Source organism: Topomyia yanbarensis, chromosome 3, assembly GCF_030247195.1.
Source record: "Topomyia yanbarensis strain Yona2022 chromosome 3, ASM3024719v1, whole genome shotgun sequence".
In the NCBI taxonomy this organism is placed as follows: domain Eukaryota; kingdom Metazoa; phylum Arthropoda; class Insecta; order Diptera; family Culicidae; genus Topomyia; species Topomyia yanbarensis.
The window spans coordinates 299268601-299755424 of NC_080672.1; the positions used below are offsets into that span (position 1 = coordinate 299268601).

Below are 486824 nucleotides of genomic sequence, written 5' to 3' on the forward strand. Positions count from 1 at the left end.
CTTTTAGGTGGATGAATTAGAAGTCATACAGTAACATAAAATCCTCCAAAGACCAAAATTTAGTGAATTTCGCGTTGATAATGAAACGTCTTGAAATTCGCAAAATGAAACTTTAATTTTAATCCACGCAAAAATATAATACATTTTTGCTCGGGTTTTTTTTATCTCTGGTTGAACGGAAGCATGCTCCTCTTTTATACGAGACCAATTTTGAAATTTATCTTCTAAGGATGTAGAACATTTTTACTGTTTTGTTTATGTGTTTATTTGTTGTATCTTCACCAATAGACCCCTTGGAACACATGGTGGTTGTTAAAACTAATTACATTTGAGGACAGCAAATATTTCAGTTATTATCGAATTCCTTGTCAGGTTGAAGTAAAAAGCCGTCGCAACACTTAAAAATACGCTGAAGTCCGCCTAGAGCAGCGGTTCTCAATCTTTTTCGTGTCAGGGACCCCATCTAAATTATTTATGGTTGTAGCGGTCTCACATCGATTTTTATAATTATTTTTACCAAAATTTAGGTTATACATACAGCCAAGAAAAAGTTGATGTTGCGTAAACTTATTGACGAGTTATCAAATGATTGAAAGATGTGTAGGCCACCAAATCGCCATCTTCTGACAATTGCTTTAGGACAGATATACATGCAATCAAACGGGTTTGAAAACTTTTCAATTTATTCTTTTGTTTTCAAGAGAATCATTCACCTTTTTATGTTTCTTCTGTATTCCCGGGATCCTGGGATTTCTCGGGAAATTGATTATTTCCCGAATCCCAGGAAGCTGAAAACCGTCGGAAAATGGAAGCTCTACACGTGATACTTGAAGACCAGTATGGGAATTCTACCCTAGCTAGAGCACTGCTTGATAGCGGTTCTCAGCTATGTTTAAGGTCAGAAAATCTGTCGCTGCAGCTTAAATTCATACGTTCTCGTGAAATTCTTTCGATAAGTGGGATTGGACAAGCCACGAAGAAATGCAAGCAGTCCGTCGTTGCTCGTATCCTGTTTCGCAGAGGAAGGAACATTTTACGTTTTACCACAACTCATTCAAGACTTGTTAACCACGAGGATCAATACTAATAGCTTGGCAGTGATCCTAGCCGATCTAAACAATTTTGAGCCGGGATTGATTGACCTAATAATCGGAGCTGCACTTTTCGTCGAAGTATTGACAGCGGATAAATTTAAGCTAGTAGATGGTCTTCCTATGCAGAATACAGAGCTTGGATGGACAATCTGTGGGAGAATTACTGATGTTTCGAACCATCTCAGACCAGTGGTAGCAAGTGCCAGTAGCGAACGAGTTGATGATTTGTTAACGAAATTTTGGAGCTAGGAACCTGCCGTTTCAATACCGTCCACTCCGTTGAGGAATCGACCTGCGAAGCCTATTTCGATCGCACAAGCACAGTAAACCCAGCAGATGTACTATTTTGTGGCGTAACTGCAGATCAGATGAACGAAGATCCCCTCTGGTGGAATGGAGCAGCGTGGATGCGAGGAAACGAAGACAGTTGGCCAGAAAATGCATACTTAACTGTGGCAGGCGTCGACCCAACTGTGCTAGAAGAAAATTTGGCTGTGTCCGTGGTAGTCAATGTGTCTCCGCCGAACGAAATATTCAGCCTCAGATCATCGCTGACAAGTCTAGTGAGAGTCACTGCCTGGCTTCTCAGATGGAAGCACAACGCGCAACAATGGACTCACAACAATCGAAGGTCTGGGATTCTAACTTATGCAGAACGAGAATCAGCTCTACTTCTTCTTCTTGTAAGACTCGCTCAACGGGAGTGCTTCGAACAGAAACTAAAGGATTTGCAACGAGAAGGCAAAGTTAAATCGACGTCTCGCCTTGACTCTCTTCATCCGATGATGCTGGATGGTATAGTTCGCGTCGGTGGTAGACTGGCGAATGCTCTAGTTTCAACCGAGAGAAAGCTTCCAATAGTGTTGGATAAAAATCATCTGTTCACGTCTCTAGTAATGCTTCATTATCATCACAAATTGTTACATGCTGGCCAGCAACTGCTTAGCAACTGATTTTGGCCGCTCAGCATACGTAGTCTTGCCGGGCAGACAATATACCGTTGTGTAACCTGCTTTCGCAACAAACCAACGGTTCACGAACAACTGATGTCAGTTCCTGTGAAATATTACGCAGCAATATTTGTGTGCCTGGTGACCAAGACGGTCCATATCGAAATGGTCGCAGATCTGACGACGGCAGCATTCTTAGCCGCTCTGAAACGATTTGTGGGCAGACGTGGCGAACCAGCGATCATCATGTGTGACAACGGTAGTAACTTTGTGGGAGCAAAACTTGAGCTCCACGAGCTCCGCCGAACTTTCCTGTCATAACAATTACAACAGTCATCATCTCCGAAGCTGCAGATTTCGGCATGGAATTTCGATTCATCCCAGTGAAAACTCCCAACTTCGGCAGTTTGTGGGAGGCTGCTGTCAAATCAATGAAACAGCACCTCCGAAGGACGATTGGATTGAAGATTTTGACACCGGATGAAGTGCGAACAGTATTTGTACTAATAGAGTCATGCCTGAAATCAAGGCCTCTCACTCTCTTGATCAGATTATCAGATTTCGAGGCGCTGACACCGGGACATTTTTAAATACAACGACCACTGACGGCAGTTCCCGAGCCAGCATTGAAGGAAGTTCCCGAAACTCGTTTATCGCGATGGCACCAAGCACAGGATTTCTTACAGCGCATCTGGGCCAATTGGTCAACGCAATATTTGTCCAATCTACATAATAGAACCAAATGGACAACGCAGCGAAACGATTCGGAATTACCACTCCTCCAGTTCAGCTCGGATCGTCCTTGTGATGATGGCCACATCACTGGGTCTAGCCGAATTACTGCGCATGGGTTGCTCTTCATAATCATCAGGAGAGAAACATCTACACGAGGAACTCAGCATCATCACTACACGTGCTTCGATTCTGCTGGAGTTGGATCAACAAGCCGCACCGTTGCAAAATCGCGAATCCGAAATTCTCATCAGCACGAGCATCGTCACCTGAAAATCCGAAATTCGTCATCATGTCCTCGAAGGATTGACAAGCATCAACCAGCCGTACAAGGCATAGGACAGCTCCTGTCACATCATTATTGACAGCAAAAGGACTGGAGCCACCGTCATCATCATCGGCGCGAAGGTACCCGCGGAGGTGGGCTAGCCTCCGCTCCAGGAAAGTCATTGTTAAATTGTTAAATGCTTGTAAAAAATCGCCGCTCATTTGTTTCAGCATGAATTTCATCACGGCGACCGGGAAATGCACCCCCACAGGGATCGCCATTCTGATATCTAAGTAACTCGAATACCGGTGGAAGGCCGGCAAACTGGATCGAGACGTAGGACGTACGTACAAGAGCATAGGGATGCAACAACAGCATGGATAGTACGAATAGTATCAAATCACCTTCTTCGTCTTCAAGAATCATCAGCAAATCATCAACACAAACTATACAAATGTCAACTGAAGTCGAAGCAGGAAAACATCATCAACACAATTCCCTTTTTTTTGTTATTAACCCATTCATACCCATGTTGTTTGTGGACAACAACGTTTATAAACAGTTATACACTCTGTCCAGATAGCTTAAGACTACCAGTGTTTAATGACATATCGAACGAAATTTACAGACATCCAAAGAAACTATATATATAGTTTAGTGAGCCCTACATTTGTACATCATTCTGTTGTAGTTACCTTTTCTGTAAAGAATATATAACTCTTCGGAGCTCAACTTTATTTGTTTACGCTGTCTATTTAACTTAAGACCACCATTGATTTTATTTCTATAATCATGAAATACGTTTTATTTATAATGATTTCAACACGTCAATAATTGGTCACTTTACTATTCCTGTTAATAACCTGAAACATACGATTAGGCATACTGTTTACCAAGTTCTGAAAAATATTTTTTTCAATATTTTCCCAAGCTTCCGAAATCGTTTATTTTAGCTCATCTACAGTGGCATACTGCTTTCCTTCAGCATAAATCCTGCGAACCACAATTCCCCACAGTTTTTCCACAGGATTCTAATCTGGGGAGCAAGCTAGTTAATCGAGTAAATTTATTTTACGGCCCCTGATCCACCCCTTGGTTTCCTTGCTGGTATGAATTGCTGCATTATTCTGCTGAAACGTTATTATTCGTTTTTACTTCGAAATCGCGCATAAATGGTAGCAGTCACGTTTCTAGCCCCTGGATGTAGTCCTTGCTATTCATTTTGAATGAAGTGGTTGGTTGAGCTTTCCAGATGCACAGAATCCTGGCCACTCCATACATGAACTTCCCCCCAAAGTTCCGAGACGTGAAATACTGCTCATCCTTCCGCAGATCACGCCAATATCCATTGAAACCGTCAGGTCCATCTAGGTCGAATTTTTTCTCATCACTGAAGATCACCTGAAAGTGAACAAAATAGTGTTACAGCTTCCTGTTATTAATATACCATAATCATGTCCAAAATAGCTCAAGATAATAACTCCTGCTGAATACTTACCATGGTCCACGGCCGATTCATATTAGCTTTTGCAAATTTCAAGCTCCTCTCAATGTAGGAAGGAGTAAGATTTGAAGCTTTTGCCTTCTTTGCTCTTTTCATGTAGGGACTTTTAACCAGAACCTGACGAATAGTCTCCCGACTAACGTCCAAATTCAGCTTTTGCTTAATATTCCTTAACGATTTCGTAGAGTTCGAAGCAATTCTAACAGTTTTACGTTATTTCTGCCGGAAAGTTTTGATTTGCTGGGTTTCTTTGAAGCTGTGCCATATTTTGCCAGATTTTTCAAGTAAGTCAATACCACTTGATGCGACCGACCTATCCGACGGGCTATTTCCCTGATTCCAACGTTTTCTCCATGGAATGCTTCTATTTTGCCTTTTTGCTTATTCGTTAGAGCTTTTCCCTTCTACATAATGGTTGTTTATAAGCCACAAAACCCAAAACACTTGCAAAAACTGACCGGTCTTAATTTATCTGGACACCGTAAAATGCGTTTGTTTGTTTATAAACATTAATATGAGTATAGGTATCAGGCACCACTGGCTCATGCGGCTGCTGTCACCAATACAACCACAATGGCATATAGTAGGCAAAAAGTATTTACGTATTTCTTATTAGATTAGAGGAATATTAGGTGGTCCTATGCTAATTGGACAGAGTGTAGCTTTTGATTGAGGAAAGATTTTCTCACAAAAACAAGTAAGGCTAATAAATGTGACTGTTGGCTTGCATTTGAGTATTACCAGTTACAAGAATCAGCTCTGGAATTGAAATTATTGCAATTAGTCTGATTGGATTCCGATGAAGCAGTGCTGCCAGGGACAGTTTATGTGGATGATGGAAAATGATTTTTTCGTATATCTTCTTTATGCTGCAATATTATTGAAATCTGATAAAATTTATCAATTTAGACTGTCTTCAGCTACGTTTTCCACGCAATTGGACTATTGTAAATATTTTAGGAGAATTGTATTGAGCATTGGAAGGAAAAAATTAAACAGCTTCTAGCATTGCGAGGAAAGCACCTATCTTTATGAAAAACGGCTTTTCGTGTTTCTTGACGCCACCGTTTTCAAGGATTGATAATACCGTAAACCGGGGTGACATTGATCACTTTTTGAAGTAATCATTATATATTTTTAGACGCAACACATTTTTTTCAAGTTTAGTATTTTTAAACCATGTACTGATGTATGGGGAACAAGATTGGATGGTTTTACCTGAAATTGTCCGCTTACAGCTATTTTTCCAAAAATGATTTCAAGTTGAAGTCCGTTTTCGTATTCCGGGGTAACTTTGATAACCTGCATGTTCACCCACATTAAGTTATTGATGTCAATGTTTTTCATTCAAATGTTTGTTTAAACTAATTCTGGAAAGATACTCATTGTTAAATAGATGTTAATTGGTATTATACAAAGTATTTTAATGTACTATAAAATTCGAGTAACCAAAATTCGTAAAATTTGCTTCCAACTAGAATAAAAGATTCTGAAAACCTTTAAAACTGCTAAAATTGTTTATTTCAGTGCTTGATCAATATACAAAAAGTTTCATCCATTTTAACACGTTGGAATATTGAACAATAAAAAAATGTTGCGAATTTTAGTTTAAAATAATTTGAAATAAGTGCCAACTAGTTACACAAAAAAATATATTTGAAATAAACAAACTCTTAAAAGTAAATTAGGCACATCCCACTCTAAAGGAAAATAAAAACTCGCTTGTAATTTATTACTCTTTCTCAAATCTGAGATTTATTTGTTTTATAAAAAATAGACACTTTACGAAGCTTCGTAAAAATAAGGCAAAGTCAAATTTCGGTTTTTTGTAGCTTTTGTACCCAAAAACCGAACAATGTACTTAAAAAGAATAACAAATTAGCATTTTATAAGCTTAGAGTAAAAATCATTTCAAATTAAAATGATTCGGTAGACTATTCTGGTTTAATAAGCGATCTACGGAAAAAGTTTCGAGTGATCAAAGTCACCCCTATGATCAAAGTCACCCCGGTTTACGGTACTATCAGCGTAATAGTAGTAATAGAAGCAGGACCGTCGAGAGCCGTGGCAGGTCCCAAGGCTTGTATTACTGCCGGGCCCTTTTAAGTCTAAGCCCTCTGGTTCAGTATGAGTTGGTACCTCTTCAGCCATGGGAAACTCAAGTCCGTGATTTCTATTAGTCTCCGGTTGCTCATATTGCCATATCCACAGATAGCGTGCCAGACAGATCAATTTCAACAGCTTCTTATTCCGTGGTATCCAAATCGGATAAAATTGCCTACGAGTTTTTCAATTTGCGGGTACTCAAGAATTACTAGCGTCTAGCTCAAAAGGTACGTTCCACATGTTGATTGGAGATATGTGCCTTGCCATGAATAGTCTTTTCATGATTTCCCTGATGGGAAGGATTGGGGAAGTGGTAAGGTTAGGAGTAAGGAATATACCTAGGAAACCACGAAGTATTATCCGATAACGTAACCACCCCTCCTCTCGTCTTTCGTTTGAGATGCCGACTGTTTAAAATGACGACTTTGTACCTATAGAAATTGGATTCGATCTGCAGTCGAAAACCTCACCTCATTTTTGGTATACGCGTTATATCACTGTTCTGTGAGAAGATTTGCATGTATTCTTGATTTAATCCAAACTCTACCTAGATGATCCGTTGAAATTACGCAAACGTCTATTGTGGATTATATTTGCAATTGCATTTTTTTCGAAAAATCATGCAGAATTTGAATTTTGATTTTAAGTTTATTACATCATCATTGATTATATGAAGGCATACGAGTTTAGGTGACTATTCGAACGCATACGTATATTTGTTATTGTTCGGTGTCTCATAGCACTATAAGAAGATTCTATATTAGCACTTAGAGTTTTCGACAAAAGCTTCATAATATTTATCTTCAAAAGCTTTTTAGCACGATGTCTATGTTCTGTATGTCGATATAGTGCTAGATTCAATGCTATACATTTTGGGTGCATTGAAGCATTAAAAATACTAGTATACGGCTAATTAGCAATGGAAATGCTAGCTTATAGCACAGACTGACAAACATAACACTCGAAAACAATGTTTCGCCCGCTTTAACGCTCATTTGAAATATATGTGTAGTTGGGACTGTGGCCACATTTGCAATTATGGCGCCACTTGTCAGTGAACAAGCATATGGGGGATAGACCACTAGTGAAAAATTGTTCCCAAACCTGAGGGGTAACCCACCAGCAAATGAGTGCTTGGGACCGTGAATAAAAGGTGGAGCTAGTGTTCTGGGAAAATTGTCGGGTCGATGTTTTTTGAGGGAATTTCCTCCTATCTGTTAGTCTGTGCTTATATCTTATCTAGAGTTTTAAATTAGTACTTATGGTTACTTCGGTAACGACACAAAACAATTAAAACAGAGCATTCTGCACCCCTGGAAAGATGCTGAACGATCTGCAGGTGCTACAATAGCAGGAACATAATAAGCATGCTATGTCTATCATGGTGAAATTGTACACACCAAAAAAATCTGAATTTTATCGTTGACGTAATTGCAAACATGACACAATTCAACAAAACGTAATTTACGAAATGACAGAACATTACCGTGTTCCATTTAATTTTACATGAAACATATACTTTACATGCGCAATGACTTAAAATTACACTTCCTACCATTCAGAACAAACGCTGTATGTGGAGTAAAATTACATGATTTACGAAATTAAACGTCATGTAAAATTAAATTCAAACGTAAAACTAAGTCATTTTTGATGCTCGTATATGTCATGGTCAGGAGACGTAAATTTACACTATTTTTTCTAGGTGTATATGGTGTAAACATTGGCCATCTTTAGTTCCATTTGTACTTTTAACGAAAGATCTTAAGAAACTCGAAAAGTAAACAGGAATACGGTTTGACCATAATAGGCCACTTTCTGCTTGTAATCGTCACTCATTTTTTTCGATATAGTGAGTTGGAACACGATATTTTGCTTCTACTGTGCAGACAAAGCGGCTTTTGTTGGAAGCAAAATGAGAAGGTAGCAGATGCAGTTCGAAATTCTAGTTTAAAATTATTAAATCAAAAAGATTTTCAATTTACATAAGTTTATCTCGTATTGAATCCAAGAAAACCGTTTCTAATCGTAGATTTTATGCAGGTTTAATTAATAAACAATGTGATATGTCTAACGTAGGAGCCGGTTTTGATATGCTATGAGATTATGTAGGACCCGACTAAAAATATAGACGCAGAACGCAATAATAAGACGCAAATTTAACAAATACAGTGGGCACCCGAGTAGTGCTGCTGTTGGATGAACTGAACTGATTTAATTTCTTTATTTCGTACATTATAATTGGTTTCTTATAGACATCACACGCATCTTTGGCGAGGCACACATCTACCATTCTATCTCAACACAATTCACTGTTAGAAGAAAAAATCCTTGAACGTGCTATAAACATACAAAAGTTATCCATTTTAATCACCGGTTAATTAAGGCCAGTCTAACTTCTCATCTCACCCAGAGTAGAAAAATCGTTCCGCTAAAGATAAAAACGACTTCAGATGAATTGTGTTGCTATTGATTTCTGGAAATGTCCTGTAAAACCAGCTACTCGGGAAGTGAAATAATTACTAAATGTGCAGATTGTGCTCAATCCGGGAGAAGTTAACGCCCTGAAAATGCACCATATCAAACATAAAGAAGCTCAGTCGTTTGTTTCGCGGAATAATGTGCAGCACACCAACGAAAGCTGCCACGTTAACGACATCGTCCCCGTGTATATAGGCAAGGGCTTTGGAGAGATGGGCTTATACGAATTATCTCCACATGTCCCTGACATCGTGATTAACAAATTTATGTCAAGATACGGAGAAGTGGCTTCCATATGAGCTATAACTTCGCATTTACCCTGGTGTCCCTAACGTTGTTCTTGTAGTGATAATGCTTCCGTACAAACCAACTTCTTCATACGTAACCATCTTATGCGGATCAACCGAAAATGAGACGTTTCATCAGACAATACTGGTTATGCAACCATGGTTGATTTCCATGCGCGAATTCTACAAAAAGACACTGCACCACGGAAAACTTTGTGCAAAAGCAGCTAAGAAAAGCCCACCTACTATAACCGTTAAAAGCACACCGTCATCCCGTTATCTTATGTCAAACCACAAACGGTTACAAAACCAATATCTACGGATCTGACAGGAACAAATGTTCTCTGAACAACAATCACGCTCAGTGTCTCCAAGCCAACAACCGGCACCACCAGCAAAGAAGCGAACGTAGAAGAGGACGGATGCTTGTATTTCTGTTTGACGCTCTATTGCTTTCTTCGAAGATACTTTGAATTGGCTTCTTATGTTGTAGTGTATTTCGTCGATTTAAGCAATAAAACTCGTTTTTAGACTTGTACACAAAGTAGGCAGCTCCCCTAGAAACGTTTGTTTGAACAAACGTCAACTATCAAAGTTTTCATTTTTTTTTGCGCTTTCATCATATAACAATTTAATAAGGCGAATGATTACAAAGAAATTACTATTTCTATTTTTATTGTTCTTCTATGAATACCGGACGCGTTCGCCCATCTTCCAGGTAAACAAGGCGGGCCCCCAAATATGACCCGGGCCCCAGGGCAATTGCCCTGGCTGTCTTCCCCTCTCGTCGGGCCTGAATAGAAGCAAAGGTACGAGGGTAAAAATTTATTGGTTCGATATCACAGTTTAGTTCGAATAAAGCAGTCGTTTTGATTGCATGTCTTTGCATCGCTAGAAGATCGCCTTTTAAAATAAAGTTCTTTTGCCATTATCGCGTGAGTTTAGTTCGATCACCGAGAAAAGAACAACCAGTGATTTGATATCGGAGAAGAAATTTACAGTATAAACTTGTATATTTCGCCATTCTGGCTACATGTGACTATTTGAATAATAAAAATAAATAGACAAAGATGCGAGCTAGAAACATATATAAAATTGCAGTACTTAAGAACTGTAAAATAGTACTATACAAATTTCTCGAAATAAGTATGTTTTCACTTACCCAAGAATTTTTTAGTATAGAGTATCTTATTCAGCTGAGAAGTTTAATAAATTTTACCCTCTATTTTTCTGCAAACAAAGCTTTGTAAAGTGAGATCTGGTTTATAATTTACTAAGGACGGAAGCGACCACTGTGTTTGTAGGTTTAAATATGGTTTTTCATCTCGGGTTTCAATCACAAAACATTTATTTTACATTAAAGTCAAAACTTCAACACAAAATAAATGTTTTATGATTGAAACCCGGGACCAAAAAGACATCTTTAAATCTGATTTATATTATCATCAATCTAACGGAGACGCATTATGATTCATTGTTTTAAAAATACCTTCGCTCTCCTCCAACATCGCATGGAAGTTGAGTTTTGACTGTCGTCCGACCAGCTCAAATATTTGGCCAAAGATATTCCCAGAATAGGTGGACTTATTAACATTATCGTTATGTCATCACAATTTGTAAACGAAACAACAGCTATTTAAAGTTTTTCGATATGATAATACTCTGCTCTTTTTATATTTCCTCTCTCATTCTTTGGTTAAATATAAAATAAAAACATTTATGATACAGATTTCTTCCTTACATTTTCAACACTTCGTCATACTTATTCGTTCGATATCGAGATGCAGTTTCCCTTGTCCCTTACGTTACTCTCTAATGTTACTTTCTTTCATCTACCGCAGCCATTGTTAGATTTCATGTATTTACCTATTCGCTGTTTTACACTTTGTAACTATTTCTTGATAGTTGTCAATGTCCTACGATTCTACGGGAAATAACAAACGTCTCGCTACTATTAGCTTTACTACAATGTTTATCTTCTTCTGTTTCGTGCTATGAACATTACCCAAGCGATGAAAAACGAATAGTGTAACAATTTTACCAGCAACTCAACCGGGTAATGAGAAAGAACAATTTACGGGGAAAACGTGTTTGACTTTTCCGCATCGCCCTGGCGCAATGGAAACAGAATGCAAAATTAATCAAATTTAAAGCCATTTTCTGCGGTGTCAACGGCGTGGAAATCGGGGTCGCTGAAAGTGGCAAGTGACGAATATATTGAAACGGCGAACGAAAAAAAAACTTTTCCCACCCACCCAGGGGGGATGCATGTTATTAAAAACGAATAAAACCCTGCAATCAAAACTTTAGCGCTTGCAGTTTACTGATTCATATATTATGGTTTCATATTTCTGCATCTACCCCTCCGTCTCCGTCTATCTCGTTCGCTCACTGGTTTTTCATCAGCATGCTTTTTCACATTGTGATTTTGCGTTTTACATTAATTTGATGTTTCAGGCACATATTAAATTAAAATTTAATTTATTTTCACTCTCGAATCATTCTGTTTGTTTTAACTCTTTTTTTGCCTTATAACTTTATCCTCTCGTTGTGGTTTGGATGGGACGACACACTCGTTCACGCATTGTTGCACTTCGGTTCCAGTTCGCAACTAAATCGGCAGAGCACAGCAAGGATAGTAGTAAATATAGCACAAACACTCAGCTGGAGATAATTTATTGGTTTCATCTCCCCGTTCCTCACTGGAGGGATCGCATGCACTCGATTTTTTGTTGTAGTGATCTTAAAGCTAGATTCTATACAACTCTACAGAAATCCACGATACGTTTAACTTACGCCTAAAATGCGAACAACTAAATCTATTTATTTTTATTTGATTTTTTCTTTCGTTTTCTTCCTGCTTTGGTTGGCTTTCCGGGTGAGGTAACATTAAAAATTTGGAACTGAACGCGCCATAGGATATTCAGGGGTAAATGATGAATTCATATGATCGATTTAAACAATGACTTCGATTAGGGCTTCAGTCACAAACGGAATCAATCAAAATCTCTTAATATTTCACTGCTCACTTAACAGCTTTCATTTAATTTTATTTACAAGTTTTGAACTCTATTTGATTCATTGTTTCAACTTTTTGGATGTGTCGCACTTATCAACGTTTGTGTATAAAACATGGCAAGATAAATCAACATAAGTGAAATAAAAAATAATAGCTAGCAATGTTCAGAAGGAATACAAAAACGCATACACTGTTTTGTACAGTTATTGCAATTGAAACATTATTTCCAATCAGACATTTGAAAGAGTATTACAGCGAAGCTAGCAGCTGCCCAAGTTTTTACACACTGACCCACATATTGGAATGAGAATCAAAATATGCATTCACTAGAAAGAATCGGACTGCATATTTCATAATAAAGCATCGCGCCGCACGGCTATAAAAACTCTCCACTACGGGCCCTTTTTGCATCTCCACACGGTCACATGTAAACCCTTGCACCAGAAACCGACAGCGCCTCAAAAAATAGTGCACCACAACACCCGGGCAGGCCAACCAAAACATTTCCAAAAAATATTTGTAGCAAAACTAGACTTCCATGGCGTTTATTTATCTTTTTTTCCCGCTCCCTCCATCGCATCAATGTATGTGTGCATGTTTGCTAGAAAATAACATCGGTGCGTGTACGTGTGCACAGATGTGACTGCGTTCGCGTCCACGGCTACAGATGTGCCACCGTCCCGCTTCCTAGCGATTTTACTGGATTTAATAATGCTGCCTTTCCGGCACTGACCGGCAGCGCACCCCCAGCAGCAGCAGTAACCGAATCGTCGCCGTACACGGATTTATTCGATTTCGGCTGCTCGAGTGTGCCGGAAATGGTAACAATTGTAACTAAGTCCTTGTTGGGAGCGTTCTCGCCGGCCGAATTACTATCGTTTTCAATTATTTCGTGCGTAATTGAATTTCGTTGTTTATGTTGCACTGGGGTCGCCACCGGGTCTCCACCGGTGGCCACGATGGCAGTTGTTGATTTACCGTCATCTATTTTAATAATCGAAGGCGTACGTCCTGCCACGGTCGGTTGACCCGTTGTCGATACAATATTATCGTCATTTATTAGGCCACCACCAGAGCCGCGGGTTGCTTTTGTAGCTGGCGTCATTGCCGTCGTCGGCGTCGTTGTCGTTGTCGCTGCGGTTGCTGTTGTTGATGGCGGTGGTGGCAATGGGGGTGGCGGTTTTCGGGTCTGCACCTGATGCTCGCTGCTACTGGCTTGAGGCTGAGCTATCACCGCCGACGCTGATGAACTCCTACGGTCAATAGTGCGATAAGTTGGTGGTGGCGCACCACTAGGATCCGAAACTGCTGCCAGATCCGGTTGGCTTGCCCCGCCCGGTCCTGCACTGATTGGGGGTGATGATTGAGTTGTCGCGTTGATACTGTTTGTACTGCTACCCATGGCACCGCTGATGATGCCACTTATGCCACCGAATATGCTGGTGCTTGTGCCGCTGCTGCCGGTGGCGGTTGTCCCTCCACCTGTTCCACCGTTGACATTGCTGGCGCCGTTGTTGTACCGTGTGGTAAGGGGGATTCTGTGTGGTAGACGAAAAGATGAATGTGAGTTTATTTTGGTGTTTTAAAATTATCAGTGGGGTTTCTAAAGAGATTTTAGGGATACAGACATGTTAGAGAGTGGAAAAATAAAGATTCTGATATTTGTTACACTTTTAATATAGTGAGCGAAATAAGCATTATTAACGGCCACTCCCTCCGCTGTCAGGTTTGTCATGGGTGAACTCAACGAACGTTCAAGGCAAGCACTGATTACAATTTAACTCACGACAACGACAAGACAGTATATTTTGGTAGGGATGCCAGCCGTATTAATAATAATTTAAGTTAAAATTAATGGATGTTGTAACAGATGTAAGTATATGTAGTTAGTCTAGCCACCTCTTTAGACGTTCGGTCATTTGCCCGTCTTTGTGCTATGTTAAACATTGTTAAAGTCAAGCCACTGCTTTAGGCAGTCAGTCACTAACCCTTCTTGGGTATTTCGGTGCTGTTTGTTTGTTTGTTTATTAAGGTTTTGACCCCAAGGGTCATTCGCCTTTTTGAGTTCGTATACAATTCAAAGATAATTACAATTCATAAAATAATAGTAAAAAAAAAACGCTTTTAATCCACCTAACAGTGTGATGAGACATTTCTTATAACTCTTATCACTCTCTTCGGATATTATATCGTTTGAGAACATTTAGAACTTGATGCTTCGCGATGTTTTTGATAACACATACTACATGGGATAGTGGCAGGACTCAAATCAGCATAGGACAACATCAGTGCTAGAAATCTCAAACAAAATCAATGGGAAAGCGAAAAAATGGCCCATAAAATAGACATACCAACGAATTATTGTTAATGCTCTGTTAATAAAATATCTATATTGTGGTGGGAAAACTGAATTTTCCTAAAGGGGTTATATGTACTGAGCCAAAAAAAAATCGAATTTTTTTTTTGAATCCATTTGAAGTTTATACTTTACTCAAATTTCCAACGCGACTGAGAACTAAGAAATCAACGCTTTTTCTTGAAAAGGGCGATACTAGCAGTGATACCATTCAAAGAAAATCAACAGTGAATATTTCCAGACTTGGTTTTATTTCCTATTTAGGAGCTATTGTGTTTTTTACATCCTAGATTGCACGATTCAGTGATCGAAACCCAAAACTTCATAAAGTATTTGAAATTATTAAATTAAAATTTGTTTTTGCTATTGAAATTGACAAAATGATAGTATCGCCCCTTTGGCGATTGTTTACTTTTTCGGTCCCACCTATCAGCATTGAAGTCTCCCCTTACGTTTTTTACAATAACTACCGTTCTGCACCACCGATTTCGTCCGTATTTTTTCAATAGCGATCATTTTTACTATTTACAGCTGGTATCAGCTTGATAATCCTTAAAAAAAACATACAAAAATAACAGTTTCGCCTCTAAACTGTTAGCAAAAAAGTATCGCCCTGTTTGTTTGCATGGAGCGTGGAGGGCGAAACTTTAAATAAACAAACAAAAATACAGTTTCGCCCGTTGTATTTTTTGCTGTAGTTTAAGAGAGCAATATAGTAAAATCAAAATTTTTAGGTTAATTTGTTGCGTTTCAAAGCCCTCATTCGCATGTATGAAAAAAGCCATATGTTTACATTTGTAAGTATCGCTCTTTTCACAAAAAAAACGTTGAAAGGAAATCGCAGCTTCTGATATCACGCTATCTCTGAAGTGCATGCGTGCATAGTTCCAAATTTTACTTCGACATCGACTTTTTCTAAAGGTGACTTCCCAGTAGTATCCTTGATTTGAATTATTATCGCTAATCCTAATGCCAAAGAACAAATAAAAACCTCTCGAAAACGAACCGTTTGGGAAAATCATCATCATTACTGGAATTTTCATTTTCACGAATCTTTTCGATAACCTTCCGTCACTTGCGTTAATGCACTGGGTGCACAGTGCTCTGAAAATCTAGCGAAATCGTCTTAGGGCACCAGCGGGTCTAATTCAGAGCTATCTACGCGGCGAGTTAAATCTGTAAAGAACACTAAAATTTATTTCTATTCCATAATTTTCAGTTCAGCAATTCGAGAGATCGTGCTCATCGCAAGCCATGAAAAATAGACTATGTTGCGAAGCGATGGAACAACTATTAAAAAATTTCAAATAGCTTATAATTTTCACAAACTTTTTGGGAAAAATTGTTTAATAAGCTTTCGTAATATTGTGTGGGAAAAAAGCTGAAAATTTCAGCATTTTCTCTATCTGCAACATATAAACCCTTAAATATACCAATTAATTGGTATACGAATTGGAATAGGTTCGCCAAATTTTGGAAGAAGTCTATAATATAACCCCTTGAAAGCTACCTAAAAATTGTTGTAGTTCGATGCAATAAAAAAAATCCCCAAAAATGAAATGTACCTATTAATGTGAAACACAGTGAATAATACATGCAATAAAGACCCATTTTTATCAATCTCATGGTGTATTTTAGGCTGACAAAATGGGGACATTGACTAAATCGGGAAACTTTTTTTCTTTACAATAAACTGAAGCTGTTAAAATATTCTTCCCGTCCCTTGATGTAGTCTGATAACTATTTCTGATTATGATGAACTTTTTATTTTTGCATATTTCCATCTTCATGATAAGGAAAACATGCTCAAGAAAGGATTTACTTCAATTCAGTCTTATTCGTCTGCTAGTGCCCTTCAAACATATGTTCATATTTGGCTGATAAAATCGGGGTTTCAATGTATTATAATAGATATTCAGCATTCGAAGAAGTTTCTTGTGAACGAGTGTAGAACGAATTTGTTTCTACTTACTTGAAGTCAGCGGCGTAGCCAGAAATTCGGTTTGGTGAAAATCGATCATACTGTCCAAACGGCATAATTCCGAAACCGTAATTTTTGAAGTTTTAAAGTTATGCAGAATTATTTTTTCAGAAAATAGTAACAGAGTTCGTGTCTTTACCGAATTTGTTGAGACTTTATTGTAGTCATGAATATTAACCTGAAAAAATTCACCATAAATACTTCTTGGACGATATACCGTCAAAATTATTTTATCAAATGATGCGCTGTTTTTAACGTTTGTAAAACTCATCGAAGATACTAAACCTCCGAAATTGGCGGTTTCAAAATGATGCTATCTTGACCTTAAATTACTGTTTTTAAACATTTGACCTATACATATAATTGGTCATACAACAAAAATCAAATGCTCATCAAAATCGATCAGAACCTGCTAGAGTCGAATTGAAATCGTCATTTTTCATAAATTTCTCTCTACATTCGGAAAGTGTTATCCTCGGTATTAACCATATTACGTTTTCGTCTCAACTCGACGCATTCCCAAAATAAAAACCTGTTTTAATCCACCTAGTGGTGCAATTGTGCTTGTCTCATTTGTATAGACTAAGATTCCATGGCTGGTTATGTTCAATACAATGGTGGAAATGAATATTACATGTTCAGTACGATTTGCACATACATACAATGAATCAACATACTGTGATACTGAAACATCGCTTGAAACCAGCGACGGATCATGGAGAAAGATCCGGGAGGTCCGGGTCCTGCCGAAAATTTTCAACTTGTTAAGAAATTTTAAACTAATTTTAATTTTAAAGTAGCAACCCCTCACTGTATATTCCCTCCGGGCCGGTATGATTGACGATTTTTAGAGTGATTGCATAACCTTTCTATATGAGAAAGGCAAAAATGTACCAAAGTCCAAAAAAGTCAATTTTTGTCAAACATCTCAATGTTTCATGCATTTTAAAATCATTTGGCCTCAAAAATACAAATTTGATTTTGAAAATTTTTCATTTCAGTTTATATGGGAATTTGCTGTGTGATTGCACTCTTCAACTCGTAACCCCGGAACCGGAAGTCCAATCAATAAAAAATTCAATAACAGCCAATGGGAAGGTTGTACCTTTCATTTGAGACTAACTTTGTGCAAATCGGTCCAGCCATCTCTGATTAACAGAGGTCACATTTTTTTCCACATACACACATACATACACACAGCCATTTTCCGATCTCGACGAACTGAGTCGATTGGCATATGACACACGGCTCTCCGGGTCGGGATTAGATTGACGAATTTTAGAGTGAATGAGAAAGGCAAAAACATTTTTAGCAAATGTTGAAAGTTATGCATTTTTTTGGTGCGCAGTTCTATGTTTCATAGACATTAAATCAATTTTAACTTCGCTTCCTATTAAATAAAGACCCTTATCACAGTACATATCTACAAAAACGAGCTCAATTTGAAAAGAAATCTGAGGATTATGATTGATTACAGAACTCTGGAATTTTCTATTGGAATGTTTTCAGGCAGGAATTTGATATTGATGCTATTAGACAACTGTGAAATCAAGACCAATAGATCAGTTATATATCAGGACCCCATTACGACAATTTATCAAAAGTCCTCATGATGTTTGCAACAACAGGTTATCAATCTACGGATCAGATAATTGTTATTGTAATATTGAATTAAATCAGTCAGCATCAATAAATTTTCAACTTCAATCCAATTTTTTTTGGGTGTGGTGGGGGAGGGAGGGTTGTATGGTGTACCCCAAAACCTTCTCTTGGCTACGCCGTTGCTTGGAGTTATTTATTTCGCTTTTTGTTTTCCGATATGTTTCAGATCGATCCGATGGTTATAAGTTAGAAATATTGCAGTCAGAAGGTTCGCACAAATGAACATTTTAGTACTGATAAGTTATCAAGTTCCTTCCAGACAACTTGGAAGTGTTCGGTGATTATTTCTAGCGGTTGTAGATAGTAAAATGAAATACAAAATTCGTTTTATCGAAATAATGTTTAGCTTATTTCAATGGATTATTACTATATTGAACAATAAATAGGCGACAAAGAGTAATCAACAAACAACAAGCCATAACTTTTAAAGTATTCAAAATAGATATTTAAAGTCTTTAGTAAAGTTATTCGCAAAAGTAAGAGCTACAAATTTGCTGAAGATATCATTTCGATATAATCACTTCCAAGAAAATTTGTGAAAATATCTCACTCATAGGGGGATTAATCAGTAAAAGCACAATACCAAAAGAAAGGGCATATTGCCTCCATTAAATTCTCCGAAGATACTATTGACCTAAAATAAGCCGTTTTGGCGTTAATAATAGATTACATGTTTTTGGTCATATTTCTGGCAATGGGAAATGATAAAAAACTTTCGTCCGCATTTAATGTTAAATATCTCTTTTGATAATAGTTCGATTTTAACAATCTATAGCTTGTTCGAAAGGTATTCGTTAAAGCTGTCTAAAAACATATAAATTGTTAATCTATGTTGTCAATTTAAATTTAAAAAAACTGCGCAGATAATTTAAAAAAACTGCGAAAAACGCCATTTTTACGCATTCAAACATTCATATCTTGGAAACTAAACATCAGAATCAAAAACAAATTAATAGCGTTCATACTGTTTTTTAGTTCTTTCATTTAAAATTGGTTTGGATAAGATCGGCTCAGCCATTGCTGAGAAACACGAATGAGAATTTGTCCGTTACATACACACACACACAGACACACACACACACACAGACATTGTCCCAAATCGTCGAGCTGAGTCGATTGGTATATAAGACTCGGCCCTCCGGGCCTCGGAAAAAATCTTGAAAGTTTGAGCGAATTCTATACATTTCTTTTATAAGAAATGTAACAATCAAATATTATTGCTGCCTTTCTGGGCGCACTGCTTTCCGCTTCTCGTGTTTATCTTCTTTCTTGGTGGTGAGCAATGGTCAGGTTTACCTACTGTCGCTTGCTGCTCAGTCCGTCTGCCCTCTCCTCGCTCGTGTTTACGTCCATGTCTTCATCGTTGGAGCTTTGTTCGTCGCTGTTAGATTCTTGGTGCTCTTTGTGTTTTCGTGTGACTCTGGTATAGCTGTCTTCCTTCTTGTTTATTTCTTCCTTGCGTACGTTAACTATTGGCTTTGGGATACCGTGGAATATTGTTTGTCCGGCATGCATTTTTTGACCGGTTGTCTGAGGTGTATCAGTAGATGTCCAAGGCTGTTTGGTAGTGTGGGTTGTAGTAGATGAATTTTCTTTAGTTGTTTTGGCACATGGCTTTCCGTAGTGTGCTGTATTGTTACAAAACTGGCACGTGGGCGTCTGTCCAGGGTATGTGCAAAGGGTTCTTTGTATGTAGTTAACACCTTGCGATGATCTGGCCTCGAAAGTTAAATAAGACGGTATAGGTTGGTTCAGTCGCATTCGCACAACCCGAACACCGTTGGGAATGCCAGGGAAAAAGTTTCTCCATGTGTCGTTAGAGACTGATTCCACTTCTCCATACTTCGACATGAATCTTTTAATATATTCCGTGCCAGTACGAGGTGCCAGATCATGGAGTTTTATTTCAGTTAGATCAAGATCCATATACACGGGGATCTTGGTTTTGACGTTTTCATATTCGACGTCATGTTGCATGTTGTTCTTTGCTCCGAAGCTTTCTGCCTCGGCTAAGGAGTTGAAGTTCCAAATAGCGCTCTCAAGGCAGCGATCATAGCGAACCTCGAACATATTCAGGCTAGCTATGCAGAGATGCCTTGACGAGTGCCGCTTCCCCGATAGATGGAAAAGGCAGAAATTGGTGCTGTTGCCGAAGCCCGGGAAGCCGCCAGGCGACCCATCGGCGTATAGACCAATCTGTCTGATCGACACGACTGGCAAATTGCTTGAGAGGATTATCCTCAACAGGCTAACCCCGTACGCGGAAGGTACGGACGGCATGTCAAGCAACCAGTTTGGCTTTCGGAAGGGTAAGTCCACAGTGGACGCTCTCAACTCAGTGATAAAGACTGCCGAGATAGCGATCCAACGGAAAAGGCGAGGCATTCGATACTGTGCGTTAGTGACACTCGACGAGAAGAACGCATTCAACAGCGCAAGCTGGGATGCCATCGCGCTCTCGTTACACCGGCTTAGCCTACCGGTGGGTCTGTACCGGATCTTGGAAAGTTACTTCCAGAACCGCGTACTGCTATACGAGACCGATGCCGGTCAGAAAAGGGTTCCGATTACCGCCGGAGTCCCGCAGGGCTCAATCCTAGGCCCGGTGCTATGGAACCTCATGTATGACGGGGTTCTGAGACTGAAGTTCCCTCCTGGGGTCAAGATCGTCGGCTTTGCCGACGACGTAACCTTGGAGGTCTACGGGGAGTCAATTCGTGAGGTAGAACTAACCGCAGAACACGCGATTAGCACGGTGGAGGAATGGATGAGCGCGAGAGGCCTGGAGCTCGCTCATCACAAGACGGAGGTAGTTATCGTCAACAACCGCAAGTCGGCACAACATGCAGTTATCCATGTGGGAGAAGTCGCGATCGCTTCACAGCGGAGTCTGAAGGTTCTCGGAGTCGTCATAGACGAGAAGCTGACCTTTGGCAGTCATGTCGACTATACGTGCAAGAAAGCTTCGACTGCTGTTGCGGCATTATCGAGGATGATGTCCAACAGCTCAAAGGTGTGCACCAGTAGACGTAGGCTACTGGCAGGCGTTGCCGTATTTATCCTCAGGTACGGCAGCCCGTCCTGGTCAAGTGCACTGAGGGTAACCAGTTACCTACGGAAATTGGAGAGCACCTACCGCGTGATGTGCCTCAGAGTGATATCTGCCTACCGCATGGTATCACACGATTCATCCTGCGTGATAGCGAGCATGATGTCAGTCGGGCTGGTCATTCGGGAAGATGAGGAGTGTTTCCAGCTACGTGGAAATAGAGGAGCCCGCGGGCGCACCAGGGTGACCTCGGTAGCCAGATGGCAGCGTGAGTGGGATAACTCCTCGAAAGGTAGGTGGACCCACCGGCTGATACCTAACATATCGAGCTGGGTGGGTAGACCCCATGGGAAAGATCACTTTCATCTGACACAATTCCTGTCAGGCCATGGCTGCTTTCGACAGTACCTCCACAGATTCGGGCACGCAGAGATCCGCGTTTGCCCTGACTGCCCAGGTGTTGACGAAACTTCCGAGCACATACTGTTCGTATTTCCTCGCTTCGACGTCGAAAGGAGAGCATTGCTTGACGTCTGTGGCTGGGACACAACCCCTGATATCCTTATTCAGCGGATGTGTCAAGCGGTGGAGAAGTGGAACGCAGTCTCGACTGCAACCACCCCGATTGCCTGCAGGCTACAGAGAATCTGGCGCACCGAGCAACAGACGACGGGCACGACTAACTAGTGATCGGTTAGTTGGGGTGGAAAGGGCCGAGTGCGAAAAAGTGAGTGAACGGTCTGTTCATGCTGAGGCAGATTTGGCGCAGCGACTGGCAACCGCGCAAGGGGTAAACCCAGCCACCCCGAAGCAATGCAGAAGAGTGAGTGAATAGACGTATATATGGACTGCCTCATGCCAAGATGGGAGGGTCGTAGCGTAGTATGTTGTGACTTCGCTATTGATTCCTCGTGGCGTTGCAGAGGAGTGAAGGGTGAGCATCCAAGTCAGCCTCACACGGTATGTTAGGGGTAAGCACAAAATTAAACCTCACAAGGTACGAAAAAGATGAGCACACAAGTAAGCCTAGCATGGCATGATAGAGGGGAGCACAAACGCAAGCATCACATGGAGTGCTAGAAAGTGAATCAGGGTGTGACAGAGCGAGCACCCAAGTAAGCCTCATTCAGGATGTATGAACGCGTGAGCGAGAGTGAGTGAGTACATCAAGTACAGCCATCCCCCCAGAAGTTATACCGAGAGGTAGTCCCTGGGGAGAACAATGGCGGTGCCCAATGGAGTTTAGTCGGCATTACCTTGTCATGGTGGAGCCCGACACTCCAGTACAATCCGTATGGTAGCTTGGCATCTACTAAGCACGTCTACTGGGTCAGTGCGTAAATTTCATTCTCCATTGTAAAAAAATAAAAAAAAAACACATACACACAGACATTTTCCGATCACGACGAACCGAGCCGAATGGCACATGACACACGGCCCTCCGGGCCGGGATTCACTTGACGATTTTTAAAGTGATTGTATAACCTTTCTATATGAGAAAGGCAAAAAAGAAGAAATTTATTTCGTTTGCCTTAATTCTGCTTACCGTTCACATCGAACCAAAGGACTAAGAAGGCGGATAGTCGTGACACGTGAATCCAACAAACAATGAAGACTTCCAGTAGTGTAAATTAATAGAACATCAACAGCGAGAAAAGCACGGACGAATACAGTTACGGCCTAATGGACGATTAAATTCGCACATTGGTACTATAAAAAATATCCACTGTTCAATAAAGCTAATGCACAGAACCGTACCAAATAAACCACATTTAAAAAACGCATCGTTGCAATGTGGCTAATTCAGTGCAGATGTTGTAGATGGTATGATTCAAATTGCGATGCGGGAAATCCATTTGTAGGGGAGAGAGGGTAACAATGAAACACATTTTTTCTACAATTTAATTTTGATGATAATACTTGTTATTTGTGTAATCAAAAGTGATACATAGTGCCACTCTGTTGTTAACTAATACATATATTTTTTCCAGCTGGTAAAATTCACGGGAAATAACATTTTTTGGATAATAAACAGTCGGTGGTAAAATGTATCAGTGTGCCCCATGGGTAGGAACTATGAAACACGATGTCGTCTATAGTGAAATATTCTACTTATAAATTTTATTCTTTTGTTTTGACGAAGAATGATCCTAACGCTTTGAATTAAAGTTATATTGAGGCGAAAATCGTTTGTTTACGAAAGAATCCACTATAACATCGCGTAACATTGAACCACCATATATACATATCAGCTGCAATCCTGAAATAAGAGACAATTTCTACAAAACTTGCCCAAATTTACTAATTTTGCACTATATGAGTAGTATTTACTGTTGAAAATCGGAACCCATTCACATTTTGAGACAGACCACAAAAACAAAAAATTATCACTGTTCCCCATACGCCTTCGTTCCACAGTTACCCAATGGGTCTATTCATGAAAATTGTGAAATTACACAGAACCATGAGAAGTTACCAAAAAACTTTGTTCGCGGCATATGTTGAGCATAAAATTTGCCAGAAATAGCAATAGACTAAACATTTATTCAATGAATGGTAACTCATAAAGATGGAATAATGTTTTTCATTGCAAATTTACTCTGGCTATCACAAAACAAACAAATATCCATTAAAAGAGATACAGTTATCAGATCTCTTCCAAAATATAGCAACACGTGTAAAGAATTAGAAATCGTGAAATATGAGAGAATGAGACGATTCGGATCATGCATTATGATTTTATTGCGAATGTTTCATAGTTCCTGCTGATCCACTGTTACCCTCTCTCCCCTACTGCCAATGTTCGAGGAAACCTACTGTCAATGGTGTAGTTGAGTTATCAGTCACCCTGTACTGCATACATGAATTATCCATACGATTAATGGAATGACGACGTGTAAATTGCTTTTATTTATTTATATCCTTTGATTACACTTGGACTCAGTTAAATGGTAGTGACTGTACATTCACCACACACATGAACGATTTCGATTGCATTTGTCAGTATTACAGTTGGACACTGGCTTCTAGTAAAATTGATTATTTTTTTTAACTAATTCGAACAAAATTATTCAATTATCTTCCGGTTGACCTGCAATGCTACAAACTGCATCAATCACGCGCCGATGGCCAAGTAGCATAATCTAGCAGCAAAGCACTTTCCCCATTTCCCAGTGAGAAAAGTGCCCATCAATTATGTGAAAGTAAATACTCGAGAACGATGTGGCTTTTACATGCGGCTATCTCTGCGTCGTTAACTCATCCGACACTCACACACACATACACACAGAGAGACGGTTACAATCAATCTTACCCCACCGCGTATATCTGCATTGGTCTGCATCGATCCCGGACCGGATCCGAACGAGCAATCATCTACTTACCTCAGAAGACTCCCGACATTGGATCGATAGGTGGGCGGGGGTGACGCCGTGCTGCGCATTCTTCCAGATTGACGATCTCTATCCAATAGAAGAAGCCTGCAATACAGAGATATCGATACTTGAGCACGAAGCTTTTAACTGGAGGGTGAATTACAAGTGGCATTAATTTTCTAAAATCAGAATCGATTCTTGGGTGTGTGGGTGGCAGTGCGTGTGCATCTGAACAAACATGATTTCTGGAGCTTGTTTAAATCTCCTGTCTAGCTACGTTCGTACTTGTAGAACACGTACTGCTGTAATTCCGTACCCTGCCTGGGTAGGGAGTGGCAGGTGCGCAAAAGTTTTCCCATGGAACCAAGCCGCCATAATTAAGATAAATGTGCAAATGTTAATCTAAATAATTTGCATACAGCAACCGGACGAAGCGTTAATCTTGATAGGCCGGAGAGCGGTTTTCCGTTCTCGCCGGGAGTAACAAATCACACATGTATCACTTCCCGTCAGGAATGGGCTCGGCCGGTTGGCAAACTTTGTCATATCGTTCGTTAGCCACTGGTTAGGACGGGCCGGAGTTGACTAGGGATCCCTGCTGGCACTGACCAGAATAGTAAATAATGGCCATGGCTCAGCCGGAAAATCACTATCTTTCGGCCTTTGTGCACACAGACACGCAGCAAATGCTGAAACCGCTCTCGAAAGTACTATTTGTCTAAATCTCGTTTGCAAAATTGTTTTAGTTAGTAATTGAATTATTCAGATCAGACGAGCTACCGTGGGGGTAATTAATTTAGAGTAATTGTGCTTTCGAGGCAGCGAAACTACGTTATGGAGAAATGACATATTTGATGTATTGATTGTCAGACAAATTTAGAAATAATTCATGAAAGGTTTTAAGGTTCGTATGTTTTTATAATTCCAATTTCAAGCAAAAGTCTGGAAACGGCAGAACATTTTAACACAATGGGTATTTTTAACCAGAGATTGTAATAATTTTCGATATTTCCATGTTATTCTAAATACAAAAATGATTAAACAGCTACAATTTCCTAACTTTTTTCTAATCCATTAAAATTCGTTTATATATTTTACCGATACGAAAAGATAAGTTAGAGCAGTGTCTGCTATTACTGTTCACATCGCAGATTCCAATTATGAAATAAACAATAGAGATGAGTAAAGTCCGGAACATAGCCACGAAATCAACGTAGAATTATTCGTTAGGGCATCATATCCTAAAATGGCGATTTGATTAGTAAATGTACATTGCATTACATGTTCTCATCGTTGACGACCCTTTAATCGATCATTCTTTCGAAGGTAAAAGTTTGAATCATTTGTATAGGCGTCTTTTAGAAGTGACTATGTTCTACATGTTTTCGCTGGTGTCTATTTGTTCCAATTTGTTCCCGTCCGAAAGCGTTATGTTTAATTCGAAAATGCTCAATGATAATTACTAACATCACAGAGAACAGACGTCCATGATCGAACAAAAATATTTAAAAAACGTGTGTAAACATTTGAATTAATATACGATAAACACTAGCTCCGCCACACCAATTTATCCCAACTATCCGCCAAATCCATTTCGGAACGCTGAATGGAATCAGTATAGAGTCTTGCTCAAAGAAAACAACCGATTCCGACTCTATCGGTTGATGCATTTGAGCTGGTATTCATGCTGGAAGTGTGAACCGGTTCCGGACTAGTTTGACTGGGTAGAGGAATAACCGCTGTCAATTCTGTCGAACTCAGCCACAAAAAACATGACGACAGTAGCGCACCTGGTTTGGATATCCCAACTACCTCCGAAACCGTTAGAGATTTTACACAAGTTGAATGCTGAAGATGGACGTCTGTTCTCTGTGCTAACATGTTGTTTGCTACGAAAAAATTGTTTTGCCTATAATTCGAAAAATACTTTTAAGGCGAATTTGTATTTCAACGGCAGCTAGGCGAGCAACATGGATGATAAAGCGCTAATCGAGTATATTTCTAAGTAGTGTCTGAAATAGTATTAAAAACTATACTAGATGTTATGATGGTCAGATTCGTATTTTTGAACTCGAAATCCGAAGCCGAAATGGCCAAAGTCTACAAATGCCGGGTTAGGTGGTTGACCATTTTTTGCCAGTATCAATTACCATTAACTCGAGGTACGAATTCATGATATTACTATCGTAATCTATTCTTCCATTCCTAATTCGTCATATTTTCTTTTGTCCAAAATATTGCATTTAATTCAGTATTTTACTTTTATTCATTTTTTCCGCGTTGTCCTACTGGATCTATATAGCTAGGTTCTCGAAAGGGCTCCCCGTCACAATCGTTCACTACAATTGCAGGCGAGACGGGTAATGTTACCCACTAAAACACTGCTTGAGGCCAATTGCAGCGGGCCGTGATTCGGAATTTGACATTCATTGTACGTTTCAGATATGTGCGGGCGTAGGGATTTCGCTATCGCGTGTATCATTGCGAAGCGCTCGAGCGTTTGTATGTTAACGTGTGCGTACACATATTCGCGTGTGTTCTTGGATGGTCCCGCGGACCGTCATTTTGAAATTTAGTTTTCGGTGTACGGTTAACATTCTGACAGGCTGTGAGTTGTCCCATATCACTGGAGTTCCCGCTCATGTTGCCATGGGCGAAGGGGTTGTACAGTGGATATGAGAGCTTTTTTTAATTGGTTCAATTTAAGGCATGAACCAAGACTGCTGGTACCGAGGATAGAAACTTCCGGAAGTAACCGATTCATAATAGCGCGAGCGTGGGAGTTTTTAAGGATCACGCTTGAGACCGCGTTTGAACATTTAGAAGTTCACCTTATTACCGGGATGCTAGTTTAGGTTGCGTGAATGATTGCGAAGGGCTCAAGCATTTACATATTAAAGTGTTGTTCGCGTGTTTGTGACTTCGCGTGTATAAATCCGATTTTATAACCGCATATTCATTCGCATATTTGCGTGTGCTTTTCGATGATTATGGTGACCGTGAATTTGATGCTTAATTTTCAGTGATCAGATGCTAGAAGAAAGTGAGTTCTCTCATTTCACTAGAGTTCCCGGTAATGTCGCCATGGAACGTGTTGTTTAGTTGATATAAGCGTCAATTTTTGTTATGTTAATTTAAAGGCATTGGACCTATGCTACTAGAGCCTAAGATAGCCTAAGATAGGGACTGAGATCGCGTATGTGAATTTATAAGTGCTAAAATGTTCACTTAGTCGCCGAGGTGTTAAACTGTTTGTGAGATCGCGAGCGTAGTTGTGGGTGGAAGATCGCGAAGGACTCGAGTGGTTATCGTTTTTGTCGCGTGTGCCAGCGTATACGTAACTTTGCGTGAACAAATTATTTTCTATAACCATGTGGCCATTCGTATGTTCTTGAATGATCGCGCACGGACCATGAATCTGATACTAAATTTCTAGTGTATGTTTCAGTTTATATATGAGAGTGAGTTCTCCCAAATAACTCGAAAGTGAGATCTCGAAAAAACGTAGAAAACAGTCAAAAAGTTTGAAGAAATTCACGAAATTAAAAAGTAGAAAGTAGAAGGAGTGAAATACTAGACAAATTTCAAACAGGTTTGAAGTTGGTGCGACATGTTGGTTTCAAAAAACAGAAATTTTCTGTTGTTACATTTTGGAATGCATTACAGGAATGTTGCAAATTTGGAACAAGAAATACTTCGATCAATAAGCAAAAATTGCTAGGGTTCACATCTCACGCTACTGCAGATGCGAAGATTTTGGAAATAGCATGATATATCTCTTTATGATTTTCAGATGAATTTTGGACTACCGAACTCCAAAATCACTCCTATTTTTGTTTTGGATTTTTAATGTTTTTCCATTTTTAGGACTGTTTAGGCGCTTATGTGATATTTCGCCAGATAAAATAGATAGTTGTTTACAATATTTTAAAACATACTTTTGAGGCTCACCTTGTATTCAAGAAGTCAGAAAAGCTCGACTCTTTTATAAAACTCATAGACATAATAATGGCAGTTCCAGGCACTACCTCCTCGAGCCTGTTTTTTCCAGTCAGTGAGACGAACGATCTGATGGTGCATATGGGTATTTCCACGTCAGATTTACAACCAAAATTTTTATACCTTCCAATTTTTTTCTGGCATTCCTTAGCTAAAAATAATCGACACGTATTTTTTTGTTTTGGCTGAATATGATATTTTTTTTCAAGTTATTAGTTTTTGAACTTTTGAAGTTTATAAAATTTACCACTTAAATCACTGTGATAATTCAGAAATTATTATATAAATTATTATATTATGTGTTCCGCAAATGTTAGAAGCAAATAATTTGATTAAGGTTGTGCAAAAAAATGTATTAGTTTATCAAATAATTTATTATTATATCGAGAAGATTGTGTGAAAACTTCATAATCTAACTCAAAATATTTTACGAGATATGTCAATTATAACATTGCCTTGTTAATAGTTTATGTTTTAAGTTTATAATTGTAATATCTCGCAAAGTATTTTGAAATCCACTCCCAAATTTTTACAGAATCTTTTTAACATAATTCCTAATACATGAAGAAAATAAAAAGTAAAACAAAATTGGTCCAACTTAAAAAAAATTCAATTTGTTTCTAATAATTGCAGATTTCTCGACAAACATATGGTTAAGGCCTTAAAGCCAACTGTCAAAATCCACTTTGAATGGAAATTCCGGACAAACCGTTACTAGCCGAACACAGTTCACAACAGTTTATGAAAGAGAAAACTGTTCTCTTTCGGTTACTATAAACATCTGTGATTGGCGCGTAACGGTTTGTCCGGTATTTCCATTCAAAGCGGATTTTGACAGTTGGTTTTTAGGCCGTAATCATATGTTTGTCGAGATTTCATAAGTTATACAACAACAAAATTTTTGCGATTTTTTTTTCGGTAAGCTCATTTGAAAACGCAACTTTTTTTATTAAATATATGTTCCCATATATCGAATTGTTTCCGAGTTATCGGTGATTGAAAAATGTTCAATTTTATAAACTTCAAAAGTTCATAGTAGGCTACATCTTCCTAGCAAACGGTTGTGTTTTTTGGCAGCTTTTTTCGGCTCCAAAAAATATTCCTTTTATCGGTGAAGATTGCTGCACAGCTCATATATAACAGCTTTTCGCGAAGAATTCGTGCCACTTGTGAAGAATTCTGAAGAAAATTTTGCTAACGACACGGGTCGTCGCTGTAACCTCCTTGGTTACAAGCAAACCGTATTCAGTGAAAATCAACAAACTATATTCTTTCACAAAAGAACCTCCGCAACGATATATCCAGAAGAATCATATTTCAAGAGACGGATTACTTTCTCCTGCAACGAAATTATCTTCAGAAACATCTGTAAGGACTTCGAACTTCTAACCGATCGCAGATCAGAACATCCCTCTTCCGCTCGGAGGCTCCATTCCCAAGTTGAATTCAAGACAATATTCAATCATATGCTGATTTCGTTTTTAGAGCCGAGTCGCTCTAGGTTCGCTCTGAGCTGTCACTTTTGTATGGATTTTGTAAATATTAGAGCGAACCTAGTGCGACTCTGATCTAAAACCGAAATCAGCAATAGACTTAGACCCCCCCAAGTCCCTGGGGTCCTCTCCCCCCTTAGCCAAACCCTCCCCCATTACCTTAATACGGGAGACATTATTAACCAGCAAACCTTGCTATTACGCCCCATCAAGGATTCCCAAGGTAATTAACAACCTCTTCCCCACAACCCCTTCACGATCCACTTGTTAATCAAAAATGCCATCGGAGCAGAGCCCAATCTCTACATCAAAGCCAGCAAAGAAGCTAGAGGCACTCAATATATCCTGCTCACTTCCTCCGACAAGATTTATGAAAAATTGCTAAATATGAAAACTCTCATCACCGGCCAAGAAGTCGAGGTTATTCGCCACCCACATCTTAATCAAATTTCCGGGATTATCTACGATTTGGACACTAAAAATATTGACGTTAATACTATCCTCGAAGGTCTAAAGAATCAAGGAATAGGAAGGTCCGAAGAATAACAAAAAAAGTTAGCGGTATTGCCACCAACACTCCACTACTCGTTCTATCTTTTAATGGCCCCCACCTGCCCGAATTCATATTTCTGGGTTTAATGAGGGTCAGCGTCAGGAGATACTTCCCCAACCCCATGCAGTGTTACCGCTGCGGTCGCTTTGGTCACGGTAGCAAAAAATGTAACCAGAAGGAAATTTGTCTCAACTGCTCCCAGATTCATGAAGTTTCCCGAGAAAATCCGTGCAATTTCCCTAGCAAATGTATTAATTGTGACGAAGAACATAGTGCCACAGACGAAAATTGTCCCATCTATTTCGAAGAGAAAGAAATAATGAAAATCAAAACAACAAACAGTTTATCTTTCTCGGAAGCCCGTAAAATCTTCAAGCAAAACTCTGCAAGTAAACCATCCTCTTACGCAAACACCGTGAACAATCGGCTCAACGTTCCCATCGACGATCGTGATCGCACAATCAATCTACTCCGCAAAGAAATCGAAACCCTAAAATCAAACAAAAGTGCATCCCAAAATACTAACGAAAACACCATTATTGAAATCCTCAAGGAACAACTACTCCATGAAAAAACAACCAACGAAGACCTTCGAAATGAAATTATTTCAATGCGAGATACTATCGATAAGCTCAAAAAACTTATTTCCGAGCAACATCCACACATCCAAAGTCAACCCAAAACAAAAAACAAGCCTAAATCCCAACAAACTTCATCATCCCAACCACCTCCGCAAATCAACATCATCCATCCAGACCACAACAACCGAAGTCGTTCCAGAAAAGATCCTGATATCAATCAAAAAAAACAAACCCGGAAGCTCTATACAAAACAAACAATCTCCCAGTAGTACCCGAAAAAAGAACCCACTCCTCCCCCACTGATGATAATCTACACCAAACTAAAAGGTTTCCACCAAACACCTGACTGCTGACATTGATATCTCAGATTACTTCATCTCATCAAATGCATCAACAACAAATCAATAAAACGAACACCATTGCTGATATTCTGAACCCCAAACAACGTTCACCCAGCCCAATCCCCGGATGTTCCTGGTATCCAACAAACTTTCAATCAAATTTCACACCATTAAGATACCCTCAATCTAAAAAAAGCCTCTCCTCTACACCGACCCCAATCGCGGACGTACCGGCCCCTTTCGATGAACCTTCGGCGGCTGTCGGTGTAGGGGGCCCGGCTTTCTCCCGGGTAAGTTCTGCTATATTGCTCCGCTATCCAGACCAAGTCAATCGCTCTGAAAAATTTTTAGAAATTCCAACGCATATACTAAGGATCACCCCAGATACCCAGCACTCAACTATATCATCACAAGCGGACCCCTTGCCATACCTACCACGGTCACTGGAAGGGCACTACGCCAGTCCATCCAACAAAATCAATCCCACCACTATATGCAACCCTGAAACTAAATCTTTACAAAAAAGTCTATCCCATGCACTGGCCCTGTCCGCAGAAGTACCGATATTCTCCGATGAGACTCCGGCGGCTGCTAGTGCAGGGGGCCCGACTCCCTTCCGGGTAAGTCCCACCCCAAGCAATCCAAATCACGAACAGTCATACTGCTCCACATCCTCTGCAGACATCCCAAACCAACGTGGAATACCGGATCAACGAAACTCTATTACACCCAGCTTCAACTACCCTCGATGCAGCTCCCCATCGGTATCTGTTTCCAATTCCGATACTCACAACAATAATACTCGAAGCTCACTAGCCCTCCAATAGAACACCAATGGTCTTCGACGAAACCTTGGGGACCTACCTCATCATAATCCCATCGTCCTTGCCATCCAAGAAACCCACATCCCCACTGATCTTGACATCTCTCGTTGGCTCGGAAGCCATTATACATGGGATCTCCTGACCGGTGGAACCAAAGCCCCCACTCCCTGCACCGTTGTATCCATCTACATACCACAAGAGGTTCAAGAGATCGGTAAAAAACTCGACAACCTAATTCGGCAACTCCCAACTCCTTTCCTCATAATGGGCGATTTTAATGCACATCATCCTGCGTGGGGATCACGGCGATCCAATCGTCGTGGGAATGAAGTCTTGAAAATCATTGAAAACAACGGAGCAATTATTCTAAATGATGGAAGCACAACGTTTACCAGAGGCTCTACATCGTTCCAGATCGATCTATCTTTTTGCTCAAATTCATTAGCAGCCGATTGCCTCTGGTCCGTACTCACCGATCCCTGTAGCAGTGAGCACTACCCAATTCTCATCACTCACAGGGGATTTTCCCCCCCCCCCCCACTACCACCCGTCGACGTCGATGGATTTACAACGAAGCTGACTGGACACTTTTCGAGGAAACCTTCTCCAACCTATTCGACCCACAAAAACCATACACCCCCGATGAGTTTGCTGACATCATTCACCTTGCAGCCGAAACCAGCATACCCAGCACCTATGGAATTCCTCGCCGAAGATTAGTTCACTGGTGGTGTACAGAAGTTGCCACTGCCATTAAAAACCGCCGACGAGCTCTTCGTATCCTCCGGAAAACTCCAACCAACAGCCCACTTTGGACCTCCAGATTCAACCAATTTCGACAACTACGTAACGAAGCCCGAAAAGCTATTACTTTGGCCAAATCCATCTGCTGGAATGAATTCCTCGATGAAATTTATCCCGATTCTTCTTCTGAAGAAATATGGCGACGAGTGAACGCTCTCAGCGGAAAAAGACGAAATACCGGCTTTTCGCTCGACTGTGAGATTGCTGAAGAAATCGGAAGATTCTTTTCTTCCCGCTCTTCAACTGTTTCTTTTCCTCCCGAGTTCCTGTCCAAAAAACCATGATGGAAGCTAACCCAATAACATTTTTCCCTGACTCCCGATCCGAAAGGAACAAACCCTTTTCCGGCCCCGAATTCACCTACGCCCTCAGTCAAGGACAGGGAAAAGCCACCGGATTAGACAACATCGGCTACCCTCTTCTTAGAAAACTACCACCATCCGGAAAAAAGCCATACTGCAATGCTACAATAAAATCTGGAACGGTGATCCTCTCCCCGACTCGTGGCAAATGGCATTAATCATACCAATTCCCAAAAAGAGTCAAGGAACAAGATCAGCAAATGACTTCCGACCCATAAGCCTTCTAACATGCATATCCAAAACTTTCGAACGCATGGTCAACAGTAGTCTTATCACCATCCTAGAACAACGCCAACTACTTGACAACCGACAACACGCCTTTGGAAAAGGGAAGGGCACCGGACTTACCTTGCTTCCCTTGGAGAAATTCTCGAAAAGGCTAAGAAGGACAACCTGCATACTGATATATGCGCTCTCGACATCGATAAAGCATATAAGGCCGATGACATGCTTACGCGATTTGCGAAGCGGTAGCGGTAAGCGAAGCGAATGCGTTTGACCTATCTCTTTGGTGTGTGCATGTAGAACGCGCAATACTGTCATAGTAAAAGCGGGGCGAACGCGGCAAAAATGCTCAGACGCGTCCGCAAACGCTTCGCTTTCCGCGTCAGCTTGTCATCGGCCTAATACCGTTTGGCGCGAAGGAATCCTCAGACAACTCGACCTCTGGGAAATACGAAGCAAACTTGGATTCTTTATTCAACGTTTTCTCGAGAATCGAAAGTTTCGAGTTGGAATTGGCGGAAGCGAATCGAGCATATACACCGAGGAAAATGGTGTTCCTCAGGGATCTGTTTTGGCTGTTACGTTATTTCTCATCAGCATGAATTCCATCTTCGCTTCCCTTCCCAAAGGTAGTATATGCTGACGACATCGTTGTAGTAGTTCTGGGACAAACTAAAGGAAGAACTCGCATCAAACTTCAAGCTGCTGTGAACGCTATACTAAAACGGGCCACCTCCGTAGGATTCAAACTATCTACATCCAAAAGTTTCTACACACACATGTGTTCCTGCTTTCGCCGCACCACCGACCGACAGATTCGGATCGCAGATACGCCGATTGCATACAAAAAGGAACCGACCATTCTTGGAATAACCTTGGACCGAAAAGCCACCTTCATCCCCCACTTCCGGCGAATTAAGAGAGAATGTGACAACCGCAAACGCCTGGTGCAAACCATCTGCTCTAGACGCCCGAAATGCAACAGAAACACTGCTCTCCTAATCAGCGAAGCACAGCTGATCCACAGCCGTATTTACTATGGAATCGAAATAACCGGAGGAAATACCCAAGGGATCATCCAGATACTCGCCCCACTCTACCATGGATCCATCCGAACAGCTTCCAAACTCATACCCAGCACACCTGCCGAAAGTGTCTGCGTTGAAGCCGGCGTTTTACCGTTTCGTTGGAAAATTGCCCTCGTAACCCTCCGGCGTGCTCTTAGTATTCTCGAACGTACATCCGGAGACGACGATTCCATTAAAAACAACCGAAACTGAACTTCCTCCACTTGCACGTCTCCATCGGATTTGGCCTCGCCCCTGGAATTCCCGTCCCCCTAACATCAATACTTCCCTGGCCCAATCAATCCGGGCCGGAACAACCCCCGAGATCGCATGATCGGCATATAGCCAACTAATTCAGCGGCTCAAAAAAGACAACGAAGTTGGAGTCGGAGTCAGCAGCAATGAAACCAGTTCAGCCCTCCGCCTTCCAGCAGAATGCTCCGTATTTTCTGCTGAAGCAGCTGCAATTGCCCTGGCCCTGGCTCAAAAACCAGAAAACACTGAAACCGTTATCTTTACGGATTCACTCTCGGTACTCCGAGCTCTCGAAAATGGCCAATCCCGTCATCCTTTTCTCCAGGCCATTGAAAACGAATCAGACCCTCTTATCACCCTATGTTGGATCCCTGGACATTGTGGTAACGCGGAAGCTGACTCCCTGGCAGCTCGAGGTCGGAAATCCAGAAGGACCCTTACTAAGGAGATACCAGCTGTAGATATCATTCACCACTTCAAAGAAACCCTCAACGATCACTTCCTTTCCCACTGGCGAGCATCCCATGGCCACCTCCATAAGATAAAGGGTCTTCTCCTCAAATGGGACGATCGCCAAGATTGGAAGGAACAAAAAATACTCTCCCGTTTACGAACTGGACACACAAAAACTTCACACGAACACACGATTTCAAATGTCCCACCACCCATTTGTACTTCGTGTGACTACCGTAAAACCGTTGAACACATTCTACTGAACTGCTTGTAACTTCAAAAACTCCGTTCAAGACACGACCTTCCCCTCTTCATACGCGATGCTCTCTCAAACGATCCTGTAAAAGAAGAAATTATACTCAACTTCATTAAAGATGCTAACCTATTCGACAACGAACAAACAATTTTCCTGGATATCAAAATTCAACATCATCAACTACGAGCCCCTCGCCACATCCGGACTGGAAGATGGGAGGGTTTTCCGCGGCTCACCAAGACACCACCATATCCTGCGACTCACCTAACAAGATACCAATCAAGACGCAAAACAATGAAACATAATTTTAATAAATGAATTATAAATACTATTCTACCCGGACGAATGACCAGGAGGTTAAAGCCCCAATAAACAATAATAATAATAATAACTTCAAAAGTTCAAAAACTAATAATTTGAAAAAATATCATATTCAGTAAAAACAAAAAAATACGCGTTGATTATTTTTAGCTAAAAAATGCAAGAAAAAAATTTGGAGGGAATTAAAATTTTGGTTGTAAATCTGATGTGGAATGACCCGTATATAGTGAGAAATGACAATACTTGTACTAAATATGTGAAACAGGTAATAATAGATCAAGGATGACCAGAATTGCCTGTAAAATGATTACCACTGAGGGACAGGTTTTGAAATTGATCCTCTCAGAGGTTATAAATACCCGCACTATTCATGCGCAGCAACGGTTCTGTAAACGGAGCTGTATTGCAGCAGGGGGCGGTAGTACCAGATTCGCTAAGGATGGTTTGAATCCCAGTCAGTGGAGCGAAAAATCGTATTCAGGAGTTTTAATTTCCACTTAGGCAAACCTTCATTTTTTGTTTGTTTTTTCGTTACCGTCACATTCAAAATCCAATAAATATTAGCAAATAAATTAGAGTTTAATGTCAATACATTGTATTAGTTGACAAAAATATTTTTGGTGTCTTCTTGCATCCAAATACCTTCTACTTTATCCCAATGAACGTGAAACTATGGATTTTCAGTTACTTTTTTTTTTAGTTATTTAGGGTTTGAGAGGTTCCGTTTTTTTGTAATATGTACTTTTAAGATCGAATTAAGGTTAAACTGAGAACGCCTCAATAAACGGCAATTTAGGAAAACGAAAAAAGCAGTTTTTTCTCACACTGTTGGGAAAGTCTTCATGAAAAAGAATCAATGTATTCAGGGCATTGGTAGAGTTTTGCTGATTCATTTTTATGAAAATTTTTCCAAAGGTGTGAGAAAAAACTGCTTTTTATCATTTCCAAGATTACCACTTTTTCAAGCTTTCTCAGTTGAACTTATAAATAAACAAGGTGGACTTCTTACTAGCGAAAATTGACCAACGCGTTCATAACAAGAAATCACAAAATAATGGCCAGTGTCTATTCTTTAGACATCACATTTTATAATAACTTAAGTTTTAGGTGAGCAAGCTAAATACATTGATGTATATAAATTTCTCAAGACACCTTGATTGGAAATTCTGCTCTAACTGCCCAAGTAACAATAGAAGTTTTATAGCACGCTATAAGTGCAAATCTAAGTTCTATGAATGGTTACAAAACTGTCATAAAACCTTAATTTTTACTATGATGTGATAAATGTGTTCCTACCAATAGTTTTCAGTGGCATAATTTAACATTCACTGAATTTCCGCAACCTACCTTAATCTGTACTCCTGCATGCTGGCCTGATAGGATGGCGGTGGCGGTCGATGCTGGAACTCCGGATACAGCAGCCCGTGCGGTGTGCTGCCACCCCGGCCGCAAGGTCGTCGTGAACATCGGCCCAAATCCACGGTGGAGCCAAGACCGAGACAGGGCGGAGCCCCCGGTGCCGTCATCCGCCAGGCGGCTCCGCTCACGGTGACCAAGATTACTCCAACACCTGCGGAAATATAGGAAATATATACATTAAAACAAGAGAATAAAGTTTACGATTTACTGGGATGCGGAAGCGCTTTCGATGATGATTTAATCTAGCTTCAATAAATCTGCGGACAAAATTGACTAACGAGGTAAATTGAACGGGCGAGAGAATTTAAATGAATTATCAGATGGAATTAATGGCAAACTTTGTTCCGGTCGATCCGCCAAACAAAAGCGTTGGGATGGGTAAGGGGTAAACGAATTTCCCCGTCCCGTTGCGATGTCCTATCCAGCAAACTTACAAGAAACATTACTCCCGCCATGGAATTACTGGACTAGGGGCTTCCAGCGGGAAAGTTTTTTAATTAAGATGTTAATTTACGTTTTCTTCCCGGTGCAATTTTTCATGTTCAACGAGAAAGATAATGTCATCGAATCAGCAGAAGGACGAATGAAGATGGAACAAAATTAAACGGGAGTTTTAATTGCAATGTAATTTGCAATCGATGCATGAATTACAATTGTACGGGGATGGAAATAAAATCAATAAAGCAATTTATTTGTCGGAGATGGCTGTCAGTCAATTGATACTTTTCGTATCGTCAATTAATCGTTTGAATCAAATAGATTTCAGTCACGGGATACACCAATGAAGATAAAATATTTCACAATAAATCATTCTGCAAGTTTGTGGTAAACTTAGAGATGCTTATACAAGATAAATTCATTTAAATTTTTTGCAATTATACTAGCTATTAAAACTTCTACAGTCCATCAGATATTATCGTTATTCATACTGCTAAGTGCTAGCTAGTATAGACCACCAGTTGATTCCTCTGAAATTTGTTGAGAAAATTCTATTCTAGCCCTGTGCATCTAGTCGGGCCCAATGAAGACACAAAAAAACTATGACCCAATTCAATCAAACCACTACCCGTCGTGACTTCAATAAAAGCCCACGAACCATTACCGGTTTACAGATTATCATCGCTCGATTGCATCCGAAGATCCGTGGGAACCTTCCAGCAATCCTCGTTGCGTGCGATTGCGATTGCTGAACTGCAACGGCAATGTGATCGATTTATTATTAGCCCAGTTTGTCGCAGTTGGTCGTGGTGTGTGGAGAAAAAAAAATCAATCGGTGAACAACGACTGGACTGCGGCGTACAGTGGTTCCGAATTGGAAAAATGGCGGACGTAAATATTTTCCGTCATCCATTTTCGAATTTTTTTAATTTACTTTCGATATCACTACTGGACTAATTAACCATGAATATGTCAATGTCAAAGCAACACACAACAAACTCTCCCGAGGACACCACATGGCTAAAATATAATATTTCCTAGATAAGTACTTTTGACCAGTTTTACACACTTCTGGATCACCGTGCAGCGTTGGAATCAGCGTAGGTTGATGCAATCGGTTTCTTGATTGCCCATAAACGCCATCCCAGACCAGTATGCGATCAATAACTCGGACAGTATTAAACGGTCGGTCAACGAGTGGGACATTTGTTGTGCACACGTACTAAATTGAGAGTTGTTCGTAGCAGCGATAGATGTAGATGAAGTGGTTTATTCAAACGATCTAGTAGAGTGCAATTGCTAACTTTGATTCGCAAAACTGTTTTGTCACACCTTGTATAAATTAATTTTCAAATGGTCGTTACATGCCATATAATCTGCGGCAAACTGAATGATTGCTAATCTCTCGTAACGATGACCAATTTGAATACGTTCGATAACACTGACTGCATGGAAAAAAATTATCTCATATGTTACAACTTTTGACATTAAAAATGAGCTCAGCCCCCCTAAAATTAGGCCGATGGCATGCTTACACGATTTGCGAAGCGGTAGCGGTAAGCGAAGCGAATGCGTTTGACCTATCTCTTTGGTGTGTGCATGTAGAACGCGCAATACTGTCATAGTAAAAGTGGGGCGAACGCGGCAAAAGTGCTCAGACGCGTCCGCAAACGCTTCGCTTTCCGCTTCAGCTTGTCATCGGCCTTACCCTAACATGTGATTTTCAGCCACTTTTGTTCCAAGACCCGCCACTGTGCGGTATGGCGATCAATTCTCTGCGTCTTTACTAAAGATAGTAGGTAGTAACCTAGGGGCAGATCACTTGTGATGTATTTTTAAAAATCAGCGAAATTAAATGCATTTATTTCCATCAAAATAGAAATTCATAATGTCTTTTGCGTTGCGTGCAATGTTTTTGCGTTGCGTGTAATGTTGTTTGCGTTGCGTGTAAAACGTCAAAACCCTACAGAAAAACTAGCCCTACATTTAACAAAACGTCGAACGAAGTGGATCAGCGTAGGACGTTTGTTAAACAAACTTTTCTGCGAGGGAGTGCAAAGCTAATGCAAAAATGGAAATTAAATGCATTTTTTTCTAATTTGATGCAAATTTGTTATACATTCAAAACAATGTGCATCTTTTTAGAATTTGTGTTTACCTATCGTTTCTTTGCGTCATTTCGGGATCATTTTTAATAACCTGCCCTGACGTTAGGTTTCATACTGGGCAATTGTAACCTGACGAGTGGTACTCTTCGAGGGTGGCGCTAAAGCTACTCGTTTAAAGCGTCCTAAGGAGCGTTTGTGGTAAACAGCAGTGGCGGATCCAGGGGGAGGGTCCTGGGGGTCCGGACCCCCTCCGAAATTATTTTACTTTACATTTTACAAACCTATACGATGAGTCTCGAAATGCTGGCAGGCGTTCTCCCGCTGAAAAATCGATTTTGGGAACTCTTATACCTATTGCTCGTCCGATGCGACATTTTGAACCCGTTGGTGATTGAAAACATCGAGAGGCTCGTCAAACTTAATTCTCAAACCCGATTTATGTTCTTGTACTTCGACTACATGGCACAGAGCATCATCCTTCTTCGTATAATCCCAACCGTGTCCGTTTCCTAGATACTTCTGATTCTGCTGTATTCTTCGACACATCCATCAAGGAAGAGATTAGTGGAATGCCGGACCACATACTCCCACAAGTGATCCGCGGTGTCTTTTTACAACAACTTTTTCAAAAAAATTCAGTATCTCTAAAACTACAGGATATGAAACATTGCAACTAACTTTCATTTGCAACTAACTTCAAAATAATCCGTTAGGGGAACTAGAGCAACTTTTTTTTAAAGATTTTTGAGTGAAAACATGGATTTTATGTAGGAACTATTTCACAGTTCTGCCCCCTAGATGGTGCTTTAAACATTCGAAAAACATTAAAAGTGAGAATCTGATTGATAATTTAAACAACTGAAAATCATCCTGAAATGTTGTTTAAGATTTTGACGAGGTTAATCTAATTCCAGATTCTCTGTCAGTTTCTTCGTATAAAATTCATTTGTCATGAGCTTCAACTATTCTATTTGAACAAACTCGATGAAACTTTTGACACCATTGAAATATTTGACTGATTTCATTGCAACGCTGATTATTTTTTTCAAAATTAACGTAATATAAGTGACAGCGAAAAATCTTTGAGTTTTGGGTTCAAGACAATTTTTGGGGTATATTTTAAGATTTTCATACATCAGAGGGTATAGCTGCAAGCTTTTTCTTGTGATCAAATCATATTTTGTTTTCAAAAGGAAAACATTTCGCATAATCTAGGATAAAGGCGTCAAAATTAACTGTTTTATTTCACTTTGAGAAACGATTCCGAAATCGATACTCGTACAGCATGGACCACAATAGCAAATGATAAAGAAAACTTCTCATTGGACAATCTTCGCTCAGTAAGAAAAGCCCAATTTAGTGACAATTTCTCGCATGATCTTTAGGAAAAATCCAAACTGCAACAATATACTTTAATGGGATATTCCGAAATAATCGTTATATGCTAATCATAAATTTGGAAAGTTTCCAAAAAATAAAAAAAATAGATTTCGTGTACTGTTGTCATTTGCGCTCGACTAGAAACGGTTAATGGCAACATTTCTTCTTGAAGGAACTTATGATAGTTGGCTTAAACGATCATAACCTAAATTATGCGACATGTGTTCCTTTCAAGAGCTAAATCATACATGAATGTAAGTAAACACTCCCTCGAATTTATCGGGAAAGTTTGCAAACTGGAACCAAAAGCAGGAATAGTTTTTTGTCTCTTTCAAATATCCTAATTTTGAGTAGGTCAATTGGTCGGTGTTAGGTCAGACCAGACTAAGTGACAGTGTATTGATTTCTCGAAAAACGCGTTTAAAGTTTGAATCGCAGCATCCTTTACATTTTAATTGGAAAATAATTTTTACCATAATTCTTGTTTATTGTTTCATATTTCAAATCTGGTAAAAGTGGAATGTAGATGAAGAAACTCTTTATCCAGTGCTATCATTAACTCATTTTTTAATGTTTTGCGACTTGGTCCGGTCTGACTTAACACCGACCAATTAGAGTTGTCGACGAAGAAATTGATTTTAGTCAAATATTACAATGCCACGAAACTTCTGCTGGAGTTTGTTGAATTCGAAATGTTAGAATTTAAGTCAAATTTGGTTTACAAGAGAAGGGAGCGATGGGAGAGTAGATTCATTCAACAATATATTAGTTATTCCCGAGATCAAACGAGGAAACGAAAAAAGAGTCAAAGATATGCTATTGGAAAAGCTACATGCAAAATCACCCCTCTTGGGAAAAAGCATTAATATGGTACAAGTGTGGTCCACACTTACCTATTTCCTCGTTTCAAAGACTGCAATGGTGCGCTATATCAGGTGGAATTTGGAATTATACTTTTCAACTACAGGTGAAACTTTTCAAGCACTTAAATTCCTCTGAATGCATTTTTCAACTAAACACAACTATTTGGCAAATAAAATGAGTGAATGAAAATTTATTTACAAACCACTAAGCTTAAGGCTTAAACTAACTTAGACATAACTTCGTCAAAATTTTAAACAACATTTCCAGATGATTTCAGATCGATTTCCAGTTGTTGGCAAAGTTGTAGATGATTAAATTTTATATCAGATTCTCACTTTTAGTGTTGTTCGAATGTCTAAAGCAGCATCTAGGAACAGATATGCGAACTAGTTCTAATGTAAAACCTATGTTTTCACGAAAAAAAAACTTTAAAAAGAAGTTGCTCCAGAGCCCCGACGGATTATTTAGAAACTGGTTGCAAATGAAAGGGAACAGTCCATCCTTTCATATTCTGAAGTTTTAGAGATGCTGAATTTTTTTGCATACAGTTGTTCTACTAAACACACCGTGATCTCCAATATATTTTATAATAAATTCCGAGAAGTCGGCTGAGACAAAATGTTCTACACTGACGGATCAAATCTCGATGGGTCCACTAGCTTCGATATCGTCAATAATACTACCACCGTTTCATTCAAGCTCAATGATCCTGCTTCAATTTACGTCGCACAATTAGCTGCTATTCAGTACACCCTTGGGATCATCGACACTCTGCCCACAGATACTTCATCATCTCGGATAGCCTCAGCTCTATCGAGGCTCATCGTGCGATGAAGCCCAAAAAACAATTACCGTATTTTCTGGGGAAGATACGTGAGTCTTTGTGTACGTTATCTGAAAAATCTTATCAGATTACCTTTGTTTGGGTCCCCTCTCCTTGCTTTATCCCGGGCAATCACAAGGCCGACTCTATAACAAAGATGAGCCCATTAGAAGGTGACATCTATGAAAGACCAATTTGTTTCAACGAATTTTTCAGTATCTGTCGTCAGAGGACACTCAACAGTTGGCAAAGCTCGGGGAGCAATGGGGAACGTGGACGATGGCTACATTCCATTATCCTGAAGGTATCAACGAAGCCTTGGTTTAGGGTGAAGGATGTGAGTCGGTACTTCATTCGGCTCATGTATAACCACTGTACGTTGGATACGTCTGTGTGCCTGTGACGAGGGTTATCACGACATCGAGCACGTTGTCTAGGCTTGCGCCGAGTATTGTGACGCCAGGTCTCAGTTAAAGGATTCCCTTCGGGACCGAGGTAGACCACCCATTGTACCAGTACGGGATATGCTGGCAAATCGTGATCTCCCCTACATGTCCCTTATTTACAATTTCATAAAAACGATAAATATCCCAATTTGGCCCTTTACTTTTATTTTTCATTTTTAGAAATTCCCTGTCTAGGAGCGGAACCAGAAAAAAATTTCGAAGGGGGTCCGAAATTTAGATTTTAAAATGTTCATTGTACAATGCGTGATATGCAATAACCTCATTTAATTAAAATCAGTATTGGTGGTCGAATCTGGTTTGGAATGATTTTGAGTTTAGAACGAATATAAAAAAAAAACTATTTTAAAATTACTCAAGACCTTCCCCCTGGATCCGCCACTGTCCCTGTCCTGCCTTGTGGAGCCGACCAGCACCAGAGTTGCAAGTTTGGTCTTCTTTTTCTGTCGTCATATCCGTCTATTCTCTCCTGTCCCTGACACAACTGCTGCTACACCGATGTTGAAAATAAATCAAATTTGTATTTTGTATTCCTAGTTTTAAGATAGCTGTAAAATTTCTCATATAAACTTGTTCCCCTTCTTGTATATCAAATTGTATTCTTAGTTCTAAGATAGCTGTAAAATTTTTCGTATAAAAAACTTATGTTCCCCCTCTTGTGTATCAAACTGGATTCCTAGTTTTAATATAGTTGAAAATTGTTTAATAAAAACACTATTGTTCCCACTTTTGTATATAGAATTGTATTTCTAGTTTTAAGACAGCTGTAAAATTTTTCCTCTATACATAAAAAATATTGTAACCTCCTAGTTTTAAGATATCCAATATAAAAAAAGTATTTGGTACCGCCAAGCTAACGCATTTGTGCCTATCAAATAAACGAACTGAATAAAAAAAGCTTACCAAAGGAAATAAACTTCAACACACTGTCTCCAATACCATATCCTGAACCGTAAGCCTTTGCAAAATTTGTTCAGGCAATAATGATAACTGCATGAGCTGCGTCAAGTACCTCAAAATTAACAACCAGTACCATCAGTGAGGTAGCCACTACCAAGGACGGACGGACGGATTCACACTCATGACCCGCATAAAAATGCAACCACATCTGATCTTGAACTTCAAGGTAGCAACCACGATCATAAATTACTAAAGAGAAATGATCATCCCTTCGATACGAAATGAGTTTTTCAAGTGACCGTATTTCGATTAAAGATCTAATAAAATACCACACAAAAGTAAATCACAATAAAAAATTGCCTAAAGTAGGTAATACATAATCACGAACGGGTTTAATGCAAAGCTGATCGAGATATTGAGACCAATTGATGGTTGTGGTCATCCAAGAACGTTTTGGAATGCTGAATTAAGATCTACAAGTGTAATAAGTAATAGGTTGACAATTTGTTTCCATATTCTCTTTAAGGTCCACGACATCAAGTCTAATATAGTGTAAAGTTCAACGGATGCCACCGGTCGACGAAGAACGTCTTTGAGCACAGGTTCAACGATCTATAAGGTTTTTTTTGAAACGGCTCAATGCGTTAGCACAACGGAGCCGTAGGTCTTTTAATTTTTTACAATAAGTAAAAATAAAAAAATGCTAAGAATATCGGTCTTCCAGATCTTGTTGACGCAGTTTGCTGCTGCGTGTTGAGATCCTTTTCCTTGGCGGTGAAACCGCTTGGGGGTCATTCAGTCTGCCTTCTCTCGCGTTATTGTTTCCGTCCATGTCATCATCGGTACTGCTTTCTTGCTGTTCACGATCAGAGGTTCTTATATGTTTCTTGTTCTTACGGGTCGCTGTTGTAAATCCGTCTTCATCGGTATTTGCTTCTTTATTGGCGATGCAAGTTGTTGGTTTAGGAGCGGTTGTCGTGGTCGTTGTACCTCCATTATTGGTTAATTGGATCGTTGTTTTTGGTTTATCTGATGGTGGTTGTGGCTGCTTGTTAGAGTGGGCTATAGATGAGTTTTGACTAGTTGCTTCGGCGCATGTTATTCCGTAATGGGCTGTATGGTTACAGAATTGGCATGTTGGGGTCTGCCCGGGATATGTGATTAGCGTTGTTTGCTTATAGGTCACGCCATCCTTCGGTGACTTGCATTCAATAGTCATGTAAGAAGGTATTGGTTTAGTCACTCGCATTCTCACAATAATTCTCCAGGTGTCATTCGTAATAGGTGTCATTCGTAATAGATTCTACTTGTCCATATTGCGACATGATTTGTTTGATTTAGCATTTCTTAGTGCGTGGGGCCAAATCATGGATACGTACGTCCACCATGTCGTTTTCCATAAGCACCGGGATCTTGATTCTGGTGTTATTAAACTCGACCTCGTGTTGCACATTGTTCTTTTCAATAAAGTTTTTTGCCTGTGCTAAACTTCTAAACGTGATCAAAACACAGTTTTTAACGCGAGGTAGCTGAATGTACGTAACTTCAGCGAGATTAAGTTCCATTTTAACTTTAACTAATTGCTCCACTTCCTGAACTGCGGGTCTGACACGAGTTTTATTAAAGTTGATCGAAATCGTGTTATCCCGTAACACGGGCACTTTTGTTTCATTTGGCAAACTCATTTCACTCCGCAGCCGGGGATAACAATACAATATTGTTTGTGCACTGATATGATATGGACTGCTTGTGCGATCGGCACCGGCTTGTAGGTAGAATTGACTGTTTCACTTGTGCGGGACGATTTTTAGCTTTTTCTCAAGGTGAGATGTGAAGACAAACTGATCTATAAGCTTGCCACGACAAAGAAAGGCAGATAAAACAAATCGATCAAAAGGAAAGTGAAGTGAATTCAGATTTTCCCACTACGGCCTTGACAAATAGATAATGATGGAAACATTAGGCACTATTCTAAAATCCCAGATGGCGAATTCCGTTTGAATGACATTCTTGATAATGATTTGGACATTTCTAGAACGGGCGTGGCGAGACAGAGTTTTGAAATCCAAGATGACAACTTTCCGTTGAGTAATTCTAGATAACCCTAAGTGTTCTTATTGAAAAAAATGCGTACCTCCACCATCATTAAACTGATTTTCATTGTTAAATATTCATTCGATACAAAATTTTAAACTCGTTTGAATTTAATATTTTAATAAAGACTTTGTCTGTAAAATGTTTTTAAAACATAAAGAAATCATGAAAAAGAGCAAAAATTGTAATTTCAAATAAAGCTTCCTATTATATTTTAGTTCGACCATTGCAAACCTCCCCAAAATTATTAAATGCGGAATGAAATTATACTAATTCCAAATAATGTAAATCTATCTTCACTAATATGAGAACCGGGCAAATGTATGCTTTGGCAGATTGACCGTACTAGCTCTAACTGGCGGTGGGTAGCTTTTTTCGTCCGTGTCCATTACGTGTTTCGTCAACAGTGCTATCTTTGAATGTGATCCACCTTAGTTATGCACTTTTTTCCATTCTTATTGTATCGCAAATATTTTCAAAATTACACATATTTTGTCAATGTTTGTTGATTTGATGGCATTGTAAGGGAACACATATCCGCCGGGTGATGTGATTCGAGCTGACATTTCTTTGGACTGAGCAAACTAATTTCTATGTTTGTTTTGTGTTTATTTAACCAACGAGGGAACTTATTTACTGGGCATTAAATCTGCATGGGGAAAACGCATGGTCTTGTCTGAGTGGAATGAATATACGAGTAGGTATATCATGTATGAGGGTTGTTAGAAGTATCGAAAACTAGTTATCTATTTCCTTCTGTCATATCAGCACGAAAACAAATGTTTTATCATCATATTCATGAGTTTGCTAGTTCATTAAATCGTGTTCATTTTTTTCTCATATTATTGGGTAATTTTATAAACTTTCGAGTAATAATATTATTAATTACCAGGTAAACCATTTTTCGCCATAAGCAGAATATTATAGCTTAATTTTTGAGTTGAAAGGCTACAAAACTACCAGGAGACCCTTCTTTTTTTCCATATTTCACATTTTCTGGTTTTGGTACATTGTTATTTTAAATTAGTAAATAAGTTATTCCTGCTTCCATGTCGCAAGAAGCGACCAAATAGGGCTCTCTTTATTTCATTTCCTGCATCTTTTGGTCTTTCTAATCAAATGTAGGCAATTAGTAAATTAATTCCGATCATTCTTCTTATCTTATTGTCTAAAACCTTACTTGCTTCTCTTTCTATTAATTGGGATAATAATAAAGCACGTGCGCGAGAAATTGCGTCTATCTCCGTCATACAAAGTAAGGTTTTCAGTACATTTATGCTCAAACATTTCCCTTATCCTTGTCGCGAAAACAATCGATTTCCATTCGACACTAGTGGAGTGCGCAATAGTATACACTGCCTTTAACAAAAGACTAACAATCCTTCCCTATCATGCTTCGATCTATGTTCGGGCTTGGCCGGCACCGGTATTGATCAATAAAGAACTTGTGATCACAACGAGTTGTACAATGAATGATGATTTTTTTTTACTCCCAGGTATTAACATCTATTGAACCTCTGCAATTTCAGCTAGTCCCGATCAATAACGGAGTAGCAACAAGGGGTGGTCGCACAAGCTCCAGCTCAAGTTCAAACTCAAGCTCAAGCTTGACCGTGCCAGCTCTACCTAACGAACGTTTTCGCTCTGGATTTCGTTTTTACAGAAAACTGTACTTCCAACATTTCTTTAGTAGGTGTGTCTTGAATGGTGACAATAATGACAAGTATGTTTCAATACAATTACATCGTCCATGTTCCGACAAACAATTTTTTTTCAGGATAACAGCTGTTGTGCTATCTTATGACAAGTGCCATTTTGCACATTTCGAGAAAAACGATTTTTAAAGTTAGAGATTTAATATCTTGAAACTTATTAAGATTAGATTTAATATCTTGAATTTTAAAGAAAATGAGTCAGGGAATTTAGAAAAAAAATAGTTATTTTTGATTTTGTTGCCAAATATGCTATATTTCAAGTTTAAAACTTAAACTGTGTTTTTCTCATAACTCATGTATTTTTGTTTTGAAAATGATTATGCTATTGTGTTTCTCTGATAGTTTCACACATAAAAACATCTTACACATCAAGATAACTTGAGCCAGACACGGTCATTTGTAATAAAAAAAATTAGCACGTTTCTCGCTATATCTCAGTAACCAAGCAGAATGTCAAAATTCTGAAAATGCCACTTTGTAGAGATTTTTTAGACAAGTAATGTGGCATATCTAACTCAGTTTACCCCAAAATGGCGTTTGTCATAAGATAGCACAACAGCGACGAGCTAGCCTTTCTTGAAAAGCCCAGACATGTTGAAAACCAGGAAAAAAGATGCGCCTAACAAATCATAATACATATTCCTTGTTTGGACGTGAGTCTTTGTTTTTTTTTCCTTTCTTAAGGATTTTTTATGAATGTGTCCACTGGAAAACAGACAAAGAAAGAATGACCAGAACAGTGAGAATGAAGGAACGGTGAAAACTCACCTTTATTGGAAACACTGAGAAAAGATATGTCCTCAAGCAGGAATCGAACCTGCGATCTCCCAGTCTCTAGTTGGGTGCGTTAACCACTCCGCCATCGAGGAACTCATAATATATCAAAGTATCATAAAATAATCATAAGTCATAAAATCTCAATTAAAGTCCTTTAATTACAATCAAGTACATAGAAGCGGAACACAATGGCTTATGGATAACAATGTGTTAAATAGCGAACAAATAAATTCCTTATGAAGCATGAAAAATCTAACAGCATATTACGTCTTGAATGCAGTCTTACGCATATATCACAATTGCACAAATCCATTCTCAATTCCAAGAGAAATTAGAAAATCCCCTAGAAAAAAAACCTCCAGATTTATGCTTGCAGTTGAACATCTATTCAGCAAAGCTCCCTCCCGGAAACTTTCGACCGCACATCCCAAGAGAAATTAACCAAATTAGAGCAGCAGCACAATTTTATGTCTGTTTTAATCTGGGTGATAAATGATGATTCGATTATCTGAAAGTAGTTTCCAATCGTTTTCCATTTGCAACCTCCTTCCACCTAGCTCGGGGCGGGGACGACGGGCTGAGCTTTCGAGAATACAGAAAACCGAACAAAAGCTGGCAGCCAACGTGCCCACCCAGCCAAGTGCACTTCTTGCACTAGAGCCAGGGCGACGACCAAGTGCACCAACCAAAATCTATTCCTCGCGAGCCTGGGAGTGCGGGGAAATAAGTTGTTACTTCTGGGTCATGGAAAACAACGCTCTCAGTTTTCCACTATTCATCCCCGACATCACACCCAAGCAACAACCCCTCTGCATCCTGATAGGAAAAGTTATTGTAGTCGTTTTCAAGAATTTAATATCGGATCTTTCAGCTTCGACCTACATTCGCGACGGTGCGACGGGAAAATAAGGCTCCCGTCCGCCCTTGGATAGGGGAAAAGCTGGTTGCTACTCAGGAAATGAAAACTGTTTTCTTTGGTTTCCCACTCGAAACTGCTACCAGGGGGTGAAATTTTAATCTCAATAATCTTCATTGAAAGCATTAAATTTATACTTAAGAAAAAGGGGTTACGATGTATCTGAGAAGCGACGAAGGCAGAGGAGGTTTTTTTTTATTGGTAATTAAATTAACGAAACAGGATATCTTTTCAAGGCGGGAAACTGGGTCGGTTGCCGTAAAAACAAAGCTGCAAATTAATTTTTATTAGCGAATTCCTTAGCATTTGATCGTTAGTGCACGTAATGGTGTCAATAAAATTATTATTTCATTATCATCCATTTTATGAATGATCCATCCCCATTTACAAAAATCTACTGAAAAAGGTTTTTATATTTTGTGTGCTTAACCATATCGAAACATAGGGTTAGAAATTTTTCATAAGAGATTTTTCTAACCCGAAGAGGCGAATGACCTTAAGGTTAAAACCTCTATAATCGAAATAAAAAAAAAATACACATGTTAACAATATCAGCGAAATATGTCACATGGAATGACAAAATAAAACACATTACAAACGAAATAACACATTAATACAAAACGATCATTTCGTGGTAGAATAATTATTGAATTTTTTCTCCAAACCCAGGTAAATAAAATTTTGACGATATACCTGTATGCTTACTGATGAGAAATACTAACCCAGTTTACTGAAGGAGCAGCAAACCCATGTAACCCCATCTTCCAAGATGGACTATGTGTTGCATAATTCTTACTCTTTTTGTATACCGAACGTGGGACACTAAACAGCACTAGTCGATATTACGGCTTTTCTCAAACACAAGCAGAATAAATAGATGAAAATTTCGTAAAGTCAATAGTGGACGGGAAAATGTTCATAGAAACATCAAAATGGGATGGGGCATAGATACACAATGCTGAATTTTGGACACGACTTGAGTGGTGGTTACGTGACTTCAATCTGATTGAGCACGGAGAATTCCCGATTTGACAATGGCGATGGAAAAATATAAAAAAACTTTGTGTACACTCAATCATCTATTGTGTATTGGGTCATCTACCCTAGTTGTCCACAGAGAACAAGTTTTGCCTTCTCAATTTAGATATGCATTTTCGCCAAAAAATTTAAAAAATTCGAAACAATTACTTTTCATTTTCATATAATTTGACCTCGACGAATGATCCATTTAAATGTAAGTTTCCTTCCAGGTCCGAAGATCCTTAATTGGGTAAGTAGTTATTATGAGTTCCTGACAACCTCCAAGTAAACTTTAACGAAATCATTATCTTTCTAAATTATCGACCTTTTTGGATAGAACTTAATCTCACGTGTACTAGAATTTCTACTTCCTTGCGCTGCCTAATGAATGAAATAATTTATTTACTGTCAGGACGTACTCGACCTGCTGACTAACATTGTCAAAGACACCTTTATAAATTATCAAAATCTCAATCAGAAATCAAACTTGAAAACTTTTAAAAGGTTATTTGCGCCACCCGGTGGGTTCATTCCAATTAAATCCGCCCACGATTGGGTAATCCGTGACCTTGAGCTGCCGCCAACATCAACTTTACAAGTTATGAAACTTTCGAGATATCGTCTCTGTTGTGCTATCTTATGACAGGCACCATCAAGCACATTTCGAGAGAAACAATTTTTAAAGTTAGAGACTCAATATCTTGAAACTTATAAATGGTAGAAACAATTCAGAGAAGAAAATATATGCTTGGACCTATTCTATATTAATCTCTCAATCATCGCAAATATCCGTTAACTATATTGAAACTTTTCGCTAAAAATGTAAACATAAGTCGCAATCACACGTGTCATAAGTCTGTATGAATCACAAAAGTTGTATGGCGTGTCAAAATCGCGAATGGAAAGTTGTCCATATAAATAATGCATCAATTACACTGTCTATAGTGTTTTTGTACTTTTCAAGTGACCTAGTATAGGTTGTAGATCTCGCCAAATGCAACACAAGACAATGTTTGAATTCTTTTAAATTTTTTTGAGTTTTCTGGAAAGAAGAAGAAATGACCTTTTCAACCATATTCTATGTTACGTTCTTTTGTCAAAGATGTTTTGCGGTTTTGGGTCAACAATATGAAAACAACCATAATTTTGCGATTTTTCCATGAAAATTACTCAACATTGTTCCAAAGAAGCGTCTTTGTTTCAATAACATTTTAGAAAGAGCATTCAATTAGGCATCCAACGACCTATTTATCATCCAAATTGGTTCAAAAATGGCAGAGTTATTATTTTTTTCCCAAATTAGAAACTTGCTTGCATGAACTCTTAAGTTGTTAGTGAGGTATTATCTCGCACTATAAGATGCTATAATTGTATCTTCCGTTATTTTTTTTCTAATTTCAAGCTCAAAGATCACATGCATACTTTTGAATGTATACGTAATCGAGTAAAAAAGAATATATTTTTTGAAAATTTTATGTGAGACTGTCCCTTTAAAAGCGAGCAAGTTTCTAAATTGGAAAAAAATTAATAACTCTGCCATTTTCCAACTGATTTTGATCCTAAATAGGTCGTTGGATGCGGAATTAAATTTTCTCCATAGTTTTCTATTTAAACAAATACACTTTCTAATAAAAATGCAGAGCAATTTTCATATTCTTCATGAAAAAAGTAGCAAAATAATTGGTAATTTCACATTATTGACTCAAAACCGCATAGTACCATAGTACTAGATTAACAAAAGTACATCACAAAGCATACCGTTGGAAAGGTCATTTCTAGACTTAAAGAATTTAAAATCTGTTGAAAAATGACCGCGTAAAAAATTTATTTGTGCTGAAAATCCTGAAAAATATTTTTTTTGCTATAAATCAAGATTTTGAGTGTAACCTTCCGAAGTGCACGCTGCTCTGAAAATCTAGCGAAATCGTATTAGCGCACCAGCGGCTGCTCGTTCAGTGGACCATTTACGCGACTTCCGGAGGTTTAAATTGATCAAACATATTTTTGTGTTGTATTTGATGAGATCTACAACCGTTATCAGACCACTTATAAAAAGTATATTCATTTTTTTATTTTGTAACACCGTATTATTAATTATTATTCAAATCTTCGGTTTAATTTGGTGTAGAAACAATAGGTGAGATGCATTTTGAAGGAATCCAACTTTCCCCTTTTGGGAATTAACATTGCATCAGGCCCGTGCGCAGAAAATTTTCAAATGGAAACGGAAACCCTCAAACTTTGAAGATTTTTTTCGAGGGCTGGAGGGTCTTGAGTACCAATCGACGCAGCTCAACAAATTGAGTAAATGTGTATTATCGTAAAGGGGTCTTCAACAGATACCGCTGCCGACTGGCTCGTGGTAGTGTCGGATTTATTTGTAGTAGTTAAGCCTTGCACTTTCTCTTTTTATTTCGTGTTAATCGTTCATTTTTTCCATGGCTACTTTTTTCCTGCTTGCTGTTCAATCTTCACAGTATATCTGACTTCCTCAGGTCGGTTGCAAATATCGTCAATTGTCGAGACACAAACCGATCCGGAAGTGTCGATGATAATGATTTACAACCAACTTCGTATGGTTTCTTATTCTTCTTGGAACTACTCGTTCCTATGCATCTGCTAGCTATTTAGCTGTCAGCGGCGTAGATAAAATGTCTCCAAACTACGATATCCAGTTTTCCTCCGACTTCATGTTTATCCTACTTTGTTACTGCTGGCCGACTTTGCTGTGTATCTAGTCTACTCACACCTGTTGCTCATATCGAAACTTGTCGAAGTGTGAACCGGTGCAGAGAAGCCGACCAATTTGACTTACAACTCTTCCAAGCTACCCTCGCAAGGTTTCTTCCTTGATTTTTCGACTTGTTTCTAGAGTGACCGAACTCAAATGACATTTTATGTGTTAACACAGCTCGCAGTATATTTTTTCCTGAACAGGTAGTTAAAACATTTTTAAAAATAATTCAAAAATCTCATGGGAGGGGTTTGCGCACCCTTTGTGGTACATACGGTATGCGACACAATCATAAAAGCGGTCAGGCCAACTGTGCAGCGTACGAAGTGAAGATGATTCAAAATTATACGGCAATCATTTTTTTCGAGAGTTGTAGAGCTAGGTTCTCGGGAGGACTCCGCGTCAGAATCTCTCATTGCAACTGCAGACGAGGCGGGAAATGTCATCCACTAAAACACTGCTTAAGGCCAGTTGCAGCGAGCCGTGATTCTGAATGTGATATTCATTGTACGGTTCAGACATGTGCGGGCGTGGGGACTTTGCGATCGCGTGTATCATTGCGAAGGTCTCGAGCGTTTGTACGTTAACGTTTTCGATCGCGTGTGGATTTGTATGTTGCGTGTGTTAAAATGTGTATAAATTGACTTCGCGTATATAAATTCGATTTTGTAACCTTGTGGCCGCATATTCGCACGTGTTCTTGGATGGTCATGTGGACCGCCCTTCTGATAGTTAGTTTTCGGTGTACGGCTAACATTCCGACAGGGAGTGAGTTACCGCATATTACTAGAGTTCCCGGCCATGTCGCCATGGAACGTATTGTCCATTGGATATGAGAGCTTTCATTTGTTTTAATTGGTCCAATTGAAGGTATGGACCTAGACTGCTGGTAGCAAGGATGGAGACTTCCGAAAGTGAACGATTCACGATCGCGCGAACGCGGGAGTTTGTCGGTTCAGACTTGAGACCGCGTTTGAAAATGCTGGGACGTTCTCCTTATGACCGGGATGTTATCATGTTTGCGATATCGCGGGTGTAGGTTGCATCGACGATCGCGAAAGGCTCAAGGATTTGCATGTTAACGTGTTTCTCACGTGTATGTGACCTCGCGTGTATAAATTCCGATTTTTTTAACTGTGTTTCCATTCGCATATTCGTGTGTGCTTTGGGGCATTGGACCTATGCTACTAGGGCGGAGGATAGGGACTTCTGGACGTAACCGGTTCGTGATCGCGCGAGCTTAGGCTCTTGATTGAGCATTAGTTTGGGCTGCAGCGGAGTATGATAAAACACAAAACATAAAAAAGGGCTCTCGGTCTCCTCGATACAACACTACCGAGACATAATGCAATAACTATCTTCAGGAGGGCTTATGTTAATGGTTTTAGAGGGGAAAACCACTTTTTGCGTTTTTTTAGAATCATGTGTGATCACAGCTCACAATTCACGAAATCTGTGTTGTTGCAGTTACTCCGACTGTTGGCAGCATAGGCAGGAACTATATACGTTATATCTACCGTATAACGAGTCATCGCTTTCTGATGATTTCAAAAGCGTTGTGTTATATTGTAGCAGAGATGGGATTCTACTTAATGATGCAAATGCTCCTCATATCATTTAGAGAATCGCAGATATCAATCTAAGAGGCTCTGTACCGTTGGAGAACATAAGTAGTATAAATCTTCATATTCTGAGTGTAGGAAACTGACCAACTTTTTCAAGATCTTGTGTTACACATAACTAGAGATGGGCGGGTACGGGTATTTTTACCCGATACCCGACCCGAACCCGTACCCGTAGGAACCGGGGCGGGTTCGGGTTTTGTTATCACCGGGTACGGGTCGGGTCGGGTTTTTTCGAAAAATTGTGCACTTACTCGTTCTTGAATGTTTGGATGACCTTTTCCTTCAAAATCAAAAAAATGATAACTTATCCCCGTAGAAAAATATTAAAACAAACATAATTTTCCAGGAGCGTGTATCGAGTGAACAGGACTATCCGGGAGATTTTGAACTGGAAGTTCATCATTTAGAATATTTCGTTTGAAAAATTTTGCTGTTCAAAAACATTTATCGCTTTTTGTGAAGCTTCTCGAGCATTTTTGAAGTATTAATGTTGTAAATTTCCTTCATTCCACTATTCAAAAAGAAAAACAAGTGCATGGGAAAGATATGTAATGTATGACTTCTATCGATCTGTTCAAGGAAAATAGTCTAAATTAACCACCAAACAGCAAAAATTGTAGATTTTTTATGATTTTATTGGCAAAAATGTTTAGGGTTACTACAAAAGTTTATTTAAGAAGCAATGTTCACATGTATATGCTTACACGAGATTATTCCAATTGATCCAAAATATGCTGATAAATTGTACCTTTCTCAATTGCAAGATAACTCGCTAAATGTTAGAAATAAAATTGATGTTTGTTTAGATTTTTGGGAGAATTAATCTCATCGCACATTTACTAAAAGAGGTCTCATATAAGCTCAAATATACCCCGATTTTACGGAAAGGTAGTATTGGAAAAAATGTCCTCACATCACGGATGTTATGAGACACTAAGTATACATAGGAACTATGTAATTTTCACCCAATCACACTTTCGGTCGAAAATAAGCTTTTCCACTTGAACGTTTTCGTATGTGTTGTATTGAATATTCCGGAAAGCCATGCACAACGTCACAAAAAGCCTGCTTCGGCAACGTTCAAAAACTATGTTGAAAAAACCTTTTTCAAATCGTCTATTGCAGTGATGGAGTCCGTGAAGTCGTTGCTAGTGGGTCCGCGAAGAAAAATATATTCTCCGAGTGCAGATTGAAATTTCAAGTATTTCTCCTAAAAACTGAAAAAACAACATATTGATAGCATACAAAATCGATGTTTATCCGCGGGGGTCCGCAGCGACCCAGGGTGATTTATAAGGGGTTCGTGGTACGAAAAAGATTGAAAACCGCTGGTCTATTGGCTCGACGCACAAGCTCAACCTTCTGGTATTCATGTGAATAGCTCCCAAAATGAGCAGCCGCTGATGCTCAAACGTGATTTTGCTGGAGCTTTTAAGAGTGTTGTACTAGATACAATCATGCGAGTTTTAGAACAACAAAATTTAACAAAGTCGTGGATGTTTTCAATATATTTGTAAAAAAAGATAATGAAAGAAAAATCATTCTGAACACGTGCTCATCGAATCCTGCGCACGCAATTAACCAGTGCGGACTGCGATTCTTTTCCTTGCTGGTGGGGCGTTCTCAGCATCCCTGATAATATCTGAGGTTCGTTCGTTCCCATCGAATACCTTTGTCGACCAAAACATGTCATCAATACATCATTGAATGTGAAATGATTCCGAGAATTAATGGCTGAAATATTTTATATAAAGGCTACTCTTATCTTTAAATTTATGTAAAGAGTTTCTCTGTCACATAAGATTTTAAAAGACTTTTTTCTGAATTGTTACTAAAAATTAATAATTTACAATAAATTACTTTTTTTGACTTTGGTCGCTCTTAACCCCAAGTTGTTGATATTTAATCCGAACATGTTATACATTTTTGTTATTGGCACATCAAAACCTTTCGAATGGTGGGTCGATTATGTTGATTGAAAGTTTTATTCCTAAGACTACAAAAAGTTCCAAAAACACGTTTTTCAAAAAGCTCAAAAACGCTCAAATAATTCTACGAAAAAGAAAATGGATATGATCTTCGCGTTCAGCGACCCAAAATTAACATTGAAAATGCCTTTTTTCTTAGCTTACTGCAATTACCAGAAAATTGGTAAACTAGTGTATTAGAAGAGTCCGGGCCTGTTTGCGGAAGGCATAAGTTGACAGAGTTCCTTTGGCTTCGTTTCTATTAGACATCTCTCGTATTTACCACAAATTATGTAAAATATGTTTTCATATGTTGCAATTCATTTTATTTTGTAAAAATCATGGGTGACAGTTTTCAAACGTAATAAACGAATTTCCTTAATGTTGTGGAATTTGTGTTATTTCCGGTGAGTTTTATTCTATTACGTGAATGATAATATTTTTTAATAATGCACAATCTACTTAAGTAAAAGAAATAAAAAATGAAAATTCCACCAACTAGCACCGGGCTTCCCTACTCTTTCGAATCAAATAGGTTAAATTTATTTATTGAAAACCGGGTTTGGGTCGGACACGGTTTTTAATTTATTTTAATTTGGGTGCGGGTCGGATTCGGGTCGAGTTCGGGTCGGGCACGGGTCGGGTGCGGGTCGGGTTCGGGTCGGGTACGGGTCGGGTTCGGGTTCGGATTTTTTTACAGGCCCGGGTACGGGTCGGGTTCGGGTTTTATATTTTTATAAAATCCGGGTACGGGTCGGGTTCGGGTAAGCTTACAAAAATAAAATGCGGGTTCGGGTCGGGTCCGGGTACGAAAAAATCCATACCCGCCCATCTCTACACATAACGCTTTGCTCTGAAAGAGCTACGCATGACCTGGGCAAGCGACAGGTTTTAAATCAAACTGAACCACCCTACCAATCTATCTGATCCTAAATATTCATTTTTCGATCATTTCGATGTTTTTTTTTTCTTGTCTATTTGACACGGCTCAATGCGTTAGCATAACTGAGCCATAGGTTGTCATGATTTTTATAATTTGTAAAAATAAAAATTATCTTTCAACCGTCAATCGGGTCTTGTGGACTCAGCTTGCTGCTGCGTGTTGAGATCTTCTTCCTTGGTGGTGAAACATTAGGTGCGTTGTCTGCCGCACTTTGGGGTTCATTCGATCCGTCCTCTCTCGTGTTTTCTTTCCCGTTCATGTCGTCATCGGTACTGCATTCATGATGCTCACGGTCGGATGTTCTTATTTGTTTCTTGTACTTACGGATCCCTGTTGTAAATCCTTGTTTATCGGCTTTTGATTTTTTTATTGGTTGGTATTGCTTGTTGTTTTGAAGGCATTTGGTGTAATTGTTGTTACTTTGCTGTTGGTAATGGCAGTTGGTTTAGTGGTACCAGAGCCGATCGTTGTTAAGCTGATGGTTTATACTGCCCGTTCCGAAGTCGTTGGTTTACCAACCGGTTGGTAAATACGTTTAATATACGATGATTGTATAGCGGCTTTGGCGTAACCGGTGGAATTTATATAGCAGCCTGAGCGCAAGGTTCAGGGCTGATATTGAACTGATCTGCATGGGACGGTCAAATAGGAGGGAATAGGTTTTGTCGGAAGCATTCTCACCACAAAAATAATTACTCTGTCATTTTTCAACCGTTTTGATGATGAATACGTCGTTATATGCGAAATTAAATTTTCTTTTCAAATTTTCATTAAAACAAAGATACTTCTTAAAAAAATTTTGTGCAATTTTCATATTTTTCATGTATAAATCGCAAAATATTTGCTACTCTCATATTTTTGCCCTAAAATCGCGTAGTAATTTTAACAAATGAACATAAAGTATCATACAGTTGGAATGGTAATTTCTTTTTCTTTCCAGAATATTCAAAAAAATGGCAAAATATGCAAAATATCCGCGTAGAAACATTTTTAGTGATGAAATCCTGAAAAATAATTTGTATGCTATAAATTAACATTTTGAGGGTATATTTAATTGATCAAACGTGGTTTTGTATTCTATTTGACCAGACCTACAACCTTTAACGAATCACTAGAAAAGTACATTCATTTTTGCCTTCTCATATAGAAAGGTTATGCAATCACTCTGAAAAACGTCAACCTAATCCCGGCCAAATTTTTTTTTTCGACTCGCATAAGGTTTCTGGATTTTAACAGGGGCGTAGTTGATGGTTTACGGAGAGGGGTTACATCCCCCCTCTACTGTTCACTCCCCTCCTTTAAAAATCTCCTTAAATCACCCCTCAGACCACCACCCCATCCAGCCCGCATACCCCTCCCTTTCAACCCCATCATCTTTAAACCACCACTATATCACAAAGCATACCAATTTAAGCTGGGGAGTCGTTCGTTCATGGGACTTTCGCCCTGCTCACATACCCACCCCCGCATGACAAAATGAGTTAGCAAGCAGATAACATTGATCTAGTGCTGATTGGGCTAATGGAGTATGGTATTTTTTTTTGTTTCAAGTGTTTCACCGTCGACACGTAGCTCATCAAGTTCGTGGCTGGCATGCCATTGTGTATAAGTGCAAAGCGTACTAAGAATATAATGGACATTTCCATAATTATGTTGAACATAAAAAGCCTCCGTGCCATAGTTTAGAGAAATGAGAAAGGCACAATTGCACCGCTAGGTGGATTAAAACAGATTTTTTAATTTTGTAGCACTGTGTTATCTATGTGAAGCTAATATATGCCTTTTTGCGACTCAACGAGTGTGTGTTGTCATAGCATGGATAGTAAAAAGAAGTTTTTAACGAATAGATGATTGTCGGCTCTAATCCAGGAATCTGATGACCGGATTTTTTTTCTAGATGTTACAAGTCATGAGTTAACAAAATGTAGCGCTGCAATGATAAGATTGACGGTGAAGGGCTGGGAATGTTAGGTGTAGAAGAAAGGAAATCTTTGTGAGTGTCGTAAGCAGCAAATTGATACGAAACCAAATGCGAGCGAAGTATTTTTGTATGTGAGAGTGTGCTATTGCTTTATTTTTTCGAGAGCGTTACACTCACCTTAAACTGTGCGTAAAAAGCTCCATGTTAAAAAAGGATTACATTTGGGCATGCGATTGAATGCAAAAACATATGCATATAGAAATATGTGACAAAGAACGCGGATAACAATAACTAACCACCTTCCGCGATGTCGTAATGTCTTTTAGTTAAGGATATTAAGCGACTTTTAAAAACCAAATAGTTCAAAATTAGTGCTATTCAAAATTTCTTATTTTTTATATGACAAATTAAAAAAATTTCAGCTTTCTGACGAAACTAAAAAAAACAATACAATTATTTTGGAGGTACTTACAATATTCTACAAATATGAAAAGCGTAGTCGTAACTAAAAGTTTACATCTATATGTTTAACTAGTGTTCATGAAATCTTAGAAACAACGATGTTATATCAGTATTTAGGTTCTAAATTTGAATGTTGCAATGGAATTTGCGTTTTGATTTCGTCTCACCCTAATCCGACAATAACTTAGTGACAGGACTAAGCCAGCGCCGGATTGACGCTAGCTCCAAACAACGGAAACTCTATTTGTGTTTTCGTGCAAACTCCTAGTCCTGCGTGATGTCCCGGAAAAAAGGAGAAATGTCCCGGAAGAAAAGGATCACACAAGGCAATGCGTTATGCACTACGCTAAAATTCTTTTTAGTGAAGAAAATTTTTGGCTAAACAAAGGAGAAATTAGTTGAGTTGAGCGGATTATATGTAGTTTTATCTTCCACCGGACCGCACTCGCGATTCGACATTGATTGATTCACATATTGAGTCACTGGAACGGATTTCCGCTCAAGCAAGCCCGGTTGATGAGATCCTGATTGTTGGTGATTTCAATTTCTCCGGATTAAAATGGCGCTCTGCTTCTGACGGATTTATGTTCGCTGATCCCGAACTGTCATCTTTTCATGCTGGTATCACCAGTTTGCTTGACTGCTACAGTCTAAATCTGCTGCGCCAAACAAATAATGTGGTGAATGAGAACAACAGAATCCTTGATCTCTGTTTTTCGAGCAAATCTGACTACGCGCCAAATGTTACAGCAGCACCGTTCCCCCTGGTAAAGACTGTTAGACACCACCCTCCCCTGCATATATTGCTTGAAGCGATTCGAGTGAAGCATGACTGCAATGCTTCTGACACCGTCAGCTATAATTTTAGAAAAGTCAACTATAATAGCATTATTGACTTCCTGTCGAATATCCACTGGACTGCAATTCTCGACAATGATGATGTCAACGTTGCAGTGCAGACCTTCTCCAATGTTATGAGCTATGCTATCGATCGCTATGTACCCAAAAGAAGTGGCCTTCAATCTAAGCACCCAGCGTGGCACACTGCCGAGCTGAGACGGTTAAAAGCGACTAAAAGAGCCGCTCTGAAGAAGTACTCCAAGTTTGGGGGCTACGTGCTGCGACAACACTACGTTCATGTTAACCAAGTCTATAAAAAGACATCGAAGCGTTGCCATGCTGATTACTTGCGATACGTGCAACGTAAGTTGAAGTCCGAACCTAAAACATTCTGGAAGCATGTAAACGAGCAAAGAAAGGAATCCGGGTTGCCTTCAACGATGAGCTATGGAGGACGTATGAGCTCTAGTTTCTGCCAACTATTCTCTGAAAAGTTCGCGAGTGTTTTCTCCAACGAGAAACTGACACCGACCCAGGCTTCACGCGCGGCTCTCAATGTATCTCAATCATACCAGTCTTTGAACTCTATCAATATCGACAATAATATGGTACAACTGGCGATTAGCAAAATGAAGGCTTCAACCTCGGCAGGCCCAGATGGTATACCAACTATTATTCTAAAAAAATGCTCTGCCGGTCTAATTGAACCTCTTTGTCATCTGTTTCATTTGTCGCTAACAACCGGAGTATTTCCCGAACTCTGGAAATCCTTCTTCATGTTTCCAGTTCACAAAAAAGGTGATAAAAAGGTAGTTGACAACTACCGTGGTATAACAACGCTAAGCGCTGTTCCTAAGCTGTTTGAAATGGCTGTGTTGGAATCCATCTCCAGCCACTGCAAACAGTATATCTCCGAGACTCAGCATGGATTTATGCCGAAACGTTCAACATCTACGAATCTTCTGTCGTTCACAACATATGTTACAGATGCCATGTCGGACGGACTTCAAACTGACGCTATCTACATGGACCTTTCAGCTGCCTTTGACAAGATTAATCACGCTATTGCAGTGGCAAAGTTGGATAGACTTGGCTTTGGTACTAATATTCTCCATTGGATGCAATCGTATCTCAGTGATCGTCGTCTAGTAGCCAAGATAGGTGATTGTGTATCCGAAGAGTATTCCGCAAGGCAGCCATCTCGGTTCATTGATATTTCTTCTGTATTTCAACGACGTCAACTTTTGTTTAGAAGGACCACGGTTGTCTTTCGCCGACGACCTCAAGTTATTCCATAGAATCCGGAATACTGATGATGCAACTTTCCTTCAACACCAACTGGTTACCTTTGCGGAATAGTGCGAGGTCAACCGAATGACCCTAAACCCCAAGAAATGTACGATCATTACGTTCTCGAGGAAAAAAACGCCAATTCGATTCGATTACTGTCTAGCTGAATCCACAATTGACAGAGCGAATTGCGTCAAAGATCTCGGAGTTTTTCTCGATGAACAACTGGCGTTTAAACAGCATATCAGCTATATTGTCGCAAAGGCATCACGCTGTTTGGGGTTCATAATGAGTTCATAATAATAATTCATATCTAAGCACTTTTCAGATATTTACTGCTTGAAATCTCTCTACTGCTCACTCGTTCGATCAACTCTGGAATATTGTTCAGTTGTGTGGAACCCTCATTATCTCAACGGTGTCCATCGAATTGAGACAGTACAGCGCAGATTTGTTCGGTTTGCCCTTCGTCGATTGCCTTGGAGCAACCCTCAACAGCTGCCAAGTTACGAAAGCCGGAGTTTGCTTATTGGACTCGATTCATTGCAAGTACGGCGGGATCTATTCCGTGCTATGACGATTTCGGATATTTTGCAAGATCGAATTGACTGCCCCGAGCTTCTCAGTGCGATAAACATGAACGTTCGCCCTCGCGTCCTCCGCAATACACCAAATTCTTTTTTTGCACGGGGGATGCGTTCCGTGCAAAAAAAAACCGTGTAAAAAAAATCCGTGTTATTTCGAGAAACCGTGTAAAAAAAATCCGTGCTATTTCGAGAAACCGTGCAAAAAAAATCCGTGCTATTTCGAGAAACCGTGCAAAAAAAATCCGTGTTATTGCGAGAAACCGTGCAAAAAAAATCCGTGCTATTTTGAGAAACCGTGCAAAAAAAATCCGTGTTATTTTGAGAAACCGTGTAAAAAAAATCCGTGCTATTTTGAGAAACCGTGTAAAAAAATCTGATTTTTTTTTATTTAACAGCTATTTTCTAATGGTATTTAACAATGAATACTGTTGGACATTTTAAATGCACAAGGGGGCTGTCAGTGTGCCCAGTAGAAGTTTTTTAATTTTTCGAGGTTTTTTTTAGAAAAATGTAAGTTTTTTTATTCGTTAAAAGAAGTTATTGTCCTTTGAAAAGCAATAGTTAAAATGGTAAAATGTTTCAACTATTTAGAGTTTGTTAACTTTTTGTAGATTACACTGTGCTACAGTGATTTTAAACTTTTAAAATGAACTAGTATAACAAATGCGATACAAAGTAATGTACACACGAAAATTTGAAGCAAACAAACATTTTTTGGGACCTTTGCCACAACAAAATTAGCTGCGTTGTCATTTTCAGCCGATTTTCGGTTTTGTAACATTTTTTGAACGAAGAAAACTAGACCTTTCGAACAGTATGCGGTCATATACAGTTTGGTAAGAAACATTGTTCGATTCTGGGACAACAATATCAAAATTGTATTTTTTGCGATTTTTTCATGTAAATGGTTATCTTCTCATTAAAAGAATTTTCATGAAAAGTAAAAAAATCATTTTGATGCAAAGACTCTTGCGCAATTGAAATGTCAGAAATTGTCAATTTTCAACGGCCTATTGATTGGCTTTTACTTAATTAAATACTCTTTCCTGGAAAGAGGCAGCATTTGCCATTTTGCAATGTTGACATTTGCCATTTTGCAATGTTTGATTAAAAATTCTATATAGTTGAAGTTGAAAAATTCGCTATTTTTCACTTAGCGAATCTAGTTTTTTTAACGACTGCAACCTATGCCTTGGTGGATATCGGTCCGTCCCGCGAGGCAAACTTTGCAAAATCGTACGAAATTGCGACTATCTGCCAATTAAACACCGATCTTCAGGAGGACGATAAAGTTTTGTGCATGTGTGTCTCAAAAAGTGTGATGTCCTCTAATTTGTCTACTTCTAAAAAATATTCTCCTGCCAGTGCGTTTGAGTCGTCTATATCTATACTAAACCAATTTAGAATTAGAACCGCCTTTGTCTCTATTCTTTTCTTTCGTCTCCTAGGTCTGAAGCGGATCAATCGACTATTAATAAATATGATAAAAGATGCCAGCAGTATTGGCCCTTATTCGCAAATACTTTATTCACTACAACTGTGCTATATTTCTTCTCGATCTTATAACAGAATTTGAAAATCTCTGTTCTAAATAGTCGATATTGGTAGTTGTTATGATGTACAATACATTAGGAAAATACGCTAAAGTAGTGACAATATTTTTCAGTTCCACAGATACAATCTCCCTTTATTGGATACTTCAGAGTTATTCGCATCTGCTCTCGGAGACCACCAATCCTCCAAACACATTTCAACCACTGAGCATTCAACTCGAGCATATCACACCGAGGAAGCGATTTGTTATTTCCAAGAACCAAAGCTCGAGTGAAACAATCAACATTCTCGTAGGTGCCAGTCCTGCACATCTTCTTGGAACCAGCTAACATATCCAAGCTCGACAGCTAGCTGAAGTCACATATATCTCCACCCAAGCGAAGTGATCAATTCGCTTGTAAGTAGGACCACTCATCTACAAACCAGTCATGAACACATCCGTACCAACGAGAATGGATCATACCAGACGAAGGCCACAGGTCCAGCACCAACTTGTCCCATCTCAGTAAAAAAATAGACTTGTGCCTGTTCCTAACTCTTTGAAAGCTCTATTTAATCAGAGATCACTAATTGGTTGATAAAAAGAAACATCAGTCGTTATCTACTCAGACCAAACAATACGTATTGCGTATCCCTGCATATTAAAATCTCCGCTATCAGTTTCTAGCTTATCAAACTGAACAAGCAAAATTAATATACTTTGTGTAGTGGCACTACCCGGGGAACTTGGCCAAATACCAATTGCTCCATTGCCAATGCGATGTGATATATGAACCGGAATATTATTTGATGATGTCTAAAAAGCATACAATCCTATACAAACCATAGCCCAACATTATTGATTTTCAACTACCATAACTTGAATTTTGATTAACAACTCTTTTCCTAAAATTGAAAAATACGTGATTTTTACACATTGGCAGATCATCCCCATTTGTATTGCAAATATCCAATGCCATTAATTTTCAGCTGCCGTTACTAAATGCCTATTAAAAAAAAATATTTTTTTTGCACGGTTTCTCGAAATAACACGGATTTTTTTTGCACGGTTTCTCAAAATACCACGGATTTTTTTTGCACGGTTTCTCGAAATAACACGGATTTTTTTTACACGGTTTCTTGAAATAACACGGATTTTTTTTGCACGGTTTCTTGAAATAACACGGATTTTTTTTACACGGTTTCTCGAAATAGCACGGATTTTTTTTGCACGGTTTTTTTTTCACGGGATGATCAAATCATTAAACTGGTATATCGAAATAGGTATTTTATACATAAAAATCGTGTTATTTTGCAAAACCGTGCAAAAAAAGTCGTGCAAAAAAAATCCGTGCAAAAAAAGTGCGTGCAAAAACAGAATCCGGTGTAATTTATTCCTCCGATTACCTCTTCGCCGGACTAACTATGGAGTAAACGGTGCCATCATTGGTTTGCAGCGGACCTTCAACAGAGTGTTATCCGAGTTCGATCTTCACAATCCACGTAGCAGATTACAATTTGACTTTTTAAATAGATTAAGAAATTATCATTAGGACTACACTGTGTCTGTTGATATTAATTAATTATAAATAAATAAATAAATAAATAATAACTGTTAGTACTCAAATTAAACGAAATAATATTTTTTCAACAAAGGTTGCCTAAGCCAAGCTTCCAAACAGAGTTGTTTGTAAACAAAATAGGTGTGAAGAACATCATAGTTAGTGTAATATTGATAAAACAGCTGTTTCTTTGAGTGCACATATAATAAATCAAATGTTATGTCAGAGTAATTTAAGTACTGCCAAAATGTTTGCTAATGATTCGCGGAAGATATTGAGAAGAAGACTGTGTTTAATTCATTGTAATTAAGACTAGTATAATCATGTTCCAATTAAGACATTTTTCAAAATGTTTGTCTTCATGCTATTCATCGCGGACCCCAACTCGAAACATCACGGTTCCTAAAGCGTATCAAGCCAAATCATTCATAACAACATTCAAAGAGCACTTAGCAGGTCCCGACCCAGCAGTTTGCTGATTTAGCTATGATTCACTTGTTTATTTAATTACCAGCTAAAGTGATTCGAAACTAGTTCGACCATTCTAGCTATAGTGTCTAGCAACTGTGCCACGCCAAACACCAAGCAGTGCACCAAGCAGCGACAGCACAGCAAACGACCCGGCAACTAGCACCTCTGCACACAAATATAACTTTCGAATGTAGATTTCACCGTTTGCACTAGAAATTTGCTTCAGTTTCGGTTTTCGCTAGTATCGAGCGAGCAGCAGCTCAGGAATCAGGGAAAGCGCCGGCAATGAATAACAAACAGATTTGGGGATTTCTATAATTGGTTTTCCCCCTAAAATGGGACAGATCTAGGCAGGGCAACAGATTGCGTGTTGCTGCTGCACCCAGCGCCAATGCGGAGTATTTCAATCGATGTCATTTGTTGCTGCATAAATTTCTAATCGATTCGGCACCGAAAAACAAACAGTTTCAGGGCCGAAGGTTTATCATCCGGACAGCAATAAATTGCGGTTTTTGGTTGGAACGGGAAATTCGATATGCACTAGTCAACTGGGAGGCGGTGGGTAGTTTGAACAGAGACCAGTATAAAAGCATCGAAGCTATGAAGCTTGTTTCTCGATGCAAAGTGAACATCAAGATTGCTTAGCTGTGTGCTATGCACGATGCATATACTGGGAGAGTACCTGCTAGTATGATATCATTAAAAGATCGTCATAAATAATTCTGTGTCTTGAAAATCTGATTGTTAAGGTTTAATAACTTTGAAATATGCCCTAATTGAAATCTACTTCTTTCTACCGAACTCAAATTAATTCGCCTGAAAATAATCTCTCAAGCTTACGGAAAAGATTCCGGCTCAACGTTCACTTAATTTCGAGTGTGACAACGCTTTGCCGTACCTAGAAACGAGACAAAGTAAACGACTTCCTAGAAACCAAGCATCCCGTGAAACATTATTCTTCTTAAGCACAGAGATTTGTGTCTCCATCTCCCGGGTAGCCACAAGTAGGATCATTTATTCACCACCTAACAGGCAACTGTTTCGTGGAATAAAACTCTCTTTTTCTTCCCGTACCGAAACCTGCCCAGTTCCAGCAAAGGAAACTGATTTCTGACTGCGAAACAAACAACGCAAAGTTTTGTAATACCGAAAGATGAATCGTGTAACTTTTCGCTTGTTCGGTCCGAAGAAAAAAAAAGTTTCGCTAGCAATACTAGCTTAAAAATACTTCACAAATCCGATTACTATTTTGGGTTGCACGGAACCACACCGAAACCGGGCGCCGTGCATTTTTTATTTTCGGGCAAGACTATTTCTTTCCGTCCTCACACATTCACCGGAGGTCGCGTAGTTGGCGTCATCATTTGTGCCAAAATAAATTGAATTCGCGAAATCCATTTCCCAACTGGAGCAACGTTGCACCGAGCCAGGTTTGTAAAAAAATAATTAAATTCTAGCTTTTTTACAGCTTTACAGCAGACCTCGCAGGTCGGGGCAGTGTTTTTCCCAGATTTGCCGTGCTTCGGCTGTTTATTTCCATTCCCTATCCTGAACAACAATCGCGTGAGTGGTTGCCTAGCAGTAGTACACCAGCAACAACAACCCATTTTTTATTCAACGCTAGGCAGAAATGGAATGTTTGCTGCTTTTCTCATTTCCTGTAGCATACACTTTCCGGCTCGAGATTTGGGATATTGCTTCCTGCTGCAATCGTTGTACTTGTAATGCATAGCTTGGTCACTATCCGATGGATCAGAATAGAACTGTACTTTTTCCGACTTTTCCCGCTCGGTCTACAATAGTTGGAAACCTAGATTGTGCGCTTTACCAACAAACTGCCAGTGAGAAGCAGCGGCAAGAGTTAACATTTCCGGTCCATGCCAAGGCACTAGCAACGATAGTACAGGATGCGAACAACCCTTTATCTTTACATCTAAAATTGCATTTCCGTGTTCGTGAGGCAGCTACACTACAAAAACACACGTCGGCATTTTCTGCTGACAGTTCGTTCCGAAATGTTGTATTCACCTTTTAGCGGCGATTTGAACTCGAGTGGATGCGCGTAGTACTTGGACATGGGAATGAGTAACCATGCGTCTCCGTTAAGGAAGAAAAAATATTTTTTGTTTGTTTGGATACTCACCAATCATCAATAAGGCAGCCGTCAGATGTGAGGTAGGTGAGCCGGCAAGTCCGGTCGCGCCGAGTGCTGCACCGCCCAGAGCGCACGCCACACCGCCCAGGGCCACCACCGCGATGAGCGCCCGCAGTGGTGGCCCGGCAAACCAGTGACCGCAACAACCTTTCCGGGAACGTTCCGATGGTGAGCTGAAAGCAGATAGAGGGTAAAGGTTGTAGTTGATGATTTGTATTAAATAGTGGTTATATATTTGAAATTTTTTAGTCACAAATATCAGGAAGTCGTTTGCTACCTTTCTCATGCAGAGAAAAACAATGCAACATCCACACAGATGTCTGCGCTTACCTAGTCTGGGACGACAGAATTATGCATCAAGCACACTACGCTTCTATGAATGACGTCATCAACGACTATTTAAGGAACAGAATATGTCAGACAAGCTCATGATTCTTCGTCGTTTGTTCGTGCAGTAAATACGTGCTAGTATTTCGCTCTCGCAATTTATCTCTTGTTATATACACGTAGTGGGTAACAAAAAGGACCGTAACCGACTTAAGAAGAAAATAATACCGGGCGCTGACGGTCGGGCAGCGAATTTTCACAGCTGGGTGTCAGCCCAAAAAGAAACATCAAACAAGCTTCATTCACTTGAGGAGTGAGTGTTCATCGTTTGGATTAATAAACGATATCAGCGTACCCATCGCTAATGGGTCGTCGGAACAGTTTCCAGCATCGCAGAAACCATACCCCAGATCAGGCTGCTAGATCGAGTGCAGCAGAAATCAAACTTCCTCCACAAAGTGGAAAAAAAGTGCCACTCGACACGCTTGTCGGCAATTTCGGCTGGGTGGACGTTGGATCTGAATTTAAACTATTCTGAATCGGAACCTCTGATACAAGCAGTTTCCGACTGCCGCCTATCGGATGACGAGAAGAGACGATAACGCTAAAAACTGTCCGGACTGTCTTTTTCTAGTTCACCTCAAGAAAGCAACAGTAACGCTTAATGCATTATAGGCAATCCGCTCTCTATTTTTATATTATTATCGTGGCGGCCATCGTGAAGTAATGCAGTGTCAGCGTTGCCTCTGTTTCGGACATGGCACACGACTGAATTCTAATAATCACCTTCTCTCTCGATGTTCAAATGTAGTGTCCGGTTAATCTAAACTGGGTTGACTAATAGAAACCTACTAAAATCACAATTATATTGTTCAAGATGTGTGGATCGGTGCATGAAATTAGCGGTTACCAATCACGAAATGGGTTTAGTTGGGTGTTGCAAAATCCGTTTTTTTCGGCTCGGTGTATGAAGTTGGCGGCAGACAATCACGAACTGATTTTGGTCGGGTGCTTAAAATCGAGTTTTTCGTCGTGCATGCTACTCTCTAACCATCAGGATGAAAATAGTTTCCTCTGCTAGTAGTAGGTAACGACACAAACTGATTCATCCACCAGCCGTGTACAGTTCACAAATATTTTCTTCCCGGTATTGTACAGCCCTTTGAGGACCCTGTACGCTCTAAAAAGCTCAACACAAAATGAAACAAAACTGTAGCGGACCTATATTTAAAATTTCTCATCATTTCAGTGTCCGGTTGGTGCATCATATTGACGACTCTGACCGATATGAGCTGAAACTTTTCCCCATTTCCAAGCAGTTTTCGAAAGATTTTTTCGTTATTAATGCATGTCATACATAACTCAAAATTTTAAACAACATTGTTGAACTTATTTTCGACAAATTTCGAAAATTAATTCTATCTAGTATGATATGAAAAGATATGAGTGTTCTAAACCTTACACGACTTTCATCCTGAAATTTTGAAAAGGGTCCGTATATTGAAAGATAAGTCGTTAGTCACGACAAAAACGGAACAGCACTTCATAGTACAATGGACTCCACTTCGGTACAATTTTAGAAGAAGCACACTTTTATTGGCCTACTTTGGGGTCCTAGAAATAATGTCACTATTGAGTTACTTAGTGCTTTGGAATGCACAGGGGTCTAGAATGTAAATTTAGCAGGAATTTCATCTTTTTGCTAAAATTAAACGATTTAGCCTTACAATATGTTTGGCAAAGTTGTTGTACTTTACAAGCCCCTTATTTTGGTTGAAACAGTAGCTAGGGTGGTTCTAATTTTAGCAATATTTAACATGGAACATTTGAACGGTTCAAGATAGGGCTTCACTATCTTCGATGAACTTGTAGAACAACACATTTTAGACAAATTTGCTGAAGACACACAAGCTCTAGCTTTAATACTTTCCATTGCCCGACAAATCCAAATGTAAGCTTTAGGGTGTTCCTTAAAACGGTATTATTTCTATAAAAAGTTTTCATTTCACACTAAAGTACCCTTTGGACAACGGTGCAAAATTATTTTAAGGTTCGTAATTTTCTTTAAAACACCAACTATCAAAAAAACCTATTTTAATCCACCTAGCGGTGCAATTGTGCCTTTCTCAATCATGAATCACGAGAATGTGTGCGTTGTTTATATTCATTAAAAACTTTTAAATGCATATATTACATTTTATTATTATACATCACATGACAACTATATACAGGAAAATAAATCATTATTCGAGTTCTAAAATTTTGTAAAAGAAAAAACAGCCACGGTAATATTGAACTGAAAAAAGGTGCGAAATCGGCAAAGTCCCAAAAAGTCGATTATTATAAAAAAAAAATTTTTCGAGATAACATAAAATCTCGACGTTTCATGCATTTTAAAGATGTTTGGCATCAAAAATACGAATTCGATTTCTGAAATTTCATGAGGTCCCCGCTTGAAAAAAAAATTGAGTTCCGGCTTATATGGGAATTTCATATGTGACCGGACGATTTAGTCTATATTTCCGAACCCATATAAGCGATCCGTACGAAATTTTATTGACATCTATGGGGATATTATAGCTATCATTTGGGACTAAGTTTGTGAAAATCGTCCCAACCATTTTCGGGAAACTGATGTGAGTTCGTAAATTTTGAAAGATGGCCGCTTTTCCCGGGCACTTCCGGAACCGTCTATGGTGGTCAATGTAGTCAACGAAAGTTTGGTTGGCCGTCGGTGACCTAGAACAGCAAATTTAAGTTGTTTGAGAGACATTTTAGCGAAATTTTTACCTTTTTTGCTTTCATCGGAGTATCGGTTTGAATCACAATTTGCTATGTGATCGCACGCCACAACCTGTAACTCCGGAACCGGAAGTCGGATCGGGATGAAATTAAATAGCCATTTACGGGGACGCAATACCTTTCATTTGAGGCCAAGTTTAGCCGAATCGGTCTAGCCATCTCCGAGAAACCGATGTGACTGTTATTCTGAATTTAGATACTTCCGCCGGGGCTTCCGGAACCGATGTTGGTGGCCAATGTGGCCAAATAGACTTTGAATGGATGTTAGTGACCTAATACTACAAATCGAAGCAGTTGTGGTCATATTTTGGAAAAATTTTCACCTTTAAACATTCATTGCAGAATTTATTAAAATCGACATTTTCTGCGTGTTCGTACTCATCACCCTGTAATTCCGGAACCGGAAGTCGGATCCATTAGAAATTCAATAGCAGCCTATGGGAACGTTGCACCTTACATTTGAGACTAAGTTTGTCAAAATCGGTTCAGCCATCTCTGAGAAAAATGAGTGACATTTTTGGTCACATACACACACACATACGCACATACACACACACATACATACATACACACATACATACACACACAGTCATTTGCCGAACTCGACGAACTGAATCGAATGGTATATGTCACTCGGCCCTCCGGGCCTCCGTTAAAAAGTCAGTTTTCAGAGCAATTGCAATACCTTTCTATTGAGAAAGGCAAAAATTCGTTTGAAAGTTATGAGAACTTTATTATAAAAAAAATAAAACTTTTTCAAGTAGCATTATCTTCGATTAAGACACTTACACTAAATACCGTTCTTGTCATATGATATAGCATGCGTTGTAGTATAGATCGCAAAAAATGGCAAACACGATATTTTTACGTCTTGCATTATTTACTCATAAACCAGTTTATTTTTAGATGACTTTCTAACGAGAGATGCTAGAGGTTCGGTACATTGAGACAAAATGCTCTCCTTCAAAATATCTGAAAGTATTTCTAACGTGATCTTAATGAAAAATTAAAACAGCAAAAGTTATACAAAGAAAACCATTTTTTAAGAAACACCCTTTTTTAGTAAATTTCTTGTAAAATGAAAAGTACACGACATAGAGTTCCAGTGTCTTCGATAGTTTTTTAAAATTCTATTTTCTGCGAAGCTCTATCTTGAAACATTAAAAAGTTTATTTCATGATTTTAAAAAAATTAGAGCCACCCACATCAAAACGCTAGCATCTATTATTCAAAAGATATAAGTACTTATAATATCAAAAATAGATTTTTTGTAATCAACTTTATGAACTTTTAAAAAAATAACGTATTGTTATTTTTGGCGAATTAGTGCTCATAACTCTTCAGCAAAAATAGTTAGATATGTGGTGGCATGAAAAAAAGTTGTTCGCCTTAAAACAATCTTAAAGTTGTCTGAAGACTACTTCACTTTTAAATCAACACCGCAAAAGTCATTCGAAGAAAACAGTTTTTCTGAGAAATGCTACGAAACACCCTTTAATTTTAAAATAAAAGTATAAGTTGTAAAATGAAAAGTATGACAGGTAGAACTCACATGTCTTCAGAAAACTTTTCTAAAATTTGTCGTTCTACAACTTTGCTGAAGGCTATTTGGCTCTAGCTAGAATGATTAAAAGGAATGATTAAAAGTTATTTTTTATCTTGGTAGAATTGGAACCACCTAACTGTTTTTTTAACAAAAAGAAGGGGTCCACAAACTACGAAAACTTCTCCAAAGGCTTATTAAGGCTAAGTTGTTTAGTGTTAGTAAAATCTCAAAATTCTTGCTGAATTTGCATTCTGGACCACTGTGTAATGGTAATCAGTATTTCTATGACCTCACATGGACTATAATTCCAAAGTATTGTATTGTTCAGTTTGGAGGTTTTGTGTGGTACCAGATACGACGAAAAATTGACCTTCGGACCTTCAAATGGGCGTAGTGTCCTTTGCCTACTACCAAAATATCAGTCCCGTACTCGTATAACCAATATCATTTGAATTGGGTTCGCAGCACATGGCACGTCTTGAGGCGACCAACGAGCACCGACGACAACAAAATGCACTATATTTCTCCGGCGATGGCGAGCAACATGCGCGATGCACCGCACAAAATACCCAACCGGTTCAGTCTCTATTGTGAGAGCGATCGACAAGTGCCGATAGCAATGTTGCAGCTCTCGTAGGAAACGATCCACCCATACTGGAGGATCCGCCTAAAGCAGAATTCAAATATCTGGAGATGTACCCCCGACTGGGCAGGTAGCGACGTTGGCATGCACGATTTGCTTATTTGCAAAAAAGGGGGATGCTGAATATAATAGAAGCACAGCGAGAATTGGATTGTAGTCTACTTAGGTATTTATCCCAGGCTGGCAATATTCTAGCACAATATAGTACTTAAGCCTAGTAGTCCGCGTAAGATAACAGAATATATTTGAGCAGCCTATTTCTAAGTTATAAGTGAGGCCAGATATGATGAAAAAGTCACTAATCGGCATTCGAATGACCCTAGTAGTTCTCACCTATCACCAAATTATCAGCCCTGTAATCGTGCAACCAATGCCAGTCTAACTAGGTTCACAGCGCATTGTGTACGCTTCTTCTGCGAGAGGTAATAAACGAGCACTGACGCGCGGCACTGAACACGACATCCCTAAGACGAGAGCGCTCTTAAAGTTAGTCAACAGTTAGTTAAAAAAATTAAAAAAGCTGTATAAATGAATGCAACAGGAGAAATATCAATGAGGTTACAAAGAAATTTAAGAATATAGATTTTATCATAACATGATAGTCTTAAAAAAACTTTGTAACATGTTATGTATAGTAAAAGAAACTCTGCACAAGAAATAGGAGTAAAAATTAGAAAAAAATAAGAAACATTCAAAACGTGTATAAAAATATATTCATTCTCGATGCTGTTTGCACCACTAAGTGGCCTAAATTCTATATTTGCAACGAGATACGAAAGCCTTTGAAATACTGTATAACTTCGCAGAACGTCAGATTGCACTATCTCTGACCATTGTAAAGATAGAACTATTACCTTGAATTAATTTTGATTACTGGCGCATTTTCAAATGATTACATCTGCATTTTTCAAATGATAAATTTGCATTGCATTTGCATGCATTTTTCAAATGAAAAAAGAAAATATTTTTTGCTACTGTACAACTTTGTAGAACATCCAAATGATCCATCTTTTACCGTTGTAAAGATAGGAGTATTCCCTTTAAATTGCTTGGCTCACTACCGCCACCTTGTGGAGAAATCCTGAAACTTTCCAGTGAAACCAAAAAGTCCTTTTATTCCTCTACAACTTTGTGGAACATCATAACTTTCTATCTCTCATCGTTTCAGAGATATATGAGTTTTTCCTAACTTTGTCCGCACTTCACGCGTGGTTCACATACATGAGATAAGCGGAGTACGCCCTTTGCGAATGTTAAGCAGCAGTATCCAACTTTAAACGTTAATAACTCTTTAACGGTTGGTTGGATTGCCTTGGAGTCTTCGATAAACTTGTTCAGCATATCTTCAAGAGCTTAACTCCTTCCTAGGTCAGTGATCGGAAGTTTACAGCGACCTCTAGCGGCGATTTTGCGAACCGCGAGTGTTTCCCCATGCATTTTGGCCAAAAATCCCATACAAACTTTAAGCCCTTTTGGGGGAGGGGTTAGGGTTAACCGATTTTGCTCAAATTTGGACAGTGTCATTTTTTTATGATTTGGAACGACGCTAGGGGGTGTAGGTTGCGATTTTTTTTTCATATAAATCATTGTCGCATTGTCTAATATACACCTTTAAAGAGGAATGTTCGACAACTTTTCTTACGGTCAACGAAAAGAAGAAAAAGCGGATCGGAACATCGGTTAAAGCCCACGTAACGAAAAAAAGGATTACGATTGGAAACTTGGCACATCGAACTGAAAGTCACTTTGCTTCCTTGGGTTCGAACGAATCCTACACGATGAGCTGAAAACGCACGACTTCAAAATCTTAGCATTGTATGAACTTTGCTTGGCGGGATAGAATCTGTGGAAAAGCGGGCATTGTGCGATTACATTTTACTAGAGCAACGGCACAGCAAACGAGTTGGGAATCAGCTTTGTAGTGCTTGGCAAGATGCGCCAAAGCGTAATCAAGTAGCATTGAGTCAGCGAAAGGATGTGTGTGGATCAAAGGCCATTCCTACAACTACATTATCGTCAACGCCCTCACGAAGCGAGAACCGAGAACGAGAAAGATGCATTTTACGCGCATTTGGAGCCCGCGGTAGAATGTGAAGCTCCTCTTCAGTAACATGAACGCCACCATTGATATCACCTGATTAACAAACTGAGAACCAAATAGACCACGTTCTAATGAACGGAAATGTCTTCTCCGACATCACAAATGGTCGCACCTTCCGCAGTGCGAATATAGATTCGGAATCGCCTACAGGAACATCGGAATACCGAGGCGATGGAGCATCTATAAAGAGTTAGGAAAATTCTACGAGTAGGTAAATCGCTCGAGCAAAGGCTATGTGCCACGGACCGACAAATGAAGAGATACTAATGGAGATCTTCTCATGACCGAGTGGGAGCTGATCGATAAGTGTATTATGACGAGCATCAAAATAGCAGTAGACGACGACAGAATCGCAAGAATCAGTCTGGGGACATGCGCAACCGACGACAGATTTCCAGCGCCGGATCTACCTAAGATTCATGAGGATATCGGACGGTTGAAGACTGATAAAGACGCTGGCAATGATCAACTGCCGTATGAACTGCTGAAACAAGGAAGAGAGGCGTTGGTTAGAGCACTTCACTGGGTGGTTTCGTGGATCTTGAGAAACAAATTTTACCGGACGATTGGATGGGCGAAGTAGTATGGCCTATTCATAAAAATCCGTTTTAATCCACCCAGTTGTGCAATTGTGGTTATGTTGAATATAATGATGGAAATGTCTATTAGATATTCAGTGCGATTTACACATACGTACAATATGAATCGACAGCTCGTCGCTGTTGTGCTATCTTATGACAAACGCCATTTTGGGGTCAACTGAGTTAGATATGCCACATTACTTGCCTAAAAAATCTCTACAAAGTGGCGTTTACAGAATTTTGACATTCTGCTTGGTTACTGAGATATAGCGAGAAACGTGCTGAGAAATTTTTAATTTTTTGCTTCAAATGGCTGTGTCTGGGGATTGGCTCAAATTATCTTTATATATGAGAAGTTTTTATATGTAAAACAATCTGATAAACACAATGGCATAATCATTTTCGAAACAAAAATGCACGAACTGTGAGAAAAATGCAATTTAAGTTTTAAACTGTAAATATAGCATATTTGGCAACACTGTAATTAAAAATAACTATTTTTTCTAGATTCCCTGACTCATTTCCTTCAAAATGCATCTCACCGATTGTTTATAGACCAAATGAAACCAAAGATATGAATAAAAGTTAATAATTGATGATTTTTTATATGGAAAATTTTCTATGCACGATTATGACACGCCATACAAATTTTGTCATCAATACACACCTATGACATGTGTGAGGCCGACTTTTGTTTACATTTTTAAAGAAAACTCGCAATGTAGTTAACCGATTTTCGTAATATTTGAGAGATTAATGCAGAATAGATAGAAGCATCATTTGTTTTCTTTGAATTGTTTTTACCATTTATTAGGTTCAAGATATTCAATCTCAAACTTTAAAAATCGTTTTTCTCGAAATGTGCAAAATGGCGCTTGTCATAAGATAGCACAACAGCGACGAGCTACGAACTTGAGTTGCTACGTGTCGACGCTGAAACACTTGATACCAGCGGCGGATCCAGGAGGAGGGTTCGGGGGTTTGAACCCCTCCAAAAAATTAGTTTCTCAACTCAAAATCATTTCAAACCAAATTTTTCACTGGTTTTTCAGACCCACTAGGAAAATTTATTCTAGAGGAATTAGAAATTTTTTTTCGCGTATTAGGGGTACTTGATGAGGGAAGGGCGGTTTAGGGAAGGTTGGTGAGTGATGTGGGGAGGGGTGCCCCTCACCGTACCCCCTAAGTTGTCGATGTTCAGAGTAGTTGCATAACCTTTCAATAGGAGAAAGGCAAAACGGTGTTAATCGGGATTGCTGCAACTATTTACCGAGCAATCCCATTGCTCGGTGTTCTCCCAAATTCTTTGGCGCCGCCAATCACCGTTAGCAAGCGAGTTCGTTGAGAAATTTGGCATATAATGTCCAAAAACGGATTTCCGGACAAACGACAATAGATCGAGTGATGTGTGATGAGTAGTAGAAATACTTACGAGTCCTTTCAAAACTCGGAAAGGGCTACAGCAAGGTGTGATAATATTTGGGACCGCCAATAATGACACCAACAGAGAAATTTGGAAACGTATTCTAGCAAGTGAACGCTGTTTCTTTGGACTTCGAAAAACTCTTCGATCAAAGAATGTACGACATGAAGTAAACCTCATTAGACCGGTTGTCCTCTACGGTCACGAAACCTGGAGTATGCTGGCGGGACACCAACGCGCTTTTAGTGTTTTCGAATGGCACGTGTTGAGAACGATCTACGATGGGATGCATATGAAATTTATTTATTTATTTATTTCAAGTCGTCAATCAGATGTAGACCGGTTTCTTACAATAATTATTAAACTAACTTAGCACTAGTTAAAATTTTGGTTTACATTAAACTGCTGCTTAAGTTTTGTTTTCGACATAGTGAAGTCAATGCTTTCGCAATGTTTGTTGTAAATATTCATCATTTGGTTTAAAGGGCCAAACTTGGCATAATTGGTGCGATGGCGAATTGTACAAAAGATGCTGCGGTTACGTAGTTGTCGAGAAGGAGCATAAAAATTTAGTTTCGATAAAAGTTCGATTGAATCAATACGATGTGATACAATGTCGTTTACAAATGATACCATAGAAAATTCACGATGATCTTTCAAGGTTTGAATGTCAATTAGCATGCACCGTGCTTCATAAGATGGCAAATGTAGTCCAGTCCAACCTAGTTTACGAAGAGCGAACATCAAAAACTGCTTTTGTACTGATTCTATCCGGTTTGCATGTGTTGCTGAAAAAGGCGACCAAACTATACTACAATATTCTAGTGTTGAACGCACATAGGCTACATATAATGTTTTTATTGTGTAGGGATCTTGGAAATTATAGCAGAAGTGTTTAATAAAACCTAGTGTGCTGTTTGCTTTGTTAATTATTGTGTTATAATGATCTATGAATGTTATTTTAGAATCTATAATAACTCCTAGATCTCTTATTCTGTCACACTTTTCTACTTGTTGATTTCCCAATAAGATTCTATTGTTCTGTATATTATTCTTTCTACTCAATGTTATGGAATTACATTTTTTTACATTCAGTTTCAGCAGGCTTTTATTACACCATGTATAAAATATATTTACTTCGTTTTGAAATGTCTGAAAGTCTTCACCATTTCTTATTTCTAGAAATAGTTTCATATCATCAGCATATATAAGAACTTTTACATTTTTTAGAATGAAGGAAATGTCGTTAACAAATAAAATAAAGAATAGCGGGCCCAAATGAGACCCTTGAGGGACTCCTGATGTAACTTGAATTGGGATTGATTTTATCCCTTTAAATCTAACAGCTTGTTCACGATTTGTAAGATATGATTGTACCCATGTAAGAAGTCCTGGCTCAAACCCCATTTTTTCTAATTTAAAAAGTAGCATGGGTATGTCGATGCGATCAAATGCTTTGCTAAAATCTGTATAAAGAGCTTCAACGTGGTTGTTCACGCACTTCACAACTCTTCTTACTTACTGAATCTTTTAGAAAGTTTTGCCGTTGTTTTCACCTGCTTGACCAGGACTTTCTTCTGCTTCCACTGCACCTTCCGCTGGAGATCGCGCGCGAGTTAAACGGGTTGGTAAGGAACTTTGGATATCGCGAAATGAATAGAACTCGAAAACTATTTTTCTGCGACCGACACCACTGATTGCTTTTAACTATCTGTTTTTATTCTATGTTGTTTGTTTACATTCGTCGTCTGTTTTATGGTACAGCTGATTGACAGCGGTTTTCGCGATGCAGAATCCATTTCTGCTTTATGCTCGCACAATGGGTTTGAAGTGTGAATCTTATGGTAAGTATCTTAACATTGCATTTGTTTCTAGGGTTAGTTTAGTTCACTTATTCTTAAATCTAGGTAAGTATTTACAAGTATATACAAAACATAAAATTTCATTTTCATTTCAGGTTCGTATTGGAAAATTAGAGGTGAGTATTGAACATTCCGGCCGCCAATGAAATTTTAAGGAATTCAACGGGCATTAGCGGCGGAAGTTCGAGCTTCTTGCGATGACTGACGTTCAACGGGATATGAAGACCTGGATTCGTCTTCTCGGTACAGGCCTCCTTACAGCTTCCAGGATGATTTTTCGAGGTGCGTCGGGTCCGACTGCAGGATACTGTCCGGGAGTGGTGTGCTGTAAAGGAGGAACATCTGTACGCGAACTGTTGGTTTGACAAATTAGGATGGGGTACTTAACTTGAGTCAAGTCCCAGCCGGGGGTTCTAGGAACCCACACGGCGAGGCTTGGTTCTTTACAGGTGAACCACGAACCGCTCGATACCCCCGAGCTTGGGCCAGGATCTCGTCTGGCGACTCATTTCCCCGAGTAGGGGCCGGGAGCTCGTCCGGCGGCTCTGTACCCTGAGCAAGGGCCGGGATCTCGTCCGGCGGCTCTGTTCCCTGAGCAAGGGCCGGGATCTCGTCCGGCGGCTCGGTTCCCTGAGCAAGGGCCTTCATTTGGCGTTGTTGACGTAGGGCTGCTAATTGGTGCGGGACTCTGTGCTACGATGGGTGGCGCTACTTCAACTGGAAGTAAGCAGAGCTTCGGGATGGCGCGTTGAACGATGCCGAAGGTCGACTTCACGGTGGCGACACGAACAAGGCCGTCAGGGCCGGGATGAACGCTGAGCACGCGTCCCAGGGGCCATTTCAACGGCGGTGCTCTCTCATCTTTGAGAGCGACGATGGAACCAACGGCTAGATTGTCCATGGCTTCTGTCCAGCGGTAGCGACTTTGCAGGGTGGCGAGATACTCCTTGTGCCAACGACTCCAGAAATGCTGAGTTAGCTGTTGTACTCGTTCCCATCGAGACAACCTGGATTCAGGAACTTCACGGTAATCTGGATCAGGTACCGCATTCAACGGACGACCAATCAGGAAATGTCCTGGAGTCAGAGCAAGCTCATCGGATGGATTGTCCGGCAACGGCGTGATTGGGCGAGAATTTAGCATTGACTCGACCTGAATCAATGCGGTTTGCAGCTCGGATTCGGTTGTGTGGGCATTTCCGAGGATTTTGCGAAGCAGGGTCTTCACGGATTTCACGCAGGCTTCCCAGATTCCACCGAATGTGGGAGAGCGAGGTGGGATGAAGTGGAACTGTATTCCGTTGTCTGCGCATTCGTTTGCTACGGCATCTTGGTGAACTTGAGTTCGGAAAAGCTTCCGCAGTTCTTCCAGTTCTCGCTGTGCTCCAACAAAGTTCGTGGCGTTATCGCAGTAGATATGCGCAGGCTTTCCTCTACGGCCGACGAATCTTCGCAGGCTCGCAATGAATGTGCCAGTGGTCAGATCCGACACAAGGTCCAAGTGCACGGCTTTGGTAGCCATACATACGTATACGGTGATGTAGGCTTTGAAGAATGGCGATCTCTTATTTCGGAGTGACGTTCTCACGTACATTGGCCCAGCCAAGTCAACGCCAACATTCTGAAACGGGTACGCCTGGTTGACCCGAACAGATGGCAGATCCCCCATCAGCTGCTGCAACGGCTTGGGTTTGGCACGTGCGCATACCATGCAGCCGTGAACAATGTTGTGAACCAAGTTCCGTCCGCCGAGGGGCCAAAATCTTTGGCGCAACGAGGATAGTAGTAAGCTGGGACCGGCATGGAGCGTCTTATGGTGTTCTCTCGTGGCGATCATGTCGGTGAGACGATGTTTGGGGAGGACGATCGGGTGTCTTCCGTCGACAGGTATTGCAGCATTGTGAAGCCGGCCGCCGACACGAATAATGCCGTCTACGAGTGTCGGGTGCAGATACCGTAGCTTGGATTTACGGTTTACTTTTCCGACGGTTTCAAGTTGGCGTATCTCGTTGGCAAAGTACTGCTGTTGTATGCGACGGACCAGATTGAGCAGAGTGCGATCAATGTCAAGAGCCGTCAACGGGCCGACAAGAATTGGTTGATGATTCTTCCGGTGAAGGCAGTTAGCGGCGAAACGCCGAAGAAGTGTGCCGATCCGAAGTAGCTGACGAAGATTGGAATAGCGATCGACGATATCTGACGGTTCTACGCTCACGACCGGAAGGGCAATAGTCTGTCGGACCTCCGGTTGGTCTGAGTTTGAGGTCGCTACGACGACGTACTTCGCTGGCCAAGGAGCGAATATTGGTTTTAGCCACTGCGGTCCATTCCACCACAGTGCACTAGCGAGGAGTTCATCGAGGTCCATTCCTCGAGAAACGAGATCGGCGGGATTGTCTTCGGATGGGACGTGATTCCAAACGGCGTGAGACGTCAGCTCTTGGATTTCAGCCACTCGGTTGGCTACGAACGTCTTCCATGTCGATGGAGTTGCGGATATCCAGTTCAAGACGATGGAAGAATCGGTCCATAGATATGTGGTGGCGGTTATGTCGATGCTGTCCTGAACTTGTTTAAGAAGTCTGGACAGGAGTTGAGCTGCACATAGCTCGAGGCGTGGAATGGTTTGAGTCCCCATCGGAGCGACCTTGGACTTAGAAATCACCAGGCGAACTGTACAAGGGCCCTCGGCAGGTATTGACCGGAGATAGATGCATGCGCCATATGCAGACTCTGAAGCGTCGCTGAACCCGTGAATCTCCAAGCGGTCGTAACCCGGACGTAACACATGGCGAAAAACTCGAAGGTGGGCAAGTGCTGAAAGCTTCTGGTGAAATTCCTGCCATTCGTGAGCGAATCCGTTAGCCACGGGTGTGTCCCAGTCGAGATGGAGTTTCCAAAGACTCTGCAGCATGATTTTCGCCTTTGCAATGGTCGGTCCAATCAAACCTAAGGGGTCGAAAAGACTGCTGATCTGAGAGAGGATCGTTCGTTTGTTCAGAACCGTACATTCCTTCCAATTCGGCGTCTTGAACGAAAGAAAATCGGTCGACGGTTCCCAGCGGAGGCCAATTGCAGTCACGGAGGACTCGTGGTCCAAATCGAGTAGTGTTTTCGTCTCTCGGAGCTCCAACGGAATGGTATCAAGAATAGCTTGACAATTCGAAGACCATTGTCGGAGAGGAAGTCCTGCGCCTGCGAGCATTGCAATGAGCTGGTTGCAGGTAACAGCGAGAGATTCAGCATCGTCAGAACCGGACAGCAAATTGTCGACGTAGAAGTCGTGGCGGACAGCGGGTTCCGCTAGCGGAAAATGTTGCCCTTCATCATCGGCGGCTTCTGCAGCACCCTAGTTGCCAAAAATGGAGCACTGCTTGTGCCGTATGTGACGGTGCGGAGCTGGTAGCTCTTCAGTGGAGCCTCGGGATCGTCGCGCCAGAGAATTCGCTGCAGCGGTTGGTCGGTGGGATGGACCAAAATCTGCCGGTACATTTTTTCAATGTCCGCAGATATCACGAACTGGTGGATTCGAAAACGGAGGACAATCGTCACGAGAGTGTCCTGGATTGTGGGACCAGGAAGCAGGACATCGTTCAGCGAGATACCGGATTTCGAGCGGCATGATGCGTCGAATACGGTACGAAGCTTTGTAGTGGTGCTGTCGAGTTTCATCACAGCGTGGTGTGGAAGGTAGTATTGCGGTTGCGCGTCGATTTCATCGGGGCCAATCTCCCGCATATGTCCCAATCTCACGTACTCGTGGATGAACTGCTGATACATCGCCTTCTTATCGGGACTCGCACCGAGTGAGCGTTCTAGAGAGAAGAAGCGGCCGGTGGCGTTGTATTTGTTGTCCTTTAACTGCCAAAGCAGCTCGTCACGGTTGGGCAGCTTGACGACGTAGCGGCCTTCGGAGTTGCGGGTGGTGTTCTTCAAGAAATGTTCCTCACAGTATCGTTCCGACGGAGACCATCCCTTTGCATCGTGGACTTCTTCGAGCTGCCAGAATCGGTTGACCAATTCATCGATTGTGCAGGGATTACTGAACTGGCACTTGCGTGGATCGCTGTGATCGTGGTTTTCCAATAAACACTCTCCGGAGACGACCCAACCGAACTCTGTATTCTGCAGAAGCGGTAACTCTTCCCCGAGCGATATCCTGCCGTATCGAAGAATTTGGAAGAAATGGGCGGCACCCAGAATCATGTCGATGTCGCCAGTAACAGCGAATGTTGGATCTGCAAGCTCCACGTGCTTTGGAATCGGCCAGTGGCGGGCTTCTACCGTCGACTGGGGCAGCTTGACGGTAATGGAAGGCAGAACGAGCATGGAGCATTGTACGGAGAAGGGAGTGACTCGAGAGAAGATGGTTATCGTGGCCTTGTATTCAACCAGCGTTGTAGTGTTTCCGATTCCGCTTATCGGGATAGCATGCGGCAATCGGATGCGAGGAAGCTGCAGTCGTTCGCAAAGAGCCCCAGAAACAAAGTTGCGTTGGGAAGCACAGTCCAGCAAGCAACGAGCAGTGACGATGCGACCTCTACCGTTACGGATATTCACTAGCGCAGTCGGAAGGAAAACGGTTCCAGGAATCACTTCACCAGTATGTGATACGAGGGCAGTCTGAGAACTCATGGAAGGCGCATGAATGTGGGATAAGTTTGCGGTTGAGGTAGAGGTAGACGGTTGCTGGATGGGAGCTTGCGAAACAGACTGGGGTGACAGTGAGTTTGGAGCATGCAGCGCAGATGCTGCGGTGAGAGTCGGCTGGAGGGCAACACAGCAAGTTGATCCGGTGGCTTGACCAGAAGCGGGATTGTCGTCAGAGGGCTCAGTATGAAGAAGCGTGTGGTGCTTCTTGGTACATGTACGGCATCTTGACCCAGAACAGTTCCGGGCATAATGGGAACTCGATCTCAAACAGTTAATGCAAAGGTTTTTCTGTCTTACCAGGTCGATCCGTTGGCGAAGGTTGAGTTTCCGAAATTCCGGACAGCTGTACAGGTAATGACTCTCACCGCACTTGTCGCACGGCTTCGGCTTGCTGGCGCTGGAAGATGGTGCACTGGATACTGCAGTTTGCTGTGTAGCTGCGACTGGAAAGGCTGCTAGCTTGGATGTCGGATTTGGCTTGCTGCGAGGAGGAGCGGTGTTCGAAGTAGCTGAAGAAACTGCTTGCAAAACTCGAGCGTAGTTCTGGAGGAAGTTTACCATCGTCACGTATGATGGCATTGAAGTTGACGCACCAGTGCTTGTGTCCTCTGATGTGCCGGCGGTTCCTCCCAGAACCGAAGCGATGTTGTCAGCATCGAGTTTGCTACAGTGGTTCTACCATTCCCGGAGCGTACAAGGATCGAGGCGTATAGATAGCTGGTAAACCAGGATAGAGCTCCATCGGTCGGCTGGTTCACCCAAGCTCTTCAGAACGGATATCTGCTGCTCGAAGCGATCGATCAGCGCAAGCAGATCTTCAGCTGATTCCTTGCGCATCGCTGGAGTGTCGAAAAGCGTCCGAATGTGACACTTGATTAACTGCCGGTTGTTCTCAAAACGCAGCCGCAACGTTCGCCAAGCGTCCTTGTAGCCCTGCTCGCTTATTTTGATAGGGTCGAGAATGCGCGCTGCCTCCCCTTGAACGAGGCCCTTCAGATAGTGCATCTTCTCGACTGCACTGATGTCGCTCCGGGAACCTACAGCGGATTCAAACGAATCGCGAAAAACACACCAGTCTTCCAACTTACCGCTAAACTTGGGTAGGTTAAGCTCCGGAAGCCTGATGTTCATTGGTCTCGATGGTGCGGGGTTGGCAGAAGGGAGAGAACGTATTTTCTTCGCCAGTTTGGCCAAGCAGAAGGACCGAAGAGCATAATAGCGACCGTCGAACTGCCGAACTCCTTTTTCAGGTCGATTGGCTCCTTATCGGTGGAAAACATCTCCAATTTCACCACCGTCCGGTGAAACTCGTCGTAAAATTTCTCCAACTTTTCCGCCCACGCTTCTACTTGGCCCGCAAACTTACTGTCCTTGTCGAACTCCTTCGCATAATATTCCAACAAAGCCATTGAATCGACAACATTCTGCTTCGTCAGCTCCAACTCACTGAATTTCCTCTCGTCGGCCATTTTCTTCTTCGGTAGCGCCGTATTCCCGTTCACTCACGCACTTTTCAACCTCCAAGAATCCAAAATGCACCCGAACAGTCAATTTGCAAAATAAAAATTTCACCGCGAAACTTAAAAACTTTTTTGAAAATATTCCTTCAGAAATCTTTATGTTCCAGCACGGCGCGCACCGTTCAGGCAGTAGGTAAACAATGCACACTACCTACGCTATCGTCAGCTGGCTGTGTCTCGCACGCACTACTCGTTGTAACGATGTAAATATTCTGCGATGGTGGATTCTTGGAGGGAACACTATGCGGTTTTGTTTGCACTACCGCGTAAAATGGCTAGTTTGCCGCTTGGGGACGCTACCGAAAATCACCTTTCGCGCACTTTTTCTGGCTTTACCCGTCTACAGCGGGGCCGTTCTTTGCGATTTTTTTCGCCTATTCTGGGCAATTTACAATCACCTTTTGCCTCTTCTGGGCACCTTTAGTTCACTTTTTGCCTATTCTGGGCAGTTTTCTGTTCACTCACGGGCACTTTTCTTCAAGATCCGGCTCGAAGGACCAAATTTATTGTTCACGCACTTCACAACTCTTCTTACTTACTGGATCTTTTAGAAAGTTTTGCCGTTGTTTTCACCTGCTTGACCAGGACTTTCTTCTGCTTCCACTGCACCTTCCGCTGGAGATCGCGCGCGAGTTAAACGGGTTGGTAAGGAACTTTGGATATCGCGAAATGAATAGAACTCGAAAACTATTTTTCTGCGACCGACACCACTGATTGCTTTTAACTATCTGTTTTTATTCTATGTTGTTTGTTTACATTCGTCGTCTGTTTTATGGTACAGCTGATTGACAGCGGTTTTCGCGATGCAGAATCCATTTCTGCTTTATGCTCGCACAATGGGTTTGAAGTGTGAATCTTATGGTAAGTATCTTAACATTGCATTTGTTTCTAGGGTTAGTTTAGTTCACTTATTCTTAAATCTAGGTAAGTATTTACAAGTATATACAAAACATAAAATTTCATTTTCATTTCAGGTTCGTATTGGAAAATTAGAGGTGAGTATTGAACATTCCGGCCGCCAATGAAATTTTAAGGAATTCAACGGGCATTAGCGGCGGAAGTTCGAGCTTCTTGCGATGACTGACGTTCAACGGGATATGAAGACCTGGATTCGTCTTCTCGGTACAGGCCTCCTTACAGCTTCCAGGATGATTTTTCGAGGTGCGTCGGGTCCGACTGCAGGATACTGTCCGGGAGTGGTGTGCTGTAAAGGAGGAACATCTGTACGCGAACTGTTGGTTTGACAAATTAGGATGGGGTACTTAACTTGAGTCAAGTCCCAGCCGGGGGTTCTAGGAACCCACACGGCGAGGCTTGGTTCTTTACAGGTGAACCACGAACCGCTCGATACCCCCGAGCTTGGGCCAGGATCTCGTCTGGCGACTCATTTCCCCGAGTAGGGGCCGGGAGCTCGTCCGGCGGCTCTGTACCCTGAGCAAGGGCCGGGATCTCGTCCGGCGGCTCTGTTCCCTGAGCAAGGGCCGGGATCTCGTCCGGCGGCTCGGTTCCCTGAGCAAGGGCCTTCATTTGGCGTTGTTGACGTAGGGCTGCTAATTGGTGCGGGACTCTGTGCTACGATGGGTGGCGCTACTTCAACTGGAAGTAAGCAGAGCTTCGGGATGGCGCGTTGAACGATGCCGAAGGTCGACTTCACGGTGGCGACACGAACAAGGCCGTCAGGGCCGGGATGAACGCTGAGCACGCGTCCCAGGGGCCATTTCAACGGCGGTGCTCTCTCATCTTTGAGAGCGACGATGGAACCAACGGCTAGATTGTCCATGGCTTCTGTCCAGCGGTAGCGACTTTGCAGGGTGGCGAGATACTCCTTGTGCCAACGACTCCAGAAATGCTGAGTTAGCTGTTGTACTCGTTCCCATCGAGACAACCTGGATTCAGGAACTTCACGGTAATCTGGATCAGGTACCGCATTCAACGGACGACCAATCAGGAAATGTCCTGGAGTCAGAGCAAGCTCATCGGATGGATTGTCCGGCAACGGCGTGATTGGGCGAGAATTTAGCATTGACTCGACCTGAATCAATGCGGTTTGCAGCTCGGATTCGGTTGTGTGGGCATTTCCGAGGATTTTGCGAAGCAGGGTCTTCACGGATTTCACGCAGGCTTCCCAGATTCCACCGAATGTGGGAGAGCGAGGTGGGATGAAGTGGAACTGTATTCCGTTGTCTGCGCATTCGTTTGCTACGGCATCTTGGTGAACTTGAGTTCGGAAAAGCTTCCGCAGTTCTTCCAGTTCTCGCTGTGCTCCAACAAAGTTCGTGGCGTTATCGCAGTAGATATGCGCAGGCTTTCCTCTACGGCCGACGAATCTTCGCAGGCTCGCAATGAATGTGCCAGTGGTCAGATCCGACACAAGGTCCAAGTGCACGGCTTTGGTAGCCATACATACGTATACGGTGATGTAGGCTTTGAAGAATGGCGATCTCTTATTTCGGAGTGACGTTCTCACGTACATTGGCCCAGCCAAGTCAACGCCAACATTCTGAAACGGGTACGCCTGGTTGACCCGAACAGATGGCAGATCCCCCATCAGCTGCTGCAACGGCTTGGGTTTGGCACGTGCGCATACCATGCAGCCGTGAACAATGTTGTGAACCAAGTTCCGTCCGCCGAGGGGCCAAAATCTTTGGCGCAACGAGGATAGTAGTAAGCTGGGACCGGCATGGAGCGTCTTATGGTGTTCTCTCGTGGCGATCATGTCGGTGAGACGATGTTTGGGGAGGACGATCGGGTGTCTTCCGTCGACAGGTATTGCAGCATTGTGAAGCCGGCCGCCGACACGAATAATGCCGTCTACGAGTGTCGGGTGCAGATACCGTAGCTTGGATTTACGGTTTACTTTTCCGACGGTTTCAAGTTGGCGTATCTCGTTGGCAAAGTACTGCTGTTGTATGCGACGGACCAGATTGAGCAGAGTGCGATCAATGTCAAGAGCCGTCAACGGGCCGACAAGAATTGGTTGATGATTCTTCCGGTGAAGGCAGTTAGCGGCGAAACGCCGAAGAAGTGTGCCGATCCGAAGTAGCTGACGAAGATTGGAATAGCGATCGACGATATCTGACGGTTCTACGCTCACGACCGGAAGGGCAATAGTCTGTCGGACCTCCGGTTGGTCTGAGTTTGAGGTCGCTACGACGACGTACTTCGCTGGCCAAGGAGCGAATATTGGTTTTAGCCACTGCGGTCCGTTCCACCACAGTGCACTAGCGAGGAGTTCATCGAGGTCCATTCCTCGAGAAACGAGATCGGCGGGATTGTCTTCGGATGGGACGTGATTCCAAACGGCGTGAGACGTCAGCTCTTGGATTTCAGCCACTCGGTTGGCTACGAACGTCTTCCATGTCGATGGAGTTGCGGATATCCAGTTCAAGACGATGGAAGAATCGGTCCATAGATATGTGGTGGCGGTTATGTCGATGCTGTCCTGAACTTGTTTAAGAAGTCTGGACAGGAGTTGAGCTGCACATAGCTCGAGGCGTGGAATGGTTTGAGTCCCCATCGGAGCGACCTTGGACTTAGAAATCACCAGGCGAACTGTACAAGGGCCCTCGGCAGGTATTGACCGGAGATAGATGCATGCGCCATATGCAGACTCTGAAGCGTCGCTGAACCCGTGAATCTCCAAGCGGTCGTAACCCGGACGTAACACATGGCGAAAAACTCGAAGGTGGGCAAGTGCTGAAAGCTTCTGGTGAAATTCCTGCCATTCGTGAGCGAATCCGTTAGCCACGGGTGTGTCCCAGTCGAGATGGAGTTTCCAAAGACTCTGCAGCATGATTTTCGCCTTTGCAATGGTCGGTCCAATCAAACCTAAGGGGTCGAAAAGACTGCTGATCTGAGAGAGGATCGTTCGTTTGTTCAGAACCGTACATTCCTTCCAATTCGGCGTCTTGAACGAAAGAAAATCGGTCGACGGTTCCCAGCGGAGGCCAATTGCAGTCACGGAGGACTCGTGGTCCAAATCGAGTAGTGTTTTCGTCTCTCGGAGCTCCAACGGAATGGTATCAAGAATAGCTTGACAATTCGAAGACCATTGTCGGAGAGGAAGTCCTGCGCCTGCGAGCATTGCAATGAGCTGGTTGCAGGTAACAGCGAGAGATTCAGCATCGTCAGAACCGGACAGCAAATTGTCGACGTAGAAGTCGTGGCGGACAGCGGGTTCCGCTAGCGGAAAATGTTGCCCTTCATCATCGGCGAGCTTCTGCAGCACCCTAGTTGCCAAAAATGGAGCACTGCTTGTGCCGTATGTGACGGTGCGGAGCTGGTAGCTCTTCAGTGGAGCCTCGGGATCGTCGCGCCAGAGAATTCGCTGCAGCGGTTGGTCGGTGGGATGGACCAAAATCTGCCGGTACATTTTTTCAATGTCCGCAGATATCACGAACTGGTGGATTCGAAAACGGAGGACAATCGTCACGAGAGTGTCCTGGATTGTGGGACCAGGAAGCAGGACATCGTTCAGCGAGATACCGGATTTCGAGCGGCATGATGCGTCGAATACGGTACGAAGCTTTGTAGTGGTGCTGTCGAGTTTCATCACAGCGTGGTGTGGAAGGTAGTATTGCGGTTGCGCGTCGATTTCATCGGGGCCAATCTCCCGCATATGTCCCAATCTCACGTACTCGTGGATGAACTGCTGATACATCGCCTTCTTATCGGGACTCGCACCGAGTGAGCGTTCTAGAGAGAAGAAGCGGCCGGTGGCGTTGTATTTGTTGTCCTTTAACTGCCAAAGCAGCTCGTCACGGTTGGGCAGCTTGACGACGTAGCGGCCTTCGGAGTTGCGGGTGGTGTTCTTCAAGAAATGTTCCTCACAGTATCGTTCCGACGGAGACCATCCCTTTGCATCGTGGACTTCTTCGAGCTGCCAGAATCGGTTGACCAATTCATCGATTGTGCAGGGATTACTGAACTGGCACTTGCGTGGATCGCTGTGATCGTGGTTTTCCAATAAACACTCTCCGGAGACGACCCAACCGAACTCTGTATTCTGCAGAAGCGGTAACTCTTCCCCGAGCGATATCCTGCCGTATCGAAGAATTTGGAAGAAATGGGCGGCACCCAGAATCATGTCGATGTCGCCAGTAACAGCGAATGTTGGATCTGCAAGCTCCACGTGCTTTGGAATCGGCCAGTGGCGGGCTTCTACCGTCGACTGGGGCAGCTTGACGGTAATGGAAGGCAGAACGAGCATGGAGCATTGTACGGAGAAGGGAGTGACTCGAGAGAAGATGGTTATCGTGGCCTTGTATTCAACCAGCGTTGTAGTGTTTCCGATTCCGCTTATCGGGATAGCATGCGGCAATCGGATGCGAGGAAGCTGCAGTCGTTCGCAAAGAGCCCCAGAAACAAAGTTGCGTTGGGAAGCACAGTCCAGCAAGCAACGAGCAGTGACGATGCGACCTCTACCGTTACGGATATTCACTAGCGCAGTCGGAAGGAAAACGGTTCCAGGAATCACTTCACCAGTATGTGATACGAGGGCAGTCTGAGAACTCATGGAAGGCGCATGAATGTGGGATAAGTTTGCGGTTGAGGTAGAGGTAGACGGTTGCTGGATGGGAGCTTGCGAAACAGACTGGGGTGACAGTGAGTTTGGAGCATGCAGCGCAGATGCTGCGGTGAGAGTCGGCTGGAGGGCAACACAGCAAGTTGATCCGGTGGCTTGACCAGAAGCGGGATTGTCGTCAGAGGGCTCAGTATGAAGAAGCGTGTGGTGCTTCTTGGTACATGTACGGCATCTTGACCCAGAACAGTTCCGGGCATAATGGGAACTCGATCTCAAACAGTTAATGCAAAGGTTTTTCTGTCTTACCAGGTCGATCCGTTGGCGAAGGTTGAGTTTCCGAAATTCCGGACAGCTGTACAGGTAATGACTCTCACCGCACTTGTCGCACGGCTTCGGCTTGCTGGCGCTGGAAGATGGTGCACTGGATACTGCAGTTTGCTGTGTAGCTGCGACTGGAAAGGCTGCTAGCTTGGATGTCGGATTTGGCTTGCTGCGAGGAGGAGCGGTGTTCGAAGTAGCTGAAGAAACTGCTTGCAAAACTCGAGCGTAGTTCTGGAGGAAGTTTACCATCGTCACGTATGATGGCATTGAAGTTGACGCACCAGTGCTTGTGTCCTCTGATGTGCCGGCGGTTCCTCCCAGAACCGAAGCGATGTTGTCAGCATCGAGTTTGCTACAGTGGTTCTACCATTCCCGGAGCGTACAAGGATCGAGGCGTATAGATAGCTGGTAAACCAGGATAGAGCTCCATCGGTCGGCTGGTTCACCCAAGCTCTTCAGAACGGATATCTGCTGCTCGAAGCGATCGATCAGCGCAAGCAGATCTTCAGCTGATTCCTTGCGCATCGCTGGAGTGTCGAAAAGCGTCCGAATGTGACACTTGATTAACTGCCGGTTGTTCTCAAAACGCAGCCGCAACGTTCGCCAAGCGTCCTTGTAGCCCTGCTCGCTTATTTTGATAGGGTCGAGAATGCGCGCTGCCTCCCCTTGAACGAGGCCCTTCAGATAGTGCATCTTCTCGACTGCACTGATGTCGCTCCGGGAACCTACAGCGGATTCAAACGAATCGCGAAAAACACACCAGTCTTCCAACTTACCGCTAAACTTGGGTAGGTTAAGCTCCGGAAGCCTGATGTTCATTGGTCTCGATGGTGCGGGGTTGGCAGAAGGGAGAGAACGTATTTTCTTCGCCAGTTTGGCCAAGTAGAAGGACCGAAGAGCATAATAGCGACCGTCGAACTGCCGAACTCCTTTTTCAGGTCGATTGGCTCCTTATCGGTGGAAAACATCTCCAATTTCACCACCGTCCGGTGAAACTCGTCGTAAAATTTCTCCAACTTTTCCGCCCACGCTTCTACTTGGCCCGCAAACTTACTGTCCTTGTCGAACTCCTTCGCATAATATTCCAACAAAGCCATTGAATCGACAACATTCTGCTTCGTCAGCTCCAACTCACTGAATTTCCTCTCGTCGGCCATTTTCTTCTTCGGTAGCGCCGTATTCCCGTTCACTCACGCACTTTTCAACCTCCAAGAATCCAAAATGCACCCGAACAGTCAATTTGCAAAATAAAAATTTCACCGCGAAACTTAAAAACTTTTTTGAAAATATTCCTTCAGAAATCTTTATGTTCCAGCACGGCGCGCACCGTTCAGGCAGTAGGTAAACAATGCACACTACCTACGCTATCGTCAGCTGGCTGTGTCTCGCACGCACTACTCGTTGTAACGATGTAAATATTCTGCGATGGTGGATTCTTGGAGGGAACACTATGCGGTTTTGTTTGCACTACCGCGTAAAATGGCTAGTTTGCCGCTTGGGGACGCTACCGAAAATCACCTTTCGCGCACTTTTTCTGGCTTTACCCGTCTACAGCGGGGCCGTTCTTTGCGATTTTTTTCGCCTATTCTGGGCAATTTACAATCACCTTTTGCCTCTTCTGGGCACCTTTAGTTCACTTTTTGCCTATTCTGGGCAGTTTTCTGTTCACTCACGGGCACTTTTCTTCAAGATCCGGCTCGAAGGACCAAATTTATTGTTCACGCACTTCACAACTCTTCTTACTTACTGGATCTTTTAGAAAGTTTTGCCGTTGTTTTCACCTGCTTGACCAGGACTTTCTTCTGCTTCCACTGCACCTTCCGCTGGAGATCGCGCGCGAGTTAAACGGGTTGGTAAGGAACTTTGGATATCGCGAAATGAATAGAACTCGAAAACTATTTTTCTGCGACCGACACCACTGATTGCTTTTAACTATCTGTTTTTATTCTATGTTGTTTGTTTACATTCGTCGTCTGTTTTATGGTACAGCTGATTGACAGCGGTTTTCGCGATGCAGAATCCATTTCTGCTTTATGCTCGCACAATGGGTTTGAAGTGTGAATCTTATGGTAAGTATCTTAACATTGCATTTGTTTCTAGGGTTAGTTTAGTTCACTTATTCTTAAATCTAGGTAAGTATTTACAAGTATATACAAAACATAAAATTTCATTTTCATTTCAGGTTCGTATTGGAGAATTAGAGGTGAGTATTGAACAGTGGTTTCCGTTATCCATTGCTGTTAATGTGTAGTTAATGAATTCGAGTAGATTTGTACTTGTAGAACGCCCTTTGAAAAAACCATGTTGCACATGGGTAATTCTGTTCTTGATTTGGTGGAATAAATTTTCATTAACAATCGCCTCGAAAATCTTGGGAATGCACGAGATGATAGCTATTCCACGATAGTTACGCACATCGGATTTTTTACCATTTTTAAAAATTGGAACTAGGAAAGAGCTTTTCCATGTTTTAGGAAAACAACCTGATTCTAGAGACATGTTAAAAAGCCAAAATAAAGGAGCGGTTAGTTCTATTGACAAAGTTTTTAAAAACACCGGTGGAACGCCATCAGGTCCAGGGCTTTTAGAGCTATCCAAGTTTTTTAAGGCATCCATGATTGTATGTACTTTTATCTGTTTAATGTTAATATCTCTTGAAAGTTCTGGGAGGAATGAAAAGTATTCACGCTCTCGATCCTTCTCTGAAAATGTAGTGTAAACTTCCTGGAAGAATGTTGCAAAAAGATTGCAGATTTCCTCTGAGTTATCGCCTACCTTTCCATCAAGATGCATTTCTGTTGGGAAATAATCCGATTTTATTTTAGTTTTTACGTAATTAAAGAAGTTTTTTGGGCAAGTTTTTATATTGCGTTCTGTTCTTGCATTGTACTCTTCAAACGCGATATCAATGGCAAGGTTCAATTGATCGCATAGATTTAAATAGTTTGTTAAGTTATCTTCGCTGTTGTATTTTTTGTAGATTTTGTGTGCTTTCTGCTTACGATTTTTTAAATTTTTGATTTCTCTATTAAACCAGATGGGATGTTTTGAGTTATAGTGACGCGTTCTTCTTTTCAATGGTATATCTTCGTGAATGACTTCAAATAATATTTTGTAGAAGATGTCTACGGCAGCTTCAACACGGGATGTGGAGAATGAACAACGAATTGCAACAGTAGCTTGGAGAATTACCCATTGTTCGCTCAGCAAAATTTGGGCGGCTGCGGTGGGCTGGGCATTTCGTCAGAATGGTGAACAACTCGGTAAAAATTGTACTAGAAACTAATCCGACAGGTACAAGGAGGAAAGATCGGCCAAGATTAAGGAGACCTGAAGAGTCTTCGTGCCCTGCAAGGCGACAAACAGCCATGGACAGAGTGAACTGGAGACGACTTCTTGGTACAGCAAAGGGCAACATGGCCTTTGACTGATTGGTAAGTAAAGTATTTAAGTGAAAGTTTAGCAACAAGTTTCCCAACACAAAAAAAATCTTCTGATATAATCATTTTAGTGATAAATCCTCCTAGAAATAATCATGGAAAATCAACTCTTCAAAAAAGTAGTAAGAGACTTAGTGTCTTCAGCAAAGTTGTTGGGAATTTCATTTAAAACATGTTTATTGAAGATATGAAAGCTAAATTTGTTTGAAGAATTAATGCATCCATCTGGGAAAATTATTCACCAAAATTATTTTATCAAAAGTTGTTTTAAGTTGCAAAATCCTTCGAAATACTACACCTCCGAAGCTATGTGATATTGACCGTCAAAACTATTTTCGAGCATGTATTTCATTTCTCTTCGCTATTAAAGTTCATATCTTAAGAACGAGCCCTTGTATACGAAATCGTATTACGCCATTAAATGTGCATCCCGACCTACTAGAGGCCAACCGAAAAACCCAATTTTTCATCATTTTTATTTGATATTGGCATGATTTGTCAACTAAAAAATCATCACTAAGAGATCAGTTACATGATCCCATTCCCACAATTTACAAAAGTCCCCATGGTGTTTAAACCATTACGTTCTCAAAGTAATGATCAGATAATTGACTTCCAAAATTATTATTTAAATATTAAATATTTTTTTAATTCAAACTGGTTATCACCAATAATTGGCTACTGTCACAAATACCGGAGTAAGCCCAAGCTGATCCCAGTTCTCGGTAAATTCATAATCCAGTATGGCGTATAAACCGTTAACTATCGGAACATGGAACACGCAAAAGCAATTGAGCTTGCTAACTTCGTTCGCAGGCACAGTAATGTGGTGCGCCTCATGTAAGGAACCCACCTTAAATCTTGTGATAGCTTCTAGTTGCAAGACCACGACATCATCCGGATTGACCGCACCAGTTCTAGGGGATGACGTTGCAGTCATCGCGATGCATTTAATACTGCATCTTGCCTTACGTCAACATATCTATTATCGAAGCCCTTAGTGTGGAGGTGATAAGATCAACAGGAAACATTCTATTCATCGCAGCCTACTGCCCTCGTCAGTGCACCGTATGCAGCGGCTTGGCGATGAAGTTTAAGAAGGATCTAACTGTCATCACTATAGTTTCGTCAGATCTCAATGGTCGGAATAAAACTTGGCGGAATTACCAGCGGAACCAGAATGGATGTTAGCTTTTTGAACACACTCAGTTTGGACTGTATACAGTGCAATTTCCCGACGAACCAACTTTCATCTCTCCGGCGGGAAATTCTGCCACTGTGGGCTCCTGTTAAACATCTGCTTACTCTTGAGAAACACTGATAGAACTATGCTTTCTTTGTGATGAAGATACTAAAATAAATTGTAATACCTAGAAACTGGTTGCAAACCATGAGGTGTCCGTCATAGGCACAGTTCACCTATATAAAATACCAACTAAAATGATAATGCTATTTTGAATCAAATAGTTACCTTGAAGGTTGCATAAAAATCATTCGGAAGATCCGTAAAATAAATAAATAAATAAATAAATACATAAATAAATGAATAAATAAATAAATAAATAAATAAATAAATAAATAAGAATCTAACACTAACTTAGTGACAGGACTAAGCTAGCGCCAGATTGACGCTAGCTCCAAGGACGGAGACACGAATGGGTGCTCCTGAGTAATCCGTAGTTAATCCGGTGCTAGCTTAGACCTGTCACTAAGTTAGTGTCGGATTCTGATGAGATGAAATTGAAACGAAAACTACATAACTACTTTAGTTATAGGTTTTGTGCCGTTCACGCCTTCTTCTAACAAGACTTTCCTCCTTAAGGAGAAATATAGCATATTGCCGTAAAACTCGTTAATTCATGCACCTAGTCCTAGAATTCTGTTTTTTGACGTTTTGCCTTTCTCATATAGAAAGGTTATGCAATCGCTCCAAACATCGGAAAATGTCTGTATGTGTGTATGTATGTGTGTATGTGTGTATGTGTGTATGTGGAAAAAAATGTCGCCTCTGTTTTGTCAGAGATGGCTCAACTGATTTGCACAAAATTAGTCTCAAGTGAAAGGTACAACCTTCCCATCGGCTGCTTTCGAATTTTTTGTTGATCGGTATTCCGGTTCCGGAGTTTCGGGTTGAAGAGTGTGGTCACACAGCAAATTCCCATAAAAACTGGTACCACCATGATATCCAAATGATGCAATACTAAAATGCATGCAACATTACTTGTATTCGCGGGTCTAGATTAATAATGGCCAATTGAAGTAGTTTTGACCACATTGGCCACCTATGACGGTTCCTGATGTTCTCGGGGAACTTGCCAAATTCCTAAGTTAATATCCCGTCTATTTCTCAACGAATTCTTGATCGATTTGAACAAACTTGATTTCAAATGAAAGAAATGACACTACCATTATCTGCTATTGAATTTTATTCCGATCTGACTATAGGTTCCGGAGTTATAGGTTGATTAATGCGGTTACACAGAAATTTCCCATATCAACCGTTACAATCGTAATATCTCAGAGGTTCAAAATCTACTGAAATGGACAAAAAATAAGGGCCGAGTGTCATATACCATTCGACTCAGTTAGTCGAGATCGGAAAATGTCTGTGTGTGTATTAGACATCTCCCCATTTGGAAAATGTTTTGAAATATACATGGGTCAGCTCAGATTTTTATTCTAGGTTCACACCTAGAATAAGAACTTTCGCTAAAAATGACGTTATTTGGACATGATTTAGAGGTGTCTCCAATCAAAAATCGTGTTTTTGCTATGTTTCCATAGGAAGATAGCTTGCACTCTGATTTAAGAGGCCCTACATGCACACTTATCTTCAAAGGTTATTGCTTAGACATATATTAACATGTTTTAACAGGTGAACATAGCTCTAATCACAATAGATAATTTGTTAAATGGATTTTTATATAGAAAATAATATCAAAACCAAGAAAAAATACTACTTATTTTCCTAGGTTTGCATAGAAAATCATGTTATAATTTGTCCACATCAGTTTCTCGGCATTTTATGAACCGATTATCACAAACTTAGTTTTAAAGGAAAGATACAACGTTTTTATTGGCTGCTATTGAATTTTGTGTGGGATTGACTTCTAGTTCCGGAATTACAGGATGATGAGTACGATCACGCTAAAAATCCCGATTTCAACGGATACTGCGATGAATGTATAAAGGTGATTTTTTATCAAAAATGCGACCACAACTACTTGGATTTATAGTTCTAGGTCACTAACAGTCACTCAAAGTCATTGGCACCATCATTGATCACCATCGCTGGATCCGGCGGCCCAGGCGGAAGTATCCGAACTTAGAATAACAATTACATCGGTTTCTTGGAGGTAGCAAGACCGTTTGGTCCAAACTTAAATGAAAGATTTTACTACCCCGTAAACTGCTATTAAATTTAATTCTGATCCGACTTACGGTTCCGGTGTTGCGGGTTGTGGCATGCGGTTATATAGAAAATTCCGATTCAAAATGATACCTCGATGAAGGCAAAAAGGTAAAAATTTCGCTAAAATGAATATATCTTTGTCATACAACTTGCATTAGCAGTTCTAGGTCATTGACGGCCAACCGAAGTCTCGTCGATTGCATTGACCATCGTAAACAGTTCCGGAAGTGCCCCTGAAGAATCGCCACCTATAAAAATTAACAAACTCACAACGGTTTATCGGGGAAGGAGGTATATAAGCCATAGATGTCTATAAAATTTCATACGAATCGGTTATATGGTTCCGGAAATATAGACCGATCCTTCCGGTCCCACAAAAGCCGGAACAATTTGTTTGGGGACCACATGAAATTTCAGAAATCGAATTCGTACTTTCGATGCCAAATACCTCCAAAATGCATGAAACGACTAGATTTTATGTTATGTCGAAAAAATGTTCGGCTGCTATTGAATTTTATGTCGATTTGAATCCGTTTCCGGAGCTACGGCTTCACCCCTCAGAAAGCAAAGAATCTCAGAGGCCCGGCTAGTCACTGTTCTCTAGTTTCAATGAACTTGTAATTTGAAATACAAATGATCGAATGTTTTCGGGGCTTCGATTCTCTCACTGATAAAACGACAAATAAGAGGCTTACAATTTCGTTGGGTCTTAGGAGTGATGCTTCTTGAAGTCACAATTATAGCTTGCCTTTTTGAGGGTTAAGAGTGCGACCACACATATAAACTGATACCACTATAACAGTCCAAATCACTAGTGACACCCCAAAGTCGCTTTGACAGTGGCTATCTACGAAGGTTTCTGAGTTCATAAAAGTAGGAACTGAATAGGAAAATTTAGAAATCGAATTTATATTTTTGATACCTAATGTCTTTAAAATGCACGAAACGTCGAAATTTGATGAAATCTCGAAAAAAAAATTAACGAATATTGATTTTTTTTGCATTTTGGCAAATTTTTGCCTTCGCCTTTCTTATATAGAAAGGTTATGCAATCACTCTGAAAATCTTCAACCTAATTTTCTTTCGACTAACATAGGATTTATGGATTTTACAGGAGCGTAGCTAGGGAAGAAAGGAGGACATCAGGTCCGTGGCTGGCGAACGTGTGTAGGTGCAAAGTGTATTAAGAATGTAACAAACATTTCACAATTATATTGAACATAATCGGTCATGGAGTCAAAGTTTGAAAAAATGAGAAAGGCACAATTGCACCGCTAGGTGGATTAAAACAGGTTTTTTTGTAGTATCATGGACATAAATTTGGCTGACTGAGAATTGGACTTGTTAAGCCTTTCGGATAGTCCGAAACATTGGCAAAACTGTCCAATTCACAAACTTGATTCTGGAATTTTATAACTTTCTCGAAAGAATTGGTATGGTACAGTATGGGCTGGTCGGCGTCGTTGTGAGCTTCTGAAAGATCTGGAACATATGTAATATATGCGATATTTACCGCTAGAGATAAATTTAATATCGCTGAAAAATATAAAAATTTAGTCAGGATTTTTTGGTCTGGCCAGCAATCTGCAGTTGCGGCCAGCAAAGTCACAACCGGGATTATGAACCAGGGCAGGAAATCTTCCACAAAGAGTGCCTTCGACTACTTCTTTTAGACAAGACAGTGGTTTTTCGATGTTTTGGCCTGATTTAACATATATGAACTGAATTGTATAGAGTCATCAAGAAAAATGTTGTGCTCAAAGGCTGCTATTCGCCAAACTGAATTCCAGTAAATCGAATAATACTAGGAAATAACGATTATTAGATATTGTGAAAATGCGAGGAAAATGTAATGAAAGTAGAAGTTTCTGTCGCTGTGACTCTTAATTTGTCTTTGTGTTTGACATGGAATATAATCAACAAATCGTTCGTGAAAGGATTTTGTTTTGTTGAACATTTTGAAGAAACAAACACCTTTTCAGAATATACCTTCTAATCTAATAGAAATGACATTCAAAAGGTGTTTCATCCCAAGCAAAGTCAAAGTCGTGGCACTACAATCTTTTGCGAAATTTTCGCCTTCTACACAGCCGATTCTTAGCGTACAGGCCAACTGTATGCCCGAGCAAAGTCCAACATCAAAATTACAGCAAATAGACAACATATTTTGATATCAAGCATCAAATTGAAATCTTATTTTGATATCAATTTAAACTTTTTCAGACATAACATCATATTTTGATCTCATTTTAATGTGCTTATATTTTTAGAAAAAAATGTTTGTTTCTATTTCTATGACAAACATCATATTAATTACTTATTTTGTTATCAATGAAATATTTCACCATCTCAATGAGTTTTCAATTTGCTTTCACTGATAGCATAAATAGTTTTCTGTTTGATGTAATAGTGCAATTTTTCTGCTTTCGATTTTGATCTTTTAACCGTTAAAACGACCAAAATGATAACAACCTGAGCAATCATTCCCTACTACATCATAACATCAAGTTTAGTTCTCAATTTGTTGTCAGACTCTGCTCGGGTGGGTAGTGCTACTATCCTACTGACACCAAAAATTCTTCCTGTTAGAGACACGAATTTGTGACGACTGGCTTATGATACCAACAGAGGGTGAACTACCGCACCAAGGTCATCACAAACAACAAGTTATAAATTTAAAAGTAGAGACACTAGATGTCTTCGATAAAATGAGCTGCACAACTTTATACTTAATTCCAAAAAAATATGAAATCAAATTTAAATATTAATATTTGTTTATTAGCGTTTGCACAGCTTTGTGTAAGACCTACAAGAACGTCATTCATAGTTTTCGCAAAGAAAGGTTTTCCATTTTTGTTTTGACCGCTGAATAAGATTCGCAAATTAATTACGCTAGTTTACAAGAAAAATGAAGCTTCAAGAAAAAGTATTTTTTAGACTAATTTTTGGTCGATGAACACGAAAACAATATTAATTTTTTGTTCAAAGAAGTGATTTTGTGATTTTCTCAAAAAACTCGTTTTTGAGCACTTTTTGTAGTTTTTAGTCGTGTCAAAGTCATTCAATTAATTAAGTCAATATGCAAGTTGAAAGGCGCCGAGATGCCCTTTCCAAAAACATATAATATGTGTCGATCATATGTAAAATTTTTAGTGCTGCAAGCGACCAAATTTTTAAAAAAGCGCATTTTTGACCATTTTTAAAAGTTACTCAATTTTAAATGATTTTTTTGCCTAAATAATTTTTTGTCAGTCCTTTTAGAATCTAAGATGACAAATAATATGTTTACGTTAATTTTAAGCCTAATATCACCAACATCGGATGGAAAATGTTGATGCTATGGCACATTGAGCGAAATGGAAATTTTATGATTTTGGCGGACCCTGCCCTGGTGCGACGGTTTAGAGAGTGTAGCACTGGTCTCATAAGCCAGTCGTCTCATAAGCCAGTTCGAGTCCCTATCGGGAAGGAGTCTCAGTGGGATCGTAGCACTAGCAACGTAATATTCTATGAACTGAGAATCTGCTGTGAAGCCTGTTGAAGCAGAAGGCTAAAATTCCTTTAATTCGTAAAATATGTACTCACCACAGACAAAACAAAACTTTTCCAACGATATTTCCACATTTTAAAAAGAGCACTTAGTTGTACAATGAAATATCCAAAACCATTCTAATGCCGCAGGATGGATGGATGCAAGCTGGAGAAGACAGTACCCAACACAAACATTAACTATCAAGTATAGAAGATTATTTCAGCCGAAAGTATGATTGTGCGAAAAATAAAAAGTTACAATTACTCAGTGCTTCATACCATCTACATTTTTCATCCTACTTTTGTGACCATTGGATTAAAATTTATCCAAAAAGATTATGTATCTCATTAGAATTTTCTTCTGTCCTTGATTTATTATAAAAAATTTACTAGAAATATGCATGTTTTAAAAAAGGTCGAACATAAGACTTTTTTGCTTTGGTAGATTGTAATCACAATAAATGTACATTTCGCGACAAACATACGATTACGGCTTAAAAGCCAACTGTCAAAATTCTCTTTGAAAGGAAATTCCAGACAAACCGTTACTGGCTAAACGCAGTTCATAGCAGTTAATGCAAGAGAAAACTTTTTTCTTTTGTTTACTATAAACATCTGTGATTGTCTGAAATTTCCTTTCAAAGAGAATTTCGACAGCTGGCTTTTAAGCCGTAATCATATGTTTGTCGAGATTTGATCTACGCATATTATACATTTTCGGAAAGGGCACATCAATATCTTTCGAACTGTTTCGATCGGATCCTATTTGAAAATTAAGATATTGACAAATAACTAAAATAGTGCCCAAAACACCCTTTTCAAAGAAATCTTGAAAATGTTTCTTTTAAAAAAATGGACTTGGTTTTCGTATTCAGCGATCCAAAATTAACTGAGGAAACACCTTTCTTCTTAGCTTATCGCGATTACCTTAAAATTGTTAAAATCTGTCACATTATATTCTGAAAAATGAAAAATTATTTTTCTGTAATAAAAAATAGAGCAAAAACAACAAAGCGGAAGCAAAAGAAAAACGTTTTTTTAAACTCGAACTTCTTTGAAAGAGAAATAGAGTATTATTTTAGTATTCAGCGACCCAAAATTAATCTAGAAAACACTTTTTCTCGTAACTTCATTTTTCTTGTAAACTAGTATAATCTTATTTAAGACCAAAAGAGATATGTGAAAAACAGAACAATTTTCACTCGGTGCCTAATAACATCACCAGTTTTTGTCAAATTTTCGTGATCTTAGGCTTAAAATTTACGCGAGAAGTTTGCCTGTCACATAAAATTTTAAAAGATTTTTTTTGCTGATTTATTTTTTTATGAAAAATCAACTAAAAATTAGTAATTTTACCAAACACTACTTTTTTTGACTTTGGTTGCCCTTAACCCTAAATTGTTGATATTTTATCCTAACATGTTATACATTTTTGGTTTGGGCACATCAATACCTTTCGAATGGTGAGTCGTGTTTGTGTTAATCGGAAGATTTGTTCCTGAGATATTGACCAAAAACTGCATAAAGTGCTCAAAAACAACTTTTTAAAAAAAAATCGCAGAAACGGTTCTTTGAAAAAGAAAATGGATATGATTTTCGTGCTCAGCGACCCCAAATTGACTTAGGAAACACCTTTTTTCTTAACTTCATGCAATTAACCCAAAATTTGTAAACTAGTGTTATATAAGCATCTTTAGCATCTCATCACTTATCGCCACACGAGAACCGATTTCTCTATGGCCATCTCGGAAGCAAATTATCAGAAGGTCCCATAATGTTAATAAGCAGCATTTTAAATCAATTCCAAAAACGTTAACACTCATATTTCTTGAATTTTATTGAATTTACATATAGTATTCTAGTACAGGAACTTGCTCGCGGAGATCCGGATTCCCTAGATTTATTTGTCTCATCCGGGTCGTTTTATCAACTTGATAATCCAAAATCTAAAACCATTAAAGTGCCTAAATAATTTTCTGTTTTACAGATTTCCGAATACCCTTTCAACCTTTACCAAAATTAATCGTAATTTGATTTATTCCGATATCCATTATAGCCATACCGCAAATACTCATTGATCGGTACCACTTTCCAATCCGATCAGTGACCAACAACCACCATTATGTTAAACTAAATCAAATGAACGCCAATTGGCGCCCCATCACTGTTGGTTGCACTAATGCCTGATGGTATCATCCGCCAGCTGTTTGTTCTTCGCTTCCCTAGCTGCTGCCATTGCCCTGTTGCCGAAGCGAGATGCTGTAGATGCTGATTTTCGAATATGTACATTATGCAAATTGGTATTCAATTTGTAACGAGTGAGATGATTATTAAATCAGATTATTACATAAGAAGCGACAGCGCACGGCTCCACACTTCTCCGGTCGATTAGGGCAATCGATTCAATTCCATCCACACGATCGGCTGCTTCGAGCTGGAGAATCGCACCAGCCGCCCGCTCTGTGATGGGCGTTATAAATGGCAGCGAAATGGTGGGATTTTCACACTCGCACTGTGCCCGAGATTCGAAAGAAAACGCTTCACTCACTCAGTTTTCACTCGTTGGAGTTCAAACCTTTTCATTTCTGGCACACTTTGAAGTCGGGGGGGGGGGCGGATTCGGTTTGATTTTTATGCAATCCAGCATATCGTTCAGTAATTGGCTACCCTCCCCCAGCCTGCCTGGAGTAAACATTTGATGTATTTATATGTAGGGGGATTGCGAAGCACAGCAAATCGTGTGCCCTTTCGGCGCAGCAGCCATTCCTCTCTTTCAGTGAATTCGTGCATTGGAGTAGTACATGTGCCGAAACATGTTTGCTGTAGCATTTTTATTTATATTTGTAACAATTTGTCATTTGTTGGAGCTGCTGTTGCTTGATGCAGCCTTTTTATTCTTGTGCCAAATGGATGCGTGAACCATTACCGGGAATGGTGCTGGAATGAGTCGTGCAACAGATGTTACAAATTGAGATATTCTTGTTTACGTGACTATTGGTTCGTTTCATCCTTCCCCAGTATCAGGTGATGGAATTTGTTGTTCTTCTGAAAACATGTTTGTTTACTTGAATTTATTGTCATCCAATAATACATAATATTTTCCGTAGATATTAAATTTAAGAAAAAAAAAGTTGACATTATAATACTTTCCGGATTAAGGTTGAAACTTATAGCGATTCATTTACGACATTTACCTCAGATTATCGGGATTCTTTTGGCACAAGATTTTGCTCAAGCCACTTACATTGCCAGATTGTTTTAAACTGTGCTGGGAAAATCATTATCATGAAGTAATTCATTACCTATCATAGTCGATAATTACTTATTGTCATTTCAACCAAGAGACCCGTGTCGAGAACTGGATAGCAGGATGAACTAAAATATATCATCCACGAACATCGTATTATGGGTTAAAATAAAATTAGAACAACGTTCACAAGCCTTCGTGTGTTCAAAAATGAAAACTAAACTCAAAAAGTAGATTTGTTTTGCATGGAAATATGTAAAACGCATTATAAATGGAGATCCTGTTAGATTTTCTATCGGATAAATAAAACAACGTTGCCAACAATTAATGTTGCAAAGGTATGTAACAAAATTTGTTGCCAAGCAGAGGGTTAAAATGATTTAAATTTGTGTCATAAATAAGGTCTCGTTAGTAGTTAAAATAACAGAAATTTAAAACAAGTAACAAAGCAAGATATAGTTTTGAAATCTTTTTGTTATGTGCTTCTGATCGGGATGGTACAATAAAGCAGAAACTGTCTATTTTTCCAATGTTCGGCTCATGTGTTTTGCCTTCTAAATGAGCGTAAACGTTGGATAAATAGACAACTCCTGTTTTATTATACCATATGACTTCATGCCGAACAAAATAATATCTGACATTTAAATCAGTCGACCTGACTAACTATGCGATTAACAAAAACATTGTATTTGGATAAAATTTGTTTCAAGTCCAAGGTTATCTATATAACATAACTAGATAATAGGTGTTGTTTAGTTTATATTGAAAATAATAAGCCGTGGAATTATAGTTTGGAAAGGAAAAAAGGCTAAATTGCACCACTAGGTGGATAAAAAAAAGGTTTTTTTTCCCAAGTGAGCACTTATCCACCTAAAAGGTCTATAACGTTAATTGTACTTTCTACGCGTCTTTCACAGCTTGAAACAACAACCTCGGAATAGCGTCGCACAAAGACAGACCGTCATTACTCAATTAACTCGTTATCCAGAATGCCACCGCAAAAGCCACCTCAGCCAGCAATCTGCCCTCGTCGTTCAACTCGCAACCGCTAATGACAGAACAGAAAGCATCTGATGACAAAGTCAATCAGAAGCCTATCGCACATTACAGCACGATGTGCTTGGATTCCTGGTGGTGGAGTCGCGCGGTAGCGGCGGCGGCGGCTTGACTCTAGTTTCCATCCCATTCTCTATGTATGTACGTGGAAACCGAAGACGCTAACCGCCATACGACGGTTATTCCGTTGGAGCAGGAGGATAGACTCAATCAAACGGAAAATGTCAACACTATTATCGTCTCCGCTGCCGGCTGACATCCAATTCTAATGAATATTGATTACATTTTATCGGTCCTATTTTGCGGCATACTTGACGATGAAGCGGCGACCAGAACCCGAGAATTAGATTGGATCGGCTGTGGATGTTTTGCCGGTGGCAAGAAAATGATTTACCAAACAATGAAGTGCACAGCTGCTGCGGCGGATTGAACAATGTTTACACCGAGTTTCAGCTGCGAATCAACGCGCATAAAATGAACGAAACCAAGGGGGGACCGTTTCAGAATTGTTGCTTTTCAGACACTCTCTGCCTGGTGGGTGGTGGGATGGGTGCCAAAATTATCCTGCGAAACATTCCCAAAGTTGTCACTTTATCTCGTCTTGTGTTTCTCGAGAACATTCCAGCGCATCGTAAAAATTGCGACAATACACCGTTAGGCGCGCGATGATGACGTTTATCTCCAGCCGTTAAATTCCTTTATCGAGAACATTATCATGCTTGTCGGAGCTTTTGCTAGCGTCACGAGGCTGCTGCTGCTGTTTAATATTGAACAACAACTAAGTAGAAGTTGGAAGCAGCTTTTTAAGGCATGGACTAAATTGTGCATTCAACTAATATTTCTTCAATTTCCATGGCGAATCTAAATCTTTGGTATTCTACTATATCTTTGATTATTTTCCAATGCCACTGTTGGACAAATTTAAGAGGATTAGTTCGATTTCCTTTATTGAATTCAAGAGCAATTTTATTTATAGAAGTAACTCTATTAATTTATTTTTCTCTAAATGATGACTATATGGACATTTCTTTATTTCTCAAATGCTTAAAGCACCGTGAAATTGTCTCTTTCAGATGAAAAAAAAATCATGAATATATATAGGTGGAGAATTTCATTATGCTGCATACACGAAATTTGTAGTTTCACACTACAATATTATTTTAGTTATCAATTTGTTCCATCAGTCTTATCCATTAGAAAGTACGAAGTAGTAATTTTTGAAAGTCTAAGCTAGTCCCACGGGATATACAAATACAGCGTTCACCCATTTTTATAAACACCCGATTATACAAACCCGAACTTTTGTAATCGAATGTGTGAACCACAACATCATTCATAACATAAGACAATCCAGATCAACCATCTAACCTTAGAAAATTGTTCAGAAAATTCGTTCAAGTGCTATCAAGTCAAGTTTTTTCGCATGATTTTTGCACTTTGGTTGGCCGAAAAAATCGTAATGATCGAAATATTGCGATTTTGTAGGTTACAGCGCTCGAGAATGTTCTCTTCTTTTAGGTGGGCAAAACCCGAAGTTGATTGGAGGAATTCCACGAAGATCCGTCCGAAAATATTTAAAATCGTGACCGACCATCTTAGATTCCTATGAAACTTTACACGTTTCACCAGCATGGAAGACTAAATATTTTCCACAATAAATAAGATTATTTTGACTCAGGAGTATTTTTTAAAAGGGCGTAAACATTTCTACGCACATTAATTTCAAAATTGTTTTGTTCGATTATTGCATTTTATATAGCAAAACTTTCTCAGAACGAGTTTCAGGGAGTGAATATTTATGTACGAAAAAAATATACACTGAAAAAAATGTTGACATTTTTTCCAAAAACAAAAATTTGTGTTAAAAATTCAAATTGCAAAAAAAACATTTCTTCTAATTTTTTATATTTTCTCAACAAAAACTTAAAGAGAAAAGAAACATTTTGAATGTAATCGTATGATGGAGAACTTATCGATAAAAAAGATTTTTCTAACAAAAACTTCATACATGTTTTTAAATTTCATACTAACTGATATACAAAACTGTTATTTTATTACAGAATAAAATTCTATGTATCATTTCAAATCAAAATACATTTAACAAAAATCTTCCAAAATGCTATAGTTTTCGAGATAATTGGATGTTTGTTCCAACAAAAACAGTTAATTCGTGTGATTAAGCCCTTTTTAAAAGTTGTTTGCGTTACCCCATCATAAAATGTCAAAAATCAAATGATTATCGTTTTAAAGACGTAAAAGAAACTTTTTCAGTGTATTTGGATCATGGAGAAGCTTTCAGTAAAAAAGTTTTTCTAACAACAACTTTTGACATATTTTTATAATTCATACTATTTGCAGTCAAAAATACAATTTTCTTTTTGAATATTGTTCTAAACGCTATTTTAAATCAAAATGCTCATCACAAAAATTTTCTGAAATGTAGTAGTTTTAGGGATATTTTAAATTTTGTTTTAGCAACACAATTCTTTTGTTTTATTACGACCTTTTCAGAAGTTATTCGTGTTTCTCCATCACCAGCAATTAGTTTTTAAAAAGACGCATAACATTTCCTATAACTTTCTCTTTGACATCAAGGTGATATTGTAAACCATTTGAAAGCTATACCAAAACAACCAAAATATGATCAAACTATTTAGTTTAATCCTAAGACCCAAATTCAATTCAAAAAGAAAATTGTATTTTTGACTGCAAAAAGAATGAATTATAAAAATATGTCAAAAGTATGTGTTGGGAAAACTTTTTTATTGAAAGCTTCTCTATGATCCAAATACACTGAAAAAGTTTCTTTTGTGTCTTTAAAACGATAAACATTTGATTTTTGACATTTTATGATGGGGTAACGCAAACAACTTTTAAAAAGGGCTTAATCACACGAATTAACTGTTGGAACAAAATTCCAAATATCTCGAAAACTATCGCAAATTTTCGGAAAATTTTTGTTAAATGCATTTTGATTTGAAATGATACATATAATTATATTCTTTAATAAAATAACAGTTTTTTATGTCAGTTAGCATGAAATTTTAAAACATGTATAAAGTTATTGCTAGAAAAACTTTTTTATCGATAAGTTCTCCATCAAACAATTACATTCAAAATATTTCTTTTTTTTTAGTTTTTGTTGAAAAAATATAAAAAATTAGAAAAAATGTTTTTTTTTGCAATTTAAATTTTTAACACAAATTTTTGGGTTTGGGAAAAATGACACATTTTTTCATTGTATATTTTTTTCGTATATAAATATTTATTCCCTGAAACTCGTTCTCAGAAAGTTTTGCTATATAAAATACAGTAATCGAACAAAAAAAAATGTAATTAATGCACGTAGAAATGTTTACGCCCTTTTGAAAAATTGCTCTTGTATCAAAATATTGCAATTGTCAGAGAAAATCATGGAGATTCATAAATCGAACACAACTTCAATGTTTCGTTCGAATTGACGGTGGTCATATTTTGTGATCGGCCGGTTTCTTATGGAATCCCTCATTGGTTGAATGGTTTAAAAACGAGAATGTCCGTAGATTCGAAAGATCTTGTTCCGAGAAAGCCGCCATTTTTGACACCTTTCACTCGAATTTTTTTATTTTACAGATGAAATCTTAATGAACATTTTGCAGAATGGCGCACATGTCTAAGTCATTTTACAACTTCAATGAAAATTATTAAACATTAGGTACTTTTTGCCACAATTATATAACGCGAAAAGAAATTCCGTGGCGTTCCCTCCGAAGGTTCGTCGAAGGCTGATGCTGCCGGGTCCACAACTTTTCCCCTCGAGGCTACAGACCGATGTAGCATTTCTCTTTTCAATGGGATACCGTTGACCGAAACGTCACTGGGTTAACCTAAATCAGTAGTGCAACCAGAGGATAATCATAAACAAGCAAATTTTTGCCATGATCGACGGTGGTCTCGTCCGCGTCTCTTATCATCTATTCTTAAAATTTTTATATATCAACAGTGCTATCTTTGAAAATGAGTCAGGTTATGTTAGCCAATGGTACGCGACTAATTTCTTTCCGATCTTATCTTATTGCAAATAGGTAGTAATTTTAATTTTACCATTTTTAAAATTGCACATATTTTGTCAATGTGCGTAGAGAATATGGTCTTGTCTGAGTAGAATGATAACTGCTGAACTATGTATGAGGAATTGATAGCAACTCTTTGGAGACAAATTTATCATTAGGAGTTGCCAGTGAAGTAGAACATTTTGAAAGGTCCATCATCTCGAAAAACACTCAATAAAAACATTGTAGCATCTACGCTTAGTCCAACCTAGGACACCAAATGAACAAACCTATATTTCAGTCGAATAATAGTTTCGTCTACTATTGATGTATTCAATACTTCTTCTCCATCATCAAAGCCGCATCTAATTTCCGGCCTATCTTTTAAATCCTGTTTGAATCAATTTTCATTTGCATAATCAGATTCGCGAGGTTCTGTTCTTTCTGATTTAAACTCATTTCAATGTTTTCCGGATCATCGTATTCCTTGCACTGCCGATAAATCAATCATACTTTCTGAATCTCTTTGACTTCTTCCGGTTTCTTCTTACAACCCATGTAGTATACATTTTACGTCTCCCAAATCGCAACTAAATATCATTCTAACTTGCCATAAAATTTTCACAAATTGGCTGTTTAAACTTGGTTAAAAAAATTTAAGAACCCAACATTGTGATGAGAAAAGTATTCTAGTGATCCTCGAGTCAGTTCCGAATCGATATACATATATCAGATTAGATCCCTGTTTGAGGAATACTCCCTCGGGTGACTGTTTGGAGTTCAAAGTGCTGTAGCTTAGGGAACTACTAAATCACTCTCAGTGGCCGGTTATCCAGAGAAAAACCTAGCTAAATATCTTCTTACTTTGAATATTCCACCCCTAGCTGCACCACTGTTGAAATAGAGAAAACCCATAAAATACAGAAAAGCTATTCCAGCCGGGAATGACTACGCAATTTTCAGAGTGATGGTATATCCTTTCTATATGAGAAAGGAAAAAAACGATACCGCGCCGGCGATAAAGTGTCACTCATTCCAGTTGGGTTGGGTTCAATCCCAGCTGAGCTCGTTGAGATTTTTCTGAGGTGAAAAAATCTGTTGTCACGTTTTCCTTTGGAAGGGAAATAAAGCCGTTGGTCCCCGGTCCATGAGTTGATGGATCGATATCTAGTCCAGATAGTGGAGTCACCTCTCTGGCGTTGGTCATGAAGAAGTAGAATCCAACTTCTATACACTTATTAACAATTATTCACATCCCGTGATAATTGTAGAGTGAGCAGTAGTATATACGGCCTCTAACAAAAGCAAGCATCGGACTAACATTCCTTCCCTTTTCTTCCGCGATCTACGGTCGGGGCTTGCCGGCGTCTGTATTGATCAATAAACCTTTTGCGATTACCAGGAGTTGCACAATGAAAGATGTTTCGCTACTCTCAAGCATAATTATCTACTGAGTCTTTGTGCAACTTCAACTAGTCCAGATAGATAACGAAATCGCAACCAGGGGTGATCACACAAGCTGAAGCTGAAGCTCTATATGAGAAAGGCAAAAATGCTTGAATTTTTTTTCGAAATAGCAACAAAACTCAATGTTCCAAGCATTATAAAGACATATAGCATCAAACATATAAATCCGAATTTGAATCATTTGACAGTTCCTGCTTATATGGAATCAAGTCGTAGAAGAGGCCAATATGGTCAAGTGAACTATGGTTAGACTGGCAAATCCAAGTTATTTTGTGTTTTGCATCACTTTGATATCATAGTGGTACAAGTTAATAACGAAAATTATTCTCTGGCCGCACTCTTCAACTCGTAAATCTGGAACTAAAATTTGACGAACAGGGTCGAATTGTATGCGACACTAGGCTCTCCGTGCCGGGATTGAATATTTCGACGATTTTCAGAGTGATTGCCTATCATTTCTACCAGAAAATGCTCAACTTCAACTCATAACTCTGGAACCGTAACTCCGATCTAGTATACTTTTCATTTAAGACTTAATTTGTGAAAAATGAGGCATTTAGGAGCAAGGGGACTTTGTCTAGGTATTACCAGCCCTCTTCGACTCGTAACTCCGAAACTAGCATCCCGAACGAAATAAAATTCGATAGAAGCCTATGGCGATGTTATACCTTTTATTTAAGTATAACTTCGTTCAAATCGGCCTAGCCGTCCCTTAGAAAGGTGAGTGACAACATTTAACACACATATGCACACACAGATATTTTCCGATCTCGACGAAATGAGTCGAATGGTAAATGAGACGCGGCCCTATTGCCCTCGGTCAAGAAGTCAGTTTTCATAGTGATTGTATAGTTCTTCTTCATATGAGGAAGGCAAAATGGTGCAAATAAACAATGTCCCAAAATGTCGACTTTTGTCAAAAAATGTATTTTTGATAACATTATATGTCAACATTTCATGTAATTTAGAGACTTTTGACCTGAAAACTACGAATTCGATTTCTGAAGGGAAGGAGAGCACCCCTTCGAAAGAATAATTAGGTCCGGCTTATATTGGGATTTCATATGTGATCGGACGATTAAGTCTATATTTCAGGAATTATATAACCGATCCGTACGAAATTTTATGGTAATCTATGAGGATAATATCCTTTTCATTTGAAACTCATTTTGTGAAAAATCGGCCCAACCATCTCCGAGAAACTAATGTGAGTTTGGTACATTTGATGGATGGCCATTTTTCCCGGGATTTACGGAACCTTTTATGGTGTTTAATGTGACCAACGAGATTTTGAAATAGTTGAGGGGGAAGGAGGGTTGATAGTGGGTGCTACCAACTGCATTTTATGCCTTCCATTTGGTACTTGGTTTGTAAAAATCAGTTTAGCTATCACTGTTAAACCGATGTGACTTTAATTCTGGGATATGCCCGGCACACGGGACTTCCGGAATTGTAAATAGTGGATAATTACTTCAAAGAATCTCGGATTGGCCATCAGTAATTTAAATATACCAATTTAAGAAATATGATGTCAATTTCAAAAGTTTTTTATCCTCTGAGGTATTGCGATTATAATGTTTTATATGAGAAATTTCTGTGTGGCTGTACCCACCAACCTACAACTCCGGGACTATAAGTTAAACCCTAATTAAATTTAATAGCAGTCAATGAGAGTGTCATATCTTTTAAAATCAAGTTCGGTTAGGAAAACGCAGATAAATTGGTGTGATATACCTTTGAGCTTAGCAAGTTTCCTGGAGGCATCAAGAACCGTAAAAGGTGACCAAAGTGGTAAAAGCTACTTCGATCACTCGCTTGTGAAAATTGAAAAATGAGGCTACTAAATCGACTTCAAGTCATTATCACTACTTCATAGTAAATATGTGTCTTTAATCTTTCACAGTTTTTTCATGTGGAGGAGGGGTTTCAATATTTAGACGCTATTTATTTTGCGGGTTTTCAAATTATTTGTGAACGATTGAGGTGAACCACAAACGTTAACCAAATTTGCGGCTGCTGTTCAGTGGGGTGTGCCGAAAACACGAAAATTGAAAAATACAAGTTGCTGAAGCTGTTTTGCCGTGGATCCATAAAATAGTACTGGAACCAAAATTTGGGGGTTTTCATTGAGAATCAAGGGGTCTTATTAACGCTCCGTTTTTTGAAAATTGGTATTGCTTGGGGAAACCGATGGAGCTCCTGATTTTCTAGGTGCTTAAATTTATTGTCGTGCCCCTCGATTTTCCTCAATTAATGGTTCACAAAAACCTTCATGACTCGAAAAGTAATGCGGTAATTGCTTCGTTCAACCATATAATTGGGAAGGGAAATAGCTGAACTAATATTTTAGTCAAAAGAATTATAGCCTTATTGGATTTTGTCGCCATTTTGAATTTAATGTTAAAAATTGATATTTTGTTGTGTTCACATCCACTGATTGAAAAAAATATAGATCATTGCACTGGAAAGCTGAGTCCTTTTCCCAAAAGATAAGCTTACATAATGCAGTATTCAAGATCGTTTTTTTATAAAAATATCCAATAGTTTGTTAATCTTGAGGTTACAGTAGTGAAAATGACATAAGAAATAATATGTTCGGTGAAGATAGCCTCGAATAGTCCTACAACTTCGGTGATCCATGTAAAATTTTTCGGCGTATTCAAAGTAACGGTTTGTGATGAAAGTTCAGCATTTTATAACAGAGATGATGCACGAGTGCAATCACTCGGTGCGATCTAGAGACCAATGATCACTGTGTGTATTGGAGCTAATTTTCAAAATGCAGTTTTAGTACTATAAATAGTAATTCAACTATGTGTTTTCACCGAGATCCTGTTTTAATTGTGTTTACATTTTTCATCTTTAGTTTACATTAATGTAGATATTCAAGACTTCAAGAGGAATTTGAATAATTCAGTGAGATAGGTGGCAAAAAATTTGCATTTTTTGTCAACAGTTCCACACTCTGCTGTTGGCGAAATTGCATTGACAGCTTTCTGCGATCCTTCTCTGTACTGCTCGTTATAAATTCGACGTCTCTACGGAGATTAAAAAGCAGAGGACATCTAAGCAAAAGCAAAAAGCAAAAAAAAAACATGATTTGACAGGCAATTTGCTCGTGTGGAAATAGGAGTCACTTGAAAGAATAGCTTCAAAAGTTTCTACTTTCACTTTTGAGGTCTCACGATGGCCCTACATATTTCCGGTCGGATTTAGCCTAGTTTCATTATTCGAAAAATGTTCTGGAGAGGAATAAGATTAAGGAGGTTAATCTTCTGCCAAAGAATCTTAGTCCCCGAACGCACCGGAATTTTGGCATCCGATCGAAGGTAGTTTTCTGTGTTGACAAACTTTGTAGCCGATTTCAGGGCTAATACACCGTCTACTTATACTTAAAATCCTTAGTGGTTAGAATTCGATCATAGAGCTTATAAGACACTCTGTACCACCGAATAATGCACTGTATTCAAAACACCAGTAAAGATAGAAGGCCGGTGTCTTGGGAAATGTTTCTTGTAAGAAAATTTCCCGAAACTTTGCCGAAGGTACCACCACATTATCTCTACATCTTTATCGAATATGTTTCGTATCAATATTTCATACGAATTCATACGAATACATCATATTCGTTAAATCCAGCTACCAGAGCCATGGATAAAACCGGATACAAATGATTCATACAGATTTTTTTAGCATTTCTCTACTACTTTCAAATGCATACTGAGTGGTCTGCTAATTTTTGCCCATTCATGATTTATTTGAGTACAAAGTAAATCATTGTTGAACAAAAATTGTAAGTATCTCAGAAACTGCTCAACATATTAAGTTTCTCTGCTCATAGATATTTCATTTTTTATTAATTGTGACAGTTTTGTAGCACATTTTTATAGTATTTTCTCTAATAATGCTCTATATCTCAAAGATTATTCAAGATAGACTATTACCACCTTCGGCAAAGATTCTCGTAGAAGAACAGCTACAGCTTTAATTAATACATCAATATATACGCGAACGGAGGAATGTACGTAATATTTCAAAGGTTTTCTTCCATTTAATTCCACTATGAAACATAGTGGAATTAAATGGAAGAAAACCTTTGAAATATTAATTCGCTATCTCTTTTTATACCAGATATGAATTTGGCAACGAAGGGACGTTCCTTTATCATAAATTCTTCCGAAGGTAGTATATCTCTTTAACTAACACTTAAGCACTGTGCAACGTTGTTTCCAAGTGTATCAATAGTTGGGCTGACGTGTTGACTGATATCAGTACTGAATGGCATAGGTAATGGAACTGAATGAAGGTGACTTCTGTAAGTCTAAGCCTCATTGTCACCTTCAGACTAGAGTTTATTCTTGTCAGCACACCAGAGCTTGCTGCTTTGGGACAAGTCAGTTACTTAGACATTCACATATGCCGTGTGAACTGTTTGGAATTTTTGTGTGTCTAACTATAGTGCTAATTTGGGCACTAGTTTGGATACATCCTCTAACTAGACACCCAGTTGGTGCTAGTTACTGACGAGATTATATTGACCACAAAAAATCAATCTTCACATTGTTTTAACTTTTGGGAGTAAATATCGTATAGTAAAACTCGAACTGTGCTGAAATGTGTACCATTCGTATATGCTTAACCCATTCATGCCTATGTTGTTTGTGGACAACAACGTTTTTAAACAGCTATTACTTTACTGTATCGATTTTGTTGGCTATTTTCGGCAAATTTGAAACTAAGAAAAACGAAAGCAATGAAATTGAAAGACGGATAGGTATTCTAGAGCAAATCAGTTATAAACTTAGAACGGAAAGCTAGAACTAGGCAGGCTCATATGGGCATGATCGAAAGGAAATGTGAAGAATTTTTTGCCTTCTGCAGAGTAGGAGTTGGGCGTTGCACCCAAGTCTACCGCATGGTCTATGGTAGAACATAACTCATCATCATGTTTTACCGCCGGCGCCGGTGCTTTCGTTTCTCTTAGTTTCAAATTTGCCGAAAATAGCCAACAAAATCGATACAGTAGAACCTTGCGGCAATTAAAACATAGTAACAGCTATTACTTTTGATTGAGGCAAGATTTGCTCACAAAAACAAGTAAGGCTAATAAATGTGTCCATTGTCTTTCATTTAAGTACTTACAGTTACAACGATCAGCACTAGAACTGAAGTTATTGCAGTTAGTCGGATTGCATTCCATAGGAGCAGTGCTGCCAGGGACAGTTCACGTTCACGACGAAAAATGAATTTTTCATATATCTTCGTTGTGTTGCAATATTATTGAAAACTGACAAAACTTATCAATTTAGAGTGCCTTTCGCTACGTTTTCCACACAAGTGGACTATTGTAAATATTGTAGAAGAATTGTATTGAGCAATGGAAGGTAAAAATTGAGCAGCTTCTAGCACTGCGTGGGAAGCACCTATCTTTATGAAAAATGGCTTTTCGTGTTTCTTGCCCCACCGTTTTCAAGGAAAAATAGTTTTAAAATCGTACATGCACTAGAAAAAAGTTCGGCATGAAAGGGTTAAACCAAGCTGATATATGCACAGGAATAGTTGAAATTTAAATCATAAATTAAACTGAGCAATTTTTTTTATTGAACATTTCATCTTCTTGAGTAACGCCATATCAAATATTCAGAACCCATTGCATATCGAAACAAAGGTATCGGCAGTGACGTAAGCTTACACATTGGACAAAATTTGAGCAAGCTTTAACAAGGATAGTAACGGTCATCTGTTCGACGATAGATTAGTGAGGTAAATGATACAAGAAAATCACTGAGATGCTTCCCATTTACAATCCCACTCTACTTCCCATTCCATCCTACCGAAAAGCACTTACTATATTAGAACCTTTTGTACCGGTTCCTTCTGCACCCATACATCCTGCTGCCAATCACCCGTTCACTGTAATAATCGTAAAACCAGACGTTCAAGTAGACCGCAAACCTGCTGTCCTTCTCCCCCCCCCTCATACACCAACTACGTACGGTAGGCTCAAGTTCGTATATGGCCCAGGCTACGCTTGTTGGAAGTGTTATGTAGGTACATGGGACGATGAGACGGAATGGAGTGTCATTTATGACGAAGGGTAATTTCCGATATTTTGTGGTTTTCGGACCAGGGCCTTACAAGGGGAAGGTGCCACAGGGGGTGTATCATGAATAAAGAAGACCTCACAATCTAATGTAGGGAGGTATATCGGTCGGAATAATATTGTCAATTTAAGAGATTTAAGAACGAGTGTGATTTTTAAAATATGAGCTTTGTTTTTTCACACAAGTTTTAAGGCTAAAATATGCCCATAATTAGTACAAATCCAACTTTAATCACTACCCAAACGCAACACTCTGCTCGAGAGTAAACGCCACAAATTACATTCCACCACATGGGATGAAGCAATAATCCCCTGCGTGCTGCTACGTGATGATGCGGCAAATGCACAGATTATTCTACATTGAATGTAATCTCCATCCATTGGGGAAGAAGAGGATCACACAGAGCTTAAATGTAAACATATTTCATACGAAAAAAAACACTTTAAAATAATATGTTTTGGCTACACGCACACCCACACCATCGCAAACGAGCTGCTAGAATGATGCTGCGGTTGAGTTTTGGCCTTAATTGGAGCCTGTTCTCGGTAGTTTTGCAGGCTGCATGCAATCGAGAAAGTAATAATTAATTATATCAGCCATAAAACATGCTCGAAATCGTTGAATATTTCATTGTGAAATTGCACGCTGTTTGCATACGCAATGGATTGAATACGTCCTTCTCTTTCCTCTCCCCGGCAACCGCGGTTTTGGTAGGAAGCTTTACTTGCATAGATTTGATGCACCTTAGTTACGTCAATTAGGCTGTTATAGTTGGCTGTTGAGTAGGTTTAATCGTTCATTGGAAGTGATGGGTAATTAGTTCCATTTGTTGAGGAGCTGCAAACTTCTCCGTGTTATAACTTTTTTGTACGTGTTCAGCAACCGACTGATAGAAGCCTTGCGAAGTTTTATTATATGTTTGTTGTGTTGCTGGTATTGGGAAATTGTGTGTATTATTCGTTTGGATCAGGGAAATCGAATTAGTTTGAATATTACTGGTTTCGGACAGCCTGCAATTCAAGGAACTCAAAAGTTCGAAAGAATCTAAAAACTGTTGGTTAGACAGAGTTTAGAGCGATGTTGTGATATGACCTGATTTTGAATGCAGACAATAAATATCACACAGATTAGGATACGTAGATTGGTGTCTCTAGTCAGAAGATAATAATATTTGCAATGACTTTCTAATTCTGAGGAATTATGTAGTTATTGCTAATATTCCCAGAGCGAGTAAAGGCGCTTTAAACTAGGCTCTTTAGCCAGGGCAAGGTGTAAATACCTCTTTCCCATCCCAAAGGACCAAAGGAGTGTCATTAACCTTCTTAGCCCAGTCACTCCCAACGTTTTATCCTAACCCCCTATAATCTGAAATGGTCGGTACGGTTGTCTTCGTTTTTTTCCTCATTCAAGTTTCAAAACGATTAGTTGTTCATTAAGTGAATAATTAATTGCCTTATAATATTGAAACATCTTCAAACACAACGTTGCACAGTAGGCCTGGCCGTTTTAATATATGTGACATGTTATAATATGCTACAAATATTAATGTTGACAAAAAACACTATAGAATAACTGCAGTGTTTTCCAGGATGCTTTTCAATGGTGGCTGTGTAAGGGTTAGAATAGAATAGAATAGAATAGAATTCAGTCTATATAGAATTACATGAAGAGGTCTTTGGGTGAGATGCAGGCATATAGCCAGAGAAAAAGAGATTTTTTCAGAAAGCTTTAAAAAATGAAGGTTGGCGGTCATTCCTCAGCAAAGGAGACCAATAAATCCTATTTGCGTCCCTTCGTTTCGGCAAGGGCCCCAACCTTAGGGGGCGCTAAAATCTTAATCTGCTTTATACAATAAACAATGATAGGAGTGTTATTGCCAAGTACATATTACAACTGAAAAAGAAAGCATATGCAAACACCAAAGGGGTGCACATCTAATACTTTACCAAAGACACCTACGGCGCTTGTTTTCTTAGCTTCATAGAAACACAAATGGCACAGAAATGTGGTTATGGGCAGCAAAGCTGACCACCTTCTTAAAGCTATAGCAAAGATCGTGGAGTAAGCTAGATTAGTTGTCTTCGGGAAGATAACCCCACGTCGTACCGTGAGCATTGAAGTCTTCTCGATGTCGGAAGGAGTTCCACAACATCATGAAGTTACCGGTGCGCAACCTAGGCCCAATCGGTCCTGACCTTAGGTAAATCTCTGGTTGAAATGTTACGTGAGAGTTTTAGGATTCCTTGAAGTGCTGCAAACTTCTTGCTTGATCTCACATTTCTAAGACCTGGACTCGCTTGTTTCGGCTTTGTGTTAGATCCTTCTCGAGCTGATATAATTGTCCGCCTTCCTGGAAGAAAAATGTAAGTCTTTGCAGGGAAAGTCGCACTACTTTTGATCCAAGAAAGTATAATGATTTGTCGGGGTAAATTGCGTAGTTTCTTAGTATTTCTGCAAAAGAGTGCTTACAGCGTCTTTTAAGAGAACGAATTAGATTCCTCGAGTGCTTTTTGTACGCTGAGCATGGTATTAGATTATGTGGACTCTCCCCACAGTTTTCAGCGAAATGGCGCATTTGCTTGTATTTAGTGCAAAGCTGAAATGCATGACTCTCGGTATAACAGGCGACATGCAGATGATGCTTCTCGAAGAAGACGTGAATAATCGCAGCACAATCTCGCCAAAGGTTACCAGACACAACATTTGTACCGTGTCTACCATTTGTTTGTGTAGGAACGCACAATTTTGTTCCGTCCAGTGCTTCCGTAGATCCACGCACGACAAACTCGAATCGGTGATTGCACCATCGATCTCAATGTTAAGAGCAGGAATGTAAACGCGGTACTCCTTCTTAAAAGGCTTGTCATCAGGAACGTAATTTGCTTACTCCGACCAAGTTATGTTAGAATTATGTTCGACATACATTTTACCATCAGCCGGTTTTTTTCAGAATTGTATATTTATGTGCGGGCCTGGAACCCGGTGCAAAGTAATAATTTAGAGAATACGACGAAAGAGATAGAATTTACGGGAAATATAAGAAATTGAAAGAGTAAAGCAAAAATATGGTCGGATATCTTCACGTTATGTGTGTATGTATGATGAATACTACTGATTTTCTTCGAAGTATGTGTAAAAATCTTTATCAGAAATAGATCATAAAAGCATTTTTGTTAACCTTCCGGAAGTCGCGCTAGTACACTGAGTGCACACTGCTCTGAAAATCTAGCGAAATCGTCTTAGCGCACCAACGGCTGCTCGTTCAGTGGGCCCTTTTGCGCGACTTCCGGAGGGTTAAACTCACGTGAGCAAGAAGGTGAATAATGTCTAAGAATGTCTAGACGGCTCTTGAATTGGTAATTAAAATCTAATCATAACCAACAATCCACCAACTGAGTCACAGCTTCTAAAAATTGTCTCCTCAGTATACTGCCCTTCATGTACACTAGGGCTAATGATCATTCTGAATTTAAAAAAACAGACATCTCTCAAAAGTATGTGCACCCCGAAAAAGTCCCTAATGCAAAACTTGAGCTCCATCAAATATGACTAAGGAGTCGCGCGAAACGAATAAAGTTCAAAAGTTTTCACTCGTAAAAAATACCCACCCGTTGAAATTTTAAAAATTGAATTCGTATTTTTGATGCGAAAAAACTTAAAATATCATGTGCCGTAATCTCGAAATAATTTTTGTTTTTTATTTATTTCCAGTATATATTTTTAAGATTATTTTCATTATTTATTTTCATCTAAGTCCCATAAAGGCAATTTTCAAACAATTTTTTTTCAGTTGACGCGCTTCATGACCTTCCAAAACATGACATCTAAAATAGAAATCGATTTTTTGCTTCTTTATTGTTATTTCACGGGTGAAAATTTTTGAACTTTGATTATTCTGTGCGTTCCACCCAATCACGTACGATTGAGCTAAAATTTTGTATAGACGTTTTTTCGAAGTACTAAAAATATTGAGGTTCTTTAATATTCGATGGCACTGTTTTGATACATGCCACTGGCACTGTAATATACAGTCTTCTGGATAGATGCTCCCTCCGTCGCCTTCTAACACCTAGCATCAATCAAATTCACGAATATGCAATTCAAGGTTTCTGGCTGGAAATTACTTGAAATGAGCGACAGTCTAACTCGAACGAACGTTGGTCGATTCTTTTGAAAATAGAGTTTTTCTGTATGTTTACAATTTTCTAACTATCGGAAATAATAGTGGTTAGTGAAGGAACACATATTCAAATAAATTACAGTATGTTGGAATAATCCTCTGTGAGTCAATTGATTTCACGAAGTCTCCAGAAAAAAAATGCTCCATCCATCTTCATCAAAAATTTCGGATCATATCATTTTTTTTCTTCGAGAGTTGTCCAACTGGAGCTATAGAGCTATGTCTTTGGAAGGCCTCCCCGTTAGAATCACATACTACAATTGCAGACGAGACAGGCGAATGGCGCCCACTAAAACACTGCTTTAGGCCAATTGTAGCGGGCCGTGATTCTGAATGTGATATTCATTGTACGGTTCAGGTATGTGCGGGCTTAGGGACTTGCGATAGCGTGTATCATCGCGAAGGGCTCGGACATTTGTACGTTGACGTGTTCGATCGCGTGTGCGTTTGTATGTCGCGTGTGTTAACGTGTATATAACTTCGCGTGTATAAATTCTATTCTATAACCATGTGCATTTCGCATATTCCCGTGCGTTCTAGAATGATCGCGCGCGGACCGTGAATCTGATACATATTTTCTCGTGTACGGTTCAAATTCTAGAAGAAAGTGGGTTCTTCAATATCACTAGAGTTCCCAGTCATGTCGCAGTAGAACGTGTGGTCGAGTGCATATGAGCTTAATTTTTTGATTGGTCCAACTGGATGTATGGACCTAAGTTGCTAGAATGAAGAGTAAAGACTTCCGGACATGACCGATTCATGATCTCGCGCGTTTGCAGGTTCACGTTTGAGACTGGGTTTGTAACTTCGTATGTACTAAAACGCTCACATAATTACCGGAGTGTTATCAAGTATGCGCGATCGCGGGCATAGGTGTCCGTGGATGATCGCGAAGGGCTTAAGCGTTCGTATGTCGACGTGTTTGTCGCGTGAGCTCGCGTGTATGTAACTTCGCTTGCAAATATTCGATTTTGAAACCCTGCGGCCATTCATATATTCGCGGACCGTCATTTAGTTTTCGGTGTACGGATCACATCCTGACAGGGAGTTCCCGGTCATGTCGCCATGGAACGTTTTGTCTAGTGGATATGGGAGATATTTTTTTCTTAATTTTTTAATTTAATTTTTTAATTTTTATTTATTAATATAGACCTAGACTGTTGGTACCGAGAATAGAGACTTCCGGACGATCCAGACTTATGAAGGTGCGATCGCGGGAAACTGTAGGTTGACGATTGAGATCGCGTTGGTAAGTTTATGAGTGCTGAGACGATCACCATATCACCGGGGTGTAATCATGTTCGCGAGTTCGTGGGCGTAGGTTGCTTGAAAAATCACGAGGGGCTTTAATGTTTGTACGCTGACAAGATTTTGTAACATATTTGCGTGTGTTCTTGAATGGTCGCGCGCACCGTGAGTCTGATATCAAATTTTCGGTGTGCGGTTAAAACTCAGAGATTGGGATCCCTTATATCGATAATATTCCTGGTCATTTCGCCATGAGGCATGCTGTCTAATAGGTATGATCGTATTTTCTTAATTGGTCCAGCTGAAGGCATGGACCCAGGCTTCTAGGATCAAGGACAGACTTCCGGACGTGACCGAAAAAAGGCTCTTATCAGCTCTCCAGGCCTCCTCGATACACCACTATCGAGGCGTATTGTAATCAACATCTTGAAGCGTGCTACCCGTAGGCACCCGAATTGCGAAACTTGCTCGTAAATCGACCATGTTTTGATGAACGGTCGACATTTCTTCGATGTCATTGATGTCAGAACCTTTCGATGACTAAATGTCGACTCTGAACATTACTTGGTGATGCATGATATTTGCGCAAGAATGCCTAGCATAAGCGGTTCCAAGCGTGAGAGAACCATGTGACTAAACATATAGCGATGCGCTGGCAGGTGTTTTCGAGGATTATGCGCGAACGAAGCGAAGATCGGCCAACAAGAGATAATTGTGTGCAGTACAACAAACGCAACGTGTTGGGTACCACACGTGGAAACCAACGCAACTGATGGTTCGACGCTGAGTACCAAAGTGCGACGGACGAGACAAGCCAAGACAGAAGCTGAATGTCTGAGACTTTTTGGTGGTATCCAGCGAAGAAAACAGATTGAAATGATGTGTTAAGCAAAATCAACTATGTGAAAACAAATTCCCCAGAGGCAGGATTCGAACCTGCAACCCTTGGGACTCCGATCCAATGCACAAACTCTTATGCAATCCCTGGAATATGGTGACGTCCCAGAAAGAACAGATGATTATCGCATTGGTGACAGTGATCGTACCTGCTTCTAAAGCGAGATCCCACGCAACCGCACATACATCAAATACCAAAAGAATGAATTATTTGTTTAGCTGAATGTTGGCAGAGCATACACGTCAGAAAATGGAGCGATATGGTGAGATGAGCGCAATAGAGAAAAAACTTCATTGATATATGAAACGAGGGCAGAATTAAATCGTTCTTGCTGTTTTGCTAAATTAAATAGTTCCTGACGTTTTGCCAGGAATTGCGCGTGGAAGTTCTACAAACCGATCATCAACGTGAGGAGAAAAAGCACCCCGACGATGGATATGGATAAACGAGTACAGAAGGCACATCCAGAATGAGGATTACGGATGATGGACTAGCTGTAAATCCGAAGTGCGAAAGACCATCCGAGAGCTGAAAAGGATGGACAGAATCCTGGGCGAACTTGTAATAGTCGGGAGTGACCGGTTGTACGAAGCAATCCACTGCGTGATCAAGATGATCCGGGTGGAAGATGAAATTCTTTCAAATTGGTTGGATAGCCTCATATGCCTTCTCGTACCGAAAGGCCACAAACTCGAGTGTAATACTGAGGCTAACGATCGTCAATGCCGCCTATTAGGTACTTTCTCGTGTTCTGTTTAGCAGACTGTGACCGTTGGCTGAATCATTTATTAGCAAATATCAAAGCGAATTTCGAGCAGGACGATCAACGACGGATCAAATATTTATCTTGTGGTGGATTCTAGATAAATGCCCGAAAAACTGGCGGACCTACAATCTGTTAGTGGACTTTAAGATCGCGTTCGATTCATTGAAACGTAACGAACTGTGGCAGATAAATCTTGAAGATGGTTTTCCGACAATTCGTATGACTATGGAGTTGTCAAAATTAAGCATCGAGATAGCCGTAGAGACATTTGCATCATTCCTCGCTTTTCTGTGGCGATTGTGGCACTCGATAACCTCCGCCAGGGTGTTATAGATGGGGATCATCCAAACGATAACGCATGCTGCCCCTGACGATATTGTTATGTACGCGCTTGCGATTGCTGCGGTCAAGGTCCCGTTCAGCGGAGCCCGCTTAGTTTTCAGCGCCGCTCTCCGAGCAGGATCGCCCGTATTGTAGTGTCGATGACGAAACAGTAAATAGCAGACGTCTCGTGCTGTAACGCCGACGTTTGGCATAATCCTCGCTATTGCGCTCGTTGCCTTCGCCGACTTTTCACAGGTGTAGTGGACGTGGTTGTTGAAGCTCAACTGGTCGTCGATTATCACTCCCAATTGCTTCAGTGTACGCTTCGATCTAATCACGTGCCCTCCGACGGTGATCTGTATCTGCAACCGCTTTGCAGTTGCTGACCAACAACACCTCCGTCGTATTGTGAGCTATCTGTAGTTTGACCCCGTTCATCCAGTTCTCGATCGCGTCTATAGTCTCCATCACCGACACCTTCACTTCATACAGTGTCATACCTATCACCGTTAGTAACACATTGTTCGCGAAACGCACGATACCTTCGGTAGCCGCATTGTCAAGACCCCATCCTGCCATCCCGTTCAAATGAGTTAGACCGAAAATGGAGCCCTTAAGAACGCCCACTGCGACTCGCATTGACTTCTGCCCTTCGTTCGTCTCGTACAGCACCACTCTACTCTGAAGTAGCTCTTGAGGATCTGGCATGGTCATTTAGTGCAGCGTTGCGGCGATGACTTCCGAAGGACAATATTTAAATAGACGATTCTGTGGACACTCCTTGATGTTTACTGTCCCGGTAGTCACTAACGGCGTTTGCCAAATGAGTAGATTGCTTGTCAAACCATACATTTATTGGCAAACTATGCAAGTTTCTGTTTCTTTACTTCTTACAGAACATGGAACTTGTGCTGGGCGGTGAAGAACATTAGTCCTGGAAGCTGCCAGAAGCCCGTCTTGACATCATCCATGATGAGACAATGAGGCTGCGTCAGAACCTGGGTGTACAGTATCCGGTCTCGTGTCTAGCCCACCGTAATTTGCCGTTCGTCACGATCTGAAACCTTCTGCACTTTGTACGTATGCAGTCCCTCTGAGTCCTTGGCTCTCTGAACGAAAGACAGATGGACAGATTCAACTTTTTGGTCACATCCCTGACCGAAGCATTGGGGTTCCGCTTAAACGATTCCACTACACGCTTGTGATCCGGATCACCAATAGAACATCCATTCTGACCGCATTTCTCCTTCCGTTCGATACTCACATTTTAATAGGTAGCGTTTAATCACTCGACTCACCGTTCACTGTACGATTCCGAGTTGTTTTCCAATGTCCCGATGAGCGAGTTGAAGTTTTTCCAGGTACGTGCGCAAAATCAATTCGCGACGTTGCTTTTCGGGTGACGCCATTTTATCCAATTTTCGAAAAACCGACAGCGATAAAAATACTGTGTAAACAATACACTCTAAACTACTTCTACCCAAATTGTCAAGAGAAAATACCTACTGGATTATTTTCTACGGCGTTTTTTCCGTGATGCAATTTCACGTGGGACATCATCAGTGGCGTCTTGTCGACGTACCACTTGTTGAAGGAGTATATGATTCACCAATTTGATACGTAATTTCAGCGAGCTTTTCCGGCTAGTATTATAGTTCTTGATCAATTGCACCAGGCATTTTCATCGATGTGGCCCAAACCGCTTGGACAAAATCCAACGCCTGCTTCGTAATGTAGACGAAAGTGAGCGACCGTATTGGATTGTGATTGGAAAGTCACTATATTTCAAATATCGTTGCACTGACCGACCACCATTAATACTGCTTCGGGAACTGGTCTGTATTAAGTCAGACCGGACTAAATCTTGATTTCGAGAAAAACGAGTTTAAAGTTGGAATCGCAGCATCATTACATTATAATGGGAAATAATTTTTTGCCATAATTCTTGTTTATTGTTACATATTTAAAATCTGACAAAAGTCGGATGTAGCTGACGAAATGCTTTATCCAGTTCTACCATTTTCTCATTTTTTGATATTTTGCGACTTAGTCCGGTCTGACTTAACACCGACCAACTGTGGAAATAGATATATTTCCACCAATTGTTCAATCCAAAAAAAAAATAACACTGATGTAAACTCGGATTTCCAACGTGCAAAAACATTTAAATACCATACCAGCAAAAATATACACAATCTCATGTCAGATTAATTGTACATGATTGGAGCACTTTGAGGTTGACACCCAACACAAATAATGCATTGGTAGCATAAATTATTGTCGTGTTGCAACCCCAGCAACCGGCCAGTCAATAAAATAATACACAGATGGGAACTAAATTTAGATTAATTTGCAAATTTTCGGACCGACAGTTTGATTAAACACTAACCCTGCTGAAGCAAGCAAGTGCCAAACAATATAATCTAATTAGCGAAGGTCATGAATATTTATTTATCAACAAATCGTGCCCAATCAAGCGCAAATAAATTGGATCAAGGTAAAGTTTGGCCGGAACCGACAATAATTAAGCAGTCCGGAGTCGGCAGCCGAAAACTAATTAATTGACAATGAAATTTGTTTGTTATAATTTGCAGAACCTACTTCGGTAGTTAAAATCCATGAAATATTTCAGCCGGAAATTCATCTAAACTGTAGTCATTTTTCTTGCCAACAAAACCCATTCATATCGAAATGGTGCGGGGCAAAGTTTTCTCGTCGTGCAGCAGAGGAGGAAAATCAATTTATCACGTTACAATACCTCGGCTTTTCGCATTTCCATCCCCAGGATCCGAGCGTGCAATATTCATAAATGTCACAATGAACTATGTTGGAGGGGGGAAGGGTGGGGGGGTTGCGAGGTGGTGGAACAAGAGCCATCGTTTTACGCTCTAATAACAGTACTGCTTCTGATGATGATGATGATGATGATGATGTTGCTGGCTCGTGTGCGCCCAAACCTCAACCTATTCTATTCGCCTCATAAACGTTGCTTACGAGTGTCCTATTTCCGCTCCAGTTTGTCTTACCGGGGCGGGGTTGAGGCATTTCGAAATATGACAAACGGAGAAAGGGCACCGCAGGAGGCTTACAATGGGAAGAATAGATTCTCTATTAGCATGGTTGTTTCTTCTTGCTCCAAAATGGAAAGTTAGTCTCGGTTAGTGTTTGTGTGTATGTGTGCGTGTACGTGTGTTCTTCCTATATGTTATAAGTTTTAAGAGCCAAATGTGAGTACATCTGCATACGACATAAAATATTTATCAAAGTCATAAACAGAGGATGTCTGGGGTGGAATGAGAAGCCAATAAATGTGATTTTCTGTTAGGATTTTTTCCATGTTTGATTGTGTTTGCATTGCTAGTTTTTGATTGAAAAGCACAAATTAAATGGAGTTTTGGTCGGAATAAGAAATTATGCTAGTTTGCAATGCAAACATTCTTCTCAAAATTTTATGCTTTTTTCATAACTTTTGTCCGACTGTCCACGAAAAAAATTGGAAAAGTTTTAGAGACAAGTTTTTGGGTAAACCTCGAGCTCTGATTGGCCGAGTTCATCAATTAGTTTTCCGCCTGCAACCAGGCCCGATGGGAGGGGGGGGGGGGGTCAGCCGGGGAGATCGCCTCCAAATAGGATATCCGACATTTTCCTGAAAGTAAAACTGAATGGACAGAAGATGGGCATAAAATTCCGCTATTCATAGAAGAGCAAGGAAAGCAATAATTATAATGTTATTGTATCATTCGTCTTATTGAATTGTAGTATAATGAAAGCAGGAAAAAGTTGAAACTAGTTTTTAAATTAAAAACTTGTAAATTTTAACTCTTTTTTGATATCATAACTTTATTTGAAATTTAAGGTTTGCTGAAAGAAGCGTTCTTGTGGAAGTTTATTTCATGAACAAGGTTAAAAAACCGAGTTTTAGATTTCTTTTCAAATAAATGTATAGGATTCGCTCAGATATTGAAAACTCTTTCCGATGTCCGGAGGGCCGAGTCTCATATACCAATCGACTGAGCTCAACAAACTGGAACAAAGTCTGTATGTATGTGTTTTTTTGTTGGTGGGGGGTGCGCGACGTTTGGCATAAATACGTTCGGCATAAGTACGTTAGGCATAATGGACGTTAGACATAATGGACGATTGGCATAATATACGTTAGGCATAATGGACGATTGGCATAATGTACGTTAGGCATAATGGATGATAGGCATAATTCCCAAAAATATGAAAATAGTCGCAAGGCTTTCGTTATTATAGAGAATTCGCCTTTTTTCAGGTTAGCAAAAAGACGCTTACTATACCATACTTTTGCAGAACTTTAGTGAGAGACTTCAAAATGAAAAATACCATGCAAGATATTTAACCCTTGCAAGTGTAGAGTTTTTATTTTTCTGATTTTTCTATAGACGAGATGAAGAAAATATCCCTTCAGTTAAGTAAACAGTTTATGTACAAGCACATTTCAAGTCTTTTAGATGTACTGCCAATACAGTTGCGTCCAAATATTAAATAAAATGCAAAATAATAAACAGACATTAAGTTTTTAATCCTATGGAAATGGGCAGCGTTATGTACATTACCAACATTAGGCTACGGATTCTACGTTTGTCGATACTGTTTTCGTTTCGGTAACTTCACTTTCGATAACAGTACACGAATAAACTCTCTCTCTCTCATGTCATTCTATTTGTGATGGTCTCGCAAATATAATCTTTGTGCTTAAGAATACAGTAGATAATCGATATAGAACCAGCAATATTCGTATATTGGTTGAATGAATAATAAAATGCATAATTCCAGTGGCGTAGCCAGGGGGGTTTGGGGGTTAAACCCCCCCCCCAAAACCAAAATTAATTGGATTGAAAACATTAATTGATGCTGACGAATTTAATTAAATATTTCACATAATATTTTTGGAAAAATATTCTCCGATCACTACATTGAGAACCGTGTTTGAAACGTCATGAGGACTTTTGGAAAAAATGTTGGAAGGGGATCTTGTAACGTATCTCTTAGCCGAAATCCCATAGTTGTCAAATTACTTCAATTTAAAATAAAATAACTGTCTGAATTATTATGAGCTCATTTTTGGAAAGATGCTCCAAAATATGGATTAGAAAGAATTTTTGGAATGGGAGGCTAAGTTTGAATAGGTTGACTGTCTATAAAAAAAAATTCCACACCGAAAACTACATTTCAACATTTGTTAAAATTTTTTTTAGATTGCGTAGTTTAGACAAAAATTCAATAAGGTTAATAACAAAAATAGCATTTCGGAAACTAGTTGGAAGTTGATAATAAACGACGTTTACAGTTTGTCTCTAGCAGGTCAGCATCGGCTTTTATGAGCTTTTGATTTTTGAGATATTCAAAGGCACAAATCTACGATCAACATGGGGAACGTGCCATTTGAGCCAGACGCTACTGATTCCTGAAAAACACCTAGTGAGTCCTCAAAGAAATCCTTTGCCACCTACTGCGCCTGGTGCAGCCATAAGGAAAACTAACTTACCGGTCACAACATAAACTGGTGCCGTGACCAGGATCCGGCGGGAATCTGTTGCTTGCGAAACGTGTTTAAGGTAGGCGCCATTGCGCTTAGATTACCGTACTAAGATTCTTCTGCGAATACGACCGCCATCACAGGACGCCATCATCTGTAATTCTTTTCGACCGCCATCACGCTCGATCTGGACAGATCCAGCAATCCTACTGCCGCAATTTAAATCATACAAGGCATAGTTCTTTAGGCCAGTAGGTAATTGGCTGTCCAATATCTTTTTACACCTGCGCAAGTGCGTTTAGATTTACTTTTCTTTCTGGGAACTTTCAACTGCTGAGCTCAATTTACCGTTGATTAGTTGTACTTTGGTGGACTGGGAGGCTGATCACAATCACGGTGGCAAAACTGCATGTACTCAACTGAATTATCTACTGCGTGCTATTTCGGAACGGGTTCTACAACGGGACAGACGCAACGTGCATGTGAGTTGCTGTTGGCGATTGCTGATTCTATTTCGTACAAGGCACGCTCAAGCCTTGGACAAGGTTAGTACCTTTCCAAGTTCTCTATCCTTTATCGCCAGTGCTACCTGGTCCTTTTTTCTCAGACAAAATCGTCGACGTTTTTCGATTGCGTTCCCAGAATTCTCCGGCGACTACCAAGATTGGCTCGCTTTCCATGACACATTTCATGCTTTGATTCATTCTAACGTTGAAGTTGCTGATATACAAAAGCTTCACTATTTGCGTGCTGCAGTGAAAGGTGATGTGGCTCAAGTGATCGAATCGATATCCATCAGTGCTGCAAATTACCGCCTCGCCTGGGAGGCTCTCGTATCACGCTACTCAAACGAATATCTTCTCAAGAAACGCCACCTTCAGGCCATGCTTGAAACGCCGCGAATGAGGGAAGAATTCGCCGTCGCTTTGCATGGACTTGCGGACGAGTTCGAGAGGCCCACGAAAGTGTTGAAGCAGTTAGGAGAGCCGACCGATGCCTGGAGCACAATGCTAGAGCATCTGCTTTGTACGAGGCTTCACGACGAAACACTCCGGTTATGGGAGGATCACGCTTCTAAATCCGACCTATACGAACATAGTAGAGTTTCTCCAGAGAAGAATGAGGGTGCTGGAATCCATTTCAGTGAATCATGATTCAGTATCTTCCTTGGCAATCTCTCACTCTATTTCAAAATCAGGACCAAACACTAGTTCCTTATGTAAACAAAAAAGGGCCTACCCGTTAAAATTAGCCACCCACGCCGTTACTGAAGACTCTACACAAAAGGTGAATGCTGTCAACCGTCCAGGGGTTCCGTGGCGTCAGTTTAAACGAATGTCTCTCACAGAACGGTTGAATATGGTCAATAAGAGACGTCTTTGCTTCAATTGTTTACGCGGCGATCATTATGTTGGAAGTTGCCCAAGTAAAATCGGCTGCCGCACCTGCGAGAAGCGTCATCATACTACCCTGCACCCTGGTTACGTTGAATGCCCGTCTAAAAGTAATTCAGCACAGACCTCAATTGCAACCGGAAGTCGTTTGCAGTCCATAGTCCAAACGAATGTCACGACAGCTTGCAACGTTAGTCTTACCCCAAAGTTGTCTGATCCATCAGATATTGATGCACAGCTATCCACATTTTCAGCCCAAGTGATGCGGACGAACCATATGTTCATGTTGACAGTTGTTCTCATCATCGTCGATGCTTACGGCCAGGAGCATCTAGCCAGGGCACTACTCGACTCTGCTTCCCAACCAAATCTCATTACGGAACGTATGGCACATATACTAAGACTTAAGCGTAAGAAGGTGAATGTGCAGTTACAGGGACCTGGAGGAATCGCAATACGAGCTTCTGATACAGTATTCACACAAATCCGTTCTCGAAAGGAAGATTTTACCCGTGATGTTGAATTTCTAGTTTTACCCCAAGTCACAGCGGATCTGCCAGAGCAAGACGTACCTGTTATTGATTGGAACATTCCTAAGAATCTTTTTATGGCGGATCCGCATTTCTACATGCGAGGAAAAATTGATATGATCATTGGCCTGCCTCACTTTTTTGCGAGTTTCAAAACACCCGCTCGCATTCGCTTATCGAACGACCTTCCCGAGATGGTGATTTGGTTTCCGTTACTCAGATTTAGTAAAATGCCACACTACAACCGTGTGTTTAACCACGCTGGAGGAAAATTTGGAACGGTTTTGGAACATTGACGAATTGCCGTCGCGATCCGATTACTCAATGGAAGAAAGGGAGTGCGAGCAGCACTATTCATCTACTGTTGAAAGGGGCAGTACTGGTCGCTATACCGTGCGTATTCCGCGCCATCCAGACTTCGATACAATGCTAGGAGAGTTAGTGGTCTTACTTGTTTTTTTAGCAAAAGCTGCCTAAATCAAAAGTTTTAGCAGTTTAAAACGTTGATGTTTATAAACAACATGGGCATGAAGGGGTCGATGTGCGTTATTCATACCTTAATACAAATGAGACTGATTTTAAACAAGAGTATTAAATCTATTTTAGAGAAGAGCAATTTATCTGCATATTAAAGCATATTTACTTGCGAAAAAATACGACTTGCAATTTTAAGAATGTTCGTGTCTCAAAAGCAGTTCAGGGACACTTTCAATGGCCACTGGCTTTTCGATGGATTTAAATTCTTGTTCTGGTAGTTTGAACCATTCCTTTGTCATGGTATTGATTTGTGTAAGACTCATAAACCCATATCTCCAGAACGAGAATTCCGAACGAAATAATTCTCAAGCGATAAGGATGGTTGGAAAGAGACTGCATTGCAATCACCTGAATGTACGGCATTTGTGCCATTGACAATAACATAATTACCAACATAACCTAGACACTTGATACTCTTTTCTATATACTTCAATGCAAATGAATAGGGGACGGTGGAGAGTTGTGAACATAGTTTTGTTTTCGGAGAATACCAAGGAGCATAAATGTTGGTTGATTTTCAATGTTAGACCTGGTATTTGTTAAGGACACCTTAATACATCCACAGGATGAAGCAATTCAAAAAAATCAGTCTTGTTTGAGATATGACAGAATGCGTGAAATGCATGGAGAATATTCTTGTGATTTATTTTATTTATTAGGGCTCTAGAAGATAAATTTTAAGATATTTCTAAGCTTAAGATGAGATGGAAAAGTGATCTGATTCGCAATGAGTCGGTGCCAACATGATTCGCACCAAACCACTCGAATTCGCGGTTGTGGCACGGGTAAATTAAATTGGGGCAGAATCCTGTTATTCGCATAAAATTTAACATTTTTGTATCACACAGATAAAAAAATTTATGTAAAATTATGCTAACTATACTGCACATAAAGAGAACGCGACCAATAGTGTAAAATTTTGGGAGTGATTAATTTTACATTGGCCACAAATCGTACTATAAATAACTTACGTATGTATTGGTGACGAAACCGATATCAAAAAAAAAAATCCGTTAAATAATACCAAGACTTGAACCGACAATCATTGACTCACCAGAGACACCCCTTTATGGACTAGGCTAAAGTGACACATAAAAACGTGACTGCAAAGTGGCGTACATAAGCTTCGTTTGAGCGAGGACGATCCAAGCGCATTGAGTTGCGGCTCGTACATGTATATGTATGACGCAGTTAGTTTTTCTAAGATATTTTACTTGAAAATTGAATGAATAGCACGCATGTCTGGAGCAGAATAATGTAAATTTTCATAGGAACATACAGATTTGCATGATTTTCAGGGGTCATTTTATGTGCGTGATATATAGCGTAAATTTATTCGTGAAACATAATTACAGGAATAGTTTTTCTGCGATATCATGAAATACGCTTAAGTTAATTTTCATATTTTTTTTGCTGTGCATAATATGTATTAATCATCCCTGATTTTCGAATTATGATACTGTTCTACTTAAAAAAATTTAAGGGTTGTGTACAAGACACGACCACGATGACATTAAAAATGTAGCCAGTTTTATAAGCAATCAATATTATCCGTGGCCAAATTAAAACCCCTTAATGCCATAGACTGTTTTAGAACTACACACAGGCATGCTATTCTTCACTAGAGATAATTGTTGAATTTTTAAATTAAAATCGATAACCTATAGTGTGATAAATTCAAGTTTTAAAAAAGTTTTATTCAAATCCATGAAATAGGAACATCAATTAATGATGCTCACAAACAAAACCTTACATCTATCTTTAAATACCTGCTATCAAATTAAATGTTTTCAAGCATGATAGAAAATTAACTGGTCATAACTCAAACTATTCGTAAACAAAGAAAGTTTAACATATGTATCTTTATATATTCGGTAGTATAATTAACATTAACTCTGAAAGGTTCTATATTTGGAGTCCATTGGTGGAATCCTGAAAAGGACTATTTGTGGAATCCACAAACACGCGTGCTATGGAATGAAAAGTACTAAACTAACTAAGGGCTTTTGGTTTAACAAAAATCACATGCAGAATGGAACAATTAGTCAGCTGCAAAACAAGGTCTGCCTTCTCACGCTACTTACATCAGATAAATATTTCGAAATAACAAGAAACAACCCTTCCCTTCAGAATCTAATATGAAATACTGATAGCTTGGAACGTGACATCGGCTTTTATCTCTTTCGCACTGATGATGGAAGGACTACCTTCACGAGAATAACGAAAAAATATTTGCGGATTTTTCACATCCTCCGATTTCTATAATATTGTAGACTTTTGGATTTGGCTTGATTTTCGCCAATTTCAGCATAACAATATACTTTTAAATAACTGTACATTTTTGTATTGTTTCGGAAGGATAATTTTAAACAAATCACAGATTGTTGTAAATTTCAGATTGTCAATGTACGCGCAAGCAACAAGTAACGAATATAAACGGCGGAATTAGGTTATCGTTGTCATCGTCAAGAATTTTTCAAACTTGTTCTTCATTGTTGGTTATAGCCCTGAAAAGGGCTTTTAATTTACAAAAATAACATGCTAAATGGAACCAACAGTCAGCCGCAGTAACGGTTTGCCGTCTCTTCCAGCCACGCGCTACTTACATCGGATAAATAATAAAAATTGGAAAGAAACAAACAACCTTCCCCTTCAACAGATAATTTGAAATACTAATAGTTTGAAACGTGACATTGGCTTTTATCACTTTCGCATTGTTGATGGAAGGACTGCCTTCATGCAGAATAACGAACAAAAATTTGCGGATTCTTTTTGGTACGGCTTTCGCTAGTTGGCAGTGTTGCTACATTCTCCAATTTTCTGAAACATTGCAGAATTTTGGATTATGTTTCCGAAAGATTATTTTTTAATAAATCGCAGGTTTTCACCAATTTCAGCCTCGAGATGTACTTTAAGTAGCTGCCCATTTTTGTATTGTTTCGGAAGGATAAATTTAAACAAATAACAGATTGTTGCAAATTTCAGATTGCTTGCGCGTGTGCAAGCAACAAATAACGAATATAAACTGCGCAATTGAATTATCGCTGTCAATGATTGGAAATATTCAAATTTGTTCTTCATTGTTTGTTATAGCCCTTAAAAGGGTTTTTAATTTACCAATAACATGCAGAATGGAACAATTAGTCGGCTTCAACTGAGGTTAGGCAACTCTTCCAGCCGCGCGCTTTTTACATCGGATCACCCCCAGCGGTAGCAGTGATCAAATGCAGCACTCTACGCAGTGCATTGTCAACATGCATGATTGCTACTGCTGTTCTTTACGGCCCGACGATCGACGGGAGAATGAAGTCGCTCGAGAAATGATATTCTTTAAATAGTCGAGGATGACGTCATTCATAGAAGCGTAGTGTGCTAGGTGCTCAAATCTGTCGTACGAGACGCTATAGATACGATGTTATTTGGCTGGCAAAAGAGCAACAACTGATTCAAACAGGCACACGGCACATTTATTTATAACTTTTCGTGTTCGTTTGAATCACTAAGCTGCTCCCTTTCGACGGCGCTGCCGGGGATAGATTGATGTATGAGAGTTTTCACGTTTTCGAGATCTGTTCATTTTTGCTTGTTTTTCAATAGTGTACTATTGAAATACAAAAACACTATAGCAATAAAACATAATTTCAGTTAATTCTGAATTGTTTAGTGATAACCAGACGGAAATCCGTTCATAAATAAGAAAGTTATTAGCGTTCAAAATAGTGACGCAAAAACGTGACATCGTTTGATTTTAGAATGACACCCTGCCCCAGATAGTGCAGTAAGACATTTTCAATGTCAAAAAAACGCGTTAATGAAAACCGCGTAAATTTCAAAATCCGCGTAAAAAACCTGAGTGTACTCTCCTATATAAAATACTACGCTGCTGAGCAGTGCAATAACTACAGAAGCACGTTGTCAGATGCCTTACTGATAAAAAACATATAACCGAAATATGAAACATGAAAACCAATTGGCTCTTTACCCTACGCAGCTACAAAGCGCCGTAAACATGGATTAACAAGTTACAACGCACACGCATGCATAAAAATAAATATATTTTTTTCAAACGCAACACTCTTAAGCAGCACACACCGTATTGAATTAAATCCAAACCACCCCGCCCACCCACTTTGCAAATCATTCTGTGACACCATGCTGGTACCCGACAAATCCGCACACGGCGACCGCTGCCGAAAATGCATAGCGTCTACCGCTTATTGTAGTGCCCAGAGGCTGCAGCCATGATCTTACCCGTTCGACATAAGAACAAAAACTGATTCAAACGGGTACGCGTCACCTCTATTTATAAACTAACCGTATATGGTTTAGTCACTTAGGTGCGAGTGTGTGCAAATGCCAACGTTACCGAAAATCGATAGCGCTTATTGCATCGCCCGGAGACGATGTTGCTCATATGGGATAAGAGCAACAACTGATTTAAACGGACATGCGTTGCTTCTATTTATGACTTTTCGTGTTTCATTGAGCAACTAAGCTGCCCTCTCTTGACGGCTGTGTCTGAGAAATCTGCCTCACGAATGGTAATGTTCCCGTTTTTCGTGAACTTTTTAATTTTACCAATTTCCAAAAATCTACTTTTATTGGGGAGATATTAAATTATTATCAATATTTAAGTTAGGTGTTTCTGAATCGGTTGGTGTATGAATGATTGAAATCCATCTAGTAATATCGGAGTTATAAGCGTGCAAACCTTACATAGTTTCGTTACATGGGAGATAGTTTAGATTTTAGAATGACACCTAACCCCAGATAGTGGAGTAAGACATTTTTAATGTCAAAATACTATAAACCCATTGAAATGTACGGTTCACAACACCCCACTTTACATATCTTCGAAAAAAACGTATCTCCATCGACACACTAAAGGTTCTTCCATTTTTTGTCGATGACAGCCAATTACCCAAGAAATGTTTTGAACTAATTTACGTTGAAATCAGTTACATAACGGGACTCCACATACCACAAATATAATTGAGTAAAAAAACTTTTTGTTTGGTAGTTACCTAAACATAAAGTAGTCTTCCCATGAACATCGACAAGTTTGCACCCGTCCACAAAATTTCGTGCACCCGTTCAACCTTAAACATGCCTTGCCTTTGTGTACAGGTTCGCATCGAACACCGAACGCAAGCGAACGATGTGCAAACTTAGGTTTAAACACCGTGTACGTACACCGTGTGCGTACACAAGCAAGGCACCCACAAAACAGAACGAGTCAGTGCTAGTGATGATGAGCGAGAGAAAGAGAAAACTAGTATCAAGCACCTGCGTGTACGAACACCGCGTACGTACATGGGGTTCGGTTGTGCAGACGAACATGTGCTCGTGTTTTGGTACGCATTAGCGCGTTTGAGTTTGCACATGAAATGTGGGTATAAGATGAGCACAGAACTAGAGCGAACATAATGTTCGATGTTCATTTGGGAAGACTGACATAAGGAACATGAGGTAATGCAACATTTGCTAATGAGAAAGTGGCGCCATGATAGTAGAAACATTTAACAATAGTTACTACATTTTTATCATCTATAGCTAAGCGGGAATTGACGGTGTTCACAACTCCCCACCGTCCCCTACTATTTACAAGTATTGCTATACATGAATGTAATTACGTCTGTCGCTCTCTTTTTAAGGGGTTTGAGAGCACATGTCACCTTATCTCAGTTTCCTGTTTCAAATTACGCGTTAAAATACTGGACTTGAAAATTTACCAGCAAACCACTGAGAACTAAAGTAAGCAGTATATATTGACTATATAACAGCTTTCCAATTTTAATACGCTTTATATAGACTTCACAAATGTTTATAAGTTTTATATAAGCTTTGTAAATGTTTATAAGTTTTATACAAGTTTTGCGAATGTTTATAAGTATTACGAACATTAAGCATTCAAATAGACCGTATATGGGTATATGAAGCCATACTTTACACCCTAAAAACCCTGTAGTTGTAAGCCGTAAGAGGTAGTCACCAATGCCATTATAATGCCCTTAATGGTTGACATTTCAACTAATTTAAAACAATGAATTCCAAATCAAAACAAATAAGATATTTGTAAGCACAAGAAAAGCTTATCGGCTTCGGAGATTCGTCACAAATAAATCAAAGGAGACCGCATTTTTGAGCCAAAAAATGATATGAAACACAATTACGATAAATAAACTTTAGTTTAGAATGGGAAAAATAAAATATTCCCTAAACCATGCTTCTGTTCGGCAGTTAAATCAATGTTCAATCAAAACAAAAATCGTTCGATTTAAGAACGACAAATATCATTCACATAACCAAATGCCCAAATGGATCAAACAGCAAGCGCAGTAGAACAATTTAATGCGCATATTTTCTAGTGGCAGAAGTTCGAACATGGGTTTTGCGCTGTATTGAAAAAAATCACAAACATGTGACAGATAGATCATGGAAAAGAAAGAGAAAAACAACTTTTTCCTCCATTTTAGTTTTGTTTCTTGTTTTCAACCAGTGGGTTCTACCCACTACACAAATTGTTTTGACATACCTCCGTAGGCGCGGTGGAAAAGTGGGAGTAGGCTGTGTATCAGTCGAATATTTCGCCCAAAAGTGGCTTTTAAGTAGCACTCATGTACAATATGATACCTTCAAGCTCAGCTACTTTTGTTCTATACGCGACTATAGAACCGAATTAATGCCATTTTTACGGCTTAGTATTTGGGTCTTTTCTGTACAATAATTTTGTGTGCCCAAAGCGACATCTTTTTGGTCGCAAATTTCTGATTTCAAGATTTCCTGTTAGTAAAATAAGGCCCACCAGTAAAGTAGAAACACCAGATAGTCATAAAAACGCTGTCAAAGAAAGAAGAATGAAAAAGTGCAAAGAATACTGGGATTTTCACAAACCTTTCAGAATATTTTGAAGCAATGGTTGTGGAATTTGTACAACTTGTTTTATTCGTTTACTTCATTTACATTATTTTCTTTAAACTTAATTCTATATGCTCATTTTTTCAAGTTCATTCATTTAATGGATTATATTCGCTTTGTTTATTTTTTTATTTTAAATGTTTGACTAATTTTAAATTTACGATCATTTCATTTTATTGATTTTTTCATTGAGCATTTTTTATTCATTTGAGCTCATTTTATCTATTCTATTTATTTCATTCTTTGTATGCATTCCGATCAATTTTTATCTCATCCATCTTATTCGTATCATTCATTTAACTTATTAGCTTTTTCATGTTATGCAATTTTATCTTTTTTCCGGTTCACAAAATTTTCATTTTAATAATCTGACTAATTTTTTCAGACATTTCATACAGAATATTAATTAGACACATTTAACTTATTATATTAATTATATTACTTTTTAATATCATCGATTTTTTCATTAAAATCATTTTATTATACATTCTATTTGTTTTATTCATTTTATTAACCCCCTGCTTGCCCTGTTATTTATGAACAACAAGATTTTCAAACAGCTATTACTTTGGGGTTAAACAAGATTTCCTTACAAAAACTAATAACTGTGACTATTGCCGTTTATTTGATTGCTAATAATTACAAGAAATATCCGTAGAACTAAAGTTAATGAAATTGTTCTGATGGGATTCCACTGGAACAGCGGTGCCAGAGACATTTTCAGTTATCGGTGAAAAATTATATTTTGATATATCTTCGTTGCCTTCAACAATTATTGATAACTGGTAAATCTTATCAATTTAGACTGCTTTCGGCTACCTTTTCTGCTCCAATTGAACTATTTAAAAATTGAAAATTGAAAACACTGCTTCTAACACTGCTAGTGAAGCACCAATCTTGATCAAAACAGGTTTTTCGTGTTTCTTTACTCTAACCTTTTGAGTAAAACGGGTTTGGAACCCTATATGTGATAGAAAAATATTATGTATGAAAGGGTTAATTTTATACATATTATTCATATTATTTGTCTTATTATCCAATTTTTTTTTTGTTCAATGCATATTATTTTTTCATTTATTTTAACCATTTTATTAAATTGTTAATTTTTCCCAGTTGATATATTTTATTCCGTTTCGACATTTTATTAATTCGGTTTAGTCAGCTCTTTTTATTATTGGATGACAGCTTGAAACAATTTAATTTACTCTCTTAAGTTTATAACTTTTTTTAATATTGTTAAATTTTCAGTTGAGCTAATTTCATTTATTTATTTAATTAATTTGATTTATATTATTCAGTCTACCCAGTTAATGGATAACTTATTTTTGATTTTTTGCTCCATAATTATTTTAATTTTATTTGTTTTATTTTTTTTATATAATTTATTTTGTTTATTCGAAGTGTTACTCCCGTGAGTTCGACAAACTGATAAATGATGCAACAGTGATTTGTGTAAGAAATGTCTCATCTCACTGTTAGGTGGATTAAATCGGTTTTATTGCTTGAATCGACGGAACACAATATCACTCACGTCGGCAAAAGAAACGAGTAAAACCACGTGTTTTGCTTGCCGGGGGGCGGAGTCGGGGCTTTCAGTTTGCGGGGAGGTGGCGACCGAGCTTGGATGCGATCCCTTGTGTCAAGTAGTAACCTATGATCGATCTATCACGACGATGGTTAGAATCGAATTGATCCAGGATTGAACAATCTACCATGATTGGAAAAGCTGCGATTTTTTGCGAATTATGCACGTTTCTTTTGTCGATAGTATACCGAATAGGAATTTATTGTTTAGTTTAAGTTTGCTGTTTCTTTGTTAATTTGGTTTGTTGTATTTTCGACTGTTTATGTTTTACACTGAAGTTTTTTTTATGCGGGGGATACGTACCGCATAAAAAAAATCCGCTAAAAAACCGCATAACTTTGAAAATCCGCATAAAAACTGCATAAGTACTCAAGGAAGAGCAAGGATTTGAAGTAAGAAAGTTTAGAGAAAAGCGTGGAGTATGAGCAAGTTTAGAATTTCATGGCTACTTAACACTTTTTCTTCTGCAACGCAGGAGTCAGGATCTTTTGGCATTAAATGCGAATCACCTGAGTTTGCGGCATGTCCAGACAAGCGTAAAGCCACTGAATGACTTATGCTGTCGGAACCGTGACTCCCCGGAATCGCAAGACACCTCGGCACCTAACCGACCAGCATCGAGATAACGATTTCGAGAGAAATTTCAACGTCGGAAAATTTTCCGTCGGAGTAGACTAGGTCCACCGCCGGGGACTAGTTCGAATAGATCGGGAAGTAGCTCCGGTAGATGCTCGTCGGGGCGCCTGTCACCTGGAAGTCACCCTCCACCCAGAATCGCAGGACCGACCTCGGCATCTGCCTGGGTAGTATCGGTTTCGGAAGATCTTCCACTGCCGGGGAACTCTTCGTCGGAGTAGGAAAGATCCACCGTCGGGGACTATTCCGAGTAGTCCGTAGCGAATCGCCGGCTTAAATCATCGGGGCACCAGTGAACCGGACGCAATCCTCCACCGGGAATCGCTAGACTGACCTCGGCATTCTGCCGGACTGCATCTAAAGAAGAATAACGTGTCCGTCAACGGTAGCGTGAGACATTCTTTCTTCGGGAAACTCTCCGCCGAGGTAGGCTAGCTCCACCGTCAGAGACTACGCCGAGTAGCACCGAACGCGACAAACCACCAGGGCCGTCGGGGCACCAGTGAACCGGAAGCCACCCCCCAATCGGAATCGCCGGATCGGCCACGGCATCCAACTGGTCAACGTAGAGAGGAAGGCATGTAGGACATAATGCCGTGCAGGACTGATATGGTGGTTATAAGACAAGTGAAATCTAGCACGACCAGCTAGACCTGGAATCAAGTGAAGTGCATTAGCACGCCTCCCCCCGAAGTAGTCATGTCAAATGGAATCCGGGGGATCAGGCAAATGTCGGACTTCTTGGTGGAGTTTAGAGGAATAGGGTTCAGAGTTATCTTCTCTGTTCAGAGTCACTCACTCTGGCACACGATGGACGAAATCGGTAGTATGGTCTAACTACTGAACGTGTGCCGGGTCGGCGTAAAAGCTTTATCACCAAGTAAAAAAAAATACACGACTTTTTTCCGATCTCGCTGAACTGAGTCGAATGGTATAAGAGATTCGGCTCTCCGGGACTCGGTTAAAAAGTCGAAATTCCGACCGATTGCATAAGTTTTATTATGAGAAAGGTAAAAAGGTATTCAGTCATTTTCTGTTTTTATTTTCACTGCATCAAGAATGCTTCTCATATCCTTAACCCAAAGACTAGTAATTTATAACCTAAAATAAAAAATATGACTTTTGTTTAAGCATGTGCATTCTTTTGATAAAAGTCGCTTCAGGTGATGCCCTAGAAATTAAAAGGAAGCTGCATAAAAAGAATCGCATAACTTTGAAAATTCGCATAAAAAACCGCATAACTTTGGAAATCCACAATAAAAAAACGCATAACTTTGAAAATCCGCATTAAAAAAACCGCATAACTTTGAAAATCCGCATAAAAAAGCGCATAACTTTGAAAATCCGCATAAAAAAGTCGCATAAAAAACCGCATAAAAAAGACTTCAGTGTATTTCTATAGGTTAGGAATCGGCGTTTCACTCTATTTTTAATACAAACTCCTGTGTGTTCGCTTATTCTGACATTTCGATCCTTATCGAACCTTTGTCTAATGAATCGAAATTTTGGTGTTGTCTTGTCGGTTAGTTCTTGCCAAACGCATAGCTGTCAAGTTCTGTCTAAGTCGGTTCATGAAACCCATAGTCGCACAAACATTCTTAATATCAAACGATTTAATTTGGACCACGATTGGCGTCACTGCACAACTTTTTCAAGATGTCCGTTGGCTCTAATTGTGTGTATATTATGCTGTTTATTTATCAGGTTTTAACCCCAAGGGCCATTCGCCTTTCGTGCTCAATTTATGCTTAAGTATGCAATGTCATCAATACAAACGACAAAAGTATGCATACCAATCTCCAGGGAAAATCACTCCGGAGACAAAATTTATCGGAGTCGTTAGTCTTGCTCAACTTTAAGATGCACTCCATTCATATCCATCGGGTATCATGCACACGAGAGAACGATGTCATATTTCTTCCCCCAGGGACACATATGGCCTCGTACAAATTCAATTGATTATATCTGGCTTATATGAACTTGCACCGCAATTGTTGAAGAATTCTCCCATTCAACCCGAGCTTTTGAAACATTCAGGACTTCCTGGTTATATTTCCATTCCGGGCAAATATGTTTATTTATATGCAAACGATCCTATCATTCCTCGTCACCTGCTTGCTAGTTGAGAAAAAAACAACAAAAAAACTGAAAGGTTTCAGGAAGCTGCTAGACGCAGCAGGAAAAAAAAAGCACGAAGCAAAACATCTTGTCAAATAGAAAACAACATGACGAAGGTGTTGCTGCGTGGGATCCGTACAACCCGTACACTTCCCGGGAAATATATAGCACCAGTGACGACGTTTTTCAATTTGGGTCCCTGCGATGGAACAGCGCAGCTGAGGCAGCTAAGGGAAATCTTCCCCTATTTGCTTCTTTTTTCTCTTGTTGGCACCGAGGTCGAAGAATGATGGGGATGAAGACGTAACTTTCTTTTCCTATTTCGTTCGTCCCCCATCGTTTGCGAGAACTCAATTTCTAGGGTTGTTGTTTTCATTTTGCTAATATGTAAACATCATTACCGGAAAGACCTTGTCGAATGGTTGGGAATCTAGCAAAAGGGCGGCATTACGTCCCTTTGAGTAAAGGCAAAATCGACTCCCCGAAGTAGTCTCCGATAGACATAAACAGGCTAATGTAGCGTTAGAGATACTTTTTCGTGGAAGATTGCTTTTTTTGATGCAATGTACTCGTTACCATCCACCATGGGATTAAACCATTCCTGTTTCAATTATCGTATTTTTTGTGCCAATTATGGCATTTCCATTTTATCCTTTAATGCTATATCAATGCCTGATGCAAATCAAAATTGAATGGACGAAATATAATGAATGAAATAGAATACCTTCCAAGTTTCAGATATTCTGAAAAAATTGATTCCGATGTGCTGTGCTTACCTGCAAAAAAGAGAAAAAGAAAACGCTTTAGTTAGTTACTGCTTAGTTTAATTTGCAATTAGAAGTGCTCTTTCCCCTGCTCACAACATTTCGCATTTCCACGAATAACTTGGCACCTAGCAGCGCAGGCTTTTCAACCACCAACGATCCGTGAGTAATCCGAATTAAATATGAACCTGCAAATGCCGCACGGCCGGCGGTAGCCAGCTGGCAGTGCTAAGCATCCGGACGTGGGGCACTAATTTCCGAAAGCGAAATCACATCACAGCGCAGAAAAAAAGGAGTAATTAAAGGCTTTTGTGCTATATGATGTGGGTATCTCGTACACCAGGAGTACCGCCGACACGCTCATTGGGATTTTGAGCCGAGCTTCTAGCACCGAAGTCAAAGTCAAAGTCAAAGCCAACCGTTTGACGGTGACCTTGGTCTTTAATTATGGAGAATACAAAATACCGATGAGTTGATTTTTTCCGCAGCTGCTCGAGAAGCGATGGTTGACCGGCGGAGCTGCCAGGCAGCTTAGATGAGATCAATAATGCTACTGCTACTAATTGCTTTTTAACGTGTGAATAACGTTAATGCGAAAATGGCGAATTCGCATGGATGACCATTTTTGTTGAATCAACTTAAATAATAGTTAGAATAGGTCAATAATGTACAGTATAATTGAGCAGTAAACTGGTTGTAATTAATGGAATTGTAGGTATACTTGTCCCGTCTGGGACAAGGGAGAGTCGATTATAATTGCGCCACTTTAGATTGATTGATAAATCGGCTATAATTATCGAAACGAAACTAGAGTTGTACAGTAGTACACTATATGTATGCGTCGTTTAAATTTTACAGTAAGTTTGAGTAAAATGTTCGACATTTGCGATTGGCACCCTCCACCAGAGCGTGTACAGGCGTTTCCGGTACGTTTCCCTTGTTTTTTCACTCTCATGATGTCCTTTCGCCTCTTCTTTGGTCTACCGAAGTTTGTACTTTATAATGGCCCTACAGTTTTCGGTCGGACGGAGCTCAGAACGGTTTGGTGGGCTCATGTTTTTTTGCACAAAATCCACAGAGTCAGCCGCATACCACCTCTGTATGGTTTTGAAGCAGTAGCATAGACCCAAATACGGCCAAAACAACGTTTTTTTCCCGCGAAATATTCGCGCTTTGGTGTAAGTCTCGTCATCAATGACACAGCATCGATATCTTGTTAGCAGCTTCGTGTAGAAGTCGCGCCATTTGGCAACACTTCTGGAATTATACGTTTTTAGTCGCTTCTTGGCCCTCCGCACGAAACTTGGAGAAACATATGCCATCAACAACTTATTCCAAGTTTTGCTATGATATCAGAAAATCGTATGCTATGTAAATCTGTTTCGCCATGGGAGATGCCAAAAGGCGAAGCGTATGAACCGGCGTTGAACAGCCTCGATTCTGTCAATTCCGTTCTGGTAGTACGGATCCCAAACGGCAGAACAATATTCTAACGTTGAGCGGACTAACACGCAGTAAAGCGATTTAAGACAGTATACGTTATCCACGATATATGAAGTATGTGGTTTGAACGTTAGTGCCGAATCCATGATGACTCCGAGATCCTTGATGTGAGAGTGTCTTGGAATGCTCGAGCTGAAGAAATGGTAGTTAAACTGAGTCGGATGGCGCTTCCGCGTAAACGATTGAGCATTTGCTTGGTTTTAAAACCATTCTGTTTAGATCACACCACGTACTAAAGCTGTCCAGTTCCCTATGAAGAAGCTCGGCATCGGTTTTATCCCGTATTTGTCGAAAAAAATTCATGTCGTCGGCGAAAGAAAGGCGGGGTCCTTGTAATGTGAAATTGACGTCATTAAAGTAGAGGAGGAATATTACTGGACCAAGATGGCTTCCTTGTGGTATGCCGGATGTAACGAAGAATCGTGCAGATAGACAGTCCTTAATGCTGATTTGGAGTTGCCTTCCATCGAGGTAGGAACGAAACCAGCGCAGAAGTTGTCCATGAATGCCGAGTTTGTCCAGCTTCGCTATTGCGATATCATGGTTGATTTTGTCGAAGGCCGCAGATAGATCCATGTAAATAGTATTGGTTTGCAATCCGTCAGCGAATCCATCCATTACATATGTTGTGAACGAGAGCTGGTTTTTCGTTGTCGATCGTTTAGGCATAAAACCGTGTTGGTCATCTGCAATGTAATGTTTGCAGTGAAAGAAAATAGGGTATAAAACAACCAGCTCGAATAGTTTTGAAACGGAACTTAAACACGAGATTCCCCGGTAATTGTCAATGTTCGATTTGTTTCCTTTTTTATGAACTGGAAACATGTGCGCTGCTTTCCAGCAGGAAGGGAATGTGGCAGTAGTGAGGAATAGCTCGAAGACTCGCCGAAGTTGTTCAAAAAGCCCGCCTCTGCACTTTTTGACAAAAATTGAGGGAACGCCATCTGGACCCGGGGGGAACAAGATGCTTTCAGTTTGGCATTTTCTGCAAGAATGGCAGCATTATCGACACAATTGGATAGGACATTCTTTCACTCCGTTTATGTTGTGAGCCTGTCAAAGATTACTCTTTAAACACCTTGCCGACTGTATTGGCATATCAGCCTGCAGGTCGACGCGTCTCCAGGGGTCTTGCCTGGTTACGTCAACAGCTTTTGTAGCTTTCAGATATCGGGGAAGTTACCATCGTCGATATACTTTTGCAACGTAGTCCATATCCGGGTTCGTTAGGGTCGTCAAACGGTGGGATAACAAAATTCTCACAAGATTCCTATCTCATGCCTCCACGCGAGTCTAAGTCTATTGATGAAATTTGATCCTTAGACCGGTGACGACTGGGTGCTATCAGCCTTCTGCCGATAGTAGCAGAATGAGAGGGTGCGAACAGATCTAGTCGAGAAAACATTGCCGGAAAAATTTAATCTGACTAGTATCGATGATACGGGTCAATACGTATTGAAAATTCGCCGCCTCTGTTTTCATGAACCTAATTTCAAGCTCCGTTATTGCTAACAAGCCCGTGCATCAGGTTAACAATCCTTTATATTTCCCTTCAGTGTTCGTTATTATCGCTCGTATACTTGTATTCCACAACAATCCGATATGGAAAATAATAAATACTTTCCTTGATTTATAACATCTCGCGCTATCATAACTCTCTGCCTGTGTTATCACTCGGTAGTTTTCAACCCAATAGATATATCGTAGAGAAAAAGTAGCGAATTCTGTCTAAATACTGTTGCAATAGATAGTGATCCGGCCCATTACGCAGATAAGATTAGCTTTTCTAGGCAATACTCCCACGGTCGGCAGTGTTAAGTTCAAATTGCTTTTGTTTAGGGAACATAGGATACTCTCGGTGGCTGGCTGCCTAGAGTTTAAAAAGAACCAGAAACAATATCTTTTTCGAGTGATCGTGTACTTGAAGACTAACTAAACAACTATCATATAAAATATGCTTTACAGGTCGCATCGCTTGCTTGGAGCGAATCCTAGACCTTATACCCTTCCAAACCACCAACTCTGCGACACCTATGGAAGAGTCTGATGAATCGTCGTCCTTCCGTTAAGCAGGTGGAGCATCAATACTTCCCGTCTACCTTATCCTTTATCCTTCCCCGTGAACGATGGAGATGGGGGCGGCCGGCAATGATGGCTATCATGCTGTTGAGGTTTTAATATGGGTCGTATTGGTATTAATTCCTACTTACCATTTCCCAAGCAACTCCTATAAGATAATCAGTAGTCAACAATGATGAAGTCAGTGTGCAATCCGCCAAAATCATCGTCACACCGCAACGCAGTCCATTTTCGGGTTCGTTACTGCTGTTTTCACAGCCACATTGGGAATATCGTCTGGTCCCGTGGTCTTCCGTTCTTGCCGCCTTATATGCTGGTCTTAGAGCTGCTCTTTTAGCGAAGTTGCGCATTCCCCTCCGGGTTCGGTGACAATGTCCACGTAGGTCAGAAATCGTTTAATTTCACCAGAAAGCTGGTCGGCGACTGTACCTCTCTTGGCATGGTTACATCGCACGCTCTCGATAATGCCATTATCAGTTCATTTGCACTGAAGTACAGCTGATTTCACTCAAGCCTCAAGGCTTCAACGAAGACTCTCTCATCGAACTTCTTTGTTTTCCACCTCCGCTCGTTTGATTAGATGACCCGCGCTTCCAACTATCTATTGCTTCCGATAGTGTACCGCATCGTTTGATGGTCGCTTGGCGGTGAACTCCACGCACCCTCTCCAATTCAAACTTCCTGCCAGCCCGAAGTTGCAGAAGGTATCGTCAATGACTGATTCCCAGTGGCGGGTGCTGGTTGTCCCATCATTGGCTGTATCTACCTTCAGCATTGCTAAAAGCCTCGAGTGGACTACTCCCACTTCAGTTGGTGAAGCGGCTGTCCCATTCTACTGCCCAAGTGTTAATATCGCAGGCTATGACGACTGGCTTCGGACCGATAAACTCTTCTCTCAGTATATCGAACATTTATTTTAATCGAGCGATCGCCCACCACGGAGTGCGTGGGAGCTGCAGATGAAGACTCCATTGATTTTAACGATTATAAAGCCGATAAATCACTTCCTAAAATAAATATCTTCGCGTCATCCAAATCGCCGTTGATTTTGCGTTATCTGATATCCAGTTTCCATCGCTGGCCGGGTTAAGGTATGGCTCCGAGATGATAGCTCAGGATGATTACGAAGAAGAAGCTCAAATCACTTAGACTCCGCTACAGATTGCCGCTGCAAGTGTTGTGCAGTGTTGCAGTGGTTGAGATGCGTCAACTCCACTGTGACTTCGTTGCAGTCGCCTATTTCAAGAACGGACATCGTGGACCTCCTATAGTGTGGTTGTTACCTTCCTCGTTTACACAGATCATATATCTTGAAGCGTGGAGTCTTTTATCTTGTAGCCTTCTTTCCCCCACCTTTTGCATAATTAGGTCCACTGCAGATGGCCGAACCCTTGACACTTGAAGCACGCTTCCGGTTGCTGAGAGACACTCAGTGGACAGATCGACCAGCCAACTTTGACCTTCCCCGCCTTGTTTGATGCTTTGATTGGAAGCCTGGGGAATAATTCGGTGGATTCAGGATTGTTTAAGATGAGCTGTGCTCCACAGCCGTTGGACCATTGTCGGACATTGTTGCTACAATGGTCACTAGCTAGATCTGTCCAAAACGTAAGTCCCATCACGGGACTAAATTAAGGGTGAAATGAAGTGGTACCCCATTCGAACACTTCCAAATTCGTAGTCCTATCCGTCACAAAAACGCTTGTTTTCTTATCACATGAACAGATCTCTTGCCAAACCATAATTCTTTTTCGTAAATAAGACTTGAATCTACCAGGAAGTTTACTGTCACCAGGAGACTTGTAGAATTTGTGCTAGAGTATTTGAATAAAATTAAAACATCTATTGAACTTCATCAACACCTAATCGTACTCCATACAAGTTCGAATTTTGACCGTTGTTTGTTGTTTGAGGCTTCGGTTGAGCTGTTTATTTTCTCGGTAACATTTGAAGACTTTTCGAAAACGGATTCGCCAACAGTACAGTGGTTGGAGGTTTGTTTTTTTCGCCAAATTATTATCAGGGATGTTGGGATCAACCTTGATTCTATTTCGAATTATCTTAAGTTCTATTTCGAATTATCTTAAGTTCTTCGGAAAAGGCAGTTGCGGGCAGTTATAAGAGTGTCATTCTACTTTTTAATCACTCGACTCATAGTTCTATTAGTATTCTAATCCAGTAGTTTATACTCGTGCACATGGACGGAATAATGTCGTTACTCGCAGATATGGAAAAAATCACATCTCGAACCGTCCATTCGCAATTTACAAGAAAGCTTTCTTCACCTTAAGAATTCCAGAAGATCCGTCCGAAAATCTTAAAAATCGTGACCGACCATCTTAGATTTCTATGTAACTTTACAAGTTTCACCGACATGGAAGACTAAACATTTTCTTAGATTTCTATGTAACTTTACAAGTTTCACCGACATGGAAGACTAAACATTTTCCACAATCAGTAAGGTTATTTTGATTCAAGAACAATTTTTTACAAGGACGTAGACATTTCTACGAGCATTAATTTCAAAAAAAAATGATCGCTTACTGTATTTTATATAGCAAAACTTTCTGAGAACGATTTACATGGTATGAATATTTCTGTACGAAAAAAATATACACTTAAATAAATCTTGTGTCATTTCTCAAAAAAATAAAATTTTGTGTTAGAAATTTAAATTTCGAGAAAACCCATTTTTTCTATTTATTTATATTTTGTCAACAAAAACCTGAAAAGAAAAGAAACATTTTGAATGTGATTGTATGATGAAGAACTTATCGATAAAAAAGTTTTTTCTAACAATAACTTTATACATGTTTTTCAAATTTCATACATATTGACATAGAAAACTGTAATTTTATTACAGAATATAATTCTAAGTCTCGTTTTAAATCAAATTGCATTTAACAAAAATCTTTCAAAATGCGATAGTTTTCGAGATGTTTGGAATTTTGTTCCAACAAAAACAGTTAATTCGTGTGATTATTCCCTTTTTTATTCGCCTTACCTCATCATAAAATGTCAACAATCTAATGTTCATCGTTTTAAAGACGTAAATAAAACTTTGAAATGAATGAATGAAAAATTTTCTTAACAACAACCTTTGACATATTCTTATAATTCATGCTATTTTCTGTCAAAAATTCAATTTTTTTTTGAATATGATTCTTAACACCATTTCAAATCAAAATGCTAATAACAATAATTTTCTGATCATCAGACCTTATGGTTGAATAGTATTTTGATTGTTTTCGCATGGCTTTAATGGTCAAAGAGAAAGTTACAAGAAATGTTATAAGCCTTCTAAAAAACCTATTATTGTTGATGGATAAACGCAAATAACTTCTGAAAAGGTCGTAATAAAACAAAAGAATTGTGTTGTTAAAACAAAATTTAAAATATTTCGAGAACTACAGCGTTTCAGATTTTTTTTGTTATTAGCATTTTGAATTAAGATGGCGTTTAGAATCATATTAAAAAAGAATATTGTATTTTTTTGGCTGCAAACAGTATGAATTAAAAAAATATATCAAAAGTTGTTGTTAGGAAAACATTTTTATTGAAAACTTCTAAATAAATCTAAAAAAGGTTTTTTTATGTCTTTAAAACGATAAACATTAGATGTTTTAGATTTTATGACGGAGTAACGCGAATAACTTTTAAAAAGGGCACGAATTAATCTTTTTTGTTGGAATAAAATTCTAAAATGCATTTTGATTTAAAACGATACTTAGAATTATATTCTATAATAAAATTACAGTTTTGAATGTCAATCAGTATGAAATTAAAAAAGATATGTAATGTTTTGTTAGAAATTTTTTATCGATATTATCATACAATCACATTCAAAATGTTTCTTCTCTCTTTAGGTTTTTGTTGACAAAATATAAAAAATTAGAAAAAATGCTTTTCTTAACAATTTAAATTTTAACATAAATTTTGTTTTTGTCAACAATGAAACTACACCTTTTTCAGTGTATATTCATTCCCTGTAACTCGTTCTCAGAAATTATGCACGTAGAAATATCTACGCCATTTTGAAAAATTGCTCTTGTGCCAAAATATTGCAATTGGCAGAGAAAACCATGGCGATCCATAAACCAAACACAACTGCAAAGTTTCGTTCGAATCGACGATAGTCACTTTTTCTGGTCGGCTGGTTTCTCATGGAATCCCTAACCTATTAAGCATTCTACTTTCATAGAAAATGAAGTAAAGCCACCTGCCGAACGAACCCGGGCCAAAGCTGCAACAGCAAACGAAGAAACCAATGAATTGATTTCTTGTTAAATCTTTTCGCAGCATGGATTGCTCTTCTGAAATGGTTTGTTGTTTGCGTCGGTTTTGCATCAAACAATTCTATTTTGATATCATTTCTCCACAATACAATAAATTTTTGGATAATCATTTATCGTTTATTGGATATCCATCGTAGGGGAGCTGATGTCCACTAGGAGGTTGATTTCACTATTATCTTACTAGATTCTGCTTCCATGTCGCAAGATGCGACCAAACAGAGCCATCTTCTTCATTTACTTAGATTTTTTAAATTTAGTGTATTGAATTAAATGAGAAAGCTGCTTCTCTTTCTAGTAGATAGGATAATAATAAACGACGCGCTAAAATTGTTAGTATATCCATCATGCAAAGTGAGGTTTTTACTTAGAGTTAATGCTTATTTAAGGCCGCTCAAATTTGTTTCATATTCTCGTCGCGAATACAATCGATACTATTTTAGTGTAGCCTCAAACTGTTTTCCTATGTTTATTTTTTCGAAATTATGTTGCATTTTTTGCTTGTTTGTGTTGTCTGAGAATAATATTTGAATCAAATGTGTTGCTAAATAGTTTCTCGCTATTCGTCGTCATTATATTCCTATAGCGTATTGTTAAGCACCTAATGAGTTTCCTGGTGGACAGACGCCCAGAGAATTCCAAAATCATGAATCGCGCGCGAATGCCAGTACAATGTTTAATCGAATATCTATTCTTACTTTCAATATACATCCTCCTGGGACACTTGTGGAGGGGCCATAGTATATACGGCTCCTAGTAATATGAAGTGTCGGACTAACATCCCTTCTCTTTCCTGCTTCGATTTACGCACGGGTCTGGCCGGCGCTGGTATTGATCAATAAACAACTTAGTTTTACCAGAAGTTCATCGTTCGTTCGCAATCCTTTTCCCTTTCGCATGGTACGTTATCCATGGTTATCAGTGAGCACACTTTGGACTTTGTGATTAACAATTAGCAGTTGTCGCTGGTGTGAATGAGTTTTCACATGTTTGGTTGCTCGTTGCTTTTTGTTTCATTCTGTTGGAAGATGCACCTACAAATGCTACTAGTATGGATGTAATACAACCAGGACACAGCTCACAATACTGTCTTCCAAGTATAACTGACTTGTTGTATGGCCCCGGAGCAAAAACTCTGTTTCATCTAAACAGCTAACTACAAATGATGGTAATATCATATACCGAAACATGGTTCCGCATAAAAACACATTACGTCAAAAATCAGCATGAAAAAGTCGCATAAAAAGCGCATACAAATTTCAGTGTATATCGACTCATCATTTCTGGCACATGTTTTGAAAACTGGCATTTTCTTCATAAACTCTTGTACCCATCCCGAAACTTTTTTCTGGCTGCTGGCTAAGTTATCAACGAAATAATGTGACATTCCTTCTAATGAGACGAATAAAAGCTCGTCTACCTGCCGTATCAATTGGTGTAGCCCCGTAGTCCCCCTCGCGCTACGTATCTGCATGTAGACTGGTTCAATTGTTATTTCCGAATATTGCAATCTACGAAGTACATATTTCGTTCTTAGACGACGCAATGCAATGCATTCACACATCTGCGATTCTATCAAAAAAACAAATTGAACGCATTCCTAATCAAGTCTGAGTTACCGGACTGGTACCCTACTGGTACGTTCATATTGACTAGTTTGGACGATCCAAGGCAGTAAGTATCACGACCTACCTGAAAATAACGCTAAAAACATCTCACAGTGCGTCAACATGGAAATCACTCCACAACCAGAGATCGGTTCAAATATCGTCTGCGGCCGAATATGCATGATTGTGCACGGAGAGGGACATTTTGTTGCCATAATTAGCAAACAATCATATTAGCATATCCCTGTGTCGAGCTGCTGCTCCACCATCCTCATCAATCAAAGGCCGCATGACTGACCGTGAATATCGCGTGCTCGTCTGGCAGAATTAAGGTACGGAGTGAGTATACCGAACACTTTTATGGAATTCGTCGATATCCCACCTCGCGAAGACCAAAAACGGACACCTTACAAGGCAAACAATGAGCCTGCGGAAAACATATGTAAACGAATGCATTGCAGCCGTAAACAAACAACGTATGGCAATTGAAGGTTAAGGCCGTCATTCAATCGTCGCACGGTGACATTCGTCAAATAGGTATACCTAGTTAAAACAAAACAGCTGGTTTATCGTAAACGCTCATCCAATTGCACCGATATGCTCGCTGAAAAAGAATTCCAACTCGACCAAACCTATCATTAGCTGAAACTCTCAACGTGACGTATTTAGCGCTTCACCTCGATGTCGCGGCATCCGATTTGCGCTGTACCGATGAGCGGGAGGAAAACATTTAACCAACGGAGGCCAATTGAAATTCCTTACCGGGTTGATGTTGTTTGCGATGGCGCATTACATCACAGCACGGTTTAACGCGTCGAATCAACATCGACAGGCCTATATTTGCACTACCCCTGCACTGGGGCTGCGACTCACGTTTACCATTAAAATTAAAATAAAGCCGCACGAGAGGACGTTAATAAAAATTAATAGGTAACACTTCAAGTTGAACAACGTGTGTATGATTCTGGGGTCGTGTTGCCATGGCGTTAACGACGGAGCGAGCTGCATACCATTATTGGCCTAGGATCAACAACAAACGTCGCAATTGATTTCGAGGCGGATAAAGCTACATATGTACATTAATTGTTCAGGACAACGATACACGAGATGAGCCGAGGTTATGCCTCAACCTTCCTGTGCCCTTTCGTCAGTTGTGATCTCTGTGCGAGAAGATAACTCAAAACCATGACCGCGACAAATGCGGCAGAATATTTACGTGCGCCCTTCGTCATTCCTCAGGGCCACGCATGTACCGAACGGCGGCGTACCGTATCAGCCGGAAAGGTCCGTCACGTGAGACAATAATTGTGAACCCGTCCAGGCAGACCGACCCCTCCCCCACCCCGTATGACCACGGCTCCACCAAAGATTTCCAATATACGACACGACGACGGACCGCTGCATGGTACACACGTGTACGGCGGATCAATAGATTAACAATCGACAATTGTTGATTCAAATCGATTCTCACGGACAGCGACCGCGACGACGACGACGAGCGCAATGGTATTCCGCATTCCAGCAATATTGTTTAGTGATATTTATGCTAATTTGCTGTAAAATGAAGTTTAATTGTTTCATTAACGCCAGAGCGGATCTTGAATCAATGACTTGAACAGGTTTGCAGTGTTTGGTTTTGATTAATTTGCAAACTAAACTGTTGAATGGATGATGCTGAATTTGTTGCGCGTCATTTAATCTTTTGCTGGATAATAGCACTCCAACGATTTTCAATATACGAATATCGCTTGACCTACAAGATTTCAACGAATCAATTTCGAGAAAATCCCAAAACATGTAAAGCTCGTATCAATTGTTATCGATGACCTTCGTCAAAGTCAAAACCAGCATTTCCATCAATCTGGCAGGCAATGAACGCATCAATCAATGGCCGTTTTTCATTGAACTTCATCCGTTCGGAACGATTGTTTTCCTCTCTGCTATGTTCATTTTCTTTGCGGTTGCTGCAACCTTCCATGCCGGGTCATTGGAATGATTAAATTTATTTTTCCTGTACCTACATGGTGGATTGTGACTCGACACGTTGCCGAAGCACAGGCCAGCCAGTGCAATTATTCATTGCCGATCGCAAGTCAGTGTACTTCTGAGCGCTAACCGCGAGCCGAAATGTGTGATCTCATTGCCAATTTGGGAACCGCTCAGAATTGTAACGTAGAATTAAAAAAATGTGAGATCGAAAAAAAACGATATAGCAACCTTCCATCGGAACAAAAGCTCATTATTACAGCAAACATTTGACCACCGTTTAGCAGGCAATGCCGAAAAAGATTTTTTCGCAGCTTCTTCGACGTGACATAAGCAGTTAGTTGTATCAATAGCCGGTATGAGCTATGGCACCGATTGATATTTGTTGATTTTTATGATTATATTACACGTTTAATTTGCTTATACATCTGAAAACAAACTGCGTAGTGCTCAAGGTCATTTAAAGTCAGCTGGTTTAGTCACTCAGCTTATCAACTTGATTACCAAATTTTATTTTGATTGTCAAATGTTTAGTTTAATTATGTTGAATGAATGGACACGAACCTAGCAGCGTGATAGCTTACTTTTGAACACAACATTCTCATTTCCTCTGTTCTTTGCACTACCGTGTGAGTAAATGGAAATCATTTCGGAACAGGATAGACTATTCGGATCCTCTGGACACTTTTGAATTGAGGTGCTCTATATTTTAAATAATTTAAATATGACACATATTTTAACGCCCTCAAACTCATTTTTGTTCCACTTAAGTTTGGCTCACAAAATCAACTAAGTTTTTGCCGGAGTCGGTGGCAAAACATGACGATGAGTTATGCTCTGTCATTATGCAAGCTTAAATTCCCATAAGGGAAAATTGGACTGAACCACTGCATTAAGGGCACAAACCTAACGTAGATTAAGTTTTAAATTAAGTAGAATAGGTACTTCTAACGTTTCAATATGGGGGCCCATTTCAAAATATCGGCTGTGGCAGTAGCGTCAGATTTTGAACGTTAATAACTTCCATCATTCTTAATAGAATTATTTGAGGTTTAAGGCAAATTTATCGAAAATATGTTCTGCAATGTAGTATTAAAATTTGGAGTATGTATAACATGCGTTAATACCGAAAATACTGTGTTTAAAAAAAATCCTTCAAAAACTGCAGAAAATGGTGAAAATTTTCAGCTCATCTCGGCCAGCGCCGTCAATATGGTGCACCAACCGAACACTTAAATGATGAAAAGTTTTAAATATAGGTCCGCTGCAGATTTGTTTCTATAGACATTCGTATTTGGTTGCTTGGTACGAATGGATGGCTGTACAATACCGAGAAATATTTGTGAGCTGTACACGACTGGTGGATGAATCAGTTTGTGTTGAAACGTGCTACTAGCAGAAGCCATCATTATCATTTCTAATGGATGTAAGATAGCATACACACACGAAAAAAACCAAATCATCTGACTGAAGCTCGTTCCTGATTGGTTCCCGCTAATTTCATGAACAAATCTGGTCAGAAAGAATTGTCATTTCAGTCGGTTTCAGCAAGTCCACAGCAGATGTCAATACCGGGAGAGAAGGTGATTATTAGGATTCATCTCCGTGGATTAATTTGTGCAGCTCCGTGTTAGACAGTAGGAACAATTGGAACAAAAATCTCCCACACGGAGAATATTTTCTTCGGCAAACAAATTAACCCTTATCAGCGCTATCATTCCATTAGAAAGAATTAAATTTGAAAATCTTTTCTTTAGCCAACCGCGCAAATACTTGACGTTGGAAAACAAATCGGCAACTTCAATTGCCAAACACTTAGAAACGATCGAATCATTTTCCCGTCAATGTCACTTTTCTGATTCAAATTTGTGTAGGTATTTTCTTGCTTCCGTCAAATTGGTCAGTTCATTTGTTTTATCGCACATTTTTCGGATATTATTATAGAAAATAACTAACCCGATAAGAGGGAAGTTATTTTCCAAAGCACGAAATGGAAATTTCATCTGTAATTCTTCTGAGAACGATTTTGTGGTCCTAATAAGGACCGTTTGTTGTGATTATATCGCCGATTCTTTGCAAAAACAAATCGACTTCTGTACACGTCTAGTGATGGAGGCAATTTTGAGAGCGCCTTTGTTTGCTGCTAACGGGGAGTATTCCTTCCAGGAACTAACGAAGCGGGTTGCCGGCGACAAGCGAACTGATTTCAACGATGATCAATAATTCAAATTGTGATAATAATTAGCGGTTTTTTCTCATCGGCAAACAGATTATGCACTTTTCAGTTCCAATAAAAAGACGAGCATGTAAAGTCTGACAACCGAAGTGATATGGAGTTTCAATTAAAAATTCTTGCAAAATAATTTATTGGTCCTGAAAAGTACCATTGTGTTGTTTTATCGTGGGGGGAAAATACCGTTCACTTTCTCACATGGTGACAGTTCTTATTCCGTAGCATTTGGCTCCTCAACGTCACCAGCGGTTGAGATACTTTCGCGGATGGTTCTGTTTGGAAGGGGTATGGCGCGGAAATTACTGCTATTCTGGTGTACAACGAATAATGAGAAAACCGACCGACCAATATTTACGCGCGAATACGCACTACTTTCACTCTCTTGCTCGCTCATTTTCGTGCCCTGCACTTTTTCATTCCTTTCTGCTACTAATACTAGCATAACCTAAACGAATACGCGTCTTTCCCCCATCATCCATTTAGTGGGCAGTGTTGCCAAACGCATTTTCAGCGTTTCATCAATAAAATTTCAACAATATTTTCAAAGAATGTTGCAGATTTGAAATGAAGTAAACTAGTTGACGATTGAAAACTATTCCCAATTTTAATTTCTTAACCATAATTATCATAACAAATCATTTGAAAATTTCCAAACACCATCTTTCTTCAATTGACCCAGCAATTTAATATTTTCACCATGCGATGCAGAAAGAAATCATAAACGATTTATAACGCTACAGCTACACCAATCATGTCAGTATCGCACCCATGGACAACAGTTTAATCCGGAAATAGAGAGCAGAAGTCAGCAGCATCCAACGAGAATCGAATTCAGCGCATCATTTGCCAAAGCGAACATAAACGGTCCTTTTCAGGACCACCATTATTTTAATGAAGAATTAATTAGAAGGCTTTCCATTTTCCGCAAAATCCCGTTGATAACCTACATATCCATATAAATAGTCCTAAGTGTATTCTACTTCACTCCGCTTATGTCTCTGACATTACCCACCTATTTTTGTGTTTCGAATTCATCTCGTCAGTAACTAGCACCATCTGGGTGTCTAGTTAGACGATGTATCTAAACTAGTACCCAAATTAGCACTAGTTAGACACAAAAACACAATGTTTTGTGTCTAACCAGTGCTAATTTGGGTGCTAGTTTAGATACATCGTCTAACTAGACACCCAGATGGTGCTAGTTATTGACGAGATGAATTTGAAACATAAAAATATGCTCTGTCGCTGGCAGTTCGGTAGATTTGGGTGAAACGTCCAGTCCTATCAGCAGAAGACAAAAGATTCTTCATATTTCCCCTTATTACGTCCACATGAGCCTAGCCAGTTCTAGTTTTCCATTCTAAGTTTATAAGTTTATAGAATATCTTTTCGTCTTTCAATTTCATAGCATAGCGTTTCTCTTAGTATTAAATTTGCCGAAAATAACCTACAAAATCGATACATTAGGACAATGCGTTAAATATAATATACTAACATAAAGACTACTAAGAGTAATAATTGGGACTTTCACATTACATTTGAGTACCTATAGAAATCACTCTCTAATAAGTATGCTCCTTACAGTACAAGTTATTGTGTTTGGTTTGGAGGTTTTCGGCGAAACCAACGACACAACCAAACACTCCTATTCCGAAACGATATCTTAAATGTGACCATAGGAGGCTCCAGTCAGTCGGCAAAGGGGGGAGCATGCCTTCCTGTCAAATATTTCACATGAAGGATTTAGAAAATAAATAAATTTATAAGCGTCGAAACTTATTTCGTAACATGATTCATATTTGGGGAGCGGCGAAGAGTGAAGCAATTCACACCGTGCTTGACAGAAATCGATTCGATGACTCGTCTTTTTTTTAATTTTGTTCATAGATTTTCTGGTAGCGAGTCTCGGCTAAGCAGTCAATTAAACAGCAAAAACGACGTATTGCTTCAATATCCGACGGTTTCGGTGATTTATTTCACCTTTTCCAAAGAAAAGAAACTGTCGGTGTTTTTGTTGAATGTGTTTCTATGTCTAATATTGGTTATCTAGCGTGTTTATTTTGTAATGGCGTCCAATAGTGGGTAAAATTTTTTTCGCATAATCTAGGTTAAAAAAAATCGCATTTCACTGTGAAAAAGCTTTCTTGCCGATCTAGTATATACAAAGCTTTGTTTCGAATTTTCTACCTTGTACTAGTTCAGAGCTGTTCATTGTGGGTTTTTCTGTCTTTTCCCTTTTCGGTAACTTTTTTTTTATTATGCAGTTTTTAATATTATGGTCATTCGCCACATTTTTCGGGTTAGAAAAATCTCTAACCCAATGTGCGGGGTTGGGATTTGAACCTAGGTGAGCAGCGCCTTCTACACGGCGGGGAAACACTTGTCTAGTCACACACTGCATTTTGGAGTTCATTTACTTTTATCTTCACTTCAACTTTATCGTAGTTAATAGCGATGAGTAATCCGTACGCGAATGGCTCAAAAGAACAGTCAGTCAGTGCACTCAATATTATCTTCCGTAATTATGAAAAGTTCATAGTGAAACAATTCCAAAACTAAGATAATAGACACTAAAAACCCTAAAAATATGTAGTCGGTTACAAGAAAGGCTATAGTACATCGACGAATTAAATTTGATTATTATTAATTTACAAGTTAGAAATTTCTCTAGTTACAAAAATGAATATTCAAGAGTTCAAAGTATTTAGGGTTGCTTGAAAATGCTACGCATTCTAGACTACACGTTTACAAGGTGTTATCTATCTAAGTAGATTCTTTTTAGATACTTTTTATATCATTGGACTTACGAATTAAAAATATCGTAAAATGATTTTCCTAGATCCCTGAAACAATAGTAAAAGTCAAAATATAAAGTGAGTGCAAAAAACTACTGATGTCACTACAAAGCAAGAATAAGAACCTTAGCTCTATTGACTTTCAGCAATCTTGCAAAACCGTTGGAACTTTAGAAGATTACCTAGATTAAGTAAATATTACATTTGAACATTTGAAGGTTTTCGGTGCTGAGAACGATCTTCGGTGGTGTGCAAGAGGATCGCGTGTGGAGGAGAAGGATGAACCACGAACGTGCGCGACTCTATGGTGAGCCAAGTATCCGGAAAGTAGCTCAAGCTGGAAGAGTACGGTGGGCGGGGCATGTTGTGAGGATGCCGGACAACAACCCCACCAAGTTGGTTTTCAACTCCAACCCGGCAGGTAGAAGATGGAGAGGAGCGCAGCGTTCCTGGTGGCTGGACCAAGAGGAACAGAACCTGGCGAGTATCGTGCACCTGGGAGGTTGGAGACAAGCAGCAACTGAGCGAGTGACGTGGCGGAATATTGTGGAACAGAGTAAATCATGTTTTTCATATTTCTTTACTCCAGCACTTTTAAGGAAAAACACAAAGGAAATTTTTTATTTATTTTTTTGGTTTTATTTCTATTACTCATTTCATTCATTTTCTTATTTTTCTATTTTCCATCTCATATAGGGGTACCCAGGATTGTTAAGATGGTGGGGGTAATTTGGACCCCCTCGATTTGTGAGATTTTCTGACTGTCGTACATATTCATGAAACTGCTATTCCAAAACATTATTTTGACAGCTGAATCTAATTCTTTGTTTTTTTAGAAAGGAGATACAACGTATTTATTTTTTTTGCCATCCTCAAAACAAAAATCATTATAATGGTAAAACAGTGATTAACAAACGAATGAAAGTGAAAAAAATAACAGGTTGCTGTTTTAAAAAGTTTCAGGCTCCTATTCTATGGAATGATTTTTGTTAGGGTGAAAATACAGATATTTTCAACACACTCACCATTTTTGTGCGAAATGAGCGTAGGGGAATTGTGGGAAAAACCGACACCCCACAACTTTTCCTAGAAACCAAGTTTTTATTCATTTGATAATGACACTTTATTATTAGTACGTTTATGTAGAGCATTTGAAGAAAAATTGGATTTACGTTAGTACGTCGAATGTCATAAAAATAAACAAAACATACGACAACATCGTTCATACTCGTCTGAACGTTAAATTTTGTTGGTAGATTTTAAGATTTTAACCGAACAAACGCTTTTCAAATCACCTCATTTTTCAGTACTTATTATTATCGGCCTTTCCTATGATTAACTAGGTGCATTGAAGACGAGTTTGAGAAATTCAATATTAAATATAAAATATAAAAATATAAATAAAAAAAAAGTGCGTTGTTGGGGTAAAACCGACATCCTATGGTTAGGGTAAAACCGACACTCTGATAAGATGGTTGTGCGATTCATTACAAAATGCTGGGGATCTTTGTGACACTTCAATAACACTATTAGCATACTATAGTAATAGCAGAAATACACAGACATACTTTTATTGTGTTTATTTCTTGTAAGTCTCTTTAAAAATCAAAAATTGGAATTTTTTGCTTATCTGGTTCAATCGAAGCTTTTGCTATTTCTGCAAAAAGCTCATCAAACCGAATTTCTAGTGTTCTCTTGGTTTGTTATAGACGAGCTTTATCACAATGAGACAATGATCTTATGTATACCCCAGTAGATCGTTGATGATCAGAATCCCGAAAAATTAAAGCCTGAAATAGATAGTTTTACTAAGAAGTGTGTGTGTCACTTATAAGTGAATGAATCCGATTTGCAGAACGAAGAGCGCTTGCAAATCTTCTCTTACAAAATAAAATGACACTGAAGGTTGCAAATGATGTGCATAAAGATTATTTGGAAATACCCATATCAAGAAATAATCCTATAGAATAAAATACTCTTATTTATAGTACTTTCTTTCTTCTCCTCACTACATGATGAAGCTATAAAAAGCACATATTTACATCATACATACATAAAGATTTCAATAAAGTGGAGGGAAAATAAATTAAAGGGTGTGTCGATCTCACCCCTATGGGGTGTCGGTTTTACCCGCAGTGCATACAAAACGTCATTTTGTTTTCCAAGTTTTACAACCAATAATTTTTAATGAAATTAATTTTTTGAAGCGCTGAAGAAATTAAGCCTTGTTAAGAATTTTCTGAAGAAGAATTTTGCATAAAAATTATAATTTTATTGTTTTTGTGGCAACTCAGAAAAAGTGGTAAGCTTAAGGTGTCGGTTTTAACCACAATTCCTCTACGGGCTTTTCGGACCCCCTATTTCATCAACCACCGTACAGCGGCTTATGGCAACGCAGACGATTGTACACACCATAGCTAAGAAAATACATGATGCGCCACTCGACAGCTGTGACCGGTTATTAAGTTTTTATAACGCAATTTATTTTTTCTTTTTTTTTTTTTTGCTTTTCAAGGAGTTTTTTAATGAATATTTTATAGGTAAATATAATTCCATTGAACAAAAAAATAAAAAAAATGACGGTCTGAATTGCCTCTATATTGTAAAAGGATGGAAAAACGTTGAGTTTTGCAAATTGTCGCCTAGCGCTGCCATGGAGTGGTGCAAATGAACTTTTTTGGTACCAAAATGTAGCTGAGGTTTAAAACTAACAATTAGGACCATTAACCGATAGTTTATTTCACATTTATCTACCTAAAAGGGCGATTTGCTTAGTTAGGTCCGAATAGCCCCAGGTTCCTCTATTGTATTCAGATTCTTCATTTTATTAATTTTATTCATTCTTTTAAGTCATTCTTTTTATTCATTTCATCCAATTTATTTGTTTGAAACAATGTAATGTATTGTATTAATTTAATACCTTTTTAATATTGTCCAAGTTTCATTTGAGCTGAACTAATCTGATTCATTTATTTTATTATTTTAATTTCCATTAATCATTCTATCCATTTCAAGGCTTTGATAACTTTTTTCATTTTTTTGCCTTATTGATTTTCAAATTTTATTTGTATTATTGTCTTTCTATAATTTATTAAGTTTATTCGAGGTTCTATTCGTACGTGACTCAAAACTGTGTTCATCTTACCTCTAATTGGGTACCAACTTTGCATGCGTTCTGGAAACTAGTGAATTATCCAACCGCGGTATGTGTAAGAAATGTTTCATCTCACTGCTAGCTGGATTAAATCGGTTTTATTTTTGGCATCGTTTCGCCTGCCAACACATGAAATCCTAAATATTTTCGGTCTTCTCTGGCAGCAAAATGTTATGGATGTTAGGCAGAGTTGCAAATATTCAAATTCATTGAATGAAAATTCATCACATTCAGCCGTATTCATTTTCAATATTCAATGAATCAACTGGAAACGTCAAACGAATAAAACGGCCCATTCATCCATGCAGATTTTCATTCGTCTCCGGTTAATACACGAAGCGAACGTGCAGCAGAGAATCAACCGCATCAAAGTAGGCCCTGGCACAATGTAAGCGAAGATAATTGTTGTTTTATATGCTTTATTGGCATTTGAAAACGTTTGCTTAGATAATGCCTAGATGGAAGCTTCGGCACCGACACCGGGTCCTTTCTCAGCAGACGGTGGATTCGGCCGACAGGAAACTGGAGATCGGTACGAAAGAGCGGGATTTGGGTTTTCCCTTCACCTTTCCTCCTTTACCGCATCCAGACATAGCGAGCGTATGTGAGGAGTAGCCAGTACGAATGTAACACACGAATGATGCTGCACTCGCATGCGACCCCCGGTTTTGAATTAGGTGCTGTTTATGTTCAAAGTCAAATAACCTGGCCTTCGAATTAAATCAGTTTACTTCCATCGTCAAAGAGGTGAAGCTCGAACAAAAACTGTTCAAGATTTGCAGCTCGGTGCATGTAAGTAGCGGGAACCAATCAGGCAAGAGCTTTAGTCAGATAATTGAAAAGCAGATTTTCCCATTTGATGTTTGCTAATTTCGACCCATCGGATTCGAAAATAATAGTTGGCGAAGTGAAAGATTTTCATGTCAGTTCGATTAGAACACTAATGGTGAAAAATTGTTTAACGAAATTGCACTACGTAACCGTCTTTTTTACATACACTTTCAAGGCTATACGAAGCTATCACTGACGACTGCCCCTGAGTTCTTTTCAGATAGTTCTGATTCTTGGAAACGTAGAATTGATCGAATGTACATTTGAAACTTTTTCTCTGTCTCTGGAAGAAGATGGAATCATTCCAGATGTACTTCAAAGAGGATATGAACACCTGAAGCATATTGAAAAAGTAGTCTTACAACAGGATACATTCCATCAGTGTGGCGCGAAATAATTGCAAAATTCATCCCCGAGGTGGTCGCGTTACTTGTGAAAAGTAAAGAGCTTTAGACCGATTAGTCTGGCCTTCTTGCTTCTCAGATCAGTGGAACGTTTAATCGACCACTACATTCAGGATGTTAGCTTGGGCGAGCATTCGCTGCATGTAGTGTAACAGGCATATCAGCAGGGGAAGTCTACTACCACCCTGTTGCACAACGATGTCTTCAACATTGAAACAGGTTTATCGCAAAAATAATCAAGCTTAGAAGATTTTCTTGATATTGAAGATGCTTTTAACAACGTGTTTTTCGAATCCAGTTTGGAAGCAGCACGAGATCATGGAGTACCAACATATATCACCAACTGAATATACGCAATGCTTAGCAAACGGCATCTGTGCTGAACGTTAAGACAAGTAGAGAGAAGTGAACTGAGTTTCTGTGCATATCCTCAGGGTGATGTGCTGTAACCACTTCTATGGAACCTTGTCGCCGTTAGCTTGTCGAGGAAACTTAATGAGCTTGAGCTTCCGACATATGGATTTGCCGATGATTATCGTCTAATGAATACTGGTTTTTGCATTAACAAACTTTTTGATGCGATGCAACAAGTTTTATGTGTTGTTGCATGTTGGACTATCAGTCAATCCAAATAAAATATCGATTCACGCAACGAAGAATTATAACCGGAGCTCGTCCGCTCTAATTCTTTGTCGCTAAAAATAATTGTCGCAGATCAAGTTTGGTACGTTGGGGTAATTCTTGACTCAAATCTTAAATGGACAGCTAACATCGATTTCAGAATCAAGAATGCTTGCATGGCCTTCGGCCAATGTAGATGGACTTTCGGTAAATCTTGGGGACTCAAACCCAAGTATATTTAGTGAATCTACACATCAATTGTTAGATCAATACTGTCATTTGGTGGCAAAAGGGAGAAGTTATGACAATCCAAAGTTAAACCATTTTCAGAAGATGTTCTTGATGGCGATAACTGGTGTGTTCTCGACAATATCTACTGCTGCTCTAGAGGCACTCTTGAACATAAAACCACTATGTGTTTCTGGAACATGAAGCACTTTCTTGTGTATTCCGTCTTAAAGTTACTGGGCTTTGGAACAGTAACCCCATAGATCGTGCAACTAGCCACAAAAGACTATGGACCCAAATGGCTCCTCGTGAGGAATGGCTGTTTGGCTGGAGGGAGCGACAACTTGAAGAATATATAGTTTGTTATACTGACGGTTCTTTGTTGGAGGGCTGAGCCGGTGCTGGAGTCTACTGTCGTGAAATGACGTTCCACCAGTCTCATTTGCTTGGTAGATACTGTACCGTATTCCAAGCAGAAATCTTCGCGATTCTGTGTGGCGTACAATACGCACTTCAACAGGGACTTTGCGTTAAAAGAATGTATTTTTGCTCTGACAGTCAGGCTGCCTCGAAAACAGTTAGTTCGACAGATTCGAGATCAAAATTAGTAATCGCAAGTCGAAGAACTAGCATTTCAAATGCTTTCTACCTGGTATGGGTACCCGGTCATTCCGGTATTATAGGAAATGAATGGGCAGACGAATTGGCTAGAGCGTGAGCTCGATTGGTTACGTTAGCCGAGAACCAATTCTACCACTGCCGATAAGTTGGATAAAGCACAAGATACGCTCTTGGGCTGCATCCGAACATACCAGCTATTGGCGTAAATTGCGATTAAACAGAAATTTTTCTGCAGGATGCGAGTCTGTAAATGTTAAATAATTTGTTGCATTTTTGCAAGCACAATTGCAGTATCCTAGTCAGGGAACTGACTAAACATTGCAAACTAAATTATCACACGGCTACTATTCAGCGTGCTGAGTATTATTCATGTGATCTTTCTGAATCCGATTACGGAACTTTATACCGTTTCATATGTAGTTGGCCTGGAGTAATGCAACTACGTACTCGGATTTTTGGTTCTCTATACAAATATGTAAATTAAAACTCAAGGATATGCTATTGTACCTAATCCAGCCTGGTATAGAGCTAAAGGATTTATCAGTAGGGTTCATTATTCATTTCGGCGTGGTAATTGTGCACCGGTGTCATTTCGTGTCCTTCCTTTTATTCTTTCGACTCCGTTTCCCGTCTAGTCAGGAAAGTGAAAAGAGGACATGGCGACACATAAATCTCCAATTAATATAAGGAACGTGCCAATCGAGCCAATATATTCTGATTCTGGGATTGGATTGTAATCAACATTCCTAGAACTTATCTCAAGGCCGTTAGAAAACATGATAGTTACATGACTTCCAAACACACGATTTTTGTTTACGATCCTGTTTTGGTAACGTAAAAAAGTGATTGTTCCAAGATTCGTGGCGAATTGTTCACAAATTATGAAACACATTTCATCTCGTGAAGCATTTGCCCTCCGCCGATTTCAGCATTGGAAAAAATAACTACCTTCCACCCTGTCACCGAAATGATACAATAATAAGTAAAGAATTAGTTTTCCAATACATGGATCGCAGTAAAACTTTGATCTACCTCGGCTACAGCATGTCAGACACTAACTAACAAGTCTAAAGTTGACAAAGTTATTACAGGCTATAATAAACCGACTCGTTGTCAGTTCACCATATGACCGAACTTTTCTCATAACGTCTAGCGGTTAGTAAAACTTACATCATGGGATTGACGGTAAGATAACTTGCAGAGAGATGCGGGGCTGCGGCTAACAATCATTGGCCGAATGAATTGGTCTTGATGATAGAAGGCGTGTTTTCAAGGTTTCTTCCGAATTTCAGTTGTCGGGTCACGTACAACCTAAGTGGTTCCCTAATTAGAGAAAATGCGCTTTCTTGGAAGTTGTTTTCAGTAGGGATATGCTAGAGAATCACTAGACTAGTGCTTCAGTGCAGAATATGAAATTACCTCATGCAAAAGCCAAACACCAGAAACTTAAAGTAATTTATCAAGCAATGAAGTTGCACAGAACTTTGAGGGGGAAATTCGGGCACACAAGATACCTCATCCAATCAGCCATAGCAACCACCAAGTTTACTGCTCTACTTTAAAGTTTTATTATTACTGGACCCATCTTGGAAAGAAGTAAAAAATCCCCACACGAGAGGTGCAATGCTAAAATGCACACTGAAATATTCATCAACACGAGAAAGAGCCGGGAAGCGGCACCGGAAGAACCTCAGGAAGTCATAAAATCCTTGCAGCATTAGTTGAAGTGAGAAAAGGCGGTGGAGCTGCATGGTGTGTGGTACATTTTCGGTCTTTATCATACATTCCACTGTGCGCAGCAGGAATCTTCTGCTACGGTTCTGTAAGCCGGGAACAATGAACCGGTGACTATCCAAGTTATTCAACACACGTATGGAAAATATGGAAAAGTTTTCCCTCTTGTCTCTTTATTTTCGGCTGAAAGTTTTAATCACAAAGTGGCTATGGTAAAAAGTATTGGATTTTTTTTTGGCGTACGAAACCAAGATTTTGCTTTGTTGTGGATAAGAAAAACTATATTTGCTAGGCGAAAACTGTGTAACTATGATTAAAATTCAAGGGAATATATCAACCACAAACACACGCGTTTCGTATATCGATCCTATTTCACCTAACTCATGTTCAGCAAAATACATGAACGAAAGTCGGATAATTGGTACAGACGCTTCATGTCAAGGAAGAGATTTCCCTAAAGTAGATAAAGCCATTTCCTTGTATATAAATAAGCTAAAATGGTTCAATTTAAATTGCTAATACACTTCCTCGAAGAAAAATGTTCCCTGACGGTGTCGAAACGAAAGAGAAAACAAAGCCCTCCAAGCAGCCAGGAGAATAACCTGGCAGAAAACGTAATCAAATCAAGTTTAACCAGCTTTCACTTGTTTGCCACCCACTCCCTGAGCTGTGGGTTACCTCACCCGACCGCGGCCTTGCGCTAGTCCAACAGGCAGACAGCGATGATGATCGTTTGCATCCTAAACCCTTGGCAACGCCATAACTCTAAGGTCTGAGCCGAAAGACCGGTTCCCAACCGGTGCGTTTTTTGAAGAAAAGTTCATCTTCTCCCACCACCGGCGCCTCCCGAGCTTGGGCCGGAGTTGGAAATTGGCTTCGGTGAAAGTGCGAACCACACCGTAGCGAGCGCCTCCGATGTAGGATAGAACATAAAATAAGCCCGGTCGGAGAGGCGAAGACGCTCGTCGAATGACTTGAGCAGATGTAAATTTATTCATTCAATGTATCGTTCGGAGTGTGAGCCCCACGCGGGTCACATCTTAATAGCTGCGAAAGCCACGGGGGTGGTCCGAATGTTGGTGAAAGATTTTTGCACCATTCAGGCGGGAATTTTGTAGCACCCCTAATCGTACATTCGGTGGTAGGGATCTTTCACTCGCTTGTCGGTTGTGCGGTGAGTTGATGGCGCCTATCGAAAGCATCCGGAACGTAAGCCTACCACTAGACTGATCCAGCTCGGAGAGCCGTGCGGAAGGGTAGAGCAAATTTAATATTCATCATGAAAAATGATCTAAATAGGCTTTCAACAGACACAAGATCAATGTTTAGGACAAAGGGACAGCTGTTGAACCCGACCGTAAACTGATAACCCGGCTGTGGTTGCCTAACAGCGGCGATATATTTAGAGAGATACATAGCGTGTAAGCGTCTAACCATTTTCGTTGTAAGGAACAATAATTATAGCTTATTTTTTAGTCCGCAAGTGATGCGGAATGGATAGCGATGAAGAGCACATTTAGTTCACCGATGCTTTATTGTAAAAGTTGCATATGCTCATAGTAACCGGTCACGTACATTTCGCCCCCGACAACTATTGGAATTTGACAATAAAAATGTCGTTAGATAGCGTTCCATCTCTGAAGTCGTATGTCATGAATATAAAAAGCTCCTTTTATCGAATCACATAAGTCTCAGCTTACTACATCCCTAACGGATTCTGGTGTCATAATATCCTTTCGAAGCATTTCCTATCGATTCAGCTTCGAAATAAATATTTGAAAGTCAATCGCAATCGAGCTTGGATACTTTTCACCCGAAACATTCCTTTCTCAGCGTTGAAGACGACGCCCCGTTCACATCGATTGGACATCTGTTCTCGACCATCCGCCCAAAGTTGCTTATTTATGTTTACTTGGGATCGAAATTAACTTCTCCACCCGCGTTCCGGCAGTGAACCATGACGTCGAGCAGCGATCAGGAAACGAACTGTTTAGTGACTCTTTTCATCCATCACGTTACGTTCCCTTTTTGCTCTCACCCTTGTTGTTTAATTTTCGATTTTTTTGTGTGCTCCGGATTCGTTTGATTGGCTCTCGTGAACGGTTACGGATATCGTGACCCACGCAGGGTTCCTCCGTTCGCTTCCCAGGTAAAATGTTAGTTCCCCGAGTAGGGCGGTATGTTTGGGGTCATCGACCTTTACGATGCAGTCAACCGGAAGGTTCTGTTGAGCAGCTGGTAGTAATTGATTGCCTGTATCATGGGATGTATCGAAGTTTGCTTTTAAAGGGAATAGGGGGGGGGGGGGGGGTGAATATCAACAGTGAAAGAAAGTTTGGGTAGAAGGACGCTTCCTGTGGAAATGATGTTCATTCGTTAGCGATTGGTTTTATTAGGATGGTACAACAAAAATAGATTGCTTAATTTACACCGGAGCATTTTTTGAAAGAAGGATAGCTGACAAGTTATTCTAAGATAAGTCTTATGAATATAGCTAGGATGTAGAAAAATCAGTCTGTAATATTTTCGATTAGTATGCTCAGTAATATAAAGGTTTAAATTTCATGAAAAAAAAATCTGTGGGAGGATAAATAAAAACGTCTTTTGTTGCCAGCTAATTTTTATTTGTCATGTATACACCAACAGGCAATTCAAAGCCCCAATGATGTCTTAATGCTAAACTTATGGCTAACAGTCAAATCGTTACAAACTTAATAAAAAAATAATACAGTAAAAATAATAACAATACAGTGAAAAAATATAAAAACAGCAATGAAGGAATCAGCCGAAATTAACGGGTCCGTTAAAGGTTCTGGAAAATCGTAGATGTAGAGTTGGGCGAGACAAATTCAAGTCGAAGGCTGATGCGACTCGGTTGAAGATCCGTTGTAGACTAGTAATGGCTGCGTGCATGCTATAATTAGTGCGTCGAAATGGCAATCTGAGCATAAGGTTGTTACACGTTGTTCGAGGTGCGACATTTATATTAATTTGTTCCAAGATAGTTGGGCACTCCAGATGACCTCGCAAAGCATCAGCAACGAACAAAGGAACCCTTGCTGTATTCCTTCGAACAAGCAGGGTTTCCAAACTAATCAGCTGGCACCGGTTTTCGTAACTTGGCAGACGGATGGGATCTCTCCACGACAACCTACGAAGCGCAAAACGTAAAAAGCGTCGTTGCACGGACTCAATTCTGTCAACACCGTTGTTAAAGTTTGGGCTCCAAATTTCGCAACAGTACTCCAGGATTGACCGCGACAAAGAGCAGTACAGCGATTTGAGACAATAAGTGTCCGTAAAATTTTTCGCAATCCTGAAGATGCATCCCAGCATTCTAGATGCTTTGCTAACTGTATATGAGAGATGTTGTTTAAACGTGAGCTGCGAATCTAGTATCACTCCTAGATCCTTCATCTGACTAACGCGTTCGACTTCAGTATCCAGTAGACGGTAGTTAAAACAAACCGGGTCTTTTTTCGTGAGAACGATATCACCGAGCACTTCTTTGGATTTACACACATACGGTTCGTGTTACACCAGTCAGCGAAGGTTTCAAACTGTCGTTGCAGTAATCCACAATCTTCAGTAGAGCGGATGAGAAGAAACATCTTGAGATCGTCTGCGAAGGACAGGCGTGGAGTCTTCAGAACTAGATAGACGTCGTTGAAGTAAAGCAGAAACATAAGCGGTCCCAAGTGACTTCCCTGGGGTACTCCTGATGTAGAAGTAAATGTGGGTGCCTGACAATCTCCAATGACAAACACTATTTCTCGACCTGAAAGGTAGGATCGAAATAACTGCAACAAACTACCGTTAATTCCAAATCTCTCCATTTTAGCGATTGTTATGTCATGGTTCACTTTGTCAAAAGCGGCAGATAGGTCTGTGTAGATAACATCGGTTTGAGCGCGACGTTCCATACTCTCTGTTATGTAGGATGTTAGGCAAAGCAGGTTAGTCGTTGTCGAACGCCCAGACGTGAAGCCGTGTTGATCGTCACTTAGGTACTTGCAGTGCGCCTGAAGAGGTTCCATAATCACCAGCTCGAACAACTTCGAGACAGCACTCAATGAAGTAATTCCACGGTAATTATTGACGTCTCGCTTATTACCCTTTTTTATGGACTGGGAATATATTCGCGGACTTCCAGCAGGATCGAAAAATGCCACCGGCAATAGATGCTCTAAAGATGCGAAGAAGTCAATGTCAATGTGCCTTTTCAAAAGTACTGAAGGGAAGCCATCGGGTCCCGGATTGAAAGACGATTTTAACCGAGAACAAGCTCTGGTAATATTTGTTTCATGGACATCGATAGCGCTTAGAGTTTGGCTCACGACCGGAATTTGACTAACAGCTAGTTCAATTTGATCAACTGTTAAGGTCTCATCTGTGAACATATTCGCGAATTTCTCCGAGAAAAGTCTTGGGATGTGGTAGCTGTGCGGCCGTTGAAAGTGATGACGGCAATCCGGATTCCTTGCGCTGTTCATTCACATATTTCCAGAAACGTTTTGGGTGCGACTTGAGATTACGCTGAATGTTTTGCTGATATCGAAAGAAACAATCTTGACTAGCTCGTTTATAAGCATGGTTGAGCCTGACGTAATAGTTTCTAAGTGAGATTGTGCAATACTTGGTAAACCTCCGCAGAGCAGCTCTCCTAATGGACTTCAGTCGTCGCATCGTGCTCGTTTGCTAAGGAGGGCCGGATTGTTGATGATGAACTTTCTTCGGGACGTGTCTGTCAATAACATAACCCAAAACGTTGGAAAATGTTTGAACTGCGGTATCAACATCTTCGGGGTCCAGAATATTTAGCCAATCGAGAGTGGAAAAGAGGTCTGCGATACTGCGATGATCAGCTTTGTGGAAGTCGTATGAGACGAGGACCGGAGGAACAATGTAATCGTGCGCTAGGGTGCGATCGATCGTGGCGATCAATGGTGGGTGATGTGCTACTGGTTTCACTAGAGGAGAGGGAGCCATTACTACTAATCTAGCAAAAACCTGATCGCTGACAAAACAAAGATCAAGGTGGCGGTTATTCTCGTTGGCAATAGAATTAATTTGTAGTAACGTGGCTGAGCTGTAGCTGTCAAGAAGTCTCGCCGCCCCTGAGTGAAGAACGGAGTGATCGGAGTCCGGGTAAAGAAATCCATTGCGCGAAAATTTCCACGAAATGCTGAGGAGATTGAAATCTCCTAGTATGATGATCTCATCAACCGATTTAGCGTCTTCGAGGATGGTAAAAACTGAGCTGCAGTGTGCGTCAACATATTCGATGTCACGGACTCGGTCGGGTGGGACGTACAACGCACACAAGTACAACTTACGGTCACCAAAAGGCTCGATTATCGTCCAGACCTGCTCGAAGCAATCCCAGCAAGTCTTCTCAACAACTCGTGCCTTCAAGATGCGATGAACTGCTACTAATACACCACCTCCAGTAGATTTACGGCTATTTCTAAGGTTCCGATCGCAACGAAAAACCTCATATCGAGTACCGAACACCTGACTGGAAAGCGTGTCATCGTTTAACCACGTTTCGACGAAGATATCGAAACTGTTATCGGAGACTGCAAGGCGATACTCCTCAACGGTTGAATTGATACCACCAACGTTTTGGTAGTATAGTAGCAGCTTGTCCCGTCGTTATGCAAGGCTGGAAATCGAAGAGTTTTGCGGCAAATAAGAGCTCACAGATGCTTCATACTTTCCTGGTGTAGGTTTGCGGAAGACCCCTCGTCCCAACTCCACCACAGGACCAGGACGGCTGCTGGTCGCTGGCTGGAAGGGCTCCACTGTGATGGGGGACTAAGGGCTTCCTCAGGACTGGTGGCAAGCGTGCGTCCCGGTGACCGGGAAATCGGGAAACTGAGGGTTGTACTCAATGCAGTGGGGCTAGGTACCACTCGCGAACGGCAGCGGGTCGCTGGCATGAAAGGCGGTGTCTGATACCGATAGGAGCTTTGCGCAATTGACGGTGAGCTGGAATCGAAGAACATTTCGGTGCTAGAAGGTTTCGAAATAGATGGATGCTTGCCGCAGTATGAAGTTTGGAAGACCCTTTTTCCACTCCCACACACAGGACCGGGACGACTGGTGAACGCTGGCTGCAGTAACTGGACTGTGGCGGGGGGATCGAGGGATTCCATAGTACAAGCGGCGGTGCATCCCGGAGGCCGATGTAACCTATTGACGAAATCTATCCTGTCTTTGCTGGTCGTAGTTAAATTCGCGAACCAGCACTCCAGTTGGCCAAGTAGATGCTCTGAGTGCCACGTCCTTCAGTTCACTCGGAAGCTCGACTCGGAAGGAAACAAAATTGAGCTTTGTTAGATCAGCATCCTTCTTAACCAACAAGATTGCTTTGGGTGTATCGCTTATTCCAAGGCATTCTTGGGTCATAGCGACGATATCATCCACTGTATGGCTCGGATCGAGGCGGCTCAGGTAGACCCAGAACTGTTCCCGCTCTTTAGCAACTGTTCTGATTTCCCGCTGAATTGCTCGAGTACCACAGACAGCGGCTGCAGTGGCGCGAATTTTAGCGTAATTCTCGCGACTTCTTTTTGGAGTGGGTAGATCCCCGCTTGACAGACAGCCCCCTTTGAGCTACAAAACCAGAATTAGCCGGAAAATGGGTTTCAATGCGGTTGGAGAGATTAGACACGACTGCGTTCAGGTTATCTACAGCCTCGCAAAATTTTTTAGTGTCCACGATGGAAGCAGCGGAATCGGTTTGCTCCATCCACTTGTTGAAACTGCAAGCACAATTGTCGCACAGCCAGTACAAGTTCTTATTAAATCCGGACAACAAGTCCAGAGCAGATTTCTGCATACCAGGAATGCAAGTGCGGTGAAAAACCGATCCACAGTTGCCACGACATGCAATTTTCTCGATCCCATTAACAGGAGAGCCACATGTTTCTATCCGCCTTTTTGACGTGTGGGAAGCACTTTGCGCTACTCGCCTGCAGATGGCGAACGTTCTGCGTTATGTGTAAAATTTAGTGGGTGAATCCGCAGTGATGTAAACAATATCACGAGACAAACGAAAAATCACTACTGAAAATCTTCGGTTTTTCGTTTCAAATACACAAACCAACACAAAACTATGCAGGAGATTGGCACGGTGAACGAATATTTTCGACTTCGACGGGAATTTGAAGAGTTATTCACACAAATAAAACACTACGAAAAATCAAAACAGTACAGCACGTCTGTTTACACAATTAATTTACACGATTTAATTAAATTTAATTTAAAAATTTAAAATTTAATACCAAGCATGTATAGATGGTAACTTTAAGGATTAGATGAACTAGTAGTTGTTATTGTTTTCTAATTTCGCACCTATATCACAATATTATCGAAAAAATTAAAAATATCTTGAAGTTGATAAAACGCCCAATTCGCGTGATGCTGTAGAACTGACAATAGTAGCAAGACGCCAGATCAGACTAAAACAGAGTTGAACTGTTTAACCGCATTCACAAATCGCTTGCCAAATCAAAAATTTCTGGGTACAAGTCGAAATTAAACAAATAAAAAAAAGATTTTCCTCTCTCGAACCTTTAGTATAGGCAATGTAAATTTGATCTCGATACTGAACTATAGTCCTGTCCACCTTGTCAGCTTTGTCGTATGTTTCGTCATCCATAATGGTCCCAAACGATTTGATGAGCAACAGCGGATAAAGTTTTCTGAATCAGGTTTTTACTATGACACTTTTACATTCATTGTGTTTGGTATATTTCACACCTTGCTAACATATAGTCCAGCACATATTGCCTTTTCTAGCAGGAATTGTCATGATTGGTTAGCTTTTTAATTCTAATAACTTTGTTTAGAAATTGTTTCACTAATTACTTCATAAAATTTCGTTCAGTTTTCAGTGTGAGGGAACGCGCTCAGTCAGCGACGTTCGACTTATTAGTTAACTCCCCTCGGTGGGAAAAACACCATGAAACGCATGATCAACATCTGGCTGACGACACATGTTAAAGAATATAGCCTCCTGGATAAACAATAATTTACTTTCAAAGTAGGATCAGGCAGTGGATTACTCGCCGATATTGCAATGCTGGATATCACCAAAGCATATAACCCAAACAGCAATTGAAGTTTTATAGTACGCTACAAGTGCAATCAAAGTTTTATGAGTGGCTATAAAACTACCATAAAATCTATAACATGGCTAGAGAATACTGCGTGGCATGAAGAGGTTCACCGCCCAATTGACAACTAGGGAGTCACTGGTAACTTACTCCGTTATTTATTTGACTTGTTCGGCGATAGAACATTCCAGATCGGCATAGGGTGCAATCCGTCAAACCTGTTCAACGAGATTAACGGAGTGATCAGCACGGACTCGCTGCTATCATTGTGGAAACTGGAAAAAAACCACTCGTCGTATTAAATTAAGGTGGCCAGCAGCCATAAACGTGGTGGGTCTCTGGGCCAGCTCGTTGGATTTAAGATTTCTTTTGCAAAATCTTCAATTAGTCACATAGCCACCGGTACGAGAGTTCTGTGTACTCGGGGTAACTATCGACCGCAGACTGAGCTTCCACCCATATTGTAGACGTATCAGACGTAACTACACTAGTCCATCCAAACTAATTCAAACGACAAGCACTCGGCACCCGGTTACTCGAAGTTATCGCCCAAAGAACACTCAAGCGGGCCCTTGGTTTCCTGCAGGAGACCCCAGAATCGAATGAGGACTTCTGGAGCAGAATCTATCCATGAGTTTTCCACCGGATCCAATGCTCCCCAATTGGCTGGCCTCCATCGTACACGGAACCGCCCATGGTCGGTCAGAGGCCCTAATGCCCACACCAGCAGTCGTTAGTGTAGGTCCTTTCCGCGCCCCATACAACCAACTGGTAAATTAAAAGGTACTAGAAGGTATCACAGGATATTTACAGACTGATCTAAGAATAAGACCTCTGTTAAGCTCGTGGTAAGCGGAATCGAATCCGGTCTCGCCCTACGCCTCCTACTCGCATGTTTTGTTTTTACAGCTATCGCCATAGCCATTACTATGAAGCCGGAAAACATGCCAAACATCTTAACTTACGCGCTTTCGGCTATCAGGGCCCTGCAATCAGTGTAGTTAAATCATACATTAATCCAGGCCGCTGAAATTACCTACGATCCATTAAAAATCACTAGCTGGGTTCCCGAACACAGCGGGATCACGGGAAATGACGACGCCGACCATTTCGCAGCCGCAGACAGAACGACTCCCAAATTGCTGACTAAAAAACTCCATCAGTCTTCAATTCTAAGCTAGTCGAATACTTCATAGCCTACTGGTGCAGTCAAACAGGCTACCTTAACCCTTTCATGCCCAACTTTTTTATAGTGCATGTAGGGTAGGGTTTCAAAACCTTGAAAACGGTGGGGTCAAGAAACACGAATAGCCTTTTTTCATAAAGTTAGGTGCTTCCCTCGCAGTGCTAGAAGCTACTCAATTTTTACTTTCCAATGCTCAATACAATTCTCCTAGTATATTTACAATAGTCCACTTGTGTGGAAAACGTAGCCAAAAACAGCCTAAATTGATATTTTTTATCAGTTTTTAATAATATTGCAACATAACGAAGATATATGAAAAATTCATTTTCCGTCGTCAACGTAAACTGTCCCTGGCAGCACTGATCCATCGGAATCCAATCAGACTAATTGCAATAGCTTCAGTTCTAGAGCTGATCCTTGTAACTGTTGGTACTCAAATGAAAGGCAATAGGCACACATCTTTGTGAGCACATCTTGCCTCAATTAAAAGTTATAGCTGTTTAAAAACGTTGTTGTCCACAAACAACATGGGCAAGTGAACATACCGTGACAGGAGATATGAAAAAAGAGCGCTATCAAGACTGCGCGTCGGTCTATTTTGTATAACCTACCAAATCAGAATAACCGTAGAACACCTATTCATCAACTGCTAGGAATTGCAAGAGCTCCGCAGACAGTAGCAGCTACCCACATCAACCCGCGACATTTTGGTTAACGACCCCACATCAGAAGAAACCCTCATTTCTTTTCTTAAGGATGCCAACATATTTGATGCAATTTAATATCAGGCACCGACATAATCACAACAACTTAAGCGTTTCTCAGTCCTTAACCTTACAGGACTATTACACAACAGACCAGCTGAAATCCATCCACTATTGGACATTTCTAGAGATCTGACGGAGCGGTATTCGGCCGGCATAGAAATATCAAAATTCATCCTGATAAGCTTAAAGTGGTGGTAAATAGCTTGAAGCAGGCAAATCATATTGATGGCTAAGGGCCTTTTACGAAGGAGCATAGAGTCTATGTACCCACTAACCAGGTTGAAATAGATGGTGTCGTTTTCGATTCGTGTTTGAATTGCGCGGATCTGTTGAAACAAGAAGTAGGCTATTTTAAAGACCCCTCGCTTCAACCAGTGAAGATACTGGAGTGCAAGCGATTGCATTCATCATCACACGCAGTTGACGGAAAGAGGACATATGGTAATTCAGTCTCTAATCGAGTGACCTCCGCCGGATCTGCTCTACCTATCTCCTTTTTGACGAGTCCTATCGGCCTGTTCGCCTTTTTTGCCGCGGGTCATGAACTGTACTAATTTCCAAGAATTGGGACACATCAATAAGATTCGTTGTGGGGAATGCGGTGGGAGTCATGTGAATGATTCCTTTGAAAGAGAGGCCGATTATTTTACATTTTAAATAAATAATTCGAAATGCGATGCAGTTGCATTATGCGACACATAGCTTATTTCAAAAATAGACCCCAACTTTCACGATTATAATATTATTAGCGTGGATCGAGAAGGCTCTTATGGAGGTGTACGGGTTTTTGGATGACTTGATTTGATTCCACAATTAAAGCTCAGACTAAACCCGTGTCAGACGCGAGCTCCCGCGGACGGTCTCCCATCTCATAACAAAACAAAGAGTCCTCAGTGCTCAGTGTATGCGGAGAAGACCTTCACAAACAATGAATTCCTGAAGATAAGAACACCTGACATATTCAGGAAGTATGCGACGTTACAAAAGATAGTGAAGGGTTCATAAAAGCCAAAAAACGCAGCTAGTGGCGCCGGTTCCTCGTGCAAATGAATTTTTCAATATCTTTCATCAGAGGGCGCTAGAAAGTGCGTAGACATCATGAAGCAATGGAGAGTTTGAACGGTGGCTAAATTCTATTCTCCTGAAAGTATCAACGGAACCTTGGTTTAGAGGAATAAATATATTTCGAATGGCATTCTTAGGATGTTCCGGCTCATGTCCAATCGCATCTTCAGCAATTGGACTCACGAATAATATTTGCGCTTGTGGCGACGGTAATGACGATATCAAAAATATTTTCTGGGCATGCGCCAAACATTGTTGGATTCCCATTAGTCCCGAGTTCAGAATGTACAACAATTACCTGCCCAATCTTTTTTATATGTCCCTCGTACACACCTTTCAAAAAACCCTCAACTCTATTGTAGTCATTAGATTTCTGTCGTAGTAAACAAACACGGTACCTACAGCAGGAATATCACACACGCAACTCAGTGTGTTGCCGAGCCGTATCTGAGCCGTACTACGAAATCGTTAGGAGGAATCTTCTGCTGACATCTCCGTTAATGATATTTCCTAATGATAGCCGTCCGAGTCTGTAACCGATGTCGTTGATCACCCGTTTGTCTGAAGCTGCAAGTTAAAATTTTAAAGTAGAATACGTCTAGCGTCTCAATACAGGGGCCCCGCTTCAAAAATATCTGCTAGAACACTTTTCCAGACATCGAATACATAGAATTTTCGCTGTACTGAATGAAATCACTAGTGTTTTGCGCTACCTGATCGGAAATATGTGCATCTATGTTGTATTCAACCCCGCAAAATGTGCGACTACTATATTTAACTGTAAAGGAGACCGTGGCTAGTAGGTGGTGTTTTCAGTTTTTATTTTTTATCGCTTTGGTTTAGATAGATCTTGAAAAATAGAACACGTTGCATGGAAGGGCAGAGTGTTGGCAACACCCCCGAATTTATTGATTAAAGTTGTTAAAGTCGTCTTTGTTTCTATAGACAAAAATGTGTGGCAGAGAAAACCCGGTAGTACATCCATATATCCCGCAACTTACTCCGAAATTTAGCCGGTCCCGGGGTAAGTTGGCGCTATGAATAGATGCGCATGTTTTGTAACAAAAACACATTGGATAATGAATTTCACTTAACTTGAGGTACACAACGAGAGGCAGCGCTGTATGTCTAATAGAAACGGAGTAAAAGGGATTCGGCCAACTTACCCCAACCGCCAATTAGCCTTAGACTCCCCTAATAATGGATTTTGTGAAAGTAGTAAGTAGTATTATCTAGCGAGCGTGTCTCGGAGTGCCCCTTTGTCATCTAATTAACTGCGACACACGAATAAATTTGCATCAGCAACATTAAAAAATTCGATAGTTTGCACTCCGACGTCGTAGGCGAAGCAGCTGCTGCGTTTCACATCAGCTCGCATCCTTCGGTGGCAATGCACCCCATGACTGCCGCCAAGCAGTCTTCCCAAATGAACATTTTATATAACGTTTGCTCTGGTTCTGCGTTCAAATTAAACCCATACTTCGTGTACAAACTCAATCACCCTGTTTCGTACCAAAACACGTGCACCTGTTCGCCTGCACATCCGAACCCTATATACGTACACGGTGTGCGGATAAATAGGTTCGTGGCATCAGTTTTCTTTTTCTCACTCTCATCATCACTAGCGTTGACTCTGTTTCCCTTGAGTGAATCGTTCTCGTGTACGCACCCGGTGTACGTACACGGATGTTTAAACTAGAGTTTGTACATCGTTCGCTTGGGTTCGATGTTCGAGGCGATCCTGTACATCGGAACGAAGCAGGTTTGAAATCTTACGCGTGCGCGAAATTTTGTACACATGTACAAACTTGTCGATGTTCATGGGAAGTCCGCCGCCAAGCACTGATATTATTTCACTCAAATGATGCACTGGCGTGCCAGTTTTATGCATATACAGAAGATACAATGATCACACACATCACAGAATAAGTAAAACGCTCTTCCAAGTGTGCGCTGGCGTTGGAGTGATTTGTTGCGAGAGAACCGCACTCTTTTGTTGTTTAAATTATATGTGGCGTCAGGCGTGTTCAGATAAACTCACCACGGCACATGTTACAGAATGTACTACGGTGTATACATTGGAGTGTGCACTGCACAGCACAGTGGGGCCGAGTCCGTCAAAACCTCCAAAATTTAGTGTCGATTTTCATACTTTTTATATTTTTTTCTAAATGTACATTACCTAAATCTGTCTTCGCCAAGTTTTTGAATCAATCGATTGAAAAATATAAGTGCTAATTTTTTTTGAACCGTGCAAGGTCTTGAAAATCTGCAAGAATTTGAGTGACAAAAAGTTTTTGTTCATTCCAATTCATCTCGCTTTAATAGACATATAGACGTTTCTAATAGAAAATCATCTCAGGAATTCAATGATGTATTTCGATTTGAGAAATAATGAGTATTTAAAAAGTTACCAATAAAATCAATATAACTATGTTGTTTAACGCGGACTTATTTACGTTCAGAGTGTCATCTCTTTATCGGTAAAAGCGTGTTGAAGGATCTCATCTAGTACAACTGACGTAGAATTTTATCTAATTTTCAAAAATCATAGTGTCATCTTGCGCCGTTTTGCGCCGAAGGTTGATATTTGGACATTTGTAAAATTAGTTTTTTCATAGAGACGCATGGTATTTTTGATTTCATGAAGTTTTGCATTATTATTCACCGATGGTTTTCTTTTTCTGAACGCTGCTTGTAAATTCAGGGTTTGGGGCGATTTCCTTGATACAAATATAAGTATGCCTTAACCGTCTTGCAACTACGACTCGCGTTTCTACATTTTCATAATTATCTGCAGTATAGAAAAATTCAAATAAATACAAGCCAACGAGGCAAACTAACTGCTACTATTATTATATCTTCCCATGAATCCTATTTATTTGGTACGTATTGGTCGTTAGCTGGTTAGCTGGTGACCGATGTAAGATAAACACGTGAGTGTGGGAAGTGTTCTTTTTTACCTGATTTTTAGTTGGTATTGGTCGTTAGCTGGTTAGCTGGTGACCGATGTAAGATAAACACGTGAGTGTGGGAAGTGTTCTTTTTTACCTGATTTTTAGTATTGGCCAGTAATGCAACATTTATTTTCAAGTGCAAATTCCCTATTGAATCTATCAAAATCAAATTCAAAATCTCCCTCAATAATTCACTTTCAAATTGATGAGAGTTTCATGCAAAAACGCTCACACCTCTATTTCAAAGCATACACATACAGTGCAAAGTTGTGTAAAGGAAATGGTGTTGACTTATATGATGCTATTATGATTTTCTGCTGATTTGATATGAAACACTTTATAAAGCTTACTTACGAGCTTAGAGTATTGTTACACTACCCGAGGAAACTTAAAGTACTCTGTCCCCGGGGCAAACTAGGAACACGTTTTACATAAAGGGTGTCCCACATAAAATTGCATCACAAAAAAAAACGCTATAGAAAATAACTCATTGGGTATTTTCTCTGGAAAATTTGGGTAGAAATAGTTTAGAGTTTATTGCGTTCAATGTATCTTTTTTCGCCGTCAGTTTTTCGAAAATAGGAAAAAAATGGCGTCACCCGAAAAGCAACGTCACGAATTGATTTTGAGCGAGCACCCGGAAAATCCTCTACTCCCTCGTCGGGACATCGGAAATGTGGAAGTTTTTAAACAGAATCCTTATGCTTCGGTCAGGGATGTTGCCAAAAAATTTAATCTGTCCAAGCCTTTTGTTCAGAGAGCAAAGGACCGGGGGGGATTGCATATGTACAAAGTGCAAATGCTGACGCAGCCTCATTGTTTCATCATGGATGTTGAGACTTGAGACTTACGTCAAGGCGAACTTTCAGCAACTTCCGGGGCTACTGTTCTGCACCGCCCAGCATAAGTTTGACGTTCCGGAGGATGTTAGGAGCAAAAACTTTCAAAGTTTGCAAATAAGTATGCGATTTGGCAAGCGATCTGTTCGTGTAGTAAACGGAGTGCACCACTCGTGACTACCTTACTGTAAATGGGGAGATCTATCTCAAGGAGTGTTTACAGAAGCGTCTGCTTCCTCTGTTGAGCATTAGAGTGGCTCGCGGTTGTATGGGAAAACTTCAAAATTATTTAAACTAGCGGGCACAGCACTTTTTGAGTTCCTTTTATGGTCCCAAATGCCTGTGCAAAATTTGGTAGCGATTGGTTGCTTCGCGGGTTTGCGCATTGCGTTCAAAGTTTGTATGGGATTTTATATGGGGAAATTAATTGTTTTGCATTTACGTTATTAAAGATCGCTATTTCACTTAATATGAAAAACCAGCTTTATAAAACTATAGCTCAAACCTTGGTTAACAACTTTGTCAAAGACCGTAACTAACTACGAGTTTTCAAAAAATAGTTATAACGATTTCAAAACTTATGGTAAAATACAAATGCAGAAATTGATTACTTTTTCCAACACTGCCGGTGCACCACCGACATCGACATTAAAAACTTAAATAAATGAGAATATATTCATCGTAGAGACTTGGTACCTTTAAATGAAATGTTCAGAATGAATTGCTGAATATCATAGACGTAGTCAGAAAATGAAAAGAAGAAGGGGGGGGGCATGTGTACTCCCCAGTCCCTGTTTAGATTGTTTTGTATAAAACAAAGAATCATTACGTCCTTGTAAATGTCAACGACTGAACTTTAATATTTTGATAGAAAATATGAATCATAATCAGATTGTAATCTTTGTTGTGGGAAATAACATTTACAATATTTAGAATTTACACCTACAAATTTATGTGTTGTTTTTGCTTGGGGCAAAAACTAACTCAATTATTGGAATCGCGTTGGGTTCTAACCTGAAGTATATTTCTGGTTCGCCAACATCACCTCTGTTTTGCGTGAACCTAACTCAATTTCATAAAAAAAAACGCTTGTTTGAAATAACTATCCTGGTTTCGTTACTAGATTCTCAAACGAGAACGTCAATAGAAACAATTCTGAAACTTCAAGGAATCTAAGGATATGCATTTTTTAAAACTCTGACTCTGAACGGCTAAGAAATAGGGTTTGAAAATATGTAAAACTTATAAACCGCTGTACCATTTTAAAATGAGATAAAGGTAGAGCCCTTAAATAGTAGCACTAAAACACGTAAGATTAATTTTTAACTCGGCGGTTTAAACATTATGTTATACTAAACTATCTAAACAGGGAACTGGGGAGTACACAAGCCACACACCCTCTTGTTTTTATTTTCTGACTAAGTCTATGTTATTCAGCAATTCATTCTAAACATTTCATTCAAAGGTACCAAGTCTCTGCGATTATTCTCATTTATTCATGTTTAAAGTATCGGTGTCGTGGCGTACTGACAGTGTTGGAAGAAATAATTAATTTCTGCATTTGGATTGAACAATAAGTTTTAAAATCGTTATAACTATTTTTTAAAAACTTCTAGCTAGTTATTGTCTTCGACAAAGTTGTTAACCAAGGTTTGAATTATCGTTTTATAAAGCTGATTTTTCATATTGAGTGAAATAGCGATCTTTATTACCGTAAATGCAAAATAATTGATTTCCCCATATAAAATCCCATACAAAATTTAAGCGCAATGCGCAAACCCGGGAAGCAACCGACCGCTCCCAAACTTTGCACAGGCATTTGGGACCACAAAAGGAACTCAAAAAGTGCTGTTCTGAAAAATGTCATTTTCGAGCCTATTGAGCATACACGAAGGCCCTACGATCTTCTGGCCGCATCTAGCTTCGTGTAACTATTCAAATATCATGGACTGGTACGAAGCCAACGGGGTCACTTTCGTACTCAAAGACATGATCCCTCCCCATGTTGGCGAATATCGCGGCTTATAAGTGAAAATCTCCATTAAAACTAATTTCCTGGTACTACATTCGTTGTCGTTTATTATCATACATCACGATTGCAGAGGTATTGCGACAATTCCACACTAAGAAACCTGATTGGTTAAAGTTTAAATATATTATTATTTTGGGGAAGATGGGGCAAAACACGCCTCTTAAGAAAATATGATCTCAGCTATAGGACATTAATTGGGGGAATATAATTAATGATATCATTTAACCAACATTTCCCTCTGTAATCGAAATCATAACGCTTTGCAAAACATTCAAAAACTATAAAAATATGGAACTTTTCAAGATCATAAATTATTATAGAATCTTTGAAAAATTGGCAGGATAAAGGCACTTGTGTGGGGGTAAAATGCACCATAACAGCAGGGCATAATTCACTACAACAATCGGGCACAATACACCGCGAAGCACAATGCATGCACAATGTCGGTATTTCACAAAAGTGTACCATTAAATCGTCTTAGGTTCTGCAACGTTCTAATACTGTTATTTCACGCGAAAAATTCTCTTCTACTGTCTTTTAACTGTTGTGGAATGGGTTTGACACAAAGTGGGTTCAAAAAGTATTTGTTATTCTATTTGTCCTTGATATGCTTTTTCGTGCATGACACGCTTTAAAGTGGGCTATTTCTAAAAAATATGCAGCTAGACGAATATATTTTAATCCCACTATATTAGTGATGAAATATTCAATAATCTTAAGTAAAACATATGACAGATTCGTTCCTTGTATAATAATAACTAATATAACTTTTTTGAACTTTTTTCGGGGCACTACTAAATCAAATGGTAATTAGCTTTACAAACAGTGTGCCAAATATGAGCTTTTTTCTATATCTCTAATTCATTCACAAGAGTTTAGAAATTTCTTTGGTGAAATATATGGAAAACCGGAAATAAAAAAAAATCAATGAAAACTCCCACAGTTACTCTGCATACCTCAAAAATTCAGATATTGTAACTTTATTTAATAAAGAACAACTTTGTTGAAAGTTGCATAATGATTGGAGGTTACCGGACAAAATTATTTAACGTTGAAGACCTAAATTTTTTTTGAAAATATCCTATTCTAAGCAGGTGCATACAACATTATATTAGAATATCTTTTTATCACAAAGTTGGATCAATTTGCAGTCTTCTAAAATGTTGATTCTTTCATCTTCAGCTATACACCTGAGGATTTTAGGGTACATAAGATGATGCTGGCTCTTTTTAATGAATTTATGGTTTCCATTGTCGATATTTCATATATTTTTACATACAAACCTAAAAATTCTTGTGAGTAAACTAGAAGCATCCGAACAAGTTTATATTTGAAATGGAGCTTCTGGAGCCAATTACCATTCGATTGAGTGGTGTTCCGAAAAAAAGTCAATTTCTGTACCGGTCTTATATATAATCTTAAAGAAGGATACAGATGTTTGAATATTTTCCATTTTAATGTAGTTAGGTGTATATCGGTGTTATATCGAAATTTCTACCAGAAATGCCGAAATAGTTGATTTCAATTCTATTTCAGTTCTGTTATGTCTGTGGAATTATTTATTTATTTTTTGTACCGTCACCAACAGACCCCTTGACCCCAATGGTAGTTACTTAAACTGATTACATTTTAGAATACTCATTGTTTTAGATTTTATCGAATTCCTTGTCAGGTTGAAGCCAAACGTCGTCGCCACACTGTTAAACACACGCTGGAGTCCGGTAACAGCGCTCTGGCACCCATAGTTTGTTCTCCTGAACGGGACTCGCAGAAGAGAGTTATTGCGCAGAGCTCGAACGCGAGCTTGAAGATCGAGGCGTCCGAGGATTGTAGGGTAATCCACCCTGGCAGACAGTAAGTCCGAGACGAACGGGGTCGAGAGCAGTCCCTCCGGATGCTTAGAGTATCGAGCTGTATTAACTGACAACGGTTTTCGTAGCTCGGCAGTTGAAATGTGTTTTGCCAAGGAAGATGTCGGAGTGCAAAGCGTATGAACCGGCGTTGGACGGCCTCGATTCTGTCGACGCCGTTCTGGTAGTAAGGGTTCCAAATAGTAGAACAATATTCCAGTGTCAAACGAACCAGCGCGCAATAGAGAGATTTTAAACAGTATACGTTCTTGGAGTTTTTCGCTATTCGGAAGATGAACCCAAGCTGTCTTGATGCCTTATCCACAATGGATGATGTATGTGGTTTGAACGTTAGTGCCGTATTCATGATGACGCCGAGATCCTTGACGTTGGAGTATCTTGGAATACTCGAGTCGAAGAGATGGTAGGAAAACTGAATCGGATGGCGTTTCCGCGTGAACGTAACGATTGAGCATTTACTCGGGTTTAAAACCATTCTGTTTAGATCACACCAAGTACTAAAGCTCTCCAAAACATTTTCATGTCGTCGGCAAAAGAAAGGCGGGGTCCTTGTAATTTGATGTTGACGTCATTAAAGTAGAGGAGGAATATCACTGGACCGAGATGGCTTCCTTGTGGGATGCCGGATGTAGCGAAAAATGACACATTACTTTACCCACACATCTTTTCATTTTCAGAGGCCACATTTTTTGAAAAAGTATGCTAATTATTACGAGGTCCAAGAACTTCCCAACAACTTTACTAAAATAAGTCCTTTGCTAGATTTACGCTAATAATTTATATCTATTCGAAGGATGTTGAGCACTTTATGGACTATGACAGAAAATGTGAACCATAGAAATGAAAATGCAAAAACAGTTCAATTGTTTGGAACCCCAAATGAAACTAAGAAGGTGTGTTCTCGCTTGATATTGTCGCTTACTTTTCTATGCCAAAGGTCCCTCACCCTAGTGACTCTATGAATAGAATGAAAATGGATTTCATATCAAACAGGTAGAGCATATCTTCACAATTAGGATTAAGATAAGTTTTTCTCGGTTTGCGCTGGTCTCATGAGCCAATCGTCATGTGTTCGAGTCAAAATTTCTAGGATCGATGTAGCAGCGCACCATCAATCTGCTGCGACATCTTTCGTAATGAAAGGCCAATTTCCGTGACCGGATGTATTGTGTGCACTAAAGTATTGTTTTGCATTGAAGCTATCTTGCAAAAGGAAAGTTAAATTCGTGTTCAACGGAAAAAATATTTCGCGTTGAGAAGTTATCTATCAGTGGAATAAAACGTTCATAATAACATTATTAACGTTGAGCCACTCGATAATATTCTTACATTAACCGAAGAGCACTAACAATTACGCGAACAAGTCAACGCACCACAAGACGTGACGGGCACGTCACGCTGTTCGCATCTCGAATATTTATGCGTTATAAAATCGTTATGACTCGTTAGCCATCATGCGCACCTTTCTCTTTGTTCGGCGATGAACAAGAACCCCGACATGTAGCAATAATAAAAAAAAGTGTACAAGAACCGCACGCTCCCCTTTGAAAAATTCAAGAGTTTTACATCTGACTGGTTTCGGCCTCTCACCGCTGTTTATTCAGACAACGAAACGACCCAGCGTCGGTCGGTTTCCTTCCGTAGAATTGCGGATTCTGCTGGCCAGGACTGCCATGCCACATCGCCATAAGCCACAACCACCAGAAATCAACCAACCGGTCGTCGACGACGACGGCAGTGGCAATGACAGTGACAGGCGAACGATTGCGATGATGGCTCCAGCAGCAGCAGCAGCAGCAGCAGCAGGAAATGCAATCAGTCGACCGTGGCAACATGATACCCAAGCAGTCCGGCTATTAGAGAGCTTCCCTACCGCTCCCTCCGGGTTGTGCGGAATGATTCATTATTTCTGGCGGCTGGCCGCCGCAGACCAGGTGGAATCAGCTAGCAGAAACCAGATGGTTGGCATGGTTCATGGGTTCTTGGTGCTTACCTGAAACAAAAAAGGAAAACAAAAAACAAGATTAGATACAGCGATCACTTTTCGGAACGTGTCAGAGGTGTTATAGAGAGGGTAGCTTGTGCTAACCGATTTACACTTATGCATCGCTGTAACTTGTAAGAACCATCATTCGGAATTGTTAGGCTGGCAGACAGTTCCATGTAGGTATATATCTAATACCGAGCAGAGGGTGCGTGCTGGAATGAGGGCAACAAATCGCCCTGATCTTTGCAAGACCCACCAGTTCCGTGCTAGACCACCCACCGGCTAAGTTCAAGTTCAGTCACGATGGGCACCGCTTGCTTGAAGCGTCTAACAAGGCACAGCCGGTTAAACTCAAGCTTTGCACTGCAAAGCTTAACGGGATTGAACGGCTGGCTGCTAAGTACTATCGTTGCTAAAGTACATAATTGAATGTAGCTCATACCGTAATTCAGACCTCAAGCATCTCTTTATGATCAGCTTCTTGAGGGTGAGAGTCTGCTTCAGTCATACTCTGGCTATCTTTATCTAAGGCTCTCGATAGGTCTTCAGAACGGGTATTGAATTGTCGGTAGTGGAAACGGTTTCGTATAAAAACGAGCTCAGCTCAATGATGTCTGATAGAATAAATCTATATTATTGGTAACCACTTCCACAATAGCGCTTGATGTGCATACAATGTAAACAGAATTTAATCCACATAGAAACTCCATCATATAAAAGACGTATCAGATTCCAATTCATTCTTCAGCGCATCGGAATCCGGACTGCCGTGCCGGACCAGTTCACTGAATAACATTGCTAATACTTTCGCTTCATAATCCGGCTTTTCCACCCATTCCATACTGAGCTCAGCTTCGACTCGATTCGATCCCAATCGGACCACAGCATATACATATCTGAATGCCAAAACAGCCGGCCAGCGAAGAACCCGCTACTAGTCTGGTAAGGACCAGTACCATTCATCACCCGATTATCAAGCATATTGGATGCTACTCGAACATACTCAGCACTTACGAATCGGGGAAACGGAGTACATACAAACAACAATAAAATGAAAGCTTGCAGTCTTCCGTCTTCCAGTGCAAACACCAACCGGCAAACCGGTAATAATGGGAAAAATAGCACACTGCACAAAGGAGTGCGATTGCAGCAGCAGCAGCTGGAAACTGAGAAACCCACCATTGCAATCTGTTCTCGTTCCTTTTCAAAAGTAACTTTCTTCAGCAGATATTATGTTCGGCATTTTTCCGGCTGTTTGATAAAAGCTTTAGTCTAGCCATTTTTATCAGTTCCTATCGCGGACGATAAGTTTGTGAATAAGACGGTTCCTAGTGGATGAGCTGGTGGGTATGAAGTAATAATGGGTGTACGGAATCAAATTGCATCACAAGAAGTACGTCAAAATTGACCTATTCTACCGTTTGGCACGAAATTGACCACTCTATCCTATTTAAGTTATTAACGCGTATTTTATTGGTTATTGACGTTAGCTTAACTGAGCCGTGGATCTTTTCATATATAGCATGCGTGAATAAAAATAAATATATTTAATTATAAGTATCTGTGTTGTTAATTCGCGTCAGTGGCGTAGCCAGAATTGGGGAGGTTTTGATAAAAATCTTTGATTTTTCGAAAATGCTCAAATTTAATGTAAGTTTGATGAATTAGTGAAAGTTTAGAAATAAAATTAATTTAACAGATGCCTTTTATAATATGAAGTCAAAGAATGCAAATTCTAAGCGAACTTTTAAAGTGGAATAAATTTGCAAAAATTTTTGTAACGGTCAAGATCAAATAATTTCGAAACTTTGAAGGTTTAACCACCTTGACAAAAGCTTTTCAACGTAAAAAGCGCTTCTTTTGATATAATTATGTTAGTGATTAAATCTCCTAGAAGTAAATATGTACAAATAATTCTTCAAAAATTGTAAGTGACTTGGTGTCTTCAGCAAAGTTGTTGATAGTATAATTTTAAACAACTTTCTTGAAAATATGAAGGCTACACAAATGAGATATAAAACGATATTGAAGAACTTTTATTAAAGCTAGTGCTTTTCAATATTTTTTTAGTGTAAGCTTTAGAGACTATCTCGAATAGAATATGAATTATATTGTTTGTACACATCAGAACAGATTTATCAATTACAGAATAACAGAATTACATTGTTCTCTCATATATATTCTAACATATTTCTATATTCTGAAAACATGGAGTATTCATGTCTTCAATAAAATTAGTTATGGAATATTTTCAACAAACTTTTTTTCATTCTGATTGTAGAGGCCTTAGGACCCTAAGGGGATTTCGGTTCTTTTCTCAGGTTAGAAAAAAATTAACCTTAAGTGCGGCGGTAAGGAGTCGAACCCAGATGAGGTGCGTACATAATATCGACCCACCAATGCACTTTCCCCACCCCATTCAGCAAAGTTTTTTCAAATAGCATTTTCGAAAACTTTGCTGAAACCATTAAATCTCGAACTAAATTTGTTTGAAGATTAAATACTCTAGAACAACTCTCAAAAAAAACATCTTCCTAGAAATAACATCTTCCTAGAAATAATACATTATTTCTAGGAAGATGTTATTTCTAGGAAGATGTTTTTTTTTGAGAGTTGTTCTACTGGAGCTGTAGAGCCAGGTTCTCGAAAGAGTTCCCCGTCAGAATCATACACTACAATTGCAGACGAAACAGGAAATGGCGACATTTCGTAAGGACGACAGGAGCCCCACTAAACACTGCTTTGAGCCAATTGCAGCGGGCCGTGATTCTGAATGTGATATTCATTGTACGGTTCAGGTATGTGCGGGCGTAAGGACTTCGCGATCGCGTGTATCATCGCGAAGAGCTCGAGCATTTGTACGACAACGTGTTCAACCACGTGTGCTAACGTGTATGTAACTTCGCGTGTATAAATTCTATTTTATAACCGTGAACCTTTTGCGCATTCGCGTGTTTTTGGATGGTTGCGCGCGGACCGTGAATCTGATACTTAATTTTCGGTGTACGGTTCTGCAGCTTGAAGAAAATGAGTTCTTCCAAATCACTAGAGTTCCCGGTCATGTCGCCATATAACGTGTTGTGTAGTGTAACTGAGCGTCATTTTTATTGGTCCAACTGAAGGCACGAGGCTAGGACCGATTCATGATCGCGCGAGCGGTGAGTTGAGACCGCGTTTGTAAATTTATAAATGCTAAACCATTCGCTTAATAGCCGGTTGTTTTTATTTAGGAAAGATCGCGAGTACAAGTATGTGTGGATGATTGCGATTGCATGTTCGTATTGGTGACCATGTTTGTGTTATCGCGAAGGCTACGAGCGTTTGTAAATGTATATGAGCGAGAGATTGTACGTTTAGAATGGAAAAGAATATGCAATTTATCGTGTTACTGAGAGTTAGTATGAATCTGGTTTAAGATATAGTAATTAAAGGAAACATAGATCAAGCAAAGATATATGAAGTTTGAACACAAATATAGATTATTTTTTAGCATGTATGGATATTGTTAAGGCAGAGTAAATTATTCTATAAGGCGCGAAATATAAAGATTTTCTATACTATTGAGTAAATAAAAATATTTTTGCTATTTTATATGTTGGGCTAGTTGAGCATTAACTAGAGATCGAAAAGAGCCAGCACGACAGAGCGAGTTAAGAGATAAAAACACCCACCTTCAGTCTGATCATCTCTTATAGATGACAGTTCATAGATCCGAATCGAATGAATCGATCACTATGTCCTAGCTCAAATGAGTCTTCGACCAGCTGAACCAATACTCCATTCGGAAGTAGAAACATCCATGCCAGCCGTTGGCCAAAAAACTCGATCTAATAATTATTAGTCATGACATTCAGAGGTCAATGGACCAACACTCGCTCGGATCTACGACTCTTATCCACCAAACAAGAATACGCCCCTTAGGCTCATGATCGAATCCCAGTGACTAAACTTAAATATTTTGCAATCTTTATTATTTTCAAGTCATAGTCATAAAAACTAATCCTGACCTGCTAAACAAAATCGGAAAACGTCAATCTCAAAAAAAAAAAACATTTTAGCAAATATTGAAATGTATTCAATTTTTTGATGAGCAAGAATTTTTTTATAGGCAATCAACTTAATCAATCTTCGCTTCCCATTAGAAACATTGTCCTTAATCTATATTTCGGAACATGTTTCCCAAAAAGAGCTAATGACAACTATGAGACCTTGGCTTGAAGATCAATTATAAAATCCAATTCCCACAATTTTCCAAAAGTCCTCATGATGCCTAAAATAATAAGTTCTCAATGAAGTGATCAGACGATATACTTCCAAAATTATTATTATTGAATATTTAATTAAATTAGTCAGCATTAAGTATTTTTTTCATATCCAATTAACACGTATAGTTTACTCTTAAATGCATAACGCTGTTTTAAAACAACATTGCGAAAAACATCTCAAAATTATCACAGTAATGTATTGAAACTATGAGACAATTTTAACAAAATTTAAAAAAAAATGATTTGCGCCTTTGAGGGTTAATATGACTCCCATGTTTGGAAATAGAGTCAAATGTGATGTCAATTGATACGAAAAAAAAATCTACTGCACATTTTTCAAAGACTTATTATGTACAACAAGAATGTTGCCAAAAACGACACTCATTTGTTGCCAAAATCGGACCGTGCCAAAATGGGAGCATGCCAAAAACGGAAACTTGCTGTAATTATTTTCCCTACCCACCGTCAAAAATTCAAGTTTCAAGGAAAAAAGTAATATAAAAAAAACTTTTCTTTGTCCAAACAATTTTTTTTTCAGTGTATTTTATTCAGGGTCCATAGCCCAGAATCCCGAGGAGAGAACCCAGACTCCAGATTGCATAGCCCAAAGTCCAGAGTACCGAGGAGAGCGACCAGAATACTGAGGCGAGTCTAGAGTCCAGAATCCCGAGTTCGAGAATGCAGACTCCAGAGTCCATAGCGCAACGAGCAGAATCCAGAGTTCCGAAGACAGAGCTCAGAGTCCAGAATCCAAAATTCCGAGTGCAGAGCTCAGAGTCCAGAGCGCAGAATTCAGAACCCAGAGTTCAGATGCCAGAACCCAGAGTTCAAAAGCTAGAGTCTAGAGCCCAGGGACCAGAAACCAGAAACCAGAGTCTAGAGTTCTTATCCCAAAATATTGAGCCCAGATTCCTCAGCACATAATCCAGAGCCCAGAACCCTTAACCTAAAACAGTGAGATCAGAGTTTAGAGGCCAGAATCCAGAACTCGGAGTCCAGAATCCAGAGTTCAGATTCGATAATCCAGAGTTTAGATTCCATAGCCCAGCGACCAGAACCTAGAGTTCCGAGAAGAGAGCCCAGAGTTCGGAGCACAGAATCCAGAGTCCCGAGTGCGGAGTGCATAGTCCAGAGTTTGGAGACCAGAGTCCACAGTTCAGAGTCCAAAGTCCAGAATCAAGACCCAGAGCCCATAGCTCAGAGACCACAGTCTACATTCCAGAGGAACACAATTCAATTGTAATTTTCTGATTGCTACTTCAAAAGTTATAGCATTTAATGTATTTTTCCTCTATATTTTCGCATAGTACCAGTTTCACAAAATTTCAAGCGAAGTGGGCGGGGGTCTAAAATTGTCCAAATGATGTGAAATTTGGCATCTGAGCTTACTTTCACATTTGTCACAATATGAGAGGGGGGGCCTTCGAGAATTCAAAAAAAAATTTTTTTGCGATGCCCTGCTGGGTATTTTCGGAATGGTCCTGACGAGTAGGTGCCAGAAATTTATGTCTGACGCCATGTTGAAATCCAAGATGGCGACTTCCTGACGTAAATTATTACGATTACACTTCGGATTGTTTTTACGTGCACAGCACTTGATACTATTTAACTTTGATTTATACAATTGATCCATAATGATAATTTTATTAGAACTGCTCTACACAACTGTTGTTACTAGACTGCTTTAAGGCCTTAGTTTTTAAGTACTGTTATTTGGTAAAATAAGTATTGATACAGGTTAGGTAATCAGGGTAATATGCCACACGAATACCAAATTCGTTACTGATACTTTTTGCATATATCAGGTAACCAGCAGTTAGGAAATTGGATACTGAGATGATTATTATTGATTATGTTTACTTTTTTTTAATATTAAGTTTTATTTGGCGTTAGCACAACTGAGCCGTGGGTCTTTTAATTTTTGTTACAGTAAGTAAAAATTAAAAAAATAAATTCTGAGAATGTCGGTCTGCAATATCTTGTTGACGCAGTTTGCTGCTGCGTGTTGAGATCCATTTCCTTGGCGGTGAAGCCGCTTGGGGGTCATTCAGTCTGTCTTCTCTCGCGATCTCGTTCCCGTCCATGTCATCATCGGTACTGCTTTCTTGCTGTTCACGATCAGAGGTTCTTATTTGTTTCTTGTTCTTACGGGACGCTGTTGTAAATCCGTCTTCATCGGTATTTGCTTCTTTATTGGCGATGCTAGTTGATGGTTTGGGAGCGGTTGTCGTGGTCGTTGTACCTGCATTATTGGTTAATTGGATCGCTGTTTGTGGTTTATCTGAAGGTGTCGGTGGCTGCTGACTGTAGCAGATGAGTTTTGACTAGTTGCTTCGGCGCATGTTTTTCCGTTGTGGGCTGTATGGTTACAGAATTGGCATGTTGGGGTTTGCCCGGGATATGTGATTAGCGTTGTTTGCTTGTAGGCTACGCATTCCTTCGGTGATTTGAATTCGATAGTCATGTAAGAAGGTATTTGTTTTGTCACTCGCATCCTCACAATACGAACGCCGTTGGGTATGCCGGTGAAAAAATTTCTCCAGGTGTCATTCGTAATAGATTCTCCATATTGCGACATGATTCGTTTGATGTAATCTTCCCTAGTGTGCGGGGCAAAATCATGGATACGCACGTCCACCATGTCGTTTTCCATATGCACGGGTATCTTGAATCTGGTGTTAAAAAATTGCATGTTGTTCTTTGCAATGAAGTTTTAGGCCGGTGCTAAGCTTCTAAATGGGATCAAAACACAGTTTTTTACGTGATGTAGCTGAATGTACGTAACTTCAGCGAGATTAAGCTCCATTTTAATTTTAACTAATTGCTCTACTTCCTGAACACGAGTTTTATTAAAGTCAATCGACATCGTGTTATCCCGTAGCAAGGGCACTTTTGTTTCATTTGGCAAACTCATTTCACTCCGTAGCCGGGGGCAACGATACAATTTGTGCACTGATATAGAACAAAAGCTGGCTTGATTCACTGATGCCTATAGCATGCTATAACGTAGCGATTTTTTTGCTTCTACTTTGTGCGAGGTCCGAAGATAGACTGAAGTTACTTATTTATTATCAGGACGGTGTCTTCGGTATAGTTGCATAAGAGATAAAAACCTACGAGGTGGTACACTGAATAGTACAGGAATCTGCCACAAAGTCTGTCCTTCATATGTGCATAGCGTGATTTGAGATTTTGTAACGTTTTATTTTTCGCATTGAAAGTTAAGGATCTCGCAATAATTTACGTCAAACCGGTTGAATTGAAAAGAGTGGTCTAATTATTTAAATAATATAAAATAATTTTAATTTATCATTTTACGTACAATAAATAAAATAGTAATCTGCATTAAAAAAGGCTAGAAAAAGCACATAGCCTAATACATCTCTGATGGGGTACTAGTAGTATCAATTACCTTGAATATAATTTGATATCCTTTCACCCACCAAACCGCCATTTCAATCCCTGGGAATTACCCACCCTCGCAAATGGTTCACTGAACTATCAGCCGCTAGTGCTTAAAGACGATTTCGCTGGATTTTCAGAGCGACGCGCACTCAGTGCACTTGCACTAGTGTTGGGAAGTTAACAACGCTTCAAAATATCCTGGTGAATGTTTTTAAACACTTTTGAAGTTTACTAGTTTCCAGAAACATTTTCAATCTGCTTTTATAGCAATATTTTAATATAACTAGGTTTACAAATTTCACAGATATTTGAAATAAATTTTCCCAAAGGTTTCACAAAATCATATGGCTGCCTCTGAAAATAAAGTACAGTGATAGTTATTGCCCTGAATAACCCTGAAATAACTAGACCAGCTACCGGTTTCCCATTTATGACTCGACCATTAAACCACATTTTAGACAGCTAAATGTGCTAACGAGTTTGTTCGAACAGTGCTGATTGATACTTGTCAAACTTGTACTAGATCACACTGCCGGGTAGTTATGTGTTCTGCAGCATAAACGCGCAATAGAAGTTAAACGAAATTTCACATTGAATTATTATGCTTCATAAACTAACTCACGGTCATCACCCCTGCAGCAGCTGAGATTATTACAATAATAGGCAATTTGTTAACCCGTCTATTCATGCCAAATTGAAGCATCGCTCCGCAGTGCTCATCACTTTCCAGGCCCGCTTTCGTGTCCAATATCCCAACACTCGGCTCGAAACCCCATTCAACTTGATGGATATAGCATGAATTGAGCTCTTTCTCGTCGTAGGCCACCATTGCATGCATGCATGTGGCACACTAAACGGTTTCTGAATGGCAGCACAAAATTTATGATCACTTACACAGGTCGGCGGGTTGTTCAATTTCATCCTCTTCGTAATGTACAAATCGACTAAAATCGATTATACTTGACAGCACAAACGGCAAGAACTCTCACGCAACACCAAAAACTGAACACCCCCGAGGGCCCGAGTCGGGAGCAACTCAGGCTATTAAGTTTTATGACTGTTCGAAGTGCGGCATCCACCAGAAGAGTGGCGTCTTTGGAAACTCTGTACGACTCCACCGAACTAGGGTGACTAGGGATGGGAGCGGTTAGCGAACAGGGACCGTTTACAAATTGAGAAAAATTGAAGTGGAAAACTGTGCCTTCTCACGACGACGACGACGGTTCGGGTTTAACACACTTCATATCTGCCAGTCCGTTAAGCGCAACTCGATCATTCTCATCAAGTTGGCGAGCAGCTCTGGAGAAACATTTAGTTCAACAGTGTAAAAAAGGGTATAAACATGGCCATCATCAGACGTTGATATCGCGAGAGAGGCGCATTTTTAGCACCAATAAAGTTAAGGCATGTAAAATCTGAAAATAGCGGCAATTACATAAGTAATTATTTCGAAAATCAAGAAAATCATCAGTAGGTTTGAGGCATGGGGGGATTGAATTCATTTCAGCTTCCTCCTGGAGACGCTAGTGACGAACTGCATAGCAGTATAGGTCTGGCTAAGTGGTGGATTTTCCAGTCTACGACAACGAAAGCCGGAAGGCTGGAGCTGAAGCGGGACCTTGTTTGCTTTCCACTTTCTTACTCATGCATCATTACGTATCTTAAGTTGATGGGAAAATGTTTCTCTTTGGATGTGGAGAACTGCATCGCCTATAGAGCGCTTGCTTTCAAATGGAAACACACTTATTGATAATCTTACTGAGTTGATGGGAAAACTGAAATGAGCTGGCAAGTTATAATCTGTTTAATTTGATAGAACGTACGAGTGGTGCTGCGTAAGTGGTGCACATTCAAATGAGCGGGTTTCCTACACTTAGATGGTTTAATAGTATTTGATGAAGATTTGGTTTACAAATATAAATGTTATGAATGCCAGTAGAAGTCAGCCGGATCAAACGGTGTGACTTTGTTTTTAAGAAGGATCGATTTTGTACTAAATGTGCATCAATTTACACATAACATGTTAAACAAATTATTTTAAAGGTACAATGTTATCGTTTCTCCAAATTATTCACCTCAAGTTTGTTGACACGAGCGAAAACTAATAACAGACAGGAACGATAGCTCTCTCGGAACGATACCACATGAGATGTGCGTTATTTCTGCCGGTATTAGGGTGGTATGAGTATCGTTTCAAAATGTAAAATACACTTCAAAATTAGTAGCAAATGAGCTGACTTACATCACAAATGTCCGACAAACATGAAATTCAAACCAATTCAGTATGATTCCTGATACAGCACCCTACGATACACGGCAGAATTCTGAAAATGAAATTGATGTGCGAAGTATATGGCTTGTCTAAATAAATACCGGGTCTCGCCGTTGTGACATGTTTCGGTTGCGACTCCAAGTAGTAATCCAATGCCGAAAATAACATCAGATCGTGTAGTAGAGAAACAAACAGGCAGCGCTAATCTCTACTACAAATAGCCTGAAATGTTCTATCAGGAAGGCAGTAGAGAATGCAAAACAAATAAGTATTTATTATTCAGTTTTATAATTTTAGAGAGTTTAAATTATGTGGATTTTTAAGACGTTTTTTTGTAAGACAAATGAAACTAGTACAGAGTTCTTGTTTTAATCCATATAGTGGAGTATTACAGCCAAGAATTGACAACCGGGTTTCTGTTCCCCATGTCGTAAGAGACGACCAACAACATTTGTTCTGTCAAATGGTGAGATAACATCGTACTCACAAGTTTCTTATCTCATACCTTCACGTGAGTCTATCGATGACATTTGCTCATTAGACCGGCGTCGGCTGGTTGCTAACAGCCTTCTGCTTTAGCATCGGAATGAGAGGGTGCAACTGGCGGGCCTCAAAACCCGAACCGTAACAGGGTTGACTTTCTTTCCCTAGCTATTCGTGGGAACAAAACGGAAAACACTAAGAACACTGTAAACATGAGTTTGGCGATGGAAGTGGTGAACCCCTTTGCCAAAGGGGGTTTGGCGAGGTCCCCTCCCAGAGGAAGGGGGCGGGACAGCGGAGCGACGGTGGCTGTAACCAACAGCACCAGATTCTTTTCAGTGGTGGTAGGGGATAGCCGCATCAACACGATCGGCGGGCCACTACCCGCGATGCGGGTGGTAGTCAAGATACTCGATAATATCATCAAGTTTACAAGCGGAAAGCAGAACATCAGCAAGGAACTGAAACAGAGCCTGCTGGCGCTCCGCCAGGCTGTTCGAGTCGCAAGATAAGAACAGGACGCTTATATCAGGTGGATGGCGGGAAGAGAGAAGAGAGAAGGCCGATAAAGGCGCCCAAACTGAGGCCTTGGAGGAGCTAATATGGCCCAAGAGGCGATTGATTTCGCCTTGACGACCAAAGAGGGTATAACTGCGCTTAACCCCACTCGGCCCAGGCAGTCACCAGGCGAAGATTCGCAAAGCAACGCTAAACGACGCGTAACCACAAAGGCTAAACGTCGTTTGAACGGTGCAGACCGGGGTGCAAAGGATCCCGAAGGGCGTCGACCAGAAAAGGTGACTGCTCGGCCCAAGAAGGCAAAAGGCACCAACCGGGCGCAATATTCCGGGCCACAAGTGGGTACCAGCCAGCCGGTACCATTGGCACAGGGGGCGAAAATCCCTGGTAGCTGGTCAGCAGGGCTAAGCGGAAATCGAACGCACCTCGACCCGCAAATAAGGTCAAGGACAGAGGAGAGGCTCTGTTGGTGAAAACCGACAAGGACAAGTATGCCGACGTCCTCAAATCGATGCGGGTGACCGAAAGCCTCTCGGCTCTAGGACAGAATGTGCGCAGCGTTAGACGTACCAAGACCGGCGAAATGATCTGCGAAGTGATCAGCTGAAACGAGGTGCGCAAACTAGTGGGGCGGCGTACAAGAAGTTGGCCCAAGAGGTCATGGGTGACGGCACTCAGGTGAGGTCGTTGGGTGCGGAAGTAACCCTCCAGTGCAAACAAATGGATGAGGTTACGAACGCAGATCACGTCGTCTCTGCCGTCATGGAGCAGTGTGGCGCAGAGATTGAGCGGACTTCTGTACCCTATGAGAGGGACTCTTTGGCACACAGGTAGCCTATTCCAGGCTACCGGTTTCGAAAGACAAAAAGGTCATCGAGAGAGGGAAGCTGAAGATCGGCTGGTTAGTATACCCAGTAAGCATGCCCCGGACACCTCCAGTGGACAGGTGCTATCGGTGCCTAGAGTCCGGCCACAAGCCCTAAGACTGCAAAGGTCAGACAGACAGAATTAAGTTGTGTCGTCAGACAGAAGTAAGTTGTGTCGTCGCTGTGGTGAGGAGGGACACAAGGCGCAGCAATGCGATAGGGTACCAAAATGCCTTATCTGCGCCAGTAAGAAGCAAGACCGTAACCATGTTATGGGTGTCGTGTCCCTTCGGTGAGGCCAGTAAGAAGAAGCCGTGCAAGTAACACAGCTGAATCTTAACCTCTGTGCTGAGGCAGTCGGTCTCGGAGTCGAGGACAGAGGTTGCCTTCCTATCCGACCCGTACAACGTCCCTGCCAATAACGGCGATTGGGTGGCGGACGGGTCTAGGATGGCGACAATTTGTACAACGGGAAAGTTCCCGGTCCAAGAGGTAATACACTCCTCTGCAGAGGGTGTCGCGATTGCCAAGATCAATGGTGTGTTCTATTGTAGCTGCTATGCCCCACCAAGGTGGCCTATAGAACAGTTCAACCAGATGATCGACAGGCTCTCGTCAGACCTAGTGGGTCGGAAGCCGTTCGTCACAGCGGGAGAGTTTAACGCTTGGGCAGTGTAGTGGGGCTGCCGCTGTACAAATAGCAGGGGCCAAGCGCTACTGGAGGCGCTTGCAAAACTCGACGCAGTGCTAGTCAATGATGGTTCCACTAGTATATTCTATAGGAATGGGGTCGAGTCATGGATTGACGTAACGTTTGTCAGCCCGGGTATGACTCCAGACATGGACTGGAGGGTAGACGAGGGCTACACCCATAGTGATCACCTAGCAATACGCTTTAAGATCAACTATGGTGTACAGCATCCTAGGGCGGAACCCTGCCAGGTACACGGGTGGAAGACCAATCACTTCGACAGCGAAGTTTTAACCGCGGCCCTGGGACTGGCGGCCAACACCGACAGCCTACGCGAAGATGCGCTGGTAGCCCTATCACACGCGTGCGACGCCACCATGCCGAGGAAAACCTTGCCAAGAAATTGCAGACGCCCGTTATATTGGTGGAGTGCCGAGATTGCAGCTCTACAATCAGCCTGCCTTAAAGCTACGTAGAACGCAACGAGCCCGCACCGAGGAGGTAAGAGACGTGAAGTATTTCGAGCTGCGAAATTGGCCCTTAAGAAGGCCATTAAGAGCAGCAAGAAAGCGTGTTTCGACAACCTGTGCTAGGGTGCCAACGCGAATCCGTGGGGTGACGCCTACAGGATCGTGATGGCTAAGACCAAAGGGGGCTCTTCACCCCCCAAACGGTCACTGGACCGGTTGGCGAGGATCATTGAAGTACTCTTCTCGTCTCTGCATCGCAAGGCATTGTGGGTGCGGCCGAAATGATGGCTCCGGTGACGAATAAACACTTACTCGCAGTGGCTAATTCCCTAGCAACGAATAAAGCTCCAGGGCCTGATGGAGTTCCAAATAGCGCTCTCAAGGCAGCTACCATAGCGAATCCGAACATGTTCATGTAGAGATGCCTTGATGAGTGCCGTTTTCCCGATAGATGGAAAAGTCAGTAGTCGTCACTGTTGCCGAAGGCCGGGAAGCCGCCGGGCGACCCATCGGCGTACAGACCAATTTGATTGATCGACACGACGGGCAAACTGCTTGGGGGGTCGTCCTCAATAGGCTAACCCCATACTAAGAACGGTGATGGGTGAGATACTTGAGGAAGTTGAGATGTCGGTGATGGAGACAATAGACGATCGAGAGCTGGATGAACGGCATCAAGCTGTAGATAACTCTGAAACTGTCGGCAACTGCAAAGCGGTTCAGCGGATGCAGATCGACGTCGGAAGGCAGGATTTCATTGTAACGTGCACTGAAGCAATTGGGAATGATAATCGACGACTGGTTGAGCTTCAATAACCACGTCGACAGCGCCTGTGAAAAGTCAGTGAAGGCAACTAACGCAATAGCGAGGATCATACTAAACGTCGGCGGTCCGAGAAGCAGCTCGAGACGTATTGTAGCTAGTGTTTCGTCATTGATACTGCGATATGGGGTTCCTTCCTGGGGTGCAACGCTGAAAACCAAGCGGAACCACGAAAAACTGGACAGGACGTTTCGGATGATGACCGTATGGGCCGCGAGCGCGTACAGAACAATATCGTCAAAGGCGGAATACGTTTTTGCCGAAATGATCCCCATCTGCATCACCCTGGCGGAGGATATCTAGTGCTGCAATCGGAGAAACACCAGAAACGCGAGGAAGATGATGAGAATCAATTAGAGGGCCAGATGGCAACAGGGATGGGACAATAGGGAGGAAGAAAGGTGGTCTATCAGCTCTTCCCAAACTTGTCCACGTGAGTTAATAGATGTGAACTTCCATCTGACACAGCTCCTGTCGGGCCACGGCTGTTTCAGGAAGTATACTCATCGGTTCGAGGACGCAACGCCACCGTTGTACTTGGGTGCGAGAACGTCTATGAGACACCGTGGTCTTCGAATGTTCGAGATTCAAAGCAACACCCAGAGAAACGGAATAATGCCGTCTACAGAATGACAAGTGACGTAAACACGTGGAACGCAGTGAATATAGTGGTGACGCAAATCGTGACCGCCTTACAGCAGAAATGGAGTGATGAACAGCGAGCGAGGTTGCGGAAGACAAATCACCTTCGGAAAACTCTCCGCCGGAGTAGGCTTGATCCATCGCCAAAGACCAGGTAATTAGACCATGAAAGTGCACCGGCTTCGTGTTGCCGGCGCGACCGTGAACCGGACGCCACGTTCCAACCGGACATCGGCACATGGCTGGTTGGCTCGGTTTCTGGAGAACTTTTCTCTCCGGGGAATTCTCCGTTTGTGTAGGCTAGGTCCATCGACCGAGTAGTTCGCGAATAGGTCGGGAGCCTAATGGCCCTACAGGGAAATTGTCTTAAACGGTACAATAAGGTAGCCAAAGGGATTAAAGGAGTTGCAGTGTTGAATAGTTCTGGACAGGGAGCCAAAGAGCTCAAGAAGTTGTCGTGCTGAAACATATGAAGAATCGGTATCTGATGGAGTACTTCTTTCGCCGCGGAACTCTCCGTCGGCGTAAACTAGTTTCACCGTCGAGGACTAGACTGAGTAGATCGCGACGAGGACGAGTTCGGGACACCAGTGAACTAGACAAATCCACCGGAATCGCAAAATTGACCTCGGCACCTGGCTGGTTGGCTCGTTTTCGGAAGAACTTCTCTCGCGGGGAATTCTCTGTCGGTGTAAGCTGGGTCTATCGTCTGGGACTAGACCGAGTAGTACGCGAACATGTCGAGAGCTCTTATTATATCAACATAATTTAAATAACACGAATTTTAACGAGTTCACTGATGAAAAAAGAAAGTCCTAATTGAACCAATTGAACAAAGGATCTGAATTGGGCCAACAATTTTCAAGGCGATATGAACAAAAATCTATCTTTTTGGCAGACAAATTTTACGCTTGAGTACTTCGAAATACAATACATTCTATTCTACACACACGACGACTGAAAAATGTCAAATTCCAAGTGATATCAGAGTTTTATGGTAACTATAGAAAAAATGCACTTCTCGTTGTACTACCATCATGTACACCATTTTGTAGTACAACTACTGTAATGCTTAAATCGTTGTCGAGTATTTGTAAAAACAACACTCTCCAGCCCAATTCACGACACTCTACATTAGTCGGGTGTCTCTGAACTTCAACGTATCAACTATCCCCCCAGACACCGCATCTCGGCTGAGAATGTGTCAAAAGCATTTCGCAGGATGGTTGCACAGAGGCACTTTCAGCGATCGCCATCTACCATCTGAAACTTTCCAACGAGCCCTACAGCAGGCTGTTAGGAACTGCTGAATTACTGGAAAATTTAAGTGGCATAGGGCGGGGAGGAAAACTGTCGGAGAAAATTGAGGATGAGTGATAGCATCTCAATTTACACCACCTAACCCAGCCCACAGTGCACAGTGTAGCCCAGCTCCCCGAGCCCCGGCCGCTTCGGTACCGAGAGATTTTGCGGCAATCGAGTTCGGGGTCGAGTTGTTTGTTGGAAAAGGGGCCTCTTCGAGTGAGTTGGGGCAGTAGGTATTTACACAACTGCCTCGCACCGGCTGGAGGAAGGCATGGAAGCTATAGAATGCTCTTTGCTGCGGTTTCCAGTTAATGGAGTGGCTGTAATTGGATATGAAACTTTAATGGATTGTCAAACACGTTTAAGGGCGTACAGGCTTTGAGATGGCTTTGGTCGAATTGTTTGACTTGTAGGAACTTAAAAACCTGCCTCAACCATGCTACAATCCAATCGAAAGTTTCGGGTACAATTTCACGTTATTTCATCACTTTACACGAAAGGAATTTTTTGTTTCTATGTAGTCTTTTAAATACAAAAAAAAATCGCCAGCTATTTTCTGAGCCATTCTTTAAATTCAAACGCTCCACCCCTTTCTGCCTGTCAAGAGCTCAGCAAAGTGTCCAATTTTCAATTACGCTTCAAAGCGGACATCTATGTTACAGATACGAATGTAGGCTAAATGCATTTTTCCTCATGTGGATAATAGATTTTGCCGGCAACCAGACGCCATTAAAAATCCGACTCTGGACTACCCTTGGATAAGTTTTACCACACGAATCCGCATTCGTTTCACTTGATCTCTTGCAGCTACCGGGCGTCACCCGTGCTGAACAAAACATTATCTCACTTCCTCGGCGGAAATTTTCTACCATTAGCCGGTAGATGGTAATTTAATTCCATCATCCGAGGAAAACATAACTACCTTCTTTCAGCTTACGCAACAGCTCCCCGGACGCGCACACGGAAAGCAGCTTCGCTTACACGTTTTCATTTTATCTCTTCATTTTCACCTCACACGCAAACTGACGCCGCGCCGTGCGATGGATAGGCTGTGCTGTGAGTAACATTTTTTTCCATCACTTCTTAAAGACGATAGGCCCACCCACTGATTAAGCCGATTGCTTGGATAGAAAATCCGATCAATTTCACTCTCGAGCAAACAAAAGCAAAAGTTCGCTCGGTCGTGCGATGCGTCCGCATTGCTGCGGAAGCTCGACGCATAGACGCATAGTCAGTCAGATGGCTCAAAACGTAGAAAACATGAGCAATTGGATGCTATGCCACACGGTAGTGTTAATCAACTGGACATATATACATTTCTTCACTCTTGTTAGTCAAACTTTTCTCCTATTATCCGATTCGAGTGCTGCTTGCTGACCGGGGATTGATGGAGTACATCGAACAGCTGATCTACTGGAGACGAAGTATGACAGAAAACCACACCCCGGCAGTGCCAGTCAGTGGAAGTGGAAAGCGAAAGTGAAAAATCTGAACCCACTTTTCCGGTTCCACCTGTAGAGTCTGTGCCTAGTTATAGACCAACACCGGTGGCAACTGAACGGACGGATATATCAAGCTGCAAACTTTAATTACATATTGACAACTGTGGAGGCTCGGGCGGGGTGCTGGTACGGGCTGGAGTCGCTGTACAAAACCAGCAGCCAGTGCAATCATAACCGGATCGGATTTACACGTTCGAATATTAATGGTTTAAGGTATGCTACTCCATAAACATGGTACCAATGTGCTGGGGCTGTCCATCACGCCATGCTTGTTGTTGAGAGCTATTGAGTAATTCGAAACTGTGAGAAAGTTCCATATCAGGATGTTTCCAGTGCTGCCCGCTGACAGCTGGGAGGTTTAGTTGTGGGAATATGTGTGATTTATCCGTGTGCTCGGGTTGTGTTGTTGGCACAAATATAGTAAATTGATTATTGTATTTAATTGTTTGCAATTGGAAATCTAGGAACACCTGAACCACTACACGACTGTAGTGTTTTGAATACAATATTCATGGTAGTAATGATTGAGCCCGACAAACATATCAGCTTCCTAAATGCAAACTATTTTCTGATGAAATAATTATAGAAATCATGATTTATTTGAAATCCCAATATATCTACCGTGATGATGACTGTGATGTTTCAGGTTGCACCAGAAAACATTTCTATTGGAATATCGCTCGACATTGTGACGACTAGCTCAGCCTAGCATTATCCAGCGGCCGAACAGTCAACATGTTCCGAATATTGAACAAATGTATTGTGGTTGTCCAATTTGTTCGGTATTCACTCTCCAGGCTACCTTACTCAGATTATCAACGAATGCACGCAATCGAAGAATGCGAGGTCTGCCCCAAAGTCGGTTTCCACTGTTAGATTATTTGCTGAACATTACTTTAGCGAATTTCTCTTTCGTCATACGTAGTTACATGGGGAATCCGCTACACGGTGGGCCACAATGCATTGTTAGAAGATTTTACTAAAAATGCACACTTAGTCTTCTTATATCATTGAGAAAGTTTTGGTAATTTTTAGGACCTTTTTTGTGAAACAATAGCTAGGGAACTTCTAATATTATCAAGATCTGAAAATTCACCTTCTAACCGTTGTATATAGAGGTAAAGACATATTGAAGCTCTATCTATCATACTTTTCATTTACAAGTAATTGTGACTTATTTCTTTATATTGAGGTGTTTATAAAACGGGTTCTTCTTGTAGATTTTGCATATAAGAAAGTAATTTTTAGAGTAAACATTTTTGCGAGCGTAGCAAACCATCGATAAAGTAAATGAAATAGTTGCTGTCACTACTTTTGAAAGTTGAAAATTTTCAAAGAACTTCATCTTATTTGGTTTTTTAAAGTATTCTTGTAAAAATTATCTCGAGTGAAAAGTTGGATTTGAATGTTTCGTATTCCACTCATCAGTAACTGACACCAACTTGCTGCCATTTATACAATATATCCATATAACATAAAAATTTGTGTGAATTGTTTGGATTTAGCGTCTAACTAGCGCCAATTTTGGTGTTAGTTTGGATATATTGTCGAAACACTAATGTTTTATCCCCGTCTCCATCGTAAAGTGTACAGTGTTACAATATAGAGTTCTTTACGGACACAGAAAACCTCACTTTTTGACAATTCACTATTATTATTTACATGAACTGTGAAGAAATCGGTTCACTCGAAAGATATTATTTTTTTCGAAGTACTTTTTTCCTGTGAATAGTACTAGTCAACTGTCTAAGATCAATTCTCGGATTTAACAGAGCAGTTGTAAATTACATTGTTGTTGATACAATCAGCGAGCTTCAGTTTACTTTTCGAAAGGGTAAGTCCACGATGGACGCTATCAACTCAGTGGTAAAGACCGCCGAGATAGCGATCCAACGGAAAAGGCGAGTTATTCGATACTGTGCGTTTGTGACACTTGATGTGAAGAACGCATTCAACAGCGCAAGCTGGGATGCCATCGCGCTCACGTTACGCCGGCTTAGCCTTTCGGGTGGGTCTGTACCAAATCTTAGAAAGCTACTTCCGGAACCGTGTACTATTATACGAGACCGATGCCGGTCAGAAAAGCGTTCCTATTACCGCAGGAGTCCCGCACGGCTCGATTCTGGGCCCGGTATTATGAAACCTTATGTATGACGGGGTTGTGAGACTAAAGTTCCGTCCTGGTGTCAAGATCGTCGGCTTCGCCGATAATGTAACCTGATGCTGATGGTCTACGAGAAGTCAATCCTCGAGGTGGAACTGACTGCAGCACACGCGATCAGCACTATGGCGGAATGGATGAGCGCGAAAAGCCTGGAGCTCGCTCAACATAAGACGGCGGTGGTTATCGTCAACAACCGCAAGTTGGTACAACACGCAGTTATCCAAGTGGGAGAAGTCGTGATCACTTCAAAGCGTCTGAAGATTCTTGGGGCCATCATAGATGACAAGCTGGCCTCGGCAGCCATGTCGACTATGCGTGCAAGAGGTCTTCTATGGCTGTTGTGGCATTATCGAGGATGGTATCCAACAGCTCTAAGGTGTGCGCCAGTAGACGTAGGTTACTGACAGGCATTGCCGTATATATCCTAAGGTACGCGGCGGCCCGTTCTGGGCGAGAGCACTGGGTGTAACCAGTTACCTTCGTTTCGACGTCGAAAGAAGAGCAATGCTAGACGTCTGCGGCCGGGACACAACCACTGATACCCTTATCCAGAGGATGTGTCAAGCGATGGAGAAGTGGAACGCAGTCTCGACTGCAACCACTCAGATTGCCTGCATGTTGCAGAGAATCTGGCACGCCGAGCAGCAGACGACAAGCATCACTAACTTGTGATTGGATAGTTAGAGCGGAAAGGGCCGGAGCGCGGAGAAGTGAGTGAATGGTCTGTTCATGCTGAAGCAAGTGTGGCACAGCGGGTGGCAACCGCGGTAGTCACGCCGAAGCATGGCAGATGAGTGAGTGTATAGACGTATGTATGCACTACCCGTGCCGAGATTGGAGGGTCGTAGCGTAGAATGTTGGTACCTATCGCTATTGATACCTCGTGGCGTGGCAGAGGAGTGTAGGGTGAACGTGAGTGCGTACATTAAGCGAGAGTGAGTAAGTACATTAAGTACTGCCATTCCCCAGATGTAATGCCGGGAGGTAGTTCCTGGAGGAAAGATGGCGAAGCCCAATGGAGTTTCGTCGGTATGACCCCTGGTCGAGCCCGACACGCCAGTACACTTCCGTGTGGTAGCTTCGCAACTACTAAGCACGTGTACTGGGTCAGTGCGTAAATGCATTCTCAATTGTAAAAAAAGCGTTCTACGCAGCAGTATCGCGTCTATATACCCGGTTAGACAATTGAAATAGATGGTGTACAAACTGAGTTTGGTTTGTCATGCGAAAATCAACCAATTTCAATTCAAGTATTACTGCATTTATCGCTCATTTGTTCGGTGCAGCGCTGTCATTGAGTTTATTTCGGTTCAAAGTCAATTAAATTATGTATTCGACATATCTACACGTTATTAAATTTTGAATTGCTTATATTTTATAATTCATTCCATCATTCATTCATTCCATTAACTATATTGATTTTTTACCATTTACAATACATTTAATATCAGTTATGCTAAGATGAAAAAATGCGTGAGGGGTGGGCGTAGCGTAGTTGGTAAATAAATTTGCCTTGTACGCAGCGCACCTGGGTTCGAATCCCGACCCCGCACATAGGGTTAGAAATTTTTCATAAGAGATTTTTCTAACCCGAAGAGGCGAATGACCTTAAAGTTAAAACCTCTATAATCGGAATAAAAAAAGAATGCGCCAGCGCACTAAAAAATTGTGTCTTGGATTAGGGTACGTGGATCGCCTGTTCCTAATCAGAATATAGGAATGACCACAGTGACCAACTATTTCTTTTATTATGTTGTTGATATTATTCCTATCTGTCACGGCGTAGTAAGTTTGACGCGCTCTTCTCATACAAACCATCAGAGAGTGCCTAACTGTATTGCAAATTACGTTAATCAAATGGCTGATTTTTTTAACTGCAAGGAGGTCATGACCTTATGTGAATAAATCCGTTTTTTTATGAAATACCGCGATTTTTTGGTAAAATTCCTGTTAAATGAAAAGTACAAGCCATGGAGCTCCTGTGTCTTTGAAAAAGTTATATAAAATGTTGTTTTCTTCAATTTTCTTCAACGACCGCGAAACTCTATCTCGAACCTTTTAAAATTTTCTGATTTTAGTGAATTTAAAATCCTCTACTATTTAAAATATTAAGAGTTTTCCAAATTGTAAAATTTTATCGTAAGACCGAAACCATGTCTTCTATATTGCCAAGTGTGAAAGTAGTTTAAACATACTACCGAAAATCGAAATTTTATTGTAACTTTGCAGTTTTCATTTTCTGCTAACGTATCCTATAGATGATTTTCAGAGTTTTTTTTTGGCGAATATTTTCTAACACTCTGAAAGCTTAGAATCTATTTTTATAAATATATAAGGGCTTCTAACATCAGAAATTGATTTTTGGATATTTTTGGAAATTGATTTTTGGATAAAAAAATATCGTTATCACAATGTTCGCTCAATTATACCTAGAATCATGACCTTATATGTTCCTGTAAAAGAATTATTTTTCGTTTGCCCCGATCAGCGCTATTAGAATTCAATAAAACTCTATTTTTTGGCAAAAAGTGTTCGTAACTTTTCAATGATAGTAGTTAGATATGTGGCTCCACGAGACAAATTATTCGCCCTGAACCAATTATGAATAAAGACATATACATTTTTCAATAAATCAATACCGCAAAATTTATATGAATAAAACAGTTTTTCTTAGAAACACCATAAACCTTGATTTAAAATTTCTTGTATAATGATTACCATGACAGTTTACATGTCGTCAGCACACTTTTCTAAATTAGTCATTCAACAGCTTCACTGAAGGTCTAGCAGAATTAAAAAGTAATTTTATTTCATCTTGATTAAATTTACATCACCCTAACTATTGATTTAACAAAGCGAAGGGTTCACAACCTACAAAAGCTTTTCCAAAGGCGTAATAAGGTTAAGTTATTTAGTTTCAATAAATATATAAAATTCCTGCTAAATTTGCATTCTAAAAAATATCAAATGAGTTTTTTCTTACGTAAAATGCTACTGAACAAGAATTTGTATTGGTTTTTCGATATCTTTTTTTTTATTGGAAAAAAATACGGACATCAAAATGAAACATACACTTGAGGGCATGATAGGTCAGCCGTTTGGGACCACTATAGGTCATTACTATAATGTAAATTTGAATTACTTTGACAGGAAAGTTATGCGTAATTTCGTGCGAAAAACGCCAAAACGAAGGACATAATGAACGCAATTGCATCTGTTCAATCAGCCTTTGCCAATTCAAGGTTTCGTTCGAAACATTATGTGCTTGCGTGAAAGGAAAGTTATCAATGAAAGCGCGTTGGATATTTCACGTGAGTTAACAATACATCAATTTAAGGTGTTGCTGAAATAGATAATCGAAAAAAAACACGAACAAAAAAGAGAAGGAAAAGGAATCCTAAAAATGCTCCAAAGCGCAAACGTGATCGTTGCACAGCTAAGTAACCACGTTAGTCGAAATGCATAACTTCAATTCCACACTCTGGCGACGACGAGGATGCCGAAGAACATGTTTTTTCAACATTTTCTTCCATGATTTTCACATCATTTACTACTTCCTCATTTTCTTACCTGAATGACGTCAATGGATTGCATTGCATTATTATTTGTGTTATTAATTTTTAAACAAACTGCAGTATTCATACTCTCCAAGTAAAAGTTGAACCACTGATATTCTGGGCATGTACATTGTTTTATTTAACCTCGAGTAGTGTGACCTGTCGTACCCCCAGATTTTAAAAACATCGAAAAAAGTACCTTCACCTTATTGGATTTAGTTTGAAAAGCGACCTACTTGATCTTACTCTACTCTACTATAATAAGGGATAAACGTGTGAATACGATGTTTTTGTAGAAATTTATTTCATATTTTTTACATTTTAACAACATTCAATTAGCTAGAGATTACTGGGTAGGGAAGTTGTAAAAAATTAGAGCCATAGTACCGTAAACCGGCGTGACATTGATCACTTTTCGAAGTAATCATTACATATTATTAGACGCAACACATATTTTTCAAGCTTAATGCTTTTAAACCATGTAATGATGTATGGAGAACAAGATTGGATGGTTTTACCTAAAATTGTCCGCTTACAGCTATTTTTCCAAAAATGATGTCAAGTTAAAGTTCTTTTTCGTATTCCAGGGTGACTTTGATAACCTGCATGTTTACCCACACTAAGCAAATGATGTCAATGTTTTTCATTCAAATGTTTGTTTAAACTAATTCTGGAGAGATAATCATTATTAAATGGATGTTAATTGTTATTATACAAAGTATTTCAATATGCTGCAAAATTCGAGTAACCAAAATTCGTATAATTTGTGTCCAACTAGAATAAAAGATTCTGAAAACCTTTAAAACTGCTTAAATTGTTTTATTTCAGTGCTTTATCAATGTAAAAAAAGTTTCATCCATTTTAACACGTTGGACTATCAAACAATAAAAAAATATTTCGAATTTTAGCTTGAAATAATTTGAAATAATTTCCAACTAGTTTCACAAAAAATGTATTTAACATAAGCAAACTCTTAAAAATAAATTTGGCACATCCCACTCTAAAGGAAAATAAAATCTCGCTTGTAATTTATTACTCTTGCTCAAATCTGATATTTATTTGTTTTATAAAAATAAATACTTCACGAAACTTCGAAAAAATAAGGTAAAGTCAAATTTCGGTTTTTTGTAGTTTTTGTACCCAAAAACTGAACAATATACTCAAAAAGTATAACAAATCAGTATTTTATAAGTATAGAGTAAAAATCATTTCAAATTAAAATAATTCGGTAGACTATTCTGGTTTAATAAGTGATCTACGAAAAAAGTTTCGAGTGATCAAAGTCACCCCGATGATCAAAGTCAACTCGGTTTACGATACTCAAGTGAGAGCAAGGATGTGAAGTATAATCGGAAAACTAGAAGTGGCAGGGTCATTAGAACAGGCTTAATACCTTGTGGGCTTAACTTTTGTCTTCTACTGCTTTCATATTGTTAATATTTTTAGTAATATGCTGAAGTAGTGCTGTCATAGAAGTATTATTTAGATCTCGTTTTACTTTTTTTAGATAAACATTTTTTATTGAGCATAAGCATGAGCATGAGTATACAGTTGCTATGTAGTTGCTACACCCTGATTGACCAGAATTAGCGAAATTGCACAGAGAATCAACGCATAGGACCTGGGAGTAGCTATCCATGCTCAATGTGCACGTTTCGAGAGTTCTATACTTTGAAATGCCAATAGCGGTGTCGGCCACGTCCTTACAGTCATCGGAGAAGGGAAGGTATGATAGTGTAACAAACGTTGTTATGGATACCGTGAATACCACTGCATCTCCACGTTTGCCACGGGAAGAAGTTATTGTTAGCAGGATGGGGAACAGGATACACAAATGTGCATTCACCTTGATGAGTGACACGATCTATGCAACACTCAGTAGAGATATGATGTGTTTTAGGTTCTGGACAGCTGGCTGCCGAGAATTTATGATAGATTCATCGTTTTTTGAAAAATTTGTGCATTGGTTGAGGATAGTATTATAAGACGTTATTATATTTGATATGCATGGCAGGTGTCACAATCACATTAATAATCAAAATTTCTATTATATTCTTTGAATGTCACTTAATTTGGACATTAGCACAATTTTATGTACAAGGAACATATTTTCTTTAGTTGTATGAATTTGGAAATTAGTTATAATTAGGAGGTTGTTACTAGCATTGTTTGGAATTGTATTATTAACATATAAAATGGCGAAGAATGTTGTTGCCAAACGTGTTAGTACAAACCCGCAATGAAATAATATCTTGAGTTTTTCACAGTTGTAAGCATATTTTCCAAAATATTTTGAAATGTATTGTATACAAACGAATTTTTATTATACATGGCTAATCCATCATGAGAAGACTCCCTATACGAGGAAACTTCTCTGTATTCAGCAATGTTGTATAGTGCACAATTATCAGATTTTAATTAGGTTTCACTGACCACTGTTACATCCACCGAAGCTTCATTTTTATTAACGTGACCTTAAAATAATATTGCATTCGCCACACATTGAGATGCAATAAACATGAAATTCCAGTGTTCTTTCCAAACTGGAAATTGCGACAGTAAGGGTAGGCCTGAGGAATTCTAATGGACTTTTTTACCCCCTAATACGACGACAAGGTACTCGGGTACCCGCAAAACTGGGATGCCCTTAACTATGTATCCAGATTTACGGAGACATGTTCCAGTGCTGGGAAAATATTTTCTGAATTTTAATGGAATACTGGCAATATGGTCAACATTCTTAGAATTGTTTCAGAAGACAAAATTTCATGGTTATCGGAGCATTTACCGATTTTACCCCGGAACGATCTTTTCTGAGCAGGCTCCTGTGGGACCGAGAATGACCGTTCCGGGATCAAATCGTCATATAATACCATAATGATAAAATGCACACATCTGAGATAATTCCAAGAATTTTGAGACCTGCATATTATACTAAGATTTCATCAAAATTCATAAGTCGTATTCCAGTGCTGGAAGATCCTTCCGTGAAAAAGTTCCTGAATTCAAAACACCCAAAAAGTCTAAATCGGTTATAAATTGCCATAGTCATGGACTTTTAAATTTGCGGGCATCCGGATATGGGCCAGTAGCCACGAGTGTCGGTCTTTGGGAGGCGCCGAAATCTTGAGTTGCTTTATAAAATAATTCAGGATTTCCAGAACTCTCCGCTGAAGAGTTAATGACGGATATCGATGGCTGACATCATTTTCACTACCCTCTGCAGTTCAACAAATTCTGGATAAAGCTAGTAGTTCAGACAGCGTACTCATTGTAGGTGATTACAACCTTTCCCATCTCAGATGGATATTCGACGATGATCTCAAATGTTACCTGTCTGAAAATGCCTCAACCGAACAAGAGATAGCTATCACGGAAACGATAGTCACTGGAGGACTGTGTCAAAACAACTCACTCACTAACGTAAATGGACGGATCCTCGATCTGTCATTCATGAACTACGCCGATTTATTCGAACTTCTCGAGCCTCCGACCTCTATACTCAAAGTTGACGCTCACCATAAACCCTTCGTGCTGAGGTTTAATATGCAAGTTGAAACAGAAGATGCTTTTGGCGAATCCGTTGACGGCCTCAATTTTGACTTCAATAGCTGCAATTTTGCAAAGTATCTACGTCCTTCGATGCTGTTGACTGGTTCGATCTGTTAAGTGGAACCGATCTAGATCATGCTGTCGCGGTGTTCTATGTAACTATGTACGAGATACTCCGCTATTTAGTTCCTAAGAAACGTGTCAACAGAAAGACGGACTACAAGTATCCGTGGTGGAATTCCGAGTTTCGTCGTCTACGCAACATTCTCCGAAAACAACGCAAGCGATACTTCCGTCACATGACCGACGAAAACAAAGATGTTCTTCGCCGAACTGAACTTCAATACGAAATAGCCCGGAATGGTGCATTCAGCGAGTATATAAGTCACGTTCAAAGCAACCTTCGGAACGACGCCCTGGAAGTTTGTGAACAGCAGAAAACGCGCAAGTGGCATTCCCGTAAATGTTTATCTTGGAGATGCCAGTGCGCAATCCACAGCCGAGTCCCTTTTTGCAGAACATTTTCGTAGGGTAGTCAGCAACCCAGCTATCTCTCCGTACAAACACATTGTCATCATAAAATATCAGTCTCCCTTGCTTGAATATGACTGAAGCAGACATGTTGAAAGCTTTATCCAGTCTCGACCTATTGAAAGGACCAGGCCCGGATTATTTACCTCCGATATTCATAAAAGGATGTACACGATCATTGCCATTAGGGACCATTCATAAATTACGCAAAAATTGCCCAAAATTGACTCCCCCCTCCCCCCATGTAACAAATTGTCACAAATTTCTCCATCCCCCCTCCCCTATTACGTAACGAATTCCCAGAAATTTTTTTTTCTTCGGTGAAAACATGTTACGCAACGATCTAGCTAACTCCCCCTCCCCCCTATGTCACAACATGTCACAACTTGTTGTACCCCCTCCCCCCTAAAAGCGTTACGTAATTTATGAATGGTGCCTTTACCAGTTAGCATTTTTTTATAACCGCTCAATCACTGAAAGCATCTCCCCGAGTGCATGGAAACAAGCGGCTATAATTCCGATTCACAAGGTTGGAGACATTCATAATGCTGAGAATTACAGAGGAATCTCGCTTTTGAACTATTTTGCTAAACTTTTTTTTCGCTAACTGGAAGAACGACCACTTTTTTTTCAACAGATGGAGATGGCTTTTGGTCACGGTTTTGGCAAATACTATTTTATTTTGTCTATCGCCTACGTTTCAAAGGTCTACGCCTTCATCTTCAGGGCAAAAAAAAGTTCAAGGAAAGCCATCTCCATCAATTTGGTAAAGTTCTTGAAACACGGTTCAACACGTTCTAGCTTGCTCGATATGCCAACCGGAGTCCCTCAAGGAAGCCACCTAGGGCCGCTAATTTTTATTTTATTCATAAACGACATTTACACTCGTATCAAATCTGGAAAACTATTCTTCGCCGACGATTTAAAGATTTTTCGTTCCATTGCTTCTGGACTTAACTCTGCTGCACTTCAAGATGACGTACTTAACATTGATCAATAGTGCCTGTTCATATACGTCTCCCAACCTTTGAACGGAACGGATCGTTATATTTCACAGTGGTGCTCGGTGTGTAAATTTTAGTGAGTCAAGGTCATCCTTTGTTCGTTCGTTAGCAGCCGTTCTGCTGGTGCCGACAGTAAATCCAGTACATTGTTTTCGCTGGTGCGGAACAATCGACGTTGTTTGCAGATAAGTTTTGCTTTATTTTTTTTCCTCGTTTGCTTTCTTTCCTTTTCCCTACTTTTACTCTACCTTGTAATCAAATAATAAGACACATTCCCGTTTATATAACGCTCTGCCCTCGTGCTTAAATGGCCGAGGGCGAAATACCATCTGATGTAATCATGGAAGTCCCTGATCCCCCGAATACTCGCATTGCTCCCCGTATAAAGCAGTACCCAGAAGGTTCCTCTGGGCCATGGGTGGTATATTTTCGGACCGGAGAGAAACCGGTTAATATATTAAAACTTTCTCGAGATCTGACTGCTAATTACCCGGCCGTAACTCAGATAACACGTGTTCGGGCAAACAAGATACGTGTTCTAGTGAGTGATCTCGGCCAGGCAAACGCGATTGCTTGCTGTGAGCGCTTTACGCGGGAATTTAAAGCGTACGTGCCTTGTGTGGCCTGTGAAATCGATGGGATAGTGTCCGAACCGGGCCTGAAATGCGAAGAACTGTTGGAGCACGGGGTTGGCTGCTTTAAGGACCCCTCTCTTGAACAGATTAAGATCTTAGAATGCAAACAATTGTATACCGCAAACACCGAGGGAGGTAAGACTACCTACTCTCTATCAGGCTCGCTTCGGGTGACATTCGCCGGGTCCTCTCTTCCCAACTACATCCTCCTTGACAGGGTTCGCCTACCAGTTCGCCTGTTTGTACCGCGGGTCATGAGCTGCAGCAATTGCAAGCAGTTGGGCCACACAGCCACATATTGTGGAAATAAGAAACGATGCGGCAAATGCGAAGGAGAGCATGAGGATGACTCTTGCGACAAAGAAACTGAAAAGTGTATTTGCTGCGGGGGCCCTTCACATGCTCTTAAATCATGTCCTGCGTACAAGCAGCGCGGGGATAAAATTAAGCGCTCCCTTAAGGAACGCTCAAGGCGTTCTTATGCAGAAATGCTAAAGAATGCTTCGCCATCTGTCCTGTCCGAAAATCCCTATGCTGGTTTGGCTAACGTTGAGCAAGAATCTGACGACCCACGAGAGGGAACATCTTTGGTTAACCCAGGGGAATCCAGGAAAAGGAGAAATCCAGCCTCCCCTACATTGCCTCGTAAGGGTGCCAAGGTGTCGTCCACTCAGAGTGCGCCATCTACAACCAATAAATCCACCGGAAGTGATGCACAAAAGCCGAAGCAATTTGCTCCAGGGCTTGGAAATATTAATTCTAACAAGGAGTACCCACCACTTCCAGGGACATCCAAAACCCCAAGTGTCCCCTTTTTTCAAACAGATACTCAGTCCAGTAGCGGACTAATGAAATTTTCTGACATAGTGGACTTAATTTTCACAGCTTTCAATGTTACTGATCCTCTTAAAAGCCTTCTGATACGTTTTCTCCCTATAGTGCAAACATTTTTGAAGCAGTTGACTACTAAATGGCCCCTCCTTGCAGCGATCGTATCCTTCGATGGCTAAGTCATCGAACGAGGTCACCGATTCGATCACTGTTCTACAGTGGAACAGCAGAAGTATCCTCCCGAAAATCGATTCCTTTAAATTTTTACTAAATAGTTTAAAATGTGATGCTTTCGCATTATGTGAAACTTGGTTAACTTCCGATATAAATCTCAACTTCCACAACTTTAATATAATTCGTCTGGATCGAGAAAACCCCTATGGAGGAGTACTTTTGGGGATCAAAAAGTGCTATTCTTTCAACCGAATTAACCTCCCTTCGACACCAGGCATTGAAATTGTCGCTTGTCAAGTTTTAATCAAAGGTAAAGACCTTTGCATTGCTTCCATCTACATTCCTCCTAGAGCCTCGGTAGGGCACCGAACGCTTTGTAATATCACGGAATCCTTACCGGCACCGCGGCTAGTTCTGGGAGACTTTAACTCGCACGGTACGGTATGGGGCTGTCTTCATGATGATAATAGATCAACATTAATCCAAGATCTTTGCGATAATTTCAACATGACCATCTTAAACACGGGAGAAATGACGCGGATTCCTACACCACCAGCACGCGCAAGCGCGTTGGATTTATCGCTATGCTCGACATCGCTACAGTTAGATTGCATGTGGAAGGTGATCCCTGATCCCCACGGTAGCGATCATTTGCCTATCGTGATTTCAATTGCTAACGGTTCAAGACCATCGGAAACAATCAATGTATCGTATGACCTCACACGAAACATTGATTGGAAGAGTTACGCGACCGCGATATCCGTTAAAATCGAATCCACTCAAGAACTTCCTCCGGAGGAAGAGTACAGGTTTTTGGCTGGCTTGATTCTCGACAGTGCGAATCAAGCTCAGACTAAACCAGTACCCAGCGCGAATACCTATAGACGGTCTCCCACCCTGTGGTGGGATAAAGAGTGCTCAGAGCTGTACGCGGAAAAGTCCACTGCATATAAGGCCTTCCGGGAAGACGGGTTACCCGCTAGCTATCTACAGTACGCGTCGTTAGAAAGGCGAATGAAGAGTCTAATGAAAGCCAAAAAACGCAGTTATTGGCGCCGGTTCGTCGACGGGTTAACGAGAGAAACAGCGATGAGCACTCTTTGGGGTACGGCTCGACGTATGCGTAATCATAATAGTACCAACGAGAACGTGGAATATTCAAACCGTTGGATATTCGCTTTCGCCAAGAAGATCTGTCCGGACTCTGTCCCGGTACAGAAAACGTACCACGCCGCGTCTTCTCACGATACCGCGAACGAAACACCGTTTTCGATGGTGGAGTTCTCACTTGCTCTCTTATCGTGCAACAATAACGCCCCAGGGTTAGACAGAATCAAATTCAACTTGCTGAAGAATCTGCCTGACACTGCAAAAAGGCGCCTGTTGAATTTATTTAACAAGTTTCTTGAGGGTAACATTGTCCCTTATGAATGGAGGCAAGTGAAGGTCATCGCCATCCAAAAACCAGGAAAACCAGCCTCCGACCACAACTCGTATCGGCCGATTGCAATGCTGTCCTGTATTCGGAAGTTGTTCGAGAAAATGATCATGTTTCGCCTCGACAATTGGGTTGAAGCAAATGGCTTACTGTCAGATACACAATTTGGCTTCCGCAAAGGCAAAGGGACGAACGATTGCCTTGCGTTGCTTTCTACAGAAATCCAAATGGCCTATGCTAACAAAGAGCAGATGGCATCAGTCTTCTTGGATATTAAGGGGGCTTTTGACTCAGTTTCTATCAACATTCTGTCAGAGAAGCTGCACCAGCATGGTCTTTCACCAATTTTAAATAACTTTTTGCTAAACCTGTTGTCTGAAAAGCACATGCACTTTTCGCATGGCGATTTAACAACATCGCGATTTAGCTACATGGGTCTTCCCCAGGGCTCATGTCTAAGTCCCCTGCTCTACAATTTTTACGTGAATGACATTGACGATTGTCTTGCCAATTCATGCACGCTAAGGCAACTTGCAGACGACGGGGTGGTCTCTGTTACAGGGCCCAAAGCTGCCGACTTGCAAGGACCATTACAAAATACCTTGGACAATTTGTCTGCTTGGGCTCTTCAGCTGGGTATTGAGTTCTCCACGGAGAAAACTGAGTTGGTTGTTTTTTCTAGGAAGCGTGAGCCGGCGCAACTCCAGCTTTTATTAATGGGTGCAACGATCAACCAGGTTTTCACATTTAAATATCTCGGGGTCTGGTTCGACTCTAAAGGTACCTGGGGATGTCACATTAGGTATCTGAAACAGAAATGCCAACAAAGGATTAATTTTCTCCGAACAATAACTGGAACATGGTGGGGTGCTCACCCAGGAGACCTGATCAGGTTGTACAAAACAACGATATTGTCGGTGATGGAGTACGGGTGTTTCTGTTTCCGCTCCGCTGCGAACATACACTTCATCAAACTGGAGAGAATCCAGTATCGTTGCTTGCGCATTGCCTTGGGTTGCATGCATTCGACCCATACGATGAATCTCGAAGTGCTGGCGGGCGTTCTTCCGCTAAAAAATCGATTTTGGGAACTCTCATATCGATTGCTCATCCGATGCGACATTCTGAACCCGTTGGTAATTGAAAACTTCGAGAGGCTCGTCGAGCTTAATTCTCAAACCCGTTTTATGTCCTTGTACTTCGACTACATGGCACAGAGCATCAATCCTTCTTCGTACAATCCCAACCGTGTCCGTTTCCTAGATACTTCTGATTCTACTGTATTCTTCGACACATCCATGAAGGAAGAGATTCGTGGAATCCCGGACCATATACGCCCGCAGGTGATCCCCAATATATTTTATAATAAATTCCGAGAAGTCGACTGCGACAAAATGTTTTACACTGACGGATCAAATCTCGATGGGTCCACTGGCTTCGGTATCTTCAACAATACTATCACCGCTTCATTCAAGCTCAATGATCCCGCTTCAGTTTACGTCGCAGAGTTAGCTGCAATTCAGTACGCCCTTGGGATCATCGACACTCTGCCCACAGATCACTACTTCATCGTTTCGGACAGCCTCAGCTCTATCGAGGCTCTTCGTGCGGTGAAGCCTAAAAAGCAATTACCGTATTTTCTGGGGAAGATACAGGAGTCTTTGTGTACGTTATCTGAAAAATCTTATCAGATTACCTTTGTTTGGGTCCCCTCTCATTGTTCTATCCCGGGCAATGAAAAGGCCGACTCATTAGCAAAGGTGGGCGCATTAAATGGTGACATATACGAAAGACCAATCTGCTTCAACGAATTTTTTAGTATTTGTCGTCAGAGGACGCTCAACAGTTGGCAAACCTCGTGGAGCAATGGGGAACTTGGACGATGGCTACATTCGATTATCCCAAAGGTATCAACGAAGCCTTGGTTCGGGGGGATGGATGTGGGTCGGGATTTTATTCGTGTAATGTCCCGACTTATGTCCAATCACTACACCATGGATGCGCATTTGCGGCGTATTGGGCTTGCGGAGAGTAGTCTGTGCGCTTGTGACGAGGGCTATCACGACATCGAACACGTTGTCTGGGTGTGCGCCGGGTATTGTGACGCCAGGTCTCAGTTAAAGGAATCCCTTCGGGCCCGAGGTAGACCACCCAATGTACCAGTCCGAGATATGCTGGCAACTCGTGATTTCCCCTATATGTCCCTTATTTATACCTTCATAAAAACGATAAATATCCCAATTTAGCCCCTCTCTTTTATTTCTCGTTTTTAGAGTTTCCTCCTGCCTTGTGGAACCGATCAGCTCCAGAGTGCCACTATGTAACCGCCATCGCCCTTACCACTACGCCTGCATAGAAGGAAACTGAAGCGAGAGCGACTCGAGGTCCGATGACTTTTGAAGGATTCCCCGCGGGTCCGAAGAATACCATCCGCCAATCCGGTACTCAACGACTTACTAGACTGAGGCGCAAATTTGATACGCTGATCTCCCTCCCCCCCCCCCCCCCCCCGTTCGAGCGAAAGTTGCAAGTTTTGCTCTTCTTTCCCTGTCTCTCCCCTGTCCTTGATACAACTGCTGCTACACTGATGCGGAAATAAGCCACCCTTTGAATATCTTGACCAAGCACAAGTTTTAGTTAAAAAATTCAAATTAGTATTCTGTATTCCTAGTTTTAAGATAGCTATAATTTTTACTCTTTATTGAAACTCTTGTCCTCCATCTTGTAAATAGAATTGAATCCCTAGTTTTAAGATTTCTGTGAAATTTCTCATAAATATTTGTTCCCCCTTTTGTATACTAAACTATATTGTTAGTTTTAAGATAACCGTAAAATATTTCGTAAAATACTATTACTCCCCCTCTTGTATATCAAAGTGAATCCCTTGTTTTAAATTTTTTCATAAAAAAATCTTTTGGCCCTCTTTTGTATATTGAATCTTATTTCTAGTCTTAAGATAGCTGTAAACTTTCTTTTCCTTTGTAAAAAAAAAAATATTTCAACATTGTAACCTCCTAGTTTTAAGATATCCAAAATGTAAAAACAAAAGCATTTGGCACCGCCAAGCTAACGCATTTGTGCCTATCAAATAAACGAAATGAATAAAAAAAATAGTGCCTGTTGAATGGTATGCAGATAAACGTTGACAAATGTAAAATGATAAGTTTCAGGCGATCATTCACTCTATCTCATTATGAGTACTTGTTCCGAGGCCGCCTCTTCGAAAGAGTGGACTCCATTCGTGACGTGGGAGTGCTTGTTGATAGAAAGCTTAGCTTCTCGGATCACATCACCGCAACGACGGCGAAGGCATTCACAACACTTGGTTTCCTGAAGCGAAATACCGCTGGCTTTGACAATTTCTACGCACTAGAACCTCTATATTGTGGATTGGTGCGAAACATTTTGGAGTATGCTGGGCAAGTGTGGGCTCCACATCACAACGTCCAAATAAACCGGCTAGAACGCGTACTAATATGTTTCGTGCGATATGCTCTATGAAAGTTGCGTGGAAAGATCCTGTCCATCTACCATCTTACAACTATAGATACATGCTGCTTGAGTTACCGACGTTAGAGTTCCGCCGCACATTCTTGCAAAGAATGTTTATATTCGATATGTTGTGTAACAAGATATTCTTGCAATGTTCAATTGCAATTCTTGTAATGTGTTTGTGCCTCCTCGCGCTCTAAGGAACCGTCCTCTTTTGTGGATTCCTAGACATTGTACTGTTTATGATCAAAATGTTGTGCTATCTTATGACAAGCGCCATTTAGCACATTTCGAGAAAAACGATTTTTAAAGTTTGAGATTGAATATCTTGAATCTTATAAGTTGTTTAAACAATCTAAAGAAGACAATTGATGCTTCTATCTATTCTGCATTATTCTCTCAAATATTACGAAGATCGGTTGACTATGTTGCGAGTTTTTACTATGAATGTAAACAAAAGTCGCACTCACACGTGTCATAGGCGTGTATTGATGACAAAATTTGTATGACGTGTCATAATCGTGCATGGAAAATTTTCCATAGAAAAAAATCATCAATTTTAAATTTTTATTCATATCTTTGCGTTCATATCGTCTATAAACAATCGGTGAAATGCATTTTGAAGGAAATGAGTCAGGGAATCTAGAAAAAATTGTTATTTTAGGTTACAGTGTTGCCAAATATCATTTATTTCCAGTTTAAAAGTAAAACTGTGTTTTTCTCACAACTCGTGTATTTTTTTGAAAATGTTTATACCATTGTGTTCCTCAGACATTTTCACACATAAAAACATCTAAAACTTCAATATAACTTGAGCAAATCCCTTGATACAGTGATTTGAAGCAGCAAAATCACAATTTCTCATCATGTTTCTCGCTATATCTAAGTAACCAAGTAAAATTTCAAAATTCTGAAAACGCCACTTTGTAGAGATTTTTCAATCAAGTAATGTGGCATATCTAACTCAGTTTACCCCAAAATGGCGTTTGTCATAAGATAGCACAACAGCGACGAGATGTTGGCGGTGGTCGGCTATTTTCGTCCGCGTCACTTATCACCAATTTTTATACAGTGATTCATCAGCAGTGCTATCTTTGAAAATGAACCACCTTGGTTATGCGACCAATTTTTTCCGATCTTTTTTAAATGCAAATAATTAAGCAATCTTATTTTCATTATATTCTGAATTGCACATATTTTGTCGTATGTAATTTTAAATGTACTTTCACTGATTGGCATTGTAAGGGAACACGTATCCGCCGGTTAATGCCAATCGAGCTGACATTTCTTTAGACTGAGCAAACTAATTTATTTGTTTGTTTAGTGTTTATTTGATTAACTAGGACACGAATCCACTGGGTCTTTAATGCGGGTGGGAAATACGCATGGTCTTGTCTGAGTGAATGACTTTTGAATTATGTATGAGGGTGGAGAATTGTCAATTCGAAAGATCAACTCAAATCCAATTACCAATTTGCGGCAATCATTTCAGCACGAGGAACAAATGTTTTATGGTCATATTTAATGCTTTACTTTTAGTCCATTAACTCATCAGTCAATTATACTGAACTAAGAATAAGTACGTACTATTTGGAAACGGGGGGTGTTTGATTCGTGCATGATGTTAATATCGTTTAGGAACGCAGCATTTATATTTTTTCTGTTTCGCGTCTTCATTGTAATATTGGAACGTTTACTCGAACGAGGTGGAAAATTTCAAGTTACGGGATCCCAATATGCTTGTGATTATACCAATAAGGACCATTTATAAATTCTGCCACGCTATTAGGAGGAAGAGATATGACTAATTGTGACATAAATGGGAGTGGAGCACGTCATGTGCTTTGACGCAATCGGCCGTTTTACGCACGATTGCGCCGTGTATATAGGAAATTCCATAGAACATGAACACTTTTGCGAATAGCGGCATAAAAGTGCCACTACAAAATGAAGGAAAAACTAAAAGAATTTGATTCGTATTGGACCAAGGGGAAAATAACGTGGTAATATGACAGAGAGTTAGTATTGGGTAATCTTTGCGTGACATAATTTTTGAATGTTCCACCATACCACTTTTTAACTCATTGTTTACGGTCCATTTTACATTGTCGACAACACTCCCGACAGCCGGCTGTCCGGAGTTCAAGTTGTTTTCGATGAAACAATCTCGATAAACGAATAGCCAGAGTTTAAATGCCTAGAAGATTGACGTATCCTACAGTCAATGAACTATTCAAACATGCACGAAAATATATTCTCAATCCCATCGCTTGCTTGAAGCGAATCCTGACTAACAACCCACCCATTACCCAATACGTGGTACTTATGGGAGTGTCACTGAGTCAGGGCCTTCCGTTAAGTAAGTACCACATCAACACATCCTTTCTTATCCCAAGTTATGGTAAAGATGGTCGTGGCCCGCAATGGTGGCTCTCAGGCGAAACTATCGCTCGGACTGGATCAATTGCTATTCCCAAACAATGCTCCTCAAGTAGTCTGGCTGGAAATGAGAGTCATCAGTATGAATCTACGAAGTATACCGTGCTTACGCAATGCAACGCAACGCAACGCAAAACAATCATGTGGATAGATGTTGCTACAAATTCTACGAAACCAAATCTAGTCATAAGTTATTATAAATTTTTAATTAATTTAGATATTATGTTAAATTTTTTATAATCTGTACGGTATCTAACGAATATCGGAACAAATAAACAAATATCTTGGCTTTTGAAATGGCACCACACATTAATTTCCGTCATCTACTTGTCACCTTCCACGTTCCAAAAAAACTCATATTAACGGTCATAGGGACCTTTTCCCAACCGAAAGTCGGATATATTGAACTTAAAATTCAATTTATGAACCCTCGGTTTGGATCGTAAATGGAGGTTCCAGCATGTATCGAACTGTCTTTCTAGTTGTAGGTTACTGTCAAAATTGTTCTCCTTAGTTTCAATATGGAAAATAATTTCCAGTTTTTAATAATTTTAATTTGTTGTTTATTGTATGAAATTGAAAATGTAAAACAAATAAATTGACACTGTCAAGCTAACGTACTGTGCCGAATCAAAGAAACGAACCGAATAAAAATATTGAAAGAAGGTTATAGAAAAGTTATAGAAAATTTTCTAAACATAGCATAGAACCACGTTATTTAATTTTGTTGGAATTACCGCTAATATTTTCAATCGCTGTGCACTATAGTCAACCAGATTGAATTTACCTGCCCAACTCATGTTTGCTTTGAGCGACATTCATGTATATGTACCACAAAAAGAATTATTTATAGGCCAATAATGCAGATTGTGATCCATAGTGCCATTTATTTACATTAGAAAGTGTGAAAATTCCTAATCCAACAATAAAATAAATTACCAACATATTGATAGCTGTCGTCGAAAGAGATACTACCTGCTACAGTCAACATATGCTATTTCTCTTCCATTTTCTTGAAATTTTATGAGATTAACTCAGACGATAATAGGATTACTATCCATTTCCAAACAGTTTTGATCCATTTCAAGCACGCAGACTATAAGCTTGGAGCCTTCGTTAATCGCCAACAAAAAAGTACATCACCAAACAATACTCAAATTTAACCTACTTCGACATAACAACGAACACAGTACAACCCCTTGCATCACCGTTGATAAACACGATCGCAGTTGTATAAATATACATACGTTTACTGTTTCTGCGCGCTTGCTACTTTTACGAGTAACAGCTAACATTGAATAATGGCTGCCGTCACTAGCTAGTAGGCGTATATAGTCTAATCCATGATGACGTCATCAGTTTTAACTTTGACAGTAGCTGCGGGTGGAACTGTGTTCGATGTTTTTCTTCTTCTTGTGTTGTGTTTATTTTTGTTTGAAAATTGACAATCACTGCTTTTGTTTACCAAACTGTATTTGGATAGTTGCGATTTTTTTTTATTTAAAAAGACTCATGACTGTGTAGTTGGTAACTGTTAGTCGACTGAAAAGACGTTGGAAGTTCGTTTGTGTTAATTCCTGCTGTAGGTAAAGCAGCGGAACTGTGATACACATCGATTGGGTACTCTCACATAAGCTGTTTAGATTCTGAGAGCAACGATGTCCCTGAAAACATGAAAATGTACAATCTTCGTGTAGAAGATTGTTGCGATAGAAAAAAGCGGATTTCATGATAATGCAATACATGCCGGCTCTAAGAGCAGTACACATTATTATTCTGCTACGGGCTTTTTCGAAAATCTGAAAAAATCATCGAACTAGAAAAACTAGAAGAACTAGGTACATCGTGATGCATGAAAATCGCAACTCTCCACCAAATTATCAAAAAATTAGTTCAGACAGATTCCCAATGTGGTCAACTGCATCCGGGCGCTTTTCTTCTTCATGTAAATAGTTGTACCTGTATGAAAATTTCTAGTATATCCTTACATTGGAAATATGAAAAGTAACTGATTTAGTGCCGATTTCTTCACCCACACTGAACTTTTAAAAATAATGCGTGGGTAAAGAAATCGGACCTTGGTTTATTTAGTCACTATTTTTGAGTAATTATTCTCTGGCAAGAATCTGAGTATGTTTAACAAGATTTGTTTTCATTTCAGATGAGACACCAAATGTAGAGAATTCAAAAACGAATCATTCCGAGTCCATTCCAATGAAAATCGTGAGTGTCGATTATTAAAACAACGATATCGTTTGCAATTGGCACGGTTGCAACAACGTGCTGCCTTTCTAGAAACGATACTACGATAATTAAAACGACGGTTTATTGGCTGAAAAATGACTGGTATTAGCAAATATTCAACGTATTTACAATTTTGTAGAAAGTTGCCAAACCTTACTGTGTAATGACAAAGAATGAAGTCTTCGTAATGATATTGCAAAATCTTCTAAGTAACGTTTCATTTGATGAATATTACTCCGTGTGAGCTACAACAATTTCGAAGTATTTTTACCGAACAGTATTCGCAATGTACGAGTGCTTGAAGTATGCAATCGAAATCGTATCAAAAGATACAATCTATAAGCATACGCCTCGATCGTTCAAATAACAGTATGGGGATAGAAAGTTATTTATTATTAGAATTTTTGAAATTAGTACAGAGCGACGGTCGAATCCTAAAGCTAAAGATCATCAAAGCGCTTACAAACTTATGCAAACTACAAAATTTCTAATCGGCCCGGCAGCAAATGGAATGCTTGTGTTTATCTGTTGCTTATACGGGACGATGCTCTGATCAGTTCATCATCAAAAAAGTTCGAATTTCTCGATATTCTCGAATGCAGCTGATATAGTTCTTGCTGACAAAGGATTTGATATCCCCAATATAATCACATCTAAAGAAACTACTTCCTTAGTAAAGGGACTAAATTGAATCCGTTAAATATTGATAGAGGTAAATGAATCACGTCGCTTACGGCCAATTTCTTCACTTGAATGAAAACCGGTTTTCGTTGAAAACCGATTTTCGGCTAATTGGTCACCAGCAACCTGAAAACTGGTTTTCAACGAAAACCAGTTTTCATGCAGTGAAGAAATTGGCCGTTAGAGTTCACGTGAATAATTGGTGTTCTGAAATTCAAATTTACTTCTCTTAAAGGAACAATTCATGTCGACTCTTGGAGATGGAATTAATGCCGTTGATTTGATTGTATGTTTAGCTTGTATTTTAGGTATTTTTTATTCCTTGAACATTGCCATCGCAATAAAGCGTCGAAGACTTCTAATGGGATTTTTGGTTGATGTGCACCGGTGTAGTGGAGTGCACTGGTTTTGCACTTTCTAGCAGAAGTGTCAATGGAACATACCCAGTTTTCTACACTTCTGCTAGAAAGTGCAAAAATGGTGCAAAACCAGTGCACTCCATTACACCAGTGTCAAAATCCCATAAGTGTAGCAAGTACGTTTCGATAACAACCCAGTAAAGTTGAGCCGGAATCCTACCTGTTTCTAACTCGCACTCCGGCTCCAGTGTCCCTGGTGTCGGAATACTATTTAGAACCAGGTTCATTTTTCTGTATAAATTACTGGGAAATACTATGAAGCTCCAGATCAAACCATTCGGAATTTGATTCGGAATCCTAAATGGATGCAGTATGGCATCCAGCTCAAATGCAACAATCAACTCCGAAACTGGGAAAAATCCTCAAGAAAATACATGAAATGTTTATTGCCAGCTGGTAGGGCAATTCAGAGGTTCTCTTTTCACTATCCAGAAAACCTTGACTTACTGGACACAACTTTCCGGAGACACTATCTTCCAAAATGTTTAGTCTCGCATCAAGTCAAACCATTTTAAGCCGTAAGGTTTAGATTGTTGCAATGTAGCTGAAAACCATACAGGACCCACTCAGGATTCCGATCACCGGGTGCCATTGAACTTTGAACCCATTGAACGATAAGTGACATTTATAACTATTTTTTTTCAAATCCGTCTGTCCGTCGACTGTGCATGCAAATTTGCCAAGGAGCAGATTATGGCATTCAAATGGGAGCAAGCAACACCATGGCAGTGTGAGGTCGGGACATTTTCTCGTTCATCCGTATTGAATAGATCGCTTGAACAAATAATTTTCGAATGTTTTCTGTAACTATAGAACTAGCAAGTGAAACTTACTTTTCCCACAACCACCTATTTTCCTCTACTATCATGTCTTCGACTGTATGTACAAACCAGTTTAATTTTTATTGTAGCTATCCAAACAACGTTTTTTTTATTATATTGCCAGTATACGACGAAAGTTCATTAAAATGTCAACAACAAGTCAGTCGTCACGGATGTTGATAGCTCGCATAGTCGAAATACAACATAGTACGGATCAATGTTTCTAATAGCTTTTGTTTTATTGATGTACCATGATGTATCAATCGATAAATAAACTTCTGGTTAGCTATTGTTAGATTTTACACATCGGAGGACAAAGAGGTACCAAGAACCGTAATATTGATTTCACCCACAAATAACAAAATGCCCTAAATAAAAACTCTAACCAAAGCTACTCTTCGTTGACTTGATATTCAGTGCAAACTAGTATTGTCGCATTTAATAGGATTACAAAATTTTATTAAATTACGTAGAATTACTACAAATCGTATTAACCAAATGTAAACAATCGAACAAAACGTTGGTTGCAGTGTAAAATGTACCCAACAAGCAAAAACAACAGCTGTCATTCCACCCGCAGCAAACGTCAAAACGGCCGGGAAGTTGAAATCGTGGATTGGACTATAGCACACGAGCGAAAAGGGGTGGCGGGGTGGTGAAGCGGGGACAGTCATAAACAATTGGTTCGCCTTTCGGCGGCTGCATTTTCCAGCTGACATTGAAAATTTTTAATAACCAGTATGTTTGCCGGTTCGCATTGTTCGCCGCTGCATGCTCACATTTGGACGGGAGGTTATGTTTGCATACCCACAACACACTATTTTCCAGACCCGCCGAACGACGACAGATATAGACGGTGCAACTAATCTGCTAGGCTAATTACCGCGACGTGGATCGTATGCTAAAACAGAATAGTGGAGCCAATTGCGGCTGCGATGTTTTTTTGTTTTCTGTTCTGGAGGCCATTTTTTTGTCTATATAAGGTTTGCTAGACCGACGAGTTCTCAAGGGAGACATGGGCGGGCTTGAATTGTGCAGATTGAGGTGGAAAAGTGAATGCTTTCAAACATAAAATGTAATTGTCAAACACCTTTACAGTTGTGTCCCACCCAGAATCCCTTTTACCTCGATTTTCCATTACACGGTACGTCTGTTTTCTAATTTGTTTGCACAGTCGTATATATTTTACTCCATCTGACGGAACGGCCGTCTTCCGAAAATAAACTTCGAATTTTACGGTTGCGGCGGGAAGAAATCAAAGAAATACGCGGCACTTTCGGACAAGCGGTGTTGTTTGTGAGAATCAGACGCAGTCATGACGGTGGATATTATAAGAGCCAGTCGATTCCGTGCTTTAAGAAGATTTCAGTGTAGTATATTAGAATTGATGGAGCGAGTTCTGTGCACAAAAACCGATAAGAATTTACTTGGAGGAAAACCACTGATACGTGGATTGACAATAGTTTTTTTTCCTCTTTTGAAACTTCCCAATAACTCCGACAACATCGATGCCAGTAAGACTGCCATAAATAAAAATCTTTTCACCGACCGTGCCAGTTCCATCTCCGCTTCCGACTCGCATATCATGGTCACAGCGACGCGCTGGAAAAATATCACCCTTCGATAGCACGAAGCGGCGAAGAAAATCTTCAATTTAATTTCCCCCATTTCTCTTCGGTTTGTTTATGTTTCGTCACCGCGAGATATGCGCGCCATGAGGCAACCAGCGGATATAACGCAAGCCGTCGCGCCATGTTGATAGATGAGTTCGATACGGGCCCCAGGAGTAGTAGGCAAGCGGCCGGGTGAGGGGAATAGTCGGAAAAAGACAATCTCGCCGCGGCTGGCTGGAATTTCCCGCGAGCTCTCGTGCGAGCGCGCGTTTCTAGCAACTGTCGTTTGAGCGAAGTGAAGATAATTAATGAAACTAAAAATAAACACTCCGGGTATGTTGGTAGGTAGGTAGGTAGTGTTTGGGGTGAATGAGTTGACTAACATTCCTTTGTACCGAGCGGGCGTTCGAAATGGCGGCGAGCTATGCGTTTGAAAGGTGACACATGTTTGGTCGTCTAAAAACATGCTTGTTTGTTCATTTGGATACGTGTTGTGACTAATAAACTTAGACTCGGCTTATTCGGTTTAAATTATGGCAGCATCCTGCTTGTATAACATGCTATTTACCATCGGTTTGTCTCGTTTTAGCAATAATTCAGCTACAATGAGTGTAGCGAAAAGTGGTAAGGATTTCCTAAAAAGGTATAGAACTGAAGGCTGATTCAAACCAATTGAAATTATTTTCATTGTCTGTAGAACAATACTATAACTGAAAAAGCAGCAGCATGATAAAGTCAGGGTCTTTCTAAACTGGACTGTAGACGTTTTATCGAATAACTACAGTCAGTGCTATTGACTGAATATTCGCCAAAATCTGATATAATTGTTCAAAATTAATTACTCTCGATACTTTTCGGATAATCAGTCGAAATGCAGACAGCGAAAACAAAATTGCTTTTACTTCCAATACAGTGCTGAAGACCCGATTTTATAAGCCCCCGATTTTATCAGCTTTTTGACCCGATTTTAACAGTTTCATATAAAAATTGATAGTTGGTAGTATCATGGGCTCTAGCAAACGAACCAAGTTGAATTCGAGTAAATCCTTTTTTGAGCATATTTTTCTTATCTTAGAGATCCGAAATATGTAAAAAAAGTTTTATTTTTTTCAATTTTGCAGTGTCAGGAATCATCAGGAAAGGTTATGAGGCTATATCTAGGGACTAAAGAAGAATATTTTAAAATCTTCGGTTACTTAAAAAGAAAGAAAAATGTGTGTCCCGATTTTATCAATGTCCCCGTTTTATCAGCGTAAAATTCACAAAGGGGCTGATAAAAACGGGTCTTCGCTGTATTGTTATTATCATTACAGCTGATTAACCGAAAAATTCCCTATAATAGAAACTCGACAGTCAAGAAGACATTTGCAATGATACTCCTTAAAGGAAAAATATGTGTAACGATTTTGTTGGCTATTTTCGGCAAATTTAAGACTAAGGAGATAACGAAAGCAATGAAATTGAAAGATGGCGTCGCGGTAAAACATGATGATGAGTTATGTTCTATCAATGACCATGCGGTAGACTTGGGTGCAACGCAAGGCAAAGGACTCTTCACATTTCCGTTCGATCATGTCCATATGAGCCTGCCTAGTCCTAGTTTTCCGTTCTAAGTTTATAACTGATTCATTCTAGAATACCTATCCGTCTTTCAATTTCATTGCTTTCGTTGTCTCCTTAGGCCGATGACAAGCTGCAGCGGAAAGCGAAGCGTTTGCGGACGCGTCTGAGCACTTTACATAGTGTTTTGCCGCGTTCGCCCCGCTTTTACTATGACAGTATTACGCGTTCTACATGCACACACCAAAGAGATAGGTCAAACGCATTCGCTTCGCTTCGCAAATCGCGTAAGCATGTCATCGGCCTTAGTCTTAAATTTGCCGAAAATAGCCAACAAAATCTATACAGTAGAACCTTGCGGCAATTGAAACATAGTAACATGGAAAAATAGGTATGTACCATTTGTGCATGCCGGTACAACAGTTAACTTAAAAAACTGGATTTCGGAGTTTAAATTTTTTTCTTCAGTAACTAACACAAACTTGGGACCAGTTAGATGATAAAACCAAAACAGCACAAAATTGGCTGTTTAATGAGACTTTCTGTACATGAAGACTTTGTCACAAAAAGCCACTTTGCATACCTTGGGTTTTTCCAAAAATGATCTAGACTGTCTTTTGAAAAGGGGCAAACAGTTTTACAATTGTTTTCAAATGGCTATAGTCTAAAAATGACAAATCCTACAAAAAAATGTTGTAGGAGTGAGTTTCACAAAATTAGTCAATTTTTTAATAAAAATATTGGAAAAATTCTTCGTTGATTTACAAAAAAACCCATCTTTGATTTGGATGAAATTTTGTATCATGATAGGTAATTATGTTTTCTACCTACTCTCAAAAATTCAAGTTGGGCACTTTCAAGGAAAAAAGTTATTTGGAAAAAAATTTCCAAACTGATTTTTTTTCAGTGTATTGTTATCGAAAACTAAACCAATAAAAGTCATAATCATCTCAAAATCCAATTTCCCAACTGCTAATTGCCTGATACATGCAAAAAGTATCAGTAACGAATTTGGTGTTTATTCATAACAAACTTGAATGGGGGCAAAGATAAGCCATTTAACATCATCAATATATGCGAGATTTAACTAAATACCACTTGGCCGTGTACGAAGAAGTATTTTGTCTATGTACCCGCCCGGGAAGCAGAGATTGATGGTGTAGTCTCAAACAAGGGCCTTAATTACGAAGTATGGGGTTTGCTTATTCAAGAACCTCTTGCTTCGGCCAGTGAAAATTCTGGTTCGCAAGCAATTGCGTTCAGGAAAAATCAGGGAATATATGAAATCAACTTATTTTCCATCACCCTCATTTCGAACCTTTCGTCGAATCTGCTCTTCCAAACTTTGATCTTTCAGACGGGTCTACCTTTTCACCTTTTTGTGCCGCGAGGAATGAACTGCCGTTGTTGCAAACAATTGGATCTACAGCGACTTATTGTAGAAACAAGGCACGCTGTGGAAAACGCGGAGAGAATCATGAAAAGTTTTCCTATTCTGGAGAGACTCCGCATGATCTCTCGACATATCCCGCATATAAATTAACTAATTTCTACGTTTCCTTGTACACTAAAGGCGATAGTCTGACCATCCTATTGTGGAAACATCTTCTAATGTGCCTATAAATATCCGAAAGAGTAAAATCAGTTTTCTCTCCTAAGCTTCCTTGCCTGAGAGTGTCCTTTTATGAGTGCTGTTACAAAACCCAAGTAAGTGGTTTCTGGCCTCGGTAATCTTGGAAACTAGCAGGAGTTTGCACATGGGACATCAAACACCCAAATGTCCCTATATTTCAGTCCCTACATTTTCCCCCACAATGCATTTGCACTATGATTTAAGGTCAGACGAAACGAGTACCCGACGCGAACAACCGTGTACAGTCTCCTACTTTTTGGTTGCAAAAGAGACTTTTGAACGCAGATCGCCCGAATTTGTCCCAATATACGCGACGATACAAATGTAAATGAAAAACTTTATGAAAACTGAAAAACGCGATTATTGGCACCGGTCCGTCGACGGATTAACGGACGAATCATCAGAGAAACAATGTTTCGTCTGGTGGCTAGGGCCTACGTTGTGTATTCGATTCATCCTGTGATTGAAATACACGGAACGTTCGACATATGATGACAGCTATGCATCACTTTTATGCCAATTATTATGACAGTAGTGGTGAGTGCAATCATAAAAGAGGCTGTTCTGCCAACATTCTCCCCACAAAAGTTATTGGTTTTATATTTACCTATCAACGAATATGCCCACATCGTTACAGTTACAGGAGGTTCTCCGTTTGATGGAGCATGGAGAGCACTCTTTGTATTTCCTGGAGAAAACATGGGAGTTTTTGAGTACTTTATCTGAAAAATCATAGGTTTACCTTAGTTTGAGTTCTTTCGCAGTGCTCCATTCCTGGTACTAAGAAGGGGGACACTTGGATAAGAATGGTAATGAGAAGGTGAGCATTTAGGCATTAGAAGGTGATATTTAAGAAAGATCGCGCAGTTTCAACGAGTTTTTTATTATTAACTCTCAGAGGACGCTCGAAAATTGGCAAATTTCGTGGAGCGATGAGAGCTCAGGAATCCCAAAGGTATCAACAAACCTTGATCCAAGAGAATGGATGAGGGTCATGACTTCATACGGGTGATATCTCGGGCCATGTACAATCATTATACGTAGAATGCCCATCTCCGGCGTATTGGGGTCGTGGAGAGCGGTCTCTGCGCTTTTGGTGGCGGTTATCGTGATATTCAGGGCCGTCGAGAGTCGCGTCGGGCCCCAAGGCTGGTATTACTGACGAGCCCTTCTAAACCTACTTATTTGAAAATTGATTAGAAGAATTGTATACATTCAACTGTTCAAATCAAACTATGTTGAAACTGTTACTGTTTCTGTTGATGTCGGCGTCTTGAACAGAAAAACGTCAAAAACAAGATTTCCATCTATATCGAAGAAGATAGTGCAATAGAAGTTCAATTACATGATCTGTTGATCACAATAAAGTACGTCTACTTGGAGTATTTTTTTTCTCTGAAAATAAGCACCAGTGTTGGAGATTCGTTTAGCTGTGTATAAACAAGAATCCTCTAACCTCCAAAAAGCGCCTTGTATTGTGGAAATGAATCCACTACTGTAATCTGTAAACGATCTGTTTGCTGTGGCAACCCGGTTGAGGCAAGCAATAAACAAACAAACCAAAACACTCAACTGAAATCTATAAATATTCGAAAAAAATACCATGTAATTTTTCCTTTAGTTCGTTGCACTAAAAAATAAAACAACTGCCAGTACAGCGGGCAACCGAATGCAGGTGCTGATGGCTGAATTGAACTGAATTGATTTCTTAATTTCGCACATAAAAATTGGGACCTTATTGTAGGTATCACAAGCATCTTTGGCCGGGCCCAAAATTACTATTCTATATCACACAATGCATTTTAAGGAAAAAGTTACTTTAACGTGCTATGAAAATACAAGAATACAAAGACTATCCACTTCAATTAATGGTTTATTAAGGTCAGTCTACCTTCTCATCTCGACCAGAGTTAAAGCTAAAAATCATTCCACTATAGATACCCAGCAGAAACTAGCCCCACTGCAGACGAATTGTCTTGAAATTAGTTTTTGGAAATGTCCTGCAAGACCAGCTACTCGAGAAGTGAACCAATTACCTGAAGTGCAGATAGTGCTCAATATGGCAGAAGCTAAAACCCTGCAAATGCACCATATCAACATTTATCAAGCACAGTCGTTCGTTTCGTGGAACAACATACAACACACCAATTAATGCGGCAACGTTAATTACTACATCCCTGTATATATAGACAAGAACTCTAGAGAGGTGCGCGCACACGATTTCTCTCCGCGCTCTCCTGCCATAGTGATTACAAACTTTTTGTCAAGATACGGAGAAGTGGATTACATAACTTCGGGGAACATTTTACGGGGTGTTTCTAACTATTTTCCTACGGTGAGAATGTTTGCGAACAAACCAATTCCTTCAAACATAACCATTTTATGCATATCAGCCGAAATGGGATGTTTAATCAGACAACACTGCTCACGCATCCAGGCCAGATTCCAATGTGTAAATTCTGCAAAAAAAACACGACACCACGGAAAACCGCATGCCTACTACTATTATAATAAACAGCACACGCTATCTTATGCCAAACCACAAACGGCTACAAAGCCAATATCTACGGATCTGATAGAAACAAATATTCATTCAACAACTATTGCGCCCAGTGTCTCCAAGTCAACAACCGGTACCACCAGCAAAGAAGCGATCGTAGAAGAGGATAGATACGTTCGTTCGTGCACTCACTTTCCGTTTGATGCACTATTGCTTTCTTCGAAAATACTTTGGGTTGGCTTCTTAATATGTTGTAGTGCATTCCGTCGATTCAAGCAATAAATATACGTTTTTTTACCATGTACATAAAGTAGACAACTTTCATAACCAGTTTCAACAACCTTCAAGTATCAAAAAAAGTTAAAGAGCTCAAATTTTCAAGTTATTAGATTAAAATGTCTTTCAATTTTTTTTCCGTTCTTATCGTTTAACAATTTAATAAGGTAAGTGAATACAAAAAAAACAATTACTATTTTTATAGTTATTCTAAGAAATCCCAGAATTTTTCGCCCATCGTCTGTGCATCCAATTTTGCTTTCAGGTAGAAATGCGGGCCCCATATAGGACCCGGCCACATGGCAATTGCCCTGGCTGACCCCCCCCCCCCCTCTCATCGGGCCTGGTGATATTACATATGTTGTCTGGTCGTGCGCTAAGTGTTCTAGTACCAGCTCTCCGTTAAACGAATCCCTTCGGTCTCGTTCCAGTCCAGTCCAAGATGCTATATCAAATTCGTTACTGATACTTTTTGCATGTATCAGACAACTAGTTGGAAAATTGGATTCTGAGATAATTATGACTTTTCATTGGTTTAGTTTTCGATAAAAATACACTGAAAAAAATTCAGTTTGGAAAAGAAAAAGTTTTTTTTTATTAACGTTTATTAACCTATATAATCAGGTTTTAACCTTAAGGTCATTCGCCTCTTTGAGTTGGAAAAATCTCTTATGAATTTTTTTTAACCCTTTGTGCGGGGTCGGGACTCGCACCCAGGTGCGCTGCGTATAAGGCAATCGATTTAGCTACGTCCACCCTACAGGAAATTTTTTTTTTATAATTTTTTTCCTTGAAAGTGCCCAACTTGAATTTTTGACGCTAGGTAGGGAAAATAATTACCCATCTTGAAACAAAATTTCATCCAAATCAAGAATGGTTTTTTTTTTGTAAATCGACTTTAGATTTTTAAAATCGATTTTTTCAGAGTAGGAGTCGATGAAGAATTTTTTCAGCATTTTTATTCAAAAATTTAACTAATTTTGTGAAAATCACTCCCACAACGTTTTTTGTAGGATTTGTCATTTTTAGACTATAGCCATTTGAAAAAAATGGGAAAAAAAGTCTAACCCTTTTCAAAAGACAGTCTAGATCAATTTTGGAAAATCAAAGTACGCAAAGTGGCTTTTTGTGACAAAGTCTTCATGTACAAAAAGTTTCATCCAAATCTGAGAGGGTACTGCCAACATTTGTTCAAATTGGCGCGAAATTCGTCCCATACAAACTTCTGGCCCGCCTTCCGGTACCTAGACTTGTCCGATTTGCTTAAAATTTGGAGCAAATACTCCTGGTGGGATTAGGTGTCCACTCAGGCTGTTTCTTGTCACTCTACTGAAGACGCATTCCAGCATTTGGGATGCTTTGCAAATTGTATAGGAAACGTGGTATTTAAACGTAAGATGCGAACCCAATATCGCTCCTAGATCCTTCACATGACTAACGCGTTCAATTTCTGTATCCAGTGGACGGTAGTTAAAACAAACTGGGTCTTTTTTGATGAGAATGACATCACCGAGCACTTCTTGGGATTTACACACATGCGATTCTTGTTACATCAATCAGCGAAGGTTTCAAACTGTTGTAGGAAAATCTACAATCTTCAGTAGATCGGATGAGAAAAAACATCTTCAGAAGAGCTTGAAGTAAAGCAGAAACATCAACGGTCCTAAGTAACTTCCCTGGGGTACTCCTGAAATAAATGAGTTTGCCTGTCAATCTTCAATGACAAACACTATTTCTCGATCTGTAAGATAGGATCGAAACTGCTGCAATAAACTACAGTTAATTCCGTATCTCTCTATTTTATGTTGTCAAAAACCGGTACATATCCCAAAACTATTTTTTAACTTCGTATTTGGCAACCATCTTTAAAAAGGTTTTAGCTTTTCCCTGTTCCACTAATAAACAAATAAATAATTTACTGAAGAAACGGACAGTATACAATGTTGAAGTAGACAGTAATAAACATAATTCAATTGACTATATAACAGCAAAGAAAACTAACTAGTTGCGTGAGAAAAACAGTTTCAAGCAAAGCAAAATATCTGCAAACAGCTACACAAACAAACACACTTACTTAAGATTGAACATTTTCCCCTCTGGATACATTAAGCAAATCGTTTGTGGTTAAATCTGATCGCTACCCAATCTCGATGTTTTTGTTTCCAATTTAGCTCACTAATCCCCGGCGCCGAACACCACACACAAATAAGCGGACCCGCCTAGCAAGATACAAAGATAGCTGCGGTAGGATAAATGCAAATGCCAACAAAACACAAATCGCAACTTTGGCACATTGACGGATGATGTCGTGCTGTTCAACCGCGATTATACCCCTATAATAGAGACTGTCGTGAATAGAAAAAAAACAAACACAACAAATCTCGGGCCACCGCCGCCGATGCCGAATCAAGAGAAAGTGAAAGGGCAAAAAGAAATCAAACTTTGAATAAAAGAAACAACAGCTGGAGAGATAACGAAAAGAGGTACCTTCATAAAACAGCACGTCGAATGGAACACAGGCCTCGCGGTGTTCAAAGCTGCCTGGGTTGTGTTGTGGTAGGGCAGGAAGAGTGAAAAGCACAGAACAAATAAGTATCCAACCGAATGAAAGAAAAAGCGTGCTCTTTGCGTTGTCGCTCTTGGGTTCCACCACCCGGCAGCGATCGCACTGACTGGGGTATCGAAGGAACAACGAACGGCAGCAGGCAATAGCAGCAGCAATGAGAAAGGTCTTAAAAACGGCAACTTTCTGTAACCTACTTCTCGTGTACCGGTGGCGGCGACTCTGCCGTTTGAATGTTTAGTGTTCAATCCGCGAATAAATGTTAATAGCGACAGCCAACGGTTGCGAATACTGAAAGGTTCACACATCACCTATTGGCCGAATGCTACGAAATTAAATATATAGGAGTGGAAAAGGAGGGAAAAACACGCGACCGGCGAACGTAAACCGTTGTGCGTGTCCCAATCGAAGGCGATGCCTACCGCGTGATTTAATTTATTTATCGCAAATGGTTCGATCAAAGTAGGTTTGCAAAACATTCGATTCGAGTTCTCACCTGAATTGGTAATAGGCGGAGACGCAGCGAACTGAAATCGAAAATAGTGCCGATTGGGTTTAAGTGTGACTAACTTACCTACCGGAACAATTGAATAGATTTCGGTCTGACGGCAGTGCATTTAAGCAAGAGTTTGGTGTGGATATTGAAATCTTACCTGGAAGGAAAATAAAAATATATTATTACAAAAATGTCACATAATATAAAATGATATAAAATGGTAACAAAAATCTCAAATGATGATCACGGTTCTGCCTAGTAGGACTCCACAATTTGAAAAATCTAATAAGCTACATCTTTTGATGACTTTTTCTCCTTTCTCAATTCAAAGAAAAAAACAAATTGCATTTTCACACCCCGCTGCTTTCTGTCCATCCGCAGTAACAGATCTTGTGAATATGTGCCATTTAGCACCATTCATCATTTTCTTTTCTGTAAAATCAACAACCTCAGCTTCCGGGCGATACAGCTTTGGACACTAGCTTCAGCTGCGAGAACCGGAATGGGACCAGCCCACGATGAAAAAGAGCAAGCCCACCGACACCGACTGGCAGTTATGAATGGTGAGCACAGATTGTATTTAGTATTTCGTTTCTTTTTCTACACAGATTCTGTCATTACCACTATCTTCTCCATCATCAGCACCTGTGAGCTAGGGTGGAAAAAGCGAACATCACGTCAGGAGTGAAATAGTAAATACTATCAACATTGACTGTGCGAGTGGTAGAATGCGGAAACAAAAAAGGCATTAAAGTCACTGCTAAGTGAGAAAAAATCTTCCTTCGTTGGAAAAGCCCTTGGGTATCGTATTTCATAATAATGTTTAGCAAAGCAGAAACTCACAAGGACAACAGGAAGAAATGAAGCCCTCTTGGGGCATATGGAAGTAACACTATCAGAAGGGTAACATAAAGAGGGACTTGAGGTTACTTGAATAAATTCAAATAACTTAGAGAAAAGATTTCTACTCTAGCAAATGCCACCCATCAAATTGAAAGAAAAGCCCTATTCATAAACTTGAAGGATTTTCTTTTCTACTGCAGTGGAAGTACACCGGCGGAAATAATGATGCTTTAAACACAAGGTTTATGTTTATTGCATTGCGATGTTCCTCTTAATTACCGGGCTTATGTTTACTACTGTTAGTAATATACTTTACTAATGCTGGACACCGCTTTGTTGTGGGGAAAATGCATCAATACGAACATTATATCTAAGGAATTCCAATACAAATACATAAAAACGACCTTTCCTGGGGTCCGGAATTATCGGATCTACAGGGAGTTTATTCATGGTTAAGAAGCTCTCGAGGGGTGATTGAGGATCGAATTTGGAAAAAAAATTAGTCTGCAACATGCCATCAAAGTTCAACCATGACCGAGTTATTGAACGTTTTTTGACAAAAACATCAATAATTTTAGCATTGAAAGTGCTTTACTCGACTATATGGAATGGGGCTAGGTGTAAAACTAAAATTTGAAATTCGACCTGCGTCACGTAAATGTGGCATAATTTTAGACGAATGGAGCGCTGCTAATTGTTGATGGATTTGCTTTATTTAACCGATTTAATCGGTTCAAAAAGTCCAACTTAAAAATTGATTGCAACTTTTTTTTGTTTCAACTGTACACGATTGAAAAATCTGTTTTATTTCAAAAACATTGTGAAAATGTGAGAAAACAGACAAAGTTTTCTCTTACGTTTTGTCAATTCTAGATGGATTTTCACAATTAAATCGATTCAAACAATTGCCAGTATTTTTTTTAAACAATTTAATTTGTGTATTTCAATAACAAACTATCGAAAAATCCATGAATCTACTAGAAATAAACAAGACCTTCCCTTACACATACGTCATCTCGACACTCATAAGCGTCCTGTAAAAGGAATATTTCTAACCGAATTCCTTCATCGACATGCTTACTCTGTTGGCAGAAAGAGTAAGATTATTGCTGCTGCTGTTGGTAGGATCTCTCTTTTGGCATGAGCCATGGAAGGAGGACTTTCGTATTGGTAGGCTTTTCCAACCCGCAGGCCTAAACGATGATGGCACAAGAGAAGAGAGATGGCGAATTCTTTGTACGGCGCGACCCGAACTACAAGGCTCACTTATCAACAAACCATTCTTATTAGCACGAATACATAATGGAAAAAAATTGAATCAGTAAAATCCTTCTATTAACTAGTTTTACCTATGCGATTGGCAATAATCCATTTTGTACCTTTGCCAGTGAATATTAGCATTAAAAGCAAATACTCAACAATAAATACAAACCCGATATTTTCGAAAACCTCCAAGATAATCAATGAATGTGGCAACCCTGCCACTAAGCGAAAGCTACACCAAAAATAATGATAAAAATATTTTCGTTTATTGTTCAAAGTGTGGGTCTACCTTCTACATAGAAGGTTAATAAAAGAGGTTGCCATGTTTCAAAAGTGCTCAATTGAAATGAGCTGCGAAAGGGGAATATTCGTCTGTGTGTACTGGAAGGGTGTTGATAATCATATGTCTAAGCGATGATGATGGTGCAACAGCTGCGAGTTAGCGAATTTCTGAGTGCGTACGATCCGTGTCAGCAAGGTACAAACCGATTCATAGGATACTCGACCCGAATAACAAGACATTGTTTCCAGCAAACCGTCCTTATTAGGATGAATACAAGGGCGGCACGAGGATGTATGAAAAAATTGAATACCGCAGAACCAAGTTAGAAAAATTCGTAAGATTTTCGAGAAATAAATGAAAAATCGATCGAAATTGTTAAATTTTAAATAAATTACTTTGAAAAGGTTACTTAACCTCATTATCTGAAACATACTTTTTGAGTTAGAGGTATTTTAAGATAACTAAGTTTTTAACACAAAAAGTTCAATAACTTAGTAACGGTTGAGATTTGATGGTATGTGTAGAACGATTTTTTTCTCCGGATATGACAGTCACTCACCCCTCGAGAGGTTCTGGCGTGAGCGTTTCTATGTCGCGTGTGCTAGTATATAGGAAATTTTGCGTGTATAGATGCGATTGTATGAAAAAATTGAATACCGCAGAACCAAGTTACAAAAATTCGTAATTCTTCGTAGACATTTAAGCATTGTATAAAGAATAACTTTTGAACCAGAAGTAGCCTATTGCACTCTTCGGGGAAGTTGTACACGGTAGTCGTATCTACCGAAATTAGTATAGCATATATTTTTTTAAATATATAGGAGCGTGTCTACGAAATATTAAATAATGTGGATTGTTTATCCAAGTTAAATCACATACAAACGTCAAACCATTTGTGCTAAAATATAGTGCAACCTATCAAATCAACATTTTGCATAATTGAATGAGGTCGTATAGCGAGTAGTTTTATGTCGGTTCCACTGAATACTAAAATTTGTGCCACCATAATGAATACATTATCGCGAAAGAATTAAATTAGAAAAATTCCTTCCACTAACTCAATTTATATTTGTGCTTGTTAAAGATCAGTGCTATGCCTTTACCAAAACAGAATAATGTTTTAAAAATTATGTCGACATTGTATAGCTATTAATTTGTTCAATATTATTTTTCGATTAATCATAATAGACAATGAATTAAATAAAAATCCGAAACATAGTAAAATTGTTTTCATTCATTTTTTTTGTTCCATTGTTCTACCCATGATCGCAAATCAGTCCCATAAAGATATGAAATCCCATAGAAAATAGGACAAACATGCGATCATGAGCAGTGTATATGTTACCACATTGAAATAAGAGCTTGAGGTCAAACGATCTTTTATCTGTGATAGTAAAAACAAACAACAAAGAATTTGTGCGAATTTTTCTGATTATCTGGAATAATTGAAAATCTTCACATATATATATATATATATATATATATATATACATATATATATATATATATATATATATATATATATATATATATATATATATATATATATATATATATATATATATATATATATATATATATATATATATATATATATATATATATATATATATATATATATATATATATATATATATATATATATATATAATATATATATATATATATATATATATATATATATATATATATATATATATATATATATATATATATATATATATATATATATATATATATATATATATATATATATATATATATATATATATATATATATATATATATATATATATATATATATATATATATATATATATATATATATAATATGGATCGCGATATTATTATGACTGTTTGCTACCCATTAGTTAGCTTAGACACCACAGACTTTGGTGGTAAGAATTAAGCTATGGGGAAGCATTGAAGTCTGCCCTCAAAGCCTATCGGCAGATGCTAGAGACATAACCAGCCGTTGATGGAATTTACATATATATTCTTAGTTTTTTTGACGTGAGTCATGTTTTTTTCCTTTTTTCAATAATTTTTAGGAACTTCTCCATTGGAAAACAGACAGAGAGCGAAATTACCGAAACGGTTACTATTCACCGATTCATAGATGCCGAAAATAGATAGCGAGTGTATTCTGCCTGAGAAGAGGCGGTGACGATTTGCTTATAAGAGGCATTGGGGGTAGAACGGATCCATTGGTAGGAATTGGAACTGTGGCGGTGATCATGACACTGTTGGAATTCTGTGAAGGCATCCTCACAGTTCCTCGATGGCGGAGTGGTTAACGCACCCAACTAGAGACTGGGAGATCGCAGGTTGGATTCCTGCTTGAGGACATATCTTTTCTCAGTGTGTCCAATAAAAAGGTGAATTGTCACCGTTTCGGTAATTTCGATCTTTGTCTGTTTTCCAATCGACAAGTTCCTAAAAAACCTTGAAAAAAGGAATAAACATGACACACGTAAAAAAAACTAGGAATATATACATGTTTTTTTTTTCATTTTTCGTTAACGAGCAATTGAGTCAATTTGTTATCTGTTGTTACGGTATTTATTTAGACTGGAATTAGCCATGGGTGCGGCATGTCGGTTCCGGCAGCATAAAGTACAAATCTACTTTACGCTCGTCCGGACATGCCGCAGACTCAGGTGATTCGCATTTCTAATGCCAAAAGATCCTGACTCCTACGGTAGCAGACAAATGGTTAAGTCGCCGGAAAACTCTAAGCTTGCTAATATGACCGTTTCCACGCTTTTCTTAACTTTCTTCCTTCAACACCTTGCTCTCCCTTGAATACTATGGCTCTTAATATTGAAAAATATACTTCACCTTCCAGTATCTTGCTAATTAAATGTCGTAACAACAATATATATATATATATATATATATATATGTGGGTCTAGACTTCTAGGACCTAGAGTAAGGGCTTCCGGATGTGACCTATTCATGCTCGCGTGGGAACACGTGTTTCTACAGACGGACTTGAGATCGCGATTTTATTCACTTACCCACAGGGACGTTTCTATGTTTGCGAGATCGCGGACGGAGGTTTACGTGGATGGTCGCAATTGCGGGGCCGCATTTGTGACCAGGGTTGTATTGTCGCGCAGAACTCGAGCGATTGTATGTTAACGAATTTGGTCGTGGCCGTATGTGTGTCGCGTTTATTAAAGTCGTTTGTATAACCGTTTATATAACCGTTTTATTTAGATTTCATAGTAGGTTCAGTTAAAATTATTAGTGTCATTCTTACACACTAATGTTGAATATGGCAAAGTAAAGTTTGAATCACGGCCAGGCACAGATACGGTAACAGATGAAACTCAGCTTATTATCAATAAATTGATTCTAACAAAAACCATTGCAAAATAATGGCATCACGGATGTTTTCGATTACTTAGAAAAGGTAGTTATTCGCATATAAATTACAATAAAATATTCTCTTGGCTAGACATACTAGAAATCGATTCTGATCACGAATTATCACAAGGTTCAGACCTTGTGACCTAATGTATTATTCAATTTTCGAATCATATATATTCGAAAACACCGTAAAATTGAGCGCGGTATAAAGTACAAAATGGTCGGCGAAGGGCAGCAAAAAAGCCGTGAAATGGAAAGTAGATGGCGAACAGTTGAAACCGTAGAAGAGAAAAGCAAAAAACAGAAAGAAAAGGACAAGCAGAAAAAGAAAACCTTCCACTGCACCAGGAGTGGTATATGAGAGACGCTCTAGTCTAGTCTCTCTAGACCGGGAGCTTTCATCGCTTTCAGCCCTTTTGCCATTATAAGAAGTTCGTCGTTGGAGACTCTATTGTCATCAGCAATTCCACCGTTTGCACCAATGATCGGTGTAGGCGACCATGCGGTTGGGTTGTGCTTCGGGAAAAGACCCTCTACTCTAATTTTCAGTTTATCAGCGCACGTTTCAGCTTGCGTCGTTGGCCATCATGACAGGGCCGGCGGATAACGTTGGTAGAAAATGACCGAGTGAGTAATTACCCACTCGAAATTTTGGACCAATGCAAAATTTTGGAACCTGCGACGCATGCCTCTCGGGCACACATTGCGCTAAAGAGACTAGAATAACAAATAGACGGCATGTTTTGTTTGTAATTCCAATTCCAAACTGTCAATGTCATTCCAAACGAACAAGAGAGTTGTCAATCGTAAAAGTTTAGCATTATGTGACATTGTTTTTAAGGAAGTATTGTTATCCAATCCGATAAAATTACCAATTATTTTAAAAATAAAAGTTATATCCTTAAATCAAATTTGTTACAATTAAGAAACGCTAAAGAGAAAATTGGTTTGATGGGAGGACGAAATTCAACATACGGGTAATGAATACCGAATGATGCAAGCATTTAAAATGAAAGTCGTACCGTTATTGGTCTGAATCAGCCAAACAAAGTAGAGCTCTTTTGTTTCCAACAAACTGACAAGACGAGACAAAAACATATGCACAAGACTTCAACCACGCCTCTTCTTGTTGTGGATCCGCTTACAATCGAAAAAATCGCAATTGTTCTTGGCCTAATGTGGTTTTGCTGCTGCAAAAGACTATTCCTGCGGATATAACTTTGTTTAGCTGGTCGAGAAACTTTAGCAGACCAGTCGCAGCAGATTTTTATTTTGGCTAGAAGAAACAATCAGATTAGGAATAACAACAAACAAGTTTTGTGAGGCTTGCACATTTGCAGTGTTGCTTATGACCCGTAGCTTGGTTGCAAGTTGAATTGTTTTCACTGAATTAAGATGGCGTCTCTTTGTTATTCTAGTCTCTTTACATTGCGCATTACACCGATGTACCACCATTCCATTTGCACAAAGGCACCGCTAGTGATTTAACGCAAGCATGTGAATTCCTAAAATGGGACAAACCCTAGTAATAGACCGCTCACCCTATGCCTACTATACCCACGCGGGCTAAAAGTGTGAGCTTATTAAGCTCGTATTTAAAAGCGGCCCCAGCCGTCCGGAATCTCCCGATTTTGACGTTTTCAGACATGTTCAACATACTTCCACCGAAATGCTTGGGCGAAGGTATTTCTGTAGAGGTATCCTGATCCCGGATAGATAGAAGATCCTGAAGCTTGTGTTACTGCTAAAACCAGGGAAACCACCAGGAGATCCAGTATCGTATCGGCTTGTATGCTTGCTGGATACTCTTGGTTCAGAGGCAGTTCAGATTCTGAAAAGGGATCTCAACGGTGGACGCCATTCGCACAGTCATCGTGGGCGCAGAGAAAGCATCGAAGCAAAGGAAAACGGGTAATCGCTAGTGCGCCGTGGTAACGATCGACGTCAAGAACGCGTTCAACTGCGCCAGCTGGGTGGCTATTGCCGAGCCGCTGCACAGAATGCGGATCCTGGACTATATGTGGAAAGTTCTGAAAAGTTACTGGCCTACGGGAAGAACATGGGGGAGGGTCGATTAGGGTTATGGTATTATCTCAGGGCTCCATACTAGCCCCAATGCACAGGAACATAATATACAACTGAGTGTTAACGCAAGAACTGCCCAGAGGAGTCGAGATCGTCGACGTTGTCCTGACGATAACCGAAGAGACCCTTGAGGAGATGGAGATGTTGACGGCAGAGATAATAAGCATCGTGGAAACCTTGATGGATTATGTAAAGTTGCAGCTGGCTCACCACAAAACGGAGGTAGCGCTGGACAGCAACCGAAAAAGAATCCAGCGTGTCGTGATCAGCGTCGGAGGACACTCAACTCCATCGATGGAAAGATGTCTTTAAAAAACAATCTTTTCGGGCCAACTTACATACCTTTCCATGAAAATATTAATGATAAACTACGGTTCTGGATTATGGCGACTTACTGCAATGAAAGAATTCAAAATATCAGCAACAGAATGGATAGAGACAGTTTAATGATGTGTCTGCTTACTGCATATTGTATGTTCCTGGACCATGCCTGTTGGAGCATCAAACGGTGCGCGAAACACTGAATTTAGCGTGACGATAAAAGTTTCCGTACTGCATTTATCTTTCGAAATCTACCGTTATGCTTTTATTTCGGATGAGCTCGTGCTTTTATTCTAAAAATTCTAGATTTCGTTGGTTACAGCTGAGGTCGCTATGCAACAAATGATGAAACTAGTCTTTTTTTCAAATTGGCCACCTTGATAGGCACCGTCATCCTTGCCGTTATCCCATCTGCCTGTTTGCTTTGAGTCAATAAAGCAGGGTCATCCCTCAATGAATGTGTACTCAAGACATTATAAAGTGTTAAGCATTCATTCAGAGATTTTTATCTCTCACTCTTACTTAGTCTCCCTCAACGCACTTAGTTTGCCCACTTGTCAAGCAATCGCAACACTGCTGCCTGATGGTTCTTGTCCGCCTGCACTGCACACTCTTTTTCAAGTGCCCGCACAAGAGCCTTTTTAGCAGCAGTCAACAAGTTAGCGGAACAACAGCTACAAAAATCTATGTTTCTATGCCGACTGACTCTCGCACGCTTCATACTTGAGCAGGCTCTCGGAGTGGGTGTCGAGCGGACGCCCCTAACTCAACACCCGGCCCGTTGGTCGGTGCCAGGCTGACGTGGTAGAATAATTAATAACGACCCCATAGCCATAAATCGTTACTCAATCGAAACCGGCTAAGCTTCTGACAGGGCTCTGTCGGGTCGGTTCATGCAACTGTGAACTTCAGCCAGCAGGTACATATATGTTCAGCGAGTTTACCTTCAAATGGCGCCGGGTGAAAGCTATGTAGAGAACTACACAGTTCGGAACGGGCCGCCGGCTGTGGATGAAGTGCCTTGCAAAGGGTAACCTTAGCGCTTTTGTTTCTTGTTTTAATTCATTTACAGATGTCAAACTAGAACTTGACCGTGAATTAATTAGTCCAGTGGAAAGCGGACGCTCTGGGGCGAGCAGTAATTAGCGAAAGTGTTTGTTTTTTCCATGTGTCGGTTTTGGATGGCGGAAAGCACGAATGTGCTTTTGCTATGTTCAATTCTAGCAGGATTGAAACAATCCGTTTCGCTGGTTCAGTCGGTTTGAAACAGTACAATCGGTTTTATAGTCCATCTAAATAGGAAGAATTCAGCTGAACTTTCTGCTTGAATGGCTGATATTTTATCGCCATTGTCGATGTCATCACAAGACTCTGTGCTAGCCGGAGGAGCACAGCTCAGCACCTGCTGGATGCAACGCGAAGATGGGGTTTCACGTACCGTGAAGCATAAATTTACAATTTCCAGGTTCGATTTTTCCCCAACAAGGAAGGCGACAACGATTCGGTGGCGACCATTTCACCGGAAGGTGAACCAACCGATACCCAATATGCTGGCAAACCGATTGTACAAACAGTTGGTACGGTAAACTAAACCAGTAATCAGTCAAGGGTGAAGCACAAAGATTACCTTGGCAAGAGTTGAGACTGTAATCGAGCGAATTCCTTTTCTGGTGTGTTTGGATTCGAACGATTCGAACAGTGTTTTTTGTTGCTTTTTTTTCTCTCGAACCTCCTCGGGCGCCGACACCAACTATCCAAATCCTTTTCTGTGCGCTCAAATGGTCGACCTTTAGCTGAAAGTGGCGCTCGTTTGGTTTGGGTTATGCAACACCAGACAATTTCCATTATTGCATCGAAAGCGAAAGGGAGGAAAGAGAAACTATAAAATCGATAACATTTACACTAGCAACCGTAGCTGCTGATTGCCCGAAACCATTTTGAGAAAGAAAAATCTGTGAGTGCTAAAGTTGAAACACCACCACCACCACCACCGCCGTTTAGTCCCGAGCGCCAGCGTCAACATCAACTCCCTTCATTGTCTCCCACAGCATCCAGCGGACGACGTCGATGAGGGTACCTTGTACGAAAGCAACGAATGGAGCGAAACGGAAAAATCATTGAACGCTCGCAGCAGCACAGTTTGCGAAAATTATCCGATCGAAATAATTGAAAAATTACCATTCCGCGATAATTTCGCTCTGTTTCAACACAACAATACCCGCAACGAGTGCTGGACCTGACCAGGCCAAAGCTTTGAGCAACAATCAAGATAACCGAAACGATCTCTGTCTGTGCCTGTTCGTTCACATTCTGCAGGTTTTTGCTGATGTCGCCACGGAAAGTGGCTTCAATTACCGACGCTAATTGTTCGTGTCTGAGCGCGACTTGCAATTCGATTTTTGCGAAATTCGGAGAGAATCATTCCCTCCCTGGCGATGTGGAGCTCGATGCGCAAAACGAGAACGTCGGCCGTGTTCAAATTGGAAATCCTTCTGACTCTTCTGGTAGTTGTGACACTTGTACAATCAGCCGCAAGAAACATGTTATTGCACACAGATTGCGATGGTTGAATTTTAGTTAGGTTGTCCATTGGAACAATTTCTTAATCACTTGAATTGCAGTTCAATTAAATGGCATTAATTGATACACATTCCAAACCTATGTTTGTATTACTTTTGGGTAAGATTCTATTGTCTTTTCGGTAACAGACCACGCAATTGCGCATTGCGGTATTAAACTCATATTACCACAAAGGTAACAAACGGTTGAATGACGAATTTCGGTAGCTGTTCATTAGACTGCCCAGAAAAATAATGAATTTCTGAAAACCCAATCGGCCCACCCCTGTGTTGATTCCTAGTCCCACCAGAAGTACTTGCACCAAATTTGAAGCAAATCGAACAAGTCTAGCTACCGGACCAATGTACTTGAAATTTGAATGAGATTTTTCGACAATTTACACGGAGAAAACCCACTACCTCGAATTTTCGCCGCTAGGTGACACTGTATGCATCGTATTATCACTATAGGTTGAAAAAGGAAAGATAATTTAATTGTCTACAACTTTGTCGAAGACTGCTAGTCAATCTAACTTTGTTGAAAGAAGTTATTAACCCAGTCATGCCCATGTTGGTTGTGGACAACAACGTTTTTAAACAGCTATAACTTTTGAATGAAACAAAAACAAATACGAGTTATGTTTTGGTTAGATAATTTTAGTTCCACATTTGACCGCATAGAGGGCGGCAACACTAACTTTTCATATCAAGATGTTCGGAAGAATTACTGCAAAATGCCTGTTCTACAACTTTGTGGAATCAGCTTGTCTTCACATCTCGCCCTGAGCAGAAGCTAAAAATCGTCGTATTGTATTGTTTCCCCCGGCTGCGGAGTGAAATGAGTTTACCAAATGAAACAAAAGTGCCCGTGCTACGGGATAACACGATTTCGATCAACTTTAATAAAACTCGTGTTAGACCCACGGTTCACGAAGCGGAGCAATTAGTTAAAGTTAAAATGGAGCTTAATCTTGCTGAAGTTACGTACATTCAGCTACATCACGTTAAAAACTGTGTTTTGATCGCAGTTAGAAGTTTAGCATTGAAAAGAACAACATGCAACACGAGGTCGAGTTTAATAACACCAGAACCAAGATCCCGGTGCATATGGAAAACGACATGGTGGACGTGCGTATTAGGGTGTCCCAAAATGACATCATGTTAAAAAAGTCATCGGGCTCACTTCTTAAATGAAAGGTTAGGGTATTAGAACCACTTTCTTCTTCGGAGTGAGTTTGCTAAAATGCTTCCTACTGGTGGCGAATTTTGATTTTTTGAAAAATGGGCCGATTTTGGATGAAATTTCAAATTTATGCCTGTTTAAGTGGTCCTGAACTGTTTTAGATTTCAGCATTTTTTTTTTTGGAGATCCAAACGGAGAAGTTTGGATAGTTAGTTTGTACAAATTTTGAATTATAAGAGCGGCAGAGCCATTAAAACTTAGTAAAAAGTGAATTTTTTGGTATTTTTCAGTATTTTTCTTCAAAAAATTTTAAAAGTACAGAAAATACTTTATATAGTTGAGCCGAATACAGGGGCGTAATTTTGCTGAAGAAAGTGTATAGCTACGGCTAATGGGGTATGAGTTATTTAAGTTTTTGTTAGATAACCTTTGACATTTTTAGCAATTTATCAAAAATAATGCTGTTCCAAAAAGTAAATCAGCTCAAACGTGCTTTGACCACACATTGTTTTTCGAAAAATAGAAGGAAAATGATGAAAAATGACGTTTTCTGTACGTCTTTAGTATGTCAGGACGAGGTTTAATGAGCATCTGATGATTTTTTTGTAACTTAAATTATAAAAATAATGATAGCTTTGCTAATGACGCCAAGTCTCTAATTATTTTTTGAAGAGTTAATTCTCCATAATTACTTCTAGGAGGCATCTTCAACAGAATAATTGTGTCAGAAGATGCGCTGTATTCTGTTGTAAAACTTTTTTGAAGATATTTGCCCCAAATTTGACTATTTTGGAATTATGTGGTCTAAACAGTAAATATCAGTTTTTCAACACTCACATCACTCTTCTGAATTTGTCTCCACTTTAAAGTTCCTAACATGAAAATAGGACTTTATATACAAAATGTAAATACGCCAATCAATTCAGCCTTCAAATATACGTCATAACTTGCCATTAGGTCGACATATTTGTTTAATTGTAGTGATTTTCAAACCTGCTAGGTGGCTATTAGCATACAAAATAATTTTTAAAAAATCGTTGAATGCTCATAAAAACCGATTCTGATGTACTAGAGACAAGCTAAAAACTCCATTTTTCATCATTTTCCTTCTATTTTCCGAAAAATAATATGCGGACTAAGCCCACTTAAGTTGTTTTATTTTTTAGAACAGTGTTATTTTTGATGAATATCATAAAATGTCAAAAGGTTATTTAACAAAAACTTAAATAAGATATACACCATTGGCCGTAGCTATACACTTCCTTCAGCAAAATTACGCCCCTGTATTCGGCTCAACTATATAAAGTGTTTTCTATACTTTTAAAATTTTATAGATACCCAGTTTTGAAGAAAAAGTAGTGAAAAACACCAAAAATTTCACTATTTACTAAGTTTTAATGGCTCTACCGCTCTTATAATTCAAAACTTGTACAAATTAACTATCCAAACTTCTCCATTCGGACCTTCAGAAAATAAAAAAAATGCTGAAAAAAAATCTAAGGTCGTACAAGGGGCATGCATTTGAAATTTTACCCAAAATCAGCCCATTTTAAAAAAAATTAAAATTCGCCACCAGTAGGGAGCATTTTAGCAAATTCACTCCGAAGAAGAAAGTGGTCCTAATACTCTAACCTTTCATTTAAGAAGTGAGCCCGATGACTTTTTTAACATGATGTCATTTTGGGACACCCTAGTGCGTATCCATGATTTGGCCCCGCGCACTAAGAAAGATAACATCAATCAAATCATGTCGCAATATGGAGAAGTAGAATCTATTACGAATGACACCTGGAGAAATTTTGCGAGTGACTAAACCAATACCTCCTTACATGACTATCGAATACAAATCATCGAAGGATGGCGTGACCTATAAGCAAACAACGCTAATCACATATCCCGGGCAGACTCCAACATGCCAATTCTGTAACCATACAGCCCACTACGGAAAAACATGCGCTGAAGCAACTAGTCAAAACTCATCTACTACAGACAACTCTAACAAGCAGCCACCGACGCCTTCAGATAAACCAAAAACAACAATCCAATAATGCAGGTACAACGACCACGACAACCGCTCCCAAACCAACAACTAGAATCGCCAATAAAGAAGAAAATACCGATGAAGGCGGATTTACAACAGCGACCCGTAAGAACAAGAAACAAACAAGAACCTCTGATCGTAAACAGCAAGAAAGCCGTACCGATAATGACATGGACGGGAACGCGAGAGAAGGCAGACTGAATGACCCCCAAGCGGCTTCACCGCCAAAGAAAAGGATCTCAACACGCAGCAGCAAACTGCGTCAACAAGATCTGGAAGACCGACATTGTTAACATTTTATTTTTTTTTCTTATTGTAAAAAATTGAAAGACACACGGCTCAGTTGTGCTAACGCATTGAGCCGTTTCAAATAAATCTTTAGATAAACAAATTCAAGATAATTTGAGCAAATCCCCAGACACAGTCATTTGAAGCAAACAATTTAAATATATCAGCAAGTTTCTCGCTATATCTCAGTAACCAAGCAGAATGTCATAATTCTGTAAATGACACTTTGTAGAGATTTTTTAGACAAGTAATGTAGCATATCTAACTCAGTTTACCACAAAATGGCGTTTGTCATAAGCACAACAGCGACGACATAACATTCGACGTTTCCTCAAACCTAAATGGACCACCGATTTACGGGCTCTAGGTTGGTAGAAGAAAGTTAGCATATGAAAAAATAGGTCATCAAGTCAATTGAACTTCTTCTCAAAATAAGATATTTCGTCGCTGTTGTGCTATCTTATGACAAGCGCCATTTAGCACTTTTCGAGAAAAACGATTTTTAAAGTTTGAGATTGAATATCTTAAAATTTATAAATGCTAGAAGCTTTTCGGAAAAGACATTCGATACTTCTATCTTTTCTGAAGTAATCTCTCGATTTGTGTGAAGATCGGTTGACTACACTTACAGTTTTTGCTTAAAATGTACTAAAGTCGCTTGCATATGTGTCATAAGTGTGTATTCATGATAAAATATGTATGCCGTGTCACAAATGTGCACAAAAGATTTCATATAAAAATTAATTATAACTGATTCGTAAAATTATGCGTTATACATCACTATGTCCAATATTATACTTTTCCATGCGATAGCAGCAATATCAGGTTGCAAAATGATAGTATTGGAACACAAAGTTTTCCCAATTTTCCTCCTTTATTCAGGAAAAACAATAAACAAAAGTTGGTTTCATTGACAATTTAGAAACAATGTCTATCAAACAATGTTATTGTTGACAGGTGACTAGACGAAACAAACGAAACAGACGAAGACGAAACAAATACATCACTACATTTCGGTATACTTTCCAAAACAAGTGGAAATCTCAAAAGGAAATTTGTTCAATAATCTTGAATATATAAGCCAACCATTCCCAGAAAAAAAACTATGGTAGGAAAAGTTTTGCTCCCGAGACAAGAACCTAGCTAATGCTTATGGTTGATCTGCATAGGAATTACCTATGTCATCAGAGACATCTGTTGGCTTGCTATAAGCTTTTCGGCTTATAGCAAGCCAACAAACTAAGAATGTTGTCTCTTTTTTCTTTGTCATAAGATAGCACAACTCGATCACTCGAGAAATTGGCGCTTGTCATAATCGTGTTTCGCTATATCTCAGTAACAGCGCTGTTGTTGTAGAATATTTGCTGGTTAGTCGCCAATTTAAAGCTGAGGCGCAACGACTTGGACAGGGCGCAACAACCTGGATGGGGCGCAACAACCTGGATGGGGCGCAACAACCTGGATGGGGCGCAACAACCTGGATGGGGCGCAACGACATTGATGGGGTACGAAAACTATAACGCCACTATACGTAAAGTGGACCGGAAAATGAGCGGTGTGAATGCAAACATAACGAAAAGTACCACATTGGTGCTTTTTGCTATGAAGGGTGCATTCCACATAAAAATTAATATCCGATTTATTCGAAAAAAAATTCTCACACCCTTCAACAAAAAAAGTGTGTCAGTTGTTATTTGTTAAGCTTATTATTCAATAAATTGTACATATACCATAATAACCATAATGATAACTCGTAAACTTTACAATATATGGAAAGAAAAAAATTAAATTGAATTTGAATATTTTTATATCTCGAACCATTTTTTACTTTCTAAATATTTAGAATCATGTTGGAAAGATGGGGTAAAAGATTCATATGGAAGTCTGAATACTTCATGAGATATTTCAATAATACCAATAAAGCAAGGCTACTTTATAGTAGACACCCTGCGATAGAAACTTACAAAATGGTTTGTAAATCTGATGTGAATTTTGTGTGTTTTAACGTGGTGATGGCAATGCCCTGTTTTTAAACATACGCCCTAAACGAACCCCCTGGAACTGTTACTGTTGAGGTATTGGGGCGGTAGTCTAGTACATAATATGCTAACCCTTAACATAGGCTTTGTTCAACGAGCTGAGCCACCCTAGGAACTGAATTATACCTCTATGAAGGGGTTACATACAAAGTTGTGGCGAAAAAGTGAGCTAAGTTCGTGATTTTTTTAAAGTGCTTAATGCAAATTTTATTCGAAAAAGCGAAAGTAGTAGTAGTACTCTCGAAGTTCGAAAAAACAAGCTGAATTAAAAAAAATATTCAAGATTGGCGGAGTTCTGGCCCATCCCCGAAGCTTATTTTTTTTGGCAGAGGTTTGCAATGAATGGTCTCCAAGCCGAACCGCTCAACTGAAATCAAAAAAGTAAACTGATTATTTAAGAAAAATGTATTGTGGTAAACTTGAACGGAGCGGTTTCCCAATAAAAAAGAGTTTCTTTCAAAAAAAATATGTTGATCAAAAAATGGAGTTTTAAACAAAAAATCATTGCAAAGAATTGATAATTTTTGGATGAAAAAGCAACGTTCAAGTGCAAGTGTAAATACAAACAATTCCAATATGAAAATCGGATGAGTAGTTTTTGCGATGTGTACTTTCAAAATATTCAATAATTTTTATTCGATTTTTTGATTTTCAACTTTGTATATAACCCCTTAATGATGAAGGTGAAAACTTCTTGATTTTTTAGTGCATGAGCTAAATAATTTCATTTTGTTATTTTAAAAACCGAACGTTGCTTTTATTATAAATTCTAAAAAAAAACAGTTGGAGAGGGGGGAATAATTCCTTGGTATTAGAAACAGGGGTTCAAGTTAACGGGAGATCAACGGCATCGATTATAGACTCGGGCGGTCTTCGTCAGATGACGACCGGCAACATATCGAGTTGCGCGTGTGATGTTTGTGCTGCAAATTCCGCGTTTGTTAACATTTTCGACAGAGATGTTTCGTGTCACTTGCATCAAACCATCAAGGATGTACGATATATGTGGAAGAGGACACTTTGGAGAATGATAATAAAAATAAAAGGGGCAGGTAAATCTATATATTGATGGTTTTTAGGAAGGTACATACGAGGGACATATAGAGGAAATCGCGGTTTGCCAGTACATCCCGCATCGGGACATTGGATGACCTTACTCGGGCCTGAAAGTAATTTAATAGTTAAGATCTGGTGGAACAATGCTCGGCGCATGTTTGTGCGATTGGCTCAGTTTTCGCCTTGGAGAATTCGATACCCAGCTGGAGGGCCCAAGTAGGCAAATTGTCCAAGACATCATGCAATGGTCCTTGCAAATCGACAGCTTTGGGATCTGTAATAGAGACCACAACGTCATCTGCAAGCTGCCCTAGCGTGACGGAATTGACAAGACATTTGTCAATGTCATTCACTTAAAAATTGTAGAGAAGGGGGCTTAGACATGAGCCGTGGGGAAGGCCCACGTAGCTAATTCGTGATGTCGACAAATAAATTTGCGAAAAATACATATGTTACTATGTTTTAATTGCCGCAAGGTTCTACTGTATCGATTTTGTTGGCTATTTTCGGCAAATTTGAGACTAAGAGAAACGATCATCATGTTTTACCGGCGTCGGCGGTAAGCTACTCTGCAGAAGGCAAAGAATTCTTCACATTTCCTTTCGATCATGCCCATATGAGCCTGCCTAGTTCTAGTTTTCCGTTCTAAGTTTATAACTGATTCGCTCTAGAATACCTATCCGTCTTTCAATTTCATTACTTTCGTTTCTCTTAGTCTCAAATTTGCCGAAAATAGCCAACAAAATCGATACAGAAAAATACATATGTTTTTCAGATAACAAGCTCCCTGAGTCAGTAAGAAAACTGATGCCATCTGCTCTTTGTTAGCATACGCCATTTGAATTCCTGTTAAGAGCAACACAAGGCAATCGTTCGTCTCTTTGCCTTTGCGAAAGCCAAATTGTGTATCTGACAGTAAGTTATTCGCTTCGGCCCAATTGTCGAGACAGAATAGGACCATTTTCTCGAACAACTTCCGAATAGAAGAGAACATTTCAATCCGTCCATACAAGTTGTGATCGGAGGCTGTTTTCTTGTTGTTTTTTTTGGATGGCGTGGACCTTCAATTGCCTCCAGCCATGAGGGACAAGGTTACTCTTAAGAAACATATTAAATTAATTGAACAAACGTCTCTTGGCAGATTCTTTAACAAGTAAAATTTGATTCTGTCTGGTGCTGGGGCTTTATTGTTACATTATCGTCCGCGGGGGGAAGCGGCGCGGTAGATCTTCTGTGCCGGGGCGGAATCCGTACAAACCTTCTTGGCGAAATCGAATATCCAACGGTTTGAATATTCTACTCTCGTTAGTACTGTTTCAGGTTCGGTTTCTCTCATTAATCCGTCAACGAACCAGCGACAGTAAGCGTTTGTTGGCTTTCATAAAAATTTTCATTGGCTCAACTAACCCGCCATTCCGGTTGATCTTGTACGCCGGTGGCCTTCTTCGCGTACACGTTTCAACACTTTTTGTCCCACCACGGGTTGGGAGACCTTCCACGAGAGTTCGCGTTTGGTACACGTTTTCTGAGCTTGAATAGCGGTGTCGAGAATAAAGCCACCCAAGAAGCCGTACTCTTCCTCCGGAGGAATGTCTTGTATGGACTCGAGTTTAGCGGATGCCGAGGATGCTTAGCTCTTCCAATCACTATTTCGTTTGAGGTCATACAAAATATTGATTGTACTCGATGGCCTTAAGCCGTTAGCAATAGTGATTAAGATTGGCAGAGGCTCGCTGCCGTGTCGATCAGTAATTACCTTCCACATGCAATCTAACCGAGTCGAGCAGAGGGACATGTCTAAGGAGCTTGGGCGCGCTGGGGGAGCAGGGATCCGTGTCATTTCACCGGTGTTCAAAATGATCATCTTGAAGTTATCACAAAGTTTTTGGAGTGAGGTAGATTTCGATTATCATTATCATGAAAGCAATCCCATGCTATGCCGTGGGAGTTAAAATCAACTAAAACTAACTTCGGTGCGGGAAAGAGTTCTGCAATGTCGCAAGATCTTCAATGCCTGGTGCCGAGGGAAGGTTAATTCTATTGAAAAAATAGCACTTTTTGATCCCCAAAAGTACTCTTCCGTAAGAGTGTTCTCGATCCAAGCTAATAAAATTAAAATCTATTTCTGAAGTACGTCATGTTTCGCATAATAAATTTTAAAAGGATCGAGTTTCGGGATAATGTTTTTTCAATGCTACTGTTAAACAGTGATCAAATCCGTGACCTCGTTCGAATTAGCTATCGAAGGATACAATCGCTGAAAGGAGGGACTATTTTGCAGTCAACTGCATTAAGAATGTTTTTATTGCAGTGAGGAAGCATCCTGCTTTTAAGAGGGTCAGAAATGTTCTGTAACAATACGGTCCACAGTGCTGGGAACTTCTTTTCTGAGCTCAGGTTTCGGATACCAGGAGCTGTTTGCTTCGGTTTTGCACCAGTAAGTACTGTTATTTTTGGAGGACATTGAAGAGACACCTTCTGAACATTACAACGAATCTTAGGAGAGGAAAAGTTCCTCCTTTTTCTATTGCTTCTAGGCGCAGCAGAAGATGTTCCCTCCTGGTGTTCATCAGAGTCACTATCGTCAGTAGACAAGTCAGTATAGATTTTTGTAGAGACTTGTGGCTTAGCTATTTAAAGTAGCATTTCTGCGAAAGATCCCTTAGAGCGTCCCTGAAGGGAACTCTTCAGTTTCTCTCCACACTGTATCATCATGTCGGGAGATTATGTTGATTTCCCCCACTGTAAAGATACTTTTCGACACCCCTCCCCCAGGAGTCATCCACATGATTCTCATCGCATTTCCCACAACGAACAGGTAGACGATCATTGTCAAAGAGGAGGTAGGTAGAGAAAAACCGACGAAGGTCACCCTCTAAGTTGACGTATGACGTATTCCCGTCAGCTGCCACTGATGTTGGATGCAAACATCCTGTATCTTCCCTGACTGAAGCATGGGGTCTTTAACCCTTGATAAGGCCGAGAGTTTGGGGCTAATAATGAATGTTATATTAATGGAAACACGGTTCTTTCACTTAGTTTAGAATCTACATTTATTTCGTAATAAAAACTGTTTTGAAAAAGGTGGCAATATAGTTGCCACCGCCCGGTAAACACATTTTATGAAACTCTATTTCTTAAGGATAGTATAGGAAGAAACCCAAACGAAAGCTTAAGCTAGCTACCGTTATGCCCGTTTTTATGTAACCATTTTTGTTATTGCTAGATTCACTGTTTTTACCTCCACCTCTGTGCAGGCCAGTGCTCAGGACATTTTTAAGGGGGTTGGTTTTATTCGTTTCTTACAAAAGAAGGGTATAGCAACCCTCAAACTTTGAAGATCTTTTCTCAGGTCTGGAGGGCCTATTCTTTTGTATCAATCGACTCAGCTCAACAAATTGGGACAATGCCTGTTATCGAGAAGGAATCTTGAACAGACAGCGCTGCCTGTGGCTCGTGGCAGTGCGGATTACTGCAGTGATTTGTAGTAACCTTACCGACTAAACCTAAACCTCTTGTTCCTACTAGCCTTCAACCTACGCAGTCACCGTTAGGTATTACCTCAGTAGGGATTGTGTGTTTACTCTTTTTATTTTGTGTAAATTGTTCGTAGATTTCCCATTGCTGTTGTTTTTTAGCTTGCTGTCCAACTTTCGCGGTATATCTAACTTGCTGAAATCTACTGTAAATATCGTCACCTGCCGAGACGCGAAACGATCCAGAGGTGCTGACCTTAATGACCGACATGTCTTTACAACTACCTTTCTTGGCGCTAGTCGTTTCGAATTATCCTATTTAGCTGGTGCTGAGCGGGGTACTCTCATAGGAATAGGAATTTTTGCTTACTGACAGACCACAGGCGGTGGCATTTTTCTGGATGATCTTATCCCGATTTCTCTGACTTCGTGTTGTTTATTTGTTGTTTTTCATCCATAGCTGATGTTGCAAGCTCAGAAAGAAGAGAAACATTTCAAAAGTAATTCAAAGCCTTCATTGGAATGGGTTTGAGCCCCCCTCCTCCTTACTTCTCTCCTTTGCGCACGGGCCTGCCTCTATGTTATTAATTCTCAACTTACATCGATTTGAAACTTTACACTAGTTTTTAAATAACTTTCGTTCTGGACTGTACGTCTGTAATCAGTGGTCTCATTTTTCAATTTCTTCTCAAAATTCAGGGGTGATTTATTGTTAATCAGGTAATAAGCAATAAACCACCTTCGCTTATCTGTGAATTCCTGATCCAGATCGATTGGTCTTTATATTCGCACCGATCTCGTTTGAAGTACATCAAACATTAGGAAGACTGACATTTTTTAACGGGCGGTGACAACTATATTGCCACCTATTTAGATTCATTTTATTTTGATTTTTGTAATTTTTGCGACTCAAGAACCGCGTTTTCGTATAAAAAATACTTGTTTTTACAAATTTTGATCACCAACTTATAGGGTGTAGAGTATTTTATTCAAAATCGAGTTAATTGTGTTGTCCATGCAGGAAAAGAAAAGGTGACAATATAGTTGCTACTGTCTTATAAAGGGGTAAAACAGCTAACACGGGGACGACCGCGTCACATTCAACCCGATTAGATGGTACATATACACTATACTCCTTTGCAAAAGGCCCGTAGCCAGCAATATAATTTGCGTGCTTCAAATTATTTTCCTCCACCAGAAGCTTATCAGGGCTAATTATTGATGTTTCTGTCACCGCCGAATATTGCTTCATCAGAACTCGAAAAATCTGCAATAGATCCAAACATTTCTTGTCTTCAGTCCAGAAAAGTTTACAAATGGCCCGGTTGCGGAGGGTGGGTTCATTTTTAGTCGGGGAGGTGATTTTATTGCGACATCCATCTCGCCTTGAGGCAAACCATTATCAACGAAAGCCGTTTTTGCACGGGTTGTATTATAGTCATAAATGAGGAATATACAGTCGTGATTCACTGGTTGGCCCACAGCCTATGTCCAACTAACGAATTTGATTCGCTAGTTGGACCAACTGACAAATGTCAAAAACTCTCCAAAGAAGACGTTAGTATCGTAAAAGATTAATAAATAGATTGTCAAAGCAAATTTGACATGAGATTTTGGCGTTCAGATGTTTTTCAGTTGGACAAAGGTCCAACGGCACGGCACGAAATATTTTTCTGTCATTCTGCCTGAGACTTGCGCGCTATTCATTCAACATTCTGCCAAAATATCTTATGAAGGTTGCAATGATGTTCGGAAGGATTATTTGAAAACATCCTTACCATGAAAAAATCATATAGGATGAAATATTCTTGCTTTTAACACTAAACTTTTGCACTCTCTTCCTTTTACTACGTGATGAAGCTACAATATGCACATATTTGTATCACACATACTTATCTATACATCACACTTACTTTCACTTTGAACACACGTACATATTACATTTTCAATGATAAAGTGTAGCGAAAATTATTTTTTATTAAATTAATTTTTTGAGGACCTCACAAAAATAGGTCTTGCCAAGAACCTTCCAAACAAGTATTCTACACAAAAAAATATAATTTTATTGGTTTTGTGACAACTCAGAAAAAAGGTATCCAAAGCTTTTGGTGTCGGTTTTAATAATACTTCTCCTACAGCTTAAATCATTTAAAATTTTATTAGCCAGAAAATTATTATGAGATGTTGTTCCTCTGTCATAATAATAATTTTATGAGAGGTTGGTTAACTTGATTGCAATATCAGCCAGGGTATTCAGATAAATTCAATTTTCTTGAACGATATAGACACTGTGGGTATACAGAATAACTTTTGAACCAGAAGTCGTAACCTATTACTTTTCATGGAGAAGTTGTACACTGTACTAGTATCTGCCGGATCTATCTGGTGATCGTAGTTCTAGATCGGTTTCACTGAATATGAAAATTTGTGCCACCTTAGTAGTCATATGTTTGTTAAACATGTATGTGAAAATAGTGAACACTGACGAAGCTACGGCATTTATCTTGAAATGTATCCAGTGAAAATGTAATCGTGAACAGAGCTTTCGCACGATTGATTTGTTCAGAAATATTTCCTAAATTATGAACGAAGGGTTTTGCATGCAAACTTTTATAAGCATAAAACATTATTTTCATCTTAATTATTTCCCCAAAATTCCACGCGGTCTTTCCCGATTGAAAAGAACGGCCGCGCTCCATGATACGCCGCGCTTAGCCCATCTGTCATAATATCGCGATTTTGCATAACGAAGGGCTAAATAAATATGGACCAACAGGTCTGTGCCACAAAAGGAGAGGGCTAAAGGATAACACATATTGTTCCAGAAAACAGCACTGCGTTATGCAACGTTTTGTGCAGGTTGATTATACCAGGTGCAAGTGGTGACAAATTCACCACGTTCATTCTGAATTCAAAAGTCCTTTTTAGATTACAGAATTGATAAAATTGGTTAAATGAGTTAAACTAATCAATCAAATTCTGTTTTAAAAATTGTCCTTGCGTTTAAACCAAAATGGGAGGCTTATTACTACCGCTACATACTAAATTTCAAGCGCAAATAGCAAATACAATTGCTAGTTACACCAAAAGCTTACTCGAAACCTTACAGCGGCATTTAGGAAGGGGCCGTACACAAATGACGTAGCTTTTTTCTGGCGATTTTCGACCCCTCCCTCCCCCCTCGTAGCATTTGGTCACAAAATTCTAACCTCCCCCTTGTAATTGACGTAGCATATCTCTAACCCCCCCCCCCCCCCTCCCCCCGCAACGTGACCGGGAGATGAAAAAATTACATATGTTTTTCAATTCTTTTAAATATATGTCCTTACAAAATGTTTGACGACTTTTATCAACATTTTCATTATAACAGCAAATTACCCACAAAAGAAGCCCATTTCATGACAAATATAGTGTGGATAGTTTTGTTTAGAATTTTACATGTCATAAAGCATGAAGAAAAGTTCACAAAGCTGCAGCTGCCAACGATTTTAGGAAGCATAAGCTCAACTAAATTACTAAATTTTCTTTGATTGAATCCGAAAGAAAATTTAATTCAGCTACCAAAATAAGTCTACTAGTTAGAAATATTAGCTAACTAATGTGAAAATTTAAATCCGCATGAAAAATCTATCCTTTTCTTTGCGAGCCTGCCATTCCGCGAACAGTAAAATTTACAAAATGAAAAACCGCGTGAAAATCAACTTAGGAATGGAGGAACATTAAATTGTTTTCTCTAATTAATGGGTTTTGATGCCCGCCAAAAAAATTAAACTTAATGCTACGTCGCACAACTTCTGACCCTACCCTCCCCCTCGTCACACTTCGTCACAAATTTGGTGTACCCCCCCTACCCCCTAAAATGCTACGTCATTTATGCATGACCCCGAAGCAGTGCGGCGTGTACGTTTCAGTGAATCTCAATAAAAATTCCAACGTATAGGACGAACTTGTTAATAATTATTAGAGTATACCAAATATCAAACGTAGTTAATTTAATCGTGCGTGTAAACGCGAAAAAGACGGGAGCGGACTTAGTGGGCTCAATGTCAGAACCACCACAACGAATTCTCTAGACTATAAATGGTATTAGCTTTAAATTTCCAAGCAAAAAAGTGATTGGAACACTTCAGCGAACCACCTGTTTTTTTTCTTTTTTTCCAATGCGGGGGGGGGGGGGCATGTCATGTTTGTTCTTAAAAGACTATTTTCTTCACTCCAAAGAGCGTTGCGTAAAAGTTTGAGCTTAGAGATACAAAGAGGCATGAGTTTCGGGCTTCCGAGTTTTGTTTTTTTTCATGAGCTCTATAAGTATAGTCAAACATGAAATTTCAGAAACAACTAACGTATCGCGTTAGTAGCACAGCACCGACTGGCTGGCTTGATTGCAGAGGGGAAGGAGCTCTCTGACCAAGAACTTATTTCTCATAACAGTTCGCGGTATGGCTTAAAGCCGCAGGCAAATATTACTCTTACGTATGTGTTGGTGTGACCATACTGACATAAAAAAATTCGCGTAAATAATTTACCCAAGACTTGAACCGACAATCATTGTCTCACCGAAGACACCCCTTTACTATCTGAGCTAACGCGGTACATAACAACGTGATGGCAAAGTGGCATACATAAGTTTCGCTTGAGCGTGAACGATCCAATCGTAGAGCTCCTGCTCGTGCATGCATGGGTATGGGACATTGCAAGATGACGTCGTATGAGTAAAAATGCTCGAAAAAATGACAGCTCAGAGAGCTTGTTTACAAATTTACAAGCTCTCTGAGCGTGTCATATCTTCGAGCATTTTTACTCATATGACGTCACCTTGCAATGTCCCATACCCATGCCATGCACGGGCAGCAGCTCAATACGCTTGAATCGTTCACGCTCAAGCGAAACTTATGTATGTCACTTTGCCATCACGCTGTTATGTATCGCGTTAGCTCAGTTAGTAAAGGGGTGTCTTCGGTGAGACAATGATTGTCGGTTCTCAAGTCTTGGGTAAATTATTTACCGCGAACTTTTTTTATGTCAGTATGGTCACCAACACATACGCAAGAGTAATTTGCCTGCGACGTCAAGCCATAACCGAACTTTTGAATGACAATGAAGTTCCGGGCCAGAGAGCTCCTTCCCCTCTGCAATCAAGCCAGCCAGCCAGCTGTGCTACTAGTAGCAGTATATTATTTGTTTCTGAAGTTTTATGTTTGACATATAAGCTGATGAAATTTTTTTCAACAAAACTCGGAGGAGCAAGAACTCATGCCTCTTTTTATCTCTAAACCCCAACCCAACAGAACTACTGCAACGCTCTAAGGAACGAAGAAAACAGTTGTTTAGGGATGATTCATAAATTACATAACGCTTTTAGGGGGATTATTATTGAAAATGTAATATGTACGTGTGTTCAAAGTGAAAGTAAGTGTGATGTATAGATAAGTATGTGCGATACGAATATGTGCATATTGTAGCTTCATCACGTAGTAAAAGGAAGAGAGTGCAAAAGTTTAGTGTTATAAGCAAGAGTATTTCATCCTATATGATTTTTTCATGGTATGGATGTTTTCAAATAATCCTTCCGAACATCATTGCAACCTTCAATGTCTTTTTATATTATAAGAAAAGTTGCATACGTTGTACATTCTTTGCTGTTAAAATTCATTCACGCGGTAAAGCTACTTCAGGTTTTGACTTTTCGGGATTCTGATCAGCAACGACCCAACGTCTCACTGTGATAAAGTTTATCCAGGATAATCCTAGAACCAAACAAAACAATTTTTTTTTTTAATTCAAAAGGGACTGATAAGCAATACACATAATAAAAGCCTTCTTGTGCATTTCTGCTTTTGGTATAGTGTGATAATAGTGGAATTGAACTATCACAAAGATTCCCCCAGTCATTTGTAATGGATCACAAATATACATAACCATCTAAACAGCGTGTCGGTTTTATCCCAACAGCGAACATTATTCCAACACCCAACAAAAATATAAAATGGTTCAAACCCATCTTCAATGCACACAGTTGATGATACAAAAAGCAGATTTAATGCGTACTCAAAAATGGCGTTTTGAAAAGCTTTACTTTTCACGTTTTCATAGAATTTTCAACTTTGATCTTCAATTTCCTTTAACAGAAAGCTACGATTATTCAAACAATGTGTGTGTATGAAAGGTGTGAGCGTTGGGAAGAAATACTAGTGCGGATGACAACATACAATCATGTTTTAGTAGTTTTATTTAGATTTTTAAAGAGACCGCCTAGAGGCGGTGTTGGGAACTAGAGGGTTAATTTGGTTAAAACCATAACATCCACCAGCAAAATCTAACATCCAGACGATTAACATTGCTGTCGTTTGTTTTGTTTTTTTGTGACATTTGACGTACTAATGAAAGTTTAATTTGTCTTCAAATGCTGTACATAATCGTACAAATAATAACCTGTCATAAAAAACGAAGAAAAAAATTATATATGGAGAAAGTCGCAGGGGATCGGTTTTGTTGTAATTTTCCTAAAATTACTAGTCGTAACTCGGTGCACTTATGATTGATGGCACTCAGAAGAAGTTCATATATGTTATATTTCAACCAAGTGACTGTCTGTTAGTATGGTATGGTTCGAAAACGCGCTACGGAGTAAACAAATAGTTTGGTAATAACTGGCCGGTTCGAGCCCATTCGCTACCTCCCTGTTTTTTTCCGGTTCTTTTTTTTTTTTCTAATTACGATATGATGTTCATATCGCGATGTTATATTTGAAAGATGCTTTTTGTTAGATATATTTGAACGACACGTTTTATTACATCAGATTCAATGAAAATTTACAGGTTTCTTTCAAATTGTTGTAAAATGACCGATGCAACTAGCAACATAAGTGACCTTAATGTTCAGATGTTATCGTCATAAACAGCCAGATTTGAAGGGTATTAGTTTTGGCTCTTGATTTTTGCTGCCTGTAAGCGGAATCGATAGTATTAAATAAAATAATAAGGGAAAGTTCCCTGTTATGGCATATCTGTTATTTCTGGCGTGTTTCATGCTTTATAGCATTTTTGACAGAGTTAGTATTACTATCATTATCGCTGGATGCTCCGTTCAAACATTTTTGGGTTCAATCAAAATGCGCTCCAAGTCCGCAGACTCTGTCTTTCTGGTGTTTAATGACAGATATCGCCAAACTTACTCACCTGCAATATACTGCTCATGATCACATATTTGTCATATATTTGGGATTATTAATTTTTATCTAAATGATTTGTGATCATGGGCAGTAGAACTTGCTGCAGTTTGGCTGAATTTTCTATTGAATACTCATTAGCTCTGAGATACTTACTATATCTGAAATTTTAAGCAGAATAATATTTTTTCGAAATTGCCTATCGTAAACGAAATTGTAAACTTTTGGCTGGTTAGTGAATATAAACAGTGTAGAGTTTTAAAATGTTATTTTTGTGCTCTATATTAATAGCGTCTAAACCATTGGTTTTGCGGTTAGTTCGGAAAATTTTCGTTATTTCCAAACGCGTTTTTTCGATTCCAAACAAATTCAAATAGAGACTTACTCTATTCAGTAAATTTGTAGCTAATTGTAATACCAACAAAGGAATTTCTTGAGAACACTTGTTAAGTCATGAAGAGACTGATCATGTTATATTGATGTCGAGATTCCATGTATGAATAAATGTTGGGTTAACCAAATCGGTTATAATATTGTCATGATTTAATCACTGTAGTGTAGTGAGTAGCGTAATGTATTGTTTGATTAGAAGCACAAGTTCCAGTTTTCTAGCTCCCACTCCCTCAGACCGCCAAAGCTTTGGGTTTTTTATGACAAAGTTATGATTTTTTCAATATTCAAACCGCAAGTCAATATATTAATGTGATGTTATGTAATATATTTTTGCATTTGCGAAATTGTTAATTACAAATACCTTCAAACTGATCTAATTGTACTTTGAGGAATCTAATTTTTCGAATTTGTCCAGTATTCATTTTGTTAACATCTAATTTTATCAGATTGTCATATCACAAAATAATTAGTCTACAGCATCGAAATAGCTTGTCTAGGTCGTATTTAATATTCCAAATAACAATTGGCTTATTAAATAGAATTGGTCAGTAAAAATGATTTTAAGGAAACATGATTTTGTGAGGCTAAAAAAGTCACCTTTCTCCTAACGTTACTAGAGGCAAACACTGATTGTCTACCTTTTGAGATACTGCGCGCCATTTGTGGAATTCTGCAGAAACGGTTAGAGATACGATCAAACCGACTAAAAATTCACCCTTTAGGGTAACAAAATTGCCTATTCACCCTGAAAAAAATTACATAAATTTTTTTTGTTGGTCGTTATTGGGATTCAATCGCCCTCACCTTTATAATTTTAACGCGAACATAGCGTTGCTGTCTCTAATATGTACCGTTCGAACCGTTCTGTCCCGCCCCAACGCCCCGTTACCCAACCTTTAACTTATAGGGTAATGAGCTTATTTTCACCATATTTCTATTTGCCATCTTTGTACAACGCATTGGGCGACAATTGAGGCACTAAATTCGAATTTTCGTTGCGCTCAAACACGAGCATTTCATTGTTTTCAGGGCATTTGTGTTATTAGATTGATTCTAATCAACGAAGCAAAGCTCTTAATGCCAATTCATACGAATTCCATCGATTGTAGGCCGAGTAATTAATGAATTAGTGAGATACCTTCCTTAATAGGGTGAAAATAGGCAATTTACCCTATGTAAAAGTAATGGTAGTGGGCCTTCTTGTAGATGGATATACTGGATATATTTTTTTCCTAGAATTCATTTTACATTCAATATGTTGAACACCCAGAATTGGAACCTGAAATCGCAACGAAAGACGTTGTAACAATGGGAAAAATTGACAAGTGCTCTAAGCATCAGATGCTCGAGAAAACATGAAAACCGAATGACTGTCGATCGAGCCAGTAAGACACAAAACTATTCTGAAAGAACAACATTGCTGCATTGCCTTACAAGTTGTAAGTTACAATATTACATCATCACAAAGTGTTAGGAAGTTGATAGAACTGCTGATCATCGGCAATTGTCGCGTCTTCACGTTTGAATAACTAGATACTTCAATGGTTATCAAAGTTGCTAAACTTTCGTATTCTTTAGTTGCTGTTACCATTCAGCTCTCCCTTGCCGAACACCTGAAATGAATGAATGATAAAATACTTTCATACTTTACTTGATGGGCTATATCGTATCGGTTTCGAAATGTATATATAGTATAGTTAGTAACGTTATAGCAGATCAACTCAAAGGTCGTGAGTTCAAATCTATGTTGTTTTCTCTCGTTTTTTATATTGCGATTTTTTTTAAAAGCTAAAATAGCTCAAGCCAGTTTACTGTGCATCTCTCCTTTTTTATGTGTTCATTACAGCAAATTAAGTTTTCAAGTGCCGCCCACGCATCATTGTGCAGTCTATTTTTTCTTTGGACGGTCTTAATCCTCAAAAAGGCAAGCTAAAATCGTGGCTTCAACAAGTATTGCTCCTAAGACGTCTTTTTTGGCTTTCTATCAGTGAGAGAATTGAAAGCCCGAAAAAGCTCCATCATTTCTGTTCATAATTACAAGTTTATTCAAATTAGAGGATAATTATTGTAACCAGCCGTGCCTCTGAGACCACTTGCCTTTCTGAGGGTTAAAGAATATTAGTAATACATATATTTTAAACATGGTATACAACACATAAATGATCTGATAGAACGTTTGACAGATGAGTAATTATTGTATTCATCATTAAAGTTGTTTTGAAAAAGGGATATGTTTAAATCAGTGTATCAGTGATTATGCAATGAGAGCAGATGCTTGCCTTAAGAGACATGATCTTCTAAAATTAACAAAAAAATCAAAGCTTTTTGAGCGATTTAGTGGACGGGCTAAGACATGGTCTTTATTAATCACATAATAAAGGTTCAAGTAAATTTTATTATTACCTCGGCATGCAAGAAATGGATTGCGTTAAAATCGTTATCAATATGATGACTTCATTCGTCAGTACAGTATTAAAATTCGCACAAAAACAGATGTTACACGCAAGCCAATGATTAAATTTCATAAGCATTTATAGTATGTTTATAAAAGAGCACGACAAACCTACATGATTGTTGAATTAGTTTATTTGTACCCTGCGTGTTTGGCTAGCGTATCATCTACTGCCCCCACAAACATTCAAACTATTCACTATGAACACCATAAAAGCACCTAACAAGAATTCTTTTTAATCAGTTTGATTTTTCATTGCGCCTGAGCTAGAAAATATACTAGCTTCCCACAGAAATACGCCATATGCACCTCAGAGAGCTTGGAAGCGCCCTACGAGTTAGGATAGACTATCCACTACCATCTCACGAGCTCAAATACTCATACCAACGCCCCAAAGAGATACAGTATATGCGCCCCAGAAAATCTGAAAGCACCCGGCAAGTTAGGATATACTATTCGCATAACGCCCCATGAGCATACTACCTACCCGTTAGCCCAACATACTCATACTACTGACCCATAGAGCCTGAAAACGCCCTGCAACTTAGGATAGATTATTACCGCCTCATAACGTTAAATACTCATTTATATGCGCCCCAAAGATACTGAAACCGGTTGAAAGCGCCTTGTAAGTTTGGAATGTTTATTCCAAACCTATCCTATCCTATCCTATCCTATCCAATTGCCAGGCGAGCCATGGGAATATCATACTAGCTCTCCAGCGAGTGTGGAAGTGCTCTGCAATATATGGGAACATCATACTAGCGCCCAATACAGTCTCGAAGTGCCGTGCGAACTATGAGAATATCGGACTTGCGCCCTAGGTAGTTTAAGAGAGCCCTGCGACCTATGCGAATATCAAACTGGTGCCCGAGAGACTCTGAGAGCGCCCTGCGAGCAATGTGAATATCATGCTGGCGCCCATAGAGTCATATTAGCGCCCTGTGAGCTATGAGAAGCACCCCAGCGACTGCGGAAGCGTTCTCCGAGCTATGGGAATATCATACTAGTACTCCAGAGAATCTTAAGCGCCCTACAAACTATGAGAATATTAGTCTAGCGCCCTAGCGAGTTTGAGAGCGCCCTGCGTGAACTATGTGAATATCGTAAAAGCACTCGAGAGAATCTAAGAGCGCCCTGCAATCCATGAGAATATTAAACTAGCTCCCCAGAGAATTTGTAAGCGCCCTGTAAACTAAGAGAACATCAGACTAGTAACCTAGAGAGTTTGAATGCGCCCTGCGAGCTATGGGAATATCATACTAGCGTCCCAGAGAATCGAAGAGCGCCCTGTGAGATATGTGAATATCATACTAGCGCCCCATAGAGTCTCGGAGTGCCGTGCGATCTATGAGAATATCGGACTTGCGCCCTAGTGAGTTAAAGAGAGCCCTGCGACCTATGCGAATATTAAACTGGTGCCCGATAGGCTCTGAGAGCGCCCTGCGAGCAATGTGAATATCATGCTGGCGCCTCATAGGGTCATATTAGCACCATAGGGAGCTTTAGAGCGCCCTGTGAGCTATGAGAAGCACCCCAGCGAATGCGGAAGCGCTATACAAGCTATGAAATATCATATTAACGCTCCAGAGAATTTTAGAGCGCCCTGCGAACTATGAGAATAACAGACTAGCGCCCCAGCGAGTTTGAAAGCGCCCTGCGAACTACGTGAATATCGTAAAAGCATTTGAGAGAATCTTAGAGCGCCCTGCGAACGATGAGAATATAAGACTAGTCCCCTAGAGAGTTTCAGATTTCCCTGCGAGCTATGGCTCGAGAGAGTCTGAGAGCGCCCAGTGAGCCATGCGAATATCATTATAACGCCCCATAGAGCCAAATTAGCGCCCTGCGAGCTATCAGAATACCATACTAGAGCTCCAGCGAGTGTGGAAGCGTTCTCCGAGCTATGGAAATATTATACTAGCGCTCCAGAGAATCTTAGAGCGCCCTACAAGCTATGAGAATATTAGACTAGCGCCCTAGCGAGTTTGAGAGCGCCCTGCGAATTATGTGAATATCGTAAAAGCGCTCGAGAGAATCTAAGAGCGCTCTGCAATCTATGAGAATATTAGACTAGCGCCCCAGAGAATTTGTAAGCGCCCGGCAAATTAAGATTACATCAGACAAGTAACCTAGAGAGATTTGTGAATATCATACTAGCGCCCTGAAGCGCTTGAGAGCGCCCTGTTAGCTATGATACTACGTATCATACTGGGGCCCTAGCGAGCATGGAAACACTCTTCGAACTATGGGAATATGATACTGGTACCCCAGAGCACCTGAGAGCACCCTACGAACTATGGGAATGTCAGATTAGTGCCCTAGCGAGTTTGGGAGCTCCCTGTGAGCTATGGAAATATTATACTGGCGCCAGAGAGAATCTGAGAGCGCCATGCGAGCGATGAGAATATAAGGCTAACCTAGAGAGTTTGAGAGCGCCCAGCGTGCTATGGGAATGTTATGCTGGCGCTCGAGAGAATCTAAGAGCGTCCTACGAACTATGTGAATATCATACTTGCGCCCTATAGAGTCATACTGGCGCCCTAGAGAGCCTGAGAGCGTCCAGCGAGCTATGAGAATATCATTATAACACCCCAGCGTCGAAGCGCTCTCCAAGCTATGTGGATATCACAATAGCACCCCATAGGGTCTCGGAGCGTACAGCGGGCTATGAGAATATCAGATTAGCGCCAATGTGAGTTTAAAGTACCCGGTGAGCTATGGGAATATTACACTGGCGCCCCAGAGAATCTGAGTGCGCCCTGCAAACTATGAGAATATTAGACTACCCTACAGAGTTTGAGAGCGCCCTGCGAGCTCTGGGAATATCATGCTGGCGCTCTAGAGAATCTGAGAGCGCCTCGCGCGCTATGTGAATATCATACTAGCGCCCCATAGTCATACTAGCGCTCTAGAGAGCTTGAAATCGATTTGCGAGCTATGAGAATATTATACTAGCGCCCTAACGAGCATGGAAGCGCTCTCCGAGCTATGAGAATATCATACGAGCGGCCCAGATAGTCTGAAAGTGCCCTACGAACAATGAAAATATCAAACTAGACCCTAGTGAGTTCGAGAGTGCCCTACGAGCTATGGGAATATCATGCTGGCGCTCGAGAGAATCTGAGAGCGCCATGCTATGCTGGTTGCGAGATATGTGAATATCATTCTAGCACCCCATATAGCCATACTAGCGCCCTGCGAGCTATGAGAATACCATACTAGCACGCCAGCGAGTGTGAAAGCGCTCTCCGCTATAGGAATATCATACTGGCGCCCTGCGAACTATGAAAATATCGGACTACCGCCTGAAGAGTTTGGGCGCGTTCTGCGAGCTATTGGAATATCATGTTGGCGCTCGAGAGAATCTGAGAGCGCCTCGCGAGCTATGTTAATATTTTATTAGCGCCCCATAGTCATACTAGCGCCCTAGAAAGCTTGAAATCGATCTGCGAGCTATGAGAATATTATACTGGCGCCCCAGTGACCAAGGAGGCGCTCTCCGAGCTATGGGAGTATCATACTAGCGCCCCAGAGAGTCCGAAAGCGAGCTATGGGAATATCATACCGGCGCCAGAGAGAATCTGAGAGCGCCCTGCGGACGATGAGAGTTTCATAATATCCTAGAGAGTTTGAGAGCGCCCTGCGAGGAATATCATGCTGGTGCTCAAGGGATTCTGAAAGCGCCCTGCGAGCTCTGTGAATATCATACTAGCGCCCTGAAGAGCTTGAGAGCGCCTTGTGAGCTATGATATTATATATCATACTGGGGCCCTAGCGAGTATGAAAGCATTCTCCGAGCTATGGGAATATCATACTGGCACCCCAGAGAATCTGAGAGCGCCCTACGAACTGTGGGAATGTCATATTAGCACCCTGCGAGCTATGGAAATATCATACTGGCGCCAGAGAGAATCTGAGAGCGCCCTGCTAGCGATGAGAATATAAGGCTACCCAAGAGAGTTTGAGAGCGCCCAGCGTGCTATGGGAATGTTATGCTGGCGCTCTAGAGAATCTGAGAGCGCCCTACGAACTATGTGAATACAATACTTGCGCCCCATAGAGTCATACTAGCGCCCTGGAGAGACTGAGAGCGCCCAGCGAGCTGTGAGAATATCATAATAGCACCCCAGCGAGTGTGGAAGCGCTCTCCGAGCTATGTGGATATCACAATAGCACCCCATAGGGTCTCGGAGCGCCCTGCGAGCTTTGAAAATGACAAACTAGTGCCCCTGCGAGTTTAAGAGCACCCTGCGAATATCATACTGGCGCCCCATAGAGTCATATTCGCACCCTGTGAGCTGTGAAAAGCGCCCCAGCGAGTGCGGAAGTGCTCTCCGAGCTATGGGAATATTATACCAGCACTCCAGAGAATCTTAGAGCGCCCTACGAACTATGAGAATATTAGACTAGTGCCCTAGCGAGTTTGAGAGCGCCCTGCGAACTATGTGAATATCGTAAAAGCGCTCGAGAGAATCTAAGAGCGCCCTGCAATCTATGAGAATATTAGACTAGCACCCCAGAGAATTTTTAAGCGCTCGAGAGAATCTAAGAGCGTCCTGCAATCTATGAGAATATTAGACTAGCACCCCAGAGAATTTTTAAGCGCCCGGCCCTGCGAGCGATGGGAACATCAGACTATCGTCCGAGAGAATCTGAGAGCGCCTTGCGTGTCTTGTAAGTATCAAACTAATGTTGAAACGCTCTGTGAGATGTGGGAATATCATACTAGTGCTTTCAAGTATCTGAGAGTATCCTGCGAGCTATGAGCATATCATACCAGTGCCCCATGCAGTCTGGGATCGCCATGTGAGTTATGAAAATATCATACTAGCGCGGCAGGGAGTTTGACAATACCCTACGAGTTTGAATAGATTCACAAAATTCCAATTAGCTGGATGTTTTTTTTCACGAGCATAGGGATCATTAAATTTGCCTTCCAGAATGATAAGGCCAACGGAATTTTTTTTTGGTTCAAAAAAAAAATTTTTTCGGTTCCAGGAGCTGGTTAGTCGCCGACTAACCGTGACTAACCGCAACTACAGCACTGCTCAGTAACCCAGCAGAATTTCAAAATTCTGAAAACGCGACTTTATGGAGATTTTAAAATTTAGTAACATGGTATATCTAACTCAGTTCACCCCAAAATGGCGTTTGTCATAAGATAGCACAACAGCGACGATTTGCTGAACACTGCTGTCTACTGCAACCCTGGGCAGTAGATGATGAGCTTTTGGACGGGTGATACTGCCGCACAGCGGGGTAGAATGCTACTTTCTGTTCAGCAAAGTAGCGTGTAAAGTAATAAGCATTATTTTGACAACTTTTGTTTTAATCTAGATAAGTTGAAACTGATCTAGATCAGTACTATCATTTGACACAGGCGTCCTATCAAAAAGTTTTCTTCGGAAAAGTTGTTTGTTTTGATATGCTAAACATATACATACTCTATATGTAGATGGCGCTACACGACATTTAAAAATATATTCGAAAAAATTATTTTTAAATTTTTTTATGAAAAAATTTCTGGAAAACTTTGGATATTACTAAATTTTCGAAAACATACAATAATTTAATAAGTTGCAAAGAGTGATAAATGTTATCATGACATATAAAGGGTGTTTACATCATAAATATTGAAAAGATATGACCCACAAAAATTTTAATAACCCACGGAGCGGCAAATGGCAGTAGCTGATATTTTGTTTGTGACCTTTAACTTTGCAATCGCGAAGAGAATAAAGTGAGGCAAGGTGGGGCTTTGAAGGTGAAATTGATGTATTTCTACGATAAATAGCCAGTTTCCGAATTCCGCAATCATTATTCAATATGCGGCGGCAGCTGAAATTTTGTGTGTGACTAGTTCAAACCCTAATCATTGTAGACGTCAGAGTTAGTTTAATGTTATGTGAAATAAACCATAAGATAAATAATAATAACAAGAACAAGTTCATATATTCTAAGCAGGTTAACCCTTTGCGACGCAGTGGGACGTATACATCCCACCTACTTCTCTTAAGTTTTTATTGGATTTCTAGTCAGCGTTGACATAGAAATACGAATTATTTCTTTTAATCAACTCTTGGAGAAGTAAGGAGTACACCAAGCATAAAAAATTATGTGAATGTGTTAATTATTTAATAGTTATAAACAATTAAAACTCAAAAATCTCGTTTTTTCCCTTCTCATATAGAAAGGTTATGCAATCACTCTAAAAATCGTCAGCCTAATCCGGGCCGGAAGGCCGAGTGTCATATGCCACTCGACTCAGTTCGTCGAGATCGGAAAATGTCTGTGTGTATGTGGAAAAAATGTCACCTCTGTTTCTCAGAGATGGCTGGACTGATATGCACAAACTTAGTCTCAAATGAAAGTTACAATCTTCCCATCGGCTGTTATTGAACTTTTGATTGATTGGACTTCCGGTTCCGGAGTTACGGGTTGAAGAGTGCGACCACACAGAAAATTCCCATATACACTGAAACGAAAAATTCTTAAAGGGGGCAGTAAGGGAAAATTTCAAAATCGAATTTGCATTTTTGATGCCAAATGATTGAAAAATGCATGAAACGTTGAGATTTGATGGATGAAACGATGAGATTTTGGACTTTGGCACATTTTTGCGTTTCTAATATAGAAAGGTTATGCAATCACTCTAAAAATCGTCAACATAATCCCGGTCAAATTTGTTTTGGCCTATAAAGACTTAGGTAGGAGTATGCAATGAGGGGTTGCTTCTTTAAAATTAAAACTAGTTTAAAATTTCTTAACAAGTTGAAAATTTTCGGCAGGGTCCGGACCCCCCCGGATCTTCCTCCTTGATCCACCACTGGTTTCAAGCGATGTTTCAGTGTCGACACATAGTATCTCAAGATCTTAGCTATCGATCCTTTGTATGTATGTGCAAATCGTACTGAATATGTAATATACATTTCCATCACTGTATTGAACATAACCAGCCATGGAATCGTAGTTTGGACAAATGAGAAGGGCACAGTTGCACCACTAGTTGGATTAAAACAGATTTTTCACAATAAATTCGGCTTTGTCTGAACAAGTATCTCAAACATTCAACTAAATAATAGATTTTTTACAGAATTTTCCGCAGGTCAGTTTTTTAGAAAAAAAAAAATTCTCAAAATATGCAAAAATGATTTCATAATTATGTTGGTCTATAAAAGATCCGAAGACACAGGGATAACTTCTCAACTAGCATAAAAATAGATTATCTGGTTTTTGAGGTCGCTGATTACGATTCTGATAACATAATTTGAAAATTCACCTACAAAATGGCAATCACTTTTTACGAAATTGGCTCTTGTAAGACGTTTTACGCCAATATACAAAACATGAAATTTATCCAAGCACAGTAGCTATATTGGATCCGCAATTTCGAATTTTGCATTTTCGACATCAGAATCAGAATCAGCAAGCCGGAAAACCTATACAAACTTAAAAATAACAGTATTAACAATGAAAAAAAATCGCGTCACAAAGGGTTCAGGGTTGAACCAAAACAATTTTTTTAGCTTTTTCAAATAAATAATAATTATATCGAGAAGGTTACACAATCTTTTTAACATGATTTTTCATATTTAAAAACAACAATAAGTAAAAAAAAATGGTCCAACTTTAAACAAATTCAATTTGTTTAAAATAAATAAGTTCATTTGAAAAAACAGCCTTTTTTATTTAATATTTTTTCCATATATCGAATCGTTTCTGAGTTATAAGTGATTGAAAAATATTCAATGTTATAAACTTCAAAAGTTCAAAAACTAATAACTTGGGAAAAATGTTATATTCAGCCAAAACAAAAAAATTGTGTCAATTATTTTTAGCTAAATAATGCAAGAAAACATTTTGGAAGCAATTAAAAATTTGGTTGTAAATCTGACGTAGGATGACCCGTATATTGGATAGAAAATAGCCATACTTAGCAGGTATTTAAGCGGCACTTGCCTTCAGAAACGACTGTTTGCGGCGAAACGTCAACGTACAATACAATCCAACTAAAACAGTATTACTGGCTTCCTGGCTCGGCTGGTTGCCAAAAATGACAGCGAACGAGCTTTAAGCAACATTTACTACGAACCAATGTTATTAACTCGACCTGAAACTTATCGAATGCAAACAAACATCATTTTGAAGTGCATAACTGGTACTCAGGTAATAAAAGCGTTCGGATTTTGTGGAGAAGAAGCGATACAAGAGGAAGCCTGATTTTTCATATATTATTTTGTTGTTTTGAATCAGACTTTTAAACAGTGTTGTACAGTTGATGTGACCAGACCTTGAACATTTGAAAGGGCAGCTTCAGGCAACAAACAGTTTTCACGGGACTGGAAGGTTAAAAAATGATGTGCTCACTAGTGACACCTAATGGCAGTATACTAAAATGTTTACCATCACGTAGGGTTTGATCTCTTGAGCAACTTCATTGAATCAACTATCAAAAAAAAATCTGGACCTTAAGATATGGTAAGCTGGAAAAATAACATGCTCACTGGCGCTACCTAGCGGCAGAATTTTCTTTCAAATTATTGGACCTTCCACAGGCTAGCGCTGGATCTCCTGAACAAGTTTGTCGAAGAGAGTAACCCTCTACATGACTAAGATTACGAGATTGAGCAGAATGTTGTTTTGTTAAAATTCGCATAGACGCATTCAACCACCACAATTCTAATAAACAAAATATTTTATTGTTGCTCTTAGAGGTGGGCCAGTATACAAAAATGTTTATATCTAGCCCAGAATATGTTATCTGAGGAGTACAATCATTCGTACTTCGCCTCTGAAATGCAATTTAAGTGCACAACACAGTGCACAAACCATTTGTTTACATTCGTTTCTAGAGCAACGACAGAGAGAGCGAAAATTTTACTGTATGAACCTGGCAACCCTATACCCCACTGGCAACCCTATACCAACATATAAGCCTTTCTATTCCTATTAAAAATGAGGAAAACAAATGCCAAAACCGTTTAGGGTTAGGTATTTCGTGAAGAAAACAAACCAGCCAAATTCTTTGGTTTAACTTTGCATCTGTGGTTGTAAATGAGCAGTAAGAAATCATAATGGAGTTTGACAGCACACTACATACATAAATGGGGCATTGTAGCTAAAATCCCCAAACAAACAATTATTTTCGGCGCAATGCAACACAGTTCTGAATGAAATTCAAAAGCAATCAATGGTAGAGTGACCATATCAAACGAGTAAAAAACCAGGACAGTCGAAAGGGTACTTCTTCCCTCCATTACCTCTCAATCGACATTACCTTTTCCGCATGTTTTCGGCAATTAAAAAGTTCTGCAGTCTGACAGGCAGAGCTTCGACGGTAAAAAAGTTCTGTGAGTCTGGGAAGAAGAGCTCTGCCAGAAAGTCTTTCATCGGAATTCGATCACCGAGAACTTTTCCGGATTTACACAAAGGCAGTTCTTGCTATACCACAATCAGCAAACGTTTCATGCTGAGATGGTCGGTGCAAGACCGGCGAGGAGTTTTCAATACTAAAAACACGACATTGACGTAAATCGTAAACATCAGCGATCCCAAGTAGCTTCCCTGCGCTATGCCTGGCAATCTCCAATGACAACCATTATCTCTCGATTTGAGAGCTGCAAAACCTACCGTTGTTACCAAAAATTTCTCCGCGTTTAATCGTTTGTTATATGAAAACTGGCCGATAGTTTGGTGTAAATAATATCAGTGTGAGCCCGAGCTTGAAAAAATTGACATCCCTGCGTGAACTTGAAAGAAAATAAAATTCAATTCATGCCCATCGCGATGAATGAAATGTTTGGTTCGTTTCCCTCGTCATTCGTTCTCCCGACACAGCGCATTCAGGTTCGGACATGTTCGGTTTCAAACTGAATTTTGTTTCCATTCTACCTATGAGAGGGATTATTAAGCAAAAGTGCACCAGATATAGATTATGCAATTCACCTATGCTCGAAAACGTAGAAGAAGCCAGTTTCTGCCTTCAAACTGCGCACATAAAAACAAATAAATGCTTTGATTGGCGAAGGAATTTTTAATTCCTCTGCACTCAAGCATTCCATTCTGCATGGAGTTTCAGTTAGCGGGGAAGTTAATGAATGAGGGAGGGAGTTTTGGTTACGGTAAATACAAGCAGAAATAATTAACTGATTTTGAAATTTCGCGATATTCCATACTGGTTGATTGGGAAGTAGTTGGCGCATCACAATGATCGTTCACGCTGTCCTTAGGTTCTGTTGTTCCAGTATTCGGTGGTGCCTGAGCTGCAACTCCGGTGGTTTGTGATTTAGTTGATGTTGATGAAGGGATGTGTGATGGGTATGCTTGCAGTTGTTATTGCTTCGTTAGAGGTTTGTGTACATGGTTTCTCTTAGTGTGTCTTCTTGTGTAACAACGTAGGACACGCAGGAGTCTGTCCTTCATACGTGCACAGCGTGATTTGAGATTTGGTCACGCGTTTTGCCGTCAATTGAAAGTTCTGATATGAAGGAATAGGTTCCGTCACTCGAATGCTCACGCAATAAACATCGTTGGAAATATCTAGAAAAATTTTCTCCGGGATTCAAACTTAAAGGATTCCACCGTTCCGACATGATGGTTGTAATAAATGTGCTCAATGAAATTATTCCACGATAGTTGCTATTTTTCTTTTTATGGAATGGATTTCCAGTAAGACGAAAAAAAGCTACCAGCAAGAGAACTCAAGTAGAAGCAGAAGCACCAAAATGCCGATGTGTCTTTTGAGAGGTACCAAAGGGAATACTTCGGGTCCCAGATTAAAAGACTATTTAAGCCGAGAAGAAGCGCAGGGAAATATTGTTTCATCGATAATGACGAGGCACTTTTGAGAGATTAAAAAAACATCGGAAGGTACAATTGAGAGATTCGACTGAATTAAGTTTTGTTTGTCGCATTCCGATTGAGGATGAGTATACGTTGCACTTATGGTTGCGGTCGCTCGTAACTGCGATCTGGAGCATAGCGAAAATCGAAGACTGAATAAAGAGAAATATATTAGGCTTACAGGAGAAAAACCAGGACAAATCAAGCATTTTCCACGACTTCCCAGGACACCAGGACAGTCAATGCAAAACCAGGACATGTCCTGGGAAACCAGGACGTGTGGTCACCCTAACAGGGCCGCCGAGAGAAAATACGGGCCCGGGGGGTCCAACGTACGGGCCCCCACCACTAAGTATTGCCTGAGTACAAAAAAGTCAATGTTTGAAATCCATTGGAGTTCACAGATATTATGTATAGTAGTTTAAACCGATGCTAGGGTGGTTCTGAATTAAGCAATATTTAAAATAGCTTTAGGGTGTTCCTTAAAAAACGGTTTTATTTCTATAACTTTTGAAGTTTTTATTTTACGCTAAAGTACCCTTTGGACAACTTGAAGATTATTATAGGGCGCATAATTTGCTTTAAAACACCAACTACTTAACTTTTTTCGTTTTAAAGTTATAAGAACTTATATATAAAAAATATAACTTTTTCAAATAGCATTATCTTCAATTCGGGCACTGAACATTAAATACTGTTGCTTTCATACGAAATGGCATGCTTTGTAGTATAGATCACCAAAAAATGGCAAATACGATATTTTTTTATATCTTGCAATACTTACTCAAAAATAGTTTATTGTTAGTAAAAAGTAGGTATATATAACTTTCTAACGAGCGAAGCTAGAGGTTCAATATATTAAGATAAATTGTTCTCCTTCAAAATATCTGAAAGTATTTCTAAAGTGATCTTAATGAAAAATCAAAACTGCAAAAGTTATACAAAGAAAACCATTTTTTAAGAAGCACCCTAAATTTTTTTTTGGTAAATTTCTTGTGAAATGAAAACTACACGACATAGAGTTTCAGTGTCTTCGACAAAGTTTTTTAAAATTCATTTTCATTTTCTCGAACCATTAAAAAGTTAATTTTCTGATTTTAGAAAATTTAGAGCCACCCTACCCACTATTTAAAATAATAGAAAAGTATTGTAAAGTGCAATATTTTATCATGAAAACGAAACTACATTTTTTTATATTGTTCGCCGTGAAAGTAATTTAAACATATTACAAAGAGTCAATTCATGAAAAACGAAATTTTTAATATAACTTTTTCAGTTTTCATTTTTTTCCAACCTATACTTCAGATGTTTTTCAGAGTTTTTGAAGACGAACATTTTCTTCTTATACATCAAAACTCTAGCTTTTAATGTTCATAAGATATAAGCACTTAATATTTCAAAAATAGATTTTTTTAAATCAATTTTATGAAATTTAAAAAAATATCGTATTCGCCATTTTTTGCTCAATTATAACTCTAATCATGACCTTATTTATAGTTCAAAAAGAATTATCTTTTATTTGCCCCAAATGCGTGATATTGTTATTCCAATGAACCCCATTTTTGGCGAAAAAGTGCTCATAACTTTTCAACGGACATAGCTAGATATATGGTGCCATGAAACAAATTCTTCGCCTTGAAGCAATCTTAAAGTTGTCTGAAGACTAATTCAGTTTTAAATGCATACAGCAAAAGTTGTTGGAATAAAACTGTATTTCGAAGAAACACCCTAAGCTCCGACTTTAAATTTGTTGTAAAATAAAAAGTATGACAGATAGAGCTTACATGTCTTCAGCAAACGTTTCCAAAATTTGTCGTTCTACAACTTCGCTGAAGTTCGTTTGGCTCTAGCTAGGATGATCAAAAAGTTATTTTTTTGATCCTGGTAAAATTAGAACCACCCTAACTGTTGTTTTAACAAAAAGAGGCTCATAAACTACGAAAACTTCTTCAAAGACTTAATAAGGCAAAGTTGTTTAGTTGTAGTAAAATCTAAAAATTCCTGTTAAATTTGCATTCTGGACCACTGTGCAACGGCGGATCAAGGAGGAAGATCCGTTAAGAAATTTAAACTAGTTATAATTTTTAAGTAGCAACCCCTGTATACTCCTAACTAAGCCTATACTGCCAACAACACTAGTTTACAAGAAAAATGAAGCTTCAAGAAAAAGTATTTTTTAGACTAATTTTGGGTCGCAGAACACGAAAACAATATTCATTTTTTTGTTCAAAGAAGCGATTTTGTGATTTTCTCAAAAAAATCGTTTTCGAGCACATTTTGTAGTTTTTAGTCAATATTTCTTGTCAGATTTTGACAAGAAATATTGACTAAAAACTACAAAAAGTGCTCGAATTCAATTAATTTAGTCAATATGCAGGTTGAAAGGTGCCGAGATGCCTTTTCCAAAAACATATAATATTTGTCGATCATATGTTAAATTTTTAGTGCTGCAAGCAACCAAAGTTTAAAAAAGTGCATTTTTGACCATTTTAAAAGTTACTTATTTTTAAATGATTTTTTTACCTCTTAGAATCTAAGATGGCAAATAATATGTTTACGTTAATTTTAAGTCTAATATCACTAACATCGGGTGGAAAATGTTGATGCTATGGCACGTTGAGCGAAATGGAAATTTTATGATTTTAGCGGACCCTGCCCTGGTGCGGCGCTTTAGAGGATGTAGCACTGGTCTTATAAGCTAGTCGTCAAATATTCGAGTCCCTGTCGGGAAGGAGTCTCAGTGAGATCGTAGCACTAACCACGTAATATTCTGTGAACTGAGAATCTGCTGTGAAGCCTGTTGAAGCAGAAGGCTAAAATTCCTTTAATTCGTAAAGTATGTATTCACCACAGACAAAACAAAACTTTTCCAACGATATTTCCACATTTTAAAAAGAGCACTTAGTTGTACAATGAATAGTTATAATTATTATAGTTATAGTTATAATAATTATAATATTCTATAACTATCAAGTATAGAAGATTATTTCAGCCGAAAGTATGATTGTGCGAAAAATAAAAAGTTACAATTTTCACTCACTGCTTCATACCATCTACATTTTTCATCCGACTTTTGTGACCATTGGATTAAAACTTATGCAAAAAGATTATTTATCTCATTAGATTCTAAAAGAATTTTCTTCTGTCCTTGATTTATTATAAAAAAATTACTAGAAATATGCATTTTTTTAAAAAAGGCCGAACATTAGACTTTTTTTTACTTTGGTCGATTGTAATCATAATAAATGTACATTTCTCGACAAACATACTGCAAAAAGTGCTCAAAAACACCTTTTTTTAAAAATCACAAAATTGACTTAGAAAACAACTTTTTTCTTAATTTCATGCAATTAACCCAAAATTTGTAAACTAGTGTAATCGCAAGTCAGTCCCATGTATATAGGGAATCCCATACAACATGGGACTGACTTGCGATTACGGGCAGTATACAAGCCAAAAAAATTAGCCGGGATTATGTTGACGATTTTTAGAGCGATTGCATAACCTTTCAATATGAGAGAGGCAAAAAGCAAAAGTAAGGAATGTAAAAAGATGGATAAAATAAAAGTATGCAAATAGATAAAAAGGCAGAATCTAACAATTGTAGAAATACAAATGCAATCCACAACTTGAAAAAATAGATCAATGAAATTTCAACAAAATGAAAAAAATCCATGTAGTGATAAAAAAAATGAGAAATATGGATCAAATTTCAAATAAGGGTTTTGGTTGGATTTTACGCTACGCTGGATTCGAAAACATGTAAAATCCTATAACAACATGAATTATTCTTTTATTTGTGTTGGTGTGTTAGCATACCTTAAAATATTTTACAAGAATGTTGTAACTGATTTCTAGAAAATCTCACGCTCACTTCTCCAAAACCAAAAAATTTTGTATGCAGATTTAACTTGCTACATTAGTTAGCTAATCTTGCTAACTAGTTGATTTAGTTTGGTAGCAGAGTTAAATTTTCTCTTCGAAATCAATCAAATACAATTTAGTAATTTAGTTGAACGTATGCTTCTTAGAATCATTGGCAACTGCAGTATTGTGAACTGAGAGATCTTCGTTTCATGCTCCATGACATATAAAATTCAAAGCAAAACTATTAGCACTATACGCGTCACGAAAGGGGCTTGTTGTGTACGCAATTTGCTGTTGTAATGAAAATGTTGATAAAAGGCCGTATTTGAAAGAATTGTAAAACGTATTTTTTCCATCCCTGGCCTCTTTGCTAGGGGGAATTGGTAGTCGAAAATCGCAGAAAAAAAGCTACGTCATTTGAGTATGACCCCTTTACAAAAATGTTTTTATGTATCATGTCGTATCTGAACATGACTTTTTATAAATTTTGTATCAATGAACGGCAAACCAAATATATTAAATTTTAAATTTAAATTTTTGGATTGATTTCGAATTCTTTTGGTATATCAAGAGTTTTTGATGACTCATTTGACCAATTGAGCTCTCAAATAGAGGTAGGGTTACCGCCTCTAGTGGTACATTGATCAGTAGAATTTTACTGAGCAGGGGATAGACTTCAAGAGACACATGGATATACGTTGAAATCAATTCGAATTTCGAATTAAAGTGATCACTCGACAGAATTTTGGAGCGCTTCCATTGCTTTTTATTGTATAATACGCTTAAAAACAAATAAATATGCATTGTTTTATTTCTTATGTAGCTCGTAGCACTAGGAAAAAAAATATCTCATTTTCTTTATATTCACCGTAGAGTGTAATGTTTTGGTAAAGCACTCCACCTTTCTGTGACGTTCACATTTAGTTGTTTGTTTTTGCATTTGTTAACAGTTTTGTTGATTTAGTTGGATGTAGTGATTCGTTTTCTCGGATATTCACAAAAAAAATCCAAAAGCACCAACCACTCTCGCTGTGAAGGATAACCCGAGCGAGCTTTGCTCTGCTCCTCAGTAAACAAACACGGGGTGAGAAATCACACTTCAGTTTCTTTTGAGAATCTTCGTGAGGAACATTAATCCATTGAAGCGAAGATTCAATGGGGTAAAGTAAACCTAAATGGAACTTTTAAAATAATATTTGTCAACGCCAAGAGGGGCCCTCCTTAACAATTAGGGCATACAACCCGAGGATGATGTTTATGAGGACTGGGTGCTGGGCGATTCCTGGTAAAAAGGGCAACGCAAAATTGTAAAATAATCCAATGGATTCTTCCGGGCTAATTTGGATTTACCTGAACGAAGACACGGAATTCGCCCCGAAAACTGGTGTGGAAACCCTAAACAGGGTTTTTTTCTTTCAATAATTACTTTCGATACTAATCGATACTTTCGAAGATTGGAAATTCAATAAATCCAAAAAATCGATTTCAAATTGGCGAAATTTGAAGACAATCTCATGACTTCTAATCAAACCATTTAATTGTTTAACCCTTACAAATCTGATCATATTTTTGTTTCGATTATATACATTTTAACCTTAAGGTCATTCGCTTCATTCAGGTTAGGAATTTTCCTATAACAAATCTCTATTCCTGTGTGCGGGGTTGGGATTCGAACCCAGGTGAGCTGCGTACATGACATTCAATGTACAAATTCCGCTATTTTTTCGCTATTCTAGTTACCTCATAGACAAGATATTGAATTTTTAAATTATATTCTCAGTATTTGTCAAAATTTTAGTTTCTGTTAAAAAATCCGAGCCCCCTTCAAAACTCCGGGCCCGGGGGGAAACACCCCGGTCCCCCCCCCCCTCTCGGCGGCCCTGCACCCTAATCAATGGTAGTGTTGCATCTTTCATTTGAAATCAAGTTGTCAAAAATCGATCCAGAATGACCTGCTACATAAGTGTAACACTAACTTAGGAACTTGTCCATTTCCCCGAGGGAAAAACCCGCCAATTGCATTATGAAGGAAAAATTTTGAAACCCGGTTTAGACAAAAATGTATGTTTCAACAAGATCATACCACACTGCTCTCGACGACCCTGCAGATCCATGCATCACAGTACTGTAATCAGACGACACACCATGGAAAACTATGTACGGAAGATGCTGAGTAGCATTTTTACAACCGCTTTCCCAATCATCTACGGTAATCAAATCCAAAACACGATATTCACCAAAAAACGGCAGCAACATTTGTAGCTGCTGTTCAGGCCGTAAAGACAATTGTAAAAGCAATGTCCGGTATTCTTAAACTAACAGCCAATCCCATCAAAGTTTAGGCTAGTACCAATGACGGCGGGTTTACTATCCGTAAAGACAAGAGACAAGGAAGAACATCTGATGGCGAGCAGAAAGATACTTAAAAATATTCGTTTTTGGTTGTTATTATCTTTTACATTTTGTAAACATATAATTGTGCTCCGTAAGATTACCGCAATGAACCGTGTCAACAATTACATAAAAAATAAGCATCAGAACCGAGAGATGGAAAGACAAGCCCGTTAAACTATGATTTGTTAGTTTCCTTGATTTTTGCTTAAGGCGGAAGTAAGGATTTCGGCGTGAAAAAAAACAATTCCCTCGCGATTTTTTTTGAAATTTGGGTGAAATGAATTGGTCAAAGCTTTTGTACATTATAATGTATAATATACATTATATTATTCTGTAATTTTTCCATGTTTCTGGAAAAAATACGATTTGCGGTGTTAACTGTAAGTAAAAAACGGGTGAGCGACGTTTGGCATAAATACGTTAGGCATAAGTCCATTAGGTATACATAAATTAGGCATAAGTACATTAGGCATAATGGACGATTGGCATAATATACGTTAGGTATAATGGACGGTTGCCATAATGTACGTTAGGCATAATGGGCGTTAGGCATAATTAACAAAATTATAAAAGTAATCGTAAGGCTTTCGTTATTATAGAGATATAAATCTTACAATTGTTTTTTCGGGTTTAACGAGAGACTTCAAAATGAAAAATACCATGCGATATATTTATTCCTTGTAAGTATAGGGTTTTTTTTCTATTTTTTTCCGTGGACGAGATGAAGAAAGTATCCCTTGATTTAACCCTAGAACGTTGCGCTGGGGTAAAAATGTACCCCACGCCTTCTTTGGAGCCGTGTGAAAACGATAATTCGGCATTTACCGACCTGGGACCCTAACTATAATTCAATTTAGAGTTCCTAGTAAGAGTAAAAAAGATGGTATAGCCAGTTTGCTTATAGCCTTCGTGGAACCAGGTATCAAAGTTGGCGTGGGGTACATTTGTTGCCGTTAGTGTTTCGTCGGATTTCGTGCTGTCAGTGAAAATGTGATTCGTGACAATACCAGTTTAAATACTGGTTGTTTTACTACGTAAATACCAATTAGTATTATATAATCGTTTTAATTATTTATTTAATTTAATTTAATTTTAAAGCGGAACAAAAAATCGTTTTCATTTTTGCTGATTTTTATTGTTTACTTTTTATAGTTTTTCAAAGCAATCTCTCGCAAGTATAATTTGCGCACAATAACTGCTGTAACAGTAACATTGCGTGTTACCAATGTATTACTGGTCAGAAATATTTTTTTCATTTCAATTTCCAACCCATTTCCTGGTATTTTTCAAAGCCCGATTTTTAAACTTTCACTCTTCAAAATAATTGCACTTTTCAAAAATATGGAAATTCCATTTTATACCCTTTCAAGACCATTCTTGCAACTTTTAGAATCATTTGATTTTTTTTCAAATCGGTTCAAAATTCACAAAGTTATAGTATTTTTTGTAAAAAAAGTGAAAACCGCGATTTTTTTACCTTTTATTTTGTTCAAACCAATTTATGTATCATTGATTCAATAAATTCGTACTATCACTTACACAGATGTTTTCGCAATTAAAAACGAAGAAAACGATATATTAGGCCATTGCAAATCTTTTTTAAAAATTATGTCACCCCCCCCCCCCCTTCAAAATCGCTGAAAAAAATCAGGGGGCAAATAATTTTTTTTAAAATAACCAAAATTCAAAAAATTGTCACGTTTTATAGAGCAACAATAGCTTCCATAGAGTTTTGCTTTTCGTAACTGAAAACTATTATGGTAGTTTTAGAAATTACCATCCCATGATAATTTTTATTTTGACCATTCTCGGGTAAATGTGAATTTTAAATGAGATCATCGATCCAGTCCAACATCAAATGAAACGTTTGCTGGTCGCGGAAGGAAGGACCCATCTGTGTATTATCAAACAAACATCTCATGGAAAGGCTAATACAGACCGACTTCTGAATCGATTCCATTTTAAACGCAACAGTCGATAGAGACATAATCGATCGTTGCATTCGAAAATTATTTCGATAAGGAAACAATCTGAATTCAAATCAGACTCCTGGCGATTTATATGTGGTTCAATATTCAATATACATGAGCTTTGCCGAAAAGTTTTTGACAATTAAAGATTTCATATGGGATCGTAGTGTTCATACCGTATTTCTGCAGCCATATGTGCGCTTCTTATGAACTTGATCAGATCAAAATCTGCTACCAAACCTTCCATTTAAGGCTAAGCTTGTGAAAATCGAATAAGTCGTTTTCCAAGAAGCCGAAGAGACATTAATTCTGAAATATTTCAAGAACCAGAAACATGCGAAATTTTCGAGATAGACGCTGGAATCTGGCCATCAGCGATCAAGAATGCTCTAGCAAAGCTAAATATAGATCTTACAAATAATGGTATCATCGGCACTTACCGCTAGGGTTCGTCGCGGTGCGGATGTGGGCGGTAAATGGATAGTCCGCACCGCAACCGCAAAAAAAATAATAAAACCGCACCGCTTACCGCAACCGCATTGCATTTACCGCACCGCACCGCGCGGTAATGCGGTAAATGCGGTAAAAATCATGTATTTTAAAAATTGTGCTGAAAAAAATATTCATTTGTTTTGTATATCCATATATAATAAAATGTTATTCTTATTTACACGAAAATTAACTTTGACGGACTCTTAAGAATGTAACATTTATGAAAATATTCAACTTTGCAAGTTTTATTAAAGGGGGTAAGGGTTTTGGCGTAAAAAACACTTTCTCGATTTTTTTAAACTGCGTAAAACGAATTGATCAAACCATTTGTACATTATAGTGTATTATTTCCATAACATGCTATAATTTTTCCATACAAAAATATCGACAAACGACTCGGTGACGAAGCTTTCTGTAGAACGTCTCTGAAAATACATGATTTGCGATGTTACCTGCCATTCAAAAACTACTTAACCGATTTCTTTCAAACTTTGTATACAGATTCTATGTAAATGATACCCAACCCCTACGTTATGATTTCGAGATAAATTTTCAATTAAGGCAAAAACTGTCCAAACTATGCAAAATGTGGCATCTGGGCTAACTTTGACACTTGTCACAATATGATGGGAGGCCTTGAGGGAGACTTTGAGAAACACAAAAAAATCGCAAAAAATACTCCTAACTGAAAAATATTATTTGTTAATTTGGTAGAAAATATTCCCAGTTGGACGAACAATAGATGCACGCGAAAAAAAATTCCTCCATATTCGTTTGGTTTGATGATGATAATTACATTCTTTGGATTGTTTTTAAGTCTTAGTATTAGTAGTTCTTCAAGTTCTCCAAATTAATCAAAATTCACAGTTGAGAAAATGTCATCAAAATGATTCATAATTCCACGATTGCCAGGAGGAATCGGGAGAAATGATGCATTTTGTAATTGGATTTGACAGTACAATTTAATTGTTTTTCAATGAATGGATTTTGCGTTTTATGTATTTGAAATGCTTGGTTTGTAATTTTTTTCTTTGAAGTATAAAATAAATAGTTTTCAAAATAATGGTGCCAAATTATATTGGACACAGCCTTTAGATTTTATTTCTTAGTAACAGTATGTTTTATCAAATTATAATGACCAAAATGTAAAAATCAACTAGTATCGCTAGGTCGAATACAGATTATACTCGGATTTCTTTTCAAATCATTGTCAAGTCTATGGAAATTAGAGCAATTAAATGTTTATCATGTTTCTGTATTGTAGGATAATAAGTAAAACTCGAACGATCTGACAGAGGGATTTTCCTAATAATGACATTGCTAAGCATTCGTTCAGAAAATAAATCTAGTTGCGTTCTTCTCAAATGGTAAAAGTCATAGTTTTAATTCACTTTGTAATGCAGACTGTATCAATTATTTTTTGAAGTGCGGTTGCGGTAATACCGCGCGGTAAGAGTCATTTCCCGCACCGCATCCGCGGGAAAAAGTGTCTCACCGCACCGCAGTTTTTGCGGTGCGGGTGCGGTAAATACCGCGCGGTTGCGGTAATTACCGCAACCGCGACGAACCCTACTTACCGCAGGGGGAACCGGCAATCCATTATCGATGTCAATTTTTGTAGCCTTGGAGTAACCGGAAAGATGGACTGAAAAGTGTGCGAGGATATATCCACAGCGACCACCAAGCGATCTGGTACCGCATTGATAACAGGACTATGAACTACACATGAATATGAATATGTGGGAGATATATAAACGAGTGAAGATGGAAAACAGCGATTTTTCACAGGAACGTGTCCGTCGAAGAACTTGAATTTGAGGGTATCCTCTTCAACCTAAATGCGAACGAGTTCACGGCACTACTAACAAGGGCGTGTAATGCGACCATACCAAGGGATGGGAAACCGAGAAACGGTCGCCGGGTACAATACGACGATTATCGATCCACGTATAAGTTGCCTCCGAGCTTGGAGAAGAAGTCGGAGATCACTTCGGTTTCTCATCTTGCTCAGTTCAGAAGCTAGAAATCGCTCCGCTGCAATATCAGGGCAAATAATCAAATTTACCCGCGCGACGCTTGGTCTATTTGCAAAGGCAAAAATTGATTCCTTCTGCCTAGTGTGTGAAACGTGAACAATGAGTGACAATGCAAAGCAAAAGTATATCACGATGCGGGCAAACTGTATTGCTGTTGACTACACGAAATATCCGGCAATACCATCATTTCATGAAGGGGAGCAAATGTTGAAGGTGAACTTGAAGTTCAACGTAGCTTGCGGTACTTTATGCGATGCAATTCCACCATTTACGTCATGTGGTACTGAATATGAAAACATTAGTCAAGCAGAATCGTTCGCTTCCCAGAACAACATGAAACACGTCATCGAATGTAATGACATTTTATACAGTATCCCAACGTATATAGATGTTGACAGTATTGAAATAAAGATACATGACCTGGCACCACGTACTAGTTCCTGCGCCATCAAACAAATCCTGTCAAAATACGGAGAGGTGAATAGTGTTAAGGAAGATAGTTGGAGGAACTTCTTCCCAAGACTCCGCAACGGAGTTCGTGTGGTGATAATGCGTCCGACAAAGCCTATTCCCTCTTACTTGACTGTCACATGCAAATCACCTCATGGTGTTGAATATTCTCAACGAACACTAGTCACGCACCCAGGACAGATTCCTACCTGTCAATATTGTGATCATCCGCTACACCACGGGAAACCTTGCGCAGAGAATGCTAAAGAAATTCCACCTGATACGACCAAAGCCGGTATACAATCATCGTATGTTAAACCACAACCAGTTGGTAAACCAACGACTGCAGACCGGGCATTCACAGGCACCAGCTCAACAACGATCGGCCCCAGTACCACTAAACCAACTGCCATTACCAACATCGAAGTGACAACGATTACAGCAAATGTTTCCAAACCAACAAGCAACACCACCAATAAGAAATCTAATACCGATGAAGAAGGATTTACAATAGCGTCCCGTACGCACAAACAACAAATAAGAACATCCGACGATGAGCAAGATGAATGCAGTACCGATGATGACATAAACGTAAACGAAAACGCGAGAGAAGACGGACCAAATGACCCCCAAGATGCGCTCCACGGCTCAGTTGTGCTAACGCATTGAGCCGTGTCAAATATATTTAAAATTAAAACAGAAGTCAGAAAGCTCAAGGGAAGCGAGCTGCAAGAACCGCTCTCAACAAAGCAGTCAAGCTGTACAAGAAAGCCTTGCCACAAAGCCAACGCAAATTTCCTTAGGAGCGACCTACAAAGTTGGCATAACAAAGATAAAAGGCTCAGCTGCACCACCTGAAAGGTGCCCGGAAAAGATGGAGGTCACCATCGAAAGGTTTTCCCCACAACATGAATCTATTTTCGCCGTACAGTGAGGAGGATGATCACAAAGATGAAGATCGATTTACCAACAAAATCGAGATGGCGAAAGCCATAAAAGTGAAGTGATACATGAGAGCCCGGATATGTTCAAAACGATCCGATAATTGGAAGCGACAAAAGCTGATGTTGCTTCCGATGCCGGGACAACATGGAGATCTTTCAGCGTAGTCAATATATCCCTTGGTAATGTTAGAGAGAAGGAGTAATCCTGAACAAGCTAACGAAGTACGCGGACCGTGAGAACGGCATCTCATGTAATTCGGCTTCCTTATAGGCAGGTCTACAGTGAAATCCATCCAAACGGTTGTGGGAGCTTTGGAGACAGCAGAGATAAGGATATCGTTTTTGTGTGGTGGTTCCCTTGGACGTGAAGAATGCTTCAGTAGTACTAGCTGGGAAGCAATCGCCCATTCGCTGCACAGCATGAGTAACTTTGCTGGATATTAAAGAGCTACTTTCAGTACCGAACACTGATCTACGAGACAGACAAGGGAGAATCATAACTACAACTGACGTTCCTCGACTCGACGCTGTGGAACGCAGTGTACGATGGAGTATTGTAGCTGAACCTTCCCAGAGATATAACGATTTTCGGCTTCACGGATGATGTGGTGTTCCAAGTAATCGGACAATCGCTAGAAGAGGAGACACTCGACACGGAGACGATTGCCCATCATAAAACAGAGTTGGTGATGACTAGCAGTCGAAAGACAGCGCGGTCGGAAAATGTATCATCGATTTGAACTTTTAAATTTACGATGATTATGTTAAGGGGAAGGCTGTGAGAGCAACCACAGCTTTGCTTGAGGCGCCAGTGTACTGGGCACCACGAACCAGCTGGAATCGCCGGACCGAAGCATGTGAGCAGACTAGTTTCACCGTCAGGGGCAAGATCGAGTAGGTCAAGTGAAGCACCAGCGGTGGGTCGTCGAGTTTTCAACGAACCTGAAGCAGCGAACCAGAAGCTACGCTCCATCCGGTATCGCCGAACCGTCCTCGCCAAGTTGGCCCTTTTAGTAGGATTTATGGACTATGCGAGAAGATTGCGACAAAACTGGGAGCTAAATGACTCACGCAACAGGCATCGGTATCGGGAGAACTTCCGACGAGGAATTGAGATGGCTCGCGAAAACAGGAACTAAATGGTTCACAGAAACGGGAGCCAAATGGCTAATGGAAGTTCACCACTGCGATTAGCCGGATATGTGTTCGGAGCTAAACCGCTCTAATGTATCATTTTGTCTTAAGACTGAATCAGCCTCCCCACGATATAACGCTTCGATGCAGTCTCGTGGAACAAAAGGAAGGAAGAAAAGTGAGGACTGTTAGTAGTGGTTAGGCACAAAAGTGAGTCCCAACTAGGGCCAATGCAGTTTTGAAGCTTTTTAACCATACTATAAAACATACAGACATTTTCAGATATCGACGAACTGAATCTAGTGGTATATGACACTCGACACTCCGGGTGTAGCTTAAAAAGTCGAGTTTCAGAGTGATTGCACAGTCTTCCTTATATGAAAAAGGCAAAAAATGAACTGATGATTGCTATACATTTCATAAATCCGTACGACTATCAAATGAATTTCTCTGATGTGGCTACCTACTGCGCAACAAGATGGAGAAAAATGCAAAGAGTTCGAAGATGTACACGGAACCGAGCCGAATTACTATCATGTACCAAACAAACAAATCTACAAGTCTTCAAGCACAAGCGATAAACCAAAGCTGATGTTTCCACTAGAGTTCGAAAAAGTATAGTATGCACAGGATGTACGTTCACCAGGCTACTGTATACGAAATACGCAATAGAAAAAAATATCAGAGAAAACCATGTCTGAGATGAATAATTCCATTGACGCACACTTTACCTTTGGATTCATTCCAGAATGTTTTCCAAAAGTCCATAAGTGAAATGTTGCAATCCTGTTTCTGTACATTGTTATCAAGCAGGTTCACCTTTGACCGATTTTCATGCCTTGTGTGTACAGTCGGTCCATGTGCCGCCACAACGGAACGAAAACTATTCAACCAACCAAAAGTTAATACCTTAAAGTACTCTTAAATGTTTACATTAAGTTCTTAGAGAACTTTCAAGCTTTTATTGGGAATTTAAAAATTGCACTGTTGGGAAAATTATTTAAAACGAAAACTTTAGCATCCTTTTCCTATGTGAACTTTTGATTGATTCAGTAATGTTTGCTTGAATTTTTCTAGTAAAACAAATAGCTCAACCCCGCTATACGAAATCATCCTGCGGAAACGTCCACGAGAACAATCGAAAGAAAATGCAAAAAGAAAAAATGTGTTTATTAAAATAAATATTTATTTTTTGTTTGCCCCCCCCCTTCAGAAAAAAATTTGTACTTGGACATAATTTTTAAAAAAGATTTGTAATGGCCTTATACATTTCTTTTTTTTTGCAGTTTTGCCTGCAAAAATTGCGATCTAACGCGTAGGGTACATGTGTACCCCAGCGCAACGTTCTAGGAAAACCCAAGTGCAACGTTCTAGAGTTAAGTCAACAGTTTGGTACAAGCATGTTTCAAGCCTATTATATGTATAGCCAATACGGTAGGATCCAAATATTTAAAATAGCCAAATAATGAAAAAAACATTAAGTTTTGCAATGTTATACACAACGTGACGATACCTTTTTCGTTACGGTACCTCTTCACAGTACACAAATAAACTCTCCCTCGTATCAGACAGTTTCCGTAGTTCTATTTTGTTGGCTTCTAGACTATAATAGTTGAACTTAATAATATAGGAGATAATCGATATTGAAGCAGCCATATTCTTATATTCGTTGAATAAATAATGAAATGCATCATTCTTTCTTTCATGAGCTGTTCTTCAAGAGCACATATTTTCTTCTTGGACAATTGCACCATACATGTATGTAAGAGCTAATGCAAGTTGATGAGCGTTATTCATACATTAAGGGGTTATATTCAAAGTTATGGCGATAAAATGAGCTAAGTTCGTGATTTTTAGAGGGTTTTCTGCAAATTTTATTTGAAAATGCAAAAGACAGTTCGTTAGGAGTACTATCAAAGATAGAAAAAACAAGATGAATTACAATTTTTTTTACAAAATTCAAAACTTTTAGAGCGACTTGGCGGAATGTCACAATTAATCTTCTTAAGACAGATGTCTTTCGTTTAATTCCACTATATTAATAATAATGAAAATCAATTGCTTTTCAACATAAATCAGATACTAGTATTTCAACTATTACTTGTAGTCTTCTTCAGTGTTAATATCAGTCTAAAGAAAATTTCTATTTTAGTCATTTGCAAATTATAGGTTTTACGTAGAGAAATTAACGCAAGCTGAATTCCCGCATACCACGCAATCGGTTTGCTTCTTTATTTGAGTTCAGATTTATTCGAGTATATACAGTAGAATAAAATGTTGATCGAGTTTAATAAGCTTTCAGAGTAGTTCTACCACATCTAAACAGTTCAAAAATTTACGCTCTTTTCATTCTAGGCCGTCACCGCCAAAGATTTATTTTCTGGAAGTGATAATTTATGCCTAACGTCCATTATGCCAATCATCCATTATGCCTAACGTCCATTATGCCTAACGTATATTATGCCTAACGTATATTATGCCTAACGTCCGTTATGCCTAACGTATTTATGCCTAACGTCCATTATGCCTATCGTACGTATGCCAAAGGTCCGTATGCCTAACGTATTTATGCCTAATGGGGTACACCCATAATCACACCCTGTCTGGTTTATTAATATTGTTGTTCATGTTTGCAACTAACAGAAACAAGTTTTTGTGAATTCATGAAATATTTTGCCCAATAGATGGTGTTTTGATGGTAATGAAATCTGGTACGGACCATTGAAATTGGAGTTCATTCAGTATTTGTAGCACAAGAGTTATACGGAAGTCAGCCAATCTCTCTGAATGACTCCCAGGAGCTGAGCTAGATTACGTACGATTAGAGATACTATCTTCCTACAGCTAGAGATCCAAATACCACCGAGTGAATCCTATACCTAATATAAGCTTCACGTTTACCGCTTGACGGTACCCATAATAGCTAGCATGGGATTGAAGAGAAAGTGAAAAAAATCCTATTTACATACATGCATATTACGCGAATGCATAGACCGCGTGCTGTCGTATTTAATGGTTGCGGGGAGTTAAGTAGCCTGAATGGAGTCGTGGCAACACGAGAGAAACAAAAATGAATAGATGGATGGACGGTTTAAAACCCCTAAGGGTACGAAAGGCGCCGCCATGCAGGTTGGTTCCGGTCTGCAGTGCGACTGCCGAGTTAGGACCCATGCGGTAGTTGGTTTGAATTGAAAGTGAATCTTGCGGTTCGGTTGCCGTTCCATACAGGGTTGATTTCAGCCGCGGTGGGAGTTGCAGCACTTTGCCCCATACATGTCTAGTCAAACTAAGAGGATATCTAACTCCTGGTCGGGAAAAACATTAACATGTCTTATTTTTTTTCAAACCTCCACCAAAATTGCACCGAATGAAGTTGAATTTCATCCAAAACGTATAAGTATACGGTAGGCAGCATACAAGCACCCTGCAACCGGCCAATGCCACCAACAGCTTTTCCTTCACACACAGTCAATGACTGCATCAACATTTGCTATTATCATTAAGAGATTTCCCCGCTCACCACGAGAGCAACGCTGGGTCCGACCGGCTGCTACTATATGGTTGCAAACCAAAGCCGGTTTCGTAGTCAGCAGCCAGTTTGGTTGTCCGCAGAAGAATGTAACCGAGGGTTTCGCATGTGGCTGTGGGCGGATTTTGCGGCCAAAGCAACCAAGCACGGCCCTGTGGTTGCTAGCCCGTAGGACACGGGGTGAGATACGGGGTAGAGGAAGGGTTTAACTATGAAGTAATCCGAGCGTTTCCTTCCGCTTTTTATTTGCGAGCGTCCACCGTTGCAGCTGGCCCCCGGAGGAGCACGGAAAAAGGGGATACATTTTCTGCTGAGAGTGCAGATTTGGCTTTTCCCTAGCACTAGCGTGGCTCGTGTTAGGGGTAACCGTACCCGCTGGCAGTTGGCGGGTGGAAAGGGTTTCGAAAGTTTTGATCTCATCATCACGCGAAAAGATGGCGGCAGCAGTCGGAGGCACGATTATCAGATGGGTTCGGTTGTCATTGGGATTGAGCAGAAAATGGAACAAAGCTGACAGTGGCTTTCTTATTTGGTCATTTGAATGTAGATATTAAAGTGCCTGTCAATGCGACTGAATGCTGACTGTTGGATAAGGCAATTTGCGATAACTGTCTATTCTGCAATATCTTTTAAGGGGTTATATGTTGAGATTCGGGAAAAAAAGGGAAAAGTTTGAATTTTTATAAAGGTTTGTTGCCATATTTTTATGAAATACTTGTTATACGTTTAGCGTAGTACAATGTCCAATTTGCAAAATCTACTTGAGAAAATCAAAAAATATTAATAATTGTCGAAGCTACTATAGCAATTTCCGCAAAACGCGTTTTTTCAAAGAGGTTTGCCGTGACTACGATTTCAGTCCAACAGCTCAACAGAAACCATCAAACTAAAAAAATTCATTAGCATATGTACCTGTGGTGTCCTTGAAGGATCGATTAAAAAAAATCTTTTTGGAAACGGGGACGATTTTTCCAAAAAAATACTATTTTCACCTGAAAAAATTATTAAAAAATTCATAACAATAATATGAAAATTTTGACGAAAAAATGGAATCGCTCAAGAACATGGCAGTTAAATTACGAACAAGCCAAGTTGATTTTGAGATCGGTTGAAAACTTTTCCGGCAATCGTAGTCACCGCAAAGACGTTTTTGGGAAACACGATTTCGAGATAAAGTTACAAGTATATTTCGAGATAGAGTTTCAAGTATAAGCAACACCTCCATAAGGGAGAAAACGCTATAACTTTGCGTCCACTGCTCCGATCTCCATAAAAAATTGAGGTAACATTCTTAAAAACCTGAGCTTTATGATAAAAGAATAAAAAAAATTTCGATTTTTTGGCCGATCTCAACATATATAACCCCTTAAAGCGGCATGTAGTTAGAATGTTGACTAAAGATATCAGCCTAATTTAGTACAATAGAGGGATTAAAGTTAACTTAAAATCGAAAACAACATGACCATCAAAAAATTTTCAAAATTTCTAGAAGTTTTTTAAATTTGGCAACTTAAACTTTTGTTAGGTCTTGCAGCATTATTCATTTTGTTGTACTATTCAAATGTTGCTCTTCTCAAATTCAATTTAGTATTTTTTTCGCAACGGGATGGTATTTGAGACCTACTAGGATTAGAAAGGCACTACCATTTGTGTTTAATTTGGTTTCCCTAAAATATGAAACGCTGTTATAATTAAATTCTTCTCTGCTTATATTAAAACTGCAAAGAAAAGGTAGTCGCTGCGTTGAGACATCCTGATTGGTAAGTACTAACAAAACACATTCTTTTCATATCCCCGCTAACATGTAAAGATAGTTCGTGGCATAAACTGGAACTATTCCCCAAAACTGTTTCTATGGTTTTCACCCAAAGTTGTTTACAGGTTTATCAGTTGCCAATTATTAAAATATTTATGAATGATGCTTACACAAGTAGTCGCAACTGCATTTCGCTTACCTGAAAATAGAAAGAGAAAATATTCAGTTAATATAAAAGATACTATGACATTGAATGAACAAAACACAAATGATTCAACCAGAAGAAATTTCGTATTAATTTATCATAGGGTGACGAGCCCATTTTTGCCATTGGTTAGAGCAGTGTCTGCCATCTTTGTTCAACGCATTGAATCAAATGGTAGCGCAACAATAGGGGCACTAGATTCTAGTTTTTGTTGCGCTCAAATGCAAGAATTTCACTGTTTTCAGCGCATTTGCGTTATTGTATTGATTCTTAACAACGAAGCAAAGCTGTTGATGTCAATTTTTAATGATTGTAGGCCGAGAAATTAATGAAATAGTGAGGCACCCTTCTTAGTATGGTGAAAATAGGCACTTTACCCTAAATGGCTAATGCTACGTAGGGTTCTTAGAAAATGAGCCACCTTGGTTATGTTAATAAATTATTCGGATCTTATTTTATCGCAAATAGGCAGTATCTTTATTTTAATATTTGCAAAATATCACATTTTTCATCGCATGTAGTTTTAAATATTCGTTGGCTTTGTAAGGGATCACGTATCCGCCAATCGAGCTGGTATGTTTTTAAACTTAGCAAACAAGTTTATTTCTTCTTATAGTGTTTATTTGACCAAATGGGGAACTAATCCATAGAGCATTTAATGTGCGTGACAAATACGCATGGTCTTGTCTGAGTGGAATCATGGCGGGTGAATCGTGTATCAGGATTCGAAAAATGATTGTTTCTAATTTGCGGCAGTCATATCAGTAAAAAACAATTTATATTGACCTATTTATCGGTTTGCTTTTAGTCCATTGAATCATGTTTATTATATTAATTGCCGTAAGAGGCGATAAAAACTGGAGCCTGGAGAAAAAGTTCTTTCAATATTTCTAGTAATTTTTTTACGTTTTAACGACATTCAATTAGCTAAAGATTACTGGGTAGGGAAAGTTATGAAACTTAGAGCCATAGTACTCAAGTGAGAGCAAGGATGTGAAGTAAACAGATCGGAAAATTAGAAGTGGCAGGGTCATTAGAACAGGCTTAATATCGTACGGGCTTAATTTTTGCCTTCTGTTAATGAGGGTCGAGCTTAGGCAGAATAACTACGAATCACCCGAGTTCACTAACATGTGTCCTTGATAAAGTTAGACGTATCTATCTTTACCGTGACAACCGGCCGGTAGTTTCGCGCTTGTGAACGGTTTTGTGCGTTCAGACAGGTGTAGTAATTTTTTGTTTTATGTTTGTATACTAATAACATAGGGCTTAGGTAGGTCACCTTTCTCTTCTTGCTGCTATATTGGTTGATGTTTATGCTGCAAGGGAGATGACAGTTATGCGGCGGTGCGGATTTGTGGTGATGGTGTTTGTTTTGGTGGAGTGAAAAAGACGGCCATCGTATAAAAGTTGGATAGTGACGGACCACGACCAAGAAGAGACGTCCAGAAGATTCCTTGTGGGGAGCAAGGGAATCCGGTGGTTCCGGTCACCAACGTCGCTAGGGAGGTTCCAACAAAGGAATAAAGCTTACCTCCCTAGATAATTGTTAAGGACCGCTGCTGGAGCAGCCAACGACCAAAGGAGAACGCGTTCGTTGTTGTCCCGGCCGGTCGGAGGAAACCGCCCGCCTTTCCCCTAGCAGAAGTGAGTCACCAGCAGCAGCAGCAGCAGTGAAGTGGAAAGTTGGAGGACAATAAAGTCGGTAAATTGTAATTGATTTTGTTTGTTTACTTTTTTGTTGTGTTACGAAAATCCGAAAGTCTTGGAAGAAACATCTAGGCCGCCCTGAAAAGAAGAGTCCGCCGGCCAAATTTTGTATGAGAACCCGAGTCGTGGGCAAACCCCTACTTACAAAGTATATAGCTATCCCAAGTATACATTTGGGGCCACTCTCTTGTGCGGTTAGTTGCACGATCTATTGGGTTACTGTTCCAGAGCCCAGTAACCTTAAGACAGTATGCACAAGAAGGTGCTCCTTGTTTCAGAAACACATGTGATTTTATGTTCTAGAGTGCCTCTAGAGCAGCAGTAGGTGTTCACACCATCAATACTGAAGATGGTTTGACTTTCGATTGGATTCTCGTGATTTCTTCCTTCTGTCACCACACAAGGCACCCGTATGCCAGTGTTGGTCTAACAATTGTTGTCTACATCCACTGAATGTACTTGGGTGAGAGTTCCCAAGATTTGTCGGAAAATATATTCTCAGCAGCCGTCTACCTAGAGCAATAAACCCATGAACACACTTTTGAGAGTTGCATAGATTGTATTACTCAAAGGAGATTTCATGATGGAGAAACGCGAATAACTTATAAAAAGGGTTTAATTTTATGAATTAGCTCTTTAATGTGAAATTCCAAAACATGGTTATTGTTCTCGTTAGAAAAAAATTACTGATAGTTTTTCCATGATGGAATACTTCTCTAAGAACTTACCGTGATGGGGATTCATCGTTGCAGCGTTGGGTGAAAGCTGCCGACACCGTGCAAATCAGCAACACATGTGACCATATTGTCACACACGCTGAGACAGTCACAATAGTCGATAAAATAAAATCACTCAGGCAGGCAATTGGTGAGGGAACAAACAAAACTGGCTCATTCAATGAGTATCAACGTCGCAAATGCTTAGTGTGGAAGTTTACCGTGACTTAACTTTTTGTCGGTTCCGACAGCATGAAGTAACAAGTTACTTTACGCTTGTTCGGACATGCCGTAGACTCAGGTGATTCGCATTTCTAATGCCAAAAGACCCTGACTCCTACGGTAGCAGACAAAAGGTTAAGTCGCCGGTGAGCTCTAAGCTTGCATATATGATCCTTCCACGCTTTTCTAAACTTTCTCCTTTCAACACCTTGCTCTCCCTTGAGTACTATGGCTCAAAATATTGAAAAATATACTTCACCTTCCAGTCCCTTGCTAATTAAATGCCGAAAAAACTGTTGACAAAATATAACCCATTAGTAAACTTTTCGAATATTGATTTCATTCAGCTTCAATACCATAACCGTGCGCTTAACTCCACTGGATGGGCCTTAGTTTGAGTGCGTTGGGGGGAGGGTTCATGTCCTTGAGTACGAAAGTGATCCCGTTGACTTCGTACCACTCCAGGACAACATTTGATTAGTGTCACGAAGCTAGATCCAGTCAGAATATCGTAGGGCCCTCGCGTTGCTTTAACAGAGAAAGCAAATGCTTCTGTAGACACTCATTGAGGTAGATCTCTCCGTTTATAGTCCCGGTTGCCACGAATGGGGCACGCCGTTTGCTTCATGAGTAGATCGCTTCCCAAATCATGTATTTATTGGCAAATTTTTAATATTTCTGCTTCACTACTTCCTCGGGAACGTCAAAATGGTACTACACGGTGAAGAACAGTAGCCCCGGAAGCTGCCGGAAGTTCCTGTTACTTTCTCACCGTATTTTGTGCGTATGCAGTCCGGGGCTCTCTGAAAGAAAGATCTGGAAAGATTCAACTCCCTGACTGATGCACTGGGATTCCGCTTAAACGCTTTCACTACACAAACATCCATTCTGACGCATTTCTCCTTCCGTTCGATGCTCATAGTTTGGTAGTAACGTTTAATTACACAACTCACCTTTGACTGCACGATTCCGAGTTGTTTTCCGATGTCCCGATAAGAGAGTTGATAATTTTCCAGGTGCTTGTGCAGAATCAATTTGCGACGATTTTTTTCGGGCGACACGATTTTTTTCAATTTTCGAATAACTGATATTATTCGAAAATTAAAAAAAAAAATCATAAAAATACAGTGTAAACAATACATTCTAAACTGCTTCTTCCCAAATTTTCAATAGAAAGTACCCAATGGGTTATTTTCTACAGCGTTTTTTTCGTGATGCAATTTGATGTGGAACACCCTCTATTACTAGAGTTCCTGGTCATGTCACGATTCGTGTTGTCTAGTGGATATGAGCGACATTTTGTTGATTGATCCAACTGAAGGCAGGAATTTAGTAGGCTGCTTAAACCAATGGTAGGGATTTTCGGACGTGACCGATTCATGATTGCGCGAACGCGGATGTTTTCGGGTTCATGCTTAAGTCCACGTTTGAAAAAGTTTACAAGTGCAAAACCGTTCACTTAATTACCGGGATGCTTTAACGTTGGCGAGATCGCGGGCGTAAGTATGTATTGATGGTCGCAATATAATGTTCACATTTGTGACCAGTTTTGTATTATCGCGAGAGATACGAGCGTTTGTGCGTTTGGAATGAGAGATTCTGAGTGTATGTGAGAGGATATGCAATTGAATGTGTCAGTTAGTGTTGGTATGAATCTATTTTAAGATATAGTAATTTTTTTTTCCTTCTTTATTTCGACTATGTTAGTCACATTTTCTTTTTTACGTTTTAACGACATTCAATTAGCTAGAGATTACTGGGTAGGGAAAGTTATGAAACTTAGAGCCATAGTACTCAAGTGAGAGCAAGGATGTGAAGTAAACAGATCGGAAAGCTAGAAGTGACAGGGTCATTAGCCGGTTGTCACGGTAAAGATAGATACGTCTACCTTTATCAGGACACATGATAGTGAACTCGGGTGATTCGTAGTTATTCTGCCTAAGCTCGACCCTCATTATCAGAAGGCAAAAATTAAGCCCGCATGATATTAAGCCTGTTCTAATGACCCTGCCACTTCTAGCTTTCCGATCTGTTTACTTCACATCCTTGCTCTCACTTGAGTACTATGGCTCTAAGTTTCATAACTTTCCCTACCCAGTAATCTCTAGCTAATTGAATGTCGTTAAAACGTAAAAAAGATATAGTAAAAACGAGAAAAATAACATGCTGAATAATGATTAGAAAGATACAAAGAAATGAAGTGCGTATAAATTAACCGAGATCAGTTTTGGTATGCAAAAGTAGTAGAAAAGCAAACTAATATTGTTACACAAAAAAACAAACTAAACGAACTCGTCTAGAATATTAGAGGTATACTTAAGAATGGCAGCAAATTTTTTTTTCAGACTCTGCTGACCGGGGATGGATGATTTACGTGCGACGGTAAATGATTCAAGACTTCTCGAATAAATCGAATCGATTGCTCTAATTGAACACTGGAAAAGTAGTGCCCAAAGAATCCCAGGAAGGATAACATTGCACGCGATACATTAACTTACTCTCTATTCCATCATATATGCCAGCTCTATATCCGCTCCCATGGCTCAGCTGTTGGAGAATAATCAGACGAATCGACAATGGACAGTAGACCAAATCAAACGTACCGCCCCACACCAACTCGTATCTGTCGTACACAGATAAACATTAGGGTGGGACAAAAATTAGATTTTACAAAATAATTCCTCCAGGAGTCGCCCATTACTTCCTAAAAATAAATCGTTGTGTGACTTTTATAGGAAAATTAACAAAGAAACAAAGTCTCGAAAACCACAAAACGATCTGACGCTTGAGAAAAAAGTTATTAAGCAGAAACCGATTGATGCTCTGACGATTCATAAAATATTCATTTTTTCTAGCACCACTGCTATTGGTTGTCCAACTATACGCAATTTTGTTTTAATCCTCTCTTAGTGTGTCTAAATCGTTTATGTACACTATTTGGCCACTTCACAAGGTTTTGAGTGATAAATTGAGGCTTCTTTTGCACATAATAAGAGAAAGTTAAAAAATTTGTATATAATTAGACCGTCAGAAGCAGTGAGCAAGCTATGAAAAGTGAAATTTTCATCACTCTTCAGGGCATCAATCGGTTTTTGCTTAATAACTTTTTTCACAAGCATCAGATCATTTTGCAGTCTTCTAGACTTTGTTTTCTTGGCAAATTTCCAATAAAAATCAGATATCTATGTATTTTTAGGAGGTAACGGGCGACTCTTGCAAGAATTAATTTGCAAAAGACAATTTTCCCATACAAAATCCCATGTAAACTTTAAACCGTGGGCGCAAAAATATAGTTTCACCGATCGAGCTAAAAATTTGCAGAGTTGTTCTGGGAGCTAAATGGAACCCAAAAAGTTACTCGGAGCCAAATTTAATTTTTTCATATAACCATGTCCCACTCTAATACACATACGACTAGTATATGATATGCTATTGTACTCTAATACTTCAAACATTACTATTATTACTACAAACACTAACACTAAGAGGAATCTTTTTACATACTTAGTTGATTGATCGTTAATTTGAGCTAATGTAAACTGCTCAAAAATAATCCCTCTCTGTCTCCTCGATGCACCACTATCGAGTCGTATTACAATAACCGTTGTGAAGCAATTGTCTGTCATAGGTTCCTTAAAACTGATGGACGAAATATGCTTCATGTTGTTTGCAATACGGTCAAACCCATCAACGTGGGGTAGGGAATTCCATCAAGTCGGAAAAGTTGTACCAAAACCGCTAGAACAGTATCGCTAGGGTTGTACTACTGTTCTAGCGGGTGTGACTGTCCTATTCTTACCTACCTGATTCTACAAACTCAAATATAAGTACATTTCATTAACCCACCGGAAGTCGCGCTTATGGCCCACTGAACGAGCAGCCGTTGGTGTCCTAAGATGATTTCGCTAGATTTTCAGAACAGCGTGCACTCAGTGCACCAGCGCGACTGCCGCAAGGTTAAACATAACACGCCACGTGATCTATCCACAGGTAGTGCAAAGGAAAGCTATCTACCACAAAAACAGCATGCAGTCAATAGATATTTAGCTAAGTCACAACTTGAATCCACCAAACCCAACCAACAAAGACTGTCCCTAGTACCTCCAAATTAATATCCAGCACCACGACTACAGTAGCTGTGATGACATGTTGCGATAGATCCTCACGTAACTACAAACTGTGTGCACAGAATGCAAAGAACACGATCGAATTTTTTTGATCTTTTACACTGTAATGGTGTTATTATAAAATCCACGCTACAGTTAAGAAGTACATAAAAAACGAAATAATTAAAAGGATTCAAACAAATAGTTTCGATATTTTCGTCCAAAGCTTTGATGAAATGAGCGACCGAAAATAAAAGTCGCAAGGATAGAATATGCTTCGTAAAAGCCGTTTCAAATATATTAGAATATAAAAATCGGAAACAAATTTCAAGTATAAAAATCGAACAGGGACTCTCCTTTGTAAGAGTCGGATGAAAAAAACTTTCAGCATAAAAACCGGAAAAAAACATTTGCGATTCTTACAAAGTAGTTTTTTTAGCCGACTTTTAATCTTGAACATCAGGATATATGGGTGCTCCTGCGTACGATTTATTTATTTTTAACCGGATTTTATACTGATGACCTGAACCTTGCCGAGTTTTACGGATGAGCGATTCTTATGCTGAAGGATTTCTGTCCGATTTTTAAGCGTGAAGTTTATTTCCGATTTTTATATTCTAAGCGGCTTTTCATAAATTACATAACGGTTTTAGGGGGAGTAAGCTAGATCGTTACGTAACATGTTTTCACCGAAGAACATTTTTTTTTCAAGTAATTTGTTAGGTAATAAGGGAGGGGGGGATGATGAAATTTGTGACAATTTTTTACATTGGGGGAGGAAGGAGTCAATTTTGAGTAATTTTTGCGTTACGTAATTTATGAATGGAACCTTATATGATTGAAACGGGTTTTGCGAAGCATGTTCTGCCCTTGCGACTTTTATTTTCAGTCACTCAAATCACAAACGGATGAGTTATTGGTGCGGTTTTCTGAATTAAATTAGAATAAACCTTGAATCCCGGATCACGAGTTCGGATTTCTACATATAGATTTCTGAGCAATCCGAGATACAAATGCCGAGTCCGAGACTTCAAATTTCAGTTGCCTATAAATAATTCGTATATTTTGCTTTCGTTAATGACCGGAAAAGATTTAAATATCTGAAAATAATAACTATCTTGACAACTGTGTCTCAGATATTCGAAATTGTAGTTTTTTTTTTCAAAATTTAGCATGTGAGAAATTTCTAAACTTTTTGTTCAAAAGTTGCAGATTTAGAAACAAAATACTTGACAACGCTGTTTATGTATGTTGCTGGCAAAAGATTGCAGTTTTTGCATAATCAAGGATAGCAGGGCCGGTGTTCAACTCCATTGGTTTTTTTTTCCAGCCTGTCTACCCTTGTCACTTCCAGTCAATGTCTAATGCACCACCAACCAAAACAGGACAAGCTATCGAGGCTAGCTTTCACTTCGTCAGCTGAAGAAAGGGTTCGTAAACAACCCACAACTGAGTCACGCACCGCCCCTGTCTAGCTGGGATCATTAGCATCACACGGATACAAAACCCATCAGCTCCGTGTTGCCCTTCTGCTCTCGCTGCACCGCCGTTAGGTCGAAAGTATAGCAGTAATTCTACCGCCAGAAAACTGCTGCATTTCACGGCACGAGACCATCGTACAACTAGCGCAAAACACTCACCATTTCGACGTTTTGACTGCAGAGATTTACTGCAGTTTTTTTTACACCCGCCTGCTGGTCTGACGGCACGACGCCATCCAGCAGATTCATGTCGAATGGACGTGTCGCGAGCGGATTGACTCAGCTAAGGTTAGCTTCTACAGCATGCTGGTAGAGCTGAAGCGAACATAAAAAAAATCTGGCTAAAGGTGTAACACCTCTCCCACCGCCCAACTGCACGGCCTAGCGGTCAGAGGCCCTGCAACAGGACCCTGTCAGGTTCGCCCAACCACGCAACACGGTGACTACTATCTGCATAACTATAGCTACAACTCACAAGTATCGTTTCTATACCAGTGCCATTTAACAGGCAAAGATCACATGAAAACGATACTGCCCTTTTAAGCGATGTAGCCTTTGCAGTGTTTCAGTCTCTAGCTGCGAAGGTAGACAGGTCCAACCGGAGTTACAGAATGAACGAGTTTCTTTTGAGGGAACGGCAAATAACGGATCACAGCAGGTACCCGTCTGTCTTCCCCCTGGACAGGGTGGTGTTTAATTTTATAGGTTAGGTGAATCGAAATGAGGTTTCATTGAGTGCAGTATGGTCAGCTTTGTAGAGGAGACTCTGTTCAAATATTGAGGGCATTATAGAACCGAAGCGATGGGTTGGACACGGGTAGATTTGACCACAGACGTCTGTGCTGAAATTATAGTGATCTTTTCAATTATTAGGTAAAATTTACACGTACCCCACAATTAGGATTATAGGGATTTTTAGCTTTTAATAATAATAACTTTGATTTGGGTAAAAATCCACTATCAAGCGCTGATTAATGCAGCTCTATCGCTCTCTTTAACGATGACTTTAAGATCCAATTGCTATCGCTCAACAACAAAAAAACTCACCCGCCTGAGTGTTGAGCTGCGTTACTGTCGGAACACGTACCTAACCTCTTCTTCCGTCGAAGAACTCGCACTTCAAGCTATGTAGGTTAGAGCAATTAGTAGCGCGGAAATGGATCCCGAGTAAATAGTGAATGCACCGCATCATCTCAAAATTCAGAGCGCATTCAGCATTTTCCACGCTCTACATTCCACCCGGCAAAGATCCTTGCTCAAATTAATTATCTCGCCGTTTAACTTCTTCTCCCCCGCACAGTTATGCAAACGAGCCGGGGTGGAATGTGGGACGACACACCGGTAGCCCCACCGAGAGAGAATCGAGCGAAACCAGGAAACTGTGCGCGATGGAAATTCATTCCCGCGTCACACTATTCTTGCATCATCGCGGAATACCGACGCGCACTCTTTCGCGAAAGCACAAAACCGCAAACCATAAATCACCGTGCACAGACTGACGGCACACAAACCGCACGCACATTCATCATTTATTATTTTTCCTAATTGGCGTGAATCATTGTCACACGTCAGCAGCAGAAGAAGCTGCTACCTGGGCTGGTGGGTGAAGACACGGAAGAGCCGGTTGGTTGGTTGCATGACTGGCTTGTTGGACCGTGTTGTATCTTCGGTTTGAAAATTACTACACACTGCGTTGTCTACTATGAAACACACTGAAAAAAGTCGATCATTGAAATGCCTCAAAAAATCAAATCTCAAATTTTGATTGAAAAAGAAATAAATTATATGTGTATTCCTTATCGAATTTTGTCATTTTTTAACTGTGCTCGCTTAGGGAGATGCAGTAGACCGCTTACTGTGAAGGACAAAACTTGTGAGCACCAATTTTCGCGTACTCACGTCCGTTAATGGTGACCCGTAATGCATCGCGCGAGCTAAATTATATTGTTAAATTGATTCGCACACACCTGAACGCGCCACGTAACACGACGACGAAGTTAGGCTGAGGAGGACGCGTGGTGAGCCTCTCGATAATTAAAAGTTTTGTGCGCGATACTTCGTACACACTATTGGCTGAACCAGCAGCCACAGGAAGGGAAGACGAGGCACATAAAGCTCCCTCCGACAGAAGGTGTGATGTAATACGGTACGAATAGGCACTGTGTATTATTCACCGACAAACAATTACCCTCAGTCATCCGAGCGAAACGAGATCGTACGATTGCGGGTCTTTAATCGATTTGGTTTCATCTTTTCTTGTGCTTTGTGAAACTCTATAATTAATAGCGGCGAACGGCGTCGAGTTAGTCATCGTGAGAATATTGAGGCGAAAAACGAACACCGAAAATTTGCACCAACTGCAGTTAATCTTTGCATGCAAACGGATTGAAATAATGGGGTCCAATGAATAGCATTATCAGAATTGATGCTCTGGTAAAATATGCAAATTAATGCATTAAACATTGTACCGATAAGATACGCAACATTAACTCAGGTATCTGATTGATTCTACAGGTTTATTCTTATCGCAAATCACACTTGTTCATGTGGACAAAACGAGAAAATTTGGTGATGCATTCTACATTTATATTTAAGATATTTTGACTTAATCAATTCTAAAGCGCGATAGAATATAGTTTGAAATTTGGAAAATTTGGCAACTACTCGAGAAATTGCCGTCAGTGAATTCACATTATCACTGTATGAGGGACTAGAAAGGATAGGATCCATAAACAGAGTTATTTATGCGCAATGCGAAGGGGCAGAGAATCTCTTTCCAATGGTAAAATCCAGACATTTGAATAACGCAATTTCCAGTCAACAGGGCACTGGTTTGTGTGAGAAGGGTAACAACAGCAATAATCCCCAAGAATTATGCAATCAATGAGAGTATTCTTTCCTGCGATTAGATGCTGGCGACTCAAGACATACATATAGTCCAATTCGTAACTTAACCCATTATTGCCCAACTTATTTTTATGCGCATCACAAATTGAGTTTTCCGATCGGATTGTCATTCTAGTGAAATTATTGTTGTACACAAAGTAGCTGATATAATAAGGAACCACTAGTGAAAATTTCAGACTGATCGATTAATTAGTGCTTGAGATATCGTGATCGAATATCTAATTTACAGAAATTCGATTTTTTTCACCCTGACAAAAATGTGTAATCGCTTAAGGGAAAATGGAATAAAACAAAACATAAACATCGGTTTAACTACTCTAACTTCTCTAAACGTATTATGTAAGAGTATAGGAACAATATTAACTTATTGATAATGCCTGTCCTGCGCTATTAGTTGAGTAATAGGTTGGGCAATAATGGGTTAAATGATACCCTGATGCTCCCTTCCAGTCTAATCGTGCTCAATTGTTATATAACGATTATACTGAATTTTAGTATATAATGAATATAAAAGATTTTTGGAGTGCTCCGACTCGAGCTGCAGAGCTTAGTTCTCGGGATGACTCCCTGTCAGAATCACTTACTACAATGCAGACGAGACGGGAAATGTCACCAACAGCAACTTAAGACCAATTGAAACGGGTCTGAATTCATTGTGCGGGCCCTACGCCTTCACGATAGTGTGTATCATCGTGTAGGGCTCGAGCGTTTGTATGTTGGCGTCTTCAATCGCGTGTACATTTGTATGTCGCTTGTGTCACCATACATGTAACTTCGCGTGTAGCATGAATCTGATACGGTTCAGATTCTAGAAGAAAGTGAGTTCTTCCATATCACGAGAGTTCGCGGTCATGTCGCCATGAACGTGTTGTCTAGTGGATATAAGCGTTAGTTTGTATTGGTCCAACTGAATGTATGGACTTAAGTTGCTAGGACGGAGGGTAAAGATATCTGGGCGTGACCGATTCATGATAGCGCAAACACGTCCGTCTGTAGGTTCTCGTTTCGGATCGTGTTTGCATCTTCATAAGTACTAAAACATTCACCTTATTATCGGGGTGTTATCAAGTTTGTGCGATAGTGAGCATAGGTGTGCGCGATCGCGAAGGGCTTAGGCATTTGTATGTTAACATGCTTCTTGTGTGTGCTCGCTTGTATGTGTCTACGCGTGTATAAAACCAATTGTTTAACAGTGTGGGCATTTCCATATTCGCGTGTTCTTGAATGATCGCGCAGATCGTTAATAGGATAGTTGACTTTCAGTATGCGGGTAAGATTCTAGAAGAGAGTAATTTCCCCTTATCACTAGAGTTTCCGGTCCTGTCAACCTGGAACGTGTTGTCTAATAGATATCAGCGTTATTTTTTAATTGGTCCTAGGACCGAGGGTAGAGACTGATATGTTCAGGTTTGAGACCTGGTTTGTAAATTTTAAGGCGCTAGACGGTTCATTTTATTACCGGAGTATTATCAAGTTTGGAAGATGACGAGCGTCGGTATGCGTGGATAATCGTGAAAGGCTGTCAAAGATCATCTGGTATGTTGACATCTTCGGGAGTCTTGGCATGGGACACGCTAAGCTTAAAAGAGTCCCAAACTATGGTTCATTGTCAAACCTAGGACACCTCTACGGATAACTTGGCCCTAAACCCACTTTGTACATTATTACGACCATCGCATAAGTTGGTAATAAAGGTCGCCAAATGCAGTACTAAATTTGATTACAATGTAACTTAACTAAAAATAAAATAGTAGTCGTACCCATAGTTTCTATGTGATATCTTCATCTTCATGATAGAAGATTTTTTTAAATAGTTTTTCATACCTTAACTTCTAACATAAATTTTTGTTTTTGTGAGAACAGTCAGCATCTTCGTTCCCTACAACTCTTTTTCAGACACTTTTGCTGCATAAAATACGACAATCGACAATATTTCTTTGCAAATTCTGCATGTAAAAACCTCTACGTCTTCTTAAAAAAATTGCTCTTGAGTTTTCGGGTGTATAGATTCGATGTTATAACCGTGTGGTCATTTGCATATTCGCGTGTGCTCTTGAATGATTGCGCGTACCGTAAATCGGAGGCTTAATTTTCAATGAACAGTTCAAATTCAAGAAAAGAGTGAGTTTGACCATATCACTAGAGTATACAACCTTAGCGTGCTGAGAGTTCTATACGAAAAAAAAATCCGTTAATAAATACATGAAATAATCACAATTTCGTGAACTAAACGATTTACAAAAATTGTGACGAAATTACTGAAATTAAGGATAATAAACCTCGCATTCACACTTGTTTTCAAAAAAACTGGTTCGTGCCAAAAACATACAGTATACAGTTCAAAATTTCAAGATTCTTTACACTATTTCACGAATGGTGAGTTTTGACTAATATACCAGGAATCATGAACTAATCCACGAATACATGAATATTTTCAGATTCTATGAACTATTTCACGAGCACGTATGGTCAGTCGTGACTATTATACTAGGAATCATGAACTATGCTACATTGCTCCTTAGTGGAGCAAAAATCAGGTAAAAAGTATTTTTCCTCCATTTAGGAGAAAATAGTTCAAATCCATCTTTGTGCATGTGGAGCACAAAACCTTTAACTAAATTAGTTATGGGGTTTGAGTTTCGACTTCATCTCTTCAGAATCCGACACTAACTTAGAATTGGCTAAGCCAAACCAAGTTTCAATTTTATTAATTGTCATCATTCTTGCGGAACACCATGCAGGACTAGAGGTTTGCTCAGAAACACAAATAGTGTTTAAAAAAGAGGGTCATTTTATTTTTTCCATATAACCGCGTACTAATCTAGTTGAATAATGTTATGTTCAATTCGCTACTACACAGCGTTTACTTTTGCATCGTCGTTGAACTTTCTTGTTCAGTAGTGTTATAGATAACAAATTGCAAAAAAATGTACCAGTTCATGTAGGAAGAAACGCGTTGATCGGAAACATAATAAGTGAATGGGTTCGCTAAAGGTTTAGCGTGAAATAGTGCCAGAAATTCCTCTCTTACGCAAGGCAGCAGAAAACCCGTACCTATTGGTGGAAGTTGTGTTTCTTTTGTTGCCTTCGATGTGCGACTAAGTGGTGATAGAGCAAACACCGATTAATTACTCATGACGTCACGGTCAATGTGTAAAGCAATGCACTAGGGTCCCAAAGCTGTATTTAGATAGACAAAATTGTTTTCTTTTCGAGAGATGTCGTACTGGAGCTGTAGAGCTAGATTCTCATTTTTGAAGCATGTAAGCTTTACATATGCATTTAGTGCCATTATAGAGCAAACAGAAAGCCGATATAATGCTATTGCAAAGCTGTGGCTTTTTTCGGTTTGCAGTTGATTATATTAGGCACATTTCATTTCAACCCGATTAGAATAGAACATCAAAATTACAACAAATAGAATCCATATTTTGATAATAGCATCAAATTGAAATCTTATTTTGCTCTCAGTTTTAGATTTTTTAAATAGGACATCAGATTTTGATCTCATTTTGCTATTTTTTCCTACTCTGCATTTCGTAGAAGAATTTTCTATTTTTATATTTCTTTGGTAAAGCATTCAAGTGAATACATATATTGTTATCTATAAAAATTTTATCATTTCAATGAGCTTTCAGTTTACTCTCACTGATAGGAGAAATAGTTTTTTGTTTGATGTCGTAGGACAGCTTTATCTTTTAACCAACCAAACGATCAACAGTTTTTTCGGCATTTAATTAGCAAGGGACTGGAAGGTGAAGTATATTTTTCAATATTTAGAGCCATAGTACTCGGTTCCGACAGCATGAAGTAACAAGTTACTTTGCGCTTGTTCGGACATGCCGTAGACTCAGGTGATTCGCATTTCTAATGCCAAAAGACCTTGACCACTACGGTAGCAGACAAAGGGTTAAGTCGCCGGTGAGCTCTAAGCTTGCATATATGATCCTTCCACGCTTTTCTAAACTTTCTCCTTTCAACACCTTGCTCTCCCTTGAGTACTATGGCTCTAAATATTGAAAAATATACTTCACCTTCCAGTCCCTTGCTAATTAAATGCCGAAAAAACTGTTGACAAATTAACTCAATAGGTCGTTAACAAAAATGGTTAACAAAAAAATGGTAAAAAATACAACCAAACGATAACGACATCAAGTTAATTTTCAATTTATTTATTTATTTATAAATCAGACTCTGCTAAGTAAGTGCGATGTATGTTTAGGATCTTTTTGACTTCTCTATAGCTAGTCATGTTTTTAAAAATAGGCTCATAAGATTGACCAGGGTAACAATATGTAATTTTAATATATTCTGTAATGTCGTTATAATATTGCTCAATAGGTAATTTAAAATTGTTGTAGTATTATTAGATGTAGAATTACGATTATAGTAATGTATAATCAAAATTTTGTGAAAGTATGTGAAGCTAGTTTGAAATGATGATGGTATTTTACACGCACTTAAAGATTCCTTTAAAAGTTTGTATTCAATTGGGCTTTCCTACCCCCCATACTTCAAAGAGATCAATGCTGGGTAGATGAAAAAAAGATCAAATAAATAAATAAATAAATAAATAATTAAAAGGACAAATATGCATTTGCAACGGTGTTCGTGTAGTGAAAAAGCAGCAGGGCTAACCTTCCTACCTAATCATCCAATGCATATTTGATGACATTATCCATAATCAAATGACGCTGTTAACGTACCTAGATCAGATTAATACGTGCTAGTGTTACCTAATGGGAAAAATTTATTTCAAATTCGTGTGTTTAACTGCACCATAATTACGGTTATTTTTTTACAGTTGTCCTACTGAAGCTATTCAGCAGGGTTCTCGGAATCACTCACTACAATTGCAGGCGAGACGGAAAATGTCTCCCACTAAAATACTGCTTAACGCCAATTGCAGCGGGTCGTGGTTCGTTGTACGTAGATGATTGTGATTGCTTGTTCGTTTTTGTGTTTCATCGCGAAGGCTCGGGCGTGCGTAAGTTAACGAGTTTGATCGCGTGGGCATTTGTATGACGATTGTTTGTCGCGTGTGCTAACGTGTATGTAACTTCGCGTGCATAAATTCGATTTCAAAACCATAGATGATCGCGCGCGGACTGAGAATCTGATACTTAATTTTCAGTGCCCGGTTTCAGATACTAGAAGAGAATGAGTTCTTCCATATCACTAGAGTTCCCGGGAAGTGTTGTCTAGTGGATAGGAGTGGCATTTTTTTTCTGATTGCTCCGACTGATGATATGGTCTTAGGCTGCTAGGGTTGAGAGTAGGGACTTTCAGACGTAACCGATTCATGATCGCGCGAATACGGGCATTAGTAGTTTCCCTCTTGAGACCGCGGTTGTGAATTTATAAGTGTTTATAGGTATAGGTTGATATTTTTCTGTGAAAAATTACAAAAAGAAAAACTCTCTGTCGTGAACGTTTCAGCCTACTTATTTTTCAACTGTCGGGACTGTTCAAATAACATTTATAAGTTTCTCCATATCACTAGAGTTCCCAGTCATATTGCCATGGAACGTGTTGTTTAGTGGATATGAGCGTTATTTTTTGAATCATGTAACTGAAACCATGGACGTAGACTGCTAGAACCGAAGGTAGAGATTTTTGACGTGAACTGTTCATTATCACACAAACATGGGCGTTTGAAGGTTCTCGCTTAAGACCGCGTTCATGAGTTTATTAGTGCTAAAACATTCACTTAATCGCCGGGGTGATTTCATGTTGGTGAGACCGCGGGCTTTGGTGTGCATGGATAATCGCGAAGGTATTAAGCGTTTGTACGTTAATGTGCTGAATGCTAGAAGAGAGTGAGATTCCCGATATCTCGGTCCTGTCTAGAGATGGTCGGGTTTCAATTTTTTCGAACCCGAACCCGAGAGCATGAAAATTTAAAAACCCGATCCGAGCCCGAAATTATAAAATTTGAAAAATCCGAACCCGACCCGAGCCCGAACATTTTAAAATTCTATCATAAATTAATCATACGGGAAATGCATGATTCACGTGCGTCGGTAAATTAATCATAACTATACATACACACTATTCTATCATATATGGCATTTATGCATCCATTCCCTAACCTAGCTATTACTAATACTCAGACAAAGAGGAATACAACCAGGCACGTAGCCAGAGGGGGGGCTAGGGGGCTAAAGCCCCCCCCCCGAAATTTTTCAAAAATAAATTTAAAAAACCGGTGACTTTTAACAAAACTTGTTGCTTATTTGGTTTGAACAAATTATTGAGAAAAAGTTAAAGAAGGCTATTTCTAACCACCGAAGGCAATGGTCACGAAATTCAGTGTGCTTTATGCTTTTGCTCGAGCCAGTGCGAAGCGAACAACAAAAAAGTAACTTTTATATTGTGTGCCTTGTCTGAAGAATACAAGAGACTGTTTAATTGTAGCTGTAATAATCTGTCGAGATTAGTGATTAGCAGAAGCAAGAATTGGTGCTCCAGCCAAATGCGGTGATTATAAAATTATTGATCATTCGCATCCTGAAGGTGTAAATAGAGATTAGACTTTCGGAAACCGGCTCTATCCAGTTCTATCATGGCAGGCATTTAGCGCTCAACAAATTAGTGCAGACGAAACCATTCATTTCGCACAACTTAAAGCACAAGGTTGTGTGTGACAATGCTATAATTAAGATCCTTCTGTATATGGACTATGAGAAAATGAATGTTCCGCTACAAGATCGGATACCGCTTACTCGCAGATTAATGTCACATTTGGGAGAAATGGAATCTATTTGGAAGGGCAATTATTGAGGGCGAAAAGCAAGGAAGATATTCGCGAACATAAAGGCAGCAACTACGATGATGACACGGAAATGTACAATAGCGAGATAGAAATGAACTACTCCCCCCCAAGACATAGTTGGTGAGGAAAAAAATATTTCCTCGCCTCGTAAACAGGTTTCCACGTGCAATGGCTAAGCGCTTGCGCGAGATCTGTAGGACAACCACATAAACTCGTTATATTATTTTTATTGTTTACATAAGGAAATATATAAAAGACCCACGACCCAGTTTGTTATTTTTAAATGATAAGTTTTTGAATTGCGCACAATTTTGAATTTCTGTATTAGGTCAGTGCACACTGTACACTCTGTTCTCTGTACACTACTCTGCGCTACACAAAAAGTATTTCAATTTATCTGAGAACGATTGAGCCGAGAATAGAATTTTCATTTCGCGTCATTTTAACGCAATACCATTTTTATTAACGCTTCATTTCATTGTTACGAGTAATTCGTTCCGTACTAATACACTGTTAATCCGTAAATCCGTGATATCTTCGACAAACGTGCAAAAAAAATTCTTTTAAAAGTGGACCGGGCAAAAAGTGGTAAAATAATAGGCAATCACGAAGAGGGACTAAAATGTTGGGACTGATTGAATCTATAAGTCAATAAGTTGGGATAACAGTTTCGATTTCATGTCTTAAGTATGTGACAGTCTTTCGTTCCGTTTTTGCTCGTCTTGGAATAAAATGAGAGAGATAATCTTAAATAAGAGAGCAAAGAGAGGAAAAAATCAACCAATCTAAATCGACTCAAGATCACTCTTCTATCTTTACTATACACTCAACACGAGTTCTTTCCGAATTGCGCTCTGATCTTCTCATTTCGTCTTCGTTGCGTTAGGTGCAACAACTTTAATTGAAACATTTTCCCAAATAGTGATAAAACAAACATGTAATCAGACAAACATTACAACTTTCTTCAAGAAATCATACATCTCTTCCAATCTTGATGATGATTGAAAAAAATCAAGAGCTAATTATTTTTATTCACAAACAAACCTATTACTAAACAGATTAGTGTTCATATTTGTTTAATGAATTGGCAAAGAGTTTTGCAAAAGTTTTACAGGAAACGGATAATTTGCTGTAATTTAAAACAGACAACTCTAAAAGAAAGCCTCGGCAAATTAGGTGCAAGTGCGATGTGTTCTCTTCCATGTGTCGGAAGCAAGTGATGCTGAAATTATTATCTATGTTTATAGTCTCTAGTTATATTGGTGTCATCAATGCTATATTTACCAAATTTTATGTAAATTAGAAGCATTGAGTGATCAGTGCTAAGTAATTTTCTTTCGATTTGTGAATAGATTCTGAGCAGTTTCGCTCAGTAGATTAAATTCTGGGTAGTTTCCATTAGTAGATTAAATCATTGAAATATATATTTGACATTGTCCAAAACCCCATGAATTCCGAAATAAAACCTTCAAATAAATAAATAAAACCAAAATGTTCAAATATAATATTTACTTAATCTAGGTAATCTTCTCAAGTTACAACGGTTTTGCAAGATTGTCAAAAGTCAATAGAGCTAAGGCATTCTTGCTTTGTAGTGAAATCAGTAGTTTTTGCACTCACTTTACATTTTGACTTTTACTATAGTTTTAGGGATCTAGGAAAATCAGTCTACGATATTTTTAATTCATAAGTACAATGATATAAAAAGTACCTAAAAAGAATCAACTTAAATAGATAAAAAGATAGTTATTCTGAGTTGCCTGATAATGTTGTCGAAGATAGTCTTTAACCCATTACCTATGAGAGTCAAATGAAAAAAAACATGTGTTTTTTTCAGGATTGTTTTGATTACGACATGATCAGTATCATTTAAATTGAAAATTTCATAAAGTCGAGTTAACGCAAACTTCGGATGAAGTCAAAGAGCTAGTAATAGTAGAAAGAAACCTGATCATGAAAATAGGAGTTGAACCTATTTTCTGCATCTACAAATCGCCTGCCTTATCAGAAGATTTAAAGCAAATTTCGACATTCACTTTGTTCGGACATTCTTTGCAACGGTAAACTTTGATTTCACACTGATATATTCCTATTCATGGGGACAACCTTGACGTTGGTTTCGTTCTTCTGATTAGCAAATGCGTGTAAAGTTTCATGAGACGGGTTTTTGGATATTTTTCTACTCATTCCAATTTAGCGTCTTCTACAAATTGTAAAGGTGTATCGAATGTGTAGCATTTTCAAGCAGCGTAGCATGCAGCGTAGCATTTTCAAGCAGCCCTTAATACTTTGAGCTCTTGACTATTCATTTTTGTACCTAGAGAAATTTCTAACTTGTAAATCAAAAATAATCAAATTTAATTCGTCGATGCACTATAGCCTTTCTTGTAACAGGCAACATATTATTAGAGTTTTTAGTGTCTATTGTCTTATTTTTGGAATTGTTTTCACTAAGAACTTTTCATAATTACGTTCAGTTTCCAGTGATTGTTTCAAGTCATCAGAATTAATACATTTATGCAATAATTTTTAAGCCCCTCCCGAAACAAAATCCTGGCTACGGGCCTGAATACAACTAGCACATAAAAATTGCATACTAGTACTAAAAACTACAATTATTACTACACTAACACTAATAGGCTATTTTTACATTTTTTTTCAATAATTAATCATTAGTTTGGGTTGGTCAGAGTAAGAAAAATCACAAAACATAAAAAAGACCGATAAGCCCTCTCGGTCTCCGTAATGCATCATTATCGAGACGTAATGTAATAACCATGCCTGTCAGAGGTTCTTTAAAACTGATGCATAAAATATGCTTGATGATGTTTGTAACACCGTCAAATCTATCAACTTGGTGAAGGGAATTTCGCCAAAATTACGGTTAAACTTTGATTAAAAAAGTTTAACTGAAACTTGCCGTGTACATCTTACACGTATTTCCGTATTTCCAGCATTATGCTGGCAGATTCGATTACAATTCTCACACTTGTTACCCGCTACATTAATACGGCCCAACAAACTGTTACAACCGATTTGATAACTGCGCTTACGAGCAAGCAGGCGATAAATTTCCACCGCAGACAGCATTAAAAAAAATCACACTTGGCAAAGCGTGTACGAGTTTAGGTTTATTTTCTTTCCCTCTCAACTCGAGCTACTTGAGCCGAGATTTCATAATCAATCCAAATAATAACAAGTTGGCTGTTTTTCATCAACTGGTGGCCACAGTCGGTTGCCTCTTCGTGCTGAACGACTGAACCATCATATAATAGCCGTTCGTATCTTCCTATACCTCCACCACCAATTACGCGACGACGTCGTTGCCGGCGACGGCAGCTGCGAAAGGGAAAGTTTCCATAGGAAATGCGTACTTGATTATAATTGAAACACTTTTCTGTTCGGTGCTTGCTGCGGTTGATGTTTCAACAAAGGGAAAAAAGAAGCCCGGCACGCACCGGCATCATTGTTTGTGGGACCGCAGGAATGTTTTCCCAAGCCATGTTATCTGAGCTTGGATATCTTTCTGCACGTTAAGCATATGCTCTGCCCATTGTTATCTGATGAATGAGGAAGATTTATGCCGCTTCGCGGTTTTTCGACGACAATGGATGTTCGTGCTGTGACCATTTCTCGGATGGTTTTATGCAACAATTTCGACTGAGCTCCTGACCAGAATGTGAAAAGACTGCGAAAGACAATCCTCGAGTGATGCAATGCCATTTGTTCCAATTATCGAAGGAATGCCAAGAAGCAGAGTCCATGCAGGGGGGAAATAAAACCCATTCCAAAACTTGGATGCAGCTACCTACAGGTACTTCAGTAATCACTCTCCTTCGCTTAAATCTCGACCGAAGAGCACTTGTGTGTACTACAAAGTGAAGGGTCGGTCCTAACAAGCTAATGGGAAGTAGGGCTGCTTTCTTCTCGTGTGTGCCTGCCATCCTACTAAATAACCCACTCTTCTAAAATGGAGGTACACACACTGTAATTGAGATTGGGTTTGGAATTGACCGAGCACTTCGTGCATCGGTTCTCCCATTCCTTTTCAACTATGCTGGCAGGTGAAATTGCAACATGTACAACTCTTTACACGGGATCGCATAGCAGGGATCTTCTGCTCACTATGTTCGCAGCAGAAACTGTGTCGTTTTGCTTCGTTTTTTTTCTTCGGTGTGCGCTATTTCATGTTTTGTGCAAATCGATAAGAGTTATTGTGCCATTTACCCACTAATGCTTTCAGCTTTCGTCTCTCTGGGGATGTTTTTCGTCTCGTGCATGCCTGGTGAAGGAGAAAACAAGCAACGCCAATAACATCAATGCAGTTCGAATGGAATTGGCATTTCGTGATGACGGTTTCGGTTGGTATCTGAAAGCCGAACCGGTGCAATGTGGAGCACAAATTGTCACCTTTTATGATGTTTGAAAAATCACATGATTTTTTTTTTGAGAACCTGTCAGCTGTTACATAACTTCCAGAACGAGTGAATGAAATGATTCACGGAACTATATTCCACGTCGTTCTGAGTGACTCTCGTTTACCGGTACTGTGGACTGACTGTAAGTACAGTTGTAGCACAGAAATAAGATGATGAGAAATGGGTTGAGTCTTGTTTGTATATCCAGCCGAGATGCACTGCAACCCACGTCCATACTCCCACAATGTCAAACCAAGCTGCTATTTCGACAGACCGACAGTATTAATTCGATTCCGAGGTTGGTTGTCCTCGGTCGCTTGGTGGTTGGATTCACCTCAAAGCTGATCTTTTCTCGGTCGTCGGATTATCGTTTATTAACGGTCATTGGTAGGTCTCTGCACAGCCTTCCGTTACTTTCTTGCTGGGGTGGGGGCGAGTAAGGCACGAAAGAAGCCGACTAACCGAGACACGAGGCGCACAGCTGAAACCCGGACCCGGTCAGATTTTATTCCTATTAACACTGACAGGCACTTAATTCTGTACATATACCTTGCTAGTTGCTGCAGTCGGAGTGTTTCGAGCTAAAATAAAACATTAAATTTAATTGAAGAAAGCATTTTCTAGGGAGTGGTATCGTCTGACCACGATCCACGGTCGAGGGTTGAAGCTTCGGTAGTACGAGAAGCTGAAACTAATCTTCCAGGAAGGTTTGACACTTAGCTTGAATCCAAATGGATATGCTAGGTGGTAAGATCCATTCATGGTCTCCTCAAACGCTCGAGTGTCGCTTCATTGTTGGCATTTTTCAACACGAAGTGCGGTTCGATTTGGTACACGTTCTGCTCGGAATGTTTTCGGCGAGATAAAAGTTCGTCTCGCTTGGGGTTGCAACGGAACATGGCACATTGTCGTAGCAGTGGGAGCAGTGCCAGCAAGACCCAATAGTTCGGTGTATTCACCTGTTTACGTGCTGGAACAAAGTTCGAGAGTACGAGAAAGTTTCCAACAAGACCAAGTTTGTATCGGTTCATTATAAATTTATTCGAACGGTTTTTCGTTGCAGTCAGCTCAACGCTTCACCAGCTGGCGGCAGACACCGAGGCGGATGGATATCTTCGTCTTGCACGGTACACGGTTCCGTGGTTATGATCCGAGCTAGAGCCAAATTAAATGCCAATGATGTTAGAGGGAAAGGAGTGCGTTTCGAGCTTTGCAGGAAAGGCCACGACTGGCGAAATGATCCGAATTTTTTTTGCCGAGTAGTGATGTGTGGAAGATGGTTTAGAGAGTTGCAACCGTTGATCGGTTTTGGTTGTGTGGTTTATATGTGTTTTTGATTTTACAATGTGCTTGAACGGACCATGTGATTCAAAAAATGTTTGAATTTTCAATTTAGTTCACCCTCTTCTGATATCAGCGAATTTAGGATGAACTTTGAACGAAATACCAGTCTTATCCAATTCAAATATCTTAGACAGTATTTGAACAAATAGTAAGGATTAGACAAACATTTCGTCTTTGACTCATCAGTATGATGCAGTCTACTTACTGGGCCGTAGCGTGGTCTTCTGGTGCCCTTATCAGAATCCCAGTTTTGTGCTTTGTATAAATGATGTGAAATTTGGCATCAGAGCTTACTAATATGAGAGGGAGCCTTTGAGAATTCAAAAAAAAAATTACCATAAGCTGTTGCGTAAAATTTTGCACACGCCACGGTAAAATGTGGTTGCAGGCTTTCGTTCCTTCAGCGGATTACCTAGAGGAAACGGCCGGAAGGTGCGAAATGGTGCCCAAGTCGGTGTACAGGCGGTAGAGTGTCCTTACATGTTGGTGAGGTCCATCCTGTTTGTTTTGTTTTTCTATTTGAATGTCTATATGTTCGATTATGAAACTAGCTCTTTATACCAAACTTTGGACGAGTGCTTGAATAGTTTCGTCACATCCATCTCAACAGTTCCATGTTTTCCTTACATAATTGCAGACTTCCCACGAACATCGACAAATTTGTACCTGTGTACAAAATTTCGCGCACACGCTCAACCTCAAACATGCTTCGTCTCGATGTACAGGTTCGCCATGAACATCAAACCCAAGCGAACGATGTACAAACTCAAGGTCATACATCAGTGTACGTACACCGGTAGCGTGCACGAGAACGATACGCACAAGACAAAAAAAAGGTCAACGCTAGTGATGATGAGACCGAGAAAGAGAAAACTGTTGCCACCAACCTATGTGTACGCAAGTTGTGGTAGTGATGCGTATCTGTGCTGATGGAGTACATGTAAGTTATTGAGTTTATGATCAGAGTTTCCAAAAGCAAATCTGTATTTTTGTCCTAAAAAATCTTTTCATCTCTATAAACTTTTGTAAACTCGAGGATAGGATCTAGAGTGCCGCGTAGGTGGGTCCTAATATCGAATCGCATTAAATGTATAGGTTGAGGAGGCTGAAACAGATAATGAAATAGAAGAGGGAGATTCACATATTAATTATAGCCTGATTGAGTTGATTTTTAAATATTCTTTATATATTACGTGTGTGTGACCGATAAGTGCACGAACCGTTGATTCTCATAGTTAGACCGGACATATGGTTAGAGATTTTTCCAAAAAGAGATTTCTCTAACCCGAAAAGAGACAAATGACTAAGGTTAAAGCCTCTATGATCAAAATAAAAAAAGTAAAAAGTCAAAAAGGGAAATCTTGAAAGAAATTAGTTGAAGTTTCATGATACACTAAATACGCGTCAATTCCATGTGCACTTATTCGTGGCAAGGAATCGACAGATTATCAATAATACTGGTATAATTTTGATACTCGTATTATAGTTGAGACAGGAAAATGACCTCGGAATGTACCGCTAGGTCGCTGTCATTCTGAAATGTGTAATTGGAAAATCGGTAGAGCTAACACCTGCTACATCCCGAGTTTAAGTATGGGGTGATTGAACCATATGCAGAAAACTTTTTTTCATAATACCACTCCCGGCCAGTGAGATTTGGAAGGTTGACTGATATGGAGAACAAAAACAAAAACTATAATAAACAAACGGAGGTGCCAAACCCCTTTGCTAGAGGTGGTTTGGCGAGGTCTCCCCCCGTGGGGAGAGTAGTGGAGCGACGAGTGCTGCATCTGATAGCACCAGTGACCCCCAAGTAGTGGTAGGAAATAGCCCTACCAACGCACTGGACGGACCACTATCCGCGATGCGCAAAGTGGTGGAGCAGCTCGATTCAATAATCGAGTTCACTAGCGCAAAGCAAAACATAAGCAAGGAGTTAAAGCAGAGTCTCCTGGAGCTCCGGAAAACTGTTCGTGTCGCAAGACAGAAACAGCAGGCTTATGCCAATAGGGTGGAATGTCGGGAGAAGTCAGACAGAGAAACCCAGACAGTGGCCTCCAAGAGGGAGGGAAGAGGGAATGTCGATACAGGCACTCAGACAGTGGCCTTCACCTTCTATGGAGCAGCCAAGTCGCTCGAAGCGGCGGCCGAGTTCCCCTCGAAGGGAAAAGGCAAGGGCAAGGACAATCGTAAGACGGCGTCGAACGCGAAGCGCCGTAGGAAGTCGCCAGGCGAGGGTGCAAAAACCGACACCACACGGCGTGCAACCGTTAAGGCCAAACGCCGTCTGGACGAGGTAAGCGAGGGCGAGAGTGACCTCGCTGAGCAGAGCGTTGGTACCAGCAACCCGGCGCGACCGGGGCAGGGGGGCGTTAACCCCTGGACGCTGGTCACCAGGAAGAAGCCGGCACCGACACCGGAGGTACCGCGGCCCGCGAAGAAGGCCAAGGAGAGAGGCGAGGCCTTGTGGTTAAAAACCGACAAGGACAAATACGCCGACGTCCTAAAGTCGATGAAGGCGGCCGAAAGCCTTTCGGCCCTTGGGCAAGATGTGCGTAGCGTGAGACGCACCAACACGGGAGAAATGCTTCTGGTGCTGAAGCGAGGCGCACAATCTAGTGCGGTGTACAAGGCCTTGGCCCAAGAGGTCCTTGGTGAAGGCGCCCAAGTCAGGTCGCTAGGGGCGGAAATGATTCTCCAGTGCAAGCACCTGGACGAGTTCACGACCGCAGAAGATGTCGTCGCAGCCGTTAAAGAGCAATGCGACGTCACAATCGAGCGGGCCTCTGTGCGATTTAGAGATGGACCCTTTGGCACCCAGGTAGCCTACCTCAGGCTACTGAAGGCGGATGCCGAAAAGGTAACCGAGAAAGGGAAGCTGAAGATCGGCTGGTCGGTATGCCCTATTAGCATACCCCAGCCGCCTTCAGTGGATAGGTGCTATCGGTGCCTTGAGTTCGGCCACAAAGCCTACGAGTGCAAGGGCATAGATAGGAGCAAACTATGTCGTCGGTGCGGCGAGGAGGGACATAAAGAGCGGGGTTGCACTAAGGCACACAAGTGCCTTATCTGCACCGCTAAGAAGCAAGCCCATAAACATGCTATGGGCGGACCTTCGTGTCCCTTCGGTGAGGCAAATAAGAAGAAGCCGTGAACGTCACACAGCTAAATCTTAATCATTGTTCAGCTGCCCAACAGCTGCTGTGGCAATCGGTCTCGGAGTCGAGGACAGATGTCGCACTCTTATCAGACCCGTACAACATCTGCCGGCAACGCCAATTGTGTGTCGGACGGGTCTGGAATAGTGGCAATCTGTACAACAGGACGGTTCCCGGTTCAAGAGGTAATCTACTCCTCCGTCGAGGGTGTTGCGATTGCCAAGATCAATGGTGTGTTCTATTGCAGATGCTGTGCTCCACAAAGGTGGCCAATAGAACAGTTCAACCAGATGATCAACAGGCTCTCGTCGGACCTAGTGGGCCGGAAACCGGTAGTCATAGCGGGAGACTTTAACGCTTGGGCAGTGGAGTGGGGCAGCCGCTGTACAAATAGCAGGGGTCAAGCGCTAATGGAGGCGCTTGCGAAACTCGATACTGTGCTAGCTAATAATGGCTCCGCTAGTACATTCCGTAGAAACGGAGTGGAGGGGTGGATTGACGTAACATTTGCCAGCCCGAGTCTGGCTCCAGGCATGGAATGGAGGGTAGACGAAGGCTACACCCATAGCGATCACTTAGCAATCCGCTTTAGGATCAACTATGGTGTGCAGCATCCGAGCTCCCCGTCAGAATCACTCACTTCAATTGCAGACGAGACGGGAAATGTCACCCACTAAAACACTGCTTATGACCAATTGCACCGGGCAGTGATTCTGAATGCCATATTCATTGTACGATGGAATAAGTACTGGCGTAGGTACTTCACGATCGCGTGTACTATCGCCAAGGGCTCGAGCGTGTGTGGATTAACGGGCTCGATTGCGTGTGCGTCGGGTGTGCTAACGTGCATTTAACTTCGCCTGTATAGATTCGATTTTATAACCATGTGTCCATGTGTTTGCGGTCATGTCGCCATGGAATGTGTTGCCTAGTGAATATAAGAGCTTTTTAAATTGGTCCAATTGAAGACATGGACCTAGACTTCTGGTACCGAGGATAAAGCCTTCCAGTAGCGACCGATTAATGATAGCGCGAGCGCGGCAGTTTGTAAGTTCAAGCTTGAGACCGCGTTTCAAAATTCATGAAAATTTATTATGCAAAGACGTTCATCTTGTCACGGAATGTTATCATGTTTGCAAGAGCTGATGTAAGTTGCATGGATGATCGCGAAGGGTTCAAGCATGTTTATGTTAACGTGTTTGTCGCGTTTATAAATTCAATTTGTCGCCATGGAACGTGTTGTTTAGTGAATATGAGCGTCATTTTTTTGTTTGGTCCACCTGAAGGCATTGAACCTATTTTTTTCTTCTTGTTTATTTGACACGGCTCAAAGTGTTAACATAACTGAGCCGTGGATCTTTTATGATTTTTACAATATGTAAAAATTTAAATTAACATTCATATCTCCATCGGGTCTTGTTGACGCAGTTTGCTGCTGCGTGTTGAGATCCTCTTCCTTGGTGGGTGCGTTGTCTGCCGCACTTTGGGGGTCTTTCGGTCCGTCTTCTTTCGCATTTTCGTTCACGTCCATGTCGTCAACGGTACTGCATTCATGATGCTCACGATCGGATGTTCTCGTTTGTTTCTTGTACTTAAAAATCGCTGTTGTAAATCCTTCTTCATCGGTATTTGATTCTTTATTGCTGGTGTTGGCTTGGAGGTAGTTGGTGTAATCGTTGTTACTTCGCTGTTAGTAATGGCAGTTGGTTTGGTGGTACTGGGACCGATCGTTGTTGTGCTGGTGTTTGTTACTGTTGTTGGTTTAATAACCAGTTGTGTTTTAGCATACGACGGTTGTGTACCGGTTTTGGTCGTAGTACGTGGAATTTCCTTAGCAGCCTCAGCACAAGATTTTCCGTAGTGTAGCGGCTGATCACAGTATTGGCACGTAGAAATCTGCCCTGGGTGCGTGACCAGTGTTCGTTGAGCATATGTAACACCTTGAGGTGATCTGGTGGTGAGTGCCAAGTAGGAGGGAATAGGTTTAGTCGGACGTATCCTTTCTTAACCTTATCCACCTCTCCATATTTTGACATGAGTAGTTTGATAGCGGTAGGACTAATACGCGGTGTCAAGTCATGTAGGTTTATTTCAATACTGTCATTATCTATCAATGTTGGGAGGCTGTATAAAATGGCATTACATTCGACGACGTGTTTCAAGTTGTTCTGCGAAGCAAATGATTCTGCTTGACTAATGTTTTTAACATAATCAGAACCTCATGACGTAGATGGTGGAATCGTACAGCAGTAGCTTCTGCTACGTTGAGCTTCATGTTCACTTTCAGCATTTGCTCCTCTTCACGAATTGATGGTCTTACCGGAAATTTCGAGAATTCGACAGCAACACAGTTTGCCCGCAACGGGGCATACCTCTTGCTTTGTAATGTCACTCATTGTTTGTTTGTTTGTTTGTTTCACACACTAGGTAGAAGAAATCAATTTTTGATTTTGCAAATAAGCCAAGCGACGCCCGGGTAAATTTGATTACATGTCCGGCTATAGCAGCAGAGCGATTTCTACCTTCTGGTCTGAGCATGATGCGAAACCTGACTGGCATTGAACCTATCTATGTTAGAGTAGGGCTGAGGATAGGGACTTCCGGAAGTAATCTGTGCATAATCGCACGAACATGGGCGTTTGTATGCTTACTCCTGAGACCGCGTTTGTGAATTTATAAGTGCTAAAACGTTCACTTAGTCATCGGGGTGTTATCCTGATTGCGTCATAACGGGCGTAGGTATGCGTGGATTATCGCGAAGATCTCGAACGTTTGTATGTTAACGTTTTTGTCGCGTGTGTGAAACTTCGCGTTTATTCATTATTATTTTAGTACTGTGTGGCCGTTCGCATATTCGCGTGTTCTTGAATGTTTCCGCACGGTCCGTGAATCTGATGCTTAATTTTTAGTGTATGGTACAGATATTAGAAGAGAATCAGTTTTCCCATATCACTAGAGTTCCCGGTCATGTCGCCATGGAACGTGTTGTCTAGTGAATATAAGCGCCTTTTTTTGTGGTTCAACTGAAGGTTTGAGTCTATGCTGCTAGAATTGGGGGTAGAGACTTCCGGACCAGACCGACACATGAATTGTCGTTTAAGCGTTCTCGCAGGATGTGTGACGAGGAAAATCCTGTGAATGTGTGAGAGCTTATCGCAAAAAAACTTTAAAATATCCTTTTTCTCGGTATTAACCTCTTCCTTATATGGTATATAAGTATGATTTCATTTCACTGTTATTCACATCAGGTTTGCACTCACTACATGATATATTTTTGATGAAAGAACAAAAATACCAGACACACGCTGTTCTTTTCTAACATAACTTTGTGCAGAAACATTCCTTACATTGCAAACTACGAACAAGCAAGCCAAAAAAAAAACGTACAGCTGCCATTCCCTCCGGGAAAACAAGGACCAATCATCCTGGTTCAAGGTCAACTCCGCACCGCTTGACGCACATCGTTCACCATAGGACATTCCTTACAGTCCATTACAGCCGGACACCCTCCGAAGCCAATTTCCGGTCACCTTTTCGGTCGCTCTTTTGTCCGGACATTCGACGGAGCAAAAAGCGAATCATTCTTCTATGCCAGATGTTGGGAGCTGACTGTGGTCCAGTAACCGGGAAGGTCATTCTCTGGCAGGCCCATATCTCCGAGTTCAGTATCATCGAATGCATTGTTCGTCAGCTAAATAGAGAAAAGCCTCAAAATGCATCAATTATACACGACGGTTCCAATGAAAAGGGATTTTTCTTCTTCTCTGTTCAGTAGATTGAAAACAGCACTATCGGCGTGGAATGAAACGCAGTTAAGCCTCTCGCTCGGTACGGTACCAACCGAGGGAAGGTTCACCAGTAAGGCACTGTAGCTGTAGGTTGAAAGGTACCTATACTTTTTTGTTTGGACTTTTTTTGTGTTGTTGTTGAACTTTATTCGCTCTCACTCTCAACCTCTGCCCGGTTTACGACACACTACTGCCTCGGCAGGCTACAGCATAAAAAGTGAGTCAGATTCAAACATAAATAAATCCCAAAAATAGAAAGTCTTATAAGCGCGTACACGGTTTATATAAGTCGGCACAAAGACTTCGCCTTGCCTGGCTCTTTCGGAGGTTTGGTGTTTTCTTTACTGCTTTTGTGCTTGTCGCTTTTACTCTTTTTGTAATATTGATTTATGCTCTCTTCAGGTTCATGTTTGTTTCTTCTTTGCTCGCTTTTATGGTGCTGTGCGCTACGATGTTGCTGTTGTTGGGTATTTTTCTCTTTATTTGAACTTTCCACTCCGTGTGTGTGTACCCTTCATCGTCATACCGATCTCAGAAGGAAAGGTGAACGTTACTGTTAGTTGTTAGTTGGAAACTGTTTATGCACACTTAAACGAGCGAAAAAATAGTGTTTAGCGTAATCTTTCGGTACATTAAACAGCTTATGCTTGGGAAGCTCACTCACCACTTCCAGGAAATGTTAATTACCTATCGCGGGATTCTGGCCGGGCGCTTTTTACCACGTTTTTTTGTATTTGCTCAAATAAGGTTTACTGCGTGAATGCGTTAATTTAACTTGAATCTTTTATCAAGATAAGGGCTAGTTTCTGCTCGGGTATGCTTTGTTTCATAAACAGTCAATGCTCAACACAGGTACTTTATTGCCAATTAACTCTAAATCTATTCAAACATTGTGTGAATTTGTGCGTTCATGTTTCGTGATATCATGATTTCTTCAAATTTCACTCCCGATTATTAACTAAATTCAGATTAACTGTTGTAGTTTATTTTCTATATTCATGCAGAAAAGTTGGAATGATTTCGCATCAGACATTTGTGTGCAGGGCCGCCGAGAGGAAACGGGGTGCTTTCCCCGGGCCCGGAGTTGAACAGAATGAATGATTCTGACAGAGAATATTTCAATAACAATTTATTTGAAAATGGGCTGTGCTTCGTCTAGGCAAAATAGAAATTGCCAAATATGGTCCAATGTTGATCATGAAGTCAATCGTAAATTATATCTTTAAGTTCATACTTCATGAAAGACTAATCAAAAGAACTTTGGGAACTCAAAAACGATTTTAACGTGCAGTGGAAAAAAATTTATTAAATTTTGTAAATTGTGTATTAAAAGACTGAAATTTATGTTCTATTCTATTTCATGAATTTTGACCCACTATTTCCAAAATTTTTTGAGTGTTTTTGAGTTCCGGACTCTCGAAAAATTGATTTTGGTTCACACTGCTTTATTTCTCTTAAGTGGAGAACAATTTTGGTAAACACTATTTTTTCTCCATTGATGAAAATTGTGTACGCCCTTTTTGCACGTGAAGAGCACAAAGCCTGTAACTAAATTAGTTATGGAATTTGCGTTTCATCTCGTCAGAATCCATCACTAACTTAGTGACAAAACTAAGCTAGCGGATTGACTAAGCCAAACTAAATTTCGATTTGTTCAATTGATTACATTAAATTTATTTAACTTATTTCACTACATTTTAATCCCAATGATTTTTTGTATTTTTTCAAATTTTCCAATGAAATCACTTTTGTATTTTCACCGCACATTTTCCATATTTTTTTATTTTCTCTATTTTCTAAAAAGAAATTGTTTCTAATAAATTGATAAATAAATTGATAACAAAACAAAACTAAAACAAACAATATTTTATTTTTGCTTTGTTATCAATTTTTCTGTTGACCAGTTTTGAAATTAATGTTTTTCCTTTGTGTGGTTTTTTTCAATATTCTTCAATTTTTTTTATTATTGAGTTCCACTACCATTATCACTTTCTTTTATTTGAAAACAATGGACAATTTAAACAATTTCGAATTCCATCTTTTTTTGGATATAGAGGTTTTAACCTTAGGGTCATTTACCTCTTTTCGGGATAGAGAAATCCCCTTGGAAAAAATTCTAACCCTTTGTACGGGGTTGGGAATCGATCCAAGGTGAGCTGCGTACAGGGTAATCGATTTACCAACTACTCGTATTGCCCGTCCACTCCATCTTTTCTATTTCGTTCTTTTCATCACTTGAACATTTTCCCCATTATTTTATTTTTATTTTTTTGTGTTACGTGAATATTTTCTGTTTTCCATTTCCATTCTTAATTTTAAGCATTATTTTATATGAATTTATTAGATATTTAATCCATTTCATGTTCAATTTTCTCTTACTTTTCTTTACTGTAATATTTCTATGTTTTTCCATTTCGTCTATTATTTTCATTTTTACACATTTAAGCCATTTTGTTTTTACGTGTTTTTTATGATTTCACTTGTGTCTGTTCTTGGGCTCTTTCCACTGGTTCCTGTTTTTTTTATTTTTTTTCCATGCTCGTTCCTTATCATTTCCTCTATTTTAAAATATTTTCAACATTTTTCCCATTTTCCTGTTTTAATTTTTTCCATTTTTTGTTACCAATTTGAATAATTTTGTATTATTGTCCATGTCTAACTCAATGGATCCATTTTGTTCATTTCCATATTTGTTTACTTTGTTGTAGCTTTGTTTTTATTTCTTTGTTATATTCATTTCTCTTCCTTTTGTATTTTTTTCTTGTTTTCCATGCTAATGATATTTAATTTTTCATTTTGTCGTTTACCCGTTCATCATTATTTTAATATTTTGAAATATTTTTCTATTTGTTCAATTTTAGTCAAATTTCCTTTTTCATTTCGTTCGTCTAATTTGATTGTTTTTTTATGTTGCTATATACAGGGTGTTTGGTTCACGGTTAAGAACCTCTCTAGGGGCGATTGACTGTCATATTTGGTGAAAAAAATCGTTCTACACATACCATCAAAACCCAACCGTTACAAAGTTATTGAACTTTTTGTGTTAAAAACTTATTTGTCTTAAAATACCTCTAACTCAAAAAGTATACTTTGTATTTCAAATATATTAGGTCCACTGGGAAGATGAGAAAATTTCGCATTGAGTGATCGTCGCTGTTGTGCTATCTTATGACAAGCGCCATTTAGCACATTTCGAGAAAAACGATTTTTAAAGTTTGATATTGAATATCTTGTAACTTATAAATGGTAAAACCTATTTAGAGAATACAATTGATGCTTCTATCAATTCTGTATTGATCTTCCAAATATTACGAAGATCGGTAAACTACATTGCGAGTTTTTACTAAAAATGTAAACAAAAGTCGCACTCATACATGTCATAGGCGTGTATTGATGACAAAATTTGTATGGCGTGTCATAATAGTGCATGGAAAATTTTCCACAGAAAAAAAGCATCAATTACAAACTTTTATTCATATCTTTGGTTTAATTTGGTCTATAAACAATCGGTTAGATGCATTTTTAAGGAAAAGAATCAGTGAATCTAGAAAAAATATTAACTTTTGGTTAGAGTGTCGCCAAAAATGCTATATTTCCAGTTAAAACTTAAAATGTGTTTTTCTAACAACTCGTGTATTTTTTCTTTTGAAATTTTTTATGCCATTGTGTTCCTCAGACATTGTTACATATAAAAACATCTAAAACTTCAATAAAACTTGAGTAAATCCCAAGATACAGTGATTTGAAGCAAAAAACTCATAATTTCTCATCATGTTTCTCGCTATATCTTAGTAACCAAGTAGAATTTAAAAATTCTGAAAACGCCACTTTGTAGAGATTTTTCAGACAAGTAATGTGGCATATCTAACTCAGTTTGCCCCAAAATGGCGTTTGTCATAAGATAGCACAACAGCGACGTGATGCCCTCACATGTTTCAGCTAATGAGTTTAAGTAGCCTTTACAAAGTAATTTATTGAAAATTAAACAATTTTAATCGATTTTTCATTCATTTCTTGAAAATCCTAGTAGTTAACCTAATCATTTTAATAATCCAGATTGTTAGTCTTAAAGAGCTGCATAATTCGTTCTTTGACATGATACACTTACCTTTTCTTATTTTCATGAGTTTGGGTTATTCAACTTGGATATTTTTATCTCATATTCACTAATACCAGCTCTAATTGAAAAAGTATGACACTTATTGTACTTTTTTTTCTTTTTATTCGAAAGCCAGGAAAATTTTACAGAGAAAAATGTATTAATACCTTTCAGTTAAGTGAATTTAGTATTGTTTTAGCAGTAAATTAGTTTAAAGTTAGTCCTATTATTAGCATTTTCGTTAATTTTCTTAAAATAGTAAATAATAAACATCACCATGATTATCATGGAAATAACGCAGCTCAGCAAGTTCTACAGTTCTTTCTTTGACTATATTCAATTATTTCTTTTGGTTTCGACGCAAAATCGTTTTTATCACATCGTTTCATATTCAAAAAGAACGATTTCGAACCCACTACATTTGTGGCGAGGTCATGCTGTGTTAACTATTAAATAGCAGCAAAATTAAAAGAGGGATAAACAAAGTGTCAAATAAAAGTTGTAGAAAACATTAAGGGGCATCAAATGAACAATGGTAACGATAAATTTTGTTGATTAATGATTAGAATAATTAAAAAACTCCCCAAAAAGCACAAATTTAAATTATTTCGTTAGTAAAAAAGCATTTAGTACACTTAACTAAAAGATATGTGTACATACACTGATAGGACATTTTCTCAGCTTTCCAATGAAATCTTATAAATAACGATGTAAAGCATATTTTTTTAGATTAGAGTCTTTTAAGCACTTGCTAGTCGGTTACAGGAAAAGTATAGTAATGAAATTACCAAGAAATGAGAAGAGATAGGAATATGACGTCCAAGAACAAATTATGAATCGTCATAAACCCAACTTTTCAATAATGGATATTGCTATAATCATACTTCATTATTTCGAGAAAATTAGCAAAAACCTCCCCGAAAACACTACCTTTTAACTACTTTACAGCTAAAAGGTAATTAAAACTAGTTAAGTTATGAGAACACTATTCAATAAAAAATTTTCTCACCTTTCGAATGGAACTAAAAGATTTAAAATACAAAGTATACTTTTAAAGTTAGAGGTATTTTAAGGCAAATAAGTTTTTTACACAAAAAGTGCAATAGTTCTGTAACGGTTGAGATTTGATGGTATGTGTAGAACAATTTTTTTCTCCAAATATGACAGTCTATTACCCCCCGAGAGGTTTTTAACCATGAACCAAACATCCTGTATACTGTACGGGATGGCGTCTGTGGCTTTCGACTGGCATGGTCCTTTATCATTGGTTCGGAAATCTTCTTGGCTGGTTGGTAGATGCGTGCGCCTACATGTGCATCCTGCTAGTTGTCGACTCTTTTGGGTATGGGGCTAGTTCAGAAAAGGAGTACAAGACTGGCACCAAAGAGATAGATCAGTATTCAGGACTCGTTTTTTATGATTATTTAACTCGTCTAAGCACACCAGCTCCTAGAAATGCTGAGTAGCCTTTTCGGGTCGGTGTGATCTGATTCGAGTCGGACATTCAGTTCGAGAAAACATTATGGGAAATCGCTGATAAATATTTCCCAAATTCTTTATGGGCAGAGATTCTTTGTGTGAAACGAGGACTGTTAGTCCATCGTCAAGCAAAACCTGAAGAAGACACGGGCGGCAATCAGGACACTGCTAGCAAGCACCCTGGTCGGATGCAAGCAGCCTGAGTGGATACGCCCAGCGACAGAAGGCAGTCAGATACGGCCACCCCTAGATGACGCTCGGGGCACTGCGAGCAAGCAGCGAGCCACGGACGGTGAACGAGATGCAAGACAAACCAGCTACCGAAACGGATGCACTTGGGATCGGATTCTCAGATCGACCTGGGTGTTTTAGATGACACACGGTGGCAGTCAACTTTGCTTCACGACAGTATGTATCACCAAAAAATTCCCAAATACGATACTTTTGTAGACATTGCATTCTTTACTCAAAATTTAGTTTATTTTTACCAAAAAGTATATATAAATTTCTAACGAGAGAAAATAGAGGTTGGGTATATTCAGACAAATTGTATTTCTAAAGCGATCTTAATGAAAAATCAAAACTGCAAAAGTTATATAAAGAAAACCATTTTTTGAGAAACACCCTAATTTTTTTTTTGGTAATTTTTTTATAAAATGACAAGTTGTCGTGTACTATACTGTAGTTTTTTAAAATATTTTCTTAAATTTTCTAGAAGATAGAAAAACTCTCGAATCATTAAAAAGTTTATATTCGGATTAAAAAAAAAAATAGAACCGCCCTACCCACTATTTAAAAAAATAGAAAAAGTGATGTAAAGTGCAATATGTCATCATGAAAGCAAAACTTTTTTTTTATATTGCCCACCGCGAAAGTTTGCCCCCAAATAAGTGATATTGTTATTCCAAAGAACCCCATTTTCGGCGAAAAGTGCTCATAACTTTTCAGCGAAAATAATTAGATATGTGGTGCCATGAAACAAACTATTGGCCTTAAAACAACCTTAAAGTTGTCTGAAGACTACTTCAGTTTTAAATAAATGCCGCAAAAATTATTTGAACAAAACGATTTTCGAAGAAACACCCTAACCTTCGATTTTAAATTTGTTGTAAAATGAAAAGTATGACAGATAGAGCTTACATGCCTTCAGCAAATTTTTACAAAATTTGTCGTCCTACAACTTCGCCGAAGGTCGTTTCGCTCTGGCTAGAATCATTAAAAAGTCTTTTTTTATCTTGATAAAATTAGAACCACCCTAACTGTTGTTTTAATAAATATAAGCGGCTCACAAACTACGAAAACTTCTTCAAAAACTAAGTTCTTTGGATTTAACAAAATTTTAAAATTCCTGCTAAATTTGCATTCTGGACCACGGTGCAATGGTTAAAACACGCTCAACCGATGGTTTGACTGAATATTTTTCTGCATTTATGTATGAAAAAATGTTTCTTTTTTAATAAAAAATTTAATCAATTTACATGCATTTTTGTTAGAACGAATTTTGTTCATCGACTGCGCCGGTAGATGAGTGGTAAGCGTGATTGCCACTTAACCCTGGGGGTTTGGGGGTTCAATCCCAACTGTGGTCGGTGAGATTTTCTGAGGTGAAAACACTATGTCACACCTTCCTTCGCAACGGAAGGAAAGCCGTTGATTCCGGTAAATGTGTTAATGACAGGTTAAAGGTCGGTGATAGGTACTCAGTGCAGGCAAAGACCGACGGAAAATAGACGAAGAAAATAAAAATTGGAATGGAAAAATCATTTGAATTTGTAGCACTACGTGTATTCTACAAAAGTTCTGCCACAAAAGCTTATATGCACTATACATAATAGCAGAGAACTATTTTTAATAGATTGAGAGCTTAGCCGTTTTTGTCAAGTTTGTCAAGTAATTGATATTTAAATGGAGCTATGGATGATTTTTTTGTCAAAAATTTATACTTGGTACATGATACATATTTGATACAAGGTACTCACCGTAATGGCGACACGCATAAATTTTGCTTACCTGCGAAAGAGAAAAAAGGAAAAATGTTAAATACAATTTTCAATACGTAACAAATAAAATCAATAAAATACAAATGAAGTCTTTATGCGCAACTTGCTTTTCACATACATATATGTTGCATAGGTCTAGAGAAGAGCATATTTAATCATCAAGGTGAAATTTGTATTGGTTCGATTATCTTAATCTCAGCTGAACCTAAAAAGATTTCGACAGCCCCAAAAATAATCCCTCCCCAGCAGGGGTGGATCCAAAGAGAGAATCCACACTCTATGTTTTTGTTGAGAAATTTTAAAATTGCTTGAATTTTAAATTAGTTAAAACTCAAAATCATTTCAAGCCAAATTTTTTAAAGATTTTTATTAAATGAGGTTATGCCGTAGCACGCACAATCACAGAAAAATCCACAAATACACACGACTTGTCGTGCTTTCTTCAACGAATTTTATTATAATTTTACACGTTGATTGAAAACTACAGTTTCATTGAGCGAAAAACCAATGCACTTTTATGTATTTTTAATCCAATATTGCTGTAAAATAAATGACATGCAATATTACACGAACGAAAGTGTGAAATCATATGCTTTTTGATGCTCTGATTTTGATTGATTTAAATTTAATTTTCAATCAGATCTTTGATTCAAGCAGTGTATGTTTTCATTTGTATTGATTTACATATTGTTTAAATTGCGTTATTTTTTGGTGTGATATTTAGTTTAAAATCAAAATTTCAGACTGTCCCCCTTTTTCTGAATCCGCTCATGCTCCGCAGTATGGTGATTTCCCTATCCAATGCATGTATGGCGCTCCAGTATTAAACTAAATATATTACTTTTACCAGCTGAAGATGAAATGCCCACACTGGACCATCCCCCTTCCCAATGTTTGCCTGTTATGCCAGCAGGTAACCTCCTAATTGGCACCTTAATGACAGAGTAAATAAAACTCGGGAAAGCACTGCTTTCATTCAATTTCTTCTTTCCTATGCCTCCCACCATCCTCTTCAAAGAACCTCCCTCGAAGCATTCCAACCTTAACGAAAGCTAGAGTGTGTTTATAAATCTCATTTTTTTTCCCGAAGATTTCCCGTACATTCCTTCGAAGTAAACGTACTTCCTGGTACCATAATCGTTCGGTCGGTCGGGTTGTTAATTTTATTGTTCCATTTACCTGAGCCGACCGACGGTATGCAAATTAACGACGCTGGAGCTTCGGACGGAGTTCACGGACCAAAGGTCGATTTATCTCCTCCAACTTCCGAACCGAACCGTACGAGGCCAGCCAGGCAAGAGGGATCACAACGAACCAAACGCGTGAGACACGAGAAGGGCAACTGGAACCATCAAGGTGGGAAGAACGAGAAAACAAAGTGCTAGCTAACACAGTCTGTAGGTACCGGAGAAAATTGGAGGAATTCGACGAAGTAATAAAAAAAAATCTGATGGTATGCCGGGTGGATGGAGGGATTAAGAGAGTGGGCAGATCAGACAAAAAAAAACTACATTCGGTCTTGTTGCGTAGGCTGTACAATATATATGTATGTTCCTACGAGCTATGTAGAATTCCAATCTGAGCCGCTTCATGATCTTCCGATCGGTGAGGGGTGGAGAGAACCGGGAGCTTCGTGAGCGAAATATTCCAGAACTTGAGGTCTGAAGGTCGTTGCGCTGAGCGTACAGGCCGCAGCCGGATCGAACTCGTCTTGATTGATCATCATCAGCAATAGTTCGTGCGGAGTTTGGTTGCGTACGCATTCGGAGAAGCGTGTATAGTATTGGAATGAGGGTATGCTTTTCAGTTGGAAGAATGATTGCATAATCAGTCGGAAACTATGTTTTGTTTGTTTTCTTTGGATGATCCAATCTAGAACGTTGGAAAGGCTCTCACTTTACACACGTAACCTACTAAAACACTGCATATGGTTTGTGGATGCAAGTCGTGGCTCTGGTGTTCAAGTTTCAATATAAAAATTCAGAGACTTGTAGAGAATTAGTTTCCCATATCACTAAAATCTTCGGCAATGTTGGTGTTTAGTATACATGATATTCAACAAAGAAGTCAAATAACGTTGCAAAATTTATCTATATGAGCAATGCAATAAAATTACACAAAGTCTGGTCTACTTAAAATTCGGAAACATCAAACCAAGTGTTGCTCGGAATTGAGTTGACAGAAGTTAAAGTGAAGGGATTTTTGCTTACTCATGAAAACAATGCAAAACTACTTGGAAAGAGTTCGGACATACTCGCAGACTTTCTTTGGGATTCTCGTTATCATCAAACGCACACTGTATTAACTACAGCGTTCTGAGTCTTGTTTCCATTTTTCTTTGAGTTTTGCCCAATAATTACGCAGTATTTTTCGATTGAGGCGGAATTGTAAGCAGTAAGGTGAATTAATATTCATGTTATTATCGCGGTACCCCGGTAGCACCTCCCAGCTGTAGCGGCAGGCTACCAAATTTGGTTAGACCTTCACTGGACTGTTATGAGCCTTACTGAAAGGCAATTCTCCAAGTATTCATTAAAGGTTGGTATTAATCCGCAGCTGCAAATTCCTTGCCAGATCAACAGTTTCCAGACGAATTTCCGTGAAAAAAAACAAACATTAATTTGCTATAAATACCCGATCAGAAAGAAATAACAAAATTATTACAGACTGTGTTTCCTTGTTATAATAACAAGTTGTGTTATAACTCTGGTCACGTTAGTTGGTAAAATAACAGAAAACATAACAGAAATTCTTCTAGTGTATATCAAAAATATGACAACCTGTGATAGGCTTCTATCAGAATTATAACAAATTTTGTTAGGTTCTCCCACGGCCAATATGGCTTTTATTACCTATTGTATAGTATCAACGAATTTAGCGTGCAGGTCTAAAAATAGAATAGAATAGAAAAATATAGCATACATTAAGGCGTTTTTCGTTTGGAAGCAAAAAGCTTCATGTAGCAAAAGCTTTTTATAGTTTTGTCAAATGACTGCGCATACATGCTGGCTGATTGTTTTTATGAATATATATGACAACGCTGATTGTTATATTTTATGATATAGCGATTTGAACCTGGGTATTCTGAGTTTTATAGGGATGTTTTCTGCATGAACCAACGACGTTGCTTTCGACCGATGTTTAATGTTAGCATCCGTCAAGGGCAAAATTATTATAGATGCAGAAGATGTTTCCAGAACGCACACATTAAACTTTGTCAAAGCCTAAGGACTGTTTGTTTTCCTTGTATCATACGCTTTGTTTTCATACAGTTTTACTCACTACTACAGCTGCCTATATTACGATAGACTGAATAGCTTTATACTATCTTTTCAGATTATGAAGGTAGGGCTATTTTTAGATTTTGAATAGTGCGCTTCGGTGCTTCTCTTGTACGTTAACCGTTGTGTATCCGACGCGGTACCCGGGTACCTTTTTAGGTTTCAATCAATAAAATTCCCATGTTTTATCCATAGCTGGAAATCGAAACTTTGCGACATCTTAGAACTTCACTAAGTCAAGCTTTTGGGTTAATAATATTGTTGATATAGTAAGAGAGGGAGTTAGGAGGGGCTCCTGAATTTTTTTACTACGTAACAGGCCGACGTGGGTACCCGGGTACCCACAAAACTGAAATACCAATAACTAAGGTAATTTCCAACCGATTTTGATGCTTTTGGGTGTTTTGGATTCAGAAACTCATCCGCTTTTGGACGTGGTAAAAATGAATCGGGTTACTTAATTCGGTTTCCGGGAATCCGGATTTCCGGAAGCAGGTTCCAGTACTGGGATACTATTTGTGAACTTCAATGGAATACTGGCAATATGGGTATCAAAATTCTTGGAATTGTATCAGTAGGCTGTATCTCGTGGTTTTGGAACCATTTGGTGATTTGACCCCGGAACGGACATTCCGGAGCAGGTTCCCGTGGGGCCGTGAGTGGCCATTCCATTCCAATTCCATTTTTTAAATTGCCATAGGGTCCCGTAACAATAAATAACAGACTTCCGAGACAATTTGAAGAGTTTTGATACTAATATTGCTAGGACATTATTAAAATTTACAAATCATACACTAGTACTGGAACATTACCCCGGAAAATCCGGATTACCAAGAACCAGATCCATTCATCCGGTTCAACTCTACAGAATCAAAAAGTGGACGAGTTTCTGAATCCAAAACATCTAAAAGTGTCCAAATCGGTTAAAGGAAGCCATAGTTATGAGCATTTCAAATTGTGGGTACCCGGGTACCCACGTTGGCCTGTTAAAGGTGTTTTTTTTGTTGGGCACATAACTGTTAACATGTTTTACATGATTTTTAGAAATAATGTCGATGCGATATGGTAACATTGAGCGGATAATTTACCTCCATTATCTTACGGAGAATACGAAAAAGGTTACTTATGCTTCCGAATAGATTCAAAGAAACAAATATCAAAGTTTTGTGGTTTGCATTTTGAGATTTCAAGTAAAGCTGCTTTCGGGGTTTTGTTATTGGAATTTTTAATATGGGAAAGATTAAGCAAACCAGTATAATTATCTCACACTTTATAAATGCACAGAAAACCGTAATATGTCAAACTTATCTTAGGTGGAATGAAAAGATTCAACAATCTCAAACTAAAACATTTATGTGCGGGGGTTTAAATAAAAAAATGCAATACTTTGGTAATTCGGAGAACGCACATGTGAACTGAACAAGTTTCGGTTGTTTATGAAAAACCAGCATAAATTGGAGAAATCGGAGTGAAGATCCTCGAAGATCCTCAAAATACATAATGGTATTGTGGGAATCAGTATATATCAAACAGTTTTCAAGTTCTGAAAATTTGTTTTCGCAATATGCACAATTAATTAAATTAATTATACAATCATTTGACAAAACCATAACAAATAGTTTAAAAAATGTTTTTTTATTTGAATCCGCGTTTCTTAATTTCATCTGGAGTGCTAGATACTTCCTGCATCTTCTTTAAAATAAGTTTTATATGAAAATTAAAATCTTTAGAATAGCTTGTTGATAACTTTACGATTCCAAAAATTCGAAATTGCGTGTCAGACGAGTGTCTCAGAAAATTGGTAATCTCTTAATCAAAATGCAACCAAGTAAGTTTAACACCTTACTTTCAAGTTTTCCGACCACTTGCATATAAAACTTATCAATTCTCACAATCGTGGAACTTTGAATATCCATGTGGAAAACGCAAATAAATCAATAAAAACTTCGAAAATTTATAAAATGAATAAAATGGGCTCAATACCCATAAATACACCAAAATATGGCTTTTATATGGGATCTACCTGAGCATGGTGATGGTATTGTTAACCCACATACCATTTAAAACACTATGACAAAACACCATGACGTGGGGGTGAAGTTGGACCATTACCATGGGGGTGTTATGGAAATTTCGTTTGATCGGACAGGTAGTAACAAACATCAGTTCGACAACGCACAGTGGTCCAGGAAGCGAAATTAGCGGGAAACAATTGTTAACGCATTCATCTTTAGGTTTAGAGATTTGGTGTCTTAGAAACATTTATTGTGCGTGACAAACTGCATCTTTGGCTGAAACGGTTTCAGGGTGGTTCTTAAAATGTCAAAGTTGTAGATTTTATTTCAAATTATAGTACAGAGAGAATGATACTTTCTTCTGCAATAATCTAGAACAATCAATTCTGAGCAACTTTGTTGAAGATATTAACTTTGTATCTCAAACCGTTTTTATTTTATAGTGAGTTCCATATCATAATTTAGGGTGTCTCTCAAAAAAGCAGTTTTCTCCGTACAGTTTTTTAATATGATTTTTCTCACAAAAGTACTCTTCAGTGTACTTTTATAGCATGATTAGAGGCAACTTTTGCTGAAGAAAGAAAAATTTTATCTTGTCGGGTTCAAAAGTTATACTTAATTTTCACTTAAAAATACGCCCTTTTCAAATGTCGATATCTCAAAAGGGGGCAAACAAAAATTGATAATTTTGATTGAATTTGAAAGGCTGTACTTTTGCCTACAATATATTGAAGAATTGGAGAACGGTTTTTGGTTTTTCTCAAATAAATCAAATTTAAGTAAAAGCATTTTTGCGTATAATCCTACAGCTCTCGCATTAAAAAATATTTGTTTTACGCTGATTCTGTGAATTCTTATAAAGACTTTTCAAGGATCACATGCATTTGCAGGCTTTTCATAATGCAGATAGGGTAAAGACCACCAATCACCAATGACTTGATCTACAGGGGAGACTGAGGAGACTTGATCCCCGGGGAGACTTGATCCCATCATTGTAACTCAAAGGCGGATCAGAATACATTAATCGAATATACAAGAAAGTTGCGCAGCTTTATCTAAACATAAGTTTCTTTAACACAAAAAAATAAATTGGACATGTGTTACCGAATTTTTGCCGATTCAAAGAAAAAAAATCTCAGAAGAACTGAAGAAGATTTATTTTCTAAATTTTCAAACTTTTATACAATTGATAAAGTCACCCACTACATACTATACTTTTGCATACAGAATTACAGGAGAATGTCAATTATATGAATACGTTATAATTAGGCTGATTTTTTTATTCAACTATACTTGTACTAAAGTTTGCTGAAATAGATGCTATGGGTTCACTTGATCCCTTCAAATTCGTGGAGATTTGATCCCCTTCGCCATGCTTCATACACACCACTGAAAATAACCAAATTCACACCAGAACAATTGAAGTCATTGTTGCCATAAAATAACAAAAAAATACTGTCAAAAATGAACGCTTCATCGTACAGAAACTTAACTGTAATTGTTTACTACAGTATACGTAGTAACCATGCTTCCCACATTTGACGTTCCTCAACCATAATAACGAGAGCTTTCAAATAATTGCAAAGAGATTTGGGGAATTCGTAAAAAAAATCTTGTGAGAGATGCGTAATATGTAGTAACAAAAATAGTAATATGTAATCACAACAATTTAATCAATACCACAATACATTTATAATATTGAATGCGGTTAGGTACCTATTTTTGTCCTATTAGGGAGGGTACCACATTATTTCATAATTAATTTTATTATTTCAGCTTCTTTGCTTTGTAATTAGGAGCCGTTTTTTATTTCGATTATAGAGGTTTTAGCCTTAAGGTCATTCGCCTCTTATTAAGAGCCAATATAATAACAAAATTGTCTTGAGAATGGTGAAAATCTTCTGTTTGGGCGCAGCAAAAACTCTAATCGAGTACCCCAATTATCGCAACACCACTTGAGCCAATGCGTTGAGCAAAGATGGCAGACGCTGCTCTAACCAAAGGCTTCAGATGGGTAGGATGATAATAGAAAAAGGGTAAAAATAGGCTTATTACCCTACATGCTCTTTTAAACACGTTTTCAAAAAATAATCAAGTGTCCCCAAATTAGGGATCGAGTCTCCACTAATCAAAGAATTTTCCAGTTTTTTGTTGTTTTCCAAAAATACTCATAGCTCATGTCCAGTATAATATTTCCATGTAATTTTTTATGATTATCAGTCAACCCTAGAAACAATATAAAACTACAAAAATTACATAGTTTTTGTATCATTCCACGGAGTAGGATTGAAAAATAAAAAAGGGGATCAAGTCTCCTCAGTCTCCCCTAATTTGCTTCCAATTATTGCCAAGATTTCCCAAAATCTACACAAATTTACAATCGATTTCGTTCATTTGCATGAACGGTTTCAGCAGGTAGCAGTATCAAGATCTGCAATCTACTAACCTCAAACCAAAAACAAAATTGACCTTCATATAACAGTATTGTTCAAGTAAAAAAAATCTGATATCCTTCTGTTATATAAACGCAACAAATTATTCAACATAGTTTTTAATATTTTTAAACTTTTTTTTTACTTTATTTTTATTTACGTGACTTTAAATAATATTTTTTTTTAAATGAAATAAGAGAATCATTCAAGTACTATAAAACGACTGTCGTAGATTTGGTAGACCACTCTGCAAAGCGCTTAATTGAGTACATCAAGTGCAATACTGAAACCCAGAAACTAAGCATGATTTTGATTATCAAATGGGAAACTGATGAGAGTTCGACTCATTGCAGTTAAGGTGTTTGGTAACGATTTCCAGTATTACACACACTAGCAGTAATCTTTAAAAGACGTGCTTATTGTGGTTTTTAAATCATCAAACTAATCTTCTACTACAAAAATTATTGGGTATGATCAAAAATTCATCGACGAAGAGGAAAACAGAGAATTGCGCGAATGCAACAATTCCTATATACAGTATGTAAAAAATTAAAGACACCCCTATATCGTTTCAGTAGTTTTTGTCATAGGAAAGGTTTGTTGTATTGTACGATGAGCATTCTTTTAAAATTTTTGATTTACCGTTTCACAGCCAACAAATAAAAAACTGAATAAGTTAGTCGTCGTAATAGTAGTAGTGGTAATGGGATTAAATAGAAAAGAACGAGGGTGTCTTTAATTATTCTACATACTGTACACTTAGGCTTCTTTATGTAGGGGATGCGCGCATAAAAACCGCCTAAAAAGACTTCAGTGTATATTTGCATTTTCGATAGCTCCATTATGTTTGTTGGTGGTATGGTAGAGTGGAAGTAAGAGGAAAGCGATTCTAGTTTCTATTACACTCGTATACAATCTATTTAATATACTGGTTCTCGGGAATAAAACAAATATATTGACCACAACGCATTGATCATCATTTATATGCATTTCAACAATTGTACTTAGGTCGAGTAATTAATGATAGAGTGCGCCACCCTAACGAGTAAAATGCAATATGAAAAACCTGCAAATGTATGTGATCCTTGAAAAGTCTTGACAAGAATTCACAGAATCCGCGTAAAACAAATATTTTTAAATATGAGCGCTGTACTTAAATATGATTTATTTGAAAAAGACAGAAAAGCGTTCTCCAATTTTTCAATATATTGTAGGCAAAAGTACAGCCTTTCAAATGCAATCAAAATTATCAATTTTTGTTTGCCCCCTTTTGAGATATCGACATTTGAAAAGGGCGTATTTTTAAGTGAAAATTTGAAACCGACAAGATAAAATTTTTCTTTCTTCAGCAAAAGTTGCCTCTAATCATGCTATAAAAGTGCACTGAAGGGTACTTTTGTGAGAAAAATCATATTAAAAAACTGTACGGAGAAAACTGCTTTTTTGAGAGACACCCTAAGTTATGATATGGAACTCACTATAAAACGAAAGCGGTTTGAGATACAAAGTTAGTATCTTCAACAAAGTTGCTCAGAATTGATTGTTCTAGAATATTACAGAAGAAAGTATCATTCTCTCTGAACCATAATATGAAATAATGTCTACAACTTTGACATTTTAAGGACCACCCTAAAACCGTTTCAGCCAAAAGATGCAGTTTGTCACGCACAATAAATGTTTTTAAGACACCAAATCTCTAAACCCAAAGATGAATGCGTTAAGAATTGTTTCCCGCTAATTTCGCTTCCTGGACCACTGTGCAACGGTCGCGCCCAGCACAACTAATCCAACTGCCATTACCAACAGCAAAGTAACAACGTTTACAGCAAATGCCTCCAAACCAATAAGTTTTTTTTTCAATGTTATAGAACACATTGTGTATCAGGAACCAGGAATCAAAATATATTGGCTTAAATGGCACGTTCCCCGTATGTAGTCGGAGATTTGTGCCATTCCGGGTGTTTTCATCATTTCCTGAGTGGAAGGAAAGGGCAGGGAGGTGTGGGAAAGTAGAATTGGAAGGGTGGGAAAAATAACAGCACAAAAACAAAAATAAACAACAGGTAAGTTAAACTCACAAGTAGTTCAACTTGCCTGTGAGTAAGCCTAAAGCTCTTTACCGCATTGGATAAGAAACTTTAGTATGTCTCTGAGTTTCAGTCGTCCAAGCATGGTTTCGTATATATAAGGACGGCCGAAAACTCGAATTCACAATTGCGCTACCGCTGGACAGTTGCATATCAGATGATATGAGGTTCCGTAGTCGGATTCACAAAGATCACATGAAATGACTCAGCGCGCTGAATAGTTGCCATGTGATAATTGAGTTTGCAGTGGCCGGTTAAAGTCCTGGTCAGCATGTCGAAGTGGAGGTTCGAAAAATGTAGGAGATTTTTCGAAATCACTGGGCATGGTTGTTCTAGAAACGCCTTTGTTTGGCGACACGTTTGTAGATTTCTCCAATAATTGCGCTGCTCGGACGAAGCCCAGGACCGTATTTATTCCCTTATCCAACTTGTCGAAATTGGCAGCGCGGGCTCAGGACCAACGAAGTTAATCGCTGAACCTGCCCTGGCCAATTCATCAGCCCATTCATTTCCAGTAATACCGGAATGTCCGATCACCCAAACAAGGTAGATAGTGTTGACAATGCTTAGTTCTTCGATTTGGTTTCGGCACGTGATTACTAGCTTAGACCGTGATTTGCCTGAGCTGAGGGCCTTGATTGCAGCCTGATTATCGGAGCAGAAGTTTATAGCTCTGCCGGACAAACACAGTTAAAGGGCCGATTGTACCCCGCACATAATCGCAAAGATTTCTGCTTGGAATACAGTACAGTATCTACCTAGTGAATGAGATTGTTCCAATCTCATTTCACGACGGTAGACACCAGCACCAACACGTCCCTCCATCAGAGAACCGTCAGTGTAACAGCCCACTTGTGTTTGTTGTTGTCTTTCCATATAGCCAGACAACCACTCCTCTCGAGAGGGAATCTTCACATGGAATGTCCTGTAAGGAAAACTACATGTGAGTGTCATTATCCTAACATACTTAACTGATCTGCAACAATAATTTCAGAGCCAAAGAATTACAATGGACGAGCTCCAGTTGTAATCCTTCGTTGCGTGAAAAGCACCTGACAGCACACCACTTTGAGGATATCCACAGTTTGCTAATCTCTACTTGTCTTAACGATTAGCACAAGTGTCGGTTGCTAAGCATTGCGTGTATCCAGTTCGTAATATATAATGATACTCCATGACCTTGAGCTGCTTCCAAAATGGGTTCAAAAACATGTTGCAAAGAACATTTCTTTTGCGAAAAAGTTTTTTTCAATGTTATAGACAACATTGTGCAACTTTCCAGGCTATTAATTAAGGCCCAAGCTAACAGCCCCATTGTAGTATTCAATAAAACGTTCCACTGATTTGAAAAGGAATGACCTAAAGCTCTTTGCCTTCTGTCAGATAAGACAGTGCAGTATTTCACAATTATTCACCGCCACGGGAATAGAATGTATCCCGTTGCAAAACTACAAGTAAGAACTTTTTTCAATATATGCTTTAAATGTTGTCTACTTTGAAGTAGATCTGGAATAGTTTACTCTTTTCCCCGTGACTTATACGGAGCAAAACTTTCAATCGGCCATTTGATAGAATTGGTTGTCACAATACTACGAGCTAAATCCCAAGAATAAGAACTACCTGCAAAAAACTCAGTTCTCACGGTAGAGAGGGACAAGTCTGTCTTTACCAGGAGGCATGTTGGTGGACTTGAGCGATTCGTAGTTATGCTGCCTAAGCTCCAACCAACAGAAGATAAAAAGCTAGCCTGTAGGATATTAAGCCTGTTTCTAAGGACCCTGTTACTACTAGTTTTCCGTTCTGTATACTACACATCCCTGCTCTCACTAGAGTGCTATGGCTCTAAATTTTCATAACTTTCCCTACCCAGTAAAATCTAGCTAATTGAATGTCGTTAAAATGTAAAACAAGAACTCAGGGATAATCGTTGTAGAGGACTCCAAACAGCCTGGAAAGTGCGCATGTGTCAAAAAATCAGTTGAGTACTTTATTTTGATCAGGCAATTTTACGTCATTAGTAGCTCCAATTGAACCGACATAAAAGAATTTCAGAAGAAATTTATTTAATACACTAGCTTCGTTAAAACATGAGATATTTGTGCAAAGACTTTCCAAACAATTCGCTCAGAGAATCGAAGGACATTTCTGTAAGCGTTGCGAGCCACCTTAAATGCCTACGTCAGCGATTCCAAGCTTTATTCCATGATTTTTCGAGTCTTGCACCTTAGGTATTTCATCAAGAGGTTTCTCTAGAAGCACGCAAATCGAAGCGGAAAAGCCTCTTGGTATGCTGCTACTATGAGTGAGCTTGTCACTTGTAAATTATCAACCATCACCGAATAGGTTTAGTTTCCAGGCATTCGCGGAGGTTCCAGTTCGTACATTTGGGATTATGATTTTTTTCTGTTAGGAGAACAAGAATCCCTCTATCGATTTTCCTGCTCCCCCTTTTGCCAGGGTCTTGTGAATTGATATGAAGGATATAGGATTATGATATTTAAACCTATCTAGTAATCAAAGACAATTTGTTAATGATCAAATAATGACGGTTCGAGATCGTTGGATATGAGACAGTTGTCTAACTCATACGTACTACTGTCGGAGTAGAGAGTTGCTTCAGACACCTCTAACCGGCCAGATCGTGCTGGGCGATTTTCTAGATTGAAAATACGAATTTGTGGTGCTTAAGTAATTCATCTTCTTAGTGTCTCTCAAATTGATGTATGAGTTACCCCAAACTAAATGATAGGCACTTGTATCACTGCTGATTACGAGTAAAAGCACATTTTTGCCACAGTATGATACAACCCTTTTGAAATCAGCATGGTTCATTATGCGGCAAATATGTCGGTCGATTTCCTATCTATATTTTTAACAGGGAGTCGGATATAAGATAAGCGTCAGTAGCACTATTCGCAAGTATACATGCACGAGGCATTTCACGAGAATTAATCATTAATTTTTTGCTAAAACCTACTAAGTCGGAGATAAGTATCTATCCAATATAGAAGTTTTCTCTATAAAAATACATTTTTTGGACCAAAGCTCTGAAAGCGTTTTCTTCCTGCACAAGGCAGAATAAATTAACAAATGCTGTACGTTTATGCGGAAGATTAATTTGTGCTACTCTAACCATTGTCGATTAGTGCACTGTAGATTTCCTAATCAGCATTTATTGTACAGCAACTAGAAGATACCAAAAACGATGGCTTAAAATCACCTATAACGAATACCAATTACACTTTTATCCCAAAATCATAAACACTTTATTACAAAACAGCATAATATAGCATATTGTATGAAAGGTCTATTTTCATATTTTCTGGAACTGTTGAAAAAACCAAAATCGGCTGAAAAATGACAGCGTAATTAATTTTTTAGTGCCGAAGTTCCTAAAAATGTGTGCTTCATATCAAGATTTTGGGGGAGGGGGGGGTATAAGAAATTTTCCAAACAATTTTTTGTACTGCATTTTTATGAGACCTACAAGCTACACTTGAAAAGTTCAAAATAACTGTAGCACCGTGTAATTCATATACGTTGATTACAAAAATACACCAAACTCATATCAAAGATGTGCACCAAATGTACAAACCTCCACCGCAAAAGTCGTACAGAAGGAAGCACCCGACGCCCTGCTAGGTAACATAGGTCAGCTGTTCGGTCGGATCGCATTAACATTCAATCAACTGAGGAGGAATCACGATGCCCGTTCGCCGTGCGATTACATTCAATTACGGTTCTTTTTCCGAATTCGATTTTCTGATCCTATCCTTTCGATGTTCTGTGTTGAACAACTTCAACAGCCGAAAAATACTGCCATTTATCGATTGTTAAACCACTCCGGATCAGTCGAAAAAGAAGACAATCAAGGTGAGGGTCGTTGCGTTTCCGGATTCGACTGCTCTGAGAATTGGATTTAGTTTGAAGTTTAACGGTTTGTTTGGCTTAAAAATACAGCTGAGAATCGTAGCTATAATGATGTAAATAAAGCCCCGATTGCAACCTCGAGTTTAGTCTCGATCGTGTTGATCAATAAATATTTAATCGGCTATGCTATTCTAGCGCATAACGTTCAATCCAATGGGTATTTCCATCTTCATTATTACACAATCCATCTACGGTTCATCTGACTGAATAGCCCTTGAACAAAGAAAATCCGCTTTCGATACGTAATGATTTACGTGGCTGTCCAAACCATCGACCCCTTTCTCGTACCGTGCCTTGTTTCCCTTGCCGGCTCGCGGACTCAAAACAAAACTCATCCAACAACATTTTCACATGAACCTGCTGTTTGTTGCTTTGTGTAAAATGTTTTCATTCTTCGTGCCGATTTACCGAATGCTGAATGCTTGATCTCATAAGGCGAACCAATCACAAAGGAGAATGAAGAAAAAATAGAAGAAAAAATACACTCGCGACCGAAGAGGAAAGCAAAGAAAATGAAGCAGCTCCTCGGTCTTCTGTTACAATTTTTTTTGCGCGCGAAACATCCCCTCCCCCTTCCGAAGCCACTTAGACTTCCAACTAAAATGTTCATCGTTTCGATGTTTTCGAGCGAATAAAAGCATTATATTTTATGTACGCTATAAAAGTACGCGAGAAATAGTTGTAGCAAATTTGCGCGAACATACTTACACAGCGGGGCGGCGCAGCATAGAAAATCAACTGTGCCTAAAATGTTTTAGCCACAATGCAAAGTGGGGAATAAAAGCCCAAATAGGAGCATCATTATCTTCATTATCATCATCATCATCATCGTCAGCATCAGAATCAACTCAATTCTCAGTAGCGATGGTGTGCCGATGGCAATGGCGGTCGCTGCTAACAAGCTAAAAGCTTGGATAGAAGTCCCATGAGTAGCATTGTTATTTTGGGGGTTCTATAGTGGATTTTGCGCTGAAATATTTGCTAGTTGGTAGTAGGAATTGCGGTTATGGGGTGGTCAGTTTGTTCCATTTAGAATTTGGTCGCATGTTTTCAGTTATTGTTGCGCCTCTAGTAGTCCTAGAGAAAAAATTAATGACAGACGTTTTGATCTGAAAGGATTTTTGGTGAATTGCGCTAAATAAAACAAACGCGGAAGTGAAAGATATGATCGATAAACTACGAGCGAAAACCGTTAAGGCAGTCTAAAAGAATCCTTCATTTGACCAAAAGGCTCACTGTGGCGCACAGTATAGTTTGGTCTATATGCTTAAAACTTTTCTTTCGTATAACGGCAGCAAACAGCTCAACTCTAGTTGCTAAAAACTGTTCAGGAGTACATTTTGATAGAAGATAAAACTTATGCAAAATGGACTGCTCGCAAATCAATGATTTGGCAAGGCATCTGCAGCTGTGGAAGGAAAACCAAGGTTTTCATAACTGAAGCGATTATGATTGAACAACTTTCCAAAGGGTGGTGTTCCCGTAAGCGACTTTTGTCATTCATTCAACCGCATGAAGCTCTGGCAAGACTCTGTCAGTTGCCATCGCAGCCGGGGTGTTATAGTGTCGATTTTTTTCAAAATGCTGCTGTCAACCCTAAATTGAAGGAATGTGACAAAGCAATCAAAACACAATTTAATTCTGACAAAAAGATGAAAAAATGGTCAAAAGGGTTGATAATATTACTGTTCATGAATTGTTGGGATATATCCAAAAAAAATTCTCAGAAAAACTCTTAGAGCCCTTAGAGTTTTAGAAGGTTATTACCTGTCGAATTTCATATTCTAATAGGAATAATCTGTATAAATAAATCAATTTAGCGTCTGTTGGTGTCCTTTGTGATATTTACGACATTTCTGTTTATTTTGCTCTTTCATTTATTGTTAAGATATTTGGTTTATTAAAAAGAAAGAAAAATGTATGTCTTGTTTTTGTCAATGTCTCCGTTTTATCAGTCAAAGACCAACCTAACTTTATTCGAGTATACCGTTTTATTGAGAGAATCCTTCTTATGATATAGATGCGTAACATGCAAACATAAAAATATGTTATTTTAGAAATTTGAATTGGACGACCCGACTATGGGTAATGGGCCAATGTTTTCAATCAGTGGCGGATCCAGGGGGAGGGTCCTGGGGGTCCGGACCCCTCCCGAAATTTTTCAAGTTGTTGAGAAATTTTAAAATAGTTTCTATTTTAATTCATTCTGAACTCGAAATCGTTCCAAACCAGATTTGATTACCAAAAATGATTTTAATTAAATGAGGTTATTACATATTACTTATTGTACAATGATCGTTTCGAAATCGAAATTTCGGACCCCCTCCGAAATTTTTTTCTGGATCCGCCCCTTTTTTCAATGTCTACACTTCATCAACCGTAAATACACCAGGAGACTGACAAAAATGGGTCCTTATTAAACTGGTAATATTTTATTCCAGCAACTCATGGATTGTCTCTATTATCGCAATAGTATCCCTTTTATTTCATTACATTAATGATATGTATTAGATTCATTATTTTATTTTATTATTTATATTCATTTTTTATATTGCTCATTAACATTATTATATTGCATAATAATACATTATATTATATTGTATTGTATTGTAATGCATTATATTATACTATGTTACATTATTTTAATGCTATATTCCTTATATTCATAAATTAAAATACATGAAGCCGCAACCAGAGCAAGACTCAAGCTGGATGATGGTTACCTAGATTCATTCATACATACATAATTCATCACTATAGGATTCTAATTTGGTTGTCACATTCATAACATTCATTATATGCATTATATTCAGAATTTCATACATTACATTTCATATACAAATTAAATAACATTGGGTTGGGAGGGAACATCAGGGTATCATTCAAGTTGCAACTTGGACTAGATGTCGTGGGTCGCCAGCTTCTAGTCACAAAATATGAATACTATCAGCGAGCGCATAATTCTTCGGGATCATGCTGTTGCTGTGAATATTCTTAGCTGATAAGTGGTAACAAGATTGACGCGCCCTTCTCACACAAACCATCAGGTAGTGCCGTAACAAGTATTTAAAATTGAGTAATGCAACTGGCTGGATATTTTCGTTGGAAGGAGATTCTCTGTCCCTTCGGTTTGCGCATAAATGACTATTTTTATGGATCCGCCCCATTTTGGCCCTTCATACAGCGTTAATGTGAATGTCGGTTGATAACATAATTTTATCTTTACTGCTAAAAGTATCCTCAGGCACCGGAGTATTCCATGCATTGATGGTGGGTTCCTATATCATCATCGTTTTGCGCTTTCATTTATTTTTGCTCTTTGTGAAATGTTTTGTTTTCTTTGTGTTTCTATCCATCATGCTATTTACCTATTCCCTTCCTTTTTTCGGGTTTGCTGTTCCTGTTTTATATTTACTCCTTCCTCTTTGTATATTTTTCTAATCGTTCTGCTCTTTCTGTTTTGATTTTCCTTTCACTAATGCTTATTCTATTCCGTGATGGTGTTTCAAACAATTTTGTATGTTCTTTACATTATTTATATTCATCAAGCGCACCGTTCATTTTTTCATTCGGCAAGCACATATGCATAAAAATAAACAGAAATAATACATAAAACAGATAGAAGAGATAGAATAGAAAAAAAACAGAAAGAATAGAACAAAACAGAAAGACTAGAATTCTTCCAGGATAGCTCGTTGCTGTTTGGTGCTTTTACTATTTTCTATTCCTTTTATTGTTTCGTTTTTTTCTCCTTTAATCGTGTTATTTTCATTATTTCTATTCTTTCTCTTTCTGTTTTTCTTTCTAATATTTCTATTCCATCTTTTCTCTCTACCCTATGTGCTATTTCTGTTTTTCTCTTCTATATGTGCTTGTCGTTAGTTCGTATTTTCTACTCTTTTTGTTCTTTCTGTTTTCGGCAATGTCTATTCTTTCTATTCTATCTGCTTTTTAGTTGTTTCATATTTTTCTGCTACTTTTGCATTTTTTGTTCAGCAGCAGCAAGAACAGAAACAATAGAAAGAGCAGAAAGAACATATTTTGGCCTTCCTGATTTTTTGTGCATATTTATCTTTCCGTTCTATCTGTTTCTCCTATTCTTTCTGTTTACTTTCTGTAATTTCTTCTCTATCTGCTACCTCTATTTTTCCGATATTTTAGTTCTTTGTTTATTCTGTTATTTCTATTTTTGCTTGTTTTTTATTATAGTGGTTTTAACCTTAGGGTCATTCACCTCTTTTAGAGTTAAAAACTACAAGGGGCAGCCCTATGGGGTTGCACGAGCTGTAGACGTAGGACTATACTACTTAATGTAAAATATTTATTTTCTTAGTACTTAGTGTGTAGGAAAAAACACCCGGACTGGTAAAGAAAAAATAAATTTTAGGCAATATTATCCCATTCATGTATAGAACAAGCTTTCTAGTTGCTCTCAAACAGATCCTAAAAGTTCAAACACCCATGGATAACCCCAAGTTTGTAGATGTGTTTCAATGCCACAGGATTGTAAAATGGTTAATATTACGTCATGAAAATTCATTTCTTCCGTGACAATTTTTTTTGCCTGCAAAATGCCCTGTGTGTATGCAAAGCTCATGATTTGGTGGGATATTAGCATTGATCGGAAAATACTTTCCAACGCTGCGCATTGCATACATACAGGACATTTTGCAGGTCACCAAAAGCTGTTCATTTTACCACCGCCACATGTTCATTTTACCCACTCGCTATAAACATGTCTCATTTTTGGACATGCTTAGCAATCAAGAATCATGTTTGAAAGAATGTGTTTATGACGAAGTATTTTTACCGGATATGTACAAACATGTCTAAAAAGAAACATAAGGTGATTGTAATATCTCATTCACTTATTAGTTAGAAAATAATGACTGCTTAACGTGTTGATGATGGGTAGAGCGAAAGAGACAACTAGTACCACCACGACACTATTAGCGCGTTTCACCAAAATTCCACGCGGCCTTTCCCGATTGAAAGGAACGGCCGCGCTTAGCCCATCTGTCATAATATCGTGATTTTGCATAGCGAAGGGCTGAAAGATTTTGTTCCAAAAAACAGCCCTACGTTATGCAACACTTTGTGCAGGTTGATGCAGGGATCACCAAGTTCCGTAAAATTCCTTTTAAATTACAGAATTGATAAAATTGCTTAGATGAGCTAAACTAATTAATCAAATCCTGTTTTAAAAACTGTCCTTGCGTTTAAACCAAAATGGAAAGCTCATTACTACCACTGAATTACTTAATTTCAAGCGCAAATAGCAAATACATGTGCTAGGTAAACCAAAAATTTACTGGCAACATTACAGCGGCATTTAGGAAGCAGTTGGAGCGGTCGCCTGTTGGACGACACAGGGTAGCGTCCCTCCACAGCCAGTGTAACGGACTTCTAGCTCAGCTACACTGGCTGTAAAAAACACAGCGCAGTGATCTGCTTCGCCAGCCGTTCAACAGGGAACTGAGCGTGTCTGGCCAAGTCCGTTCTTTAAATAGTCGATGATGACGTCATTCATAGAAGCGTTGCGCGCTAGGTATACTAATCCGTCGTACAGGGCTTGGGAAGCGCTATCTTCGGTGTGTTAATGCGCGATATTTTGACAAGGTTGTATATTACTTAATTTTTTAATGCTATGATATCAAAAATCTTCGGGTTTATCTATTGGAATCTATTCTTAGAAGTATTTCGGGGCGATTTGTGCAAAAAATTTGAAAATTTATCGTGAGATGGCTGAATTATATGCGTTTAAAATTGGACCGTTTCGTTACATACCATTTTTGTAGAATTTGCAGAGTGCACCCCCATATCGAAAACAAAGACGTAGTCCTACGTCAAAAAAGGCCCCTTGGCTCCAATGGTGGTAGCTTAAACTAATTATATTTCGAAATAGCCAATATTTTCGCTTTTATCGAATTCCGCGTCCGGTTGAAGTCAAAGGCCGTCGCCACACTGTTAAAAATTCGATGGAGTCCGGTAACAGAGCTCTGACAACCATAGGTGGTTCTCCTGAACGGAACTCGCAGAAGAGAGTTATTGTAGGGCAATCCAGTCTGGCAGAGAGTAAGTCCGAGACAAACAGGGCTCGAGAGCAGTCCTTCCGTATGCTGAGTATCGAGATGATGCAACGGTTTTCATAGTTCGGTAGTTTGAATCTGTTTCGCCATGGGAGATGTCGAAGCGTATGAACCGGCGTTGGACAGCCTCGATTCTGTCAATCCCGTTCTGATAAACGGCGAACACGAAATTATTGCGACACATTTAACTTTTTTACCATTGGGTAAAAATCAACCAAATTTTGCACACTTTCTCATTGATGTTTATTGTTTACATGCTGTCAAATTCGATTTCGTGTTTTTCGATTTAACGAAAATAGAGGTGAGCCAACGCGAGTCTTTCCAAACACCTGGAATTTCCTGACCTGTCGCACCGGCAGTTGGGAAAAATGTTGAACATTCACCATTCAACCGTCTCCAGAGTGTTGAAGCGGTTCCAGGAGCGGTTGACGTTGGACCACGGCAAAGGAGCTGGAAGAAAACCGCGACCGGAAAACAAAAAGACGAAGGGAAAGGTGAAGCGGATGATTAAAACAAATCCCAACGTGATTTGGCTAATAAGATCGGCATGTCGCAGAGCTACGTCCAGAATGCAAAGAAGAGAGCTGGACTACATACATACAAGGTACAGAACTTCCCAAACCGCGATGAGCGGCAACAATCGACGGCTAAAACTCGGGCACGGAAGCTCTACGAGAAAATGCTGACAAAATATGGCTGCTGTGTGATGGACGACGCAACGTCGCTATTAGGAAGATGAACCCAAGTCGTAATGATTGAGCATTTACTCGAATTTAAAACCATTCTGTTTTGATCACACCACGTACTATAGCTTTCCAGTTTCCTCTGAAGAAGCTCGGCATCGGTTTTATCCCGCATTTGTCGAAAAATTTTCATGATGTCGGCAAAATAATATGGTAATGACGTCATTAAAGTAGAGCAGGAATATTACTGGACCGAGATGGCTTCCTTGTGGGATGCCGGATGTAGCGAAAAATGGTGCAGACAGACAGTCCTTAATACTGATTTGGAGTTGCCTTCCATCGAGGTAGGAACGAAACCAGCGCAGAAGTTGTCCATGAATACCGAGTTTGGTCAGCTACGCTAATGCGATATCATGGTTGATTTTATCGAAGGCCGCAGTTTCTTATTTATTTTTTTATATTATTCCTTTTATTTTTGGTGTTTTTGCTCATTCTATGCTATCTGCTTCTTTCTCTTCTTTAGGTTGTTTATGTTTTTTTTTTTCATTTATTTCTACTCTTTCACTTCTCTTCTTTATATTATTTCTCTTCTATTTATTGTTTCTGCTGATTCCGTCTATCTTCTACTTCTGCCATTTATATGCTCTGTTCATTCGGTTATTTCAGTTCTTTCTTTTCCTTCAACTCTTCCTGCCTGTTTTTTTTTGTTCTCTGCTCTTTCTGTATTTTCGTTTTTGTTCTTCTGCTGATTTTGTTCTTTTTGCTCTTTCTGTTCTTTCGGTTATTTTTGTTCTTTCTGTTCTTTCCGTTCCTTCTGTCCGGTTGTTATTCTTGGTATTTTTGTTTGTTTCGCTTTTTCTGTTCTGTATATTCTTTTTGAACATTATGTTATTTCTGATTTTTTTTCGTCTCGATTATAAAAATTTTAAACTATGTGTCGAATTAAAAAAAAAACATCTAACTCTATGTAAAGAGGTAGGGAATCGAAACCAGGTCAGCTTTGTACAAGACAATTATTTTACCAACTACGCGATACCTGTCCTCTCTTTTTTTGCTATTATTTCCATTTCGTTTCAACTACTTGTTTTTGCTTTTTTTCTGTTTTGTCTGTCCCTTTTGCCCTTTCTGATCATTATATTATTTCGGGTTCCTTCTAGTTGTTCTGCTCTTTCTTATATTTCAGGTACTACATTTTCTGATCATGCTCTTCTTTTTCTATTCTTTCTAAACAAAAATCGACGATTCTATGAATTGAAGAAGTTAGAAGCTGGAAGACACTGGTAGCAACAATTCGCCATCTTAGACCACAATTTTGCATCGATTTAGATGGAACACTCCATTTATGAGAATCGAATTCTAAAAAAACATCCTGCTTGGCAAGTAATTTGAAAATACGGTTTGAAAAGCTGAAATTAAAAATTGAAAATAAAATGATATCTGCAGCGATCCTCTGACCGAAATAGGTCGAAAATTTGTCTTTTTTTCGAGCTGGTTTCGAAAGTTTTTTTAAGACTCATTTTTTGTTATTAGTGCAAGTCATACAATAATAATTACAAAGTTGCTGAACATTACGGAAGAAAACAATTGCGATTGCAGACCTGTCTTAGACCCACAGTGCGCGAGGTGGAACAGTTGCTCAAGGTTAAAATGGAGGATGTACTCACATAAGTTTCACATATACCGCTTCACCATACGAGGTATGTAATACCGATAACGTTCAATTCCTCAGCCGAGGCAGAATGCTTTGTTGCGATGAACAACATGCAACACGACATCGAGTACGAAAACGTGAAAAACCAAGATCCCCGTTTATATGGACGCTGATCTTACGGAAATTCGCCTACACGATTTAGCACTGCACACTAATATGGATTATATTAAAAAACTACATGGGGCAGCCCTATGGGGTTGCACGAACTGTAGACGTAGGACTATACTACTTAATGTAAAATATTTATTTTCTTAGTACATTTAGAGTAATAATAAATCAAATATATTTCTTACGAATAGTTTAAGCATAACCAATCAACATCGAATGTTACATATTGAATCTGTGAATATGGTAACCCTGCTAACAAATTAGATATACCTACCTATACATTCGCCTCAAACATTGAACCCAAGCGCACAAAGAAAAATAAAACAACGTTGATGATGATTGGTAGAGCGAAAGAGACAACAAGTACCACGACACTATGTTAACCGTGTTTGCAAATGGAGCTCGAATGTACAAGCGATTTTGTGTACGAATAATTGTGTTCGAGATTGTACATAAAAGTGTGCTGGAAACGAGCACAACACAAAAGAAAGGGTTTAACCGGACAAGCTCAGTCGCGTGTTGGACGGCTCTGAGTAGCGTACCTCCACAGCCAGTGTAACGGACTTATAAATCAGCAACACTGCCTGTGAAAATACACAGCACAGTTATCTGCTCCGCCTGCCGTTCAACAGGCAAGTGAGCTTGGCGAGCCAAATCATATCTTTATATAGTCGACGATGACGTCATTCATAGAAGCGTGGCGCGCTAGGGACACCAATCTGACGTGCCGGACTTGGGAAGCGCTATCTTCTGTGTGCAAATGCGCGATATTTTGACTAGGTTGTACATTATTTAAATTTGTAATGTCATGGTATCAAAAATCTTTGAATCGATTTTTAGAAGTATTTCAGGGTAATATGTGCAACAAAATTGAAAATTTATCGTAAGATGGCTGAATTATAAGCGTTTAAAATTGGACCTTTTTCGTTACATATCATTTTTGTAGAAGTTGCAAAGTGCACCCCCATATCGAAATCAAAAACATAGTCCTACGTCAAAATTCACATTGAAGTATGGAGAAGAAGAATCTGTCAACGAACATTTTCCCTGGCTTTCTAAACGGTGTTCGGGTGGTGCGAATGCGGTTGAAACAACCTTGGCCTTCGAAGGCAGATTATCTCAAGGTGTTAACTCGCAAGTAACAATTGAAGTTTTATGGCGCTTTAAGTGCAATCTAAGTTTTATGAGTGGTTAAAAACTATTTTAAAACCAGAATTGTTGCTAGGGCTACATTCAAAGAACACTATGCACATACCCTGGACTGATCGCAACGTGCCAGTTCTGTAACCAGACGGCACACTACGGCCATGCGCCGAAACAACAAAAGGAAAATCATTTATTACAACCAACACTAACAAACAACCGTCGAACATCTACTGGTACGCCACAGGTAACCAGTCAAAAAACAAATGCTGGACAAACAATAGTCCACGGTATTGTCAAGAGTAATTCGGAAACACAAAAAACACCAAACCACGACGACATGGACGCAAACACGAGCGAGGGAGAAGGCAGACAGAACGATCAGCAAACAGTAGAGGGTAAACCTGACACGTTCAAAATTAACACAAGGAGCGGTATGCAGTGCGCCCAGGATACACGGCAGAATTAATATTCGATTAGTTTGTTTATCAACAACGAATTGTAATTTTTCGTATCTTTGAATCGCAAAATTTTTCAAAAATGGGCAAATGACCTATGAGGTTAAAGACTTAACAAGTAATAATAATAATAATTTCAATATTTTTTGCATGATTATCAATTGATTTTAGAAGTTTACGTGCACATTTGATCTAGTCTCCTCAACCACAATTTAATGGTTCTATTGACGATGCTATATGTGGTTCGATTTTGCTAGCTTGGTTTCCACTATTCCACTACTACATGGTTTTACGCTGCGGACAGAATGCTGGCAGAATTCACATAAAGCTATCTGATCATCATAAGTACAAATTATTGTTTCAATATTTATATTCAGACAACGCTGTGTACTTATGATAACCAGATCGTTACATGTACTTTTGCAAAAAATAATGAACAATGGATTACACGGAAAAAAATGTTTCCAAAATCGTGAACAAAGTGCCATTAATTCTAGAACAATCACGTTTTCACGTTACGAAAACATGACCATGAACAAAAATCATATATTTTATATTTATGTTCAATTTCCCTTCAATAACGACAGCATAACGCTTTTATTAGTGGAAATATTGCTTTTTGTTTTCAGTCACGGTTTCTGCCCTGTCACTACCAAATCGATTTTCTTTACGTTAACTAGTTCACATCTTTATGAATATTATTCATAAAACCAAACGTTGACTCAGGATGTTATTCATATATTTAGGAACATTAGTTCACATAATCAAAACATTCTGAATACTTTCTCGTGAACTATTTCACGAAAGTCGGAATTTATTTCATGAATCCATTCAATCCTCGTCAACTAATGCATGATTCCTAATATATTAGTCACGATCCGATATCTGTGTCCGTGAAATAGTCCACAAAATCATCAAATATTATTCATGAATTCGTGAGCTGGTTCATGATTCTTAATATATTATTCAAGATCCAATATCCGTACTCTTGAAATAGTTCACATAATCATGAATTTTTTCATCTATTCGTGAACTGGTTCATGATATCTAGTATAATAATCGCGACTTATCATTCATGATTGTGAAATAGTCCACGAAGTCATAAATATTATTCATGTGTTCGTGAACTGGTTCATGATTCCTAGTACAATAGTCATGCCTGACCAATCGCGCTTGAAAATTGTCGTTCATAAAATCATGTACTATTATTCATGGATTCGCGAATTAGTTCAAGATCCATGGCACATGTTCAAGATCCTTGGCACAACTTTTGTGTGCTTGTAATATTTAGTATCTTATTTCGGAGAAGTGAAATCTAATGTGTAAATACCTCTGTCCCATCCCAAAAACCAATGGAGATATTAACCTTCTTAGCCAAGTCACTCCCAACGATTTATTATATCCCCTTCAAAATGAAACGGTCGGTGCGGTTGTCCTCGTTTCTTCCTCATTTAAGGTTCAAAACAACTCGTTAATTAAATTATTCATTACATGAATGATTTAATTGCCGTCTAATTTTCAAACATCTTCAAACCCAACTCTTCACAGTAGGCCTGCCCGTTTTAATATTTGCGGCATATTAAAATATGCTTCAAATATTAATTTTGACAAGAAAAACACTACAGAATCAATGCAGTGTTTTCCAGGATGCTTTTCAATACTGGCGTGTAAGGGTTAGAATAGAATAGAATAGAATTATTTCGGAGAAGTGGAATCTAATGTGGAGGATGATCCATGGGGAAACTACTACCCACGTATTTTAAATCGTGTTCTATGGCGATAAAGCCAGAAGACTGATCTCTGATCCTACGAAACACACGATAAAACTATTACAGAGAAGGACAAATTAATACGAATCAGTTCTATGAACATACGGTTCATTACGGAAACCACTGAGGAAAGCTCATCTACGAAAATAAGTTTCAATACAAAATCTCCAATGCCATTACCTAAACCACAAATGATTGGCATATTTATAACTGCTGTTCAAGCAATAATAACAACAATAAATGCTGCGTCAAGTTCCTCAAAATCAATAGCCAGTACCATTAGTAAGGAAGCTGCCGAAAAATAAATGATTGGATTTCGATATGAGCTTTTAAGGATGAACTTTACCAAAACATTATATTGATTGTATTTGAAGGCAATGGAAGAAGCCGTTATTTAGGAAGCTGTATATCAATACAGGTATATTGACAATTTTTAGGTCCTGGAACCCGGTTGTTGATTATGTTCATTTGAATTACCAGTCCAAATGTCGTCATGATACTTCGGTTATGTCGTTGAAATGTTTTGCTTTTGATTTTTTAAATGCAATGATTTTAAAAAATTTCAACCTTTACGTGATCACAAGTTGCAAATATTTTTTGGATCAGAAGCAAATCTATTCGAAAAACGAATTGGTGGACTCCAAATATGTGCAAAATGGTCACATTTCCAGCTTCACAAAGCCAGCTAATCAATTAGACAATTGAATTAATATCAATTATCACCTAAAGAGTCAAGATCAAAACCGGTTAAAAAAAACTGTTTTCCAACTCGAGCTGAACTAATTGAAAATTAGCAAATCGCAGCAAAAGAGTCCAACCTGTTGCACCAAGCTCTAACTCCGTCCATTCGATCCATAGCCGGCTAGCAGCGAAAATGACGTGGCACCCGGAATGTGCACTTCTACTGTGCAAAAAGTGCTAAAAACAGAACTCGTTCGCTGCAGCTTGCACGCTGCATCCGTTCACGTGCAACCCACGTAAGATGCTACTCTGAAAAATCTTCGAAATCATGTCAGGTTGATTTCTTGCTAGACCAATTTCGTCACGTTTTCCGCTCGCTTCCCACGTAAACACTTTTCCGAGTTGTTCTGGCAAAGCGCGCACGGTTCATCCACGGGATGAATGACGGTATGTTCGAGCATCTCCCAAACGGAGGAGTTGTCGGTGCGATGACAACGATCTGAGAATACTGATTTTCTGGAACGAAATGTCTACGTACCAACATCACCAGCAGCAGCAGCAGCACCGTGGATGGTTACGATTATTTTGGCACCTTTGCCTGAACCGATTGAGGAAGCGGGGCTGTCATCACGGGGATGTGTTTTCGAAGCCGAGTGAATTGGATGAGTTTGGTATTTTTCGTTCGGACTCACAGGATGCTGAAATCGGATGATTTGAAGAGTTTCAGTTTCAGTGCGTCACCCGAGCAATCGGGAGTGGAGCATTTGAGCAGAGGGGTTTTGAAGTGTGTTTAAATCAGTTTCTTTTCTGAAACCAAAACAGCTGCCGCAAATAATAATATTTGCTAAGCAGTAGGATATAAAGTGTATTTGAAGTCTTGTAAGAAGAAGAATTTTTTTGGCACCCTGTTCGGTAAACCATATATTTAAGTCATTCAGCAAGATTTAATTTGATTTTAATCGTGCTAATCACCGGCACGATTTCAACAGTCAACTATCTAATATTGCCAACTAGTCCAGAACCTGTACGTTCATCAACTCAATACTACTCAATGCCAACGACATTTAATGACATAATTTTTTCAATATTCCATTCTATTCCCAACCTATGTTTGCCCCGTAAATCATTGACGCCCCTCTTGGCTTGACATGATTGATGAACCACAGTCGTATGAAGTCTTCTAGGGAACGAAACAATCTTACTCAATGAAGCTGCCAACGTCCAAGCCTGTATACGTTTTTACTTTATATTAACGCATACGACATTTATCGACAATTAACTTGACTATAGGACATGCATCAGTAGCCACTTGTCTGCAAATTATCAATTTCCCTTACTGCAGTTTATGGTAGCCCATTACTGGACTGGACACTAAAATATGATTATGTCATTCAGAGACCTGATTCGCTTCTTCTAATAAAATTGACTCGCCAGTCTGCAATCAAGTTTCATTGCAGCAAAACTAAAACCCTTATTGCCACATTTCGCTACAAATCATCCGTTCTAGTGCATCACCGCACAAGGTCCCCATTCTACGGACGGAAAGAAACCATCCAATCGTCCATCAGCTAGCTACCCCACCACCACCGGCTACCCCATCACACGGATGAATGACCAAACTGAATGGTTGGTTTTGTTTTCGATTTCTACAAACACATTCGCCCGTCGACATCGACGGGGCTCCGGTGTGCTTTACTTTGCTGCATAATGCAAAAGAAGAAGCTGGCTGCTAGAAATCGTAACCAAGTGGTAATAAGCAAAACAAACCCACCGTAGCCGACACGAATGATGGAATGGAAGCTCTCGCCACCAACCGGACACACCGTCTTGTTCCACGACGTTGGCGTTGCGGCAGCTGAATCACCCCACAGGAGATTTGATGGAGCACACAAAAAACCACAACAAAACAACAACAACAACAACACGACTAATGGAGATTGGGGTCAGTTTTTGGATCGTCATAGTCGCGAACTGTTGGTACCCAGCGTCCAGCGAGGCACAGCGAGCGGCTTTATTTGGTAAATTCTGGCCATAGTCAAAGCCGCGATTGACTGTTCGCCAAATGGAGAGGTGGCTCTCGTACCGACCAATAATGTGATGGTATGGTTACTTTCCGTAGTTAGGTCGATACACATTTGGTTATAATAGGTTAGTGAAGGGGTTGCGAGCTTTAGAGTCAGATGCGTTGTTGGCTAGTTATTTATTCGTTGCATCTGTCGTAATATATTAAATGTTTTGTATCGCAATGATAAATTTGTTTAGCAACAATCTGGATTGAATGCTCGAAGCGTTTTAGAGTATTTATTGCTACTGGCTGTAGACCGTAAACTGCCTTCTAGAAACAAAAGATACTAATTCGTTCCTCATGTTTGAAAAACGATTTTGTTCGATATTAATTTATTCAGAATTTTTATATTAGGTTACTATATAAACTTCAGATTTCAGTTTCGAAGCATTATTCTATAAAAAAAACCGACTTGTAGATCGTGTGGATCATACTGAACTATTTACATCTTCAGGAACATTATTCATAAATCAAACGTTGACTCGTAATTCTAGCCATAAATAGTTTACGGTCTGAATGAATATTCGTGGAATAATTCATAATTTACTACATCTTGATCATGTTCCAGTTTTCGTGGATGTGAATTAGTTCACGAAATTAAAACAGTATTGATATTCTTCGTGAACTATTTCACGGCGCTCGGGATATTATTTATGGAATAATGCTGAACTGAGTGAACTGGCTCACGATTCATCATTCGTGCTCGTGCAATAGCTCACGAAATCATAAATGTCATGATATAGTTAATAAAATAAGTACATGATCCTAATATTTCAATGTGCGCAAAATTTGAATATTCAGAATATTTTTCATGTTTTCATTAACTGGTTCATGATTGCTTGTATATTAGTCACGATTGATTCGTGCTTTTCAAATAGTTTGCAAAATCATAAAATATCACTTAAAGAAGCGTGAACTGTCCACCAACACCGCCATTAAGCTATGGAACAACATTTTCAAACACGGCTCACAGCAAAAGTTAATCCACGTCGATCCGCCAGTTGCCCACGGCAGCGCGCACAGGTTAGTGGTTGGTCGTTAGTTTGGGCTGGTGCAGAGTATGAAAAAAACACAAAAAAGACCCATACACCACTATCGAAGCGAAATGCAATAACCATCTTAAAGCAATTGTCTGCCAGAGACTCTTGAAAACTAATGCACGAAATATGCTTGATGATGTTTGCAATACCATCAAACCCATCAATCTAGGGGAGGGAGGAAGCGGATGGTAGGTGAAATACACAAATAACACTGTCCCGCAAATTGGCACGAACGGCTATCTGCTCTAGGCGTTCGGCTCCGTCAACAGCCGCAATACCGCTTCGATTTCCCTTTTTTATGCGTGTCAAAACACCACCACCATGATTGTGCTGGATGGTGGAGCTATTTCGATCACAACGATACATCACATATTAAATTCGGTTAGTTCTGTTCTAAGTATATTGTCGTTGAACCATGTTTCCATGTCCAAAGCAAAAAGTGCCACAGAAAGTTCGTTAGTTTTGGTGCGTGAGCCTCGTACATTCTGGTAATATAATGTGACGAAAATTAATATTATGAATTTTTAACAACTTTTTTCAAGTCAAAATAGTGTTTTTTTTGGAAAAATCGTTCCTGTTTCCAAAAAGAAGATTTTTTTAATCAATCGTTCAAGGACACCACAGGTACATAGACTAATTATTTTTTTAGTTTTATGCTTTCAGTCGAACTGTTGGACTGGAATCGTAGTCACGGCACACCTTTTTGAAAAAAATGCCTTTTTCGGGAATTGCTATAACTTCTACAATTATTAATATTTTATGTTCCCAAGTGGATTTTGCAAATTGGACATTGTACTACGCTAAACGCATAATAAGTATTTCATAAAAATATGTCCACAAACTTTTACAAAATTTCAAACTTTTCGCTTTTTTCCCTCCTCTCAACATATATAACCCCTTAATGGAGTGAACGGGTGTTTAAGAGTCGGGCTAGTACGATTAATAAACGATAAATAGGAAGCGATCAAGCGAAAGTTATTGAGTCCAAACCTCTGAATATCCCTACAATAGCGGATTTGACGAAAAACATGTATGGAATGCATTAATATTTATTCTATTTCCAGATAAACTTCAAAAACTGACAGTACCAACATTTTATCATGTTCAACTTCTGATAGGGGAGACCGGGGCAGATTGATACACGGGGTATATATATTTATTGAAAACCACGTCTATCAGAATATTCAAATTGCTGAGCAAATGCCCCCTAAAATGCACGTCATTTTATTCGATAGTTTTATTTGTATGAGCAACTTGTTGATACCAAGAGTAACTTTCGACTCTTTGTGTAAAAAACGGACATTGCAATGAACAAATATAACAAATTTTCCACATTTCATGGTGTATGCAACGGATCCCTCTCGAAGAGGTTTCACATTTCACTTCAGTCGAATATGCATCGCAAAAAAATCCAATAAGTGCCTTGGACTACATTAGTATATAATGTTGGGGCAAGTTGATGCTGTGTACCAATTGATTCCAATTTATGTTTTTGTTAAAATCTTTTCTTTTTCATCGGCAAAATGAGGAATTACGCAAAATGAACCGAAAAGCCAATATCAAAATAATTCAAATAATCAGTGTAGTTAGTGTTGAAAATTAATCATTGATTCGAAATGCTAATAAAATCCTTGGACTAGATCAGTGCACTTCGATATGTTATATAGATAAAGCAAAATCTGCCGAATGTTGTTTGTTATACCACATTGGCTACTCTGTTAGATGAGATAATATGATGTTCGAATTCACGTAAAAGCTAGACAAACATTGTAATATCTACTTTTCACTTTTGTTATAATCGGGATCTTTCGCTTTACAAATTTCGTAACGCTTTTAGTGGAGCCGGGGAGGGGTGAGACAGGGAGAATATGAGATAGAAAAATTTGTGACAATGGTGGCCGGGGGAAATTTTTGCGTTACGTAATTTATTAATGGTCATTGAAGAAAAATAACAGGGGAAAACTGAATCTATCCTCTGACCTCGCACAAAGTGTAAGCAAAACTTCGCTACGCTTTAGGCACCTGTGAAGCAAACCAGCGCTTTGTTCTATATCCAGTGAACAAACAGTATTAAATTGTTTCCCCTGGCTGCGCAATGTAATGAGTGACAAAGAAAACAAAAGTGCCCGTGCTACGCGATACCACAATTTCGATCGATTTTAATAAAACTAGTGTTAGACTCAAAGCTTAAGGTTGCACAGAGAATGCGTAAAATTCGCAAACGAAAAAAGCAGTTTTTTTCCACACCGTATGTCAGATCTTTACAAAAATCAATCAGCAGTACAGTAACAACATTCTACATACGTTGATTGATTTTTATGAAGATCTGACATACGGTGTGGAAAAAAACTGCTTTTTTCGTTTGCGAATTTTACGCATTCTCTGTGCAACCTTAAGATCAATGAAAAAGTTGAAAAGAGTTTAGGATGATCATCTGAAATTCGAGAATAAAACACTGCTAATAACACTAGATGACCAGTGATCGATCAACAATTCCAGATCCCGAGTTCGGCTCAAGCATAGATGATCGAAATTGCTGAGTTCCCGACTGCAAGATTAGGGAAACTGAACATATAGGTGTCGATGCCGTCGACCAGAACGAGACGATGTCGTTTGATACTGGACAATTACATTCATGCCTTGAGGAATTGCGATACTATCAGCAGATGAATTGGTGAGATCTAACTTGTTTATCCTTTTAATTCTTTGTATATAGGGGAACATGGGGAGACTTGACCAAGCGCACAATTCTATTTTTGGCTATGACGTCTTCTATTCGGTTCTTAAATTTTTTTCAAAAATATTTTTATGCTTGTTTCGCTCCCTTAAGTTAATTTTAAATGTTTTGAATGAAAAATCCTTTCCTTATAGAAAATATTTCGTAAGTAATAAATTTACATTAAATGAAGTAATTTTTATCAAACTTTGTATCGACATATCAACTTGACTGCTAATTACTATTAAAGTTCTCATATATCATCTTATTTCTTATGAAGCAGTGAAATGATTTTACATAAATCAGAACATTGGAATAGTTGTTACTAAGATTTGCACGACATTGATTGAACGGTAATTTGGACATCGTCCAACGTTGGTCCAACGAGCGTCCTTCATTGGACGATTTTAAAACTAATCGTTCTTAGGGGATTTCGGCACCAAATGAATCGGAATCGGTTGTTGCACTTGAGTTCATGCTGACTCCATTCATGATTACGACCCGGTTTCGGAATGAATTTGACTTGGTAATCTCGTTGAGAGGTGATCCAAACAAGAGTTCTTTGTTTTCTTGTAGTACATTCGAACTATTAAATAAATCTTATGCCGATTTTGTTTTTGAATAAGAGAGCTAGGTTCACTAAAAACTGTCATTTTTATATGGGTTTTGTAAACATTAGGGCGGCTCGAATCCAAAACCAAGCGAGTAAAGGCGTTAGGCCCATTAGCCAGGGCAGGGCTAAATACTGCTGTCCCATCCCAGGAACCTAGGACCAAAGAAGTAACATTAACCCTCTTACCCAAGTCACTCCAAACGATTTATCAAACCCCCCTTAAAATTGAAACGGTCGGTACGGTTTTCCACGTTTCTTCCTTATTCCAATTCTTCATTAAATGAATAATTTAATTGCCGTATAATTGTGAATCATCTTCATTTTGTACGTTGCGCAGTTGGCCTGGCCACTTTAATGATTGTGTCACATTCCAAGAAAAAGAAAAATTGTAGGTGAATGTCTGCAATTTTCCAGGATCCCTACATGTATTGGCAGTGTATGTGTAGACTAGAATAGACTAGACTAGACTCGTGTTAGACGCACAGTTTAGGAGATGAAACAACTAGTTAACGCTAAAATGGAGCTTAACCTCGTGGAAGTTACGTACATTCAGCTATACCATGTCAAAAACTGTTTTGATTGCGTTTAGATGTTTATCACTGGCTGCAAAGAACAAAACCAAGAATAACCAGCAGTCACCGACACCTAAAGATAAACCAAAAACAATGACCCAATTAACCAATAATGAACAACGACAACCGCTCCCAAATCAACAATTAGCATCACCAATGAAGAAGAAAATACCGATGAAGACGGATTTACAACAGCGACCAGTAACAACAAGAAACAAATAAGAACCACTGATCATGAACAGCAAGAAAGCAGAACCGATAACATGGACGATAACGCGAGAGAAGACAGACTGAATGACCCCCAAGCTGCGACGGAAAAGGCAAACAATTTTTTGCCGCCAAGGAAAAAGGATCTCAACACGCAGCAGCAAATTGCTTCAACAATATCTGAGCTTGAGCTTGAGCTTGTGTGACCTCCGTTATCGATCAGGACTAGCTGAAGTTGCACAGGGAATCAGTAGATAATTATGCTTAGGAGTAGCGAAACATCTTTCACCTGTGCACCTCCTGGTAATCCTGAAGTGTTTATTGATCAATACCGGCACCAGCCAGGCCCGAACGTATATCGCTGATGGAAATGGAAGGAATGTTAGTCCGATGCTTGCTTTTGTTAGAGACCGTATATACTGATGCGCAGTCCACAATTATCACGGGAGGAGGATATTTGTTAGTAAGTATAGAATTTGGATTCTACTTCTTCATCATCGACGACAGAGAGGTGACTCCACTATCTGGACTAGATATCGATCCATAAACTCATGGACCGGGGTCCAACGACTTTACTTCCCTTCCGAAGGAAGACATGACCACAGATTTTTTCACCTCAGAAAAATCTCAACGACCTCGGCTGGGATAGAACCCAGACCAACTGGAATGGAGGTCACGCTTACCACTCAACCACCGGCGCCGTCGCAAATTGCTTCAACAGGATCTGGCAGACAAACACTCCTAGATTTTTTTTAATTTTTTACTTATTGTAAAAACTTAAAGGATCCACGGCTCCGTAATATATTAACACATTGAGCCGTGTCAAAAAAATTTGAGGATAAAAAACGTGAAGAGTGGTTTAGAGCAACGGTACCAAGAAAACAGCTACGAAACCAGGTTGCGTTTTGGCGAACCCCCACGATTTAGCATCGAGTTTGTATGCTATCAATATCTCATTTCGTGAACCCCGGCAACTACTACCTACTCCAGGCTGAGCGGTCAATTAATAATCTTCAATAAAGCAACTTTTGGTGTATTTTCCAAGCATCCTTCCGTAAAAAGTACGAATTGGGAGTGCGTAATATAAACTAAAACTAAATAATACACCAAACATATAATGTTCTGTTTTTGAACTGTTGTCGTCAATTACCATGCCTTTTATTTTTTATTTAACTTGCTCTATGGAGTGTAATGATCTACTCAGGGTCCAGGGTAAATTGATTAAAAAAACGACGATGAATAAAATCATTATTTTCTCAACATTACTTTAAATATCAGAAAATCAGTTTGAAAGTATATGTACAATAGCGTGTAAGCTCCAATTTAGTGCATTTAGTGGTTTGTAGTAAAAAGCATCATTTTGTGATTTATAGCCCAGGAAACGTAATAGTATCGATTCGTCTCGGTCGCTAAAGGAACTCAAATTAAACCCTGTCTTGACCACAGTTCAAGATAAAATGAATGCTAAAACGAACTTGGATATCACATATGAGGTCCACAGACTAGGATCGCAGATATGGGATGCAGGGGGTCTAGGTATATGCAATATACTTACTTACGCATTTAGTGCCACTATATGGCAAATATAAAGCCGATATAATGCTATTATAATACTGTGGGTTTACACGTTATACAACTCCTCTTGAAGATTATATTCGACATATTTCAGTTCATTTGAACATATGGAATATAGAATAAACAGAAAAAGCTACGCACTTGCCGTCAGGGAAGAGGCAAGGTACCTTTGTTCGAGACTTACATTATTCATATCGTGTGGGAACGAAATTCCGATAATGATATTCATTACGATGCATTAGAAGGTAGTTAATTACGGTTCCAAGCAGTATTTTTATATTTTTCCCTTTTGTTCATCATACCAAAAAGGAAACATAAAAATCATTGCAGAGCACATTGCGGAAAACGACAATCAATTCAAGTTTTTTAATAGCATGACATTTGTGCACTGGTGCTATATAATAGCATTAGTACAGCAAAAACGGGATGTCAATCTCTGCACAATAATGCCACTATACTTCGCCTTTTCTGGCATAACACTGGCATTGTATCAATATATGGCTTAGAGGCTCTTTTAGACTGTCCTATATGTAGAATATACATTGTAGATATAAAGCAGATATTAGGCTTCGTTATAATGCTTATTGGTTGCTTGGGGCGATACTTGGGAAGGCACTTTTAAACGCCTCACGAGGTATGGCATACCTGTCCCAAACGGATTTTCAGCTACATTAATGATGTACTACCCGGTTGGGACGACACATATGGACAGACAAATAACTTGCTTCCAACTTCATTGAATTCGGGCAATTTGCAACATGTAGAGCAAACAGGGGCAGCCACAAAAGATAACCTGAATAGTGGTCGCAGTGGCAAAGTTTCCCCTAACAAAAAATATATATCCTACTCTTATTTTCGGATTAGTTCATCAAACGACTTAAAACTTTCAATCCATTTTTATGCAATCGGATGCATCAGCTAGCCACAAAACCTGTAACTCCATTCCAGCGTCTCTCAGTTTTCTACGGCTATCCAACTCGCATTGGTTATCGAATGATAAAACATATGACACCACTCCGTCACATAATCACCACAAACCGGCCGGCATCGACAGCGTCGTTTCAAAAGATCTTTCTATGGCCGCTGTGATTACGTGAGTGTGCTAGCTTTTGCACCAATCTATGCGCTAGTAGAAATTGAAAGCTAGAACCAATTCCTCGAATGAATAATTCATGAGCCATTTTTGGAACACAGCTACCAGCGTTTCCCGAAATGGTCCTCTTGTGAACCGTAGTGCGGTCTGTCTACTATGCGAAACGTGGTTGCTCCAATATGCTAACGGAGACGGGTCTCACCCTGAATCATAAATCTTGATTGCATATTGACACACTCATTTCAATACTGTCCCCAGCTAGGCAGTGATTTACTTGCTGCGATGAAAGTGAAATTAGTCGGATATTACTTTTTATACTGTGAGGTTTTTTCCTAGGAATTCTAATGACGAACTTGTTTCGGAGGTGAATGACTCTACTCAGCAAACGGTTTTGGGTGCCATGGACAACAGCCCTTAAATGGTATCATTCATCAAGACAGCTTTCGGGCTCAAAAGGGCCATTACTGGGTAAGCACCGGCCGTAGAAATAGCGATAAACAAGAGCTGTCAGCCCGAAGGGAGGCCTTGTCCCAGGTATCGCACGTGACAAAGGACATGTGTTTATTAACGATCCGTGTTAAATGGAGCCCCATAAAAACATCTCCGAAAATAATCAGACCCATCTGGTGTGATGTAGGTATCCGGTACGTTGTCCACATTCTGACCGGACACTACCGGGAATGTGCCCAGTTTATTCTCGAACCACCAAGGAGATATTTTTTCACACTTGAGACTTATCTCGTTCGCTCTTTTACTACTTTATCTTGAAGATTCCCTGCTGAGTGGCTTTCTCTACCTCATACCGAATACCTGATCCATAACCAGGGAACCCTGCCGTTGGATTTTTTTTCGCATGAATTCCTCCCCGCTCGCTGGGTGGCCATCGTTAAAGGTGAGGCGCACGTATTCTGGAGGATGCTCTCGTATTGGTATAATATAATAAGAGAGGTGCCTTAAATGTTTCAGTTAGTAAATTCAGGTTGTTAGAGGAACTTTGTCGTAACGAGTTGTTTTATTTGAAATAAGATATGACTAAGGGCAAATGGTTCGATACACAGTAGATTGTGTGTACCCCAACGCCATACCAGATCGGATAGAAAGGTGGTTGTTTGAAATTGATTAGGAAGATATGCTTACAGAAAACACGTGATCGTGACTAGCTACTCATCAATTTCAAATTGCAAACGCTCGACTATCACGTATGACCCAATTTCCAGCGAGCACTAGCTTTCCATCTCGCCTGTGAAAGTCTGAAATTGAAACCACCTTAAGCCCCCGAAAGGTTACCATCGTATGTACATCCGCTCACCCATCCAGTTCAGTCGTGATCCGCTACCCATTAGACCGTCGTAAAACGACGACCGACCTGAATACGTCCGAAAAGTTTTCCCATTCGCATCAATTTTTCACACACTCCCTTGAACTGACCTTTTGCGTTTCAGTTTGAAAATCTCGCCGGCCAACATATAGCACTAGACGTATCTCGGCACGGGCAGTGCTCGTTCATCAACCATTCATCTTTACCGCCGATCGGTGTTCGTTGGTGGGTTCAACACCAAGCTGACATTTCCCCCTCCCATGATAGGTGAGAACTATTCAGAAGTTTCTCCATCCAATGAACTGAACGGAATTATGTTGAGTATAAACGAATCAGATTTCGAGCAATTCAATTTATTTCTTCTCAATTAGTAATAAAGTTAAAAAAGTAATTAGATTTTTTGTTGAACTTAAAATAATAAAAAGGAGAAAGATTAGAAAAAGAAAAAGTTTCTATTAAACTCGGGTATACATATAATCATCATGCCTTCCTCGATTACGTCTGGCTTTCCCTCCGACCGTCAAGATAAAAACTCGGAATCTTGCGTGGGCAAATAGAACAGCCCAACATCAAAACTCTCTAAATATCAATTAGAAAAATATGGCGTGGTTAAACAGTTTAGCAGACTTTTTATCCTAAATTTCTTCAACCTTCAAATGTCTTTTAATGAAGCCTGCGAAACTCGTCCAAGAATCAACTTAAAAATTCCGACCACATTTCCAACATCCGCACGATCTCAATCGCACCATCATTTTTAATGAAAAAAGTTCACTTTATTACCAGTCCCTCTCCCGTTAAGCCCAAACCAAAGCGTGCCCGCGCCCGTCTGCCAAACAACAAATCATTTTTCCAGATTTCGCTCAAATGTCTTCATTTAGACTCCTTCCTCCCGCTCGAGGGCAATGACTTCGGCTTGCCGAGTGTATTGAAGGGCCGACCGGAATGAACAAAATCTGCCTGCTGGATCTGCTCACGTGCCTGTTACTGTTCGAATCATACTTCCTGGAATCTTCCTTCCGGCATGGCACGGCATGGGGCGGCCTGCGGCGAAATCGAAATTAGACTTTATTGTCACTGGCTGGCTGGCTGTACAAATTAAACCCGGGGACAGTGAATGTTCGGAGCGGTAGGGGAAGAGAAGCGGAACGATAAGTCCCCTTAAAAGACGGCAGGCAATTGCGCTTGGGTTTGATTTTTTCCTCTTCCACCCTTCCCTGGCCTCTCATACCCGAAATCAGTTTGGGTTTTCTCTGAAACTTGGTAAGTACAGCGGGAAAACTCATCATCATGCTTATCTTTATCGCCCCGATACGGTGCGTTTTCTCGGTAATAAAGCCGACGCCGAAGGCCGCCAACGCACATCGTAAAAGGGGGCCGGGGGAGAATTCTTGAGTCAACATGCCGAAATCTGCGATGACGAAATATAGACTACGTCGGATCGGCACACACCCTTCGGTCGGTTGGAGTTGAGTGTAGGTGGCCAATCGCGAGGCGGTGCAAGGGCACAGAGAAGAAGGCGTACAAATCTCAACTGATACGCTGTTGCTGATAGAGGATTTGGTTCTGTGTTTCGACTTTTTTATCGCTAGAGATTGTTTGCTTCGCTGGATTTTCCTTTGCAGCTAATAATGATTCAGGCGGAATGGGTCTTTAGTTATCTGTGAAACAAACTGTTTTTGTCTGGGATTTCTTTGCGGGAAGTGAACAGAACATTTTTTTGTGGAAAGGCAGTGTTCGAGTAATTTTGTAAGCTGTTACATAGCTTACATCGATTAGTTGAGTAAATATGAAGAGATCTTATTTTTGCCTTTCTCATATAGAAAGGTTATGCAATCACTCGAAATATTTTGAACCTGATCCCGGCACAGATTCGATTCAGTTTGTCGAGATTAGAAAAGTATGTTTGTGTGTGTATGCGTGTGCATGTGGGTGCGTGTTTTTACTTGGTGGTAAAACCTTGACACCGACCCAACACAGGTTAGTTAGACTATTCTACCGACTTCGTCCATCGTGTGCCAGATTGAGGGGCTTTGAACAGAAAAGATAACTCTGAACGCTACTAACCTCCACCATGGAGTCCGACATTTGCTTTATCACTTGGATTCCATTTGAAATGACTACTTCGGGGGACTGTGCTCATACATGTTCAGGCTGAGGGCCATGCGGATGTCTAGCGCGTATCGAACTATCTCGTCAGAGGCAGCCTACGCGATAACTGGAACGATTCCCACGAACCTTCTACTCGATGAAAATAGCGAGTGTTGTAGAGATCGGGGCACGAGAAGAGTCCGTAAACAAGTCCTAGCGGATAACTTCAGCCAGTGGCAACATCAGTAGGATAACACTGTAGACGGTAGATTGATCCATCGACTAATACCATGCCTGTCGGTGTGGGTGATCAGAACGCACGGTGAAGTGAACTTCAACATGGCACAGTTTTTCTCCGGTTATGGCTGTTTCAAAAAATATCCGAATAGGTTCGACCACACGAGTTCACTGTTTTTCAGCACCTGAGCACGTGGTCTTCGAATGTCCGCAATTCGAGCACGAGCAAAACGAGCAAAATGAGAACCATTGTCGGTGAGGACGTCAACTTAAACAATATTGTCCAAAGAATGAGCGCGGACAAAGAAAAACGGGACACGTTGAACAGAACAGTCGCGCAGATCATGTTAACGTTGCAACGAAGATGGCGAGAGGAGTAACGACCAGCAACGTAGCAGTACCTACATGGCTTCGAGTCGTCGACACATCGATGAACCGGAAGATACACTCGAACCCGTAACGCCGGCACTCGTCTAGTTAGTTTGCTTAACTAGAGATAGAGGAGAATAGCAGATGCGACTGGAGTAAGCTAGATCCACCGGCGGGGACTAAACTGACGCACGCATCGTCGACGATAGGTCGTCGGGGCACCTGAGAATTGGAAGTCATCCTCCCCCGGAACCGCAGGGCTGATCTCGGCACCTAACCGACCAGTATCGAGATAACGGTTTCTAGAGAAATTTTGAAGGCGTCGGAAAATTTCTCCATCGGAGTAGGCTAGGCCTACCGCCGGGTGCTAGTTCGCGTAGATCTTGAAGTAGCACCGGCAAATGGTCGTCGGGCGTCTGTGAACTGGAAGTCACTCTTCACCCAGAATCGCAGAAATCTGCCCGCGGTTTCGAAGATCTTCAACTGCCGGGTAAGATTCGTCGGAGTAACAAATATCCACCGTCGGGGACTATTCCGAGTAGTCCATAGCGAATCGTCGGGGCATTAGTGAACCGGACACAATCCTTCACCCGGAATCGCTGGACAGACCTCGGTACTCTGTCGGACTACATCGAGGCAAGAATAACGCATCCGTTAATGGTTGCGGGAGACATTCTTTCGTCGGTGAACTCTCCGCCGAGGTAGGCTAGCTCCACCGTCGGAGACTACGACGGGTAGCACCGAACGCGACCAATCACCAATATAGGGTCGTCGGGGCACCAGTGACCTGGAAGCCACTCTCGAACCGGAATCGCTGGATCAACCACGGGATCTAGCTGGTCAACGCAGAGAGGAGCGCATGTAAAATTGCATGCCGTGCAGAACTGATATGAGACCAGTATCAGTATCCATCAGCCATATCGGCCTGTATACTGAAGGATCTTCAGGATGGCTTTCCTGGTTTCGGCAACAACATTAGTTTTTATCGCTTCCAGATGTCGGGTAAGTTACGATCGTCGATAAACTTTTGCAACGCGGTTCTAAACATATCCGAGTTCGTTAGGATTGCTGTTTTCAAAGCCACGTCTGGTCCCGGGCCACCTTGGTTCTCAAAGCTTTTGCCCTCACCATCAGCTCCTTGTTTGTTACCCGAGCTTCTTCTTCGTAGTCATACTGAGCCCTGTATGGCGTGGCCCACCAGGCCATCGGTTCATGCTGTGACAATAGCGCTTCTGTGATGACTCTCATCCACTCTGGACACCTATCTGGTGGCACTGTCGGTTCTCTTATCTTCGTCATGGCGTCGTCCCATGGATTTGAATTGGGGTTTCGGTTAAGCTTGATTACCTTGTAAAGTGTGGGTCTTGCCGCCTTATTCGCTGGTCTTACAGTTGTAGGCTGTCTGAATTCTCCTCTGGCCTCGGTGGAAGCACGCACGTAGGTCAGCAATCGTTCATTTCTACGAGAAAGCTGGGCGGTGACTGTACCTTGCTTTACCTTCTCTTGCAATGGTTGCATCGCACGCTCATGCTAATGCCGCTATCAGTTCATCTGAACTGAAGTACAGGTGATTGCACTCACGTCTCAACGCTTCAATGAAGACTCCCTTTTCGAACTTCGTTGTTTTCCACCTCCGCTCGTTTAATTGGGTCACACGCGCTTCCGACAGTCTATTGCTTCTGATAGTGTACCGGATCGCTTGGTGGTCGCTTTGGGAATTGGAGAGTGTGGTACTCCTAGTACACTCTCCAATTCAAACTTCTCACCAACCCGGGGCTGCAGAAGGAAACGTCAATAACTGATTCTCTACCATCCTGGTTGGTTGTACTATCGCTTACTACATCTACGTTCAGCTTTGCAAAGGCCTCGAGTAGGCTACTTTCCCTAGAGTTAATAAAGAGGCTATCCCATCGAGTGACAGGAAAAAAATGACCCCTATCGGCCCACCTCTGAGTCGATTCCTAGTCCCACCAGGAGTACTTGCACCAAATTTGAAGCAAATCGGACAAGTCTAACTACCGCACCAACGTGGCTGAAGTTTGTATGGGAATTTTCAACAATTTACATGGAGAAAACCCACCAGCTCGCATTTTCGCCGCTAAGTGGCACTGTATGCATCGTATTATCACAGTAAGTGAAAATAAGAAAAATAATTTAATTGTCTACAACTTTGTCAAAGACTGCTAGTCAATCCGGCTTTGTTAAAAGAAGTTATTAAACTTTTAACGAAGTAATGTCTGAGTCAGTTTTGCACGGGGCCTAACAGTGCATGGTTGTGTATCAGTACTCGAGTCACACGAACTAAACATTTTTGTGAAATAATCGTTAGGTTTAGCTCAATGGTATGTTTAGAAGAATTATAGTAAATAATACGAGTCATGCTTTGGTTAGAAAATTTTAGTTCCTCCTGTTACCGCATAGAGGGCGCCAACACTAACTTTTCGACGGAGAGAGATAGAAATTTGGTGTCTTCTACAAAGTTATAGAGCAGGTATTTTTCAGTATTTCATCCGAACATCTTGATACTCTATCTCTCTTCTATGAAAAGTTAGTGGTGGCGCCCTCTACGCGGTCACAGGTAGAACTAAAATTTTCTAACCAAAGCATAGCCCGCATTATTTAATACCATTATTGTAAACATACTATTCAGCTAAATCTAACCATTATTTCACAAAAATGTATAGTTCGCGGGACTCGAGTACTGATTCACAACCATGCACTGCTAGGCCCCATGCAAAACTGACTCAGACATCACTTCGTTAAAAGTTTAATAACTTCTTTTAACAAAGCCGGATTTACTAGCAGTCTTCGACAAAGTTGTAGACAATTAAATTATCTTTCTTATTTTCACTTACTGTGATAATACGATGTATACAGTGCCACCTAGTGGCGAAAATACGAACTAGGGAGTTTTTTCCATGTAAATTGTTGAAAAATTCCATACAAACTTCAGGCACGTTGGTCCGGTAGTAAGACTTGTCCGATTTGCTTCAAATTTGGTGCAAGTACTCCTGGTGAGACTAGGAATCGACTCAGAGGTGGGCCGATTGAGTTTTCAAAAATTCATCATTTTTCTGGGCAGTCTACTATCCCATTATACTACCCAAGCATTGGAATCCCCGGCTATAAAGACTAGTCTCCGATCGATAAGCTGTTCCATCGGTTTATCTAGAATTTATTAGGTGCTTAGCAAAGGCTGATGAAGAAGACTCCATTGAATTTGGGGATTACAAAGCCTTCATCTGCGAAATTTATATCTTTTTGTCGCTCAAATCGCCGCCGAAATTTTTCATTTATTTTGTACATTTTATCCTTTTTAGTCTTTTTATTTTTTATTAATATTATTAATTTTATTATTTGTATTAATTGTATTAACAGTAATAATTGTATTATTAGTATTAATTGTATTAATAGTATTAATAGTATTAATAGTATTAATAATATTAATAGTATTAATTGTATTAATTTTATTAATTGTATTACTTGTATTAATAGTATTTTTTGTATTGATTGTATTAATTATATTAATTTTATTTATTGTATAAACCATGTTTTTTTTAATTTAAAAATGTTACTATTATTATTCATTTTCCTTATTTTCTTCATATTTTTCATTTTCTTTATTTTCTTCATTTTCTTCATTTTCTTCATTTTCTTCATTTTCTTCATTTTCTTCATTTTCTTCATTTTCTTCATTTTCTTCATTTTCTTCATTTTCTTCATTTTCTTCATTTTCTTCATTTTCTTCATTTTCTTCATTTTCTTCATTTTCTTCATTTTCTTCATTTTCTTCATTTTCTTCATTTTCTTCATTTTCTTCATTTTCTTCATTTTCTTCATTTTCTTCATTTTCTTCATTTTCTTCATTTTCTTCATTTTCTTCATTTTCTTCATTTTCTTCATTTTCTTCATTTTCTTCATTTTCTTCATTTTCTTCATTTTCTTTGTTTTTTTTCATTTTCTTCATTTTCTTCATTTTCTTCATTTTCTTCATTTTATTCATTTTCTTCATTTTCTTCATTTTCTTCATTTTCTTCATTTTCTTCATTTTCTTCATTTTCTTCATTTTCTTCATTTTCTTCAATCTCTTCATTTTCTTCATTTTCTTTATTTTATTCATCTTATTCATTTTTTTTATTCATTTTAATAATTTCATTGACTTCATTATTTAAGTAATTTTCTTAATTTTATTCAATTTGTTAATTTCATATTCATATTAGTCATTTTATTCATTTAACTACTCTTTTTCAATGCATCCAGTGTAATCGTTTTATCATTTTATAAATTTTATCGATTTTATTTATTTTATTCATTTCATTCAGTTTATTATTTTATTAATTTTTTGGACTTTATTATTTTATTTGTTTTCTTCGTTATATTTCTTGTACCTATTTTATTCATTTTTATTCATTTCATTAACTTAATTATTCTACTAATATTATTAATTTCATAATTCAGTTTAATATTTAATTAATTGCATTCACTTTATTGATTCAATTCATTTCATTCAATTTGTTCGAGAGAACAGGTTTCAGTCGGACGAACTTGAACGTGATTCTTTAAGCAGATATGTATACACTTGTTTGTATTATTCAGCTAAAACTGAAAAATGTATTTATAATTTGGAATTCTTTGACTATTAAGTAATTGTATGACTTACAATCTTTCTGTCTTTGATTAAGTCCAAATACCTGCTCTTCAAAACTCAAACGGCTTCGGCTTGCGCGGATCTTTAGGTTTAGTCGTAAAAATAATTTTTTTTTAAAATGGTGTTTCAATTAAATTTCAAAGTTCACTTCGGAAGACAACTTTTCTTGTTCCCCTTCCTACCTAGCTTCCTATTTTATCTTCTACCTGTCATTTTGCTTCTTGGCACTAGCGCTGTTTTTTTCTGTTTTGATTGTAGAGATTTTAACCTTAAGATCATTCGTCTCTTTTCCGGTTAGAGATATCTCTTTTTGAAAAAATCTCTAACCCAATGTGCGGGGTTGGAAATCGAGCCCAGGTGAGCTGTGTACAAGGAAATTGATTTACCAACTACGCTATGCCCGTCCTCTCACTGGCACACATCATCATTATCCCTTAATCAGCCATCACGAGGCTTAGATAATTTCGTCGCATCACAATTCATTCATTTCATCCATTTCATTCAGTTTATTAGTTTTATTAATTCCATCGACTTTATTATTGTATCAATTTTCTCTCTATTAATTAATATCATTCGTTTTGCTAATTTTTCATTTTTTTCTTTTAAATCATTTTATTCATTTCATTCAGTTTTTTTGTTTGATTATTGTTATTAACTTTATTAATTTTCTTCATTTTATTCAGCATGTTTATTTAATAATTTTATAAATTCGTGGATTTTGTTTTAATAATTTCATTTGTGCATTTTATTAATATTATTCATTTTATTTATTTTAATTTTTTTACTTATTTATTTGTTCTATTCAATTTTATGCATTTGTCTTTCTGTCTCTAATTGTGTACATATTTCTCATAAATTTTGAAAAATAATGAAAGAACAATCTCACGGCTAGGTGGATTTAATTGGTTTTTTCAACTAAACTTTTTTATATTAGTATAGTTTGTTTTCCTTTTTATTGACGACTAAGAATGAGTCAATTTTACTTTTTAATGTTTTTAACGACATTCAATTAGCAAGGGACTGGAAAGTGAAATATATTTTTCAATATTAAAAGCCATAGTACTCAAAGGAGAGCAAGGAGTTGAAGGAAGAAAGTTTAGAAAAGCGTGGAAAAAGGTCGTATGAGCAAGCTTAGAGTTTACTAGCGACTTAACCCTTAATCTGCTACCGCAGTAGTCAGGATTTTTTTTGGCATTAGAAATGCGAATCACCTGAGTCTGCGACATGTCCGCACGAACGTAAGGCAACTTTGTACTTCATGGTGTCGGAACCGACAAAAGGTTAAGTCACAGTAAACTTCCACACATACGACTTTGGAACTCATTGAATGAGCTAGTTTTTGCCCTCACTAATTGCCTGCCGAGGTGTTTTATTTGATCGGTATTTTGTGTTTGCATCAACAGTTGTGTCGTATGGTCACGGTGTGCTGATTGAACACGGGGTTTGATATTGTATTGCTCAAGTAAGAGTGGTTATGTGGTTGAATAGTATCGAAACATTTGAGCGCTCATAGTTTGAGATCAAATAAAACAGATGCATTTGCGTTCCAGAGGTTTCCTTTTGGATGTATGTAAGTTTCAAATAGGAATACAATATTATTAAATTATTTAAATTTTAAAAAATTTCCGATTTCGTAATCAATAAATATCAATGACGTGATTCAAGATCAATTGGGAGTTATTGTATTATGTTGAATTTCGAAGAAGCACTCTGGATGCATGCAAATTTATCAACGCTGTCAAATTCAAAAGGCGGACTGATTTTTTTGGGAACATTTTTAATTAGGTATATTGAGAAGATTGTGTAAAAATTTCAGAATAAATTTCGAAGTACTTTACGAGATATTTCAAATATAATAGGTTTAATAATGTGTGTTTAGCGCAAAATTGTTTCTTGTTATAATTCTAATTTTTCGCAAATTATTTTGTTACCCAACCCTTCTCAACGTCCAAGCTGAATGTGCAAACTCAAAAATAAAGTGTTCTTTATCAAATTCCACCCATCAATGTAAGTTATTTATTAATTCAAGTTACGACATACACACCGTTTCACGCTTCGTTTCGTATCCAAAGCACGACACTTACCTGAAAAAAAGAAAAAATCAAGATAATTAGTGCATAATTAATTTAATGACGAATATTGACTCATAGTCATGTAACTAAAATCACTGTGACACTTCACAGATAAAAAATCATGTTCTTGTTTAAACTGATCGCTTAGCAATTAGCTACAAAAGTGTTGTCTTCTGAGCAGAAGCAGTTCGCATGGAACTATCATTTGAAAAACTACAATTGAACTGCCCTGAAGAATTGTTTGTTGACTTTCTTGACTTCGAATTTGAAGATTTATTTATTATGAATGAGCAATAAAAAATTGAAATAAAGTTGTCAGATTGAATATAATGTTCAACATTAGATCTCTTCTTTAATAGCTGGACTTACTATTATTGTTAGATGTTTGAGGTTGTGGACGTAACTTTAGATGAGAATTAAGTATACTTTGTTCGTGTCAGAAATTGCGCAATTCCTACATACACTGATTAAAGCTGTGTCAAATGAACACTGGTGAAACAGCTCTGCCAGATCCCATACTTCACCTTTCGCATACAAAATTTCAATTCCCACGAGTCGAAAATCCAGGAAACTTCTCTGAAGGTACTGAATGGCCGATGCTCGCAAAAATTTATGTTCCATTTCTAAAGATTACATAGTCTTAGCCGAAAAAAACATGAAATGACTTTACCTCACTGGAAGTAAGATGCTCTCAAAACATTTTTATTACGCTTTGATATAATCTTTACTGCTCATTTAAAGCAATCATAAAACAATCTCCATAAAAAACATCGGAACATACAAAGATACTCGGCAATTCCCATTATCAAACACCAAGTCATCGTTCCGTAAGCTTGGTACTCTTCACAACCAGCAACATCAGCGACAGGTTCAACGTTTCCGTTCATGGTTGGCTATACAAAATATTGAGAGGAAAAAAAAATCCATCAAAGTCGTGATCGTACGCAATTGGAGAGATCCGCCTAAGAGTACCCACTCTTCCCAGCTGCTGTCCAGTTTTCCAGCTCGAATTGAGGCGAAATTCCTAGCCAAAACCAAACCGGACTAAGCAGCATACAAACCGAACGGATCAAAATAGAACCACTACGGAATCGTGCCCACCGCTGCTTGATTGAATTAATGAATACCGATCCGGAAATCTTGGCGCTCTAATAAATATATCCCCACCAACAACGTGATGGCTCATAAACAGAGCAGGGGCAGCGTTGATGGAGCGAAAAAATCGAACAACTCATCGGCATCCAGTCGAATTGATTCGGTTGGAAGAAGGGGTTTGTTTTTGTTTCCTTCTCGCGGGCAGCATAATCGCGCGTTGTGAGAGAACATAATACAACATGATAGGGTTGTTTTTGCTGCGTGGAATCACGACTTTGAACGGGTGTGGAATGGCTGTGAAACAACAATGTATTTAAAAAAAATGCTTTAGATCATGAGTCGGTGTTAAGTTTTAAGTGTTTAAAGTTTGCTTTTATTGGCATGGGTGCTACGTTGATATAACCTTGAGTCAGGGTCCTTGACATAATGATGACGGAAAACAGTCTATCAAAACAGGTCTTATGTAAATATGAGAACATTTAAATGACGAATCCTAAAAACTTTTGATCTTCATCAACCGTATCTCTCCCCTGGGATGTATTACAAACCCACACGTGCTACCTAATTGAATGAGCTTGCTAATTGCCGTCAATAATTGAAACTAATTGAACTTTGCACATTGTTTGAGGAGGTAGGTCCTAACGCCAAAACTGTGATTCCCGCTGTCGCAGCATTGCGCGCCCCGCCGGAATCATTATTTTTCCCTCATTCGCTGCATACTTTCAGAGGGCACTCGACTCGGCAACAACACGACTCCGGCTGCCACAAATCGACAATCTCCTCTCTAGAAAGCCAATTGAGAGCGCTCGTTAATTGATGGGTGTGTATGATTTATTGGTAACTATAGTAGAGTGCAAAGTTAGGCAGTCGAAAATCCGAGCTTAACCTTGTCCCCTGTTCCAAAGCTGGAGGGATCTTCCCAGCACCGTACCTACATGAAACGGTAAAACACTCAATTTAATTCGAATTTGCCATTCGAAACGCTCTGGCTGCAGCTTTGAACAATCGACACTCGAAGAGTACTTCCCCCGCGCGTTTTTCCCCCGGTCATCCTCCGCGTGCGGGAACAGAATCAGAAGTGGCACAAGGGAAAAAGAACGGTCGATCCGCGCAAAGGGGAAGTAACATTCGCGGGGTTTTCAAAGCTACAGCAGCACGCTCCATTCACACAAATCACTCCAAATTCCCTGGTTTGGAAAAAAAAAACCTTCAAAGCAAATGGAAATGAAATTCAACGTTCTGAGCCTCGGGGAAAGGAGGACCGAAGCATAATAAGAAGCATAAACGGGAAAGCCGCTTTCGTGTATTCCTCTGTCGGAGACTTGAAGTAGGGTTCGATCAGTGGCAGCGATTCCTTAAATATAGGTCTAGAAGGAAGATGAATTCAGTGCCTTTGTTGGATAGAGTGGCAAACAAGAATAACGGCACGTAAAGCTTTGCGTGTACTTGTTGGAAGTGCAACAGTGGGCGAGGAAAGAAAATAGCTCAGAATTCTGAAGTGAAATATGATACCTACTGACCTTAACGAAGTAGGGGTGAAAAGAATAAAGCTGTATATTTTCGTAGGTTTTTTGAAACCGAACATCGAAGGTGTAGATGATCGATAAGAAACGATACTTTTCCTAAACGCATAGTGCCATGTCAAATAAACGTATTGAATAAAGTAAACAGAATCTATGCTGCAGTTTAATTCTTGAGAAGCATAGCTATTGAATTACCGTACTTTGAAAACGCGTTGGCACAAATGTTCACTTGTCCAAGGAAATTGATTGAATCATGTATGGCAAAGTGACAATAAATTAAATAAATTTAACCGAAAGGGCCGCTTGGTCGAAAGTTGTTGGCTGAAAGGGTTAATTGAATGAATGTTATTTGACCGAAAGGGTAATTTGACCGAACGCCGTTTAGCCGAATGTCATTTGGCCGAATGCAATTTCGCCGAACACCACCTAATCGAATGCAAGTTGGCCAAAAACAATTTAATCAAATATCACAATTGTAATAATTTCGATTCGACTAACTGATATTAACAGGATCGGTTATGTTATTTGGATAATACACCCAGTTTTTTTACGCGGGGGATACGCACCACGTTAAAAAATCCGCGTAAAAACAGCGTTAATTGGAAAATCCGCGTTAAAAAGACCGCATTAATTGGAAAATCCGCATGAAAAACCGCTTTAATTCGAAAATCCGCGTAAAACAACCCTCAGCAAAAGACTAAGAATATTTTTGGAAGTTTTTTTCACGGGTTTCGCAAAAATAATGCAAAATAATTGAATAATAATAATTAAATGCCAAAGACTTTTTCCTGGAAAAAATTCTAAGTCCTTTTAAATGCAAAGAACTTAGAAGAATTTTGGCAGCTTTTTTGCGTGGATTTCACAATTAACACGCTTTTTGCAAAAAATATTCCGTCCTTTTGAATGCAAAAGACTTAGAAGATTTTCGAAAAGATGGAAGAGACGGGTTTGGAAGACTCCTTATGACCCACACCTCAACAACATAGGTATTATCGGAATGGACTTGACGAGTAAGTGCCAGAAATTTAAGTTTGACGCCATTTTGAAATCCAAGATGGCGACTTCCGGTTTAGTGAAATTCGCTATAACCCAATCAATATGGGTATTTTCGGAATGGTCTCAAACGAGCGGATACCAAAATTTGATTTTTAACGCCATTTTAAAATCCAAGATGGCGACTTCCGGTTCAGGGTTGTTAATGCGATACATTTTTCACGATAATTTATCGGCGTTACTCGTTAACGATAATGTATCGTCATCGGAAACTCCGTTAACGATAATGTATCGTCGCCTTCATCGTCATCGTCGATAATTGTATCGTCGCTTTCATCGTCATCGTCGGTTCATCGGTTATCGCGATACATTTTGCGTTACTTTCCCGTTTATTGGAGTTGAAGTTAAAGCGGTTAACTTTCAATTGTTTAGAAATAAATACCTATTGAAGGACATGTTGTTGGCAGTTGAAAATCAATAGTTTTGGTCATTTTCTATGCACAGCGGGGTCAATTCATTTCATTCAATTTGTTCGAGAGAACAGGTTTCAGTCGGACGAACTTGAACGTGATTCTTTAAGCAGATATGTATACACTTGTTTGTATTATTCAGCTAAAACTGAAAAATGTATTTATAATTTGGAATTCTTTGACTATTAAGTAATTGTATGACTTACAATCTTTCTGTCTTTGATTAAGTCCAAATACCTGCTCTTCAAAACTCAAACGGCTTCGGCTTGCGCGGATCTTTAGGTTTAGTCGTAAAAATAATTTTTTTTTAAAATGGTGTTTCAATTAAATTTCAAAGTTCACTTCGGAAGACAACTTTTCTTGTTCCCCTTCCTACCTAGCTTCCTATTTTATCTTCTACCTGTCATTTTGCTTCTTGGCACTAGCGCTGTTTTTTTCTGTTTTGATTGTAGAGATTTTAACCTTAAGATCATTCGTCTCTTTTCCGGTTAGAGATATCTCTTTTTGAAAAAATCTCTAACCCAATGTGCGGGGTTGGAAATCGAGCCCAGGTGAGCTGTGTACAAGGAAATTGATTTACCAACTACGCTATGCCCGTCCTCTCACTGGCACACATCATCATTATCCCTTAATCAGCCATCACGAGGCTTAGATAATTTCGTCGCATCACAATTCATTCATTTCATCCATTTCATTCAGTTTATTAGTTTTATTAATTCCATCGACTTTATTATTGTATCAATTTTCTCTCTATTAATTAATATCATTCGTTTTGCTAATTTTTCATTTTTTTCTTTTAAATCATTTTATTCATTTCATTCAGTTTTTTTGTTTGATTATTGTTATTAACTTTATTAATTTTCTTCATTTTATTCAGCATGTTTATTTAATAATTTTATAAATTCGTGGATTTTGTTTTAATAATTTCATTTGTGCATTTTATTAATATTATTCATTTTATTTATTTTAATTTTTTTACTTATTTATTTGTTCTATTCAATTTTATGCATTTGTCTTTCTGTCTCTAATTGTGTACATATTTCTCATAAATTTTGAAAAATAATGAAAGAACAATCTCACGGCTAGGTGGATTTAATTGGTTTTTTCAACTAAACTTTTTTATATTAGTATAGTTTGTTTTCCTTTTTATTGACGACTAAGAATGAGTCAATTTTACTTTTTAATGTTTTTAACGACATTCAATTAGCAAGGGACTGGAAAGTGAAATATATTTTTCAATATTAAAAGCCATAGTACTCAAAGGAGAGCAAGGAGTTGAAGGAAGAAAGTTTAGAAAAGCGTGGAAAAAGGTCGTATGAGCAAGCTTAGAGTTTACTAGCGACTTAACCCTTAATCTGCTACCGCAGTAGTCAGGATTTTTTTTGGCATTAGAAATGCGAATCACCTGAGTCTGCGACATGTCCGCACGAACGTAAGGCAACTTTGTACTTCATGGTGTCGGAACCGACAAAAGGTTAAGTCACAGTAAACTTCCACACATACGACTTTGGAACTCATTGAATGAGCTAGTTTTTGCCCTCACTAATTGCCTGCCGAGGTGTTTTATTTGATCGGTATTTTGTGTTTGCATCAACAGTTGTGTCGTATGGTCACGGTGTGCTGATTGAACACGGGGTTTGATATTGTATTGCTCAAGTAAGAGTGGTTATGTGGTTGAATAGTATCGAAACATTTGAGCGCTCATAGTTTGAGATCAAATAAAACAGATGCATTTGCGTTCCAGAGGTTTCCTTTTGGATGTATGTAAGTTTCAAATAGGAATACAATATTATTAAATTATTTAAATTTTAAAAAATTTCCGATTTCGTAATCAATAAATATCAATGACGTGATTCAAGATCAATTGGGAGTTATTGTATTATGTTGAATTTCGAAGAAGCACTCTGGATGCATGCAAATTTATCAACGCTGTCAAATTCAAAAGGCGGACTGATTTTTTTGGGAACATTTTTAATTAGGTATATTGAGAAGATTGTGTAAAAATTTCAGAATAAATTTCGAAGTACTTTACGAGATATTTCAAATATAATAGGTTTAATAATGTGTGTTTAGCGCAAAATTGTTTCTTGTTATAATTCTAATTTTTCGCAAATTATTTTGTTACCCAACCCTTCTCAACGTCCAAGCTGAATGTGCAAACTCAAAAATAAAGTGTTCTTTATCAAATTCCACCCATCAATGTAAGTTATTTATTAATTCAAGTTACGACATACACACCGTTTCACGCTTCGTTTCGTATCCAAAGCACGACACTTACCTGAAAAAAAGAAAAAATCAAGATAATTAGTGCATAATTAATTTAATGACGAATATTGACTCATAGTCATGTAACTAAAATCACTGTGACACTTCACAGATAAAAAATCATGTTCTTGTTTAAACTGATCGCTTAGCAATTAGCTACAAAAGTGTTGTCTTCTGAGCAGAAGCAGTTCGCATGGAACTATCATTTGAAAAACTACAATTGAACTGCCCTGAAGAATTGTTTGTTGACTTTCTTGACTTCGAATTTGAAGATTTATTTATTATGAATGAGCAATAAAAAATTGAAATAAAGTTGTCAGATTGAATATAATGTTCAACATTAGATCTCTTCTTTAATAGCTGGACTTACTATTATTGTTAGATGTTTGAGGTTGTGGACGTAACTTTAGATGAGAATTAAGTATACTTTGTTCGTGTCAGAAATTGCGCAATTCCTACATACACTGATTAAAGCTGTGTCAAATGAACACTGGTGAAACAGCTCTGCCAGATCCCATACTTCACCTTTCGCATACAAAATTTCAATTCCCACGAGTCGAAAATCCAGGAAACTTCTCTGAAGGTACTGAATGGCCGATGCTCGCAAAAATTTATGTTCCATTTCTAAAGATTACATAGTCTTAGCCGAAAAAAACATGAAATGACTTTACCTCACTGGAAGTAAGATGCTCTCAAAACATTTTTATTACGCTTTGATATAATCTTTACTGCTCATTTAAAGCAATCATAAAACAATCTCCATAAAAAACATCGGAACATACAAAGATACTCGGCAATTCCCATTATCAAACACCAAGTCATCGTTCCGTAAGCTTGGTACTCTTCACAACCAGCAACATCAGCGACAGGTTCAACGTTTCCGTTCATGGTTGGCTATACAAAATATTGAGAGGAAAAAAAAATCCATCAAAGTCGTGATCGTACGCAATTGGAGAGATCCGCCTAAGAGTACCCACTCTTCCCAGCTGCTGTCCAGTTTTCCAGCTCGAATTGAGGCGAAATTCCTAGCCAAAACCAAACCGGACTAAGCAGCATACAAACCGAACGGATCAAAATAGAACCACTACGGAATCGTGCCCACCGCTGCTTGATTGAATTAATGAATACCGATCCGGAAATCTTGGCGCTCTAATAAATATATCCCCACCAACAACGTGATGGCTCATAAACAGAGCAGGGGCAGCGTTGATGGAGCGAAAAAATCGAACAACTCATCGGCATCCAGTCGAATTGATTCGGTTGGAAGAAGGGGTTTGTTTTTGTTTCCTTCTCGCGGGCAGCATAATCGCGCGTTGTGAGAGAACATAATACAACATGATAGGGTTGTTTTTGCTGCGTGGAATCACGACTTTGAACGGGTGTGGAATGGCTGTGAAACAACAATGTATTTAAAAAAAATGCTTTAGATCATGAGTCGGTGTTAAGTTTTAAGTGTTTAAAGTTTGCTTTTATTGGCATGGGTGCTACGTTGATATAACCTTGAGTCAGGGTCCTTGACATAATGATGACGGAAAACAGTCTATCAAAACAGGTCTTATGTAAATATGAGAACATTTAAATGACGAATCCTAAAAACTTTTGATCTTCATCAACCGTATCTCTCCCCTGGGATGTATTACAAACCCACACGTGCTACCTAATTGAATGAGCTTGCTAATTGCCGTCAATAATTGAAACTAATTGAACTTTGCACATTGTTTGAGGAGGTAGGTCCTAACGCCAAAACTGTGATTCCCGCTGTCGCAGCATTGCGCGCCCCGCCGGAATCATTATTTTTCCCTCATTCGCTGCATACTTTCAGAGGGCACTCGACTCGGCAACAACACGACTCCGGCTGCCACAAATCGACAATCTCCTCTCTAGAAAGCCAATTGAGAGCGCTCGTTAATTGATGGGTGTGTATGATTTATTGGTAACTATAGTAGAGTGCAAAGTTAGGCAGTCGAAAATCCGAGCTTAACCTTGTCCCCTGTTCCAAAGCTGGAGGGATCTTCCCAGCACCGTACCTACATGAAACGGTAAAACACTCAATTTAATTCGAATTTGCCATTCGAAACGCTCTGGCTGCAGCTTTGAACAATCGACACTCGAAGAGTACTTCCCCCGCGCGTTTTTCCCCCGGTCATCCTCCGCGTGCGGGAACAGAATCAGAAGTGGCACAAGGGAAAAAGAACGGTCGATCCGCGCAAAGGGGAAGTAACATTCGCGGGGTTTTCAAAGCTACAGCAGCACGCTCCATTCACACAAATCACTCCAAATTCCCTGGTTTGGAAAAAAAAAACCTTCAAAGCAAATGGAAATGAAATTCAACGTTCTGAGCCTCGGGGAAAGGAGGACCGAAGCATAATAAGAAGCATAAACGGGAAAGCCGCTTTCGTGTATTCCTCTGTCGGAGACTTGAAGTAGGGTTCGATCAGTGGCAGCGATTCCTTAAATATAGGTCTAGAAGGAAGATGAATTCAGTGCCTTTGTTGGATAGAGTGGCAAACAAGAATAACGGCACGTAAAGCTTTGCGTGTACTTGTTGGAAGTGCAACAGTGGGCGAGGAAAGAAAATAGCTCAGAATTCTGAAGTGAAATATGATACCTACTGACCTTAACGAAGTAGGGGTGAAAAGAATAAAGCTGTATATTTTCGTAGGTTTTTTGAAACCGAACATCGAAGGTGTAGATGATCGATAAGAAACGATACTTTTCCTAAACGCATAGTGCCATGTCAAATAAACGTATTGAATAAAGTAAACAGAATCTATGCTGCAGTTTAATTCTTGAGAAGCATAGCTATTGAATTACCGTACTTTGAAAACGCGTTGGCACAAATGTTCACTTGTCCAAGGAAATTGATTGAATCATGTATGGCAAAGTGACAATAAATTAAATAAATTTAACCGAAAGGGCCGCTTGGTCGAAAGTTGTTGGCTGAAAGGGTTAATTGAATGAATGTTATTTGACCGAAAGGGTAATTTGACCGAACGCCGTTTAGCCGAATGTCATTTGGCCGAATGCAATTTCGCCGAACACCACCTAATCGAATGCAAGTTGGCCAAAAACAATTTAATCAAATATCACAATTGTAATAATTTCGATTCGACTAACTGATATTAACAGGATCGGTTATGTTATTTGGATAATACACCCAGTTTTTTTACGCGGGGGATACGCACCACGTTAAAAAATCCGCGTAAAAACAGCGTTAATTGGAAAATCCGCGTTAAAAAGACCGCATTAATTGGAAAATCCGCATGAAAAACCGCTTTAATTCGAAAATCCGCGTAAAACAACCCTCAGCAAAAGACTAAGAATATTTTTGGAAGTTTTTTTCACGGGTTTCGCAAAAATAATGCAAAATAATTGAATAATAATAATTAAATGCCAAAGACTTTTTCCTGGAAAAAATTCTAAGTCCTTTTAAATGCAAAGAACTTAGAAGAATTTTGGCAGCTTTTTTGCGTGGATTTCACAATTAACACGCTTTTTGCAAAAAATATTCCGTCCTTTTGAATGCAAAAGACTTAGAAGATTTTCGAAAAGATGGAAGAGACGGGTTTGGAAGACTCCTTATGACCCACACCTCAACAACATAGGTATTATCGGAATGGACTTGACGAGTAAGTGCCAGAAATTTAAGTTTGACGCCATTTTGAAATCCAAGATGGCGACTTCCGGTTTAGTGAAATTCGCTATAACCCAATCAATATGGGTATTTTCGGAATGGTCTCAAACGAGCGGATACCAAAATTTGATTTTTAACGCCATTTTAAAATCCAAGATGGCGACTTCCGGTTCAGGGTTGTTAATGCGATACATTTTTCACGATAATTTATCGGCGTTACTCGTTAACGATAATGTATCGTCATCGGAAACTCCGTTAACGATAATGTATCGTCGCCTTCATCGTCATCGTCGATAATTGTATCGTCGCTTTCATCGTCATCGTCGGTTCATCGGTTATCGCGATACATTTTGCGTTACTTTCCCGTTTATTGGAGTTGAAGTTAAAGCGGTTAACTTTCAATTGTTTAGAAATAAATACCTATTGAAGGACATGTTGTTGGCAGTTGAAAATCAATAGTTTTGGTCATTTTCTATGCACAGCGGGGTCTGACGATGCGTCAAAATGAAATTATTTCAACTTTTCGGGAAAATGTATTATGTTGAAGGGAAAGTTGTTGGCAATTGAAAATCAATAATTTTGGACATTTCAATACGCAGAAGGGTCCGACGATGTATCAAAATTGAATTTTTTCAACTTTTCGAGTAAGTTGGTGCACGGAAGAGTCCCAGGTGCACAGTGTTTCCAAGCGGCAAAAAGGTGATCAATATTGTTTCGACCATGAAGAAAACAAATTTTGAGCTATTGTGCAATTAGTAATTTTTAGCACGCAAAAACATATATTGAAAAAACTACTAAACCAATATTATTAGGCCATTCACAAATTACACCACACATTTAAGTCGTGTGGTGATTAACAGATTTTATTATAATTTTAATTTAAACCAGAAAATTTCGGATTTTGAAAAGGAGAATATACATACATATTTCCAATGTTTGATTTCCTTTTCTAGTTGGGAAGCTTTTAGCCCCCTCCTCCGTTTCTTCTCTCCACTATGTAACAAGATGCTTCATGCTTCTTTCTTTTACCCTTAAATATGTAGTGTAATTTATGTACGGTCTCATGATAGAGTTTTAATCGTTTTTTGAATACAGTGAAGACCCGTTTTTATCAGCCCCTTGGCGAATTATAGGCTGATAAAACGATGACATTGACAAAATCGGCACATATTTTTCTGGTTCTGAAGAGACGAAGTCGAAACGCAAACATCTGGACTAACATATATTTTTTCTTTCTTTTTAATAAACCGGAGCGGTTAAAATATTCTTCTTTAGTTCCTCGACAAAGTCTCATAACCCGTTCTGATCATTTAGTAAAAAAATCCCTTAAGGAGGTCTTACAGTACAGTATTATTATTTTTGTATATTTTGCATCTCTAAGATAAGAAACATATGCTAAAGAAGGAATTTACTCGAATTTGACTTGAACGTAAGCTAGAGCCCACCAAACGATTTTGATAGTGTTTGTTTTACAGATTCGTATTGGTATTCGTCTGCGGAAACTTGCGGCTTCCGTACCAAAATATCGCTTTTTGGGCACTAAAACATTCGATAACTTCTAAGTTGTAAGAGATACAAATAAACTTACATTACAAAAATTCTGTCTTTTCTTATGCTGAACAACATCTTGGAACATTTAGAAATTCTACAAAATTACCAGGAAAAGTATTTTGAAAAAAGCAATTTTCAGGGGGTATATCAAAAAAATCTCCACAAATGTAAATTAAAATCGACAGATAGACACATAGTCTCTTCAGCGAAGTTAATACTTAAGATATTCTCAACAACTTTACCAAAGAAAGTTTTTTTTATTTTCATTAACATAAGCAAAAACTTTCTTCTCAGCTTTAGAGGGATTAATCACCCAACTAATACTTTTTAAATGCAAAAAAATATAAATAAACTTTGCTGAAGATACTATAACTAAAAATGTTTTTCGTGGTTTAAAGAATTTCTTTCACCTTTTTGCCAATTTGGATCCTCGAGTGAATTGAAAATGTCCAAAACTATCGATTTTCAACTGCCAACCACCTGCCCTTCCATATAAAAAGTTCGCGAAAAGTTGAAAAAAATTCTATTTTGATGCACCGACGGTACATTGAAAATGCCCAAAACTATTGATTTTCACTTACCAATAACTTCTTCAATATAACAAACTTTCATCATAAGTTGAAAAACTCCATTTTGACACATCGTCGAACCCCCTGTGTATTGAAAATGTCCAAAACTATTGATTGTCAACAGCCAATAACTTTCCCTTCAATATAAAACTCTCCCGAAAAGTTGCCAAAAAATTCCATTTTGACACATCGTCGGACCCCCCCCCCTCCCTGTGCATAGAAAATGTCCAAAACTATTGATTTTCAACTGCCAACAACATGTCCTTCAATAGTTATTTATTTCTAAACAATTGAAAGTTAACCGCATCAACTTCAACCCCAATAAACGAAAAAGTAACGCAAAATGTATCGCGATAACCGATGAACCGACGATGACGATGAAAACGACGATACAATTATCGACGATGACGATGAAGGCGACGATACATTATCGTTAACGGAGTTTCCGATGACGTTGACGGGTGGTTAACGTTATCGACGATGACGATTAATTATCGATTAACAACCCTGTTCCGGTTATGGTTCTTATTTCTGCAAGTACTGTCAAAATTGGTGCACGTCTTTTAATATTAACATTCGAAATTGTGTTAATTTATTAATAATTCGTAAGTTTTAGGTTATAGAAACTCAGAGTTCTGCATTTATATGTGTATTTTGATATTTCCAATGATTCTTTAGAACATTTGATGAATAGAAAAATTCAACAAAAAAGTTATGTTGAAAAAGTCCTACTTACTTTGCTACAAAATACAAAACATGCTTTGCTGGAAAGTAGTTTTTATATACAGCCAGTAGATGCCCGTTGTGACTAGTATTTTTTTATTTTTTCTTGTAGTACTTTATGTCTTTGTCATAGAATCGAAATGTTTTCCACATACAGTGAAGACCCGATTTTATCAGCCCCTTGGCAAATTTCAAGCTGATAAAATCGGGACATATATTTTTCTGTCTTTAATAAACTGAAGCTCTTAAAATATTCTTCTTTGGTCCTTAGATATAGCATTGCAATCTTTTCTGATTATTTACCTTAAGTTTCTCTTAAGGGGGTCTGATAGTGCAAAATTTGGCAAAAAAAATAAATATTTTTATTTTTGCATTATTCGGATCTCTAAGATAAGAAATATATGCCCAAGAAAGAATTTACTCGAATTCAATTTGGTTCGTCTGCTAGAGCCCATCAAACTATCAACTATCAATTTTCATATGAAGCTGATAAAATCGGGTCAAAAAGCTGATAAAATCGGGGGCTGATAAAATCGGGTCTCCACTGTATTTCCATAACTCCTAGTAATTGACGTTCAAAATGGCGGTATCCACCAAATCACTAAAATCAACTCCAAGAGCACAATTAATTAAATGCACGTTTTGGTACCATTGCGATCAGTGTGCAAGTATTCAATTCAATATTAATTCTTCAAGAGGGTCAAAGAGATTTTTGTAAACAAACTTGTTCTGCGCATTATTTCGCAGTGGAAGGAAATTTCAAGAGAAATACACATTAACCTACATCTTTACCCTTCGTAGAAGCAATTTCAAATGTTTTCAAATGAAATCAGCAAAACAAAAGTTCGTTTACAAATCTTATTATTATATTCAAAAGTGAATATGGAATTGTTATCTGCTAGTCGCATGTATATCTGTGTATGTGTTCGTCAGAGTATTTGTGACAGCTGGGTCGGGGAAAGGATGCCGAACTTGCGCATACACGGTGTTCCTAAAACCGTTATTAACAAAAAATGACCATAAATTTGTCATACGGCATTCGAAAGATACAGTATCCAAGCATCTTCTCAGTGAATTTCAAAATGATCCATCGAGGGATTCGGGAGAAATTGCAATTTGAAGTTTTATGACACGTTTCATAAGGCTACCAGCAAACACCCACGGGTTTGGTCCTATCTCTAAAAAACAAAAAATGTTTTGTCTACTTATTTAGTACATGGCATTCGAAAGATATAGTAATAAAGTATATCTCCTGCAAGTTTGAAAATATTTCATTGACGGAATCGAAATTTATAACGGTTTGGATGTGGTGTGCGGTCATAGATGTGTTTTCTACCAGACTTCAAGCGTGAATCCATGTTTGTCCATTGTCCATTTAGATCGTTTATACGTGCCGCGGTTTTTAAAGGAAAACCTGATCATTTTATTACATAAATATAATGTACAAAAGGTGTTATTTATATGGTACACTGAAAAAATATGAAAATAGGGTTGTCTACCAAACGTTAAATATAATGGGTAATTAAAAAAAAAGATAAAAGTCGGAATGTTTACTTCAAAAGGCCATATTTCAATGATTTGTTGACCGATTCCAATTTTTTTTTTCATTATTGAACAAGTAGACGTTTCATCGTTAATTTTCATTAAGAAGAACATAAAACAGAGTCATCTACATCAATAAATAGGCGATATAGTTGATCTCAACTATATGTATTATCACTATTTAGTGAATATCTTTGTATTCAAAACGATTACCTATACATTAGTTGAATGCAACGAACGCAAACTACAAATGATGCAAAAATAAAACTATAAATTTAAAAAATATGAAGGTATTTGCTGATTCAGATCAATTTATGTTATGATACGGTTTTTGTTGGAAATTTTGTACAATCGCTGGTTGGGTTGACAGATGTTAAAACTGGTCAAAGGGGATGTTATTAGTACAAGTTCATCTGCTCATATCTCTAACTATTGTCAGTTTTATTGTCGAATTGAACTTATCATGAGAATTTGACATTCAGATGTTTATACAGCAATTGCAATCAACTAGTATATAAAAATGAATAGGCAACTATTTTTAAAACAAAAATATTTACTAAATAATGATAATACATATAGTTGAGATCAACTATATCGCCTATTTATTGATGTAGATGACTCTGTTTTATATTCTTCTTAATGTAAATTAACAATGAAGCGTTTACCTGTTCAATAATGAAAAAAAATAATTAGAATCGGTCAACAAACCATTGAGATATGGCCTTTTGAAGTAAACATTCCAACTTTTATTCTTTTTTTTTTAGTTTTCACATTATATTTGGTAGACAACCCTATTTTCATATTTTTTCAGTGCACCATATAAATAACAGCTTTTGTACATTATATTTATGTAATTAAATGGTCAGGTTTTCCTTAAAAAACCGCGACACGTATAAACGATCTAAATGGCCAATGGACAAACATGGATTCACGCTTGAAGTCTGGTAGAAAACACATCTATGACCGCATACCACATCCAAACCGTTATAAATTTCGATTCCGTCAATGAAATATTTTCAAACTTGCAGGGGATATACTTTATTACTATATCTTTCGAATGCCATGTACTAAATAAGTAGACAAAACATTTTTTGTTTGTAGAGATAGGACCAAACCCGTGGGTGTTTGCTGGTAGCCTTACGAAACGTGTCATAAAACTTCAAACTGCAATTTCTCTCGAATCCCTCGATGGATCATTTTGAAATTCACTGAGAAGATGCTTGAATACTGTATCTTTCGAATGCCGCATGACAAATTTATGGTCATTTTTTGTTAATAACGGTTTTAGGAACACCGTGATATGATAGAATAGTGGGCAAATTTGGTGTTCAATTTGTGCATTCGATTCTACTCATTCGGGAAGATCGGATTGGATAAATTAAAGTACAATTATTTTACCGACGCACGTTAATGTACATCATTTGCTGGCATTTAGATGAGTCAAAGTAGCTTGATTGCATGTTATATATGTTCTTTTCTTGTACTTCATTAGTCTTGTTGTACTTCTGTTAGTTCGCTTTTCCACTACTGATGTAGGGGAACATGGGGAGACTTGACCAAGCGCAGAATTCTATTATTGGCTATGACGTGTTCTATTAGGCTCCTAAAAAAATTTCAAAAATCCTTTATGCTTGTTTCGGTTCCTTAAGGTAATTTTAAAACGTTGGAATTGAAAATCCTTAACTTAGAGAAAATATTCCGTAATTAATAAATTTGTGTTAAATGATGTAATAATGTATCAAACTTTGTATGGACATATCTACTCGCCTAATAATTACTTTTAGAGTACTCATACATTATTTTATTCTTTATAAACTAGTGGAATGAGTTTACATAAAGCGGAACATTGAAATAGTTATTACTAAAATTTACACGATATTGAACGCAATAACTAATGTTGGGGAGACATGACCAAGTGGCAATAAGCTGCAGAGAAATAAAAATTTTCTGATATTTACTATGCTGTGGTTCCTACTGTTAATGTTAATCACGTCACAAATAAATCCCATATCAAACATCAGTATATATCTTTTAGTACTAGTAGACAAAGTTAGCAGTAATATGGCTGATTTCGTGACGTCTGAACATGCAATATAATCAGTACAGTTAATCCTTAAAAGGAAATGCATTAAAAACAATCGAAATTCATGAAATGCAACCCTTTTATATTTTTTCTGCTACCTAAGGATCTCGACAATATGGAAGAAAAGGATTACAGTATGTTTTATGTCATGATTTTTCGATCTGATTTTTCAAAATTCTCTTGGTCAAGTCTCCCCAGGCCTTGGTCAAGTCACCCCGCAGTGGAGAGACTAGACCAAAAAAAATGGTCACAGATAAGCTTTTATAATTTTTGAAAAAGTAATTTAAAAATTCTGCAAAAAATCATGAACACGCACAATACCTTCGCACATTATATTTCAATGACTTTGGAACGATTGGAAACTTTTTTAGAGATTTATGAAGTTTTAGCTGAAAGCCTGGTCAAGTATCCCCATGTTCCCCTATACCAAAAATAATATCGGTCAATTTAAACTCTCCTTACATGTTTTTTCTTTATTCGGCATATTATAATTCCTTTTATTCCATACTAACACTCACTAACACAATTAATTGTATATTCTCTCATATTCACTTACAATCTCTCCCATTCCAAGCGTATAAACACTTGCAACCTTCGCGATAACACAAACCTGGTCACAAACGCAAACATGCGATTGCAATCATCTATACATACTTACGCCCGCGATTTCGCCAACTTTAAAACTCCCCGGTAATTAAGTGAACGTTCAACACCTAAAAATTTACAAACACGGTCTCAAGCATTAACCCATCGGTTATAGCAGCCTAGACTCATACCTTCAGTTAAACCAATCAAAATACAACGCTCACATTCACTAGACAACACACATGGCGACATGACCGGGAAATCTTGTGATATGGGAAAACTGACTCACTTGAGACATCTCTACCATTTACTAAAAATTAAGCATCATATTTACGGTCAGCGCGCGACCGTTCAAGAATACACGCGAATTTACAAATGACCACACGATTATAAAATCGAATTTATGCACATGAAATTACATGAACGCTAGCGCAAGCGATCACACTATTACGCAATTAGTCAATAGGGATCAAGGTAGTTCAATGGAAGGTTTGTTCGTAATAAATCAATTTTAAGAAATAATTTTAATTTGTTATTTTGCGTATAAAGAAGTGAAAAAACATTCGACTATACATCAGTTTATACAACGTCACCCTCGTTACTTGTTTGTCCCCCAGGCCGCAACAGCATTCAAAGTATGTCGAAATTTATATTACATAGTGGAAAGTTGAACCAATATTGTCTAACAAATTTCCTTTGACGTGGTTTATTGATGATTATCATGAAAAATAAATCGCATAGAGATTTTAGATGCGGAACATTAATTATTGAATGCTCTTTCATTACAGCTCGTTTAAAATATAAAATTATTCGGGCAATTTGTGAATCTGAAGAGATGATTTTTTATACATAAACACAATATTTAAGTACTAGAAAAATATGACAAATTCTAGCGATTCAAAGCGTCAAGAAATGATTGGGTGTGTTTTGTTAAAAACCCGAACCCGATCTGAGCCCGAAAATTCCAAACTTGAAAAACTCGAACCCGACCCGAAAAGTTGAAATTTCAAAAACCCGGACCCAACCCGAACCCGAGAATTTCAAGTTTGGAAATCCGGAAGCCGAGAAGTTTAAATTTATAGTACCCTAATCCGCCCCGAAACCGTCGGGTTCGGGTCGGGTCCGAATTTCGGGTCCAAAAACCCGAACCCGACAATCTCTAATACGAGGCTGCTTATCTCAAGTTTTCCGTTTTTAGTTTATAACTGGTTCGGTCTAGAATACCTATTTGTCTTGCAATTCTTTAGTTTAATTTCTCTAAGTTTTCAATATCTCGAAAATAGCTAACAAAAGGGAGCGGGTTATTTGTCATAAAGTCATTCGGTATAAAGTCATTCGGTATAAGGTCATTTGGCAAAATGAACATTTGGCATTACGGTGATTTGGCATAATGGTCATTTGTCATAATTTCGAGAATTGATCACACTGAAGGTATTTGGCATAACGGTTTTTTGCCATAATGGTCATTTGGTATAATTTTGAGAATTAATCACCGAGAAGCTTATTTGGCATAACGAACATTTGGTATAATTTTGCTAAGTGATCTCACTGAAGGACATTCGGAATAACCGACGAATGTGTAGTTTATCGGTTGAATGACCCATAAGGTCAAAACTGTACTAAGCAATAATAATGTGTTGTTATCCATTACCTGATATTGATTATATTTCGAGTGAATTTTTAACATATTATAACTGTTTTTGCCTTCTTTTAAATATGAGCAGTTATTTTGAGTTTCATGTTTGAAATTTTTGTGCTTATTCATTTTTGCAATTATGAATTCTTCCACCAGGCGTATGTTTTGTTTTGGCCATTATTATTATGATCACCAGTGAGTTTTGGTTTTCCATACAGCGTTTCAATAATTAATATTATCCTTATTATCATTCTTTGTATGATGAGCTGTTCTTTCGAATAATATACTTTATCATTTGTGAATTTCGCAAAGTTTTTCAAGATGAATCCAGATTTATGTAACTATGTATCCCATCCCACTAACAAAACCTCCTTTCCGTGGTAACCGTGGAGATGCAGAGGTATACACGGTCTCCATAACAACGGTTATCACACTAACATTCCCTTCCTTCCCCGATGACTGTAAGGACGTGGCCGGCGCCGTTATTGACACTTCAAAATTTGAAACTCTCGAAACGTGCACACTGAGGATGGGAAGCTACTCCCAGGCTCCATTCGTTGGTTCTTTGTGCAATTTCGCTTGTTCTGGTCAATCACGGAGTAGCAACTACGAATTGTACGGTCATCATGCTCATGCTCATGCTCATGTGAATTTCGCTAAGTTTTTCAAACGATGATTTATTGAATGAATCTGGAATCAAAATATATTGACTTAAATGGCACGTACCCCGTATGTAGTCGGGGATTTGTGCCTTACACTGCTCTAGCACCTGGGGCGAAGCTAGTGCTATACAGCTTTGCCGCATTACCAAGACAAATAATCCGAAGCGGCGTAAAGCCGAATCCGCCGAGCGATGTGGCCGCCGACCTGTTGTCGGAAGCGGCGACCCCTCGCAAGCAAACCTGTTATCCACTCAGTTGCCCAGATTACTCAAACATAGGGGCTATAAATTAGTTTAAGTCCGACGGAGCGACAGCGATGTCGGACAACACGCTACCTAAATCGATGTGGCGTAGCCACATTAGGCGAAAATGTTTTTTATTAATTGGCAAAGAAGAATATACTAATTAATTTTGATTCAAGTTCAATTTTAGTACTATTGGTAAACAAACTCCTTTAAAGCCATTTAAATATTTATGCCTTTATGCTCAAGCATTTGAGCTAGATATTAGCTGCTTATATCTGCATAACTAACTCTCCCTCGAGCAATGAAAGTTATTGTCAACATACAATCAAAATACATCATACATACAAGAGAGGATACACTAAAAACATCCTAGTAATTAAAAATTTTATCACTACTTATACCTATGCCAAACGACCGTTATGCCAAATTACTGTTTTTCTTAACATAAAGATATTTATATGGAATGACCTTTAGCAGTATCCCGGCTCAAAATTATGTCGAATTACCTGACTTCTCGAGCAGTCTTAAATTATGTGTTTCCCTGTATTTGAGGAAATGGCAAATAACCTCAAAATTATGCCAAATGTCCGATATGCCAAGTGTATGTTATACCAAATGTCCGTTATGCCAAATGATCGTTATGCCAAATATTAGTTATGCCAAATGTCCGTTATGCCAAATTTTCTTTATGCCAAATGATTCTGTGTGATCAATTCTCAAAATTATGCCAAATGACCATTATGCCAACAGTCCGTTATTCCAAATGATCGTTATGCCCAATAACCGTTATGCCAAATGTCCGTTGTGCCAAATGTCCGTTATGCCAAATGTCCTTTATGCCAACTGATTCTGTGTGATCAATTCTCAAAATTATGCCAAATGACCATTATGCCAACAGTCCGTTATGCCAAATGACCTTCAGTGTGATCTATTCTCAAAATTCTGCAAATGTCCGTTATACTAAATGTGAGTTATGTCCAATGACCTTCAGTGTGATGAATTCTCGAAATTATGCCAAATGACCATTATGCTAAATAACCGTTATGTCAATTATCCGTTAAGTTAAATGACCAATTGACCCAAACCCCCAACAAAACTCGATACGTTTAATTATTCGACAATTGTTGCCAATTCAAAAATGACATTTTGCCCCATACATAACGAGAAATTTTATTACCAAAACAGAAGTTTTAAACACCCTGGGGCATCTCAAGGCTATTTTCAGACTATCTTCAGTTCCGTTCAAGCAATTGAACTGAAACACGTTTTCTGGAGCAAAAACTAATTTGTTACATGGACGCGAAAAAAACTAACTTTCGTCAAACCCACAAACAACCACGGCAAGTCTCGTCGCTCCTTCCTCTTCAGTCATGGGTGCTCGTAGCAGGCGACGGCAAACCCCCTTGAACGTTATTTCACTTTCACCCGCCACTGACTTGCCATTCGTGTGTGTCTGTGTGTGTGTGTGGGAAGCGTCAGTCAGTCGACGGAGTCGAGGTTTGCGACCATCGTTGCGAGTTAGGCTACGCGTTTCAGCAAAACATGGTTTACCATCCAACCGGCCATCACGGAGTTTTTAACATCTCGCGATCCGGAAAAAAACAGCACAAACACAATTGCTTCGTTGAAAAGAAGGAAAAAGTTGCTAATGTCAGTCAAAGACCGAACGTGCGGATCTCTCCCCGGTCGTCTTTCTTTGTCGCTGAAGCCGACCTTACTTCTCTCATCGTACACAGTGAGTGAGTGGAGAAAGAATTGATTTCGTGGATGGTTGAACTTTTAAAGCCCATGAATGGTGAGTAGAGGCGCGCGCAATTCGTGAAATATCACCATCAACGGTCGGTCGATCGTTCAGTCGTACCGCGGCGCGCCGTTTCAATGTGTACGATGGATAGCTGCTCATTTTATGGCTGTTTTGTGCATTTGCCAACGCTAACTCAATATTTGAACGAAGCGCACCATTGCCGTCGACCCGTTTGAAGCCGGATATTGATGCAAGCCTACTATAGGAACGACCTTTCTTCCTGCTTACGGTTTTCCTATCGCGCATCGAGGAACCGGATTCTCTTGGGTGAGTGTACAATGTACTGTACATAAACAGGGCTGGGGGAAAGTTCGGCTGGTGAAGTCACACGAAAGTTTTTTTTTCTGCTTTAAAGAGAACAATGTTGAAGTTACTATGGGAAATGGAAATGACAACCTATTTTGCGGATCACTGGTTTTGTTAATATTTGGTTTCTAATCGATTAAAAGCAATGAAAAGCTATAAATAATAGTATTTATTCGTTACCACCAATTCAATCTAATCTATGTTTATTAAACACGTCTCAGCCAGCATCGTTGGATCCTTCCATCACCACCCCATTAGTCCGTTCCAAACACAATTTATAAGTTAATGGTTATCTCACCGTCACCCTCGATAAAACTTCTTCGGCGACTTAATTTCGTTTATTTCCAGCACTCTACACTAGATCTATTTTGGTCCTTATTTTTTCACCCCTGCTCCTACGTTCGCCCACTCGATCCGGATATCAGTTTCCTCTACAGGCTAGCAGCGGTGCTCTCACTGGAAAACCAATCTTTCCACATTCGAATTGATTCAAAGCAGATAGCAGTCATTTGGTGCCAACGACCGTCCGCCTGCTAGAGATGTTAGACGGCAGCTACGTTCAGGTTGGAATGACAGTTTAATAGCTCCCACTATGAAACCGGTAAGGTACCCTAGCCACGGCGTTGTTCTGTCCCGGTCCGGATGCGGAAAAAATTTCCCTCGGAAAACGGCGGTGAAAATCCGGCCATTAACCGCTTGTCGTTGGCTCGCATCTAAATTTGGTATTAGGTTTCCAAATATTTGCCCGTATATGTGGATGTGTTTGTGCCAGTAAAATAAGTAGATTGAGTGGAAGTCGATTGAACTCGCAGCTGACACTATTCGAGAGACAGACGAGCGACGATCTGCTGCACATAATGGGTACGAGTATGTGTGAAGAACCAAGAACCGACGCCGAGCATAAATAGAAAAAAAAGAATGCTAGTGAAGAAGGATGCGAGGGAGTGTGAAAGAAATTAAACTAAGACCCCGTCGTAACAGAAAAGGGATGGAAAGCAGCAGAGTGGAAAAATGGATCGAATTCGGCAGATATTGAGGCATGATTGAATCACATGGGTTCTTCGGCCAGGAACCCCGAAAAATAGATGAAGATTAGTTCTTTGTGGCAGGACCGGAGAGATGCTCCGATATGTTCTTCTGGATATATTTTCTTCGTTTTAGGGTTTCATTCAAGGCGTTCACTACACTGCGATTTTCTTCTCGTTACACCGTGGAAGTAGAAGCGTCCGGATAGATATTGAAAGTAATGAAGTTGGGCAGCGAGCAAGCGGTTCGAAACATGTCAGGGTGAAAAAGTGTGAAAAATGAACGGCAGATAATCAATTGAGTGGCCGATACCACGAACCGATAAGAGGGAGAGCTAATGAACTTCGGAGATGTATCATTAATCTTGCGGAATGGATTTTCGGATTTGGAGCGGGTCCGGCGTGTTTTTCTATTTGACAGGCAATTCGCTTGTGAAAAGTTTGTTTGTCGTTGATGTTTGGGTCAATTGCGTAACGGATGGGTGGAAATTTGTAACCAATCTGGAACACGCTTTGTTTCAATGGCCACGGTCGTAAATTCAGCGTATCTAATGCCGTACTGCTGTTTGGTGGTGGTGGTGGTGGTACTAGCGTTAGCTTCAATCTTGATTGGTTTGCCAAATGATATAACTTGTTCCATCGTGGAAGAGGTCGTTTTTGAGACTTAGATTTATTTTTTCAGATTTGGTACGCCAGGATGAAATGAGCGATATGAAGAAAAATCGCCTCAAAATGCTTTACCACACTGTCTGGAATGGGGCAACCTTCAAAATTTGAAAATTACGAAACTGGAGTTATGGCATAATTTTAGAACAATCGAATGTTTTCATTATTACATCACTAACCGATGCAGAAACTTTCAACTTAAAATATTATCTAAAAAAGTTTTAAATGATATTTACCAAAAACCGTGATTTATTTTTATAAGAAAAGATTTTTTAAGAAAAGATTCAAATCAGCGATATCCAATTCTCGAAATAAGAACTGACCTCATGCACAAATTTCATTCAATCCATTTAACTCCCTACGTAGAACTAATATAACCACTAGTCGAGATGGGCACACTGACTCAGTGCAGTGAGCGAATCGTGTCCAACTCACTCGCAAAAAAAAGAATCAACTCTAGAAAAGAAATATCACGCCGGCGCGCTATTTTTTCTGAAATCGGCGGCGCGCCGCACGCCGTTATTTTTGCAGATAACTCACTCCATTTGGTAGCATATTCTTAGGATCATAATAATCAGAGCTCAGAAATATTGACATCCGCGGGCGAGCTTGAAAGAGGAACGAAATTTAAATCATGCCCAGCTGCAGCGCTGACTGGAATTTTTCAGTTGGTTGCCTCGTCCTTCATTAGTTCGGTGCCGTGCATGCATTCAGTTATTTTCGGTTCAAATTCAATTTAAAGTGTAAACTGAGTGGGATTACGCAGCTCACTTATGCTCTAAAATGTAAAAATGCGACCTTCTGGTCTTAATTTATCCACATATGAAATGTTGGCCTCCAAAAGGGGCTAATCCATATGTTTTCGGAAATTGACTTTTTTGCATTTTTCAATAGTTCTAAATAATTCACATGTACTGTTATTTGAGGAATTTGAAAATAATTTCATTCAGTAGTTCATCAATTCGCCATATACGTTGCAGTTTATTTTATATATAGTTTATATAGACTGCATTTTATTTATCAGTGAACTCGATATAAAACCAATTTAGATTTAGGTTTAGATTGCACTGTACATTGACGTTTCGGCTTAATAAGTCGTACCTGAAGCTGAGTGCCACTCAAATACTACTCAAGTAGTAGATATACATTTTGAGGTTTGTTAACAACTATCCAATGCATATTTGGTAGAAGAAACTTGCCGAAATTCATTTACGGTCAATTTAACGAAGCTCAAGCATTATTTTTCTCAAAATAAAAAATATGCTGGATAATGATACACGATTAGATTATTAATAAGTAAGATTTGGGTAAACCATACGGCCTATAATGATTTTGTATTCAATATAAATCCTTGGAGTTGATTTCTCAAAAATACTGCTGTATAAGGAAACTAATGCATATTTGGTTGCGGCGACTTGCCTCAATTCTTTTACGGTACTCAAATGCAAAGTGTGTTTCTACTTTCTATTTATTCGAGGCCAACCATAATTTTTGACAGTGGTCGTGTACTTATTTTAGTTTTCTTCTACTGTGAAATTACACTGTCGCTGTTGTACTATCTTATGACAAACGCCATTTTGGGGTAAACTGAGTTAGATATGTCACATTACTTGTCTAAAAAATTTCTACAAAGTGGTGTTTACAGAATTTTGACATTCTGCTTGCTTACTGAGATATAGCGAGAAACGTGCTGAGAAATTTTTAATTTTTTGCTTCAAATGACTGTCTGGGAATCGGCTCAAATTATCTTGATGTATAAGATGTTTTTATATGTAAAACTATCTGAGAAACACAATGGCATAATCATTTTCAAAACGAAAATGCACAAATTGTGAGAAAAATGCAATTTAAGTTTTAAACTGGTAATATACCATATTTGGAAACAGTGTAACCAAAGATAACTATTTGCCTTTCTCATATAGAAAGGTTATGCAATCACTCTGAAAAACGTCAACCTAATCCCGGCCCGGAGGGCCGAGTGTCATATCCCATTCGACTCAGTTCGTCGAGATCGGAAAAAGTCTGTATGTGTGTGTTTGTCTGTATGTATGTGTGTGTATGTGTGTGTATATGTGTGTGTATGTGTGTGTGTATGTGTGTGTATGTATGTGCGTATGTGTCAAATAATGTCACTCATTTTTCTCAGAGATGGCTGGACCGATTTGCCCAAACTTAGTCTCAAATGAAAGGTGCAACCTTCCCATCGGCTGCTATTGAATTTTGGATCGATCGGAATTCTGGTTCCGGAATTACGGGTTTCAGAGTGCGGCCACACAGAAATTTTCTCATATAAACTATAGGAAAAATTAAAAATAGAATTTTTATTTTTGATGTTAAATGTGTTCAAGGTGCATGAAACGTCGAGATTTGATGCAAACTCGAAAAAAAATTTGACGACGATTCACTTTTTTGGTTTTTGGCACATTTTTGCCTTTCTTATATAGAAAGGTTATGCAATCACTCTGAAAAACGTCAACCTAATCCCGGCCTTTTTTTGACTGGCATAAGGTTTCTGAATTTTAACAGGGGCGTAGTTGATGGTTTACGGAGAGGGGTTACACCCCCCCCCCTCTACTGTTTACTCCCCTCTCTTAAAAATCTCCTTAAATCACCCCTCAGACCACCACCCCATCCAGCCCTCATACCCCTCCCTTTCAACCCCATCATCTTTCAACCACCACTATATCACAAAGCATACCAATTTAAGCTGGGGAGTCGTTCGTTCATGGGACTTTCGCCCTCCTCACATACCCACCCCCACATGACAAAATGAGTTAGCAAGCAGATAACATTGATCTAATGCTGATTAGGCTAATGGAGTATGATATTTTTTTGTTTCAAGTGTTTCACCGTCAACACGTAGCTCATCAAGTTCGTGGCTGGCATGCCATTGTGTATAAGTGCAAAGTGTACTAAGAATGTAATGGACATTTCCACAATTATGTTGAACATAAAAAGCCTCCGTGCCATAGTTTAGAGAAATAAGAAAGGCACAATTGCACCGCTAGGTGGATTAAAACAGGATTTTTTTTCTAGATTCCCTGACTCAGTTCCTTCAAAATGCTTCTCACCGATGGTTTATAGACGAAATGAAGCCAAAAATATGAATAAAAGTTAATAAATGATGATTTTTTTCCTATGGAAAATTTTCCATGCACGATTTTGACACGCCATACAAATTTTATCATCAATACACACCTATGACACGTGTGAGTGCGACTTTTGTTTACATTTATAGTAAAAACTCGCAACGAAGTCAACCGATCTTCGTGATATTTGAGAGATTAGTACAAAATAGATAGAAGCATCAATTGTCTTATAAGTTTCAACATATTCAATCTCAAACTTGAAAAATCGTTTTTCTCGAATTGTGCAAAATGGCGCTTGTCACAAGATAGCACAACAGCGACGAGATAGTGAAGAAATACAATGACCAATTAAACAAGATTAGATAAACAGGGCATGTATGGGTAAAAATTAATCTTATTTTCAAAAAAATCACCATTTTTCAAAATATGTAGAACCTGCAAAGTTCGTATTCTCAGAATACTTATAACCAGACTTCCTATGAACATCGACAAGTTGGTACCGGTGTACGAAATTTCGTGGACGCGTTCAACCTCAAACATGCTTCGTCTCGATGTGCAGGTTTGCCTCGAACATCGAACACAAGCGAACGATGTACAAACTTTAGTTCAAACATCCGTGTACGTACTAATATGGTACGATCAAATAAAGCGCAGGATGCTATGCAACCAGTTTGCCAAAGACACCGTAGGTCTAAACCAAAACATAAGGAAAGGACGTGCAGATTGTGGGTTACCCCCTATTGGACGCCAGGTACCCTAAGGTTAACCCTCACTTATTCAGCTTGGAAAGATATGCTTTGTTTTCTCAGTATTTGCCGTCGAATTGAAATAAGGATTTCTACTTTCGCTACAAAATTATTACTGTTCTTTGAACTTTGTGTTTTGCTTTATTTCATTGTATCCGTAGTACTGTCTATTTATTGTTCGCTGCACAACTAACCAGTGTTTAATATCGGTACTCGTTCCATTTGTGTATTTGTTCTGTCGCTCATGTTTTTTTCGAGATTTGTTCTACTATAGAGCAAGGCTCTCGGAAAGGCTCACCGTCAGAATCACACACAACAATTGCAGACGAGACAGGCAACACTAAAACTCTGCTTTAGACCAATTGTACTGGGTCGTGATTCTGAATGTGATATTTATTGTACGGTTCAGGTATGTGCGGGCGTAGGAACCACGCGATCGCGTGTATCACCGCGAAGGGCTCGAGCATTTGTACGTTAACGTGTTCGATCGCGTGTGTGTTTGTAGGTCGCGTGTGCTAACGTGTAGGTAAATTCGCGTGTATAAATTCTATATTAAAACCTTTCGCATATTCGCGTGTGTTCTAGAATACTCGCGCGTGGACCGTAAATCTGATACTTAATTTTTCGTGTACGGTTCAGATCCTAGAACAAAGGGGGCTCTTCCATATCACTGGAGTTCCCAGTTTTGTCGCCATGAGTGTTGTCTAGTCTAGAATATGAGTTTTATTTTTTGATTGGTATAACTGAATGTATTGACCTAAGTAGCTAGAATGGAGGGTGTTGACCGGACGTGACCGATTCATGATCGCGCGTGTTCGCGGGTTCGTGTTTGAGACCGCGTTTGTAAGTTCGTAAGTACTAAAACGTTCACATTGTTACCGAAGTTGTATAAAGTTTGCGCGATCGCGAACGTAGGTATGCGTAGATGATCGCGAAGAGCTTAAGCCTTCATAAGTTGACGTGTTTGTCGCGTGTATAAATCCGATGTTGTAAACTTGTGGCCATTCACATATTCGCGTTTGTTCTTGGATGGCCACGCAGACCGCCATTCTGATATTTAGTTTTCGGTGTACGGATCACATTCTGACAGGGAGTAAATTATTTCATATCACTAGAGTTCCCGGGCATGTTGCCATGCGTGTGGATATGAGAATTTTCTTTTTAATTGATTCAATTGAAGGCATGGACCTAGAATTCTGGAATCGAGGATACGAGATTTCCGAACATGACCGATTCATGATCGCGCGAGTGCGGGGTAGAACTGTAGGTTCACGCTTGAGACCGCGTTTGAATGTTTATAAGTGCTGAGACGTTCATATTATCACCGGGATGTTATCATCTCTGCGAGAGCGCGGGTCTAGGTTGCGTGGATGGTCGCGAAGGGCTCAAGAATTTGTATGTTTGTCTGTCGCGCGTATGTGACTTCGTGTGTATAAATTCGATTTTTATGTCTCCATGGAACGTGTAGTTCAGTGGATATGAGCATCATCTTTTTGATTGATTTATGCTACTAGGGTCAAGAATAGGGGTTTCCGGACGAAACATGATCGCGCGAACACGGGCATTTGAGACCGTGTTTGTTAATTTATAAGTGCTAAACCGTTCACTTAGTCACCGGGGTGTTATCGTGCGTGGATGATCGCGAAGGACTCAAGCGTTTGTATGTTGACGCGTTTGTCGCGTGTGCTACTATGTATGTAACTTCGCGTGGACACATTACTTTTATAAACGTGTGGCCATTCGCATGTTCGCGTATTCCTCAATGATCGCGCGTGGACGTCTTGTCTAGTTTTAATTTCAATTGGTCCAACTGTAGGCATGAATTTGGACTGCTAGGATCAAGGGCAGAGACTTCCGGACGTGACCGATTCATGATTGCGCGAGTGGAGGGTTGATGCTTGAGACCGCGTTAGTAAATTTTTAGGCGCAAACGATCACTTAATTACCGGGGTGTTTGAATATTGGTGAGGTCACGGGCGTTCGCATTAGTGACTAGGTTTGTATTATAGCGTAGGTCACGTTTATACGTTTGGAACGAGAGATTGTGTATATGAGAGAATAAGCTATTTGTTTTAGTGAGTGTTAGCATGGATCTAATTTAAAATATAGCAATAAAAGAAGAGTGCCTCCAGAAAGAATTGGGTCCTAAATTCACATTGTATATTATTTGCCAATGGCAGTGAATAATAAAGGTTGCCAAGTTAAGTATTAAAATTGATCACAATGTAGCTTAACTAAAAAGACAATAATCGTATCCCAAATTTCTATGATATAATCACTGTAATACTGCTTTGGTGGAAAAGTTCCCGGACCACATCAAGGTACTGTATCATGCCGAGGGATGAACACAAAACTCTCTGCTTGCGACTTAAATATCACGATAAACTGACTAGAAATTATCAAAACCGTGGCTAACATCCTGAAATCATTAACATAAATCATACTGTACCGCCGGAAAAATCCAATACGAAACTCGTGAATAAAATATCACGATTGTGTGAATATAAATTATGAAAATCGTGACTAAGGTCCTCATGAAATCAACAAACATAAATCGCGCAACTTTGTCAGAAAAATTCGAAAATAAACTCATGAATAAAATATCACGATAACATCATGAAAAAAATCCGAAAATCTCGACCAACCTCCTGAAATCATGACCATAGTTTAAATGTCGATTTTTTAGTTGGTGTACTTAATACAAAATATGTATTCCCGCAATAATGAATAAGAATCCTTACAAAAATTAAACATGTCCAGGGAGCAACCGCTGTAACCAAGCATTGGAATGTAACCCTTTTTATATTTTCGTCGTAAACACAAATAGTTTCATGAATATGAAGTTTATTATCTATAATTTTAGGAACTTGCGTACCGAATGCTCGTTTATTACGGAAACCACATTCGTCACAATGTAGATTAGTGAATTTTCTCACGTTTGCTGCTTTTCGAAATATCTTAAGCAGCCCCGTTGAGTATAGGGGGACCCGGGGCTATTAAGACTGTGAGGGTGATTCGGATCCCCTCGATTTCCTAGAAAATCATAAGACGTAGTCAGAAATGACTATCGTATTCGAGGAATTGCTATTTTAAAACATTAATTTTGACAGGTGCATCTAATTCTTTGGTTTATTTAGAAAGGAGATACAACGAGCTTAAGTTTTTTGCAATCCTCAAAATAAAAATCATTATGATGGTAAAACCGTGATTAAAGCAACAATTAAAGGTGAAAATAATAACAACTAAGTGTTTTGGTAAACTTGAGTCTCCTATTTTATAGAATGATTTTTGTTTGGGTGAAAACACAGATATTTTCAAGACGCTCACCAGTTTTGTGCTTACGGGGCAATCGGACCCGCTATTCCATCAACCACAGCTCAGCGGGCTGTCTAATAAATATTTCAGAAGTAAACATAATTCCATTGTGAAAAAAATTAAAAAATAACGGTCTGAAATCTGAATTACCCCTACATTGTAAAGGATGAAAAACCGTAGTTTTGCAAATTGTCGGCTAGCGCTGCCATGGAGTGGTGTAAATCAACTTTTATGACACTGAAATGTAGCTGAGATTTCAAACTAATAATTAGGACCTTTGTCCGGTAAATTTTTTGACATCTATCCACCTAAAAGAGCGATTTGCTTAGGTAGAACCAAATAGCCACAGGTTCCCCTATTATATATGAAGTTCCAATTAATTTCGAAAACTGAAAATTATGAACCAAGACCAAAAACGAAGGAAATGTTGAAGTTTTGGATTTTTTTTAATTATTAGTGGTATCTTGCGGTCCTAATGCCTATCAGTTTATCGCATAGCAAGACGAGAGACGCATGTCGATCGTTGAGTAGCGCCTGCAAGAGGCTACTAACGAAGGAAGAATGGCACGTTACACAATCCCTCTTCATACAAAAGTCGGAAAAAATTAAAAAAAAGTATATTAAATACTTTCGAACAATGGTTTCCTAGGTAATTTTGGGTCACTGATTACAAATATAAGATCTAAGTAGTCCCAATATCTGAAGATGCTATGATAGGGAGGGGATAAGAATATGTTGGAGTATGCGTAAATTCGTAAATTAGAAGAGCTTGTGAATTTTGTCTAGCGATACAGAAAGTATTAGTATATTCAGTCAATTTATATATTAAAATGCATCATTTGAAAATTATTTCACTAAATCTCCACAGCAAAATAATACCTCATTACCCAAAATCTATAAGACTAATTTTTCGAAAAATTTCACAATATATGTTTACATAATTTCCCAAATAACTACGCAAGTGTTTCCCTTTTTGTTCGAGATTTTTTATGTTTTGTAGCAGTTGGAAGTAAAAAAGGTATTTTCGGTAAATTTGTTATTGTAAAAGAAAAGCAATAATTTAAAGAAAAGTTCTCGTGGTTACCTATAGGGTTCGCAGTACCGACCCTTTTTGGCGAGAACCGGTACTACGGTACTGAAGCCCTCAGTACCGGTAGTACCGGTAAAGTACCGGTACTCGAATATTTTTTTTTAAATTCGAAAAAAGCTCCAAAATGAAATTGAATGCTCAAACTGATGACCTTATTCTCAAATGATTGATTTGTGCTGATCAAAAAAACATGTTTATTGTTTTCAATTGTTTCGGAATGGCATTACTCATTTCAGCAGAAAATATTTTTCGTATGCGGCACCTTCTATGAAATGAATAACTGCTAAGCGGTGCAACTTTTGTCGGCTTCAACAGATGGTAAATGTAAGAAACACTATTAATAACAGTAACTCTAAGCGAGAATGGCAGTTAATCCGAGCAGGTTTCCTCTCTTGATTTTCTGTAAATTGCTTTCGACCTGTATACCAAGGCTCTTTGCTATCCTGTAAACTTTGGAGTTTTGCTGAATTTTCCTATCACCAATAATTACAAATCGCCCTATTTGGAGTAGCTCACCAAGTCTAAAATTGTTAGCTGCTAAATCGCTGTTCGTTCTTTTATAAATAAAGGTTTAAGAGCAAACCAAAGACATGCGGCCCTATTCTGCGCGGCGTGTGACGTGAGACGACTAATCTCACCTCACTCTAAGTGACTTTTCTCACCGAATTCTGAAGAGTCACTTCGGGTGACGTGAGACACTCATTTAACCGCAATGGGGAATCTCACATCACCCGAGTCGACTCTCAGAATAGGGTGAGAAAAGTCACGTAAAGTGAGGTGAGATTAGTTGTCTCACGTCACTCGCCGCGCAGAATAGGGCCGATGACTTAGACCATAGTCTTATTACGTGCCACCCAGTGAAAATTGGAAACCAATCAGAATGTCGCTAATAAGAAAAAATAATAGCAAATTTTTACGTCTCTTACGCTAAATGTTCATATTTTGAAATTTAGTACAAGATCGTTGAAATAATTTTTTTTTTTTTCTTTTTTTTTTAAGAATAAAGAAGGAATTTAAACATACCGTTCAGTACACCGTGAGCTAGTAATGTTTAACTTACAGAAGGTAATTAATATAATTAAAAGTCATCTTGCAGACCGATATTTTGAAACAGGTCCCTCTAGAGAGTCCACATATTTTTCATAAAAAAAAAGTTTTATGGTACCGAAAATACCGGTACTGGCTTTTCTTCAGTACCGGTATTACGGTACCAAAAATGGGTCGGTATTCACGGGATTTTCGGTACCGGTATTACCGGTACCACAACCCTAGTTACCTAGAGAAGTCCAGCAAAAAGAATTGTTCAAAATCGCTAAAAAATTGGTTCAGTACATTTTGAGCTATAATGGACACCGCATTTTTTTCAAATCACCTGTGGAGATTATTAAATAAGACCGGTTGTTTCTGTGAACAAAATTTAATTGGTAAAAGAAAGGATCCATCACGCTGGTAGGTGAATTCAATCGATTTCGTCTCTTGTGGTCTACAAACAACAAAGATGTTTTATAAAAATAATTTTCATCGAGTTTCGGTTTAATTTACGATTCGAGTACCGTAAACTGGGGTAGCATTGATCACTTTTCGATGTAATCATTACATATTTTCAGACACAACACATATTTTGAAGTTTAATATTTTTAAACCATGTACTGACGCATGGAGAACAAGATTGGATGGTTTTATCTAAAACTTTCTGCTTACAGCTAAAAAAAATAAAAATATTTCAAGTTGAAGTTCGTTTTCATATTTCGGGGTGACGATAACCAGCATATTCGTCCACATTGTTGATGTCAATATTTTTCATTCAAATGTTTGCTTAAACTAATTTTGAAAAGATACTCTTTGTTAAATAGATGTTAATTGGTGTTGTACAAAGTATTTCAATTAATGTAAAATTCGAGTGGCCCAAATTCGTATAATTTGAGTTCAACGAGAATAAAAGAATCTGAAAACATTTAAAAACTGATAAATTTGTTTAATTTCAGTGTTTTATCAGTGTACAAAAAGTTTCATTCATTCTAACACTTTGTAATATTTAATATAAACAAATATTGCAAATTTTAGCATGAAATAATTTGAAATAATTGTCAACTAGTTTCACAAAAATTTGTTTTCAACATAAGCAAACTCTTAAAAGTAAATTTAGCACATCCCACTCAAAAGAAAAATAAAAACGCCCTTGGAATTTATTACCCTTGCTAAAATCTGAGATTTATTTGCTTTATAAAACAGACACTTTGCAAAGCTTCGTAAAAATAGGGTAAAATAAAATTTAGGTTTTTTCTAGTTTTTGTACCCAAAAACCGAACAATATACACAAAAAGTATAAAAAATGAGTATTTTATAAGTTTGAAGTAAAACTCATTTCAAATTCAAAAGATTCGGTAGACTATTCCGGCTAAATAAGCGATCTACGAAAAAAAGTTGCAAGTGATCAAAGTCACCCCGATTTACGGTACACAAACTCGTCTTGATCGAAAAAAGTACTTTAATTCGATGCGTTAATAGTGTTAATACCAAAAGGATATCAATTGAGCAAGATGTCATAGAGATAGATGATGTATTACAATCAAATAATGTAGAATATTTTAAATGTGACCAAATTCCGATTCCAAATGGATTTTATTTCGTCTCAATATAATTCACGATGAATAGAAACTTAGCATTCAATATCTTCTTAAATAATACAATTTGCAATACAATATGTTGCACAACTGCACAAAATAACGACCAGATTCGAACGCAAATCTAAGAAACTGATCTTTTTAAGTGACATTAATTCCAAACATAAAACCACCTACCTTCTCATAATCGGAATCGGGAACGAGTACCGACAGTCGTCGGCCGCCCCCCGATGGTGCACCGAAACGGCTGGCAGGATCGGCGCCGGCAGCACCGTGGCCCCCAGCGGTAACGTTGTGTACGGCGGGGGTAAATGGCTGTGCAGAATATCCGGTATAATTTCGATTGGGGGCGGCCGAATCATTGTCGGCGGTGGCGGCGGTTGGTCCAACGGGTGGACATGCTGCATCCGGTTGCGCGCTTGACGACGTTCGCGCCGTTCCCGGCGACGATGCTCTCGGGTGCTGAATTCCGATCCGACCGGGGGAGTCAACAGGAGCGAGGGATGGGAAGGAGGATGGGGGATGCCACCGGCGAGGATGGCCGGATGGGGGTAGCTTGTGATCGGATGATCTTCGGTTTGGGCCTCGGTCGAGGTGTAGGTACGATTGCCTGCCGGTTCGATGCGGTCGATATCCGTTTGGTGGTACGGGGTAGTTTGATTCTTAGCACTATTCTTCTGATTATAACTATACTCGATCAGATTGGCATCACTTTGCACTACTCTGTTAGAAACATGAACCATTTGCTCTTCATTTGCACTGATATTTACATGATTTTTATCGATAATTGTAGGATTCAGATCAGCACTGTTAACATCACTGGAATAGAATTGACTTTCCTCCGGGCCATCCTGGCCAGCAGATATAACGGCACTCTCTTGATCACTAGGATTCTCCGCACTTTTGGGCGCCTCGCGATAGCAATTCACGATGCTCACACCGGAGGACGCATTATTTACAACATCATTCTGCTCCTGATTATTAGTATCGACACGATTCACCTGGATCGTTAGGGTAGGTCTATGTCCACCCTCACCGTGAGTGATTGCACCATCTGCAATTGCTGTCCCATCCGTAGACGGGATGTAAACACTGGTCCGGCTACCCTCGGGGGCCGCTGGCACGTTTAGTCGCATGATATCCACGAACCGATCCCGGACGCTGCGACCAAAATCTCGTAGATTATCCAAAGCCTTGTAGGAACCAGTGCCACTTCGGCTAGTATTGTCACGGGAACTGAAATTCCGATCGATCGTCTGTCGGTCGGTCGCAGCGAACAAACGACGCTCCGGCGCGGTAAGATCACTATACGCGTATGCTTCTCCGTTCACTATCCGCACACTACTAAACGCGGTACGATCCAAACCATTCATCGGAACCCCAGTCGATGTTGGTGCTATTTGCCAGTCCCTACCCTCAGCAAACTGTTCACCATCAGCTGCTTCCGCGACGACACCCTCACATCCACCTTCCATGTGGTGGTAGCCGTTAAACGGGCTCATGTTTTGACCGTTCCATTTTGGCCATTCATTCCGACTGCATCCAACCTGATGTTCATCCTGCAGTCGCCTGCTGGTGTTGGTGAAACTTGAGCCAGTTGCATTCTCTATAGTGTGCTGTGCCGACCGCGGCCGTTGTTGTTGATGTTTTGAGAAATGTAGGTCTCCAACGTTGCCACTGTTGAAACTGCTGCTGTTGCTGCGCATGACTGGCTTAAGTATTGCGGAAATTCTGCATAGACTGTTGTCGTTACTGTCATAGTTGTAGTTGTTATTGTTGTCGTTCACCAGGTTGTTACCTGATGCCGCCGAGGACGAAGATGACGAAGACATAGACGAAAAATGCGCCTGCGACTGTTGGGTCCTCAGGTAGGCACTACCACCAGCGACCGGTGTGTTGGGATAAACCTGCGGAAAAAGAAACAGCACAAAATAGCAAATTAAAGAAGAACGATGCAAAAAAAAAAGAAAATCGACACAACGCCGTTTGGGTCTTTGGAGGCTGGAGTTGGAGCTCAAGCAGAACGATCAAGCCTGCGCCGACCACATGATTTACTGCATCACGTGATAAAGGGTCCGGCCGGTTGGGTCGGGAGGGGGTGTTTTGTTTTTACCTGCTGAACCCCAAAAACAAAAGCGTTGCCGCTCTAGATACCTAAAACCTGATACCGCGGAAGGCACGGCGGGCAGCACGGCTGGAATCTTCTTTCAGCTCCCCATGCATTCAAGCCTCACAGCATCCACGATGGATGGGGCCAGCGCACAGCATACACCGGCCGACTGTGGCTTGTCAAGCAAGATGTTTTCGTTGTTTCCCTTTGCCAATTGCAAGTCTTTGCTTTGTTTTGCAACATTCTTGATTCAATTTTCTCCCTTTCGGGATTGCATTTTGCCAGCGTTTCTGACCTGGCCTGGCCGGTTTTGCAGGCTGTGTAACCTCCATTTTAAAACCGGGTTATGGAGATGCAGCTTCGCTATTATAGCTCTACCTACGACGGCTTAATTTTCCGCATAATGAAAACAGAAAATTGGAACAATAATTTGCTTGTTTTGTCGTGGTTTTGTTCTGTCCGTTGACTCATGCTTGGTGTTTTTTTTTTTTGTTTCTACTTTATGGGTATTATCTTTGGCATTAGCCTTTGGTGTTCAATCCAATTTCAGGCACATCGCCAAAGTGGAACGTGTAACATGATGTGGTATGGGTAAAACCTTTATCGTTAAATTGACTTATGGATTTGTTATGACTGAAGACAGCCTTTCAAAGTAATTTAGAATATTTTTCCCGTTAAATCAGCCCGATAAAACAAACCAACATTAGTCATACTCAAGTTCAGTGACTTTTTACGAATATAACATGTGTTCGTCTGTTTCAATCGAATCTCTATACCCATACGTGTAAAGCGATGCTGCATTGTTACGGAAGGGAGGCCTTTAGGGCATATGACAAGTTGCATTTAAGAATGATTAAACACAAACGACAATATCAGTAGGTGATTCAACTGCACGTGAAGCTTATATCGCTCAGGGCGGCTTGTGTCACCGTACACTGAACTTGATGCGTGTGAACTAAGCATTACTAGGTACCTACCTATAAATAACAGTGATGACCGGGAGCATAATATATAATTTGGACGACCCAACGCTGATTATATCGATCAATTAGGTTGCGCGTGTTCAGCATTTGTTGTTTTATGAACCCATAACGGTGCTAATAGAACCAGTCGTGTACATGAAATATCTAGATAATGAAAATGATATTTATCGTGTAATTTCGATTGTTGAATATTGGTGTGATGGGCTTAAAAATTCATCCTAAATTACAGAAAATCTGAAACCTCGGCTCAATTAGGTAACGTATTGAACCTTGTCAAATAAATGATTTGAGAAAAGGAGACCAGGGATATTCGACAAAAGACTTCTATTTGTTTCGGAATTACTTGCAACTGATCAACAGTGAAAAGCCGTTTTTATCAGCCTACTAACAATTGAAGTTTTATGTTGATTTTATAGCCACTCATAAAACTTAAATTGGGCTTGTAGCGTGCTATAAAACTTCATTTGTTACTTGGGCTTGGTGAATTTTAGGCTGATAAAACGGGGACATTGAAAAAGTCGGGACATATATTTTCCTTCCTTTTTAATAAACTGAAGCTCCTAAAATATTCTTCTTTAGTCCCTAGATAGCCTCATAACCCTTTCTGATTATTTAGTTTAAATTTCCCTTACCGGAGTCTATCAGTACAAAATTGAAAAAAGAATGTTTTTTTTGCATATCGGGATTTTCGGGGCCTAAACATAGAATGAATATGAACTCATTCTAAAGAATATATTACTCTTTAGCATACGGGTAACAATAGATCAGCAGCAGCTCAGAATCGCATATTGCACTGTATCCCAGGTGATCAAGATGCTTAATGAGCATCAGAGTGATAGGAAACTAAGCATTGCATGGCTATTGAACCGATTCAAACGTCAATTCATCATTTTGATTCAAGTTTCAATTTATTTTTTAACGACAACAATGAACCGTTTGGTATAAAGTATGGAAGGCACCAGACCTTAGCCAACCAACCAGAAAACCTCGTTTAGTAAGCGATCTGCTAATGTAGCAAAATATTAATTTCTTCGTCCCATCCGGGTCTGTCAACGGACAAATCCACTTGGAAGCGTCCACTGTGACTTCATGAAGTCTCGAAAGGAAGGCTCGACACTTATTGGTTCGATTTGGCATGTTTCATTCAGTTTTCGACTGGCACAGAGCCAATAATGTTGTTTTTGCTGTACACTCAACCCTATCAAAAAATTTAATCCGTCATGAGGACAAAGGTTTGTAAAATCTCAAGAAAGAATTTTTAAAAAGCCCTTGTGAAAGTGTCTACACTAGAGTGCCCAGAAAAATTATGAATTTTTGAAAACTCAATCGGCCCGGTCGATTCCTAGTCCCACCAGTAATACTTGCTCCAAATTTGAAATCGGACAAGTCTAGGTACCGGACCAACGTGCTTGAAATTTGTATGGAATTTTTCAACAATTTACATGGAGAAAACCGCTCACTAACTAACTAACTCACATTTTCGCCGCTAGGTGGCACTATATGCATCGTATTATCACTGTAAGTGAAAATAAGAAAGATAATTTAATTGTATATAACTTTCTCGAAGACTGCTAGTCAATTCGGCTTTGGTAAAAGAAGGTATTTAACTTTTAACAAAGTGATGTCTGAGTCAGTTTTGCATGGGGCCTAGCAGTGCATGGTTGTGTATCAGTACTCGATTCCCACTAATTATACATTTTTGTGAGATAATGGTTAGATTTAGCTGAATAGTATGTTTACAGGAATTGTTGTACATAATATGAGTTATGCTTTGGTTAGAAAATTTTAGTTCCACCTGTAACCGCATAGAGGGCGCCAACACTAACTTTTCATAGGAGTGAGATAGAATATCGAGATGTTCGGAAAAATTATTTAAAAATGCTTTCTCTACAACTTTGTGGAAGACACCAAATCCCTATCTCTTTTCGTTGAAAAGTTAATGTTGGCGCCCTCTTTGCGGTAAAATTTGCAACTAAAATTTTCTAACCAAAACATGACTCGTATTACTTACTATAAATCTTCCAAACATACTATTGACTTGAATCAACTACTGATCCACAATCATGCACTGCTAGGCCCCATGCAAAGCTGACTCAGACATCACTTCGTTAAAAGTTTAATAACTTCTTTTACCAAAGCCGGATTGACTAGGAGTGTTCAATAAATTTGTAGGCAATTAAATTATCTTTCTTAGTTTCAGATATAGTGATAATACAATGCATACAGTCCCACCTATAATGTGGGTTTCCTCCATGTAAATTGTTGAAAAATCCCATACAAACTTCCGGCACATTGGTCCGGTAGCTAGACTTGTCAGATTTGCTTCAAATTTGGAGCAAGTACTCCTGGTGGGACTAGGAATCGACTCAGGCATGGACCGATAGGGGTAATTTTTTTCCTGTCACTCTGGTCTACACGCATCAACCCTAGCTTTACCCCAGATTTAATTAAGGGGATCCTCTTATACAATCACACATCTGAGTAGACTACAACCTAGTTGGTAAGTCCATTACAGTGTTGGCAGCTCATCTGAGTTCGAACTCTCACCACCGCATATAGTGTGTTAATATTTTTGCCACTATCAGTCAGATAGGTCAGAAAAACGAATAATTTTTGGGATGTTTTCAGACCATTTGTCGGTTTTGAAATCGTCTTCGTTCTCCATATATTTTGAATTCCACTTATCATTTTTGATCATGCTCATACTGGACAGCTGCTTATACTTGTTCAGTTAAATGGGCCCCTCGGTTCAATAGTGCTCAGGGGCCCCGCGTAGTCTTAAGACGGCCCTGCTTTGCCTTTCGTAAAGTATAAACAGAATGAATGTCAGAATGAAGAATTGTGCACTGATAAGTAATCAAGATGCATACAGCCAACTTACAACTGTTTGTTGGTTATTTCTAGAGTAGGTAGATAGAAACATGTTATACAAAAAAAAAACAATAATTTTTCGTTTCATCGAAACAAAATTCGGCTGGTTTTTTTTAAACGGATCACTATTATTTTGAGCAATAAGCTCTAAAAAAATATTCTCCTAAAAACCGACATAGTCAACCTAACAGTGGGATAAAACATTTCTTACGCGTAGTTCTGTTGGACTATACATTAGTTTGCAGAAATCATGCGAAATATCACCCAATTGGAGGTGTGATGAACACAACTTTTAGTCCCGCATGAATTAAACCTCCAATAAACCGAATAAAAATCAATAAATCGGATTAAATTAAAAAAAAATGCAAATGCGTAAAATGAGTAAAAATATTAATTTAAAGCAAATTTTAAAAAAAATAGTTCAGTTTATTAAATGAAAAAAAAACAGAAAAGTCCAAAACACAAAATCCATTGAGTCAAGTTAACAAATTGAATGAAATGAATAAAAGAACAGAATTAATAATATTATTAAAATGAAGAAACAGAATAAAATGTATCAACTGAAAAAATAAGAAACGAAGAAATGATAAAATGAATAAAATGAGTCAAGTTTATAAAATTAATGAAATTAAAACAAGGGAAAAATAAATAAAATGCTAGAATGCATTGAAATGAATGAAATTAATTAATCATGAAATAAAATGAAATAAATTAATTTAACGAATTAATATGAATGTCTTCTTGACTGTCGAGCTTCTATTATGAGGAGTTTTTCGGCTAATCAGTCATAAATTAGACAGCGAAAACAACAATATTGCTTTTACTTCCAACGTTTCAATGGATTTATTCCACCTTTATCAAGGATTAAAAACTTTGTGTTTTATTGTAAAGTGTAATGTTGTGGTAAAACATGAACTGTCCTAATGTATACGCGTCATCTAATAGTGCTATTGTTCGCATATTCATGCACATACTGTATTTTTTGAAATTTTTCTGCGTTTGAAGCGATTCTGTTTCGCGGGTAGAGAACGAGAGAAAAAGCCATATACAGATAAGAATATTAACAATAACTACATAATTCCGAAGAACTCAGAGGTAAGTGTAGACATTATTATCTAGAGACAGGCGATCCACGTACCCTAATCCATAACACAGTTCGTACTCTCCCTGCCCAAATATTGAAATAAATAAATATCATGGATTAAATGCATATAACGAATCTTATGGATATACTTCAGATGGTGAAAGTAAAGTAGCGAAATACTTAGAAGGAATAGAATCACCTACCATTATAGAAAAAATTACATAAAAATTTGAAATTAGAAACGATATAGTCAGAACGATCTCACTACTAATTGCAAATACATCACACTGCGTTGTGGCCCTGTCGGCGTAGATTGCTGATTGATAATTTGCTTCTGATGACGATGATGAAGATAACGCAATATATGCGTCAGTTTTTCTGCTGGAACTTGCTAGCGTTACTTTACTAGCAGCGATGTACATTGCAGCCATAGATGGTCTATCGATGGCGGATCAATATTGATGTTGGTGAAAATCGGAATAATATTTTGTTCCACTTGTCCCTCTGCTACCACTAAATATACAAGTTCTTGGTGATGTTTAATTTCACTATTGTTTGGTGATGTTTAATATACTATTAAAATTGCAATGGAAACAAACCGAAGACATCAGTCTTAAGAGGGTTAACTTTGTACCTCTCATTGTACGATGACCAATGAAGTGAACCGTCTGTACCACGCACCATCACGTCGAATACGCTCAAATGCCTTTATAGTCTCCACTAAGATTACTTCCGAACATAACCAGCAGCAGTGGGCCGGTCGAACGTTTCGCTCGAACTTCACACCTGCACGTAGAAGCTTGCTTCTTAGCGAGCAACACAATGACGCCAAAACCATTCCGGGAACGCTGAACTAACTATCCACCGTATAGCACTCCGTGTTTCGTCACCGAGAATTGAGAATTCAACGGAAGTAGTCCTACTAATAAAACTTCAGAAACCGCAGCAAAATGTTTCAGAGAAAAAAACTGACGGAAAAACAGAACTGCGAAAATAGGCTCATCCCCTTATTGTGTAAAATTGCAATCAAATTTATTTGACCACGAAAACTTCATTTTCCTACTGTATTTTTAAAATTATTCGAATATTTTCCCTTTTTTAGAAATATTAGTTTGGTTGTTAATCCTCCTGAATGCGAGAAGTTAGCTGTTGTTTTCTCATGTTTACAATTTGCAATTTTTTCAGACTAAATTGGGGAGAGTAATTTTTTTGCCGAAGACACTGGACGTTTCCGAAATATCTCGAAAATAATTTACCCTAATCTTGAGTTTTTATAATTGCACATTTTGCTAAACGTGTTTACGCAAATGTTGGAGATGTTAGGTACGGGAGCTGTACTCAGCAAGGATTTTAAAAAACCTTCGCATATTATACGTAAATTCGTAGACGTTTTAGAGCACCTCGTATTAGAGTTGGCTAACAATATTTTTTTGATTGATCGAAGATTTCGTTTCGGCTCAAAAATATTATCTGTTTCATGGGCATTATATGGACAAAATTACTCCAAAAAACGAAACATACAAGATGTCACGAAATATGCACATCAAAAGATTCAGAAGGGGTCAATATTTTTGCAGATGAAAAATTACATGCTAATTTTTATTGTATTTCCAATAAATAATCTTGAACTCCAGTTTTTAGATTATTTGTTCAAGCAGATCTTTCATTAGATTATCGTTCTTGAGATTGAATGATATTTCTCTATGGGGTGCTCTCTAATCATTTACAAAAAAATGGACCAGTTTAATATAAATTTTTAAAGGCGCTCGAAACTTTTGCAAAAAAACCTAAATTTCCTAAAAAAATCACTCATGCGTCCAGTAGCAATTGAACAAGTTTTTGTGGAGAAGATATAGCACATCCAGATAAATATGCCAAACACGAGCTTTATCCATTGTCTGTTGTGTCCCTTTGTAAAAGAATAAATTCATTATTAATTTTATCTGTTAATGCAACCTCTACTAACCACATATCAATACAAATTGTTATCGCTCTAAATGCCCTAATCGTCAATCTTCATTCCATTCTGTATCTACTATGTGATGTGCCGACAGAAAAAAAAATCACATCGACATAGATAGAAAATTGCAAGCAAATTTCAAACAAGGTCCATCGAGATAGGGAGATATCGAAAGAGAGAAAATATCGAGATACGGAGGTTTGTTCACGACCAATCTGAAGGGACTTGCGAAATAATCGAGATGGAGATCAATATTGAGATAGGGAACGTTAACTGTAATAATAAAATTAATAAAATGAAGAATATGAATTAAATGATTAAAAATTATTAAATGAATAAAACGAATGAAACGGATGAATTGAATTGAATGAAAAAAAAATAAACGAAAGGAATAAAACAAATAAAATGCATAAAATTAATCAAATTAATTAAATGAACCAAATGAATTACATGAATTGAAATACTTCAATGAAATAATGAATGAACTGCATGAATAAAATGAAATAAATTTATTCAATGCAAGCCCGTACGCAAGGGGAGCGGGGGGGGGCTTCAAACCCACCTCCCTCAAAGGTTTTGAATTACTGTTAAAAATTTACTAACTTCCTGTTCAGTTCGGTCACTCTAGAAACAAGTCAATGAAGAAACCAAGGACGAAACTTTGCGAGGGTGGCTGGAAAGGGATGTATGTCAAGTTGGACGGCTTCTCTGAACAATCGGTTCACGATTCGACAAGTGTCGATATTAGCAACAGTAGGGAGTAGACAGCAGATGTCGGTCAGCGGGCTAGCAACGGCAGCTAAGAGGGAAAAACACGAAGTTGGAGAAAATTGGGATATTGTTATATGTATAGAGAAATTTTACCGCCGATGATTATTCCGTTGGAGTGGCAGCGAAATGGATCGCGAAAATGGGCATCGGTATAGGGTGAAATACTGCTGCCGAGAAGTTCTCAGTACCAGCTAGCAGATTAATAAGAATGAGCTGAGTCGTTTGGTTCATAAGAATGAAATAAAACTAATAAAAATAACAATAAATTTGAAGGGATGAATCGAATACAAAAAATAAAACAAAAACCAGTTTCAATCCACCTAGCGATGCAATTGTGCCTTTCTCATTAATCCAAACTACACGAAAAAAAATCGTGAACAAAAATCATGTGTTTATAATTATATTGAATTTCTCCTCAGTAACGCCCGCATAACGCTTATTTTAGTGGAACTATTTGTTTTTGTTTTGTGAACTTCAGTCACGGTTTCCGCCAAGTCATTTCTAATGCGATTTTCAGTACGCGAACTATTTCACAACTTTATGAACATTATTCATAAAACCAAAGGTTGACACATGATGATTTTCATAGATATAGCCTTAGTTCACAAAATCAAAATATTCTGGATATGTTCTCGTGAAATATTTCGCGAAATTCAAAATTTTATTCATGAATCCATTTAATTCTCGTGAACTAATTCATGATCTTTAATATATTAGGTACGATCCAATAGCCGTGCTCGTGAAATAGTTCGCAAAATCATCAAATCTTACTCATGTATTCGTGAGCTGGGTCATGATTCCTAATATATGTCACGATCCAATTTCCGTGCTCGTGAAATAGTTCTCGAAATCATGAAATATAATTCATGTATTCGTGAACAACTGGTTCATGATGCCGAATACATGATTTACAATTTGTTTTGCGTGCTGTTGATATGTAGAAGATATCGCTAATCTTTTACAATTTCATGCAACATGATGATGAAATTTTCCCGTAAAGTCTCACAAAATTTGTAGAATTATTCGTGGAATCATTTTTTATTCCATGCACTGTTTTATGAAATGTCCAGTTGCTAGCGACCATAGTAATAGATTCTAGTATTAGATATAAAAAACTATTAGGACCTCGAACATCGTTATGCGTTTAATAAGGTTAATGGTGATGTCTGGATAGAAAACGAAAACTGCGCTGAGAATCCCAGAACAAGATATCGCGAATCAGTCACATTTTTATGATCCAGTTCATATTGTCACGTTGTTCCGAATAAAAAAAACCGATAGTAAACAAAAAGTAATAGATCACAATTAGGCGAAGAGAATTTACGAGTACCATGATAAAACTGTTGATATCATGAACATTAGTCATATTACTCTTTGTGTCAAATTTGGAAGTAAGTTATAAAATAAAACATTACAATAACATAAACAGAAATTACGAAAATCATGACTAAGATCCTGAAATTATGAACATGAATTACTCTATTTATGACTAGAATATTACGACAACATGAACAGCGGTTACAAAAATCGTGACTTAGATCCTGAAATCATGAACAACACAAGTCTAGACAAAAATCTCTAAAATCGTGACTATGATCCTGAAATCATGAACATGAATCGCTCTACTCATAACTAAAATATCACGATAACGTGAATAGAAATTATAAAAATCGCTACAAAGATCCTGCAATCATGAATTTTAATCCCGCTAGTCTGACAGAAAAATGCGATAGTAAACTCATGAATAGGATAGCACAATAACGTGATGAGAAATCACAAGAATCGCAAATAAGCTCTTGAAATCATGAACATCTTTTGACTGTCGGCTATGTATTTTCAAAACATGAACTAGATTCACAACACAAACTAAACATGTGCAGGGAACAACAACAGTACCCTAACCGAACATTCTAATGTAACGCCATGTATATATTCGGGGCGAACTAGTTTTTTTTTAAACACAAATAGTTTCATGAATTCGAGGTTTATTATTCATAATTTCAGGAACGTGGTCATGGTTTTCGTAAATTGTTCAGTTCACGAAATCGTGATCTTTTGTTCATGAATTTATGACTGGTTTTTTTTCGTGGCTGGTTATGTACAATACTTATTCAGTACAATTTGCACATACCTACAAGGGATCGACAGCCACGAACTTGAGATACTATGTGTCGAAGCTGAAAGACTTGAACCCAGCAGCGGATCCAGAAAGAGGGTTCGGAGGGTCCGGACCCCGCCAAAAAGTTTCAACTTGTTAACACATTTTAAATTAGTATCAATTTTAAAGTAGTTTTCAAATTCAAAATCATTTCAAACCAATTTTTTCACTGGTTTTACAGACCTACTAGGCAAGTTTATTTTAGAGGAACTAGGAAATCTTCTTCGGGGGACGGGGGGGATTGATGAGGGAAGGTGGGTTTAGGGAGGGATGGATGGGGAGATAGACCGGGATTAGGTTGACGATGTTTAGAGTGATTGCATAACCTTTCTATATGTGAAAGGTAAAAAAGTAAGGTGAACTTATATATATATATATATATATATATATATATATATATATATATATATATATATATATATATATATATATATATATATATATATATATATATATATATATATATATATATATATATATATATATATATATATATATATATATATATATATATATATATATATATATATATATATATATATATATATATATATATATATATATATATATATATATATATATATATATATATATATATATATATATATATATATATATATATATATATATATATATATATATATATATATATATATATATATATATATATATATATATGGGACATCACTTTTTTCACTTAAACTACTATAACAAATGAACAAAACGCACCAGGGCTTCTAAATTTCGAGAAAAATCGTTGATTAAGTTTTAAAACAGACGTTAAAAAATTGGTGCAGTTTGTTTGAATAGAAAAAAAGTTATTCTGAAAAATTAGGGTGAACGTATAAATGTACACACTGTATTTTCCCATGGAACCAATGTCAAAAACTTCAAGCAAAGTGAGAGGAGGTCTAAAATTGTCCAAACGATATGAAATTTGGCATCTGAGTTTACTTTGCTATTTGTCACAATAGGAGGCCTTTGAGATTTAAAAAATGAGTGTTTTTTTGCAATGCCCTAATGCGGGTGCGAGGGTGGTCAAGGTGGGTGAGTTGATGAAAGGTGTTAGGGTAAGTGTGGGGCGATACTACACCAAACTGCATATTATACTTTCCATTTGAGACTTCTTTTGAGAAAAGCGGTTCGGTCATCTCCGAGTATCCGATGCGCAATTGTTGGCCACACACATAAAAACAGACATACACACATACGAATACACTCGTTTGCCGAACTCAACAAAGTGAGCCGAATGGTATAAGAGTGTCGGCCAACAATTTCAAGCAATTTGTAACTCATTTTAATTTTTTTTGCATCATTTATACATATTAGACCTCTCCACATTTTAAAAATGTTTTGAAATATACATGGGTCAGCCCAGATTTTTGTTCTACGTGTGAATTTAAGAAGTTTCGCCAAAAATGACTTAATTTGGACATGATTTAGAGGTGTCTCTAATCAAAAATCGTGTTTTTGCTATGTTTCCATAGTAAGATCACTTACCCTCTGATTCAATAGGCCCTATATACCCACATATCATCAAATGTTTTTCCTTAGACATATTTTAACATGTTTTAACAGGTGAACATTGCTCTAATTGCAATAGAAAATTTGTTAACTGAATATTTATATTGAAAAGAATTTCAAAACCAAGAAAAAATACTACTAATTTTTCTTGATTTTGATATACTTTTCTATATAAAAATCCAGTTAACAAGTTTTCTAATCGCGATTAGAGCAATGTTCACCTGTTAAAACATGTTATGTCTAAGGAACAACATTAATAAAATGAATTATATGTATAAATAAAATGTATATAATGAATATATCGAACAAATTAATGAAATGAATAAGATGAAAGAAATGAATAAAGTTAACAATACGAATAATATTAATTAAACGAATAACATAAATGAAATTAATAAAATGGATGAAAATGATAAATTAAATTGTGAGCCAAAAACAAAAGTGTGGCTACACTGAATTAGCTAAATTTGAGACCCATTGTTTCAGTAAGCTCTGAAATAACCCATTATTTGAAGAATGGCTAATTTATACACAAAGCAATTTTCTTTTCTGTTTTCACATATTCATTTTAGTTTTTTTAAGGTCGTTCAGGATTAACTGGCATTTCTACCTTGATTAGTTATCAGGTTACTGAAACGTCCAACTTGTTTTGGAATTCAGAGATGTCTTCTTGGTCACAGATTTCTGAAAAAAATATTTCTTTTGCTTCAAATTGTCAACGCACTATGGGAAGATTGAATACAAACACGTGACTAAAACATTTTGTCTCATAAAAGCAAATAGAAGGTAGTGCGAAATGTTTTGGATTATTTTACAGCTGATAGCATAAAAGCCGTCCACTCAGTCGATTACAATGCTGTCTCTTTGCGATGTTTTCGATAACACATATTACATAGGACAGTGACAGGGCTCATAGGAACGATCATATCAGTATGGGACAAAATCTGTGCGAGACATTTTCCAAAAGTCAAATCAAATCAATAATAAAGTGAAAATATGACCTTTTCGCTGAACGGACAATCGAATTACTAATAATACTTTGGGAATCAAATATCTAAGTTCAACCACAGATAACAGACGTTTAGGCTAGAACAAAATTTCTTCAAAAACCTGTGTAAACTTTCAAATTGATAAACGATGGAAATCCGTTTTTCACTATTGCCATCTGCGCAACTGTTTGCTTCACATGTTTGACAGCTGCACTCTAACTGCATTGTATCGATCACTGCGCCATCTGCAAACGTTTGCCAAACGTGTTTCAGATGTCTGATTTATTCGGAATTTCAGTAGCGGGTATTTACACACGATTCAAATCGAGCCTAAACGTCTGTTATCTGTGGTTCAACCGTGGTATTATGTACGGAGAATCTGATTTTCTCTTAATATATGTTGTGCTGTGTCATAAAACCAAAAAAAGAAGAACATATCCCCAATAACTTTTATTAGGATTTTTATGAAAACCTGAGAACTAAAACTGAATCTCTTTATAACACACTACCCGTGAAGTACATACTTGCATACCTCGATCATTTAACGCGATTGTAGACTTTTTCGAAAATTTACCCCATAGCAAACCCGAGCTCAGTAGGGAGGGGGAGCGGTGGATTGGTGGTACAAACCCCTCCCATAAGGGTCTTGAACTACTTGTGAAAATTTATTAACCTGCTGATTGGGAAAAAAAATTATACTGCGAGCCTGTCTGACACATGAAATGTCATTTGAGTTCGGTCATTCGAGAAACAAGTCACTCCGGATAGGTTCACGTCTCGACAAATTTAGACGGAATTTCAGGTATTTCGGAGCAATGGAACATAAGGCATTGTGACCACTTATTGAGTTCAAAAATACTGTAAATTACAATAATTATCAGCGAAAAATGATTACTTCAGTGTGTAATCCGCAAAAACTTATCTCATTATTTCTAATTTGGGAACGATAACCACCGGCAACATTTGGAGTACAAGCACTATTGATATTGAGTTAACAGCCTCGATTATTTAATATTTGAATTATTTCCACAGTTAATTAGTTGTTGTATCAATGATATACCAGGTTATGTTCAAATTGGCACTAAGAGTCATGTGTCCTTTGACACAGATTGAGTAAAATTTATGCAATTACAAGTTACAATAAAACATCAAATCGAGAAGTTAAAATAACTTTCATTCTCCAGCCGCTCTGACCCAGATTACCGAAAATTTCAATTTCAATCGACAACTTACCTGATAATCAACAAAACTATCATTGGTGCCAACCATCATATTGGAGTTGATCAAATCGGTTTCGTAGAACCCATAAGCGGCTGTGGCCGTCATCGTACCACCGACTGCCCCCGGGATTGTATCCATACTGAGCAAACTGAACGGAAGCAATGACGGATCCAGGGGTGGTGGTGGTGGTGGTGTTGCTGTCGGTGTCGATGCCACAGGAACAACGCTGGACGACGCCGTGGAACGGATCTGCTTCCAGTAGTCCAGTGATGGTCCCGGTAGCATCGTTGGAAAAATCGTTGTCGTTATGTTGGCCGTCGCTGACGGTCCGGGAAAACCATCAGTGTAAATATTATTACTATTCCAATAGCAGTTAGTCCCCACGGTACCGGCAGTAGGGTGCAAACTGTAGTACGGGTAGCTGTAGCGATTACTGGGTCCATCACCGGCAGTCGCTTGGATGAGTGGCGCTTTGACGGTGCTGTCATCACTCGAGCTACGGTAATTCCACTCGGAAAAGCTTCGTTTCATTGCCAGCGACGATTGGATATGATTGTTATTGGAGAATCTTCCAGAGATTATGGCCGGGTCCAGCGGTGAGCGAGGATCTTCGTCCGGCGATGAATCCGAATCGGACGCGTTGTTGTCGTACGGGGTCCAAAGCATCGACGAGAGAGCTTCCTCCACGTCCGGTGGTTTGCGGAATGGTCGCGGTTGAATCATTTTTCTTTGTGGTTTGTGAATTTCGATCTGTAAGAACGGTTGAAAAATAGTTTTAAAGCAGATTTTTTGGCAGGGTAATTGCAAATAAAATGAAAATTAATGGAATAGTTTATAAATTGAACGCAATTTTTATATTCATATTCAGCGCAGTTTTCGTTTTCTATCCAGACATCACACTGAAACGTATCAAATGATAATAGTCCTAATAGTTTTTTGTATCCACAGCTCACAGCGTACTTATTCTTGGTCGCTAGCAGCTGGATATTTCATCAAAAAGTGTACGTAACAAGAATGATTCCACAACTAATCCTCCAAATTTGTTCCATGAAATTGAATATGATTAGGGATGTCTTCACGCATAATAGATCGTGAATCATGTACTAAAAACCATGAACCAGTACACGATCACATGAATAATATGTAATGAACATGGGAACCATTTCACGAGCACGGATATTAAATCATGAAATCGTTCCCAAGTGGATCGTCACTAATATATTAGGAATCATGAACCTGTTTACGATTACATGCATAATATATGATAGCTTTATGAACTATTTCACAAGCACGAATAGTAACTTGTGACTATTATACTAGATTAAATGAACCAGTTCACGACATGAATAACATTTTATAATTTTGTGATTCATTTCACGGGTACGCATGGTCAGTCGTGACTATTACACTCGGAATCATCAACGAGTTCACGAATATATGAATAATGTTTCATGATTTTGTAACTATTTCAAGAGCACGAATGGTAAGTCGTGTCTAATATATTAGGCATCATGAATTAGTTCACGAAGATTGAATGGATTCATGAATAAAATTCCAAGCTTCATAAAATAGAGCACGAGAACATATGTTTTGATTTTGCGATCTATCTATGAAAAACATTATGAGTCAACTGAAATTAATGAGCATAAAGTTGTGAACTAGTTCCCATACAGAAAAAAGATTTGGTAATGACAAGGCAACCGTGATTGAATTTCACAAAACAAAAACAAATATTTTCACTAATAAAAGTGTTATGAGGGCGTTACTGAAGCGAAATTGAATATAGTTATAAAACGCATGATTTTCGTTCATAGTCCTGTTTTCGTAACGTAAAAACGTGAATGTTCCAGAATTTATGGTACTTTATTCACGAATTTAGGAACAATGTTTTTACTGTGCAACGGTTGCCCCGGAAGGATGCAGATGGCAAGATACAAGAGGTTTTAGTTTAATTGGTAAGATTAACTACTTCAAACCAATCAGACACTACCACTAATAAATTCAATTCCTTCTCGATAATAGGTATTTACCCAATTTGTTGAGCTGTGTCGATTGGTACACAATACTTGGCCTTCCAGGTTTCATAAAAAATCTTCAACGTTTAACCTTTCTTTTATGAGAAACGTAGAAAAATCAAAACCCTACCCATGAGCACATTCTGCGCGCGGGCCTGTTAGGCCCACAGTGCGACATACATTGAAAAATTCCGAATATTTTCAGGAAAATATTAAAAACTGAAAAAGCCCAAAACTAATTTAATACGTTTTAGCATCCAAGTTATCCAACTGCGTTGTTAAAAGTAACATAGATTGTATTTGAAAAATATCTATAGCTATCTATACTGAAATTTTTGATACATTGACCGCTAACCGACCACTGCACTAATCCGTTAGGAACGCGATTTGTATATAACTTTTTTGTGAACACAGTGTTTTCTGAGTGAGGTTTTCCCAAGATCACGCATCTATCCAGATGGTAGATCATAGAAATTTTGAAGTGCATCAAAAATACACGTAAAAAGGGCTGCGGAATGCCTGTGCCTGCTGGATAGATTATATCATTATTGCTGGAGAAGATTTCCTGTTACAGTGTTCTAGAAAGGGAAATGACTAACAAATGCTGCTAACGTTTTTTGCAGAAAGTGTACATTAACCTTTGTGTAGAATGTTTTTGTTTCTAGAGGAAACATGTTGAAAATTCTAGATCGAAATCAATGAAGTAGCTTCAAACCAGTTGGTAGAGAATGTCTCCCTCCCATGTACATTTCAGTCATAGCAAAACAAACGACAGCATTCCTAATTTTTCCCGCCTCCCTCTAAAACGGTATTCAATTACCTGTTCAAACGCGCTCTGCTGGGCAATTGCAATAGTTCCAGAAACGATGATGCTCTAAAATTTCCCTGTTTCTAGCAGCACCAAGACGATGCCGAGGCCAATCAGCTCCCCCGAGTTGAGTCCACAGTCAGCATTATTAGTAGCTCGTTTTCACCGTAACGGTTACCAATGGAGAGGCGCTGCTTCTGCTGAGACTGTGTTGTCGTGGGTCGTCGTCGGTTCCATTCTTCTTCGACAACTGCTGGCTTCCGCCTTTTTGTTGTAGCGACGCGATTGCTAAATTGCCCGATCATCGTTTTATTGCTGTGGAGGAAGTCTCGGTACCATTCAAACGCTAGCCAACCGACCCGGGGGCCAAACCAAATCGGCCAAACCAAATCTTCAGTCTCCGGAGCGGGTAGGTACTGTATCCGCTGTGTTATAAATGCTTCAATATTAAAACTCGTTCAAGAGGTCTTCCGCTCTGCCTGGCAGTAGTCGGTCTAGTGGCGTCTCATCACCATCCAAACGACAATGGCCAATCTTCCCCCCCACGACGTTTTCTCTTTGTGTACATCAAACCACGGCAGACCAGCGGAGCATTCTCCTTTCACTAATGCTGCATATTTTCCACTGTTTTCACTTTTTCTCCCAAAACAATCCCCCCTTCCTCAGTGCACACCGTCTTTGTTTCGTAATTTATTTATGTGTCTATTCTTCACCAATCTTGCACTTCCCGTTTTCCCAAAAGCTCACGCCCGGTCGGTTGGTGCTCACAGGGGTGAAAAACTGCACACAGTACAGCATCAGCTCGGCTATGATGGTTTCATTGTTTCAGAAATTGAATACAATCAGGTGGACGTGCAGACGGGGTCTATCTTCGCTCGCTTCTCCCCTGGGCATGTGCTGGTAGTAAAGGCGGTAATGGTGAGGCTCCCCTTAAATGCACTTTTTATGACTACGATGCTCTGCTAAACTCCACAGCACTCAGAAGGGGAGCAGAGTGGGTGGCCTCTGGCCCTCTGCATCTGCTTTGTGCGCACTAGAGGTGTTTATATGGTTCCGACAAGAGCAAACCAAAACAAAACAAATATTCCTTCACTGGGCTCGGCTGGCCTGAACTGGGGCGCTCTGTTTTTTTGTTGTTGTTTGAATGCTTCGCTTCTTCAACCGTTTCTTTTCCGCTCAGTGTGGGTAGCACTTCTTTTCGCTGTGGTACACACGGTGCATATTGCTGCCACCAGCCTGCTATGCCGGTCGCCGGTACGATTGAAGTCGAGCATTGGAGCTACGTTGCGGGGGTGCATCTGGGCGGGATGAAAATAATTGAAAGAGATGCGAATTAGCAATTTTCTTCCCGTTTTACTACGCTAATGAATGGGCATGATAATAGTGGTGGGACCAGCGGAAATCATGAAAATAAATACATTTTCGGCACTCTGCTTCCTCTTTTGCTAATGCTAATTTGATAATTAATAATCCATTTAAAAATTCGAAATTGTGGTTATTCCTGCGGTCGTTTGGGCTCGCAGTAGTTCATTAAAAAAATTAATAATCGTAATTATTATTGTTTTTCAAAAATTGCTATTTTAAAACTTTTAACTTTTTCAGTAGGTTTGATTTAACGTTTCGATTTTATCTCATCAGTATATGGCATCCGTTTTGTCCACGACATACTTTGCCAATAAATGCATCTACCTAAAAATAGCAAGACGAGACACACGGTGTTTAAGATTTCATTTTTTATTGGACCTTATCGAATAACCATGATTTTACATATATGCTAAATATTCAAACATAATTTTCTAGCACCTACTCGTCAAAACCATTCCGAAAATACCCAAATTGTTGAAGTGCGGGCCATAAGGAGTCTTCCAGACCCGTCTCTTCCGTCTTTCCGAAAATTTGTTTTCAAAAGAGCTTAGAATTTTTTAGTAAAAACCTTGTTAACCCTAGAAGGTTGCACTGGGGTACACATGTACCCCACGGCTTCTTTGGGCCGTGTGAAGACTAGAATTTGGAATTTACCGACCTGGGACCCTAACCATAATTCAATTTAGAATTCCTAGTAAGAGTAGGAAAAGGTGGTATAGCCAGTTTGCTTATAACCTTCGTGGAAGCTGGTGTGAAAGTTAGCGTGTGGTACATTTGTACCCCAGTGTACGGTTTCCGTTAGCGTTTCGTCTGGTTTCGTGCTGACAGTGAAAATGTGACTTGTGAGTTTACCAGTTTAAATACTGGTTGTTTTACTAGGGTAGTAAAAATTAATGTTATTTAATCGTTTTTAATCATTTATTCAATCAATTTAATTTTGAAGTAGAAAAAATCGTTCTCATTTTTGCTGATTTTTATTGTTTTGATGTTTACTATTTATAATTTTTCAAAACAATGGCTCGCAAGTATAATTTGCGCAAAGTAACTGCTGTAACAGTAACGTTGCGTGTTACCAATGTGTTACTGGTCAGAAATTATTTTTCTTTAACTTTCACTCTTTCAAATAATTGCGCTTTTTCAAAAATATCGAAATTCCATTTTATACCGTTTCTAGACCATTTCAATATTTAGAATCATTAAATTTTTTTTCAAATCGGTTGAAAATTCGCAAAGTTATGGTAAGTTTGGTAAAAAGAGTCAAATCAGCGATTTTTTCACTTGTTTTTTGCTCAAACCAATTTATTAATTCAATAAATTCCGGACTTTAACTTACACAGCTGCTTCTCAATTAAAAAACGAAGAAAATTATGTATTATGCATTTCTTTAGTTGGCATTTTTGCCTGCGAAAATTGCGATCAAACGCGTGGGATACGTTTGTACCCCAGTTCAACGTTCAAGGGTGAAAAACGCAAGTGCAATGTTCTAGGGTTAATTGCAAAATCCACGCAAAAAAACTACCAAAATTCTTCCAAGTTCTTTGCATTTAAAAGTGGAATATTTTTCATCAGAAAAAATTCTAAGTCTTTTGCATTCAGAAGGACATAGAATACTTTTGCAAAAACCGCGGTAATTGGAAAATCCGCGTAAAAAACGCGAAAATCCGCGTAAAAAAACCTCGCAAAACAACCGCTTAAAAACCTGGGTGTATTAGTCAATCTGTCATAATAAACTTAATGTTGCAACCAGCAGCAGCATTTTAGTGGTTTTCGATGGTTTCCAATTAATGTCTATGTGAATTTGAAATCGATGTAACGATAGGGTGAACAGAAATTAGTTGGCTTTCACGGAGAGCGACTAAAATGTTGTAACTGGATGGATCTATAAGTCAATAAGTAGGGATTATTGTTTCGATTTCATGTATTTAGTAGGTGACATTCTTTCGTTTTATTTTTGTTCGCTATGGCACAAAACGAGCTAGTTATTTTGATGGAGTCATCAGCGATACACTTAAAAAAATTTACGTAAATTAGAATATACACGGAAACGCTCTCGATCGCATAGCAACTAAATTATTAGTCGAATTTCTGAAATCGATTGGTTAAAATTTGGTACAGCTAAACGATTGTTGATTTTTCTAAACTGTCATTTTTGTTTTTGTGTCAACAAAACAGTGGCTGAAACAACTAAAACATCTAGTTGAAAATACAATGCTGTCAGTTAGCAAAGACACACATCATCTGAATCAGCTAATCAAATGAGTTGTATCTACTAATGTTGTTGTTGATTTTAAGAATATTACGAGTTGAAAACTAAAACTAAGATGGTTGTTTCAATCAATTGGTTTGTTGATTTAATAATTCGCAGCCAGTCGTAACAGCCAATGTGTTTGTTGAAAATTAAAAGCGATTTTGGTATTTCAATCAATTTTTTTTATTCCGTCGGCCAAAAAGTTGTACCAGCTAATTATTTTGTAAATTCTAGGTTGGATTTGTGATTTGGAATAATAGATATCAAATATTTATATTATTTTTATTATTCCATGACATGATAAATAAGAAAATTACTGTTAAATATATATATAAATATTATAAATAATTGGTTGTCATAAAAACGGATAAAACTTCAATCCCGTCGAAATACAACAGAGCGTCAAAAGAACAATTCATCTTGAGCGTAGCTGGAGTGTTCGGAAGTATTGTTCGCGAGAATGTCTGATCCAATACGCATTAATGATCTAGAATGGAAATAAATATTACTCCATTTTAAATGGATTAATGTGAATGCAAAATTACCGACTCAACAACAATACATAACTGCCTATCCACTCAAAAAATTGAACTTGTGGAACTGGAAATTATCCAAACTGATAATTATTTATAATTAGTTGTCTAAAGATTCTCATATTTTACCATAACTGCCATTTCTTCATGTGTTATAAATAATATTCTTAGTTTAATCTATGAAAACATTCATGATTACTAAATATTCATTTTATCAAGTATTTCTACATAGCCTAATCTAAAATCAGCGACAACCAAGCATAGTTGGTTAGTTTATATTCTCTCATGGGAACTGCTAGACATTGTGCAACACACGCGTGCTCCAACCACATTCGAATTATCATTTTCATCTCTTACTGTGCGTTAAATGGGTGATATATCTACTTTCATTATTCTATGATACATAATTCTCGCCTACTTAACGATTCAGTAGCAATTGTGTATCAGGGGAGCATAGGGGAGTCCACTAAAACGTGAGTTTAGTGATAATTTCACAACGAATTTAATTTCATTTTGTGTACAATTATTCACTAAATCGATAACAAATTGGATTAAGAAAAGTTTTAGTCAAACATGAATGAGTTATAAGCTAAATGCGCATTTTTTCTTATAAAAAAACCTTAATCTTTTTCCTCTGCATCCATTCTAAACTCGCCACAGGAAATATAAATATACTACCTACTTAGATATTGTACTATCTTGTTGGTTTAACGGCTGGCTGTATCCATCGGTCGTCGTTCAATTAGGAAACTACAACCCATCATATTAATTTGCTATTCTCACCTTTAATAATACCATCGTTTAGATTACTGCGCTGAAAAAAGATACACAAAGAAAACAGAAGTTTTAAAAATAGGCATACTTATCTGACTCAATAAGTCAAAGCATCACGATCCATCTGTAAAATTTTATCGGAATTTTCGGATAAATATTCCTGAAATAAAATTCCTAATATACCTTTGAAAATCATTTCGAAAACTTACCTTTATTATGAATGGAAATATGTATAAAGTCCAGTACACAGGGAAATTGAATAAAGAAATAAAGAAACTTGCTACGATTTTTTTTTCTTATCCACATTCGTAAACAAAGATAATAGATACACAGATAAAAAGGTGGAAACGTGTGCCATTTTTTGATTTGTTTGCTTCTCGCTTGCAAAATTAATCAGGACCACCAACGAATCCAAGCGACTATTGTAAGCATGTGATAAAAATAGTTATGGCGATCGGACCCGTGTAGAGTAAATATTTACATCACCAACCAGTCTTCTTCCTGTCGCTTCTAAAAAAAAATAATTTGACTGAAACGTAGAAAATGTGACACCTTTCCAATTCTGCATCTTGAAGAACATTAGTAAACAAAAGATAACTTTTCTGCTGAACATTTCAGGGATGCCGGTTTAATTTGTTAATCGCCAGCAGCCAAAACTCATGTCTTTAAATTGCCACACATGTCTGAAAAATATTTTAATTAGGACTATAATCAGCTAATAAAATTTTTCTTTCGAAAGTTTTGTTTCGTTTAAGCAAACTGTCAAAGAAGGTAAACTCTATCAATACGTGCATTAGGCTTGTGGGATTTATAATCTCCCGCGCGATTTTTTCCGGCGAATAGCTTTTCATCGCTCTCAATCAACATCAATTAATTACCCAATTTCACGTCATAAAATATGTTATTTTTGAAAACGGGATTGTAACATGTATGTACAGAATTATCGCAAATTATGGCTGAAGACTTTTAGATATTTGCTATAATTAATATACTTACAAGGGATACAAAACTGAGAGAAAAAATACTAAATTGTGAAATTCATTATAAATTTGGCTTCGCTGGCATCATTGAAGTGATCGTATATGAGACTTCTCGTTGTGAAAGGCTTTAAACTTTTTGACTTTTAAACTGGAAGAAAAACACCACTAAGTGGTCAAGTCTTGATGGATTGAGGGGGTGGTAGTACAAAAATACGATCTCAGTGTGCGTATTTCAAACGTCAGAATCTCAAAGCTTATGACGTATGTTCCAGTTCAGTACCATAACAAACTGGAAGCACTTCGAGTCCGATCCAAACAGGAAGAAAGTTGTTCCTGTATTCTCTTTTTTAAGTCCTGTTTACTTCGGAGCATCAGTTAGCAAGAAGCGCGTACTGGACAAACTTACAGAGTTCTATGCAATAATCAAATCACACACACAACTTGGGGGGTTTGTTTTCCTCCAGCTGCCATATGTAAAACTCAGAAAATTTGACGCCTTGCTTCTTTGACATTTTATGAAAAGGCTTTTTTGAGAGACCCATGCAGCAGCGCATTACAAACGAAAATGCTATCCACGCACAGATGTCGCTAATGATGCTTGTTTATTTTCTGTATGCAGACTGGCCAGATTTACCAATTTATCGGTAGTCCTGCCGATTTTGAGCTTCACTACCATTTCACAGACGACCCGGGGTGAACTACCGATATTTTCCTATTTATACCGAAAACTACTAATTTTCATTTATTTTGGGCACAGCCTGCACCAATTTTTTTTTTTCATTTGGATTGGTATGAAATCTCAGGTGGTAGCGTGCTCTTTGAATGGTCTAATAGTTAACACATTTCTTCTCAATTTCTTCGAAGGATCATTTGTCGTTTCCGTGCTTCAGTATTTTACAATTTTATGTCACCACTATATTTTTGGAACAAAAATACGGCTTACCGGTAACTACTTATAAACCTCTAATGAGTCTACCGATATGAAGAAATTATATCTGGCCACCCTGTATGTATGATTAAAGACACTAAATCCCCCTGGATAAAGACCCGCCATGTCTATCTTTTTCTTATTTATTTGTCAGTGTCTTTCCAATCGAGCACGAGACCTGTCAAAATCACACAATCCGAAGAAAATTGCTACGAATGCTTTTGGAACGAGGGCCATTGACAGGTCTCGTGCTCGATTGAAATGACCAGGGATGCCAGGTCATATTTCTTGAAATCTGTGCACAGCCCATTTTGCAATCTGTGTTAAGGAAAACATACAAATTTGTTTAAAAACAAGAAGCGGTGACCTTTTTTAGTTTTTGCTTCTTATGTGCGTTTGTATGTGATTGATTCTTAATGTTTGCCTGCATGTGGATATTTCTTCGAAACGTGGTTATTTGTTCATTTTTTAATTTTCTTTGTAAATATTTATTTGATGCTGTTTTCTATATTTCATATAGTACTCGTATTATACCCTTTGCTATTTGTTGCGAACTTGTTCATGATTTTAGTATCTTGTGAATTATTATTCATGTATGTTTGTTGCAATGAATTTACCTACATTTGAGAATGTTAAATTGTGATTAATTTTTATATTATTTTGATTATATTCAATTCATATCTCGATGCATATACTTTTGCAGTTTTTAATTATGAGATTGTTCTTGATTTTAGTATTATTTGCTTTCATCATTTTTATATGTTTATGTATTAAAATCTCTTTTGTTTATATTAGGTTGTCTGTATTTACATTATTGTCAGTTTGTGTGTATGTGCGTTTATGTAGTTTAGTTTTTATTTGCTTGATTATTTAATTGTGCAAATTTGTATATGTTTGTTTGTGTATGCTTGAGAAAAAAAAACTGGTCTTAACCAACTGCTTTTTGTCTTCATATTAATTTGTGTATGTCAGATTTTATAGCTTTTTCATTGAGCGTTGGTTTCCTTAAGATTTATGGAACCATATAAAGGCGTATTACATCGGCGTTCTACTAAACAGAAACTTAAAAAGTCGGCAATACATAAGAGCTGAACAGCAGACGAAGCAACAGGCCAAGGGTCACAAAAATATTTACTATGAGGTTTGTTTTAGCTATTCACATGCTGTAGCTGTTGTCGCATTAGAATAGGTAGAACAAAATCTCTAGTGAATATTTTATATGGCATGTATCCTGTTGCTTACTATGTGAACAGCTTAAAAAATACAAAGCGCAAACACACGTGTAATAGTGTAGCCACCTTTCCATCTTTATGAGCTATACTGCGAAATATATTGCACGAGTTTACTACTACTAAGCAGACCCATGGAGCTCGAGTCGCCCGGTCTAACGAAAACTACTGCAGTTTCTTGCTTGAAAACAATGCCATTTAATTTTGCCATCTTTGTTTGTTATTTTCAACCACGTTTTGATAGAGTGTAGGGGTGGGGAGTATTGAGAATAAAATAAAAAGAGAATCTTTTAACTATGTTTACACACCAGCGAAAATACTATATAAGTTTCGTAATACAAAAGTATTAAAAGTTATAATTAAGCATTGACCAACTGGCTGGTTTCTCATTTTGTATGGCTCTATAGATTTAACATTATGAATTATACCGACTAGTCTTCTTCTAATATCGTGACATTCAACTGCCTTTTCGACATATTCCCGCGAAATATTCTCTCAAGTGCAACGAAAAACATATACACAGGCTCAGTAACGTAGGCAAGGCATTTTTGAGTCTAAAAACAACTAAGTATTATGCGAAATACTACAAAAAACGGATTTGTCAGGTGTTCATTTAAATTACAAGTCACTCGATGTTTACACAAAACTCCTGATTGTCAAAATTAGCGAACAAAATGATTTTAGTAAACCGTGGAGCCAAATTCACTTTTTTTCTCTCCACGTGTCTATATTTAAAACATCGTCTTTGGTATATACTAATTCAGCTGCTGCATGGGTTTTTCATAGTAGAGCTATTTTTAGGTTTGTTCCAGTACATGGAAGTTACTCCCTGTTGCTCCGGAGCAAAAAATTCTTGCTCCTTTTCACTCCGGTTTGCCACCAGAAGAAGAAAAAAGAGAAGAAGATAATACAGGAACGATTTTCTCCCTGTTTGCTCCGGAGTACTTCCAGTTTCTCCTGGTACTGGAACAAACCTTTTGTATATACAACTTGTTTCAGCTTATGATAAACAATTCATAGGAATAGTTTTTGCGATACGTTTTGCGTATCGTTTATTTTTTTGAAATAATAAGAATGGTCGAGATAAAAGAAATAAACAAAAAATGAATCACTGTAAGTATACGTATAATTTGTTATTACAATATAAATAGAAGTACCCGGCGCTATTAAGATCGTGGGGTAATTCGAACCCCCTCGATTTCTTAGAAATCGTAAGACTGACTGTTGTATATATTTGTGGAACCGCTTTTCTAATTTTAACAGTTGAATCAAATTCTTTAGTTTTTTTTAGAAAGGAGATACGTTTTCCATTTTTGCCATTCTCAAAACAAAAATCTTAATGTAAAACCCGTGATTAAAGCGACAAAAGGGAAAAAGCAAGTTAGTTTTGGAAAGTTTAAGGCTCCTATTTTATGGAGTAATGTTTGGGTGAAAACATATTTTCAACATGCACAAAACTTGTGCGAAATGTGTGAACGGAGCTATTCGGCGGTTTGCGACTAGGCAAACAATTGCACAAGCTACAGCAAAGAAAATATATGATGTGCCAATCAAAAGCTGTGACCAACCAGATTAAGTGTAAAGCAATTTATTTTTTTTGCTTAAGGAGTTTCTCCAACAAATATTTCATAGGTAAACAATTTCATTGTAAAAAATAAAATGAAATTGACGGTCTGGATTGCCCTGTACGAAGGTCCGAATTGCCCCTACGTTGTAGAAGGATGGAAAAACGAAATCGAACGGATGTTTTGCAAATCGTCGCCTAGCGCTACCATGGAGTGTTGCAAATGATCTTTTCAAGAGCCAAAAATGTAGCTGAGGCTTCAAACTAACAATTAGGACTTTGACAGATAAATTCTTTCACATATATCCACCTACAAGGGCGATGTGCTTAGGTAGGTCAAAATAGCCCCTGGTTCCCTTATTGATTTTCAGGTTTTAGTCTTGCATCCAGAAACGAATTTATTATCGATGTTGACATGGATTACAAAGACCAAATTTTTTAACATGTGCTACTCAAATAGAAACATCTATCGGATCTCATCTGTTAGTATTGAAACATCTTCATTCCGAATTACTTTCATGAGCTAAAAAGACAACTCGCCTTTAGTTTGAATATTTCGTCAAACTTGGATTTTTCTGGAAGAATTCAGATAAAATTATGGAAGAATTCATAAAAATCTAAAAGGTCACAACATCCCAGATGATGGTTGTCATCCTGAGCAATAACTGAGGTTCAATTTGAAGTTTTTTTTTTGTAAACTGGGTAACCTATTTCGAGACTTCAACAAATTCTTGTCCCAATAAATTTCTTCTAATGTAATATTAAAAGTAAGCACTTGCCTTTGGTGTAGGTTGATAACTTTTGTCGTGGCAATGACCCTCTGAATTAATGTCACGCCAGCATTTATAATGCTCTACAATGACAATAACCATGATGAATAAGATATCTTCAGTTGGTTAGCATTTTCAATGTGTTACTTCAAGAACGTTTTTTAAAGCAGATAAACCTTGAATGTGCGAAGCAGAAATAAAAAAAAGTTCAATAATTACAACTACTGTTTCTCCTCATGATCCAACTGTCGCTTTATCATTATTGCTGTAACAGGAGAATCACAAATCGGTTTTTGAAGCCCTAGTGAGTCTTTCGTGCAACCTCCGAGAGTTTGGTTGAACTTACGCTGCTGAATCCCATTGTTTTACACAAATCGCAATGTTTCTATAGGTCCAAAGTATTGAACTAGGTGGAAATTATTGCACAAAATAGGGCCTTCAAAATATTTCACAAGCACCAGATAAACCCTCCGGCACTCGCGCCGTTGTATTTAGCGCAACGCCTTCAGAAACTCTAGCGAAATCTTTCAGCACCAGCGGCTGCTCATTCGGGGAGCCATTCGCGCGAGTGCCGGAGGGTCATACAAGAATGAACATATAACTCAATTTGTTTTGGATTCTGCCTAACAATACGTAATGTTGGAATGTTTCATCTGTAGCAAATCAAACACTTGGGAAATAATAATTCAATGTTGAACTTACCTTTCTATTTAACTTGAACAATGTCCTAACGATTTAGCCCTTCATTGTGCAAACTTCGGATCACCCTTGAACTCGATTAAATTAGGCAGCTATAGGATTTACAAAATACTTTTAGCACTTTTGAAATGTAAACATCTTGTTCCTTTACCGCATATTCGATAAAGAAACAAAAAAAACTTTCTTTCGCAATAAGAGTTTTCAACTAATAATTTTGTTAATTCTATCAACCGGATTATTGTTTTGCATTTTGCTGTCTCTACTCGATTGACTGACAGCCCACTAAAACAACAATTCAAATCAACTGGTTGATGGTATGAAAATTAACACAAATGTTAGCTGTATTATCTATTTTTAGTTGAAACAGCCAAACCAAAAATCAAAAATTGCAATATTCGTTTTTTGTGATTGGCGGGTTTTCCGTGTAGTGGTTTTCAGTGTTTAGTGATTTTCTTTCGATTTGTGGACAATTTTCTTTAACAGATTAAATTCTGAGCAGTTTTCTTTAGTTGATTAAATCATTGAAATATATATTTTAATCCTATTGATCACCAAGACTCTTTCCTGATCGGGTCACTGATTTGCCAGGCCAGGGCCAGCCTTGAAAATAGTTTCATATAGAATATATCAAAAAATTGTGTTAGCATGATGCCATAGAATTGGTAATAGTGGCAAAACACCAGATCAAGCGTTTCTGCGCATCTACAAATCGCCTGCTAAATCAGAAGCTTTGGTGAAAATTTTGTCATTCACTTCGTTCGAACATTCTGACAATATTTTTCTACTCATTTCGATTTAGCATCGTCTACACCTTGCAAATGTGTAGTTTGGAATACCTTGCATTTCTAGCTCTGTCAAGAATTGTCATATTCGGTTAGCATATAAATACTTTGAACTCTTGAATATCCGTTGTTGTAACGAGAGTTAATTGTTACTTGTAAATAAATAATAAAAATCAAATTCAATATCAATAATCTGTCGATGTACCATACCCTTTCTTGTCAAAGAGAACATGTTTTTTAAGCAATAATAATCCCCAAAAGGGAAACTTGTATGAAACCGATTTGCGCATTATGGGCACAAAACATAACTTAAATTAAGCTTGATTTTTATTGTGTTTCGAATTTATCTCGACAGTAACTAGCACCAACTGAGTGTCTAGTTAGACGATGTATCTAAACTAGTACCCAAATTAGCACTAGACATAAAAATTTGTAATTGTTTTTAATGAACTTCTCAATATTTCGTCACATTAGAATTAAATTAGATTTGTGAAATAATTTTAAAGCCCCTCCCGAAACAAAATCCTGGCTACGGGCCTGGAGATAACCCAGCTTAATTTCAATCATTGCAACATTGAACCGCAACTGTTGTGACAGTCTACAACAGAAACAAAATACGACGCTGCAATTATTGCAGAGCTGTATCGTTGTCCTCTCGATAACGGTAATTGGGTGGTGGATAGTGCAGGGATGCCAGCAATCCAAGTGATGGGCAGGTTCCCTGCCCAAGAGGTGATAAAGGCTTCGCGATCGCCAGGTTCAACGGCGTATTCGTATGTAGCTGTTCAGCTTACCCACGGTGAATACTAGAGCAATACAATCAGATGCCGGACACACCAAAGGACTCGTTAGACGGATGAACGCTGGTTGTTATAGGTTGGTGCAAGTGCTTACAGCTTGTTGGAACCCCTGGCGGAGCCGGATGTAATGCTGTGTGAATAAGGTTCTACTAGCACATTCCATAAAGATGATTGGGATTCCATTATAGACGTAACATTCTGCAGTCCGTCGCTGATGAATAACATAAAGTGGTGAGTTAAAGGGCACATAGCGACCGGGCGATCCACTACACCATTGGTCGGCGGAATTGCAATGTAGTGCGGAGAGTGAGGACTGGCAAGCGGAAGTGGAAGATAAAGGACTTCGACATGGACCTTTTTATGGAAGCTCTTCGTGCTGACAAACTCGCTCCAATTCCGAATGCCGATGATGTCGGTTACATTAGCGAGGGCGTGTGACTTAACAATGCCAGAGAAAATTAAACCGAGGTGCTACCGTCGTCTGGAGTATTCGAAAAAGGATTTCAGCATCTTCCGTTCTGGCTGTCTAAAATCCAGAGTACGCATACAGTGAGGAAGATCTGGGGTAGCCAGAGAAGATTAAGGATCCAACGACGCCAGCTGAAATGTGCTCTGGCAAACTAAACATTATCGTTGAGTTCTAAAGAAATACCTTGAAGAAGGCTACTTCCCTGATAGGTGGAAGATCCAGAAGCTGGTGTTGCTGCCAAAACCAGGGAAGGCACCAGAAGATTCAGAATCGTATCGACCTATATGCCTGCTGGGCACTCTTGGTAGATTTTTGGAAAGGGTCATCTTCAAGTTCGGATTCATGAAAGATATCTCGATAGTGGACGCTATTCGCACGGTCAACACGAGTGTGGAGAAAACATCGAAGTAAAAGAGAAGGGGTACTCGCTATTGCGCTGTGATGACGATCGACATGACGACATGGCGTTCAACAGCGCCAACTGGGCGACTATTGTCGTAGAGCTGCACAGAATGTGGGTTCTAGACTATTTGTACAAGGTTTTGAAAAGTTAGTTTCAGAACAGAGTACTTGAGACGAACATGGAGCAGAGGTCAATTAGGGTCACGGCGGGACTATCAAAGGGCTCCATACTCGGCTCATCGCTCTGGAAAATAATGTACAACGGAGTGTACACGCTGGAACTGCCCAGGGAAGTCGAGATCGTCATTGTCCTGACTATAACCGACAGAGAAATGTACGAGACTGGTCAGAGCGAACTCGTTGGCTAAGTGACAGAAAGAGTGGGACAACGTGGAGAAGGGAAGGAGACCTCGCCGACGCTTCCCACATATGTCGGTGTGGGTGCATAGGGAACATGGCGCGGTGAACTTCCATTTAACGCAGTTTTTGTCTGGGCACGGATGCTTCCGGAAGTACCTGCATCGGTTTGGACATGCTTCGTCATCCTTTTGCCCGGAATGTATCAGCGTGCAAAAAACGCCGGAACACGTGGTCCTCTTAAGCCTTAGATTCGTAGAATCCTGGCTCCATCGAAGCGAGCATAGCGAATGAGCGGTATCTGATAGATACTATCACAACACGAAGTGAACGACGACAGCCCATTGACAAGCAACACGGAATAAGTAAACTTACAGCGTAAGCTTGGGACTAAGAGTCATAAGTGCCTGAGGACAGCCCTCTCCAAAAGTAATTGCGTCAAGTGCTTCCGCGGGGATGTAGGTATAAGAAGAAGAGGTAAAGTTTGCATTAAAAAAGAGACAAAGATCGCCGATTTATCATACGATTATATTGCATCCTGGTGTTAAGTCCCCTGGTGAATCGTCAATGATATAAGGAAGCTAGTTATCAATGTTCTATCAGTTCGTTTACGGTTCTAAATAAAATATCTTGCGTTCAAAGACTTTATGGGCCAAAGATTATTTATTTAAATATCAGCCTTTTTAAAGCATATATTCGAGTCGTAAACGATTTACAAAAAAATTACTGCGAACTCCATCAAAATCAAAGCGATCCGAATTAATCTGCAAAATCTCTAGGATTAGAATAAATAACGATCTGACTGCCCCTCAGCTTCCAATTAGTATAATAGCCGAAGCAGGATCGACTTCACTCGTTCCATCCACGTACTATCGAAAATAGAGAAAAATTCAAAAGTGTCCGGTCGAGCTCGCCCATACACATGCACATCCATTACAGTATCCGGTGCCTGCATCACATTCGTTACGCGAGTAATCCGAAATGAAATATACCCTCCAGAAACCAGAAGACCACGGCACCGCCCGGTGGGAATAAATGCACGCGTTACTCTACCTGGAAAGCTTGGAACTGGGCTACCATCGCATCGGACCAAAAATCTAGAGCAATTACGGAACCTAGCAAGGCACTTTACCTGGAAAATTAGGTTAAATGGATCCTGACTGCGTTGAACTCCGGAAATATTCCGAACTGCTCTTGCATCCTTGCCAACTTTATGAACGGAGATGGGTGCCGTACATCGAGAGCTGCTCGCGTAAATTATCATTCGAAAGTGGACCGAATATTTATGAGTTCGAAGCAATCTCAACTTCTGCACGTAGGTACAAACGGACTAAACCGCCCGACTGATGCCGTCGCACCGTCGGTGGGTGGGAAGGAAATTGATTTTGAATCTCTTGCTGTCAATGAAAGCTTGGCTGGGATGGTCCGGTTGTACGGAACGGAGGTAACAAATTGGCATAGTTCGGAGTTTGGTATTATGCGTGATGGGTTTCGGTCAGAAACAAAGACCAATAAAAAATCAATTTTCCGCACACGTATCGATAGTTTATTCTCACTGCACAACAGTTTGGGGTCCGTAGCACAAGAAACGTTTCCGGTCAGTCTTTGCACCGACTATTAAATCCTTAAAATAATTTATTGGTTTGTGAGATTACAGAGGGGGATTTGGGTACTACAATAGCACTGAGGGTATTAACGATAATTCCCCACATCAACTCGAAAAAGGTTTCTGTTTGCCTTTAGACTTAGTCGAACACGTTTTAAACAAAAATATTAACATTTATTTACCAATTAAGCGACGCTTCAAACCATCTATTTACCTTTGAAACTGTACAAGTCACATCTAAGAGCAAAATCTACTTGCTGGAAGTCGACTAGGCAGATTCCAAAAAATAGTTTTACTCCTTCTTGCTCAAATACACCGTCTAAAAATGGTGGTCAGCCACTAGCAAATACATGGGAAGGAAATTGAAACAAATGATGTGCTGGCAATGACTTTGGCAGCAGCTTTCCTCGCGTCAGTTCGCATCCCCGCCAAGAAACTGTAGTGTCCAACATCATGAATGTGGCAAAGTAAAGCATTCCACCACTTCCCTTCTGTTCTCGGTAGTGTTCCAGAAGGACGAAAGCAAACGATTCAAACCACAGTGCAGAAGTTTATTTTTCTTAGCTTTGCTTCTTGATTTTCGGGGATTCACACTGAACAGCTCGAAGGCTGGCTTCTTGACCAAAGGGTTTTTCTGTTTATTTTAGGGCCTTTCAAAAAGAATTTACCATTGGCTCTTTACTTGCTGGTCAGGCACTAGATGATGGGCGGAACTTCCGAGTCTGGCGAGGTGAAGGAGAGTTTCCATAGAATATTTATCATTTTGGGGGGCCGACCGTTAGTAACAGCACAAGAAAAAGGCTCAAATGGAGCTTCGAATATGCCGACAGGAGGGATATTCATTGTAAATTGTTCAGTTCTGGTTGCGCGTCTGGGAGAAAGAAGCAAATTTTGGATATTATTCTTCAACTTCAAGTACTTCCCATTGATATGCAGTAGTTCTGCCTGGGGTTTATTACATTCAGCAGCTATAATGTGAAGACGCTCTCTAGCTATAATCGCATTATGGTTTTACGAAACTGGCTCACGCTTTCAATTTGGAATGTTGTTTTCAGTTCGTAACTAGGTTGCTTTTACTGGTATATATTCTCGCACAAAATGGTGCTTGTTATTCAAATATAGTAATCGGTTTAATCCCATATAATTAGTATAATTAATCTGGAAGAGAAAATATAACTATAACAGGTTGCAATCTCTGCATCATTATGACCTACTGTGTTATTTGGTTAATATGCACATTAAAACACACACACACACATAGTCACATACATTCTCATCCTTTTCCAATTATCACAGCGGATGGTTAAATTTAAAGAAATCAAGCGAAAGAGCAATAGCATTGCCACATCTATATGGAATCCATCATATTGGGTTAGAGCAGCGCACGGCGGGAAAAAAGTATCAAAAACGCAACATTATTCAATAGCGTTCCCCTTTTTGTAAGGGTATTTTTATTACTGGTTAAATAATTTGGAAGAAAACTGAATGCGGGCTATCACAGTTAATGTTTCTTATGCAAAAAGTCCAAATATTCTATAGAAGATAGTAGGATTGTCTGCATAAAACGTTTTAATCCGTTTTACCCTGACTCTCCCCAAATGCTGGGTGTTTACTTTAACTTTATTCAACATCTCGGAAACAGGCCTAATGTCGCTTATCAAAAGTAGTGTTGCTTATGCAAAAAAGTCCAAGGAAACGATTGAAGATAGATAGAATGACAGCATGGAATGTGTGAATCCGTTTCACCTCAATTTTTCCTAAAATCACGAGAGGAATTTAACATGGCTATATATTTCGGAAAGTGTCTGCATGCAGTTGATCAATAGTTGTACTGCTTAAGTAACAAGGTCCTGGAAATCGATTTCAGATAGTCAGAATGTCCGCCCATTTTACCCCGTATTCTTCCTATAAATCAAGATTGAGGTTAAACCAGGTTTTACATTTAGGGAAGAAATCAAATACGGCTCCTCCAAAATAGTCACTTTTATGTAAAAAAGTTCGCGGTATCAATTGAACATAGTAAGAAGGATCACACGAAACTTGGTCGGTGTTAAGTCAGACCGGACTAAGTGACAAAATATTGATTTCGAGAAAAACGAGTTTAAAGTTTGAATCGCAGCATCCTTTACATTATGATTGGAAATTAATTTTTGCCATAATTCTTGTTTATTGTTACATATTTCAAATCTGGCAACAGTCGATTGTAGCTGACGATTTTCTTTATCCAGGGCTATCATTATCTCATTTTTGATGTTTTGCGACTTAGGCCGGTCTGACTTAACACCGACCACTTGTTTATTCGTTTTACCACAATTCTTCTCATAACTCAAGGGTTAAGTTAAATCTGATCGTTAATTTCAGAAATAGGTTGCATGCGACTGATCAAATGTATTAAGTCCGGGAATTCGGTTGAAGCTCAATAAAACGACCGCACGAAACATGTGTACCCGTTTTAACCCATTTCACAGAACTCAAGTTTGAAGTTAATTCTTACTCCACATTTAAGAAAAAGACTGAGTGCGGCATGTCAAAAGTAATGTTTCTTATTTATGAAAATCTGAGAAATCGATTACAAATAGTGGGAATGACCGTACGAAATGTGTGAACCCGGTTTGTCCCACTTTTTTCATATCTCGTGTTGTCGGTTAAAACTGACTACATTTCGAAAACAGGCTTTTTGTGCTTAAAAATTATTAATTTTCATAAACTGCATTTAGCCTCTTTCCGGAAGCACAGCCAGGTTTAACTTCCCACTTGAGTTACATGGAGAGTTAGAGTAAAACGGGTTAAAAAGGTGTCAGGCAGTCATTCCAAGTATGTTTAATCGATTCTTCGGATTTTTTTACACAAGAATTGCCACTTTTCATCACCCGCATTCAGTCTCTTTACAAAAAGCACAGTCAGGCTTAACTTCCCACTTGAATTATGGGAAGAGTTGGGGTAAAACTGGTATACACGTTTCATGCGGTTAATTAAAACAATTACTACTTTTCATCAGCCGCTTTCAACCTCTTTCTGGAATGTTGGGTAGGTATAACTCCAAACTTGCATAATGTGAGGAATTGGGGTAAAATGGATACAAACGTTTCGTGCGGTCGTTCTTACTATCTTTTATCGAGTCCACAGATTATTCTACACAATAATTATTACTTTTCATCAGCCGCATTCAGCCTCCTTCCAAGAAGCACAGCCAGGTTTACCTTCTCGCTTGAGTAATGGAAATAATTGTGGTATAACGTGTATACACGTTTCGTGCAGTTATTCTAACTAACTCTTCTATTCCTCGGAGTCTTGTGCATAAGAATTACCACTTCTGATCAGCTGCATTCAGTCACTTTCTGAAATGTAGAGCCAGGTTTAGCTTCACAAAAAAATTGAACTATTTTCTTCTTGTTCTTTTCTTTACAATCTTATTCTAGTAATTAGCATAAAAAGCCAGCGCGCATTTCATCGGTATTATATTAGATTTACAAAATTAATCGTTTCAAGTATTTCAGTAGTGATGCTTATTTTATACCGGTTAAAATGCCCTACAATTACCATAACAACGCTTGCGAATAATGATAATATAAACGAATTTCGTGCTAAATCGTATTCAGAGTTGGCAACACCCTTTCAGATGTTAATGAAACTTTCTGTACGAAGACTTTGTCGCAAAAAATTAATTGTATACATTGTTTTTCCAAAAATGATCTAGACTGTCTTTTGAAAAAGGTCAAACTTCATTACCATTTTTTTCAAATGGCTATAGTCTAAAAATGACAAATCCTACAACAAAAATGTTGTGAAAGTGATTTTCACAAAATTAGTCAAATTTTTGAACAAAACTATTAAAAAAATTCATCATCGACTTCTACACTGGAAAAAATCGATTTTAAACATTTAATTCGTAGTAGTCGATTTACAAAAAAACATTTTTAATTTGTATGAAATTTTGTTCCAAGATATGTTTCCTAGCTACCGTCAAAAATTCAAGTTGGGCACTTTCAAGGAAAACAAGTTTTTTGAAAAAAAAACCTTTCCCTTGCACAAACTGAATTTTTTTCAGTGTATTTTCATCGAAAACTGTACCAATGAAAGTCATAATCATCTCAGAATCCAACAAAACTCAGTTCGTGAGAAGATAATGTCTAATTTAGCAACTAAGTATATTTTTATTAATCGAGAAGTCCATTGAAAAGAGTTTATGTCATTAAAGAAATATTCCTTATTGCTTCTTTATTTTCTTCTTTAGTTCTGTGGAAGCATCAGGGAAAGAAATAATTACCACAACATTATGTATTGAATTTTATATAATTCTTTATATATTTTTATATAAAATATTTGTCTTAAAACTACCTTTATGCATGCTATTTTGTATTATATATAGGTGTACAAGGAAAATAATTTTGGTTCATCTTCTGAATTAGAATACCTTTTCGCCTCTACCTTGCCACCAGGAATAAGCACAAAACTGTGGAATTTCTGAGAGGCAGATATTGTTGTATTGTTTAGTGGATATGTAGCAGAAATTTAATTTTGTGATATTTTTATCAGTTCGTTCAACTGCCCAGTTATATAACTCTTGGGGAGTTATGGTATTTCCATAGTGGCAGGCAAGACTGGCTCTCTTGCCATTTGCTTGAGAGTGCCACCAATAGTATACAAAGTCCTTTTCCATGGGATGTTGCAAAAAATGCCATTCTGCGCATAATTCATATTTTAATTGAAATCTAAACAAGCTTGCGAAGTTTTTCTTATTTTTGTAGTGTGCTACTGCTCCATCAAACAAAAAATAAATTTTACAAAATTTCTCAACTGTTGCAAAAAATTTATCATTTTTGAGATGAACAACAGAACTGCAGTCTTCCAGTCTTCCAGTTTTCCAGTTTTCCAGTCTTCCAGTCTTCCAGTCTTCCAGTTTTCCAGTCTTCCAGTTTTCCAGTCTTCCAGTCTTCCAGTCTTCCAGTCTTCCAGTCTTCCAGTCTTCCAGTCTTCCAGTCTTCCAGTCTTCCAGTCTTCCAGTCTTCCAGTCTTCCAGTCTTCCAGTCTTCCAGTCTTCCAGTCTTCCAGTCTTCCAGTCTTCCAGTCTTCCAGTCTTCCAGTCTTCCAGTCTTCCAGTCTTCCAGTCTTCCAGTCTTCCAGTCTTCCAGTCTTCCAGTCTTCCAGTCTTCCAGTCTTCCAGTCTTCCAGTCTTCCAGTCTTCCAGTCTTCCAGTCTTCCAGTCTTCCAGTCTTCCAATCTTCCAGTCTTCCAGTCTTCCAGTCTTCCAGTCTTCCAGTCTTCCAGTCTTCCAGTCTTCCAGTCTTCCAGTCTTCCAGTCTACCAGTCTTCCAGTCTTCCAGTCTTCCAGTCTTCCAGGCTTCCAGTCTTCCAGTCTTCCAGTCTTCCAGTCTTCCAGTCTTCCAGTCTTCCAGTCTTCCAGTCTTCCAGTCTTCCAGTCTTCCAGTCTTCCAGTCTTCCAGTCTTCCAGTCTTCCAGTCTTCCAGTCTTCCAGTCTTCCAGTCTTCCAGTCTTCCAGTCTTCCAGTCTTCCAGTCTTCCAGTCTTCCAGTCTTCCAGTCTTCCAGTCTTCCAGTCTTCCAGTCTTCCAGTCTTCCAGTCTTCCAGTCTTCCAGTCTTCCAGTCTTCCAGTCTTCCAGTCTTCCAGTCTTCCAGTCTTCCAGTCTTCCAGTCTTCCAGTCTTCCAGTCTTCCAGTCTTCCAGTCTTCCAGTCTTCCAGTCTTCCAGTCTTCCAGTCTTCCAGTCTTCCAGTCTTCCAGTCTTCCAGTCTTCCAGTCTTCCAGTCTTCCAGTCTTCCAGTCTTCCATTCTTCCAGTCTTCCAGTCTTCCAGTTTTCCAGTCTTCCAGTCTTCCAGTCGTCCAGTCTTCCAGTCTTCCAGTCTTCCAGTCTTCCAGTCTTCCAGTCTTCCAGTCTTCCAGTCTTCCAGTCTTCCAGTCTTCCGGTCTTCTAGTCTTCTAGTCTTCCAGTCTTCCAGTCTTCCAATCTTCCAGTCTTCCAGTTTTCCACTCTTCCACTCATCATGTCTTCCAGTCTTCCACTCTTTCACTCTTCATGTCTTCCAGTCTTCATTCAAATTTGTTATAAATATATAGTAAATTCGTTACTGGTACTTTTTGCATGTATTAGGCAACTAGCAGTTGGGAAATTGGGTTCTGAGATGATTATCACTTTCATTGGTTTAGTTTTCTATAAAAATACACTTAAAAAATTCAGTTTGTGCAAGGAAAATTTTTATCCTTGAAAGCGCCCAACTTAAATTTTTGACGATAGGTAGGGAACATTTCATTCAAATTAAAAATGGGTTTTTTTTATTAATCGACTTAAAATTTTTAATTTTTTTTTTTTTTCAGTGGAGGGGTCGGAAGAATTTTTTCAACATTTTTATTCAAAAATTTGATTAATTTTGTAAAAATCACTCCTACAAAATTTTTCTGTAGAATTTGTCATTTTTAGACTATAGTCATTTGGTAAAAAAAAGTTTAACCCTTTTTAAAAGACAATCTGGACCATTTTTGGAAAAAACAAAGTATGCAAAGTGGCTTTTTGTTACAAAATTCTCGCAGAAAATTTATTTGAAATCTGAGATGGTTCTGCCAACATTTTTTTTTTATTCATTTCGTTTATTTGATAGGCACAAATGCGTTAGCTTGGCGGTGCCAAATTCTTTTGTTTTTACATTTTGGATATTTTAAAACTAGGAGGTTACAATGGTGAAATATTTTTTTTTTAAAAGAAAAATTTTACAGCTATCTTAAGACTAGAAATTAGATTCTATATACAAGAGAGGGAGTAGAAGATTTTTTTTTATGAAAAATTTTAAAACAAGGAATTCAATAGTAATAGTTTTTTAGGAAATATTTACAGTTATCTTAAAACTAACAATATAGTTTGGTACACAAAAGGGGGGACAAATGTTTATGAGAAAATTCACCGGTGTTTTAAAACTAGGGATACAATTCTATTTACAAGATGGGGGACAATAGTTTTAACAAAGAGGTAAAATTACAACTACCTTAAAACTAGAAATACAGAATACAAATTTGAACTTTTTTAGCGGAGACTTATGCTTGGTCAAGATATTCAGAGGGGGCTGTAGAAGCAGTTGTATCAAGGACAGGGGAGAGAAAGCGTAGATGGTGACCGGGAGAGAAGAGCAAAACTTGCAACTTTCGGGCAAACGGGAGATCAGCGAGACAAATTAGCGCCTCAGTCTAGTAGGTCGGATTGGCGGATGGTATTCTTCGGACCCGCGGGGAATCCTTCAAAAGTCATCGGACCTCGAGTCGCTCTCGCTTCAGTTTCCGTAGTGGTAAGTGCGACGGCGGTTACATAGTTGCAGTCTGGAGCTGATCGGTCCCAAAAGGCAGGAGAAAACTTCTAAAACGAGAAATAAAAAGAGAGGGGCTAAATTGGGATATTTATCGTTTTTATGAAAGTATAAATAAGGGACATATAGGGGAAATCACGATTTGCCAGCATATCTCGGACTGGGACATTGGGTGGTCTACCTCGGGCCCGAAGGGAATCCTTTAACTGAGACCTGGCGTCCAAATACCCGGCGCATACCCAGACAACGTGCTCTATGTCGTGATAGCCCTCGTCACAAGCGCACAGACTACTATCCGCAAGCCCAATACGCCGCAAATGCGCATCCAAGGTGTAGTGGTTGGACATAAGTCGGGACATTACACGAATAAAATCCCGACGCACATCCATCCCCCTGAACCAAGGCTTCGTTGATACCTTTGGGATAATGGAATGTAGCCAAGTCCAAGTTTTCAGATAACGTACACAAGGACTCCCGTATCTTCCCCAGGAAATATGGGAATTGCTTTTTGGGCTTCATCGAACGAAGAGCCTCGATGGAGCTGAGGCTGTCCGAAATGATGAAGTAGTGATCTGTGGGCAGAGTGTCGATGATCCCAAGGGTGTACTGAATTGCAGCTAACTCTGCGACGTAAACTGAAGCGGGATCATTGAGCTTGAATGAAGCGGTGATAGTATTGTTGAAGATACCGAAGCCAGTGGACCCACCGAGATTTGATCCGTCAGTGTAGAACATTTTGTCACAGTCGACTTCTCGGAATTTATTATAAAATATATTGGGGATCACTTGAGGGCGTATATGGTCCGGGATTCCACGAATCTCTTCCTTCATGGATGTGTCGAAAATACAGTAGAATCAGACGTATCTAGGAAACGAACACGGTTGGGAGTATATGAAGAAGGGTTAATGCTCTGTGCCATGTAGTCGAAGTACAAGGCCATAAATCGGGTTTGAGAATTAAGCTCGACGAGCCTCTCGAAGTTTTCAATCACCAACGGGTTCAGAATGTCGCATCGGATGAGCAATCGATATGAGAGTTCCCAAAATCGATTTTTTAGCGGAAGAACGCCCGCCAGCACTTCGAGACTCATCGTATGGGTCGAGTGCATGCAACCCAAGGCAATGCGCAAGCAACGATACTGGATTCTCTCCAGTTTGATGAAGTGTATGTTCGCAGCGGAGCGGAAACAGAAACACCCGTACTCCATCACCGACACTATCGTTGTTTGGTATAACCTGATCAGGTCTCCTGGGTGGGCACCCCACCATGTTCCAGTTATTGTTCGGAGAAAATTGATCCTTTGTTGGCATTTCTGTTTCAGATACCTAATATGACATCCCCAGGTACCTTTAGAGTCGAACCATACCCCGAGATATTTAAATGTGAAAACCTGATTGATCGTTACACCCATTAATAAAAGCTGGAGTTGCGCCGGCTCACGCTTCCTAGAAAAAACAACCAACTCAGTTTTCTCCGTGGAGAACTCAATACCCAGCTGAAGAGCCCAAGCAGACAAATTGTCCAAGGTATTTTGTAATGGTCCTTGCAAGTCGGCAGCTTTGGGCCCTGTGACAGAGACCACGCCGTCGTCTGCAAGTTGCCTTAGCGTGCATGAATTGGCAAGACAATCGTCAATGTCATTCACGTAGAAATTGTAGAGCAGGGGACTTAGACATGAGCCCTGGGGAAGACCCATGTAGCTAAATCGCGATGTTGTTAAATCGCCATGCGAAAAGTGCATGTGCTTTTCAGACAACAGGTTTAGCAAAAAGTTATTTAAAATTGGCGAAAGATCATGCTGGTGCAGCTTCTCTGACAGAATGTTGATAGAAACTGAGTCAAAAGCCCCCTTAATATCCAAGAAGACTGATGCCATCTGCTCTTTGTTAGCATAGGCCATTTGGATTTCTGTAGAAAGCAACGCAAGGCAACCGTTCGTCCCTTTGCCTTTGCGGAAGCCAAATTGTGTATCTGACAGTAAGCCATTTGCTTCAACCCAATTGTCGAGGCGATACAAGATCATTTTCTCGAACAACTTCCGAATACAGGACAGCATTGCAATCGGCCGATACGAGTTGTGGTCGGAGGCTGGTTTTCCTGGTTTTTGGATGGCGATGACCTTCACTTGCCTCCAGTCGTGAGGGACAATGTTACCCTCAAGAAACTTGTTAAATAAATTCAACAAGCGCCTTTTTGCAGTGTCAGGCAAATTCTTCAGCAAGTTGAATTTGATTCTGTCTAACCCTGGGGCGTTATTGTTGCATGATAAGAGAGCAAGTGAGAACTCCACCATCGAAAACGGTGTTTCGTTCGCGGTATCATGAGGAGACGCGGCACGGCACGTTTTCTGTACCGGGACAGAGTCCGGACAGATCTTCTTGGCGAAAGCGAATATCCAACGGTTTGAATATTCCACATTCTCGTTGGTACTATTACGGTTACGCATACGTCGAGCCGTACCCCAAAGAGTGCTCATCGCTGTTTCTCTCGTTAACCCGTCGACGAACCGGCGCCAATAACTGCGTTTTTTGGCTTTCATTAGACTCTTCATTCGCCTTTCTAACGACGCGTACTGTAGATAGCTAGCGGGTAACCCGTCTTCCCGGAAGGCCTTATATGCAGTGGACTTTTCCGCGTACAGCTCTGAGCACTCTTTATCCCACCACAGGGTGGGTATTCGCGCTGGGTACTGGTTTAGTCTGAGCTTGATTCGCACTGTCGAGAATCAAGCCAGCCAAAAACCTGTACTCTTCCTCCGGAGGAAGTTCTTGAGTGGATTCGATTTTAACGGATATCGCGGTCGCGTAACTCTTCCAATCAATGTTCCGTGTGAGGTCATACGAGACATTGATTGTTTCCGATGGTCTTGAACCGTTAGCAATTGAAATCACGATAGGCAAATGATCGCTACCGTGGGGATCAGGGATCACCTTCCACCTGCAATCTAACTGTAGCGATGTCGAGCATAGCGATAAATCCAACGCGCTTGCGCGTGCTGGTGGTGTAGGAATCCGCGTCATTTCTCCCGTGTTTAAGATGGTCATGTTGAAATTGTCGCAAAGATCTTGGATTAATGTTGATCTATTATCATCATGAAGACAGCCCCATACCGTACCGTGCGAGTTAAAGTCTCCCAGAACTAGCCGCGGTGCCGGTAAGGATTCCGTGATATTACAAAGCGTTCGGTGCCCTACCGAGGCTCTAGGAGGAATGTAGATGGAAGCAATGCAAAGGTCTTTACCTTTGATTAGAACTTGACAAGCGACAATTTCAATGCCTGGTGTCGAAGGGAGGTTAATTCGGTTGAAAGAATAGCACTTTTTGATCCTCAAAAGTACTCCTCCATAAGGGTTTTCTCGATCCAGACGGATTATATTAAAGTTGTGGAAGTTGAGATTTATATCGGAAGTTAACCAAGTTTCACATAATGCGAAAACATCACATTTTAAACTGTTTAGTAAGAATTTGAAGGAATCGATTTTCGGGAGGATACTTCTGCAATTCCACTGTAGGACAGTGATCGAATCAGTGACCTCGTTTGATGACTTAGCCATCGAAGGATACGATCGCTGCAAGGAGGGGCCATTTAGCAGTCAACTGTTTCAAAAATGTTTGCACCATAGGGAGAAAATGTATCAGAATGCTTTTAAGAGGATCAGTAACAGTGAAAGCTGTGAAAATTAAGTCCACTATGTCAGAAAATTTCATTAGTCCGCTACTGGACTGAGTATTTGTTTGAAAAAAGGGAACACTTGGGGTTTTTGGTGTCCCTGGAAGTGGTGGATACTCCTTGTTAGAATTAAAATTTCCAAGTCCTGGAGCAAATTGCTTCGGCTTTAGTGCATCACTTCCGTTGGATTTATTGATTGTAGTTGGCGCACTCTGAGTGGATGACACCTTGGCACCCTTACGAGGCAATCTAGGGGAAGCTTGATTTTTCCTCTTCCTGGACTCCCCTGGGTTAACCAAAGATGTTCCCTCTTGTGGGTCGTCAGATTCTTGCTCAACGCCAGCCAAAAGAGCAAAGGAATTTTCGGAAGGGACAGATGGCGAAGCATTCTTAAGAATTTCTGCATAAGAGCGCTTCGAGCGTTCCTTAAGGGAGCGCTTAATTTTATCCCCGCGCTGTTTGTACGCGGGGCATGATTTAAGATCATGCGGAAGGCCCCCGCAGTAAATACACTTCTCAGTTTCTCCACTGCAAGCGTCATCCTCATGTTCTCCCTCGCATTTGCCGCACCTTTTCTTATTGCCACAATAGGTGGCTGTGTGGCCCAGCTGCTTGCAATTGCTGCAGTTCATTACCCGCGGTACAAACAGGCGAACCGGTAGACGAACCTTATCCAGGAGGACATAGTTGGGGAGGGAAGACCCGGAGAAAGTCACCCGAATCGAGTCTGACAATGAATAAGTTGTCTTATTATTCTCAGTTTTTGCTGAATACAATTGCTTGCATTCCAGAATCTTCACATGTTCAAGTGAGGGGTCCTTAAAGCAACCAACTCCATACTTCAACACGTCTTCGCACTTCAAACCCGGTTCGGCAACGACCCCGTCGATCTCCACTGCCAAACAAGGTATATACACCTTAAATTGCTTTGTAAAGCGCTCGCTGCGAGCAATCTGGTTTGCCTGGTCGAGGTCATTCACTAATATGCGTATCTTATTAGCTCTAACACGTGTTATCTGAGCTACGGCCGGGTAGTTAGCAGTCAGCTCCCGTGAGATCTCTAAAATATTAAGCGATTTCGTAATGGGCCGGAAATAGACCACCCAGGGCCCAGTTGAACTGGGTGGGTATGTTTTAATACGAGGAGGACTGGGGGAATCAGCGGAGGGAGTAATTTCGGGTTTATCCGGTATATCCATGGGAATATCATTCCCATCCAATGTTACTTCGCCCTCGGCCATTTAGGCACGAGGATAGCACGTGGTGTAAACGAGAGATGAAACTTATATTCCGGGGAAAGGGATCTAAGAAGTAGCGACAGATCGGGGGAAAGGGAAATGAGAAAAAAAAAAGATACTTAGCTTATATAGCGGCTTGTCCGGTTATTGAACTATTCACTTCACCAACCTAGGCACCGGCGAACAAAGCCTGCCGCAAACAATGACTGGCCTTCACAATGTATGTATTTATATTGATCCACTCTATGCACAGCACAAGAAAACGATCTGCTTCGATCGAGAGTTCAGACGATTGTGATCTGCCAACATTTGTTCGAGTTGGCGCAAAATTCGTCTACAAGAATCGACGAAATTCGCGGAGAAAAAAAACATAAATATCATTTCATTTCTTGTAATAATAATAGCCGTTAAAAACAGTTGATTTTCGAAATTTTTAATTACATAGCCATTAGCATATCTATTTTGATACATGGTTTGAGATAGAAAAGGTAATTATGTTATATGGTTCTTGGAATGTCGTGTTTCGTCCGAATAAAGAATCAACACTCTCGACCGTCGGCTGTCTGGAGCTTCTTGCATATGCTAAGTGGAATTTCCAAATTAATCCAACAAACGATAAATCTCGGCAGCCAGCTCCCCAGAGCGATAAACACATGATAACACTTCCGAGAGTTGCATGTATAGTATTACTTATTATTGTATCCGGGCTGCACAGCGAAGAAAGAAATGATGTTGATTGCAGTGTGGTTCAGACGAGAGTAACCAGCTCTCGCTGATATATATTTCATTTGGCTTCATGTGTTGTACAATCGTTATTATTTAACCTCTTGAGTAACCCACTGTACGTATACTACACTTATCAAGGTAAATCCAGATTTATGTATCTCTTCACCCGTCGTACTAACAAAAACTCCTTCTCGTGGTAAACGTGGAGACGCATAGGTATACACGGTCTCCATAACAACGTTTGTTATACTAACATTTCTTTCCTTCCCTGATACCTCTACTAACTGGGCAAGGGACCAGAAATCGCCAGTCTTCATTAGTTCTGTCATCCATCGAAATACGATGGTTAATGAACTAAAATTAGACTCCAGACGATAATAACAACCAAGGCCTTGGTATCTAGTGGGGAAATTAAATGTGTTGGGTGGCAGCTGCGGTTATGTGTTATGTCGCCAATGCGATAATCATGTGTTCTTTCTGGGACGTCATCATCATATCCCAGAGATAGCATAACGGTTTGTGCATTAGGCCGGAGTCCCAAGGCTTGCAGGTTTGAATCCTGCCTTTGGGGGGATTTTTTCACATAATTTTCGCTTAACTCACCATTTCGATCTGTTTTCCCCGTTGGATACCACCAAAAAGTCTTATGAAAAGAAGTGCGGTCTAATAAAGTGCGTATTAGAAAAGTTATTTTGCGCAGCCCAAACGAAAATCAGAGACAGCCAATTTAGCTGCTTTGTTCAACAATTTTTGGTATTTTTCTTTGGTTGTTACCTGCTGTTGGCATTGAGACTGCTCTTTCATCACGTGGAGCCCAATTTCGCATGATAGGACGACTCCGGCCAGTTCGATAAATTTGTATCTTTCGGTGCAATATAGACATTATTTGCTTGTAAACATGATTGATTGATTGATTGTGTATTGTCTTCGATTAAAAATATTACATCGCACAGATGCTGGTAGGCGGAACCGAAAACGACAGGATCCGGCTAGGAAACAGCGTTACGATCGACGGGGATACCTTCAAGGTAGTGGAGGATTTTGTCTACCTAGGATCCTTATTAACGGCTGACAATAACGTGAGCCGTGAAATCCGAAGGCGCATCATCAGTGGAAGTCGGGTCTACTTTGGGCTCCAGAAGAAACTGCGGTCAAGAAAGATTCACCCCCGCACCAAATGCACCATGTACAAAACGTTTATAAGACCGGAAGTTCTCTACGGGCCCGAGACTTGGACCATGCTCGAGGAGGACCTGCAAGCGCTAGGAGTTTTCGAGCGACGGGTGCTAAGGACGATCTTCGGCGGTGTGCAGGAGAACGGTGTGTGACGGCGAAGGATGAACCACGAGCTCGCTGCACTCTATGCCGAAACCAGTATCCAAAAGGTGGCCAAAGCTGGAAGGATATGGTGGGCAGGGCATGTTGCAAGAATGCCGGACAACAATCCTGCAAAGATGGTGTTCGCTAATGATCCGGTTGGTACAAGAAGGCGAGGAGCGCAGAGAGCACGATGGGCGTGAAAAAGCCTTTTCAATGTTGTAGACAACATTGTGTAATAGGGTGGTAGTAGAATTTCCCCGCTGATACGCATGTTGCACTACATGCAGCGGAAGCTTGCATAAACTAACTTCCCGAATGTAGTGGTCGATTAAACGTTCCACTGATTTGAGAAGGAAGGAGGTCAGACTGATCGGTATAAAGCTCTTTTTCTCATCATAAGTAACGCGGCCACCTTTGGTAATGAATTTGATAGTTATTTCCCGCCACGCTAATGGAATGTATCCTGTTGCAAGACTACAAGTAAGAATCTTTTTCAAAATATGCTTGAAGTGATCATATCCTTTTTGTAGTAGAACTGGAATGATTCCATCCTCTCCCGGAGACTTATACGGAGCAAGATTTTCTATTGCCCATTTGATCGATTCGGTTATCACAATTCTACGAGCAAATGCCCAAGAATCAGAACTATCTTAAAAGAACTTAGTGGCTGTCGTCAGTGATGGCTCCGTACAGCCTGGAAAGTGTGTTTCAAAAAGATAGTTTAGTACTACATCTTCGTCAGACGAGAATTCACCATTAGCAGTTCCAATTGAACTGACATGAAAGTCTTTCGATTTCGAAAGTAACTTATTTAATCTATTAGTCTCGTTAAGACTTGAAACATTTGTGCAGAGGCTTTTCCAAACACGTCGCGCAGAGGATCGAAGGGCATTTCTGTATGCTGTACGAGCCAACTTAAGTGTCTCCGACCCGTCGCTGCGTCTACGATTCCAAGCTCTTCTACATAACTTTTTGAGTCGAACAAGTTCGGTATTCCACCAAGGTGTTCCTCTAGAAGCACGCATAGCTCGAAGCGAGCAAGCCTCTTGGTATGCTGCTACTATGAGTGAGCTTGTTTTATCCACGACCAAGTCACTTGAAGATTCAATCGTCGGAAGATACCCATAAAACCCAGTCGCCAAGCCCTCTTCGTAGAGGTCCCAGTTCGTAGATGTAGGATTACGATATGTGACAATATCTAGCGAGACGTTTAAATGATCAAAGACGATGTACTTATGATCAGATAACGACGGTTCTAGCTCGTTTGGTACGAGCCACTTTGCCAACTCATGCGTAATACCGTCAGAGCGGAGAGTTACATCTAACATCTCTTCTCTGCCAGCTCGGGCAAATGTTGGGCGGTTTCCTGAATTATGAATGTGCAAATTTGTACTACTTAAGCATTCCAATAATTCGGTGCCTCTCAAATTGATATCTGAGCTGCCCCAAATTATGTGGTGGGCATTTACATCACTGCCGATTATGAGAGGTAACCCATTTCTGGCACAGTATGATACAACCCTTTTGAAATCTTTAGAAGGTGATGGTTCATTATGCGGCAAATATGCCGAACAATAGACTAATCTCTTGTTTATGTTGTCAATAGTCATATTCATAGTTGCTGTACGTTTATGCTGAAGATTAATTCTCTAACTCTACTCGATTACAACATTACACATTTCATCGTCAGCATTTGTTGTACAGCAACTAGAAGATACCAAACACGTTGGTTTATAATCGCCTATAGCGAACACCGAAATGGGTTTTAGGAACCAGACCATCATTTGAATCCCATGATTTGGGAAGAAACAAACGTCCACTGTGTCAGAGATTTGCGTAACACAGCAAGGGCAAGACCCACGACACTCCGCGCGCGACTGACATATGTTAGTCCTGCCAGCCATTCAATCCTCGGCACACCTTGACTTGAGGACTCCTGTTTTCAGTGGCCTCTTACGATATGGGAACAAAAACCCGGTGGATCAATTCTTGGTTGAAATACTTCAACCCACCGGATACCACACGGCCTCTAGGCTGGTTTTGTTCGGAGAAAGAGAATAGACTGTTATCAACCTCCTAGTGGACCACAGCCGGTAATAGGTTTGCTGACACAACGTCAAATTTCGACACAAACGAATCGTGGTGACGATCTAATTTCATTAATGGTGAGGGTGGTTCCAATACTTCGCATCCGTTAGAGTTATTAACAAACGCTAAATGAAGCAACCTTCCACTCTCGTAGCAAAATGTCATGTTCCGAAGAGGCATTTATTCGAATGAAGCATCCATGCAAACCATCACGTAGTGAGAAGATGCCACAACTAGTCCGAACAGAAAGAGTATATTATGACTGCACTATAGTCATTCGGTCGGTGTTAAGTCAGATTGGACTAAGTAACAACCCTAAAGAATGAGGTTATCATAGCGTTGAATAGAAAATTTCTTCAGCTATATTCGACTTTTGGAAATATATTAGAGGATGGTGGGAAGTTGTGAATAGGGCCTAAAATTCTCATATCCATTCAATGAACGATAAAACCCACCGGATTCACCTTCGTCTTTTCGCTGCTATTTCTCATTTTAATATTCATTAGATGAAATTATAGCAATGTGCATCATTCAACTGCAACTAGAATGCTGCAAACACGGGAACTGTGCTTACCAATTGTGCTTCAGTCGTTCAATATCATCGCTAGCTCGTAATTCCACGAAATCGAACAACGACAAGTAAATATCGTTAATAATGTATTTTCGTTTGCCCAGCACTATGCTCAATATTGAACTGGCGAAAGTCGCTCTCAATATCAAAGCGAAGACGAGTGTGCGGAGGAAATAATGAAAAAGAATTTACATGCATACTTTATCGTAGGCCGTTGTCTCATTTTCGTTTTTGCAATTCTCTGGTAGTTTAGAAAGTAGCGTCGCTCTCTCGTCATTTCGACTTAGTTTGGTAAATGAAAAAAAAAAAAACCTTTTCCGACTCTGATTGTGAACATAGTTTTGTTTTCGGGGCATCACTACCATAAACATTGGTCGAATCAACACCTTAATACATCCACAGGCTGAAGCAATTTAAAAGAATAAATATCTTGTTTACGATATGGCAGATTGCGTGAAATGCGTGGAATCGGCATTTTTAGGCTTCGTGGGGAGTTGTGAACCATCACAAAAAATAGGAGAAATGGAATATTGTTGTGGTTTATTTGTGTTGTAGCGCAGTTTCTACTGGCTCATCAACTGTTGCAGATGATCTACCAAACCGAATATTTCTTGCACAAAATATCTTTTCTAACACACACTTTTTTGACGCTACTTTTGAAAGCGGTTTTTACATATCAACGAATCTATGTGTTTTAGGTGTCCAGATTTTGTCGCAACGAGCCTAAACCTTCTAGACAATTTGCTCAACTTTAAACTACGGAAGAAAAATAAGCTAGAAAAAAGGCTCTAAACATCTCAACACCCTCGACTTCTGTGAAGTAACACCACACATAATCTGATCTGTGAGAGGTTTTTTACTGCGTTTAACATCATGCCCAACAACATCTAAATCATTCATTAAAAATTCCATTACCATCGTCAAAGTTCGCCTATGCCTTCGGTCGACTCGGTTTGCAGCGGCCAAAAATCCAGTCTAGTAGCAGCAAGTTATCCTTTTCCAGCCCACCACGTTCAAAAACTCTCGGACACACATGAGCCGTAGGAAGCGCCAAAGTTTGAAATAACGTAATTACACCAGTACCCTTTCTGCACCACGTGGGAACTATTCGTTTACATCACCTACATACACACAGCCTCATGCCGAGCCATCTCCAACCCCCAAAATCTCCAGTTTCGGTTTGGATGACGGTCGGTAGGTATACACACTTCAAAAAATCGATCCTCTACTGAACTGGTCTGGTGGTGGTCGCGCACACAAAACTTTCGCCATAAATAAGACCATAAATCAAAACAAACTTTTATGCTGCTGCCTTGTTTTTCTCGCCTCTCGTTCTTCAGACCTGCCAACGGGTATCGACCACCTTCTCACCACAAACCGATCGCGTATAGAACGAATGAGGCACTGAGCGGAACGGGAATCCACGTTTTCTATGCGGGTCCTCCGCTGTTCGCTGGTTGAAACTTTTATTCCTTGAAACGATTTTCCTGTCGGATTGCGCCTGCCCTATCTAATGTGTTTACTGCGCGGCCACTAGTTTGCCGCCAAGTTGCACTTTCGGAACACATAAAAACCTCAACTCTTCGTATAATGGATGAACTTTTTTAGTGCAACATTTCACTCTGAACGGCGGTTATTTTGAATATTTTATCATCCCATTACACTTTTCTTGTCGGGGTTGGTCACGTGAAAAATACATTGCAAACTCCTGCTTGAAACGCTCGCTTGTGTCGGAGCCGAAATGGTTTTCCACGGAGGTGATTTTTCCCTTAAACCTGGTGTGAGTTGTGATGCCTACGAATAGCACCACACACTTTGGTCGTATCGAGTCGGGCCACTTTTTTTTGCAAACGGAACCATTTTCCGCCACATTTGTCATTGGGTCGTTTAAAGGTGCAGAACGCTAATGAGCATCGACCTTGCGTTCTTCGGTGTACATATTTCTTCTTCGTGCACATGTGGCACCCACCATTCACGAAACCTTTAGCATATGTCAAAGTGACACGGGTATTTTGCCGTCGTTCGTTACGGGTTTTACATTATTTTGCCACCCTCAACGCAATCACATTTCACCATTCAAAGCCTCAAGAGGTCCAGGTTCTAGCGAGGATATCGGTTCACTTTTGTCGGTATGGAATCTATGTCAACAATTCCATAATCATATTATCATCATTCATGCCAGATTCTGCTTCTCATCTGTCGGCATCACGGCAAACCACAACCTTGCCGAAGGGTAGCACAGTTCTCTGTCTTCATCCTGTCTATTTACACGTGCGCCCACGTAATGCGATTTCCAATGACGGACGCCGTCTGGCAGCTGGACTGGACCAGCGAGGAAACACACCGCGTGAATATTTTCCCCAATACACACAATTTCCCGGAGAGCAGATCTGTTGGTTATCCTTGTACGCCAAAGTCTCCCGCGGAACTGAACCACTGCTGGCTGGCTGGACCTACCGCACCGGAGAAACTTTGTCGCATCTTGTAAAAGCAGCTAGGAGTAATCCCTGCAATCCTTGCTAGGCGTTACACATACACGCGTGCTCGAACATCATCGGGATATCATATGGTAAGCCCGAACTACACGAACTGACGGAAGTGGTGATTTTGCGCACTACCTTTCCCTGACCCGAACGGATGGCAACTCTGCACCCGTAGCACATGGCCCCACCGTTCACTACTGGCGGCAGCCAGCTGCTTTGCCGATTGTAGAGTAGTTCTTCAGATCCGAGGATTTGTTTGTTTTTGCAGCTGTTTCCTTTCCGGCGCTAGTTCGTTGGTAGCCAGGCGAATGAGCAGTGAATCGGGAGCCCACCCAACAGCGGGAAGTGGGTGGTAAATGAAGCGACACGGACCGTTTTCGTCCTGAGTGGCGATTACGTTGGTACAGAGAAATACGTGATGTGCCACGGGAGTGATTGATTTCTGGAAGCATGCAATCTTAGGGAGCAGATAGATACAAACGATATCCATTCCCAATATAATAGCTAGTGTTTGTACCACCACAGCATAAGCTTTCCATTTTAATGTAGAATATATTTAACCCTCCGGAAGTCGCGCTTATGGCCCACTGAACGAGCAGCCGCTGCTGCCCTAAGACGATTTCGCTAGATTTTCAGAGCAGCGTGCACTCAGTGAACTAGCGCGATTGCCGGAAGGTTAAGCTTTTAATATAGGGTGCCCGTTTCAAAATCACCAGTCGTGCCAGTTTTAAACGTCTATGGCTACCGTTTTACTGCACGGATCGAGTTACAAGATTTTTGTATATAATATTGAAATGTGTACGAATATCATGAATAACGAAAAATATATGAAAGTTTTATAAAGAGACGATCTTAGTGGTTGCTGGGCGCACACAAGCCCAGTCCCATCAATAAAAGGACGTGTACTGGTTTAGCAGCTATTTAATTTGTATTTAGCAAGCGGACTATTCAGTTCTAGAATGATGCATGATCGAGCCGGCACGCCCCCCCCCCCCGAGGATGGTCAAAAGTTTTTACCGATTTTCGATGCCGTTTTCGTGCTAGGGTGTCTTCAGCAAAGTTTCATAAAACTTAATAATGCATCTAGATCGCTTAAGAACTTAACCTTTCTTTCTTATAATTCAATAGTATTAAATATTGTTCTGCGAACTTATATAACAGATCATTTGAAGTAGTACATGTACATGGTACGTGGTTTGTCTATTTGCTTGCAGGCCGCAGTCAAACAGCGACAAATTTCTCCATAAACTCGCCAAATATTCGTCAAATTTAATATTTAACAACATTCCTTGTGCTTTTATTTGACTGGTTTTGACAAAGTCCAAATACGTATAAGTTTTTGATACAATTAAAAATTTGTTTTTTTTTTTTTGACGACCTTCAATCAGCTAGAGATTACTAAGTAGGGAAAGTTATGAAATTTTAGAGCCATAGTACTCGAGTGAGGATGTGGAATATACAGATCGAAAAACTGGAAGTGGTCGGGTCATTCGAAACAGGCTTGAAATCATATGGATAATCTAATCTTTCGTCTTCTGCTGGCACGAGTCAAGCTTAGGCGTTCAAGTCTATCAACACGTCTAACGCCAAAGACCGACTTGTCCGTCTTTGCCATGTGAACCGACAATTATAAGAAGACTATATTTGAATAGATCAACTTGAATGGTTAAGATTTCGATTCAAGGGAAATGTCATAGTTTATTGGAGAGATGATAGAATCTAGTAAGGAATTCCACCAATATTTGCCCACAAATAATAAAATCGCAACCGACCTTCTGATGAAACTTCACACGTTTTACCGGCATGGAAGACTTAACATTTTCCAAGTCAGTCAGATCATTTTCAATTTTTCAAAAAAGAGTAAGTTTTTGTAAATTTGTTGTTCGATTACCGTATTTTGCACAGCAAAATTATTCGAGAAAGAATTGAAATAAATAGTGCTGCCTAAAAATTATACACTGAAAAAAGTTTTGACATTCAACGAAAAGACAAAAATGTATTAAAAAAATTAAATTACGGAAAACCATTTTTGTTTTATTTTGTATATTTCCTCAACTAAAGCGAATAGAGAAAGAAAACGTTTTAAATGAAATGTCTTTAAAATTCGGTTACAACAGTGACAATTATTTTGTTTTACTACGACGTTTTCATAAGTTAGGTTTTTCGAGATCACTGCGCACGGTTCTTCTAAAAAAGCTTTTGTTTGACGGCAAGTTTGTAGAATAATTACAGTTACAGCAAGTTTGTCCAATAGTTACAGTGCTCGATTGAAAATCAAAACCGAATCTATTCCTTTATTCGACTTATACAAATTAGCAAATCAGGCTCAGAACCACCATCTCTGAACCTGCTCTGGCCAATTCGTCAGACCATTCATTACCTGTAATACCGAAATGTCCGGGCACCCAGACAAGGTAAATAATATTGACAATGCTTAGTTCTTCGATTTGAGTTCGGCATGCGATCACTAGCTTGGACCGTAATATGTCTGGGCTAACGACCTTGATTGCAGCCTGACTATCGTAACAGAAGTTTATAACTTTGCCGGACAAGCTCTGTTGAAGGGTCGATTGTATCCCGCACATAATCGCGAAGATTTATGCTTGGAATATAGTACATTATCTACCTAGCGAGTAGGACTATTTCAATCTCATTTCACAACAGTAGATACCAGCGCCATCACGTCCCTCCATCAGAGAACCGTCATTGTTACAGACCACTTGCGTTTGAAGTTGTCTCCTGATAAAACTAGACAACCACTTCTGTCAAGAGGATATCTGTAAGGAAAACTAGATGTGAGTGTAATATCGCTGGTAGCAAGAATATTTTCAACCCGTGTAAACACTTGTGACCACAGTCGTGTATGGCTAGTAGTATGATCAACATAATTACACACCTAGAAAAAATAATGTAAATTTACGTCTCCTGACCCTGACATATACGAGCATCAAAAATGACTTAGTTTTACGTTTGATTTTAATTTTACATGACGTTGAATTTCGTTAATCATGTAATTTTACTCCTCATACAGCGTTTGTTCTGAATGGTAGGAAGTGTAATTTTATGTCATTGGGCATGTAAAGTATATGTTTCATGTAAAATTAAACGGAACACGGTAATGTTCCGTCATTTCGTAAATTACGGTTTGTTGAATTGTGTCATGTTTGCAATTACGTCACCGATAAAATTCAGATTTTTTTGGTGTGTAGCGTTCCGAAGAACAGTAACCTGCAATATGTATGCACATGATACTTCTTCTGGTTTAAGGCGTCTGTGTAATGGTTTGATATTTAGAAGGGCTCCAAGGGCAGCAGTTGGAGTTGTGGTGAAAGCATCAAAGTCATGAGCGTTATTTCTCGCCATGCTTTAGGAATGCACCCGGTAGCAAGACTGGAAGGCATAATCTTTTTCAAGACATTTTTAAGAAAAGTCCCTTTTTCAGCAGCACGAGAAAGATTCCATCTTCTCCAGGCGATTTATATGGAGAAAAGTTGTCAACTTGACCGAGTCAGTGGTAATTAATGTGCATACTAAAATCCACGACTCTGAATCACACAGAATGACATCTGTTAACATTGTCCAGTTACGGATCGATAAAACCTGCAAAGTGTGTGTAAAAGTGACAATCGACATAAGCACAATTTTAACCCTTTCATGTCCAACTTTTTTCTAGTGCATGTAGGGTTTCAAAACTATTTTTTCTTGAGAACGGTGAGGTCAAGAAACTCGAAAAACTTTTTTTCATAAAGGTAGGTCCTTCCATGGCAGTGCTAGAAGCGGCTCAATTTTTACCTTCCAATGCTCACTACAATTCTCCTAGAATATTTACAATAGTCTAACTGTGTGGAAAACGTAGCCAAAAATAATCTAAATTGATAAGTTTTATCAGTTTTCACTAATATTGCAACTTAACAAAGTTATATGAAAAATTCATTATTCGTCGTCAACGTAAACTGTCCCTGGCAGCACTGCTCCATCGGAGTTCAATCAGACTAATTGCAATAACTTCAGTTCTAGAGCTGATCCTTGTAACTGTTCACACTCAAATGAAAGCCAATAGTCACATTTATTAGCCTTACTTGTTTTTGTGAGCAAATCTTGCCTCAATCAAAAGTTATAGCTGCTTAAAAACGTTGTTGTCCACAAACAACATGGGCATGAATGGGTTAAGAAGTTTTTAGAACGTCGTTCAGACTAGAAATATTAGTGAATAGGTTTTGCCAGCTAACCTGCTCTGCAAATCTAACACATGAGCTGACCTGAAAGTGCTGGAGTCATCACACTAAAACCGGCTCCAAGCACTTCTCCTAACTCCTTTATTATTTTAAGCTCAGCCCACGACCAAAGGGTTCTCATAATCAATTTAACGGTACGAAGTGGAACAACTTGTTCGTAGGATGCTATTAAGAACGAGTTTGCTGTATCCACGACGTCCCACAGTGTCACCTAGCCGGACTAAACCTCAAAATTTGATTTGAGATTTTTCATAATTTAACATTTTTCTCTGTTTCTTAGCAGATTGAATATTAAGTGAGTCTTCTCAAAATATTAAGTCCCGAAGACGAAAGTTAGATTTTTTACAGAACTTCAAAGGTGAAATAGATGATGAATTCTGAGAAAAACATTTTTCAAACCTAAGTTATTCAAATGAATATTCAGACATGAATAACAAATAATAAATCATGCAATAAATTAAAGTTATAATGTTCAAAGTGACTGTACTTTTTTTGAAACAGTTCGGAAAGCTCGCTTGTTGTTCATGATACTTGAAAATTAGTGTACTTTTCGAATATGAATATTTTGTTTTGCCCCTTTCTGCCCCGAGATATGAAAAAGGCGATTTTTCATGATATGTCTGAAGTAGACGCATGGTAGCCTTTGATTACCCAGGGTTCGTAATAGGGTAAGGTGGGGCAAATCCGACCTAGTGAATGGTTTTGGCTGTAGAATGCTCATTTTACATCGGATCAATCGTTTTATATACCAAATTAAAGGTTACACGTCTGCGCAACTTTCTACGTTTAGCATTTTATTCGCATTTTGGAAAAATTTTGAGATGCCAGCGTTTTACGAAAAAGTTCATTTTTGCTGTTTTCAAAAATGGTGGGGTAAACCCGACCGCCTATGTTTTTGGTTGATTTAGCACAGATATTACCAAATTTTAAGGGGTTTTAATGATAAATCAATGAATGTTATGTTAATGAATTCTTACAAAAGAAAATGGAATTCAATGTCAATCTTGGAATGTCAAAATCATGAGCAGTAGCACGTAAAGATATTCCTATTTGCATCGGAGTAATTGCTCGACGAATACTATTTTCATCACGTTTTTGTGTCTTTCGTTTGTAATTATCTTCAAAAAAACAATTAAACCACTACCATTGTGTTAAAAAATAATAAAAATATATTTCAATTTGATAATTAAACATTTTCTGAGCAAAAAAAGCGGTCGGATTTATCCCACTATTTAGAGGTCGCCCCACCGCGTCATTTTTCATTACGATGCAATTAACAAAAATTAAGAAAAAAAGCTGGACTAAATTCATCTATGCACTTTGTAGGACTTTAATCAAAGAATTAGAATCCACTTACATTGTTTATTCAATCACTTTAACAATTAGAAATATCCTGTAGTCAATGATGCACAAAAATCAAATCAAAAGCTGTAAAAACACACTTATTGTCGTTTGAGCATCTCAATGTAGACTAATAAAATACTGTCATGTCACCATTATGATTATTATCGATGCTCTACACGACAATACTGATATTAGTTCGCGTAGTGCTTCCGATTTTCGATAACAGAGGGGAGTCGAGTTTACCCAACGGTCGGATTTGCCCCACCTTACCCTATAATTTATAGATGTGTCTTTTTAATATAAACAATCGAAAAAATGTGTATTCTGCTAAAAAATTCAACACACCTAAATTTTTGAAAATGAATGTTTGGATATAATGCACTTTATATTCGTAAATGTTCAATTTTCGAACCACCCTAATTGCCAAAATTTTGAGGTAATAATAAAACAAAAAATAAACATCAAATATGAATTCAGCGTCACAAAATTACCTTAATGTGAAGTTTTCATCAAATTCGGGCCACTTTTGAGGTTTTGTCCGACTTTTGTATGGAAGGAGATCACTGTGCGTCGTCCAAGGTATCTAGTTGACTACACCCAAAATCCGACGGGTATGTTTCTATTACTTTTGGGTAAGATTCTATTGTCTTTTCGGTAACAGACCACGCATTTGCGCATTGCGGTATTAAACTCATATTCCCGCAAAGGTAGTAAACGGTGGAATGGCGAATTTCGGTTGCTGTTCATGTATGCGCATCACACAATCAAACACTTTTTCAGTATGTGTCAACCTCGGCTCTGTTCGGATGTAGGTTAATTCGGTCGATTTCTATGATAGTATTAGTACCGAGTCAAACCAACCGGAATCCTGGCGGATCTCTGACCAAATTCAGGCTGGATTCTGCCCCAATATTGGCAGAAACCAGCCAGAATTATGGATTTTTTACTGGGTAGGTTGGATAGTGGAATAAAAAGTTTAGGCGGTTTCCGGATCCGGCCTAGCTGCCAGATCCGGACCAGTTCCCAAATCCGGACCTCCCGGATCCGGACCAGTACCCGAAACTAGCCCATCCCCTTTTCCCCCTACCAAGTCCGGACCTGAACCAGACCTGATGCTTAGATCCAGACAAGTGTCTGGATCCGGACCCTCGGTTCAGATACGTGGATCCAAACCACAGGTCTTGCTTTCCGTACATGACGGGAAGGACTGTTCATGTTTTGTGCAGTCGCTACCTTGCTGTTAACGTCCGTGATAGAAAAGAAATTTCAATTTAACAGCAGCCGAAATACCCTACCACTATTCCGAGTCGTTTTTTTCTGACTGTGCTTTGAAGCTAACCGAGTGTAGCCGATCTTCAAATACGGAATAGGTCGTGTAGAGAAAATCGAACCTCGTCTTTGTCCACATAGTGTTCACTTCATTTGATGCGCAATACAATGACAAGCGAAGTGCTACACACTTCCAGACAATTCGACGCGATAATATTTATTGAATAAGAATTGATGAAACATGAGTGCGACGCAGAGAAGATTTAAATGTGTTGGTATTGCCGTTTGAGGAACTTTTTGTTGTGACCGTTTTAGCATGAAATGTCTTGCTATTAGAGCATTTTTTTCTTATTACCGTAAAGGTATTACAGCCGAGTTTTGGGTGTAATTGTTGAAAAATATCCAAGAAATTTAGTCGTCAAGTTTTCTAAAGAGGTCACAGTTTGTAAATTTAGAATTACGATATGTTACCACATATGGGGTGATATCAAAATTTATATTTATGATCAGAGAGAGACGGATCAGTTTCAATAGGAACCTACCAATTGATTGCACATAAAAACATTAAAATTGTGGGACAGTTCTTTACCAAAATAACAGATGTCATACCAGACGATCATCACAGCAATGTAATTTATGTAATATGCAGTATTACATACGGCAACTAGACGAAAAATAAGTTAAAAACAAGAATATGTGGACATAGGTCACATAGTACCTGGGACAAATTTTTACAACATGGATTAACAACACAGAACCATAAATCATCGCTCTCGACGACAAAAAAGCACTTATGGATCACAGCATCACCTATACTCACAGATTCAATCTGAGAAAACCATAATTCTTAAAAAATACTACAAGAAACATGCACTTCCTTACTTAGAAGCTTGCCACACAATCACCAACCAAAACAGCATCAATAAATGCACTGAAACAGAATGATTAAACGCATAGATACTGTAATAATTCACACACTTAATAACGAGAAGAAAAATGCATAGAAAATGACAATCAATGTAACTCCACAATTACAATAGTATTGCAACGAGTAACATGGCAAGCAAAGGAACAACACACCGTATTAGAATTGAGTTCAGTAGAACACTATAGTAGCGGTAAGCTTGAATCTAGTTGGTACCGCCGCAAGGTACTATCTTTGATTTTAGGCCTGAGTTTAGTCCGGTCGAAGACGTTAGTACCTGTCATTGCAGAAATGGCTGCATTCTGAAGGCAAATGAAAACAGTGTAAAAGGCCGCCATGTTCCTCTTGCATACATCTTAATAATTTGAATCAACTTTTCGACTTTTATGTGCAATATTATGGCCCATGTTGCACACAAACAATATGAGAGCAAGTAAGCAAATTTTAACCCGTACGAAAAACAGGTTGAATCGAGTTTTAAATGCCATTTTTTATATTCTTTATCGTCCTATCTATAAGGAGCTACACGCTCATTTCAAAACGCCACATCGAAGAGTTATATTGCAGGTTAGCAGAAGTCGAATAGTTTTGAAACTAATCGTCGAACGAAATTTTATAATTAGATGCAAAGTTGAATTAAAAAAAACTTATCATTTGTTAGTTTACTCTTGGCTATCAAAATGAGTGAAGCTGTTTAATTTTCGCACAATTTTTTAGTTATTTTAACAAGAGGAATCAAAAGAAAAGAAACAAAATAAGCAAAACTAAGCAAGTGGAAATTTATTTATATTTTTACTGCATTCGACAGAGTTCAAAATTAAGATTGAATAAAAGATTGTAAATAAAGCCATGCCATGCAACCTAAGTAACACTTTTAAATATGACGGCAAACAATCTGCTACAAATATTCTCATTTTGATCGTTATTTAAATGATATCGAAGCTTGCTTATATTGTTTTATTATTTATAATTTTCCATCAGATCTTGAACGATTAGTATTCCCACTGCAGAACGAATTGTCGTTTAATTCTTAGTGATAGAACGGATATGCACAGGGTATAAAAGAGTTGTGAAAGTTGAGACTGGACAGATGACTTGGCAAAATTACGCACAAAGTTGAATACGGAAGAATCGCCTAAATCGTGTCGGAACTTAAGGGGGTTGTGTAAGGTATTATCGGCAAAAATACTTTTTAATTTTTTTTTCGATACAAAGATTGTTTGTCTATTCAGTCAAGTGCCACGCCAAAAACTGGTTTTGCGGTGTACATCATAACTCAAACTCTACTGGACGAATCGTTGAGAGATTTGCACAGTTGTTTTTCATATGATTCTACAAGATACTAAGAGAGCTTTTATTTTTTGGTCGATTTTCGAATTTTTCGTGGCACTTTGAAACCAAAGTCCAATCGTTGCTAAAAAACGATAAACATATTATTGTAAAAATAATAACATTAAGCATTTTTCAAAAAGCTCTTGTAGTTATCTGAGTAATGATGTGAAGAAGAAGAACTGTGCAAAATTCAGAACGATTGGTCCAGGATATTTTGAGTTATGGTTTAAACCACATTTTGTCGAGGTGCCTCCTGATGATTCATTGTCTGCATTCAGTGTCTGGTTCAATTTGTAAAGTTATAATTGTCAATTCATTATCAGACAGATCGCAGACTATAGGAAATAATTACTTGTAATTTATTATTTTGTAACCGAGATTTGACGCTTTCTCAATTTTGGCATGACGTCAGCAAAATTTCGTTGAACTGAACCTTTTAGCAATCCAAGATGTTGAAAGTTGGGATTTAATCCATTTGACAGATTTACTTTGCTGAAATTCAGCTTTTATAATTGTCATACTCTCAGCTCAATTACTGAACTATTGGTTTTTCAGGCTTGATTGGGTAATCGTGCTGATAATTAGAATTACTTGATTTTCAGCTAAGTAGGTCTGCCAAATTCTATATGCATGGTTAGTGAAATAGTTGGGTAGGATGGTATAATAAGCCCCACCAGGCTAAAATGTCAGATTTCTATTTCTTGGACCACATAATTATCTGAAGCAAATAAATAATTGTATTTGGCATTTTTAATGTGCTGTAGAACAGTAACTATTGTATCGATTTTGTTGGCTATTTTCGGCAAATTTGAGACTAAGAGAAACGAAAGCAATGAAATTGAAAGACGGATAGGTATTCTACAGCGAATCAGCTATAAACTTAGAATGGAATACTAGGACTAGGCAGGCTCATATGGACATGATCGAAAGGAAATGTGAAGAATTCTTTACCTTCTGCTAAGTAGGAGTTGGGCGTTGCACCCAAGTCTACCGCATGGTCTATGGTAGAACATAACTCATGATCATGTTTTACCGCCAACGCCGGCTGTAAATATTACTTTGTTTAAGCTAAATCTAGGATTCCAAAATTGTTTTAAAAATATAAATACACCAGACTATTAAATGGCATCAACAGTGAATTTTCAATTAACCTCATTGTACGGTTTTTAACATTGTCGTGTATTGCCGATCAAAACGCAGTAATGCAAATGGCAGCATCGTGTTACCGGAAGAAGACAAAAATAT

General features: G+C 39.1%; 1 protein-coding gene across 1 annotated transcript; it reads right to left on the reverse strand.

The window, feature by feature from the left end:
* Positions 1 to 11057: 11057 nt before the first annotated feature.
* On the reverse strand, positions 11058 to 441934 carry LOC131688871 (uncharacterized). Its single transcript, XM_058973461.1, has 7 exons — positions 441575 to 441934; positions 438752 to 439489; positions 423246 to 424975; positions 69394 to 69578; positions 37745 to 37967; positions 24873 to 24968; positions 11058 to 13979 (listed from the first exon to the last, which is right to left on the reverse strand). Exons 2-7 carry the CDS (start codon positions 439460 to 439462, stop codon positions 13103 to 13105), a joined length of 3822 nt encoding a protein of 1273 aa, XP_058829444.1. The 5' UTR covers positions 439463 to 439489; positions 441575 to 441934; the 3' UTR covers positions 11058 to 13102.
* Between the last annotated feature and the right edge of the window lie 44890 nt (positions 441935 to 486824).

Excerpts from the sequence above, each read along its gene's own strand:
- LOC131688871 (XM_058973461.1), bottom strand. The coding sequence starts at position 439,462 with ATGATTCAACCGCGACCATTCCGCAAACCACCGGACGTGGAGGAAGCT. Across the intron at positions 424,976-438,751 it reads ATAGTTTTGTTGATTATCAG|GTTTATCCCAACACACCGGT; the intron begins GTAAGTTGTCGA and ends CTTTTTCCGCAG. Across the intron at positions 24,969-37,744 it reads ATGCAGGAGTACAGATTAAG|GCTTCTTCTATTGGATAGAG; the intron begins GTAGGTTGCGGA and ends TCTGTATTGCAG.